This window comes from Anas platyrhynchos, chromosome 33 (genome assembly GCF_047663525.1).
Source record: "Anas platyrhynchos isolate ZD024472 breed Pekin duck chromosome 33, IASCAAS_PekinDuck_T2T, whole genome shotgun sequence".
Classification (NCBI taxonomy): Eukaryota; Metazoa; Chordata; class Aves; order Anseriformes; family Anatidae; genus Anas; species Anas platyrhynchos.
This window is the reverse complement of record NC_092618.1, coordinates 367,016-915,370: the sequence shown is the minus strand read 5'-3', so window position 1 is coordinate 915,370 and position 548,355 is coordinate 367,016. Positions and strand designations below refer to the sequence as shown.

The 548,355-nt window shown below is 51.0% G+C and overlaps 23 protein-coding genes and 10 long non-coding RNA genes across 57 annotated transcripts; 22 read left to right on the top strand and 11 right to left on the bottom strand.

Annotated features, from left to right (window-relative positions):
• The first annotated feature begins 50,863 nt into the window (after positions 1-50,863).
• Positions 50,864-51,834, top strand: LOC140000252 (uncharacterized). Its single transcript, XR_011805444.1, has 2 exons — positions 50,864-51,390; positions 51,478-51,834. It is a non-coding gene; the product is annotated as an uncharacterized lncRNA (long non-coding RNA).
• Positions 51,795-68,215, bottom strand: LOC139998630 (protein N-terminal glutamine amidohydrolase-like). 6 transcript variants are annotated; one of them, XM_072030077.1, is made up of 6 exons: positions 67,533-68,215; positions 59,686-59,785; positions 58,876-58,926; positions 57,525-57,673; positions 57,054-57,178; positions 51,795-52,096 (listed from the first exon to the last, which is right to left on the bottom strand). In XM_072030077.1, the coding sequence occupies exons 2-6, from the start codon at positions 59,686-59,688 to the stop codon at positions 51,963-51,965; spliced, it is 462 nt and encodes a 153-aa protein (XP_071886178.1). In that variant the 5' UTR covers positions 59,689-59,785; positions 67,533-68,215; the 3' UTR covers positions 51,795-51,962. The 6 variants fall into 6 exon arrangements, 5 of the variants coding, with proteins under 5 accessions (XP_071886178.1, XP_071886174.1, XP_071886175.1 ...); XM_072030073.1 differs by lacking the exon at positions 67,533-68,215 and adding an exon at positions 59,973-60,199; XM_072030074.1 differs by lacking the exons at positions 58,876-58,926; positions 67,533-68,215 and adding an exon at positions 59,973-60,199.
• LOC140000247 (uncharacterized) lies at positions 60,283-70,317 on the top strand. Of its 3 annotated transcripts, XM_072030071.1 has the most exons (7): positions 60,429-60,569; positions 61,221-61,409; positions 64,392-64,506; positions 64,943-65,048; positions 65,853-65,975; positions 66,204-66,642; positions 68,903-70,317. In XM_072030071.1, exons 2-6 carry the CDS (start codon positions 61,341-61,343, stop codon positions 66,391-66,393), a joined length of 603 nt encoding a protein of 200 aa, XP_071886172.1. In that variant the 5' UTR covers positions 60,429-60,569; positions 61,221-61,340; the 3' UTR covers positions 66,394-66,642; positions 68,903-70,317. The 3 variants fall into 3 exon arrangements, with proteins under 3 accessions (XP_071886171.1, XP_071886173.1, XP_071886172.1); XM_072030070.1 differs by lacking the exon at positions 61,221-61,409 and having other exon boundaries at positions 60,283-60,569; positions 68,903-70,278; XM_072030072.1 differs by lacking the exon at positions 61,221-61,409 and having other exon boundaries at positions 60,289-60,569; positions 66,527-66,642; positions 68,903-70,280.
• Positions 70,318-71,105: 788 nt separating this feature from the next.
• On the top strand, positions 71,106-74,856 carry LOC140000249 (ATPase family AAA domain-containing protein 2-like). The gene is made up of 3 exons (XM_072030079.1): positions 71,106-71,724; positions 72,035-72,161; positions 73,139-74,856. The coding sequence occupies exons 1-3, from the start codon at positions 71,553-71,555 to the stop codon at positions 73,395-73,397; spliced, it is 558 nt and encodes a 185-aa protein (XP_071886180.1). The 5' UTR covers positions 71,106-71,552; the 3' UTR covers positions 73,398-74,856.
• Positions 73,143-81,878, top strand: LOC140000248 (ATPase family AAA domain-containing protein 2-like). Its single transcript, XM_072030078.1, has 8 exons — positions 73,143-73,322; positions 75,982-76,178; positions 77,322-77,481; positions 77,836-77,949; positions 78,046-78,195; positions 79,263-79,514; positions 80,200-80,333; positions 81,628-81,878. Exons 2-8 carry the CDS (start codon positions 76,056-76,058, stop codon positions 81,673-81,675), a joined length of 981 nt encoding a protein of 326 aa, XP_071886179.1. The 5' UTR covers positions 73,143-73,322; positions 75,982-76,055; the 3' UTR covers positions 81,676-81,878.
• A 29,746-nt stretch (positions 81,879-111,624) lies between these two features.
• On the top strand, positions 111,625-115,258 carry LOC140000255 (uncharacterized). The gene is made up of 2 exons (XR_011805447.1): positions 111,625-111,868; positions 114,307-115,258. It is a non-coding gene; the product is annotated as an uncharacterized lncRNA (long non-coding RNA).
• A 5,177-nt stretch (positions 115,259-120,435) lies between these two features.
• On the top strand, positions 120,436-135,703 carry LOC113840696 (latent-transforming growth factor beta-binding protein 4-like). The gene is given in 24 exon segments (XM_072029959.1): positions 120,436-120,625; positions 120,727-120,795; positions 120,894-121,016; positions 122,132-122,296; positions 122,526-122,593; positions 123,094-123,211; positions 123,887-124,015; positions 124,622-124,747; positions 124,826-124,951; positions 125,451-125,570; positions 125,643-125,768; positions 125,851-125,976; positions 126,618-126,740; positions 126,826-126,957; positions 127,858-127,986; positions 128,065-128,249; positions 128,252-128,387; positions 129,114-129,179; positions 129,664-129,792; positions 131,330-131,479; positions 132,550-132,702; positions 133,406-133,782; positions 133,877-134,020; positions 135,563-135,703. Coding segments are annotated over 23 exon segments (3,096 nt in total). The 5' UTR covers positions 120,436-120,450; the 3' UTR covers positions 133,922-134,020; positions 135,563-135,703.
• Positions 135,704-137,282: 1,579 nt separating this feature from the next.
• On the top strand, positions 137,283-194,467 carry LOC113840667 (latent-transforming growth factor beta-binding protein 4-like). The gene is given in 26 exon segments (XM_072029958.1): positions 137,283-137,644; positions 137,702-137,964; positions 170,693-170,795; positions 170,898-170,966; positions 171,065-171,187; positions 172,319-172,483; positions 172,713-172,859; positions 172,946-173,145; positions 173,248-173,543; positions 174,940-175,010; positions 175,510-175,629; positions 175,702-175,827; positions 175,910-176,035; positions 176,683-176,805; positions 176,890-177,021; positions 178,279-178,410; positions 186,095-186,223; positions 186,303-186,475; positions 186,478-186,625; positions 187,621-187,686; positions 188,171-188,299; positions 189,889-190,038; positions 191,188-191,340; positions 192,041-192,424; positions 192,518-192,661; positions 194,065-194,467. Coding segments are annotated over 26 exon segments (3,978 nt in total). The 5' UTR covers positions 137,283-137,613; the 3' UTR covers positions 194,340-194,467.
• Positions 162,406-165,475, top strand: LOC140000250 (uncharacterized). Its single transcript, XR_011805442.1, has 2 exons — positions 162,406-162,776; positions 164,520-165,475. It is a non-coding gene; the product is annotated as an uncharacterized lncRNA (long non-coding RNA).
• Positions 194,468-214,446: 19,979 nt separating the features above from the next.
• Positions 214,447-220,184, top strand: LOC140000251 (uncharacterized). Its single transcript, XR_011805443.1, has 4 exons — positions 214,447-214,939; positions 216,458-216,526; positions 218,697-218,807; positions 219,248-220,184. It is a non-coding gene; the product is annotated as an uncharacterized lncRNA (long non-coding RNA).
• Positions 220,185-220,857: 673 nt separating this feature from the next.
• LOC140000253 (uncharacterized) lies at positions 220,858-222,951 on the top strand. The gene is made up of 3 exons (XR_011805445.1): positions 220,858-222,069; positions 222,442-222,530; positions 222,864-222,951. It is a non-coding gene; the product is annotated as an uncharacterized lncRNA (long non-coding RNA).
• A 1,035-nt stretch (positions 222,952-223,986) lies between these two features.
• LOC140000245 (ATPase family AAA domain-containing protein 2-like) lies at positions 223,987-236,332 on the top strand. Of its 2 annotated transcripts, XM_072030062.1 has the most exons (13): positions 223,987-224,700; positions 225,011-225,137; positions 226,115-226,298; positions 227,272-227,457; positions 228,672-228,801; positions 228,953-229,149; positions 230,296-230,455; positions 230,811-230,924; positions 231,021-231,170; positions 232,244-232,492; positions 233,175-233,308; positions 234,610-234,738; positions 236,161-236,332. In XM_072030062.1, exons 1-12 carry the CDS (start codon positions 224,529-224,531, stop codon positions 234,655-234,657), a joined length of 1,851 nt encoding a protein of 616 aa, XP_071886163.1. In that variant the 5' UTR covers positions 223,987-224,528; the 3' UTR covers positions 234,658-234,738; positions 236,161-236,332. The 2 variants fall into 2 exon arrangements, with proteins under 2 accessions (XP_071886163.1, XP_071886164.1); XM_072030063.1 differs by lacking the exons at positions 234,610-234,738; positions 236,161-236,332 and having other exon boundaries at positions 224,073-224,700; positions 233,175-234,579.
• Positions 236,333-245,799: 9,467 nt separating this feature from the next.
• Positions 245,800-246,474, bottom strand: LOC140000254 (uncharacterized). The gene is made up of 3 exons (XR_011805446.1): positions 246,350-246,474; positions 246,129-246,208; positions 245,800-245,969 (listed from the first exon to the last, which is right to left on the bottom strand). It is a non-coding gene; the product is annotated as an uncharacterized lncRNA (long non-coding RNA).
• A 3,977-nt stretch (positions 246,475-250,451) lies between these two features.
• On the top strand, positions 250,452-255,076 carry LOC140000246 (olfactory receptor 14A16-like). Of its 5 annotated transcripts, none has more exons than XM_072030069.1 (4): positions 250,452-250,724; positions 251,760-252,089; positions 253,419-253,964; positions 254,065-255,076. In XM_072030069.1, exon 4 carries the CDS (start codon positions 254,088-254,090, stop codon positions 255,000-255,002), a length of 915 nt encoding a protein of 304 aa, XP_071886170.1. In that variant the 5' UTR covers positions 250,452-250,724; positions 251,760-252,089; positions 253,419-253,964; positions 254,065-254,087; the 3' UTR covers positions 255,003-255,076. The 5 variants fall into 5 exon arrangements, with proteins under 5 accessions (XP_071886170.1, XP_071886167.1, XP_071886165.1 ...); XM_072030066.1 differs by having other exon boundaries at positions 250,789-252,089; XM_072030064.1 differs by having other exon boundaries at positions 250,452-252,089; positions 253,765-253,964.
• A 4,383-nt stretch (positions 255,077-259,459) lies between these two features.
• On the top strand, positions 259,460-276,611 carry LOC140000176 (maestro heat-like repeat-containing protein family member 7). Its single transcript, XM_072029957.1, has 15 exons — positions 259,460-259,573; positions 266,594-266,722; positions 266,864-266,943; positions 267,103-267,226; positions 267,508-267,597; positions 267,684-267,788; positions 269,462-269,611; positions 269,833-269,987; positions 270,349-270,487; positions 270,762-270,893; positions 271,072-271,248; positions 271,605-271,760; positions 272,030-272,131; positions 272,341-272,443; positions 276,565-276,611. The coding sequence occupies exons 1-15, from the start codon at positions 259,460-259,462 to the stop codon at positions 276,609-276,611; spliced, it is 1,803 nt and encodes a 600-aa protein (XP_071886058.1).
• Positions 276,612-280,881: 4,270 nt separating this feature from the next.
• LOC140000175 (maestro heat-like repeat-containing protein family member 7) lies at positions 280,882-288,937 on the top strand. Its single transcript, XM_072029956.1, has 16 exons — positions 280,882-281,278; positions 281,892-281,962; positions 282,105-282,233; positions 282,375-282,454; positions 282,614-282,737; positions 283,019-283,108; positions 283,195-283,299; positions 284,973-285,122; positions 285,344-285,498; positions 285,860-285,998; positions 286,273-286,404; positions 286,583-286,759; positions 287,116-287,346; positions 287,694-287,796; positions 287,990-288,049; positions 288,709-288,937. The coding sequence occupies exons 1-16, from the start codon at positions 280,972-280,974 to the stop codon at positions 288,834-288,836; spliced, it is 2,181 nt and encodes a 726-aa protein (XP_071886057.1). The 5' UTR covers positions 280,882-280,971; the 3' UTR covers positions 288,837-288,937.
• A 3,084-nt stretch (positions 288,938-292,021) lies between these two features.
• Positions 292,022-301,074, bottom strand: LOC140000324 (ATPase family AAA domain-containing protein 2-like). Its single transcript, XM_072030161.1, has 10 exons — positions 300,892-301,074; positions 299,548-299,677; positions 299,200-299,396; positions 297,895-298,054; positions 297,427-297,540; positions 297,181-297,330; positions 295,863-296,111; positions 295,044-295,177; positions 293,612-293,740; positions 292,022-292,189 (listed from the first exon to the last, which is right to left on the bottom strand). The coding sequence occupies exons 3-9, from the start codon at positions 299,320-299,322 to the stop codon at positions 293,693-293,695; spliced, it is 978 nt and encodes a 325-aa protein (XP_071886262.1). The 5' UTR covers positions 299,323-299,396; positions 299,548-299,677; positions 300,892-301,074; the 3' UTR covers positions 292,022-292,189; positions 293,612-293,692.
• Positions 300,892-307,902, bottom strand: LOC140000322 (ATPase family AAA domain-containing protein 2-like). The gene is given in 10 exon segments (XM_072030158.1): positions 300,892-301,077; positions 302,002-302,256; positions 303,234-303,360; positions 303,671-303,985; positions 304,413-304,503; positions 305,350-305,509; positions 305,844-305,932; positions 306,304-306,478; positions 307,428-307,543; positions 307,764-307,902. Coding segments are annotated over 10 exon segments (1,350 nt in total). The 5' UTR covers positions 307,782-307,902; the 3' UTR covers positions 300,892-301,073.
• Positions 307,903-308,039: 137 nt separating this feature from the next.
• LOC140000323 (ATPase family AAA domain-containing protein 2-like) lies at positions 308,040-320,773 on the bottom strand. 2 transcript variants are annotated; one of them, XM_072030159.1, is made up of 9 exons: positions 320,475-320,773; positions 317,268-317,410; positions 315,482-315,528; positions 314,336-314,489; positions 313,433-313,523; positions 311,842-311,914; positions 309,569-309,679; positions 309,023-309,128; positions 308,040-308,217 (listed from the first exon to the last, which is right to left on the bottom strand). In XM_072030159.1, exons 1-9 carry the CDS (start codon positions 320,598-320,600, stop codon positions 308,040-308,042), a joined length of 1,029 nt encoding a protein of 342 aa, XP_071886260.1. In that variant the 5' UTR covers positions 320,601-320,773. The 2 variants fall into 2 exon arrangements, with proteins under 2 accessions (XP_071886260.1, XP_071886261.1); XM_072030160.1 differs by lacking the exon at positions 308,040-308,217 and having other exon boundaries at positions 309,017-309,128; positions 311,846-311,914.
• Positions 320,774-320,846: 73 nt separating this feature from the next.
• On the top strand, positions 320,847-329,257 carry LOC140000325 (protein N-terminal glutamine amidohydrolase-like). Of its 2 annotated transcripts, XM_072030162.1 has the most exons (6): positions 320,847-321,076; positions 321,264-321,363; positions 322,119-322,169; positions 323,377-323,525; positions 323,872-323,996; positions 328,954-329,257. In XM_072030162.1, exons 1-6 carry the CDS (start codon positions 321,000-321,002, stop codon positions 329,085-329,087), a joined length of 636 nt encoding a protein of 211 aa, XP_071886263.1. In that variant the 5' UTR covers positions 320,847-320,999; the 3' UTR covers positions 329,088-329,257. The 2 variants fall into 2 exon arrangements, with proteins under 2 accessions (XP_071886263.1, XP_071886264.1); XM_072030163.1 differs by lacking the exon at positions 322,119-322,169.
• A 121-nt stretch (positions 329,258-329,378) lies between these two features.
• Positions 329,379-336,714, top strand: LOC140000326 (maestro heat-like repeat-containing protein family member 7). Its single transcript, XM_072030164.1, has 5 exons — positions 329,379-335,178; positions 335,448-335,549; positions 335,759-335,861; positions 336,055-336,114; positions 336,523-336,714. Exons 1-5 carry the CDS (start codon positions 335,104-335,106, stop codon positions 336,630-336,632), a joined length of 450 nt encoding a protein of 149 aa, XP_071886265.1. The 5' UTR covers positions 329,379-335,103; the 3' UTR covers positions 336,633-336,714.
• A 4,879-nt stretch (positions 336,715-341,593) lies between these two features.
• On the bottom strand, positions 341,594-352,952 carry LOC140000304 (uncharacterized). The gene is made up of 2 exons (XR_011805472.1): positions 350,068-352,952; positions 341,594-342,714 (listed from the first exon to the last, which is right to left on the bottom strand). It is a non-coding gene; the product is annotated as an uncharacterized lncRNA (long non-coding RNA).
• A 14,373-nt stretch (positions 352,953-367,325) lies between these two features.
• On the top strand, positions 367,326-378,684 carry LOC140000310 (uncharacterized). Its single transcript, XR_011805479.1, has 2 exons — positions 367,326-370,210; positions 377,564-378,684. It is a non-coding gene; the product is annotated as an uncharacterized lncRNA (long non-coding RNA).
• Positions 378,685-383,544: 4,860 nt separating this feature from the next.
• On the bottom strand, positions 383,545-391,384 carry LOC140000327 (maestro heat-like repeat-containing protein family member 7). Its single transcript, XM_072030166.1, has 19 exons — positions 390,935-391,384; positions 390,257-390,327; positions 389,986-390,114; positions 389,765-389,844; positions 389,482-389,605; positions 389,111-389,200; positions 388,918-389,022; positions 388,531-388,708; positions 387,698-387,804; positions 387,320-387,469; positions 386,944-387,098; positions 386,444-386,582; positions 386,041-386,178; positions 385,686-385,862; positions 385,175-385,330; positions 384,732-384,833; positions 384,420-384,522; positions 384,166-384,225; positions 383,545-383,756 (listed from the first exon to the last, which is right to left on the bottom strand). The coding sequence occupies exons 1-19, from the start codon at positions 391,347-391,349 to the stop codon at positions 383,629-383,631; spliced, it is 2,607 nt and encodes an 868-aa protein (XP_071886267.1). The 5' UTR covers positions 391,350-391,384; the 3' UTR covers positions 383,545-383,628.
• A 3,342-nt stretch (positions 391,385-394,726) lies between these two features.
• On the bottom strand, positions 394,727-407,425 carry LOC140000320 (uncharacterized). 3 transcript variants are annotated; one of them, XM_072030153.1, is made up of 13 exons: positions 407,035-407,379; positions 406,598-406,724; positions 405,463-405,646; positions 404,306-404,489; positions 402,951-403,080; positions 401,250-402,218; positions 400,717-400,876; positions 400,249-400,360; positions 400,003-400,152; positions 398,671-398,919; positions 397,855-397,988; positions 396,320-396,448; positions 394,727-394,903 (listed from the first exon to the last, which is right to left on the bottom strand). In XM_072030153.1, the coding sequence occupies exons 9-13, from the start codon at positions 400,043-400,045 to the stop codon at positions 394,862-394,864; spliced, it is 597 nt and encodes a 198-aa protein (XP_071886254.1). In that variant the 5' UTR covers positions 400,046-400,152; positions 400,249-400,360; positions 400,717-400,876; positions 401,250-402,218; positions 402,951-403,080; positions 404,306-404,489; positions 405,463-405,646; positions 406,598-406,724; positions 407,035-407,379; the 3' UTR covers positions 394,727-394,861. The 3 variants fall into 3 exon arrangements, 2 of the variants coding, with proteins under 2 accessions (XP_071886254.1, XP_071886253.1); XM_072030152.1 differs by lacking the exon at positions 394,727-394,903 and having other exon boundaries at positions 394,910-396,448; positions 407,035-407,391; XR_011805486.1 differs by lacking the exons at positions 394,727-394,903; positions 396,320-396,448; positions 397,855-397,988; positions 398,671-398,919; positions 402,951-403,080 and having other exon boundaries at positions 400,042-400,152; positions 407,035-407,425.
• A 63-nt stretch (positions 407,426-407,488) lies between these two features.
• LOC139998593 (ATPase family AAA domain-containing protein 2-like) lies at positions 407,489-424,196 on the bottom strand. Its single transcript, XM_072030151.1, has 15 exons — positions 423,894-424,196; positions 420,665-420,807; positions 418,845-418,891; positions 417,698-417,851; positions 416,796-416,874; positions 415,203-415,275; positions 412,931-413,041; positions 412,385-412,490; positions 411,459-411,581; positions 411,128-411,230; positions 410,792-410,907; positions 409,670-409,844; positions 409,211-409,299; positions 408,718-408,877; positions 407,489-407,867 (listed from the first exon to the last, which is right to left on the bottom strand). Exons 1-15 carry the CDS (start codon positions 424,017-424,019, stop codon positions 407,742-407,744), a joined length of 1,731 nt encoding a protein of 576 aa, XP_071886252.1. The 5' UTR covers positions 424,020-424,196; the 3' UTR covers positions 407,489-407,741.
• Positions 424,197-424,264: 68 nt separating this feature from the next.
• Positions 424,265-441,339, top strand: LOC140000321 (protein N-terminal glutamine amidohydrolase-like). 4 transcript variants are annotated; one of them, XM_072030156.1, is made up of 6 exons: positions 424,265-424,492; positions 424,680-424,779; positions 425,539-425,589; positions 426,799-426,947; positions 427,293-427,417; positions 438,041-441,339. In XM_072030156.1, the coding sequence occupies exons 1-6, from the start codon at positions 424,416-424,418 to the stop codon at positions 438,091-438,093; spliced, it is 555 nt and encodes a 184-aa protein (XP_071886257.1). In that variant the 5' UTR covers positions 424,265-424,415; the 3' UTR covers positions 438,094-441,339. The 4 variants fall into 4 exon arrangements, with proteins under 4 accessions (XP_071886257.1, XP_071886255.1, XP_071886258.1 ...); XM_072030154.1 differs by lacking the exon at positions 438,041-441,339 and adding an exon at positions 436,162-436,465; XM_072030157.1 differs by lacking the exon at positions 438,041-441,339 and adding an exon at positions 434,690-436,098.
• A 7,377-nt stretch (positions 441,340-448,716) lies between these two features.
• On the bottom strand, positions 448,717-459,150 carry LOC140000319 (uncharacterized). The gene is made up of 2 exons (XR_011805485.1): positions 457,191-459,150; positions 448,717-449,837 (listed from the first exon to the last, which is right to left on the bottom strand). It is a non-coding gene; the product is annotated as an uncharacterized lncRNA (long non-coding RNA).
• A 15,298-nt stretch (positions 459,151-474,448) lies between these two features.
• On the top strand, positions 474,449-485,807 carry LOC140000305 (uncharacterized). The gene is made up of 2 exons (XR_011805474.1): positions 474,449-477,333; positions 484,687-485,807. It is a non-coding gene; the product is annotated as an uncharacterized lncRNA (long non-coding RNA).
• Positions 485,808-495,091: 9,284 nt separating this feature from the next.
• Positions 495,092-506,466, bottom strand: LOC139998569 (protein N-terminal glutamine amidohydrolase-like). Of its 4 annotated transcripts, none has more exons than XM_072030059.1 (6): positions 506,245-506,466; positions 505,958-506,057; positions 505,148-505,198; positions 503,791-503,939; positions 503,321-503,445; positions 495,092-496,568 (listed from the first exon to the last, which is right to left on the bottom strand). In XM_072030059.1, exons 1-6 carry the CDS (start codon positions 506,319-506,321, stop codon positions 496,516-496,518), a joined length of 555 nt encoding a protein of 184 aa, XP_071886160.1. In that variant the 5' UTR covers positions 506,322-506,466; the 3' UTR covers positions 495,092-496,515. The 4 variants fall into 4 exon arrangements, 3 of the variants coding, with proteins under 3 accessions (XP_071886160.1, XP_071886162.1, XP_071886161.1); XM_072030060.1 differs by lacking the exon at positions 495,092-496,568 and adding an exon at positions 498,453-499,835; XM_072030061.1 differs by lacking the exon at positions 505,148-505,198.
• Positions 506,467-506,601: 135 nt separating this feature from the next.
• On the top strand, positions 506,602-523,364 carry LOC140000243 (ATPase family AAA domain-containing protein 2-like). The gene is made up of 15 exons (XM_072030055.1): positions 506,602-506,843; positions 509,925-510,067; positions 511,843-511,889; positions 512,883-513,036; positions 513,860-513,938; positions 515,458-515,530; positions 517,692-517,802; positions 518,243-518,348; positions 519,152-519,274; positions 519,503-519,605; positions 519,826-519,941; positions 520,889-521,063; positions 521,434-521,522; positions 521,856-522,015; positions 522,865-523,364. The coding sequence occupies exons 1-15, from the start codon at positions 506,718-506,720 to the stop codon at positions 522,988-522,990; spliced, it is 1,731 nt and encodes a 576-aa protein (XP_071886156.1). The 5' UTR covers positions 506,602-506,717; the 3' UTR covers positions 522,991-523,364.
• Positions 523,365-523,397: 33 nt separating this feature from the next.
• On the top strand, positions 523,398-530,713 carry LOC140000244 (ATPase family AAA domain-containing protein 2-like). Of its 3 annotated transcripts, XM_072030056.1 has the most exons (9): positions 523,398-523,697; positions 524,008-524,134; positions 525,086-525,269; positions 526,243-526,428; positions 527,648-527,777; positions 528,510-528,706; positions 529,852-530,011; positions 530,368-530,479; positions 530,576-530,713. In XM_072030056.1, exons 1-8 carry the CDS (start codon positions 523,526-523,528, stop codon positions 530,448-530,450), a joined length of 1,239 nt encoding a protein of 412 aa, XP_071886157.1. In that variant the 5' UTR covers positions 523,398-523,525; the 3' UTR covers positions 530,451-530,479; positions 530,576-530,713. The 3 variants fall into 3 exon arrangements, 2 of the variants coding, with proteins under 2 accessions (XP_071886157.1, XP_071886158.1); XR_011805439.1 differs by lacking the exons at positions 530,368-530,479; positions 530,576-530,713 and adding an exon at positions 529,341-529,478 and having other exon boundaries at positions 529,852-529,986; XM_072030057.1 differs by lacking the exons at positions 529,852-530,011; positions 530,368-530,479; positions 530,576-530,713 and adding an exon at positions 529,341-529,845.
• An 8,630-nt stretch (positions 530,714-539,343) lies between these two features.
• Positions 539,344-547,183, top strand: LOC140000174 (maestro heat-like repeat-containing protein family member 7). The gene is made up of 19 exons (XM_072029955.1): positions 539,344-539,793; positions 540,401-540,471; positions 540,614-540,742; positions 540,884-540,963; positions 541,123-541,246; positions 541,528-541,617; positions 541,706-541,810; positions 542,020-542,197; positions 542,924-543,030; positions 543,259-543,408; positions 543,630-543,784; positions 544,146-544,284; positions 544,550-544,687; positions 544,866-545,042; positions 545,398-545,553; positions 545,895-545,996; positions 546,206-546,308; positions 546,503-546,562; positions 546,972-547,183. Exons 1-19 carry the CDS (start codon positions 539,379-539,381, stop codon positions 547,097-547,099), a joined length of 2,607 nt encoding a protein of 868 aa, XP_071886056.1. The 5' UTR covers positions 539,344-539,378; the 3' UTR covers positions 547,100-547,183.
• Positions 547,184-548,355: the final 1,172 nt, after the last annotated feature.

The following is a 548,355-nucleotide window of genomic DNA, read 5'->3' as shown; positions in this document are numbered from 1 at the left end:
ATGCCTATACATACGTACAATCAGGAAAGGTAACAAACAATCCTCCAAGTTCCACGACTCAACTGTCTCCATTTTCCACTCCTTTTCCTGATTACTAACAAGTCTCCGTTTTCCATTCCTTTTGAACAATATGTCTTGCTTTATGTTGTCAAGCAACTCGGTCCTCAGGCCCTATGGATCCCGTTCTTCCCAAATCGAAGACAAGCATATCCAGCTCCTTCTCAAGGCCATAGGGCCTGGGCCAAAAGGCACATCCAGGTCACCATGGGCGTAACAGCAAAAGCCTTCGATGGCTGTAGCAGCAGAGGGGCCGATGGCGTGGCAGAAGGAGCAGTAAAGGAGCCCGCAGCTCCCTCACAGTCTGGCAAACCACACGTTTCTGACTGTGGTCCCACAGGGCTCTTTAAGGCCTCAGAGACTGCTCGCCAGGTGCCGAGCAATCCCACTGCAACCTTGTCGTTTCTAGTTGCAGAGTCCCACACCTTGACCTCAGTTTGGTCCCATGTTTCAGGATCATAAACTGTCCGATTGTTAATAAGGAGAATAAGCTGTGAGGTGACCAGGACAGTCTTTGTTCCTAAGGACGTATGATTCCCCATAATGCGCAGCTGCTTAGCAGCGAGGGGCAGTTGTGTGCTGGCTCCGCTTCTCTCAGCTCGAGCTTCTCTCCAGCTCTGGCGCGCCTGTTTCCAGTACGAGCTTCTCTGAGCAGTTTGCTGAGTTTGGCCGAACCTATCTTCATGAGGCAATCAAAATGCCTGTTCCCGTCCTGGTCTCCATTCTGCCAGCCTGTTCCTCTTCACTTCTTTTTCCTGCTTCTTTATTGATGTAACTTCATCGTGTTGCCTTTTTTTCTTCTTCTTTCTTGAGGGCAGGCTCCCCTCTTATCCCCTTCTCTCCACAGCAGTTCTTTTCAAAACAACTTTTCATTGCTCAAACAACTTTGAATGTAACAACAACAGCAAACACCCAGGAGCTTCCATGCCTTACTGGCTGGAGAACAAGAAACCCGAGCCTGCATGGAGTCTCCTGAATCACCCTTCTTGGTTCCCTCTAAACTCTTTTACATTCCTGATGGCCTCCTCGTTAAGGGTCTAATTTTATCTCAACCACAGGGCTTTCCAAGCCCCATGGCCACACTCCCAAATCTCCCCCTTCTTTATTAATATCAACCATTTTCTCCACACGAATTACCACTCCATATATCACAATCCCTCATCTTCTTTTGAGTATCATTAATCCGTGTCTTGTTTTCAGATTTGGCCAAGGCCAATTGAACCAGAAGAGAATGCTTTCACAATATTCTCTGCAAGATTTATAAACAAGTTTTTAGCAATTATTGGACTCCCATATCTAGAATATTTCACCCAACTCATTGTTCCACACAATGTATACTAATCATCCCCAGCAGCATCACATACATCAAATTTGATTGATCAAAGTAGATAACCAATCCTCTAGGTATAGAGGATTATATATACTTGCAGTGCCGCCTCTTCTGCAAGTGGGGGCTGCACGCCAGTGAGGGGGGCACAGGGTCATAACGGGTGACAACATCGACATCCACTACGCCACCAAGGGCCTGCAAGGTGCGTCCCCAGAGTGTCCCCAAGGTGCCCCCAAGGTGTCTGCAAAGTGTCCCCAAATAGCCGCCAAGGTGTCCCCAAAGTGTCCCCAACCTGTCCCCTCCCTTTTGTCGCCCCCCCCAGGCTGACCCAAGCTGCACCTCGAGGTGTGGCACCAGGGCTCCCTGGGGCATAGCGAGCTGATGGGCTTCAGCTCCTGCCAGATCCCCAGCACCCCGGGGTGCCACGCGCTGACCTGCGTCACCTGGCGGCCCCAGGGGACCTGGCGGGAGCGCCTGAGCCAATTTTGGCTGGGGGGGGGGGGGCCCCCAACCGCTTACCCCCGACCCCGGTTACGGCGACCGCATTCGGCTGCGCACCGGGGCCGCCGGCACCGTGCGCCTGGAGCTCGGCGTCATCCTGGGCCACTTCGAGCGCTACGGGGTGCAGTGCTGAGCCCCCCCCCCGCGGGGGGGACACAGGGGAGCACCGAGCACCCCCAAGACCGACGCCCCTCCCCCCAACTCCACCAGCCCCGGTACTTGGGGGTCTCGGGACTGGTGCAGGATGGAGACGCGGGGAAGGGGCCCGGGGAAAAGGGTCTTTTTGGGACAGGGGGGGGTACTGCTGGGGGGGGGTCCTGGTTGGGAAGGGGGTTCTGGGGGGGCAATTGGGGGTGGGGGTTAATGAGGGGGGCTGGAGGGGGTAATTAGTGGGGATGGGGGAAATTGGAGGACTGGTTGGGGTAATTATTGGGGTGGGGGCGATTGGGGGTGCTGGTGGGGTAATTATTTGGGATGGGGGGCAATTTGGGGGGTCTGTAGGGGGCAATTGGGGGACTGGGGGGGTAATAATTGGTGATGGGGCAATTGGGGGGGCAATGGGGGGAGAAGGGAGTAAGGGGATGTAAAAGGGGGGGCGGGGGTGCAGTGGGGGGGGCGTGGGGCAATAGGGGGGGTCAGACAGGGCAATTGGGGGGGTCAGACGGGGCAATTGGGGGAACAAGAGGGTGGGGGGGGCTGCGATGGGCTTGGGATGTGCAGTGCAAGGGGGTGGGGAGCTCCTTGGAGGGGGTGCAGAAACCCCTGGGGGGGGACATGGACCCCCCCTCTGGGGTGGGGTGACACCGTGTGTGTGTGTCCCCATGTCCCCCCCCCCCCGTGTCCCCGCAGGGCATGGCGGAGCTGCACGTCATCAGGCAGCTGGTGGGGGCCAGCGGCTTCCCCCAGCGCAGCCTCTTTTGCAAGTGGGGGCTGCACGCCGGTGAGGGGGGGGCACAGGGTGACAACAGGTGACAACATCGACGTCCACTACGTCACCAAGGGCCTGCAAGGTGCGTCCCCAGAGTGTCCCCATATTGTCCCCAGGGTGTCCCCAAATAGCTCCCAAGGTGTGTCCCCAAATAGCCCCCAAGGTGTCCCCAATGTGCCTCCAGATTGTCCCCAAATTATCCCCAGAGTGTCCCCAAAGTGTCACAAAATAGCCCCCAAGGAGGGGGCTCCCCTCTGGAGCTCTCCTCAGGCCCTCCCCCCGGTGCCCCCACGTCCCTCGGGAGCCCCCTGAGCACCCCCAGACCCTTCTGAGCACCCCCAGAGCCCTCCTTAGGGCTCTCCCCTGCACTCCCGCATCCCTTGGGAGCTCTTTGACCACCCCTGAAGCCCTCTGAGCACCCCCAGACCCCTCTGAGCATTCCCAGAGTCCCCAAAGCCCTCCTCAGGGCTCCCCCCATTACACCCCCTGCCCCTCAGGAGCCCCCTGAGCACCCCCAGAGCCCTCCTCAGGACTCCCCCCTGCACCCCCACATCCCTCGGGAGCCCTTTGACCACCCCCGGAGCTCTCTGAGCACCCCCAGAGCCCCCTGAACACCCCCGAAGACCCTCTCAGGGTTCCCCCCATTACCCCCCCACCCCTCAGGATCCCCCTGAGCACCCCCAAACCCCTCCGAGCATCCCCAGAGCCCCCTAAGCCCCCCCGTAGCCCTCCTCAGGGCTCCCCCTGTTACCTTCCTGTCCCCTCAGGATCCCCCTGAGCATCCCCAAACCCCTCTGAGCACCCCCGGAGCCCTCTGAGCACCTCAGGAGCCCCATAAACCCCTATAGCCCCCCCTCAGGGCTCCCCCCGTTTCCCCCCTGTTCCTCAGGATCCCCCTGAGCACCCCCAGACCCCTCAGAGCACTCCCGGACCCCACCCCCTCGGCCCCCCCCACGCCCCTCGGAGCCTGGCCCCGACCCCATCTCCCTCCCGAGGCCCCCCCCCCCCCCAGGCGGCCCCCACCTGGCAGCCACAACTTGGGGCGCAGCAGCACCTCCAGCGTCGCCCTCTCGGGGCTCTCCTTTGAGCCCCGCACCTCCGCGGGGCCGTACAGCCCGGCCAGCACCGAGGTGTCACCTGCGCGAAGGGGGACACAGAGGGGACGGCACTGCCACCGGGCCCCGAAAAACCCCGGGGACAGAACAATAATGGATGATGCTCAGAGGGCCTTACGGGGCGAGTGAGCTCTCCAGAAACACCTTTTACCCTGATCTCCTGGGAGACAGCAGACTTCTCCATGGGTTGGGTCAGGCCGGCATATGCGGCCCTCTGTTCTGCTCAGAAGGGAGTCACTTATGACAGTAACCCTTCTCTTCTTCTTGATGGAGGTGGTCGTGATACTGGGGAAGGCTGACTTGCCCTAGAAAACCCCTCCAACCTGGATGGACCTTCATGCACATCATCGTTTGTGTGTCCATTACTTCCAGAGTCTGTTGTTTCAGGGCACCTGAAAGGAAGGTGAGGTAGGCAAGGAGGGGTCCGCCTGCTGCCCCGAGCAGATCTAAACTTCCATCCCTTCGTCACTGAGATGCACTCCTTCTGCCTGATGGCCAGAGGGTAGGGGATCCTCCATTTCCTCTGCTGTGTCTGCCTGACGCATCTGTCCCAGGGCTGGCACAGTACAGTTCAACCTTCTCCGACTCCCTGGTGCTCCTCAGCCTGCCCACCTCCTCCCGAAGCTCTGCCAGGAGGCTGAGCAGTTCTTCTACCTGGGCGCACCTACCACAGGTGGACTCACAGGATGGGATGTCAGGAAGAATTTCTTCATGCAAAGGGTCAACCGGCTGCCCAGGGCACTGCTGGAGTCCCAGGCCTGGAGCTATTAAAGAAATGCGTGGACTTGGCGCTAAGGGCCGTGGTTTTGTGGTGGGCCTGGTGGTGTTAGCTGACGCTTGGACTTGAGCTGAAGGCCCTTTTCCAAGCGCAAGGGTTCTGTGACTCTTTCACTGATTGAGTAGGCACCATGCAGTCACCGGGCCCAGGGAAAAGACGTCCATGGTGGCCTCCAAGTTAGCTCAGCGTCATGGCACCGAGTCACTGTGAAGGAGCTGCTGGAATAACGAGACAACAACCTAGTTCTATTAAATATATATATTGCTCTTTTGAGGACTGCTGCGGGGCTAGCGGCAACACGGCAGTGGAAATCTCCGTCCTGACGTTGCGGTATGCCTTGACGTCAGCATCACGGTGGTTTCAACTGCCCCGGAACGGACCATGGGTTCCGGGTCTTTCTCTGAAGGCCGGAGGACTGCAAAAGAAAGAAGAGCAGAGATGAAAACCCACTCGTTGCAGAGATCCCCAGGCATCCCCTGCAGACCATGCCAGCCCCACTCGACTCTTCCCCAGGCCAGGAGGAGCAAGAGGGACAAAGGAATCCGTTGAAAGCTGCTGCTCAGCAATGTCCCAAATGCAGCCACCAGTCCTTCCCCACCTGCGCACCACAGGTCAAGTGGGGCACCTTCACAAGCTGGTTCCCTCACCACCTGCCTCCATCCCTTGGGAGGATTCACACACTCCAGGAATCTCCTGGACTCTTTCCTCTCGCTATTGTGCTTCCCCATGAGAGCAAGGGCTAGCAATCGTGACCCTGCTCCTAGCTGCTTGTAGGCTGTCTCATCTCCCTCTTCGTCCTGGTTGCGTGCTCTACAACAGGCTCCCACCTTCTGTCAGCCTTACTGTCACCCTTTCCCCTGACTCTTCCTCAGGGACACTCAACCCTTTCAGCGGCACTGCCCAGCTCCAGGCTGGGAGGCCATTCCCTGACACCACAGGCTACCCCGTCTCCTCTCCCTCGTTCCTATGGCTGCATTGCTCCTCCGCCCCGAAGCATTTCCCTGGAGCAGGGCAAGGCACGGGGGCCTCTGCCGCTGTCCCCCCAGCCCTAGCACACCCCCCACTGCCCTCACTCACCTCTGAGGATTTCATTCAGCTTCTCCTCGCTCTGGTCCTCGCAGTAGCGCGCAGCAAGACCTAGACACAGAGACCCCATCAGAGCCCCGCTCCCCAGCACGCTCCCAGCAGCGCAGCCCCTGGCCTGGCCAGCCAGGCTGTGCCCCCTCCTGCACCCTGGAGCAAGGGCCCAGTCGGGGGGCTCTGGGGGCAACAGGGCAGTGCCTGGGGCTGCCAAAGACTGCCCCAAGAGGGACCCAGGGGCTGGGCTCACCAATGAATCTGACGGCCTCAAGTCGCAAGTCGGTCTGAGTGGCCTGCAGGTAGGGCTGGCTCTGCTGCAGGTATTCTTCTACTCTGCCTCTGTCCTGCTGCAGCTGGAGAGAGAGAGAACGCAGGGTCACGGGGCTTGCACACCCTCTCCAGGGTCTCCTCCAGCATCCTGGGGGCAGGGAGGGCAGAGGGGCCTGCAGAAGAGCCCCCTGGGGCTCTGTGCTGGCAGGAAGGGAGCGAGGATGCGGCTGCAGGCAGCGGGCTCTGGCCGGGCACGTTTGCCCAGCTGGGGCAAACCAAGTTGGGTCCTTACCAAGCACTCCCCGATCCTCCACGTCTGTTCTGTCTGGGCCAAGCGCTTCAGCTCCTTGCATCGCAGAAACTCTGCAGTCACGGCGAGAGCTTCCCCAGAGGCCTGCGGAGCAGCAGAGGTTGGGAGGTAGCAGCACAGCCTTGGGAAGGAGACCCTCTGTCCCCTCCTCTTGGCAGGGCTGCGAGCCTTTCCCAGCGCGTTATGGGAGGCTGTGGTGGGGGGCAGTGTGCACTGGGTTCAGTGGCCAAGGCAAGGCCACGGGACAGCCACCATCGGAGGCAGCTCATGCTGCCGGCCAGAGATCCCCCAGAGCAACCCTGTGGCATCAGCACACCCTTGCCCACATAACTGCTCAGCTCTGAGATCTGTACCTTTGCTACGCTCTCACTCTGGTCTCTCATGTGAAAGTAGAGTGGGAGAAGGCTCCTGTGAACTGTCCTCTTCATTTCCTTCTTCCTTTGCCGCAGCACAGCCTCCACCACGGTTTGGAAGAGGCAGATGGAGTGCTCCCGCATGTGGCTGGACTCCTGGCAGGGAGGAGGACAGGAGGAATTTCAGCATTAGCATGGCCGATGTGAAGGGAGCTCCCAGCACTGTGAGATGCTTCAGCGCTGGATCCTTCCCAGAGGAGCTGCTCAGGGGCAGCTGCAAGGCCTGGTGCCCGTGAAGGGCAACGCAATCGGTTGCCATCGCAGGCTGCCCGCCAGCCACCCCACTTTCGCCACCAGCCGCACCAGCCATGCCCAAGCAGAGCTCCCCAGCGCCTGGGCTGACGAGGAGACTGGGAAGGCCCTGCCTGAGTGCTGCCCACAGGGCCGGGCTGAAGGGCAGCCCTCGTTACAGGGGGCCCAGCTGAGGGCTCGGGCTCCCGCAGCACACTTACGTGGTCAAAGAATGGCAGGAGCTTCTCAGCCAGCTGCAGAGCCGGGCCACTGGCCTTCCTCCTCTCCACATGAGCCATCACGTTTTTCAGCACAAGCAGGGCCTTCAGCACCACGTGTGTGTTGGTGTCCTGCAGGGCCTCCAGGATGTCTGGCAGCAAGACCTGAATTTCCCTTGCCTGTAGGAAAGACACCATTTCCCTTCCGTGAGGCAGTGAGAGACCACCCTGGGCAAAGGGCTCTGGTTCCTGAGCACCAGCCTCCTGCCTTGCTTCCTGGCAGCGGGGAGGGACGGGAGGGCAGAAGAGCAAAGCCCCAGGCTGCCAACATGGCTTTGCTTGACGATGGCCCGCTCACCTTCTCAGGGCTCTCTGACACGGTGCAGAGCCCTTTCAGAACCAAAAAGCGCATCATTGGTCTTGGGTGCCTCAGGTAGCTCTGGAGGTGCACTGGGTTAACAAAGTCCTCCTCAGAAATGTGATTCTGGGCCAGCATCTGCAAGAAAGAGCAGTGAGAGCCTGGCAGGGCCTGCAGGGCTCCCTGCAGCTTCTTCTTCTCCCACCTTTGGGCAGGGATGGGGCAGCGCCAGCTGGCACCAAAGAGGCACCAGGCGCGGGGAGCTACGGGGGCTTGCCGGCCCCAGGGACCATGTGTCCGTACGTCCTGCGGGAGCTGGCAGTTTGGGGGTAGATGGGCACAGGGCTGTGCCTGTGTGCCTGAAGGGGCACACGTAGCCCTGCTGGGAGCAAGGTTTCATCTGGGAACTCACAGCCAAGCGACGGATGCAGGTGTCTTTGGTGACTTCGGTGCACCAGTTGCGCAGCGGCAAGTCTTGCATCATGATGTTTAAAACCCTCTCCAAGGTCTGCGGCATGGCCAGGATCACCTCCCACATGGCCAGGTCAGTGCTGCAAGCCCAGAATACTCTGTCAGTGAGGCTGCCTCAGCCGCAGGGCCACAAACTGGGCCAGCCCCGGAGGACCCAGGCTGTACTGCAGCCCCTGTGACTTGGGGAGCACTGAGGGCCCAGCCTGGGCAGGCAGGAGGGGGCTGAGCTGGTGTTCCCTGGGGGCAGGGGGACTCTGGGCTGCCTTGGACAGCTGGGCTGCTGCAGCCCTGGCTGGCCCAGTAGGGCTGGAACACATTGGTGGGAAGGAGGGCTGTGCTCCTTGGGGATGTCCTGCTCTTTGCCATTGGTGTGGCAAGCAGAGAGTCTCCAGGTGCATCTCCCAACACGGAACAAGCCCTCAAGGATGTTAAGGCCAGGACCTGTCACGTGGCGGAGAGAACTGCAGCAGGTTCTTGACTTCTTCCCTGGACATCTTTTTGGTCATCTGGAGAAGCAGGGAGTCCAGGCACTGCCGCGCCAATGCCGTGTGGATGCTGCCCAGGTTTCTCCTGATGCACTCCATGGTCTTTGGCACCTTGGGGGACAAAGTGGGAATGGTGTTGCCAGCAGACAGCAGCCATTGTCACAGCTGCCAATCAAACTTTGGCCCCTTCCATTGCTCTCTGCTGGCTTCAGGTGGCTTCTGGAGCCCAAGAGACCCCGATGTGCGAGGGAGGCAGGGAGGGAGGCAGGGAAGGAGAGAGGAACCACGCCTGGAAGAGCTCAAGGGCAGGGCCATGGCCACAGGCCACTTACATCTTTCAGCCAGTAGAAAGGGTCCTCCAAGGCTGCGTCCAGCACGCTGCAGGCCCCCTGCTTGTCATGGATGCTGGAGTCTTGTAAAGCTTCAAGGGCTGTGAGGATGATGTCCAGCCTCTCATCAGGGAAGAGATGTCCTCCAAACCCCTGTGGGAAGAAGGAGGAGCGAAGACATGCCTCACTGAGTGTCCCAAGGGTGCTGCTTAGCTGAGCAGCAAGGGCAGCTCTGGAGAGAGGGCCCTCGGGGGAAGGGGTGAGGATGGGGCATATGGGGCCAGAGTGCTGGCCCTGCAGGTAACCAGGGCTTGCTGGTGGCCAGGAGGGTGGAGCTGCTGCCGGGACACAGGGGAGCAGCCTTCGCATAGCCCCAGCCTGGGGACAAGAGGAACCCTCTCAGCAGGGCGAGTGAGGCCGTGCCAGCCCCACCGGTTCTGGACCCCTTTGCTCACACGAGATGCCTGCTGATGCTGCGGACAAGATCCCCAGCAAGGCCAGAACTCATTACCTTGGCAATTTCACACGGAGTTGATGTTGTAGAAAATGGAAGTTTTGCATACTCCAATTTCTTGTGTCTCACTGCATAATATAGCATGTCCTCTCTCAATATGCATTCTAAACAGGGGGCAACAGCGAAGAGTCAGTAGGGAAGAGCATCTTTGCCAACAAGCTTGCCAAATGGTGAAAAGCACTTTCACTAGGAATGGCTGAGGAGGGAGGCTCAGACCCACGGCGAGGAGAGTGGTGGGCAGGGATGTAAAGCACAAGGTGAGGAGTGCTGGGAGCAAGAGGGACCTCAGGGATGATGCAGAAGGAGGAGAAGCAATGGCGTTGGGTGCCGTGGGGGTAGCAGCGTGTCACAGACCCCCTTCTGCTCGGGGTCAGGATGTGCAGGAAGCCCCCTGACACCTGCCTTTAAGACGGCAGGGAGCAAACAGTCAGGGAGCATTCTGGAGGGCGTCACCATCCCTGGTGATGCACGGCTGGCTCTGCTGTTCACTCCTCGGGGAAGATGCCGTTTGGGAAGTGCTCATCGATCGATGGCTTAGACTGGGGGACACCACAAAACAGCGTGGTAGGTGATCTGGGGAGGGTTGGGAAGGACAGCAGCAGAGAACTGCTCCTGGACGGCAGGTGAGCGTCTAGCTTCTGCGGAAAACGATAGCCAGAATGCTGCGGGAAGCTGCTGTGAGGAGCAGAGGAGGCCAGGGAACCTGGCAGAATTCCGTGGGCAGCCTCCACCAAGCACAAAAACAATCCTTCACAATACTCACAGAATCACAGAATGTCTAGGTTGGAAGAGACCTCAAGATCATCGAGTCCAACCTCTAACCTAACACTAACAGTCCCCACTAAACTCGGGGAAAACAAGTAGACAAATCAGTAGATGTTTGTGTGCAGACGGACGCTGCCCACCACACCTTCTTACCTCTTCCTTTTCTGATGATTTTGTATATGTGAGAAAGAGTTTCTAAAGCTGTGAATCTGATGGAATCTTTGTCACTGGTGAAAATGAAGAGGATGCCCAGCAGCTGTCCCAGGATGGGGATGTAGAGCTCTGTGGGCTCATCATCGCTATAGTTTTCATAGTCATCTGTGATCTGGGTGAGGAAGGGAGGAGAGACAAAGGGCTTAGTGGAGGCAGAGCCAGCCCCTGAGATAGCAGGGCCTGGGGAGGGAAGAGCAGGGGCGAAGGAGGGACGAAGACCCTCGATTCACGGTTCTGAGGCACTCACGTGCATCGAGGCTTGCCTCACAGGCACCCCTGAGTGGCAGGATGCTCTGGGATGCAGGAAAGGGTGGAGGGTTCCTTGTGCCTTACCTCGCTCACAAAATAACTGATGATGAAATCACCCAGCCTCTCAATCCTCCTCACAGCGCTCTCACGCACAGCTGAGTCTTTGGAGACAGCAAAGTCCAGCATCACCTGTGAGGAGAGAAGTTGCTGGGTTGACAGTGGTCTGCAAATGAGACCTGAGAGGATTCTTTGGAAATTCTTTGCAAATGCCAAACCTTCAACATATTCTCCAACTCTATGCTGACACTGGTGTTGGCACAGTTGCGTACGAAGCCCTCCAGCATGGTGTCCATGGCTTTCATAGTCTGCAGGGAGGACAGAAGAGCATCGAATTATTTCTGTGGCCCTCCTCACCCCCAGGAGCTGGCTCTGAGCCCCTCGGGAGTTCAGGGGTGGCTTTGGGGCTAAAAAGCTGCTGTGTGCAGACCTCCTGCAGCACAAGATCAGGTCGGGGAAGGGGCGAGGCTGGGAAAGCAAATCTGGGCCCCGGCCCTGCACTGGTCTCTGGTTGTGTCAGCACGGGGAAGCAAGGCAGCAGCTCAGCAGGACTGGGGGTGCTGGTACCTCACCCAGCACATACCTTGGCGTAGAGCACTCCTGTCTCTGGCACATCCGACTCCGGAGGCAGAAAGAAGATGCTCTTGCAGCACATGTTTAGGAGACTCTCCTTTTTGCCACACAGTGCTGTTGGTATGGTGTTGCTGAAGAAAAGAGAGAGAGGAGCCTGTTGGACGCAGTGCCTCGAGGCTTATGAAGGAGGACACGGACCTCCCTTGGCCAGGCATCCCTGGGAGGGACGGGCAGCCTCCCTGCCAGCTTCAGGGCCACCAGGACATTGCCACCAGGGGCTGGGCACGCACCTGAGGAGGGCGACAGTCTCCATGGCCTTCTGCCGGAATGCTGTGCGCAAGCTGTCCATGGGCTCCTTTTCCAGCAGCGCCTGCAGAGCACAAGCAGGATGAGACCTTGGAGCCGCCGGCACCCAGCAGCAGCAGAGCCAGCGCTGCCCCAGCCCTCGCCTCCCAGGGGGCTGGTGCCGGGGGGCCTTGCCCCTTCCCCAACCCGCTGCGCATCCTCTCACCATGATGTTCTCCACCAGCTTATGTTTGCTGCAGAAGCCATGCAAGTTCATCGGCACACCCCTCTCTGTGACACATGTGCACAGATCGCAGATTTTGCTGAGGAACAGCATCTTCTGCTCCTCGTCGTCCTGGCAGCCACAAAGACACCAACAGAGCATTAGGGGGACACCCACGGCCAGCAGGACCAAAGCCTTGAGGGGTCTGGGGCTGTGTGGGACCCCTGGAGGGCAGCGCCAGGAGCACAGCTGTGATGCAAGCGGCTGCCATTACCTTTTCTGTGCCTCTGACATACGCCCTGATGAATTCCACGGCCTTGTCTCTGCACAGTTTCCATGCCTTACCTGGAAAGGAGGAAAGCAAAGAGTGCTGCAGAGAGGGGCTGAATGCAGGGGTGAGGAGAGGAAGGGCCCCAGCCCCAGAAGGCCGTGGGGAGGCCGTGGGGATGCCCAGAGGCTGCAGCAGCTCCACTGGGAAGAGAGGCTGAGGGAGCTGGGCTTGTGGAGCCTGGAGAAGGCTGCGGGGGGACCTCGCTGCGGCCTCCCAGTGCCCAAAGGGGCCTCCAGGAAAGCTGGGGGGGGATCTTCATCATGGACTGCAGCGACAGGACAAGGGGTGACGGCCTTAACCTCAAAGAGGGCAGGTTTCTTTCGGACAGGCAGGGATTTCTCTCCTTCACGCCCAGGGCAGTGAGGCCTTGGCGCAGGCTGCGGTGCCCCCTCCCTGGCACTGCCCACGGCTAGGCTGGGTGGGCTTTGGGCAGCCTGGGCTGGGGGGAAGCATCGTGATCGCCGAGGTCCCCCCCAGCCCAAAGCGTCCTGGCATTCTGTGGTGCTGCGGAGGAAGCTCGGCCCCGTCAGCCCAAGCGCCGCTTTACCCAGGGAAGGAGTCCTGGAGTCAGGCAGGGGTCTCTGTGTCCCCAACCCTCCCCACCCCATCCCGAAGACCCTGACTCACTGGGATCCAGCCACTGTACGTCGTCCTGGCTCTCCTCTACCTGGCTGCTGCCCGCTGCCTGAGCAATGGCGTCTGCCGGGCTGCTGTCCTCTTCCGGCAAAAAGGCCTCAACTGGGGTTCTTTCCACTGCCAGCAAGCTGTCCTCTGCTGGCCGGTTGCTGCCCCTAGAAGACCAGGTCTCCTGCCAGGCCAGCCTGGGCTGCCTGGGGGGCATGCCTCCCTCCTCATCCCCTTCAGAAGCAGCCTCTGGAGTGGGAGAGTTCTCAGATAGAAACCGGCGGCTCCTCCGGGCGGGCGGTTGCGGCATTGTGGGACGTGGGCTATGCTCGGGGACTCCTCGAAGGCCCTGTGCTCCTGCCCTGTCCGTCACTGCCGTGCACCGACACTGAGGGTCCGAGCCACGGCTGCGCTCTTATAAGGCGGAGCCCTGGGGTGTCACCAAGTGACGTCACAATGGGTGCCACTGTGACACGCGCCTGGGCTGGGTGGGCACCCATTGTGACGTCACTTGGTGACACCCCAGGGTGCTGCCTGACGCGAGTGCAGCCGTGGCTCGGACAGCGTGCACTGGGTTCAGTGGCCAAGGCAAGGCCACGGGACTGCCACTATCGGAGGCAGCTCACAATGAGAGAGATCCCAGAGATCACAGCCAGAGATCAGAGGCTGGACTCGATGATCTTGAGGTCTCTTCCAACCTAGAAATTCTGTGATCCCCCAGAGCAACCCTGTGGCATCAGCACACCCTTGCCCACATAACTGCTCAGCTCTGAGATCTGTACCTTTGCTACGCTCTCACTCTGGTCTCTCATGTGAAAGTAGAGTGGGAGAAGGCTCCTGTGCACTGTCCTCTTCATTTCCTTCTTCCTTTGCCGCAGCACATCCTCCACCATGGCTTGGAAGAGGCAAATGGAGTGCTCCCGCACCTGGCTGGATGCCTGGCAGGGAGCAGGACAGGAGGAATTTCAGCATTAGCGTGGCTGATGTGAAGGGAGCTCCCAGCACTGTGAGATGCTTCAGCGCTGGATCCTTCCCAGAGGAGCTGCTCAGGGGCAGCTGCAAGGCCTGGTGCCCGTGAAGGGCAACGCAATCGGTTGCCATCGCAGGCTGCCCGCCAGCCACCCCACTTTCGCCACCAGCCGCTTTTTGTTTTGAATTCTAGCGCTTTCTGTCACTGTTACGCAGTATTTGTGTGTTCTGGGATATCGTGGTTGTTTAGCATTGCTCTTTACTGCTTAGGTGTCTGTGCACAGACAACAACAACAGTACGACTTCTCCCTTTCAGTCTGGAAGACGTTTATCCATCTTGCAAAACCATTGTTGTATTTGGCATAATTGTTGGCAGTTTCTGCAGGAAAAAGCTTGAACTTGAAGACAACGGGTCCACCCACACAGCCCTTTCAAAGCAGTTAACTTTAGTCTGTCAGTAGTTTTCCTTGAGAACCATTTTGGGAGTGGGAGGACTATGAAGGGAAGGTGCTTTTCTAAGTCTTTCACTTGCTCTCTCCCTCTACAGCCAGTCATGCACGGTGATAGTGGTTGTTCCATCCTTGGAGAGAAATTTAAGTATATAACAAGAGTTTGAGACTTCTCTCTAGTCACACTCTAATCTCTTTTTAACTAATGCGCTTGAGCATCTGTAACTGGGGAGATTTCTGCCTGTGCCAGTTTTACACTGAGTCAAATTCTCTGGTCTCTTCCTGTAAAAGATGATTTCTGAGTTGTCCGAATTCCTCCGAAATCTGCGTGAGGCGTCCATGGTCCAAGTCAGGTGTTCCCGGTATACGCTGGATATTCACTCTTCACATTGAAGATCCTTGAACCCATTTATCTTAGAGTTGCTTGTGCTTAAGAACAGATAAAATGTGTTGTGCTGATCAGTCTGCCTTAAAAAGAGAGTGCCTCTTTTTTTTAGGCACTGGTCATCTCGATCTCTTTTTCCACATCTGATAAAGAGTTAGAACGGACACACTCTGTTCTGCCTGTGAGAGGATTATTTAGATTCAGGGAGGCCGCTCCTGAAAAAAAAAAAAAAAAGAGATCTTTTAGCTCGAGAAGGGATTTATTTCTAATCTCATGGCCTGTGAACTTTTGTAACTTAACATTTAATTTATTATTTGGGACCAATTCCCCTTTTTGGGAAACAACTCCCCATTTGGGGAAAATATTCCCTTGTTTGGGGAAATTTCCCCCTTTTTTGGGAAAATTCCCCTGTTTGGGGGAAAAACTCCCTCTTTCTGGGTAACAACAACATACTTTTAGGAACAATTCCCCCTTTTTGGGGAAATTTTTTCCCCAAAAAGGGGGAGTTTTTCTCCAAAATTGAGATTTTTTCTCCAAAGGGGGGAGTTTTTCCCACAAAGGGAGCAATTGTTGCCAAAAAACGGGGAATTATTACCAAAAGGGGGGAGTTGTTCCCCAAAAACGGGGGAATTTTCCCCAAAAAGGTGGCATTGTTACCTAAATAAGGGGAGTCATTCCCAAAAAGTGGGAGTTGTTTACAAAAAGTGGGAAGTTTTGCCAAGAGAGGTGGAATTGTCCCCAAAAGGGGATGTCTTTGAGGTCTTGTGTGGGGTCTCCTGTGAGACAGGAGGGGTCTGGACCCCTCGTTTTTGGGGTCTCCACCAGCACTGGGGTGGGCCTGAGGGCTTGGCTGCTGGTTTGGCTCTGGGGTAACCGGGACAGGGTCCGGATCGGCCCCCTGAGGGGTTCAGGGGCTGCTCTGCTCCCTCTGCGCCTGCCCTAGAGCACCTCGACTCCCCCCAGCAGCCCCTAGCTTTTCTGGGACCACCCCCCCCCCGGTGCTGTTTTGTGTGGGGTGGGGGCGAGAAATGGGGGCTGGAGGCGCTCAGCTCTGCTCTTAGCTCTGCTCTTCCCCTTGTTATACATGAGGTCTCAACTCAATCTGAACTTTGTAATATTTATAAAACAAATATTTCTAAAAGGTATAAAAGCTATAAAAGGTATAAAAGGCAAGTAAACAGCGCTGGGTGTGCGGGGAGTCTACGCTCCACCAGCACGCACACACGAACATCAAACATTCTAAATATACAGAACATTGCTTTACATACTAAACCCAAGTATGCCTATACATACGTACAATCAGGAAAGGTAACAAACAATCCTCCAAGTTCCACGACTCAACTGTCTCCATTTTCCACTCCTTTTCCTGATTACTAACAAGTCTCCGTTTTCCATTCCTTTTGAACAATATGTCTTGCTTTATGTTGTCAAGCAACTCGGTCCTCAGGCCCTATGGATCCCGTTCTTCCCAAATCGAAGACAAGCATATCCAGCTCCTTCTCAAGGCCATAGGGCCTGGGCCAAAAGGCACATCCAGGTCACCATGGGCGTAACAGCAAAAGCCTTCGATGGCTGTAGCAGCAGAGGGGCCGATGGCGTGGCAGAAGGAGCAGTAAAGGAGCCCGCAGCTCCCTCACAGTCTGGCAAACCACACGTTTCTGACTGTGGTCCCACAGGGCTCTTTAAGGCCTCAGAGACTGCTCGCCAGGTGCCGAGCAATCCCACTGCAACCTTGTCGTTTCTAGTTGCAGAGTCCCACACCTTGACCTCAGTTTGGTCCCATGTTTCAGGATCATAAACTGTCCGATTGTTAATAAGGAGAATAAGCTGTGAGGTGACCAGGACAGTCTTTGTTCCTAAGGACGTATGATTCCCCATAATGCGCAGCTGCTTAGCAGCAAGGGGCAGTTGTGTGCTGGCTCCGCTTCTCTCAGCTCGAGCTTCTCTCCAGCTCTGGCGCGCCTGTTTCCAGTACGAGCTTCTCTGAGCAGTTTGCTGAGTTTGGCCGAACCTATCTTCATGAGGCAATCAAAATGCCTGTTCCCGTCCTGGTCTCCATTCTGCCAGCCTGTTCCTCTTCACTTCTTTTTCCTGCTTCTTTATTGATGTAACTTCATCGTGTTGCCTTTTTTTCTTCTTCTTTCTTGAGGGCAGGCTCCCCTCTTATCCCCTTCTCTCCACAGCAGTTCTTTTCAAAACAACTTTTCATTGCTCAAACAACTTTGAATGTAACAACAACAGCAAACACCCAGGAGCTTCCATGCCTTACTGGCTGGAGAACAAGAAACCCGAGCCTGCATGGAGTCTCCTGAATCACCCTTCTTGGTTCCCTCTAAACTCTTTTACATTCCTGATGGCCTCCTCGTTAAGGGTCTAATTTTATCTCAACCACAGGGCTTTCCAAGCCCCATGGCCACACTCCCAAATCTCCCCCTTCTTTATTAATATCAACCATTTTCTCCACACGAATTACCACTCCATATATCACAATCCCTCATCTTCTTTTGAGTATCATTAATCCGTGTCTTGTTTTCAGATTTGGCCAAGGCCAATTGAACCAGAAGAGAATGCTTTCACAATATTCTCTGCAAGATTTATAAACAAGTTTTTAGCAATTATTGGACTCCCATATCTAGAATATTTCACCCAACTCATTGTTCCACACAATGTATACTAATCATCCCCAGCAGCATCACATACATCAAATTTGATTGATCAAAGTAGATAACCAATCCTCTAGGTATAGAGGATTATATATACTTGCAGTGCCGCCTCTTCTGCAAGTGGGGGCTGCACGCCAGTGAGGGGGGCACAGGGTCATAACGGGTGACAACATCGACATCCACTACGCCACCAAGGGCCTGCAAGGTGCGTCCCCAGAGTGTCCCCAAGGTGCCCCCAAGGTGTCTGCAAAGTGTCCCCAAATAGCCGCCAAGGTGTCCCCAAAGTGTCCCCAACCTGTCCCCTCCCTTTTGTCACCCCCCCCAGGCTGACCCAAGCTGCACCTCGAGGTGTGGCACCAGGGCTCCCTGGGGCATAGCGAGCTGATGGGCTTCAGCTCCTGCCAGATCCCCAGCACCCCGGGGTGCCACGCGCTGACCTGCGTCACCTGGCGGCCCCAGGGGACCTGGCGGGAGCGCCTGAGCCAATTTTGGCTGGGGGGGGGGGGGCCCCCAACCGCTTACCCCCGACCCCGGTTACGGCGACCGCATTCGGCTGCGCACCGGGGCCGCCGGCACCGTGCGCCTGGAGCTCGGCGTCATCCTGGGCCACTTCGAGCACTACGGGGTGCAGTGCTGAGCCCCCCCCCCGCGGGGGGGACACAGGGGAGCACCGAGCACCCCCAAGACCGACGCCCCTCCCCCCAACTCCACCAGCCCCGGTACTTGGGGGTCTCGGGACTGGTGCAGGATGGAGACGCGGGGAAGGGGCCCGGGGAAAAGGGTCTTTTTGGGACAGGGGGGGGTACTGCTGGGGGGGGGTCCTGGTTGGGAAGGGGGTTCTGGGGGGGCAATTGGGGGTGGGGGTTAATGAGGGGGGCTGGAGGGGGTAATTAGTGGGGATGGGGGAAATTGGAGGACTGGTTGGGGTAATTATTGGGGTGGGGGCAATTGGGGGTGCTGGTGGGGTAATTATTTGGGATGGGGGGCAATTTGGGGGGTCTGTAGGGGGCAATTGGGGGACTGGGGGGGTAATAATTGGTGATGGGGCAATTGGGGGGGCAATGGGGGGAGAAGGGAGTAAGGGGATGTAAAAGGGGGGGCGGGGGTGCAGTGGGGGGGGCGTGGGGCAATAGGGGGGGTCAGACAGGGCAATTGGGGGGGTCAGACGGGGCAATTGGGGGAACAAGAGGGTGGGGGGGGCTGCGATGGGCTTGGGATGTGCAGTGCAAGGGGGTGGGGAGCTCCTTGGAGGGGGTGCAGAAACCCCTGGGGGGGGACATGGACCCCCCCTCTGGGGTGGGGTGACACCGTGTGTGTGTGTCCCCATGTCCCCCCCCCCCCGTGTCCCCGCAGGGCATGGCGGAGCTGCACGTCATCAGGCAGCTGGTGGGGGCCAGCGGCTTCCCCCAGCGCAGCCTCTTTTGCAAGTGGGGGCTGCACGCCGGTGAGGGGGGGGCACAGGGTGACAACAGGTGACAACATCGACGTCCACTACGTCACCAAGGGCCTGCAAGGTGCGTCCCCAGAGTGTCCCCATATTGTCCCCAGGGTGTCCCCAAATAGCTCCCAAGGTGTGTCCCCAAATAGCCCCCAAGGTGTCCCCAATGTGCCTCCAGATTGTCCCCAAATTATCCCCAGAGTGTCCCCAAAGTGTCACAAAATAGCCCCCAAGGAGGGGGCTCCCCTCTGGAGCTCTCCTCAGGCCCTCCCCCCGGTGCCCCCACGTCCCTCGGGAGCCCCCTGAGCACCCCCAGACCCTTCTGAGCACCCCCAGAGCCCTCCTTAGGGCTCTCCCCTGCACTCCCGCATCCCTTGGGAGCTCTTTGACCACCCCTGAAGCCCTCTGAGCACCCCCAGACCCCTCTGAGCATTCCCAGAGTCCCCAAAGCCCTCCTCAGGGCTCCCCCCATTACACCCCCTGCCCCTCAGGAGCCCCCTGAGCACCCCCAGAGCCCTCCTCAGGACTCCCCCCTGCACCCCCACATCCCTCGGGAGCCCTTTGACCCCCGGAGCTCTCTGAGCACCCCCAGAGCCCCCTGAACACCCCCGAAGACCCTCTCAGGGTTCCCCCCATTACCCCCCCACCCCTCAGGATCCCCCTGAGCACCCCCAAACCCCTCCGAGCATCCCCAGAGCCCCCTAAGCCCCCCCGTAGCCCTCCTCAGGGCTCCCCCTGTTACCTTCCTGTCCCCTCAGGATCCCCCTGAGCATCCCCAAACCCCTCTGAGCACCCCCGGAGCCCTCTGAGCACCTCAGGAGCCCCATAAACCCCTATAGCCCCCCCTCAGGGCTCCCCCCGTTTCCCCCCTGTTCCTCAGGATCCCCCTGAGCACCCCCAGACCCCTCAGAGCACTCCCGGACCCCACCCCCTCGGCCCCCCCCACGCCCCTCGGAGCCTGGCCCCGACCCCATCTCCCTCCCGAGCCCCCCCCCCCCCCCAGGCGGCCCCCACCTGGCAGCCACAACTTGGGGCGCAGCAGCACCTCCAGCGTCGCCCTCTCGGGGCTCTCCTTTGAGCCCCGCACCTCCGCGGGGCCGTACAGCCCGGCCAGCACCGAGGTGTCACCTGCGCGAAGGGGGACACAGAGGGGACGGCACTGCCACCGGGCCCCGAAAAACCCCGGGGACAGAACAATAATGGATGATGCTCAGAGGGCCTTACGGGGCGAGTGAGCTCTCCAGAAACACCTTTTACCCTGATCTCCTGGGAGACAGCAGACTTCTCCATGGGTTGGGTCAGGCCGGCATATGCGGCCCTCTGTTCTGCTCAGAAGGGAGTCACTTATGACAGTAACCCTTCTCTTCTTCTTGATGGAGGTGGTCGTGATACTGGGGAAGGCTGACTTGCCCTAGAAAACCCCTCCAACCTGGATGGACCTTCATGCACATCATCGTTTGTGTGTCCATTACTTCCAGAGTCTGTTGTTTCAGGGCACCTGAAAGGAAGGTGAGGTAGGCAAGGAGGGGTCCGCCTGCTGCCCCGAGCAGATCTAAACTTCCATCCCTTCGTCACTGAGATGCACTCCTTCTGCCTGATGGCCAGAGGGTAGGGGATCCTCCATTTCCTCTGCTGTGTCTGCCTGACGCATCTGTCCCAGGGCTGGCACAGTACAGTTCAACCTTCTCCGACTCCCTGGTGCTCCTCAGCCTGCCCACCTCCTCCCGAAGCTCTGCCAGGAGGCTGAGCAGTTCTTCTACCTGGGCGCACCTACCACAGGTGGACTCACAGGATGGGATGTCAGGAAGAATTTCTTCATGCAAAGGGTGGAACCGGCTGCCCAGGGCACTGCTGGAGTCCCAGGCCTGGAGCTATTAAAGAAATGCGTGGACTTGGCGCTAAGGGCCGTGGTTTTGTGGTGGGCCTGGTGGTGTTAGCTGACGCTTGGACTTGAGCTGAAGGCCCTTTTCCAAGCGCAAGGGTTCTGTGACTCTTTCACTGATTGAGTAGGCACCATGCAGTCACCGGGCCCAGGGAAAAGACGTCCATGGTGGCCTCCAAGTTAGCTCAGCGTCATGGCACCGAGTCACTGTGAAGGAGCTGCTGGAATAACGAGACAACAACCTAGTTCTATTAAATATATATATTGCTCTTTTGAGGACTGCTGCGGGGCTAGCGGCAACACGGCAGTGGAAATCTCCGTCCTGACGTTGCGGTATGCCTTGACGTCAGCATCACGGTGGTTTCAACTGCCCCGGAACGGACCATGGGTTCCGGGTCTTTCTCTGAAGGCCGGAGGACTGCAAAAGAAAGAAGAGCAGAGATGAAAACCCACTCGTTGCAGAGATCCCCAGGCATCCCCTGCAGACCATGCCAGCCCCACTCGACTCTTCCCCAGGCCAGGAGGAGCAAGAGGGACAAAGGAATCCGTTGAAAGCTGCTGCTCAGCAATGTCCCAAATGCAGCCACCAGTCCTTCCCCACCTGCGCACCACAGGTCAAGTGGGGCACCTTCACAAGCTGGTTCCCTCACCACCTGCCTCCATCCCTTGGGAGGATTCACACACTCCAGGAATCTCCTGGACTCTTTCCTCTCGCTATTGTGCTTCCCCATGAGAGCAAGGGCTAGCAATCGTGACCCTGCTCCTAGCTGCTTGTAGGCTGTCTCATCTCCCTCTTCGTCCTGGTTGCGTGCTCTACAACAGGCTCCCACCTTCTGTCAGCCTTACTGTCACCCTTTCCCCTGACTCTTCCTCAGGGACACTCAACCCTTTCAGCGGCACTGCCCAGCTCCAGGCTGGGAGGCCATTCCCTGACACCACAGGCTACCCCGTCTCCTCTCCCTCGTTCCTATGGCTGCATTGCTCCTCCGCCCCGAAGCATTTCCCTGGAGCAGGGCAAGGCACGGGGGCCTCTGCCGCTGTCCCCCCAGCCCTAGCACACCCCCCACTGCCCTCACTCACCTCTGAGGATTTCATTCAGCTTCTCCTCGCTCTGGTCCTCGCAGTAGCGCGCAGCAAGACCTAGACACAGAGACCCCATCAGAGCCCCGCTCCCCAGCACGCTCCCAGCAGCGCAGCCCCTGGCCTGGCCAGCCAGGCTGTGCCCCCTCCTGCACCCTGGAGCAAGGGCCCAGTCGGGGGGCTCTGGGGGCAACAGGGCAGTGCCTGGGGCTGCCAAAGACTGCCCCAAGAGGGACCCAGGGGCTGGGCTCACCAATGAATCTGACGGCCTCAAGTCGCAAGTCGGTCTGAGTGGCCTGCAGGTAGGGCTGGCTCTGCTGCAGGTATTCTTCTACTCTGCCTCTGTCCTGCTGCAGCTGGAGAGAGAGAGAACGCAGGGTCACGGGGCTTGCACACCCTCTCCAGGGTCTCCTCCAGCATCCTGGGGGCAGGGAGGGCAGAGGGGCCTGCAGAAGAGCCCCCTGGGGCTCTGTGCTGGCAGGAAGGGAGCGAGGATGCGGCTGCAGGCAGCGGGCTCTGGCCGGGCACATTTGCCCAGCTGGGGCAAACCAAGTTGGGTCCTTACCAAGCACTCCCCGATCCTCCACGTCTGTTCTGTCTGGGCCAAGCGCTTCAGCTCCTTGCATCGCAGAAACTCTGCAGTCACGGCGAGAGCTTCCCCAGAGGCCTGCGGAGCAGCAGAGGTTGGGAGGTAGCAGCACAGCCTTGGGAAGGAGACCCTCTGTCCCCTCCTCTTGGCAGGGCTGCGAGCCTTTCCCAGCGCGTTATGGGAGGCTGTGGTGGGGGGCAGTGTGCACTGGGTTCAGTGGCCAAGGCAAGGCCACGGGACAGCCACCATCGGAGGCAGCTCATGCTGCCGGCCAGAGATCCCCCAGAGCAACCCTGTGGCATCAGCACACCCTTGCCCACATAACTGCTCAGCTCTGAGATCTGTACCTTTGCTACGCTCTCACTCTGGTCTCTCATGTGAAAGTAGAGTGGGAGAAGGCTCCTGTGAACTGTCCTCTTCATTTCCTTCTTCCTTTGCCGCAGCACAGCCTCCACCACGGTTTGGAAGAGGCAGATGGAGTGCTCCCGCATGTGGCTGGACTCCTGGCAGGGAGGAGGACAGGAGGAATTTCAGCATTAGCATGGCCGATGTGAAGGGAGCTCCCAGCACTGTGAGATGCTTCAGCGCTGGATCCTTCCCAGAGGAGCTGCTCAGGGGCAGCTGCAAGGCCTGGTGCCCGTGAAGGGCAACGCAATCGGTTGCCATCGCAGGCTGCCCGCCAGCCACCCCACTTTCGCCACCAGCCGCACCAGCCATGCCCAAGCAGAGCTCCCCAGCGCCTGGGCTGACGAGGAGACTGGGAAGGCCCTGCCTGAGTGCTGCCCACAGGGCCGGGCTGAAGGGCAGCCCTCGTTACAGGGGGCCCAGCTGAGGGCTCGGGCTCCCGCAGCACACTTACGTGGTCAAAGAATGGCAGGAGCTTCTCAGCCAGCTGCAGAGCCGGGCCACTGGCCTTCCTCCTCTCCACATGAGCCATCACGTTTTTCAGCACAAGCAGGGCCTTCAGCACCACGTCTGTGTTGGTGTCCTGCAGGGCCTCCAGGATGTCTGGCAGCAAGACCTGAATTTCCCTTGCCTGTAGGAAAGACACCATTTCCCTTCCGTGAGGCAGTGAGAGACCACCCTGGGCAAAGGGCTCTGGTTCCTGAGCACCAGCCTCCTGCCTTGCTTCCTGGCAGCGGGGAGGGACGGGAGGGCAGAAGAGCAAAGCCCCAGGCTGCCAACATGGCTTTGCTTGACGATGGCCCGCTCACCTTCTCAGGGCTCTCTGACACGGTGCAGAGCCCTTTCAGAACCAAAAAGCGCATCATTGGTCTTGGGTGCCTCAGGTAGCTCTGGAGGTGCACTGGGTTAACAAAGTCCTCCTCAGAAATGTGATTCTGGGCCAGCATCTGCAAGAAAGAGCAGTGAGAGCCTGGCAGGGCCTGCAGGGCTCCCTGCAGCCTCTTCTTCTCCCACCTTTGGGCAGGGATGGGGCAGCGCCAGCTGGCACCAAAGAGGCACCAGGCGCGGGGAGCTACGGGGGCTTGCCGGCCCCAGGGACCATGTGTCCGTACGTCCTGCGGGAGCTGGCAGTTTGGGGGTAGATGGGCACAGGGCTGTGCCTGTGTGCCTGAAGGGGCACACGTAGCCCTGCTGTGAGCAAGGTTTCATCTGGGAACTCACAGCCAAGCGACGGATGCAGGTGTCTTTGGTGACTTCGGTGCACCAGTTGCGCAGCGGCAAGTCTTGCATCATGATGTTTAAAACCCTCTCCAAGGTCTGCGGCATGGCCAGGATCACCTCCCACATGGCCAGGTCAGTGCTGCAAGCCCAGAATACTCTGTCAGTGAGGCTGCCTCAGCCGCAGGGCCACAAACTGGGCCAGCCCCGGAGGACCCAGGCTGTACTGCAGCCCCTGTGACTTGGGGAGCACTGAGGGCCCAGCCTGGGCAGGCAGGAGGGGGCTGAGCTGGTGTTCCCTGGGGGCAGGGGGACTCTGGGCTGCCTTGGACAGCTGGGCTGCTGCAGCCCTGGCTGGCCCAGTAGGGCTGGAACACATTGGTGGGAAGGAGGGCTGTGCTCCTTGGGGATGTCCTGCTCTTTGCCATTGGTGTGGCAAGCAGAGAGTCTCCAGGTGCATCTCCCAACACGGAACAAGCCCTCAAGGATGTTAAGGCCAGGACCTGTCACGTGGCGGAGAGAACTGCAGCAGGTTCTTGACTTCTTCCCTGGACATCTTTTTGGTCATCTGGAGAAGCAGGGAGTCCAGGCACTGCCGCGCCAATGCCGTGTGGATGCTGCCCAGGTTTCTCCTGATGCACTCCATGGTCTTTGGCACCTTGGGGGACAAAGTGGGAATGGTGTTGCCAGCAGACAGCAGCCATTGTCACAGCTGCCAATCAAACTTTGGCCCCTTCCATTGCTCTCTGCTGGCTTCAGGTGGCTTCTGGAGCCCAAGAGACCCCGATGTGCGAGGGAGGCAGGGAGGGAGGCAGGGAAGGAGAGAGGAACCACGCCTGGAAGAGCTCAAGGGCAGGGCCATGGCCACAGGCCACTTACATCTTTCAGCCAGTAGAAAGGGTCCTCCAAGGCTGCGTCCAGCACGCTGCAGGCCCCCTGCTTGTCATGGATGCTGGAGTCTTGTAAAGCTTCAAGGGCTGTGAGGATGATGTCCAGCCTCTCATCAGGGAAGAGATGTCCTCCAAACCCCTGTGGGAAGAAGGAGGAGCGAAGACATGCCTCACTGAGTGTCCCAAGGGTGCTGCTTAGCTGAGCAGCAAGGGCAGCTCTGGAGAGAGGGCCCTCGGGGGAAGGGGTGAGGATGGGGCATATGGGGCCAGAGTGCTGGCCCTGCAGGTAACCAGGGCTTGCTGGTGGCCAGGAGGGTGGAGCTGCTGCCGGGACACAGGGGAGCAGCCTTCGCATAGCCCCAGCCTGGGGACAAGAGGAACCCTCTCAGCAGGGCGAGTGAGGCCGTGCCAGCCCCACCGGTTCTGGACCCCTTTGCTCACACGAGATGCCTGCTGATGCTGCGGACAAGATCCCCAGCAAGGCCAGAGCTCATTACCTTGGCAATTTCACACGGAGTTGATGTTGTAGAAAATGGAAGTTTTGCATACTCCAATTTCTTGTGTCTCACTGCATAATATAGCATGTCCTCTCTCAATATGCATTCTAAACAGGGGGCAACAGCGAAGAGTCAGTAGGGAAGAGCATCTTTGCCAACAAGCTTGCCAAATGGTGAAAAGCACTTTCACTAGGAATGGCTGAGGAGGGAGGCTCAGACCCACGGCGAGGAGAGTGGTGGGCAGGGATGTAAAGCACAAGGTGAGGAGTGCTGGGAGCAAGAGGGACCTCAGGGATGATGCAGAAGGAGGAGAAGCAATGGCGTTGGGTGCCGTGGGGGTAGCAGCGTGTCACAGACCCCCTTCTGCTCGGGGTCAGGATGTGCAGGAAGCCCCCTGACACCTGCCTTTAAGACGGCAGGGAGCAAACAGTCAGGGAGCATTCTGGAGGGCGTCACCATCCCTGGTGATGCACGGCTGGCTCTGCTGTTCACTCCTCGGGGAAGATGCCGTTTGGGAAGTGCTCATCGATCGATGGCTTAGACTGGGGGACACCACAAAACAGCGTGGTAGGTGATCTGGGGAGGGTTGGGAAGGACAGCAGCAGAGAACTGCTCCTGGACGGCAGGTGAGCGTCTAGCTTCTGCGGAAAACGATAGCCAGAATGCTGCGGGAAGCTGCTGTGAGGAGCAGAGGAGGCCAGGGAACCTGGCAGAATTCCGTGGGCAGCCTCCACCAAGCACAAAAACAATCCTTCACAATACTCACAGAATCACAGAATGTCTAGGTTGGAAGAGACCTCAAGATCATCGAGTCCAACCTCTAACCTAACACTAACAGTCCCCACTAAACTCGGGGAAAACAAGTAGACAAATCAGTAGATGTTTGTGTGCAGACGGACGCTGCCCACCACACCTTCTTACCTCTTCCTTTTCTGATGATTTTGTATATGTGAGAAAGAGTTTCTAAAGCTGTGAATCTGATGGAATCTTTGTCACTGGTGAAAATGAAGAGGATGCCCAGCAGCTGTCCCAGGATGGGGATGTAGAGCTCTGTGGGCTCATCATCGCTATAGTTTTCATAGTCATCTGTGATCTGGGTGAGGAAGGGAGGAGAGACAAAGGGCTTAGTGGAGGCAGAGCCAGCCCCTGAGATAGCAGGGCCTGGGGAGGGAAGAGCAGGGGCGAAGGAGGGACGAAGACCCTCGATTCACGGTTCTGAGGCACTCACGTGCATCGAGGCTTGCCTCACAGGCACCCCTGAGTGGCAGGATGCTCTGGGATGCAGGAAAGGGTGGAGGGTTCCTTGTGCCTTACCTCGCTCACAAAATAACTGATGATGAAATCACCCAGCCTCTCAATCCTCCTCACAGCGCTCTCACGCACAGCTGAGTCTTTGGAGACAGCAAAGTCCAGCATCACCTGTGAGGAGAGAAGTTGCTGGGTTGACAGTGGTCTGCAAATGAGACCTGAGAGGATTCTTTGGAAATTCTTTGCAAATGCCAAACCTTCAACATATTCTCCAACTCTATGCTGACACTGGTGTTGGCACAGTTGCGTACGAAGCCCTCCAGCATGGTGTCCATGGCTTTCATAGTCTGCAGGGAGGACAGAAGAGCATCAAATTATTTCTGTGGCCCTCCTCACCCCCAGGAGCTGGCTCTGAGCCCCTCGGGAGTTCAGGGGTGGCTTTGGGGCTAAAAAGCTGCTGTGTGCAGACCTCCTGCAGCACAAGATCAGGTCGGGGAAGGGGCGAGGCTGGGAAAGCAAATCTGGGCCCCGGCCCTGCACTGGTCTCTGGTTGTGTCAGCACGGGGAAGCAAGGCAGCAGCTCAGCAGGACTGGGGGTGCTGGTACCTCACCCAGCACATACCTTGGCGTAGAGCACTCCTGTCTCTGGCACATCCGACTCCGGAGGCAGAAAGAAGATGCTCTTGCAGCACATGTTTAGGAGACTCTCCTTTTTGCCACACAGTGCTGTTGGTATGGTGTTGCTGAAGAAAAGAGAGAGAGGAGCCTGTTGGACGCAGTGCCTCGAGGCTTATGAAGGAGGACACGGACCTCCCTTGGCCAGGCATCCCTGGGAGGGACGGGCAGCCTCCCTGCCAGCTTCAGGGCCACCAGGACATTGCCACCAGGGGCTGGGCACGCACCTGAGGAGGGCGACAGTCTCCATGGCCTTCTGCCGGAATGCTGTGCGCAAGCTGTCCATGGGCTCCTTTTCCAGCAGCGCCTGCAGAGCACAAGCAGGATGAGACCTTGGAGCCGCCGGCACCCAGCAGCAGCAGAGCCAGCGCTGCCCCAGCCCTCGCCTCCCAGGGGGCTGGTGCCGGGGGGCCTTGCCCCTTCCCCAACCCGCTGCGCATCCTCTCACCATGATGTTCTCCACCAGCTTATGTTTGCTGCAGAAGCCATGCAAGTTCATCGGCACACCCCTCTCTGTGACACATGTGCACAGATCGCAGATTTTGCTGAGGAACAGCATCTTCTGCTCCTCGTCGTCCTGGCAGCCACAAAGACACCAACAGAGCATTAGGGGGACACCCACGGCCAGCAGGACCAAAGCCTTGAGGGGTCTGGGGCTGTGTGGGACCCCTGGAGGGCAGCGCCAGGAGCACAGCTGTGATGCAAGCGGCTGCCATTACCTTTTCTGTGCCTCTGACATACGCCCTGATGAATTCCACGGCCTTGTCTCTGCACAGTTTCCATGCCTTACCTGGAAAGGAGGAAAGCAAAGAGTGCTGCAGAGAGGGGCTGAATGCAGGGGTGAGGAGAGGAAGGGCCCCAGCCCCAGAAGGCCGTGGGGAGGCCGTGGGGATGCCCAGAGGCTGCAGCAGCTCCACTGGGAAGAGAGGCTGAGGGAGCTGGGCTTGTGGAGCCTGGAGAAGGCTGCGGGGGGACCTCGCTGCGGCCTCCCAGTGCCCAAAGGGGCCTCCAGGAAAGCTGGGGGGGGATCTTCATCATGGACTGCAGCGACAGGACAAGGGGTGACGGCCTTAACCTCAAAGAGGGCAGGTTTCTTTCGGACAGGCAGGGATTTCTCTCCTTCACGCCCAGGGCAGTGAGGCCTTGGCGCAGGCTGCGGTGCCCCCTCCCTGGCACTGCCCACGGCCAGGCTGGGTGGGCTTTGGGCAGCCTGGGCTGGGGGGAAGCATCGTGATCGCCGAGGTCCCCCCCAGCCCAAAGCGTCCTGGCATTCTGTGGTGCTGCGGAGGAAGCTCGGCCCCGTCAGCCCAAGCGCCGCTTTACCCAGGGAAGGAGTCCTGGAGTCAGGCAGGGGTCTCTGTGTCCCCAACCCTCCCCACCCCATCCCGAAGACCCTGACTCACTGGGATCCAGCCACTGTACGTCGTCCTGGCTCTCCTCTACCTGGCTGCTGCCCGCTGCCTGAGCAATGGCGTCTGCCGGGCTGCTGTCCTCTTCCGGCAAAAAGGCCTCAACTGGGGTTCTTTCCACTGCCAGCAAGCTGTCCTCTGCTGGCCGGTTGCTGCCCCTAGAAGACCAGGTCTCCTGCCAGGCCAGCCTGGGCTGCCTGGGGGGCATGCCTCCCTCCTCATCCCCTTCAGAAGCAGCCTCTGGAGTGGGAGAGTTCTCAGATAGAAACCGGCGGCTCCTCCGGGCGGGCGGTTGCGGCATTGTGGGACGTGGGCTATGCTCGGGGACTCCTCGAAGGCCCTGTGCTCCTGCCCTGTCCGTCACTGCCGTGCACCGACACTGAGGGTCCGAGCCACGGCTGCGCTCTTATAAGGCGGAGCCCTGGGGTGTCACCAAGTGACGTCACAATGGGTGCCACTGTGACACGCGCCTGGGCTGGGTGGGCACCCATTGTGACGTCACTTGGTGACACCCCAGGGTGCTGCCTGACGCGAGTGCAGCCGTGGCTCGGACAGCGTGCACTGGGTTCAGTGGCCAAGGCAAGGCCACGGGACTGCCACTATCGGAGGCAGCTCACAATGAGAGAGATCCCAGAGATCACAGCCAGAGATCAGAGGCTGGACTCGATGATCTTGAGGTCTCTTCCAACCTAGAAATTCTGTGATCCCCCAGAGCAACCCTGTGGCATCAGCACACCCTTGCCCACATAACTGCTCAGCTCTGAGATCTGTACCTTTGCTACGCTCTCACTCTGGTCTCTCATGTGAAAGTAGAGTGGGAGAAGGCTCCTGTGCACTGTCCTCTTCATTTCCTTCTTCCTTTGCCGCAGCACATCCTCCACCATGGCTTGGAAGAGGCAAATGGAGTGCTCCCGCACCTGGCTGGATGCCTGGCAGGGAGCAGGACAGGAGGAATTTCAGCATTAGCGTGGCTGATGTGAAGGGAGCTCCCAGCACTGTGAGATGCTTCAGCGCTGGATCCTTCCCAGAGGAGCTGGTCAGGGGCAGCTGCAAGGCCTGGTGCCCGTGAAGGGCAACGCAATCGGTTGCCATCGCAGGCTGCCCGCCAGCCACCCCACTTTCGCCACCAGCCGCTTTTTGTTTTGAATTCTAGCGCTTTCTGTCACTGTTACGCAGTATTTGTGTGTTCTGGGATATCGTGGTTGTTTAGCATTGCTCTTTACTGCTTAGGTGTCTGTGCACAGACAACAACAACAGTACGACTTCTCCCTTTCAGTCTGGAAGACGTTTATCCATCTTGCAAAACCATTGTTGTATTTGGCATAATTGTTGGCAGTTTCTGCAGGAAAAAGCTTGAACTTGAAGACAACGGGTCCACCCACACAGCCCTTTCAAAGCAGTTAACTTTAGTCTGTCAGTAGTTTTCCTTGAGAACCATTTTGGGAGTGGGAGGACTATGAAGGGAAGGTGCTTTTCTAAGTCTTTCACTTGCTCTCTCCCTCTACAGCCAGTCATGCACGGTGATAGTGGTTGTTCCATCCTTGGAGAGAAATTTAAGTATATAACAAGAGTTTGAGACTTCTCTCTAGTCACACTCTAATCTCTTTTTAACTAATGCGCTTGAGCATCTGTAACTGGGGAGATTTCTGCCTGTGCCAGTTTTACACTGAGTCAAATTCTCTGGTCTCTTCCTGTAAAAGATGATTTCTGAGTTGTCCGAATTCCTCCGAAATCTGCGTGAGGCGTCCATGGTCCAAGTCAGGTGTTCCCGGTATACGCTGGATATTCACTCTTCACATTGAAGATCCTTGAACCCATTTATCTTAGAGTTGCTTGTGCTTAAGAACAGATAAAATGTGTTGTGCTGATCAGTCTGCCTTAAAAAGAGAGTGCCTCTTTTTTTTAGGCACTGGTCATCTCGATCTCTTTTTCCACATCTGATAAAGAGTTAGAACGGACACACTCTGTTCTGCCTGTGAGAGGATTATTTAGATTCAGGGAGGCCGCTCCTGAAAAAAAAAAAAAAAGAGATCTTTTAGCTCGAGAAGGGATTTATTTCTAATCTCATGGCCTGTGAACTTTTGTAACTTAACATTTAATTTATTATTTGGGACCAATTCCCCTTTTTGGGAAACAACTCCCCATTTGGGGAAAATATTCCCTTGTTTGGGGAAATTTCCCCCTTTTTTGGGAAAATTCCCCTGTTTGGGGGAAAAACTCCCTCTTTCTGGGTAACAACAACATACTTTTAGGAACAATTCCCCCTTTTTGGGGAAATTTTTTCCCCAAAAAGGGGGAGTTTTTCTCCAAAATTGAGATTTTTTCTCCAAAGGGGGGAGTTTTTCCCACAAAGGGAGCAATTGTTGCCAAAAAACGGGGAATTATTACCAAAAGGGGGGAGTTGTTCCCCAAAAACGGGGGAATTTTCCCCAAAAAGGTGGCATTGTTACCTAAATAAGGGGAGTCATTCCCAAAAAGTGGGAGTTGTTTACAAAAAGTGGGAAGTTTTGCCAAGAGAGGTGGAATTGTCCCCAAAAGGGGATGTCTTTGAGGTCTTGTGTGGGGTCTCCTGTGAGACAGGAGGGGTCTGGACCCCTCGTTTTTGGGGTCTCCACCAGCACTGGGGTGGGCCTGAGGGCTTGGCTGCTGGTTTGGCTCTGGGGTAACCGGGACAGGGTCCGGATCGGCCCCCTGAGGGGTTCAGGGGCTGCTCTGCTCCCTCTGCGCCTGCCCTAGAGCACCTCGACTCCCCCCAGCAGCCCCTAGCTTTTCTGGGACCACCCCCCCCCCGGTGCTGTTTTGTGTGGGGTGGGGGCGAGAAATGGGGGCTGGAGGCGCTCAGCTCTGCTCTTAGCTCTGCTCTTCCCCTTGTTATACATGAGGTCTCAACTCAATCTGAACTTTGTAATATTTATAAAACAAATATTTCTAAAAGGTATAAAAGCTATAAAAGGTATAAAAGGCAAGTAAACAGCGCTGGGTGTGCGGGGAGTCTACGCTCCACCAGCACGCACACACGAACATCAAACATTCTAAATATACAGAACATTGCTTTACATACTAAACCCAAGTATGCCTATACATACGTACAATCAGGAAAGGTAACAAACAATCCTCCAAGTTCCACGACTCAACTGTCTCCATTTTCCACTCCTTTTCCTGATTACTAACAAGTCTCCGTTTTCCATTCCTTTTGAACAATATGTCTTGCTTTATGTTGTCAAGCAACTCGGTCCTCAGGCCCTATGGATCCCGTTCTTCCCAAATCGAAGACAAGCATATCCAGCTCCTTCTCAAGGCCATAGGGCCTGGGCCAAAAGGCACATCCAGGTCACCATGGGCGTAACAGCAAAAGCCTTCGATGGCTGTAGCAGCAGAGGGGCCGATGGCGTGGCAGAAGGAGCAGTAAAGGAGCCCGCAGCTCCCTCACAGTCTGGCAAACCACACGTTTCTGACTGTGGTCCCACAGGGCTCTTTAAGGCCTCAGAGACTGCTCGCCAGGTGCCGAGCAATCCCACTGCAACCTTGTCGTTTCTAGTTGCAGAGTCCCACACCTTGACCTCAGTTTGGTCCCATGTTTCAGGATCATAAACTGTCCGATTGTTAATAAGGAGAATAAGCTGTGAGGTGACCAGGACAGTCTTTGTTCCTAAGGACGTATGATTCCCCATAATGCGCAGCTGCTTAGCAGCGAGGGGCAGTTGTGTGCTGGCTCCGCTTCTCTCAGCTCGAGCTTCTCTCCAGCTCTGGCGCGCCTGTTTCCAGTACGAGCTTCTCTGAGCAGTTTGCTGAGTTTGGCCGAACCTATCTTCATGAGGCAATCAAAATGCCTGTTCCCGTCCTGGTCTCCATTCTGCCAGCCTGTTCCTCTTCACTTCTTTTTCCTGCTTCTTTATTGATGTAACTTCATCGTGTTGCCTTTTTTTCTTCTTCTTTCTTGAGGGCAGGCTCCCCTCTTATCCCCTTCTCTCCACAGCAGTTCTTTTCAAAACAACTTTTCATTGCTCAAACAACTTTGAATGTAACAACAACAGCAAACACCCAGGAGCTTCCATGCCTTACTGGCTGGAGAACAAGAAACCCAAGCCTGCATGGAGTCTCCTGAATCACCCTTCTTGGTTCCCTCTAAACTCTTTTACATTCCTGATGGCCTCCTCGTTAAGGGTCTAATTTTATCTCAACCACAGGGCTTTCCAAGCCCCATGGCCACACTCCCAAATCTCCCCCTTCTTTATTTAATATCAACCATTTTCTCCACACGAATTACCACTCCATATATCACAATCCCTCATCTTCTTTTGAGTATCATTAATCCGTGTCTTGTTTTCAGATTTGGCCAAGGCCAATTGAACCAGAAGAGAATGCTTTCACAATATTCTCTGCAAGATTTATAAACAAGTTTTTAGCAATTATTGGACCCCCATATCTAGAATATTTCACCCAACTCATTGTTCCACACAATGTATACTAATCATCCCCAGCAGCATCACATACATCAAATTTGATTGATCAAAGTAGATAACCAATCCTCTAGGTATAGAGGATTATATATACTTGCAGTGCCGCCTCTTCTGCAAGTGGGGGCTGCACGCCAGTGAGGGGGGCACAGGGTCATAACGGGTGACAACATCGACATCCACTACGCCACCAAGGGCCTGCAAGGTGCGTCCCCAGAGTGTCCCCAAGGTGCCCCCAAGGTGTCTGCAAAGTGTCCCCAAATAGCCGCCAAGGTGTCCCCAAAGTGTCCCCAACCTGTCCCCTCCCTTTTGTCGCCCCCCCCAGGCTGACCCAAGCTGCACCTCGAGGTGTGGCACCAGGGCTCCCTGGGGCATAGCGAGCTGATGGGCTTCAGCTCCTGCCAGATCCCCAGCACCCCGGGGTGCCACGCGCTGACCTGCGTCACCTGGCGGCCCCAGGGGACCTGGCGGGAGCGCCTGAGCCAATTTTGGCTGGGGGGGGGGGGGCCCCCAACCGCTTACCCCCGACCCCGGTTACGGCGACCGCATTCGGCTGCGCACCGGGGCCGCCGGCACCGTGCGCCTGGAGCTCGGCGTCATCCTGGGCCACTTCGAGCGCTACGGGGTGCAGTGCTGAGCCCCCCCCCCGCGGGGGGGACACAGGGGAGCACCGAGCACCCCCAAGACCGACGCCCCTCCCCCCAACTCCACCAGCCCCGGTACTTGGGGGTCTCGGGACTGGTGCAGGATGGAGACGCGGGGAAGGGGCCCGGGGAAAAGGGTCTTTTTGGGACAGGGGGGGGTACTGCTGGGGGGGGGTCCTGGTTGGGAAGGGGGTTCTGGGGGGGCAATTGGGGGTGGGGGTTAATGAGGGGGGCTGGAGGGGGTAATTAGTGGGGATGGGGGAAATTGGAGGACTGGTTGGGGTAATTATTGGGGTGGGGGCGATTGGGGGTGCTGGTGGGGTAATTATTTGGGATGGGGGGCAATTTGGGGGGTCTGTAGGGGGCAATTGGGGGACTGGGGGGGTAATAATTGGTGATGGGGCAATTGGGGGGGCAATGGGGGGAGAAGGGAGTAAGGGGATGTAAAAGGGGGGGCGGGGGTGCAGTGGGGGGGGCGTGGGGCAATAGGGGGGGTCAGACAGGGCAATTGGGGGGGTCAGACGGGGCAATTGGGGGAACAAGAGGGTGGGGGGGGCTGCGATGGGCTTGGGATGTGCAGTGCAAGGGGGTGGGGAGCTCCTTGGAGGGGGTGCAGAAACCCCTGGGGGGGGACATGGACCCCCCCTCTGGGGTGGGGTGACACCGTGTGTGTGTGTCCCCATGTCCCCCCCCCCCCGTGTCCCCGCAGGGCATGGCGGAGCTGCACGTCATCAGGCAGCTGGTGGGGGCCAGCGGCTTCCCCCAGCGCAGCCTCTTTTGCAAGTGGGGGCTGCACGCCGGTGAGGGGGGGGCACAGGGTGACAACAGGTGACAACATCGACGTCCACTACGTCACCAAGGGCCTGCAAGGTGCGTCCCCAGAGTGTCCCCATATTGTCCCCAGGGTGTCCCCAAATAGCTCCCAAGGTGTGTCCCCAAATAGCCCCCAAGGTGTCCCCAATGTGCCTCCAGATTGTCCCCAAATTATCCCCAGAGTGTCCCCAAAGTGTCACAAAATAGCCCCCAAGGAGGGGGCTCCCCTCTGGAGCTCTCCTCAGGCCCTCCCCCCGGTACCCGCACGTCCCTCGGGAGCCCCCTGAGCACCCCCAGACCCTTCTGAGCACCCCCAGAGCCCTCCTTAGGGCTCTCCCCTGCACTCCCGCATCCCTTGGGAGCTCTTTGACCACCCCTGAAGCCCTCTGAGCACCCCCAGACCCCTCTGAGCATTCCCAGAGTCCCCAAAGCCCTCCTCAGGGCTCCCCCCATTACACCCCCTGCCCCTCAGGAGCCCCCTGAGCACCCCCAGAGCCCTCCTCAGGACTCCCCCCTGCACCCCCACATCCCTCGGGAGCCCTTTGACCACCCCCGGAGCTCTCTGAGCACCCCCAGAGCCCCCTGAACACCCCCGAAGACCCTCTCAGGGTTCCCCCCATTACCCCCCCACCCCTCAGGATCCCCCTGAGCACCCCCAAACCCCTCCGAGCATCCCCAGAGCCCCCTAAGCCCCCCCGTAGCCCTCCTCAGGGCTCCCCCTGTTACCTTCCTGTCCCCTCAGGATCCCCCTGAGCATCCCCAAACCCCTCTGAGCACCCCCGGAGCCCTCTGAGCACCTCAGGAGCCCCATAAACCCCTATAGCCCCCCCTCAGGGCTCCCCCCGTTTCCCCCCTGTTCCTCAGGATCCCCCTGAGCACCCCCAGACCCCTCAGAGCACTCCCGGACCCCACCCCCTCGGCCCCCCCCACGCCCCTCGGAGCCTGGCCCCGACCCCATCTCCCTCCCGAGCCCCCCCCCCCCCCCAGGCGGCCCCCACCTGGCAGCCACAACTTGGGGCGCAGCAGCACCTCCAGCGTCGCCCTCTCGGGGCTCTCCTTTGAGCCCCGCACCTCCGCGGGGCCGTACAGCCCGGCCAGCACCGAGGTGTCACCTGCGCGAAGGGGGACACAGAGGGGACGGCACTGCCACCGGGCCCCGAAAAACCCCGGGGACAGAACAATAATGGATGATGCTCAGAGGGCCTTACGGGGCGAGTGAGCTCTCCAGAAACACCTTTTACCCTGATCTCCTGGGAGACAGCAGACTTCTCCATGGGTTGGGTCAGGCCGGCATATGCGGCCCTCTGTTCTGCTCAGAAGGGAGTCACTTATGACAGTAACCCTTCTCTTCTTCTTGATGGAGGTGGTCGTGATACTGGGGAAGGCTGACTTGCCCTAGAAAACCCCTCCAACCTGGATGGACCTTCATGCACATCATCGTTTGTGTGTCCATTACTTCCAGAGTCTGTTGTTTCAGGGCACCTGAAAGGAAGGTGAGGTAGGCAAGGAGGGGTCCGCCTGCTGCCCCGAGCAGATCTAAACTTCCATCCCTTCGTCACTGAGATGCACTCCTTCTGCCTGATGGCCAGAGGGTAGGGGATCCTCCATTTCCTCTGCTGTGTCTGCCTGACGCATCTGTCCCAGGGCTGGCACAGTACAGTTCAACCTTCTCCAACTCCCTGGTGCTCCTCAGCCTGCCCACCTCCTCCCGAAGCTCTGCCAGGAGGCTGAGCAGTTCTTCTACCTGGGCGCACCTACCACAGGTGGACTCACAGGATGGGATGTCAGGAAGAATTTCTTCATGCAAAGGGTGGAACCGGCTGCCCAGGGCACTGCTGGAGTCCCAGGCCTGGAGCTATTAAAGAAATGCGTGGACTTGGCGCTAAGGGCCGTGGTTTTGTGGTGGGCCTGGTGGTGTTAGCTGACGCTTGGACTTGAGCTGAAGGCCCTTTTCCAAGCGCAAGGGTTCTGTGACTCTTTCACTGATTGAGTAGGCACCATGCAGTCACCGGGCCCAGGGAAAAGACGTCCATGGTGGCCTCCAAGTTAGCTCAGCGTCATGGCACCGAGTCACTGTGAAGGAGCTGCTGGAATAACGAGACAACAACCTAGTTCTATTAAATATATATATTGCTCTTTTGAGGACTGCTGCGGGGCTAGCGGCAACACGGCAGTGGAAATCTCCGTCCTGACGTTGCGGTATGCCTTGACGTCAGCATCACGGTGGTTTCAACTGCCCCGGAACGGACCATGGGTTCCGGGTCTTTCTCTGAAGGCCGGAGGACTGCAAAAGAAAGAAGAGCAGAGATGAAAACCCACTCGTTGCAGAGATCCCCAGGCATCCCCTGCAGACCATGCCAGCCCCACTTGACTCTTCCCCAGGCCAGAAGGAGCAAGAGGGACAAAGGAATCCGTTGAAAGCTGCTGCTCAGCAATGTCCCAAATGCAGCCACCAGTCCTTCCCCACCTGCGCACCACAGGTCAAGTGGGGCACCTTCACAAGCTGGTTCCCTCACCACCTGCCTCCATCCCTTGGGAGGATTCACACACTCCAGGAATCTCCTGGACTCTTTCCTCTCGCTATTGTGCTTCCCCATGAGAGCAAGGGCTAGCAATCGTGACCCTGCTCCTAGCTGCTTGTAGGCTGTCTCATCTCCCTCTTCGTCCTGGTTGCGTGCTCTACAACAGGCTCCCACCTTCTGTCAGCCTTACTGTCACCCTTTCCCCTGACTCTTCCTCAGGGACACTCAACCCTTTCAGCGGCACTGCCCAGCTCCAGGCTGGGAGGCCATTCCCTGACACCACAGGCTACCCCGTCTCCTCTCCCTCGTTCCTATGGCTGCATTGCTCCTCCGCCCCGAAGCATTTCCCTGGAGCAGGGCAAGGCATGGGGGCCTCTGCCGCTGTCCCCCCAGCCCTAGCACACCCCCCACTGCCCTCACTCACCTCTGAGGATTTCATTCAGCTTCTCCTCGCTCTGGTCCTCGCAGTAGCGCGCAGCAAGACCTAGACACAGAGACCCCATCAGAGCCCCGCTCCCCAGCACGCTCCCAGCAGCGCAGCCCCTGGCCTGGCCAGCCAGGCTGTGCCCCCTCCTGCACCCTGGAGCAAGGGCCCAGTCGGGGGGCTCTGGGGGCAACAGGGCAGTGCCTGGGGCTGCCAAAGACTGCCCCAAGAGGGACCCAGGGGCTGGGCTCACCAATGAATCTGACGGCCTCAAGTCGCAAGTCGGTCTGAGTGGCCTGCAGGTAGGGCTGGCTCTGCTGCAGGTATTCTTCTACTCTGCCTCTGTCCTGCTGCAGCTGGAGAGAGAGAGAACGCAGGGTCACGGGGCTTGCACACCCTCTCCAGGGTCTCCTCCAGCATCCTGGGGGCAGGGAGGGCAGAGGGGCCTGCAGAAGAGCCCCCTGGGGCTCTGTGCTGGCAGGAAGGGAGCGAGGATGCGGCTGCAGGCAGCGGGCTCTGGCCGGGCACGTTTGCCCAGCTGGGGCAAACCAAGTTGGGTCCTTACCAAGCACTCCCCGATCCTCCACGTCTGTTCTGTCTGGGCCAAGCGCTTCAGCTCCTTGCATCGCAGAAACTCTGCAGTCACGGCGAGAGCTTCCCCAGAGGCCTGCGGAGCAGCAGAGGTTGGGAGGTAGCAGCACAGCCTTGGGAAGGAGACCCTCTGTCCCCTCCTCTTGGCAGGGCTGCGAGCCTTTCCCAGCGCGTTATGGGAGGCTGTGGTGGGGGGCAGTGTGCACTGGGTTCAGTGGCCAAGGCAAGGCCACGGGACAGCCACCATCGGAGGCAGCTCATGCTGCCGGCCAGAGATCCCCCAGAGCAACCCTGTGGCATCAGCACACCCTTGCCCACATAACTGCTCAGCTCTGAGATCTGTACCTTTGCTACGCTCTCACTCTGGTCTCTCATGTGAAAGTAGAGTGGGAGAAGGCTCCTGTGAACTGTCCTCTTCATTTCCTTCTTCCTTTGCCGCAGCACAGCCTCCACCACGGTTTGGAAGAGGCAGATGGAGTGCTCCCGCATGTGGCTGGACTCCTGGCAGGGAGGAGGACAGGAGGAATTTCAGCATTAGCATGGCCGATGTGAAGGGAGCTCCCAGCACTGTGAGATGCTTCAGCGCTGGATCCTTCCCAGAGGAGCTGCTCAGGGGCAGCTGCAAGGCCTGGTGCCCGTGAAGGGCAACGCAATCGGTTGCCATCGCAGGCTGCCCGCCAGCCACCCCACTTTCGCCACCAGCCGCACCAGCCATGCCCAAGCAGAGCTCCCCAGCGCCTGGGCTGACGAGGAGACTGGGAAGGCCCTGCCTGAGTGCTGCCCACAGGGCCGGGCTGAAGGGCAGCCCTCGTTACAGGGGGCCCAGCTGAGGGCTCGGGCTCCCGCAGCACACTTACGTGGTCAAAGAATGGCAGGAGCTTCTCAGCCAGCTGCAGAGCCGGGCCACTGGCCTTCCTCCTCTCCACATGAGCCATCACGTTTTTCAGCACAAGCAGGGCCTTCAGCACCACGTGTGTGTTGGTGTCCTGCAGGGCCTCCAGGATGTCTGGCAGCAAGACCTGAATTTCCCTTGCCTGTAGGAAAGACACCATTTCCCTTCCGTGAGGCAGTGAGAGACCACCCTGGGCAAAGGGCTCTGGTTCCTGAGCACCAGCCTCCTGCCTTGCTTCCTGGCAGCGGGGAGGGACGGGAGGGCAGAAGAGCAAAGCCCCAGGCTGCCAACATGGCTTTGCTTGACGATGGCCCGCTCACCTTCTCAGGGCTCTCTGACACGGTGCAGAGCCCTTTCAGAACCAAAAAGCGCATCATTGGTCTTGGGTGCCTCAGGTAGCTCTGGAGGTGCACTGGGTTAACAAAGTCCTCCTCAGAAATGTGATTCTGGGCCAGCATCTGCAAGAAAGAGCAGTGAGAGCCTGGCAGGGCCTGCAGGGCTCCCTGCAGCCTCTTCTTCTCCCACCTTTGGGCAGGGATGGGGCAGCGCCAGCTGGCACCAAAGAGGCACCAGGCGCGGGGAGCTACGGGGGCTTGCCGGCCCCAGGGACCATGTGTCCGTACGTCCTGCGGGAGCTGGCAGTTTGGGGGTAGATGGGCACAGGGCTGTGCCTGTGTGCCTGAAGGGGCACACGTAGCCCTGCTGTGAGCAAGGTTTCATCTGGGAACTCACAGCCAAGCGACGGATGCAGGTGTCTTTGGTGACTTCGGTGCACCAGTTGCGCAGCGGCAAGTCTTGCATCATGATGTTTAAAACCCTCTCCAAGGTCTGCGGCATGGCCAGGATCACCTCCCACATGGCCAGGTCAGTGCTGCAAGCCCAGAATACTCTGTCAGTGAGGCTGCCTCAGCCGCAGGGCCACAAACTGGGCCAGCCCCGGAGGACCCAGGCTGTACTGCAGCCCCTGTGACTTGGGGAGCACTGAGGGCCCAGCCTGGGCAGGCAGGAGGGGGCTGAGCTGGTGTTCCCTGGGGGCAGGGGGACTCTGGGCTGCCTTGGACAGCTGGGCTGCTGCAGCCCTGGCTGGCCCAGTAGGGCTGGAACACATTGGTGGGAAGGAGGGCTGTGCTCCTTGGGGATGTCCTGCTCTTTGCCATTGGTGTGGCAAGCAGAGAGTCTCCAGGTGCATCTCCCAACACGGAACAAGCCCTCAAGGATGTTAAGGCCAGGACCTGTCACGTGGCGGAGAGAACTGCAGCAGGTTCTTGACTTCTTCCCTGGACATCTTTTTGGTCATCTGGAGAAGCAGGGAGTCCAGGCACTGCCGCGCCAATGCCGTGTGGATGCTGCCCAGGTTTCTCCTGATGCACTCCATGGTCTTTGGCACCTTGGGGGACAAAGTGGGAATGGTGTTGCCAGCAGACAGCAGCCATTGTCACAGCTGCCAATCAAACTTTGGCCCCTTCCATTGCTCTCTGCTGGCTTCAGGTGGCTTCTGGAGCCCAAGAGACCCCGATGTGCGAGGGAGGCAGGGAGGGAGGCAGGGAAGGAGAGAGGAACCACGCCTGGAAGAGCTCAAGGGCAGGGCCATGGCCACAGGCCACTTACATCTTTCAGCCAGTAGAAAGGGTCCTCCAAGGCTGCGTCCAGCACGCTGCAGGCCCCCTGCTTGTCATGGATGCTGGAGTCTTGTAAAGCTTCAAGGGCTGTGAGGATGATGTCCAGCCTCTCATCAGGGAAGAGATGTCCTCCAAACCCCTGTGGGAAGAAGGAGGAGCGAAGACATGCCTCACTGAGTGTCCCAAGGGTGCTGCTTAGCTGAGCAGCAAGGGCAGCTCTGGAGAGAGGGCCCTCGGGGGAAGGGGTGAGGATGGGGCATATGGGGCCAGAGTGCTGGCCCTGCAGGTAACCAGGGCTTGCTGGTGGCCAGGAGGGTGGAGCTGCTGCCGGGACACAGGGGAGCAGCCTTCGCATAGCCCCAGCCTGGGGACAAGAGGAACCCTCTCAGCAGGGCGAGTGAGGCCGTGCCAGCCCCACCGGTTCTGGACCCCTTTGCTCACACGAGATGCCTGCTGATGCTGCGGACAAGATCCCCAGCAAAGCCAGAGCTCATTACCTTGGCAATTTCACACGGAGTTGATGTTGTAGAAAATGGAAGTTTTGCATACTCCAATTTCTTGTGTCTCACTGCATAATATAGCATGTCCTCTCTCAATATGCATTCTAAACAGGGGGCAACAGCGAAGAGTCAGTAGGGAAGAGCATCTTTGCCAACAAGCTTGCCAAATGGTGAAAAGCACTTTCACTAGGAATGGCTGAGGAGGGAGGCTCAGACCCACGGCGAGGAGAGTGGTGGGCAGGGATGTAAAGCACAAGGTGAGGAGTGCTGGGAGCAAGAGGGACCTCAGGGATGATGCAGAAGGAGGAGAAGCAATGGCGTTGGGTGCCGTGGGGGTAGCAGCGTGTCACAGACCCCCTTCTGCTCGGGGTCAGGATGTGCAGGAAGCCCCCTGACACCTGCCTTTAAGACGGCAGGGAGCAAACAGTCAGGGAGCATTCTGGAGGGCGTCACCATCCCTGGTGATGCACGGCTGGCTCTGCTGTTCACTCCTCGGGGAAGATGCCGTTTGGGAAGTGCTCATCGATCGATGGCTTAGACTGGGGGACACCACAAAACAGCGTGGTAGGTGATCTGGGGAGGGTTGGGAAGGACAGCAGCAGAGAACTGCTCCTGGACGGCAGGTGAGCGTCTAGCTTCTGCGGAAAACGATAGCCAGAATGCTGCGGGAAGCTTCTGTGAGGAGCAGAGGAGGCCAGGGAACCTGGCAGAATTCCGTGGGCAGCCTCCACCAAGCACAAAAACAATCCTTCACAATACTCACAGAATCACAGAATGTCTAGGTTGGAAGAGACCTCAAGATCATCGAGTCCAACCTCTAACCTAACACTAACAGTCCCCACTAAACTCGGGGAAAACAAGTAGACAAATCAGTAGATGTTTGTGTGCAGACGGACGCTGCCCACCACACCTTCTTACCTCTTCCTTTTCTGATGATTTTGTATATGTGAGAAAGAGTTTCTAAAGCTGTGAATCTGATGGAATCTTTGTCACTGGTGAAAATGAAGAGGATGCCCAGCAGCTGTCCCAGGATGGGGATGTAGAGCTCTGTGGGCTCATCATCGCTATAGTTTTCATAGTCATCTGTGATCTGGGTGAGGAAGGGAGGAGAGACAAAGGGCTTAGTGGAGGCAGAGCCAGCCCCTGAGATAGCAGGGCCTGGGGAGGGAAGAGCAGGGGCGAAGGAGGGACGAAGACCCTCGATTCACGGTTCTGAGGCACTCACGTGCATCGAGGCTTGCCTCACAGGCACCCCTGAGTGGCAGGATGCTCTGGGATGCAGGAAAGGGTGGAGGGTTCCTTGTGCCTTACCTCGCTCACAAAATAACTGATGATGAAATCACCCAGCCTCTCAATCCTCCTCACAGCGCTCTCACGCACAGCTGAGTCTTTGGAGACAGCAAAGTCCAGCATCACCTGTGAGGAGAGAAGTTGCTGGGTTGACAGTGGTCTGCAAATGAGACCTGAGAGGATTCTTTGGAAATTCTTTGCAAATGCCAAACCTTCAACATATTCTCCAACTCTATGCTGACACTGGTGTTGGCACAGTTGCGTACGAAGCCCTCCAGCATGGTGTCCATGGCTTTCATAGTCTGCAGGGAGGACAGAAGAGCATCGAATTATTTCTGTGGCCCTCCTCACCCCCAGGAGCTGGCTCTGAGCCCCTCGGGAGTTCAGGGGTGGCTTTGGGGCTAAAAAGCTGCTGTGTGCAGACCTCCTGCAGCACAAGATCAGGTCGGGGAAGGGGCGAGGCTGGGAAAGCAAATCTGGGCCCCGGCCCTGCACTGGTCTCTGGTTGTGTCAGCACGGGGAAGCAAGGCAGCAGCTCAGCAGGACTGGGGGTGCTGGTACCTCACCCAGCACATACCTTGGCGTAGAGCACTCCTGTCTCTGGCACATCCGACTCCGGAGGCAGAAAGAAGATGCTCTTGCAGCACATGTTTAGGAGACTCTCCTTTTTGCCACACAGTGCTGTTGGTATGGTGTTGCTGAAGAAAAGAGAGAGAGGAGCCTGTTGGACGCAGTGCCTCGAGGCTTATGAAGGAGGACACGGACCTCCCTTGGCCAGGCATCCCTGGGAGGGACGGGCAGCCTCCCTGCCAGCTTCAGGGCCACCAGGACATTGCCACCAGGGGCTGGGCACGCACCTGAGGAGGGCGACAGTCTCCATGGCCTTCTGCCGGAATGCTGTGCGCAAGCTGTCCATGGGCTCCTTTTCCAGCAGCGCCTGCAGAGCACAAGCAGGATGAGACCTTGGAGCCGCCGGCACCCAGCAGCAGCAGAGCCAGCGCTGCCCCAGCCCTCGCCTCCCAGGGGGCTGGTGCCGGGGGGCCTTGCCCCTTCCCCAACCCGCTGCGCATCCTCTCACCATGATGTTCTCCACCAGCTTATGTTTGCTGCAGAAGCCATGCAAGTTCATCGGCACACCCCTCTCTGTGACACATGTGCACAGATCGCAGATTTTGCTGAGGAACAGCATCTTCTGCTCCTCGTCGTCCTGGCAGCCACAAAGACACCAACAGAGCATTAGGGGGACACCCACGGCCAGCAGGACCAAAGCCTTGAGGGGTCTGGGGCTGTGTGGGACCCCTGGAGGGCAGCGCCAGGAGCACAGCTGTGATGCAAGCGGCTGCCATTACCTTTTCTGTGCCTCTGACATACGCCCTGATGAATTCCACGGCCTTGTCTCTGCACAGTTTCCATGCCTTACCTGGAAAGGAGGAAAGCAAAGAGTGCTGCAGAGAGGGGCTGAATGCAGGGGTGAGGAGAGGAAGGGCCCCAGCCCCAGAAGGCCGTGGGGAGGCCGTGGGGATGCCCAGAGGCTGCAGCAGCTCCACTGGGAAGAGAGGCTGAGGGAGCTGGGCTTGTGGAGCCTGGAGAAGGCTGCGGGGGGACCTCGCTGCGGCCTCCCAGTGCCCAAAGGGGCCTCCAGGAAAGCTGGGGGGGGATCTTCATCATGGACTGCAGCGACAGGACAAGGGGTGACGGCCTTAACCTCAAAGAGGGCAGGTTTCTTTCGGACAGGCAGGGATTTCTCTCCTTCACGCCCAGGGCAGTGAGGCCTTGGCGCAGGCTGCGGTGCCCCCTCCCTGGCACTGCCCACGGCCAGGCTGGGTGGGCTTTGGGCAGCCTGGGCTGGGGGGAAGCATCGTGATCGCCGAGGTCCCCCCCAGCCCAAAGCGTCCTGGCATTCTGTGGTGCTGCGGAGGAAGCTCGGCCCCGTCAGCCCAAGCGCCGCTTTACCCAGGGAAGGAGTCCTGGAGTCAGGCAGGGGTCTCTGTGTCCCCAACCCTCCCCACCCCATCCCGAAGACCCTGACTCACTGGGATCCAGCCACTGTACGTCGTCCTGGCTCTCCTCTACCCGGCTGCTGCCCGCTGCCTGAGCAATGGCGTCTGCCGGGCTGCTGTCCTCTGCCGGCAAAATGTCCTCTGCCAGGCTGTTGTCCTCTGCCGGCAATATGTCCTCTACCGAGGTGCTGTCCTCTGCCAGCAAGCTGTCTTCTGACAGGCTACTGTCCTCTTCCGGGAAAAAGGCCTCGACTGGGGTTCTTTCCACTGCCAGCAAGCTGTCCTCTGCTGGCCGGTTGCTGCCCCTAGAAGACCAGGTCTCCTGCCAGGCCAGCCTGGGCTGCCTGGGGGGCATGCCTCCCTCCTCATCCCCTTCAGAAGCAGCCTCTGGAGTGGGAGAGTTCTCAGATAGAAACCGGCGGCTCCTCCGGGCGGGCGGTTGCGGCATTGTGGGACGTGGGCTATGCTCGGGGACTCCTCGAAGGCCCTGTGCTCCTGCCCTGTCCGTCACTGCCGTGCACCGACACTGAGGGTCCGAGCCACGGCTGCGCTCTTATAAGGCGGAGCCCTGGGGTGTCACCAAGTGACGTCACAATGGGTGCCACTGTGACACACGCCTGGGCTGGGTGGGCACCCATTGTGACGTCACTTGGTGACACCCCAGGGTGCTGCCTGACGCGAGTGCAGCCGTGGCTCGGACAGCGTGCACTGGGTTCAGTGGCCAAGGCAAGGCCACGGGACTGCCACTATCGGAGGCAGCTCACAATGAGAGAGATCCCAGAGATCACAGCCAGAGATCAGAGGCTGGACTCGATGATCTTGAGGTCTCTTCCAACCTAGAAATTCTGTGATCCCCCAGAGCAACCCTGTGGCATCAGTACACCCTTGCCCACATAACTGCTCAGCTCTGAGATCTGTACCTTTGCTACGCTCTCACTCTGGTCTCTCATGTGAAAGTAGAGTGGGAGAAGGCTCCTGTGCACTGTCCTCTTCATTTCCTTCTTCCTTTGCCGCAGCACAGCCTCCACCATGGCTTGGAAGAGGCAAATGGAGTGCTCCCGCACCTGGCTGGATGCCTGGCAGGGAGCAGGACAGGAGGAATTTCAGCATTAGCGTGGCTGATGTGAAGGGAGCTCCCAGCACTGTGAGATGCTTCAGCGCTGGATCCTTCCCAGAGGAGCTGCTCAGGGGCAGCTGCAAGGCCTGGTGCCCGTGAAGGGCAACGCAATCGGTTGCCATCGCAGGCTGCCCGCCAGCCACCCCACTTTCGCCACCAGCCGCACCAGCCATGCCCAAGCAGAGCTCCCCAGTGTTATAAGTTGCCCCCTTAATTAATTTTCAGAGAACATTGCATTAATAATAGAAAGGAAGTTATTGAGTAAGCAACAGCAAGCAAAACAGCGCTGGGCGGCCACGGAGTCTCGGCTCCACCAACGGCGCGCACCTCACCCCCGCCAGCATCCCTTTTTATATCTTGGTAATTCCGGGATTACACAGCACATCCTGGTATATTCTGCGACTGCGCGCACTGTTGCTAGGGGGTCGTCTCTGTCCCTCTGGTGGTCGTGAAGATGAAGGCCGTAGTCTTCCTCGGCGTTGTGGTTCAACTTCTTTTTTTAGTTGGTCATGTTGGCCCAGTGTGAGACAGGAAGGCAGGATGTTGATACACTAGTTTAACAACTTATCAGGAGATGGTTACATGAGCTTTGCAGCAGGGTCTTTGAACGAAAGAGGCAACTGAGATGCAGAGGGAGAGAAGGGGAGGGGGTTCTCTTTTTTGTTACATTAAGCAAAAGAATTTTCATAGTGTCTAGCCAAGTATTATACAGCTCCTTACTTCAGCAGGGAGCTTTTGCAACTCCTGCTCCTCAAACGGAACTCCTTGTTTTTATAATACAAAAGACAATGAACAAACATTTATTGTGTATTACATGGTGAGGCCGCCCCTCAGGTGCTGTGCTCAGCTTTGGGCCCCTCAGTACCAGAAGGACATCGAGGCCCTGGAGTGTGCCCAGAACAGGGCTACAAAGCTGGGGAAGGGCCTGGGGCACAAGTCCTGTGAAGAGCGGCTGAGGGAGCTGGGGGTGGTTGGTCTGCGGAAGTGGAGGCTCAGGGGAGACCTCATTGTACTCTACAACTTCCTGAAGGGAGGTTGTGATGAGGAGGGGGTCAGCCTCTTTTCTCAGATAACTAATGATAGGACTTGAGGAAATGGCCACAAGTTGTGCCTGGGGAGATAAGATATCAGGAACAACTTTTTCTCTCAGAGAGCAGTCAGGCACTGGAACGGCCTGCCCAGGGAGGTGGTGGAGTCACCGTCCCTCACAGTGTTCAGGAAGTGCCTGGACAAGGTGCACGAGATATGATTTAGTAGCTTATTGGGTAGTAATGGTAATAGAAGGATGGTTGGACTAAATGATCCTGTGGGTCCTTTCCAACCTCGTGATTCTATGATTCTTTCATGAGGAAGCTGTAGATCGCGATGAGGTTTCCCCTCAGCCTGCTCCTTTCCAGGCCGAATGGGCCCAGTGCCCTCAGTCGCTCCTCATATGTCTTCCCCTCAAGGCCCTTCACCATCTTCGTAGCTCTTCTCTGGACACTCTCCAACAGTTTAATGTTCTTTTTGTACTGTGGTGCCCAGAACTACAGTTGTGTTTTACTATTCCCTGCTTCTTGTGAACATTTGAAGGAAAAGAGGCTGGGTAACTCATTTCTCACACACACACACACAGAGAGCAGAGCTGCAGGTAGCACGGCCTCTGCGCGCTCAGTGCTAGGCCTCGCAGTTTGTAACACACCTGGGCACCTTAAACCCCTTCTCCTCAGGCTAGAGCCTCAAGGTTTTTTAGTATTTGTGAATTCAGTTCATCTTTATTTGAGAAAGAAACCCTGAAAATGCAAATTTCCCTTGCTTGAGCCTTCAGGAAAGCCCAAGGCCTTGCTGGCCCCAGCAGGCAGCAGGGCAGTGCCTCTGCTACAATACAGGATGGGACACCGTTTATCTCATGCTCCTCATCCCCCTCATTTGAAATGTTCTGCCTGAGCCAAATGTCCCTGTGCATGCTGTCAGCCTGCCAGAAAGCCCTGTCCCCAAGGCACAGTGGCGAGGCCTTGCCCTGCCACCGGCCTGCCCTGCCCGACTGGTGGCAGCAGGGTTAGCGCCATTCCTGTACTTCATTTTACTGTGATCCTCTTCTTATTTTGAAGGCAGATGTGGCTGAAGTGTGCAAATCCCTGAAGCAGTACTGTAGCTAATTTTATGGCTTCTTTAGTGCCATCCAAAACAAAAACAACAAAACCCAACACCAAACAAGCAACTCCCCCTGATGGAGCAGTCTAAAGAAAGGATGTTAAGCAACACAGCATTAGCCTGTGCTTTTGTCAGTGTTTCCACTGCCAGGTTGTCTTCCTAAAGGAACCAAACTTTGGCATGGAAAAAAAAAATATCTTGAAACGTTTTCAAAGGGCTATGTGATGGGGTGACAATGAGAGTTAAAATGACTAACAGCGCTGCAAATTTTGGCCCAAAATCCCGCAAATGTTGCCAGGCGGCAGCAGCCAAGGTGTGAGCATTTCTCAGGAGGTGCCAACTGCCCATGGGAGCGATAAGGGCACATGCACACACATTACGTGCAAATAATTAATAGATGACTTTTAGATGCCGGGCGCTGCAGCATGAGTAATGGAGGTCAGTAATTTCTTGTCAGCAGCAGCTTTTCTTGAACGAAAGGTTTTAAGACGTGGCTCATACTGTGGTGGGGAAGAAATCTTTCTGCATTAATCACGAACTTGTCTTTTTCACGAATGTATTCTGCTGGAGGTAAGTACACCCTGCCAAACTGTCTAAAGCAACCAGAAACAGCACTTGATTTCCAGAGAAGGTGGAAATCTGAATAGAAAAGGACACAGGTTTTCTGAGGGCCTTCGTTTTAGTCCCTCTCCATGAGCACGTGTAAACCCTCAAAGTCTCTTGGAGCAGGACACTGGTGGAAGAAGGCAGTCCCAGCCCATTTCTCCCAGCTGCCATGCCAAGCAGTGCAGAGGCAACGGAGAAAGCCATGAATGAGGGATTAAGCATCTAATTCCTCCCAGTAAAACACCACTGGTTCATATGGCAGGTAGGGCACTGTAACCCCCTCCAGGTCCCCTCTTCCCACCCTGCTGCTGGGACCAACGTGGGGGGAACATGGTGCTGCTACCCCTGGTCTAGAGCCAGGCTGGAGGCACTTGGCCTTCCTCTTCTCTTCTTCCTCTGCACCTCAGGACTGAGCTGCTCGGGCTCCGTTTACTGTGTAGCAGCTCCCTGGAACAAGGCGTTTGAAAACATCTTCTGGCTAGACACATACCTTAGCATATTAGAAGGTATTTTTAGTACCTCTGGCAGAACGGATCAAACTCGGCTTTCAGCTCTGCTAATGGAACCCTGTGGACTGTGCTGGCATCGCCTCATATTCGTACTGAGGTAGCAGCTGAGCAAAGTTTACTAAATAGTTGTGTTTACTTCACACAAGACAAAAAAAAAAACAAGTAGAGAAAAACACCAGAGGGGTTCCTGACGTACAGCAGGCTGGGGTTTTTGTGCTAGGAGCGTGGCTTGGGCTGGTAGACGCTCCGTTTGCTGAAGAAACAGCAGCACACAGCAAGGGCAAAACACGCCGAACGTTGCCGCCCGAGTTTGTGATGACTTTGTTTTTGCACAGGGATAAATATAACCACGACCATTTCATACAGCAAAACACTCTGTGATGAGTGCATGAGTACAGTATAAGTGGCCTTACTGATTACAGGAGCTATAAACACGGGCTGGAAACCCTTGTTCCCCTCTGCAAGTCGGAAGCCATGGCAGCGGAGGGAGGTTTTACAGCTAAATCATTAAAAGCCGTGGCAGAGTGCTTTTTCTGGAGGGCTCCGAGTGTGAAGCTGGTGCTCTGCCACCCGACCAGCCATGCCAAGGCGGTGGGAAGCATGCCACCACCATTACACACTCGGAAGAGGGGAAGGCTGAGCTAACTACCATATTCTTACCGTGTAGGCTGGTTAAAAAAAAAAAAAAAAAGTAACATGTAACGATTCCTGCCTTATTGCAGTGTTTGGCTTTCAGATATAGCCCTGCATGGGAAGGCAGGTATGACGTTGGAGAGAGCCAAATGAGCATTTCCTGCTTTTAAGTCATGTAATGTCAGGAATCTGGCCTGCTGGAAACACCCTGCTCATCACACCCAGCAATGCCACCTCCCTCGGGCCTGGCGAGCACCGATCCACAGCTCAGGTCCTTTGTGTGCTGATTTTCGGCAGCACGAACCCGAGCTCTGTGTGCCTCCCGCATGGGAAGCGGCTTAGCTCCCCCAGAAACTCAGGGACTTGCCAGAGGCCTTAGATAAGTAGGCAAGATTTGTTTTAGCCGCCCTCAGCATGCAAGGTATTTCCTACTATAAGAACAAGGAAACATTGAGGACGCTTCAGCTGCCATATTTGTTTATCTTAGGTCAAACCGGGGAGATTTTCCAGAACCGCTGCTGCAGCTGTGCTTTGAGAGGCTGCCCTTCCAGCGAGTGCTTCTCTGCTGACACCATGATGACAAAAAAGCCTCGCTCAGATCTTCGCCGAGCTCCAGGGGCAAGGGCGCAGGCAGCTGCTGAGCAAAGCTGCGCGGATGCCTCCGGACACTCCCCGGGTATGCCTCATTCACCTTGACCTCGGCTGGGTCAGCACGGGGGAAGCCAGGAGGGAGAAGAAAATCACCGGCGCTTGCTCCCTCCAATTTCTGAGCAGGAAATTACCGCAGGCGGACGTGGAGATGGGTTTCACGTTGAGATTCCCCGAGCCTGCGAATCCTAAGTGCCCTAAGAGGGCAACCCCACAAAAGGTGGAGGCAGGTGCTCAGCTGCTGGGGGCTACAGGAATGACCCGGCGGGGTTTTCACACCTCCTGCCTGCTCCTTGCAGTGTCCTTCAACCCACCACCCGCGTTTGCTGGAAAGGCAAGGGGAAAAGGAGAAAACAACCTCACGGCACCGTAAAACGGGAAAATTCGGCCCAATTCATCCTAACAAGGGAAAAGCAGACCCTAGAGCTGACCGTTTTCACAGCAGATGGTTTCACAGCACACATGAGGTCCTGGCTGGATGACGCCGAGCGGGCGAGCAGGGAAGGGCCCCACAGGCCAAAATGTTCCGACCCGGGCTCTGATCCTGGAATCTGATTCATACGAGTGCAGCCCGGTGCCTCCCAGCTGCTCTACTTAATGGTGCAGATCGGATTACAGCCTCCCGGGTGCCTAAATTTAGCCCCCCAAATCCATACATCGATTAGTTTGACATCCTCAAGTGCCACGCACCCATTTCAGTAGGAATTACAAACGCTGGTTCGATCCAAAGGCTTGGTTTGAAGGCCTTGGCACGCTCCTCGATGCCCTCAGGGGCTCAGGCTGACAAGGGCAACACGAAACCCGGTGCCCCAACCCTGTGAGACACAGATCACCTCTGCGCCGCTGTGGGATGATTTGTTTTGAGCTGTAACAGCTCCTGGCACACCGTGCCAGCAGGGAACTGGCCGCACGCTTGCTGCGTGCTGACTGCTCTCTCTGCTGGCCAACTGAAAAATTTTATTTCCACGAGACAGGCCTGCAGAAATGCATCAACCGAGAAAATGCATGTCAGAAAAATAGAGCTTTTTTTTTTCCCCTAAAGTCCCAAACAGGCACATAAAAGAGGTTGAATTGAATAAATGATATTCTTAACAAAAAGGAAGCAGCAGAGGAGAAAGAGGCAGGACAGACATGGGTCTTCTGTCCCATCCCAGCTCACTGCATCCATAGTTTGGTGGAAGCGAGAAGACCGACCCATGGGACAGGGTGACCCCAGCGTGGATGTCAGGCCGTCAAGGCCTTGCCCTAACATTTTCAGTAGCAAACGTTGTAGTGTTGGGTTACTGGAGAATTTCCAGTGACCACCAGCACAGAGAAGCCAGGAGAGAGTGGGACTGTGAGGAACTTTTTTCTGTTTGTTCAATGCCTAATTCAAGGGTGACCGAGTCCAAAAAGCCACCACACGGGGACTCTCAGCACATAAATACTGTAATAGGAATGGACTACAGAAAGTCAGGACTTCTCTGTGGGAAAGGACAAGCTAAAGAGTGAGTAAAGAGAAAAAGGAACGTTTCTTCATGCTGATTTTTAACTTCTACATTCTGAATAATGGTTGTCTCTGTTCTCCTTAACAGCCTTGATCCTGAAATTAGACCAAACGTGGCAAATTCTCCTATCTGAGCCTCACTAAAGGGAGCGTGCCATGGATTTCAGCCACCAGGAACCAGCTCAGTAGTTTAATCAAGGAGCAAACTCATGTCTGGAGGGATGACAACCTGATGTTCTACAGCTCAATGGCTCTGTTGAGTGACGCCCAGGTGCTGGGTTTATGTGGCGAGGTTTTGGTAGTGGGGGGAGCTGCAAGGGTGGCCTCTGTTTACAACAGAGCAACACGTTTATGGTGGGATGTCAACCTCTGATCTGATTTATTAAAAAAAAAAGAAGTTGACTCTTTTGTAATAAAAATAAAAGACTTTATTCAGTTCAGTGTACCCTGGGTACTGTATTTGCCCAAACGCTTATTCCATATAAAGAAATGTAAACCATTCATAAATACAATGTAAGAGCAGCAAAACAAATCAAACCACCTGCAACCTGCAGCAGAAAGAGCTTCTTTACTTCACTGTGCTTTCACGGAGCAGCTGAGATGAGTCTGTCTGCCAAACTGGCGCACAAAGTCCGATAAGGGCAGCACTGAGCCCCAGCCCACTCTGGGATTCATACCGATGAAATCATCCAAGTTCATCTTGGAATCTAAAACAAGAGCAGAGAAGTGAAATGTCAGAGTTCCCGATTCAGCTTCTGTAGCACATACAGCTACCATGAAAATCCCAAGAAAAACCGTTTGAAAGTATAACTCAGAGCAGCTCACAGCACACTTGCTGAGCAGCAGTCCAACAGCTCTGCAGACCATACAGAGCCACCAGAACCAAATTCCATAGAAATGGAATTTGCTCCAGCTGCAAAAAGCCTGTGTAATTAGGCTCACCATTACAGATAGTGTAAGCGAGGAAGGGAAGACAACGTTTGGGAATCCCATACCCAGCAGTCCCAGCCAACACGCAGCCCCTGCAGCCCTCTTGTTTGCACCATATCTACACCGCAGCACAGCTTTGGGATTTTCTGAGCCCCAGCTCTCAGCACCTGCAAGGTCTGGCCCCTAACTTGACCTTTTCCTTGTCAGCCCCTTTGGGTACTGAACATCAAAAACTCTCTCAACCACAGTCCCACTGCTGCCACAAGTGCCAGCACTAGGCCACTTTCTACTTGACTATGTGGGGATTTAAAATAGCACAAGCCCAGCAATTTTCTGTTGGAACTCCAGAACAACCAGCAGAGGATAACAGTTCCAGCATGCAGGTAGCCTGGTAAGCTTGTTTTCCAATCCCCAGCTTGTCTTTTCCTCTCAGATGCTTTTATTTTACAATTAATGTGATTACTCATGTAGTTTAAGATCTGAAAGATAAACAAGTCCCTGCTTTATGTGCACTGAGCATAGCAGAAGAATAATTTAATTAAAATGTTCTGCGAATGGTGAAGAAGCCCAAGGGGGATTGTTCCAGCAGAGTCACAACCAAAGCAGCTGCTGTTAGCAACTTGGGAACTGCTGTCACACTGTCTGTAGGAAGGGAAACAGTCTCTGACAGTCAGGAGGGTGGTGGCAGGGCATAACACAGTGCATCAGGAGTTTAATGAGAGCAAAACCTGTTGTAACAGGCAAGCAAGAAGAAGAAACAAGCTTCACCGTCCCGCGAAGAGCAGATGGTCTAAAGACCAGTCAGTAGGTGGCACTAAAGCAGTATGAGAGCCATGTAACTGCCTGTAGTGCTCTCCCATCTCCTTTGGTTCAGGAGACAGAAGTCCCCCTTTGTCATCCTTGTTATTCACGTGTCACATCTAAAGGCTGTGCACTTATGTGAGACCTTACAGCTTTAGCCAACAGCTCCGCAAAAACAGACCACCACAAAAGCCTTTTTCTGAAGCAGATAAAAAGTGGCAAAAAATAATAATGAAAAATCTCCTGTTTATTTTTAAGATTTACAACACGCTCACAGTCCTCCTCTGATGCTGTAGGTGTTACACTAGTCTGCATTTGGGCACGCACAGAGCTAAGGCTTCCTCTTTGCCCAAACTCACTTTGTTTACAGTCCGTGAGACCTACCTGGTGCATTCCGAGATCCGTGCACGTTTTCATTTCTTTTTTGATCAAGTCTGACACTTTTGCCCTGAGCAGGGACAAAACAAAAACACCATCCGATAGTGCACAGCCTAACAGCCACGATACCTGTGGCATCTGCCAACAGGAGTTTTTGGAGTAATTCCAACCTCCAAAGGGGGTGTTGCTGTAACAATATATGGATGATCTTCTATTGTTAGGACAGGAGAAAACAGCTGTGAAGGAAGGCACTAACAAGCTATTTGAATTTCTGGGAAAACAGGGCTTGAAAGGATTGGAAAATAAATTAAAATTCATAGAAAAAGAGAAGTCAAATAGTTAGGGCATCTAGTGGCTGAGGGGGAACGAAGAATAAATCCAGAGAGGATTCAGTGAGGAAACAGGGGAGGTGATCAGGCATCGGGTAATAGCGAATAAAAGGTTATGGTTTGTTTACTGAAATGCGCTCCTGATTGACAGGCCGCATGCCATTGCACTCGCAAATAAAATAACTTCACAGAAGATCCTGTCTGAAGAAAATTATTTGAGGTGTTTCTCACAACAGTTTTATTTTCAAATGGGAATCAGGTTATAGCACGCATGAGCTGCTTAGATCTGTATCAGTCCTTCTTTCCTTCTGCTAGGATCCTGCCATTACCTTGTGGAGAAGGTACAGAAGGGAACTGCAGCCACCTGCCTGCCCTGTCTAGCAGCTGCCCGTTACAGAAACGCATCACACACGGCACCCACACAGTTCCTCAGCTGCCCTACCTGCATTCTTCAGAAATAAACCCCCAGAATTCATGGCTTCTAGGGATTTCAGTAGTAATAAAAAGAACAAAAAGCCTTTACACATCCATTCTGCCTGTGTGCTGCCAAACACCTGGGGAGAACTGAAAATCAAAGTGAGGCTTTTCAGCGTTAGGAGCTGGTGCTACCAGTTGTATCGAAGCAGTAAGACCTGAGTAACTGCAGGGTGCAAGCTGGATTTTACACAGGCTTGCAGCAAGGAGGGCTGATCTCATCGGGACTTAAACCATGCAGAATCAAACCTCATTCATTTGTAGGAGGAAGACTTAAAAGAAAACCCCAGGCTGGGCTAGCCAGCTCCAGAATGGTGAATCCACACCTCAAAACAGATCTTGTTTAGTTTTATTTAAAAAAGCAGGATGAGCACCTGCAGCAGAGGAACAGAGGCCAGAGCACTGCCAACACAAGACTTACTCCAACACAAGAATTATTCCTTTTGAGTTAGTATTAGGAAAAAAAAATGCTTCACTGGTTCCTGATAGTTTATTGGTTGAATTCCAACAGGAATTTCACAGTCCTTTAACACTTCCTGGTAAACTTCATAAAAAGGCATCACTGGTCCCAGTGCCTTGTCCCAGCACCACAGTGGGTATTTACATTACCCTATTTGGCCTACATTTGACTTAAATGCTACAGAATTTCCTTGCCCAAAGTGCTCTATTTGGGCTCAGCAGCTGCTCTGCCCTGAAGAGGCAATATTTCAGTATCAAGAACAAAACCTCCAATCTTTTTAAGTTTACTAAAAGCTTTAAACCCCCACTGGATAAGTGAAGCAGGGTGTGTTGAGTGTAACTAACATCCTTTAAGACGCAGCAGCACCAGAGCGCTGATTTTCTTTAAATACCCTAAGTTCACAAGCTCATTTCTTTTTAACAGTACAATGCTCATATACATTAAAAAAAAATATATGTATTTATGCTATTTTTCAGTCTTCAAGCATTTGTTTAGCATCAAAGACAGACCAAATAGATGTAATATGAGTCCTTGTAACTGATAAGCTTTTGTAGTCATCTTCTCAAGAGCTTATAACTCTGGCTTCTCTAAATGACAGCAATATAACCTCAAGGAGTAATGTAATGCTCTGATCTCACAAATAAATTGGCACTAAAGCCATATACGTGATCAATTCCGCCAGCTGTTAAATTACAGTCACCTCTAACACCAGCAGCGAGCAATTTAATCTTCCACAAACACAAATTAGCATGGAAAAGAGAGTACTCTAAGTGGGGAGGAAGCAATTATCCATAAAGGCATTTGGCGTGGATGAACATCAATGTCCCAGGCTGTTTTACACTAACCAAAGGTCAGCCACCTGGCTTCCTATCAAGTTTGAAATCAGGTGCTTTATGCCTGATAAGACTGTGCATACATTGAAGCACACACCATTACGAGGTGCCTCAGGTGAGGAAAGGAAAAACAAAATCAAAGCCTGAGAAACTTGCACTGAGCGAAAGGCAGTGTGAACGAGATGTCCTAGACCTGACAGAGTCTCCTCCTGTTCTGACCCCAATCCCAGAGCTACCCAGTCAGCGATCCTCCACCTTGGGTGGGCGCAGGGTAAGCAGTCACCGTCCCCTGCAACACCCAGGTGACTGCCCAGACAAGAGCACATCACCACAGGTGCACTCAGAGCCTTCCAGGTGGCTGGCAACAGGACAAGAAGCAAAGCACTCGAGTGGGAACACAGGAAACTCTGGTTGCATACTGGAATTGTATTGAATTCATAGCTGGGATCAAATATTGGAACACTGTGCCCAGAGAGGTGGTGCAATGGCCCTCCCTGGAGTTGTTCCAGGCTAGACCAGACAGAGTCTTAAAGCCCCTCAGTCTAATTGCACCGGCTTTTAGCAGGGTCTGGACTGGATGACTTGGGGATGCTCCTCCCAGCCTGGCAAGGTACAGGCTAAGGAATGAAGTATGGGAGCAATCAAAGTCTCTGCATCTTTAGCTACCTACCAACATCCCAAGGATGACCTGGGGGCTGGCTGAGACAGGTGTTTCATAGCCTGGAATTTCTAAAAATGCTTCACAAGGCTGTACCTGTGCTCCCGCCCCCACTCATAACTCATTTATACCCAAGTGAAACGCCAAACTTTCTTAGAAAGCAACACAAAAACTGTGAATTAACTTGCCTGTAGCTTAAAACCACAATAAACTTGGCTCTAGACACAAGACATGTTCCTTTGACCCCACCTTCTCTAACAGAAATATATGGTAGCATTGTATTATTAAAAAAGCAGCAAAACCAAACGTGCACAGCATCAACAAACTCCACCAAAACAAAACTTCACCACACTTCTCTCCATCTGGGAAGAAAAGGAGAGAATAAGCACATGGCAAACATTAGCCAGCTTGGCAAACACCTGGTTCGAGTAAGCTGAAACGCCGTGTGATAAAAAAAAGTGGGGTAATCACCGTGTTAAAAATTCCCTTTCCAACCCTAGGCAGGTTGCTTGGCCTCTGTTTCAGCTCCCCACTGCAACATTTCATACCTCTTACTCTCTGCTCAGTTTCTGAAGACCAGCAGTTCGTGTTTGATAACAGCAGTGGCAGCTGCCAGGAAGCACGCTACACTTTACATGTTCGGAAAAGGCAAGCACTGCAGAGCCCCATTTTGTCCCCACACACTGTGCTGGCTGGATACGCTTCCAAAGCACATGTCCAAAAGCACATTTATTTATTGCACCCACCTCTGACTGAATCATTCAACTCTGTTAAAAGGAAAAAGGAGTCCTGCCAGCTCACCTGCTGTTTCAATGCAGGGGTACGAGGGAGGAGGTTTCTGCCATTTCCCATCTGCATCTTTCATGTGAGATCTGTCCGAAGCAAACGTCTCCAGGTACAGATCTGCTCGTATCATCCGGATTTTCCTGAACAACAATGCACAATTGTATCAAGAGATATATGTACATAACGCTGCATTAGCCACTCTGGAGAAGAGCCCTTTCTTCCTCCCAGGGAGCCTTAGCTTAGTTAAATACTCCACTCAGAAACACTGGGCTAAGCTGCTGGGCTGTTAAGAATAAACATCAGCAAGGAAAGGCTTTTGATGATTAAACAACAGCAATTAAAGAGCTTTAGAAAAATAATGCAGTGCATTGAGTTTCTTGGAGTATAACAGAAGACTTCTATCAGTATATATCCACAGAGACAACTTCAACTTGGACTTCATGAAATAAAATTCATGCTCTTCATCTTTATTTTTTTTGTCCTCACCTGTGAAATTCAGGATGAAGGCTGTCATCCAGCCTGAAGGCCTCCGTGCTGTACCCGTCAAAAGGACAGGGGAATGGCAGCTCTGTGTCAAGATCATAAATGAAGTTCTGCTCCCCACTGGAGACACGAAGTAGGATAACGTGGTAGTCCTGGGAAGAACGGTAATTGTCAGGAGTTAAACAGTTGTTAACCAGAAACCGGCACAGGGAGTAGAAAAAAAGCCTCCTGGAAGCTGAGGCTACAGCTTCTCTTCTTTAGAGACTGCTTTCTGATGCTCGGGTATCACGCCTGTGATGTTCCAGCACCAGGAGAGACGTTTCCTAATGCCTGCCTCAGCCCTCGTGCCTTTTGGTAAGCCTTGCTATTCTCCCCATTACTTGTAGCCTTCTTTGATATCAGCCTGGGCAGCTAACCTGAAGAGTACGCTAGTCCTCATACCACATCTTTGATTCCTTAACATGTAGGAAACACGGGTATGGCAGGGGGTTGGAGAAACTCCAGTTATTATTTTCAGTGTTAGTTACTTACATTCATTGCAGTTTTCCAAAAAGTAAATTGAAGATAGTTGTTGTTAACTCCTATTCCTTCTCAGATCATCCCGATAACACTTGGACCTCTTTTTAAACCAAGCCTTTTGTACAATATAAACACACTGATAATTTTCCAGAAAATGATTCTGTAAGGACAGAATTTCAGAAATTCATAGATTTTTTTTTTTTAAAACAGAATTTCTGAAACAAATTGCCATGCAAAATTTATCCCTCCCATACAGTATAACCATAACTACACATCTTTAAAAGGAATTCTGTAGTGGCAACTACTGAACTACATTAAATTAAATGACACGCCAAAAACTCTGGAAGAGCTTACATACAAGCTGGCACCTGAAGACATGTATTGCTCACGTTTTTCCATCCCATGTCAGACCTATATGGATATTTTCACCCGTCAGCTTGTTACAAGACATCTATTTAACATCCTACAAAGCTGGCGGGCCCCAACAAAACCAGACAGTAATTTTCACAGAACTGTTGTGCACTCTTACCGATGCTAACTAAGCTTTGTCACCTGGTGGTTTTATGGGCCATCTCACTGCTATTTCCCTGTGAACAATAAAAGGGTTGCATTTAGGCTGCTGTAGAAGAATAATAAATACTAATACAGAACTACAGGACGGCTGAGGTCGGAAGGGACCTCTGGCACATACAGAGTGCTTCCTGATGCTCAGGGGGGACATAAACCTAAATTCATTCCAGCAGAGGTATCTAACACTACCCACATCTGATCCTGCAGACCTCAGCTGCAGAGGCACGCACTTAAATACTGACAAAGAAAGAACAGAGGGCCTTACCCAGACAACAGGCTCATCTCCATGCCCTGACTTCTGTTTCCAGAGCGGGACCTGAAAGTTAAGCAATTTGGCATAAACCACTCCTGACTTACAGAGATTAGTTTCACGTTGGGTAAGTTCTTTGCTAAACTCTGCATTTCATCAGCTTGTATCAGTGCTGCTGTCAGAAAGCTTGCTCCAGTTTTTATCTTTCAGAAACATTAAACTGGACGCTATTCTGGACCATATAATGTAATATTCCCCCTAACCTGATGGATGACAGGGAAAAATCATCCCACAGCCCTTAGGGGCACCGTGATTCCTTCTTCCCACAATCCAAGCGTGTCAGGTAAGGACATTCATAGAAACATTCAGGTTGGAAGAGACCTTTAAGATCATCTAGCCCAACCTTTAACCTTTAATTAAGATTGATCTGTTGTTTTAGGGCAACTTCTTTTAAGCTTGGAAAGAATGCCATGAACCTTTTGTTCCCCTGAGGGTATCCTTATCCTTGGGGCTTCTAGAGGAGAGAGCAGGGCTCTCTTCTGGTGCAGCAGTTCGAGCTGTTTCCTTTTACTGTTTCTCAGGTTCTGGTGTTGCCTTGATGTCTTGAGCAAATACTGCGTGGGGTCTGGAGGCCAGAAACAAATGAAATTCTTCATGCTCCCAGGTGCTGCTGCCTGCGTGCCTCTCAGCTGCTGCAGGGGGGCCTGGGGCCAAGACTCACCTACCCCAGGCTGTACTTAAAAGGCCTGGGGTAGTTAAAGCGCCTCCCACCTCCCCCCGCCTCTGGTTTACCACCCCCACGGAGCGCACAACTCACCCACTCACCATCCTCCTCTCGTTGGAGATGAAAACCGCGTAGAACTCCTCCACAGGGCGCTCCCCCCGACTCCTGATGTAGTCGCACAGCTTCCACACGTTTTCCTCACTGCAAAACACAACCGTCGACGGCACCGTTTTCTTTTCAATCCCCTTTTCACCTTCACTTCCAGCAACCCAAACCGGGCCGGGAAGGTTTCCCTGCGGGGTTTTTAGCTCCGTTTTCAACTCCCCCCCTCAGCGTGCCGCCAGCCTCCAGTCAGGCGCCGGCCGCCATTTTCAGGCGCCTCCCTTACCAGTAGCAGCCGGTGTAGGCGCAGGCGGCTCGGGGAGGCACCGCCGGCCGGTACCGGTCCTCATCCAGCTCCGCCATGCTCCGGGGGCAGATTTCCCGTGCTGGGGAACGGGGCCGGGCTCCTGAGGGAGCCGCCTGAGGGCGGGCGCGGAGCCCGTGAGGAGGCGGCGCCCGCCTGAGGGGGCGGCACGCGCCGCTTCCCGCCCGCCAAAAGGCTCAAACGGTGCTGCGCCTCCCGCCTGTAACCCTCCGCCGGCAAAGATTTAAAAAATACTTCCAAAAAAAAAAAAAAAATTAAAAGAGCGGGCGAGGGCCGGCCCTCAGTGAGGGCCGGAAGAGGGAGCCGCGCCGAGGAGGGAAGAAAGGGGGGAGGAGGGGGATGGAGGGCTCCGTGTGAGGCGGAGGGATCCGCAGCGGGCCGCGGGGCCGCCTCAGTGGGCGCCGCGCCTCCGGGAGGCCCTGCGGCGCCGCCATGGTGGTGCTGAGGCGCAGCGCCGGCAGCCGCCGGCGGTCCCTGGCTGCCATGGACTCGAGCTCCGAGTTCCTCTCGCTGCAGCCCGGCGGCAGGAGGACGAGCAGGCAGAGAGCAGCCCCGGCCGTGAGTTCCCGCGGGGTTCCCTCCGAGCGAGCCCGGGCGGGGAGCTTTGGGGGGGGGTTCGTTCACCAGCCCCCCACCCCCTCAGGCGGCCCCGCGGGCAGGTGCACGCGGGGGGTGCTGAGGGGGCTCGGAGAGCAAGGCTAAAAATCAGGGTTAATTAGTGCTGAAGTAAAAAAACCGTTAGTTAGGGGGTGTAATGTGGTTACGACTTCCCTTAAGGGGTTGATGGTGTTAGGGAAAGCCCGAATTTGCTCTTAGGGACGATTCGTGTGTCTGGTATTTCATCCACACCTTTCCAGCTCCGTCTTGCTGCTCCCATCCCCGCTCAGCATCACCTGAAGGAATTGGCTGCTGTACACACAGCTAGCTAGAGCTCAAGCTCTGCTCTTCCCAAAGGCAGAGCAGAACCACCTCAAAGCACCTCCCAGCTCTCAGGGCGAGCCCCGCCTCCGAGCGATGCTTTCAGCTCTCCGTGCCGCCGAGCTCAGCGTTCTCGGCTCTTTGGGTTCAGGCTGGGGTTTTGTTTTGCTCTTTCTCTTCCCCCTTCTCATTTCAAGTCTACTGAACTAAGCAGGAAGCAGCCCTTGGGGTGTCGTCTCTTTGCAAGCAGGCGCTGGAGGCTGCTTCAGTATCTCCACTTTGCCGTTGCAGTGTGCATGAGAAGCGGTTGTCAAAGCCTGCAAGGACTTGAGCTGCCCGTGGCACGTGAGGGAAGGCTGTGCAAAGTCAGGCAGGGCAAACAGCTGGCCCGCTTTCCTTGTGGGAGCAGGAATGAGGAAGTTAAATGTAAAGTTTTCACTGAAGCGAAAGCAGAATCCTTCTCATGAAACAGGTTGTAAGGTGTGTTTGGTTTGGTTTCTTTCTTTGTGTTTTTTCACCTCTTTGCAGAACTTTCCCATGCTTCAAGGCACAGAGTCACTCCTGTTTCGTTTGTAGGACCGCCAGCCTTTGCTGGAGCACTCATATAGCAGAGACATGTAGAAGTGCCCTAGATGACAGAGATGGCGATCCTGCTCCTAGCTGCTTGTTCACATCCTAATGTCTCTTCCCTGACTTTCTGGTGCGCAAAGACTCGGCAATAGCAGCTTTTGCAGTTTTCCCGATACCAGCAAGCCATTTACCTGCGTATTTCATCCATCTAGATTAAGGAGCATGCAGCAGAAAGTCTCAGGTAAACCGGAGTCTGATGGCTTCGTCTTCTCCCAAGTTTCCAGTCCCAAGGAGTCCTGTGGCAGACCGTAAGCGGCGGCTGTCCCTCTGGAGGCTGTTTGTCTGCAGCTTTACAACCCCGCTGTGATTCCTCAGGCCGAACAAGGTCGTTTTGTTGTGACCTGTACTTGACACCCGTGTGCTCCAGAGTTCCCTTTTTGTTTGGGGAAAGTGGGAAGTGGCCCTTTTCTCTGCTGAGCCTTCCTGAGTCATCTGCGTAGGGACTTGACACCAGAGCTCCTAGCCTAAACACACTTACCTGTTTGGCTGGCACTTGAGCATCTGCTTGCTTCCTTAGAGACACCCAACAGCTAACTTCTTAGAAGCAATTGTTGATCACTTCCCATAGTAGGAGGAAAATAACTTTCAAACTACTACAAAATTCCTTCCTGCAGTTTCCTTGCACTGGTTTAGCCACTTGCTTCTGCTGAATTTCACTTCTTGAGTGTGTTTTTTCAGCCTTGTGTGACTGATACGAGCCAGTTCTGCCCTGCTGGCAGCCTGCTGCAGGTAACGTAGTGCTTCTCAGTGTCTGCTGTCTCACTGACTTGGGATGCTTTTGTAGGAGCCAGAGGATGGTCAGGGTTCCTGGTCCATTGTTCCTGGCTGTGCCCTTGTTTGAGACAAGGTGAAGATAAAAGAAGAGCTGATAAAGAATAACACGAGTACACGGCACTGTGCTTGTTGCAGAGAAGTCATCAAAGAAATGCATAACTATGTGTACAGAGGTCTCCTGAGTTATTCCACTCTTTCCTTTCTTAAGCCTCCCGGAGGAAAAACATTAAACATCACTGTGGCAGACCAGGCTGGTCTCATCAAGCTTTAGGTCTTGTTTCATCTCTGCTGGGTCTGGGGAATAAAAAATGTCTTCAAGAGTTGTTTCAGATGCCTGGATTCAAACTTGTGCTAGGGCAAGCATCTCGTGAGGCCCCTTTCTATCAGCACGGAGAACAGGAGGGAGAAAAGCATTCTCCCACGTGCCCTTACCAGTGCCCTCCTCTAACTTCTTCATGCCTTTGCTGTTACCTTGAGCAAACACTAACTAAGCTCTTAGTAAAGTTAGTGCCGGGAAGCAGAAAAATCTTGTCTATTTTCTGACTTTGGAGTGAAATTTCATTTGATGTACTCTTGCTGGAACTTCATTTTGTAAACAGAACGACCCCCCAATCAAGGATATCACAGCTTCCCTCCCGTACTAAAAATGATAGTACTCACCCTTGTAGGAGCAGCAATGTGAAGAAGGTCAAGGGCAGTAAGAAGGGTTCAAAGCTTTGATATAACAAGCCTTACACTTTTTTTTGACAGAGCTCCTAATAAGCATCTTTAGCAAGGTCTGGAGATGGGAGAAAAACTCGAACTAGATTTTAATTCTAGGATGTATAATGTCAAGCTTGACTGTTCCTCTGAACAGTCAATTGAATTTAAATTTTTTAATTTAATTAGTTTAGTTTTTTTAATTTAAATTCAATTGAATTCAAAGTTTTGAATTTAAATTCCAATTCAATTTAAAGGTTTTTTTTGTTGTTGTTTTTCACGAAACACTAAGTTTATGTGAAAGGTTTTGCTGCAATATCTTTTTGCCAAGGATATTAAGCTTAAGTTATCCACAAGAAAATGGTGGGGAGAGGGAAGCTTTAGTTTTGAAAGTTTTTTTTTGTTTGTTTGTTTTTTTCCTCCAGGTTTTTCTTGAGCACAGGGTTTCTTGAGAAAGGGTTAGTGGAGCAATAAAGCAAAGAAATTCATGCTTTTGTGATAGAAGTGTTGGAACACCAAGGACTGGAGATGGTAGTGATCACAAACTCATTTACTGATCGCTCAGTTTTCCGTGTGCTGTCTGTATACCCATGGCACCTACCTTGCGTTCAGAAAGCAATGCAACCTTTGGGGTTAAAAAATAAAAACCAAAGAGGGCGGTGCTTTCCAAGAAAAAAAGATAAGTCCTTTTGGCAAACAGGTAGGTGAACGGAGTATGTACGTTCCTTCCTCGGTGTCCTGCTGTTAACGTGAGAGGATATTCACCAGAACCCAGTAGATAATTGCACTCTGGTTTTTGTGTTTTTTACCATCTTTCATGAAACAACTTCAGGTTACTTGACAGAAGCTAATGGCCTAAGCTTATGTGCATTTGGCATTGTTTTCTTCATTGGTGAGCTTCAAGCCTGTGTCTGGCCCATTATTGCTCACAGAATTTGTGGCAGAGCTAGACTTGGACTTAGATTACTGTGCTTAGTCTTAGCACTACAGATTATTAAAACCCTTTCCATTAAACACTTTCTCAAACTAAGAAGTGACTTTCTGAAATAGCTGTTTTCAGAAGATCTGCATCTTAGCTAAGCAATATGACAGAATTTTGCCTGTTGTTAAACACTGAGGCTGACGACAAGTCCATCAGCAGTTTCAGAGAGGACAGACAATGTCTAGATGCATGCTCATCTGCTAGGATTTGTGATTTCTGAAACGTGACTTGCATAAATTCATCTTAAGGTTTTGCAGGATCCACTGTGTCATTAAAATAATGATAATAATAAAACTTACAGGCATCTGTGTAATGCATTTTGGATTTCATATAATTTGCAAAAGTACTTAACGATTCGGTGTCATTTTGTGGTACAGTACAAACAGCAAGAGGAAGTGAGAACAAAGAAAATGACGGTGAAGATGTTCCAAGGCGTTACAACCTTCGACGGAGGAAACCTGTTGACCGCTACCAAGCTCCTATGGAAAGCAGGTTGAACGCACAGTTTCTCTTAAAACCTTATTTCTTGCACATAAGTGAGATAATTTTTTTCAATGCAAATACATGTGTTTGCGCACACAGTTCTGTTTCAGTTCTGTACCTTCATTCTGCACATGAACTTCGCTGTTTTTATCAGACACGTGTGTCCTGTGCCCATTATATTTCTTTGCTGTTTGGCCTACTTAGTGCTATGTATCCTTGATATAACAGTAATTAATCACACTTAATAGTCTTGCTCTTGTGATTTTCAGTTCACCTTTAAAAAGGGCGTAGTTTTCCACTTGTACCATGCACTGATGAAAAGCAAAAACGGTTAAAAATTCTTCTGGAATTAGGGATGAGTGAAACACGTGGCATTTTCTTTATCTTTTGATATCCTCCTCTCTTAAATGTATCTGTATCATTATTCTAAATTCTTTCCTTTCAGTAAGACAAAGAGATCGAGAGAGGACTAACTCGGGCCAGCCCTGTTCTGTCAGACAGAAAGAGTCACTTGAAAATGCTGGGTCACAAAAATGTAGAAGACGTGCCAGGTTGGTGTATGGCTAGTGATAGCTCTTACTTATCCGTAGAGCTGTCAGTCTCCTTACTGCATAATGCTTCAAAGGGTTTTCAGTTTAGTGGTAATTACAGAGTAAGTTTATGATCGGTACTTTGGTAGTCTGAGGATAGAGAGGAAAGAAATATTTGGAGGGCAGGAGGTGGATACTTTTAAGTTGGTTTCTTTTTTAAATCCAATATTTGTGGGTCGCTGATAAGATGATTATGGAGGTAGTGTCTGAGTTTCTGTAACTGAAATTCTTTGGTTCTGGAACTGAAGCCAGAATCCCCCCTTAAAAATCTTAGTCACACTATTTAATCTTGAAGGATACAAATTATTTTCTTAAAACCAAAAATAATTTTATTCGATTTAGAGGGAGAGGCTTTATGGAAGTTTTGTTGGATTAAAAAAAAAAAAAGTTATCACTCAAATACTGACTCTAGTTTCTGTTTGGAATCAACTAATGTTTCTATATGAAGTTAACCTTAAACAATAAAAGATCTAAATGAAATCATAAATTGCCTTAGTAATGATAAAGGCTTTTTGGATTCTGTAAGCAGTTAGTGCGTAGAGAATGCTGTTGATTGCCAGATATTTTGTTGAGCATTCTTGAAAGCAGACAGTTGTCACGAGGAAAATCATGTCATGGCCTTTGAAATCAGATTGCTAAGGAGTACAATGGACTGGAAAATAGATCTCAGAGTAAATTTTGAGATAGAATTCCCTTAATTTTTGGTGTTACTTAGTATCTGCTCTATTTTCTTTTTAACTTTCTGGTTTATATGCTTGCTTGCAGACAGAGACATGCAGATGACATCAGTGATTCTACACCCTCTTGCTCATCTCCCTTGCTTAGCACATGTGATACGGAGGAGAGTGGTGAGAGCAGTGAGGACAGCGAGAGCACATCTCCAAGAAGGTTGCTGTCATTAGAGAATAGGGGAGGGATGAATCTCCTTCAAATGAATATTTAGCCATGTTTAAGTTTATCTAAATTTAACTGTGTGAGTTTATGTCAATTAGTTAGGTCTTCTATATATTAATTAATGTTTTCTACATTTGCTTGGCATTATTATGAAAAACAAAAATCTTCGAGTTGCATCTTAAAGAAAAAGAAGCCCTATAACTTCTCCTTAATTCAAATCAGGACTTTTCGAGTGAAACTTCAGAAACAGGACCTAAAGAGAGTTCAGAGGGATCAAAAGAAAGTTGGAGGAAGTCAGGGAGATGCAATGCAAATAGATAGTGCGGTAAGTCTTAAACTAATCATCGTGTCAGCGAGTGTTTCCAGGGATTATGAAAGATCTCAGTGTGCCATCTACAACTACCTTTGTTGATGGTTTTCTCTAAAGCAACTTCAAAAGTTGCCCAGAATGTTTCCGTTGTGCTGAGATAATTTCTGATGAAACCTTGATCTAGGTTGCTGCTTTCTTTAACATACAAACTCTGTTGTGTTGAATTTCTCTTTAGATTGGATTTGAGAACGTGGGTGGTCTTTCCGAACACATCGCAGCTTTGAAAGAGATGGTGATTTTTCCCCTCCTGTATCCAGAAGTTTTTCAGCGGTTCAATATTCAGTCCCCCAGGTAACTCATTAAAGTGATAAATCGTAAGTCAGCTGTTTTCAGGAGAAAGTTCAATTCAGGCATCAATATGCTTCCATGCTTCAACATTTTGGCAGCGGTGAACGTTTGTTTTAGTAGTGGCAAAAAGTGGTTTCTTAAAAATGGATAGAATCCAGAATATTTGTAGGTTAAAAATATAAGCAACGTCTTAAAATTTTAAGTTTTACCGTCTGGTGTCTTTAAAAAGTTGGGTTAGTTGGGTTGGAGTGGTTTTGTTCTCAGTTTTATGTACAAGTCAGTGTCGCGTTAAAGGGGTGTAGCTGATTAACCGTCACGGGCCCGTTTGAATTCAGAGTACTGAACCAGTCGGACATTCACCAAAACTGGGGGTCCGTTCGGACAATCACCAAAAACGTAATAACCGCCTGGGGGTCCACTCAGACATTCACCAAAAACGTATTAACCACCTGGGGGTCCGTTCAGACATTCACCAACAATGCATTAACCGTCTGGGGGTCTGGTTAGATTCAGAACACTGAATTATCACGGATAATCACCCTCACCCAAGTCGCATTAATGAAAGCTATCACAATGCAATCAAGTATGGTTTATTACAGCAACAGAATATCAGGTTCTTTTGGATTGCCGGCGATAGTGACTGTCTGCAAAAGCAAGCTAATATGCATGAAATACACAGGCGTTATAGGTGTTATAGATGTGACAGGTGTTATAGGTGTTGCAGATGTTATAGGTGTTATAGGTGTTACAGATGTTATAGATGTTATAGATGGTATAGATGTTACAGGTGTTACAGGTGTTATAGGTGTTATGGGTGCACAGCCTAGAAATAAACGCGTTGAAAGGATCAAAGACTCTATATAGAGATTTATAAGCAAATATTCAGATCTCACCCAAAGGCGTCCCAATGGGGGGGGAAGAGAGGTTCAGCCCGTCGACTGATCCCAGGAGTCAGGAGGTCCTAAGGATGCTGTATGTCCTCGGGATGGTATCTCCCCTGACGATGGTATCTTCCCTCACATCCCCTCTCTCTTGGGCCAATTTATATTATTTTCTATCTTTTAGGTGGAGCTTGAGTGGCTCTAGTCAAGCATATCTTAGTTATGATTGGTGTAAAGTTTTCCCGTCTCCGTTTAAAGTAATAGGCTCCGAGAAATTCAGAGCGCATGCTCAGTGAGGGGTGGTCGCACCTTGGAGGCGGGTAGCTTTTGGGATGGAGGTGTGTTTTGGTATTATAATGATATTATAATGAGCAAAAAGTACACTAGGGTACAGCATTTGTCAAAACATGACAGGTCTTTGGCTTAGGGTGGCAAAAAGTGCTGCTTTGTGCACAAGAACAATCGAGGTCCCACCTGATCACAGAGCCTAGCCGTGGTGTCTCCACTCCACTCCACGCTCCGTGGTGTTCCTTAGAGCTAGCACACCAAGTTTCCCCAGCGCGATAGCATCTAAGGTTGGGAGCCTAGGGAACACTCAGATAATGCAGTTATGCCCTACCCTGAAAGCCTCTTCAAAGCTGTACCTTTTCCTTAAAAACGTGAATGTTAGTTTTATTTTCCTAGTTACTTCAGGCATTTACACCACAGTCAGCTTGATTAGTTTGTAGGCAAGAAGGGATTATCTAGTGGAAGTCAATTGTAATATGTTGCCTGGAAGCCCAATTGTTTTTCCTGCCTACTTTTGTTTTCTTTTTTTTTTTTCCCTCTGAGTGCTAAGGCATCTCTTTTCCTTCCGGCTTTAGGCTTCCTCACGTGCCATCAGCAATAGATGGTCTGAGAGACCAAACCCAGTAACTTAATGCTTTTGAGAGGAGCATTAAATGCTTTACTATCAGATTCTGCATATTATGAAAGCAAGAATATGCAGTTTATCACTGAAGAATGAAGTGGTGATTCACCATTCAGCCCATTCTCAGATTCTGTGCTGAAGTTTGCCTGTTTGGCTCCGGTTTGCTGTGATCAAACTGTTTGTCAGCAGTTTTGGAAGTGTCCTTCTGGGACAGTATGCTCTCTTTTGAAGGTTTTATACACTTGAGTTACCCCCTTATTCATTTCTTTGGGTGAAAAAAATGAATTTTCTTGTGAAACGTTGTAAAAATGCAGAACTTCTATCTGTTCTGACTCTACCCACACTTCAGCTATTACTGCTGTCTTGTACATGATGTGTTTTGGTTAGGAAAGACGCTTGTTCTAGAGATGATGGTTGTAGGAGGTACTCATCATGATGTTTTTTTTCCTATCTGGATCGTTTTTTATTGCAGAGGCTGTCTATTTTATGGCCCCCCAGGAACAGGGAAAACACTAGTTGCTCGTGCACTTGCCGGTGAATATAGCCGAAGTGACAGAAAAATAACATTTTTTATGAGAAGTGCTTCGGACTGCATGAGAAAATACGTGGGGGAATCAGAACGCCAACTTCGTGTGTTATTTGAACAGGTAAGGTTGAAATGCACAGTGTGTTCTGTCAGAGTTGAAACCATTATTTTCTGTGGTCAACGTTTTTAAGTAGAACTTGCTTTTTTTGTATTTTGTTATTTTTTTTTTCCCACTGAAACGGAAATGCCAGTGTTTCTGCTGTGAATGTCAGCTGTAGGAGCTACTGGAACGATTTGCTTCCTGTCACCCGGATACAGTGGGTTGACACAGACTGCTGTCTTCTGTTAGTCATGCCAGATACTCCAGTAGCTCTATCAGTAGAGGTCCCAGAGGCTGAAGTGAAAAATCTAGTTTAGATGACATTCCAACCATGATGTTTTTGTGTATTTTTCCTTTAGATAATGGTGTTTTACTCTGTGTTTTTGTGCTAGGCCTATCAGATGCGACCTTCAATTATTTTCTTTGACGAGATAGATGGTCTCGCTCCTGTGCGCTCTAGTAAACAAGACCACATTCATAGGTATTACAGTTTTGCACCTACATAAAATCTGCTTGATCTTTGGGGAATGAAAAAAAAAAAAAAAGGATGATGACCTGTTTAATTTACTGTGAACACGTTAATTTATCCTGAAAACTTGTAACTCAATGCCAAAACAGGTGCTTCTAAACAATAGTTGAAACCAATTTACTAAGCCTGATATCAGCATGTGGTCTGTGTTAACTTACCTATTGTTTATGTCTTAAAATGAGTCTTGTCCTTAAAGCTTGTCCTTTTTGACTACTCATGGAAGAAAGTCATGTGGAATGTGACAAAATTTACTGAACCAGTAAGTAAAAATTATATTTTTCTATTAGTTCCATTGTTTCAACTCTTCTGACGCTTCTGGACGGCATAGTTAACAGCGGGGAGATCGTGGTAATCGGAGCTACCAACAGACTGGATTCTATAGATCCTGCTTTACGAAGACCAGGACGCTTTGACAGAGAGTTCCTCTTCAACTTGCCAAATAAAGAGGTGAGAACTGAAATTCAACGTTAGCGCTACCATGGCAAAGTCCAACTTTATAGGAAAAAAAAATTGACAACTTGAACAAGAGAGTGATATGTGGAGACACTGCGTTGTTCCATGGAGGGCAAATCTGGTACTGAATATATATGGTCAAGATGATACCACCAAGTAGTTAGTTCTGTAATCAAACCTTTCATTCCCAAAGTTGTACCTGTTTGCTTAATTATTTAGTCCACTTGGGCGCTTTCATCATGAAGTTGTGTTTTTGGTCTCAGTCCTTCACTTATGAATGAATAGGGGGCATGTGTGCATTTGATTGTGCCCCAGATCAGTGGTAGTAGTTTGAGTCATAATTATTTTCTTCTTTATAGTAATTGTAGCAATTTGAAACATTGTGCCAGAAGTGCTTTCTGTGAATTTACTGCCTGAAAAGCAAATGTGATGAAGTAATGAGACTGTCACAATGAAAGCTTGTTAAATTTTAGAGAAGTTTTTTGGACAACAAAGAAATGTTTCTGGATAAATTTTTCATTGCAGTATTTTCCTCTGGGTCTTTTTCCTCTGGGTCTTTAGGTCTCGTAGTTTGGAAACTTGTTATTGAAGCTATAAATGCCTTTTCTTTCACTGTAGGTTCCTAGAAAAAAGTCCAGTGTAACAAATAAGAAATATTCAATTTCCTGGTTGACAATGCAGAGTGTATATTAAATAACTGTAAAATACTTGAAAGTTGAGCAAGTAAGAAAAGCGTATTAGTAGATGAGGGGTTTTGAGGGAGGACTGTTTTGGTTTTTTTGTTTGTTTGTTTCTTGTTGGTATTTTTAAGGAAAACTTGAGACAAGCTAAAATGCAATGATTTTGCTTCCAGGCTAGAAAAGAAATTTTCAAGATTCATACTCGTGACTGGACCCCTAAGCCACCGGACATGTTGCTTGATGAACTAGCTGAGAAATGCATTGGTAAGACTGAAACCAAAATGGATTCTTGCTTGTGACCAAGTTGTAAAGAACCTTAGCTTGTACCAGGCAGTACCCAAGCTCTTGTGCCTTGCTGCACAACTAGTCAACGAGGCAGCTGGCACGCCTTCATAGCAATCAGAGTTAGATGCTTTCATCTATTTACTCTTTGTTGTCGTTCCTCTTGTTGTCTGAGAACATTAAATGGTTCTGGGGCATCTGCCTCAAGAGTATAGTTTTTGATGAGGAGTCTGCTTCAGCTGCATAAGCGCAGGATATCAGGCAGTGAGCAACATGAAACTTCCCTGCAGAGCGGTAGCACTTTGAATTCCCTGTTAACCTGTTTGGTTTTGACATGACAAATTCTTTAAATGTTGCATGTTGTAAACCTGGGCCTTGACTGATGTAACGTTTGATTTTTGTTTGTTAGGATACTGTGGTGCAGATATCAAATCCCTATGTACTGAAGCTGCTCTGTGCTCTCTGCGCCGATGCTATCCTCAGATTTATGCAAGTAGGGAGAAATTGCAACTAGACGTTAATTCTATTAAAATAAAAGCAAAGGACTTTTTCATGGCTCCGAAGAAGGTTGTTCCGGCATCAAACAGGATCGAGGCTTCACCCGTACAAGCACTATCACCCATTTTCAAGCCACTTTTTAAAAGATCAGTAGCGAATATTTTACAAGTTGTGCAGAAGATCTTCCCGCAGGCACAGCTAGTGCTAAAGGAGGACCGACAGCAAGGTATAACCACAGCATCCACTTCTTTATAATTCTGCTAAAGATTGTTCGTAAGCTCCTTTATTCTAAGGGAGAGAAAAAAATCACCAAGAGTAGCGTACCTTATACGTACACATCAGTGGGACTTGGTACAGCTTTGTAGGGCCTTGTGCCATCTGCTTAGATCTGTGGTGGGATGAACTCTAGGAAATAGCTTTCAGTGTGTGCTCTCAAATGAAGAAAGGGTTTTGGCACTGATTTAGAAGCTGTATTAATGTAAGAGAAAGAGACAAAGGCTATTCAGGGAAGTTAACAAACCTCTTTTGCCTTTCAGACCATTTAAATCCTATTTTACAAGATGGTATGTTCAACAGTGATGACGATGCATCCTTGGTTTCCGGAGATGAATTCAAAGATGGAATGCCTGACGGACCGGAGAAAAAACTCCTCTGTTTCAGCAGGTAAAGAAAGATAGATCCCTGTTATGTTTAAATTCTCAGGTCTGATGAGTCTTTGTAAACAGTTCCAGCTGTTAAAAGTGTGAGGGGTGGTAGACGAAGGGGTAACATCAAGTTAGTGTGTAGAAGGGGTGCTTGGTATTCACAAGAAGAAAGGGTGAAGGGACTAAAGTTGTAATGAAGTTGCTCTGAATGACCCAATTGAAATGCCCAGGCTTCTCTTCCTAAGCCAAAGTGATCCGTAGACTACCAGAACACGTTGACTTAATCCATGGCATTCTTTGAAAGACTCAAGACCGCATACATGTCCTATCTGTCCTTTTAGCTAAAAGTACCCCAACTTTAGGGGTTTGTGTTGCCACCTTTTGCCCTTCTGTTTTCCAGGATTGTTAAACCAGTAGTGAATTTTGTAGTAGAAAGAACACTGAGAAATGGCTTGTTAAAACACCTTGAGAAAAATTTGAATGGTGTCTTTATTTGTTAAGCCACCAAGTTGTGTTAATCTTGTGGTATTTTAGTATGGAAGTCATGCAAGCCCACGGTTGGAAAGTTAGATCATGTTGTCGCAGCTGGATCAGTTATTTTTCTCAGTTTCTATTGCTGTGCTGTCCAGAAGATTTTCTGTCCTCTAGAGCAAGGCTAAGTCTCTAGCATCTTTGATTTAAGCCAGCAAAGGTACAGCCTGACTGTAGTGGGGAAACAAATGCTCATTGCAAATTTATTTCCTAGTAGTAAGGCAAGATTGCAGGGATATTAATTTGCAGTCTTGGTTTAGTAAAGAATAGGAAACACAAGGGAAGAAGATGAAACAATTGGAATGACTGAATAACTTAACTGGAAATCTTACATGTATTTAATGTACCACTGCCATTGGGATTATTTGGGGAGGGAAAAGAAAATCTATAGGAAAAGTACTTGGAACATCTGTGTGTCTATTCAGCACCTCATTTATAAGCTTGTTTTCTTAACTCTTGTTCTAGGAGTGCTTTCTGCGAACCAACATCACGCCGGCCCCGTCTGCTAATAGTAGGAAAAGAAGGGTACGGCCAGGTTTCTTACGTGGCACCCGTGGTGTTGCACGCTTTGGAGAAGTTTCCCGTTCACACCCTGGACCTTTCTGTTCTGCTTACAAACATTGCACCGCCAGAAGAAATCTGCGGACAGGTACCTTTTTTCTTTTTATTCTCATCGGATTCACTGACTGTATGTAGAGGATCAATCGAGTTGCAAGTAAGGTGAGCAAAATTCATTGGTAATGGAGGTGGCCTTCTTTTAATGTGCTGGGATGTTTGCTTCTGTCTGAAAATCCCCTTTTCTTTTAGACAGCACCACAAACAATCTGGATGTTGTACATGTCCACGTTTTCCATACCCAATTTTACAGTGAGGATGTTGCTAGCAGCTCAGGAAGCTGGGCGGTATTGCTAATGAACATCTCTTTGTGGAAAGAAATGCTGCTCATCTCCCTGGGATCCAGAAAGTAGTTCTCATTGCCTCCTAAGACTGTGTGCTCCCAGTAGATGGCTCTGTACCAGACTGCATGTCGGCTACTTTTTGTAGCCTTCTTTTAAATTATATTAGTAAGGCAACCAAGGTTTGGGGCTTCTGTTTATTTTGTTTTCACACGGACATACACAACTTGTGCTGTTGCAGTGTGTGCAATAAAAGCATTAACACGCTGATGTGGTTTTAGCTAGAAAAAATGAACAGATTTGGTGTTTTTACTTTTAGGCAGGAAATCCATTTTACTGTTTGGCATCACTACCTTAAAATATTTTTACCTTTAGTGGAAACATTTGAGAGCTATACAAGTAAGAACAGGCATGTTACACTACTGAATACTGATGTGTCCCAAAAGAGGGACATTTCCTTTCTTTGTTATGCGATGATTGTGGCTGTGGCCATATAGCTACGGTGTCTAGCCACTGCCTGAATATATCCTTCCCATCTTCTGACTAGAGTTCTCCGAATACTGATAATCTGAAAGGGTGCCCAGAGAAATTCCTTATGTGAAAGGATGCTTGCCACTCTGTTCACATAGTTTCATTTCATGGGGCAGTCAGATGGCTATGTAGCTATGTATTAACAGGTTATTCTCCGTGTTTTAGTTTTCTTACCCAAGCTTTCCTTTTCACTAGCTGATCCGAAATGCTCAGAAGACAGCACCAAGCATAAGTTATGTCCCAGATATCCATTTATGGTGGGACAACGCTGGACCTGCCTTGAAACTTACTTTTCTAACTCTACTACGTAACATTCCAGCATTTTCGCCAGTTTTGCTGCTTGCTACGTCTGATGTACGTCACTCAGATCTCCCAGAAGAGGTGTTTTTCAATACTTTTCTTACTATTTCTTCAGTTTCTTGTAATTTTTGAATGCTTCCAGCATCAAAATGCTGTGCTGTTAAATGCATACTGTTATTACTCAGGCACCCTAACAAATCACTTAAAATTTGCTTAGAGAAAAGGAATACTGTGAAAGCATCTGCTTAAAGTTTTTTCTGAGTCAAGCAAGTGACTTTCACCCCCTTCTCACGCATGCAAATAATAAATTAATACAATAATTCCGGTGGCTACAAAGTGGTTCAGTCAAGAATATGCAGTGCTTGAAATGACAAGAGGATGTCTTTACTGAAGAGACTTCTTCTGACAGTCTGTCATTCCATGCTATGTTGGGTAAACTGCTAATAATGCAATTTAGTAGAGAATTGAAACACTTTGATTAAAAAAAAAAAAAAATCAGTTTCTTTCTTCATATAGGCCAAAGCTTTCCAAGCTGGAAAGCTGAGTTCCAATTTCTGCTCAAGTAACTTTGGAATGGAATTCTAGTTGTATTCCTAAATAAACTGTAGTAAAAAAAGTACATGCAGAACTTCATTGACTTCTGAGAGTTTACATTAAGGGAAGGTGCCCAAAACAGGAACACGCTGTTCTCGTTCTGATTATTTTGTCTCAGTTATTGGGGGAAGAGAACGGGTCTTACCTAGACGTGTTTATTATCAACTGCTTTGAAAGTGCTTGAGTTCCCACAGAAGTTTTTGTGCAGGTTCTAAATTCCTTCTAAAATAAGTAGTGAAATTCCTTACCTACCTTTTAATACTAGAAATTGAAAATGGAGGAAGACGTAGAGGTACTAGCTACTTCAGACACCTTTTGGTAGAGAAATAAAAACTCAGCAAAAAGCCCTCACTTGTCTGCTGAAGCCTTTCTCTTCCCTCTATAGCCATAAAGGTTCTAAGTAAAGGATGCAGCAAGGCAAGTAAATACAAAGGAAGCGATGTTGGATGTGGTGAAAGGCATTACTTTATCAGTGTAGCGTACAATCCCTTCACCGAGCTTTAATTCTACAGGTGATTCTTAAAGGTGATATTTGAATTTGCCGTGCCAGCCTGTGAAAATGTAGCCGTTTAAGGCCAGGAAGATAACTTTTTTCAGTTTGTGTTCTTCAGGTTATTATTAATTTTAAAAGGTACTCGTCTTTTTGGAATAGAAGATGAGTTTTTGTGGCCTTAAATCTGAAATGTCTTTCCTCCTTCTGCTTTAGATCCAAAAATTATTTAATAAGGAATTTGGAGAAGTGTGCAATATTGAGGTGCCTGGTAGGGCAGAGAGAGCAGCTTTTTTTGAGGACCTAATTCTAAATCAAGTGGCTAAGCCTCCTGTAAAGAAAACGGGTGAGGAGGATATAAGAAGTACATCTAAAACTTTCCTATCGAAGTTACTAGCTCTTTGGGATTTGCTTTGGTGGTCATTTTCTGTCAGTAATTTGTCATATGCTTGAATTTGAGTACTGTAAATTGGCTAATTTTTCCTGATTAATTGAAGTTGATCGGACATTGGAAGTCCTGCCTGTAGCACCACCAGCTGAGCCTCAGAAGCCACAAGAGGAAGAAGTAGGGATGCTGGAGGAGGAAGAGGAGGATACCTTGCGTGAACTTAGAATTTTCTTGAGGGACATTACTCACAGACTTGCCACTGACAGACGTTTCAGGGAATTTGCAAAGCCCGTTGACCCACAGAAGGTAAACTAGTGCTGATCTGTGTGTCTGTAACTTCTCAGCGTTCGTATTTCTCAGCGTTTTGGGGAAGGTTCAACTTTGTTTTTAGGGCTGCGCTATTAGGATTTTGCAAGAAGCAGAGGCAGTGCTTTTACTTCTGCTGACTCTCAAACGTCTCTTATTGGATTATTCGCTGAAAGCCCTGGTTTCATTCTAAAAAGCCAGTCCAAATGCCAACACAGTTTGCTCGTGAAAAGGCTTTGGTATGTAGGCATGTCACAGCACTGAAAAGCCCAGAGATCCTCCCTTATAATTACAAACAGTATTTACAGGACTACTTTAATGAAGTCTAAAGCCCTTTATTGGACTGTCAGTACCTGTGGGAACAGGAATAGGAGCAGCCGTTTGTAAAAGTAAGTTTTGAGATCCTGTTCTCTGTTTCATCTGGAACTCCTCAATAGGAATCAACCATAAGTGCAGTGTGTTTTCTTTTTCCTCCAATTGGCTGCTTAGATGCCTTTTTCTCCTTAATTGATTAGATAAGTCTAAACTAGGGGCGTATATTTCAAAGACAGATGTAACTTGAATATACCTGCGGATCAGCAAAGTCCTCTTCATGTGGGCATCCACTGGCTTTTCTTCCCCTTTTCTCCTAGGTTCTTGAGCTGTGAAAAATCCAGACAGATACGTATGTCCTCATCTGAACTAGTTATTAGGCTCCTCTTACGGTCTGAGGGAAGAACTCGGCACCTCTGGGCCCAGTTACCTCATTCTAAAGTAGATGCCTGCAATAGGTACTTCACAGGTGCAATGCATGCACCTTTTCCTCAATGTCGACAACAAAGAGAATGTCGGATGGCTTACTCAGCTTTCACTGTTGTGATTTTCTGAAGCAAAGTGAAATGAATCTCCCACCCTCAGTGTTTCTTCTCTACCATGCACGTGCTTCTGACCGCCCTACCTCTTGTTGTCCTCTCCTAGCAGCTCTAATGCCAGTTGAAAGAGCCCTTCCATTTTTGAGAAGCAAACTGGTTAATTTCAGCATCTTCTGATGCATCGCAAATGTTCAGAGTTTTTAGGAAGTCGTTTATTTAAAGTTTTCAGAATAATTTGGTAGACAGTGCGCAAGGTTAAGAAAACCTCTGAATGCTTGTATTTGATCTGCAGGTACCTGACTATGCCACAAGGATTAAAGAGCCGATGGATCTTTTAACAGTTCTGACTCAAATTGACTCGCACCAGTACCTCACTGCAGGAGACTATCTGAAGGACATCGATCTAATCTGTAACAATGCCTTAGAGTACTACCCGGATCAAAGATCTACAGGTGAGGATGTGCTTTTTAGCCCTAGTTTAAAAAATCGGTCAAACGTATAGATGGATAAATGCTGTGTTCAAACAGTAGACTTCAGATGGATTAGATGATTTTGGACATCCACAGAGAACATCTCTTACCACATTGTAACTATTTTACCATTTTGCTACTTGGGCATGGAATTGTGATATAAGTGTTCCCAAGGAACTAGTGCTTTTGTTTAATTAACTTCTACGTTGTTATGCTGAAAATATTCACTGAGATAACCTTTTGGAACCAACCTATGAAGAAAGCAATTTTTTTCTGTGATCAAAACAGTTTCATTGGTTGGTAGACAACATTCAGTTAAAGTCTGTAAAATTTCAGATCGTCACAGAGCCTATGTTTTGCAAGACACTGCATATTCAATGGTGAGGAACGAAATGGATACAGAGTTTGGACGACTTTGTGAACAAATTAAAGAATCTCGTGAGAAAAGAGGTACGTGCTTTAACGCTAAGGATTTTAAGACTTGTCTCTGCATTTGTAACTGAAAATGCACGACGAAGATCTTTGGTATCTATTCTTTATTGCAAGGTCGCACCTCTCCAGCGTGGTCTCCATGGGACGACTCCAAGTCACCACAGCAGAACCCTGCTACTGAAGACGACAAACCAGAGGAAGAGAGTAATGAAAATGAGGAGATGACAGCGGCACCTGTAGATGCCAGTACACCCATTTCTAATGGTAAGTTGCATTTTATTCAGCTGCTCTTGTCATTCATACCTTCTCTGTTCTTGAGGCGCAACAGGTGTCTCTGATGCCTGGCTCTTTATGCCAGAGGTATTTTGTTTTCAAATTTACTTCAAAATGTGAGAGAGAAATCCAGAGGTCATTCATTCAATATAGTGATGAATTAAAGTTCAAAGAAAGTTGGTTTACAACATAAAAAACAAACAAACAAACAAACAAAAACAACTTTGATGGCCCAATTGACATTTAGCCGCCCCTAAATTGCTAATTCTTGAGGTAAAAAATGTTGTGGATGGCAGTTTCTGAATACTTAACTAGTTTTTAATTATGCAAAATGGCATTTTTACCCCCACTCCACCCCTCCCTTCCCCAAATGCTAAAATCTTAGCTACCTCATACTGTGATTCCCAGTTGAAGGAGGGAAGTCTAACTAGTGAGAGTGGGAATTTTGCCATGGACTCCACCCATATCCTTTTGCAATACTATATGAATACTACGAATGTTGGGCAAAACCACAAAGTTTGTTTTTTCACAAAAGGTTTACCAAATCAGGAAGCGTACGAGGTATAAGTCTTCATGTTTTTTCTCCTTTGAATATTCCCTTAAAATTGTCTCATTAATTAATCTCTTCCAAACACGTATTCAGCTTTTGAAGTCTTCAGCTTGATACCAGACTCGAAGGAGAGCTTATTTCCAGAGGCTTTTATGATGTTCATCTGTATTAGTTCATGTAGTAAGACAGTGACTTTGTCAAATAACCTCACGTTGTATTAATGCTGCCCATCCAAAGTAAGAATCCTCAGCATGTAAAATCCTGAAAGTGACTGTTTAGTGAATGAAATTCCGTAGCTGTGTGTGTGGTTTGTTTGCTTGTTTTTAATCTTAATAGCAAACTGACCCCATTAACTTTCAACTCTTTTCTCAGCATATGTAGGGATATAGGCAGTGGTAGCTCAGTTCCTTTGTTTTCCTTGTCAGTTGAGTAAGATGAAGATAATGGATTTTGAAAAGAATTCTTTTGGTTATGTTTTGGATTATTTTTTTATGCTGTCTCTTTGTAGGTGCGTCAGAAAGAAAGCGCAGAAGGAACAACTGTGCGCGTGCTGCAGCAAAGAGGAGTTCTCAATTCGATACAGAGAACAGAGTACCAACAGATGACCAAAACAATAGTGATGGAGAAGAGTTTTTTGTGGACAAACATGTTTCTGACGTATGTCAAGTTAAACTTAACACTGAAAAGGAAAGTGCTAAGCTTTGTGGATATTCAACACCAAGATGGGGAACTATAACTAATGGAAATCCAAGTTCAAATGGTAAGGGAGAAGTCCATCAGATCCTTTAGCACCCTATTCTTGCTGAGGAGGATTGCACTATTTATTAGCTTTAGCCTTCAATTTCACTCTATTTTTTCTGTTACAGCTCTCAAAAATCATCACACAGTTTATTCCATAACGATGTTGCTCCTCTAATTGTGCAAGCCTAGCCCACATGTTTCTGTAGGTGCTGTTTTTTTGATTCTAAAGTGTGTTTTTTTCTAATGGTACCTAACTGAAAGCAGGCAGTCACTGACACTCTTTTATTGTACGAGGTGCTTTCCAATAACGAGCAGCTTAGGTGAAAAAGCAGCACTTCAAGATGCGTGGATCCAGAGTAACATGTGGAATAGGAGACTTAAGCCCTAATGTTGTACTCTAAGATGTGTTCCCTAACCTGAATTGGCAACATGACTATTTTTTTTCACTATTAACCTTTTCATTAGTGCTTTTTGTTTGTTTGTGGGTATTTTTGTTTGCTTTTTTTTGTCTTAGTTTCTGTTTTTTTATGGAGCAGTGGCTTTAGCTGGAAAGAAGGGAGAAGCCAAGTATTTCTCAGTGCAGACGATAACAATTCTGTCTCTGTATTTGTAGAGAGAGACTGTTTTGCAGGTACAGGATACTTCACTGAGACTGTATTCTAGATAAACAGGAAACCTGACTGAAGAAATTTGTGTCCTTCCAGATTCCTGGGCATTTCAAGCAGTGACTCCTGAACATTCTTGGGAAGAAGACCAGCAACAGATAAGTGATGAGAACCCTGTACAAGTTCCTACAGAGACAGACTACATAGTTATCGTGGATCGCTATGAGCTCAAAGTATGTCTAATTTCAGCTTTTTTTTTGATGCTCAAATAGGACATATGCACTGTGACTGTTTAGTTTCCATACCTCGTGTAGATTTCTGTAGGCTACCATTTGCTTCTGGTCATCTGTAGTTTAGGAGACAGATTCTTTGCCTAATTTTTAAGATAAAAGGCCTTGCTGAATTTTAAAATACCACATTGACAACCTGCTAGCACTATTATGGATATCATTTAATGATTTGTAATTTTAATGATGGGTTTGAGGGCTTTTATTTGGGGATTTTTTTTTCATGCTTTGATGTATTAAGAACCTGAAAAGGATCTTTATTTCTTGCAGTGATGATTTTAAACCTGAAGTTAGCAGGTTGACGTAAACTAGCTAGCCATGGAGAAGTGACTACTTTTCTGAAATTCCTTGAAAGTGCAGCATTAGAAGTTCTTATAGTGTGTGTGTGTGTATATATATACACGAGGGAGGCAGAGTTTGCTGATTAGATGATAGCAGCATTATTTCCAGGGGGCAGTAGTATTTCCATTTGGTATGGCTGCTCCCTAAAGCTACATACTCGCAGGCTCACACTGCTAATGGACAGCTGTGGCAGTGGAAGAAGGTGCTGCCACTAGCTTGTCACTGTTGCTGTGCCAGAGATTATCATCTCTGCATCTTTGGTAATAGAAATGGCTGTGTGAGAGAGAGGTGATTGCTACAAGCAGTCACTTTGCTATTTACCCACCCCTGAATTTAAAGGTAGGACTGAGCAAACTAATCCACCTTTGCTCTGGGCGTTTGAGCAATCTGTTCTGCCAGCAGAGTTGTAGGCATGGCACACGTGGGTAAAGGTAATCACCTAAGGGTGCTTCCTTTTCCAGCTGGCACAGCTGTATCTACAAGATCTGCAGCCTTTTTACAGTGCCCCGCGCTGCTGCAACGCTTCTCTAATGAAATGCAACAGTGGCTTTGCTGTGGCAGCAGCTGTCCTACAAAGAGGATCGTGTCATTCCCTGCTGCTTTGGGAGCAGTCGACTTGCAATTACAACCGTTGATGTGATTGATTAGTAGTAAAAGATTGTCCGAAATTTCAGCCTTTCCTTTCTCTGAAATATGAAAAATTAACTCATATTTTCCCTGCTGAAATCTTATGGGATATTTAATCTGTTCTCTGAAGTGTCACATTTTATTTAATAGCGTAAGAAAAAGTAGGCTGTCACTTGTATTGTTACTGTTCAACCTCTGAAAACATATAGAGCGTATTCAAAGGATCTTATACTATTCTAAAGTTGTTGTTTTGCTCCGTTGTTGTCTTCAGAAACTGTTATGCTTTGTCACTAAGATAACGAAGGGATTTGACATTTAACACCTGGAAAAAGTATATGGCGTCATTAATCAGTGTATTTACAACCATAGAGAAGACTACGACAAAACCGATTTGGTGGAGGTAATTTTTGTTTTGAATTCTAGCGCTTTCTGTCACTGTTACGCAGTATTTGTGTGTTCTGGGATATCGTGGTTGTTTAGCATTGCTCTTTACTGCTTAGGTGTCTGTGCACAGACAACAACAACAGTACGACTTCTCCCTTTCAGTCTGGAAGACGTTTATCCATCTTGCAAAACCATTGTTGTATTTGGCATAATTGTTGGCAGTTTCTGCAGGAAAAAGCTTGAACTTGAAGACAACGGGTCCACCCACACAGCCCTTTCAAAGCAGTTAACTTTAGTCTGTCAGTAGTTTTCCTTGAGAACCATTTTGGGAGTGGGAGGACTATGAAGGGAAGGTGCTTTTCTAAGTCTTTCACTTGCTCTCTCCCTCTACAGCCAGTCATGCACGGTGATAGTGGTTGTTCCATCCTTGGAGAGAAATTTAAGTATATAACAAGAGTTTGAGACTTCTCTCTAGTCACACTCTAATCTCTTTTTAACTAATGCGCTTGAGCATCTGTAACTGGGGAGATTTCTGCCTGTGCCAGTTTTACACTGAGTCAAATTCTCTGGTCTCTTCCTGTAAAAGATGATTTCTGAGTTGTCCGAATTCCTCCGAAATCTGCGTGAGGCGTCCATGGTCCAAGTCAGGTGTTCCCGGTATACGCTGGATATTCACTCTTCACATTGAAGATCCTTGAACCCATTTATCTTAGAGTTGCTTGTGCTTAAGAACAGATAAAATGTGTTGTGCTGATCAGTCTGCCTTAAAAAGAGAGTGCCTCTTTTTTTTAGGCACTGGTCATCTCGATCTCTTTTTCCACATCTGATAAAGAGTTAGAACGGACACACTCTGTTCTGCCTGTGAGAGGATTATTTAGATTCAGGGAGGCCGCTCCTGAAAAAAAAAAAAAAAAGAGATCTTTTAGCTCGAGAAGGGATTTATTTCTAATCTCATGGCCTGTGAACTTTTGTAACTTAACATTTAATTTATTATTTGGGACCAATTCCCCTTTTTGGGAAACAACTCCCCATTTGGGGAAAATATTCCCTTGTTTGGGGAAATTTCCCCCTTTTTTGGGAAAATTCCCCTGTTTGGGGGAAAAACTCCCTCTTTCTGGGTAACAACAACATACTTTTAGGAACAATTCCCCCTTTTTGGGGAAATTTTTTCCCCAAAAAGGGGGAGTTTTTCTCCAAAATTGAGATTTTTTCTCCAAAGGGGGGAGTTTTTCCCACAAAGGGAGCAATTGTTGCCAAAAAACGGGGAATTATTACCAAAAGGGGGGAGTTGTTCCCCAAAAACGGGGGAATTTTCCCCAAAAAGGTGGCATTGTTACCTAAATAAGGGGAGTCATTCCCAAAAAGTGGGAGTTGTTTACAAAAAGTGGGAAGTTTTGCCAAGAGAGGTGGAATTGTCCCCAAAAGGGGATGTCTTTGAGGTCTTGTGTGGGGTCTCCTGTGAGACAGGAGGGGTCTGGACCCCTCGTTTTTGGGGTCTCCACCAGCACTGGGGTGGGCCTGAGGGCTTGGCTGCTGGTTTGGCTCTGGGGTAACCGGGACAGGGTCCGGATCGGCCCCCTGAGGGGTTCAGGGGCTGCTCTGCTCCCTCTGCGCCTGCCCTAGAGCACCTCGACTCCCCCCAGCAGCCCCTAGCTTTTCTGGGACCACCCCCCCCCCGGTGCTGTTTTGTGTGGGGTGGGGGCGAGAAATGGGGGCTGGAGGCGCTCAGCTCTGCTCTTAGCTCTGCTCTTCCCCTTGTTATACATGAGGTCTCAACTCAATCTGAACTTTGTAATATTTATAAAACAAATATTTCTAAAAGGTATAAAAGCTATAAAAGGTATAAAAGGCAAGTAAACAGCGCTGGGTGTGCGGGGAGTCTACGCTCCACCAGCACGCACACACGAACATCAAACATTCTAAATATACAGAACATTGCTTTACATACTAAACCCAAGTATGCCTATACATACGTACAATCAGGAAAGGTAACAAACAATCCTCCAAGTTCCACGACTCAACTGTCTCCATTTTCCACTCCTTTTCCTGATTACTAACAAGTCTCCGTTTTCCATTCCTTTTGAACAATATGTCTTGCTTTATGTTGTCAAGCAACTCGGTCCTCAGGCCCTATGGATCCCGTTCTTCCCAAATCGAAGACAAGCATATCCAGCTCCTTCTCAAGGCCATAGGGCCTGGGCCAAAAGGCACATCCAGGTCACCATGGGCGTAACAGCAAAAGCCTTCGATGGCTGTAGCAGCAGAGGGGCCGATGGCGTGGCAGAAGGAGCAGTAAAGGAGCCCGCAGCTCCCTCACAGTCTGGCAAACCACACGTTTCTGACTGTGGTCCCACAGGGCTCTTTAAGGCCTCAGAGACTGCTCGCCAGGTGCCGAGCAATCCCACTGCAACCTTGTCGTTTCTAGTTGCAGAGTCCCACACCTTGACCTCAGTTTGGTCCCATGTTTCAGGATCATAAACTGTCCGATTGTTAATAAGGAGAATAAGCTGTGAGGTGACCAGGACAGTCTTTGTTCCTAAGGACGTATGATTCCCCATAATGCGCAGCTGCTTAGCAGCGAGGGGCAGTTGTGTGCTGGCTCCGCTTCTCTCAGCTCGAGCTTCTCTCCAGCTCTGGCGCGCCTGTTTCCAGTACGAGCTTCTCTGAGCAGTTTGCTGAGTTTGGCCGAACCTATCTTCATGAGGCAATCAAAATGCCTGTTCCCGTCCTGGTCTCCATTCTGCCAGCCTGTTCCTCTTCACTTCTTTTTCCTGCTTCTTTATTGATGTAACTTCATCGTGTTGCCTTTTTTTCTTCTTCTTTCTTGAGGGCAGGCTCCCCTCTTATCCCCTTCTCTCCACAGCAGTTCTTTTCAAAACAACTTTTCATTGCTCAAACAACTTTGAATGTAACAACAACAGCAAACACCCAGGAGCTTCCATGCCTTACTGGCTGGAGAACAAGAAACCCGAGCCTGCATGGAGTCTCCTGAATCACCCTTCTTGGTTCCCTCTAAACTCTTTTACATTCCTGATGGCCTCCTCGTTAAGGGTCTAATTTTATCTCAACCACAGGGCTTTCCAAGCCCCATGGCCACACTCCCAAATCTCCCCCTTCTTTATTAATATCAACCATTTTCTCCACACGAATTACCACTCCATATATCACAATCCCTCATCTTCTTTTGAGTATCATTAATCCGTGTCTTGTTTTCAGATTTGGCCAAGGCCAATTGAACCAGAAGAGAATGCTTTCACAATATTCTCTGCAAGATTTATAAACAAGTTTTTAGCAATTATTGGACTCCCATATCTAGAATATTTCACCCAACTCATTGTTCCACACAATGTATACTAATCATCCCCAGCAGCATCACATACATCAAATTTGATTGATCAAAGTAGATAACCAATCCTCTAGGTATAGAGGATTATATATACTTGCAGTGCCGCCTCTTCTGCAAGTGGGGGCTGCACGCCAGTGAGGGGGGCACAGGGTCATAACGGGTGACAACATCGACATCCACTACGCCACCAAGGGCCTGCAAGGTGCGTCCCCAGAGTGTCCCCAAGGTGCCCCCAAGGTGTCTGCAAAGTGTCCCCAAATAGCCGCCAAGGTGTCCCCAAAGTGTCCCCAACCTGTCCCCTCCCTTTTGTCGCCCCCCCCAGGCTGACCCAAGCTGCACCTCGAGGTGTGGCACCAGGGCTCCCTGGGGCATAGCGAGCTGATGGGCTTCAGCTCCTGCCAGATCCCCAGCACCCCGGGGTGCCACGCGCTGACCTGCGTCACCTGGCGGCCCCAGGGGACCTGGCGGGAGCGCCTGAGCCAATTTTGGCTGGGGGGGGGGGGGCCCCCAACCGCTTACCCCCGACCCCGGTTACGGCGACCGCATTCGGCTGCGCACCGGGGCCGCCGGCACCGTGCGCCTGGAGCTCGGCGTCATCCTGGGCCACTTCGAGCGCTACGGGGTGCAGTGCTGAGCCCCCCCCCCGCGGGGGGGACACAGGGGAGCACCGAGCACCCCCAAGACCGACGCCCCTCCCCCCAACTCCACCAGCCCCGGTACTTGGGGGTCTCGGGACTGGTGCAGGATGGAGACGCGGGGAAGGGGCCCGGGGAAAAGGGTCTTTTTGGGACAGGGGGGGGTACTGCTGGGGGGGGGTCCTGGTTGGGAAGGGGGTTCTGGGGGGGCAATTGGGGGTGGGGGTTAATGAGGGGGGCTGGAGGGGGTAATTAGTGGGGATGGGGGAAATTGGAGGACTGGTTGGGGTAATTATTGGGGTGGGGGCGATTGGGGGTGCTGGTGGGGTAATTATTTGGGATGGGGGGCAATTTGGGGGGTCTGTAGGGGGCAATTGGGGGACTGGGGGGGTAATAATTGGTGATGGGGCAATTGGGGGGGCAATGGGGGGAGAAGGGAGTAAGGGGATGTAAAAGGGGGGGCGGGGGTGCAGTGGGGGGGGCGTGGGGCAATAGGGGGGGTCAGACAGGGCAATTGGGGGGGTCAGACGGGGCAATTGGGGGAACAAGAGGGTGGGGGGGGCTGCGATGGGCTTGGGATGTGCAGTGCAAGGGGGTGGGGAGCTCCTTGGAGGGGGTGCAGAAACCCCTGGGGGGGGACATGGACCCCCCCTCTGGGGTGGGGTGACACCGTGTGTGTGTGTCCCCATGTCCCCCCCCCCCCGTGTCCCCGCAGGGCATGGCGGAGCTGCACGTCATCAGGCAGCTGGTGGGGGCCAGCGGCTTCCCCCAGCGCAGCCTCTTTTGCAAGTGGGGGCTGCACGCCGGTGAGGGGGGGGCACAGGGTGACAACAGGTGACAACATCGACGTCCACTACGTCACCAAGGGCCTGCAAGGTGCGTCCCCAGAGTGTCCCCATATTGTCCCCAGGGTGTCCCCAAATAGCTCCCAAGGTGTGTCCCCAAATAGCCCCCAAGGTGTCCCCAATGTGCCTCCAGATTGTCCCCAAATTATCCCCAGAGTGTCCCCAAAGTGTCACAAAATAGCCCCCAAGGAGGGGGCTCCCCTCTGGAGCTCTCCTCAGGCCCTCCCCCCGGTGCCCCCACGTCCCTCGGGAGCCCCCTGAGCACCCCCAGACCCTTCTGAGCACCCCCAGAGCCCTCCTTAGGGCTCTCCCCTGCACTCCCGCATCCCTTGGGAGCTCTTTGACCACCCCTGAAGCCCTCTGAGCACCCCCAGACCCCTCTGAGCATTCCCAGAGTCCCCAAAGCCCTCCTCAGGGCTCCCCCCATTACACCCCCTGCCCCTCAGGAGCCCCCTGAGCACCCCCAGAGCCCTCCTCAGGACTCCCCCCTGCACCCCCACATCCCTCGGGAGCCCTTTGACCACCCCCGGAGCTCTCTGAGCACCCCCAGAGCCCCCTGAACACCCCCGAAGACCCTCTCAGGGTTCCCCCCATTACCCCCCCACCCCTCAGGATCCCCCTGAGCACCCCCAAACCCCTCCGAGCATCCCCAGAGCCCCCTAAGCCCCCCCGTAGCCCTCCTCAGGGCTCCCCCTGTTACCTTCCTGTCCCCTCAGGATCCCCCTGAGCATCCCCAAACCCCTCTGAGCACCCCCGGAGCCCTCTGAGCACCTCAGGAGCCCCATAAACCCCTATAGCCCCCCCTCAGGGCTCCCCCCGTTTCCCCCCTGTTCCTCAGGATCCCCCTGAGCACCCCCAGACCCCTCAGAGCACTCCCGGACCCCACCCCCTCGGCCCCCCCCACGCCCCTCGGAGCCTGGCCCCGACCCCATCTCCCTCCCGAGCCCCCCCCCCCCCCCCAGGCGGCCCCCACCTGGCAGCCACAACTTGGGGCGCAGCAGCACCTCCAGCGTCGCCCTCTCGGGGCTCTCCTTTGAGCCCCGCACCTCCGCGGGGCCGTACAGCCCGGCCAGCACCGAGGTGTCACCTGCGCGAAGGGGGACACAGAGGGGACGGCACTGCCACCGGGCCCCGAAAAACCCCGGGGACAGAACAATAATGGATGATGCTCAGAGGGCCTTACGGGGCGAGTGAGCTCTCCAGAAACACCTTTTACCCTGATCTCCTGGGAGACAGCAGACTTCTCCATGGGTTGGGTCAGGCCGGCATATGCGGCCCTCTGTTCTGCTCAGAAGGGAGTCACTTATGACAGTAACCCTTCTCTTCTTCTTGATGGAGGTGGTCGTGATACTGGGGAAGGCTGACTTGCCCTAGAAAACCCCTCCAACCTGGATGGACCTTCATGCACATCATCGTTTGTGTGTCCATTACTTCCAGAGTCTGTTGTTTCAGGGCACCTGAAAGGAAGGTGAGGTAGGCAAGGAGGGGTCCGCCTGCTGCCCCGAGCAGATCTAAACTTCCATCCCTTCGTCACTGAGATGCACTCCTTCTGCCTGATGGCCAGAGGGTAGGGGATCCTCCATTTCCTCTGCTGTGTCTGCCTGACGCATCTGTCCCAGGGCTGGCACAGTACAGTTCAACCTTCTCCGACTCCCTGGTGCTCCTCAGCCTGCCCACCTCCTCCCGAAGCTCTGCCAGGAGGCTGAGCAGTTCTTCTACCTGGGCGCACCTACCACAGGTGGACTCACAGGATGGGATGTCAGGAAGAATTTCTTCATGCAAAGGGTGGAACCGGCTGCCCAGGGCACTGCTGGAGTCCCAGGCCTGGAGCTATTAAAGAAATGCGTGGACTTGGCGCTAAGGGCCGTGGTTTTGTGGTGGGCCTGGTGGTGTTAGCTGACGCTTGGACTTGAGCTGAAGGCCCTTTTCCAAGCGCAAGGGTTCTGTGACTCTTTCACTGATTGAGTAGGCACCATGCAGTCACCGGGCCCAGGGAAAAGACGTCCATGGTGGCCTCCAAGTTAGCTCAGCGTCATGGCACCGAGTCACTGTGAAGGAGCTGCTGGAATAACGAGACAACAACCTAGTTCTATTAAATATATATATTGCTCTTTTGAGGACTGCTGCGGGGCTAGCGGCAACACGGCAGTGGAAATCTCCGTCCTGACGTTGCGGTATGCCTTGACGTCAGCATCACGGTGGTTTCAACTGCCCCGGCACGGACCATGGGTTCCGGGTCTTTCTCTGAAGGCCGGAGGACTGCAAAAGAAAGAAGAGCAGAGATGAAAACCCACTCGTTGCAGAGATCCCCAGGCATCCCCTGCAGACCATGCCAGCCCCACTCGACTCTTCCCCAGGCCAGGAGGAGCAAGAGGGACAAAGGAATCCGTTGAAAGCTGCTGCTCAGCAATGTCCCAAATGCAGCCACCAGTCCTTCCCCACCTGCGCACCACAGGTCAAGTGGGGCACCTTCACAAGCTGGTTCCCTCACCACCTGCCTCCATCCCTTGGGAGGATTCACACACTCCAGGAATCTCCTGGACTCTTTCCTCTCGCTATTGTGCTTCCCCATGAGAGCAAGGGCTAGCAATCGTGACCCTGCTCCTAGCTGCTTGTAGGCTGTCTCATCTCCCTCTTCGTCCTGGTTGCGTGCTCTACAACAGGCTCCCACCTTCTGTCAGCCTTACTGTCACCCTTTCCCCTGACTCTTCCTCAGGGACACTCAACCCTTTCAGCGGCACTGCCCAGCTCCAGGCTGGGAGGCCATTCCCTGACACCACAGGCTACCCCGTCTCCTCTCCCTCGTTCCTATGGCTGCATTGCTCCTCCGCCCCGAAGCATTTCCCTGGAGCAGGGCAAGGCACGGGGGCCTCTGCCGCTGTCCCCCCAGCCCTAGCACACCCCCCACTGCCCTCACTCACCTCTGAGGATTTCATTCAGCTTCTCCTCGCTCTGGTCCTCGCAGTAGCGCGCAGCAAGACCTAGACACAGAGACCCCATCAGAGCCCCGCTCCCCAGCACGCTCCCAGCAGCGCAGCCCCTGGCCTGGCCAGCCAGGCTGTGCCCCCTCCTGCACCCTGGAGCAAGGGCCCAGTCGGGGGGCTCTGGGGGCAACAGGGCAGTGCCTGGGGCTGCCAAAGACTGCCCCAAGAGGGACCCAGGGGCTGGGCTCACCAATGAATCTGACGGCCTCAAGTCGCAAGTCGGTCTGAGTGGCCTGCAGGTAGGGCTGGCTCTGCTGCAGGTATTCTTCTACTCTGCCTCTGTCCTGCTGCAGCTGGAGAGAGAGAGAACGCAGGGTCACGGGGCTTGCACACCCTCTCCAGGGTCTCCTCCAGCATCCTGGGGGCAGGGAGGGCAGAGGGGCCTGCAGAAGAGCCCCCTGGGGCTCTGTGCTGGCAGGAAGGGAGCGAGGATGCGGCTGCAGGCAGCGGGCTCTGGCCGGGCACGTTTGCCCAGCTGGGGCAAACCAAGTTGGGTCCTTACCAAGCACTCCCCGATCCTCCACGTCTGTTCTGTCTGGGCCAAGCGCTTCAGCTCCTTGCATCGCAGAAACTCTGCAGTCACGGCGAGAGCTTCCCCAGAGGCCTGCGGAGCAGCAGAGGTTGGGAGGTAGCAGCACAGCCTTGGGAAGGAGACCCTCTGTCCCCTCCTCTTGGCAGGGCTGCGAGCCTTTCCCAGCGCGTTATGGGAGGCTGTGGTGGGGGGCAGTGTGCACTGGGTTCAGTGGCCAAGGCAAGGCCACGGGACAGCCACCATCGGAGGCAGCTCATGCTGCCGGCCAGAGATCCCCCAGAGCAACCCTGTGGCATCAGCACACCCTTGCCCACATAACTGCTCAGCTCTGAGATCTGTACCTTTGCTACGCTCTCACTCTGGTCTCTCATGTGAAAGTAGAGTGGGAGAAGGCTCCTGTGAACTGTCCTCTTCATTTCCTTCTTCCTTTGCCGCAGCACAGCCTCCACCACGGTTTGGAAGAGGCAGATGGAGTGCTCCCGCATGTGGCTGGACTCCTGGCAGGGAGGAGGACAGGAGGAATTTCAGCATTAGCATGGCCGATGTGAAGGGAGCTCCCAGCACTGTGAGATGCTTCAGCGCTGGATCCTTCCCAGAGGAGCTGCTCAGGGGCAGCTGCAAGGCCTGGTGCCCGTGAAGGGCAACGCAATCGGTTGCCATCGCAGGCTGCCCGCCAGCCACCCCACTTTCGCCACCAGCCGCACCAGCCATGCCCAAGCAGAGCTCCCCAGCGCCTGGGCTGACGAGGAGACTGGGAAGGCCCTGCCTGAGTGCTGCCCACAGGGCCGGGCTGAAGGGCAGCCCTCGTTACAGGGGGCCCAGCTGAGGGCTCGGGCTCCCGCAGCACACTTACGTGGTCAAAGAATGGCAGGAGCTTCTCAGCCAGCTGCAGAGCCGGGCCACTGGCCTTCCTCCTCTCCACATGAGCCATCACGTTTTTCAGCACAAGCAGGGCCTTCAGCACCACGTGTGTGTTGGTGTCCTGCAGGGCCTCCAGGATGTCTGGCAGCAAGACCTGAATTTCCCTTGCCTGTAGGAAAGACACCATTTCCCTTCCGTGAGGCAGTGAGAGACCACCCTGGGCAAAGGGCTCTGGTTCCTGAGCACCAGCCTCCTGCCTTGCTTCCTGGCAGCGGGGAGGGACGGGAGGGCAGAAGAGCAAAGCCCCAGGCTGCCAACATGGCTTTGCTTGACGATGGCCCGCTCACCTTCTCAGGGCTCTCTGACACGGTGCAGAGCCCTTTCAGAACCAAAAAGCGCATCATTGGTCTTGGGTGCCTCAGGTAGCTCTGGAGGTGCACTGGGTTAACAAAGTCCTCCTCAGAAATGTGATTCTGGGCCAGCATCTGCAAGAAAGAGCAGTGAGAGCCTGGCAGGGCCTGCAGGGCTCCCTGCAGCCTCTTCTTCTCCCACCTTTGGGCAGGGATGGGGCAGCGCCAGCTGGCACCAAAGAGGCACCAGGCGCGGGGAGCTACGGGGGCTTGCCGGCCCCAGGGACCATGTGTCCGTACGTCCTGCGGGAGCTGGCAGTTTGGGGGTAGATGGGCACAGGGCTGTGCCTGTGTGCCTGAAGGGGCACACGTAGCCCTGCTGTGAGCAAGGTTTCATCTGGGAACTCACAGCCAAGCGACGGATGCAGGTGTCTTTGGTGACTTCGGTGCACCAGTTGCGCAGCGGCAAGTCTTGCATCATGATGTTTAAAACCCTCTCCAAGGTCTGCGGCATGGCCAGGATCACCTCCCACATGGCCAGGTCAGTGCTGCAAGCCCAGAATACTCTGTCAGTGAGGCTGCCTCAGCCGCAGGGCCACAAACTGGGCCAGCCCCGGAGGACCCAGGCTGTACTGCAGCCCCTGTGACTTGGGGAGCACTGAGGGCCCAGCCTGGGCAGGCAGGAGGGGGCTGAGCTGGTGTTCCCTGGGGGCAGGGGGACTCTGGGCTGCCTTGGACAGCTGGGCTGCTGCAGCCCTGGCTGGCCCAGTAGGGCTGGAACACATTGGTGGGAAGGAGGGCTGTGCTCCTTGGGGATGTCCTGCTCTTTGCCATTGGTGTGGCAAGCAGAGAGTCTCCAGGTGCATCTCCCAACACGGAACAAGCCCTCAAGGATGTTAAGGCCAGGACCTGTCACGTGGCGGAGAGAACTGCAGCAGGTTCTTGACTTCTTCCCTGGACATCTTTTTGGTCATCTGGAGAAGCAGGGAGTCCAGGCACTGCCGCGCCAATGCCGTGTGGATGCTGCCCAGGTTTCTCCTGATGCACTCCATGGTCTTTGGCACCTTGGGGGACAAAGTGGGAATGGTGTTGCCAGCAGACAGCAGCCATTGTCACAGCTGCCAATCAAACTTTGGCCCCTTCCATTGCTCTCTGCTGGCTTCAGGTGGCTTCTGGAGCCCAAGAGACCCCGATGTGCGAGGGAGGCAGGGAGGGAGGCAGGGAAGGAGAGAGGAACCACGCCTGGAAGAGCTCAAGGGCAGGGCCATGGCCACAGGCCACTTACATCTTTCAGCCAGTAGAAAGGGTCCTCCAAGGCTGCGTCCAGCACGCTGCAGGCCCCCTGCTTGTCATGGATGCTGGAGTCTTGTAAAGCTTCAAGGGCTGTGAGGATGATGTCCAGCCTCTCATCAGGGAAGAGATGTCCTCCAAACCCCTGTGGGAAGAAGGAGGAGCGAAGACATGCCTCACTGAGTGTCCCAAGGGTGCTGCTTAGCTGAGCAGCAAGGGCAGCTCTGGAGAGAGGGCCCTCGGGGGAAGGGGTGAGGATGGGGCATATGGGGCCAGAGTGCTGGCCCTGCAGGTAACCAGGGCTTGCTGGTGGCCAGGAGGGTGGAGCTGCTGCCGGGACACAGGGGAGCAGCCTTCGCATAGCCCCAGCCTGGGGACAAGAGGAACCCTCTCAGCAGGGCGAGTGAGGCCGTGCCAGCCCCACCGGTTCTGGACCCCTTTGCTCACACGAGATGCCTGCTGATGCTGCGGACAAGATCCCCAGCAAGGCCAGAGCTCATTACCTTGGCAATTTCACACGGAGTTGATGTTGTAGAAAATGGAAGTTTTGCATACTCCAATTTCTTGTGTCTCACTGCATAATATAGCATGTCCTCTCTCAATATGCATTCTAAACAGGGGGCAACAGCGAAGAGTCAGTAGGGAAGAGCATCTTTGCCAACAAGCTTGCCAAATGGTGAAAAGCACTTTCACTAGGAATGGCTGAGGAGGGAGGCTCAGACCCACGGCGAGGAGAGTGGTGGGCAGGGATGTAAAGCACAAGGTGAGGAGTGCTGGGAGCAAGAGGGACCTCAGGGATGATGCAGAAGGACGAGAAGCAATGGCGTTGGGTGCCGTGGGGGTAGCAGCGTGTCACAGACCCCCTTCTGCTCGGGGTCAGGATGTGCAGGAAGCCCCCTGACACCTGCCTTTAAGACGGCAGGGAGCAAACAGTCAGGGAGCATTCTGGAGGGCGTCACCATCCCTGGTGATGCACGGCTGGCTCTGCTGTTCACTCCTCGGGGAAGATGCCGTTTGGGAAGTGCTCATCGATCGATGGCTTAGACTGGGGGACACCACAAAACAGCGTGGTAGGTGATCTGGGGAGGGTTGGGAAGGACAGCAGCAGAGAACGCTGGGAAGGACAGCAGCAGAGAACTGCTCCTGGACGGCAGGTGAGCGTCTAGCTTCTGCGGAAAACGATAGCCAGAATGCTGCGGGAAGCTGCTGTGAGGAGCAGAGGAGGCCAGGGAACCTGGCAGAATTCCGTGAGCAGCCTCCACCAAGCACAAAAACAATCCTTCACAATACTCACAGAATCACAGAATTTCTAGGTTGGAAGAGACCTCAAGATCATCGAGTCCAACCTCTAACCTAACACTAACAGTCCCCACTAAACTCGGGGAAAACAAGTAGACAAATCAGTAGATGTTTGTGTGCAGACGGACGCTGCCCACCACACCTTCTTACCTCTTCCTTTTCTGATGATTTTGTATATGTGAGAAAGAGTTTCTAAAGCTGTGAATCTGATGGAATCTTTGTCACTGGTGAAAATGAAGAGGATGCCCAGCAGCTGTCCCAGGATGGGGATGTAGGGCTCTGTGGGCTCATCATCGCTATAGTTTTCATAGTCATCTGTGATCTGGGTGAGGAAGGGAGGAGAGACAAAGGGCTTAGTGGAGGCAAAGCCGGTCCCTGAGAGAGCACAGCCTGGGAAGGGAAGAGCAGGGGCGAAGGAGGGACGAAGACCCTCGATTCACGGTTCTGAGGCACTCACGTGCATCGAGGCTTGCCTCACAGGCACCCCTGAGTGGCAGGATGCTCTGGGATGCAGGAAAGGGTGGAGGGTTCCTTGTGCCTTACCTCGGCCTCAAAATACAAGAGGATGAAATCACCCAGCCTCTCAATCATCCTCACAGCTCTCTCACGCACAGCTGGGTTTTTGGAGTGGGCAAAGTGCAGCAGCGCCTGCGAGGAGAGAAGTTGCTGGGTTGACAGTGGTCTGCAAATGAGACCTGAGAGGATTCTTTGGAAATTCTTTGCAAATGCCAAACCTTCAACATATTCTCCAACTCTGTGCTGAAACTGGCGATGGGGAAGTTGCGTACGAAGGCCGCCAGCATGGTGTCCATGGCTTTCATAGTCTGCAGGAAGGACAGAAGAGCATCGAATTATTTCTGTGGCCCTCCTCACCCCCAGGAGCTGGCTCTGAGCCCCTCTGGAGTTCAGGGGTGGCTTTGGGGCTAAAAAGCTGCTGTGTGCAGACCTCCTGCAGCACAAGATCAGGTCGGGGAAGGGGAAGGGGTGAGGCTGGGAAAGCAAATCTGGGCCCCGGCCCTGCACTGGTCTCTGGTTGTGTCAGCACGGGGAAGCAAGGCAACAGCTCAGCAGGACTGGGGGTGCCGGTACCTCACCCAGCACATACCTCGGCGTAGAGCACTCCTGTCTCTGGCACATCTGACACGGGAGGCAGAAAGAAGATGCTCTTGCAGCACACAAGCAGGAGTCTCTTCTTTTTGCCACGCAGTGCTGTCGGTATGGTGTTGCTGAAGGAGAGAGAGAGAGGAGCCTGTTGGACGCAGTGCCTCGAGGCTTATGAAGGAGGACACGGACCTTGGCCAGGCATCCCTGGGAGGGACGGGCAGCCTCCCTGCCAGCTTCAGGGCCACCAGGACATTGCCACCAGGGGCTGGGCACGCACCTGAGGAGGGCGACAGTCTCCATGGCCTTCTGCCGGAATGCTGTGCGCAAGCTGTCCATGGGCTCCTTTTCCAGCAGCGCCTGCAGAGCACAAGCAGGATGAGACCTTGGAGCCGCCGGCACCCAGCAGCAGCAGAGCCAGCGCTGCCCCAGCCCTCGCCTCCCAGGGGGCTGGTGCCGGGGGGCCTTGCCCCTTCCCCAACCCGCTGCGCATCCTCTCACCATGATGTTCTCCACCAGCTTATGTTTGCTGCAGAAGTCATGCAAGTTCATTGGCACACCCCTCTCTGTGACACATCTGCACAGATCGCAGATTTTGCTGAGGAACAGCATCTTCTGCTCCTCGTCGTCCTGGCAGCCACAAAGACACCAACAGAGCATTAGGGGGACACCCACGGCCAGCAGGACCAAAGCCTTGAGGGGTCTGGGGCTGTGTGGGACCCCTGGAGGGCAGCGCCAGGAGCACAGCTGTGATGCAAGCGGCTGCCATTACCTTTTCTGTGCCTCTGACATACGCCCTGATGAATTCCACGGCCGAGTCTTTGCACAGTTTCCATGCCTTACCTGGAAAGGAGGAAAGCAAAGAGTGCTGCAGAGAGGGGCTGAATGCAGGGGTGAGGAGAGGAAGGGCCCCAGCCCCAGAAGGCCGTGGGGAGGCCGCGGGGATGCCCAGAGGCTGCAGCAGCTCCGCTGGGAAGAGAGGCTGAGGGAGCTGGGCTTGTGGAGCCTGGAGAAGGCTGCGGGGGGACCTCGCTGCGGCCTCCCCGTGCCCAAAGGGGCCTCCAGGAAAGCTGGGGGGGGATCTTCATCATGGACTGCAGCGACAGGACAAGGGGTGACGGCCTTAACCTCAAAGAGGGCAGGTTTCTTTCGGACAGGCAGGGATTTCTCTCCTTCACGTCCAGGGCAGTGAGGCCTTGGCGCAGGCTGCGGTGCCCCCTCCCTGGCACTGCCCACGGCCAGGCTGGGTGGGCTTTGGGCAGCCTGGGCTGGGGGGAAGCATCGTGATCGCCGAGGTCCCCCCCAGCCCAAAGCGTCCTGGCATTCTGTGGTGCTGCGGAGGAAGCTCGGCCCCGTCAGCCCAAGCGCCGCTTTACCCAGGGAAGGAGTCCTGGAGTCAGGCAGGGGTCTCTGTGTCCCCAACCCTCCCCACCCCATCCCGAAGACCCTGACTCACTGGGATCCAGCCACTGTACGTCGTCCTGGCTCTCCTCTACCTCGCTGCTGCCCGCTGCCTGAGCAATGGCCTCTGCCAGCAAAATGGCCTCTGCCAGGCTGCTGTCCTCTTCCGGGAAAAAGGCCTCGACTGGGGTGCTGTCCTCTGCCAGCAAGCTGTCCTCTGCTGGCCGGTTGCTGCCCCTAGAAGACCAGGTCTCCTGCCAGGCCAGCCTGGGCTGCCTGGGGGGCATGTCTCCCTCCTCATCAGATTCAGAAAAATCCTCTGGAGTGGGACAGCTCGCAAGGATAAACCGGCGTCTCCTCTGGGCGGGCGGTTGCGGCATTGTGGGACGTGGGCTATGCTCGGGGACTCCTCGAAGGCCCTGTGCTCCTGCCCTGTCCGTCACTGCCGTGCACCGACACTGAGGGTCCGAGCCACGGCTGCGCTCTTATAAGGCGGAGCCCTGGGGTGTCACCAAGTGACGTCACAATGGGTGCCACTGTGACACGCGCCTGGGCTGGGTGGGCACCCATTGTGACGTCACTTGGTGACACCCCAGGGTGCTGCCTGACGCGAGCGCAGCCGTCCTGCTTCCCAGGACGTGGCTGAACACCGCTCGTTGATGGGAAGTAGAGAATAATTTTTTTTTCCCTCTCTCCGTGCTCCCGCGCGGACTGATTGTTTCTTTTGTTTCGTTTTTTTTTTTTCCTCCCCATTCCCTTTCCATTTAATTAAACCTTTCTCATCTCAAACCTCGAGTTCTCTGTGTTGTATTTTCTCCCCCTTCCTCTTTGAGGAGAGGGGGAGTGAGAGAGCGGTTGTGGTGGAGCTCGGCTGCCCACCTGAGTAAAACCACCACACTTTGTCCCAGCAGCTGCGGTGCCTTGTGAGGGGCTGGGGCTGGGGTGGCCGTGCCCAGAGCCCTGCAGCAGCCTGTGGAGGGCATTGCCCTGGGGCCAGCCCAGCCTGGGCTGCTGGGCTGGGCTGGGCTGGAGAGAGGGCAGGGTGGTGGGGAGAGGTGGGCAGGGGCCGGGCTGGGCTGGGCAGTGCCCGGCAGAGCACTTTGTTGACTTTGATGACTTTCACCTATTTCTTTGAGGACTGTAGACACCCGTCTCTGTTCACCACCTTGCTCTCATCCCAGCATTTCCATCATTTCACCAGTGTCTCATCAACCCTCCCCAGCTGCTCCTTCTCACACAAAGCCATGCTCTGATCACAGACGCTCTTTGGGTGACCTCTGGCAACGCAGCACAACACTCTGAGGGACAGTTCTTCCTCCTCGTGGCCAGCACCAACATTCCAAAGTGCACTTTGTGGCAGTTTTTTCTCTCCTACTCTTTTCTACTACAAAAGAAAGCTCCATCAGGGTGGAACCCCCTCCTAAAGTAGGCATCCCAATCCATCAGGCTCCTTGCGGCCTGTCAGCCAACCAGACAGAAGTCACCGCACCAGCATCTTCCAAGCCATGGGCCTGCTGCTGTCCAGTCATGGACTCAAGCAGAAGGGACAGGACAACCCATATGTGGGCCTTCTTTCTGCATGGGTCCTCCTGGGTATGTAGGCAGAGGGGATCCCACAGTCAGCATGCCAGCCAGGTGCCTTTTGCTGGCCTACCAGGGCCACTGGCAGATGTCAGCCGAAAAGTACCGATCCCAGCTCTAAGTCAAGGGTGACCTGCCACCTACAGACTGAAGTGACCTCTCAGTCCCTTTCTGTGACATGTTCCTGCTGCTGCCCTATCTTCTGCAGGGACAGAAGTGACCTTACAGTCACTGCCACAGTCACATTGCTCCTGCTGGTGCAGGACTTCCTGAGGCAGAGCTGAGCTCATCAGAGCATTCTCCCCTGTCTCCTCCTTGTGGCCCACAATCTGATGAGATCCATGGCCCCTCACATTCAGCTTTGAGTGCCATGACTGCAGAGCAACCTCATGGTTCCTGCCCTGTCCCAAGGGATGACGGGCCTAAAGTTAAGGCTTAGTAGAGGGGCTGAAGGTGAGGAGGTTAATGCACAGGAACAGGGGTTTTGGGTGTTAGGTGTTCATGTATATGACTAGGGACTAGGGCCCACCTTACTGGGTTAAAGATTAAGCAAAGTTTGAATGGGAATGTTTTGGTATTCTTATGTGGGTATCAGGTCTGTGTTTAGGGTATGGACAAGCTTTGTGGTTTAGGGTTTTGTTTAGGTCTCTCAGGCAGTTTCCTAGGGTTAAAAAGAGCATTTTAATGCTAGTGTTAAGGTCAGGGATCAGAGTGATTAAGAGAGTAAAAACAAGGGGAAGGGGCTATGTGATGAATTTTGGCTTCAAGGGATGCGTTGAGGTCAGGCATTAGAGTAGTGGATTCCTGACAGTGTGTACAGTAGCATTTAGGTTTAAGGATTAATGTTGCTGGTTAAAATAGGACAAGGTCTTTACATGACTCTTTTAAGTCAGTGCTACAGCAGAATCAGCATTGCCTGAACCTTCTAGCCTCCCAGAAATCATTGATTCCTGCTGGCCTCTTCTCTCTCTCAAATCTCACATTTCTCCTGGCCAGGCTTCTTCTGACCTCCCCATATCAGTCATCTTCTTAGGGGTAGTTTTCTGATGGCTTTCATGATCTCACAGTGTCTGTCTTACCTCTGTTGGCTACTCCTTTCTTAAGACAGACGCAGCACCGAAGCCAGGATGGAAAAGAACATAAAGGCTGCAGGAACACCCTGCACAATGTGCCCTGCAGCTCCGTACCACGCTAAAAATTTGTTTCCTGCCTCCAGCTTTTGGATATAGAATGGCTCCTATGCAGCCAGGGTGACTTTTTCCAGGCCCTCGTGCATGGTTCAGTTTACCCCAGGCATCTTGGAGGCAGTGGCCCCCTCTGTGTTGAAAACTGAAAGCAGTCCTGAAGGATGACTTCAGGCAAAAGCTGACACCTCTGACATGACAAGCCCTATCCAAGACCTCTTCCTTTATGGGGCCTACCATGTACTCGGAAAGAGCGGATCTCACAAACTACAGGCACAGCAAGTGCCTTCTGCTTGCCTTTCAGGTACTTTTGCAGATATGAGCCTAATGGCATAGATCCCAGCCGGGAGTCAAGGGATGAGCTGCCAGCTATTTCTCCAAGAAGCCACCTCAAAGGCCATTTAACAGCCATTCACTTCCTGCTGGACTTAGAATTTCTGAGGCACCACCGCCTCATAATATCATACCTACAAAACACCCCCTTTTTGGCCTAGGACCTGCCCAGGTAGAAGTGATCTGATTGTGATCCTTCAAGCCCATGGCACTGCTGCTGGGCTCCCAGACCCTCTGATGCATGTGAACCAGTTCCGTGCCAGTTCTGGGAGGTGCTAGGGCAGGTGGGACCTTGCAGGCAATGTTCCAGCCCCATGACTGTTGTTGGTCTCTCAGCTCCTTGCACACAGCAAAGATCACTCTGACATGCAGATGTTGTGTGCCTGAAGCTGGCCTAGAAGACACTCTGGGAAGCGCCCTCCCAGCCCCTGCCCCAGCCCGAGCTGGCGGTGCTGCTCTGCAGAGCAAGGGGGCTGTGGTGCCCAGGGCACGGGGACACTCTGCAGGGCCATGCTGGGCAGGCTGGGAGGCAGACCCAGCTCATGGGGTCACTGCCATTGCCCAAGGCTGCAAGGAATCAGTCACCAGCCTCCTTTGCTGGGGCTACTGCGTGTCCTGGGGCTGCAGAGCTCTCCTCTGCCTGTTGGCAGCAGCTTGAGCACTTGAGCTCTGCTAAATTCACCTTGCACAGGCTCATGCTCTGCGGGCTCCACCTGTTTTATGGGCTCATGCTGCTCCGGCCAATACCCTGGACTCTGCTGGCAGATGCTAATTCCCTCTGCAAGAAACATTAACCTGCCAGCAGTCCCAGCACAGCCCCACAACAGCACTGGCACCAAGCTCCAGGAGCAGCCGGGCCTGGCCCCACCAGCAGGAGAGGGCGGCAGAGGCAAGAGAGCAGCTTGGCATGCCCCAAGCGCTGGTGCTCCCTGGCTGTGCTGCTGGAATGGGACTCTTTTCCTCTGCAAATGGGCACTGCCCCAGCAGAGCCAGACCAGGTCTCAGAGGAAGGACATCAGACAAAGAAGGCAGTGTAGGCTGTTTTATTTCGTTAAAAGTTCACAGAGACCGTAATTCCACATGGACAGAGACTCAGTACATACACTAAACACACGTACAGAATTGGGAGTGGGACAAAAATGACATTTTATTGGGCAACCTAACCTGAAAAAAAAAAAAGAAACAACAACAAAACAAAACACAAAACTAAGTAATACCAGTACTAAAAATACACACTCACACACACAAAAACAACAAAAAAGGGAATATAGGTTGTTCTGTGTAAGTGATATTCTGAGTAATCTGCAGAAACAGACTGTGAAATTATTGCTTCCGAAGCAAATCAAGTCATCAGTTTCCACAAGGCATTCTTGAGGTCCTTGTTCCTCATGCTGTAGATGAAGGGGTTCACTGCTGGAGCCACCACCGAGAATAGAACGGCCACCAACAGGTCCAGGGATGGAGAGGAGATGGAGGGGGGCTTCAGGTAGGCAAACATGCCAGTGCTGACAGTCAGAGAGACCACAACCAGATGAGGGAGGCACGTGGAAAAGGCTTTGTGCTGGTCCTTCTCAGAGGGAATCCTCAGCACAGCCCTGAAAATCCGTATATAGGACAACATAATGAAAACAAAACAAGCAAAGATTAAAGAAAGAGTAAATAAGAGTACAGCAACTTCCCTGAGGTAGGCATCTGAGCAGGAGAACTTGAGGATCTGGGGGATCTCACAGAAGAACTGGGCCACTGCGTTTCCAAGGCAGAGGGACAGGGAAAATGTATTGGCTGTGTGCAGGACAGCACTGAGAAAGCCACTGCCCCAGGCAGCTGCTGCCATCTGGGCACAAGCTCTGCTGCCCAGGAGGCTCCCGTAGTGCAGGGGCTTGCAGATGGCAACGTAGCGGTCGTAGGCCATGACGGTGAGGAGGGAATACTCTGCTCCGACCAAGAAGACAAAAAAGAAGACCTGTGCAGCACACCCGTGGTAAGAGATGGCCCTGGTGTCCCAGAGGGCATTGGCCATGCCTTTGGGCAGAGTGGTGGAGATGCAGCCCAGGTCGAGAAGGGCGAGGTTGAGGAGGAAGAAGTACATGGGGGTGTGGAGGCGGTGGTCGCAGGCTACGGCGGTGAGGATGAGGCCGTTGCCCAGGAGGGCAGCCAGGGAGATGCCCAGGAAGAGCACGAAGTGCAGGAGCCGCAGCTCGCGCGTGCCTGTGAATGCCAGCAGGAGGAACTCGCTCACAGAGCTGCTGTTGGGCATTTGCTGACTTTGGACACAGGTATCTTTGAAGAGGAGAAAAAAAAAATAGAACAGACTTCAATGAGGAAAACCTATTTCATCTCCTGGAAAGCCCGCAGATAAGCCTCTCTCTTTGCGTGAGAACCTTTCTGCAGCTCTCTTGCTTGAGCTCTGGGTGGTGCTGGCTGCGTGTGACACTGGGAGCAGGGGCTGCTGTGGGCTCCAGAGGAGTCCTTCCTGCTGTGCAGCAGGAGGGAAGCAGGACCATGGGGGAAACTCAAGTGCAGTCCACTTGTCAGATCAATGAGCCATGCAGTCTTTTTGCAAACAACTCATCCGACCACACTGTAGAGCAAGAGAGATTTTATTTGCTGTATTTTCTTATAATTCCCCCTGTAATGCTTAGGACACCGATCATACTCGTGTTACGCTGAGAAAAAAACGGAGACAGCTGAGAGCAGAGAAGCCCCAGTCCGAGTGAGGCTGGACAGAATCCTTACCTTGGCCCTGGGGGCCTGAGCAGGATCTCAGCTCTTCCCCCCTAGCCAGGGCTGCCGAGGCCTCACTCCAGCTGCCCACAGACAGACATCCAGCAGCACGGACATGGCCTTAGCAAGGAGGTGTCTTCTCCTTGGGACGCCTGGATGCCACAAGGATGCCACGAGAGAGCTGCATCCTGCTGGAGAGCAGCCTGAAGCCCAGGAAAACACCCCACAGACAGGTGAATATCCACACGCTGGGGTATTCCAGTATCCCAGGCACACAACATGCTGTACCTAGAGGATTCTTGGCCACTCTGTTCCTGCTGATCTTGGCCAAACTCTTCTTTCCCCCGCCTGTGCTCACAGACCCCATCCCATGCGGCTGTGCTCAGCGCTGCCCTGCAGCACCCTGCCACCACCAGGGCCCTGCCAAGGGGCACCTCCATGCAGCAGGAGCTATGGGGCAGCTGACAGAGAGCCCTGCATCACCAGCAGGGTGTTCGAGGCTTCTAGGGTGTCAGGGGCACCTGGCTTAGGCCACTCCAAGGGGCTTCTGCCAGACTTCCTCACCTCGCAGTGCAATCCAGCAGGACTCTCACAGCCTACTGCATTGCCCACCGCCCTCCCAGAAACAAGACCCAGCACGAGACCCTTCCAGGAGCTGCAGCTGCATGGCCCTGCAGCCAGAGACTTACCTTGTCAAGGGCTGTGCAGGTTTCTCCTGCAGGCAGCTCTCAGCACCCTCCCACTCCCAACTGCCTCCAACCTGTGAGGAATGTTTTAACAATTCCAATTCGTGTCCATAAATTCGTGTCCATAAAGAATAATTCTGTTTGAATCCTGTCTGCCTCTGTTTGAATCCTGTCTGCCTCTGGGCCCTGCACTGGCAGTTTAATTCTTGAACCACAGATGCAGTGTGTCCCAGTCTCCCCCTCATTCCAGTCAATTTATCAAGTCTTCAGAAAACACTCCTTAAATTTATGAACCTGTTTGCTTTTTTTATTCCTGACTTCTAGTTCTAACAGTTACAGTTTTTTTCTGTCTTCTTCGAGATTGATTTAACACTGCTATAGATGTTATGTAGATGACTGTAAATAGCTGGGAAAGAATGTTTTAATTGCTCGTGAGTCGTCAACCTGTTTGGGAGTTTCAGAACAACTGATAATAACTGGTGACTGCTGGTGACTGTTATGAGATCCTTGGTATCTGGCCAGGGGGGCCAAGAGATTAAGAGGAAGAAAAAAGAAGCTGAAGGACGGTTGGGAGACAAGACCTGCGGAGAGTGTACAGAGAGTGTTCCATAAACTTGGAATAGTGCCGAGTAAGTACAAAGGGTGAGAGGAAGACTACGAGCCTTCAGCATGAAAGACCCCTAGAGACCCCCAGAGGAGACTGATGCGCATGCTCCAGTAGGAGGAACTGGACCCCGGAAGCTAATTATAATAATCTACTTTTTTAGAAGTAGTAATGAATATGTATTAGTCTAGGTGCATAAAAATCAGCTGCTTGATGTAACTGGTGTGCGTCCTGGTGGAGTGGAGACTCCCGGTGCACCCAGCGCTGTTTGCTTACCTCTATTCCTTTATATTCTTTTAATAAATCCTATTTTTTCATTTAATCCTAATTTGAATCCTGAGCCATTTATAACAAACCCCTCTCTCCTCTCCTCTCCCCATGGGGGTCAGAGCCCCCAGCCCTTCTGCGCTGTGCAGAGGAGCTGCTCCTGGGCAGAGGTGTCTCTCTGCACCAGGGCCCTCTTGCCAGGAGCTCTCCCTGTCCCAGGAGCCCAGCCCAGATCAGCAGCAGAGGCATTGGAATCAGCCCTCTGGGGGCTTTGGCGATGAGCCCATGAACCTCAGGCACTGAGAGTGCGTTGAAGAAATCTCTCAAGAAATCCAAGGCAGATGCAAGTTTCCTGCAGTGTCCCCCTGAGGGGGGACTGCTGGCACTGACACAGCCTCCCTTGGAGCTCATTAGAGCAGAACACTGGAGGCAGTGAGGACAGGTAGACAAATGTGAAGGTGACACTGATGTATTGAAAAACAGGCTTTGACCCCAGGCTCCTGGGAAGGGAGATCCTTTCCCTTCACACAGGAGCTCAGGGCTCTTCCTGGGCAGTAGGAGATGGGGATGTCCATGGCCCAGTGCAGGAGAAGGGTACGACTCCTGCCTGGTTCATGGCTGGTGAGGAGGCAATGAGACCCTGGTGCTTTAACAAGAAGCTGCCTCCTCATAGGCCTCGCTGTCGGAGACAAGAGCCCTAGCCATTGACACACAGACCTCAGGCCTGTTGGGACTTTCAGCCTTTCCAGTGTGCTTGCTCCTCTCCACACCAGGCTGTCCAAGAGATTCACAGACCTGCACCTCTTTCCCTGCTGGCTGTGTGGTGTCTCATCAGATCGGAGCCGAGCATGGTAACTTACATTTTCTTGGTGGCCATGCTCCTCATAAGGCAGCTCTGTAGGAAGTTGGCCTGGTTCCTGGTGAGCTCCTGGTGAGCTCGTATGGCATCCCTCGTGGTGCCCAGGCCCTCCTCCTCCTGGGCACTGCTCACTCAGCAGGGTCCCAGTCTGCCCTGATGTGTGGGGTTCCTCTTCCTCTGGTGCAGGATGAGGCTTTTCTTCTTGTAAATGTCAAGAGGTTTCTGTAGGCAAAATCCTGCAGTTTCTCAAGGTTCCCCTGGACCTTGAATGCTCCATTCTTTCATCTGTTAATTTCTGCAGGAAGATGGCTCCCCCTGATTGTGCTGTCTCTCACAAGATAGCATCAATGAGGTGTTAGTAGATATTGTGGACAGTAGAGGAGTAACCAGTTGAACAGAATTGCAGCACAGACTCACAGAAGGCTGGTGGATGGAAGGCTGCCAGATTCCACCTTTTCTGTGCTTCTCATGTATGCTGTCATTTTGTCTGAAGCTGTGTCCTAAATGTTGTTAGGGTGGGCAAGGACAAAATTGGAAGGGCCAGACCCTAGCGGAGATCAATCTATCTATTGCTGTCAGAGACAATAAGAAAGGTTTTTATAATGAAAGGAGAGCAGAGGGGAAGGGAGGGGAGGGGAGGGGAGGGAAAAGAGAATCTTCATCCTTTATTGGATGTGGGAAAACAGAATTAGAAGAGATGTGGAAAAGGCTGAGGTACTTAATGCATTCTTTACCTCAGTGTTTAGCAGCAAGACCAGTTGTTCCCCTAGTACTCAGTCCTCTGAGCTGGTAGATAAGGACCTTCAGCAGAATGAAGCTCTCATGAGGAAATGTTGAGAAAACTGCTACTGCACTCAGATGTGCACAAGTCTAGGGGGCTAGATGGCATCCACCCGTTGTTACTGAGGGAGCTGGCTGAAGTGCTCTCCAAGCTGCTTTCCATCACTGACCAGCAGTCCTGGCTATCAGGGGAGGTCCCAGTCATCTGGTGACTAGCAAACGTGACGTCTGTCTACAAGAAGGGCCGGAAGGAGGATCCGGGGAACTACAGGCCTGTCAGTCTGATCTTGGTGCTGGGGAAGCTCATGGAGCAGATTGTCTTGAGTACCATCCCGCAACGCTTCCAGGACAAGCAGGTGAGCAGGCCCAGTCATCATGAGTTTATCAACGCCAGGTCCTGCTTGGCAAATCTGATCCCCTTTGAAGATAAGGTTATGCTTTCAGTGGACAAGGGGAAGGCTGTGGACGTGGTCTACCTAGACCTCAGTAAGGCTTTTGAAACCATTTCCCACAGCATTCTCCCAGAGGAACTGGCGGCTCAAGGCCTGGATGGATGGATGCATCAATGGGTCGAAAACTGTCTGGGTGGCCAGGTCCAAATTGCTGTGGTGAATGGAGCTAAATGCAGCTGGAGGCCAGTCACTAGTGGTGTCCCACTGGGCCCAGTACTGGGGCCACTTCTTTTCAATATCTCCATCAGTGATCTGGACAAGGGGATCAAGTGCACCCTCAGTGAGTTTGCAGATGACACCTAGTTCAGAGAGAGTGTTGATCTCCTTGAGGGTAGGAAGGCTCTGCAGAGGGAAATGGATAGGCTGCACCCATGGGCTGAGGCCAACTGGATGAAGTTCAACAAGGCAAAGTGCCGGGTCCTGCACTTGGGCACAACAACCCCATGTAATGCCACAAGCTGGGGGAAGAGTGCGTGGAAAGCCGCCCAGCAGAAAGGCTCCTGGGGATATTGGTAGATAGTCAGCTGAATATGAGCCAGCAGTAACTAGGGGTAATGGTTTTAAACTGCAAGAGGGTAGATCCGGATTAGATATTAGAAAGTTGTTTACTCAGAGAATGATTAGGCACGGGAACAGGCTGCCCAGAGAAGCTGTGGCTGCCTCATCTCTGGAAGCAGGGCCAGGTTGGATGGGGCTTTCAGCAACCTGGTCTAGCGGAAGATGTCTCTGCCCATGGCAGGAGAGTTGGAATTATGTGATCTTTAAGGTCCTTTCCTACCCAAACTGCTCTGTGATTCTGTAAATACGAAAGGCAGCAACATACCAGCTACTAGGAAGAAAAATGAACTCTATCGCAGCCAAAACTAGGACAATATCCACCCCTAATTCCATACCATATACGTCATGCTTAGGTCCAACACTTTTCAATTAATCACCGCCACCTTTCCTGTCTTTTGATTGTTGTCTCTCTCCGTGCTACCCCAGCCCGAGAGACAACATCACTTGGCTGCCTGGACGTCTGCTCCCCAAGCAGGGACACCAGAGACAGACACACCGTGTCTAGCTCAAGTGCCAATTTATTGCTGCGTAGCATAGCTTCTTATACACATGACTGCCCCAGATCCCCGTGACCCTTTGCCCCACCCACGGTCCCTCCCAATCCTCCCCCCCACATTGATGTGCACACAAAAATATCATGCCCTTACTCTGTTGGTGTCTGTAACAATAACAATAACAACCTACTCCTTTTGTGTCTTTTTTTTTTTTGTCTTTTTTTTTTTTTTTCTCCCAGTTCTTTCCTTCATTGCATTGGATAAATAGATCTGTAGTGCTGAGCTGCCTCCTGGGTCAAACCACTGCAAGTCTTTTTGGTGCCTAGCATGGAGCACAAAGGTTGAGATGACAAATCGGACCAGAGCATTTTAAAAGTAAATTGTTATAAGCAATAGATCAGTTTAACAGTTGCTTTAACAGTTGCTGATCACAATGTTGATCTTTTTGATCTTGGGGCTGTTGTGCTTGTTTTCAGAATTGTGTTGTATAGCACATCACTAACTGTCTGTCTTCCATGTCATGCTGTTCATCAATTCTGGGGGCTGGTTTAAGGTTACTGTTTTGATGTATGGGATAACACTGACTTATGACAGGATAAAATTATTGCCACCTCTGTACCTCGGGAACCATCTCTTCATCTCTTAGAAACTATTAATAGTTACATTATTTTACACTTTTTGCCTTTTCTCCTGTGCAGGGTGGGGCAGGAGGTGGGGGGATGGAACTGGTGTGGACAGTGGGGGACGTTTCTCCCCACTTCTTCACTCTCCCTTTCTTCTTCTCCTCCGGGCTAATTACAATAGCTCTTGAAAGCTTTGAATATCCGTGGGATGGCCGAACCAGCATGTTTCTGTTGTCCCATCTCCTAAATGTGATTCAGGTTTTGTATAATTTTAAACAACTACTTAAGCATGCCATCCAGAGATCTTTCCAGAGGCAGGAGAGTTAGGAGTGGCAGGGACTGTGTGAGGATATGGGCAGGAACCTAGAGCAGTGGGCACCTCCAGTGCTTTGGAGCTTCACCTCTGAGAATGTGCAGAATCCTAGAAAAAACTGTGAAATGCTTGAAAACTGCGTGTGATCACCCTGGCATTTCCAAAGAGACACAAATTACTGGAATGTGCTGGGGCTTGACCTGTGCTTAACAAGCCACAGGCAACACGTCTCCGACCCCTGGGACTTTTCCTGCAGGCACACGCCAGTCCCTGTGGCAGGCCCATCAGCCACTCCAACTTCTCCTGGACAGTTGCTCCATTCTGTCAGTTGTTAATTTCTGTAGGCAGATGACTCACCCTGATTGTGCTGTCTCTCACAAGATAACAGCAACAGGAGTTGCAGGACGCTTTAGAGAATACGGCAGTAAGCAGTTGAACGGAATTACAGCATAGACTCAGGTAAGGGCAGGGGATGTAAAGCTGCCACGTTCCACCTTTTCTGTGCTTTTTTTCCATCCATTTTTTCGTTTGGTGTGGAGCTCAGTCCTCCATGTCTTGAAGCTGTGCAGGGACAAAATCAGAATGGCCAAATCCTAACTGGAGCTCTATCTGACTATTACTAACAAAAAGAGTAATTATATATATATATATATATATATATATATACACATATATATACACATAACAAGAGCATTAAGGAGCATCTCCATTCTGAATTGGATGTGAGGGGAATGATAGTGACATAGAACCATAGAAGACATGAGGAAAAGGCTGAGGTACTTAATTCCTTCGTTGCCTCAGTTTTTAGCAGCAAGACCAGTTGTTCCCCTGGTACTCAGCCTCCAGAGCTGGTAGATAGGTACAGGGAGCAGAATGAAACACTCATAATCCAGGAGGAAATAGTTAGAGAACTGCTACTCCACTTAGATATACACACATCTATGGGGCAGAATTGGATCCACCTGTCACTACTGAGGGAGCTGGCAGAATCACTTGCCAACCTGCAACCATCATTGATCAGCAGTCGTGGCTATCAGGGGAGGCTGCGGTCAACTGGCGACTAGCAAATGTGACGTCTGTCTACAGGAAGGGCTGGAAGGAGGAGTCGGGGACCTACGGATCTGTTATTCTGTCCACGATGCTGGGAAAGCTCATGGATCAGATTATCCGGAGTACCATCACACAACACATTTCCCCCTGTACTCGGCTCTGGTGAGGCCGCACCTCGAGTACTGTGTTCAGTTTTGGGTCCCTCGCTACAAGAAGGACATCGAGGTGCTTGAGCGGGTCCAAAGAAGGGCGACGAAGCTGGTGAGGGGCCTGGAGAACAAGTCCTACGAGGAGCGGCTGAGGGAGCTGGGCTTGTTCAGCCTGGAGAAGAGGAGGCTCGGGGGCGACCTTATTGCTCTCTACAGGTACCTCAAAGGAGGCTGTAGTGAGGTGGGGGTTGGCCTGTTCTCCCACGTGCCTGGTGACAGGACGAGGGGGAATGGGCTAAAGTTGCGCCAGGGGAGTTTTAGGTTGGATCTTAGGAAGAACTTCTTTACCGAAAGGGTTGTTAGACACTGGAACAGGCTGCCCAGGGAAGTGGTGGAGTCACCATCCCTGGAAGTCTTTAAAAGACGTTTAGATGTAGAGCTTAGGGATATGGTTTAGTGGGGACTGTTGGCGTTAGGTCAGAGGTTGGACTCGATGATCTTGAGGTCTCTTCCAACCTAGAAATTCTGTGATTCTGTGATTCTGTAACACTGAAAGAACAGTCGGGTGATCAGGCCATTTCAGTAGGTGGTTATCAAAGAGAGGTCCTGCTTGACAAATCTGATCTCCTTCTAAGACAAGGCAATGTGCTCAGTGGATGAAGGAATGGCTGTGGATGTGGTCTACCTAACCCTCCGTAAGGCTTTCGACACCTTTTCTCACAGAATTCTCCCGGAGAAACTGGCTGCTCAAGGCTTGGGCGCATGTATGCTTACCGTTGCGTCCCGCATGTTCGTGGGAAACCCGGTGCTAAATCATTTGTAGACGACCTGATTCTGGGTCAGGGTTCCGTACGTAGCAGAGCAGCTCCCTCGCTGCGATCTATTGAGAGTCAGCCCTTGACACGAGTTTTTGTCACTTTTCGCCCTTGCCACCACCGGGCGGAGGAGGGAAAGGCAAGGGGATGCAGTTGTCACGCGCAGACCTGCGCCTGCCTGCCGTTCACTCGTTCCCCCCTCGGGGGAGAACACTCTCGCTTTTCTCCCTCTTTTCCCTCTTACCCTCTTCCCATCACACGGCCCCACTTCCCCGCTCCACGCGGCATGGATTGGGTCTCTCTCCCGTCTCCTTCCCCGTTTTTTTTCCTCCCCCCCCCCCCCCCCCCTTCCCGGGTCTGAGTTGACCTGGCGGCTCCGGCTCTGTTGGAGAGGGTCCAGAGGAGGGCGACGAAGATGGTGAAGGGCCTAGAGGGGAAGACATATGAGGAGCGGCTGAGGGCGCTGGGCCTGTTCAGCCTGGAGAAGAGGAGGCTGAGGGGGGACCTCATCACAGTCTACAACTTCCTTGCGAGGGGGAGTGGAGAGGCAGGTGACCTATTCTCCGTAATCACCAGTGATAGGACCCGTGGGAAAGGTGTTAAGCTGAGGCAGGGGAAGTTTGGGCTGCACATCAGGAAGAGGTTCTTCACCAAGAGGGTGGTCGCACACTGGAGCAGGCTTCCCAGTGAAGTAGTCACTGCACCAAGCCTGTCTGAATTGAAGAAGCGATTGGACTGTGCACTTAGTCACATGGTCTAAACTTTTGGGTAGACCTGTGCGGTGCCAGCAGTTGGACTTGAACGTTATGGGTCCCTTCCAACTCGGGAGATTCTACGATTCTACGATTATTTCTTCATTATCTCTAATTCAGGAACGTGTGCAATAGTGCAAAGCCACCTACAAATTCCTTTCCCACACAAGACCCACAAGGATCATTGAGTCAAACGCCAGGCTCCACACAGAACCACCCATTATCGGAGGATGTTAGAGCGTTGTGCAAACGCTTGACTTGACTTGACTTCCAGCAGGCTTGGAGCCATGCCCAATGCCCTGGGCAGCTTGTCCCAGTGCCCGACCACCCTTTCAGTGAAAAACCTTTTCCTAACACCCAGCCTCTGCCTCCCCTGTCCCAGCTCCGTGCCATTCTCTTGGGTCCTGTCACTGTCCCCAGAGAGCAGAGCTCAGCACCTGCCTGTGGTGCAGTTGCCTGAAGTAACTAGGAAAATAAAACTAACATTCACATCTTAAAGAAAATGCACAGCATTGAAAAGGCTTTCAGGGTAGGGCGTAGCTGCATTACCTGAGCATTCCCTAGGCTTCCAACCTTAGATGCTATTGCGCTGGGGGAACCTGGTGTGCTAGCTCTAAGGAACAGCACGGAGCATAGAGTGGAGTGGAGACACCATGGCTAGGCTCTGTGACCAGGTGCGGACTCGATTGTTCCTGTGCACGCTGAGACCGATAAGCTGCACTTTTTGCTACCCTGAGCCAACGACCTGTCATGTTTTGACAAATGCTGTATTCTAATGTACTTTTGCTCATTATTGTGGTGGTTTTACCGTGCTGGGCAGCTAAACCCCACAACCGCTCTCTCACGCCCCCTCCTTTAGATGAGGAGGGGGAGAAGTAAAGCAAAGAACAACTCACGGGTTGAGATAAGGATAATTTAATTAAAGGGAAATAACTATAATAATTAAATCAAGACTACTATGAACTAAAAATTTAACTAAGGAGAAATAAAAGGGAAAGGGGAAAAGGGAGGGGAAAAGGGAAAATAAAAAGAAGGGAGGAAAACAAACCAACAAAATAAATGAAAGCTATATGGAAGCGCAGAGGAAAGAAATTACTCTCTACTTCCCACAAATGAGCGATGATTGACCGCGTCCTTGAAGCAAGGCCTCAACGCACGCAGCCAGTGTTCCAGAGGAGGACCGACGTCTTCTCAACGAGAGCCCACCCCTCCCCTCTTCTTCCTGTTTCCACCTTTTATTGCTGAGTGTGACATCACATGGTATGTGTCCTGGTTTCAGTTAGCACAGAATTAATTTTCTTCCTAGTAGCTGGTGGAATGCTGTGTTTTGGCTTAGGATGAGAAGAGTGCTGATAACACCCCAATGCTTTAATTGTTGCAGAGCAGTGCTTATACTAAGCCAAGGACATCTCAGCCTTTTGCTCTGTCCTGCCAACGGGCAGGCTGGGGGTGCAGTAAGAGCTGGGAGGGGACAGACCCAGGACAGGTGACCCAAACTAGCCAAAGGGGTATTCCATACCATCTGACGTCATGCTAAACAATATATAGGGGTGGCTAGCTGGGGGGAGGGGGCCGGACTGCTCGGGGTTAGGCTGGGCATCGGTCAGCGAGTGGTGAGCAATTGCATTGTGCATCACTTGTTTGTACATACTATTACTTTCGTATTATCACCATTGTATCATTATTATTATTATTGTTATTATTATATTTGTTATTATTATTTTCCTGTCTTATTAAACTGTCTTTATCTCAACTCATGGGCTTCACTCTCCATTTCTCTCCCCCGTCCCAGAGAGGGAGGGGGGAGGGTGAGCGAACGGCTGCGTGGTGTTTAGCTGCCGGCCGGGTTAAACCACGACAGCTGCCCTAGTGATGTTTCTCTCCTCACCTTTTGCCCACCCCCTAGGAGGGTTAGAGAAAGGCCCGATGCTGTGCCACTGCTGCTCAGCAGTAGACACAACACTGGTGTGATAACACTGCTGTTCCAGCTACAAGTCCAGAGTACGGCACTGTATGGGCTGCTGCCGGGAAAGTTAACATTCCAGCCAGACCCAGTACAATTATAATATCATTAAAATGCCAAAACACACCTCCATCCCAAAAGCTCCCTGCTTCCAAGGTGCGACCACCCCTCTCTGAGCATGTGCTCTGAATTTCTCAGAGCCTACTACTTTAAACAGAGACAAGAAACCTTTTCACCAATCCTAACTAAAATATGCTTGACTAGAGTCACTCAAGCTCCACCTCATAAATTGGCCTAAGAGAGAGGGTGTGTCAGGGAAGATACCATTGTTAGGGAAGGTACCATCATTAGGGAAGATACCACCATCAGGGGAGACGCCATCCCAAGGGAATACACCATCCTGAGGACCTCCTGACTCCTGGGATCAGTCGACGGACTGAGCCTCTCTTCTCGCCCATTGGGACGCCTTTGGGTGAGATTTGAACACTAGGTTATATCGTGTGTCTCTGCGGAAACTTAGGAATCTCTATAGAGTCTTTGTGCCTTGTAACGCGTTCATTTCCAGGCTGCGCACCTGTGCCACCTCTGTATTTCATACATGCGTTATTGGTGAATCCGTGATTGTGATAGTTCAGGACCCTGAATCTGACCGGACCCGTAACGGTTAATCGGCTACACCCCTAAATGCCACACTGCCCCTCTGCTCCCCTCGTGAGGGAGCTGCAGGCCGCCAGGAGGCCTCCCCTCACTCTCCTCCAGGCTGAATTCTGACACGTATTCAACTTGCTGTCGACCAAAACCCCCAGATCCCTTTCTGCAAGGCTGCTCTCCAGCCTCTTCTGCTGGCCCTAAGTGGAACCCTGGGGAACCCCACTAGGGACTGGTCAACAGCCTGATGCAACCCCATTTCTGTAACCCCTTGAGCCCAACCCATCAGCCAACTTTTCACCCTAAACCGCATGTATTTATCTAGCTGTACAATGGACATTTAGTCCAGAAGGATACTGAGAGAAACAGTACTGAAAACTTGATGGAAATCCAAAACCTGGCATCCCTTGCTCAACTAGACGGGTGATGCTGTCATAAAAGGAAATTAAGTTTGTTAAACAGGACTTTCCCCTCATGAACCTGGGTGGGCTGTGATCAACTGCGTTGTCTTTCCGGTGTTCTTCAGTAATGCCCAGAAGAGTTTCTCCGTATTTTTACTAGGCTCTGAAGAGAGACTGGCGGGTCTGTAATTATTGGGCTCTTCTTTCTTGCCCTTCTTGAAACCTGTCACAATGATTGCCAGCCTACAGTCAACTTGGACCTCTCTGGGCTCCCAAGACCATTGAAAAATAATTGAGAGAGGTCTCACAAGGAGATTAGTCGGCCCTCTGAGAACCCTGGAATGAATCCCCTCAGGCCCCGTAGACTCATATGCATCCAGTGTGGGTTTGGCTAGGAGGTTTTTGTTACCGCACTCATGGCCCCCCAACTGTGGGCCCCTTGGGTCCCAGAGCCCATCATTGCTCTTGAAGACAGAGGCAAAAGAGACATTAAATGGCTCTGCTTCGCCTATGTCTGTGTTTGTGAGGTGACCATCCTCAGCAAGTAACGGACCAATGTTTCCTCTAGCCCTCCTTTAGCAGTTCACATCTTCAATACACATATTAATGTATATATCTGCGTTGTTGCCCACACTACTAGCCAGCTTCACCCCTGAGCTTTGCCTGCACGAATTTTCTCCCAACAGAGGCAAACAGCACCTCTGTAGCCCTGCCATGTCACACGACCTCGCTTCCAGTGGCCACACGCTTTCTTTTTGCACTTAAGCTCTAGAAGAAGATCCCTGCTCAGCCAAGCTGGCCTCCTGCCCCGCCTGCTTGACTTGATTTTGGAATCGCCTGCTCCTGTGCTCTTAGGAGGTCGTGCTTAAAAAGATGGACCCCGATACCTTCCAAAACAGCTTCTCAGGGGATCTTCCGAACTAGTTCCCTGAGCAGCCTGAACTCTGCCCTCCCCGTGTCCAAAGTTCACAGAATTGGAGGGGTTGGAAGGGACCTGAAGAGATCATTGGGTCCAACCCCCCTGCCAAAAGCAGGCGTACTGGCAGTTTTCCTCCAATCGCCAAAGATTTTTAAATGTGAAGTGTCAATAGAGAGCTATTTGTGTTTGTATGTTCTTTCTTTGAAGTCTCTGCTGTCTGGGGGTTTCAGAACAACTGCTAACAACTAGTAACTGTTATGACTTCTGAATGGGACACTATGCAAGCCCCTGATATCTGGCCAGGCGGCCAGGAGATTAAGGAGAAGAAAGAAGCTGAAGGATGGCTAGAAGACAAAACTTGCAGGGAACGCTGTGTAAGCTTTTGACATGCTGCCAAGGAGTACAAAGGGGAAGGACAAGAAAAAAAAACTGAGAGGAAGACTACGAGCCTTCAGCATGAAAGACCCCCAGAGACCCCCAGGGGGACCACCAGAGACTGATGCGCATGCTCCAGTAGGAGGGTTTGGATCCCGGAAGCTAATTATAATAACCCATTTTTTTTAGGAGTAGTAATGAATATGTATCAGCCTAGGAGCATAAAAATCAGCTGCTTGATGTAACTGGTGTGCGTCCTGGTGGAGCAGAGACTCCCGGCGCACCCAGCGCTGTTTGCTTACCTCTATTCCTTTAATAAATTGTAAACTTTGATTATAATCCTATTTTGAAGACTGAGCCATTTATAACACAAGCAACAGGTCTAGGATGGCACCTTTCCTTGTTGTCTCCCTCAGTAGCTGTACCAAGGAGTTGTCATCAAGGTGTGTGAGGAATCTCCTGGACCTGCTTGTATCAGCTGTGTGGTCTTCCCAGTTAACGTCTGGCAAGTTGAAGTCCCCCATCAGGACAAGGGCAGTTGAGCTAAGAGAGGTCTCTCTTAGTTGCTTAGCGAATAATTCATTGGTATCGCAAACACCCACTGCAACATCCAAGTGATTGCTTTCTCCCTTAATCCTTACCCAGAAGCTCTCAGCCACGTCCTTGTGCCAGCCCCTTGCCTCGCCTGCCCTGCCTATCCTTCCTGAAGAGCCCATACCCGTCCATCACAGCACACCAAGTCTCGCTTGTTCTGGGATGGAGCTGAAGCTTCCAGCTCCTCCTGCTTGTCCCTCATGCTGGGTGCATCGGTGCAGAAACATTCCAAATGTGCTCCAGTGTACCCAACGTGGCATGGAGCAGGCCGAAGGATCTCGCTAGCGCACACTCCCTCCCATTTTGGTGTGCCACTTAGAAGATTCTGTCAGGACAGAACAATAATGGATGATGCTCAGAGGGCCTTACGGGGCGAGTGAGCTTTCCAGAAACACCTTTTACCCTGATCTCCTGGGAGGCAGCAGACTTCTCCATGGGTTGGGTCAGGCCGGCATATGCGGCCCTCTGTTCTGCTCAGAAGGGAGTCACTTATGACAGTAACCCTTCTCTTCTTCTTGATGGAGGTGGTCGTGATACTGGGGAAGGCTGACTTGCCCTAGAAAACCCCTCCAACCTGGATGGACCTTCATGCACATCATCGTTTGTGTGTCCATTACTTCCAGAGTCTGTTGTTTCAGGGCACCTGAAAGGAAGGTGAGGTAGGCAAGGAGGGGTTCACCTGCTGCCCCGAGCAGATCTAAACTTCCATCCCTTCGTCACTGAGATGCACTCCTTCTGCCTGATGGCCAGAGGGTAGGGGATCCTCCATTTCCTCTGCTGTGTCTGCCTGACGCATCTGTCCCAGGGCTGGCAGAGTACAGTTCAACCTTCTCCGACTCCCTGGTGCTCCTCAGCCTGCCCACCTCCTCCCGAAGCTCTGCCAGGAGGCTGAGCAGTTCTTCTACCTGGGCGCACCTACCACAGGATGGGATGTCAGGAAGAATTTCTTCATGCAAAGGGTGGAACCGGCTGCCCAGGGCACTGCTGGAGTCCCAGGCCTGGAGCTATTAAAGAAATGCGTGGACTTGGCGCTAAGGGCCGTGGTTTTGTGGTGGGCCTGGTGGTGTTAGCTGACGCTTGGACTTGAGCTGAAGGCCCTTTTCCAAGCGCAAGGGTTCTGTGACTCTTTCACTGGTTGAGTAGGCGCCATGCAGTCACCGGGCCCAGGGAAAAGACGTCCTTGGTGGCCTCCAAGTTAGCTCAGCGTCATGGCACCGAGTCACTGTGAAGGAGCTGCTGGAATAACGAGACAACAACCTAGTTCTATTAAAATATATATTGCTCTTTTGAGGACTGCTGCGGGGCTAGCGGCAACACGGCAGTGGAAATCTCCGTCCTGACATTGCCTTATGCCTTGACGTCCCGATCAGGGTGGTTTGAACTGCCAGGGAACGGACCATGGGTTCCGGGTCTTTCTCTGAAGGCTGGAGGACTGCAAAAGAAAGAAGAGCAGAGATGAAAACCCACTCCTTGCAGAGATCCCCAGGCATCCCCTGCAGAGCATGCCAGCCCCACTCGACTCTTCCCCAGGCCAGGAGGAGCAGGAGGGACAAAGGAATCCGTTGAAAGCTGCTGCTCAGCAATGTCCCAAATGCAGCCACCAGTCCTTCCCCACCTGCGCACCACAGGTCAAGTGGGGCACCTTCACAAGCTGGTTCCCTCACCACCTGCCTCCATCCCTTGGGAGGATTCACACACTCCAGGAATCTCCTGGACTCTTTCCTCTCGCTATTGTGCTTCCCCATGAGAGCAAGGGCTAGCAATCGTGACCCTGCTCCTAGCTGCTTGTAGGCTGTCTCATCTCCCTCTTCGTCCTGGTTGCGTGCTCTACAACAGGCTCCCACCTTCTGTCAGCCTTACTGCCCTTTCCCCTGACTCTTCCTCAGGGACACTCAACCCTTTCAGCGGCACTGCCCAGCTCCAGGCTGGGAGGCCATTCCCTGACACCACAGGCTACCCCGTCTCCTCTCCCTCGTTCCTATGGCTGCATTGCTCCTCCGCCCCGAAGCATTTCCCTGGAGCAGGGCAAGGCACGGGGGCCTCTGCCGCTGTCCCCCCAGCCCCAGCACACCCCCCACTGCCCTCACTCACCGCTGAGGATTTCATTCAGCTTCTCCTCGCTCTGGTCCTCGCAGTAGCGCGCAGCAAGACCTAGACACAGAGACCCCATCAGAGCCCCGCTCCCCAGCACGCTCCCAGCAGCGCAGCCCCTGGCCTGGCCAGCCAGGCTGTGCCCCCTCCTGCACCCTGGAGCAAGGGCCCAGTCGGGGGGCTCTGGGGGCAACAGGGCAGTGCCTGGGGCTACCAAAGGCTGCCCCAAGAGGGACCCAGGGGCTGGGCTCACCAATGAATCTGACGGCCTCAAGTCGCAAAAGGGTCTGAGTGTCCTGCAGGTAGGGCTGGCTCTGCTGCAGGTATTCTTCTACTCTGCCTCTGTCCTGCTGCAGCTGGAGAGAGAGAGAACGCAGGGTCACGGGGCTTGCACACCCTCTCCAGGGTCTCCTCCATCATCCTGGGGGCAGGGAGGGCAGAGGGGCCTGCAGAAGAGCCCCCTGGGGCTCTGTGCTGGCAGGAAGGGAGCGAGGATGCGGCTGCAGGCAGCGGGCTCTGGCCGGGCGCGTTTGCCCAGCTGGGGCAAACCAATGTGGGTCCTTACCAAGAACTCTCCAATCCTCCACGCCTGTTCTGTCTGGGCCAAGCGCTTGAGCTCCTTGCATCGCAGAAACTCTGCAGCCTCGCAGAAACTCTGCAGCCACGGCGAGAGCTTCCCCAGAGGCCTGCGGAGCAGCAGAGGTTGGGAGGTAGCAGCACAGCCTTGGGAAGGAGACCCTCTGTCCCCTCCTCTTGGCAGGGCTGCGAGCCTTTCCCAGCGCGTTATGGGAGGCTGTGGTGGGGGGCAGCGTGCACTGGGTTCAGTGGCCAAGGCAAGGCCACGGGACAGCCACCATCGGAGGCAGCTCATGCTGCCGGCCAGAGATCCCCCAGAGCAACCCTGTGGCATCAGCACACCCTTGCCCACATAACTGCTCAGCTCTGAGATCTGTACCTTTGCTACGCTCTCACTCTGGTCTCTCATATGAAAGTAGAGTGGGAGAAGGCTCCTGTGCACTGTCCTCTTCATTTTCTTCGTCCTTTGCCGCAGCACAGCCTCCGTCACGGCTTGGAAGAGGCAGATGGAGTGCTCCTGCACCTGGCTGGACGCCTGGCAGGGAGGAGGACAGGAGGAATTTCAGCATTAGCGTGGCTGATGTGAAGGGAGCTCCCAGCACTGTGAGATGCTTCAGCGCTGGATCCTTCCCAGAGGAGCTGCTCAGGGGCAGCTGCAAGGCCTGGTGCCCGTGAAGGGCAACGCAATCGGTTGCCATCGCAGGCTGCCCGCCAGCCACCCCACTTTCGCCACCAGCCGCACCAGCCATGCCCAAGCAGAGCTCCCCAGTGTTATAAGTTGCCCCCTTAATTAATTTTCAGAGAGCATTGCATTAATAATAGAAAGGAAGTTATTGAGTAAGCAACAGCAAGCAAAACAGCGCTGGGCGGCAACGGAGTCTCGGCTCCACCAACGGCACGCACCTCACCCCCCCCAGGGTCCCTTTTTATATCTTGGTAATTCCGGGATTACGCAGCACATCCTGGTATATTCTGCGACTGTGTGCACTGTTGCTAGGGGGTCGTCTCTGTCCCTCTGGTGGTCGTGAAGATGAAGGCCGTAGTCTTCCTCGGCGTTGTGGTTCAACTTCTTTTTTTAGTTGGTCATGTTGGCCCAGCGTGAGACAGGAAGGCAAGATGTTGATACACTAGTTTAACAACTTATCAGGAGATGGTTACATGAGCTTTGCAGCAGGGTCTTTGAACGAAAGAGGCAACTGAGATGCAGAAGGAGAGAAGGGGAGGGGGTTCTCTTTTTTGTTACATTAAGCAAAAGAATTTTCATAGTGTCTAGCCAAGTATTATCCAGCTCCTTACTTCAGCAGGGAGCTTTTGCAACTCCTGCTCCTCAAACGGAACTCCTTGTTTTTATAATACAAAAGACAATGAACAAACATTTATTGTGTATTACATGGTGAGGCCGCCCCTCAGGTGCTGTGCTCAGCTTTGGGCCCCTCAGTACCAGAAGGACATCGAGGCCCTGGAGTGTGCCCAGAGCAGGGCTACAAAGCTGGGGAAGGGCCTGGGGCACAAGTCCTGTGAGGAGCGGCTGAGGGAGCTGGGGGTGGTTGGTCTGCGGAAGTGGAGGCTCAGGGGAGACCTCATTGTACTCTACAACTTCCTGAAGGGAGGTTGTGATGAGGAGGGGGTCAGCCTCTTTTCTCAGATAACTAATGATAGGACTTGAGGAAATGGCCACAAGTTGTGCCTGGGGAGATGGGGGACATGGGGATGGGGATGGGGACTTGGGGGCGGGGATGGGGACATGGGGACAGGGATGGGGACATTGGGATGGGGACATGGGGATGGGGACATTGGGGTGGGGATGGGGACATTGGGGTGGGGACATTGGGGTGGGGACATTGGGATGGGATGGGGACATTGGGGTGGGGATGGGGACATGGGGATGGGGACATTGGGGTGGGGATGGGGACATGGGGATGGGGACATTGGGGTGGGGACATTGGGATGGGATGGGGACATTGGGGTGGGGATGGGGACATGGGGATGGGGACATTGGGGTGGGGACATTGGGATGGGGATGGGGACATTGGGGTGGGGATGGGGACATGGGGATGGGGACATTGGGATGGGGATGGGGACATGGGGATGGGGACATTGGGGTGGGGATGGGGACATGGGGATGGGGACATTGGGGTGGAGATGGGGACATGGGGATGGGGACATTGGGGTGGGGACATGGGGATGGCACCGTGAGCACGGGGAGGTGGCCGAGGATGTGGGGCTGGGGACGTGGTGGGGACACAGAGGGGGACCTGGGGATCCAGGTGGGGACATGGGGACGTGGGGGGGGACATGGGGACACGGGGGGGGTCCCGGCGCCCCCCGACCCCCCCGCCCCGTGCAGTGCAGCTCGCCCCTGCCCGGTCTGCGCACCCAGGACGTCTGCTGCCGGGGGGCCGGCGTGGCCTGGGGGGTGCACGAGTGCCAGCCCTGCGACGCCGACCCCCGTAAGGCAGCGGGGTTTTTTTTGGGGTTATGGGGTTGGGGGGGGTTCTGCGGTGTGGGGGGGGGGCTCACTTTGTCCCCCCCTCCCCCCCCCCATTTGCAGCGAACCCCCCCGCCGTGGGGCAGCACCCCTGCCCCAAAGGTTTCCGCCGCGCCAACGGCTCCTGCGTGGGTGAGTTTGGGGAGATTTATTTTTGGGGGGGTTAAAAGGGGATGGGGGGGGTTTTGGGGTGCTGACCCCCACCCTGTGTGTGTGCGTCCCCCCCCCAGATGTGGATGAGTGCCAGGAGGGGGGGTTCTGCAAGAACGGGCTCTGCACCAACACCCGGGGCAGCTTCGCCTGCCTCTGCCACGAGGGCTTCATCCTGGACTCGTCCCGGAGCAGCTGCATCTGTGGGATCGGGATGGGATTGGGGGTGGGGTTGGGGGTGGGGTTGGGGTTGGGATTATGGGTGGGGTTGGGGTTGGGATTGGGATTGGGATTGGGATTGGGATTGGGATTGGGATTGGGGTTGGGGTTGGGGTTGGGGCTGGGATTGGGGTTGGGGTTGGGATTGGGATTGGGGTTGGGATCGGGATGGGATTGGGGGTGGGATTGGGATTGGGATTGAGGGTGAGGTTGGGGTTGGGGTTGAGATTGGGGTTGGGGTTGGGGGTGGGGTTGGGGTTGGGGGTGGGATTGGGGATGAGGTTGGGGTTGGGATTATGGGTGGGGTTGGGATTGGGATTGGGATTGGGGTTGGGGCTGGGGTTGGGGTTGGGATTGGGGGTGAGGTTGGGGTTGGGATTGGGATTGGGATTGGGATTGGGATTGGGATTGGGATTGGGGTTGGGATTGGGATTGGGATTGGGATTGGGGTTGGGGCAGGGGCTGGGGCTGGGGCTGGGATTGGGATTGGAATTGGAATTGGGGTTGGGGTTGAGGTCGGGGCAAGGCCTGGAATTGTGGTAGGGATTGGGATTGGGGTTGGAATTGGGATTAGGGTTGGGATTGGGATTGTGGTTGGGATGTGGATGGGGATGGGGTGAGGAGGGAGTAGGGGTTGGGATTGGAGTTGGAGTTGGGATTGGGAGGGGATGGGGATGGGATGGGGATGGGGGTGGTCTGAAATGGAATAGGGATTGGGATTGGGATTGGGATTGGGATTGGGAGGGGATAGGGAAGGGAAGAGGAAGGGGAAAGGATTGGGGTGGGATGGGGATGGAGTAGGATGAGGTGGGATTGGGATGGGAACAGGATGAAATGGGATTGGGGTTAGGACCAGGACTAGGACTGGGATTGGGATTGGGATTGGGATTGGGATTGGGGTTTTGGGGTTGGGATTGGAATTGGGGTTGGGATTGGGATTGGGGTTAGGACCAGGACTAGGACTGGGATTGGGATTGGAATTGGGGTTGGGATTGGAATTGGGGTTGGGATTGGGATTGGGGTTAGGACCAGGACTAGGACTGGGATTGGGATTGGGATTAGGGTGACCGGTACCACCCCCCCGCCCCCCCCCCCCCAGCCCACCAGGTGATCTCGGAGGCGCGGGGGCCGTGTTACCGGGTGCTGCGGGAGGGGCGCTGCGCGCTGCCCACCCTGCGCAACATCACCCGCCAGATCTGCTGCTGCAGCCGCGTGGGCAAGGCCTGGGGGCCGGCGTGCCAGCGCTGCCCCCCCTTCGGCTCCGGTGAGCCCCCCCGGGACCCCCCCAACCCCTTGGGATCCCCCCAAAAAAACCCTTTAGGGCGGACCCCCCCAAAAAAAAACAAAAACCCTTTGGGGAGCCTCCGTTTCATGGGATTTGCACCCAAAGCCACGGGCTCACCCTTTGGAGGGGGGTTTTTTTTGGGGGAGGGGGGTAATTTTTTTTGGGGGGGGGTCCATTTTGACACCCCCTCCCCCCCCTTCAATTGCAGAGGGGTTCAAGGAGATCTGCCCCGCCGGCCCCGGCTACCACTACTCGGCCTCCGAAGCTGGGACCGCCGCCCGTGAGCCCCTTGTCCCCCCCGCTTTGTCCCCCCCCACCCCCCCCGGCTGCCAGGACCCCCCCTCACCCCATTGCTCTGCCCCACAGCTCGCTGGCGCCCCGGTCGGCCGCCCCCCAGCAGGTCACCGCCTGTCCCCGAGGTGCCACCGCGGGTCCCCAAGGTGCCACAACGCGTCCCCGAGGTGCCACCACGCGTCCCACACGTGCCACCGCGTGTCCCCGAGGTGCCACCACGGGTCCCCGATGTGTCACCACCTGTCCCCGAGGTGCCACAACGCATCCCCGAGGTACCACCACGTGTCCCCGAGGTGTCACCACATGTCCCTGATGTGCCACCACGTGCCCCTGAGGCACCACCGCATGTCCCTGAGGTGCCACATGTCCCCAAGGTTCCACAGCGGGTCCCTGAGGCGCCACAACGTGTCCCCGAGGTGCCACCAGATGTCCCCGAGGTGCCACCAGACGTCCCTGAGGTGCCACAACGCGTCCCCGAGGTGCCACCGCGCATCCCCGAGGTGCCACCACCAGCCCCCGAGGTTGTCATCGTGCCTCGACCCACCCTGGGGCTGCTGGGACCCCTCCCCACGCCACCCGGCCCGGAGGGTCCGGCACCAGGTAGGGCTGGGGCACTTGTGCACGGCTGCACACGTGTGTGCACCGTTGCATGCATGCATGGTTGCAGATGTGCGCAGGGTTGCACTGTGTGCAGCTGTGTGCGTGCATTCATACACATCTCAGCACAGGCGTGCAAGGTCACACGTGTGTGCATGTGGCTGTGCACTTGTGCATGGTTGCATGCTTGCATGGCTGCATGTGTGCAGTTGCATGTGCACGTGTGCTCAGTTACATGTGCAAGCAGTTACGTGTGCAATTTGCATTTATTCAGTCTCGTTTGTGCACAGTTATAGGCGTGCACGTTACATGTGCAAGCAGTTACGTGTGCAATTTGCATTTATTCAGTCTCGTTTGTGCACAGTTATAGGCGTGCACAGTTACACACGTGCGTGTTACACGTGTGCACGTGTGCACGGTTTGCATGCATGACTATTTGCACACGTGTGCACGGCTACATGCATGCCTGCTTACACACGTGTGCACAATGCCTACTTACACACGCCTACACGTGTGCATGTGTCCTGTATGCCTATTTGCACACATGTCCACAGTTGCATGCATGCTTGATTGCGCACACGTGCACAGTGTGCATGCGTGCATGTTTGCACAGGTGTGCACAGCTGCACGCCTGCCCGTTTGCACACACATGTGTTACTCACGTGTGCCCGCTTGCAGCCGCCGGCAGCGTGTGCGAGCGGAACCCGCGGATCTGCGGCCCCGGGCGCTGCGTCCCGCGCCAGGGCGGCTACACCTGCCTGTGCCACCCCGGCTTCTGGCTCAGCACCCAGGGCACCCACTGCATCGGTGAGCGGCGCCCGGCCCCTCCCTGGGCACCCATGTCCCCGTGCACCCACCTCCCCCTGCACTCATTTCCCCGTGCGCCCATTTCCCTGTGCACCCACCTCCCTGTGCACCTGTTTCCCCATGCACCCACCTCCCCATGCACTCACCCGTTTCCCCGTGCACCTATTTCCCCGTGCAGCCACCCATTTCCTCATGCACCCATTTCCTCACGCACCCATTTCCTTCTGCACCCATTTCCCCATGCGCCCACCTCCCCATGCACCCACCTATTTCCCCATGCACCCACCTCCTCATGTACCCACCCATTTCTCCGTGCACCCATTTCCCCATCTATCCACTTCCTTGTGCACCCACCTCCCCGTGCACCCACCTCTCCAAGCCCCAATTTCCCCCTGCCCCCATTTCCCCATGCACCCGTTTCCCCACGCACCCACCCATCTCTCCATGCCCCCACCTCCCCGTGCCCCCATTTCCCCCTGCCCCCATTTCCCCACGCACCCACCTCCCCACTCCCCTCTCCCCCTTCCCTCCCACCCACCTCTCCATCCGTCCCCACTCCTGTCCGTCCGTCTGTCCCCATTGCCGTCCGTCCTCCCGCCTGCCCAGACGTGGACGAGTGCCGGCGCAGCCCCCGGCCCTGCGCCCCCGGCCGCTGCGAGAACACGGTGGGGAGCTTCCGCTGCGTCTGCGGCCCCGGCTACCGGCCCGGCCCCGGCGGCACCGACTGCCAAGGTCAGCAGGGACGGGGGGGGGACAGAGGGGGACAATGGGGACAACGGGGATGGGGCTGAGGTGGCCGTGTCCCCGTAGATGTGGATGAATGCGCCCAGAGCCCCTCGCCCTGCGCCCAGAGCCGCTGCGAGAACTTGCCCGGTGGCTACCGCTGCGTCTGCCCGGCCGGCTACCAGGCCAGCACGCCCACGGGACAGTGCCAGGGTGAGCGGGGACACCGGGGTGTGGGGACACCGGGCTGTGGGGACACTGGGTGTGGGGACACCGGGGTGTGGGGACACCAAGGGTATGGGGACACCAAGGGTATGGGGACACCATCTGCGTGTTCAACACCCATGGGGTCATCGTTCATGGGGTCACCATCCATGGGGTCACCGTGCCATAACGCCACCATCCAAGAACTCAACATCTATGGGGTCAGCAGCCATGGGGTCACCATGCCATAGTGTTGCCAGCCACGGGGTTAAACATCCATGGTGAACCCATCCATAACCTCCCAATACGTGGTGTCCCCATGCGTGGTGTCCCCATGCGTGGTGCCCCCATCCATGGAGTCCCCATCCATGGTGAACCCATCCATAACCTCCCAATACGTGGTGTCCCCATCTGTGGTGTCCCCATCCGTGGTGTCCCCGTCCGTGGTGCCACCACCCACGCCCTCCCCGCGGTGCCACCACCGCCGCCCCCTCTCCGTGCCGCGCAGACATCGACGAGTGCGAGAACCACCTGGCCTGCCCCGGCCAGGAGTGCGCCAACACGCCGGGCTCCTTCCAGTGCCGGCCGTGCCGCGACGGCTTCGAGCTGCGCCATGGGCGCTGCGCAGGTACCCGCGTCCCCCCACGTCCCCCCTGTCCCCCCGAGGGGGGGGCCAACCCTTAATTGTGCCACCCCCTAGACGTGGACGAGTGCGCCACGGGCTCGCCCTGCGGTCCCCACGGCCGCTGCAGTAACACCGAGGGCTCCTTCCACTGCCAGTGCCGGCGCGGATACCGGGTGGGTGCCGGCGGCGCGCCATGCGCGGGTGAGTGGTGGGGGCGGCGTGGGGATGGTGCCGTGTCCCCCCCACACCCGACGGCCCCCCCACAGCCCCCATCTGCCCACAGATGTCAACGAGTGCCTGGAGGGCGACTTCTGCTTCCCCCACGGCGAGTGCCTCAACACCGAGGGCTCCTACAGCTGCCTCTGCGCCCAGGGCTATGCCAGCACCCCCGAGGGCACCGCATGCGTTGGTCAGAGCCCGGCATGGTCCCGGTCCCTGTCCCTGTCCCTGTCCCTGTCCCCGTCCCCATACCCATCCCGGTCCCATTGCAGTCCCCATTCTCATTGTGGTTTCTATTCCAGTTGCGGTTTTTTAGTCCCAGTTAATCTACTCAGTCCCATCCCCGTGCCTATCCATGTCCCCATCCAATCCCAATCCTATCCCCATCCCAATCCCATCCCCATCCTATCCCATCCCAATGTCTCTCCCTGTCCCCATCCCATCCCACCCCAATCCCAACCCCCATCCCATCTCTGTCTCCATCCCATCCCCATTCCCACCCCAGTCCCCATCCCCATCCCAATCCCATCCCCATCCCACCCCAATCCCATCCCCATCCTACCCTTTTTCCACCCCAATCCCACCCCAATCCCATCCCATCCCTTTTCCACCCCATCCCCATTTCCATCCCAATCCCAATCCCACCCCAGTCCCATCCCATCCCACCCCACCCCTCCACCACCCACCCACGCATCCGGGTACCACGGGGTGCCACCAGCCCCTTGTGTCCCCCTCTTTCCCCATATCCCCCCTGCCCCCGTGTCCCCCCCCTGTACCCACGTCCACCCCGTGCCCATGTCCCCCCCGTCCTCACCCCGTGTCCCCCCCCAGATGTGGACGAGTGCCAGCGCGGGGACGTGTGCCGGGGCGGCCGCTGCGCCAACACCGACGGCGCCTTCGAGTGCCACTGCCCCGCCGGCTTCCGCACCGACGCCGAGCGGGCCCAGTGCCACGGTGAGGGGCTGGGGGGTTGGGGGGGGGGGGATTTTGGGTGCCCCCCACCCTGGGGCTGGCGGTGAGGGTGGCCCTGTCCCCGCAGATGTGGACGAGTGCCAGGAGCACGGGGCCGAGTTGTGTGGGGCTGAGCGCTGCGAGAACTTGCCCGGATCCTACCGCTGCGTGCCCGCCTGCCAGCACGGCTACCGGCCCCGGGACGGCGGGGGGTGTGAGGGTGAGCGGGGATTGGGATTGGGATTGGGATTGGGATTGGGGTTGGGGTTGGGGTTGGGGTTGGGATTGGGATTGGGATTGGGATTGGGATTGGGATTGGGGTTGGGGTTGGGGTTGGGGTTGGGATTGCGATTGGGATTGGGATTGGGATTGGGGTTGGGGTTGGGGTTGGGGTTGGGGTTGGGGTTGGGGTTGGGGTTGGGGATAGAGATAGAGACCAATAGTGGATGGGTTTAGGGACTGGGATTGGGATGGGGATGGGAGGGGATGGGATTGGGGTGGGATTGGGATGGGGATGGGGCCATGGGGACGGGGATGGGGCCATGGGGACAGGGACTGGGGCACGGGGATGGGGATGGGGGTACGGAGAGGCTGAGGGGACCCTGCCCTAGGGGACAGCGGGGACACCACTATGGGGTTTAGGGGCAGGGGGATTTCTCCATGGGGTTAGGAGGGGGACGGACAGCAGGGGCCATGGCATGGGGGACATCAGGGACAAGCCAATGGGGCACAATAGGGACAAAGCTATGGGGGACATGGAAAAAACAACGGGGATGCTGGGGACAAGCCAATGGGGTCGAGGTGCAGGGGGACTTCTCTATGGGGTCAGGATGGGGATGGGCAGCAGGGGACATCAGGGACAACACCACGGGAGATAATGGGGACAAAACGATGGGGGACATTGGGGACAAGCCAATGGGGCCACTGGGGACAAGCCAATGGGGTCGAGGTGCAGGGGGGCTTCTCCATGGGGTCAGGATGGAGACGGAGAGCAGGGACCATCGGGGGACAGTGGGGACCCCCCCATGGGGCTGAGCTTTTGGGGGACGGCTCCACGCTCCCCCCCCCAATGTCCCCACCGCCCCCTCCCCCCAAAAAAACGTCACCTCCCCGCTTGCAGACGAGGACGAGTGCGCCGAGGGGGGGTCCCGCTGCGGCCCCCACGCCGCCTGCCACAACCTCCCCGGCTCCTTCCAGTGCGCCTGCCACCAGGGCTACGAGGCCGCCCGGCACGGCCACCACTGCCAGGGTACGGGGACAGCGGGGACAGCAGGGGGGGGACACCCAGAGTGACACTGAGCCCCCCCCCTTCGTGTTTCCCCCCCAGACGTGGACGAGTGCGCGACGCTGCCGGGGGTGTGCGGGGCGGCGCGCTGCGAGAACGTGGACGGCTCCTTCCTCTGCCTCTGCCCCGACGGGGGGCACGAGTTCGATCCGGTGACGGGGACGTGCGGGGGACCCCCCCCAGCGACCCCACTCCTCCGGCCCCCCCCGGAGCCGTGGAAGCCCCCCCGGGCTTGGCGGCGTGCTTCAGCCCCGCCTGCGGGGTGCTGGCGCCCAACGTCAGCCGGCAGCAGTGCTGCTGCAGCGTGGGGGGCGCCTGGGGGGTCCGCTGCCCCCCCCCGAGGCCGTGCCCCACGCCTGGAACCGGTGGGGACATGGGGACGCTATGGGGGGGGGAGGGGATTGGGGATGGCGTGGGGTGGGAAGGGATTGGGGTGGGAGTGGGATTGGGGATGGGGATTGGGATTGGGGATGGGGATGGGGACGGGGATAGGGATGGGGATGGGGATGGGGATGGGGATGGGGATGGGGATGGGGATGGGGATGGGGATGGGGATTGGGACTGGGATGGGAAGGGATGGGGATAGGACTGGGATGGGATGGGATGGGATTGGGATTGGAGTGGAGTGGGATGGGATGCGATTTGGGATGGGATGGGATGGCGATGGGATTGGAGTTGCAATTGGGACTGGGATGGGATGGGATTGGGATGGAGATAGGATTAGGATTGGGATGGGATTGGGATAGGATTGGGGGGGTGGAGATGGAATTGGGATGGGGTTGGTGATGGGATTGAGATAGATTGGGATTGGGACTGGGATGGAATGGGGATGGGATGGCGATGGGATGAGGATGGGACTGGGACTGGGGTGGGAAGGGATTGGGATGGGTTTGGGGTGGTGATGGGATTTGGGATGGGGATGGGGATGGGATTGTAAAGGGATTGGGATTGGGGTGGGTATTGCCAGGGATTAGGACTGGGATGGGATGGGATTGGGATCGGGGTGTGGATGGGGACAGGGATGGGCTGGGGATGGGGTCAGGATGGTGCCAAGGTGCAGGGGGGGTGACACCTCTGTCCCCCCCCCCAAGCCGAGCACCGAGCCCTCTGCCCCCACGGGACCGGCCAGACCACGGGGCCCCAGGGCTCAGCAGCAGGTCAGTGCGGCCGCGGGGGGGGCACAGCGATGGGGCCCTCCCATTTGGGGGTTCCCTCCGTTTAGGGACTCCCCCCCCTACTCAGGGGCTCCCCCCTGTATTTAGCGGTTCCCCAATGTTGGGGATGCCCCCCCATTTTGGGGATGCCACCCCTGTTTTGGGGCTCCCCCATTTATGGGATGCCCCCCGTTTTGGGGACTCACCCCCCCTAATTTGGGAATGGCCCCCATTTGGGGGACTCACCCCTCCCATTTTGGGGATGTCCCCATTTTTCAGGGTGCCCCCTCAATTTGGGGATGCCCCCCCTATTTTGTGGGGTTACGCCCCTCCCCTTTTGGGTGCATCCCGCCTATTTTGGGGCAATACCCCCCCTATTTTGGGGTTCCCCTCCTATATAGGGGCTCCCCCGTTTCGGGGGTGCCCCCCCCAATTCCGAGGACCCTCCCCCTGACGTCGCCCCCCCCCTTACCCCCTTACCCCCCAGATGTGGACGAGTGCCGGGTGTTCGCGCCGCAGCTGTGCCGGGGGGGGGTCTGCATCAACGCCGCCCCCGGCTTCAGCTGCTACTGCCCCAGCGGCTACTACTACGAGCAGGAGCACCTGCAGTGCGTGGGTGAGCACCCAGCACCCCCAGCACCCCCCCAGCACCCCCCCAGCACCCCCAGCACCCTGACCTCAGCACCCCCAGCACCCTACTTGTGCCCTGGGTGCACCCTGCCTGCACCCTGAGCACCCTACTTGCATCCTGAGCACCCTGAGCACCCTGCCTGCACCCTGAGAGCACCCTACTTGCACCCTGACTGCACCCTAAGAGCACCCTGTGCACCCCGAGCACCCTACTCGCACCTTGAGCACCCTGCGCTCAGCACCCTGAGCACCCTGCCAGCACCCCCAGCACCCCCAGCACCCCCAGCACCCTGACCTCAGCACCCTAATTGTGCCCTGGGTGCACCCTGCCTGCACCCTGAGCACCCCGAGCACCCTAATTGTGCCCTGAGTGCACCCTGAGCACCCTCTTTGCACCCTGAGCACCCGACTTGTGCCCTGACTGCACCCTGAGTGCGCCCTACCTGCACCCTGAGCACCCTAATTGTGCCCTGAGTGCGCCCTACTTGCACCCTGCCTGCACCCTACTTGCACCCTGAGAGCACCCTGAGCACCCAGCCAGCACGCTGAGCTCCCTACCTGCACCCTGAGCACACAACCTGTACCCAGAAAGCACCCTAAGAGCACCCTGGCTGCACCCTGAGCACCCTGGCTGCACCCTGAGCACCCAACTTGTGCCCTGCCAGCACCCTACCTGCACCCTGAGCACCCTGCCTGCACCCAGCCAGCACCCTGAGCACCCAACTTGCATCCTGAGCACCCTGAGCGTGCCCTGTCTGCACCCTGAGCACCCAACTTATGCCCTGAGTGCGCTCTACCTGCACCCTGAGCACCCTACTTGCACCCTGCCAGCACCCTGAGCACCCTGCCTGCACCCAGCTCACACCCTGAGAGCACCCTGCCCACACCCTTCCAGCACCCTGCCTGCACCCTGAGCACCCTGCCAGCACCCAGCCAGCACCCTGAGCACCCAACTTATGCCCTGAGTGCACCCTACTTGCACCCTGAGCACCCAACTTGTGCCCTGCCAGCACCCTGCCTGCACCCTGAGCACCCTAATTGTGCTCTGAGTGCACCCTGGCTGCACCCTGAGCACCCTCTTTGCACCCTGAGCACCCAACTTGTGCCCTGAGTGCGCTCTACCTGCACCCTGAGCACCCTACTTGCACCCTGACTGCACCCTGAGCACCCTGCCTGCACCCAGCTCACACCCTGAGCACCCTGCCCACACCCTTCCAGCACCCAGCCAGCACCCTGAGCACCCTGAGCGTGCCCTACCTGCACCCTGAGCACCCTAATTGTGCTCTGAGTGCACCCTCCCTGCACAATACCTGCACCCTGAGCACCCAACTTGTGCCCTGAGTGCACCCTCCCTGCACCCTCAGCACCCTGCCTGCACCCTGTCTGCACCCCGAGCACCCTACTCGCACCCCAAGCACCCTGCCCTCAGCCCCCCGAGCACCCTTCCAGCCCCCCGAGCCCCCTTCCAGCCCCCCCCCCCGTGCCCCCCACCCCCTTGCCGACCACCACCGCCCCCCCCCCAGATAACGACGAGTGCCAGGACGAGGACGCGGAGCCGTGCATCGGGGGCCGCTGCGTCAACACGGTGGGCTCCTACTTCTGCTCCTGCGCCCCCCCCCTGGTGCTGGACGGCTCCCAGCGCCGCTGCGTCACCAACGACACCCGCGCCATGGGTGAGGCCACCCCCTGTCACCCCCCCCGTGTCACCGTCACCCCCCCCGTGTCGCCCTGTCCCCACGTGTCCCCATATCCCTGCCCTATGTCCCCGTGGCCCCCCATCCCCGTGTCCCGGCACTGTCCCCTGATGCCCCCCCCGTGTCCCCATGTCCCACATCCTGATGTCCCACGTCACCGTGTCCCCACGTCCTGTGTCCCCATACCCCCATGGCGCTGTATCCCCCATGTCCCCAAATCCCCGTGTCCCCGTGTCCCCATGTCCCACGTCGCCTCCCCTTGTCCCACATCCCCCTGTCCCACGTCACCATATCCCCGTGTCCCCATGTCCCCATGTCCCACATCCCTTCATCCCAGTGTCCCCCATTGTCTCCCCACATCCCACATCACCTCCCCATGTCCCCACCTCACTGTGTCCCCATGTCCCCGTGTCCCCATGTCCCCATGTCCCCGTGTCCCCATGTCCTCGTGTCCCCGTGTCCCCATATCCCCACGTCCCCGTGTCCCCATGTCCCCATGTCACTGTGTCCACATGTCCCTGTGTCCCATATCCCCACGTCCCCCGTTGCCTCCCCACGTCTCACGCTGCCTCTCCGTGTCCCCACACCCCCCGTCACCATATCCCCATGTCCCATGTCCCCATGTCCCTGTATCCCTGTGTCCCTGTGTCCCCATACCCCACGTCCCCATGTCCCACGTCCCTTTATCCCAGTGTCCCCTGTTGTCTCCCCACATCCCACGTCACCTCCCCATGTCCCACGTCCCCGCATCTCACATCCCCATGTCCCCATGTCCCACGTCCCCATGTCCCCGTGTCTCCATGTCCCCATGTCCCTGTGTCCCCATGTCCCCCGTTGCCTCCCCACGTCCCACGCCACCTCCCCATGTCTCCACGTCCCCCTGTCCCCATGTCCCCATGTCCCCTGTCCCCACATTACCATGTCCCCATGTCCCTGTGTCCCATATCCCCATGCCCCACGCCCCACATCCCCATGTCCCCATATCCCCCGCCGCCTCCCCGCCTCCCCACGCCCCCCGTCACCGTGTCCCCGTGTCCCCCCGTCCCCAGAGGAGGACCCGGCCGTGTGCTGGCAGGAGGTCGGCCCCGACCTGGTGTGCGGGCGCCCGCGGCTGGACCGGCAGGCGACCTACACCGAGTGCTGCTGCCTCTACGGCGAGGCCTGGGGCATGGACTGCGCCCTGTGCCCCGCGCGACACTCAGGTGCCACCGCCGTGTCCCCGATGGCCCCGTGTCCCCACATCCCCATGTCCCCGTGTCCCCTACGTCCCCATGTCCCCGTGTCCCCATGTCCCCACGTCCCTATGACCCCACAGCCACGTGGCCCCATAGCCTCATGTTGCCATGCACCCGTGTCCCCTACGGCCCCTTGTCCCCTTGTCCCCATGTCCCTAAGGCCCTATAGCCTCACATCCCTGTGTCCCCATGTCCCCCCATGTCCCTGTCCCCCCCCCCATGCCCACGTCCCCATGCCCCCTCCCATGCCCACGACCCCCCCATCCCCTATACCCATGTCCCCATGTCCCCATGTCCCCAAGACCCCACACAGGGGGACCCCCACCCTGCCCCCCTCCTACCCCAGCAATAGGGACCCCCCCCAGACCCCCATAATGGGGACCCCATGGGCACCCCCCAGAGTGGGTCCCCCTTAGACACCCCCCCCATGATTGGGACCCCTTGGACCCCCCCCATAACAGGGACCTATTTGCCCCCCCCAATAATGGGAAACCCTCCCACCACCCCACAACGCCCCCCCCCAATGGAGACCCCTTGGGCACCCCCCATATAACAGTGCCCCCCCCACCTCTTTACACCCCCCCCCTTAGCATCCCCAATTTTTAGGACCCCACCCCACAACCTGCCCCCCCCCCCATTTTTTTTTCTCCCCCCCCCCCCCCCCCCCCAGATGACTTCGAGTTCCTCTGCAACGTCCTGCGCCCCCCCGGCCCGGGGCTGGGCCCCCCCTACGAATACGGCCCCGAATACCCCCCCCACTACGGGCTGCCCTACGGCCCCCTCCCCTTTGGGGGTCCGGGCCCCCGCCTGCCCCCCCCGGGGCTGCGCGCCGACTACGACCCCTATGGGCTGGGGGGGGGCTACGACCCCCGCGGGGACGCCCTTTACGCCGCCCCCCCCTGCTACGAGGACTTGGAGGATTTCGAGGGGTCCCGCCGGGGCCCCCCCCGCTCCTCCCGGCCCCGCAGCCCCCCCAGCGCCCCCCAGGACCCCCCCCCGTGGCTCTTCCAGCCCCACGGTGTGGCCGAGCGGCTGCCAGCAAGGACGGTGAGTTTGGGGGGGGGGGGGGGGATTGAGGGGTTTTGGGGGGGGATTTTGTTTTTTTTATGGGGAGGGGGCTGACGGGGACCCCCCCCCGCAGACCCCCGGGACGAGGCGCTGCCGCCGGAGCTGTGCGGGGTGCTGAGCGGCTGCGAGCATGGGCACTGCGTGCGGGTGCCCCAGGGCTTCACCTGCGCCTGCGACCCCGGCTACCGGCTGGACGCGGCACGCGTGGCCTGCGTGGGTGAGACACGGCCTAATCCCGGCCTAATCCGGCCTAATCCGGCCTAATCCGGCCTAGTCCCGGCCTAGTCCCGGCATAATCCCGGCCTGATTCCGGCATAATCCCGGCCTAATCCGGCCTAATCCGGCCTAGTCCCGGCATAATCCCGGCATAATACGGCCTAGTCCGGCCTAGTCCCGGCCTAATCCGGCCTAATCCGGCCTAGTCCCGGCATAATCCCGGCCTGATCCCGGCATAATCCCGGCATAATCCCGGCCTAATCCGGCCTAATCCGGCCTAGTCCCGGCATAATCCCGGCATAATACGGCCTAATCCGGCCTAATCCCATCCTAATCCGGCCTAATCCGGCCTAATCCCGGCCTAATCCGGCCTAGTCCCGGCATAATCCCGGCCTAATCCGGCCTAATCCCGGCCTAATCCGGCCTAGTCCCGGCATAATCCCGGCCTAATCCGGCCTAATCCCGGCCTAATCCCGGAATAATCCCGGCCTGATCCCGTCCTAATTCCTTCATAATCCCGGCCTAGTCCCGGCCTAATCTGGCATAATCCAGGCCTAATCCCAGCCTGATCCCGGCCTGATCCCAGCCTAATCCTGGCCTAATCCCGGCCTGATTCCGGCCTGATTCCGGCCTGATCCCGGCATAATCCCAGCCTGTTCCCATCCCAATCCCATCCCATCCCAAACCCCAGTCCCAGCCCAAATCCCACCCCATCCCATCCCCAATCCCACTTTAATCCAACCCCCAATCCCACCCTAATCCAACCCCAAATCCTACCCCAATCCTACCCCAATCCTACCCCAAATCCCGATCCCATGCCCATTCCATACCCCCAATCCCAATCCCACCCCAATCCCATCCCCACCCCCCCCAATCCCATCTGCAACCCCTTCCCACCCCAGTCCGACCCCAAATCCAATCCCAATCCCACCCCAAATCCCAACTAAATCCCAATCCCGCCCCAAATCCCAACCAATCTCAGTCCCACCCCAAATCCCTTCCCATCCCAACACAAACCCATCCTAATCCCACCCCAATGCCATCCCAAATCTCACCCCAATCCCATCCGCAACCCCTCCCCACCCCAGTCTAACCCCAAATCCAATCCCAACCCCAATCCCACCCCAAATCCTACCCAATCCCAATCCAACCCCAATCCCACCCCAATCCCCCCTCAAATCCCCCCCAAATCCTCCCCAATCCTACCCCAATCCCCCCCCAAATCCCCCCCAATCCCACCCCAATCCCATCCCAATCCCCCACAATCCCAATCCCCCCCAAATCCCACCCCAATCCCATCCCCATCCCCCTCAATCCCACCCCAAAACCCACACAATCCCAATTCCACCCCACCCCAATCCCACCCCAATCCCATCCCAATCCCATCCCAATCCCCCTCAATCCCACCCCAATCCCCCCCAATCCCAATCTCCCCCAATCCCCCCAAAACCCCCCAATCCCACCCCAATCCCACCCCAAATCCCCCCCAACCCCCCTTAATCCCCCTCCCCGACCTCCCCTGACCCCCCCCTTTTCCCCGCAGACCTCGACGAGTGCTCGGAGGCCGCCCTGTGCCGGGGGGGGCGCTGCCTCAACACCCCCGGCTCCTTCCGCTGCCTCTGCCCCCCCGGCTCTGTCCCGGCGCAGGGACCCCCCCGCTGCGTCCCCGCGCGCCCCCCGGCCTGAGCCCCCCCCTCCCCATCCCGGGGGGGGGGGCCCTGTATTTATTGTCTGTATATATCGGAGCTGGGGGGGGGGGGATGGAGAGACACTGGGGGGCACCGTCCGGCATCCCCCCCCCGCCCGCTGTGGGGTGAGGTGGGGGGGGGGCTCCTGGGGGTGCCCATGGGGGTGCCCGGCCCCCCGCTCCCTCCCCCCCCGTCCATGTGAGCCCCCCCTCACTTCCCCCCCAATTTTTACAGAATAAAGGTTTTCTATAAAATGAGCTGGGGGGGGGGGAGTTCTTTCATCCTAATAGGGTCGGGTGGGGGGGGGGCTGTGGTGTCACAGGGACTGGGACCCCAAATGGGACCCCCCCCTCATGAGTCTGGACCCCCCTACTTGGGACTGGGACCCCTCTATGGGTTTGGGACCCCCCCCAGTGGGACTGGGACCCCCCCCATGTATCTGCTCCCCCCCTCAATGTGTCTGCCCCCCCCAATGGGACTGGGACCCCCCCCATGTATCTGCTCCCCCCCTCAATGTGTCTGCCCCCCCCAATGGGACTGGGAGCCCCCCATGTGTCTGGGACCCCCCCCCCCATGTGTCTGGGACCCCCAACCCCCCCCAGTGACCACAGCGAGCCCGTCGCGCTTCGAGCCCCCCGTTTATTGCCCCCCCTCGTCCAGCAGCCCCCCGTCCTCCTCGGGGGGGTCCGGGGGGGGCGCAGCGCGGCGCTGACCCCGTGCAGCTCCAGCAGCTGCTGGAAGGCCGCCAGCAGCAGCAGCGCCGCCGTCACCCCCAGCAGCAGGTAGGCTGGGGGGGGGGGACACAGCGGTCAGAGACCCCCACCCCCCCGTGGAGACCCCCACCCCATGGAGAGATCCCCATGGAGACCCCATCCATGGAGACCCCCCCCCAATGAAGACCCAATCCGCCATGGTGACCCCATCCATGAAGACCCCGCCACCATGAAGACCCCACCCCAATGGAGACCCAACCACCATGGAGACCCCAACCATGAAGACCCCAACCACCATAAAGACACCACCATAAAGACCCCACCCCAATGGAGACGCCAACCACGGAGACCCCAACCATGGAGAACCCAACCACCATAGAGACCCCAACCATGAAGTCCCCCAACCACGAAGACCCCAACCACGAAGACCCCAACCATGAAGACCCCGCCACCATGAAGACCCCGCCCCAGTGGAGACCCAACCACCATGGAGACCCCAACCATGGAGACCCAACCACCATAAAGACACCACCCCAATGGAGACCCCGACCACGAAGACCCCAACCATGGAGACCCCAACCATGAAGACCCCACCCCAATGGAGACCCCGCCCCAGTGGAGACCCAACCACCATGGAAACCCCAACCATGGAGACCCCAACCATGGAGACCCAACCACCATAAAGACACCACCCCAATGGAGACCCCAACCACGAAGATCCCAACCACGAAGATCCCAACCATGAAGACCCCAACCATCTAAACCCCAACCATGGAGACCCCAACCATGAAGACCCCAACCATAAAGACACCTCAGGGACAGCCCTAGGGCCACCACGGCCACCGTGCGGCCTTGGGGACGTGGTGGCCTTGGGGATAAGATGGCGCTGGGGACATGGTGGATATGGGGCCGTGGGGGCTATGGGGCCATGGGGGCTATGGGGACGTGGTGGCCCTGGGGACATGGTGGCCTTGGTGACGTCATGGCTTTGGTTGCCATCATGGCTTTGGTGACGTGGTGGCCTTGGTGACGTCATCACCTTGGTGGCACGGTGGCCTTGCTGACATCACACCCTTGCTGACGTCACGGCCCCGCGCGCCCGTCCCCATGGCAACCGCCACTTCCGGCCCCGCCCCGCCGCTCCGCCAACAGCTTCCTCCCGCGCTCCTCACGTGACCGGAAGCGGAAGCGCCATGGAGCCCCCGGGAGCGGCGGCGGGGCTCGGTGCGGACCCCCCGGCGCCCCCCCCCTCCCCCGACCCCCCCTCTCCTCTCCCCGCAGCCCCCAAGCGCCGCGGCCCGGGCCCGGCCCCTCCGCGGATGGCGGAGCCGCGGCCGCTCTTCGACGACACCAGCGGCGGGGCCGCCCCCCCCCCCCACGGCCCGGCCCGGGCCTACGGGGCCCCCCCGGCGGCCCCCCCGGCGTCCTCCGCATCCCGCCTGCCCCCCCCCGCCGCCGCCTTCCTGGCCGAGCCCGTGTCCAGCCTGGCCGCCGCCTACGGCAGCAGCTTGGCCAGCCAGGGCCGGGACATCGTGGACCGGAACGTGAGGAGCGGGATAAGGGGGGGTGGGGGGAGAATTGGGGGGGCTGGGGGGGGGCGGCGGGGGGCTGTGGGGGGCTATAGGGGGCTGCGGGGGGCTACAGGGGGCTATATGGGGCTAGGGGGGCTATAGGGGGCTCTAGGGTGCTATGGGGGGCTATTGGGGGCTACGGGGGGCTATGGGTGGCTACGGGGGGCTGTACTCGGCTCTGGTGAGGCCGCACCTCGAGTACTGTGTTCAGTTTTGGGTCCCTCGCTACAAGAAGGACATGGAGGTGCTTGAGCGGGTCCAGAGAAGGGCGACGAAGCTGGTGAGGGGCCTGGAGAACAAGTCCTACGAGGAGCGGCTGAGGGAGCTGGGCTTGTTCAGCCTGGAGAAGAGGAGGCTCAGGGGCGACCTTATCGCTCTCTACAGATACCTTAAAGGAGGCTGTAGTGAGGTGGGGGTTGGCCTGTTCTCCCACGTGCCTGATGACAGGATGAGGAGGAATGGGCTAAAGTTGCGCCAGGGGAGTTTTAGGTTGGATCTTAGGAAGAACTTCTTTACCGAAAGGGTTGTTAGGCACTGGAACAGGCTGCCCAGGGAAGTGGTGGAGTCACCATCCCTGGAAGTCTTTAAAAGACGTTTAGATGTAGAGCTTAGGGATATGGTTTAGTGGGGACTGTTGGCGTTAGGTCAGAGGTTGGACTCGATGATCTTGAGGTCTCTTCCAACCTAGAAATTCTGTGATTCTGTGATTCTGTGACTTATTGGCTCAGCTCTGGTCAGCAGAGGGGCCCTTAGCAAACATGGGGCAGCTTCCAGATCCTTCTCACAAAAGCCACTCCTATGGCCCCGTGCTACCAAAACCTTGCCAGGTAAAACCACTACAGGGAGGCGCATCTCATCTGGTGGTAGCAGGCCAGTGTCACATAGACCCTCCCATGATCAGCAAGCCCAAAGTTCTACCAGTTGCACCAGTCCCGAAGCTACGTGTTAATGTGATGAGTCTGCTTGTCAGCATCGATCCCCCCTATCGGAAGGACAGAGGCAAACACAACCTGTGCCCCTGATCCTTTAAGTAGTCGCCCCAAAGCCCTAAAGCCCCTTTTTTTACTAGGCATTAGTAACAAAAACTTGAACAAGGTGGAGATAAATTAACTTGGCTACAGCATTAAAGATGAGCTTTGCGCAGTGGTCAATTGCTGGCTGGCTTGAGGCGCGTGGCTGAGGGTCTCTAATGAATTGTACGACTGATTCGGGCGCGTGGACAGCGCATGTGGTTACGGGGAAAGTATATGTAGCAGAGAAAAATGGCAATAAAGGCCTTCTGCTCAAGAGGCATCGGGAGACCGTGTCTTTCATCCCTTCAGGTCTGCCCCCTTCCAACTCAGGATATTGTATGATTCCAAGTGTGGAACCCAGCATTTGGCCTTGAATGCCACGCAGCTGGATGCGGCCCGTTGATCCAGCCTGTCCAGATCCCCTTGCCCAGCTTGGTGTCGCCCACGAACTTACAGCGCCCGGTGGGGCCCATCCAGCCCAGGCACGTGTCACATGGGACCCTTGGTGACCTCCCTTGGTGACACCCCAGGGGTCCGCCTTATATGACTGCAGCTGTGGCTCGGACCCTCAGCGTTGGTGCACGGCAGTGACGGACAGGGCAGGAGCACTGGGCCTTCGAGGAGTCCCCGAGCATAGCCCACGCCTGCCCGAAGGAGCCTCCGTTTTCTATTTGAGAACTCTCCCACTCCAGAGGCTCCTTCTGAATCTGATGAGGAGGGAGGCATGCCCCCCAGGCAGCCCAGGCTGGCCTGGCAGGAGACCTGGTCTTCTGAGGGCAGCAACCGGCCAGCAGAGGACAGCTTGCTGGCAGAGGACAGCACCCCGGTAGAGGACATTTTGCCAGCAGAGGACAGCTTGCTGTCAAAGGGCAGCAGCCCGGTAGAGGACAGCAGCCTGGCAGAGGACAGGAGACCAGCAGAGGACAGCTTAGTGGTAGAGAACAGAGGTTTGACAGAGGACAGCAAGAAGGAGTTGCAGTTGCTGGATCCCAGTGAGTCGTGAGTCCTCTCTGTACCCCTCCCTGCCACTGTAGGGGTGGACAAAAACACCACCTGAACTCCCACTCCATCCACTACCCGTCCCAGTCCCCTAAAGTCCCGCTCGATAGTCTTCAGGCTTCTATCTTCAGTAGTATCACTGCCGGCCTGGACTATCAAAAGACGATAGTAATCAGAGGGGAAAACCAGGTTGGGAAGCTTTCTGGCAACGTCCATGACCCTAGCCCCAGGGAGGCAGCAGACTTCCCTACGGGTAGGGTCAGGCTAACAAATAGGGCCCTCTGTTCCCCTCACAAGGAAGTTGCCTTCTCAGGGGAACAGAGGGAACTTCTCAGGGTCCTTGGTGGCCTCCAAGTTAGCTCAGCGTCATGGCACCGAGTCACTGTGAAGGAGCTGCTGGAATAACGAGACAACAACCTAGTTCTATTAAAATATATATTGCTCTTTTGAGGACTGCTGCGGGGCTAGCAGCAACACAGCAGTGGAAATCTCCGTCCTGACATTGCCTTATGCCTTGACGTCAGGATCAGGGTGGTTTGAACTGCCAGGGAACGGACCATGGGTTCCGGGTCTTTCTCTGAAGGCTGGAGGACTGCAAAAGAAAGAAGAGCAGAGATGAAAACCCACTCCTTGCAGAGATCCCCAGGCATCCCCTGCAGAGCATGCCAGCCCCACTCGACTCTTCCCCAGGCCAGGAGGAGCAGGAGGGACAAAGGAATCCGTTGAAAGCTGCTGCTCAGCAATGTCCCAAATGCAGCCACCAGTCCTTCCCCACCTGCGCACCACAGGTCAAGTGGGGCACCTTCACAAGCTGGTTCCCTCACCACCTGCCTCCATCCCTTGGGAGGATTCACACACTCCAGGAATCTCCTGGACTCTTTCCTCTCGCTATTGTGCTTCCCCATGAGAGCAAGGGCTAGCAATCGTGACCCTGCTCCTAGCTGCTTGTAGGCTGTCTCATCTCCCTCTTCGTCCTGGTTGCGTGCTCTACAACAGGCTCCCACCTTCTGTCAGCCTTACTGCCCTTTCCCCTGACTCTTCCTCAGGGACACTCAACCCTTTCAGCGGCACTGCCCAGCTCCAGGCTGGGAGGCCATTCCCTGACACCACAGGCTACCCCGTCTCCTCTCCCTCGTTCCTATGGCTGCATTGCTCCTCCGCCCCGAAGCATTTCCCTGGAGCAGGGCAAGGCACGGGGGCCTCTGCCGCTGTCCCCCCAGCCCTAGCACACCCCCCACTGCCCTCACTCACCTCTGAGGATTTCCTCCAGCTTCTCCTCGCTCTGGTCCTCGCAGTAGCGCGCAGCAAGACCTAGACACAGAGACCCCATCAGAGCCCCGCTCCCCAGCACGCTCCCAGCAGCACAGCCCCTGGCCTGGCCAGCCAGGCTGTGCCCCCTCCTGCACCCTGGAGCAAGGGCCCAGTCGGGGGGCTCTGGGGGCAACAGGGCAGTGCCTGGGGCTGCCAAAGGCTGCCCCAAGAGAGACCCAGGGGCTGGGCTCACCAATGAATCTGACGGCCTCAAGTCGCAAAAGGGTCTGAGTGGCCTGCAGGTAGGGCTGGCTCTGCTGCAGGTATTCTTCTACTCTGCCTCTGTCCTGCTGCAGCTGGAGAGAGAGAGAACGCAGGGTCACGGGGCTTGCACACCCTCTCCAGGGTCTCCTCCAGCATCCTGGGGGCAGGGAGGGCAGAGGGGCCTCCAGAAGAGCCCCCTGGGGCTCTGTGCTGGCAGGAAGGGAGCGAGGATGCGGCTGCAGGCAGCGGGCTCTGGCCGGGCGCGTTTGCCCAGCTGGGGCAAACCAATGTGGGTCCTTACCAAGCACTCTCCAATCCTCCACGTCTGTTTTGTCTGGACGAAGCGCTTGAGCTCCTTGCGTCGCAGAAACTCTGCAGCCACGGCAAGAGCTTCCCCAGAGGCCTGCGGAGCAGCAGAGGTTGGGAGGTAGCAGCACAGCCTTGGGAAGGAGACCCTCTGTCCCCTCCTCTTGGCAGGGCTGCGAGCCTTTCCCAGCGCGTTATGGGAGGCTGTGGTGGGGGGCAGCGTGCACTGGGTTCAGTGGCCAAGGCAAGGCCACGGGACAGCCACCATCAGAGGCAGCTCATGCTGCCGGCCAGAGATCCCCCAGAGCAACCCTGTGGCATCAGCACACCCTTGCCCACATAACTGCTCAGCTCTGAGATCTGTACCTTTGCTACGCTCTCACTCTGGTCTCTCATGTGAAAGTAGAGTGGGAGAAGGCTGCTGTGCACCGTCCTCTTCATTTTCTTTGTCCTTTGCCGCAGCACAGCCTCCACCACGGCTTGGAAGAGGCAGATGGAGTGCTCCCGCACCTGGCTGGACGCCTGGCAGGGAGGAGGACAGGAGGAATTTCAGCATTAGCGTGGCCGATGTGAAGGGAGCTCCCAGCACTGTGAGATGCTTCAGCGCTGGATCCTTCCCAGAGGAGCTGCTCAGGGGCAGCTGCAAGGCCTGGTGCCCGTGAAGGGCAACGCAATCGGTTGCCATCGCAGGCTGCCCGCCAGCCACCCCACTTTCGCCACCAGCCGCACCAGCCATGCCCAAGCAGAGCTCCCCAGCGCCTGGGCTGACGAGGAGACTGGGAAGGCCCTGCCTGAGTGCTGCCCACAGGGCCGGGCTGAAGGGCAGCCCTCGTTACAGGGGGCCCAGCTGAGGGCTCGGGCTCCCGCAGCACACTTACGTGGTCAAAGAATGGCAGGAGCTTCTCAGCCAGCTGCAGAGCCGGGCCACTGGCCTCCCTCCTCTCCACATGAGCCATCACGTTTCTCAGCACAAGCAGGGCCTTCAGCACCACGTGTGTGTTGGTGTCCTGCAGAGCCTCCAGGATGTCTGGCAGCACGACCTGAATTTTCCTTGCCTGTAGGAAAGACACCATTTCCCTTCCGTGAGGCAGTGAGAGACCACCCTGGGCAAAGGGCTCTGGTTCCTGAGCACCAGCCTCCTGCCTTGCTTCCTGGCAGCGGGGAGGGACGGGAGGGCAGAAGAGCAAAGCCCCAGGCTGCCAACATGGCTTTGCTTGACGATGGCCCGCTCACCTTCTCAGGGCTCTCTGACACGGTGCAGAGCCCTTTCAGAACCATCAAGCGCATCTCTGGTCTTGGGTGCCTCAGGTAGCTCTGGAGGTGCACTGGGTTACCAAAGTCCTCCAAAAAAATGTGATTGTGGCCCAGCATCTGCAAGAAAGAGCAGTGAGAGCCTGGCAGGGCCTGCAGGGCCCCCTGCAGCCTCTTCTTCTCCCACCTTTGGGCAGGGATGGGGCAGCGCCAGCTGGCACCAAAGAGGCACCAGGCGCGGGGAGCTACGGGGGCTTGCCGGCCCCAGGGACCATGTGTCCGTACGTCCTGCGGGAGCTGGCAGTTTGGGGGTAGATGGGCACAGGGCTGTGCCTGTGTGCCTGAAGGGGCACACGTAGCCCTGCTGGGAGCAAGGTTTCATCTGGGAACTCACAGCCAAGCGACGGATGCAGGTGTCTTTGGTGACTTCCTTGCACCACAGGCAGAGCGGCAAGTCTTCCATCATGATGTTTAAAACCCTCTTCAAGGTCTGCGGCATGGCCAGGATCACCTCCCACATGGCCAGGTCAGTGCTGCAAGCCCAGAATCCTCTGTCAGTGAGGCTGCCTCAGCCGCAGGGCCACAAACTGGGCCAGCCCCAGAGGACCCAGGCTGTCCTGCAGCCCCTGTGACTTGGGGAGCACTGAGGGCCCAGCCTGGGCAGGCAGGAGGGGGCTGAGCTGGTGTTCCCTGGGGGCAGGGGGACTCTGGGCTGCCTTGGACAGCTGGGCTGCTGCAGCCCTGGCTGGCCCAGTAGGGCTGGAACACATTGGTGGGAAGGAGGGCTGTGCTCCTTGGGGATGTCCTGCCCTTTGCCATTGGTGTGGCAAGCAGAGAGTCTCCAGGTGCATCTCCCGACGCGGAACAAGCCCTCAAGGATGTTAAGGCCAGGACCTGTCACGTGGCGGAGAGAACTGCAGCAGGTTCTTGACTTCTTCCCTGGGCATCATTTTGGTCAGCCTGAGAAGCAGGGAGTCCAGGCACTGCCGCGCCGATGCCGTGTGGATGCTGCCCAGGTTTCTCCTGATGCACTCCATGATCTTTGGCACCTTGGGGGACAAAGTGGGAATGGTGTTGCCAGCAGACCGCAGCCATTGCCACAGCTGCCACTCAAACTTTGGCCCCTTCCATTGCTCTCTGCTGGCTTCAGGTGGCTTCTGGAGCGCAAGAGACCCCGATGTGCGAGGGAGGCAGGGAAGGAGAGAGGAACCACGCCTGGAAGAGCTCAAGGGCAGGGCCATGGCCACAGGCCACTTACATCTTTCAGCCAGTAGAAAGGGACCTCCAAGGCTGCGTCCAGCACGCTGCAGGCCCCCTGCTTGTCATGGATGCTGGAGTCTTGTAAAGCTTCCAGGGCTGTGAGGATGATGTGCAGCCTCTCAGCAGGGAAGAGATGTCCTCCAAACCACTGTGGGAAGAAGGAGGAGCGAAGACATGCCTCACTGAGTGTCCCAAGGGTGCTGCTTAGCTGAGCAGCAAGGGCAGCTCTGGAGAGAGGGCCCTTGGGGGAAGGGGTGAGGATGGGGCATATGGGGCCAGAGTGCTGGCCCTGCAGGTAACCAGGGCTTGCTGGTGGCCAGGAGGGCTGGAGCTGCTGCCGGGACACAGGGGAGCAGCCTTCGCATAGCCCCAGCCTGGGGACAAGAGGAACCCTCTCAGCAGGGCGAGTGAGGCCGTGCCAGCCCCACCAGTTCTGGACCCCTTTGCTCACACGAGATGCCTGCTGATGCTGCGGACAAGATCCCCAGCAAGGCCAGAGCTCATTACCTTGGCAATTTCACACGGAGTTGATGTTGTAGAAAATGGAAGTTTTGCATACTCCAATTTCTTGTGTCTCACTGCATAATTTACCATGTCCGTTCTCAATATGCATTCTAAACAGGGGGAAACAGCGAAGAGTCAGTAGGGAAGAGCATCTTTGCCAACAAGCTTGCCAAATGGTGAAAAGCACTTTCACTAGGAATGGCTGAGGAGGGAGGCTCAGACCCCCGGCGAGGAGAGTGGTGGGCAGGGATGTAAAGCACAAGGTGAGGAGTGCTGGGAGCAAGAGGGACCTCAGGGATGATGCAGAAGGAGGAGAAGCAATGGCGTTGGGTGCCGTGGGGGTAGCAGCGTGTCACAGACCCCCTTCTGCTCGGGGTCAGGATGTGCAGGAAGCCCCCTGACACCTGCCTTTAAGACGGCAGGGAGCAAACAGTCAGGGAGCATTCTGGAGGGCGTCACCATCCCTGGTGATGCACGGCTGGCTCTGCTGTTCACTCCTCGGGGAAGATGCGGTTTGGGAAGTGCTCATCGATCGATGGCTTAGACTGGGGGACACCACAAAACAGCGTGGTAGGTGATCTGGGGAGGGTTGGGAAGGACAGCAGCAGAGAACTGCTCCTGGACGGCAGGTGAGCGTCTAGCTTCTGCGGAAAACGATAGCCAGAATGCTGCGGGAAGCTGCTGTGAGGAGCAGAGGAGGCCAGGGAACCTGGCAGAATTCCGTGGGCAGCCTCCACCAAGCACAAAAACAATCCTTCACAATACTCACAGAATCACAGAATTTCTAGGTTGGAAGAGACCTCAAGATCATCGAGTCCAACCTCTAACCTAACACTAACAGTCCCCACTAAACTCGGGGAAAACAAGTAGACATATCAGTAGATGTTTTTGTGCAGACGGACGCTGTCCACCACACCTTCTTACCTCTTCCTTTTCTGATGATGTTGTATATGTGAGAAAGAGTTTCTAAAGCTGTGAATCTGATGGAATCTTTGTCACCGGTGAAAATGAAGAGGATGCCCAGCAGCTGTCCCAGGATGGGGATGTAGAGCTCTGTGGGCTCATCATCGCTATAGTTTTCATAGTCATCTGTGATCTGGGTGAGGAAGGGAGGAGAGACAAAGGGCTTAGTGGAGGCAGAGCCGGTCCCTGAGAGAGCACGGCCTGGGAAGGGAAGAGCAGGGGCGAAGGAGGGACGAAGACCCTCGATTCACGGTTCTGAGGCACTCACGTGCATCGAGGCTTGCCTCACAGGCACCCCTGAGTGGCAGGATGCTCTGGGATGCAGGAAAGGGTGAAGGGTTCGTTGTGCCTTACCTCGGCCTCAAAATACAAGAGGATGAAAGCACTCAGCCTCTCAATCATCCTCACAGCTCTCTCACACACAGCTGGGTTTTTGGAGTGGGCAAAGTGCAGCAGCGCCTGCGAGGAGAGAAGTTGCTGGGTTGACAGTGGTCTGCAAATGAGACCTGAGAGGATTCTTTGGAAATTCTTTGCAAATGCCAAACCTTCAACATATTCTCCAACTCTGAGCTGAAACTGGTGTTGGGACAGTTGCGTACGAAGGCCTCCAGCATGGTGTCCATGGCTTTCATAGTCTGCAGGGAGGACAGAAGAGCATCGAATTATTTCTGTGGCCCTCCTCACCCCCAGGAGCTGGCTCTGAGCCCCTCTGAAGTTCAGGGGTGTCTTTGGGGCTAAAAAGCCACTGTGTGCAGACCTCCTGCAGCACAAGATCAGGTCGGGGAAGGGGCGAGGCTGGGAAAGCAAATCTGGGCCCCGGCCCTGCACTGGTCTCTGGTTGTGTCAGCACGGGGAAGCAAGGCAGCAGCTCAGCAGGACTGGGGGTGCCGGTACCTCACCCAGCACATACCTCAGTGAAGAGCGCTCCTTCTGTCTCTGGCACATCTGACTCGGGAGGCAGAAAGAAGATGCTCTTACAGCACACACGCAGGAGTCTCTTCTTTTTGCCATGCAGTACTATTGGCACGGTCTTGCTGAAGAAAAGAGAGAGAGGAGCCTGTTGGACGCAGTGCCTCGAGGCTTATGAAGGAGGACACGGACCTCCCTTGGCCAGGCATCCCTGGGAGGGACGGGCAGCCTCCCTGCCAGCTTCAGGGCCACCAGGACATTGCCACCAGGGGCTGGGCACGCACCTGAGGAGGGCGACAGTCTCCATGGCCTTCTGCCGGAATGCTGTGCGCAAGCTGTCCATGGGCTCCTTTTCCAGCAGCGCCTGCAGAGCACAAGCAGGATGAGACCTTGGAGCCGCCGGCACCCAGCAGCAGCAGAGCCAGCGCTGCCCCAGCCCTCGCCTCCCAGGGGGCTGGTGCCGGGGGGCCTTGCCCCTTCCCCAACCCGCTGCGCATCCTCTCACCATGATGTTCTCCACCAGCTTATGTTTGCTGCAGAAGCCATGCAAGTTCATTGGCACACCCCTCTCTGTGACACATGTGCACAGATCGCAGATTTTGCTGAGGAACAGCATCTTCTGCTCCTCGTCGTCCTGGCAGCCACAAAGACACCAACAGAGCATTAGGGGGACACCCACGGCCAGCAGGACCAAAGCCTTGAGGGGTCTGGGGCTGTGTGGGACCCCTGGAGGGCAGCGCCAGGAGCACAGCTGTGATGCAAGCGGCTGCCATTACCTTTTCTGTGCCTCTGACATACGCCCTGATGAATTCCACGGCCTTGTCTCTGCACAGTTTCCATGCCTTACCTGGAAAGGAGGAAAGCAAAGAGTGCTGCAGAGAGGGGCTGAATGCAGGGGTGAGGAGAGGAAGGGCCCCAGCCCCAGAAGGCCGTGGGGAGGCCGCGGGGATGCCCAGAGGCTGCAGCAGCTCCGCTGGGAAGAGAGGCTGAGGGAGCTGGGCTTGTGGAGCCTGGAGAAGGCTGCGGGGGGACCTCGCTGCGGCCTCCCCGTGCCCAAAGGGGCCTCCAGGAAAGCTGGGGGGGGATCTTCATCATGGACTGCAGCGACAGGACAAGGGGTGACGGCCTTAACCTCAAAGAGGGCAGGTTTCTTTCGGACAGGCAGGGATTTCTCTCCTTCACGCCCAGGGCAGTGAGGCCTTGGCGCAGGCTGCGGTGCCCCCTCCCTGGCACTGCCCACGGCCAGGCTGGGTGGGCTTTGGGCAGCCTGGGCTGGGGGGAAGCATCGTGATCGCCGAGGTCCCCCCCAGCCCAAAGCGTCCTGGCATTCTGTGGTGCTGCGGAGGAAGCTCGGCCCCGTCAGCCCAAGCGCCGCTTTACCCAGGGAAGGAGTCCTGGAGTCAGGCAGGGGTCTCTGTGTCCCCAACCCTCCCCACCCCATCCCTAAGACTCACTGCGATCCAGCAGCTGCGACTTCTTCTTGCTGTCCTCTACCGGGTGGCTGCCCGCTGCCTGAGCAATGGCCTCTGCCGGGCTGCTGTCCTCTTCCGACAAAAAGGCCTCGACTGGGGTTCTTTCCACTGCCAGCAAGCTGTCCTCTGCTGGCCGGTTGCTGCCCCTAGAAGACCAGGTCTCCTGCCAGGCCAGCCTGGGCTGCCTGGGGGGCATGCCTCCCTCCTCATCCCCTTCAGAAGCAGCCTCTGGAGTGGGAGAGTTCCCAAATAGAAACCGGCGGCTCCTCCGGGCGGGCGGTTGCGGCATTGTGGGACGTGGGCTATGCTCGGGGACTCCTCGAAGGCCCTGTGCTCCTGCCCTGTCCGTCACTGCCGTGCACCGACACTGAGGGTCCGAGCCACGGCTGCGCTCTTATAAGGCGGAGCCCTGGGGTGTCACCAAGTGACGTCACAATGGGTGCCACTGTGACACGCGCCTGGGCTGGGTGGGCACCCATTGTGACGTCACTTGGTGACACCCCAGGGTGCTGCCTGACGCGAGCGCAGCCGTGGCTCGGACCCTCAGGCCCTGCTTCCCAGGACGTGGCTGAACACCGCTCGTTGATGGGAAGTAGAGAATAATTTTTTTTTCCCTCTCTCCGTGCTCCCGCGCGGACTGATTGTTTCTTTTGTTTCTTTTTTTTTTTCCTCCCCATTCCCTTTCCATTTAATTAAACCTTTCTCATCTCAAACCTCGAGTTCTCTGTGTTGTATTTTCTCCCCCTTCCTCTTTGAGGAGAGGGGCAGTGAGAGAGCGGTTGTGGTGGAGCTCGGCTGCCCACCTGAGTGAGACCACCACACTTTGTCCCAGCAGCTGCGGTGCCTTGTGAGGGGCTGGGGCTGGGGTGGCCGTGCCCAGAGCCCTGCAGCAGCCTGTGGAGGGCATTGCCCTGGGGCCAGCCCAGCCTGGGCTGCTGGGCTGGGCTGGGCTGGAGAGAGGGCAGGGTGGTGGGGAGAGGTGGGCAGGGGCCGGGCTGGGCTGGGCAGTGCCCGGCAGAGCACTTTGTTGACTTTGATGACTTTCACCTATTTCTTTGAGGACTGTAGACACCCGTCTCTGTTCACCACCTTGCTCTCATCCCAGCATTTCCATCATTTCACCAGTGTCTCATCAACCCTCCCCAGCTGCTCCTTCTCACACAAAGCCATGCTCTGATCACAGACGCTCTTTGGGTGACCTCTGGCAACGCAGCACGACACTCTGAGGGACAGTTCTTCCTCCTCGTGGCCAGCACCAACATTCCAAAGTGCACTTTGTGGCAGTTTTTTCTCTCCTACTCTTTTCTACTACAAAAGAAAGCTCCATCAGGGTGGAACCCCCTCCTAAAGTAGGCATCCCAATCCATCAGGCTCCTTGCGGCCTGTCAGCCAACCAGACAGAAGTCACCGCACCAGCATCTTCCAAGCCATGGGCCTGCTGCTGTCCAGTCATGGACTCAAGCAGAAGGGACAGGACAACCCATATGTGGGCCTTCTTTCTGCATGGGTCCTCCTGGGTATGTAGGCAGAGGGGATCCCACAGTCAGCATGCCAGCCAGGTGCCTTTTGCTGGCCTACCAGGGCCACTGGCAGATGTCAGCCGAAAAGTACCGATCCCAGCTCTAAGTCAAGGGTGACCTGCCACCTACAGACAGAAGTGACCTCTCAGTCCCTTTCTGTGACATGTTCCTGCTGCTGCCCTATCTTCTGCAGGGACAGAAGTGACCTTACCGTCACTGCCACAGTCACATTGCTCCTGCTGGTGCAGGACTTCCTGAGGCAGAGCTGAGCTCATCAGAGCATTCTCCCCTGTCTCCTCCTTGTGGCCCACAATCTGATGAGATCCATGGCCCCTCACATTCAGCTTTGAGTGCCATGACTGCAGAGCAACCTCATGGTTCCTGCCCTGTCCCAAGGGATGACGGGCCTAAAGTTAAGGCTTAGTAGAGGGGCTGAAGGTGAGGAGGTTAATGCACAGGAACAGGGGTTTTGGGTGTTAGGTGTTCATGTATATGACTAGGGACTAGGGCCCACCTTACTGGGTTAAAGATTAAGCAAAGTTTGAATGGGAATGTTTTGGTATTCTTATGTGGGTATCAGGTCTGTGTTTAGGGTATGGACAAGCTTTGTGGTTTAGGGTTTTGTTTAGGTCTCTCAGGCAGTTTCCTAGGGTTAAAAAGAGCATTTTAATGCTAGTGTTAAGGTCAGGGATCAGAGTGATTAAGAGAGTAAAAACAAGGGGAAGGGGCTATGTGATGAATTTTGGCTTCAAGGGATGCGTTGAGGTCAGGCATTAGAGTAGTGGATTCCTGACAGTGTGTACAGTAGCATTTAGGTTTAAGGATTAATGTTGCTGGTTAAAATAGGGCAAGGTCTTTACATGACTCTTTTAAGTCAGTGCTACAGCAGAATCAACATTGCCTGAACCTTCTAGCCTCCCAGAAATCATTGATTCCTGCTGGCCTCTTCTCTCTCCCAAATCTCACATTTCTCCTGGCCAGGCTTCTTCTGACCTCCCCATATCAGTCATCTTCTTAGGGGTAGTTTTCTGATGGCTTTCATGATCTCACAGTGTCTGTCTTACCTCTGTTGGCTACTCCTTTCTTAAGACAGACGCAGCACCGAAGCCAGGATGGAAAAGAACATAAAGGCTGCAGGAACACCCTGCACAATGTGCCCTGCAGCTCCGTACCACGCTAAAAATTTGTTTCCTGCCTCCAGCTTTTGGATATAGAATGGCTCCTATGCAGCCAGGGTAACTTTTTCCAGGCCCTCGTGCATGGTTCAGTTTACCCCAGGCATCTTGGAGGCAGTGGCCCCCTCTGTGTTGAAAACTGAAAGCAGTCCTGAAGGATGACTTCAGGCAAAAGCTGACACCTCTGACATGACAAGCCCTATCCAAGACCTCTTCCTTTATGGGGCCTACCAGGTACTCGGAAAGAGCGGATCTCACAAACTACAGGCACAGCAAGTGCCTTCTGCTTGCCTTTCAGGTACTTTTGCAGATATGAGCCTAATGGCATAGATCCCAGCCGGGAGTCAAGGGATGAGCTGCCAGCTATTTCTCCAAGAAGCCACCTCAAAGGCCATTTAACAGCCATTCACTTCCTGCTGGACTTAGAATTTCTGAGGCACCACCGCCTCATAATATCATACCTACAAAACACCCCCTTTTTGGCCTAGGACCTGCCCAGGTAGAAGTGATCTGATTGTGATCCTTCAAGCCCATGGCACTGCTGCTGGGCTCCCAGACCCTCTGATGCATGTGAACCAGTTCCGTGCCAGTTCTGGGAGGTGCTAGGGCAGGTGGGACCTTGCAGGCAATGTTCCAGCCCCATGACTGTTGTTGGTCTCTCAGCTCCTTGCACACAGCAAAGATCACTCTGACATGCAGATGTTGTGTGCCTGAAGCTGGCCTAGAAGACACTCTGGGAAGCGCCCTCCCAGCCCCTGCCCCAGCCCGAGCTGGCGGTGCTGCTCTGCAGAGCAAGGGGGCTGTGGTGCCCAGGGCACGGGGACACTCTGCAGGGCCATGCTGGGCAGGCTGGGAGGCAGACCCAGCTCATGGGGTCACTGTCATTGCCCAAGGCTGCAAGGAATCAGTCACCAGCCTCCTTTGCTGGGGCTACTGCGTGTCCTGGGGCTGCAGAGCTCTCCTCTGCCTGTTGGCAGCAGCTTGAGCACTTGAGCTCTGCTAAATTCACCTTGCACAGGCTCATGCTCTGCGGGCTCCACCTGTTTTATGGGCTCATGCTGCTCCGGCCAATACCCTGGACTCTGCTGGCAGATGCTAATTCCCTCTGCAAGAAACATTAACCTGCCAGCAGTCCCAGCACAGCCCCACAACAGCACTGGCACCAAGCTCCAGGAGCAGCCGGGCCTGGCCCCACCAGCAGGAGAGGGCGGCAGAGGCAAGAGAGCAGCTTGGCATGCCCCAAGCGCTGGTGCTCCCTGGCTGTGCTGCTGGAATGGGACTCTTTTCCTCTGCAAATGGGCACTGCCCCAGCAGAGCCAGACCAGGTCTCAGAGGAAGGACATCAGACAAAGAAGGCAGTGTAGGCTGTTTTATTTCGTTAAAAGTTCACAGAGACCATAATTCCACATGGACAGAGACTCAGTACATACACTAAACACACGTACAGAATTGGGAGTGGGACAAAAATGACATTTTATTGGGCAACCTAACCTGAAAAAAACAAAACAAAACAAAACAAAACAAAACACAAAACTAAGTAATACCAGTACTAAAAATACACACTCACACACACAAAAACAACAAAAAAGGGAATATAGGTTGTTCTGTGTAAGTGATATTCTGAGTAATCTGCAGAAACAGACTGTGAAATTATTGCTTCCGAAGCAAATCAAGTCATCAGTTTCCACAAGGCATTCTTGAGGTCCTTGTTCCTCATGCTGTAGATGAAGGGGTTCACTGCTGGAGCCACCACCGAGAATAGAGCGGCCACCAACAGGTCCAGGGAGGGAGAGGAGATGGAGGGGGGCTTCAGGTAGGCAAACATGCCAGTGCTGACAGTCAGAGAGACCACAACCAGATGAGGGAGGCACGTGGAAAAGGCTTTGTGCTGGTCCTTCTCAGAGGGAATCCTCAGCACAGCCCTGAAAATCCGTATATAGGACAACATAATGAAAACAAAACAAGCAAAGATTAAAGAAAGAGTAAATAAGAGTACAGCAACTTCCCTGAGGTAGGCATCTGAGCAGGAGAGCTTGAGGATCTGGGGGATCTCACAGAAGAACTGGGCCACTGCATTTCCAAGGCAGAGGGACAGGGAAAATGTATTGGCTGTGTGCAGGACAGCACTGAGAAAGCCACTGCCCCAGGCAGCTGCTGCCATCTGGGCACAAGCTCTGCTGCCCAGGAGGCTCCCGTAGTGCAGGGGCTTGCAGATGGCAACGTAGCGGTCGTAGGCCATGACGGTGAGGAGGGAATACTCTGCTCCAACCAAGAAGACAAAAAAGAAGACCTGTGCAGCACACCCGTGGTAAGAGATGGCCCTGGTGTCCCAGAGGGCATTGGCCATGCCTTTGGGCAGAGTGGTGGAGATGCAGCCCAGGTCGAGAAGGGCGAGGTTGAGGAGGAAGAAGTACATGGGGGTGTGGAGGCGGTGGTCGCAGGCTACGGCGGTGAGGATGAGGCCGTTGCCCAGGAGGGCAGCCAGGGAGATGCCCAGGAAGAGCACGAAGTGCAGGAGCCGCAGCTCGCGCGTGTCTGCGAATGCCAGCAGGAGGAACTCGCTCACAGAGCTGCTGTTGGGCATTTGCTGACTTTGGACACAGGTATCTTTGAAGAGGAGAAAAAAAAATAGAACAGACTTCAATGAGGAAAACCTATTTCATCTCCTGGAAAGCCCGCAGCTTTCTGCAGCTCTCTTGCTTGAGCTCTGGGTGGTGCTGGCTGCGTGTGACACTGGGAGCAGGGGCTGCTGTGGGCTCCAGAGGAGTCCTTCCTGCTGTGCAGCAGGAGGGAAGCAGGACCATGGGGGAAACTCAAGTGCAGTCCACTTGTCAGATCAATGAGCCATGCAGTCTTTTTGCAAACAACTCATCCGACCACACTGTAGAGCAAGAGAGATTTTATTTGCTGTATTTTCTTATAATTCCCCCTGTAATGCTTAGGACACCGATCATACTCGTGTTACGCTGAGAAAAAAACGGAGACAGCTGAGAGCAGAGAAGCCCCAGTCCGAGTGAGGCTGGACAGAATCCTTACCTTGGCCCTGGGGGCCTGAGCAGGATCTCAGCTCTTCCCCCCTAGCCAGGGCTGCCGAGGCCTCACTCCAGCTGCCCACAGACAGACATCCAGCAGCACGGACATGGCCTTAGCAAGGAGGTGTCTTCTCCTTGGGACGCCTGCATGCCACAAGGATGCCACGAGAGAGCTGCATCCTGCTGGAGAGCAGCCTGAAGCCCAGGAAAACACCCCACAGACAGGTGAATATCCACACGCTGGGGTATTCCAGTATCCCAGGCACACAACCTGCTGTACCTAGAGGATTCTTGGCCACTCTGTTCCTGCTGATCTTGGCCAAACTCTTCTTTCCCCCGCCTGTGCTCACAGACCCCATCCCATGCGGCTGTGCTCAGCGCTGCCCTGCAGCACCCTGCCACCACCAGGGCCCTGCCAAGGGGCACCTCCATGCAGCAGGAGCTATGGGGCAGCTGACAGAGAGCCCTGCATCACCAGCAGGGTGTTCGAGGCTTCTAGGGTGTCAGGGGCACCTGGCTTAGGCCACTCCAAGGGGCTTCTGCCAGACTTCCTCACCTCGCAGTGCAATCCAGCAGGACTCTCACAGCCTACTGCATTGCCCACCGCCCTCCCAGAAACAAGACCCTTCCAGGAGCTGCAGCTGCATGGCCCTGCAGCCAGAGACTTACCTTGTCAAGGGCTGTGCAGGTTTCTCCTGCAGGCAGCTCTCAGCACCCTCCCACTCCCAACTGCCTCCAACCCCTCTCTCCTCTCCTCTCCTCTCCCCATGGGGGTCAGAGCCCCCAGCCCTTCTGCGCTGTGCAGAGGAGCTGCTCCTGGGCAGAGCTGTCTCTCTGCACCAGGGCCCTCTTGCCAGGAGCTCTCCCTGTCCCAGGAGCCCAGCCCAGATCAGCAGCAGAGGCATTGGAATCAGCCCTCTGGGGGCTTTGGCGATGAGCCCATGAACCTCAGGCACTGAGAGTGCGTTGAAGAAATCTCTCAAGAAATCCAAGGCAGATGCAAGTTTCCTGCAGTGTCCCCCTGAGGGGGGACTCTGCTGGCACTGACACAGCCTCCCTTGGAGCTCATTAGAGCAGAACACTGGAGGCAGTGAGGACAGGTAGACAAATGTGAAGGTGACACTGATGTATTGAAAAACAGGCTTTGACCCCAGGCTCCTGGGAAGGGAGATCCTTTCCCTTCACACAGGAGCTCAGGGCTCTTCCTGGGCAGTAGGAGATGGGGATGTCCATGGCCCAGTGCAGGAGAAGGGTACGACTCCTGCCTGGTTCATGGCTGGTGAGGAGGCAATGAGACCCTGGTGCTTTAACAAGAAGCTGCCTCCTCATAGGCCTCGCTGTCGGAGACAAGAGCCCTAGCCATTGACACACAGACCTCAGGCCTGTTGGGACTTTCAGCCTTTCCAGTGTGCTTGCTCCTCTCCACACCAGGCTGTCCAAGAGATTCACAGACCTGCACCTCTTTCCCTGCTGGCTGTGTGGTGTCTCATCAGATCGGAGCCGAGCATGGTAACTTACATTTTCTTGGTGGCCATGCTCCTCATAAGGCAGCTCTGTAGGAAGTTGGCCTGGTTCCTGGTGAGCTCCTGGTGAGCTCGTATGGCATCCCTCGTGGTGCCCAGGCCCTCCTCCTCCTGGGCACTGCTCACTCAGCAGGGTCCCAGTCTGCCCTGATGTGTGGGGTTCCTCTTCCTCTGGTGCAGGATGAGGCTTTTCTTCTTGTAAATGTCAAGAGGTTTCTGTAGGCAAAATCCTGCAGTTTCTCAAGGTTCCCCTGGACCTTGAATGCTCCATTCTTTCATCTGTTAATTTCTGCAGGAAGATGGCTCCCCCTGATTGTGCTGTCTCTCACAAGATAGCATCAATGAGGTGTTAGTAGATATTGTGGACAGTAGAGGAGTAACCAGTTGAACAGAATTGCAGCACAGACTCACAGAAGGCTGGTGGATGGAAGGCTGCCAGATTCCACCTTTTCTGTGCTTCTCATGTACGCTGTCATTTTGTCTGAAGCTGTGTCCTAAATGTTGTTAGGGTGGGCAAGGACAAAATTGGAAGGGCCAGACCCTAGCGGAGATCAATCTATCTATTGCTGTCAGAGACAATAAGAAAGGTTTTTATAATGAAAGGAGAGCAGAGGGGAAGGGAGGGGAGGGGAGGGGAGGGAAAAGAGAATCTTCATCCTTTATTGGATGTGGGAAAACAGAATTAGAAGAGATGTGGAAAAGGCTGAGGTACTTAATGCATTCTTTACCTCAGTGTTTAGCAGCAAGACCAGTTGTTCCCCTAGTACTCAGCCCTCTGAGCTAGTAGATAAGGACCTTCAGCAGAATGAAGCTCTCATGAGGAAATGTTGAGAAAACTGCTACTGCACTCAGATGTGCACAAGTCTAGGGGGCTAGATGGCATCCACCCGTTGTTACTGAGGGAGCTGGCTGAAGTGCTCTCCAAGCTGCTTTCCATCACTGACCAGCAGTCCTGGCTATCAGGGGAGGTCCCAGTCACCCGGTGACTAGCAAACGTGACGTCTGTCTACAAGAAGGGCCGGAAGGAGGATCCGGGGAACTACAGGCCTGTCAGTCTGATCTTGGTGCTGGGGAAGCTCATGGAGCAGATTGTCTTGAGTACCATCCCGCAACGCTTCCAGGACAAGCAGGTGAGCAGGCCCAGTCATCATGAGTTTATCAACGCCAGGTCCTGCTTGGCAAATCTGATCCCCTTTGAAGATAAGGTTATGCTTTCAGTGGACAAGGGGAAGGCTGTGGACGTGGTCTACCTAGACCTCAGTAAGGCTTTTGAAACCATTTCCCACAGCATTCTCCCAGAGGAACTGGCGGCTCAAGGCCTGGATGGATGTATGCATCAATGGGTCGAAAACTGTCTGGGTGGCCAGGTCCAAATTGCTGTGGTGAATGGAGCTAAATGCAGCTGGAGGCCAGTCACTAGTGGTGTCCCACTGGGCCCAGTACTGGGGCCACTTCTTTTCAATATCTCCATCAGTGATCTGGACAAGGGGATCAAGTGCACCCTCAGTGAGTTTGCAGATGACACCTAGTTCAGAGAGAGTGTTGATCTCCTTGAGGGTAGGAAGGCTCTGCAGAGGGAAATGGATAGGCTGCACCCATGGGCTGAGGCCAACTGGATGAAGTTCAACAAGGCAAAGTGCCGGGTCCTGCACTTGGGCACAACAACCCCATGTAATGCCACAAGCTGGGGGAAGAGTGCGTGGAAAGCCGCCCAGCAGAAAGGCTCCTGGGGATATTGGTAGATAGTCAGCTGAATATGAGCCAGCAGTAACTAGGGGTAATGGTTTTAAACTGCAAGAGGGTAGATCCGGATTAGATATTAGAAAGTTGTTTACTCAGAGAATGATTAGGCACGGGAACAGGCTGCCCAGAGAAGCTGTGGCTGCCTCATCTCTGGAAGCAGGGCCAGGTTGGATGGGGCTTTCAGCAACCTGGTCTAGCGGAAGATGTCTCTGCCCATGGCAGGAGAGTTGGAATTATGTGATCTTTAAGGTCCTTTCCTACCCAAACTGCTCTGTGATTCTGTAAATACGAAAGGCAGCAACATACCAGCTACTAGGAAGAAAAATGAACTCTATCGCAGCCAAAACTAGGACAATATCCACCCCTAATTCCATACCATATACGTCATGCTTAGGTCCAACACTTTTCAATTAATCACCGCCACCTTTCCTGTCTTTTGATTGTTGTCTCTCTCCGTGCTACCCCAGCCCGAGAGACAACATCACTTGGCTGCCTGGACGTCTGCTCCCCAAGCAGGGACACCAGAGACAGACACACCGTGTCTAGCTCAAGTGCCAATTTATTGCTGCGTAGCATAGCTTCTTATACACATGACTGCCCCAGATCCCCGTGACCCTTTGCCCCACCCACGGTCCCTCCCAATCCTCCCCCCCACATTGATGTGCACACAAAAATATCATGCCCTTACTCTGTTGGTGTCTGTAACAATAACAATAACAACCTACTCCTTTTGTGTCTTTTTTTTTTTGTCTTTTTTTTTTTTTTTTCTCCCAGTTCTCTCCTTCATTGCATTGGATAAATAGATCTGCAGTACTGAGCTGCCTCCTGGGTCAAACCACTGCAAGTCTTTTTGGTGCCTAGCATGGAGCACAAAGGTTGAGATGACAAATCGGACCAGAGCATTTTAAAAGTAAATTGTTATAAGCAATAGATCAGTTTAACAGTTGCTTTAACAGTTGCTGATCACAATGTTGATCTTTTTGATCTTGGGGCTGTTGTGCTTGTTTTCAGAATTGTGTTGTATAGCACATCACTAACTGTCTGTCTTCCATGTCATGCTGTTCATCAATTCTGGGGGCTGGTTTAAGGTTACTGTTTTGATGTATGGGATAACACTGACTTATGACAGGATAAAATTATTGCCACCTCTGTACCTCGGGAACCATCTCTTCATCTCTTAGAAACTATTAATAGTTACATTATTTTACACTTTTTGCCTTTTCTCCTGTGCAGGGTGGGGCAGGAGGTGGGGGGATGGAACTGGTGTGGACAGTGGGGGACGTTTCTCCCCACTTCTTCACTCTCCCTTTCTTCTTCTCCTCCGGGCTAATTACAATAGCTCTTGAAAGCTTTGAATATCCGTGGGATGGCCGAACCAGCATGTTTCTGTTGTCCCATCTCCTAAATGTGATTCAGGTTTTGTATAATTTTAAACAACTACTTAAGCATGCCATCCAGAGATCTTTCCAGAGGCAGGAGAGTTAGGAGTGGCAGGGACTGTGTGAGGATATGGGCAGGAACCTAGAGCAGTGGGCACCTCCAGTGCTTTGGAGCTTCACCTCTGAGAATGTGCAGAATCCTAGAAAAAACTGTGAAATGCTTGAAAACTGCGTGTGATCACCCTGGCATTTCCAAAGAGACACAAATTACTGGAATGTGCTGGGGCTTGACCTGTGCTTAACAAGCCACAGGCAACACGTCTCCGACCCCTGGGACTTTTCCTGCAGGCACACGCCAGTCCCTGTGGCAGGCCCATCAGCCACTCCAACTTCTCCTGGACAGATGCTCCATTCTGTCAGTTGTTAATTTCTGTAGGCAGATGACTCACCCTGATTGTGCTGTCTCTCACAAGATAACAGCAACAGGAGTTGCAGGACGCTTTAGAGAATACGGCAGTAAGCAGTTGAACGGAATTACAGCATAGACTCAGGTAAGGGCAGGGGATGTAAAGCTGCCACGTTCCACCTTTTCTGTGCTTTTTTTCCATCCATTTTTTCGTTTGGTGTGGAGCTCAGTCCTCCATGTCTTGAAGCTGTGCAGGGACAAAATCAGAATGGCCAAATCCTAACTGGAGCTCTATCTGACTATTACTAACAAAAAGAGTAATTATATATATATATATATATATATATATATATACACATATATATACACATAACAAGAGCATTAAGGAGCATCTCCATTCTGAATTGGATGTGAGGGGAATGATAGTGACATAGAACCATAGAAGACATGAGGAAAAGGCTGAGGTACTTAATTCCTTCGTTGCCTCAGTTTTTAGCAGCAAGGCCAGTTGTTCCCCTGGTACTCAGCCTCCAGAGCTGGTAGATAGGTACAGGGAGCAGAATGAAACACTCATAATGCAGGAGGAAATAGTTAGAGAACTGCTACTCCACTTAGATATACACACATCTATGGGGCAGAATTGGATCCACCTGTCACTACTGAGGGAGCTGGCAGAATCACTTGCCAACCTGCAACCATCATTGATCAGCAGTCGTGGCTATCAGGGGAGGCTGCGGTCAACTGGCGACTAGCAAATGTGACGTCTGTCTACAGGAAGGGCTGGAAGGGGGAGTCGGGGACCTACGGATCTGTTATTCTGTCCACGATGCTGGGAAAGCTCATGGATCAGATTATCCGGAGTACCATCACACAACACATTTCCCCCTGTACTCGGCTCTGGTGAGGCCGCACCTCGAGTACTGTGTTCAGTTTTGGGCCCCTCGCTACAAGAAGGACATCGAGGTGCTTGAGCGGGTCCAAAGAAGGGCGACGAAGCTGGTGAGGGGCCTGGAGAACAAGTCCTACGAGGAGCAGCTGAGGGAGCTGGGCTTGTTCAGCCTGGAGAAGAGGAGGCTCAGGGGCGACCTTATCGCTCTTTACAGATACCTTAAAGGAGGCTGTAGTGAGGTGGGGGTTGGCCTGTTCTCCCACGTGCCTGGTGACAGGACGAGGGGGAATGGGCTAAAGTTGCGCCAGGGGAGTTTTAGGTTGGATCTTAGGAAGAACTTTACCGAAAGGGTTGTTAGACACTGGAACAGGCTGCCCAGGGAAGTGGTGGAGTCACCATCCCTGGAAGTCTTTAAAAGACGTTTAGATGTAGAGCTTAGGGATATGGTTTAGTGGGGACTGTTGGCGTTAGGTCAGAGGTTGGACTCGATGATCTTGAGGTCTCTTCCAACCTAGAAATTCTGTGATTCTGTGATTCTGTAACACTGAAAGAACAGTCGGGTGATCAGGCCATTTCAGTAGGTGGTTATCAAAGAGAGGTCCTGCTTGACAAATCTGATCTCCTTCTAAGACAAGGCAATGTGCTCAGTGGACGAAGGAATGGCTGTGGATGTGGTCTACCTAACCCTCCGTAAGGCTTTCGACACCTTTTCTCACAGAATTCTCCCGGAGAAACTGGCTGCTCAAGGCTTGGGCGCATGTATGCTTACCGTTGCGTCCCGCATGTTCGTGGGAAACCCGGTGCTAAATCATTTGTAGACGACCTGATTCTGGGTCAGGGTTCCGTACGTAGCAGAGCAGCTCCCTCGCTGCGATCTATTGAGAGTCAGCCCTTGACACGAGTTTTTGTCACTTTTCGCCCTTGCCACCACCGGGCGGAGGAGGGAAAGGCAAGGGGATGCGGTTGTCACGCGCAGACCTGCGCCTGCCTGCCGTTCACTCGTTCCCCCCTCGGGGGAGAACACTCTCGCTTTTCTCCCTCTTTTCCCTCTTACCCTCTTCCCATCACACGGCCCCACTTCCCCGCTCCACGCGGCATGGATTGGGTCTCTCTCCCGTCTCCTTCCCCGTTTTTTTTCCTCCCCCCCCCCCCTTGCCGGGTCTGGGTTGACCTGGCGGCTCCGGCTCTCTGTTGGAGAGGGTCCAGAGGAGGGCGACGAAGATGGTGAAGGGCCTAGAGGGGAAGACATATGAGGAGCGGCTGAGGGCGCTGGGCCTGTTCAGCCTGGAGAAGAGGAGGCTGAGGGGGGACCTCATCGCAGTCTACAACTTCCTTGCGAGGGGGAGTGGAGAGGCAGGTGACCTATTCTCCGTAATCACCAGTGATAGGACCCGTGGGAAAGGTGTTAAGCTGAGGCAGGGGAAGTTTGGGCTGCACATCAGGAAGAGGTTCTTCACCAAGAGGGTGGTCGCACACTGGAGCAGGCTTCCCAGTGAAGTAGTCACTGCACCAAGCCTGTCTGAATTGAAGAAGCGATTGGACTGTGCACTTAGTCACATGGTCTAAACTTTTGGGTAGACCTGTGCGGTGCCAGCAGTTGGACTTGAACGTTATGGGTCCCTTCCAACTCGGGAGATTCTACGATTCTACGATTATTTCTTCATTATCTCTAATTCAGGAACGTGTGCAATAGTGCAAAGCCACCTACAAATTCCTTTCCCACACAAGACCCACAAGGATCATTGAGTCAAACGCCAGGCTCCACACAGAACCACCCATTATCGGAGGATGTTAGAGCGTTGTGCAAACGCTTGACTTGACTTGACTTCCAGCAGGCTTGGAGCCATGCCCAATGCCCTGGGCAGCTTGTCCCAGTGCCCGACCACCCTTTCAGTGAAAAACCTTTTCCTAACACCCAGCCTCTGCCTCCCCTGTCCCAGCTCCGTGCCGTTCTCTCGGGTCCTGTCACTGTCCCCAGAGAGCAGAGCTCAGCACCTGCCTGTGGTGCAGTTGCCTGAAGTAACTAGGAAAATAAAACTAACATTCACATCTTAAAGAAAATGCACAGCATTGAAAAGGCTTTCAGGGTAGGGCGTAGCTGCATTACCTGAGCATTCCCTAGGCTTCCAACCTTAGATGCTGGGTAGGGCGTAGCTGCATTACCTGAGCATTCCCTAGGCTTCCAACCTTAGATGCTATTGCGCTGGGGGAACCTGGTGTGCTAGCTCTAAGGAACAGCACGGAGCATAGAGTGGAGTGGAGACACCACGGCTAGGCTCTGTGACCAGGTGCGGACTCGATTGTTCCTGTGCACGCTGAGACCGATAAGCTGCACTTTTTGCTACCCTGAGCCAACGACCTGTCATGTTTTGACAAATGCTGTATTCTAATGTACTTTTGCTCATTATTGTGGTGGTTTTACCGTGCTGGGCAGCTAAACCCCACAACCGCTCTCTCACTCCCCCTCCTTTAGATGAGGAGGGGGAGAAATAAAGCAAAGAACAACTCACGGGTTGAGATAAGGATAATTTAATTAAAGGGAAATAACTAAGAACAACTCACGGGTTGAGATAAGGATAATTTAATTAAAGGGAAATAACTATAATAATTAAATCAAGACTACTATGAACTGAAAATTTAACTAAGGGGAAATAAAAGGGAAAGGGGAAAAGGGAGGGGAAAAGGAAAAATAAAAAGAAGGGAGGAAAACAAACCAACAAAATAAATGAAAGCTATATGGAAGTGCAGAGGAAAGAAATTACTCTCTACTTCCCACAAATGAGCGATGATTGACCGCGTCCTTGAAGCAAGGCCTCAACGCACGCAGCCAGTGTTCCAGAGGAGGACCGACGTCTTCTCAACGAGAGCCCACCCCTCCCCTCTTCTTCCTGTTTCCACCTTTTATTGCTGAGTGTGACATCACATGGTATGGAATATCCCTTTGATCGGTTTAGGTCAGCTGCCCTAGTGATGTTTCTCTCCTCACTTTTTGCCCACCCCCTAGGAGGGTTAGAGAAAGGCCCGATGCTGTGCCACTGCTGCTCAGCAGTAGACACAACACTGGTGTGATAACACTGCTGTTCCAGCTACAAGTCCAGAGTACGGCACTGTATGGGCTGCTGCCGGGAAAGTTAACATTCCAGCCAGACCCAGTACAATTATAATATCATTAAAATGCCAAAACACACCTCCATCCCAAAAGCTCCCTGCTTCCAAGGTGCGACCACCCCTCTCTGAGCATGTGCTCTGAATTTCTCAGAGCCTACTACTTTAAACAGAGACAAGAAACCTTTTCACCAATCCTAACTAAAATATGCTTGACTAGAGTCACTCAAGCTCCACCTCATAAATTGGCCTAAGAGAGAGGGTGTGTCAGGGAAGATACCATTGTTAGGGAAGGTACCATCATTAGGGAAGATACCACCATCAGGGGAGATGCCATCCCAAGGGAATACACCATCCTGAGGACCTCCTGACTCCTGGGATCAGTCGACGGGCTGAGCCTCTCTTCTCGCCCATTGGGACGCCTTTGGGTGAGATTTGAACACTAGGTTATATCGTGTGTCTCTGCGGAAACTTAGGAATCTCTATAGAGTCTTTGTGCCTTGTAACGCGTTCATTTCCAGGCTGCGCACCTGTGCCACCTCTGTATTTCATACATGCGTTATTGGTGAATCCGTGATTGTGATAGTTCAGGACCCTGAATCTGACCGGACCCGTAACGGTTAATCGGCTACACCCCTTTCTGCAAGGCTGCTCTTCAGCCTCTTCTGCTGGCCCTAAGTGGAACCCTGGGGAACCCCACTAGGGACTGGTCAACAGCCTGATGCAACCCCATTTCTGTAACCCCTTGAGCCCAACCCATCAGCCAACTTTTCACCCTAAACCGCATGTATTTATCTAGCTGTACAATGGACATTTTGTCCAGAAGGATACTGAGAGAAACAGTACTGAAAACTTGATGGAAATCCAAAACCTGGCATCCCTTGCTCAACTAGACGGGTGATGCTGTCATAAAAGGAAATTAAGTTTGTTAAACAGGACTTTCCCCTCATGAACCTGGGTGGGCTGTGATCAACGACTGCGTTGTCTTTCCGGTGTTCTTCAGTAATGCCCAGAAGAGTTTCTCCGTATTTTTACTAGGCTCTGAAGAGAGACTGGCGGGTCTGTAATTATTGGGCTCTTCTTTCTTGCCCTTCTTGAAACCTGTCACAATGATTGCCAGCCTACAGTCAACTTGGACCTCTCTGGGCTCCCAAGACCATTGAAAAATAATTGAGAGAGGTCTCACAAGGACATTAGTCGGCCCTCTGAGAACCCTGGAATGAATCCCCTCAGGCCCCGTAGACTCATATGCATCCAGTGTGGGTTTGGCTAGGAGGTTTTTGTTACCGCACTCATGGCCCCCCAACTCTGGGCCCCTTGGGTCCCAGAGCCCATCATTGCTCTTGAAGACAGAGGCAGAAGAGACATTAAATGGCTCTGCTTCGCCTATGTCTGTGTTTGTGAGGTGACCATCCTCAGCAAGTAACGGACCAATGTTTCCTCTAGCCCTCCTTTAGCAGTTCACATCTTCAATACACATATTAATGTATATATCTGCGTTGTTGCCCACACTACTAGCCAGCGTCACCCCTGAGCTTTGCCTGCACGAATTTTCTCCCAACAGAGGCAAACAGCACCTCTGTAGCCCTGCCATGTCACACGACCTCGCTTCCAGTGGCCACACGCTTTCTTTTTGCACTTAAGCTCTAGAAGAAGATCCCTGCTCAGCCAAGCTGGCCTCCTGCCCCGCCTGCTTGACTTCCAACATTTTGGAATCGCCTGCTCCTGTGCTCTTAGGAGGTCGTGCTTAAAAAGATGGACCCCGATACCTTCCAAAACAGCTTCTCAGGGGATCTTCCGAACTAGTTCCCTGAGCAGCCTGAACTCTGCCCTCCCCGTGTCCAAAGTTCACAGAATTGGAGGGGTTGGAAGGGACCTCAAGAGATCATTGGGTCCAACCCCCCTGCCAAAAGCAGGCGTACTGGCAGTTTTCCTCCAATCGCCAAAGATTTTTAAATGTGAAGTGTCAATAGAGAGCTATTTGTGTTTGTATGTTCTTTCTTTGAAGTCTCTGCTGTCTGGGGGTTTCAGAACAACTGCTAACAACTAGTAACTGTTATGACTTCTGAATGGGACACTATGCAAGCCCCTGATATCTGGCCAGGCGGCCAGGAGATTAAGGAGAAGAAAGAAGCTGAAGGATGGCTAGAAGACAAAACTTGCAGGGAACGCTGTGTAAGCTTTTGACATGCTGCCAAGGAGTACAAAGGGGAAGGACAAGAAAAAAAAACTGAGAGGAAGACTACGAGCCTTCAGCATGAAAGACCCCCAGAGACCCCCAGGGGGACCACCAGAGACTGATGCGCATGCTCCAGTAGGAGGGTTTGGATCCCGGAAGCTAATTATAATAACCCATTTTTTTTAGGAGTAGTAATGAATATGTATCAGCCTAGGAGCATAAAAATCAGCTGCTTGATGTAACTGGTGTGCGTCCTGGTGGAGCAGAGACTCCCGGCGCACCCAGCGCTGTTTGCTTACCTCTATTCCTTTAATAAATTGTAAACTTTGATTATAATCCTATTTTGAAGACTGAGCCATTTATAACACAAGCAACAGGTCTAGGATGGCACCTTTCCTTGTTGTCTCCCTCAGTAGCTGTACCAAGGAGTTGTCATCAAGGTGTGTGAGGAATCTCCTGGACCTGCTTGTATCAGCTGTGTGGTCTTCCCAGTTAACGTCTGGCAAGTTGAAGTCCCCCATCAGGACAAGGGCAGTTGAGCTAAGAGAGGTCTCTCTTAGTTGCTTAGCGAATAATTCATTGGTATCGCAAACACCCACTGCAACATCCAAGTGATTGGTTTCTCCCTTAATCCTTATCCAGAAGCTCTCGGCCACGTCCTTGTGCCAGCCCCTTGCCTCGCCTGCCCTGCCTATCCTTCCTGAAGAGCCCATACCCGTTCATCACAGCACACCAAGTCTCGCTTGTTCTGGGATGGAGCTGAAGCTTCCAGCTCCTCCTGCTTGTCCCTCATGCTGGGTGCATCGGTGCAGAAACATTCCAAATGTGCTCCAGTGTACCCAGCGTGGCATGGAGCAGGCCGAAGGATCTCGCTAGCGCACACTCCCTCCCATTTTGGTGTGCCACTTAGAAGATTCTGTCAGGACAGAACAATAATGGATGATGCTCAGAGGGCCTTACGGGGCAAGTGAGCTTTCCAGAAACACCTTTTACCCTGATCTCCTGGGAGGCAGCAGACTTCTCCATGGGTTGGGTCAGGCCGGCATATGCGGCCCTCTGTTCTGCTCAGAAGGGAGTCACTTATGACAGTAACCCTTCTCTTCTTCTTGATGGAGGTGGTCGTGATACTGGGGAAGGCTGACTTGCCCTAGAAAACCCCTCCAACCTGGATGGACCTTCATGCACATCATCGTTTGTGTGTCCATTACTTCCAGAGTCTGTTGTTTCAGGGCACCTGAAAGGAAGGTGAGGTAGGCAAGGAGGGGTTCGCCTGCTGCCCCGAGCAGATCTAAACTTCCATCCCTTCGTCACTGAGATGCACTCCTTCTGCCTGATGGCCAGAGGGTAGGGGATCCTCCATTTCCTCTGCTGTGTCTGCCTGACGCATCTGTCCCAGGGCTGGCACAGTACAGTTCAACCTTCTCCGACTCCCTGGTGCTCCTCAGCCTGCCCACCTCCTCCCGAAGCTCTGCCAGGAGGCTGAGCAGTTCTTCTACCTGGGCGCACCTGCCACAGGATGGGATGTCAGGAAGAATTTCTTCATGCAAAGGGTGGAACCGGCTGCCCAGGGCACTGCTGGAGTCCCAGGCCTGGAGCTATTAAAGAAATGCGTGGACTTGGCACTAAGGGCCGTGGTTTTGTGGTGGGCCTGGTGGTGTTAGCTGACGCTTGGACTTGAGCTGAAGGCCCTTTTCCAAGCGCAAGGGTTCTGTGACTCTTTCACTGGTTGAGTAGGCGCCATGCAGTCACCGGGCCCAGGGAAAAGACGTCCTTGGTGGCCTCCAAGTTAGCTCAGCGTCATGGCACCGAGTCACTGTGAAGGAGCTGCTGGAATAACGAGACAACAACCTAGTTCTATTAAAATATATATTGCTCTTTTGAGGACTGCTGCGGGGCTAGCAGCAACACAGCAGTGGAAATCTCCGTCCTGACATTGCCTTATGCCTTGACATCAGGATCAGGGTGGTTTGAACTGCCAGGGAACGGTTCCGGGTCGTTCTCTGAAGGCTGGAGGACTGCAAAAAAAATAAGAGCAGAGATGAAAACCCACTCCTTGCAGAGATCCCCAGGCATCCCCTGCAGAGCATGCCAGCCCCACTCGACTCTTCCCCAGGCCAGGAGGAGCAGGAGGGACAAAGGAATCCGTTGAAAGCTGCTGCTCAGCAATGTCCCAAATGCAGCCACCAGTCCTTCCCCACCTGCGCACCACAGGTCAAGTGGGGCACCTTCACAAGCTGGTTCCCTCACCACCTGCCTCCATCCCTTGGGAGGATTCACACACTCCAGGAATCTCCTGGACTCTTTCCTCTCGCTATTGTGCTTCCCCATGAGAGCAAGGGCTAGCAATCGTGACCCTGCTCCTAGCTGCTTGTAGGCTGTCTCATCTCCCTCTTCGTCCTGGTTGCGTGCTCTACAACAGGCTCCCACCTTCTGTCAGCCTTACTGCCCTTTCCCCTGACTCTTCCTCAGGGACACTCAACCCTTTCAGCGGCACTGCCCAGCTCCAGGCTGGGAGGCCATTCCCTGACACCACAGGCTACCCCGTCTCCTCTCCCTCGTTCCTATGGCTGCATTGCTCCTCCGCCCCGAAGCATTTCCCTGGAGCAGGGCAAGGCACGGGGGCCTCTGCCGCTGTCCCCCCAGCCCTAGCACACCCCCCACTGCCCTCACCCACCGCTGAGGATTTCATCCAGCTTCTCCTCGCTCTGGTCCTCGCAGTAGCGCGCAGCAAGACCTAGACACAGAGATCCCATCAGAGCCCCGCTCCCCAGCACGCTCCCAGCAGCGCAGCCCCTGGCCTGGCCAGCCAGGCTGTGCCCCCTCCTGCACCCTGGAGCAAGGGCCCAGTCGGGGGGCTCTGGGGGCAACAGGGCAGTGCCTGGGGCTGCCAGAGGCTGCCCCAAGAGGGACCCAGGGGCTGGGCTCACCAATGAATCTGACGGCCTCAAGTCGCAAGTTGGTCTGAGTGTCCTGCAGGTAGGGCTGGCTCTGCTGCAGGTATTCTTCTACTCTGCCTCTGTCCTGCTGCAGCTGGAGAGAGAGAGAACGCAGGGTCACGGGGCTTGCACACCCTCTCCAGGGTCTCCTCCAGCATCCTGGGGGCAGGGAGGTCAGAGGGGCCTCCAGAAGAGCCCCCTGGGGCTCTGTGCTGGCAGGAAGGGAGCGAGGATGCGGCTGCAGGCAGCGGGCTCTGGCCGGGCGCGTTTGCCCAGCTGGGGCAAACCAATGTGGGTCCTTACCAAGCACTCTCCAATCCTCCACGTCTGTTCTGTCTGGGCCAAGCGCTTGAGCTCCTTGCATCGCAGAAACTCTGCAGCCACGGCAAGAGCTTCCCCAGAGGCCTGCGGAGCAGCAGAGGTTGGGAGGTAGCAGCACAGCCTTGGGAAGGAGACCCTCTGTCCCCTCCTCTTGGCAGGGCTGCGAGCCTTTCCCAGCGCGTTATGGGAGGCTGTGGTGGGGGGCAGCGTGCACTGGGTTCAGTGGCCAAGGCAAGGCCACGGGACAGCCACCATCGGAGGCAGCTCATGCTGCCGGCCAGAGATCCCCCAGAGCAACCCTGTGGCATCAGCACACCCTTGCCCACATAACTGCTCAGCTCTGAGATCTGTACCTTTGCTACGCTCTCACTCTGGTCTCTCATGTGAAAGTAGAGTGGGAGAAGGCTCCTGTGAACCGTCCTCTTCATTTCCTTCTTCCTTTGCCACAGCACAGCCTCCACCACGGCTTGGAAGAGGCAGATGGAGTGCTCCCGCACCTGGCTGGACGCCTGGCAGGGAGGAGGACAGGAGGAATTTCAGCATTAGCGTGGCCGATGTGAAGGGAGCTCCCAGCACTGTGAGATGCTTCAGCGCTGGATCCTTCCCAGAGGAGCTGCTCAGGGGCAGCTGCAAGGCCTGGTGCCCGTGAAGGGCAACGCAATCGGTTGCCATCGCAGGCTGCCCGCCAGCCACCCCACTTTCGCCACCAGCCGCACCAGCCATGCCCAAGCAGAGCTCCCCAGTGTTATAAGTTGCCCCCTTAATTAATTTTCAGAGAGCATTGCATTAATAATAGAAAGGAAGTTATTGAGTAAGCAACAGCAAGCAAAACAGCGTTGGGCGGCAACGGAGTCTCGGCTCCACCAACGGCACGCACCTCACCCCCCCCAGGGTCCCTTTTTATATCTTGGTAATTCCGGGATTACGCAGCACATCCTGGTATATTCTGCGACTGCGCGCACTGTTGCTAGGGGGTCGTCTCTGTCCCTCTGGTGGTCGTGAAGATGAAGGCCGTAGTCTTCCTCGGCGTTGTGGTTCAACTTCTTTTTTTAGTTGGTCATGTTGGCCCAGCGTGAGACAGGAAGGCAAGATGTTGATACACTAGTTTAACAACTTATCAGGAGATGGTTACATGAGCTTTGCAGCAGGGTCTTTGAACGAAAGAGGCAACTGAGATGCAGAAGGAGAGAAGGGGAGGGGGTTCTCTTTTTTGTTACATTAAGCAAAAGAATTTTCATAGTGTCTAGCCAAGTATTATACAGCTCCTTACTTCAGCAGGGAGCTTTTGCAACTCCTGCTCCTCAAACGGAACTCCTTGTTTTTATAATACAAAAGACAATGAACAAACATTTATTGTGTATTACATGGTGAGGCCGCCCCTCAGGTGCTGTGCTCAGCTTTGGGCCCCTCAGTACCAGAAGGACATCGAGGCCCTGGAGTGTGCCCAGAGCAGGGCTACAAAGCTGGGGAAGGGCCTGGGGCACAAGTCCTGTGAGGAGCGGCTGAGGGAGCTGGGGGTGGTTGGTCTGCGGAAGTGGAGGCTCAGGGGAGACCTCATTGTACTCTACAACTTCCTGAAGGGAGGTTGTGATGAGGAGGGGGTCAGCCTCTTTTCTCAGATAACTAATGATAGGACTTGAGGAAATGGCCACAAGTTGTGCCTGGGGAGATGGGGGACATGGGGATGGGGATGGGGACTTGGGGGCGGGGATGGGGACATGGGGACAGGGATGGGGACATTGGGATGGGGACATGGGGATGGGGACATTGGGGTGGGGATGGGGACATTGGGGTGGGGACATTGGGGTGGGGACATTGGGATGGGATGGGGACATTGGGGTGGGGATGGGGACATGGGGATGGGGACATTGGGGTGGGGACATTGGGATGGGGATGGGGACATTGGGGTGGGGATGGGGACATGGGGATGGGGACATTGGGGTGGGGACATTGGGGTGGGGACTTTGGGATGGGATGGGGACATTGGGGTGGGGATGGGGACATGGGGATGGGGACATTGGGGTGGGGACATTGGGATGGGGATGGGGACATTGGGGTGGGGATGGGGACATGGGGATGGGGACATTGGGATGGGGATGGGGACATGGGGATGGGGACATTGGGGTGGGGACATGGGGATGGCACCGTGAGCACGGGGAGGTGGCCGAGGATGTGGGGCTGGGGACGTGGTGGGGACACGGAGGGGGACCTGGGGATCCAGGTGGGGACATGGGGACGTGGGGGGGGACATGGGGACACGGGGGGGGTCCCGGCGCCCCCCGACCCCCCCGCCCCGTGCAGTGCAGCTCGCCCCTGCCCGGTCTGCGCACCCAGGACGTCTGCTGCCGGGGGGCCGGCGTGGCCTGGGGGGTGCACGAGTGCCAGCCCTGCGACGCCGACCCCCGTAAGGCAGCGGGGTTTTTTTTGGGGTTATGGGGTTGGGGGGGGTTCTGCGGTGTGTGGGGGGGGCTCACTTTGTCCCCCCCTCCCCGCCCCCCATTTGCAGCGAACCCCCCCGCCGTGGGGCAGCACCCCTGCCCCAAAGGTTTCCGCCGCGCCAACGGCTCCTGCGTGGGTGAGTTTGGGGAGATTTATTTTTGGGGGGGTTAAAAGGGGATGGGGGGGGTTTTGGGGTGCTGACCCCCACCCTGTGTGTGTGCGTCCCCCCCCCAGATGTGGATGAGTGCCAGGAGGGGGGGTTCTGCAAGAACGGGCTCTGCACCAACACCCGGGGCAGCTTCGCCTGCCTCTGCCACGAGGGCTTCATCCTGGACTCGTCCCGGAGCAGCTGCATCTGTGGGATCGGGATGGGATTGGGGGTGGGGTTGGGGGTGGGGTTGGGGTTGGGATTATGGGTGGGGTTGGGGTTGGGATTGGGATTGGGATTGGGAATGGGATTGGGATTGGGATTGGGGTTGGGGTTGGGGTTGGGGTTGGGGCTGGGATTGGGGTTGGGGTTGGGATTGGGATTGGGGTTGGGATCGGGATGGGATTGGGGGTGGGATTGGGATTGGGATTGGGGGTGAGGTTGGGGTTGGGGTTGAGATTGGGGTTGGGGTTGGGGGTGGGGTTGGGGTTGGGGGTGGGATTGGGGATGAGGTTGGGGTTGGGATTATGGGTGGGGTTGGGATTGGGATTGGGATTGGGGTTGGGGCTGGGGTTGGGGTTGGGATTGGGGGTGAGGTTGGGGTTGGGATTGGGATTGGGATTGGGATTGGGATTGGGATTGGGATTGGGATTGGGGTTGGGGTTGGGATTGGGATTGGGATTGGGATTGGGATTGGGGTTGGGGCAGGGGCTGGGGCTGGGGCTGGGATTGGGATTGGAATTGGAATTGGGGTTGGGGTTGAGGTCGGGGCAAGGCCTGGAATTGTGGTAGGCATTGGGATTGGGGTTGGAATTGGGATTAGGGTTGGGATTGGGATTGTGGTTGGGATGTGGATGGGGATGGGGTGAGGAGGGAGTAGGGGTTGGGATTGGAGTTGGAGTTGGGATTGGGAGGGGATGGGGATGGGATGGGGATGGGGGTGGTCTTAAATGGGATTGGGATTGGGATTGGGATTGGGATTGGGATTGGGAGGGGATAGGGAAGGGAAGAGGAAGGGGAAAGGATTGGGGTGGGATTGGGATGGGAACAGGATGAAATGGGATTGGGGTTAGGACCAGGACTAGGACTGGAATTGGGATTGGGATTGGGATTGGGATTGGGATTGGGATTGGGGTTTTGGGGTTGGGATTGGAATTGGGGTTGGGATTGGGATTGGGGTTAGGACCAGGACTAGGACTGGGATTGGGATTGGAATTGGGGTTGGGATTGGAATTGGGGTTGGGATTGGGATTGGGGTTAGGACCAGGACTAGGACTGGGATTGGGATTGGGATTGGGATTAGGGTGACCGGTACCACCCCCCCGCCCCCCCCCCCCCAGCCCACCAGGTGATCTCGGAGGCGCGGGGGCCGTGTTACCGCGTGCTGCGGGAGGGGCGCTGCGCGCTGCCCACCCTGCGCAACATCACCCGCCAGATCTGCTGCTGCAGCCGCGTGGGCAAGGCCTGGGGGCCGGCGTGCCAGCGCTGCCCCTCCTTCGGCTCCGGTGAGCCCCCCCGGGACCCCCCCAACCCCTTGGGATCCCCCCAAAAAAACCCTTTAGGGCGGACCCCCACAAAAAAAAACAAAAACCCTTTGGGGAGCCTCCGTTTCATGGGATTTGCACCCAAAGCCACGGGCTCACCCTTTGGAGGGGGTTTTTTTTTGGGGGAGGGGGGTAATTTTTTTTGGGGGGGGGTCCATTTTGACACCCCCTTTCCCCCCTTCAATTGCAGAGGGGTTCAAGGAGATCTGCCCCGCCGGCCCCGGCTACCACTACTCGGCCTCCGACCTGCACTACAACACCCGCTACCTGGGCCAGGACCTGCCCCGTGTCCCCCTGGGGCGTCCCCGTGTCCCCTCCCCAGCTGGGACCGCCGCCCGTGAGCCCCTTGTCCCCCCCGCTTTGTCCCCCCCCACCCCCCCCGGCTGCCAGGACCCCCCCTCACCCCATTGCTCTGCCCCACAGCTCGCTGGCGCCCCGGTCGGCCGCCCCCCAGCAGGTCACCGCCTGTCCCCGAGGTGCCACCGCGGGTCCCCAAGGTGCCACAACGCGTCCCCGAGGTGCCACCACGCGTCCCACACGTGCCACCGCGTGTCCCCGAGGTGCCACCACGGGTCCCCGATGTGTCACCACCTGTCCCCGAGGTGCCACAACGCATCCCCGAGGTACCACCACGTGTCCCCGAGGTGTCACCACATGTCCCTGATGTGCCACCACGTGCCCCTGAGGCACCACCGCATGTCCCTGAGGTGCCACATGTCCCCAAGGTTCCACAGCGGGTCCCTGAGGCGCCACAACGTGTCCCCGAGGTGCCACCAGACGTCCCCGAGGTGCCACAACGCGTCCCCGAGGTGTCACCGCGCATCCCCGAGGTGCCACCACCAGCCCCCGAGGTTGTCATCGTGCCTCGACCCACCCTGGGGCTGCTGGGACCCCTCCCCACGCCACCCGGCCCGGAGGGTCCGGCACCAGGTAGGGCTGGGGCACTTGTGCACGGCTGCACACGTGTGTGCACCGTTGCACGCATGCATGGTTGCAGATGTGCGCAGGGTTGCACTGTCAGGTAGGGCTGGGGCACTTGTGCACGGCTGCACACGTGTGTGCACCGTTGCACGCATGCATGGTTGCAGATGTGCGCAGGGTTGCACTGTGTGCAGCTGTGTGCGTGCATTTTATTTTATTTTTTGCACGTGTGGTTACGCTCTGCGCCGTTGCACATACACATCTCAGCACAGGCGTGCAAGGTCACACGTGTGTGCATGTGGCTGTGCACTTGTGCATGGTTGCATGCTTGCATGGCTGCATGTGTGCAGTTGCATGTGCACGTGTGCTCAGTTACATGTGCAAGCAGTTACGTGTGCAATTTGCATTTATTCAGTCTCGTTTGTGCACAGTTATAGGCGTGCACAGTTACACACGTGCGTGTTACACGTGTGCACACCATTGCAGGCTTGCCCAGCTGCATGCAGCTGCAGTAGCACGTGTGCATCTCATGCATGCACAGCTAAATATATTGTGCACGTGTGCACGGTTTGCATGCATGACTATTTGCACACGTGTGCACGGCTACATGCATGCCTGCTTACACACGTGTGCACAATGCCTACTTACACACGCCTACACGTGTGCATGTGTCCTGTATGCCTATTTGCACACATGTCCACAGTTGCATGCATGCTTGATTGCACACACGTGCACAGTGTGCATGCGTGCATGTTTGCACAGGTGTGCACAGCTGCACGCCTGCCCGTTTGCACACACATGTGTTACTCACGTGTGCCCGCTTGCACTCATGCACCCATTTCCTCACGCACCCATTTCCTTCTGCACCCATTTCCCCATGCGCCCACCTCCCCATGCACCCACCTATTTCCCCATGCACCCACCTCCTCATGTACCCACCCATTTCTCCATGCACCCATTTCCCCATTTCCCCATCTATCCACTTCCTTGTGCACCCACCTCCCCGTGCACCCACCTCTCCAAGCCCCAATTTCCCCCTGCCCCCATTTCCCCATGCACCCGTTTCCCCATGCACCCACCCATCTCTCCATGCCCCCACCTCCCCGTGCCCCCATTTCCCCCTGCCCCCATTTCCCCGCGCACCCACCTCCCCACTCCCCTCTCCCCCTTCCCTCCCACCCACCTCTCCATCCGTCCCCGCTCCTGTCCGTCCGTCTGTCCCCATTGCCGTCCGTCCCCCCGCCTGCCCAGACGTGGACGAGTGCCGGCGCAGCCCCCGGCCCTGCGCCCCCGGCCGCTGCGAGAACACGGTGGGGAGCTTCCGCTGCGTCTGCGGCCCCGGCTACCGGCCCGGCCCCGGCGGCACCGACTGCCAAGGTCAGCAGGGACGGGGGGGGGACAGAGGGGGACAATGGGGACAACGGGGATGGGGCTGAGGTGGCCGTGTCCCCGTAGATGTGGATGAATGCGCCCAGAGCCCCTCGCCCTGCGCCCAGAGCCGCTGCGAGAACTTGCCCGGTGGCTACCGCTGCGTCTGCCCGGCCGGCTACCACGGGACAGTGCCAGGGTGAGCGGGGACACCGGGGTGTGGGGACACTGGGCTGTGGGGACACTGGGTGTGGGGACACCGGGGTGTGGGGACACCAAGGGTATGGGGACACCAAGGGTATGGGGACACCATCTGCGTGTTCAACACCCATGGGGTCATCGTTCATGGGGTCACCATCCATTGGGTCACCATCCATGGGGTCACCGTGCCATAACGCCACCATCCAAGAACTCAACATCTATGGGGTCAGCAGCCATGGGGTCACCATGCCATAGTGTTGCCATCCACGGGGTTAAACATCCATGGTGAACCCATCCATAACCTCCCAATACGTGGTGTCCCCATGCGTGGTGTCCCCATCCATGGTGTCCCCATCCATGGTGAACCCATCCATAACCTCCCAATACGTGGTGTCCCCATCTGTGGTGTCCCCATCCGTGGTGTCCCCGTCCGTGGTGCCACCACCCACACCCTCCCCGCGGTGCCACCACCGCCGCCCCCTCTCCGTGCCGCGCAGACATCGACGAGTGCGAGAACCACCTGGCCTGCCCCGGCCAGGAGTGCGCCAACACGCCGGGCTCCTTCCAGTGCCGGCCGTGCCGCGACGGCTTCGAGCTGCGCCACGGGCGCTGCGCAGGTACCCGCGTCCCCCCACGTCCCCCCTGTCCCCCCGAGGGGGGGGCCAACCCTTAATTGTGCCACCCCCTAGACGTGGACGAGTGCGCCACGGGCTCGCCCTGCGGTCCCCACGGCCGCTGCAGTAACACCGAGGGCTCCTTCCACTGCCAGTGCCGGCGCGGATACCGGGTGGGTGCCGGCGGCGCGCCATGCGCGGGTGAGTGGTGGGGGTGGCGTGGGGATGGTGCCGTGTCCCCCCCACACCCGACGGCCCCCCCACGGCCCCCATCTGCCCACAGATGTCAACGAGTGCCTGGAGGGCGACTTCTGCTTCCCCCACGGCGAGTGCCTCAACACCGAGGGCTCCTACAGCTGCCTCTGCGCCCAGGGCTATGCCAGCACCCCCGAGGGCACCGCATGCGTTGGTCAGAGCCCGGCATGGTCCCGGTCCCTGTCCCTGTCCCTGTCCCTGTCCCCGTCCCCATACCCATCCCGGTCCCATTGCAGTCCCCATTCTCATTGTGGTTTCTATTCCAGTTGCGGTTTTTTAGTCCCAGTTAATCTACTCAGTCCCATCCCCGTGCCTATCCATGTCCCCATCCAATCCCAATCCTATCCCCATCCCAATCCCATCCCCATCCTATCCCATCCCAATGTCTCTCCCTGTCCCCATCCCATCCCACCCCAATCCCAACCCCCATCCCATCTCTGTCTCCATCCCATCCCCATTCCCACCCCAGTCCCCATCCCCATCCCAATCCCATCCCCATCCCACCCCAATCCCATCCCCATCCTACCCTTTTTCCACCCCAATCCCAATCCCACCCCAATCCCATCCCATCCCTTTTCCACCCCATCCCCATTTCCATCCCAATCCCAATCCCACCCCAGTCCCATCCCATCCCACCCCACCCCTCCACCACCCACCCACGCATCCGGGTACCACGGGGTGCCACCAGCCCCTTGTGTCCCCCTCTTTCCCCGTATCCCCCCTGCCCCCGTGTCCCCCCGCTGTACCCACGTCCACCCCGTGCCCATGTTCCCCCCGTCCTCACCCCGTGTCCCCCCCCAGACGTGGACGAGTGCCAGCGCAGGGACGTGTGCCGGGGCGGCCGCTGCGCCAACACCGACGGCGCCTTCGAGTGCCACTGCCCCGCCGGCTTCCGCACCGACGCCGAGCGGGCCCAGTGCCATGGTGAGGGGCTGGGGGGTTGGGGGGGGGGGATTTTGGGTGCCCCCCACCCTGGGGCTGGCGGCGAGGGTGGCCCTGTCCCCGCAGATGTGGACGAGTGCCAGGAGCACGGGGCCGAGTTGTGTGGGGCTGAGCGCTGCAAGAACTTGCCCGGATCCTACCGCTGCGTGCCCGCCTCCCAGCACGGCTACCGGCCCCGGGACGGCGGGGGGTGTGAGGGTGAGCGGGGATTGGGATTGGGATTGGGATTGGGATTGGGATTGGGGTTGGGGTTGGGGTTGGGATTGGGATTGGGATTGGGATTGGGGTTGGGATTGGGGTTGGGATTGGGGTTGGGGTTGGGGTTGGGGTTGGGGTTGGGGTTGGGGTTGGGATTGGGATTGGGGTTGGGGTTGGGGTTGGGGTTGGGGTTGGGGTTGGGGTTGGGGTTGGGGTTGGGGTTGGGGTTGGGATTGGGATTGGGGTTGGGGTTGGGGTTGGGGTTGGGGTGGGGATGGAGATAGAGACCAATAGTGGATGGGTTTAGGGACTGGGATTGGGATGGGGATGGGAGGGGATGGGATTGGGGTGGGATTGGGATGGGGATGGGAGGGGATTGGGGTGGGGATGGGAGGGGATTGGGATGGGATTGGGATGGGATTGGGATGGGATGGGGATGGGGATGGGAGGAGATTGGGGTGGGGATGGGATGGGGATGGGGATGGGGATGGGGGATTGGGGATTGGGATTGGGGATGGGGATGGGGGTGGGGATTGGGATTGGGGTTGGGGTTGGGATTGGGGTGGGGATGGAGATAGAGACCGATAGTGGATGGGTTTAGGGACTGGGACTAGGATGGGGATGGGAGGGGATGGGATTGGGGTGGGATTGGGGTGGGGATGGGATGGGGATGGGAGGGGATGGGATTGGGGTGGGATTGGGATGGGGATGGGATGGGGATGGGATGGGGATGGGATTGGGATTGGGGTGGGGATGGAAATGGAGACTAATAATGGATGAAAATAGGGACTGGGACTGGGACTGGGACTGGGACTGAGACTGGGACTGGGACTGGGACTGCGACTGCGACTGCGACTGGGACTGAGACTGGGACTGAGACTGAGACTGGGACTGGGACTGGGACTGGGACTGGGATGGGGATGGAATGGGTTTGGAATGGGGATGGGGGTGGGATTGGAACAGGATTGGGATGGGGATGGAGATGGAGACCAATAATGGATGAAAATAGGGGGTGGGATTGGGATGGGATTGGGATGGGATTAGGGTGAGATTGGGATGGGGTTGGGGATGGGATGGGAATGGAGACAGGTCCAGGGGCCAGAACGGGACGAGGATGGGGACTGGGACAGGGATGGGAACCCGCACACAGGGCTGTGATGCGCACGGGGCTCATCCTGCCCGGGGCCGTGGTCCCCATCATCCCCCACCCCACCTTGTTCCCCCCCCATGCTTGGGGTCCCCCCGGTGTCCCCGCAGATGTGGACGAGTGCCAGGAGCATGGGGCTGAGTTGTGTGGGGCCGAGCGCTGCGAGAACCTGCCCGGATCCTACCGCTGCGTGCCCCCCTGCCAGCCCGGCTACCGGCCCCAGGACGGCGGGGGGTGTGAGGGTACGGGGCCATGGGGACGGGGACAGGGCCATGGGGATGGGGATGGGGCCATGGGGACGGGGATGAGGCCATGGGGATGGGGACGGGTCCATGGGGATGGGGACGGGGCCATGGGGATGGGGATGGGGCCATGGGGACGGGGATGAGGCCATGGGGATGGGGACGGGGCCATGGGGATGGGGATGGGGCCATGGGGACGGGGATGGGGCCATGGGGATGGGGATGGGGCCATGGGAACGGGGACGGGGCCATGGGGATGGGGATGGGGCCATGGGGACGGGGATGGGGCCATGGGGATGGGGATGGGGCCATGGGAACGGGGATGGGGCCATGGGGATGGGGATGGGGCCATGGGGATGGGGACAGGGCCATGGGGACGGGGATGGGGCCATGGGGACGGGGATGGGGCCATGGGGACAGGGACTGGGGCACGGGGATGGGGATGGGGGTACGGAGAGGCTGAGGGGACCCTGCCCTAGGGGACAGTGGGGACACCACTATGGGGTTTAGGGGCAGGGGGATTTCTCCATGGGGTTAGGAGGGTGTGTTGGGTCTGTCTGAGCTGGAGTCACCTTTTCCCTGCAGCAGCCCGCACAGTGCTGTGCTCTGCACTCGTAGCTGGAACAGCACTGATATCACTCCACTGTTGTGTCTATTGCTGCACAGTGCTGGCACAGCATCAGGACTCCTAAGCCCCCAAGAGCCAGCAGGCTGGGGGTGGGCAAGTGATGGGGAGGGGACATTGCCGGGGCAGCTGACCTAAACCAACCAAAGGGATATTCCATAACACCTGATGTCACACTCAGCAATAAAAGGGGGGGCTCTCGTGGGGGAGGGGGCTGTTCCTCCTGAACAACCACTACGCGTTTGAGGCCCTGCTTCCCAGGACGTGGCCGAACACCGCTCGCTGATGGGAAGTAGAGAGTAATTTTTTTCTCTCTCTCTGTGCTTCCGCGCGGACTGATTGTTTCTTTTGTATCTGTTTCTCCTTCCCATTCCCTTTCCCTTTAATTAAACCTTTCTCATCTCAAACCTCGAGTTCTCTGTGTTGTATTTTCTCCCCCTCCTTCTGAGGAGAGGGGGAGTGAGAGAGCGGTTGTGGTGGAGCTTGGCTGCCCACTTGAGTAAAACCACCACAGTCCTTTTTGGCGCCCAACGTGGGGCTCGAGGGTTGAGATAACAATAGCATTGATTGAAGTATTTACAACTAACATATCGATAGTCATAATGTTCGGTTTTCTGGCAATACTTTTCTGTGTGGATATGTTGTATGTAGCCTACTCTCTGTTTTCTTTTTTCCTTTACATCCGATCGGAGAAAGTGTTGAAGTCTGTGCTTGTTTTCTTTATCGTGTCGTGCTGTAACATACTGGCCTTCAGTTTTGTTTGGTATTCAGGCCCGGCATGGTTATCCTCCTGGTCTCCTGGAGATTATCTTATTGAAAATATTAAGAATTACAGCGCCTTCTTTTTTGCCCCTAGCAGTCAATCAGTGAATAATATCGGGTGTGGTGCCTTCTACTTTTCTCCCTGTGGGCTAATTACAGCAGCCTTTCAGTATCTTGGATACCCTTGGTCAGATATTATCCTCCTATTACTAGGTTTTGTGTTTGTCTTCTTCCCCAAGGTAAAGCAATTTATTAAGAATATTATCCAAGGACCTGTCCCCAGACAAAGTTGTGGGTGGCAAGGTGTGTGGGGGGATTTGGGCAGGTACCTATCACGGTTTTCTCCTCCAATGGTTCTAAATTTCACCCCTGAACAAGTACAAAATCCAAGGAAACTGGTACAATGTTTGAAAGACGTATGCCCTGACCCTGGCAATACTAGAGAACTCCACCAGATTGCTGCACTCTGCTGGGGTCTGGCTTACGCCTATCAAATATCAATTAACATTGCCCAGCACCCTCAAGGGAATAGGGAGGTTCTTGAATTTGACGATGAGACAGCACAAACTGTGACCACCCTAGAGGACCGACCATCTATGGTATCAGTCGCCCCTGTAGTAAAGACGAAACAGTGGAAACGGAGATCAGGTCGTTTAGTACGGGAAGAAGCTCCTCCTACAGATGAGGGAGAAGAAGAAAAGGCAAGCAGCTCTAAAGCAGCGTTATCATGGCAACATCACAAAGGAGAGACTGAAATCATAGATGAATCAGAAACTACTCGGTCTCTATCCTTGAGTGAGCTGCGAGAACTACGAAAAGACTTCAGTCGCCATCCAGGTGAGCACATCCTCACCTGGCTGCTTCGATGCTGGGATAGTGGGGCCAATACCCAACAGCTAGAAGGCAATGAAGCCAAGCAGCTGGGATCCCTTTCCAGAGAACGGCTCATTGATAGAGTAATTGGAAGAGAGGCACAAGTTATCAGCCTCTGGAGGCGAATCCTAACAGCTGTGAAAGAAAGGTATCCCCATAAAGAGGATATTGTCTACCAAGTAAACAAATGGACCACTATGGATCAGGGCCTCCAGCAGCTGCGGGAATTAGCTGTGCTGGAGATGATTTATAGTGATTTAAATAATGCCCAGACACCTACAGACCCCGATGAAGTTCAATGCACAACATCCATGTGGCGGAAGTTTGTACGGGCGGCACCCCTAACACATGCCAGCACACTGGCAGTAATGGGTTGGGATGAGGGGATGGGGCCAACTGTGGACACCGTGTCCAATCAACTTCATAAATATGAAGAAAATCTCTCTGCCCCAGTACGGGGCTGCATTTCAGCTGTGGAGAAATTGTCCCAACGGCTAGATGAACACATAGCTTCGTCCTCACCTAAACAAAAAAATCTTTCGGCCATCAAGCGCCAGCAGTCCCCGGCTCAAACAAGGGAGAATCCAGGACGCACACCGCGAGGTACCTTGTGGTTTTATTTACGTGACCATGGGGAAGATATGAGGAAGTGGGATGGTGAACCGACCTCGGCCCTAGCTGCTCGGGTACGTGAACTACGGAAAGATACAGCAGCAACAAAGAGGGCCCCTAAGAGGATTGCTGCTCCAGTTTCTGTTGAACAGTCCCCCAGAGGCAGTAGAAGGAATAGTATTACTCCTGACCCTGACGAAGAGACTTCTGCTTCACATTTGGAAGAATTAATTGATAGATACTCCGACCAAGACTAGTGGGGCCCTGCCTCTGGCCAGGTAGAGGAGAGGGACAACCGGATTTACTGGACTGTGTGGATTCGATGGCCTGGCACACCGGAACCGCAAAAATATAAAGCTTTAGTGGACACAGGCGCACAGTGTACCCTAATGCCATCAGGCCACCAAGGGGCAGAACCCATCTCTATCTCTGGAGTGACGGGGGGATCCCAAGAGCTAACCATATTGGAAGCTGAAGTGAGTCTAACTGGGAAGGAGTGGCAAAAGCACCCCATCGTGACTGGCCCAGAGGCTCCGTGCATCCTCGGCATAGACTACCTCAGGAAAGGATACTTCAAGGATCCAAAAGGGTACCGGTGGGCTTTTGGCATAGCTGCCTTGAGCACAGAGAAGATTAAGCAGCTGTCTACCCTGCCTGGTCTCTCACAAGACCCTTCTGCTGTAGGACTGCTGAGGATTGAGGAACAGCAAGTGCCAATTGCGACTACAACTGTGCACCGGCGGCAATATCGCACCAACCGAGACTCCCTGATTCCTATCCATGAGTTAGTTCACCATCTGGAGAGCCAAGGAGTGATCAGCAAGACTCATTCACCTTTTAACAGTCCTATATGGCCAGTGCGAAAGTCCAATGGCGAGTGGAGGCTAACAGTGGACTATCGGGGCCTGAATGAAGTCACACCACCACTAAGTGCAGCAGTGCCAGACATGCTAGAACTCCAGTACGAACTAGAGTCAAAGGCAGCCAAGTGGTATGCTACAATCGATATTGCTAATGCATTTTTCTCTATCCCTCTAGCAGCAGCATGCAGGCCACAATTTGCTTTCACTTGGAGGGGCATTCAGTATACTTGGAATCGACTGCCCCAGGGGTGGAAACACAGCCCTACCATTTGCCATGGACTGATCCAGACGACACTGGAACAGGGGAACGCTCCTGAACACCTGCAGTACATCGATGATATCATTGTATGGGGTAATACAGCAGAAGAAGTTTTTGAGAAAGGGAAGAAAATAATTCAAATTCTCTTGAAAGCTGGCTTTGCCATTAAACAGAATAAGGTCAAAGGACCTGCACAGGAAATCCAGTTCTTGGGGGTAAAATGGCAGGATGGACGTCGCCACATTCCAACGGATGTGATCAACAAAATAACAGTTATGTCTCCGCCAACTAGCAAAAAAGAAACACAAGCTTTCCTAGGTCTTGTGGGATTTTGGAGAATGCATGTGCCCGGTTATAGTCAGCTTGTGAGTCCTCTATATCGAGTAACTCGGAAGAGGAACTCGTTTGAGTGGGGCCCTGAGCAACAACAGGCCTTTGAACAACTCAAACAAGAAATAGCTCGTGCAGTAGCCCTTGGGCCTGTCCGTACTGGACCAGCTGTGCAAAACATACTGTACACTGCAGCTGGGGAGCATGGGCTCACCTGGAGCCTCTGGCAGAAGACCCCAGGAGAAACTCGAGGCCGACCTTTGGGGTTCTGGAGCCGGGGCTATCGAGGATCAGAAGCCAATTACACCCCAACTGAAAAGGAAATATTAACAGCATATGAGGGGATTCGAGCCGCTTCAGAAGTTGTTGGTACAGAAGCACAACTTCTCTTGGCCCCACGGCTACCTGTGTTACATTGGATGTTCAAAGAGAAAATCCCCACTACACATCATGCAACCGATGCTACGTGGAGTAAATGGGTAGCGTTAATTACACAGCGGGCTCGAATGGGAAAACCCAACCGCCCAGGAATCCTGGAAGAGATTATGGACTGGCCAGAGGGCAGGGATTTCGGAGCACCAACAGAAGAAGTAACTCGTCCTGAAGAGGCACCACCATACAATGAGTTGCCAGAAGACAGAAAGCAGTATGCGTTGTTTACTGACGGATCCTGCCGTGTGGTAGGGAGCCATCGGAAGTGGAAAGCTGCTGTGTGGAGTCCCACACGACAAGTTGTGGAGGCCATGGAAGGGGAAGGTGAGTCGAGTCAGTATGCAGAAGTGAAAGCTATACAACTGGCCCTAGAAATTGCTGAAAGAGAAAAGTGGCCGGTACTATATCTCTATACTGACTCATGGATGGTGGCAAATGCGCTGTGGGGGTGGCTGCAACAATGGAAACAGAACAACTGGCAGCGCAGAGGTAAACCTATCTGGGCTGCTACCCTGTGGCAAGATATTGCTGCTCGGGTAGAAAACCTGGCTGTAAAGGTACGTCATGTAGATGCCCATATGCCTAAGAATCGTGCTACCGAAGAACATCAGAACAATGAAGAAGTAGACAGAGCTTCAAAAATTGAAATAGCTCAGGTGGACCTGGACTGGGGACGTAAGGGTGAGCTGTTTGTAGCTCGATGGGCCCATGAAACATCAGGACATCTGGGGAGGGATGCCACTTACAGATGGGCTCGTGATCGAGGGGTGGACCTGACCATTGAGGCCATCACACAGGTTACCCATCAGTGTGAGACCTGTGCTGCAATCAAACGAGCCATGAGGGTAAAGTCTCCCTGGAATAGAGGGAGATGGCTTGGATTTCGTTATGGTGAGGCCTGGCAGATTGACTACATCGGACCACTTCCACAAACCCGCCAAGGTAAACGTTACATACTCACCATGGTAGAAGCAACTACTGGGTGGCTGGAAACATATCCAGTAAACCATGCCACGGCCCGAAACACTATCTTGGGCCTGGAAAGACAAGTGTTGTGGCGACATGGTACACCAGAAAGAATTGAGTCCGACAATGGGAGTCACTTCCGAAATAATTTGATCACTTCCTGGGCCAAGAGACATGGCATTGAATGGGTGTACCACATCCCTTATCACCCACAAGCCTCTGGGAAGGTTGAGAGGTACAATGGACTGTTAAAAACTATGCTGCGAGCATTGGGTGCTGGGACATGGAAACATTGGGATATAAATCTACCAGAGGCCACTTGGCTAGTTAACAACAGGGGGTCTGAAAGCCGTCCTGGTCCTGCTAAAACAAAACCCCTACACACTGTGGGAGAAGCTAAAGTCCCTGTAGTGCATGTGGGGAAGTGGATGGGGAAGGCAGTGTGGGTTGCCCCTGCCATGGGAAAAGGCAAACCCACTCGTGGGATTGTCTTTGCCCAAGGACCAGGGTACACCTGGTGGGTAATGCAGAAAGATGGGGATATCAAGTGTGTGCCACAAGGAGATTTAACACTGGGAGAAAATTAATCTGTTATCCAAGTTATGTGTTGTAGGAGGACACTGCAGAACCAATGACAGGTCAACTTTGCAAGGAACCGGGCAAGTGCAACAGTGATGTGAGCTAAGCTGGTGCTCGTGTCAAGAAAACCAACTTCGCATGTCCTGAGTGACCACTTTAACAGATGAAGCTGAAACCATCAACAGTTTTTATGAGCATTTTGGGAAAAGACCTATAGAATAAAGAGAAGTACAGACATAAAAATGCTTCAATGGACAGAAAACAATGGTGATGAGAACATCTATATACTAAACTGTACCTGACTGTGACACAAATGTTATGGAATAAGGGGTGGAAGTTGTGTTGGGTCTGTCTGAGCTGGAGTCACCTTTTCCCTGCAGCAGCCCGCACAGTGCTGTGCTCTGCACTCGTAGCTGGAACAGCACTGATATCACTCCAGTGTTGTGTCTATTGCTGCGTAGTGCTGGCACAGCATCAGGACTCCTAAGCCCCCAAGAGCCAGCAGGCTGGGGGTGGGCAAGTGATGGGGAGGGGACATTGCCGGGGCAGCTGACCTAAACCAACCAAAGGGATATTCCATAACACCTGATGTCACACTCAGCAATAAAAGGGGGGGCTCTCGTGGGGGAGGGGGCTGTTCCTCCTGAACAACCACTACGCGTTTGAGGCCCTGCTTCCCAGGACGTGGCCGAAAACCGCTCGCTGATGGGAAGTAGAGAGTAATTTTTTTCTCTCTCTCTGTGCTTCCGCGCGGACTGATTGTTTCTTTTGTATCTGTTTCTCCTTCCCATTCCCTTTCCCTTTAATTAAACCTTTCTCATCTCAAACCTCGAGTTCTCTGTGTTGTATTTTCTCCCCCTCCTTCTGAGGAGAGGGGGAGTGAGAGAGCGGTTGTGGTGGAGCTTGGCTGCCCACTTGAGTAAAACCACCACAGAGGGGGACGGACAGCAGGGGCCATGGCATGGGGGACATCAGGGACAAGCCAATAGGGCACAATAGGGACAAAGCTATGGGGGACATGGAAAAAACAACGGGGATGCTGGGGACAAGCCAATGGGGTCGAGGTGCAGGGGGACTTCTCTATGGGGTCAGGATGGGGATGGGCAGCAGGGGACATCAGGGACAACACCACGGGAGATAATGGGGACAAAACGATGGGGGACATTGGGGACAAGCCAATGGGGCCACTGGGGACAAGCCAATGGGGTCGAGGTGCAGGGGGGCTTCTCCATGGGGTCAGGATGGAGACGGAGAGCAGGGACCATCGGGGGACAGTGGGGACCCCCCCATGGGGCTGAGCTTTTGGGGGACGGCTCCACGCTCCCCCCCCCAATGTCCCCACCGCCCCCTCCCCCCAAAAAAACGTCACCTCCCCGCTTGCAGACGAGGACGAGTGCGCCGAGGGGGGGTCCCGCTGCGGCCCCCACGCCGCCTGCCACAACCTCCCCGGCTCCTTCCAGTGCGCCTGCCACCAGGGCTACGAGGCCGCCCGGCACGGCCACCACTGCCAGGGTACGGGGACAGCGGGGACAGCAGGGGGGGGACACCCAGAGTGACACTGAGCCCCCCCCCCTTCGTGTTTCCCCCCCAGACGTGGACGAGTGCGCGACGCTGCCGGGGGTGTGCGGGGCGGCGCGCTGCGAGAACGTGGACGGCTCCTTCCTCTGCCTCTGCCCCGACGGGGGGCACGAGTTCGATCCGGTGACGGGGACGTGCGGGGGACCCCCCCCAGCGACCCCACTCCTCCGGCCCCCCCCGGAGCCATGGAAGCCCCCCCGGGCTTGGCGGCGTGCTTCAGCCCCGCCTGCGGGGTGCTGGCGCCCAACGTCAGCCGGCAGCAGTGCTGCTGCAGCGTGGGGGGCGCCTGGGGGGTCCGCTGCCCCCCCCCGAGGCCGTGCCCCACGCCTGGAACCGGTGGGGACATGGGGACGCTATGGGGGGGGGAGGGGATTGGGGATGGCGTGGGGTGGGAAGGGATTGGGGTGGGAGTGGGATTGGGGATGGGGATTGGGATTGGGGATGGGGATGGGGATTGAGGATGGGATTGGGGATGGAATTGGGGATGGGATTGGGGATGGGGATGGGGATGGGATTGGGGATGGGATTGGGGATGGGGATGGGGATGGGATTGGGGATGGGATTGGGGATGGGATTGGGGATAGGGATGGGGATGGGGATGGGATTGGGGATGGGGGATTGGGATTGGGATTGGGGATGGGGATGGGGACGGGGATGGGATTGGGGATGGGGATGGGGATGGGATTGGGGATGGGATTGGGGATGGGGATGGGGATGGGGATTGGGGATGGGGGATTGGGATTGGGATTGGGGATGGGATTGGGGATGGGGATGGGATTGGGGATGGGGATGGGGATGGGATTGGGGATGGGATTGGGGATGGGGATGGGGATGGGATTGGGGATGGAATTGGGGATGGGGATGGGGATGGGGATGGGGATTGGGGATGGGGGATTGGGATTGGGATGGGAAGGGATGGGGATAGGACTGGGATGGGATGGGATTGGGATGGAGATAGGATTAGGATTGGGATGGGATTGGGATAGGATTGGGGGGGTGGAGATGGAATTGGGATGGGGTTGGTGATGGGATTGAGATAGATTGGGATTGGGACTGGGATGGAATGGGGATGGGATGGGGATGGGATGAGGATGGGACTGGGATTGGGGTGGGAAGGGATTGGGATGGGTTTGGGGTGGTGATGGGATTTGGGATGGGGATGGGGATGGGATTGTAAAGGGATTGGGATTGGGGTGGGTATTGCCAGGGATTAGGACTGGGATGGGATGGGATTGGGATCGGGGTGTGGATGGGGACAGGGATGGGCTGGGGATGGGGTCAGGATGGTGCCAAGGTGCAGGGGGGGTGACACCTCTGTCCCCCCCCCCAAGCCGAGCACCGAGCCCTCTGCCCCCACGGGACCGGCCAGACCACGGGGCCCCAGGGCTCAGCAGCAGGTCAGTGCGGCCGCGGGGGGGGCACAGCGATGGGGCCCCCCCCATTTGGGGCTCCCTCCGTTTAGGGACTCCCCCCCCTACTCAGGGGCTCCCCCCTGTATTTAGCGGTTCCCCAATGTTGGGGATGCCCCCCCATTTTGGGGATGCCACCCCTGTTTTGGGGCTCCCCCATTTATGGGAAGCACCCCGTTTTGGGGACTCACCCCCCCTAATTTGGGAATGGCCCCCATTTGGGGGACTCACCCCTCCCATTTTGGGGATGTCCCCATTTTTCAGGGTGCCCCCTCAATTTGGGGATGCCCCCCCTATTTTGTGGGGTTACGCCCCTCCCCTTTTGGGTGCATCCCGCCTATTTTGGGGCAATACCCCCCCTATTTTGGGGTTCCCCTCCTATATAGGGGCTCCCCCGTTTCGGGGGTGCCCCCCCCAATTCCGAGGACCCTCCCCCTGACGTCGCCCCCCCCCTTACCCCCTTACCCCCCAGATGTGGACGAGTGCCGGGTGTTCGCGCCGCAGCTGTGCCGGGGGGGGGTCTGCATCAACGCCGCCCCCGGCTTCAGCTGCTACTGCCCCAGCGGCTACTACTACGAGCAGGAGCACCTGCAGTGCGTGGGTGAGCACCCAGCACCCCCAGCACCCCCCCAGCACCCCCCCAGCACCCCCAGCACCCTGACCTCAGCACCCCCAGCACCCTACTTGTGCCCTGGGTGCACCCTGCCTGCACCCTGAGCACCCTACTTGCATCCTGAGCACCCTGAGCACCCTGCCTGCACCCTGAGAGCACCCTACTTGCACCCTGACTGCACCCTAAGAGCACCCTGTGCACCCCGAGCACCCTACTTGCACCTTGAGCACCCTGCCCTCAGCACCCTGAGCACCCTGCCAGCACCCCCAGCACCCCCAGCACCCCCAGCACCCTGACCTCAGCACCCTAATTGTGCCCTGGGTGCACCCTGCCTGCACCCTGAGCACCCTGAGCACCCTAATTGTGCCCTGAGTGCACCCTGAGCACCCTCTTTGCACCCTGAGCACCCGACTTGTGCCCTGACTGCACCCTGAGTGCGCCCTACCTGCACCCTGAGCACCCTAATTGTGCCCTGAGTGCGCCCTACTTGCACCCTGCCTGCACCCTACTTGCACCCTGAGAGCACCCTGAGCACCCAGCCAGCACGCTGAGCTCCCTACCTGCACCCTGAGCACACAACCTGTACCCAGAAAGCACCCTAAGAGCACCCTGGCTGCACCCTGAGCACCCTCTTTGCACCCTGAGCACCCAACTTGTGCCCTGCCAGCACCCTACCTGCACCCTGAGCACCCTGCCTGCACCCAGCCAGCACCCTGAGCACCCAACTTGCATCCTGAGCACCCTGAGCGTGCCCTGTCTGCACCCTGAGCACCCAACTTATGCCCTGAGTGCGCTCTACCTGCACCCTGAGCACCCTAATTGTGCTCTGAGTGCACCCTGGCTGCACCCTGAGCACCCTCTTTGCACCCTGAGCACCCAACTTGTGCCCTGAGTGCGCTCTACCTGCACCCTGAGCACCCTACTTGCACCCCGCCAGCACCCTGAGCACCCTGCCTGCACCCAGCTCACACCCTGAGAGCACCCTGCCCACACCCTTCCAGCACCCAGCCAGCACCCTGAGCACCCTACTTGCACCCTGCCTGCACCCTGAGCACCCTGCCAGCACCCAGCCAGCACCCTGAGCACCCAACTTATGCCCTGAGTGCACCCTACTTGCACCCTGAGCACCCTCTTTGCACCCTGAGCACCCAACTTGTGCCCTGAGTGCGCTCTACCTGCACCCTGAGCACCCTACTTGCACCCTGACTGCACCCTGAGCACCCTGCCTGCACCCAGCTCACACCCTGAGCACCCTGCCCACACCCTTCCAGCACCCAGCCAGCACCCTGAGCACCCTGAGCGTGCCCTACCTGCACCCTGAGCACCCTAATTGTGCTCTGAGTGCACCCTCCCTGCACAATACCTGCACCCTGAGCACCCAACTTGTGCCCTGAGTGCACCCTCCCTGCACCCTCAGCACCCTGCCTGCACCCTGTCTGCACCCCGAGCACCCTACTCGCACCCCAAGCACCCTGCCCTCAGCCCCCCGAGCACCCTTCCAGCCCCCCGAGCCCCCTTCCAGCCCCCCCCCCCCGTTCCCCCCACCCCCTTGCCGACCACCACCGCCCCCCCCCCAGATAACGACGAGTGCCAGGACGAGGACGCGGAGCCGTGCATCGGGGGCCGCTGCGTCAACACGGTGGGCTCCTACTTCTGCTCCTGCGCCCCCCCCCCGGTGCTGGACGGCTCCCAGCGCCGCTGCATCACCAACGACACCCGCGCCATGGGTGAGGCCACCCCCTGTCACCCCCCCCGTGTCACCGTCACCCCCCCCGTGTCGCCCTGTCCCCACGTGTCCCCATATCCCTGCCCTATGTCCCCGTGGCCCCCCATCCCCGTGTCCCGGCACTGTCCCCTGATGCCCCCCCCGTGTCCCCATGTCCCACATCCTGATGTCCCACGTCACCATGTCCCCACGTCCTGTGTCCCCATACCCCCATGGCGCTGTATCCCCCATGTCCCCAAATCCCCGTGTCCCCGTGTCCCCATGTCCCACGTCGCCTCCCCTTGTCCCACATCCCCCTGTCCCACGTCACCATATCCCCGTGTCCCCGTGTCCCCATGTCCCACATCCCCCTGTCCCACGTCACCGTGTCCCCGTGTCCCCATGTCCCCATGTCCCACATCCCTTCATCCCAGTGTCCCCCATTGTCTCCCCACATCCCACATCACCTCCCCATGTCCCCACCTCACTGTGTCCCCATGTCCCCGTGTCCCCATGTCCCCATGTCCCCGTGTCCCCATGTCCCCGTGTCCCCGTGTCCCCATATCCCCACGTCCCCGTGTCCCCATGTCCCCATGTCACTGTGTCCACATGTCCCTGTGTCCCATATCCCCATGTCCCCGTGTCCCTCTGTCCCCATGTCCCCCGTTGCCTCCCCACGTCTCACGCTGCCTCTCCGTGTCCCCACACCCCCCGTCACCATATCCCCATGTCCCATGTCCCCATGTCCCTGTATCCCTGTGTCCCCGTGTCCCCATACCCCACGTCCCCATGTCCCACGTCCCTTTATCCCAGTGTCCCCTGTTGTCTCCCCACATCCCACGTCACCTCCCCATGTCCCCATGTCCCCGCATCTCACATCCCCATGTCCCCATGTCCCACGTCCCCATGTCCCCGTGTCTCCATGTCCCCATGTCCCTGTGTCCCCATGTCCCCCGTTGCCTCCCCACGTCCCACGCCACCTCCCCATGTCTCCACGTCCCCCTGTCCCCATGTCCCCATGTCCCCTGTCCCCACATTACCATGTCCCCATGTCCCTGTGTCCCATATCCCCATGCCCCACGCCCCACATCCCCATGTCCCCATATCCCCCGCCGCCTCCCCGCCTCCCCACGCCCCCCGTCACCGTGTCCCCGTGTCCCCCCGTCCCCAGAGGAGGACCCGGCCGTGTGCTGGCAGGAGGTCGGCCCCGACCTGGTGTGCGGGCGCCCGCGGCTGGACCGGCAGGCGACCTACACCGAGTGCTGCTGCCTCTACGGCGAGGCCTGGGGCATGGACTGCGCCCTGTGCCCCGCGCGACACTCAGGTGCCACCGCCGTGTCCCCGATGGCCCCGTGTCCCCACATCCCCATGTCCCCGTGTCCCCTACGTCCCCATGTCCCCGTGTCCCCATGTCCCCACGTCCCTATGACCCCACAGCCACGTGGCCCCATAGCCTCATGTTGCCATGCACCCGTGTCCCCTACGGCCCCTTGTCCCCATGTCCCCGTGTCCCCTTGTCCCCATGTCCCCATGTCCCTAAGGCCCTATAGCCTCACATCCCTGTGTCCCCATGTCCCCCCATGTCCCTGTCCCCCCCCCCATGCCCACGTCCCCATGCCCCCTCCCATGCCCACGACCCCCCCATCCCCTATACCCATGTCCCCATGTCCCCATGTCCCCAAGACCCCACACAGGGGGACCCCCACCCTGCCCCCCTCCTACCCCAGCAATAGGGACCCCCCCCAGACCCCCATAATGGGGACCCCATGGGCACCCCCCAGAGTGGGTCCCCCTTAGACACCCCCCCCATGATTGGGACCCCTTGGACCCCCCCCATAACAGGGACCCCTTTGCCCCCCCCAATAATGGGAACCCCTCCCACCACCCCACAACGCCCCCCCCCTAATGGAGACCCCTTGGGCACCCCCCATATAACAGTGCCCCCCCCACCTCTTTACACCCCCCCCTTAGCATCCCCAATTTTTAGGACCCCACCCCCATTTTTTTTCTCTCCCCCCCCCCAGATGACTTCGAGTTCCTCTGCAACGTCCTGCGCCCCCCCAACCCGGGGCTGGGCCCCCCCTACGAATACGGCCCCGAATACCCCCCCCACTACGGGCTGCCCTACGGCCCCCTCCCCTTTGGGGGTCCGGGCCCCCGCCTGCCCCCCCCGGGGCTGCGCGCCGACTACGACCCCTATGGGCTGGGGGGGGGCTACGACCCCCGCGGGGACGCCCTTTACGCCGCCCCCCCCCGCTACGAGGACTTGGAGGATTTCGAGGGGTCCCGCCGGGGCCCCCCCCGCTCCTCCCGGCCCCGCAGCCCCCCCAGCGCCCCCCAGGACCCCCCCCCGTGGCTCTTCCAGCCCCACGGCGTGGCCGAGCGGCCGGGGCGAGCCAGCGAGGACGGTGAGTTTGGGGGGGAGGGGGGGATTGAGGGGTTTTGGGGGGGGATTTTGTTTTTTTTATGGGGAGGGGGCTGACGGGGACCCCCCCCCGCAGACCCCCGGGACGAGGCGCTGCCGCCGGAGCTGTGCGGGGTGCTGAGCGGCTGCGAGCACGGGCGCTGCGTGCGGGTGCCCCAGGGCTTCACCTGCGCCTGCGACCCCGGCTACCGGCTGGACGCGGCACGCGTGGCCTGCGTGGGTGAGACACGGCCTAATCCCGGCCTAATCCGGCCTAATCCGGCCTAATCCGGCCTAGTCCCGGCCTAGTCCCGGCATAATCCCGGCCTGATCCCGGCATAATCCCGGCATAATCCCGGCCTAATCCGGCCTAGTCCCGGCCTAGTCCCGGCATAATCCTGGCATAATACGGCCTAATCCGTCCTAATCCATCCTAATCCGTCCTAATCCGGCCTAATCCGGCCTAATCCCGGCCTAATCCGGCCTAGTCCCGGCATAATACCGGCCTAATCCGCCCTAATCCCGGCCTGATCCCGGAATAATCCCGGCCTGATCCCGTCCTAATTCCTTCATAATCCCGGCCTAATCCCGGCCTAATCTGGCATAATCCAGGCCTAATCCCGGCCTGATCCCGGCCTGATCCCGGCCTAATCCTGGCCTAATCTCGGCCTGATTCCGGCCTGATCCCGGCACAATCCCGGCCTGATCCCGGCATAATCCCAGCCTGTTCCCATCCCAATCCCATCCCATCCCAAACCCCAGTCCAAGCCCAAATCCCACCCCATCCCATCCCCAATCCCACTTTAATCCAACCCCCAATCCCACCCTAATCCAACCCCAAATCCTACCCCAATCCTACCCCAATCCTACCCCAAATCCCGATCCCATGCCCATTCCATACCCCCAATCCCAATCCCACCCCAATCCCATCCCCACCCCCCCCAATCCCATCTGCAACCCCTTCCCACCCCAGTCCGACCCCAAATCCAATCCCAATCCCACCCCAAATCCCAACTAAATCCCAATCCCGCCCCAAATCCCAACCAATCTCAGTCCCACCCCAAATCCCTTCCCATCCCAACACAAACCCATCCTAATCCCACCCCAATGCCATCCCAAATCTCACCCCAATCCCATCCGCAACCCCTCCCCACCCCAGTCTAACCCCAAATCCAATCCCAACCCCAATCCCACCCCAAATCCTACCCAATCCCAATCCAACCCCAATCCCACCCCAATCCCCCCCCCAAATCCCCCCCAATCCCAATCCCACCCGAATCCCTCCCCAATCCCCCACAATCCCAATCCCACCCCAAATCCCACCCCAATCCCATCCCCATCCCCCTCAATCCCACCCCAAAACCCACACAATCCCAATTCCACCCCACCCCAATCCCACCCCAATCCCATCCCAATCCCATCCCAATCCCCCTCAATCCCACCCCAATCCCCCCCAATCCCAATCCCACCCCAATCCCCCCCAACCCCCCCCCAATCCCACCCCAAATCCCACCCCATTCCCCCCCCAATCTCCCCCAATCCCCCCAAAACCCCCCAATCCCACCCCAATCCCACCCCAAATCCCCCCCAACCCCCCTTAATCCCCCTCCCCGACCTCCCCTGACCCCCCCCTTTTCCCCGCAGACCTCGACGAGTGCTCGGAGGCCGCCCTGTGCCGGGGGGGCGCTGCCTCAACACCCCCGGCTCCTTCCGCTGCCTCTGCCCCCCCGGCTCTGTCCCGGCGCAGGGACTCCCCCGCTGCGTCCCCGCGCGCCCCCCGGCCTGAGCCCCCCTCTCCCCATCCCGGGGGGGGGGGCCCTGTATTTATTGTCTGTATATATCGGAGCTGGGGGGGGGGGGGGATGGAGAGACACTGGGGGGCACCGTCCGGCATCCCCCCCCCGCCCGCTGTGGGGTGAGGTGGGGGGGGGGCTCCTGGGGGTGCCCATGGGGGTGCCCGGCCCCCCGCTCCCTCCCCCCCCGTCCATGTGAGCCCCCCCTCACTTCCCCCCCAATTTTTACAGAATAAAGGTTTTCTATAAAATGAGCTGGGGGGGGGGGAGTTCTTTCATCCTAATAGGGTCGGGTGGGGGGGGGGCTGTGGTGTCACAGGGACTGGGACCCCAAATGGGACCCCCCCCTCATGAGTCTGGACCCCCCTACTTGGGACTGGGACCCCTCTATGGGTTTGGGACCCCCCCCAGTGGGACTGGGACCCCCCCCATGTATCTGCTCCCCCCCTCAATGTGTCTGCCCCCCCCAATGGGACTGGGAGCCCCCCATGTGTCTGGGACCCCCAACCCCCCCCAGTGACCACAGCGAGCCCGTCGCGCTTCGAGCCCCCCGTTTATTGCCCCCCCTCGTCCAGCAGCCCCCCGTCCTCCTCGGGGGGGTCCGGGGGGGGGCGCAGCGCGGCGCTGACCCCGTGCAGCTCCAGCAGCTGCTGGAAGGCCGCCAGCAGCAGCAGCGCCGCCGTCACCCCCAGCAGCAGGTAGGCTGGGGGGGGGGGACACAGCGGTCAGAGACCCCCACCCCCCCGTGGAGACCCCCACCCCATGGAGAGATCCCCATGGAGACCCCCCCCCAATGAAGACCCAATCCGCCATGGTGACCCCATCCATGAAGACCCCGCCACCATGAAGACCCCACCCCAATGGAGACCCAACCACCATGGAGACCCCAACCATGAAGACCCCAACCACCATAAAGACACCACCAGAAAGACCCCACCCCAATGGAGACCCCAACCACGGAGACCCCAACCATGGAGAACCCAACCACCATAGAGACCCCAACCATGAAGTCCCCCAACCACGAAGACCTTAACCACGAAGACCCCAACCATGAAGACCCCGCCACCATGAAGACCCCGCCCCAGTGGAGACCCAACCACCATGGAGACCCCAACCATGGAGACCCAACCACCATAAAGACACCACCCCAATGGAGACCCCGACCACGAAGACCCCAACCATGGAGACCCCAACCATGAAGACCCCACCCCAATGGAGACCGCGCCCCAGTGGAGACCCAACCACCATGGAGACCCCAACCATGGAGACCCAACCACCATAAAGACACCACCCCAATGGAGACCCCAACCACGAAGACCCCAACCACGAAGATCCCAACCATGAAGACCCCAACCATCTAAACCCCAACCATGGAGACCCCAACCATGAAGACCCCAACCATAAAGACACCTCAGGGACAGCCCTAGGGCCACCACGGCCACCGTGTGGCCTTGGGGATGTGGTGGCCTTGGGGATAAGATGGCGCTGGGGACATGGTGGATATGGGGCCGTGGGGGCTATGGGGCCATGGGGGCTATGGGGACGTGGTGGCCCTGGGGACATGGTGGCCTTGGTGACGTCATGGCTTTGGTTGCCATCATGGCTTTGGTGACGTGGTGGCCTTGGTGACGTCATCACCTTGGTGGCACGGTGGCCTTGCTGACATCACACCCTTGCTGACGTCACGGCCCCGCGCGCCCGTCCCCATGGCAACCGCCACTTCCGGCCCCGCCCCGCCGCTCCGCCAACAGCTTCCTCCCGCGCTCCTCACGTGACCGGAAGCGGAAGCGCCATGGAGCCCCCGGGAGCGGCGGCGGGGCTCGGTGCGGACCCCCCGGCGCCCCCCCCCTCCCCCGACCCCCCCTGTCCTCTCCCCGCAGCCCCCAAGCGCCGCGGCCCGGGCCCGGCCCCTCCGCGGATGGCGGAGCCGCGGCCGCTCTTCGACGACACCAGCGGCGACCAGCGTCTTCGACGACCCAGTCCCCTAAAGTCCCGCTCGATAGTCTTCAGGCTTCTATCTTCAGTATTATCACTGCCGGCCTGGACTATCAAAAGACGATAGTAATCAGAGGGGAAAACCAGGTTGGGAAGCTTTCTGGCAACGTCCATGACCCTAGCCCCAGGGAGGCAGCAGACTTCCCTACGGGTAGGGTCAGGCTAACAAATAGGGCTCTCTGTTCCCCTCACAAGGAAGTTGCCTTCTCAGGGGAACAGAGGGAACTTCTCAGGGTCCTTGGTGGCCTCCAAGTTAGCTCAGCGTCATGGCACCGAGTCACTGTGAAGGAGCTGCTGGAATAACGAGACAACAACCTAGTTCTATTAAAATATATATTGCTCTTTTGAGGACTGCTGCGGGGCTAGCGGCAACACGGCAGTGGAAATCTCCGTCCTGACATTGCGTTATGCCTTGACATCAGGAACAGGGTGGTTTGAACTGCCAGGGAACGGACCATGGGTTCCGGGTCTTTCTCTGAAGGCTGGAGGACTGCAAAAGAAAGAAGAGCAGAGATGAAAACCCACTCCTTGCAGAGATCCCCAGGCATCCCCTGCAGAGCATGCCAGCCCCACTCGACTCTTCCCCAGGCCAGGAGGAGCAGGAGGGACAAAGGAATCCGTTGAAAGCTGCTGCTCAGCAATGTCCCAAATGCAGCCACCAGTCCTTCCCCACCTGCGCACCACAGGTCAAGTGGGGCACCTTCACAAGCTGGTTCCCTCACCACCTGCCTCCATCCCTTGGGAGGATTCACACACTCCAGGAATCTCCTGGACTCTTTCCTCTCGCTATTGTGCTTCCCCATGAGAGCAAGGGCTAGCAATCGTGACCCTGCTCCTAGCTGCTTGTAGGCTGTCTCATCTCCCTCTTCGTCCTGGTTGCGTGCTCTACAACAGGCTCCCACCTTCTGTCAGCCTTACTGCCCTTTCCCCTGACTCTTCCTCAGGGACACTCAACCCTTTCAGCGGCACTGCCCAGCTCCAGGCTGGGAGGCCATTCCCTGACACCACAGGCTACCCCGTCTCCTCTCCCTCGTTCCTATGGCTGCATTGCTCCTCCGCCCCGAAGCATTTCCCTGGAGCAGGGCAAGGCACGGGGGCCTCTGCCGCTGTCCCCCCAGCCCCAGCACACCCCCCACTGCCCTCACTCACCGCTGAGGATTTCATTCAGCTTCTCCTCGCTCTGGTCCTCGCAGTAGCGCGCAGCAAGACCTAGACACAGAGACCCCATCAGAGCCCCGCTCCCCAGCACGCTCCCAGCAGCGCAGCCCCTGGCCTGGCCAGCCAGGCTGTGCCCCCTCCTACACCCTGGAGCAAGGGCCCAGTCGGGGGGCTCTGAGGGCAACAGGGCAGTGCCTGGGGCTGCCAAAGGCTGCCCCAAGAGGGACCCAGGGGCTGGGCTCACCAATGAATCTGACGGCCTCAAGTCGCAAAAGGGTCTGAGTGGCCTGCAGGTAGGGCTGGCTCTGCTGCAGGTATTCTTCTACTCTGCCTCTGTCCTGCTGCAGCTGGAGAGAGAGAGAACGCAGGGTCACGGGGCTTGCACACCCTCTCCAGGGTCTCCTCCAGCATTCTGGGGGCAGGGAGGTCAGAGGGGCCTCCAGAAGAGCCCCCTGGGGCTCTGTGCTGGCAGGAAGGGAGCGAGGATGCGGCTGCAGGCAGCGGGCTCTGGCCGGGCGCGTTTGCCCAGCTGGGGCAAACCAATGTGGGTCCTTACCAAGAACTCTTCGATCCTCCACGTCTGTTCTGTCTGGGCCAAGCGCTTGAGCTCCTTGCATCGCAGAAACTCTGCAGCCACAGCGAGAGCTTCCCCAGAGGCCTGCGGAGCAGCAGAGGTTGGGAGATGGCACCACAGCCTTGGGAAGGAGACCCTCTGTCCCCTCCTCTTGGCAGGGCTGCGAGCCTTTCCCAGCGCGTTATGGGAGGCTGTGGTGGGGGGCAGCGTGCACTGGGTTCAGTGGCCAAGGCAAGGCCACGGGACAGCCACCATCGGAGGCAGCTCACAATGAGAGAGATCCCAGAGATCACAGCCAGAGATCAGAGGCCGGACTCGATGATCTTGAGGTCTCTTCCAACCTAGAAATTCTGTGATCCCCCAGAGCAACCCTGTGGCATCAGCACACCCTTGCCCACATAACTGCTCAGCTCTGAGATCTGTACCTTTGCTACGCTCTCACTCTGGTCTCTCATGTGAAAGTAGAGTGGGAGAAGGCTCCTGTGAACTGTCCTCTTCATTTCCTTCTTCCTTTGCCACAGCACAGCCTCCACCACGGCTTGGAAGAGGCAGATGGAGTGCTCCCGCACCTGGCTGGACGCCTGGCAGGGAGGAGGACAGGAGGAATTTCAGCATTAGCGTGGCCGATGTGAAGGGAGCTCCCAGCACTGTGAGATGCTTCAGCGCTGGATCCTTCCCAGAGGAGCTGCTCAGGGGCAGCTGCAAGGCCTGGTGCCCATGAAGGGCAACGCAATCGGTTGCCATCGCAGGCTGCCCGCCAGCCACCCCACTTTCGCCACCAGCCGCACCAGCCATGCCCAAGCAGAGCTCCCCAGCGCCTGGGCTGACGAGGAGACTGGGAAGGCCCTGCCTGAGTGCTGCCCACAGGGCCGGGCTGAAGGGCAGCCCTCGTTACAGGGGGCCCAGCTGAGGGCTCGGGCTCCCGCAGCACACTTACGCGGTCAAAGAATGGCAGGAGCTTCTCAGCCAGCTGCAGAGCCGGGCCACTGGCCTCCCTCCTCTCCACATGAGCCATCACGTTTCTCAGCACAAGCAGGGCCTTCAGCACCACGTGTGTGTTGGTGTCCTGCAGAGCCTCCAGGATGTCTGGCAGCACGACCTGAATTTTCCTTGCCTGTAGGAAAGACACCATTTCCCTTCCGTGAGGCAGTGAGAGACCACCCTGGGCAAAGGGCTCTGGTTCCTGAGCACCAGCCTCCTGCCTTGCTTCCTGGCAGCGGGGAGGGACGGGAGGGCAGAAGAGCAAAGCCCCAGGCTGCCAACATGGCTTTGCTTGACGATGGCCCGCTCACCTTCTCAGGGCTCTCTGACACGGTGCAGAGCCCTTTCAGAACCATCAAGCGCATCTCTGGGCTTGGGTGCCTCAGGTAGCTCTGGAGGTGCACTGGGTTACCAAAGTCCTCCAAAAAAATGTGATTCCGGCCCAGCATCTGCAAGAAAGAGCAGTGAGAGCCTGGCAGGGCCTGCAGGGCTCCCTGCAGCCTCTTCTTCTCCCACCTTTGGGCAGGGATGGGGCAGCGCCAGCTGGCACCAAAGAGGCACCAGGCGCGGGGAGCTACGGGGGCTTGCCGGCCCCAGGGACCATGTGTCCGTATGTCCTGTGGGAGCTGGCAGTTTGGGGGTAGATGGGCACAGGGCTGTGCCTGTGTGCCTGAAGGGGCACACGTAGCCCTGCTGGGAGCAAGGTTTCATCTGGGAACTCACAGCCAAGCGACGGATGCAGGTGTCTTTGGTGACTTCCTTGCACCACAGGCAGAGCGGCAAGTCTTCCATCATGATGTTTAAAACCCTCTTCAAGGTCTGCGGCATGGCCAGGATCACCTCCCACATGGCCAGGTCAGTGCTGCAAGCCCAGAATCCTCTGTCAGTGAGGCTGCCTCAGCCGCAGGGCCACAAACTGGGCCAGCCCCAGAGGACCCAGGCTGTCCTGCAGCCCCTGTGACTTGGGGAGCACTGAGGGCCCAGCCTGGGCAGGCAGGAGGGGGCTGAGCTGGTGTTCCCTGGGGGCAGGGGGACTCTGGGCTGCCTTGGACAGCTGGGCTGCTGCAGCCCTGGCTGGCCCAGTAGGGCTGGAACACATTGGTGGGAAGGAGGGCTGTGCTCCTTGGGGATGTCCTGCCCTTTGCCATTGGTGTGGCAAGCAGAGAGTCTCCAGGTGCATCTCCCGATGCGGAACAAGCCCTCAAGGATGTTAAGGCCAGGACCTGTCACGTGGCGGAGAGAACTGCAGCAAGTTCTTGGCTTCGTCCCTGGGCATCATGTTGGTCATCTGGAGAAGCAGGGAGTCCAGGCACTGCCGCGCCGATGCCGTGTGGATGCTGCCCAGGTTTCTCCTGATGCACTCCATGATCTTTGGCACCTTGGGGGACAAAGTGGGAATGGTGTTGCCAGCAGACAGCAGCCATTGCCACAGCTGCCACTCAAACTTTGGCCCCTTCCATTGCTCTCTGCTGGCTTCAGGTGGCTTCTGGAGCCCAAGAGACCCCGATGTGCGAGGGAGGCAGGGAGGGAGGCAGGGAAGGAGAGAGGAACCACGCCTGGAAGAGCTCAAGGGCAGGGCCATGGCCACAGGCCACTTACATCTTTCAGCCAGTAGAAAGGGACCTCCAAGGCTGCGTCCAGCACGCTGCAGGCCCCCTGCTTGTCATGGATGCTGGAGTCTTGTAAAGCTTCCAGGGCTGTGAGGATGATGTGCAGCCTCTCAGCAGGGAAGAGGTATCCTCCAAACGCCTGTGGGAAGAAGGAGGAGTGAAGACATGCCTCACTGAGTGTCCCAAGGGTGCTGCTTAGCTGAGCAGCAAGGGCAGCTCTGGAGAGAGGGCCCTCGGGGGAAGGGGTGAGGATGGGGCATATGGGGCCAGAGTGCTGGCCCTGCAGGTAACCAGGGCTTGCTGGTGGCCAGGAGGGCTGGAGCTGCTGCCGGGACACAGGGGAGCAGCCTTCGCATAGCCCCAGCCTGGGGACAAGAGGAACCCTCTCAGCAGGGCGAGTGAGGCCGTGCCAGCCCCACCGGTTCTGGACCCCTTTGCTCACACGAGATGCCTGCTGATGCTGCAGACAAGATCCCCAGCAAGGCCAGAGCTCATTACCTTGGCAATTTCACACGGAGTTGATGGTATAGAAAATGGAAGTTTTGCATACTCCAATTTCTTGTGTCTCACTGCATAATTTACCATGTCCGCTCTCAATATGCATTCTAAACAGGGGGAAACAGCGAAGAGTCAGTAGGGAAGAGCATCTTTGCCAACAAGCTTGCCAAATGGTGAAAAGCACTTTCACTAGGAATGGCTGAGGAGGGAGGCTCAGACCCACGGCGAGGAGAGTGGTGGGCAGGGATGTAGAGCACAAGGTGAGGAGTGCTGGGAGCAAGAGGGACCTCAGGGATGATGCAGAAGGAGGAGAAGCAATGGCGTTGGGTGCCGTGGGGGTAGCAGCGTGTCACAGACCCCCTTCTGCTCGGGGTCAGGATGTGCAGGAAGCCCCCTGACACCTGCCTTTAAGACGGCAGGGAGCAAACAGTCAGGGAGCATTCTGGAGGGCGTCACCATCCCTGGTGATGCACGGCTGGCTCTGCTGTTCACTCCTCGGGGAAGATGCGGTTTGGGAAGTGCTCATCGATCGATGGCTTAGACTGGGGGACACCACAAAACAGCGTGGTAGGTGATCTGGGGAGGGTTGGGAAGGACAGCAGCAGAGAACTGCTCCTGGACGGCAGGTGAGCGTCTAGCTTCTGCAGAAAACGATAGCCAGAATGCTGCGGGAAGCTGCTGTGAGGAGCAGAGGAGGCCAGGGAACCTGGCAGAATTCCGTGGGCAGCCTCCACCAAGCACAAAAACAATCCTTCACAATACTCACAGAATCACAGAATTTCTAGGTTGGAAGAGACCTCAAGATCATCGAGTCCAACCTCTAACCTAACACTAACAGTCCCCACTAAACTCGGGGAAAACAAGTAGACAAATCAGTAGATGTTTGTGTGCAGACGGACGCTGCCCACCACACCTTCTTACCTCTTCCTTTTCTGATGATTTTGTATATGTGAGAAAGAGTTTCTAAAGCTGTGAATCTGATGGAAATTTTGTCACCCGTGAAAATGAAGAAGATGCCCAGCAGCTGTCCCAGGATGGGGATGTAGAGCTCTCTGGAATCATCATCGCTATAGTTTTCATAGTCATCTGTGATCTGGGTGAGGAAGGGAGGAGAGACAAAGGGCTTAGTGGAGGCAGAGCCGGTCCCTGAGAGAGCACGGCCTGGGAAGGGAAGAGCAGGGGCGAAGGAGGGACGAAGACCCTCGATTCACGGTTCTGAGGCACTCACGTGCATCGAGGCTTGCCTCACAGGCACCCCTGAGTGGCAGGATGCTCTGGGATGCAGGAAAGGGTGAAGGGTTCGTTGTGCCTTACCTCGGCCTCAAAATACAAGAGGATGAAAGCACTCAGCCTCTCAATCATCCTCACAGCTCTCTCACACACAGCTGGGTTTTTGGAGTGGGCAAAGTGCAGCAGCGCCTGCGAGGAGAGAAGTTGCTGGGTTGACAGTGGTCTGCAAATGAGACCTGAGAGGATTCTTTGGAAATTCTTTGCAAATGCCAAACCTCCAAGATATTCTCCAACTCTATGCTGACACTGGTGTTGGGACAGTTGCGTACGAAGCCCTCCAGCATGGTGTCCATGGCTTTCACAGTCTGCAGGGAGGACAGAAGAGCATCGAATTATTTCTGTGGCCCTCCTCACCCCCAGGAGCTGGCTCTGAGCCCCTCTGAAGTTCAGGGGTGGCTTTGGGGCTAAAAAGCCACTGTGTGCAGACCTCCTGCAGCACAAGATCAGGTCGGGAAAGGGGCGAGGCTGGGAAAGCAAATCTGGGCCCCGGCCCTGCACTGGTCTCTGGTTGTGTCAGCACGGGGAAGCAAGGCAGCAGCTCAGCAGGACTGGGGGTGCCGGTACCTCACCCAGCACATACCTCAGTGAAGAGCGCTCTTTCTGTCTCTGGCACATCTGACTTGGGAGGCAGAAAGAAGATGCTCTTACAGCACACACGCAGGAGTCTCTCCTTTTTGCCATGCAGTACTATTGGCACGGTCTTGCTGAAGAAAAGAGAGAGAGGAGCCTGTTGGACGCAGTGCCTCGAGGCTTATGAAGGAGGACACGGACCTCCCTTGGCCAGGCATCCCTGGGAGGGACGGGCAGCCTCCCTGCCAGCTTCAGGGCCACCAGGACATTGCCACCAGGGGCTGGGCACGCACCTGAGGAGGGCGACAGTCTCCATGGCCTTCTGCCGGAATGCTGTGCGCAAGCTGTCCACGGGCTCCTTTTCCAGCAGCGCCTGCAGAGCACAAGCAGGATGAGACCTTGGAGCCGCCGGCACCCAGCAGCAGCAGAGCCAGCGCTGCCCCAGCCCTTGCCTCCCAGGGGGCTGGTGCCGGGGGGCCTTGCCCCTTCCCCAACCCGCTGCGCATCCTCTCACCATGATGTTCTCCACCAGCTTATGTTTGCTGCAGAAGCCATGCAAGTTCATCGGCACACCCCTCTCTGTGACACATGTGCACAGATCGCAGATTTTGCTGAGGAACAGCATCTTCTGCTCCTCGTCGTCCTGGCAGCCACAAAGACACCAACAGAGCATTAGGGGGACACCCACGGCCAGCAGGACCAAAGCCTTGAGGGGTCTGGGGCTGTGTGGGACCCCTGGAGGGCAGCGCCAGGAGCACAGCTGTGATGCAAGCGGCTGCCATTACCTTTTCTGTGCCTCTGACATACGCCCTGATGAATTCCACGGCCTTGTCTCTGCACAGTTTCCATGCCTTACCTGGAAAGGAGGAAAGCAAAGAGTGCTGCAGAGAGGGGCTGAATGCAGGGGTGAGGAGAGGAAGGGCCCCAGCCCCAGAAGGCCGTGGGGAGGCCGCGGGGATGCCCAGAGGCTGCAGCAGCTCCGCTGGGAAGAGAGGCTGAGGGAGCTGGGCTTGTGGAGCCTGGAGAAGGCTGCGGGGGGACCTCGCTGCGGCCTCCCCGTGCCCAAAGGGGCCTCCAGGAAAGCTGGGGGGGGATCTTCATCATGGACTGCAGCGACAGGACAAGGGGTGACGGCCTTAACCTCAAAGAGGGCAGGTTTCTTTCGGACAGGCAGGGATTTCTCTCCTTCACGCCCAGGGCAGTGAGGCCTTGGCGCAGGCTGCGGTGCCCCCTCCCTGGCACTGCCCACGGCCAGGCTGGGTGGGCTTTGGGCAGCCTGGGCTGGGGGGAAGCATCGTGATCGCCGAGGTCCCCCCCAGCCCAAAGCGTCCTGGCATTCTGTGGTGCTGCGGAGGAAGCTCGGCCCCGTCAGCCCAAGCGCCGCTTTACCCAGGGAAGGAGTCCTGGAGTCAGGCTGCGGTCTCTGTGTCCCCAACCCTCCCCACCGCATCCCTAAGACTCACTGGGATCCAGCAGCTGCGACTCCCCTTCAGAAGCAGCCTCTGGAGTGGGAGAGCTCACAAGGATAAACCGGCGTCTCCTCTGGGCGGGCGGTTGCGGCATTGTGGGACGTGGGCTATGCTCGGGGACTCCTCGAAGGCCCTGTGCTCCTGCCCTGTCCGTCACTGCCGTGCACCGACACTGAGGGTCCGAGCCACGGCTGCGCTCTTATAAGGCGGAGCCCTGGGGTGTCACCAAGTGACGTCACAATGGGTGCCACTGTGACACGCGCCTGGGCTGGGTGGGCACCCATTGTGACGTCACTTGGTGACACCCCAGGGTGCTGCCTGACGCGAGCGCAGCCGTGGCTCGGACAGCGTGCACTGGGTTCAGTGGCCAAGGCAAGGCCACGGGACAGCCACCATCGGAGGCAGCTCACAATGAGAGAGATCCCAGAGATCACAGCAAGAGATCAGAGGCTGGACTCGATGAACTTGAGGTCTCTTCCAACCTAGAAATTCTGTGATCCCCCAGAGCAACCCTGTGGCATCAGCACACCCTTGCCCACATAACTGCTCAGCTCTGAGATCTGTACCTTTGCTACGCTCTCACTCTGGTCTCTCATATGAACGTAGAGTGGGAGAAGGCTCCTGTGCACCGTCCTCTTCATTTTCTTCGTCCTTTGCCGCAGCACAGCCTCCACCACGGCTTGGAAGAGGCAGATGGAGTGCTCCTGCACCTGGCTGGACGCCTGGCAGGGAGGAGGACAGGAGGAATTTCAGCATTAGCGTGGCCGATGTGAAGGGAGCTCCCAGCACTGTGAGATGCTTCAGCGCTGGATCCTTCCCAGAGGAGCTGCTCAGGGGCAGCTGCAAGGCCTGGTGCCCGTGAAGGGCAACGCAATCGGTTGCCATCGCAGGCTGCCCGCCAGCCACCCCACTTTCGCCACCAGCCACACCAGCCATGCCCAAGCAGAGCTCCCCAGTGTTATAAGTTGCCCCCTTAATTAATTTTCGGAGAGCATTGTATTAATAATAGAAAGGAAGTTATTGAGTAAGCAACAGCAAGCAAAACAGCGCTGGGTGGCTGCGGAGTCTCGGCTCCACCAACGGCACGCACCTCACCCCCGCCAGCATCCCTTTTTATATCTTGGTAATTCCGGGATTACGCAGCACATCCTGGTATATTCTGCGACTGCGCGCACTGTTGCTAGGGGGTCGTCTCTGTCCCTCTGGTGGTCGTGAAGATGAAGGCCGTAGTCTTCCTCGGCGTTGTGGTTCAACTTCTTTTTTTAGTTGGTCATGTTGGCCCAGCGTGAGACAGGAAGGCAGGATGTTGATACACTAGTTTAACAACTTATCAGGAGATGGTTACATGAGCTTTGCAGCAGGGTCTTTGAACAAAAGAGGCAACTGAGATGCAGAAGGAGAGAAGGGGAGGGGGTTCTCTTTTTTGTTACATTAAGCAAAAGAATTTTCATAGTGTCTAGCCAAGTATTATACAGCTCCTTACTTCAGCAGGGAGCCTTCGCAACTCCCGCTCCTCAAGCGGAACTCCTTGTTTTTACAAAAGACAATGAACAAACATTTATTGTGTATTACAATCCCTCCTTTTTCTTTTAGTTACTCATTTTGTTCATTGAAGCTCTGCAATGCCTGGCTACTAAGAACTAATGTTTCCTCGATTCCTTCGCTGGTACTTATTGGCTCGTATTTGGCATGTATGAGCATTAAGTGTGCCGCTTCTAAACATCCCTTTACAATCGCAATCAATTTATTAAAAATACATGGTCCAAAAGTTAGTGCTATTATTAATAACAACAAAGGTCCTGTTATTGTTGATAATAAAGTAGTAAGCTAAGGTGAATAATTAAACCAAGATTCATACCAGCTCCGTCGGGCTTCATTCTCCTGTTTCCTTTTTTTTTTTTTTTCCAACCCTTCCCTGGGTCTTGCCATTGTATTTCTTACCACTCCAGTGTGATCAGTATACATATAGCACTCCACTTTCAGGGCTGCACACAGCCCGTCCTGTTGTAAAAAATACCAAATCTAATCCCCTACGATTTTGTAACACTACCTCTGAAAACGGCCTGATAGATTTTCCAGGGCCGAGATGGATTGTTCAATTTGGGTCAGGTCCTCGTCCACAGCAATGCATAAGGAAGTAAATTCTTGATTTTGTTTAACCAATGAGGCTACCCTGGTCCCCACTCCAGCTCCTCCCAGGATTATTAGGGTGGCCAAAGTTAGAGCCGTGAACCGTTCCCGTCTTTCCAGATGATGCCTTGCCACTGTGTGCTGGATATACATACAATCCTCAGGGTGGTATAGAATCCTTGGTATAATTATCACCTGTATACAAAAATCACAAGACGCATTAAAGAGTTTTAGTGATAGACAAGGAGTTATGCCCACTCACACACAAACACACCTAGCGTTGTTGGCTGGGATTAACCACTCGGCTGATTGTTTTCCATTCTCCATGATATTACATAGGTGACACTTCCCACTAGGAACCATGCACACACACCTACCACCTCCAGTGACTTGTGTTAGTGTTACCCTTATGTCTTTTCCCCAACTGCATTGTAGAGGGTTGTGCGGGAGGGCTCCCCAGGATTCCCGATAGCATCATAATATGAAGGCCTTATACTAAAGCATAATCAACAATGTTTTGTTACATTTGGGTTTGTTTTGTTTAATAATTGGTAGCTGGCATTCACGACCCCCCCATATGTTATTCTCAGCTATGTTATCATTCTCGGCTTTACCTGAGCTCGTAGGGCTGCCGAGGGTTGGCACTGTAGTATTTTCCACAGGCTGGATTCCCTGGACACTTTCTGACAATACCTCATTTGGTCCTACTGCCTGGGGCCTATCGGCATCCTCCTTTTTATTAGTACGAGTCCTCCCCTATCTGTTCTGTGTTTGTAAAATCTGACACCTCACATTTTTCCTAGTACCCAGCTAGTATCATCCAAGTTTGTTATATTTATATATAGAACCTTGCAAATTTCTTTATTTCCGTGGAAGGTTCCTGTATACCCTATACCATGCCCTCGCCACCTGTAACGGGGATCTGCTTGTTGGTTACAACCTTGTGGCCCATATCCCACTTGTAAAAATTTATCCCGACCAGCCCTGAGTGTCCAGTCCGTAGAAATGGTTTCACACCCCCAGTATGCACGATAATACACGTTCGGGCATTTACAGCACCCCTTTTCTGGGTTAGAACTTGGGCAGAAATAAAATCCTGATCGGTTAAAGCATGGCTGCACTGACACCAGGTCACATAATGTGATGCGGAAACTGGGAGCACCTGCTGTCGTTGTTTGCTGGATGATGAATTAATCCTCCCATCTGATCAAGCTCCACTTAAAAGGCTGATGGGGATGCGCAGACCTATAGCTGACCAAAGCGATGATACTGACTCCCATGTATCGTAGGAGGTGGTCGGAGCCCATCTAAATTGTCGGCCCCTCAGTCCCCCACCGTTTTCACTTCTCTGCCTCGCTTGTCAGTTCGGTTGCAGCGAACTACAAGGTATCGGTTCTTCTTGGCAGCAGCAGTGTTCTTCAGGGGAACCTACTAGGGAGCCTTTGAAACAGGGCCTCCTCCCCTTCCCACGATACACAGATAATATACAATACTTATCGAGTCCATCTTAGTGTCAGCTTCAAGTCGTCAGGGCCTGGAGCTGCCTCCCATTTACCTTCCCGGATTGGTCCTTTCACACAGCTGGCATGCGTCCATCCTTTCTCCGTAGTTCGAACAGCCATTTCTGTGGTAAGCAAAACAACATAGGGGCCTTCCCCATCGTGGTGTTAAAGCAGTCTCTTTCCAAGTCTTAATTAGAATTGAGGGTGATCAAGTGGCAATTCCAAGTCGTAGGGCATACCATATAGCATTTCAAAAGGAGAAATTCCTACATCAGTTCTGGGCTGTGTCCATATGTTTAACAGTGCAAGGGGTAAGCATTTTACCCAAGAAGCCTTAGTTTCCAGCACAAGTTTTGTTAGTTGTTTCTTCATTTCACCATTCATTCGCTCTACCTTTCCAGAAGAGGAGGGGTGCCAGGGGCTGTGAAAATCCCACTCAATCTCTAAGGCCTGCTTTAACCCTTGCAGTAAAGCTTTACACCCATTCAGTCACGTGGTCAATTAGGACAAACAAGTAACTCAGTAAAGTCTACCTGTATACTTTGGAAAGGTCAAAGCCCTGGCTCCCGTCCCCCTCTAGATAGGTTACAGAAGACCTTTTTATTTACCTTTTGACATATAGTACATCCTCTGCATGTGTGCTTCTCTAAAGTATATTCTCCTACACAGACATGCTTTCTTAGAACAACATCACACATTGCTTGCACCTCCCAATGACTCTTCTGATGTAAAACAGTTAATATTTGCCTCATTATCACTTTATTCAGCATTTCTCTCCCATCAGGGAGTATCAATTTTCCTTAAAATGATCCACATATTTGTAACATTAATACCTCCTTGGGAGGTTGTAATTGCTCCAAAATCTTTTTTAGAATTTACCCAAATAGATAGGTGGCCCTGTAAACTTCTGAGGTAAAACTGTCCACCTATATTGTTGCTTCCGCCCCCATTTCAGGGTCTTTCCAGTCAGAGGTGAATATACATGTATGTTTGCTCTCAGGGCCAGAGAGCACTCCATTAATAACACTGTTATTCCAGTCTAACAATTTACTAGTTGAATGCCCAATTTAATCATCAAATCCCTTCCCAACAAGTTAGTCTCTGCCTTGGATACATACAATAATTGCCCAGTGATCATTTTATCCCCTAGTCTCAGCTTGGTATCCCCCAAAAGTGGCACTGTTATCCCAGTCCCTTCTACCCCCATCACATTTAGGGTTTCATTAGTTAATTTAATCCCTGATACTTTACAAGTCAGTAATCACTTAGCTGCCCCAGTATATTGGGTTTGATGGCAAGGTATGGGGGGGGTGTGACGGGTGTGGGGATGGGAAACTGCAGTGGCAGCCCCCGTGAAAAAAAAAAAACAAAAACAAAAAACAGAAACCTCCCCGTGGTAGATAAGGGACAATTTCATCTGGCCCTAAAGGGGCCCACTGCTGCCCAGAGCCAATCCAAACAAACAAACAAACAAACAAACAAACAAAAACCTGCTGCTCAACAGCAGTTTGGAGAGCAAGAAACCCCCCCTGCAGACACCAAAGTCAGTGCAGAAGGAGGGGGAGGAGGCGCTCCAGGCGCTGGAGCCGAAGCCCCCCTGCGGCCGCTGGAGAGGCCCCTGGTGGAGCAGGCTGTTCCCCCCTCCCCGATGCTTGGGAAACTGAACAAACACCACAGCAAATATGCAAATATACCAAAACTTCTAGACTGTTACTTAGATAATGCCTACATCACCTTTCCCTGCTCATTCAACTTCGAATACCTTTAACACTTTCAACAAACCTTTGAACACTTCCTTTATCTTTCTCTAGCCTTTACTTTTCTAATGCCGACATCAAAGGCTCAGTCAGGGGCCAACTTAATTTTAATTCCGTACCTTTTCCCTCCAAGATGCTGAAACAACATCAATATACAACATTTCATCCTGTTTTCCTTCTTTCCACAAAAACAACGTTAACTGTAATATGGTGTTATAATTAGTAGTTCCATTTAGGAGCCACTCCGCTCCATCCTCTAGTTTATAAAGTGGCCACCACTGATTACAATATTTGATAAGGGTTCTTTTACTCTCTGTACCCTCTCATCCCACTATATCCCTCCAATGTGTTAGTATACATCCTAGGGGGCTTTTCCTCGGGATTTCTTTGCTTTGAACTTTTCCTATTGTAATCTACAGTGGTTAATATTCCACCGTTTTCCTAGAAGCTCTTTACTAGTCAATCCCAATCCCTCCAAAATCCACAATATATAGATACACAAGTAAAATCAGACCACTGTAAATTAACTGCCTGTAGACAATTACACTGGGAACATTTAAACCTGATGAGCCGATAATATGCCTGGGAAAATTTTGTTCCCTTAAACATACACCTCAATGGCAGTTCTTATATTTACATATTTACATATTAACACAGGTATAAAAGAACACTTTAACAAAAATGCCCGGGCTTTTATATATACAATATGCAATGTACAGTTATTATTCCAGTTAGAATTATTCCTCAGCAGCTGGAAACATTGTGCCAGTTGCCATTAAAGCTCGCTTACCCTCCTCCTGTCTTTCTTAAAATCTCGGACGTCCCCAGAGTTAATGGGGACAGCCACATATTCCTAGTCACTGGTCCCTGAACGCTAGAGTCAGAGTCGCTATCAGTCTCCCTGGGGTTGCGGATTAGGAAGCCCGGGAGTCAGAGGGGCTGCAGATGGTGGTGGTGAAATATAGGGAGGCAGTGGGGCTGGGATCTCTAATTTTCGGTTTTTCTTGTGCCTCCCATTCCCTCCTTTTTCTTTTAGAAGATATAAATTGGCTCGAGTTTCTGAGCTGATCCACAAATGTGCATATTCACTTTCTTCCAAACTAAAAGGTTCCTTTGAGTTTACATAAATATTTAGGGCCTGGCAAACCCAATCTTCAAAGGACCCAAATACGGGCCAGTAAAGGTGGTCTCCTCGAATCTGTTTACCACCCCAAACTTCAACACAATAATGTATCATTTTTACTTTATTGCTTCCCCGCCTAAAAGGGGAATCCTGCCAATTTTTAATCATTAATCCCAGGGTAACCTAACATCAGACGTTACCCTGCCCATGGGACCAGAAGGCTTACTCTTCTGTCCCATCTTCTGGAGGGCCTTCACACACACACACACAAATCGCTTCCCCCTTTTCGTGGCCCAGTCCCTCGCGGGATGTGGGAACTGCACTACCGAGGGGTCCGCACTCGCTTCGTCCGCAATTGGACGTCTCACAACGCTACGCTCCAGGATACCCAACCCCAACCGAACGGATCACCGGCCTATACTTACTCACTCCTGAGTCTTCGTTCGGTCTTCGTGCACAAAGATTACTAGGGGTTGCCGGCTTTATTTGCTTGCTGCCGAATTTAGGGTTCGTCGGTGAAGGATTTGAATGAAAGTAGTCCTAGCGAAGGCCGCTGAAATCAGCGGGGCGCCCCCTCCGAAGGTCTTTCAATCAGATGAAAGGAAGTTATTGAGTAAGCAACAGCAAGCAAAACAGCGCTGGGCGGCCGGGGAGTCTCGGCTCCGCCAACGGCGCGCACCTCACCCCCGCCAGGGTCCCTTTTTATATCTTGGTGATTTCAGGATTACGCAGCACGTCCGGGTATGTTCTGCGACTGCGCGCACTGTTGCTAGGGGGTCGTCTCTGTCCCTCTGGTGGTTGTGAAGATGAAGGCCGTAGTCTTCCTCGGCGTTGTGGTTCAACTTCTTTCTTTATTTGGTCATGTTGGCCCAGCGTGAGACAGGAAGGCAAGATGTTGATACACTAGTTTAACAACTTATCAGGAGATGGTTACATGAGCTTTGCAGCAGTGTTTTTTGAACAAAAGAGGCAACTGAGATGCAGAAGGAGAAAAGGGGAGAGGGTTCTTTTTTTTTGTTACATTAAGCAAAGGAATTTTCATAGTGTCTAGCTAAGCATTATACAGCTCCTTACTTCAGCAGGGAGTTTTCACCACTCCTGTTCCTCAAACAGAACTCCTTGTTTTTACAAAAGACAATGAACAAACATTTATTGTGTATTACAGTTAGGAAGAACTTCTTTACCGAAAGGGTTGTTAGGCACTGGAACGGGCTGCCCAGGGAGGTGGTGGAGTCACCATCCCTGGAAGTCTTCAAAAGACGTTTAGATGTAGAGCTTAGGGATATGGTTTAGTGGGGACTGTTAGCGTTAGGTCAGAGGTTGGACTCGATGATCTTGAGGTCTCTTCCAACCTAGAAATTGTGTGTGTGATTTCTGTGTGCATGGAATTCTTTGGCCAGTTGGGGTCGGCCATCCTGAATCTGTCCCCTTGCAGCTGTTGCTGTGTGCCAATTCTGATCGCTAGTAGGACAGTGAGACACCGAAAGGTCCTTGGCTTGTTGTAAGTACTGCTCTGCAGCAATTGAAACATCGGGGTGGTATCAGCACTCTTCTAAACATCCTTTTACACATCCTAAGCCAAAACATAGCAACGTACCCGCTACTAGGAGAACTAACTGTCCTAACTGAAACCAGGACATGTATCTTTTCCACTTGGGTGCTATTGCTCATAAATTTGAGAATTCAACATGAGCAAGCTAGGAAATGTGGGTACATACAGAACCGCATGTATATGGTACACAGCAGACTTGGGATCTGGATCCTCCGTGAGGCCTACAGGCTTCTCTTTGTATACCATGGAGCACTGGCTTGTAAACATGGTGAAATTTCCCATCCTTGATGGGTCTAATACAAAAAGTCTCTTCTCCCTTCTCTCCCCTGTCCTCTTTCTTAATGTAGGCAGTTGAGAAAGCCGAAATTGGAACAAAAAAAAGAATATAACACAGGTAAGTGGCTGTAACTCCCCGGGATACCGATTTATGCTGGTTACTGAAGAGGATGGCACTTGGTCACTCCATCGCTTTCATTTGGCCCCAAAGCCTTCTGTAGTCAGCTGAATTCACTCATCAGTGACTTTTCTGTGAAGAGAGGTAGGTGCAAATAGGAGATTTTATGAATTCCTTGGGGAGGGAGCAGTGTGAATTGCAGCTTCGTAGGCACAAAGCAAACTGTTCTAATTGTGCAAAGTAAATTGATACTTGGTAAGTTTAAACTTAGTTTTATAGGTGGCAACCACAAAACTAAGCTGTGATCCTACCACCACAGTGGTGTAGCTCTTCCCTTCCCCTTGTCCTCTTGGCTCTTTTAATGACAGTGCAAGCAACAAACCTGTGCCAAAGGGTGCTGTACGGTAAACAATGGGCAGGCTTTTTTCTAAAAAGCACGAGTTTGAGTTATCTGGTGTTTGGGTGTTTCTCTTGAAACGATTCTTACCTCCTTGAGCTGTTAGATCATAATGCAGGAAATGAAAGTGCTGCATGCATAAACAGAGTAATAAAACATACACCTCTTAGGAAGAGGCTTGCAATGTAATAGTGTTTTTTTTGAGCACTGTTAGATACAGTTTGACATGAATGGAGTGAAAACACCTTAGAGAAAGGTGTTGATTGTTCTCACTTTTCCAAGACAGAAATAACTGGAGTAAATTTCCCTCCTGCAGTGAAAACACCTTAGAGAAAGGTGTTGATTGTTCTCACTTTTCCAAGACAGAAATAACTGGAGTAAATTTCCCTCCTGCATGGAACAAAAGTTGTGTGTTTGTTTTTGTCTGGCTAGCTTTCAGTCTCTTTAAAATTTCTCTACAGGTCACAGTTTTTAAGTAGACAGTTTAAACGTGCAGAGCGATAAATAAGTGTAATGCAGCGGTTGTGTCAACAACTTCTGATCTGAAATTTAAAGAAAAATCAATCCACTTTAGGGTGCCTTTTTTGTTTGTTTACATTTTACAAGAGCAATGGTGAAATAAGGAGAATCCCATCTTGACTGTTTCAAAATACTTTTTCCACGTTTCAGTCACCAGAACATTGAGGAGTAGAGCTGGTGCAAAAACTATGAGACGAGTCCATGGAGAAAACAGGGACTTGGAGCTGCGCCGCAGCTGTAGAGTCCAACGCAGTCGGTACTCTACTACTAACTCGTCCATTCTATTTGACAAACTTATAACAAAGTAAGTCATCTTTTCTTGCAGACCTCTTAAAATGATCTTTCTTAGCAAGCCTTTGCACTATGGCATGATGTTGGCCTTGACTTGCTCTTTTTTTTGACAGCAAAGAGGTATGGCTGCTCCTGGCATTGAGAGTTCAATTTGTTGAGTTTTCCCCATTTGGCAGTTTTCTTAGCATCAGAAGTGCCGTCATTTTTAATGAACTTTTTGTTCCATACTCACAAAAGTGAATGTAATGCTTGGTTAAGAAACTGAGGACGGTTTGATACAGTCAAAGCAAAGTAGTCCTAGCGATTCTGCATTTCTGTCCATGGTTTATTTCTGTTTCTGAAGCCAAAATTGTTTTCTGCTTCAGAATTTGCTTTCCTTTCATTTCATCATTTTCTACAACACGAAACTTAGATTCTCATGTAGAGAAGAACAAACAGCCTTTCCTTGGTTAACAAAAAATGACTTAATGCTACTGTGCAGAGCAACTTAAGTAGGATTAAAAGTTGACATAATTTTTTTATATCATCTTACTAGGATGTCAGAATTCTTATTTTCCTCCTGCATTTAAATATATATATATTTTAAATGTGCTCAGTAAGAGGGGAAAATAAACCTGAAAACAGCGTATGTTTGCAAATCCTCAAAAGCTTGTTCTTAAATCTCTATCAAAACTAAAGATTTGACCTAATTTTTTGGTAATGTCTAAAGTCTTGGCTAAGTGTCAATGACTTTTGCTTTGTGCATACTACATTAAAATCTCTTATTGATTGTGTGTGCTGTTTTATTTTTTTCATACATACCTAACTTTGCTCTTACATGTCAAGTTTGTATCTTAGTACTGCGGAAGTTGTGCTACAAAAAATGGATGAAATGGAGCAGATGCGTAGATGCCAAAGATGTTGGGAAGATGTTGAGGTACAAATGACAGAGCAAATACTCTGTCAGTTTGCCATTTTTGTAGAGTATTTCACGTAGGGAAGTAACTTAGTTGTAATTTTAATTGAACTGAAATAACTTCCTTCCAAAGAATAGTGTGGTCTAAACTACCATTTGGTCTTGCTCTCTGGTTATATCTTCATGTCTTACTGATAGGGTTGTGCTCCAGATATCTTTTCAGAGTGGAGGAAGCATCTTCTGCAGAAGATGTGGGATAACGGGGAGATGCTGAAATGCATGTCTTCCACTCCAGTTTCTGAATTGCCTTCTGCTTTTTGAATGGACGCTGTTTACAAACAGCTGTTTCGGACTTGGGTTTTTACTCCAAATGTTACTAAAAGCTCTGCCTGGGGGACTGAATATGCAAAAAGACTGGTGCTTTCCATCAGCTTGGCAGTTTAAGCTGTTTAGCTTTTTCTCCTTAACTCCTAAATCATATTTCTCGTCATGCTCAGGAACGCACTTACTTGGAAAGCTTAACAAAAGGCAGTGCATAGCTTCCTGTGTTGGTCACTCACTCGAATTTTGATTCCTGTTAACGTTTTTTTTCCTGAGAGCTCACAAAGAATCTCCAGTATCATGTAGCTTTAATCATCTGTTACAGGCAAATGGAGCTGTTTTCTTTAATTGACCTAACTTGCATTTTAGAATTCTTCCTTGGTTGCAAACTGCTCCCAGAGTTTTCAGGAACTTGAAGCCTTTCAAATTTCCAGCTGAATGAACTGATGGCTACTTTATGTATATTTGTTTGTGTGCTGGCCTTGCCTGAGAGCTTAAATAAACCCCTGTCTCTAGAGGAACCCCTGTTAAAGTTGTATGCAGCAATCATACTTCCTCTGTCTTAGTTTTGCTCTATTAAATTCAACTATTTTATTAAATTACTGTTCTTTTGAATGATAGGCACATCATTTTAAAACTTCCCGATAACCTACTTTCATAGCTTTTAGTTTAGCTCTGAATTCCCTTTTTTTTCTCTCAAATCACAGAATGGTTGAGGTTAGAAGGGGCCTCTGGAGGTCACCTGGTCCAACCCTCCCCTGCTCAAGCAGGGACACCTAGAGCTGGTTGCCCAGGGCTGTGAAATGAATCCAGAATTGTCCACAGTACTTTTTATTAGCATCTCTCACACGCCTGTATGATTTCTTTTGGTATGTCTGCTAGAAAGGTAGTTCTTTTTCCTTGGTTCTGTCACGCTGTAGGTTATTAACCTCTGATTAACTAATGCACTCAGTTGTGTATCTGGGCAAGTATTTAACCACTGCATGTACTGAGCCCTGGTTTAGAGCAGAAACTCTTGTTGCTGATTGTGGGTGCACGCAATCATATTCCCATTCTCTCCTCTTGTGCAATAATTTATTTTTTGTGTGTATACGGGGTGCCTCGATAATGTTACTGTGTAAGCATCAACAGACAGACGTGTCTGTCAGTGGATGTACGTGTATGCACGTCTGTTTTTCTGCACGTTTGTGACCGATCTTTCTTGCTGCTTGGAATTAGGAGAACCTTGATATCTTCACCTGAGTGAAGTCAGACTTTGAAAGAACTGGACCTGGCAGTCCAGATGAGGTTGGTGAGTTCTGGTTTTAAGTTTTCTTTACTCTGTTCTAACCAAAAGCCTTAAACAATTGAAAGAAGCTAATCTACAGGGTATTTGTCTTCTGTAAAAATTCTGTGTTGCTATTGACTTCACAAGCCTTAGTATGAGCTCTAGGGCTGTACTGTAGTGAGCTCAGAACAGGTAAAAAAAAAAAAAAAACACCAAAAACAACAGCGCTTTTCCAAACTGCTTACAAGATAAAAGGCAACAGATGGTTGTAGACAGGTGGGAATGGAAAGAAATGGACAGCATTGCTATTACTCAGCATGCGAAACGGTGATACCGCTACAGCAGGAGCGTGACAGTTTTCATGGTTTTGAGCAGCACAGCAAGAATTTTCAGGAAGCAAGGTAGATAGGCTGCCAGATGTTTATGAAAAGCTCCTCCCAAGCGTGAAGCTCAGCAGGAGGGAGGATAGCGTTGTGCGTTTCTGCGTTTAGGAGGCAGTCGCCGTAAGCTGCTGTCAGGGCCTGTAATTAGGAGCTGTCATCTGGGTACTCAGTGATTTGTGGAATGAGGTTAAGCCACGAAAGGCCATATTAACTTGGAAGTGATGGGAAAACTTACAGTTTTTAAGAAGAATGTTAGTTGTGATTAAGGCAGTAAATTAGATCATCCTCGTAGGAGCTTTCTAAACAGATCAGAACAGGGCAAGACTGTACTTAAGGACCGAAAAGGGTGTTGCAGTAGATGAGCTGACAAGTTAGATTATGTGAGAGAGCTCACCTGCACACCTGCAAAGGAGCTCAGAGAGACAGTGACAGGAGGCTGAGCCCCAGAAAATACTTTGCTCCTCCCTTCAGAGGCCCAGAGGAGCAGAGAGATGCACAGTGGCAGGTGGGAACCCGAGGGAAGTTCTTCGGAGGAAGAATGGCTGGGCCATGGACTAGTAAGGGAGAAGCAGAGTTGACTCCTTTGGAGGTTTAGTTAGGAAAACATTAGCTCAAAGTCTGAATAAGAGTAGCTTGAATACAAGGCGGGGGCCAGTCTAGAGGGAGAAGCTTGGTTAAAGTGTGTGGGTTTCAGGGAGCTGTGCAGTAGAGGCTTGTAGAGAGGAATTTTAAATAGCACGTTGAATGGGAAATGAGCCCGGGGCAATTAATTGATGATCAAAATGCAAACTACAATTTTAAATCAGGAAAGAGCTAGAATATACTTTTATAATGAAAAATACGCCAGAAAAGAGTGAGGAAAGTGTCAGTGTTGTTACAAAGGAAGTTACTGGAACAAAGGAAAGGGTTAGTGGAGCAATAAAGCAGAGAAATTCATGCTTTTGTGATAGAAGTGTTGGAACACCAAGGACTGGAGATGGTAGTGATCACAAACTCATTTACTGATCGCTCAGTTTTCCGTGTGCTGTCTGTATACCCCATGGCACCTACCTTGCATTCAGAAAGCAATGCAACCTTTGGGGTTAAAAAATAAAAACCAAAGAGGGCGGTGCTTTCCAAGAAAAAAAGATAAGTCCTTTTGGCCAACAGGTAGGTGAACGGAGTATGTACGTTCCTTCCTCGGTGTCCTGCTGTTAACGTGAGAGGATATTCACCAGAACCCAGTAGATAATTGCACTCTGGTTTTTGTGTTTTTTACCATCTTTCATGAAACAACTTCAGGTTACTTGACAGAAGCTAATGGCCTAAGCTTATGTGCATTTGGCATTGTTTTCTCATTGGTGAGCTTCAAGCCTGTGTCTGGCCCATTATTGCTCACAGAATTTGTGGCAGAGCTAGACTTGGACTTAGATTACTGTGCTTAGTCTTAGCACTACAGATTATTAAAACCCTTTCCATTAAACACTTTCTCAAACTAAGAAGTGACTTTCTGAAATAGCTGTTTTCAGAAGATCTGCATCTTAGCTAAGCAATATGACAGAATTTTGCCTGTTGTTAAACACTGAGGCTGACGACAAGTCCATCAGCAGTTTCAGAGAGGACAGACAATGTCTAGATGCATGCTCATCTGCTAGGATTTGTGATTTCTGAAACGTGACTTGCATAAATTCATCTTAAGGTTTTGCAGGATCCACTGTGTCATTAAAATAATGATAATAATAAAACTTACAGGCATCTGTGTAATGCATTTTGGATTTCATATAATTTGCAAAAGTACTTAACGATTCGGTGTCATTTTGTGGTACAGTACAAACAGCAAGAGGAAGTGAGAACAAAGAAAATGACGGTGAAGATGTTCCAAGGCGTTACAACCTTCGACGGAGGAAACCTGTTGACCGCTACCAAGCTCCTATGGAAAGTAGGTTGAACGCACAGTTTCTCTTAAAACCTTATTTCTTGCACATAAGTGAGATAATTTTTTTCAATGCAAATACATGTGTTTGCGCACACAGTTCTGTTTCAGTTCTGTACCTTCATTCTGCACATGAACTTCGCTGTTTTTATCAGACACGTGTGTCCTGTGCCCATTGTATTTCTTTGCTGTTTGGCGTACTTAGTGCTATGTATCCTTGATATGACAGTAATTAATCACACTTCATAGTCTTGCTCTTGTGATTTTCAGTTCACCTTTAAAAAGGGCGTAGTTTTCCACTTGTACCATGCACTGATGAAAAGCAAAAACGGTTAAAAATTCTTCTGGAATTAGGGATGAGTGAAACACGTGGCATTTTCTTTATCTTTTGATTTCCTCCTCTCTTAAATGTATCTGTATCATTATTCTAAATTCTTTCCTTTCAGTAAGACAAAGAGATCGAGAGAGGACTAACTCGGGCCAGCCCTGTTCTGTCAGACAGAAAGAGTCACTTGAAAATGCTGGGTCACAAAAATGTAGAAGACGTGCCAGGTTGGTGTATGGCTAGTGATAGCTCTTACTTATCCGTAGAGCTGTCAGTCTCCTTACTGCATAATGCTTCAAAGGGTTTTCAGTTTAGTGGTAATTACAGAGTAAGTTTATGATCGGTACTTTGGTAGTCTGAGGATAGAGAGGAAAGAAATATTTGGAGGGCAGGAGGTGGATACTTTTAAGTTGGTTTCTTTTTTAAATCCAATATTTGTGGGTCGCTGATAAGATGATTATGGAGGTAGTGTCTGAGTTTCTGTAACTGAAATTCTTTGGTTCTGGAACTGAAGCCAGAATCCCCCCTTAAAAATCTTAGTCACACTATTTAATCTTGAAGGATACAAATTATTTTCTTAAAACCAAAAATAATTTTATTCGATTTAGAGGGAGAGGCTTTATGGAAGTTTTGTTGGATTAAAAAAAAAAAAAAAGTTATCACTCAAATACTGACTCTAGTTTCTGTTTGGAATCAACTAATGTTTCTATATGAAGTTAACCTTAAACAATAAAAGATCTAAATGAAATCATAAATTGCCTTAGTGGTGATAAAGGCTTCTTGGATTCTGTAAGCAGTTAGTGCGTAGAGAATGCTGTTGATTGCCAGATATTTTGTTGAGCATTCTTGAAAGCAGACAGTTGTCACGAGGAAAATCATGTCATGGCCTTTGAAATCAGATTGCTAAGGAGTACAATGGACTGGAAAATAGATCTCAGAATAAATTTTGAGATAGAATTCCCTTAATTTTTGGTGTTACTTAGTATCTGCTCTATTTTCTTTTTAACTTTCTGGTTTATATGCTTGCTTGCAGACAGAGACATGCAGATGACATCAGTGATTCTACACCCTTTGCTCATCTCCCTTGCTTAGCACATGTGATACGGAGGAGAGTGGTGAGAGCAGTGAGGACAGCGAGAGCACATCTCCAAGAAGGTTGCTGTCATTAGAGAACAGGGGAGGGATGAATCTCCTTCAAATGAATATTTAGCCATGTTTAAGTTTATCTAAATTTAACTGTGTGAGTTTATGTCAATTAATTAGGTCTTCTGTATATTAATTAATGTTTTTTACATTTGCTTGGCATTATTATGAAAAACAAAAATCTTCAAGTTGCATCTTAAAGAAAAAGAAGCCCTATAACTTCTCCTTAATTCAAATCAGGACTTTTTGAGTGAAACTTCAGAAACAGGACCTAAAGAGAGTTCAGAGGGATCAGAAGAAAGTTGGCAGAAGTCAGGGAGATGCAATGCAAATAGATAGTGCGGTAAGTCTTAAACTAATCATCGTGTCAGCGAGTGTTTCCAGGGATTATGAAAGATCTCAGTGTGCCATCTACAACTACCTTTGTTGATGGTTTTCTCTAAAGCAACTTCAAAAATTGCCCAGAATGTTTCCATTGTGCTGAGATAATTTCTGATGAAACCTTGATCTAGGTTGCTGCTTTCTTTAGCATACAAACTCTGTTGTGTTGAATTTCTCTTTAGATTGGATTTGAGAATGTGGGTGGTCTTTCCAAACACATCACAGCTTTGAAAGAGATGGTGATTTTTCCCCTCCTGTATCCAGAAGTTTTTCAGCGGTTCAATATTCAGTCCCCAGGGTAACTCATTAAAGTGATAAATCGTAAGTCAGCTGTTTTCAGGAGAAAGTTCAATTAAGGTATCAATATGCTTCCATGCTTCAACATTTTGGCAGCGGTGAACGTTTGTTTTAGTAGTGGCAAAAAGTGGTTTCTTAAAAATGGATAGAATCCAGAATATTTGTAGGTTAAAAATATAAGCAACGTCTTAAAATTTTAAGTTTTACCGTCTGGTGTCTTTAAAAAGTTGGGTTAGTTGGGTTGGAGTGGTTTTGTTCTCAGTTTTATGTACAAGTCAGCTTGATTAGTTTGTAGGCAAGAAGGGATTATCTAGTGGAAGTCAATTGTAATATGTTGCCTGGAAGCCCAATTGTTTTTCCTGCCTACTTTTGTTTTCTTTTTTTTTCCCTCTGAGTGCTAAGGCATCGCTTTTCCTTCCGGCTTTAGGCTTCCTCACGTGCCATCAGCAATAGATGGTCTGAGAGACCAAACCCAGTAACTTAATGCTTTTGAGAGGAGCATTAAATGCTTTACTATCAGATTCTGCATATTGTGAAAGCAAGAATATGCAGTTTATCACTGAAGAATGAAGTGGTGATTCACCATTCAGCCCATTCTCAGATTCTGTGCTGAAGTTTGCCTGTTTGGCTCTGGTTTGCTGTGATCAAACTGTTTGTCAGCAGTTTTGGAAGTGTCCTTCTGGGACAGTATGCTCTCTTTTGAAGGTTTTATACACTTGAGTTACCCCCTTATTCATTTCTTTGGGTGAAAAAAATGAATTTTCTTGTGAAACGTTGTAAAAATGCAGAACTTCTATCTGTTCTGACTCTACCCACACTTCAGCTATTACTGCTGTCTTGTACATGATGTGTTTTGGTTAGGAAAGACGCTTGTTCTAGAGATGATGGTTGTAGGAGGTACTCATCATGATGTTTTTTTTTCCTATCTGGATCTTTTTTTATTGCAGAGGCTGTCTATTTTATGGCCCCCAAGGAACAGGGAAAACACTAGTTGCTCGTGCACTTGCCAATGAATATAGCCGAAGTGACAGAAAAATAACATTTTTTATGAGAAGTGCTTCGGACTGCATGAGAAAATACGTGGGGGAATCAGAACGCCAACTTCGTGTGTTATTTGAACAGGTAAGGTTGAAATGCACAGTGTGTTCTGTCAGAGTTGAAACCATTATTTTCTGTGGTCAACGTTTTTAAGTAGAACTTGCTTTTTTTGTATTTTGTTATTTTTTTTTTTCCCACTGAAATGGAAATGCCAGTGTTTCTGCTGTGAATGTCAGCTGTTGGAACTACTGGAACGATTTGCTTCCTGTCACCCGGATACAGTGGGTTGACACAGACTGCTGTCTTCTGTTAGTCATGCCAGATACTCCAGTAGCTCTATCAGTAGAGGTCCCAGAGGCTGAAGTGAAAAATCTAGTTTAGATGACATTCCAACCATGATGTTTTTGTGTATTTTTCCTTTAGATAATGGTGTTTTACTCTGTGTTTTTGTGCTAGGCCTATCAGATGCGACCTTCAATTATTTTCTTTGACGAGATAGATGGTCTCGCTCCTGTGCGCTCCAGTAAACAAGACCACATTCATAGGTATTACAGTTTTGCACCTACATAAAATCTGCTTGATCTTTGGGGAATGAAAAAAAAAAAGGATGATGACCTGTTTAATTTACTGTGAACACATTAATTTATCCTGAAAACTTGTAACTCAATGCCAAAACAGGTGCTTCTAAATGATAGTTGAAACCAGTTTACTAAGCCTGATATCAGCTTGTGGTCTGTGTTAACTTACCTATTGTTTATGTCTTAAAATGAGTCTTGTCCTTAAAAAGCTTGTCCTTTATGACTACTCATGGAAAAAAGTCATATGGAATGTGACAAAATTTACTGAACCAGTAAGTAAAAATTATATTTTTCTATTAGTTCCATTGTTTCAACTCTTCTGACGCTTCTGGACGGCATAGTTAACAGAGGGGAGATCGTGGTAATCGGAGCTACCAACAGACTGGATTTTATAGATCCTGCTTTATGAAGACCAGGACGCTTTGACAGAGAGTTCCTCTTCAACTTGCCAAATAAAGAGGTGAGAACTGAAATTCAACGTTAGCGCTACCATGGCAAAGTCCAACTTTATAGGAAAAAAAAATTGACAACTTGAACAAGAGAGTGATATGTGGAGACACTGCGTTGTTCTGTGGAGGGCAAATCCGGTACTGAATATATATGGTCAAGATGATACCACCAAGTAGTTAGTTCTGTAATCAAACCTTTCATTCCCAAAGTTGTACCTGTTTGCTTAATTATTTAGTCCACTTGGGCGCTTTCATCATGAAGTTGTGTTTTTGGTCTCAATCCTTCACTTATGAATGAATAGGGGACGTGTGTGCATTTGATTGTGCCCCGGATCAGTGGTAGTAGTTTGAGTCATAATTATTTTCTTCTTTATAGTAATTGTAGCAATTTGAAACATTGTGCCAGAAGTGCTTTCTGTGAATTTACTGCCTGAAAAGCAAATGTGATGAAGTAATGAGACTGTCACAATGAAAGCTTGTTAAATTTTAGAGAAGTTTTTTGGACAACAAAGAAATGTTTCTGGATAAATTTTTCATTGCAGTATTTTCCTCTGGGTCCTTAGGTCTCATAGTTTGGAAACTTGTTATTGAAGCTATAAATGCCTTTTCTTTCACTGTAGGTTCCTAGAAAAAAGTCCAGTGTAACAAATAAGAAATATTCAATTTCCTGGTTGACAATGCAGAGTGTATATTAAATAACTGTAAAATACTTGAAAGTTGAGCAAGTAAGAAAAGCGTATTAGTAGATGAGGGTTTTTGAGGGAGGACTGTTTTGGTTTTTTTGTTTGTTTGTTTCTTGTTGGTATTTCTAAGGAAAACTTGAGACAAGCTAAAATGCAATGATTTTGCTTCCAGGCTAGAAAAGAAATTTTCAAGATTCATACTCGTGACTGGACCCCTAAGCCACCGGACATGTTGCTTGATGAACTAGCTGAGAAATGCATTGGTAAGACTGAAACCAAAATGGATTCTTGCTTGTGACCAAGTTGTAAAGAACCTTAGCTTGTACCAGGCAGTACCCAAGCTCTTGTGCCTTGCTGCACAACTAGTCAACGAGGCAGCTGGCACGCCTTCATAGCAATCAGAGTTAGATGCTTTCATCTATTTACTCTTTGTTGTCGTTCCTCTTGTTGTCTGAGAACATTAAATGGTTCTGGGGCATCTGCCTCAAGAGTATAGTTTTTGATGAGGAGTCTGCTTCAGCTGCATAAGCGCAGGATATCAGGCAGTGAGCAACATGAAACTTCCCTGCAGAGCGGTAGCACTTTGAATTCCCTGTTAACCTGTTTGGTTTTGACATGACAAATTCTTTAAATGTTGCATGTTGTAAACCTGGGCCTTGACTGATGTAACGTTTGATTTTTGTTTGTTAGGATACTGTGGTGCAGATATCAAATCCCTATGTACTGAAGCTGCTCTGTGCTCTCTGCGCCGATGCTATCCTCAGATTTATGCAAGTAGGGAGAAATTGCAACTAGACGTTAATTCTATTAAAATAAAAGCAAAGGACTTTTTCATGGCTCCGAAGAAGGTTGTTCCGGCATCAAACAGGATCGAGGCTTCACCCGTACAAGCACTATCACCCATTTTCAAGCCACTTTTTAAAAGATCAGTAGCGAATATTTTACAAGTTGTGCAGAAGATCTTCCCGCAGGCACAGCTAGTGCTAAAGGAGGACCGACAGCAAGGTATAACCACAGCATCCACTTCTTTATAATTCTGCTAAAGATTGTTCGTAAGCTCCTTTATTCTAAGGGAGAGAAAAAAATCACCAAGAGTAGCGTACCTTATATGTACACAGCAGTGGGACTTGGTACAGCTTTGTAGGGCCTTGTGCCATCTGCTTAGATCTGTGGTGGGATGAACTCTAGGAAATAGCTTTCAGTGTGTGCTCTCAAATGAAGAAAGGGTTTTGGCACTGATTTAGAAGCTGTATTAATGTAAGAGAAAGAGACAAAGGCTATTCAGGGAAGTTAACAAACCTCTTTTGCCTTTCAGACCATTTAAATCCTATTTTACAAGATGGTATGTTCGACAGTGATGACGATGCATCCTTGGTTTCCGGAGATGAATTCAAAGATGGAATGCCTGACGGACCAGAGAAAAAACTCCTCTGTTTCAGCAGGTAAAGAAAGATAGATCCCTGTTATGTTTAAATTCTCAGGTCTGATGAGCCTTTGTAAACAGTTCCAGCTGTTAAAAGTGTGAGGGGTGGTAGACGAAGGGGTAACATCAAGTTAGTGTGTAGAAGGGGTGCTTGGTATTCACAAGAAGAAAGGGTGAAGGGACTAAAGTTGTAATGAAGTTGCTCTGAATGACCCAATTGAAAAGCCCAGGCTTCTCTTCCTAAGCCAAAGTGATCCGTAGACTACCAGAACACGTTGACTTAATCCATGGCATTCTTTGAAAGACTCAAGACCGCATACATGTCCTATCTGTCCTTTTAGCTAAAAGTACCCCAACTTTATGGGTTTGTGTTGCCACCTTTTGCCCTTCTGTTTTCCAGGATTGTTAAACCAGTAGTGAATTTTGTAGTAGAAAGAACACTGAGAAATGGCTTGTTAAAACACCTTGAGAAAAATTTGAATGGTGTCTTTATTTGTTAAGCCACCAAGTTGTGTTAATCTTGTGGTATTTTAGTATGGAAGTCATGCAAGCCCACGGTTGGAAAGTTAGATCATGTTGTCGCAGCTGGATCAGTTATTTTTCTCAGTTTCTATTGCTGTGCTGTCCAGAAGATTTTCTGTCCTCTAGAGCAAGGCTAAGTCTCTAGCATCTTTGATTTAAGCCAGCAAAGGTACAGCCTGATTGTAGTGGGGAAACAAATGCTCATTGCAAATTTATTTCCTAGTAGTAAAGCAAGATTGCAGGGATATTAATTTGCAGTCTTGGTTTAGTAAAGAATAGGAAACACAAGGGAAGAAGATGAAACAATTGGAATGACTGAATAACTTAACTGGAAATCTTACATGTATTTAATGTACCACTGCCACTGGGATTATTTGGGGAGGGAAAAGAAAATCTATAGGAAAAGTACTTGGAACATCTGTGTGTCTATTCAGCACCTCATTTATAAGCTTGTTTTCTTAACTCTTGTTCTAGGAGTGCTTTCTGCGAACCAACATCACGCCGGCCCCGTCTGCTAATAGTAGGAAAAGAAGGGTACGGCCAGGTTTCTTACGTGGCACCCGCGGTGTTGCACGCTTTGGAGAAGTTTCCCGTTCACACCCTGGACCTTTCTGTTCTGCTTACAAACGTTGCACCGCCAGAAGAAATCTGCGGACAGGTACCTTTTTTCTTTTTATTCTCATCGGATTCACTGACTGTATGTAGAGGATCAGTCGAGTTGCAAGTAAGGTGAGCAAAATTCATTGGTAATGGAGGTGGCCTTGTTTTAATGTGCTGGGATGTTTGCTTCTGTCTGAAAATCCCCTTTTCTTTTAGACAGCACCACAAACAATCTGGATGTTGTACATGTCCACATTTTCCATACCCAATTTTACAGTGAGGATGTTGCTAGCAGCTCAGGAAGCTGGGCGGTGTTGCTAATGAACATCTCTTTGTGGAAAGAAATGCTGCTCATCTCCCTGGGATCCAGAAAGTAGTTCTCATTGCCTCCTAAGACTGTGTGCTCCCAGTAGATGGCTCTGTACCAGACTGCATGTCGGCTACTTTTTGTAGCCTTCTTTTAAATTATATTAGTAAGGCAACCAAGGTTTGGAGCTTCTGTTTATTTTGTTTTCACACGGACATACACAACTTGTGCTGTTGCAGTGTGTGCAATAAAAGCATTAACACGCTGATGTGGTTTGAACTAGAAAAAATAAACAGATTTGGTGTTCTTACTTTTAGGCAGGAAATCCATTTTATTGTTTGGCATCACTACCTTAAAATATTTTTACCTTTAGTGGAAACATTTGAGAGCTATACAAGTAAGGACAGACATGTTACACTACTGAATACTGATGTGTCCCAAAAGAGGGACATTTCCTTTCTTTGTTATGCGTTGATTGTGGCTGTGGCCATATAGCTACGGTGTCTAGCCACTGCCTGAATATATCCTTCCCATCTTCTGACTAGAGTTCTCCGAATACTGATAATCTGAAAGGGTGCCCAGAGAAATTCCTTATGTGAAAGGATGCTTGCCACTCTGTTCACATAGTTTCATTTCATGGGGCAGTCAGATGGCTATGTAGCTATGTATTAACAGGTTATTCTCCGTGTTTTAGTTTTCTTACCCAAGCTTTCCTTTTCACTAGCTGATCCGAAATGCTCAGAAGACAGCACCAAGCATAATTTATGTCCCAGATATCCATTTATGGTGGGACAACGCTGGACCTGCCTTGAAACTTACTTTTCTAACTCTACTACGTAACATTCCAGCATTTTCACCAGTTTTGCTGCTTGCTACGTCTGATGTACGTCACTCAGATCTCCCAGAAGAGGTATTTGTCAATACTTTTCTTACTATTTCTTCAGTTTCTTGTAATTTTTGAATGCTTTCAGCATCAAAATGCTGTGCTGTTAAATGCATACTGTTATTACTCAGGCACCCTAACAAATCACTTAAAATTTGCTTAGAGAAAAAGAATACTGTGAAAGCATCTGCTTAAAGTTTTTTCTGAGTCAAGCAAGTGACTTTCACCCCCTTCTCACGCATGCAAATAATAAATACAATAATTCCAGTGGCTACAAAGTGGTTCAGTCAAGAATATGCAGTGCTTGAAATGACAAGAGGATGTCTTTACTGAAGAGATTTCTTCTGACAGTCTGCCATTCCATGCTATGTTGGGTAAACTGCTAATAATGCAATTTAGTAGAGAATTGAAACACTTTGATTAAAAAAAAAAAAAAAAAGCAGTTTCTTTCTTCATATAGGCCAAAGCTTTCCAAGCTGGAAAGCTGAGTTCCAATTTCTGCTCAAGTAACTTTGGAATGGAATTCTAGTTGTATTCCTAAATAAACTGTAGTAAAAGTACATGCAGAACTTCATTGACTTCTGAGAGTTTACATTAAGGGAAGGTGCCCAAAACAGGAACACGCTGTTCTCGTTCTGATTATTTTGTCTCAGTTACTGGGGGAAGAGAACGGGCCTTACCTAGACGTGTTTATTATCAACTGCTTTGAAAGTGCTTGAGTTCCCACAGAAGTTTTTGTGCAGGTTCTAAATTCCTTCTAAAATAAGTAGTGAAATTCCTTACCTACCTTTTAATACTAGAAATTGAAAATGGAGGAAGACGTAGAGGTACTAGCTACTTCAGACACCTTTTGGTAGAGAAATAAAAAGTCAGCAAAAAGCCCTCACTTGTCTGCTGAAGCCTTTCTCTTCCCTCTATAGCCATAAAGGTTCTAAGTAAAGGATGCAGCAAGGCAAGTAAATACAAAGGAAGCGATGTTGGATGTGGTGAAAGCCATTACTTTATCAGTGTAGCATACAATCCCTTCACCGAGCTTTAATTCTACAGGTGATTCTTAAAGGTGATATTTGAATTTGCCGTGCCAGCCTGTGAAAATGTAGCCTTTTAAGGCCAGGAAGATAACTTTTTTCAGTTTGTGTTCTTCAGGTTATTATTAATTTTAAAAGGTACTCGTCTTTTTGGAATAGAAGATGAGTTTTTGTGGCCTTAAATCTGAAATGTCTTTCCTCCTTCTGCTTTAGATCCAAAAATTATTTAATAAGGAATTTGGAGAAGTGTGCAATATTGAGGTGCCTGGTAGGGCAGAGAGAGCAGCTTTTTTTGAGGACCTAATTCTAAATCAAGTGGCTAAGCCTCCTGTAAAGAAAACAGGTGAGGAGGATATAAGAAGTACATCTTAAACTTTCCTATCGAAGTTACTAGCTCTTTGGGATTTGCTTTGGTGGTCATTTTCTGTCAGTAATTTGTCATATGCTTGAATTTGAGTACTGTAAATTGGCTAATTTTTCCTGATTAATTGAAGTTGATCGGACGTTGGAAGTCCTGCCTGTAGCACCACCAGCTGAGCCTCAGAAGCCACAAGAGGAAGAAGTAGGGATGCTGGAGGAGGAAGAGGAGGATACGTTGCGTGAACTTAGAATTTTCTTGAGGGACATTACTCACAGACTTGCCACTGACAGACGTTTCAGGGAATTTGCAAAGCCCGTTGACCCACAGAAGGTAAACTAGTGCTGATCTGTGTGTGTCTGTAACTTCTCAGTGTTCGTATTTCTCAGCGTTTTGGGGAAGGTTCAACTTTGTTTTTAGGGCTGCACTATTAGGATTTTGCAAGAAGCAGAGGCAGTGCTTTTACTTCTGCTGACTCTCAAACGTCTCTTATTGGATTATTCGCTGAAAGCCCTGGTTTCATTCTAAAAAGCCAGTCCAAATGCCAACACAGTTTGCTCGTGAAAAGGCTTTGATATGTAGGCATGTCACAGCACTGAAAAGCCCAGAGATCTTTCCTTATAATTACAAACAGTATTTACAGGACTACTTTAATGAAGTCTAAAGCCCTTTATTGGACTGTCAGTACCTGTGGGAACAGGAATAGGAGCAGCCGTTTGTAAAAGTAAGTTTTGAGATCCTGTTCTCTGTTTCATCTGGAACTCCTCAATAGGAATCAACCATAAGTGCAGTGTGTTTTCTTTTTCCTCCAATTGGCTGCTTAGATCCCTTTTTCTCCTTAATTGATTAGATAAGCCTAAACTAGGGGCGTATATTTCAAAGACAGATATAACTTGAATATACCTGCGGATCAGCAAAGGCTTCTTCATGTGGGCATCCACTGGCTTTTCTTCCCCTTTTCTCCTAGGTTCTTGAGCTGTGAAAAATCCAGACAGATACATATGTCCTCATCTGAACTAGTTATTAGGCTCCTCTTACGGTCTGAGGGAAGAACTCGGCACCTCTGGGCCCAGTTACCTCATTCTAAAGTAGATGCCTGCAATAGGTACTTCACAGGTGCAATGCATGCACCTTTTCCTCAATGTCGACAACAAAGAGAATGTCGGATGGCTTACTCAGCTTTCACTGTTGTGATTTTCTGAAGCAAAGTGAAATGAATCTCCCACCCTCAGTGTTTCTTCTCTACCATGCACGTGCTTCTGACCGCCCTACTTCTTGTTGTCCTCTCCTAGCAGCTCTAATGCCAGTTGAAAGAGCCCTTCCATTTTTGAGAAGCAAACTGGTTAATTTCAGCATCTTCCGATGCATCGCAAATGTTCAGGGTTTTTAGGAAGTCATTTATTTAAAGTTTTCAGAGTAATTTTGGTAGACAGTGTGCAAGGTTAAGAAAACCTCTGAATGCTTGTATTTGATCTGCAGGTACCTGACTATGCCACAAGGATTAAAGAGCCGATGGATCTTTTAACAGTTCTGACTCAAACTGACTCGCACCAGTACCTCACTGCAGGAGACTATCTGAAGGACATCGATCTAATCTGTAACAATGCCTTAGAGTACTACCCGGATCAAAGATCTACAGGTGAGGATGTGCTTTTTAGCCCTAGTTTAAAAAATCGGTCAAACGTATAGATGGATAAATGCTGTGTTCAGACAGTAGACTTCAGATGGATTAGATGATTTTGGACATCCACAGAGAACATCTCTTACCACATTGTAAATATTTTACCATTTTGCTGCTTGGGCATGGAATTGTGATATAAGTGTTCCCAAGGAACTAGTGCTTTTGTTTTAATTAACTTCTATGTTGTTATGCTGAAAATATTCACTGAGATAACCTTTCGGAACCAACCTATGAAGAAAGCAATTTTTTTCTGTGATCAAAACAGTTTCATTGGTTGGTAGACAACATTCAGTTAAAGTCTGTAAAATTTCAGATCGTCACAGAGCCTATGTTTTGCAAGACACTGCATATTCAATGGTGAGGAACGAAATGGATACAGAGTTTGGACGACTTTGTGAACAAATTAAAGAATCTCGTGAGAAAAGAGGTACGTGCTTTAACGCTAAGGATTTTAAGACTTGTCTCTGCATTTGTAACTGAAAATGCACGACAAAGATCTTTGGTATCTATTCTTTATTGCAAGGTCGCACCTCTCCAGCGTGGTCTCCATGGGACGACTCCAAGTCACCACAGCAGAACCCTGCTACTGAAGACGACAAACCAGAGGAAGAGAGTAATGAAAATGAGGAGATGACAGCGGCACCTGTAGATGCCAGTACACCCATTTCTAATGGTAAGTTGCATTTTATTCAGCTGCTCTTGTCATTCATACCTTCTCTGTTCTTGAGGCGCAACAGTTGTCTCTGATGCCTGGCTCTTTATGCCAGAAGTATTTTGTTTTCAAATTTACTTCAAAATGTGAGAGAGAAATCCAGAGGTCATTCATTCAATATAGTGATGAATTAAAGTTCAAAGAAAGTTGGTTTACAACATAAAAAACAAACAAACAAACAAACAAACAAAAACAACTTTGATGGCCCAATTGACATTTAGCCGCCCCTAAATTGCTAATTCTTGAGGTAAAAAATGTTGTGGATGGCAGTTTCTGAATACTTAACTAGTTTTTAATTATGCAAAATGGCATTTTTACCCCCACTCCACCCCTCCCTTCCCCAAATGCTAAAACCTTAGCTACCTCATACTGTGATTCCCAGTTGAAGGAGGGAAGTCTAACTAGTGAGAGTGGGAATTTTGCCATGGACTCCACCCATATCCTTTTGCAATACTATATGAATACTACGAACGTTGGGCAAAACCACAAAGTTTGTTTTTTCACAAAAGGTTTACCAAATCAGGAAGCGTACGAGGTATAAGTCTTCATGTTTTTTCTCCTTTGAATATTCCCTTAAAATTGTCTCATTAATTAATCTCTTCCAAACACGTATTCAGCTTTTGAAGTCTTCAGCTTGATACCAGACTCGAAGGAGAGCTTATTTCCAGAGGCTTTTATGATGTTCATCTGTATTAGTTCATGGAGTAAGACAGTGACTTTGTCAAATAACCTCACGTTGTATTAATGCTGCCCATCCAAAGTAAGAATCCTCAGCATGTAAAATCCTGAAAGTGACTGTTTAGTGAATGAAATTCCGTAGCTGTGTGTGTGGTTTGTTTGCTTGTTTTTAATCTTAATAGCAAACTGACCCCATTAACTTTCAACTCTTTTCTCAGCATATGTAGGGATATAGGCAGTGGTAGCTCAGTTCCTTTGTTTTCCTTGTCAGTTGAGTAAGATGAAGATAATGGATTTTGAAGAAAGAATTCTTTTGGTTATGTTTTGGATTATTTTTTTATGCTGTCTCTTTGTAGGTGCGTCAGAAAGAAAGCGCAGAAGGAACAACTGTGCGCATGCTGCAGCAAAGAAGAGTTCTCAATTCGATACAGAGAACAGAGTACCAACAGATGACCAAAACAATAGTGATGGAGAAGAGTTTGTGGACAAACATGTTTCTGACATATGTCAAGTTAAACTTAACACTGAAAAGGAAAGTGCTAAGCTTTGTGGATATTCAACACCAAGATGGGGAACTATAACTAATGGAAATCCAAGTTCAAATGGTAAGGGAGAAGTCCATCAGATCCTTTAGCACCCTATTCTTGCTGAGGAGGATTGCACTATTTATTAGCTTTAGCCTTCAATTTCACTCTATTTTTTCTGTTACAGCTCTCAAAAATCATCACACAGTTTATTCCATAATGATGTTGCTCCTCTAATTGTGCAAGCCTAGCCCACGTTTCTGTAGGTGCTGTTTTTTTGATTCTAAAGTGTGTTTTTTTCTAATGGTACCTAACTGAAAGCCAGCAGTCACTGACACTCTTTTATTGTACGAGGTGCTTTCCAATAACGAGCAGCTTAGGTGAAAAAGCAGCACTTCAAGATGCGTGGATCCAGAGTAACATGTGGAATAGGAGACTTAAGCCCTAATGTTGTACTCTAAGATGTGTTCCCTAACCTGAATTGGCAACATGACTATTTTTTTTCACTATTAACCTTTTCATTAGTGCTTTTTGTTTGTTTGTGGGTATTTTTGTTTGCTTTTTTTTGTCTTAGTTTCTGTTTTTTATGGAGCAGTGGCTTTAGCTGGAAAGAAGGGAGAAGCCAAGTATTTCTCAGTGCAGACGATAACAATTCTGTCTCTGTATTTGTAGAGAGAGACTGTTTTGCAGGTACAGGATCCTTCACTGAGACTGTATTCTAGATAAACAGGAAACCTGACTGAAGAAATTTGTGTCCTTCCAGATTCTTGGGCATTTCAAGCAGTGACTCCTGAACATTCTTGGGAAGAAGACCAGCAACAGATAAGTGATGAGAACCCTGTACAAGTTCCTACAGAGACAGACTACATAGTTATCGTGGATCGCTATGAGCTCAAAGTCTGTCTAATTTCAGCTTTTTTTTTGATGCTCAAATAGGACATATGCACTGTGACTGTTTAGTTTCCATACCTCGTGTAGATTTCTGTAGGCTACCATTTGCTTCTGGTCATCTGTAGTTTAGGAGACAGATTCTTTGCCTAATTTTTAAGATAAAAGGCCTTGCTGAATTTTAAAATACCACATTGACAACCTGCTAGTACTATTATGGATATCATTTAATGATTTGTAATTTTAATGATGGGTTTGAGGGCTTTTATTTGGGGATTTTTTTTTCATGCTTTGATGTATTAAGAACCTGAAAAGTATCTTTATTTCTTGCAGTGATGATTTTAAACCTGAAGTTGGCAGGTTGACGTAAACTAGCTAGCCATGGAGAAGTGACTACTTTTCTGAAATTCCTTGAAAGTGCAGCATTAGAAGTTCTTATAGTGTGTGTGTGTGTGTGTGTATATATATACACGAGGGAGGCAGAGTTTGCTGATTAGATGATAAGCAGCATTATTTCCAGGGGGCAGTAGTATTTCCATTTGGTATGGCTGCTCCCTAAAGCTACATACTCGCAGGCTCACACAGCTAATGGACAGCTGTGGCAGTGGAAGAAGGTGCTGCCACTAGCTTGTCACTGTTGCTGTGCCAGAGATTATCATCTCTGCATCTTTGGTAATAGAAATGGCTGTGTGAGAGAGAGGTGATTGCTACAAGCAGTCACTTTGCTATTTACCCACCCCTGAATTTAAAGGTAGGACTGAGCAAACTAATCCACCTTTGCTCTGGGCGTTTGAGCAACCTGTTCTGCCAGCAGAGTTGTAGGCATGGCACACGTGGGTAAAGGTAATCACCTAAGGGTGCTTCCTTTTCCAGCTGGCACAGCTGTATCTACAAGATCTGCAGCCTTTTTACAGTGCCCCGCGCTGCTGCAACGCTTCTCTAATGAAATGCAACAGTGGCTTTGCTGTGGCAGCAGCTGTCCTACAAAGAGGATCGTGTCATTCCCTGCTGCTTTGGGAGCAGTCGACTTGCAATTACAACCGTTGATGTGATTGATTAGTAGTAAAAGATTGTCCGAAATTTCAGCCTTTCCTTTCTCTGAAATATGAAAAATTAACTCATATTTTCCCTGCTGAAATCTTATGGGATATTTAATCTGTTCTCTGAAGTGTCACATTTTATTTAATAGCGTAAGAAAAAGTAGGCTGTCACTTGTATTGTTACTGTTCAACCTCTGAAAACATATAGAGCGTATTCAAAGGATCTTGTACTATTCTAAAGTTGTTGTTTTGCTCCATTGTTGTCTTCAGAAACTGTTATGCTTTGTCACTAAGATAACGAAGGGATTTGACATTTAACACCTGGAAAAAGTATATGGCGTCATTAATCAGTGTATTTACAACCATAGAGGAGACTACGACAAAACCGATTTGGTGGAGGTAATTTTTGTTTTGAATTCTAGCGCTTTCTGTCACTGTTACGCAGTATTTGTGTGTTCTGGGATATCGTGGTTGTTTAGCATTGCTCTTTACTGCTTAGGTGTCTGTGCACAGACAACAACAACAGTACGACTTCTCCCTTTCAGTCTGGAAGACGTTTATCCATCTTGCAAAACCATTGTTGTATTTGGCATAATTGTTGGCAGTTTCTGCAGGAAAAAGCTTGAACTTGAAGACAACGGGTCCACCCACACAGCCCTTTCAAAGCAGTTAACTTTAGTCTGTCAGTAGTTTTCCTTGAGAACCATTTTGGGAGTGGGAGGACTATGAAGGGAAGGTGCTTTTCTAAGTCTTTCACTTGCTCTCTCCCTCTACAGCCAGTCATGCACGGTGATAGCAGTTGTTCCAGCCTTGGAGAGAAATTTAAGTATATAACAAGAGTTTGAGACTTCTCTCTAGTCACACTCTAATCTCTTTTTAACTAATGCGCTTGAGCATCTGTAACTGGGGAGATTTCTGCCTGTGCCAGTTTTACACTGAGTCAAATTCTCTGGTCTCTTCCTGTAAAAGATGATTTCTGAGTTGTCCGAATTCCTCCGAAATCTGCGTGAGGCGTCCATGGTCCAAGTCAGGTGTTCCCGGTATACGCTGGATATTCACTCTTCACATTGAAGATCCTTGAACCCATTTATCTTAGAGTTGCTTGTGCTTGAGAACAGATAAAATGTGTTGTGCTGATCAGTCTGCCTTAAAAAGAGAGAGCGCCTCTTTTTTTTAGGCACTGGTCATCTCGATCTCTTTTTCCACATCTGATAAAGAGTTAGAACGGACACTCTGTTCTGCCTGTGAGAGGATTATTTAGATTCAGGGAGGCCGCTCCTGAAAAAAAAAAAAAAAGAGATCTTTTAGCTCGAGAAGAGATTTATTTCTGATCTCATGGCCTGTGAACTTTTGTAACTTAACATTTAATTTAAGTATTAAAAGTCAAGTAGCTTTCTTGGTTTTCTATTTCTTCCTTTAGCATAGGCAAACAAATCTCTCCTATTCAGAGTGCACTGTACAAGTCAGTCAGGAGCGTGCTCTACTGTATGGAGAGAGAGAGAGAACTTAAGGAGTAATTATTCAAAGTCCAGAAATTAACTTGAGCTTGTTGTGGCTTCTCAGGAACTGTTTCTTCTTTCTAATTGTTGTGAAACCACTGCTGAGAGAGATCCATATAGTTGATAGCCTCCTCTCTATTTTGGATGTATAAGGATGTCTCTGAAGCTAGAAGGGGTAATAGGCCGTTGTGATGGTGGTAGCACACTGTTTGCTAAATATTACTAACCATGTATTACAAGTTATTTATTTTTATAGTAATAGAAAGTGTTCTTAAGCTTTCATTTGTGCTGACTGCTATTTTGTCTTTTTTTTTCTTACTAGGAAATTAAGAAAGAAATCTCAGCCTTCTGGTCCGACAAGTAGTCTTCAACATACTTAATTTTTACTCTCCAGAGGCTTTTGTTGCACACTGTTCTGTTATTTGTAAACAACTTAGTAAATAGTATCTCATATAGGTATATAAAATTTCATATATAGGTATTTTAAGATATTTTAAATAAATTTGTTTATTTGATTATTCTTAAACATATTTAAGTACTTTTATTTCATATTTTTGTTCTATATATGTAGCTCTCTATTTATTATCCTATATATTTATATATAGGATAATAGAGAAGTGAGAAACAAAGGAAAGAAGCCAAAAGCACCTTCTCCCCCGTCTACCCTCTTCCACCTCCTCCCCCCGAGCAGTGCAGGGGAACGAAGGAACGGGGGTTATGGTCAGTCTACAGTGCTTCTTCTCTGCCACTCCTTCTCGGTCACTCTTGTCCCCTGTGCTGTGGGATCCCTCCCACGGGATGCAGTCCTTGATGAACTGATCCGGCGTGGGCTTCCCACAGGCAGCAGCTCTTCCAGAACTACTCCAGATATGGGTCCGTAGCACGGGGTCCATCCCTCAGGAGCAAACTGCTCCAACCTGGGTCCCCCATGGGCAGCAGCTCCTGCCAGACCCCCTGCTCCTGCGTGGGCTCCTCTCCACGGGCTACAGGTCCGACCCAGAATCTGCTCCGGCAGGGGTCTTCCACAGGCCGCAGCCTCCATCGGTGCAGGGCCACCTGCTCCACCGTGGTCTCCTCCACGCGCTGCAGCGTGGAACCCTGCTCCACCGTGGTGCTCCATGAGGCTGCAGGGAGACAACCTGCTTCACCATGGTCCTCACCACAGGCCGCAGGGGACTTCTGCTCCGGCGCCTGGAGCACCTCTCCCCCTCCTTCTTCACTGACCTTGGCGCCTGCAAGGCCGTTCCTCACTCCTCTCACTCTCCCAGCTGCTGTGTGGCGCAGCGTTTTTTTTCCCTGTCTTAAATATGCTTTCACAGAGGCGCAAATCGTGGGACCAGCAGGGCTAGGGATGTGATCGTCCCCCTGTACTCGGCTCTGGTGAGGCCGCACCTCAAGTACTCTGTTCAATTTGGGCCCGTCGCTACAAGAAGGACATTGAGGTGCTAGAGAGAGTCCAGAGAAGGGCGACGAAGCTGGTGAGGGGCCTGGAGAACAAGTCCTACGAGGAGCGGCTGAGGGAGCTGGGCTTGTTCAGCCTGGAGAAGAGGAGGCTCAGGGGCGACCTTATCGCTCTTTACAGATACCTTAAAGGAGGCTGTAGTGAGGTGGGGGTTGGCCTGTTCTCCCACGTGCCTGATGACAGGATGAGGAGGAATGGGCTAAAGTTGCGCCAGGGGAGTTTTAGGTTAGATGTTAGGAAGAACTTCTGTACCGAAAGGGTTGTTAGGCACTGGAACAGGCTGCCCAGGGAAGTGGTGGAGTCACCATCCCTGGAAGTCTTTAAAAGACGTTTAGATGTAGAGCTTAGGGATATGGTTTAGTGGGGACTGTTGGCATTAGGTCAGAGGTTGGACTCGATGATCTTGAGGTCTCTTCCAACCTAGAAATTCTGTGATTCTGTGATTCTGTGACTTATTGGCTCAGCTCTGGTCAGCAGAGGGGCCCTTAGCAAACATGGGGCAGCTTCCAGATCCTTCTCACAAAAGCCACTCCTATGGCCCCGTGCTACCAAAACCTTGCCAGGTAAAACCACTACAGGGAGGCGCATCTCATCTGGTGGTAGCAGGCCAGTGTCACATAGACCCTCCCATGATCAGCAAGCCCAAAGTTCTACCAGTTGCACCAGTCCCGAAGCTACAAGTTAATGTGGAGTCTGCTTGTCAGCATCGATCCCCCCTATCGGAAGGACAGAGGCAAACACAACCTGTGCCCCTGATCCTTTAAGTAGTCGCCCCAAAGCCCTAAAGCCCCTTTTTTTACTAGGCATTAGTAACAAAAACTTGAACAAGGTGGAGATAAATTAACTTGGCTACAGCATTAAAGATGAGCTTTGCGCAGTGGTCAATTGCTGGCTGGCTTGAGGCGCGTGGCTGAGGGTCTCTAATGAATTGTATGACTGATTCAGGCGCGTGGACAGCGCAAGTGGTTACGGGGAAAGTATATGTAGCAGAGAAAAATGGCAATAAAGGCCTTCTGCTCAAGAGGCATCGGGAGACCGTGTCTTTCATCCCTTCAGGTCTGCCCCCTTCCAACTCAGGATATTCTATGATTCCAAGTGTGGAACCCAGCATTTGGCCTTGAATGCCACGCAGCTGGATGCGGCCCGTTGATCCAGCCTGTCCAGATCCCCTTGCCCAGCTTGGTGTCGCCCACGAACTTACAGCGCCCAGTGGGGCCCACCCAGCCCAGGCACGTGTCACATGGGACCTCCCTTGGTGACCTCCCTTGGTGACACCCCAGGGCTCCGCCTTATATGACTGCAGCTGTGGCTCGGACCCTCAGCGTCGGTGCACGGCAGTGACGGACAGGGCAGGAGCACTGGGCCTTCGAGGAGTCCCCGAGCATAGCCCACGCCTGCCCGAAGGAGCCTCCGTTTTCTATTTGAGAACTCTCCCACTCCAGAGGCTCCTTCTGAATCTGATGAGGAGGGAGGCATGCTCCCCAGGCAGCCCAGGCTGGCCTGGCAGGAGACCTGGTCTTCTGAGGGCAGCAACCGGCCAGCAGAGGACAGCTTGCTGGCAGAGGACAGCACCCCGGTAGAGGACATTTTGCCGGCAGAGGACAGAAGCCCAGCAGAGGACAGCTTGCTGTCAAAGGGCAGCAGCCCGGTAGAGGACAGGAGACCAGCAGAGGACAGCTTAGTGGTAGAGAACAGAGGTTTGACAGAGGACAGCAAGAAGGAGTTGCAGTTGCTGGATCCCAGTGAGTCGTGACTCCTCTCTGTACCCCTCCCTGCCACTGTAGGGGTGGACAAAAACACCACCTGAACTCCCACTCCATCCACTACCCGTCCCAGTCCCCTAAAGTCCCGCTTGATAGTCTTCAGGCTTCTATCTTCAGTATTATCACTGCCGGCCTGGACTATCAAAAGACGATAGTAATCAGAGGGGAAAACCCGGTTGGGAAGCTTTCTGGCAACGTCCATGACCCTAGCCCCAGGGAGGCAGCAGACTTCCCTACGGGTAGGGTCAGGCTAACAAATAGGGCCCTCTGTTCCCCTCACAAGGAAGTTGCCTTCTCAGGGGAACAGAGGGAACTTCTCAGGGTCCTTGGTGGCCTCCAAGTTAGCTCAGCGTCATGGCACCGAGTCACTGTGAAGGAGCTGCTGGAATAACGAGACAACAACCTAGTTCTATTAAAATATATATTGCTCTTTTGAGGACTGCTGCGGGGCTAGCGGCACCACAGCAGTGGAAATCTCCGTCCTGACATTGCCTTATGCCCTGACGTCAGGATCAGGGTGGTTTGAACTGCCAGGGAACGGACCATGGGTTCCGGGTCTTTATATGAAGGCTGGAGGACTGCAAAAGAAAGAAGAGCAGAGATGAAAACCCACTCCTTGCAGAGATCCCCAGGCATCCCCTGCAGACCATGCCAGCCCCACTCGACTCTTCCCCAGGCCAGGAGGAGCAGGAGGGACAAAGGAATCCATTGAAAGCTGCTGCTCAGCAATGTCCCAAATGCAGCCACCAGTCCTTCCCCACCTGCGCACCACAGGTCAAGTGGGGCACCTTCACAAGCTGGTTCCCTCACCACCTGCCTCCATCCCTTGGGAGGATTCACACACTCCAGGAATCTCCTGGACTCTTTCCTCTCGCTATTGTGCTTCCCCATGAGAGCAAGGGCTAGCGATCGTGACCCTGCTCCTAGCTGCTTGTAGGCTGTCTCATCTCCCTCTTCGTCCTGGTTGCGTGCTCTACAACAGGCTCCCACCTTCTGTCAGCCTTACTGCCCTTTCCCCTGACTCTTCCTCAGGGACACTCAACCCTTTCAGCGGCACTGCCCAGCTCCAGGCTGGGAGGCCATTCCCTGACACCACAGGCTACCCCGTCTCCTCTCCCTCGTTCCTATGGCTGCAATGCTCCTCCGCCCCGAAGCATTTCCCTGGAGCAGGGCAAGGCACGGGGGCCTCTGCCGCTGTCCCCCCAGCCCTAGCACACCCCCCACTGCCCTCACTCACCGCTGAGGATTTCATTCAGCTTCTCCTCGCTCTGGTCCTTGCAGTAGCGCGCAGCAAGACCTAGACACAGAGACCCCATCAGAGCCCCGCTCCCCAGCACGCTCCCAGCAGCACAGCCCCTGGCCTGGCCAGCCAGGCTGTGCCCCCTCCTGCACCCTGGAGCAAGGGCCCAGTCGGGGGGCTCTGGGGGCAACAGGGCAGTGCCTGGGGCTGCCAAAGGCTGCCCCAAGAGGGACCCAGGGGCTGGGCTCACCAATGAATCTGACGGCCTCAAGTCGCAAGTCGGTCTGAGTGTCCTGCAGGTAGGGCTGGCTCTGCTGCAGGTATTCTTCTACTCTGCCTCTGTCCTGCTGCAGCTGGAGAGAGAGAGAACGCAGGGTCACGGGGCTTGCACACCCTCTCCAGGGTCTCCTCCAGCATCCTGGGGGCAGGGAGGGCAGAGGGGCCTGCAGAAGAGCCCCCTGGGGCTCTGTGCTGGCAGGAAGGGAGCGAGGATGCGGCTGCAGGCAGCGGGCTCTGGCCGGGCGCGTTTGCCCAGCTGGGGCAAACCAAGTTGGGTCCTTACCAAGCACTCCCTGATCCTCCACGTCTGTTTTGTCTGGACGAAGCGCTTCAGCTCCTTGCGTCGCAGAAACTTTGCAGCCACGGCGAGAGCTTCCCCAGAGGCCTGCGGAGCAACAGAGGTTGGGAGGTAGCAGCACAGCCTTGGGAAGGAGACCCTCTGTCCCCTCCTCTTGGCAGGGCTGCGAGCCTTTCCCAGCGCGTTATGGGAGGCTGTGGTGGGGGGCAGCGTGCACTGGGTTCAGTGGCCAAGGCAAGGCCACGGGACAGCCACCATCGGAGGCAGCTCACAATGAGAGAGATCCCAGAGATCACAGCAAGAGATCAGAGGCTGGACTCGATGAACTTGAGGTCTCTTCCAACCTAGAAATTCTGTGATCCCCCAGAGCAACCCTGTGGCATCAGCACACCCTTGCCCACATAACTGCTCAGCTCTGAGATCTGTACCTTTGCTACGCTCTCACTCTGGTCTCTCATATGAACGTAGAGTGGGAGAAGGCTCCTGTGAACTGTCCTCTTCATTTTCTTCGTCCTTTGCCGCAGCACAGCCTCCACCACGGCTTGGAAGAGGCAGATGGAGTGCTCCCGCACCTGGCTGGACGCCTGGCAGGGAGGAGGACAGGAGGAATTTCAGCATTAGCGTGGCCGATGTGAAGGGAGCTCCCAGCACTGTGAGATGCTTCAGCGCTGGATCCTTCCCAGAGGAGCTGCTCAGGGGCAGCTGCAAGGCCTGGTGCCCGTGAAGGGCAACGCAATCGGTTGCCATCGCAGGCTGCCCGCCAGCCACCCCATTTTCGCCCCCAGCCGCACCAGCCATGCCCAAGCAGAGCTCCCCAGCGCCTGGGCTGACAAGGAGACTGGGAAGGCCCTGCCTGAGTGCTGCCCACAGGGCCGGGCTGAAGGGCAGCCCTCGTTATAGGGGGCCCAGCTGAGGGCTCCGGCTCCCGCAGCACACTTACGTGGTCAAAGAGTGGCAGGAGCTTCTCAGCCAGCTGCAGAGCCAGGCCACTGTCCTTCCACCTCTCCACATGAGCCATCACGTTTCTCAGCACAAGCAGGGCCTTCAGCACCATGTCTGTGTTGGTGTCCTGCAGGGCCTCCAGGATGTCTGGCAGCAAGACCTGAATTTTCCTTGCCTGTAGGAAAGACACCATTTCCCTTCCGTGAGGCAGTGAGAGACCACCCTGGGCAAAGGGCTCTGGTTCCTGAGCACCAGCCTCCTGCCTTGCTTCCTGGCAGCGGGGAGGGACGGGAGGGCAGAAGAGCAAAGCCCCAGGCTGCCAACATGGCTTTGCTTGACGATGGCCCGCTCACCTTCTTAGGGCTCTCTGACACGGTGCAGAGCCCTTTCAGAACCATCAAGCGCATCTCTGGTCTTGGGTGCCTCAGGTAGCTCTGGAGGTGCACTGGGTTAACACAGTCCTCCAAAAAAATGTGATTCCGGCCCAGCATCTGCAAGAAAGAGCAGTGAGAGCCTGGCAGGGCTTGCAGGGCTCCCTGCAGCCTCTTCTTCTCCCACCTTTGGGCAGGGATGGGGCAGCGCCAGCTGGCACCAAAGAGGCACCAGGCGCGGGGAGCTACGGGGGCTTCCCGGCCCCAGGGACCATGTGTCCGTACGTCCTGTGGGAGCTGGCAGTTTGGGGGTAGATGGGCACAGGGCTGTGCCTGTGTGCCTGAAGGGGCACACGTAGCCCTGCTGGGAGCAAGGTTTCATCTGGGAACTCACAGCCAAGCGACGGATGCAGGTGTCTTCGGTGACTTCCTTGCACCACTGGCACAGCGAGATGCCTAGCAACACGATGTTTAAAACATTCTCCAAGGTCCTCGGCATGGCCAGGATCACCTCCCACATGGCCAGGTCAGTGCTGCAAGCCCAGAATACTCTGTCAGTGAGGCTGCCTCAGCCGCAGGGCCACAAACTGGGCCAGCCCCGGAGGACCCAGGCTGTCCTGCAGCCCCTGTGACTTGGGGAGCACTGAGGGCCCAGCCTGGGCAGGCAGGAGGGGGCTGAGCTGGTGTTCCCTGGGGGCAGGGGGACTCTGGGCTGCCTTGGACAGCTGGGCTGCTGCAGCCCTGGCTGGCCCAGTAGGGCTGGAACACATTGGTGGGAAGGAGGGCTGTGCTCCTTGGGGATGTCCTGCCCTTTGCCATTGGTGTGGCAAGCAGAGAGTCTCCAGGTGCATCTCCCGACGCGGAACAAGCCCTCAAGGATGTTAAGGCCAGGACCTGTCACGTGGCGGAGAGAACTGCAGCAGGTTCTTGGCTTCTTCCCTGGGCATCATGTCGGTCAGCTGGAGAAGCAGGGAGTCCAGGCACTGCCGCGCCGATGCCGTGTGGATGCTGCCCAGGTTTCTCCTGATGCACTCCATGATTGTTGGCACCTTGGGGGACAAAGTGGGAATGGTGTTGCCAGCAGACCGCAGCCATTGCCACAGCTGCCACTCAAACTTTGGCCCCTTCCATTGCTCTCTGCTGGCTTCAGGTGGCTTCTGGAGCCCAAGAGACCCCGATGTGCGAGGGAGGCAGGGAGGGAGGCAGGGAAGGAGAGAGGAACCACGCCTGGAAGAGCTCAAGGGCAGGGCCATGGCCACAGGCCACTTACATCTGTCAGCCAGTAGAAAGGGTCCTCCAAGGCTGCGTCCAGCACGCTGCAGGCCCCCTGCTTGTCATGGATGCTGGAGTCTTGTAAAGCTTCAAGGGCTGTGAGGACGATGTCCAGCCTCTCAGCAGGGAAGAGATGTCCTCCAAACCCCTGTGGGAAGAAGGAGGAGCGAAGACATGCCTCCCTGAGTGTCCCAAGGGTGCTGCTTAGCTGAGCAGCAAGGGCAGCTCTGGAGAGAGGGCCCTCGGGGGAAGGGGTGAGGATGGGGCATATGGGGCCAGAGTGCTGGCCCTGCAGGTAACCAGGGCTTGCTGGTGGCCAGGAGGGTGGAGCTGCTGCCGGGACACAGGGGAGCAGCCTTCGCATAGCCCCAGCCTGGGGACAAGAGGAACCCTCTCAGCAGGGCGAGTGAGGCCGTGCCAGCCCCACCGGTTCTGGACCCCTTTGCTCACACGAGATGCCTGCTGATGCTGCGGACAAGATCCCCAGCAAGGCCAGAGCTCATTACCTTGGCAATTTCACACGGAGTTGATATTATAGAAAATGGAAGTTTTGCATACTTCAATTTCTTGTGTCTCTCTGCATATTTTACCATGTCCGCTGTCAATATGCATTCTAAACGGGGAAACAGCGAAGAGTCAGTAGGGAAGAGCATCTTTGCCAACAAGCTTGCCAAATGGTGAAAAGCACTTTCACTAGGAATGGCTGAGGAGGGAGGCTCAGACCCACGGCGAGGAGAGTGGTGGGCAGGGATGTAAAGCACAAGGTGAGGAGTGCTGGGAGCAAGAGGGACCTCAGGGATGATGCAGAAGGACGAGAAGCAATGGCGTTGGGTGCCGTGGGGGTAGCAGCGTGTCACAGACCCCCTTCTGCTCGGGGTCAGGATGTGCAGGAAGCCCCCTGACACCTGCCTTTAAGACGGCAGGGAGCAAACAGTCAGGGAGCATTCTGGAGGGCGTCACCATCCCTGGTGATGCACGGCTGGCTCTGCTGTTCACTCCTCGGGGAAGATGCGGTTTGGGAAGTGCTCATCGATTGATGGCTTAGACTGGGGGACACCACAAAACAGCGTGGTAGGTGATCTGGGGAGGGTTGGGAAGGACAGCAGCAGAGAACTGCTCCTGGACGGCAGGTGAGCGTCTAGCTTCTGCGGAAAACGATAGCCAGAATGCTGCGGGAAGCTGCTGTGAGGAGCAGAGGAGGCCAGGGAACCTGGCAGAATTCCGTGGGCAGCCTCCACCAAGCACAAAAACAATCCTTCACAATACTCACAGAATCACAGAATTTCTAGGTTGGAAGAGACCTCAAGATCATCGAGTCCAACCTCTAACCTAACACTAACAGTCCCCACTAAACTCGGGGAAAACAAGTAGACAAATCAGTAGATGTTTGTGTGCAGACGGACGCTGCCCACCACACCTTCTTACCTCTTCCTTTTCTGATGATTTTGTATATGTGAGAAAGAGTTTCTAAAGCTGTGAATCTGATGGAATCTTTGTCACCGGTGAAAATGAAGAGGATGCCCAGCAGCTGTCCCAGGATGGGGATGTAGGGCTCTGTGGGCTCATCATCGCTATAGTTTTCATAGTCATCTGTGATCTGGGTGAGGAAGGGACGAGAGACAAAGGGCTTAGTGGAGGCAGAGCCGGTCCCTGAGAGAGCACGGCCTGGGAAGGGGAGAGCAGGGGCGAAGAAGGGACGAAGACCCTCGATTCACGGTTCTGAGGCACTCACGTGCATCGAGGCTTGCCTCACAGGCACCCCTGAGTGGCAGGATGCTCTGGGATGCAGGAAAGGGTGGAGGGTTCCTTGTGCCTTACCTCGGCCTCAAAATACAAGAGGATGAAATCACCCAGCCTCTCAATCATCCTCACAGCTCTCTCACGCACAGCTGGGTTTTTGGAGTGGGCAAAGTGCAGCAGCGCCTGCGAGGAGAGAAGTTGCTGGGTTGACAGTGGTCTGCAAATGAGACCTGAGAGGATTCTTTGGAAATTCTTTGCAAATGCCAAACCTTCAACATATTCTCCAACTCTGTGCTGAAACTGGCGATGGGGAAGTTGCGTACGAAGGCCGCCAGCATGGTGTCCATGGCTTTCATAGTCTGCAGGAAGGACAGAAGAGCATCGAATTATTTCTGTGGCCCTCCTCACCCCCAGGAGCTGGCTCTGAGCCCCTCTGGAGTTCAGGGGTGGCTTTGGGGCTAAAAAGCTGCTGTGTGCAGACCTCCTGCAGCACAAGATCAGGTCGGGGAAGGGGAAAGGGTGAGGCTGGGAAAGCAAATCTGGGCCCCGGCCCTGCACTGGTCTCTGGTTGTGTCAGCACGGGGAAGCAAGGCAGCAGCTCAGCAGGACTGGGGGTGCCGGTACCTCACCCAGCACATACCTCAGTGAAGAGCGCTCTTTCTGTCTCTGGCACATCTGACTCGGGAGGCAGAAAGAAGATGCTCTTGCAGCACACAAGCAGGAGTCTCTCCGTTTTGCCACGCAGTGTTGTTGGTACGGTGTTGCTGAAGGAGAGAGAGAGAGGAGCCTGTTGGACGCAGTGCCTTGAGGCTTATGAAGGAGGACACGGACCTCCCTTGGCCAGGCATCCCTGGGAGGGATGGGCAGCCTCCCTGCCAGCTTCAGGGCCACCAGGACATTGCCACCAGGGGCTGGGCACGCACCTGAGGAGGGCGACAGTCTCCATGGCCTTCTGCCGGAATGCTGTGCGCAAGCTGTCCACGGGCTCCTTTTCCAGCAGCGCCTGCAGAGCACAAGCAGGATGAGACCTTGGAGCCGCCGACACCCAGCAGCAGCAGAGCCAGCGCTGCCCCAGCCCTCGCCTCCCAGGGGGCTGGTGCCGGGGGGCCTTGCCCCTTCCCCAACCCGCTGCGCATCCTCTCACCATGATGTTCTCCACCAGCTTATGTTTGCTGCAGAAGCCATTCAAGTTCATCGGCACACCCTTCTCGGTGACACATCTGCACAGATCGCAGATTTTGCTGAGGAACAGCATCTTCTGCTCCTCGTCGTCCTGGCAGCCACAAAGACACCAACAGAGCATTAGGGGGACACCCACGGCCAGCAGGACCAAAGCCTTGAGGGGTCTGGGGCTGTGTGGGACCCCTGGAGGGCAGCGCCAGGAGCACAGCTGTGATGCAAGCGGCTGCCATTACCTTTTCTGTGCCTCTGACATATGCCCTGATGAATTCCACGGCCTTGTCTCTGCACAGTTTCCATATATTACCTGGAAAGGAGGAAAGCAAAGAGTGCTGCAGAGAGGGGCTGAATGCAGGGGTGAGGAGAGGAAGGGCCCCAGCCCCAGAAGGCCGTGGGGAGGCCGCGGGGATGCCCAGAGGCTGCAGCAGCTCCGCTGGGAAGAGAGGCTGAGGGAGCTGGGCTTGTGGAGCCTGGAGAAGGCTGCGGGGGGACCTCGCTGCGGCCTCCCCGTGCCCAAAGGGGCCTCCAGGAAAGCTGGGGGGGGATCTTCATCATGGACTGCAGCGACAGGACAAGGGGTGACGGCCTTAACCTCAAAGAGGGCAGGTTTCTTTCGGACAGGCAGGGATTTCTCTCCTTCACGCCCAGGGCAGTGAGGCCTTGGCGCAGGCTGCGGTGCCCCCTCCCTGGCACTGCCCACGGCCAGGCTGGGTGGGCTTTGGGCAGCCTGGGCTGGGGGGAAGCATCGTGATCGCCGAGGTCCCCCCCAGCCCAAAGCGTCCTGGGATTCTGTGGTGCTGCGGAGGAAGCTCGGCCCCGTCAGCCCAAGCGCCGCTTTACCCAGGGAAGGAGTCCTGGAGTCAGGCTGCGGTCTCTGTGTCCCCAACCCTCCCCACCCCATCCCGAAGACTCACTGCGATCCAGCAGCTGCGACTCCCCTTCAGAAGCAGCCTCTGGAGTGGGAGAGTTCCCAAATAGAAACCGGCGGCTCCTCTGGGCGGGCGGTTGCGGCATTGTGGGACGTGGGCTATGCTCGGGGACTCCTCGAAGGCCCTGTGCTCCTGCCCTGTCCGTCACTGCCGTGCACCGACACTGAGGGTCCGAGCCACGGCTGCGCTCTTATAAGGCGGAGCCCTGGGGTGTCACCAAGTGACGTCACAATGGGTGCCACTGTGACACGCGCCTGGGCTGGGTGGGCACCCATTGTGACGTCACTTGGTGACACCCCAGGGTGCTGCCTGACGCGAGCGCAGCCGTGGCTCGGACCCTCAGGCCCTGCTTCCCAGGACGTGGCTGAACACCGCTCGTTGATGGGAAGTAGAGAATAATTTTTTTTCCCTCTCTCCGTGCTCCCGCGCGGACTGATTGTTTCTTTTGTTTCGTTTTTTTTTTTTTCCTCCCCATTCTCTTTCCATTTAATTAAACCTTTCTCATCTCAAACCTCGAGTTCTCTGTGTTGTATTTTCTCCCCCTTCCTCTTTGAGGAGAGGGGGAGTGAGAGAGCGGTTGTGGTGGAGCTCGGCTGCCCACCTGAGTAAAACCACCACACTTTGTCCCAGCAGCTGCGGTGCCTTGTGAGGGGCTGGGGCTGGGGTGGCCGTGCCCAGAGCCCTGCAGCAGCCTGTGGAGGGCATTGCCCTGGGGCCAGCCCAGCCTGGGCTGCTGGGCTGGGCTGGGCTGGAGAGAGGGCAGGGTGGTGGGGAGAGGTGGGCAGGGGCCGGGCTGGGCTGGGCAGTGCCCGGCAGAGCACTTTGTTGACTTTGATGACTTTCACCTATTTCTTTGAGGACTGTAGACACCCGTCTCTGTTCACCACCTTGCTCTCATCCCAGCATTTCCATCATTTCACCAGTGTCTCATCAACCCTCCCCAGCTGCTCCTTCTCACACAAAGCCATGCTCTGATCACAGACGCTCTTTGGGTGACCTCTGGCAACGCAGCACAACACTCTGAGGGACAGTTCTTCCTCCTCGTGGCCAGCACCAACATTCCAAAGTGCACTTTGTGGCAGTTTTTTCTCTCCTACTCTTTTCTACTACAAAAGAAAGCTCCATCAGGGTGGAACCCCCTCCTAAAGTAGGCATCCCAATCCATCAGGCTCCTTGCGGCCTGTCAGCCAACCAGACAGAAGTCACCGCACCAGCATCTTCCAAGCCATGGGCCTGCTGCTGTCCAGTCATGGACTCAAGCAGAAGGGACAGGACAACCCATATGTGGGCCTTCTTTCTGCATGGGTCCTCCTGGGTATGTAGGCAGAGGGGATCCCACAGTCAGCATGCCAGCCAGGTGCCTTTTGTTGGCCTACCAGGGCCACTGGCAGATGTCAGCCGAAAAGTACCGATCCCAGCTCTAAGTCAAGGGTGACCTGCCACCTACAGACAGAAGTGACCTCTCAGTCCCTTTCTGTGACATGATCCTGCTGCTTCCCTATCAACTGCAGAGACAGAAGTGACCCCACAGTGACCAGCACAGTCACACTCCCCTGCTGGTGCAGGAGATCCTGAGGCAGAGCTGAGCTCATCAGAGCATCCTCCTCCGTCTCCCCCTTGTGACCTACTAGCTGATCAGATCCATGGCCCTTCGCATTCATCTTTGAATGCCATGTGACTGCCCAGTAAGATCACGATCCCTGCCCTGCCCAAAAGGGCAAAGCACCTAAAGGTTAGGAAAAGGGTTAAAAGTGAGAAGGTTAATGTACGGGAATAGGGGCTTTCAGTGTTAGGTGTTCGTGTATGGGATTAAGGTTTCCCTTTCTAGGTTAGAGATTAATCAAATGTGTAGCTGGAGGGTAGGGTATTCTTCTTAGGATGTGTTCTGCTTAGGGTATGTGAAAGGTCTTTGGTTGAGGGTTTTTTTTAGGTCTGCAAGGGCTAAATAGAACATTTTAATGATCGCGTTAAGGGCAGGGATCAGGGTGAGCAAGACAGTAAAGGTAGGGGAAAGGGGCTATGGGCTGACTTTTTGCTTCGAGGGATATTGCGGTCAAATATTAGAGCAGAGTATTCCTGTCAGTGTGTGGAGGAGCCTTTAGTTTTATGGAATTCAGGTTACTGGCTAAAATACGGTAATGGCCTCACGTGACTGCTTTAAGTCAGCTTTAAAGTGAGATGAAAACTACCTGATCATTCTTACATCTTCAAAACCATTAGCTTCTGCTGTCCAAGCTCCTCTTCCCTCCCCAAAATCTCACATCTCTCCTGTCTAGGCTTATCCTGAATTCACTGTATCAGTCATCTTCTTAGAGGCAGCTTTCTGATGACTTTCATGAACACAGAGTATCTGTCTTACCTCTGCTGGCTACTCTGTTCCTGAGAATGAAGCAGCTTCTAAGCCAGCATGGAGAAGGACACAAAGGGTCTGTAGGAGCACCTTGCACAATGTGCCCAGCAGTTCTGCACCACCACAAAAGCGCACATCCTGCCTACAAGTTTTGGTTCCAGAATGGCTCCTATGGATCCAGGGTAACTTCCCAGGCCCTTATGTATGCTTCAGTTTCCCCCAGGCATCTTGAAGGCAGTAGCTGCCTCTGTGTAGAAAACTGAAAGCAGCCCTGAAGGATGACTTTAGGCAAAAGCTGACACTTCTGACATAACCCCTATCCAAGACCTCTTCCTTTATGGGGCCTACCCAGTACTTAGGAAGAGTGGAACTCACAACCTGTATGCATAGCAGGTGCCTTCTTCTGGTCTATCACTGACACTGGCAGATGTGAGCCTAAAGGCACGTATCCCAGTCAAGAGTCAAGGGATGACCTGTTGGCTACTTCAGAAAGAGCTCAACTCACAATCCACTTTACAAATATTCCCTTAGGAATGGATTAGGAATTTCTGAAGCACCACCGACTTTGTGATACAACACCTACAAAACACATACTTTCTTTCAAAATCATTAGTTTCTGCTGCCCAAACTCCTCTTCCCGCCCCCAGATCTCACATCTCTCCTGGCCAGCCTTCTCCTAACCTCCCCATATCGGTCATCTGTTTGGGAGCAGGATTCTCATGACATTCATGATCTCAGGGTACCTGTCTCACCTCTGCTGGCTACTCTGTTACTGAGAAAAAAGCAGCTCCTAAGCCAGCATGGAGCACCCTACACAAAGTGCCCAGCACCACCATAGAAGTGTGCTGCCTACAAATTTTGGTCCCCAAATGGCTGCTTTGGATCCAAGGTAACTTTTTCCCAGGCCCTTATACATGGTTCATTTTCCCCCAGGCATCTTGGCAGTGGCTCCCTCTGTACAGAAAACTGAAAACAGCCCTGAAGGATGACTTCAGGCAAATGCTGACACCTCTGACATGACAACCCCGATCCAAGACCTCTTCCTCTTTGGGGCCTACCAGGTACTTAGGAAGAGTGAATTGCATGAACTACATGCAAAGCAGGTAACCTGCACTTGCCTTTCAGGTACATTCAGAGAGATGAGCTTAATGGCACTGCTCCCAGCCAGGAGTCAAGCGATGACCTGTCAGCTACTTCAGAAAGAAGTCACTTCACACGCCATTAAACAGCCATTTGCTTCCAACTAGATTAGAAATTTCTGAGGCACGACTGACCCCTTATTAACATACCTACAAAACATTCTCTTTTTGGCCCTGGACCTGCCCAGGCAGTGATCTGGTTGTGACTCTTCCAGCCCAAGGCACTGCTGCTCAACTCCCAGCCTCTCTGATGCATGGGAGCCAGTTCTGTACCAGTCCAGTCAGGTGCTAGGCCAGGAGGGACCTTGCAGGCAATCTTCAAGGCCCGTGCCTGTTGGCGGTCTCTCAGCTCCTTGTGCACAGCAAAGATAACGCTCAAATCCAGAAGCCATGTGCCTGAAGCTGGCCTAGAACACACTCAGGGAAGGGCCCTCCCAGCCCCAGCCCCTGCCCCAGCCCGAGCTGGCGGTGCTGCTCTGCGGAGTGAGGGGGCTGTGGTGCCCAGGGCACAGGGACACTCTGCAGGGCCATGCTGGGCAGGCTGGGAGGCAGACCCAGCTCATGGGGTCACTGCCATTGCCCCAGGGCCGCAAGGAATCACTCGCCAGACTCCTTTGCTGGGGCTGTGTTGTGGTTTAACGTGGCCAGCAGGTAAGCACCACACAGCTTTTTGCTCACCCTCCCTCCTCCCTCTCTGGAATGGGGGAAAGAAATGAGAAAGTGAATCCTGTGGGTTGAGATAGAGACAGTTTATTAAGGAAGGAAAGGGGAGGGGAGGGGAGGGGAGGGGAGGGGAGGGGAGGGGAGGGGAGGGGAGGGGAGATATCATAACTTGTGGAAACAGACAGCTTTCCATCCGCTAGCCTTCTGTGACTCTGTACTGCAATTCCGTTCAACTGGTTACTCCTTTATTATCCAAACTCTCCTGCAACTCCTGATACTGCTAACTTGTCACAGATAGCACAATCACACGAAGGTTGAAACGTCTGCCTGCAGACATGAAAGGCTGACAGAATGGAGCATCTGTCCAGGGGAACCTTGAGAAACTGCAGGATTTTGCCTACAGAAACCTCTTGACATTTACAAGAAGAAAAGCCTCATCCTGCACCAGAGGAAGAGGAACCCCACACATCAGGGCAGACTGGGACCCTGCTGAGTGAGCAGTGCCCAGGAGGAGGAGGGCCTGGGCACCACGAGGGATGCCATACGAGCTCACCAGGAGCTCACCAGGAACCAGGCCAACTTCCTACAGAGCTGCCTTATGAGGAGCATGGCCACCAAGAAAATGTAAGTTACCATGCTCGGCTCCGATCTGATGAGACACCACACAGCCAGCAGGGAAAGAGGTGCAGGTCTGTGAATCTCTTGGACAGCCTGGTGTGGAGAGGAGCAAGCACACTGGAAAGGCTGAAAGTCCCAACAGGCCTGAGGTCTGTGTGTCAATGGCTAGGGCTCTTGTCTCCGACAGCGAGGCCTATGAGGAGGCAGCTTCTTGTTAAAGCACCAGGGTCTCATTGCCTCCTCACCAGCCATGAACCAGGCAGGAGTCGTACCCTTCTCCTGCACTGGGCCATGGACATCCCCATCTCCTACTGCCCAGGAAGAGCCCTGAGCTCCTGTGTGAAGGGAAAGGATCTCCCTTCCCAGGAGCCTGGGGTCAAAGCCTGTTTTTCAATACATCAGTGTCACCTTCACATTTGTCTACCTGTCCTCACTGCCTCCAGTGTTCTGCTCTAATGAGCTCCAAGGGAGGCTGTGTCAGTGCCAGCAGAGTCCCCCCTCAGGGGGACACTGCAGGAAACTTGCATCTGCCTTGGATTTCTTGAGAGATTTCTTCAACTCACTCTCAGTGCCTGAGGTTCATGGGCTCATCGCCAAAGCCCCCAGAGGGCTGATTCCAATGCCTCTGCTGCTGATCTGGGCTGGGCTCCTGGGACAGGGAGAGCTCCTGGCAAGAGGGCCCTGGTGCAGAGACACAGCTCTGCCCAGGAGCAGCTCCTCTGCACAGCGCAGAAGGGCTGGGGGCTCGACCCCCATGGGGAGAGGAGAGGAGAGAGGGGTTGGAGGCAGTTGGGAGTGGGAGGGTGCTGAGAGCTGCCTGCAGGAGAAACCTGCACAGCCCTTGACAAGGTAAGTCTCTGGCTGCAGGGCCATGCAGCTGCAGCTCCTGGAAGGGTCTCGTGCTGGGTCTTGTTTCTGGGAGGGCGGTGGGCAATGCAGTAGGCTGTGAGAGTCCTGCTGGATTGCACTGCGAGGTGAGGAAGTCTGGCAGAAGCCCCTTGGAGTGGCCTAAGCCAGGTGCCCCTGACACCCTAGAAGCCTTGAACACCCTGCTGGTGATGCAGGGCTCTCTGTCAGCTGCCCCATAGCTCCTGCTGCATGGAGGTGCCCCTTGGCAGGGCCCTGGTGGTGGCAGGGTGCTGCAGGGCAGCGCTGAGCACAGCCGCATGGGATGGGGTCTGTGAGCACAGGCGGGGGAAAGGAGAGTTTGGCCAAGATCAGCAGGAACAGAGTGGCCAAGAATCCTCTAGGTACAGCATGTTGTGTGCCTGGGATACTGGAATACCCCAGCGTGTGGATATTCACCTGTCTGTGGGGTGTTTTCCTGGGCTTCAGGCTGCTCTCCAGCAGGATGCAGCTCTCTCGTGGCATCCTTGTGGCATCCAGGCGTCCCAAGGAGAAGACACCTCCTTGCTAAGGCCATGTCCGTGCTGCTGGATGTCTGTCTGTGGGCAGCTGGAGTGAGGCCTCGGCAGCCCTGGCTAGGGGGGAAGAGCTGAGATCCTGCTCAGGCCCCCAGGGCCAAGGTAAGGATTCTGTCCAGCCTCACTCGGACTGGGGCTTCTCTGCTCTCAGCTGTCTCCGTTTTTTTCTCAGCGTAACACGAGTATGATCGGTGTCCTAAGCATTACAGGGGTAATTATAAGAAAATACAGCAAATAAAATCTCTCTTGCTCTACAGTGTGGTCGGATGAGTTGTTTGCAAAAAGACTGCATGGCTCATTGATCTGACAAGTGGACTGCACTTGAGTTTCCCCCATGGTCCTGCTTCCCTCCTGCTGCACAGCAGGAAGGACTCCTCTGGAGCCCACAGCAGCCCCTGCTCCCAGTGTCACACGCAGCCAGCACCACCCAGAGCTCAAGCAAGAGAGCTGCAGAAAGGTTCTCATGCAAAGAGAGAGGCTTATCTGCGGGCTTTCCAGGAGATGAAATAGGTTTTCCTCATCGAAGTCTGTTCTATTTTTTTTTCTCCTCTTCAAAGATACCTGTGTCCAAAGTCAGCAAATGCCCAACAGCAGCTCTGTGAGCGAGTTCCTCCTGCTGGCATTCGCAGACACGCGCGAGCTGCGGCTCCTGCACTTCGTGCTCTTCCTGGCCATCTCCCTGGCTGCCCTCCTGGGCAACGGCCTCATCCTCACCGCCGTAGCCTGCGACCACCGCCTCCACACCCCCATGTACTTCTTCCTCCTCAACCTCGCCCTTCTCGACCTGGGCTGCATCTCCACCACTCTGCCCAAAGGCATGGCCAATGCCCTCTGGGACACCAGGGCCATCTCTTATCACGGGTGTGCTGCACAGGTCTTCTTTTTTGTCTTCTTGGTTGGAGCAGAGTATTCCCTCCTCACCGTCATGGCCTACAACCGCTACGTTGCCATCTGCAAGCCCCTGCACTACGGGAGCCTCCTGGGCAGCAGAGCTTGTGCCCAGATGGCAGCAGCTGCCTGGGGCAGTGGCTTTCTCAGTGCTGTCCTGCACACAGCCAATACGTTTTCCCTGTCCCTCTGCCTTGGAAACGCAGTGGCCCAGTTCTTCTGTGAGATCCCCCAGATCCTCAAGCTCTCCTGCTCAGATGCCTACCTCAGGGAAGTTGCTGTACTCTTATTTACTCTTTCTTTAATCTTTGCTAGTTTTGTTTTCATTATGTTGTCCTATATACGGATTTTCAGGGCTGTGCTGAGGATTCCCTCTGAGAAGGACCAGCACAAAGCCTTTTCCACGTGCCTCCCTCATCTGGTTGTGGTCTCTCTGACTGTCAGCACTGGCATGTTTGCCTACCTGAAGCCCCCCTCCATCTCCTCTCCATCCCTGGACCTGTTGGTGGCCGTTCTATTCTCGGTGGTGGCTCCAGCAGTGAACCCCTTCATCTACAGCATGAGGAACAAGGACCTCAAGAATGCCTTGTGGAAACTGATGACTTGATTTGCTTCGGAAGCAATAATTTCACAGTCTGTTTCTGCAGATTACTCAGAATATCACTTACACAGAACAACCTATATTCCCTTTTTTGTTGTTTTTGTGTGTGTGAGTGTGTATTTTTAGTACTGGTATTACTTAGTTTTGTGTTTTGTTTTGTTGTTGTTTTTTTTTTTCAGTTTAGGTTGCCCAATAAAATGTCATTTTTGTCCCACTCCCAATTCTGTATGTGTGTTTAGTGTATGTACTGAGTCTCTGTCCATGTGGAATTATGGTCTCTGTGAACTTTTAACGAAATAAAACAGCCTACACTGCCTTCTTTGTCTGATGTCCTTCCTCTGAGACCTGGTCTGGCTCTGCTGGGGCAGTGCCCATTTGCAGAGGAAAAGAGTCCCATTCCAGCAGCACAGACAGGGAGCACCAGCGCTTGGGGCATGCCAAGCTGCTCTCTTGCCTCTGCCGCCCTCTCCTGCTGGTGGGGCTAGGCCCGGCTGCTCCTGGAGCTTGGTGCCAGTGCTGTTGTGGGGCTGTGCTGGGACTGCTGGCAGGTTAATGTTTCTTGCAGAGGGAATTAGCATCTGCCAGCAGAGTCCAGGGTATTGGCCGGAGCAGCATGAGCCCATAAAACAGGTGGAGCCCGCAGAGCATGAGCCGGTCCATGTTGCGAAGCACGGCCGAAAGCACGACAGACACCAGCAGAGTCAGATCATGCTTCACCATTTTATTGCCCGAATAGCCCAACTTTTATAGTGAATTTTACAGGGGTGGACAGTGTTTCACACAAGATTATTGGTCAAAAGCACCCAGACAAACTGTTAAGAAAATAACATCACCTTTTGATTAGAAGTTAGGAAAACAACCCCTTTTGTGCTTAACGGTCACGTAGGCCTAGTCCTTGAGGCCAGCTGCTGATAACAATATTTTCTGAGTTCCTTAATTGGGTGATGTGGGAGTCATTGCCGTGGGAGCTTCTCACAGTTACTCTGGCAGCTTGGTTTGCTCAGCTACAGCAGGCCCTGAGATTTCTAAGGCCTACCCCTGGTTGCTTAAAGCAAGCTTAGATCAAACAATTATGCCAATTCCCAACAATTCCCCCGTTTTCTTTTTGTACAGGCAGTGCTTGGTTTTACAACAGGTGTCAAATATACAACATAACACAACTATATAACTTAACCCTAATAATACCATAATTACTGTAAGCATTTAATGGTAACACAATCTAATAGTAAGTAACACAACTTAATAGTAACACATTTAAACCTAATCACTTGATGGTGATCAAAGGCTGTTCTTGACAGTCCTTGAGGTGTCACAGCCCACGTCATTGTCAGAATGATTATCAGGAACCTCTTCATGGTCGTCTTCAGCGTGTGCAGATTCTAAAACTGCTTCAGTCCACTTTACAGTGATCCACTGGATACCTGTTCCCGGCACCACTTCAAAATCCCACATTTATCACAATACTACGTGTAATGATGATTGACACCACAATGAACAGAATCCTTAATGCCCCTTTGACTAATCCCAGTAACCATCTATGTATTGTTTCAAACAAATCAGTGAACCATTGATTGAAAGGATTGATATCATATTGAATCTTTTTAATAAATCCATTTTTCTATGATTTTTGCTGGCACCAATTACCTATGCTTTTAGCCTGCACTGTGGTTATATCCCAGGATCCTACACTGTGGCAACAATAACCTGTACTAAGGCTATATTCCAGAATCCTGCACTATGGCAACGATAACCTGGACTATGGCTATATGCACTCTCACTCACACAGTACACAGTACAATCACACATACAGAGCACAATCATACACCCAGAGGCCTCTGGCACATCTCACTCTCAATCATACAACATCCTCAATCATACCACAAGAATATAATTTAGAATGATAAGCAAACAAACAAGTATTGTCTCTCATTGTGTTCCTCGTGAAGTGACTTGCAACACTTTGTTTTAAAACCTTACCCTTACACAAATACTTTCAACACAAAATACCTGGACATTTAAGAATAACACATATAATTATTAATACTCCAGTTAGTATCCCTCCAGCAGCTGAAAACCTACTGTTTGTCTGCAGCTACAGGAGATCTTTGTCTGCTCCTGCGGTGAGCAGCTGAGAGTGGAGTCCCCTCCGAACAAAATGCTCAGGGTGCACCTAGGGGCGTCCACACCGCAGCTGATCCCCGCAGCCGAGCAGTTGTTACGTGTGGCCACAGATGCCACTCCAAGCACTAAAATTGCCAATGCCGCTCTAGCTGCAACCCCGCACAATTCAACATTATCATTGCTATCCGGTGCAAGCAATGCCCATTTATGTCTGGTGATTTCATGCAACTGCAACAAGCTAGAAGCAAATACAATGAGTTTATCTAAGTAACATGGACTTCTGATAGCATTTGCAGCGATACCTTGCCAGGCCCTATCCCCACAAATCAGAAAAACATCAGGAGGTAAGGCCAAAGCTGTACAATTGTTCCAAACACTGTAGTTGTTACCCCTTGTCTCCATGCCATAAACCCCTAAACCCTGCTTAGTAGTGTCATTGTAATCACAGGTGTTATTTGTATTTTTGTACCGGTATGGCCCTTTCCAGGTTTCTGTAGCAGGATTCATCTGATATCCAGGGCTATGTTCACATTTGTAGCCACCTTTCAGGTTGATACATTTTTGACTACAGATACCAGGGTTTTGACATTTATCAATATCTCCACAGTTTCTCTTGTCTACAAACTCAAACCCAGCTGGACAGTCACATTCATTTATGTTGCATTCCTTCAGGGGCTCATCACCCCAGTCCTTGCAGTCTCTCTGCTGGTTACACACTTTATTGATACCTATGCATTCTCCACTTTTGCACTTGAATTTGCCAGGTCCAGAGCACTGAATAACATTGTTACAGTTTGCTTCATCAGTGCCATCCAGACAGTCTCTCACACCACTGCACTGCCTACTCCTATGCACACAGTTCCCATCCTCACATCTGAACTGGTCTGGCCTGCAGGTCTGAGAAGGGCAGTTAATTTCATCACTTCCATCCTTGCAATCAGGATCTCTGTCACAGTCTTTTTCACCTGAGCCGCACTGCACCTCACTCACAGAACACTTCACCAGAGGTGCAGGCTGGCGGCCACACTGCTCCAAAGATTCATCCGAGTGGTCGGAGCAGTCACCTTGACCATTGCAGACAAAGCTTTTGGAAATACATTGTCCACTACTGCATGTAAATTCTGCTGCACTACACGTCACAATGCCACAATTCTCTTCATCTTCTGCACTGTCACAGTCTCTTTCACCATCACATTTCCACGACACTGGGATACACTGGGTCGACTGAGGACCACAGCTGATTTCATTTACCCGGCATGTTCTCATATGACACAGCTCAGCACTCTCATCAGACCCATCTTCACAATCCGGATCCCCATCACACTGCCATCTGTTTGGCACACACTGACCACTGTTGCACACAAAGTCAGATTCAGCACATGTCTTCTTCACACAAGCACTCTCATCACTGCCATCTGAGCAGTCTTCATCACCATCACATTTCCAGGACACTGGTGCCCGCCGCCCCGCACCTGTGTCACTTATACTACTGCTATTACCCGTGCCGTCAGTGTCAGTGGCATCCTCCTGGTACCGTTTCTGTCTTTGCCGCCCCTTACTCTCCCCCTTTTCTTTTTGCCACTGACCATTCACCACAAATGGATGAGACACATGATTACTAGTTAGGAAAGAGCGTGTAACATCTGCTATACGGCTGCAGGCTATCTGCTGGTTTTGGTAATACTCTAGCTGCCTCTCTGCCAGGTCCATGCGCTGCAGCAGGTTCTCAATGAAGTGCTGGAGCCTGGCTTTTCCCCGCAATTCTTTTTCTGCCTCCTCCTCGAACTCGCTGAGGCGCTGCTTCAAGGCCGCGATCATCTCCACTGCCACGTCCACCTGCCTGCTGAGCACCCGCTCCCTCCGCTGCACCTCCTGCTGCTTCTGCGAGAGCTGCACGAAGGCCTCCCGCACCTCCAGCAGCTCCGCCGTCTTCTGGGCCAGCTCCCCGGTCAGCCTGTCGAGCCGCTTCTCCATCGTCTTGTCCACGGCCTCCACCATCCTGCTGAACTTCGCCCTGACATGCGCGCCACGGCCGAACCGACCGCGCTCCCCGCAGCGCGGGCAGCGGAACGGCAGCGCCGGGCCGGCCACGGGCAGCGGCTCCGGCCAGGGGAAGCCGCCCCGCTCCGCGCCGTCCTGCTGCATCCTCCGCCTCGGCGGGGCGGGCTTGGGAAACTTCGGGCACAGGGACCGGGACCGGCCCCAGCCGAGAGGTGGCCGCCCGCGGCCGCGCTGCCCCGGCCGGTGCCGGCGCCGGGGCCGGGGCCGGGAGCGGAGCGGCCACGGGAGGCGTTTGCGACTCTTGCCGCTGTTCCGGCCGTTTCCCGGCATGTTGCGTCGACATGCCGCTTCCTTGTGATTGTTCGACTGACAATTTGAGCACCATACTGCTCCAGCTCTGCAGTTTCGTCTCACGTGTCCAAAAGCACCACAACGATAACATCGGCAGCGGTGTGGTAACTGGTTACTAGGGGGTGGTACTGGACCACCGGCGGTTTGCAAAGGAGCAAGAGCTGCAAGGACCTGACTCTGTGTAAACTCAGCATGCTCTTTCATAGCCTGTGCCTTCTCTCGCATGCTGTCACCTAATTGCTTTACTGCCTCTACTAACATAGCCTGTGGGCCTACTGGTACCTGAGCCATTCTTTCCAACCCTTCCTCGATTGTCCATGTCCCGGGCAAGGAAGCCAATATATTGCGAGTAGAGGGGTTGCTATTCTGAATTGCGCACTGTTTTAATATCATGCCCTGGAGGTAATCGGGCACCCCTGCCGCTTGTATTGCATTTGCAACGCGATCAATAAAAAGCCCAAATGGTTCCTGTCTACCCTGTTTGATTCCCATGTAGGAAGGTATTCCCCCTGGCCCCTTTATCTGATCCAATGCTCTTCTGGCCGTTCTCATTGATTCCTTGGCTTTATCAGGTCCCAGCAATGCCTGTGCTTCTGTCCTAAAATATGGTCCTATCCCCATCAACTCTTCCAGCGTGACCCCATGTAAAGGGTCCCCCGGTGGTCTTATCACTGCGACTGATTCTTGACAAGCAGCCTGCCAATGGGCATTAAATAAGAGCTGCTGGTGTTGGGTCAAAATTAACTTCATTATGTTGCGTATGTCTCCTGGAAGCAAAATATTTGTTCCCCAAATGTAGTCCAGCATGTGTCTCGTAGGTTCACCTTTCAGACCTGAGTCATTTACTGTGGACCGCAGCTGAGTTAACAATTTCCAGTCCAAATTCACTAGATTAACCGTAACATTACCCTGGGCGTCCGGTGGTGAGTATATTACCGGGAAGGCCTCTGGAATCAATTGTGCAGCTATCTCGTGTTCACCCTCACGTAGGGCCTCATTTGCTATTTGGTTCTACATCCTCTGCCTCTGTTGAACACCGTCTGTAAACGGGCTGGTGTTTTTTCTGTCTGGTTTTTGCTCTCTTATTTCCTCGTCCATCTGAGGGTTAACACTACCAGCTCTTCCCGGCAATCCCAGTCACTCTGTAGCGGCAGCAGCGACTCTCTGCTCAGCCTGATGTATAGCTAAGGCGTTAGTGACTGCTTTCCAAGGCTTCGATAATTTTTTAGCAGTCTTATTGTCATTAATAACTTCATCAAACAATTTGTCCCCAAATTTGCGCCACTCTGCTTGTTCAAAAACTGTATCCGGATTGATAAAACAACCCTTTGTTACTCCATATGCTAATAATCCTGGTAAATCCTTTTTGCAGTCTATACCCTGCGTGCCTCATTTTTCTAAGAAACATTTGAGCAAATCATAGGCCGCTTGTCTCTCCATGCCTTTGTTTATACTGTTACAACCTTTGCAAGACAAGTGACTGGCAGGGACCGTCTATAGGTGCTCCCGGGCGCTCCCGGGTGCGGGGATTGCGCGTTTACGTCCCCCGTTCACCTGTCAGAGTGCAGGTGCGGGGATTATCGTCCCTTTTACCTCTACCGCAATTACTTCAGTGTCTCGCAATTACTTCAATGTCCTGCGCGGTTCCGTACCCCGCGTCTCTCACCGTGAGTCCCCGCGTCCCACCATGTCCCGCGTCTCTCACCGGGAGTACCGCGTTTTCCGCGTCTCTCACAGGGAGTACCGCGTCTCACCGTGAGTCCTGTGTACAGCGTGTGCGGCTCGGTGTCTGGTCAGCTGCAGCGCCGGTCCGATGTCCGCTCCGAAGTTCTGGCGGCGCTCCGATGTCCCGCGCCGCTCCGATGTCTCAGTCTCGGTGCTGTGATGTCCCGGCGCCGCTGGTCCCGACGCCGCTGGTCTCCTGGTCTACCTGCGTTCGGATGTGCCGGCGCCGCTGGTGTCCCGCTGCGCTGCGATGTTTGCCCCGGCGCCGCTGCGATGTCCGTGCTCAGCTGCGATGTCTGCTCCGGTGCTGCGATGTCCTGCTCTGGTGCGATGTCTGTTCAGGTCCTGTTCAGGTCTCCCGCTGCGATGTCCGGTTCAGGCCCTGTTCAGGTCTCAGCCTGTTCGGGCGCCATTTGTTGCGAAGCACGGCCGAAAGCACGACAGACACCAGCAGAGTCAGATCATGCTTCACCATTTTATTGCCCGAATAGCCCAACTTTTATAGTGAATTTTACAGGGGTGGACAGTGTTTCACACAAGATTATTGGTCAAAAGCACCCAGACAAACTGTTAAGAAAATAACATCACCTTTTGATTAGAAGTTAGGAAAACAACCCCTTTTGTGCTTAACGGTCACGTAGGCCTAGTCCTTGAGGCCAGCTGCTGATAACAATATTTTCTGAGTTCCTTAATTGGGTGATGTGGGAGTCATTGCCGTGGGAGCTTCTCACAGTTACTCTGGCAGCTTGGTTTGCTCAGCTACAGCAGGCCCTGAGATTTCTAAGGCCTACCCCTGGTTGCTTAAAGCAAGCTTAGATCGAACAATTATGCCAATTCCCAACATGTCCAAGGTGAATTTAGCAGAGCTCAAGTGCTCAATCTGCTGCCAACAGGCAGAGGAGACCTCTGCAGCCCCAGGACACGCAGTAGCCCCAGCAAAGGAGGCTGGTGACTGATTCCTTGCAGCCTTGGGCAATGACAGTGACCCCATGAGCTGGGTCTGCCTCCCAGCCTGCCCAGCATGGCCCTGCAGAGTGTCCCCGTGCCCTGGGCACCACAGCCCCCTTGCTCTGCAGAGCAGCACCGCCAGCTCGGGCCGGGGCAGGGGCTGGGAGGGCGCTTCCCAGAGTGTCTTCTAGGCCAGCTTCAGGCACACAACATCTGGATGTCAGAGTGATCTTTGCTGTGTGCAAGGAGCTGAGAGACCAACAACAGTCATGGGGCTGGAACATTGCCTGCAAGGTCCCACCTGCCCTAGCACCTCCCAGAACTGGCACGGAACTGGTTCACATGCATCAGAGGGTCTGGGAGCCCAGCAGCAGTGCCATGGGCTTGAAGGATCACAATCAGATCACTTCTACCTGGGCAGGTCCTAGGCCAAAAAGGGGGTGTTTTGTAGGTATGATATTATGAGGCGGTGGTGCCTCAGAAATTCTAAGTCCAGCAGGAAGTGAATGGCTGTTAAATGGCCTTTGAGGTGGCTTCTTGGAGAAATAGCTGGCAGCTCATCCCTTGACTCCCGGCTGGGATCTATGCCATTAGGCTCATATCTGCAAAAGTACCTGAAAGGCAAGCAGAAGGCACTTGCTGTGCCTGTAGTTTGTGAGATCCGCTCTTTCCGAGTACCTGGTAGGCCCCATAAAGGAAGAGGTCTTGGATAGGGCTTGTCATGTCAGAGGTGTCAGCTTTTGCCTGAAGTCATCCTTCAGGACTGCTTTCAGTTTTCAACACAGAGGGGGCCACTGCCTCCAAGATGCCTGGGGTAAACTGAACCATGCACGAGGGCCTGGAAAAAGTTACCCTGGCTGCATAGGAGCCATTCTATATCCAAAAGTTGGAGGCAGGAAACAGATTTTTAGCGTGGTACGGAGCTGCAGGGCACATTGTGCAGGGTGTTCCTGCAGCCTTTATGTTCTTTTCCATCCTGGCTTCGGTGCTGCGTCTGTCTTAAGAAAGGAGTAGCCAACAGAGGTAAGACAGACACTCTGAGATCATGAAAGCCATCAGAAAACTACCCCTAAGAAGATGACTGATATGGGGAGGTCAGAAGAAGCCTGGCCAGGAGAAATGTGAGATTTGGGAGAGAGAAGAGGCCAGCAGAAATCCATGATTTCTGGGAGGCTAGAAGGTTCAGGCAATGTTGATTCTGCTGTAGCACTGACTTAAAAGAGTCATGTAAAGACCTTGCCCTATTTTAACCAGCAACATTAATCCTTAAACCTAAATGCTACTGTACACACTGTCAGGAATCCACTACTCTAATGTCTGACCTCAACGCATCCCTTGAAGCCAAAATTCATCACATAGCCCCTTCCCCTTGTTTTTACTCTCTTAATCACTCTGATCCCTGACCTTAACACTAGCATTAAAATGCTCTTTTTAACCCTAGGAAACTGCCTGAGAGACCTAAACAAAACCCTAAACCACAAAGCTTGTCCATACCCTAAACACAGACCTGATACCCACATAAGAATACCAAAACATTCCCATTCAAACTTTGCTTAATCTTTAACCCAGTAAGGTGGGCCCTAGTCCCTAGTCATATACATGAACACCTAACACCCAAAACCCCTGTTCCTGTGCATTAACCTCCTCACCTTCAGCCCCTCTACTAAGCCTTAACTTTAGGCCCGTCATCCCTTGGGACAGGGCAGGAACCATGAGGTTGCTCTGCAGTCATGGCACTCAAAGCTGAATGTGAGGGGCCATGGATCTCATCAGATTGTGGGCCACAAGGAGGAGACAGGGGAGAATGCTCTGATGAGCTCAGCTCTGCCTCAGGAAGTCCTGCACCAGCAGGAGCAATGTGACTGTGGCAGTGACGGTAAGGTCACTTCTGTCCCTGAAGAAGATAGGGCAGCAGCAGGATCATGTCACAGAAAGGGACTGAGAGGTCACTTCTGTCTGTAGGTGGCAGGTCACCCTTGACTTAGAGCTGGGATCGGTACTTTTCGGCTGACATCTGCCAGTGGCCCTGGTAGGCCAACAAAAGGCACCTGGCTGGCATGCTGACTGTGGGATCCCCTCTGCCTACATACCCAGGAGGACCCATGCAGAAAGAAGGCCCACATATGGGTTGTCCTGTCCCTTCTGCTTGAGTCCATGACTGGACAGCAGCAGGCCCATGGCTTGGAAGATGCTGGTGCGGTGACTTCTGTCTGGTTGGCTGACAGGCCGCAAGGAGCCTGATGGATTGGGATGCCTACTTTAGGAGGGGGTTCCACCCTGATGGAGCTTTCTTTTGTAGTAGAAAAGAGTAGGAGAGAAAAAACTGCCACAAAGTGCACTTTGGAATGTTGGTGCTGGCCACGAGGAGGAAGAACTGTCCCTCAGAGTGTTGTGCTGCGTTGCCAGAGGTCACCCAAAGAGCGTCTGTGATCAGAGCATGGCTTTGTGTGAGAAGGAGCAGCTGGGGAGGGTTGATGAGACACTGGTGAAATGATGGAAATGCTGGGATGAGAGCAAGGTGGTGAACAGAGACGGGTGTCTACAGTCCTCAAAGAAATAGGTGAAAGTCATCAAAGTCAACAAAGTGCTCTGCCGGGCACTGCCCAGCCCAGCCCGGCCCCTGCCCACCTCTCCCCACCACCCTGCCCTCTCTCCAGCCCAGCCCAGCCCAGCAGCCCAGGCTGGGCTGGCCCCAGGGCAATGCCCTCCACAGGCTGCTGCAGGGCTCTGGGCACGGCCACCCCAGCCCCAGCCCCTCACAAGGCACCGCAGCTGCTGGGACAAAGTGTGGTGGTTTTACTCAGGTGGGCAGCCGAGCTCCACCACAACCGCTCTCTCACTCCCCCTCTCCTCAAAGAGGAAGGGGGAGAAAATACAACACAGAGAACTCGAGGTTTGAGATGAGAAAGGTTTAATTAAATGGAAAGGGAATGGGGAGGAAAAAAAAAAACGAAACAAAAGAAACAATCAGTCCGCGCGGGAGCACGGAGAGAGGGAAAAAAAATTATTCTCTACTTCCCATCAACGAGCGGTGTTCAGCCACGTCCTGGGAAGCAGGGCCTGAGGGTCCGAGCCACGGCTGCGCTCGCATCAGGCAGCACCCTGGGGTGTCACCAAGTGACGTCACAATGGGTGCCCACCCAGCCCAGGCGCGTGTCACAGTGGCACCCATTGTGACGTCACTTGGTGACACCCCAGGGCTCCGCCTTATATGACTGCAGCTGTGGCTCGGACCCTCAGTGTCGGTGCACGGCAGTGACGGACAGGGCAGGAGCACTGGGCCTTCGAGGAGTCCCCGAGCATAGCCCACGTCCCACAATGCCGCAACCGCCCGCCCGGAGGAGCCGCCGGTTTCTATTTGGGAACTCTCCCACTCCAGAGGCTGCTTCTGAAGGGGATGAGGAGGGAGGCATGCCCCCCAGGCAGCCCAGGCTGGCCTGGCAGGAGACCTGGTCTTCTAGGGGCAGCAACCGGCCAGCAGAGGACAGCTTGCTGGCAGTGGAAAGAACCCCAGTCGAGGCCTTTTTGCCGGAAGAGGACAGCAGCCCGGCAGAGGCCATTGCTCAGGCAGCGGGCAGCAGCCAGGTAGAGGAGAGCCAGGACGACGTACAGTGGCTGGATCCCAGTGAGTCAGGGTCTTCGGGATGGGGTGGGGAGGGTTGGGGACACAGAGACCCCTGCCTGACACCAGGACTCCTTCCCTGGGTAAAGCGGTGCTTGGGCTGACGGGGCCGAGCTTCCTCCGCAGCACCACAGAATCCCAGGACGCTTTGGGCTGGGGGGGACCTCGGCGATCACGATGCTTCCCCCCAGCCCAGGCTGCCCAAAGCCCACCCAGCCTGGCCGTGGGCAGTGCCAGGGAGGGGGCACCGCAGCCTGCGCCAAGGCCTCACTGCCCTGGGCGTGAAGGAGAGAAATCCCTGCCTGTCCGAAAGAAACCTGCCCTCTTTGAGGTTAAGGCCGTCACCCCTTGTCCTGTCGCTGCAGTCCATGATGAAGATCCCCCCCCAGCTTTCCTGGAGGCCCCTTTGGGCACGGGGAGGCCGCAGCGAGGTCCCCCCGCAGCCTTCTCCAGGCTCCACAAGCCCAGCTCCCTCAGCCTCTCTTCCCAGTGGAGCTGCTGCAGCCTCTGGGCATCCCCGCGGCCTCCCCACGTCCTTCTGGGGCTGGGGCCCTTCCTCTCCTCACCCCTGCATTCAGCCCCTCTCTGCAGCACTCTTTGCTTTCCTCCTTTCCAGGTAATATATGGAAACTGTGCAGAGACAAGGCCGTGGAATTCATCAGGGCATATGTCAGAGGCACAGAAAAGGTAATGGCAGCCGCTTGCATCACAGCTGTGCTCCTGGCGCTGCCCTCCAGGGGTCCCACACAGCCCCAGACCCCTCAAGGCTTTGGTCCTGCTGGCCGTGGGTGTCCCCCTAATGCTCTGTTGGTGTCTTTGTGGCTGCCAGGACGACGAGGAGCAGAAGATGCTGTTCCTCAGCAAAATCTGCGATCTGTGCAGATGTGTCACCGAGAAGGGTGTGCCGATGAACTTGAATGGCTTCTGCAGCAAACATAAGCTGGTGGAGAACATCATGGTGAGAGGATGCGCAGCGGGTTGGGGAAGGGGCAAGGCCCCCCGGCACCAGCCCCCTGGGAGGCGAGGGCTGGGGCAGCGCTGGCTCTGCTGCTGCTGGGTGTCGGCGGCTCCAAGGTCTCATCCTGCTTGTGCTCTGCAGGCGCTGCTGGAAAAGGAGCCCGTGGACAGCTTGCGCACAGCATTCCGGCAGAAGGCCATGGAGACTGTCGCCCTCCTCAGGTGCGTGCCCAGCCCCTGGTGGCAATGTCCTGGTGGCCCTGAAGCTGGCAGGGAGGCTGCCCGTCCCTCCCAGGGATGCCTGGCCAAGGGAGGTCCGTGTCCTCCTTCATAAGCCTCGAGGCACTGCGTCCAACAGGCTCCTCTCTCTCTTTTCTTCAGCAAGACCGTGCCAATAGTACTGCATGGCAAAACGGAGAGACTCCTGCGTGTGTGCTGCAAGAGCATCTTCTTTCTGCCTCCCGAGTCAGATGTGCCAGAGACAGAAAGAGCACTCTTCACTGAGGTATGTGCTGGGTGAGGTACCAGCACCCCCAGTCCTGCTGAGCTGCTGCCTTGCTTCCCCGTGCTGACACAACCAGAGACCAGTGCAGGGCCGGGGCCCAGATTTGCTTTCCCAGCCTCACCCTTTCCCCTTCCCCGACCTGATCTTGTGCTGCAGGAGGTCTGCACACAGCAGCTTTTTAGCCCCAAAGCCACCCCTGAACTCCAGAGGGGCTCAGAGCCAGCTCCTGGGGGTGAGGAGGGCCACAGAAATAATTCGATGCTCTTCTGTCCTTCCTGCAGACTATGAAAGCCATGGACACCATGCTGGCGGCCTTCGTACGCAACTTCCCCATCGCCAGTTTCAGCACAGAGTTGGAGAATATGTTGAAGGTTTGGCATTTGCAAAGAATTTCCAAAGAATCCTCTCAGGTCTCATTTGCAGACCACTGTCAACCCAGCAACTTCTCTCCTCGTAGGCGCTGCTGGACTTTGCCCACTCCAAAAACCCAGCTGTGCGTGAGAGAGCTGTGAGGATGATTGAGAGGCTGGGTGATTTCATCCTCTTGTATTTTGAGGCCGAGGTAAGGCACAAGGAACCCTCCACCCTTTCCTGCATCCCAGAGCATCCTGCCACTCAGGGGTGCCTGTGAGGCAAGCCTCGATGCACGTGAGTGCCTCAGAACCGTGAATCGAGGGTCTTCGTCCCTCCTTCGCCCCTGCTCTTCCCTTCCCAGGCCGTGCTCTCTCAGGGACTGGCTCTGCCTCCACTAAGCCCTTTGTCTCTCCTCCCTTCCTCAAACAGATCTTAGAGAACTTTGAAAACTATAGCGATGATGAGCCCACAGAGCTCTACATCCCCATCCTGGGACAGCTGCTGGGCATCCTCTTCATTTTCACCGGTGACAAAGATTCCATCAGATTCACAGCTTTAGAAACTCTTTCTCACATATACAAAATCATCAGAAAAGGAAGAGGTAAGAAGGTGTGGTGGGCAGCGTCCGTCTGCAAACAAACATCTACTGATTTGTCTACTTGTTTTCCCCGAGTTTAGTGGGGACTGTTAGTGTTAGGTTAGAGGTTGGACTCGATGATCTTGAGGTCTCTTCCAACCTAGAAATTCTGTGATTCTGTGAGTATTGTGAAGGATTGTTTTTGTGCTTGGTGGAGGCTGCCCACGGAATTCTGCCAGGTTCCCTGGCCTCCTCTGCTCCTCACAGCAGCTTCCCGCAGCATTCTGGCTATCGTTTTCCGCAGAAGCTAGACGCTCACCTGCCGTCCAGGAGCAGTTCTCTGCTGCTGTCCTTCCCAACCCTCCCCAGATCACCTACCACGCTGTTTTGTGGTGTCCCCCAGTCTAAGCCATCAATCGATGAGCACTTCCCAAACCGCATCTTCCCCGAGGAGTGAACAGCAGAGCCAGCCGTGCATCACCAGGGATGGTGACGCCCTCCAGAATGCTCCCTGACTGTTTGCTCCCTGCCGTCTTAAAGGCAGGTGTCAGGGGGCTTCCTGCACATCCTGACCCCGAGCAGAAGGGGGTCTGTGACACGCTGCTACCCCCACGGCACCCAACGCCATTGCTTCTCCTCCTTCTGCATCATCCCTGAGGTCCCTCTTGCTCCCAGCACTCCTCACCTTGTGCTTTACATCCCTGCCCACCACTCTCCTCGCCGTGGGTCTGAGCCTCCCTCCTCAGCCATTCCTAGTGAAAGTGCTTTTCACCATTTGGCAAGCTTGTTGGCAAAGATGCTCTTCCCTACTGACTCTTCGCTGTTTCCCCCTGTTTAGCATACTCACTGACAGAGGACATGGAAAATTATGCAGAGAGACACAAGAATTTGGAGGACACAGCATACCCGTTTTCTACAACATCAACTCCGTGTGAAATTGCCAAGGTAATGAGCTCTGGCCTTGCTGGGGATCTTGTCCGCAGCATCAGCAGGCATCTCGTGTGAGCAAAGGGGTCCAGAACCGGTGGGGCTGGCACGGCCTCACTCGCCCTGCTGAGAGGGTTCCTCTTGTCCCCAGGCTGGGGCTATGCGAAGGCTGCTCCCCTGTGTCCCGGCAGCAGCTCCAGCCCTCCTGGCCACCAGCAAGCCCTGGTTACCTGCAGGGCCAGCACTCTGGCCCCATATGCCCCATCCTCACCCCTTCCCCCAAGGGCCCTCTCTCCAGAGCTGCCCTTGCTGCTCAGCTAAGCAGCACCCTTGGGACACTCAGTGAGGCATGTCTTCGCTCCTCCTTCTTCCCACAGGGGTTTGGAGGACATCTCTTCCCTGCTGAGAGGCTGGACATTGTCCTCACAGCCCTTGAAGCTTTACAAGACTCCAGCATCCATGACAAGCAGGGGGCCTGCAGCGTGCTGGACGCAGCCTTGGAGGACCCTTTCTACTGGCTGACAGATGTAAGTGGCCTGTGGCCATGGCCCTGCCCTTGAGCTCTTCCAGGCGTGGTTCCTCTCTCCTTCCCTGCCTCCCTCCCTGCCTCCCTCGTACATCGGGGTCTCTTGGGCTCCAGAAGCCACCTGAAGCCAGCAGAGAGCAATGGAAGGGGCCAAAGTTTGAGTGGCAGCTGTGGCAATGGCTGCGGTCTGCTGGCAACACCATTCCCACTTTGTCCCCCAAGGTGCCAACGATCGTGGAGTGCATCAGGAGAAACCTGGGCAGCATCCACACGGCATCGGCGCGGCAGTGCCTGGACTCCCTGCTTCTCCAGATGACCAAAGTGATGTCCAGGGAAGAAGTCAAGAATCTGCTGCAGTTCTCTCCACCACGTGACAGGTCCTGGCCTTAACATCCTTGAGGGCTTGTTCCGCGTCGGGAGATGCACCTGGAGACTCTCTGCTTGCCACACCAATGGCAAAGAGCAGGACATCCCCAAGGAGCACAGCCCTCCTTCCCACCAATGTGTTCCAGCCCTACTGGGCCAGCCAGGGCTGCAGCAGCCCAGCTGTCCAAGGCAGCCTAGAGTCCCCCTGCCCCCAGGGAACACCAGCTCAGCCCCTTCCTGCCTGCCCAGGCTGGGCCCTCAGTGCTCCCCAGGTCACAGGGGCTGCAGGACAGCCTGGGTCCTCTGGGGCTGGCCCAGTTTGTGGCCCTGCAGCTGAGGCAGCCTCACTGACAGAGGATTCTGGGCTTGCAGCACTGACCTGGCCATGTGGGAGGTGATCCTGGCCATGCCGAAGACCTTGGAGAAGGTTTTAAACATCATGATGGAAGACTTGCCGCTGCGCTACTGGTGCACCGCAGTCACCGAAGAGAACTGCATCCGTCGCTTGGCTGTGAGTTCCCAGATGAAACCTTGCTCCCAGCAGGGCTACGTGTGCCCCTTCAGGCACACAGGCACAGCCCTGTGCCCATCTACCCCCAAACTGCCAGCTCCCGCAGGACGTACGGACACATGGTCCCTGGGGCCGGCAAGCCCCCGTAGCTCCCCGCGCCTGGTGCCTCTTTGGTGCCAGCTGGCGCTGCCCCATCCCTGCCCAAAGGTGGGAGAAGAAGAGGCTGCAGGGAGCCCTGCAGGCCCTGCCAGGCTCTCACTGCTCTTTCTTGCAGATGCTGGCCCAGAATCACAGTTATGAGTTTGGTAACCCAGTGCACCTCCAGAGCTACCTGAGGCACCCAAGCCCAGAGATGCGCTTGATGGTTCTGAAAGGGCTCTGCACCGTGTCAGAGAGCCCTGAGAAGGTGAGCGGGCCATCGTCAAGCAAAGCCATGTTGGCAGCCTGGGGCTTTGCTCTTCTGCCCTCCCGTCCCTCCCCGCTGCCACGAAGCAAGGCAGGAGGCTGGTGCTCAGGAACCAGAGCCCTTTGCCCAGGGTGGTCTCTCACTGCCTCACGGAAGGGAAATGGTGTCTTTCCTACAGGCAAGGAAAATTCAGGTCTTGCTGCCAGACATCCTGGAGGCCCTGCAGGACACCAACACAGACATGGTGCTGAAGGCCCTGCTTGTGCTGAGAAACGTGATGGCTCATGTGGAGAGGTGGAAGGACAGTGGCCTGGCTCTGCAGCTGGCTGAGAAGCTCCTGCCATTCTTTGACCACGTAAGTGTGCTGCGGGAGCCCGAGCCCTCAGCTGGGCCCCCTGTAACGAGGGCTGCCCTTCAGCCCGGCCCTGTGGGCAGCACTCAGGCAGGGCCTTCCCAGTCTCCTCGTCAGCCCAGGCGCTGGGGAGCTCTGCTTGGGCATGGCTGATGCGGCTGGTGGCGAAAGTGGGGTGGCTGGCGGGCAGCCTGCGATGGCAACCGATTGCGTTGCCCTTCACGGGCACCAGGCCTTGCAGCTGCCCCTGAGCAGCTCCTCTGGGAAGGATCCAGCGCTGAAGCATCTCACAGTGCTGGGAGCTCCCTTCACATCGGCCACGCTAATGCTGAAATTCCTCCTGTCCTCCTCCCTGCCAGGCGTCCAGCCAGGTGCGGGAGCACTCCATCTGCCTCTTCCAAGCCGTGGTGGAGGCTGTGCTGCGGCAAAGGACGAAGAAAATGAAGAGGACAGTTCACAGGAGCCTTCTCCCACTCTACGTTCATATGAGAGACCAGAGTGAGAGCGTAGCAAAGGTACAGATCTCAGAGCTGAGCAGTTATGTGGGCAAGGGTGTGCTGATGCCACAGGGTTGCTCTGGGGGATCTCTGGCCGGCAGCATGAGCTGCCTCCGATGGTGGCTGTCCCGTGGCCTTGCCTTGGCCACTGAACCCAGTGCACGCTGCCCCCCACCACAGCCTCCCATAACGCGCTGGGAAAGGCTCGCAGCCCTGCCAAGAGGAGGGGACAGAGGGTCTCCTTCCCAAGGCTGTGCTGCTACCTCCCAACCTCTGTTGCTCCGCAGGCCTCTGGGGAAGCTCTCGCCGTGGCTGCAAAGTTTCTGCGACGCAAGGAGCTCAAGCGCTTCGTCCAGACAGAACAGATGTGGAGGATCGGGGAGTGCTTGGTAAGGACCCAACTTGGTTTGCCCCAGCTGGGCAAACGCGCCCGGCCAGAGCCCGCTGCCTGCAGCCGCATCCTCGCTCCCTTCCTGCCAGCACAGAGCCCCAGGGGGCTCTTCTGCAGGCCCCTCTGCCCTCCCTGCCCCCAGGATGCTGGAGGAGACCCTGGAGAGGGTGTGCAAGCCCTGTGACCCTGCGTTCTCTCTCTCTCCAGCTGCAGCAGGACAGAGGCAGAGTAGAAGAATACCTGCAGCAGAGCCAGCCCTACCTGAAGGCCACTCAGACCCTTTTGCGACTTGAGGCCGTCAGATTCATTGGTGAGCCCAGCCCCTGGGTCCCTCTTGGGGCAGCCTTTGGCAGCCCCAGGCACTGCCCTGGCAGTGAGGCAGAGCCCTGTTGCCCCCAGAGCCCCCCGACTGGGCCCTTGCTCCAGGGTGCAGGAGGGGGCACAGCCTGGCTGGCCAGGCCAGGGGCTGCGCTGCTGGGAGCGTGCTGGGGAGCGGGGCTCTGATGGGATCTCTGTGTCTAGGTCTTGCTGCGCGCTACTGCGAGGACCAGAGCGAGGAGAAGCTGAATGAAATCCTCAGCGGTGAGTGAGGGCAGTGGGGGGTGTGCTAGGGCTGGGGGGACAGCGGCAGAGGCCCCCGTGCCTTGCCCTGCTCCAGGGAAATGCTTCGGGGCGGAGGAGCAATGCAGCCATAGGAACGAGGGAGAGGAGACGGGGTAGCCTGTGGTGTCAGGGAATGGCCTCCCAGCCTGGAGCTGGGCAGTGCCGCTGAAAGGGTTGAGTGTCCCTGAGGAAGAGTCAGGGGAAAGGGCAGTAAGGCTGACAGAAGGTGGGAGCCTGTTGTAGAGCACACAACCAGGACGAAGAGGGAGATGAGACAGCCTACAAGCAGCTAGGAGCAGGGTCACGATTGCTAGCCCTTGCTCTCATGGGGAAGCACAATAGCGAGAGGAAAGAGTCCAGGAGATTCCTGGAGTGTGTGAATCCTCCCAAGGGATGGAGGCAGGTGGTGAGGGAACCAGCTTGTGAAGGTGCCCCACTTGACCTGTGGTGCGCAGGTGGGGAAGGACTGGTGGCTGCATTTGGGACATTGCTGAGCAGCAGCTTTCAACGGATTCCTTTGTCCCTCCTGCTCCACCTGGCCTGGGGAAGAGTCGAGTGGGGCTGGCATGCTCTGCAGGGGATGCCTGGGGATCTCTGCAAGGAGTGGGTTTTCATCTCTGCTCTTCTTTCTTTTGCAGTCCTCCAGCCTTCATATAAAGACCCGGAACCCATGGTCCATTCCCTGGCATTTCAAACCACCCTGATCCTGACGTCAAGGCATAAGGCAATGTCAGGACGGAGATTTCCACTGCTGTGTTGCTGCTAGCCCCGCAGCAGTCCTCAAAAGAGCAATATATATTTTAATAGAACTAGGTTGTTGTCTCGTTATTCCAGCAGCTCCTTCACAGTGACTCGGTGCCATGACGCTGAGCTAACTTGGAGGCCACCAAGGACCCTGAGAAGTTCCCTCTGTTCCCCTGAGAAGGCAACTTCCTTGTGAGGGGAACAGAGGGCCCTATTTGTTAGCCTGACCCTACCCGTAGGGAAGTCTGCTGCCTCCCTGGGGCTAGGGTCATGGACGTTGCCAGAAAGCTTCCCAACCGGGTTTTCCCCTCTGATTACTATCGTCTTTTGATAGTCCAGGCCGGCAGTGATAATACTGAAGATAGAAGCCTGAAGACTATCAAGCGGGACTTTAGGGGACTGGGACGGGTAGTGGATGGAGTGGGAGTTCAGGTGGTGTTTTTGTCCACCCCTACAGTGGCAGGGAGGGGTACAGAGAGGAGTCACGACTCACTGGGATCCAGCAACTGCAACTCCTTCTTGCTGTCCTCTGTCAAACCTCTGTTCTCTACCACTAAGCTGTCCTCTGCTGGTCTCCTGTCCTCTGCCGGCAAAATGTCCTCTACCGGGGTGCTGTCCTCTGCCAGCAAGCTGTCCTCTGCTGGCCGGTTGCTGCCCTCAGAAGACCAGGTCTCCTGCCAGGCCAGCCTGGGCTGCCTGGGGGGCATGCCTCCCTCCTCATCAGATTCAGAAGGAGCCTCTGGAGTGGGAGAGTTCTCAAATAGAAAACGGAGGCTCCTTCGGGCAGGCGTGGGCTATGCTCGGGGACTCCTCGAAGGCCCAGTGCTCCTGCCCTGTCCGTCACTGCCGTGCACCGACGCTGAAGGTCCGAGCCACAGCTGCAGTCATATAAGGCGGACCCCTGGGGTGTCACCAAGGGAGGTCACCAAAGGAGGTCCCATGTGACACGTGCCTGGGCTGGGTGGGCCCCACCGGGCGCTGTAAGTTCGTGGGCGACACCAAGCTGGGCAAGGGGATCTGGACAGGCTGGATCAACGGGCCGCATCAAGTGCAGTCCACTTGTCAGATCAATGAGCCATGCAGTCTTTTTGCAAACAACTCATCCGACCACACTGTAGAGCAAGAGAGATTTTATTTGCTGTATTTTCTTATAATTACCCCTGTAATGCTTAGGACACCGATCATACTCGTGTTACGCTGAGAAAAAAACGGAGACAGCTGAGAGCAGAGAAGCCCCAGTCCGAGTGAGGCTGGACAGAATCCTTACCTTGGCCCTGGGGGCCTGAGCAGGATCTCAGCTCTTCCCCCCTAGCCAGGGCTGCCGAGGCCTCACTCCAGCTGCCCACAGACAGACATCCAGCAGCACGGACATGGCCTTAGCAAGGAGGTGTCTTCTCCTTGGGACGCCTGGATGCCACAAGGATGCCACGAGAGAGCTGCATCCTGCTGGAGAGCAGCCTGAAGCCCAGGAAAACACCCCACAGACAGGTGAATATCCACACGCTGGGGTATTCCAGTATCCCAGGCACACAACATGCTGTACCTAGAGGATTCTTGGCCACTCTGTTCCTGCTGATCTTGGCCAAACTCTCCTTTCCCCCGCCTGTGCTCACAGACCCCATCCCATGCGGCTGTGCTCAGCGCTGCCCTGCAGCACCCTGCCACCACCAGGGCCCTGCCAAGGGGCACCTCCATGCAGCAGGAGCTATGGGGCAGCTGACAGAGAGCCCTGCATCACCAGCAGGGTGTTCAAGGCTTCTAGGGTGTCAGGGGCACCTGGCTTAGGCCACTCCAAGGGGCTTCTGCCAGACTTCCTCACCTCGCAGCGCAATCCAGCAGGACTCTCACAGCCTACTGCATTGCCCACCGCCCTCCCAGAAACAAGACCCAGCACGAGACCCTTCCAGGAGCTGCAGCTGCATGGCCCTGCAGCCAGAGACTTACCTTGTCAAGGGCTGTGCAGGTTTCTCCTGCAGGCAGCTCTCAGCACCCTCCCACTCCCAACTGCCTCCAACCCCTCTCTCCTCTCCTCTCCCCATGGGGGTCGAGCCCCCAGCCCTTCTGCGCTGTGCAGAGGAGCTGCTCCTGGGCAGAGCTGTGTCTCTGCACCAGGGCCCTCTTGCCAGGAGCTCTCCCTGTCCCAGGAGCCCAGCCCAGATCAGCAGCAGAGGCATTGGAATCAGCCCTCTGGGGGCTTTGGCGATGAGCCCATGAACCTCAGGCACTGAGAGTGAGTTGAAGAAATCTCTCAAGAAATCCAAGGCAGATGCAAGTTTCCTGCAGTGTCCCCCTGAGGGGGGACTCTGCTGGCACTGACACAGCCTCCCTTGGAGCTCATTAGAGCAGAACACTGGAGGCAGTGAGGACAGGTAGACAAATGTGAAGGTGACACTGATGTATTGAAAAACAGGCTTTGACCCCAGGCTCCTGGGAAGGGAGATCCTTTCCCTTCACACAGGAGCTCAGGGCTCTTCCTGGGCAGTAGGAGATGGGGATGTCCATGGCCCAGTGCAGGAGAAGGGTACGACTCCTGCCTGGTTCATGGCTGGTGAGGAGGCAATGAGACCCTGGTGCTTTAACAAGAAGCTGCCTCCTCATAGGCCTCGCTGTCGGAGACAAGAGCCCTAGCCATTGACACACAGACCTCAGGCCTGTTGGGACTTTCAGCCTTTCCAGTGTGCTTGCTCCTCTCCACACCAGGCTGTCCAAGAGATTCACAGACCTGCACCTCTTTCCCTGCTGGCTGTGTGGTGTCTCATCAGATCGGAGCCGAGCATGGTAACTTACATTTTCTTGGTGGCCATGCTCCTCATAAGGCAGCTCTGTAGGAAGTTGGCCTGGTTCCTGGTGAGCTCCTGGTGAGCTCGTATGGCATCCCTCGTGGTGCCCAGGCCCTCCTCCTCCTGGGCACTGCTCACTCAGCAGGGTCCCAGTCTGCCCTGATGTGTGGGGTTCCTCTTCCTCTGGTGCAGGATGAGGCTTTTCTTCTTGTAAATGTCAAGAGGTTTCTGTAGGCAAAATCCTGCAGTTTCTCAAGGTTCCCCTGGACAGATGCTCCATTCTGTCAGCCTTTCATGTCTGCAGGCAGACGTTTCAACCTTCGTGTGATTGTGCTATCTGTGACAAGTTAGCAGTATCAGGAGTTGCAGGAGAGTTTGGATAATAAAGGAGTAACCAGTTGAACGGAATTGCAGTACAGAGTCACAGAAGGCTAGCGGATGGAAAGCTGTCTGTTTCCACAAGTTATGATATCTCCCCTCCCCTCCCCTCCCCTCCCCTCCCCTCCCCTCCCCTCCCCTCCCCTCCCCTCCCCTCCCCTCCCCTTTCCTTCCTTAATAAACTGTCTCTATCTCAACCCACAGGATTCACTTTCTCATTTCTTTCCCCCATTCCAGAGAGGGAGGAGGGAGGGTGAGCAAAAAGCTGTGTGGTGCTTACCTGCTGGCCACGTTAAACCACAACACAGCCCCAGCAAAGGAGTCTGGCGAGTGATTCCTTGCGGCCCTGGGGCAATGGCAGTGACCCCATGAGCTGGGTCTGCCTCCCAGCCTGCCCAGCATGGCCCTGCAGAGTGTCCCTGTGCCCTGGGCACCACAGCCCCCTCACTCCGCAGAGCAGCACCGCCAGCTCGGGCTGGGGCAGGGGCTGGGGCTGGGAGGGCCCTTCCCTGAGTGTGTTCTAGGCCAGCTTCAGGCACATGGCTTCTGGATTTGAGCGTTATCTTTGCTGTGCACAAGGAGCTGAGAGACCGCCAACAGGCACGGGCCTTGAAGATTGCCTGCAAGGTCCCTCCTGGCCTAGCACCTGACTGGACTGGTACAGAACTGGCTCCCATGCATCAGAGAGGCTGGGAGTTGAGCAGCAGTGCCTTGGGCTGGAAGAGTCACAACCAGATCACTGCCTGGGCAGGTCCAGGGCCAAAAAGAGAATGTTTTGTAGGTATGTTAATAAGGGGTCAGTCGTGCCTCAGAAATTTCTAATCTAGTTGGAAGCAAATGGCTGTTTAATGGCGTGTGAAGTGACTTCTTTCTGAAGTAGCTGACAGGTCATCGCTTGACTCCTGGCTGGGAGCAGTGCCATTAAGCTCATCTCTCTGAATGTACCTGAAAGGCAAGTGCAGGTTACCTGCTTTGCATGTAGTTCATGCAATTCACTCTTCCTAAGTACCTGGTAGGCCCCAAAGAGGAAGAGGTCTTGGATCGGGGTTGTCATGTCAGAGGTGTCAGCATTTGCCTGAAGTCATCCTTCAGGGCTGTTTTCAGTTTTCTGTACAGAGGGAGCCACTGCCAAGATGCCTGGGGGAAAATGAACCATGTATAAGGGCCTGGGAAAAAGTTACCTTGGATCCAAAGCAGCCATTTGGGGACCAAAATTTGTAGGCAGCACACTTCTATGGTGGTGCTGGGCACTTTGTGTAGGGTGCTCCATGCTGGCTTAGGAGCTGCTTTTTTCTCAGTAACAGAGTAGCCAGCAGAGGTGAGACAGGTACCCTGAGATCATGAATGTCATGAGAATCCTGCTCCCAAACAGATGACCGATATGGGGAGGTTAGGAGAAGGCTGGCCAGGAGAGATGTGAGATCTGGGGGCGGGAAGAGGAGTTTGGGCAGCAGAAACTAATGATTTTGAAAGAAAGTATGTGTTTTGTAGGTGTTGTATCACAAAGTCGGTGGTGCTTCAGAAATTCCTAATCCATTCCTAAGGGAATATTTGTAAAGTGGATTGTGAGTTGAGCTCTTTCTGAAGTAGCCAACAGGTCATCCCTTGACTCTTGACTGGGATACGTGCCTTTAGGCTCACATCTGCCAGTGTCAGTGATAGACCAGAAGAAGGCACCTGCTATGCATACAGGTTGTGAGTTCCACTCTTCCTAAGTACTGGGTAGGCCCCATAAAGGAAGAGGTCTTGGATAGGGGTTATGTCAGAAGTGTCAGCTTTTGCCTAAAGTCATCCTTCAGGGCTGCTTTCAGTTTTCTACACAGAGGCAGCTACTGCCTTCAAGATGCCTGGGGGAAACTGAAGCATACATAAGGGCCTGGGAAGTTACCCTGGATCCATAGGAGCCATTCTGGAACCAAAACTTGTAGGCAGGATGTGCGCTTTTGTGGTGGTGCAGAACTGCTGGGCACATTGTGCAAGGTGCTCCTACAGACCCTTTGTGTCCTTCTCCATGCTGGCTTAGAAGCTGCTTCATTCTCAGGAACAGAGTAGCCAGCAGAGGTAAGACAGATACTCTGTGTTCATGAAAGTCATCAGAAAGCTGCCTCTAAGAAGATGACTGATACAGTGAATTCAGGATAAGCCTAGACAGGAGAGATGTGAGATTTTGGGGAGGGAAGAGGAGCTTGGACAGCAGAAGCTAATGGTTTTGAAGATGTAAGAATGATCAGGTAGTTTTCATCTCACTTTAAAGCTGACTTAAAGCAGTCACGTGAGGCCATTACCGTATTTTAGCCAGTAACCTGAATTCCATAAAACTAAAGGCTCCTCCACACACTGACAGGAATACTCTGCTCTAATATTTGACCGCAATATCCCTCGAAGCAAAAAGTCAGCCCATAGCCCCTTTCCCCTACCTTTACTGTCTTGCTCACCCTGATCCCTGCCCTTAACGCGATCATTAAAATGTTCTATTTAGCCCTTGCAGACCTAAAAAAAACCCTCAACCAAAGACCTTTCACATACCCTAAGCAGAACACATCCTAAGAAGAATACCCTACCCTCCAGCTACACATTTGATTAATCTCTAACCTAGAAAGGGAAACCTTAATCCCATACACGAACACCTAACACTGAAAGCCCCTATTCCCGTACATTAACCTTCTCACTTTTAACCCTTTTCCTAACCTTTAGGTGCTTTGCCCTTTTGGGCAGGGCAGGGATCGTGATCTTACTGGGCAGTCACATGGCATTCAAAGATGAATGCGAAGGGCCATGGATCTGATCAGCTAGTAGGTCACAAGGGGGAGACGGAGGAGGATGCTCTGATGAGCTCAGCTCTGCCTCAGGATCTCCTGCACCAGCAGGGGAGTGTGACTGTGCTGGTCACTGTGGGGTCACTTCTGTCTCTGCAGTTGATAGGGAAGCAGCAGGATCATGTCACAGAAAGGGACTGAGAGGTCACTTCTGTCTGTAGGTGGCAGGTCACCCTTGACTTAGAGCTGGGATCGGTACTTTTCGGCTGACATCTGCCAGTGGCCCTGGTAGGCCAACAAAAGGCACCTGGCTGGCATGCTGACTGTGGGATCCCCTCTGCCTACATACCCAGGAGGACCCATGCAGAAAGAAGGCCCACATATGGGTTGTCCTGTCCCTTCTGCTTGAGTCCATGACTGGACAGCAGCAGGCCCATGGCTTGGAAGATGCTGGTGCAGTGACTTCTGTCTGGTTGGCTGACAGGCCGCAAGGAGCCTGATGGATTGGGATGCCTACTTTAGGAGGGGGTTCCACCCTGATGGAGCTTTCTTTTGTAGTAGAAAAGAGTAGGAGAGAAAAAACTGCCACAAAGTGCACTTTGGAATGTTGGTGCTGGCCACGAGGAGGAAGAACTGTCCCTCAGAGTGTTGTGCTGCGTTGCCAGAGGTCACCCAAAGAGCGTCTGTGATCAGAGCATGGCTTTGTGTGAGAAGGAGCAGCTGGGGAGGGTTGATGAGACACTGGTGAAATGATGGAAATGCTGGGATGAGAGCAAGGTGGTGAACAGAGACGGGTGTCTACAGTCCTCAAAGAAATAGGTGAAAGTCATCAAAGTCAACAAAGTGCTCTGCCGGGCACTGCCCAGCCCAGCCCGGCCCCTGCCCACCTCTCCCCACCACCCTGCCCTCTCTCCAGCCCAGCCCAGCCCAGCAGCCCAGGCTGGGCTGGCCCCAGGGCAATGCCCTCCACAGGCTGCTGCAGGGCTCTGGGCACGGCCACCCCAGCCCCAGCCCCTCACAAGGCACCGCAGCTGCTGGGACAAAGTGTGGTGGTTTTACTCAGGTGGGCAGCCGAGCTCCACCACAACCGCTCTCTCACTCCCCCTCTCCTCAAAGAGGAAGGGGGAGAAAATACAACACAGAGAACTCGAGGTTTGAGATGAGAAAGGTTTAATTAAATGGAAAGGGAATGGGGAGGAAAAAAAAAAACGAAACAAAAGAAACAATCAGTCCGCGCGGGAGCACGGAGAGAGGGAAAAAAAATTATTCTCTACTTCCCATCAACGAGCGGTGTTCAGCCACGTCCTGGGAAGCAGGGCCTGAGGGTCCGAGCCACGGCTGCGCTCGCATCAGGCAGCACCCTGGGGTGTCACCAAGTGACGTCACAATGGGTGCCCACCCAGCCCAGGCGCGTGTCACAGTGGCACCCATTGTGACGTCACTTGGTGACACCCCAGGGCTCCGCCTTATATGACTGCAGCTGTGGCTCGGACCCTCAGTGTCGGTGCACGGCAGTGACGGACAGGGCAGGAGCACTGGGCCTTCGAGGAGTCCCCGAGCATAGCCCACGTCCCACAATGCCGCAACCGCCCGCCCGGAGGAGCCGCCGGTTTCTATTTGGGAACTCTCCCACTCCAGAGGCTGCTTCTGAAGGGGATGAGGAGGGAGGCATGCCCCCCAGGCAGCCCAGGCTGGCCTGGCAGGAGACCTGGTCTTCTAGGGGCAGCAACCGGCCAGCAGAGGACAGCTTGCTGGCAGTGGAAAGAACCCCAGTCGAGGCCTTTTTGCCGGAAGAGGACTGCAGCCCGGCAGAGGCCATTGCTCAGGCAGCGGGCAGCAGCCAGGTAGAGGAGAGCCAGGACGACGTACAGTGGCTGGATCCCAGTGAGTCAGGGTCTTCGGGATGGGGTGGGGAGGGTTGGGGACACAGAGACCCCTGCCTGACACCAGGACTCCTTCCCTGGGTAAAGCGGTGCTTGGGCTGACGGGGCCGAGCTTCCTCCGCAGCACCACAGAATCCCAGGACGCTTTGGGCTGGGGGGGACCTCGGCGATCACGATGCTTCCCCCCAGCCCAGGCTGCCCAAAGCCCACCCAGCCTGGCCGTGGGCAGTGCCAGGGAGGGGGCACCGCAGCCTGCGCCAAGGCCTCACTGCCCTGGGCGTGAAGGAGAGAAATCCCTGCCTGTCCGAAAGAAACCTGCCCTCTTTGAGGTTAAGGCCGTCACCCCTTGTCCTGTCGCTGCAGTCCATGATGAAGATCCCCCCCCAGCTTTCCTGGAGGCCCCTTTGGGCACGGGGAGGCCGCAGCGAGGTCCCCCCGCAGCCTTCTCCAGGCTCCACAAGCCCAGCTCCCTCAGCCTCTCTTCCCAGTGGAGCTGCTGCAGCCTCTGGGCATCCCCGCGGCCTCCCCACGTCCTTCTGGGGCTGGGGCCCTTCCTCTCCTCACCCCTGCATTCAGCCCTTCTCTGCAGCACTCTTTGCTTTCCTCCTTTCCAGATAAGGCATGGAAACTGTGCAGAGACAAGGCCGTGGAATTCATCAGGGCGTATGTCAGAGGCACAGAAAAGGTAATGGCAGCCGCTTGCATCACAGCTGTGCTCCTGGCGCTGCCCTCCAGGGGTCCCACACAGCCCCAGACCCCTCAAGGCTTTGGTCCTGCTGGCCGTGGGTGTCCCCCTAATGCTCTGTTGGTGTCTTTGTGGCTGCCAGGACGACGAGGAGCAGAAGATGCTGTTCCTCAGCAAAATCTGCGATCTGTGCAGATGTGTCACCGAGAAGGGTGTGCCGATGAACTTGAATGGCTTCTGCAGCAAACATAAGCTGGTGGAGAACATCATGGTGAGAGGATGCGCAGCGGGTTGGGGAAGGGGCAAGGCCCCCCGGCACCAGCCCCCTGGGAGGCGAGGGCTGGGGCAGCGCTGGCTCTGCTGCTGCTGGGTGTCGGCGGCTCCAAGGTCTCATCCTGCTTGTGCTCTGCAGGCGCTGCTGGAAAAGGAGCCCGTGGACAGCTTGCGCACAGCATTCCGGCAGAAGGCCATGGAGACTGTCGCCCTCCTCAGGTGCGTGCCCAGCCCCTGGTGGCAATGTCCTGGTGGCCCTGAAGCTGGCAGGGAGGCTGCCCGTCCCTCCCAGGGATGCCTGGCCAAGGGAGGTCCGTGTCCTCCTTCATAAGCCTCGAGGCACTGCGTCCAACAGGCTCCTCTCTCTCTTTTCTTCAGCAAGACCGTGCCAATAGTACTGCATGGCAAAACGGAGAGACTCCTGCGTGTGTGCTGCAAGAGCATCTTCTTTCTGCCTCCCGAGTCAGATGTGCCAGAGACAGAAAGAGCACTCTTCACTGAGGTATGTGCTGGGTGAGGTACCAGCACCCCCAGTCCTGCTGAGCTGCTGCCTTGCTTCCCCGTGCTGACACAACCAGAGACCAGTGCAGGGCCGGGGCCCAGATTTGCTTTCCCAGCCTCACCCTTTCCCCTTCCCCGACCTGATCTTGTGCTGCAGGAGGTCTGCACACAGCAGCTTTTTAGCCCCAAAGCCACCCCTGAACTCCAGAGGGGCTCAGAGCCAGCTCCTGGGGGTGAGGAGGGCCACAGAAATAATTCGATGCTCTTCTGTCCTTCCTGCAGACTATGAAAGCCATGGACACCATGCTGGCGGCCTTCGTACGCAACTTCCCCATCGCCAGTTTCAGCACAGAGTTGGAGAATATGTTGAAGGTTTGGCATTTGCAAAGAATTTCCAAAGAATCCTCTCAGGTCTCATTTGCAGACCACTGTCAACCCAGCAACTTCTCTCCTCGTAGGCGCTGCTGGACTTTGCCCACTCCAAAAACCCAGCTGTGCGTGAGAGAGCTGTGAGGATGATTGAGAGGCTGGGTGATTTCATCCTCTTGTATTTTGAGGCCGAGGTAAGGCACAAGGAACCCTCCACCCTTTCCTGCATCCCAGAGCATCCTGCCACTCAGGGGTGCCTGTGAGGCAAGCCTCGATGCACGTGAGTGCCTCAGAACCGTGAATCGAGGGTCTTCGTCCCTCCTTCGCCCCTGCTCTTCCCTTCCCAGGCCGTGCTCTCTCAGGGACTGGCTCTGCCTCCACTAAGCCCTTTGTCTCTCCTCCCTTCCTCAAACAGATCTTAGAGAACTTTGAAAACTATAGCGATGATGAGCCCACAGAGCTCTACATCCCCATCCTGGGACAGCTGCTGGGCATCCTCTTCATTTTCACCGGTGACAAAGATTCCATCAGATTCACAGCTTTAGAAACTCTTTCTCACATATACAAAATCATCAGAAAAGGAAGAGGTAAGAAGGTGTGGTGGGCAGCGTCCGTCTGCAAACAAACATCTACTGATTTGTCTACTTGTTTTCCCCGAGTTTAGTGGGGACTGTTAGTGTTAGGTTAGAGGTTGGACTCGATGATCTTGAGGTCTCTTCCAACCTAGAAATTCTGTGATTCTGTGAGTATTGTGAAGGATTGTTTTTGTGCTTGGTGGAGGCTGCCCACGGAATTCTGCCAGGTTCCCTGGCCTCCTCTGCTCCTCACAGCAGCTTCCCGCAGCATTCTGGCTATCGTTTTCCGCAGAAGCTAGACGCTCACCTGCCGTCCAGGAGCAGTTCTCTGCTGCTGTCCTTCCCAACCCTCCCCAGATCACCTACCACGCTGTTTTGTGGTGTCCCCCAGTCTAAGCCATCAATCGATGAGCACTTCCCAAACCGCATCTTCCCCGAGGAGTGAACAGCAGAGCCAGCCGTGCATCACCAGGGATGGTGACGCCCTCCAGAATGCTCCCTGACTGTTTGCTCCCTGCCGTCTTAAAGGCAGGTGTCAGGGGGCTTCCTGCACATCCTGACCCCGAGCAGAAGGGGGTCTGTGACACGCTGCTACCCCCACGGCACCCAACGCCATTGCTTCTCCTCCTTCTGCATCATCCCTGAGGTCCCTCTTGCTCCCAGCACTCCTCACCTTGTGCTTTACATCCCTGCCCACCACTCTCCTCGCCGTGGGTCTGAGCCTCCCTCCTCAGCCATTCCTAGTGAAAGTGCTTTTCACCATTTGGCAAGCTTGTTGGCAAAGATGCTCTTCCCTACTGACTCTTCGCTGTTTCCCCCTGTTTAGCATACTCACTGACAGAGGACATGGAAAATTATGCAGAGAGACACAAGAATTTGGAGGACACAGCATACCCGTTTTCTACAACATCAACTCCGTGTGAAATTGCCAAGGTAATGAGCTCTGGCCTTGCTGGGGATCTTGTCCGCAGCATCAGCAGGCATCTCGTGTGAGCAAAGGGGTCCAGAACCGGTGGGGCTGGCACGGCCTCACTCGCCCTGCTGAGAGGGTTCCTCTTGTCCCCAGGCTGGGGCTATGCGAAGGCTGCTCCCCTGTGTCCCGGCAGCAGCTCCAGCCCTCCTGGCCACCAGCAAGCCCTGGTTACCTGCAGGGCCAGCACTCTGGCACCATATGCCCCATCCTCACCCCTTCCCCCAAGGGCCCTCTCTCCAGAGCTGCCCTTGCTGCTCAGCTAAGCAGCACCCTTGGGACACTCAGTGAGGCATGTCTTCGCTCCTCCTTCTTCCCACAGGGGTTTGGAGGACATCTCTTCCCTGCTGAGAGGCTGGACATTGTCCTCACAGCCCTTGAAGCTTTACAAGACTCCAGCATCCATGACAAGCAGGGGGCCTGCAGCGTGCTGGACGCAGCCTTGGAGGACCCTTTCTACTGGCTGACAGATGTAAGTGGCCTGTGGCCATGGCCCTGCCCTTGAGCTCTTCCAGGCGTGGTTCCTCTCTCCTTCCCTGCCTCCCTCCCTGCCTCCCTCGTACATCGGGGTCTCTTGGGCTCCAGAAGCCACCTGAAGCCAGCAGAGAGCAATGGAAGGGGCCAAAGTTTGAGTGGCAGCTGTGGCAATGGCTGCGGTCTGCTGGCAACACCATTCCCACTTTGTCCCCCAAGGTGCCAACGATCGTGGAGTGCATCAGGAGAAACCTGGGCAGCATCCACACGGCATCGGCGCGGCAGTGCCTGGACTCCCTGCTTCTCCAGATGACCAAAGTGATGTCCAGGGAAGAAGTCAAGAATCTGCTGCAGTTCTCTCCACCACGTGACAGGTCCTGGCCTTAACATCCTTGAGGGCTTGTTCCGCGTCGGGAGATGCACCTGGAGACTCTCTGCTTGCCACACCAATGGCAAAGAGCAGGACATCCCCAAGGAGCACAGCCCTCCTTCCCACCAATGTGTTCCAGCCCTACTGGGCCAGCCAGGGCTGCAGCAGCCCAGCTGTCCAAGGCAGCCTAGAGTCCCCCTGCCCCCAGGGAACACCAGCTCAGCCCCCTCCTGCCTGCCCAGGCTGGGCCCTCAGTGCTCCCCAGGTCACAGGGGCTGCAGGACAGCCTGGGTCCTCTGGGGCTGGCCCAGTTTGTGGCCCTGCAGCTGAGGCAGCCTCACTGACAGAGGATTCTGGGCTTGCAGCACTGACCTGGCCATGTGGGAGGTGATCCTGGCCATGCCGAAGACCTTGGAGAAGGTTTTAAACATCATGATGGAAGACTTGCCGCTGCGCTACTGGTGCACCGCAGTCACCGAAGAGAACTGCATCCGTCGCTTGGCTGTGAGTTCCCAGATGAAACCTTGCTCCCAGCAGGGCTACGTGTGCCCCTTCAGGCACACAGGCACAGCCCTGTGCCCATCTACCCCCAAACTGCCAGCTCCCGCAGGACGTACGGACACATGGTCCCTGGGGCCGGCAAGCCCCCGTAGCTCCCCGCGCCTGGTGCCTCTTTGGTGCCAGCTGGCGCTGCCCCATCCCTGCCCAAAGGTGGGAGAAGAAGAGGCTGCAGGGAGCCCTGCAGGCCCTGCCAGGCTCTCACTGCTCTTTCTTGCAGATGCTGGCCCAGAATCACAGTTATGAGTTTGGTAACCCAGTGCACCTCCAGAGCTACCTGAGGCACCCAAGCCCAGAGATGCGCTTGATGGTTCTGAAAGGGCTCTGCACCGTGTCAGAGAGCCCTGAGAAGGTGAGCGGGCCATCGTCAAGCAAAGCCATGTTGGCAGCCTGGGGCTTTGCTCTTCTGCCCTCCCGTCCCTCCCCACTGCCACGAAGCAAGGCAGGAGGCTGGTGCTCAGGAACCAGAGCCCTTTGCCCAGGGTGGTCTCTCACTGCCTCACGGAAGGGAAATGGTGTCTTTCCTACAGGCAAGGAAAATTCAGGTCTTGCTGCCAGACATCCTGGAGGCCCTGCAGGACACCAACACAGACATGGTGCTGAAGGCCCTGCTTGTGCTGAGAAACGTGATGGCTCATGTGGAGAGGTGGAAGGACAGTGGCCTGGCTCTGCAGCTGGCTGAGAAGCTCCTGCCATTCTTTGACCACGTAAGTGTGCTGCGGGAGCCCGAGCCCTCAGCTGGGCCCCCTGTAACGAGGGCTGCCCTTCAGCCCGGCCCTGTGGGCAGCACTCAGGCAGGGCCTTCCCAGTCTCCTCGTCAGCCCAGGCGCTGGGGAGCTCTGCTTGGGCATGGCTGGTGCGGCTGGTGGCGAAAGTGGGGTGGCTGGCGGGCAGCCTGCGATGGCAACCGATTGCGTTGCCCTTCACGGGCACCAGGCCTTGCAGCTGCCCCTGAGCAGCTCCTCTGGGAAGGATCCAGCGCTGAAGCATCTCACAGTGCTGGGAGCTCCCTTCACATCGGCCACGCTAATGCTGAAATTCCTCCTGTCCTCCTCCCTGCCAGGCGTCCAGCCAGGTGCGGGAGCACTCCATCTGCCTCTTCCAAGCTGTGGTGGAGGCTGTGCTGCGGCAAAGGAAGAAGGAAATGAAGAGGACAGTTCACAGGAGCCTTCTCCCACTCTACTTTCACATGAGAGACCAGAGTGAGAGCGTAGCAAAGGTACAGATCTCAGAGCTGAGCAGTTATGTGGGCAAGGGTGTGCTGATGCCACAGGGTTGCTCTGGGGGATCTCTGGCCGGCAGCATGAGCTGCCTCCGATGGTGGCTGTCCCGTGGCCTTGCCTTGGCCACTGAACCCAGTGCACGCTGCCCCCCACCACAGCCTCCCATAACGCGCTGGGAAAGGCTCGCAGCCCTGCCAAGAGGAGGGGACAGAGGGTCTCAACTTGGTTTGCCCCAGCTGGGCAAACGCGCCCGGCCAGAGCCCGCTGCCTGCAGCCGCATCCTCGCTCCCTTCCTGCCAGCACAGAGCCCCAGGGGGCTCTTCTGCAGGCCCCTCTGCCCTCCCTGCCCCCAGGATGCTGGAGGAGACCCTGGAGAGGGTGTGCAAGCCCCGTGACCCTGCGTTCTCTCTCTCTCCAGCTGCAGCAGGACAGAGGCAGAGTAGAAGAATACCTGCAGCAGAGCCAGCCCTACCTGCAGGACACTCAGACCGACTTGCGACTTGAGGCCGTCAGATTCATTGGTGAGCCCAGCCCCTGGGTCCCTCTTGGGGCAGCCTTTGGCAGCCCCAGGCACTGCCCTGTTGCCCCCAGAGCCCCCCGACTGGGCCCTTGCTCCAGGGTGCAGGAGGGGGCACAGCCTGGCTGGCCAGGCCAGGGGCTGTGCTGCTGGGAGCGTGCTGGGGAGCGGGGCTCTGATGGGGTCTCTGTGTCTAGGTCTTGCTGCGCGCTACTGCAAGGACCAGAGCGAGGAGAAGCTGAATGAAATCCTCAGCGGTGAGTGAGGGCAGTGGGGGGTGTGCTAGGGCTGGGGGGACAGCGGCAGAGGCCCCCGTGCCTTGCCCTGCTCCAGGGAAATGCTTCGGGGCGGAGGAGCATTGCAGCCATAGGAACGAGGGAGAGGAGACGGGGTAGCCTGTGGTGTCAGGGAATGGCCTCCCAGCCTGGAGCTGGGCAGTGCCGCTGAAAGGGTTGAGTGTCCCTGAGGAAGAGTCAGGGGAAAGGGCAGTAAGGCTGACAGAAGGTGGGAGCCTGTTGTAGAGCACGCAACCAGGACGAAGAGGGAGATGAGACAGCCTACAAGCAGCTAGGAGCAGGGTCACGATCGCTAGCCCTTGCTCTCATGGGGAAGCACAATAGCGAGAGGAAAGAGTCCAGGAGATTCCTGGAGTGTGTGAATCCTCCCAAGGGATGGAGGCAGGTGGTGAGGGAACCAGCTTGTGAAGGTGCCCCACTTGACCTGTGGTGCGCAGGTGGGGAAGGACTGGTGGCTGCATTTGGGACATTGCTGAGCAGCAGCTTTCAATGGATTCCTTTGTCCCTCCTGCTCCTCCTGGCCTGGGGAAGAGTCGAGTGGGGCTGGCATGGTCTGCAGGGGATGCCTGGGGATCTCTGCAAGGAGTGGGTTTTCATCTCTGCTCTTCTTTCTTTTGCAGTCCTCCAGCCTTCATATAAAGACCCGGAACCCATGGTCCGTTCCCTGGCAGTTCAAACCACCCTGATCCTGACGTCAGGGCATAAGGCAATGTCAGGACGGAGATTTCCACTGCTGTGGTGCCGCTAGCCCCGCAGCAGTCCTCAAAAGAGCAATATATATTTTAATAGAACTAGGTTGTTGTCTCGTTATTCCAGCAGCTCCTTCACAGTGACTCGGTGCCATGACGCTGAGCTAACTTGGAGGCCACCAAGGACCCTGAGAAGTTCCCTCTGTTCCCCTGAGAAGGCAACTTCCTTGTGAGGGGAACAGAGGGCCCTATTTGTTAGCCTGACCCTACCCGTAGGGAAGTCTGCTGCCTCCCTGGGGCTAGGGTCATGGACGTTGCCAGAAAGCTTCCCAACCGGGTTTTCCCCTCTGATTACTATCGTCTTTTGATAGTCCAGGCCGGCAGTGATAATACTGAAGATAGAAGCCTGAAGACTATCAAGCGGGACTTTAGGGGACTGGGACGGGTAGTGGATGGAGTGGGAGTTCAGGTGGTGTTTTTGTCCACCCCTACAGTGGCAGGGAGGGGTACAGAGAGGAGTCACGACTCACTGGGATCCAGCAACTGCAACTCCTTCTTGCTGTCCTCTGTCAAACCTCTGTTCTCTACCACTAAGCTGTCCTCTGCTGGTCTCCTGTCCTCTACCGGGCTGCTGCCCTTTGACAGCAAGCTGTCCTCTGCTGGGCTTCTGTCCTCTGCCGGCAAAATGTCCTCTACCGGGGTGCTGTCCTCTGCCAGCAAGCTGTCCTCTGCTGGCCGGTTGCTGCCCTCAGAAGACCAGGTCTCCTGCCAGGCCAGCCTGGGCTGCCTGGGGAGCATGCCTCCCTCCTCATCAGATTCAGAAGGAGCCTCTGGAGTGGGAGAGTTCTCAAATAGAAAACGGAGGCTCCTTCGGGCAGGCGTGGGCTATGCTCGGGGACTCCTCGAAGGCCCAGTGCTCCTGCCCTGTCCGTCACTGCCGTGCACCGACGCTGAGGGTCCGAGCCACAGCTGCAGTCATATAAGGCGGAGCCCTGGGGTGTCACCAAGGGAGGTCACCAAGGGAGGTCCCATGTGACACGTGCCTGGGCTGGGTGGGCCCCACTGGGCGCTGTAAGTTCGTGGGCGACACCAAGCTGGGCAAGGGGATCTGGACAGGCTGGATCAACGGGCCGCATCCAGCTGCGTGGCATTCAAGGCCAAATGCTGGGTTCCACACTTGGAATCATAGAATATCCTGAGTTGGAAGGGGGCAGACCTGAAGGGATGAAAGACACGGTCTCCCGATGCCTCTTGAGCAGAAGGCCTTTATTGCCATTTTTCTCTGCTACATATACTTTCCCCGTAACCACTTGCGCTGTCCACGCGCCTGAATCAGTCATACAATTCATTAGAGACCCTCAGCCACGCGCCTCAAGCCAGCCAGCAATTGACCACTGCGCAAAGCTCATCTTTAATGCTGTAGCCAAGTTAATTTATCTCCACCTTGTTCAAGTTTTTGTTACTAATGCCTAGTAAAAAAAGGGGCTTTAGGGCTTTGGGGCGACTACTTAAAGGATCAGGGGCACAGGTTGTGTTTGCCTCTGTCCTTCCGATAGGGGGGATCGATGCTGACAAGCAGACTCCACATTAACTTGTAGCTTCGGGACTGGTGCAACTGGTAGAACTTTGGGCTTGCTGATCATGGGAGGGTCTATGTGACACTGGCCTGCTACCACCAGATGAGATGCGCCTCCCTGTAGTGGTTTTACCTGGCAAGGTTTTGGTAGCACGGGGCCATAGGAGTGGCTTTTGTGAGAAGGATCTGGAAGCTGCCCCATGTTTGCTAAGGGCCCCTCTGCTGACCAGAGCTGAGCCAATAAGTCACAGAATCACAGAATCACAGAATTTCTAGGTTGGAAGAGACCTCAAGATCATCGAGTCCAACCTCTGACCTAATGCCAACAGTCCCCACTAAACCATATCCCTAAGCTCTACATCTAAACGTCTTTTAAAGACTTCCAGGGATGGTGACTCCACCACTTCCCTGGGCAGCCTGTTCCAGTGCCTAACAACCCTTTCGGTACAGAAGTTCTTCCTAACATCTAACCTAAAACTCCCCTGGCGCAACTTTAGCCCATTCCTCCTCATCCTGTCATCAGGCACGTGGGAGAACAGGCCAACCCCCACCTCACTACAGCCTCCTTTAAGGTATCTGTAAAGAGCGATAAGGTCGCCCCTGAGCCTCCTCTTCTCCAGGCTGAACAAGCCCAGCTCCCTCAGCCGCTCCTCGTAGGACTTGTTCTCCAGGCCCCTCACCAGCTTCGTCGCCCTTCTCTGGACTCTCTCTAGCACCTCAATGTCCTTCTTGTAGCGACGGGCCCAAATTGAACAGAGTACTTGAGGTGCGGCCTCACCAGAGCCGAGTACAGGGGGACGATCACATCCCTAGCCCTGCTGGTCCCACGATTTGCGCCTCTGTGAAAGCATATTTAAGACAGGGAAAAAAAACGCTGCGCCACACAGCAGCTGGGAGAGTGAGAGGAGTGAGGAACGGCCTTGCAGGCGCCAAGGTCAGTGAAGAAGGAGGGGGAGAGGTGCTCCAGGCGCCGGAGCAGAAGTCCCCTGCGGCCTGTGGTGAGGACCATGGTGAAGCAGGTTGTCTCCCTGCAGCCTCATGGAGCACCACGGTGGAGCAGGGTTCCACGCTGCAGCGCGTGGAGGAGACCACGGTGGAGCAGGTGGCCCTGCACCGATGGAGGCTGCGGCCTGTGGAAGACCCCTGCCGGAGCAGATTCTGGGTCGGACCTGTAGCCCGTGGAGAGGAGCCCACGCAGGAGCAGGGGGTCTGGCAGGAGCTGCTGCCCATGGGGGACCCAGGTTGGAGCAGTTTGCTCCTGAGGGATGGACCCCGTGCTACGGACCCATATCTGGAGTAGTTCTGGAAGAGCTGCTGCCTGTGGGAAGCCCACGCCGGATCAGTTCATCAAGGACTGCATCCCGTGGGAGGGATCCCACAGCACAGGGGACAAGAGTGACCGAGAAGGAGTGGCAGAGAAGAAGCACTGTAGACTGACCATAACCCCCGTTCCTTCGTTCCCCTGCACTGCTCGGGGGGAGGAGGTGGAAGAGGGTAGACGGGGGAGAAGGTGCTTTTGGCTTCTTTCCTTTGTTTCTCACTTCTCTATTATCCTATATATAAATATATAGGATAATAAATAGAGAGCTACATATATAGAACAAAAATATGAAATAAAAGTACTTAAATATGTTTAAGAATAATCAAATAAACAAATTTATTTAAAATATCTTAAAATACCTATATATGAAATTTTATATACCTATATGAGATACTATTTACTAAGTTGTTTACAAATAACAGAACAGTGTGCAACAAAAGCCTCTGGAGAGTAAAAATTAAGTATGTTGAAGACTACTTGTCGGACCAGAAGGCTGAGATTTCTTTCTTAATTTCCTAGTAAGAAAAAAAAAGACAAAATAGCAGTCAGCACAAATGAAAGCTTAAGAACACTTTCTATTACTATAAAAATAAATAACTTGTAATACATGGTTAGTAATATTTAGCAAACAGTGTGCTACCACCATCACAACGGCCTATTACCCCTTCTAGCTTCAGAGACATCCTTATACATCCAAAATAGAGAGGAGGCTATCAACTATATGGATCTCTCTCAGCAGTGGTTTCACAACAATTAGAAAGAAGAAACAGTTCCTGAGAAGCCACAACAAGCTCAAGTTAATTTCTGGACTTTGAATAATTACTCCTTAAGTTCTCTCTCTCTCTCCATACAGTAGAGCACGCTCCTGACTGACTTGTACAGTGCACTCTGAATAGGAGAGATTTGTTTGCCTATGCTAAAGGAAGAAATAGAAAACCAAGAAAGCTACTTGACTTTTAATACTTAAATTAAATGTTAAGTTACAAAAGTTCACAGGCCATGAGATCAGAAATAAATCTCTTCTCGAGCTAAAAGATCTCTTTTTTTTTTTTTTTCAGGAGCGGCCTCCCTGAATCTAAATAATCCTCTCACAGGCAGAACAGAGTGTCCGTTCTAACTCTTTATCAGATGTGGAAAAAGAGATCGAGATGACCAGTGCCTAAAAAAAAGAGGCGCTCTCTCTTTTTAAGGCAGACTGATCAGCACAACACATTTTATCTGTTCTCAAGCACAAGCAACTCTAAGATAAATGGGTTCAAGGATCTTCAATGTGAAGAGTGAATATCCAGCGTATACCGGGAACACCTGACTTGGACCATGGACGCCTCACGCAGATTTCGGAGGAATTCGGACAACTCAGAAATCATCTTTTACAGGAAGAGACCAGAGAATTTGACTCAGTGTAAAACTGGCACAGGCAGAAATCTCCCCAGTTACAGATGCTCAAGCGCATTAGTTAAAAAGAGATTAGAGTGTGACTAGAGAGAAGTCTCAAACTCTTGTTATATACTTAAATTTCTCTCCAAGGCTGGAACAACTGCTATCACCGTGCATGACTGGCTGTAGAGGGAGAGAGCAAGTGAAAGACTTAGAAAAGCACCTTCCCTTCATAGTCCTCCCACTCCCAAAATGGTTCTCAAGGAAAACTACTGACAGACTAAAGTTAACTGCTTTGAAAGGGCTGTGTGGGTGGACCCGTTGTCTTCAAGTTCAAGCTTTTTCCTGCAGAAACTGCCAACAATTATGCCAAATACAACAATGGTTTTGCAAGATGGATAAACGTCTTCCAGACTGAAAGGGAGAAGTCGTACTGTTGTTGTTGTCTGTGCACAGACACCTAAGCAGTAAAGAGCAATGCTAAACAACCACGATATCCCAGAACACACAAATACTGCGTAACAGTGACAGAAAGCGCTAGAATTCAAAACAAAAATTACCTCCACCAAATCGGTTTTGTCGTAGTCTCCTCTATGGTTGTAAATACACTGATTAATGACGCCATATACTTTTTCCAGGTGTTAAATGTCAAATCCCTTCGTTATCTTAGTGACAAAGCATAACAGTTTCTGAAGACAACAATGGAGCAAAACAACAACTTTAGAATAGTATAAGATCCTTTGAATACGCTCTATATGTTTTCAGAGGTTGAACAGTAACAATACAAGTGACAGCCTACTTTTTCTTACGCTATTAAATAAAATGTGACACTTCAGAGAACAGATTAAATATCCCATAAGATTTCAGCAGGGAAAATATGAGTTAATTTTTCATATTTCAGAGAAAGGAAAGGCTGAAATTTCGGACGATCTTTTACTACTAATCAATCACATCAACGGTTGTAATTGCAAGTCGACTGCTCCCAAAGCAGCAGGGAATGACACGATCCTCTTTGTAGGACAGCTGCTGCCACAGCAAAGCCACTGTTGCATTTCATTAGAGAAGCGTTGCAGCAGCGCGGGGCACTGTAAAAAGGCTGCAGATCTTGTAGATAAAGCTGTGCCAGCTGGAAAAGGAAGCACCCTTAGGTGATTACCTTTACCCACATGTGCCATGCCTACAACTCTGCTGGCAGAACAGGCTGCTCAAACGCCCAGAGCAAAGGTGGATTAGTTTGCTCAGTCCTACCTTTAAATTCAGGGGTGGGTAAATAGCAAAGTGACAGTGACTGCTTGTAGCAATCACCTCTCTCTCACACAGCCATTTCTATTACCAAAGATGCAGAGATGATAATCTCTGGCACAGCAACAGTGACAAGCTAGTGGCAGCACCTTCTTCCACTGCCACAGCTGTCCATTAGCTGTGTGAGCCTGCGAGTATGTAGCTTTAGGGAGCAGCCATACCAAATGGAAATACTACTGCCCCCTGGAAATAATGCTGCTTATCATCTAATCAGCAAACTCTGCCTCCCTCGTGTATATATATACACACACACACACACTATAAGAACTTCTAATGCTGCACTTTCAAGGAATTTCAGAAAAGTAGTCACTTCTCCATGGCTAGCTAGTTTACGTCAACCTGCTAACTTCAGGTTTAAAATCATCACTGCAAGAAATAAAGATCCTTTTCAGGTTCTTAATACATCAAAGCATGAAAAAAAAATCCCCAAATAAAAGCCCTCAAACCCATCATTAAAATTACAAATCATTAAATGATATCCATAATAGTACCAGCAGGTTGTCAATGTGGTATTTTAAAATTCAGCAAGGCCTTTTATCTTAAAAATTAGGCAAAGAATCTGTCTCCTAAACTACAGATGACCAGAAGCAAATGGTAGCCTACAGAAATCTACACGAGGTATGGAAACTAAACAGTCACAGTGCATATGTCCTATCTGAGCATCAAAAAAAAAGCTGAAATTAGACATACTTTGAGCTCATAGCGATCCACGATAACTATGTAGTCTGTCTCTGTAGGAACTTGTACAGGGTTCTCATCACTTATCTGTTGCTGGTCTTCTTCCCAAGAATGTTCAGGAGTCACTGCTTGAAATGCCCAGGAATCTGGAAGGACACAAATTTCTTCAGTCAGGTTTCCTGTTTATCTAGAATACAGTCTCAGTGAAGTATCCTGTACCTGCAAAACAGTCTCTCTCTACAAATACAGAGACAGAATTGTTATCGTCTGCACTGAGAAATACTTGGCTTCTCCCTTCTTTCCAGCTAAAGCCACTGCTCCATAAAAAACAGAAACTAAGACAAAAAAAAGCAAACAAAAATACCCACAAACAAACAAAAAGCACTAATGAAAAGGTTAATAGTGAAAAAAAAATAGTCATGTTGCCAATTCAGGTTAGGGAACACATCTTAGAGTACAACATTAGGGCTTAAGTCTCCTATTCCACATGTTACTCTGGATCCACGCATCTTGAAGTGCTGCTTTTTCACCTAAGCTGCTCGTTATTGGAAAGCACCTCGTACAATAAAAGAGTGTCAGTGACTGCTGGCTTTCAGTTAGGTACCATTAGAAAAAAACACACTTTAGAATCAAAAAAACAGCACCTACAGAAACATGTGGGCTAGGCTTGCACAATTAGAGGAGCAACATCATTATGGAATAAACTGTGTGATGATTTTTGAGAGCTGTAACAGAAAAAATAGAGTGAAATTGAAGGCTAAAGCTAATAAATAGTGCAATCCTCCTCAGCAAGAATAGGGTGCTAAAGGATCTGATGGACTTCTCCCTTACCATTTAAACTTGGATTTTCATTAGTTATAGTTCCCCATCTTGGTGTTGAATATCCACAAAGCTTAGCACTTTCCTTTTCAGTGTTAAGTTTAACTTGACATATGTCAGAAACATGTTTGTCCACAAACTCTTCTCCATCACTATTGTTTTGGTCATCTGTTGGTACTCTGTTCTCTGTATCGAATTGAGAACTCCTCTTTGCTGCAGCATGCGCACAGTTGTTCCTTCTGCGCTTTCTTTCTGACGCACCTACAAAGAGACAGCATAAAAAAATAATCCAAAACATAACCAAAAGAATTCTTTCTTCAAAATCCATTATCTTCATCTTACTCAACTGACAAGGAAAACAAAGGAACTGAGCTACCACTGCCTATATCCCTACATATGCTGAGAAAAGAGTTGAAAGTTAATGGGGTCAGTTTGCTATTAAGATTAAAAACAAGCAAACAAACCACACACACAGCTACGGAATTTCATTCACTAAACAGTCACTTTCAGGATTTTACATGCTGAGGATTCTTACTTTGGATGGGCAGCATTAATACAACGTGAGGTTATTTGATAAAGTCACTGTCTTACTACATGAACTAATACAGATGAACATCATAAAAGCCTCTGGAAATAAGCTCTCCTTCGAGTCTGGTATCAAGCTGAAGACTTCAAAAGCTGAATAGGTGTTTGGAAGAGATTAATTAATGAGACAATTTTAAGGGAATATTCAAAGGAGAAAAAACATGAAGACTTATACCTCGTATGCTTCCTGATTTGGTAAACCTTTTGTGAAAAAACAAACTTTGTGGTTTTGCCCAACATTCGTAGTATTCATATAGTATTGCAAAAGGATATGGGTGGAGTCCATGGCAAAATTCCCACTCTCACTAGTTAGACTTCCCTCCTTCAACTGGGAATCACAGTATGAGGTAGCTAAGGTTTTAGCATTTGGGGAAGGGAGGGGTGGAGTGGGGGTAAAAATGCCATTTTGCATAATTAAAAACTAGTTAAGTATTCAGAAACTGCCATCCACAACATTTTTTACCTCAAGAATTAGCAATTTAGGGGCGGCTAAATGTCAATTGGGCCATCAAAGTTGTTTTTGTTTGTTTGTTTGTTTGTTTTTTATGTTGTAAACCAACTTTCTTTGAACTTTAATTCATCACTATATTGAATGAATGACCTCTGGATTTCTCTCTCACATTTTGAAGTAAATTTGAAAACAAAATACCTCTGGCATAAAGAGCCAGGCATCAGAGACAACTGTTGCGCCTCAAGAACAGAGAAGGTATGAATGACAAGAGCAGCTGAATAAAATGCAACTTACCATTAGAAATGGGTGTACTGGCATCTACAGGTGCCGCTGTCATCTCCTCATTTTCATTACTCTCTTCCTCTGGTTTGTCGTCTTCAGTAGCAGGGTTCTGCTGTGGTGACTTGGAGTCGTCCCATGGAGACCACGCTGGAGAGGTGCGACCTTGCAATAAAGAATAGATACCAAAGATCTTCGTCGTGCATTTTCAGTTACAAATGCAGAGACAAGTCTTAAAATCCTTAGCGTTAAAGCACGTACCTCTTTTCTCACGAGATTCTTTAATTTGTTCACAAAGTCGTCCAAACTCTGTATCCATTTCGTTCCTCACCATTGAATATGCAGTGTCTTGCAAAACATAGGCTCTGTGACGATCTGAAATTTTACAGACTTTAACTGAATGTTGTCTACCAACCAATGAAACTGTTTTGATCACAGAAAAAAATTGCTTTCTTCATAGGTTGGTTCCAAAAGGTTATCTCAGTGAATATGTTCAGCATAACAACATAGAAGTTAATTAAACAAAAGCACTAGTTCCTTGGGAACACTTATATCACAATTCCATGCCCAAGCAGCAAAATGGTAAAATATTTACAATGTGGTAAGAGATGTTCTCTGTGGATGTCCAAAATCATCTAATCCATCTGAAGTCTACTGTTTGAACACAGCATTTATCCATCTATACGTTTGACCGATTTTTTAAACTAGGGCTAAAAAGCACATCCTCACCTGTAGATCTTTGATCCGGGTAGTACTCTAAGGCATTGTTACAGATTAGATCGATGTCCTTCAGATAGTCTCCTGCAGTGAGGTACTGGTGCGAGTCAATTTGAGTCAGAACTGTTAAAAGATCCATCGGCTCTTTAATCCTTGTGGCATAGTCAGGTACCTGCAGATCAAATACAAGCATTCAGAGGTTTTCTTAACCTTGCGCACTGTCTACCAAATTATTCTGAAAACTTTAAATAAACGACTTCCTAAAAACTCTGAACATTTGCGATGCATCAGAAGATGCTGAAATTAACCAGTTTGCTTCTCAAAAATGGAAGGGCTCTTTCAACTGGCATTAGAGCTGCTAGGAGAGGACAACAAGAAGTAGGGAGGTCAGAAGCACGTGCATGGTAGAGAAGAAACACTGAGGGTGGGAGATTCATTTCACTTTGCTTCAGAAAATCACAACAGTGAAAGCTGAGTAAGCCATCCGACATTCTCTTTGTTGTCGACATTGAGGAAAAGGTGCATGAATTGCACCTGTGAAGTATCTATTGCAGGCATCTACTTTAGAATGAGGTAACTGGGCCCAGAGGTGCCGAGTTCTTCCCTCAGACCGTAAGAGGAGCCTAATAACTAGTTCAGATGAGGACATATGTATCTGTCTGGATTTTTCACAGCTCAAGAACCTAGGAGAAAAGGGGAAGAAAAGCCAGTGGATGCCCACATGAAGAAGCCTTTGCTGATCCGCAGGTATATTCAAGTTATATCTGTCTTTGAAATATACGCCCCTAGTTTAGGCTTATCTAATCAATTAAGGAGAAAAAGGGATCTAAGCAGCCAATTGGAGGAAAAAGAAAACACACTGCACTTATGGTTGATTCCTATTGAGGAGTTCCAGATGAAACAGAGAACAGGATCTCAAAACTTACTTTTACAAACTGCTGCTCCTATTCCTGTTCCCACAGGAACTGACAGTCCAATAAAGGGCTTTAGACTTCATTAAAGTAGTCCTGTAAATACTGTTTGTAATTATAAGGAAAGATCTCTGGGCTTTTCAGTGCTGTGACATGCCTACATATCAAAGCCTTTTCACGAGCAAACTGTGTTGGCATTTGGACTGGCTTCTTAGAATGAAACCAGGGCTTTCAGCGAATAATCCAATAAGAGACATTTGAGAGTCAGCAGAAGTAAAAGCACTGCCTCTGCTTCTTGCAAAATCCTAATAGTGCAGCCCTAAAAACAAAGTTGAACCTTCCCCAAAACGCTGAGAAATACGAACACTGAGAAGTTACAGACACACACAGATCAGCACTAGTTTACCTTCTGTGGGTCAACGGGCTTTGCAAATTCCCTGAAACGTCTGTCAGTGGCAAGTCTGTGAGTAATGTCCCTCAAGAAAATTCTAAGTTCACGCAACGTATCCTCCTCTTCCTCCTCCAGCATCCCTACTTCTTCCTCTTGTGGCTTCTGAGGCTCAGCTGGTGGTGCTACAGGCAGGACTTCCAACGTCTGATCAACTTCAATTAATCAGGAAAAATTAGCCAATTTACAGTACTCAAATTCAAGCATATGACAAATTACTGACAGAAAATGACCACCAAAGCAAATCCCAAAGAGCTAGTAACTTCGATAGGAAAGTTTAAGATGTACTTCTTATATCCTCCTCACCTGTTTTCTTTACAGGAGGCTTAGCCACTTGATTTAGAATTAGGTCCTCAAAAAAAGCTGCTCTCTCTGCCCTACCAGGCACCTCAATATTGCACACTTCTCCAAATTCCTTATTAAATAATTTTTGGATCTAAAGCAGAAGGAGGAAAGACATTTCAGATTTAAGGCCACAAAAACTCATCTTCTATTCCAAAAAGACGAGTACCTTTTAAAATTAATAATAACCTGAAGAACACAAACTGAAAAAAGTTATCTTCCTGGCCTTAAACGGCTACATTTTCACAGGCTGGCACGGCAAATTCAAATATCACCTTTAAGAATCACCTGTAGAATTAAAGCTCGGTGAAGGGATTGTACGCTACACTGATAAAGTAATGGCTTTCACCACATCCAACATCACTTCCTTTGTATTTACTTGCCTTGCTGCATCCTTTACTTAGAACCTTTATGGCTATAGCGGGAAGAGAAAGGCTTCAGCAGACAAGTGAGGGCTTTTTGCTGAGTTTTTATTTCTCTACCAAAAGGTGTCTGAAGTAGCTAGTACCTCTACGTCTTCCTCCATTTTCAATTTCTAGTATTAAAAGGTAGGTAAGGAATTTCACTGCTTATTTTAGAAGGAATTTAGAACCTGCACAAAAACTTCTGTGGGAACTCAAGCACTTTCAAAGCAGTTGATAATAAACACGTCTAGGTAAGACCCGTTCTCTTCCCCCAATAACTGAGACAAAATAATCAGAACGAGAACAGCGTGTTCCTGTTTTGGGCACCTTCCCTTAATGTAAACTCTCAGAAGTCAATGAAGTTCTGCATGTACTTTTACTACAGTTTATTTAGGAATACAACTAGAATTCCATTCCAAAGTTACTTGAGCAGAAATTGGAACTCAGCTTTCCAGCTTGGAAAGCTTTGGCCTATATGAAGAAAGAAACTGATTTTTTTTTTTTTTTTTAATCAAAGTGTTTCAATTCTCTACTAAATTGCATTATTAGCAGTTTACCCAATATAGCATGGAATGGCAGACTGTCAGAAGAAATCTCTTCAGTAAAGACATCCTCTTGTCATTTCAAGCACTGCATATTCTTGACTGAACCACTTTGTAGCCACTGGAATTATTGTATTTATTATTTGCATGCGTGAGAAGGGGGTGAAAGTCACTTGCTTGACTCAGAAAAAACTTTAAGCAGATGCTTTCACAGTATTCTTTTTCTCTAAGCAAATTTTAAGTGATTTGTTAGGGTGCCTGAGTAATAACAGTATGCATTTAACAGCACAGCATTTTGATGCTGAAAGCATTCAAAAATTACAAGAAACTGAAGAAATAGTAAGAAAAGTATTGACAAATACCTCTTCTGGGAGATCTGAGTGACGTACATCAGACGTAGCAAGCAGCAAAACTGGTGAAAATGCTGGAATGTTACGTAGTAGAGTTAGAAAAGTAAGTTTCAAGGCAGGTCCAGCGTTGTCCCACCATAAATGGATATCTGGGACATAAATTATGCTTGGTGCTGTCTTCTGAGCATTTCGGATCAGCTAGTGAAAAGGAAAGCTTGGGTAAGAAAAGTAAAACACGGAGAATAACCTGTTAATACATAGCTACATAGCCATCTGACTGCCCCATGAAATGAAACTATGTGAACAGAGTGGCAAGCATCCTTTCACATAAGGAATTTCTCTGGGCACCCTTTCAGATTATCAGTATTCGGAGAACTCTAGTCAGAAGATGGGAAGGATATATTCAGGCAGTGGCTAGACACCGTAGCTATATGGCCACAGCCACAATCATCGCATAACAAAGAAAGGAAATGTCCCTCTTATGGGACACATCAGTATTCAGTAGTGTAACATGTCTGTCCTTACTTGTATAGCTCTCAAATATTTCCACTAAAGGTAAAAATATTTTAAGGTAGTGATGCCAAACAATAAAATGGATTTCCTGCCTAAAAGTAAGAACACCAAATCTGTTTATTTTTTCTAGTTCAAACCACATCAGCGTGCAAATGAAGTGTTTAGTGAATGTTAATGCTCTTATTGCACATACTGCAACAGCACAAGTTGTGTATGTCCGTGTGAAAACAAAATAAACAGAAGCTCCAAACCTTGGTTGCCTTACTAATATAATTTAAAAGAAGGCTACAAAAAGTAGCCGACATGCAGTCTGGTACAGAGCCATCTACTGGGAGCACACAGTCTTAGGAGGCAATGAGAACTACTTTCTGGATCCCAGGGAGATGAGCAGCATTTCTTTCCACAAAGAGATGTTCATTAGCAACACCGCCCAGCTTCCTGAGCTGCTAGCAACATCCTCACTGTAAAATTGGGTATGGAAAATGTGGACATGTACAACATCCAGATTGTTTGTGGTGCTGTCTAAAAGAAAAGGGGATTTTCAGACAGAAGCAAACATCCCAGCACATTAAAACAAGGCCACCTCCATTACCAATGAATTTTGCTCACCTTACTTGCAACTCGATTGATCCTCTACATACAGTCAGTGAATCCGATGAGAATAAAAAGAAAAAAGGTGCCTGTCCGCAGATTTCTTCTGGCAGTGCAACGTTTGTAAGCAGAACAGAAAGGTCCAGGGTGTGAACGGGAAACTTCTCCAAAGCGTGCAACACCACGGGTGCCACGTAAGAAACCTGGCCGTACCCTTCTTTTCCTACTATTAGCAGACGGGGCCGGCGTGATGTTGGTTCGCAGAAAGCACTCCTAGAACAAGAGTTAAGAAAACAACCTTATAAATGAGGTGCTGAATAGACACACAGATGTTCCAAGTACTTTTCCTATAGATTTTCTTTTCCCTCCCCAAATAATCCCAATGGCAGTGGTACATTAAATACATGTAAGATTTCCAGTTAAGTTATTCAGTCATTCCAATTGTTTCATCTTCTTCCCTTGTGTTTCCTATTCTTTACTAAACCAAGACTGCAAATTAATATCCCTGCAATCTTGCTTTACTACTAGGAAATAAATTTGCAATGAGCATTTGTTTCCCCACTACAATCAGGCTGTACCTTTGCTGGCTTAAATCAAAGATGCTAGAGACTTAGCCTTGCTCTAGAGGACAGAAAATCTTCTGGACAGCACAGCAATAGAAACTGAGAAAAATAACTGATCCAGCTGCGACAACATGATCTAACTTTCCAACCGTGGGCTTGCATGACTTCCATACTAAAATACCACAAGATTAACACAACTTGGTGGCTTAACAAATAAAGACACCATTCAAATTTTTCTCAAGGTGTTTTAACAAGCCATTTCTCAGTGTTCTTTCTACTACAAAATTCACTACTGGTTTAACAATCCTGGAAAACAGAAGGGCAAAAGGTGGCAACACAAACCCCTAAAGTTGGGGTACTTTTAGCTAAAAGGACAGATAGGACATGTATGCGGTCTTGAGTCTTTCAAAGAATGCCATGGATTAAGTCAACGTGTTCTGGTAGTCTACGGATCACTTTGGCTTAGGAAGAGAAGCCTGGGCTTTTCAATTGGGTCATTCAGAGCAACTTCATTACAACTTTAGTCCCTTCACCCTTTCTTCTTGTGAATACCAAGCACCCCTTCTACACACTAACTTGATGTTACCCCTTCGTCTACCACCCCTCACACTTTTAACAGCTGGAACTGTTTACAAAGGCTCATCAGACCTGAGAATTTAAACATAACAGGGATCTATCTTTCTTTACCTGCTGAAACAGAGGAGTTTTTTCTCTGGTCCGTCAGGCATTCCATCTTTTAATTCATCTCCAGAAACCAAGGATGCATCGTCATCACTGTCGAACATATCATCTTGTAAAATAGGATTTAAATGGTCTGAAAGACAAAAGAGGTTTGTTAACGTTCCTGAATAGCCTTTGTCTCTTTCTCTTACATTAATACAGCTTCTAAATCAGTGCCAAAACCCTTTCTTCATTTGAGAGCACACACTGAAAGCTATTTCCTAGAGTTCATCCCACCACAGATCTAAGGAGATGGCACAAGGCCCTACAAAGCTGTACCAAGTCCCACTGATGTGTACGTATAAGGTATGCTACTCTTGGTGATTTTTTTCTCCCCCTTAGAATAAAGGAGCTTACGAACAATCTTTAGCAGAATTATAAAGAAGTGGATGCTGTGGTTATACCTTGCTGTCGGTCCTCCTTTAGCACTAGCTGTGCCTGCGGGAAGATCTTCTGCACAACTTGTAAAATATTCTCTACTGATCTTTTAAAAAGTGGCTTGAAAATGGGTGATAGTGCTTGTACGGGTGAAGCCTCGATCCTGTTTGATGCCGGAACAACCTTCTTCGGAGCCATGAAAAAGTCCTTTGCTTTTATTTTAATAGAATTAACGTCTAGTTGCAATTTCTCCCTACTTGCATAAATCTGAGGATAGCATCGACGTAGAGAGCACAGCGCAGCTTCAGTACATAGGGATTTGATATCTGCACCACAGTATCCTTACAAACAAAAATCAAACGTTACATCAGTCAAGGCCCAGGTTTACAACATGCAACATTTAAAGAATTTGTAATGTCAAAACCAAACAGGTTAACAGGGAATTCAAAGTGCTACCGTTCTGCAGGGAAGTTTCATGTTGCTCACTGCCTGATATCCTGCGCTTATGCAGCTGAAGCAGACTCCTCATCAAAAACTATACTCTTGAGGCAGATGCCCCAGAACCATTTAATGTTCTCAGACAACAAGAGGAACGACAACAAAGAGTAAATAGATGAAAGCATCTAACTCTGATTGCTATGAAGGCGTGCCAGCTGCCTCGTTGACTAGTTGTGCAGCAAGGCACAAGAGCTTGGGTACTGCCTGGTACAAGCTAAGGTTCTTTACAACTTGCTCACAAGCAAGAATCCATTTTGGTTTCAGTCTTACCAATGCATTTCTCAGCTAGTTCATCAAGCAACATGTCCGGTGGCTTAGGGGTCCAGTCACGAGTATGAATCTTGAAAATTTCTTTTCTAGCCTGGAAGCAAAATCATTGCATTTTAGCTTGTCTCAAGTTTTCCTTAAAAATACCAACAAGAAACAAACAAACAAAAAAAACCCAAAACAGTCCTCCCTCAAAACCCCTCATCTATTAATACGCTTTTCTTACTTGCTCAACTTTCAAGTATTTTACAGTTATTTAATATACACTCTGCATTGTCAACCAGGAAATTGAATATTTCTTATTTGTTACACTGGACTTTTTTCTAGGAACCTACAGTGAAAGAAAAGGCATTTATAGCTTCAATAACAAGTTTCCAAACCATGAGACCTAAGGACCCAGAGGAAAATACTGCAATGAAAAATTTATCCAGAAGCATTTCTTTGTTGTCCAAAAAAATTCTCTAAAATTTAACAAGCTTTCATTGTGACAGTCTCATTACTTCATCACATTTGCTTTTCAGGCAGTAAATTCACAGAAAGCACTTCTGGCACAATGCTTCAAATTGCTACAATTACTATAAAGAAGAAAATAATTATGACTCAAACTACTACCACTGATCCGGGGCACAATCAAATGCACACACGTCCCCTATTCATTCATAAGTGAAGGATTGAGACCAAAAACACAACTTCATGATGAAAGGGCCCAAGTGGACTAAATAATTAAGCAAACAGGTACAACTTTGGGAATGAAAGGTTTGATTATAGAACTAACTACTTGGTGGTATCATCTTGACCACATATATTCAGTACCAGATTTGCCCTCCATGGAACAACGCAGTGTCTCCACATATCACTCTCTTGTTCAAGTTGTCAATTTTTTTTTCCTATAAAGTTGGACTTTGCCATGGTAGCGCTAACGTTGAATTTCAGTTCTCACCTCTTTATTTGGCAAGTTGAAGAGGAACTCTCTGTCAAAGCGTCCTGGTCTTCGTAAAGCAGGATCTATAGAATCCAGTCTGTTGGTAGCTCCAATTACCACGATCTCCCCTCTGTTAACTATGCCGTCCAGAAGCGTCAGAAGAGTTGAAACAATGGAACTAATAGAAAAATATAATTTTTACTTACTGGTTCAGTAAATTTTGTCACATTCCATATGACTTTTTTCCATGAGTAGTCAAAAAGGACAAGCTTTTTAAGGACAAGACTCATTTTAAGACATAAACAATAGGTAAGTTAACACAGACCACAAGCTGATATCAGGCTTAGTAAACTGGTTTCAACTATCATTTAGAAGCACCTGTTTTGGCATTGAGTTACAAGTTTTCAGGATAAATTAATGTGTTCACAGTAAATTAAACAGGTCATCATCCTTTTATTTTTTTAATTCACCAAAGATCAAGCAGATTTTATGTAGGTGCAAAACTGTAATACCTATGAATGTGGTCTTGTTTACTGGAGCGCACAGGAGCGAGACCATCTATCTCATCAAAGAAAATAATTGAAGGTCACATCTGATAGGCCTAGCACAAAAACACAGAGTAAAACACCATTATCTAAAGGAAAAATACACAAAAACATCATGGTTGGAATGTCATCTAAACTAGATTTTTCACTTCAGCCTCTGGGACCTCTACTGATAGAGCTACTGGTGTATCTGGCATGTCTAACAGAAGACAGCAGTCTGTGTCAACCCACTGTATCCGGGTGACACGAAGCAAATCGTTCCAGTAGTTCCTACAGCTGACATTCACAGCAGAAACACTGGCATTTCCATTTCAGTGGGAAAAAAAAAATAACAAAATACAAAAAAAGCAAGTTCTACTTAAAAACGTTGACCACAGAAAATAATGGTTTCAACTCTGACAGAACACACTGTGCATTTCAACCTTACCTGTTCAAATAACACACGAAGTTGGCGTTCTGATTCCCCCACGTATTTTCTCATGCAGTCCGAAGCACTTCTCATAAAAAATGTTATTTTTCTGTCACTTCAGCTATATTCATTGGCAAGTGCACGAGCAACTAGTGTTTTCCCTGTTCCTGGGGGGCCATAAAATAGACAGCCTCTGCAATAAAAAAAGATCCAGATAGGAAAAAAAAAACATCATGATGAGTACCTCCTACAACCATCATCTCTAGAACAAGCGTCTTTCCTAACCAAAACACATCATGTACAAGACAGCAGTAATAGCTGAAGTGTAGGTAGAGTCAGCACAGATAGAAGTTCTGCATTTTTACAACGTTTCACAAGAAAATTAATTTTTTTCACCCAAAGAAATGAATAAGGGGGTAACTCAAGTGTATAAAACCTTCAAAAGAGAGCATACTGTCCCAGAAGGACACTTCCAAAACTGCTGACAAACAGTTTGATCACAGCAAACCGGAGCCAAACAGGCAAACTTCAGCACAGAATCTGAGAATGGGCTGAATGGTGAATCACCACTTCATTCTTCAGTGATAAACTGCATATTCTTGCTTTCACAATATGCAGAATCTGATAGTAAAGCATTTAATGCTCCTCTCAAAAGCATTAAGTTACTGGGTTTGGTCTCTCAGACCATCTATTGCTGATGGCATGTGAGGAAGCCTAAAGCCGGAAGGAAAAGCAATGCCTTAGCACTCAGAGGGAAAAAAAAAAAGAAAACAAAAGTAGGCAGGAAAAACAATTGGGCTTCCAGGCAACATATTACAGTTGACTTCCACTAGATAATCCCTTCTTGCCTACAAACTAATCAAGCTGACTTGTACATAAAACTGAGAACAAAACCACTCCAACCCAACTAACCCAACTTTTTAAAGACACCAGACGGTAAAACTTAAAATTTTAAGACGTTGCTTATATTTTTAACCTACAAATATTCTGGATTCTATCCATTTTTAAGAAACCACTTTTTGCCACTACTAAAACAAACGTTCACCGCTGCCAAAATGTTGAAGCATGGAAGCATATTGATACCTTAACTGAACTTTCTCCTGAAAACAGCTGACTTACGATTTATCACTTTAATGAGTTACCTTGGGGACTGAATATTGAACCGCTGAAAAACTTCTGGATACAGGAGGGGAAAAATCACCATCTCTTTCAAAGCTGCAATGTGTTCGGAAAGACCACCCACGTTCTCAAATCCAATCTAAAAAGAAATTCAACACAACAGAGTTTGTATGTTAAAGAAAGCAGCAACCTAGATCAAGGTTTCATCAGAAATTATCTCAGCACAACGGAAACATTCTGGGCAATTTTTGAAGTTGCTTTAGAGAAAACCATCAACAAAGGTAGTTGTAGATGGCACACTGAGATCTTTCATAATCCCTGGAAACACTCGCTGACACGATGATTAGTTTAAGACTTACCGCACTATCTATTTGCATTGCATCTCCCTGAATTCTTCCAACTTTCTTCTGATCCCTCTGAACTCTCTTTAGGTCCTGTTTCTGAAGTTTCACTCAAAAAGTCCTGATTTGAATTAAGGAGAAGTTATAGGGCTTCTTTTTCTTTAAGATGCAACTTGAAGATTTTTGTTTTTCATAATAATGCCAAGCAAATGTAGAAAACATTAATTAATATACAGAAGACCTAATTAATTGACATAAACTCACACAGTTAAATTTAGATAAACTTAAACATGGCTAAATATTCATTTGAAGGAGATTCATCCCTCCCCTGTTCTCTAATGACAGCAACCTTCTTGGAGATGTGCTCTCACTGTCCTCACTGCTCTCACCACTCTCCTCCGTATCACATGTGCTAAGCAAGGGAGATGAGCAAGAGGGTGTAGAATCACTGATGTCATCTGCATGTCTCTGTCTGCAAGCAAGCATATAAACCAGAAAGTTAAAAAGAAAATAGAGCAGATACTAAGTAACACCAAAAATTAAGGGAATTCTATCTCAAAATTTATTCTGAGATCTATTTTCCAGTCCATTGTACTCCTTAGCAATCTGATTTCAAAGGCCATGACATGATTTTCCTCGTGACAACTGTCTGCTTTCAAGAATGCTCAACAAAATATCTGGCAATCAACAGCATTCTCTACGCACTAACTGCTTACAGAATCCAAGAAGCCTTTATCACCACTAAGGCAATTTATGATTTCATTTAGATCTTTTATTGTTTAAGGTTAACTTCATATAGAAACATTAGTTGATTCCAAACAGAAACTAGAGTCAGTATTTGAGTGATAACTTTTTTTTTTTTTTAATCCAACAAAACTTCCATAAAGCCTCTCCCTCTAAATCGAATAAAATTATTTTTGGCTTTAAGAAAATAATTTGTATCCTTCAAGATTAAATAGTCTGACTAAGATTTTTAAGGGGGGATTCTGGCTTCAGTTCCAGAACCAAAGAATTTCAGTTACAGAAACTCAGACACTACCTCCATAATCATCTTATCAGCGACCCACAAATATTGGATTTAATAAAGAAACCAACTTAAAAGTATCCACCTCCTGCCCTCCAAATATTTCTTTCCTCTCTGTCCTCAGACTACCAAAGTACCGATCATAAACTTACTCTGTAATTACCACTAAACTGAAAACCCTTTGAAGCATTATGCAGTAAGGAGACTGACAGCTCTACGGTTAAGTAAGAGCTATCACTAGCCATACACCAACCTGGCATGTCTTCTATATTTTTGTGACCCAGCATTTTCAAGTGACTCTTTCTGTCTGACAGAACAGGGCTGGCCCGAGTTAGTCCTCTCTCGATCTCTTTGTCTTACTGAAAGGAAAGAATTTAGAATAATGATACAGATACATTTAAGAGAGGAGGAAATCAAAAGATAAAGAAAATGCCACGTGTTTCACTCATCCCTAATTCCAGAAGAATTTTTAACCGTTTTTGCTTTTCATCAGTGCATGGTACAAGTGGAAAACTACGCCCTTTTTAAAGGTGAACTGAAAATCACAAGAGCAAGACTATTAAGTGTGATTAATTACTGTCATATCAAGGATACATAGCACTAAGTACGCCAAACAGCAAAGAAATACAATGGGCACAGGACACACGTTTCTGATAAAAACAGCGAAGTTCATGTGCAGAATGAAGGTACAGAACTGAAACAGAACTGTGTGCGCAAACACATGTATTTGCATTGAAAAAAATTATCTCACTTATGTGCAAGAAATAAGGTTTTAAGAGAAACTGTGCGTTCAACCTACTTTCCATAGGAGCTTGGTAGCGGTCAACAGGTTTCCTCCGTCGAAGGTTGTAACGCCTTGGAACATCTTCACCGTCATTTTCTTTGTTCTCACTTCCTCTTGATGTTTGTACTGTACCACAAAATGACACCGAATCGTTAAGTACTTTTGCAAATTATATGAAATCCAAAATGCATTACACAGATGCCTGTAAGTTTTATTATTATCATTATTTTAATGACACAGTGGATCCTGCAAAACCTTAAGATGAATTTATGCAAGTCACGTTTCAGAAATCACAAATCCTAGCAGATGAGCATGCATCTAGACATTGTCTGTCCTCTCTGAAACTGCTGATGGACTTGTCGTCAGCCTCAGTGTTTAACAACAGGCAAAATTCTGTCATATTGCTTAGCTAAGATGCAGATCTTCTGAAAACAGCTATTTCAGAAAGTCACTTCTTAGTTTGAGAAAGTGTTTAATGGAAAGGGTTTTAATAATCTGTAGTGCTAAGACTAAGCACAGTAATCTAAGTCCAAGTCTAGCTCTGCCACAAATTCTGTGAGCAATAATGGGCCAGACACAGGCTTGAAGCTCACCAATGAGAAAACAATGCCAAATGCACATAAGCTTAGGCCATTAGCTTCTGTCAAGTAACCTGAAGTTGTTTCATGAAAGATGGTAAAAAACACAAAAACCAGAGTGCAATTATCTACTGGGTTCTGGTGAATATCCTCTCACGTTAACAGCAGGACACCGAGGAAGGAACGTACATACTCCGTTCACCTACCTGTTTGCCAAAAGGACTTATCTTTTTTTCTTGGAAAGCACCGCCCTCTTTGGTTTTTATTTTTTAACCCCAAAGGTTGCATTGCTTTCTGAATGCAAGGTAGGTGCCATGGGGTATACAGACAGCACACGGAAAACTGAGCGATCAGTAAATGAGTTTGTGATCACTACCATCTCCAGTCCTTGGTGTTCCAACACTTCTATCACAAAAGCATGAATTTCTCTGCTTTATTGCTCCACTAACCCTTTCCTTTGTTCCAGTAACTTCCTTTGTAACAACACTGACACTTTCCTCACTCTTTTCTGGCGTATTTTTCATTATAAAAGTATATTCTAGCTCTTTCCTGATTTAAAATTGTAGTTTGCATTTTGATCATCAATTAATTGCCCCGGGCTCATTTCCCATTCAACGTGCTATTTAAAATTCCTCTCTACAAGCCTCTACTGCACAGCTCCCTGAAACCCACACACTTTAACCAAGCTTCTCCCTCTAGACTGGCCCCCGCCTTGTATTCAAGCTACTCTTATTCAGACTTTGAGCTAATGTTTTCCTAACTAAACCTCCAAAGGAGTCAACTCTGCTTCTCCCTTACTAGTCCATGGCCCAGCCATTCTTCCTCCGAAGAACTTCCCTCGGGTTCCCACCTGCCACTGTGCATCTCTCTGCTCCTCTGGGCCTCTGAAGGGAGGAGCAAAGTATTTTCTGGGGCTCAGCCTCCTGTCACTGTCTCTCTGAGCTCCTTTGCAGGTGTGCAGGTGAGCTCTCTCACATAATCTAACTTGTCAGCTCATCTACTGCAACACCCTTTTCGGTCCTTAAGTACAGTCTTGCCCTGTTCTGATCTGTTTAGAAAGCTCCTACAAGGATGATCTAATTTACTGCCTTAATCACAATTAACATTCTTCTTAAAAACTGTAAGTTTTCCCATCACTTCCAAGTTAATATGGCCTTTCGTGGCTTAACCTCATTCCACAAGTCACTGAGTACCCAGATGACAGCTCCTAATTACAGGCCCTGACAGCAGCTTACGGCGACTGCCTCCTAAACGCAGAAATGCACAACGCTATCCTCCCTCCTGCTGAGCTTCACGCTTGGGAGGAGCATTTCATAAACATCTGGCAGCCTATCTACCTTGCTTCCTGAAAATTCTTGCTGTGCTGCTCAAAACCATGAAAACTGTCACGCTCCTGCTGTAGCGGTATCACCGTTTCGCATGCTGAGTAATAGTAATGCTGTCCATTTCTTTCCATTCCCACCTGTCTACAACCATCTGTTGCCTTTTATCTTGTAAGCAGTTTGGAAAAGCGCTGTTGTTTTTGGTGTTTTTTTTTTTCACCTGTTCTGAGCTCACTACAGTACAGCCCTAGAGCTCATACTAAGGCTTGTGAAGTCAATAGCAACACAGAATTTTTACAGAAGACAAATACCCTGTAGATTAGCTTCTTTCAATTGTTTAAGGCTTTTGGTTAGAACAGAGTAAAGAAAACTTAAAACCAGAACTCACCAACCTCATCTGGACTGCCAGGTCCAGTTCTTTCAAAGTCTGACTTCACACAGGTGAAGATATCAAGGTTCTCCTAATTCCAAGCAGCAAGAAAGATCAGTCACAAACGTGCAGAAAAACAGACGTGCATACACATACATCCACTGACAGACACGTCTGTCTGTTGATGCTTACACAGTAACATTATCGAGGCACCCCGTATACACACAAAAAATAAATTATTGCACAAGAGGAGAGAACGGGAATATGATTGCGTGCACCCACAATCAGCAACAAGAATTTCTGCTCTAAACCAGGGCTCAGTACATGCAGTGGTTAAATACTTGCCCAGATACAAAACTGAGTGCATTAGTTAATCAGAGGTTAATAACCTACAGCGTGACAGAACCAAGGAAAAAGAACTACCTTTCTAGCAGACATACCAAAAGAAATCATACAGGCGTGTGAGAGATGCTAATAAAAAGTACTGTGGACAATTCTGGATTCATTTCACAGCCCTGGGCAACCAGCTCTAGGTGTCCCTGCTTGAGCAGGGGAGGGTTGGACCAGGTCACCTCCAGAGGCCCCTTGTAACCTCAACCATTCTGTGATTTGAGAGAAAAAAAAGGGAATTCAGAGCTAAACTAAAAGCTATGAAAGTAGGTTATCGGGAAGTTTTAAAATGATGTGCCTATCATTCAAAAGAACAGTAATTTAATAAAATAGTTGAATTTAATAGAGCAAAACTAAGACAGAGGAAGTATGATTGCTGCATACAACTTTAACAGGGGTTCCTCTAGAGACAGGGGTTTATTTAAGCTCTCAGGCAAGGCCAGCACACAAACAAATATACATAAAGTAGCCATCAGTTCATTCAGCTGGAAATTTGAAAGGCTTCAAGTTCCTGAAAACTCTGGGAGCAGTTTGCAACCAAGGAAGAATTCTAAAATGCAAGTTAGGTCAATTAAAGAAAACAGCTCCATTTCCCTGTAACAGATGATTAAAGCTACATGATACTGGAGATTCTTTGTGAGCTCTCAGGAAAAAAAACGTTAACAGGAATCAAAATTCGAGTGAGTGACCAACACAGGAAGCTATGCACTGCCTTTTGTTAAGCTTTCCAAGTAAGTGCGTTCCTGAGCATGACGAGAAATATGATTTAGGAGTTAAGGATAAAAAGCTAAACAGCTTAAACTGCCAAGCTGATGGAAAGCACCAGTCTTTTTGCATATTCAGTCCCCCAGGCAGAGCTTTTAGTAACATTTGGAGTAAAAACCCAAGTCTGAAACAGCTGTTTGTAAACAGCGTCCATTCAAAAAGCAGAAGGCAATTCAGAAACTGGAGTGGAAGACATGCATTTCAGCATCTCCCCGTTATCCCACATCTTCTGCAGAAGATGCTTCCTCCACTCTGAAAAGATATCTGGAGCACAACCCTATCAGTAAGACATGAAGATATAACCAGAGAGCAAGACCAAATGGTAGTTTAGACCACACTATTCTTTGGAAGGAAGTTATTTCAGTTCAATTAAAATTACAACTAAGTTACTTCCCTATGTGAAATACTCTACAAAAATGGCAAACTGACAGAGTATTTGCTCTGTCATTTGTACCTCAACATCTTCCCAACATCTTTGGCATCTACACATCTGCTCCATTTCATCCATTTTTTGTAGCACAACTTCCGCAGTACTAAGATACAAACTTGACATGTAAGAGCAAAGTTAGGTATGTATGAAAAAAATAAAACAGCACACACAATCAATAAGAGATTTTAATGTAGTATGCACAAAGCAAAAGTCATTGACACTTAGCCAAGACTTTAGACATTACCAAAAAATTAGGTCAAATCTTTAGTTTTGATAGAGATTTAAGAACAAGCTTTTGAGGATTTGCAAACATACGCTGTTTTCAGGTTTATTTTCCCCTCTTACTGAGCACATTTAAAATATATATATATTTAAATGCAGGAGGAAAATAAGAATTCTGACATCCTAGTAAGATGATATAAAAAAATTATGTCAACTTTTAATCCTACTTAAGTTGCTCTGCACAGTAGCATTAAGTCATTTTTTGTTAACCAAGGAAAGGCTGTTTGTTCTTCTCTACATGGGAATCTAAGTTTCGTGTTGTAGAAAATGATGAAATGAAAGGAAAGCAAATTCTGAAGCAGAAAACAATTTTGGCTTCAGAAACAGAAATAAACCATGGACAGAAATGCAGAATCGCTAGGACTACTTTGCTTTGACTGTATCAAACCGTCCTCAGTTTCTTAACCAAGCATTACATTCACTTTTGTGAGTATGGAACAAAAAATTCATTAAAAATGACGGCACTTCTGATGCTAAGAAAACTGCCAAATGGGGAAAACTCAACAAATTGAACTCTCAATGCCAGGAGCAGCCATACCTCTTTGCTGTCAAAAAAAAGAGCAAGTCAAGGCCAACATCATGCCATAGTGCAAAGGCTTGCTAAGAAAGATCATTTTAAGAGGTCTGCAAGAAAAGATGACTTACTTTGTTATAAGTTTGTCAAATAGAATGGACGAGTTAGTAGTAGAGTACCGACTGCGTCGGACTCTACAGCTGCGGCGCAGCTCCAAGTCCCTGTTTTCTCCATGGACTCGTCTCATAGTTTTTGCACCAGCTCTACTCCTCAATGTTCTGGTGACTGAAACGCGGAAAAAGTATTTTGAAACAGTCAAGGTGGGATTCTCCTTATTTCACCATTGCTCTTGTAAAATGTAAACAAACAAAAAAGGCACCCTAAAGTGGATTGATTTTTCTTTAAATTTCAGATCAGAAGTTGTTGACACAACCGCTGCATTACACTTATTTATCGCTCTGCACGTTTAAACTGTATACTTAAAAACTGTGACCTGTAGAGAATTTTTAAAGAGACTGAAAGCTAGCCAGACAAAAACAAACGTGCAACTTTTGTTCCATGCAGGAGGGAAATTTACTCCAGTTATTTCTGTCTTGGAAAAGTGAGAACAATCAACACCTTTCTCTAAGGTGTTTTCACTCCATTCATGTCAAACTGTATCTAACAGTGCTCAAAAAAAACACTATTACATTGCAAGCCTCTTCCTAAGAGGTGTATGTTTTATTACTCTGTTTATGCATGCAGCACTTTCATTTCCTGCATTATGATCTAACAGCTCAAGGAGGTAAGAATCGTTTCAAGAGAAACACCCAAACACCAGATAACTCAAACTCGTGCTTTTTAGAAAAAAGCCTGCCCATTGTTTACCGTACAGCACCCTTTGGCACAGGTTTGTTGCTTGCACTGTCATTAAAAGAGCCAAGAGGACAAGGGGAAGGGAAGAGCTACACCACTGTGGTGGTAGGATCACAGCTAAGGTTTAGTTTTGTGGTTGCCACCTATAAAACTAAGTTTAAACTTACCAAGTATGAATTTACTTTGCACAATTAGAACAGTTTGCTTTGTGCCTACGAAGCTGCAATTCACACTGCTCCCTCCCCAAGGAATTCATAAAATCTCCTATTTGCACCTACCTCTCTTCACAGAAAAGTCACTGATGAGTGAATTCAGCTGACTACAGAAGGCTTTGGGGCCAAATGAAAGCGATGGAGTGACCAAGTGCCATCCTCTTCAGTAACCAGCATAAATCGGTATCCCGGGGAGTTACAGCCACTTACCTGTGTTATATTCTTTTTTTTGTTCCAATTTCGGCTTTCTCAACTGCCTACATTAAGAAAGAGGACAGGGGAGAGAAGGGAGAAGAGACTTTTTGTATTAGACCCATCAAGGATGGGAAATTTCACCATGTTTACAAGCCAGTGCTCCATGGTATACAAAGAGAAGCCTGTAGGCCTCACGGAGGATCCAGATCCCAAGTCTGCTGTGTACCATATACATGCGGTTCTGTATGTACCCACATTTCCTAGCTTGCTCATGTTGAATTCTCAAATTTATGAGCAATAGCACCCAAGTGGAAAAGATACATGTCCTGGTTTCAGTTAGGACAGTTAGTTCTCCTAGTAGCGGGTACGTTGCTATGTTTTGGCTTAGGATGTGTAAAAGGATGTTTAGAAGAGTGCTGATACCACCCCGATGTTTCAATTGCTGCAGAGCAGTACTTACAACAAGCCAAGGACCTTTCGGTGTCTCACTGTCCTACTAGCGATCAGAATTGGCACACAGCAACAGCTGCAAGGGGACAGATTCAGGATGGCCGACCCCAACTGGCCAAAGAATTCCATGCACACAGAAATCACACACACAATTTCTAGGTTGGAAGAGACCTCAAGATCGAGTCCAACCTCTGACCTAACACTAACAGTCCCCACTAAACCATATCCCTAAGCTCTACATCTAAACGTCTTTTGAAGACTTCCAGGGATGGTGACTCCACCACCTCCCTGGGCAGCCCGTTCCAGTGCCTAACAACCCTTTCGGTAAAGAAGTTCTTCCTAACATCTAACCTAAAACTCCCCTGGCGCAACTTTAGCCCATTCCTCCTCATCCTGTCACCAGGCATGTGGGAGAACAGACCAACCCCCACCTCGCTACAGCCTCCTTTAAGGTATCTGTAGAGAGCAATAAGGTCACCCCTGAGCCTCCTCTTCTCCAGGCTGAACAAGCCCAGCTCTCTCAGCCGATCCTTGTAGGACTTGTTCTCCAGGCCCCTCACCAGCTTCGTCGCCCTTCTTTGGACCCGCTCAAGCACCTCGATGTCCTTCTTGTAGCGAGGGGCCCAAAACTGAACACAGTACTCGAGGTGCGGCCTCATCAGAGCCGAGTACAGGGGGACGATCACCTCCCTAGCCCTGCTGGTCACACCGTTTCTGATACAAGGCAGGATGCCGTTGGCCTTCTTGGCCACCTGAGCACACTGCTGGCTCATATTCAGCCGACTGTCCACCATCACTCCCAGGTCCTTCTCTGCCTGGCAGCTCTCCAACCACTCATCTCCCAGCCTGTAGCTCTGCCTTATGGCAACACGCTGCACCATGGATAGGGCGGGGCAGCCGGGCTGCTAGGGGTTACGCTGGGCACTGGTCAGCGGGTAGTGAGCAACTGCATTAGCAGTACTATTATCATCATCATCATCATTATTATTTTCCTGTCTTAATAAACTGTCTTTATCTCAACTCGCAGGCTTCACTTTCCCGTTTCTCTCCCCCATCCCAGAGAGGGAGGTGGGAGGGTTGGAGAAGGGCTGTGTGGTGTTTAGCTGCCGGCTGCGTTAAACCACAACACCACCTCAAAGGGGTTGGGGAAAAAAACACATATTTTTTTAGAAAAGACTTTCACTGAGAAGAAGGATTCTAGTTTTAAGGTACTGGTACGCCATCAGCATGCTCATAGGCCTTTGCTGATTTTAGCCGGAGGTTTATCAGGCCACAACTCACTGCACATGCTTTCTCTCTTGCTTTTCAATCTACAAATCGAACAGAGATTGAACATATAGAAATACAGTACCTTGAAAAGCGTCTTCTGTTGACAGTTCCCCTCAGTATCGCCATACTTTCTTCAAAGCTGGAGACCGAACACCGCAGGATGCTTTTTCTCATTGATCTTAAACGGTGTCCGTTGAAACATTCAATACTGGTAGAAGAATAATCCTAGGGAAAGAAGGAAATAAGAATATATTTATGTGAACCACGTAGATTCAGATAAAGAAATTCTGCCTCACGCAAGTTTAATTAACCCTCCTGACTTGGTAGTGGGGCAACTAATGGCAGGCAGACACTGAAACGCTGCTGTGCTCAAGAAAAACCTGGAGAAAAAAAAAAAAAAAAAAAAGCTTTCAAAACTAAAGCTTCCCTCTCCCCACCATTTTCTTGTGGATAACTTAAGCTTAATATCCTTGGCAAAAAGATATTGCAGCAAAACCTTTCACATAAACTTAGTGTTTCGTGAAAAACAACAACAACAAAAACTTTAAATTCAATTGGAATTTTTTTCAATAAATTCAATTGGAATTTAAATTCAAAACTTGAAATTCCATTGAATTTAAATTAAAGAGAATAAACTAATTAAATTTAAAAAAATTAAATTCAATTGACTGTTCAGAGGAACAGTCAAGCTTGACATTATACATCCTAGAATTAAAATCTAGTTCGAGTTTTTCTCCCATCTCCAGACCTTGCTAAAGATGCTTATTAGGAGCTCTGTCAAAAAAAAGTGTAAGGCTTGTTATATCAAAGCTTCGAACCCTTCTTACTGCCCTTGACCTTCTTCACATTGCTGCTCCTACAAGGGTGAGTACTATCATTTTTAGTACGGGAGGGAAGCTGTGATATCCTTGAGTGGGGGGTCGTTCTGTTTACAAAATGAAGTTCCAGCAAGAGTACATCAAATGAAATTTCACTCCAAAGTCAGAAAATAGACAAGATTCTTCTGCTTCCCGGCACTAACTTTACTAAGAGCTTAGTTAGTGTTTCCTCAAGGTAACAGCAAAGGCATGAAGAAGTTAGAGGAGGGCACTGGTAAGGGCACGTGGGAGAATGCTTTTCTTCCTCCTGTTCTCTGTGCTGATAGAAAGGGGCCTCACGAGATGCTTGCCCTAGCACAAGTTTGAATCCAGGCATCTGAAACAACTCTTGAAGACGTTTTTTATTCCCCAGACCCAGCAGAGATGAAACAAGACCTAAAGCTTGATGAGACCAGCCTGGTCTGCCACAGTGATGTTTAATGTTTTTCCTCCGGGAGGCTTAAGAAAGGAAAGAGTGGAATAACTCAGGAGACCTCTGTACACATAGTTATGCATTTATTTGATGACTTCTCTGCAACAAGCACAGTGCCGTGTACTCGTGTTATTCTTTATCAGCTCTTCTTTTATCTTCACCTTGTCTCAAACAAGGGCACAGCCAGGAACAATGGACCAGGAGCCCTGACCATCCTCTGGCTCCTACAAAAGCATCCCAAGTCAGTGAGACAGCAGACACTGAGAAGCACTACATTACCTGCAGCAGGCTGCCAGCAGGGCAGAACTGGCTCGTATCAGTCATACAAGGCTGAAAAAAACGCACTCAAGAAGTGAAATTCAGCAGAAGCAAGTGGCTAAACCAGAGCAAGGAAACTGCAGGAAGGAATTTTGTAGTAGTTTGAAAGTTATTTTCCTCCTACTATGGGAAGTGATCAACAATTGCTTCTAAGAAGTTAGCTGTTGAGTGTCTCTAAGGAAGCAAGCAGATGCTCAAGTGCCAGCCAAACAGGTAAGTGTGTTTAGGCTAGGAGCTCTGGTGTCAAGTCCCTACGCAGATGACTCAGGAAGGCTCAGCAGAGAAAAGGGCCACTTCCCACTTTCCCCAAACAAAAAGGGAACTCTGGAGCACACGGGTGTCAAGTACAGGTCACAACAAAACGACCTTGTTCGGCCTGAGGAATCACAGCGGGGTTGTAAAGCTGCAGACAAACAGCCTCCAGAGGGACAGCCGCCGCTTACGGTCTGCCACAGGACTCCTTGGGACTGGAAACTTGGGAGAAGACGAAGCCATCAGACTCCGGTTTACCTGAGACTTTCTGCTGCATGCTCCTTAATCTAGATGGATGAAATACGCAGGTAAATGGCTTGCTGGTATCAGGAAAACTGCAAAAGCTGCTATTGCCGAGTCTTTGCGCACCAGAAAGTCAGGGAAGAGACATTAGGATGTGAACAAGCAGCTAGGAGCAGGATCACCATCTCTGTCATCTAGGGCACTTCTACATGTCTCTGCTATATGAGTGCTCCAGCAAAGGCTGGCGGTCCTACAAACGAAACAGGACTGACTCTGTGCCTCGAAGCATGGGAAAGTTCTGCAAAGAGGTGAAAAAACACAAAGAAAGAAACCAAACCAAACACACCTTACAACCTGTTTCATGAGAAGGATTCTGCTTTCGCTTCAGTGAAAACTTTACATTTAACTTCCCCATTCCTGCTCCCACAAGGAAAGCGGGCCAGCTGTTTGCCCTGCCTGACTTTGCACAGCCTTCCCTCACGTGCCACGGGCAGCTCAAGTCCTTGCAGGCTTTGACAACCGCTTCTCATGCACACTGCAACAGCAAAGTGGAGATACTGAAGCAGCCTCCAGCGCCTGCTTGCAAAGAGACGACACCCCAAGGGCTGCTTCCTACTTAGTTCAGTAGACTTGAAATGAGAAGGGGGAAGAGAAAGAGCAAAACAAAACCCCAGCCTGAACCCAAACAGCCGAGAACGCTGAGCTCGGCGGCACAGAGAGCTGAAAGCATCGCTCGGAGGCGGGGCTCGCCCTGAGAGCTGGGAGGTGCTTTGAGGTGGTTCTGCTCTGCCTTTGGGAAGAGCAGAGCTTGAGCTCTAGCTAGCTGTGTGTACAGCAGCCAATTCCTTCAGGTGATGCTGAGCGGGGATGGGAGCAGCAAGACGGAGCTGGAAATGGTGTGGATGAAATACCAGACACACAAATCGTCCCTAAGAGCAAATTCGGGCTTTCCCTAACACCATCAACCCCTTAAGGGAAGTCGTAACCACATTACACCCCCTAACTAACGTTTTTTTACTTCAGCACTAATTAACCCTGATTTTTAGCCTTGCTCTCCGAGCCCCCTCGGCACCCCCCGCGTGCACCTGCCCGCGGGGCCGCCTGAGGGGGTGGGGGGCTGGTGAACGAACCCCCCCCCAAAGCTCCCCGCCCGGGCTCGCTCGGAGGGAACCCCGCGGGAACTCACGGCCGGGGCTGCTCTCTGCCTGCTCGTCCTCCTGCCGCCGGGCTGCAGCGAGAGGAACTCGGAGCTCGAGTCCATGGCAGCCAGGGACCGCCGGCGGCTGCCGGCGCTGCGCCTCAGCACCACCATGGCGGCGCCGCAGGGCCTCCCGGAGGCGCGGCGCCCGCTGAGGCGGCTCCGCGGCCCGCTGCGGCTCCCTCCGCCTCACACGGAGCCCTCCATCCCCCTCCTCCCCCCTTGCTTCCCTCCTCGGCGCGGCTCCCTCTTCCGGCCCTCACTGAGGGCCGGCCCTCGCCCGCTCTTTTAATTTTTTTTTTTTTTTTTTTTTGGAAGTATTTTTTAAATCTTTGCCGGCGGAGGATTACATGCGGGAGGCGCAGCACCGCTTGAGCCTTTTGGCGGGCGGGAAGCGGCGCGTGCCGCCCCCTCAGGCGGGCGCCGCCTCCTCACGGGCTCCGCGCCCGCCCTCAGGCGGCTCCCTCAGGAGCCCGGCCCCGTTCCCCAGCACGGGAAATCTGCCCCCGGAGCATGGCGGAGCTCGATGAGGACCGGTACCGGCCGGCGGTGCCTCCCCGAGCCGCCTGCGCCTACACCGGCTGCTACTGGTAAGGGAGGCGCCTGAAAATGGCGGCCGGCGCCTGAATGGAGGCTGGCGGCACGCTGAAGGGGGGAGTTGAAAACGGAGCTAAAAACCCCGCAGGGAAACCTTCCCGGCCCGGTTTGGGTTGCTGGAAGTGAAGGTGAAAAGGGGATTGAAAAGAAAACGGTGCCGTCGACGGTTGTGTTTTGCAGTGAGGAAAACGTGTGGAAGCTGTGCGACTACATCAGGAGTCGGGGGGAGCGCCCTGTGGAGGAGTTCTACGCGGTTTTCATCTCCAACGAGAGGAGGATGGTGAGTGGGTGAGTTGTGCGCTCCGTGGGGGTGGTAAACCACAGGCGGGGGGAGGTGGGAGGCGCTTTAACTACCCCAGGCCTTTTAACTACAGCCTGGGGTAGGTGAGTCTTGGCCCCAGGCCCCCCTGCAGCAGCTGAGAGGCAGGCAGCAGCACCTGGGAGCATGAAGAATTTCATTTGTTTCTGGCCTCCAGACCCCACGCAGTATTTGCTCAAGACATCAAGGCAACACCAGAACCTGAGAAGCAGTAAAAGGAAACAGCTCAAACTGCTGCACCAGAAGAGAGCCCTGCTCTCTCCTCTAGAAGCCCCAAGGATAAGGATACCCTCAGGGGAACAAAAGGTTCATGGCATTCTTTCCAAGCTTAAAAGAAGTTGCCCTAAAACAACAGATGAATCTTAATTAAAGGTTAAAGGTTGGGCTAGATGATCTTAAAGGTCTCTTCCAACCTGAATGTTTCTATGAATGTCCTTACCTGTCACGCTTGGATTGTGGGAAGAAGGAATCACGGTGCCCCTAAGGGCTGTGGGATGATTTTTCCCTGTCATCCATCAGGTTAGGGGGAATATTACATTATATGGTCCAGAATAGCGTCCAGTTTAATGTTTCTGAAAGATAAAACCTGGAGCAAGCTTTCTGACAGCAGCACTGATACAAGCTGATGAAATGCAGAGTTTAGCAAAGAACTTACCCAACGTGAAACTAATCTCTGTAAGTCAGGAGTGGTTTACGCCAAATTGCTTAACTTTCAGGTCCCGCTCTGGAAACAGAAGTCAGGGCATGGAGATGAGCCTGTTGTCTGGGTAAGGCCCTCTGTTCTTTCTTTGTCAGAATTTAAGTGCGTGCCTCTGTAGCTGAGGTCTGCAGGATCAGATGTGGGTAGTGTTAGATACCTCTGCTGGAATGAATTTAGGTTTATGTCCCCCCTGAGCATCAGGAAGCACTCTGTATGTGCCAGAGGTCCCTTCCGACCTCAGCCGTCCTGTAGTTCTATATTAGTATTTATTATTCTTCTACAGCAGCCTAAATGCAACCCTTTTATTGTTCACAGGGAAATAGCAGTGAGATGGCCCATAAAACCACCAGGTGACAAAGCTTAGTTAGCATCGGTAAGAGTGCACAACAGTTCTGTGAAAATTACTGTCTGGTTTTGTTGGGGCCCGCCAGCTTTGTAGGATGTTAAATAGATGTCTTGTAACAAGCTGACGGGTGAAAATATCCATATAGGTCTGACATGGGATGGAAAAACGTGAGCAATACATGTCTTCAGGTGCCAGCTTGTATGTAAGCTCTTCCAGAGTTTTTGGCGTGTCATTTAATTTAATGTAGTTCAGTAGTTGCCACTACAGAATTCCTTTTAAAGATGTGTAGTTATGGTTATACTGTATGGGAGGGAAAAAATCAATTTTGCGTGGCAATTTGTTTCAGAAATTCTGTTTAAAAAAAAAAAAATCTGTGAATTTCTGAAATTCTGTCCTTACAGAATCATTTTCTGGAAAATTATCAGTGTGTTTATATTGTACAAAAGGCTTGGTTTAAAAAGAGGTCCAAGTGTTATCGGGATGATCTGAGAAGGAATAGGAGTTAACAACAACTATCTTCAATTTACTTTTTGGAAAACTGCAATGAATGTAAGTAACTAACACTGAAAATAATAACTGGAGTTTCTCCAACCCCCTGCCATACCCGTGTTTCCTACATGTTAAGGAATCAAAGATGTGGTATGAGGACTAGCGTACTCTTCAGGTTAGCTGCCCAGGCTGATACCAAAGAAGGCTACAAGTAATGGGGAGAATAGCAAGGCTTACCAAAAGGCACGAGGGCTGAGGCAGGCATTAGGAAACGTCTCTCCTGGTGCTGGAACATCACAGGCGTGATACCCGAGCATCAGAAAGCAGTCTCTAAAGAAGAGAAGCTGTAGCCTCAGCTTCCAGGAGGCTTTTTTTCTACTCCCTGTGCCGGTTTCTGGTTAACAACTGTTTAACTCCTGACAATTACCGTTCTTCCCAGGACTACCACGTTATCCTACTTCATGTTTCCAGTGGGGAGCAGAACTTCATTTATGATCTTGACACAGAGCTGCCATTCCCCTGTCCTTTTGACATGTACAGCACGGAGGCCTTCAGGCTGGATGACAGCCTTCATCCTGAATTTCACAGGTGAGGACAAAAAAAATAAAGATGAAGAGCATGAATTTTATTTCATGAAGTCCAAGTTGAAGTTGTCTCTGTGGATATATACTGATAGAAGTCTTCTGTTATACTCCAAGAAACTCAATGCACTGCATTATTTTTCTAAAGCTCTTTAATTGCTGTTGTTTAATCATCAAAAGCCTTTCCTTGCTGATGTTTATTCTTAACAGCCCAGCAGCTTAGCCCAGTGTTTCTGAGTGGAGTATTTAACTAAGCCAAGGCTCCCTGGGAGGAAGAAAGGGCTCTTCTCCGGAGTGGCTAATGCAGCGTTATGTACATATATCTCTTGATACAATTTTGCATTGTTGTTCAGGAAAATCCGGATGATACGAGCAGATCTGTACCTGGAGACGTTTGCTTCGGACAGATCTCACGTGAAAGATGCAGATGGGAAATGGCAGAAACCTCCTCCCTCGTACCCCTGCATTGAAACAGCAGGTGAGCTGGCAGGACTCCTTTTTCCTTTTAACAGAATTGAATGATTCAGTCAGAGGTGGGTGCAATAAATAAATGTGCTTTTGGACATGTGCTTTGGAAGCGTATCCAGCCAGCACAGTGTGTGGGGACAAAATGGGGCTCTGCAGTGCTTGCCTTTTCCAAACATGTAAAGTGTAGCATGCTTCCTGGCAGCTGCCACTGCTGTTATCAAACACGAACTGCTGGTCTTCAGAAACTGAGCAGAGAGTAAGAGGTATGAAATGTTGCAGTGGGGAGCTGAAACAGAGGCCAAGCAACCTGCCTAGGGTTGGAAAGGGAATTTTTAACACGGTGATTACCCCACTTTTTTTTATCACACGGCATTTCAGCTTACTCGAACCACGTGTTTGCCAAGCTGGCTAATGTTTGCCATGTGCTTATTCTCTCCTTTTCTTCCCAGATGGAGAGAAGTGTGGTGAAGTTTTGTTTTGGTGGAGTTTGTTGATGCTGTGCACGTTTGGTTTTGCTGCTTTTTTAATAATACAATGCTACCATGTATTTCTGTTAGAGAAGGTGGGGTCAAAGGAACATGTCTTGTGTCTAGAGCCAAGTTTATTGTGGTTTTAAGCTACAGGCAAGTTAATTCACAGTTTTTGTGTTGCTTTCTAAGACAGTTTGGTGTTTCACTTGGGTATAAATGAGTTATGAGTGGGGGCGGGAGCACAGGTACAGCCTTGTGAAGCATTTTTAGAAATTCCAGGCTATGAAACACCTGTCTCAGCCAGCCTCCAGGTCATCCTTGGGACGTTGGTAGGTAGCTAAAGATGCAGAGACTTTGATTGCTCCCATACTTCATTCCTTAGCCTGTACCTTGCCAGGCTGGGAGGAGCATCCCCAAGTCATCCAGTCCAGACCCTGCTCAAAGCTGGTGCAATTAGACTGAGGGGCTTTAAGACTCTGTCTGGTCTAGCCTGGAACAACTCCAGGGACAGCCATTGCACCACCTCTCTGGGCACAGTGTTCCAATATTTGATCCCAGGCATGAATTCAATACAATTCCAGTATGCAACCAGAGTTTCCTGTGTTCCCACTCGAGTGCTTCGCTTCTTGTCCTGTTGCCAGCCACCTGGAAGGCTCTGAGTGCACCTGTGGTGATGTGCTCTTGTCTGGGCAGTCACCTGGGTGTTGCAGGGGACGGTGACTGCTTACCCTGCGCCCACCCAAGGTGGAGGATCGCTGACTGGGTAGCTCTGGGATTGGGGTCAGAACAGGAGGAGACTCTGTCAGGTCTAGGACATCTCGTTCACACTGCCTTTCGCTCAGTGCAAGTTTCTCAGGCTTTGATTTTGTTTTTCCTTTCCTCACCTGAGGCACCTCGTAATGGTGTGTGCTTCAATGTATGTACAGTCTTATCAGGCATAAAGCACCTGATTTCAAACTTGATAGGAAGCCAGGTGGCTGACCTTTGGTTAGTGTAAAACAGCCTGGGACATTGATGTTCATCCACGCCAAATGCCTTTATGGATAATTGCTTCCTCCCCACTTAGAGTACTCTCTTTTCCATGCTAATTTGTGTTTGTGGAAGATTAAATTGCTCGCTGCTGGTGTTAGAGGTGACTGTAATTTAACAGGTGGCGGAATTGATCACGTATATGGCTTTAGTGCCAATTTATTTGTGAGATCAGAGCATTACATTACTCCTTGAGGTTATATTGCTGTCATTTAGAGAAGCCAGAGTCATAAGCTCTTGAGAAGATGACTACAAAAGCTTATCAGTTACAAGGACTCATATTACATCTATTTGGTCTGTCTTTGATGCTAAACAAATGCTTGAAGACTGAAAAAAATAGCATAAATACATATTTTTTTTAATGTATATGAGCATTGTACTGTTAAAAAGAAATGAGCTTGTGAACTTAGGGTATTTAAAGAAAATCAGCGCTCTGGTGCTGCTGCGTCTTAAAGGATGTTAGTTACACTCAACACACCCTGCTTCTCTTATCCAGTGGGGTTTTAAAGCTTTTAGTAAACTTAAAAAGATGGGAGGTTTTGTTCTTGATACTGAAATATTGCCTCTTCAGGGCAGAGCAGCTGCTGAGCCCAAATAGAGCACTTTGGGCAAGGAAATTCTGTAGCATTTAAGTCAAATGTAGGCCAAATAGGGTAATGTAAATACCCACTGTGGTGCTGGGACAAGGCACTGGGACCAGTGATGCCTTTTTATGAAGTTTACCAGGAAGTGTTAAAGGACTGTGAAATTCCTGTTGGAATTCAACCAATAAACTATCAGGAACCAGTGAAGCATTTTTTTTTCCTAATACTAACTCAAAAGGAATAATTCTTGTGTTGGAATAAGTCTTGTGTTGGCAGTGCTCTGGCCTCTGTTCCTCTGCTGCGGGTGCTCATCCTGCTTTTTTAAATAAAACTAAACAAGATCTGTTTTGAGGTGTGGATTCACCATTCTGGAGCTGGCTAGCCCAGCCTGGGGTTTTCTTTGAAGTCTTCCTCCTACAAATGAATGAGGTTTGATTCTGCATGGTTTAAGTCCCGATGAGATCAGCCCTCCTTGCTGCAAGCCTGTGTAAAATCCAGCTTGCACCCTGCAGTTACTCAGGTCTTACTGCTTCGATACAACTGGTAGCACCAGCTCCTAACGCTGAAAAGCCTCGCTTTGATTTTCAGTTCTCCCCAGGTGTTTGGCAGCACACAGGCAGAATGGATGTGTAAAGGCTTTTTGTTCTTTTTATTACTACTGAAATCCCTAGAAGCCATGAATTCTGGGGGTTTATTTCTGAAGAATGCAGATAGGGCAGCTGAGGAACTGTGTGGGTGCCGTGTGTGATGTGTTTCTGTAAAGGGGCAGCTGCTAGACAGGGCAGGCAGGTGGCTGCAGTTCCCTTCTGTACCTTCTCCACAAGGTAATGGCAGGATCCTAGCGGAAGGAAAGAAGGACTGATACAGATCTAAGCAGCTCATGCGTGCTATAACCTGATTCCCATTTGAAAATAAAACTGTTGTGAGAAACACCTCAAATAATTTTCTTCAGACAGGATCTTCTGTGAAGTTATTTTATTTGCGAGTGCAATGGCATGCGGCCTGTCAATCAGGAGCGCATTTCAGTAAACAAACCATAACCTTTTATTCCCTATTACCCGATGCCTGATCACCTCCCCTGTTTCCTCACTGAATCCTCTCTGGATTTATTCTTCATTCCCCCTCAGCCACTAGATGCCCTAAATATTTGGCTTCTCTTTTTCTATGAATTTTAATTTATTTTCCAATCCTTTCAAGCCCTGTTTTCCCAGAAATTCAAATAGCTTGTTAGTGCCTTCCTTCACAGCTGCTTTCTCCTGTCCTAACAATAACAGATCATCCACATATTGTTACAGCAACACCCTCTTTGGAGGTTGGAATTACTCCAAAAACTCCTGTTGGCAGATGCCACAGGTATCGTGGCTGTTAGGCTGTGCACTATCAGATGGCGTTTTTGTTTTGTCCCTGCTCAGGGCAAAAGTGTCAGACTTGATCAAAAAAGAAATGAAAACGTGCACGGATCTCGGAATGCACCAGGTGGGTCTCACGGACTGTAAACAAAGTGAGTTTGGGCAAAGAGGAAGCCTTAGCTCTGTGCGTGCCCAAATGCAGACTAGTGTAACACCTACAGCATCAGAGGAGGACTGTGAGCGTGTTGTAAATCTTAAAAATAAACAGGAGATTTTTCATTATTATTTTTTGCCACTTTTTATCTGCTTCAGAAAAAGGCTTTTGTGGTGGTCTGTTTTTGCGGAGCTGTTGGCTAAAGCTGTAAGGTCTCACATAAGTGCACAGCCTTTAGATGTGACACGTGAATAACAAGGATGACAAAGGGGGACTTCTGTCTCCTGAACCAAAGGAGATGGGAGAGCACTACAGGCAGTTACATGGCTCTCATACTGCTTTAGTGCCACCTACTGACTGGTCTTTAGACCATCTGCTCTTCGCGGGACGGTGAAGCTTGTTTCTTCTTCTTGCTTGCCTGTTACAACAGGTTTTGCTCTCATTAAACTCCTGATGCACTGTGTTATGCCCTGCCACCACCCTCCTGACTGTCAGAGACTGTTTCCCTTCCTACAGACAGTGTGACAGCAGCTCCCAAGTTGCTAACAGCAGCTGCTTTGGTTGTGACTCTGCTGGAACAATCCCCCTTGGGCTTCTTCACCATTCGCAGAACATTTTAATTAAATTATTCTTCTGCTATGCTCAGTGCACATAAAGCAGGGACTTGTTTATCTTTCAGATCTTAAACTACACGAGTAATCACATTAATTGTAAAATAAAAGCATCTGAGAGGAAAAGACAAGCTGGGGACTGGAAAACAAGCTTACCAGGCTACCTGCATGCTGGAACTGTTATCCTCTGCTGGTTGTTCTGGAGTTCCAACAGAAAATTGCTGGGCTTGTGCTATTTTAAATCCCCACGTAGTCGAGTAGAAAGTGGCCTTGTGCTGGCACTTGTGGCAGCAGTGGGACTGTGGTTGAGAGAGTTTTTGATGTTCAGTACCCAAAGGGGCTGACAAGGAAAAGGTCAAGTTAGGGGCCAGACCTTGCAGGTGCTGAGAGCTGGGGCTCAGAAAATCCCAAAGCTGTGCTGCGGTGTAGATATGGTGCAAACAAGAGGGCTGCAGGGGCTGCGTGTTGGCTGGGACTGCTGGGTATGGGATTCCCAAACGTTGTCTTCCCTTCCTCGCTTACACTATCTGTAATGGTGAGCCTAATTACACAGGCTTTTTGCAGCTGGAACAAATTCCATTTCTATGGAATTTGGTTCTGGTGGCTCTGTATGGTCTGCAGAGCTGTTGGACTGCTGCTCAGCAAGCGTGCTGTGAGCTGCTCTGAGTTATACTTTCAAACGGTTTTTCTTGGGATTTTCATGGTAGCTGTATGTGCTACAGAAGCTGAATCGGGAACTCTGACATTTCACTTCTCTGCTCTTGTTTTAGATTCCAAGATGAACTTGGATGATTTCATCAGTATGAATCCCAAAGTGGGCTGGGGCTCAGTGCTGCCCTTATCGGACTTTGTGCGCCAGTTTGGCAGACAGACTCATCTCAGCTGCTCCGTGAAAGCACAGTGAAGTAAAGAAGCTCTTTCTGCTGCAGGTTGCAGGTGGTTTGATTTGTTTTGCTGCTCTTACATTGTATTTATGAATGGTTTACATTTCTTTATATGGAATAAGCGTTTGGGCAAATACAGTACCCAGGGTACACTGAACTGAATAAAGTCTTTTATTTTTATTACAAAAGAGTCAACTTCTTTTTTTTTAATAAATCAGATCAGAGGTTGACATCCCACCATAAACGTGTTGCTCTGTTGTAAACAGAGGCCACCCTTGCAGCTCCCCCCACTACCAAAACCTCGCCACATAAACCCAGCACCTGGGTGTCACTCAGCAGAGCCATTGAGCTGTAGAACATCAGGTTGTCATCCCTCCAGACATGAGTTTGCTCCTTGATTAAACTACTGAGCTACCATCCTGAGCTGGTTCCTGGTGGCTGAAATCCATGGCACGCTCCCTTTAGTGAGACTCAGATAAGAGAATTTGCCACGTTTGGTCTAATTTCAGGATCAAGGCTGTTAAGGAGAACAGAGACAACCATTATTCAGAATGTAGAAGTTAAAAATCAGCATGAAGAAACGTTCCTTTTTCTCTTTACTCACTCTTTAGCTTGTCCTTTCCCACAGAGAAGTCCTGACTTTCTGTAGTCCATTCCTATTACAGTATTTATGTGCTGAGAGTCCCCGTGCGGTGGCTTTTTGGACTCGGTCACCCCTGAATTAGGCATTGAACAAACAGAAAAAAGTTCCTCACAGTCCCACTCTCTCCTGGCTTCTCTGTGCTGGTGGTCACTGGAAATTCTCCAGTAACCCAACACTACAACGTTTGCTACTGAAAATGTTAGGGCAAGGCCCTGACAGCCTGACATCCACGCTGGGGTCACCCTGTCCCACGGGTCGGTCCTCTCACTTCCACCAAACTATGGATGCAGTGAGCTGGGATGGGACAGAAGACCCATGTCTGTCCTGCCTCTTTCTCCTCTGCTGCTTCCTTTTTGTTAAGAATATCATTTATTCAATTCAACCTCTTTTACGTGCCTGTTTGGGACCTTAGGGGAAAAAAAAAAGCTCTATTTTTCTGACACACATTTTCTCGGTTGGTGCATTTCTGCAGGCCCGTCTCGTGGAAATAAAATTTTTCAGTTGGCCAGCAGAGAGAGCAGTCAGCACGCAGCAAGCGTGCGGCCAGCTCCCTGCTGGCACGGTGTGCCAGGAGCTGTTACAGCTCAAAACAAATCATCCCACAGCGGCGCAGAGGTGATCTGTGTCTCACAGGGTTGGGGCACCGGGTTTCGTGTTGCCCTTGTCAGCCTGAGCCCCTGAGGGCATCGAGGAGCGTGCCAAGGCCTTCAAACCAAGCCTTTGGATCGAACCAGCGTTTGTAATTCCTACTGAAATGGGTGCGTGGCACTTGAGGATGTCAAACTAATCGATATATGGGTTTTGGGGGCTAAATTTAGGCACCCGGGAGGCTGCAATCCGATCTGCACCATTAAGTAGAGCAGCTGGGAGGCACCGGGCTGCACTCGTATGAATCAGATTCCAGGATCAGAGCCCGGGTCGGAACATTTTGGCCTGTGGGGCCCTTCCCTGCTCGCCCGCTCGGCGTCATCCAGCCAGGACCTCATGCGTGCTGTGAAACCATCTGCTGTGAAAACGGTCAGCTCTAGGGTCTGCTTTTCCCTTGTTAGGATGAATTGGGCCGAATTTCCCCGTTTTACGGTGCCGTGAGGTTGTTTTCTCCTTTTCCCCTTGCCTTTCCAGCAAACGCGGGTGGTGGGTTGAAGGACACTGCAAGGAGCAGGCAGGAGGTGTGAAAACCCCGCCGGGTCATTGCCGTAGCCCCCAGCAGCTGAGCACCTGCCTCCACCTTTTGTGGGGTTGCCCTCTTAGGGCACTTAGGATTCGCAGGCTCGGGGAATCTCAACGTGAAACCCATCTCCACGTCCGCCTGCGGTAATTTCCTGCTCAGAAATTGGAGGGAGCAAGCGCCGGTGATTTTCTTCTCCCTCCTGGCTTCCCCCGTGCTGGCCCAGCCGAGGTCAAGGTGAATGAGGCATACCCGGGGAGTGTCCGGAGGCATCCGCGCAGCTTTGCTCAGCAGCTGCCTGCGCCCTTGCCCCTGGAGCTCGGCGAAGATCTGAGCGAAGCTTTTTTGTCATCATGGTGTCAGCAGAGGAGCACTTGCTGGAAGGGCAGCCTCTCAAAGCACAGCTGCAGCAGCGGTTCTGGAAAATCTCCCCGGTTTGACCTAAGATAAACAAATATGGCAGCTGAAGCATCCTCAATGTTTCCTTATTCTTACAGTAGGAAATACCTTGGATGCTGAGGGCGGCTAAAACAAATCTTGCCTACTTATCTAAGGCCTCTGGCAAGTCCCTGAGTTTCTGGGGGAGCTAAGCCGCTTCCCATGCGGGAGGCACACAGAGCTCGGGTTCGTGCCGCCGAAAATCAGCACACAAAGGACCTGAGCTGTGGACCGGTGCTCGCCAGGCCCGAGGGAGGTGGCATTGCTGGGTGTGATGAGCAGGGTGTTTCCAGCAGGCCAGATTCCTGACATTACATGACTTACAAGCAGGAAATGCTCATTTGGCTCCCTCCAACGTCATACCTGCCTTCCCATGCAGGGCTATATCTGGAAGCCAAACACTGCAATAAGGCAGGAATCATTACATGTTACATTTTTTTTTTTTTTTTTAACCAGCCTACACGGTAAGAATATGGTAGTTAGCTCAGCCTTCCCCTCTTCCGAGTGTGTAATTGTGGTGGCACGCTTCCCACCGCCTTGGCATGGCTGGTCGGGTGGCAGAGCACCAGCTTCACACTCGGAGCCCTCCAGAAAAACCACTCTGCCACGGCTTTTAATAATTTAGCTGTAAAACCTCCCTCCGCTGCCATGGCTTCCGACTTGCAGAGGGGAACAAGGGTTTCCAGCCCGTGCTTATAGCTCCTGTAATCAGTAAGGCCACTTATACTGTACTCATGCACTCATCACAGAGTGTTTTGCTGTATGAAATGGTCGTGGTTATATTTATCCCCGTGCAAAAACAGTCATCACAAACTCGGGCGGCAACGTTCGGCGTGTTTTGCCCTTGCTGTGTGCTGCTGTTTCTTCAGCAAACGGAGCGTCTACCAGCCCGAGCCACGCTCCTAGCACAAAAACCCCAGCCTGCTGTACGTCAGGAACCCCTCTGGTGTTTTTCTCTACTTGTTTTTTTTTTGTCTCATGTGAAGTAAACACAACTATTTAGTAAACTTTGCTCAGCTGCTACCTCGGTACGAATACGAGGCGATGCCAGCACAGTCCACAGGGTTCTATTAGTAGAGCTGAAAGCCGAGTTTGATCCGTTCTGCCAGAGGTACTAAAAATACCTTCTAATATGCTAAGGTATGTGTCTAGCCAGAAGATGTTTTCAAACGCCTTGTTCCAGGGAGCTGCTATGCAGTAAACGGAGCCCGAGCAGCTCAGTCCTGAGGTGCAGAGGAAGAAGAGAAGAGGAAGGCCAAGTGCCTCCAGCCTGGCTCTAGACCAGGGGTAGCAGCACCATGTTCCCCCCACGTTGGTCCCAGCAGCAGGGTGGGAAGAGGGGACCTGGAGGGGGTTACAGTGCCCTACCTGCCATATGAACCAGTGGTGTTTTACTGGGAGGAATTAGATGCTTAATCCCTCATTCATGCCTTTCTCTGTTGCCTCTGCACTGCTTGGCATGGCAGCTGGGAGAAATGGGCTGGGACTGCCTTCCTCCACCAGTGTCCTGCTCCAAGAGACTTTGAGGGTTTACACGTGCTCATGGAGAGGGACTAAAATGAAGGCCCTCAGAAAACCTGTGTCCTTTTCTGTTCAGATTTCCACCTTCTCTGGAAATCAAATGCTGTTTCTGGTTGCTTTAGACAGTCTGGCAGGGTGTACTTACCTCCAGCAGAATACATTCGTGAAAAAGACAAGTTCGTGATTAATGCAGGAAGATTTCTTCCCCACCACAGTATGAGCCACGTCTTAAAACCTTTCGTTCAAGAAAAGCTGCTGCTGACAAGAAATTACTGACCTCCATTACTCATGCTGCAGCGCCCAGCATCTAAAGGTCATCTATTAATTATTTGCACGTAATGTGTGTGCATGTGCCCTTATCGCTCCCATGGGCAGTTGGCACCTCCTGAGAAATGCTCACACCTTGGCTGCTGCTGCCTGGCAACATTTACGGGATTTTGGGCCAAAATTTGCAGCGCTGTTAGTCATTTTAACTCTCATTGTCACCCCATCACATAGCCCTTTGGAAACGTTTCAAGATTATTTTTTTTTCCATGCCAAAGTTTGGTTCCTTTAGGAAGACGACCTGGCAGTGGAAACACTGACAAAAGCACAGGCTAATGCTGTGTTGCTTAACATCCTTTCTTTAGACTGCTCCATCAGGGGGAGTTGCTTGTTTGGTGTTCGGTTTTGCTGTTTTTGTTTTGGATGGCACTAAAGAAGCCATAAAATTAGCTACAGTACTGCTTCAGGGATTTGCACACTTCAGCCACATCTGCCTTCAAAATAAGAAGAGGATCACTGTAAAATGAAGGACAGGAATGGCGCTAACCCTGCTGCCACCAGTCGGGCAGGGCAGGCTGGTGGCAGGGCAAGGCCTCGCCGCTATGCCTCGGGGACAGGGCTTTCTGGCAGGCTGACAGCATGCACAGGGACATTTGGCTCAGGCAAAACATTTCAAACGAGGGGGATGAGGAGCATGAGATAAACGGTGTCCCATCCTGTATTGTAGCAGAGGCACTGCCCTGCTGCCCGCTGGGGCCAGCAAGGCCTTGGGCTTTCCTGAAGGCTCAAGCAAGGGAAATTTGCATTTTCAGGGTTTCTTTCTCAAATAAAGACAAACTGAATTCACAAATACTAAAAAACCTTGAGGCTCTAGCCTGAGGAGAAGGGGTTTAAAGTGCCCAGGTGTGTTACAAACTGCGAGGCCTAGCACTGAGCGCGCAGAGGCCGTGCTACCTGCAGCTCTGCTCTCTGTGTGTGTGTGTGAGAAAAGAGTTACCCAGCCTCTTTTCCTTCAAATGTTCACAAGAAGCAGGGAATAAAAAAACACAACTGTAATACACAATAAATGTCTGTTCATTGTCTTTTGTATTATAAAAACAAGGAGTTCCGTTTGAGGAGCGGGAGTTGCGAAAACTCCCTGCTGAAGTAAGGAGCTGTATAATGCTTGGCTAGACACTATGAAAGTTCTTTTGCTTAATGTAACAAAAAAGAGAACCCCCTCCCCTTCTCTCCTTCTGCATCTCAGTTGCCTCTTTTGTTCAAAGACCCTGCTGCAAAGCTCATGTAACCATCTCCTGATAAGTTGCTCAACTAGTGTATCAACATCCTGCCTTCCTGTCTCACGCTGGCCCAACATGACCAAATTAAAAAAAAAAAAAAAAAAAAGAAGTTGAACCACAACGCCGAGGAAGACTATGGCCTTCATCTTCACAACCACCAGAGGGACAGAGACGACCCCCTAGCAACAGTGTGCGCAGTCGCAAAATATACCAGGATGTGCTGCGTAATCCCGGAACTGCCAAGATATAAAAAGGGACCCTGGCGGGGGTGAGGTGCGCGCCGTTGGTGGAGCCGAGACTCCACGGCCGCCCAGCGATGATTTGCTTGCTGTTTCTTACTCAATAACTTCCTTCCTATTATTAATGCAATGCTCTCTGAAAACTAATTAAGGGGGCAACTTATAACACTGCGGAGCTCTGCTTGGGCATGGCTAGTGCGGCTGGTGGCGAAAGTGGGGTGGCTGGCGGGCAGCCTGCGATGGCAACCGATTGCGTTGCCCTTCACGGGCACCAGGCCTTGCAGCTGCCCCTGAGCAGCTCCTCTGGGAAGGATCCAGCGCTGAAGCATCTCACAGTGCTGTGAGCTCCCTTCACATCAGCCATGCTAATGCTGAAATTCCTCCTGCCCTCCTCCCTGCCAGGCGTCCAGCCAGGTGCAGGAGCACTCCATCTGCCTCTTCCAAGCCGTAGTGGAGGCTGTGCTGCGGCAAAGGAAGAAGAAAATGAAGAGGACAGTGCACAGGAGCCTTCTCCCACTCTACTTTCACATGAGAGACCAGAGTGAGAGCGTAGCAAAGGTACAGATCTCAGAGCTGAGCAGTTACGTGGGCAAGGCTGTGCCGACACCACAGGGTTGCTCTGGGGGATCTCTGGCCGGCAGCATGAGCTGCCTCCGATGGTGGCTGTCCCGTGGCCTTGCCTTGGCCACTGAACCCAGTGCACGCTGCCCCCCACCACAGCCTCCCATAACGCGCTGGGAAAGGCTCGCAGCCCTGCCAAGAGGAGGGGACAGAGGGTCTCCTTCCCAAGGCTGTGCTGCTACCTCCCAACCTCTGCTGCTCCGCAGGCCTCTGGGGAAGCTCTCGCCGTGGCTGCAGAGTTTCTGCGACGCAAGGAGCTCAAGCGCTTGGCCCAGACAGAACAGACGTGGAGGATTGGGGAGTGCTTGGTAAGGACCCATCTTGGTTTGCCCCAGCTGGGCAAACATGCCCGGCCAGAGCCTGCTGCCTGCAGCCGCATCCTCGCTCCCTTCCTGCCAGCACAGAGCCCCAGGGGGCTGTTCTGCAGGCCCCTCTGCCCTCCCTGCCCCCAGGATGCTGGAGGAGACCCTGGAGAGGGTGTGCAAGCCCCGTGACCCTGCGTTCTCTCTCTCTCCAGCTGCAGCAGGACAGAGGCAGAGTAGAAGAATACCTGCAGCAGAGCCAGCCCTACCTGCAGGCCACTCAGACCAACTTGCGACTTGAGGCCGTCAGATTCATTGGTGAGCCCAGCCCCTGGGTCCCTCTTGGGGCAGCCTTTGGCAGCCCCAGGCACAGCCCTGTTGCCCCCAGGACCCCCCGACTGGGCCCTTGCTCCAGGGTGCAGGAGGGGGCACAGCCTGGCTGGCCAGGCCAGGGGCTGCGCTGCTGGGAGCGTGCTGGGGAGTGGGGCTCTGATGGGATCTCTGTGCCTAGGTCTTGCTGCGCGCTACTGCGAGGACCAGAGCGAGGAGAAGCTGAATGAAATCCTCAGCGGTGAGTGAGGGCAGTGGGGGGTGTGCTAGGGCTGGGGGGACAGCGGCAGAGGCCCCCGTGCCTTGCCCTGCTCCAGGGAAATGCTTCGGGGCGGAGGAGCAATGCAGCCATAGGAACGAGGGAGAGGAGACGGGTAGCCCGTGGTGTCAGGGAATGGCCTCCCAGCCTGGAGCTGGGCAGTGCCGCTGAAAGGGTTGAGTGTCCCTGAGGAAGAGTCAGGGGAAAGGGCAGTAAGGCTGACAGAAGGTGGGAGCCTGTTGTAGAGCACGCAACCTGGATGAAGAGGGAGATGAAACTGCCTCTTCCTGGCCTGGGGAAGAGTCGAGTGGGGCTGGCATGGTCTGCAGGGGATGCCTGGGGATCTCTGCAAGGAGTGGGTTTTCATCTCTGCTCTTCTTTCTTTTGCAGCCCTCCAGCCTTTATGTAACGACCCGAATCCCACGGTCCGTTACACGACAGTTCAAACCACCAAGATCCTGACGTCAAGGCGTTACAGAATGTCAGAACTGCTATCTTGACTGCTGTGCTGCTGTTAGCCCCGCAGCAGTCCCCAAAACCCTTTTGTAAATATTACTATAAATCTTTAAATATTACCCATTTTATAAGTATGACTAAATTCAGATCGAGTTGAGACTTCATTTGTAACAAGCCTAACGTTCAGCTCTCCAGGAGTAGACCCAATCTTCCAAGTTCCTGTTATGGGTCCCTTTTCTCCTGACCCATCCTGGAACCTTCAAAGAATTTCTGAATCCCTGGAACCCTCTAAAAGCTTCCGAATCCCTGGCTGTGCCTGTATCTAGAGGTGTCTAGCAAGTGGTTAACCCACCCAGTGCCTCCAAATATTGCTTAGAGGCCCCAGCACCCTCCCAGTGCCCCCCAGTGTTGCCCAGAGCTCCCCAGCACCCTCCCAGTGCCCCCCAGTAATGCCTATGGACCTTCAGCACTCTCTCAGTGCCCCCCCAGTATTGCCCAGAGCCCCCCAGCACCCTCCCAGTGCCCCCGAGTAATGCCTATGGACCTTCAGTACTCTCCCTGTGCCCCCCCAGTATTGCTCAGAGCCCCCCAGCACCCTCCCAGTGCCCCCCAGTGCTGTCTTCAGCCCCCTCAATTCTGTTCCAGTGTGCCCCAGTAATGCCTGGAGACCCCCCCAATTCCCTCCCAGTGACCCTAGCGCTGTCCTGAGTGTCCCCAGTTCCCTCCCAATGCATCCCAGTGTTGCTTAGAGCCCACCAGCACCCTCCCAGTGCCCCCCCCCAGTAATGCCTGCGGATCTTCAGCTCTCTTCCAGCGCCCCCCAGTGTCGCTCAGAGCTTCCCAGCACTCTCCCAGTGCCCTTCAGTAATGCCCAGAGACCTCCTGTAGGCATTACTGGTGGGCACTGGGAGAACACTGAGGGGCTCTAGACAGCAATGTGGGGCACTGGGGTGTTATTGAGGGGCTCTGTGCAGTACTGGGGGGCACTGGGAGAGTACTGGGGGCTCTAGCTACTTCTAGGTGGGTACTGGTGGCTCAGGGGAGCACTGGGAGGGTACTGGGTGGTCTCCAGGCAGTGCTGGGAGGCACTGGGAAGGAATTGGTACGCTCTGGGCATCACTTGGGGATGCTGGGAGGGTACTGGGATGCACTAGATGCGTACACTGGGGACTCTGGGGAGCACTGGGAGGAACTGTGAGCACACTGGGGCACGGGGGCCAGCACTGGGGGTTACTGGGAGGGTACTGGTGACCTCTGGGCAGAACTGGGGGACACTGGGAGGGAGCAGGGGGGTCTCTAGGCATTACTGGGGGTCACTGGGAGGGTGCTTGGGGACTCTGAGCAATACTGGGGGGAACTGGGAGAGAACTGGGGGCACTCAGGACAGAACTAGGGGGCACTGGGAGGGAACCAGGCATCTCCAGACATTACTGAGTGGCACTGGAACAGAACTGGGGGGGCTAAAGACAGCACTGGGGAGCACTGGGAAGGTATTAGGGGTCTCCAGGCATTACTGGGGGCACTGGGAAGGAGCTGGGCATCTTCAGGCATTAGTCATTCAGTCATGCAGATGCCCACGTGCCCAAGAGTCACGCTACTGAAGAACATCAGAACAACGAAGAAGTGGATCGAGCTTCGAAAATCAAAGTGGCTCAGGTGGACCTGGACTGGGAACGTGAGGGTGAGCTGTTTGTAGCCCGATGGGCCCATGAAACATTAGGACATCTGGGGAGGGATGCCACTTACAGATGGGCTCGTGATCGAGGGGTGGACTTGACCATTGAGGCCATCACACAGGTTACCCATGAGTGTGAGACCTGTGCTGCAATCGAGAAAGCCACGAAAGTAAAATCTCCCTGGAACAGGGGGAGATGGCTAGGGTTTCAATATGGTGAGGCCTGGCAGATTGACTATATTGGACCACTCCCAAAAACTCGCTAAGGCAAACGGTACATACTCAGCATGGTAGAAGCAACTACTGGGTGGCTGGAAACGTACCCTGTAAACCACACCACGGCCCGAAACACTGTCTAGGGCCTGGAAAGACAAGTATTGTGGCGTCATGGTACACCAGAGAGAATTGAGTCTGACAATGGGAGTCATTTCTGAAACAATCCTTTTACCTTCTGGGCCAAGAGGCATGGTGTTGAGTGGGTGTAGCACATCCCTTATCAAACGCAAGCTTCTGGGAAGGTTGAGAGGTACCATGGACTGTTAAAAACTATGTAAAAAAAATGATTGTGATTAGTATTGGACTGGCAATGACATCAATGAATATGAAAGGGAAAAAGCAGGGGACTTTTCTGTCACCCTCGCTTAAAATTTCTTTATTGGGATGGATTTAGGACAGCTGTGCTCGGGATGGTTTAGTGGGGACTGTTAGTGTTAGGTCAGAGGTTGGACTCGATCATCTTGAGGTCTCTTCCAACCTAGAAATTCTGTGAAATTCTGTGATTCTCTTACGAGCATTAGGTGCTGGGACGTGGAAACAATGGGACACAAATCTACCAGAAGCCACTTGGCTAGTTAACAATAGGGGGTCTGACAGCCGTGCTGGTCCTGCTGAAACAAAACCCCTACACACTGTGAAAGGAGCTAAAGTTCCCGTAGTGCATGTAGGAAGGTGGATGGGGAAGGCAGTGTGGGTTGCTCCTGCCTCGAGAAAAGGCAAACCCACTCGTGGGATTGTCTTCGCCCAAGGACCGGGTGTGGTGGTTTTACCGTGCTGGGCAGCTAAACCCCATAAACGCTCTCTCACTCCCCCTCCTTTAGATGAGGAGGGGGAGAAGTAAAGCAAAGAACAACTCACGGGTTGAGATAAGGATAATTTAATTAAAGGGAAATAATTATAATAATTAAATAAAGACTACCATGAACTAAACAATTTAACTAAGGGGAAATAAAAAGGGAAAGGGGAAAAGGGAGGGGAAAAGGGAAAATAAAAAGAAGGGAGGAAAACAAACAAACAAAATAAATGAAGGCTATATGGAAGTGCAGAGGAAAGAAATTATTCTCTACTTCCCACAAATGAGCGATGATTGACCACGTCCTTGAAGCAAGGCCTCAACGCACGCAGCCGGTGTTCGAGAGGAGGACCGACGTCTTCTCAACGAGAGCCCACCCCTCCCCTCTTCTTCCTGTTTCCACCTTTTATTGCTGAGTGTGACATCCCATGGTATGGAATATCCCTTTGATCGGTTTAGGTCAGCTGCCCTAGTGATGTTTCTCTCCTCACTTTTCGCCCATCCCCTAGGAGGGTTAGAGAAAGGCCCAATACTGTGCCACTGCTGCTCAGCAGTAGACACAACACTGGTGTGTTAACACTGCTGTTCCAGCTACAAGTGCAGAGTACGGCACTGTATGGGCTGCTGCCGGGAAAGTTACCATCCCAGCCAGACCCAGTACAACCGCCACCCCTTATTCCATAACATTTGTGTCACACTCAGATCCCCATACTTTAGCATACAAGCATTCTCATCATTATTCCTTGTCCTTTAACAGGACAAGGATTTAACAGGACAGGATTAATAGGCAGGTGTATCTTCTCATTCCATAGGTCTTTCTTGGAAAATGTTCATAAGAACTGTTGATGATTAGGTCTTCATCTGCCAAAGTGGCCACTCAAGGCAGGTGGAGTTGGATGTCTGGACACGAGCACCAGCTTAGCTCAAGTCCTTGTTGCACTTCCCGGCTCCTTGCAACGTTGACCTGTCGTTGATCCTACAGCATCTTCCTACAACATCTAACTTAGATTATAGATTAGTTTTCTCTAATCCGGCCCGGTCGGATTCAGAGTACTGAACCAGTCGGACGTTCACCAAAAACACATTAACTGTCTGGGGGTCCGTTCAGACATTCACCAAAAACGCATTAACCGTCTGGGGGTCCATTCAGACATTCACCAAAAACGCATTAACCGTCTGGGGGTCTGGTTAGATTCAGAACACTGAACTATCACAGATAACCACCCTCACCCTAGTTGCACTTAATGAGAGCTATCACAATGCAATCAAGTGTGGGTTATTACAGCAACAGATAATCAGGTTCTTTTGCATTGCCGGTGATGGTGACAGTCTGCAAAAGCAAGCTAGTATGCATGAAATACACAGGTGTTATAGGTGTTACAGGTGTTACAGATGTTATAGATGTTACAGATGTTACAGGTGTTACAGGTGTTACAGGTGTTACAGATGTTACAGGTGTTACAGGTGTTACAGGTGCGCAGCCTAGAAATAAAACTCGTTAAAAGTTCATCATAAACCAGAGTTTAACATACAAACTAATTGTCAGTATAAAACATAATACAGTGAGTATTAACAGAACAATAACAGGGTGAAGCATCTTGTTGAAGATTCCCTTGGCAGCTGGCAACCATCCAAACAAAGTGTCCCACCAACGGTGTCTCTCATCTCTCTTTACTCTTTCCATCACTCGATGTATTTCTTGTGTATCATGATGGACAGTAATCAGTCGTGTCCATTTTCTCGTACTTGTGTCATCATCTGCTTCAGGTCCTCATGTACCAGCAATTTCTTCACCAAGGTAAGGTTCATTCCTATAGGAGTAGGCAGCAGTTCATGAAGCAGAATATAATTAGATGCAATAAGTTGATAAGAAGAGACAGGAACTGAGTATTTAAAATCACATCCTAGAATTTTGGTAAAATTGCAAACACAAACATTAGAGTGATTACTGGTATCTACCACTGTATTATCTACAACTATAGAATCACAATGAGTTCTCATGCAAACGCAACCTTTCCCAATATATACAAGTACAGTTTCAAGGGTTTCATTAGGATGTATCTCAAAGTGGCAAATATTTTGCTCAGTGTCAAGAGAAATGTCTTGAGATTCCAGCGTGTTACTTTCACAGATGAAACCTTTTTGTTCATGCACAATACATGCATTTACATCAATTGTTTGCCACTTTCCTCCCTTTTGATGGGCCCATACTTTACGCTCTTTAGGATAAAGTATAGTTCCATTATGATTGAGTCCTAATGCAATGATTGGATATACATTGTATACAGTGGCATTACTTATAGTAAGTATAAAGGCAACAATTTTATCATTTTCTGCATAATGGGTAAAGTTGACTAATTGCCACCAAGCTTGAAATTCTTTTTCAAATTCTGAAGCATTATCCTAAATCAATTTTCAAATTTCAGTGGGCAAAGTTCCTCCTTCTCCCTCTCTAATAATAGCTGCTGCTACAGCTTGTATCCATAACTGCGCTTGGATGCAACTCAAGGCAAGGGAGGTATTGCCTTGGGCTTTTCCAAGGGCATTTACAATTAATTGATGATCATTTTCCTCAATTTGTTTCCAATGGGGCAAAACATCTGATAGAAGCCATTGATTTGCTCCTAAGGCCAATAAGGATTATTTTATTGGTTTTTCCAGTTTCCTTAGGTCATCTGTAGTAGCAGTTATTCTACTCATTAAGACCTCAGCATCAATGCTATTTAAGATACCTAATCCTGTCCCTAATAACCCAGTTGCATCCCATGGCACGCGCTGAGATTGTTTTGGAGAACGTCCATGTAACCATGCTAACCAGCCGGTGTAGGCAGTTCTCAGAAAGGTGGTACATTGTGAGTTAATTTCAGAGATACTAATGTGCAGCGCTAGCTCTACCCTTTTTAGGGACCAACTAGGGTTAAAGAGAATTTGTTGTTGTCCCACATTTTTAATTATGTAAGGACCTGTGTTGAAGATGGAAGGAGTTAGACCAATGGGAAGCTGAGTCGGTTCGTTTTCAATAATCTGCAGGGGCAGAGGCTTCTTATCCTTTGACCACGAATCCAGACATGGCTTGAAGTTCAGCCATTCTTAGAGAATTGTTCCAACTCCATTCATCTTTTGAAAATATTTTGTTTCCATGTAGAACTAAAGTAGAGAGATTTAGGTCCTTTCTGTTTTGAGATGTTCCAGTGACTGCTATACTGTGACAATACATGGTTAAATGCCATGGTGAAACACCTCAGCTCCAAGCACAGCCACAGTAGCTAAGTTTCCTTTAAGGTCTGTAATTGCGTCAAGGTCAGGGTAAAGCATAGCATCATTAATCCAAACTGTTGATTCGTCATCTTCCAGCTGTCCCTATACAGTTCGCTCAGGGTTCCTGTGAACACAAAAGAAAATAAAATATGCTCGGTTGTATTCAACCGGCAGGGTTAGAAAGAGGGTGAAATAGCAATCTTTGATTTCCCATGCATAGAAATATTTGGGAGTAGTTAGCACTATTGCTACTGTTAGAAACACAGAGGGCTTTCACTATCTCTGCCATGTTTGGAACTGTGGCATTCAAAGGTGTAGTGTTAGCATTTAACTGTCTGTAATCCACTGTAAAATGCCATTGCCTGGTTGGTTTCTTTACTGGCCACACTGGTGAATTGTAAGGTGAATTGGTCCTTTTAATAATGCCTCTTTTTTCCAATTCTGTTATCACCCCGTCAATCCCCATAAGTGCTGCTGCTGACAACAGATACTGCCCGATCATTAATGATTTTAGAGGGGATAGGGGTATGGATGTTTGTAACAGGCTCAGTCTCATGGTGCCTGAATCCCTTTGATGTGTCGCGAAACTCCACACAGTTCCATCAGGGAGTTTCCACATACAACCATGCAGTCTGTCAAATCCTAAAATATTAGTGTATGCAGCACCAACTAATACTTCTACCCTGGTTAATTTTTGTTCCTCTGGCAACCAGAGTGAAATTTTTACAGTGGGGCACTGTTTTTCCACACCATTGATTCCCGTGAATTTAACCCTGCATTGACCAGGTGTTATGCTCAGGGTTTGTGCTGTCTCATGTGTAATTACTGACATTTGGGTCCTGGTATCAATAAGAAAATTTACCAATATTTTTGGGGGTTCAACAGGAATAGCGATAATAGGGTCAGAGTGTTCATTAGAGAGCCATTGAATTGCTAATGCCCGCTGAGCAGGGTGGCTCATTGCCCTCCCCGGGGATAAGAGTTTTTTGCCGACACAACTCACCTCGTTCCCTATTAGGTTTCAACCTCTCTTTGAATTTGGGATATCTGGGATTTTTAGTGTGGATTTGGCGGACTCGCCGAGAGTGGTCTTGGGATTTAATACTGGATGAATTAATCCAGCCCATTCGGTGTCCGTACTTATCTATGTCTTGTACCAATTCACTCCAGGTGGGAATAGGGGAGTTAGGATTTCGCCTACAACCACTATCATCATCCCTACAAGCAGCTAGTATGTGATCTTGGGTGTTTGCTACAAACATCTTAAGACAATCAGGGAGTCCACAGATGAGGGGTTAACCGAACCGGATCAATAGGAGCTAACATCGGGAATTTCCTAAATTCATCTCTTTCATATATCGCTTGAATACAGGCTGCTTTCTGTACTGCTACAGCCAGGTCATCTCCTGGTGTGGTGGTTAAAAATACTCCAGGTCTCCAAAAGCCTCCTACCTCTTCCTTACACAACATCATTCGATCTCCTCCTTTAAGAGAAACTCGACACACATACTCAACTTCTGATTCCCCTGACCGCCTTGAGAACTTCTCCTGTATTTTAACCAACTCTGCTGGTGGCAACGGAATTGTTTGCACAGTAGTGCGGATTTCATCATTATCATCAATAGTAGTCTCAGTCTTAACCAAAGGTCTCAAGGAAATGGATTGGGGTTCAGAATCAGAAATCTCTTCAACACCATCATCACTGTCAGACCAGAAATCACTGTCCCAGCTTTCAGGTTCTACACTATGCAGCCCTCCACGAATCTGTATGACCGGAGTGCAAGGCTGTACTTTGTTTAACAGATGACTAACCCTCTCCAGCAATTGTTTAAGATGATTATCCTCATGCACAAGTTTATCATTTTCACTCACAAGTTTGTCATTTTCATCCAAAAGTTTATCCACTCTGATTCCTAATGTTTTTCCCGTCTCCCTTTCAAAGGCCAATGATGACTTCAACACCTCAATCTCTGATTTCACAGAATCACACCGAATCACAGAATCTCTAGGTTGGAAGAGACCTCAAGATCATCGAGTCCAACCTCTAACCTAACACTAACAGTCCCCACTAAACCATACCCCTAAGTTCTACATCTAAACGTCTTTTGAAGACTTCCAGGGATGGTGACTCCACCACCTCCCTGGGCATCCCGTTCCAGTGCCTAACAACCCTTTCAGTAAAGAAATTCTTCCTAACATCTAACCTAAAACTCCCCTGGCGTAACTTTAGCCCATTCCCCCTCGTCCTGTCACCAGGCACATGGGAGAACAGGCCAACCCCCACCTCGCTACAGCCTCCTTTAATGTACTTATACAGAGCAATAAGGTCACCCCTGAGCCTCCTCTTCTCTAGGCTGAACAAGCCCAGCTCCTTCAGCCGCTCCTCATAGGACTTGTTCTCCAAGCCCCTCACCAGCTTCGTCGCCCTTCTTTGGACCCGCTCAAGCACCTCGATGTCCTTCTTGGAGCGAGGGGCCCAAAACTGAACACAGTACTCGAGGTGCGGCCTCACCAGAGCCGAGTACAGGGGGACAATCACTTCCCTAGTGCTGCTGGCCACACTGTTTCTGATACAAGCCAGGATGCCGTTGGCCTTCTTGGCCACCTGAGCACACTGCTGCCTCATATTCAGCCGACTGTCCACCATCACTCCCAGGTCCTTCTCTGCCTGGCAGCTCTCCAACCATTCCTCTCCCAGCCTGTAGCTCTGCTTGGGGTTATTGCGCCCCAGGTGCAGGACCCGGCACTTGGCCTTGTTGAACTTCATGCAGTTGACCTCAGCCCATCGGTGCAGCCTATCCAGATCCTCCTGCAGAGCCTTCCTACCCTCGAGCAGATCGACACACGCACCTAGCTTGGTGTCATCTGCAAACTTACTGAGGGTGCACTCAATGCCCTCGTCCAGATCATTGATGAAGATATTAAAGAGGACCGGCCCCAGCACCGAGCCCTGGGGGACGCCACTAGTGACTGGGCTCCAACTGGACTTGGCTCCATTTACCACAACTCTTTGGGCCCGGCTATCCACCCAGTTTCTAACCCAATGAAGCGTGCGCCAGTCCAAGCCAAGAGCAGCCAGTTTCTTGAGGAGAATGCTGTGGGAGACGGTGTCAAAAGCCTTGCTGAAGTCAAGGTAGACCACATCCACAGCCTTTCCCTCATCCACCCAGCGCGTCACTTTGTCACTTTGTCTGCCCTCCGGCCCTTCTTGTAGATGGGCGTCATGTTTGCTAGCCGCCAGTCAGCTGGGACCTCCCCCGATAGCCAGGACTGCTGATAAATGATGGTTAGGGGCTTGGCCAGCTCCTCTGCCAGTTCTCTCAGTACCCTTGGGTGGATCCCATCCGGCCCCATCGACTTGTGCACATCCAAGTGCCGTACCAGGTCACCAACCAGTTCTTCGTGGATAGTGAGGGCCACATCCTGCTCCCCGTCCCCTTCCACCAGTTCTGGGTACTGGGTATCCAGAGAGCAACCGGTATTGCTGCTAAAGACTGAGGCAAAGAAGGCATTCAGCACCTCCGCCTTTTCCTCATCTCTTGTAACTAAGTTTCCCCCCGCATCCAGGAAAGGATGGAGATTCTCCCTAGTCCTCCTTTTTGTGTTGATGTATTTATAAAAGCGTTTTTTGTTATCTTTAACAGCAGTAGCCAGATTGAGCTCCAGATGAGCTTTGGCCTTCCTAATCTTGTCCCTGCACAGCCTCGCTACATCCTTATAGTCCTCCCTAGTGGCCTGCCCAATTTTCCAAAGATTATAAACCCTCTTTTTTCTCCTAAGCTCAAGCCACAATTCTCTGTTGAGCCAGGCTGGTCTTCTTCCCCGCTGGCTCATCTTTGGGCGCATGGGAATAGACTGCTCCTGTGCCATTAGGATTTGCCTCTTAAAGAGCGCCCAGCCTTTCTGGACCCCTCTGCCCTTCAGAACCGCCTCCCATGGGACTCCACCAACTAGTGTCCTGAGCAGCCCAAAGTCAGCCCTCCGAAAGTCCAGTACAGTGGTTTTACTGGTTCCCTTCCTGGCCTCGCCAAGAATAGTGAACTCCACCATTTCGTGGTCACTCTGCCCAAGACTGCTCCCGACAATCACATCCTCCACCAGTCCTTCTCTGTTTGTGAAGAGAAGGTCTAGCAGGGCACCACCGCTGGTAGGTTCACTAATCAGCTGCGTCAGGAAGCTATCTTCCACACTCTCCAGAAACCTCCTAGACTGCTTTCTCTGGGCTGTGTTGTGCTTCCAGGATATGTCAGGGAAGTTGAAGTCCCTCACGAGTACAAGCGCTGACGATTTCGCAACTTCTGTCAGCTGCCTGTAGAACTCCTCATCCGTCTCCTCATCCTGGTTCGACGGTCTATAGCAGACCCCGACCAGGACACTAGCCTTGTTGTCCCTGCCGATCCTAACCCAAAGGGACTCGACCTTGTCATTCCTAGCCTCGAGTTCTACAACATGGAAAGACTCTCTAATATAGAGAGCCACACCGCCACCCCTTCTGTGCTGCCTGTCCCTTCTGAAGAGCCTATAGCCAGGCATCGCAGCACTCCAGTCATGAGACTGGTCCCACCACGTTTCCGTGATGGCAACCAAGTCGTAGCCTGCCCGCTGCACGATGGCTTCCAGCTCCTCCTATTTGTTACCCATGCTGCGTGCATTGGTGTAGATGCACTTCAGCTGGGCCTTTACCTTATCCTCCGGCCTTGCCATTGCTCCTCCTGGCACAGCCCCAACAGTCCTTGCTTCAGCCCCATCCCCCTTCTTACCTAGTCTAAAGCCCTATCATTGAGCCCTGCCAGCTCCTGGCCCAGGATCCTTTTTCCCCTAAAGGATAGGGACCCGTCTACAGCCATCAGACCAGGTGCTGAGTAAACTGCCCCATGGTCAAAAAACCCAAGATTTCTGCGTAGGCACCAGCCCCGGAGCCACGTGTTTAACAGGTGGGCTTTCCTTGTCCTCTCCGTACCCCTCCCTGTCAACGTAGGGATGGACGAAAACACTACCTGCACTCCTGCTCCGTCCACTAACCGTCCCAGCCCCCTAAAGTCTCTTTTGATAGCCTTCAGGCTTCTGTCATCAATGTCATCACTGCCCGCCTGGACTATCAGGAGAGGATAATAATCAGAGGGGCGTACCAGGTTGGGGAGCTTCCTGGCAACGTCCCTGACCCTGGCCCCAGGGAGGCAGCAGACTTCCCTACGGGTAGGGTCAGGCCGACAAATAGGGCCCTCTGTCCCCCTAAGGATAGAGTCTCCCATGACAATCACCCTTCTTTCTTTCTTGGTGGAGGCAGTCCTGATGCGTGGAGTCGACCTCCTCGCCCTAGGCATCCTCCTGGGAACACTTTCTATCTCTTCCTCAGTTGGTGGTCTCTCAATCTCCAGGGCCTCAAACCTGTTTCGTAAGGGCACCTGGGAAGGTGGGGCCGGAAGGGGAGGGCATCGCCTGCCCTGTCGCGCAGGGACCTGTCTCCACTCCTCCTCAACTCCCAGATCCCCTCCCTCTGCCCGACGGCGACAGGGCAGGGGGTCCACCCCCGTTTGGGGTGTCTCACCCCGGTACCTCTCCTTGAGGCCCTGCAGGGAGTTGCTCCAGAAGTCTATCTCCCGCTCACACTCCCTGATGGCCCTCAGCCTCTCCACCTCCTCCTTGAGCTCTGCCACCATTTCAAAGCTGTATGTTCCGCATCAGAGATCAGTTTGGGAGCAGGAGTTTCCTTAGCTTTTTGCTGAGCACAAGACAAACAGGCTCCTAACACAGCACAAATAACACCTTTACCCTTTCTTTGACCAGTCTTTTGTGAAGCCTGACACTGCTCAATGCGCTCTACCACTTTCTCCTCATCTTTCCAAAACTTTTGGGAAAACTCCTTGTAGTGGGTTTACGTGGCAAGGTTTTGGTAGCAGGGAGCCATAGGGGTGGTTTCTGTGAGAAAGATCTAGAAGCTGCCCCATGTTTGGGAAGGGCCCCATTGTTTTCCAGATCTGAGCCAATAAGCCATGTTGTTTTGCGCCTCTGTGAGAGCATATTTAAGACAGGGAAAAAAACGCTGTGCCACACAGCAGCCGGGAGAGTCAAGGGAGTGTGAAAACAGCCTTGCAGGCGCCAAGGTCAGTGAAGAAGGAGGGGGAGAGGTGCTCCAGGTGCCGGAGAAGAAGTCCCCTGCGGCCTGTGGTGAGGACCTTGGTGAAGCAGGATGTCCCCCTGCAGCCCATGGAGCACCACGGCGGAGCAGGGTTCCACGCTGCAGCGTGTGGAGGAGACCACGGTGGAGCAGGTGGCCCTGCACCGATGGAGGCTGCCGCCTGTGGAAGACCCCTGCCGGAGCAGATTCTGGGCCACACCTGTAGCCCATGGAGAGGAGACCACGCAGGAGCAGGTGACCTGGCAGGAGCTGCTGCCCGTGGGGGAGCCAGGTTGGAGCAGTCTGCTCCTGAGGGATGGACCCCGTGCTACGGACCCATATCTGGAGCAGTTCTGGAAGAGCTGCTGCCTGTGGGAAGCCCACGCCGGATCAGTTCATCAAGGACTGCATCCCGTGGGTGGGACCCCACAGCACAGGGGACGAGAGTGACCGAGAAGGAGCGGCAGAGAAGAAGTGCTGTAGACTGACCATAACCCCCATTCCCCCGTTCCCCTGCGCCGCTCGGGGGGAGGAGGTGGAAGAGGGTGGATAGGGGGGAAGGTGCTTTTGGTTTCTTTCCTTTGTTTCTCACTTCTCTAGCTTGTTAGTAATGAGCAATAAATCTTACTATCTGTCTTCTTATGCTGAGTCTGGTTTGCCCGTTACAATAATTATTGCGTGATTTTCTCGTCCTTATCTCAATCCTTGAGCCCTTTTCACATATTTTCTCCCCATTCCTCTTTGAGGAGGGGGAGTGAGAGAGCGGCTGTGGTGGAGCTCGGCTGCCCACTCGAGCGGAACCACGACAGTCCTTCCCTGCCTGGGAAGGGGCACATTTGTATTTTTGCAGTAGTTTATCCATAGCAATCCTGCTGACTACACCAATTTTACTGTCGCGTTAAGGGGTTTAGCTGATTAACCGTTACGGGCCCGATCGGATTCAGAGTACTGAACCAGTCGGACGTTCACCAAAAACACATTAACTGTCTGGGGGTCCAGTCAGACATTCACCAAAAACGCATTAACCGTCTGGGGGTCTGGTTAGATTCAGAACACTGAACTATCACGGATAACCACCCTCACCCTAGTTGCACTTAATGAGAGCTATCACAATGCAATCAAGTACGGTTTATTACAGCAACAGATAATCAGGTTCTTTTGGATTGCCGATGATAGTGACTATCTGCAAAAGCAAGCTAGTATGCATGAAATATACAGGTATTATAGGTGTTAGAGGTGTTACAGATGTTATAGATGTTACAGGTGTTACAGGTGTTACAGGTGCGCAGCCTAGAAATAAAACTCGTTAAAAAGATCAAAGACTCTATAGAGATTTATAAGCAAGTATTCAGATCTCACCCAAAGGCGTCCCAATTGGGGGGAAGAGAGGCCCAGCCCGTCGACTGATCCCAGGAGTCAGGAGGTCCTAAGGATGTTGTATGTCCTCGGGATGGTATCTCCCCTGACGGTGGTATCTTCCCTGCCATCCCCTCTCTCTTGGGCCAATTTATATTATTTTCTATCTTTTAGGTGGAGCTTGAGTGGCTCTAGTCAAGCATATCTTAGTTATGATTGGTGTAAAGTTTTCCCATCTCTGTTTAAAGTAATAGGCTCCGAGAAATTCAAAGCGCATGCTCAGTGAAGGGTGGTCGCACCTTGGAGGCAGGTAGCTTTTGGGATGGAGGTGTGTTTTGGTATTATAATGATATTATAATGAGCAAAAAGTACACTAGGGTACAGCATTTGTCAAAACATGACAGGTCTTTGGCTTAGGGTGGCAAAAAGTGCAGCTTTGTGCACAAGAACAATCGAGGCCCCACCTGATTACAGAGCCCAGCTGTGGTGTCTCCACTCCACTCTACGCTCCGTGCTGTTCCTTAGGGCTAGCACACCAAGTTTCCCCAGCGCGATAGCATCTAAGGTTGGGAGCCTAGGGAATAATGCAGTTATGCCCTACCCTGAATGCCTCTTCAATGCTGTACCTTTTCCTTAAAAATGTGAATGTTAGTTTTATTTTCCTAGTTACTTCAGGCAATTACACCACAACACGTCAGCCCCTGTAACAGATCCATAGCCTGTCCAAAGCCACTCCAAACACTGCAAAAGGCCCTGCAGGCACTCCAGCTCCTGAAGTGGGCCCAAAGTTAAACCAACCCCTGTGGCAGGCCCTGTCACTACTCCAAAACCTGCAATAGACCCTGCAGCCATTCCAACTAATCCCAAAATCCCTGCAGACAGAACAACTCCTGTGTTGGGCCCTGCAGACACTCCTGCCCCTGCAGCCACTCCTGCCCCTGCGATGAGCTCCATGGCTGGGCCAGAGAACCAACTTGTGCCAGTATCGGTTGCCTCTTCATGCAAGAGTAAACAATGGGTGTGAAAATCAGTTTTTCTTAAGAAAGGAAAGAAACTCCTACCCAGACAAGAAAGGGGGAAGAAGAAGATGAGGAAGATTTCCTCAAAGTTGTGCCATCATGGAAGCAGGAGGACAAAGAAGCAGAGGTCATATAAGCATCAGAAACCACCAATTCCTATCCTAGGATAAGCTACAAGATATGGGGACAGATTTCATCTATCATCTCGGTGAGCACATTGTCACTTGGCTGCACCAGTGCTCCAAGAAAGGGGTCAATAGCCTGGAATTAAAGGGCAGGGAAGCAAAGCTGCTGGGATCCCCGTCTAGGGAAAGACTGGCTGACAAAACAATTGGAAAAGGGGAAAAAAGAACTTACTCCTGTTAACATTAAGGAAAGGTCTCCCTTCAAGAAAAATCTTGTCAACCAGGCAAGTGGACCACCATGCAGAGGGGTATCCGGTACCTGAGGGAATTAGCCATGCTGAAGGTGATTAGTAGAAACCTAGACAATGAGCAGCTATCCAAAGATGCAGATGAAGTCATGTGCACATGACCCATGTGGCAGAAGTTTTTACAGAGCGCACCATCATCTTGTGCTAACTTGTTGGTAGTAATGAGCTGGAAAGACCAAGAGAAACCCATGGTGGATGAATTGGCTAGACAACTCTGGCATTACAAAGAAAGTCTCTGTTCTTCCCTATGGGCCTGCATCCTGTCTAGAGAGAAACTTTCCCAAGAGGTCCAAGAACTACAAGAGAATACATCTTCCTCCCCACCTGCACGAACCAATAGCTCAGCTATTAGGTGTAAGCATCCCTCTGCTCAATAAAGTTGATATAGTGGGTGCATACTACATGTCACCCTATGGTTTTGACTGTGTGACCATGAAGAGGCCATGAGAAAACGGGATGCAAAAATCTACCCTACCTCCACCCTAGAGGCATAGATGCATGAGGCACAAGGAAAAACATTGGCAAAAAGCGGTTCTTCTGAGAAAATTGCTGCTCCAGTTTCTAGTCAGCAGTCCTCCAAACTAGAGGTTGGACTTAGAGGTTGGACTCGATGATCTTGAGGTCTCTTCCAACCTAGAAATTCTGTGTGAAATAGAATAATGAATACCATGATCTAGAAAGGCCTGACCTCAAGCCAGAAGGAAGATGGGGGCAATTGGGTGTATTGGACTTTGAGCCTGGCACATCACACCCACAGAAGAATCAGGTTCTAGTGGACAGTGTACTGTAATGCCATCAAGCTACAAAGGGCCAGAACCCATTTGCATTTCTTGAATGACAGGGGGGTCCCAAGAGTTAACTGCATTAGAGGCTGAAGTGAGTCTAACTGTGTGGAAGAAGAGTGGCAAAATCACCCCACTGAGACTGGCCCAGATGCTCTGTGAATACTTGGCCTAGACTACTTCAGGAGCGGGTATTTCAAAGATACAAAAGTTTACTGGATGGACTCCGGACATAACTGCCTTGCAGACAGAGGATATCAAACATTTGTCCACCTTGCTCACTCTCTGTCCTGGTTTTAGCTAGGATAGAGTTGGTTTTCCTCCTAGTAGCTGGTAGGGTGCTATGTTCTGGATCTAGGAGAAGAATGTTGATAACACACTGATGCTTTGGTTGTTGCAGAGCAGTGCTTACACTGAGCCAAGGACTTTCCAGCTTCTCACTCTGTCCTGCTAGCAGGCAGGCTGGGAGTGCAGCAGGAGCTGGGAGGGGACAAACCCAGGACAGCTGATCCAAGCTGGCCAAAGTGGTATTCCGTCCCACCTGATGTCATGCTGAATAATATATAAGGGGTGGCTAGCCGGGGTGGTGGGGCTGGCTGCTCGGGGTTAGGCTGGGCATCTGTGAGTGGTGCGCAACTGCATTGTGCATCACTAGTTTCGTACACAGGATTAGTAGTAGTACTATTATCATCATTATTGTTGTTGTTGTTATTATTATTATTATTATTTTCCTGTCTTAATAAACTGTCTTTACTCACAGGCTTCAGTTTTCTCGTTTCTCTCCCCCATCCCAGAGAAGGAGGGAGGAGGGTGAGCAAACAGCTGTGTGGTGTTTAGCTGCCGGCTGGTTTAAACCACAACCCCCTATTTCATCGAAGTTTGCAGACACCCATCTCAGTACACCACCTTGCTCTTATCCCAGCATTTCCATCATTTCACCAATGTCTCATCAACCCTCACCAGCTGTTCCTTGAAACTCAAAACCAGGGTCTTATCACTTACTACAAATTGGGTGAGCTCTGGCAACACAGCAGTATACTCTGAGGGACAATTCTCACTCCTTGTGGCCAGAGACAACCTTCCAAGGTGCACTTTGTAGCAGTTTTTTTTTCTCTCCTGCTCTTTCCTACTATGAAAGAAAGCTCCATCAGGGTGGAAACCACTCCTAAAGCAGGCATCGCAACCCATCAGCCTTCTTGAGGCCTGTCAGCCAACCAGACAGAAGTCGCCTCACCAGCATCGTCCAAGCCATGGGCCTGCCGCTGGCCTTGCAGCTTCTTGGCTAGACACACACAAGCCTTGTGCCTGCTGCAGTCCAGTCATGGACTCAAGCAGAGGGGTCAGGACAATCCATATGTGGGCCTTCTTTCTGTCTGGGTCCTCCTGGGTATGGAGGCAGAGAGGATCCCACAGTCAGCATGCCAGCCAGGTGCCTTCTGCTGGCCTACCAGGGCTGCTGGCAGATGTCAGCCAAAAAGTACAGATCCCAGTTAGAAGTCAAGGGTGACCTGTCAACTACTTCGGACAGAAGTGACCTTAGAGTCCCTTTCGGTGACACGTTCCTGCTGCTGCCCTATCAACTGCAGAAACAGAAGTGACCTCACAGTCATTTCCATAGTCACATTCCTTCTGCTGGTGCAGGAGAGCCTAAGGCAGAGCTGAGCTCCTCAGAGCATTCCTACCCGTCTCTTCTTTGTGGTCCACAATGTGATCAGATCCATGGCCCCTCACATTCATCTTTGAATGCCATGTGACTGCACAGCAATCTCAAATTTCTGCCCTGCCCCAAACGGCCAAAGCATAAGTTGAGGGTTAGGACATGGGTTGGAAGTGAGGAGGTTAAAGCACAGGAACAGGATCTTAGGATGTTAATTATTCATGTATGCGGTTGGGTCTCACCTTTCTGGGGTAGAGATTAAGCAAATGTTTAATGGTAGGATTTGTTGTTCTGCTTGGGGTGTCAGGTCTGTGGTTAGGTTATGTAAAAGCTCTTTGCTGTAGGGTTTTGTTTAGGGTATTTCTGCCAAGCACTGTAGGTTTTAACAGAGCATTTTAATGCTAGTGTTAAGGGCAGGGATCAGGGTGAGCAAGAGCGTAAAGGTAAGGGAAAGGGGCTATCGGCTGAGTTTTGTTTCAAGGGATAGTTTGAGGTCAGGATTACAGTTGTGGAGCCCTGTCAGGGACTGGAGTAGCATTTAGGTTTAGGGATAAAGATTACACATTAAAATAGGGGAAGGGCTTCACATGACTGTTTTAAGACTGTTTTACAGCAGGATCTACTTTACCTGAACCCTCTTACCTTTTCAAAATCATTAATTTTTGCTGGCCAAGCTCCTCTTCCCTACCCCAAATCTCATCTTTCTCATGGCCAGCCTTCTCCTGAACTCCCTGTATCAGTAATCTGTTTGGGAGCAGGATTCTCATGACATTCATAATCTCGGGGTATCTGTCTCACCTCTGTTGGCTACTCTGTTCTTGAGAAAGAAGCAGCTCCTAAGCCAGCATGGAGCACTCTGCACAGCGTGCCCAGCAGGTCTGCACCACTACAAACTTATGTGTCCTGCCTACAAGTTTTGGTTCAAGAATGGCTCCTATGTTTCCAGAGTAATTTTTCCCAAGTCCTCATGTATGCTCCGGTTTCCCCCGGGCATCTTGGAGGCAGCATCCCCCTCTGTGTAGAAAACTGAAAGCAGTCCTGAAGGATGACTTTAGGCAAAAGCTGACACCTCTGTCATTACAACCCCTGTCCAAGACCTCTTCCCCTATGGGTCCTACCCAATACTTAGGAGGAGTGGATTTCACAAACTGTGTGCAAAACAGGTGCCTTCTGCTGCCCTATCATGGACCCCGGCAGATGTGAGCCTAAAGGCACTGATCCCAGCCAGGAGTCAAGGGGTGACCTGTCACCTACTTCAGAAAGAGCTCAACACACAATCCACTTTAGAGACATTGACTTAGGAACAGATGAGGAATTTCTGAGGCAATACATACCTCATAATACCATACCTTCAAAACACACCCTTTTTGGGCCAGAATCTGATCAGGTAGATATGAGCTGGTTGTGACCCTTCAAGCCCGTGGCACTGCTGCTGGACTCCCAGACCCTCTGATGCCTGTGAGCCAGTTCCATGTCAGTCCTGGGAGGTGCTAGGGCAGGAGTGACCCTTCAGAAGGGGCTTTGGGCTTCCTCAATTGTCCTGGTGCTTATTAGCACCTTCCTGGCTCCTTCCAGAACTCAGAGGGAGCCTTCTTGTCCATCATGAGTCCCTGTACTGGTTCTGGCTTGGACAGAGTTACTCACAGAATCACAGAATCACAGAATTTCTACATTGGAAGAGACCTCAAGATCATCGAGTCCAACCTCTGACCTAACGCTAACAGTCCCCACTAAACCATATCCCTCAGCTCTACATCTAAACGTCTTTTAAAGACTTCCAGGGATGGTGACTCCACCACTTCCCTGGGCAGCCTGTTCCAATGTCTAACAACCCTTTCGGTAAAGAAGTTCTTCCTAAGATCCAACCTCAAACTCCCCTGGTACAACTTAAGCCCATTCCCCCTCGTCCTGTCACCAGGCACGTGGGAGAACAGACCAACCCCCACCTCGCTACAGCCTCCTTTAAGGTATCTGTAGAGAGCAATAAGGTCGCCCCTGAGCCTCCTTTTCTCCAGGCTGAACAAGCCCAGCTCCTTCAGCTGCTCCTCGTAGGACTTGTTCTCCAGGCCCCTCACCAGCTTTGTTGCCCTTCTCTGGACTCTCTCCAGCACCTCCATATCCTTCTTGTAGCGACGGGCCCAAATTGAACAGAGTACTTGAGGTGCGGACTCACCAGAGCCGAGTACAGGGGGACAATCACTTCCCTAGTGCTGCTGGCCACACTGTTTCTTATACAAGCCAGGATGCCGTTGGCCTTCTTGGCCACCTGAGCACACTGCTGCCTCATATTCAGCCGACTGTCCACCATCACTCCCAGGTCCTTCTCTGCCTGGCAGCTCTCCAACCACTCATCTCCCAGCCTGTAGCTCTGCTTGGGGTTATTGCGCCCCAGGTGCAGGACCCGGCACTTGGCCTTGTTGAACTTCATGCAGTTGACCTCAGCCCATCGGTGCAGCCTATCCAGATCCTCCTGCAGAGCCTTCCTACCCTCGAGCAGATCGACACACACACCTAGCTTGGTGTCATCTGCAAACTTACTGAGGGTGCACTCAATGCCCTCGTCCAGATCATTGATGAAGATATTAAAGAGGACCGGCCCCAGCACCGAGCCCTGGGGGACGCCACTAGTGACTGGGCTCCAACTGGACTTGACTCCATTCACCACTACTCTTTGGGCCCGGCTATCCAGCCAGTTTCTAACCCAACGAAGCATGCGCCAGTCCAAGCCAAGAGTAGCCAGTTTCTTGAGGAGAATGCTGTGGGAGACGGTGTCAAAAGCCTTGCTGAAGTCAAGGTAGACCACATCCACAGCCTTTCCCTCATCCACCCAGCGCGTCACTTTGTCGTAGAAGGAGATCAGGTTCGTCAAGCAGGACCTGCCTTTCATAAACCCATGCTGACTGGGCCTGATCGCCTGTTTGCCCTGCAAGTGCTGCATGATGACTCTCAAGAGAATCTGCTCCATGAGCTTCCCAGGCACTGAAGACAAACTGACAGGCCTGTAGTTTCCCGGATCTGCCCTCCGGCCCTTCTTGTAGATGGGCGTCATGTTTGCTAGCCGCCAGTCAACTGGGACCTCCCCCAGTAGCCAGGACTGCTGATAAATGATGGTTAGGGGCTTGGCCAGCTCCTCTGCCAGTTCTCTCAGTACCCTTGGGTGGATCCCATCCGGCCCCATCGACTTGTGCACATCCAAGTGCCGTACCAGGTCACCAACCAGTTCTTCGTGGATAGTGAGGGCCACATCCTGCTCCCTATCCCCTTCCACCAGCTCAGGGTACTGGGTATCCAGAGAACAACCGGTTTTGCTGCTAAAGACTGAGGTGAAGAAGGCATTCAGCACCTCCGCCTTTTCCTCATCTCTTGTAACTAAGTTTCCCCCCGCATCCAGGAAAGGATGGAGATTCTCCTTAGTCCTCCTTTTTGTGTTGATGTATTTATAAAAACATTTTTTGTTATCTCTAACGGCAGTAGCCAGATTGAGCTCCAGATGAGCTTTGGCCTTTCTAATTTTGTCCCTGCACATCCTTGCAACATCCTTATAGTCCTCCCTAGTGGCCTGTCCACTTTTCCAAAGATTATAAACCCTCTTTTTTCTCCTAAGCTCAAGCCACAATTCTCTTTCTCCACAATACTCTCTGCAGAGCAGCCCCTTGTGGTGCTCTGTTTTTGATAACGTAACCAGAACAATGTTGATCACCCACAACTGTTGTCACTGTTTCTGAGCAGTGCTTGCACATCTTCAAGGCCTTCTGTGGTTTGCAATTTGTGAGTTTACTTACATTTGCTATTCTTTCCCCCAATTCTTCTAGAAGAAAAGAAGCAAGTTGCTAATAGGTGTTTATTTGCTGGATGTGTTGAGTAAGGAGGTGTCCATGGTGCAGAGAAATGGAGGTCCTTGCCTATGTAGGAGCCCTGGTCTCTTGCCTGGGAGATCCCCAGGACACAGTGCCTGTGCCCCACAGGGCCAGCCCTGCTCCCCAGGCCTGGCCAAGCCTTAGCGCAGCCTTCTCCGAGGTGTCTGCACAAAGAGCTTTCTTTTTCTCTTTTACCCACCAGTGCAGGCACAGAAATGCTGCCTTGCTCTTCCCCAGGTCATTCCCTGCTCCCAGAGAGCCTTACCCAGGACAATGTGTCTGTGCTGGCCTGGCCAGCCGTTATTTCTTCCTTGTCCATGTTCCCCACAGAGCCCCGAGCTGGCAGTGCTGCTCTGTAGAACCAGGGGACTGTGGTGCCCCCGGGGTCTCTGCCCTGTCTGTGCTGCTCAGGGTGGGCAGCAGACTGAACTCCATGGGGATCTCTGCTGCTGAGCCCCTTTCCATCTGCCCTGGTGGCTCAGCAGTACTGGGCAGTGCTTGGTAGGGCCATGGGGTGTCTCTAAGGGCACAAATGGCAGACAAGTGCTGCAACAGACCTGGCCCACGAGGCTCCAAAGAGCCTCAATTACTCTATAGTCTTATGGGCCTTTGTCTGCTGGCTCTTCACCACCTCTCTTGGCATACGAAAGCCCTCCTTAGCCCAAGAACTCCTCAAATTTGCCTTTTCCTTTACAAGGCATTTATTTGGATGGTCACTCATTTGATGTTGTTCCTGGAGATCCCCTTACATCTCCTGACAGCTCCGGATTCCTCTCCAGGCTGGCATTGGCCATCCAACCCTCTGCAGGGGGTGCAGTCCCATGGAAATCAGTTGAAGACCAGTTGTTGTCTGCTTGGGCAAGTGCCACTATAAAGGGAGCTCTTGGTTGAGTCCTTGGTCTCTCACAGACCCCCCTGAGAGATTCAGTGTGTGTCCTTCGCTCCATGAAGAAGCCCAGAAAACCTGAATCCCTGAGCAGCCCCTTTTGTTACTGCCGTGGTATCAGGGAGGCCAGCTGTGACCCACGGCTGCACATTGCCTGCTGCTGCCTGCAGCCATAGGGACGCCACTGCAGAAACAACAGTACAGGAGATCTACGGTCTTACCCAAATACAAGTGCACAAGAGAACAAAATGAAAGCCAAAAGAGAGCAGCAGTGAAAAGGCCACGTCCTGCTGCTGGCCATGGCCATGGCTCCAGGGAAGCAGCAGCCCTGACCTGAAGGCAGCAGACAGGCAGAGCCCAGCAGGCAGTGAGGGGCAGCCCTGAGGGCCACTGGGGCTTCTCCTCCATGTGGCAGCTGGGCTCATGGCCCTGAGCCCCTTCTGTGTGCTGGGGCTGCTCGCCCAGCTGCAGAGGAGATGGGAAGAGATGGCAGCTGAGACCAATGAATTTCTGCTGTATTAGTTATTGTCTTTATCTACACAAAAGAGACTGGTTCTATAGGTACATGAATTAATTAGATCAGAATAAATAAATAATTAACAGGCAGGAGTTTAAGAATAACACTCAGTCAAAACATCAAAGATATGGGAAATAATAAGAAAGAAAAATAATTACAACAAATTTTCCTTACAGTTTTTTCAGATGACTTGGGAGACCTATTATGATATGGGGCCCACTATTAATGCTGAAATGTAGGTACCAAAGAGTTTCCTCAAGGCATCCTTAATGTCCTTGTTCCTAATGCTGTAGATAAGAGGGTTCACTGCTGGAGGCACCACCGAGTACAGAAATGACAACACCAGGTCCAGGGATGGCAAAAATGTGGAGAGGGGCTTCAGGTAGGCAACTGTTGCAGTGCTGACAAACAGGGAGACAATGGCCATGTGAGGGAGGCATGTGGAAAAAGCTTTGTGCCGGCCATGCTCAGAGAGCATCCTCGGCACGGCTCTGAAGATCTCCACATAAGAAACCAGAATAAAAACAAAACAACCAAATAATAAAGAAATACTAAACACAAGTGCCCCAACTTCCCTGAGGTAGGCATCTGAGCAGGAGAGCTTGAGAATCTGGGGAACTTCACAGAAGAACTGTTCCACAGCATTGCCTTGGCAGAGGGGCAAGGAAAATGTATTGGCAGTGTGCAGGACAGCATCGAGAAAGCCACTGCCCCAGGCAGCTGCTGCCATCTGGGCACAAGCTCTGCTGCCCAGGAGGCTCCCGTAGTGCAGGGGCTTGCAGATGGCAACACAGCTGTCGTAGGCCATGACGGTGAGGAGGCAATACTCTGCTCCAAACAAGAAAGCTAAAAAGAGGACTTGTGCAGCACATCCTTCATAGGAAATGGTCCTGGTGTCCCAGAGGAAATTGGCCATGGCTTTGGGCAGAGTGGTGGAGATGCAGCCCAGGTCGAGGAGGGCGAGGTTGAGGAGGAAGAAGTACATGGGGGTGTGGAGGCGGTGGTCGCAGGCTATGGCGGTGAGGATGAGGCCGTTGCCCAGGAGGGCAACCAGGTAGATGCCCAGGAAGAGCGAGAAGTGGAGGAGCTGAAGCTCCTTCGTGTCTGTGAATGCCAGCAGGAGGAACTCACTCACAGAGCTGCTGTTGGGCATTTGCTGGGTCTGGGCATGGGGTCCTGCCCAAGGATGAAAAAGGCAGAAAGATAGTACAGAATTATGTCATAACTAATTCAATTTTGGCCTCTCCAGAAGACATTGCTCAGGTCCCTTTCATGCGTTATGACAGACGTATCCTGAGAGTGTCTCTGGAAGCAGGGAATTGTAGTGGTTGTGGTCAGCGTAGTAGTCAGTCCTCACCTATAACAATAAGAAAAGGGGAACATGGTAATCCCTGATTAATTTCACTTCTGATATCAGGTGATTATCTACATTGCTGTTCCAAATTCACCCAACTGCACAGTGGGGCTGTGCGAATTTCTTTTTTGTATATTTTCATTCGTGCTGCACTCCAAGTGAAACCTTGTGGATCCTCAGAGACAAAGTGACTGTCCCTTTAACACAGAGTGTCCTTCAGAGGGGACATCCAGTCTCTTCTGCTGGCATGTCTGTGAGTTGCAGGATAATTGTACTTACTTGTTCACCCGAGAAGAACCAGGACACTGCTGAATCCAGACTAAGTGCATATCCCCAGACCATTCACCCTGTCCCTGTACTCCCCTTTCTTCCAAGCACACCAAGGCCTCACTCCATGGGCATGTGAAACCCCCATCCCCAGCCAGCCTGGAAACAAGAACAGCAGCAGCATGGCCAGGTGGAGAAGCCAGCAGGAATGCCAGTGTGTTGCTGCCAGGGGAGGCAAGGCCAGGGAGGGACAGACAGACACTCAGCAGATCCTCCTGTGCTGCAGCTCTGCCTGCAGAGGAGGCAGCTCCTGCTTGGGACACTGGGGGCTTGAGGACAGAGGCTGTGCTGGTGGGAGAGGAGAGCAGGGGGTGTCCCTGGGAAGGTGCCTGCCCTGCAGGGGATGGCAGGGAGGTGCCTGAGCCCTTCCTCGCACAGCAATTCTGGCAGCAGCTCCCTATCACCGCCTGTCCTGCCCATGTCCCTGCTGTCTGCCCATGTCCCTGCTGGCAGCTGGTTCTGTGTCCTCACATCTCCTCCCTGTCTTTGCTCACACACCCCATCCCAAAAGCTGTGTGCTCAGACTCACTCAGATTCCCCTCCACTGCAAGAATCTGAAAGCACAGAATCCAAAAAAGCTTTCCTCTTCAGGTAAACCAAGACCCAGTCTTCCTCTGGAAATTCCCTTTTATAAATGCCACTGTCTACAACTTCTTCTACTCCACATTAAATGTAGAGTAAAAGTCATCCTGACAGATGCTATCAGCCGTCGGATGTGCCAGCTGTAGAAGACCCCTTTGGCAACCCCACCTGCATTGCCCTGCTGCCAGAGACTCATGATGTAAAGAGTCTGCAGGTATGTCCTGCCACTCGCTGCCCTCTGTGGCTCTCCTCACTGCCTCCAGTGCCTCTCTCCTGCTCTCTACTCCCCGTGTCACCTGTGGTCAGAGCTCCCAGCCCTGCTGCACTGTGCAGAGGAGCTGCTCCTGGACAGAGCTCTCTCTGCAGCTCTGCCCGCTTGCCACGAGCAACCCCAGCTCCCAGGAGCCCGGCCCAGCTCAGCAGCACAGCACCCGACCATGACATTGCTTGCTCTGTGCCATTGTGCTCCCTCGAGGTGTCTCCCAAGGCCTCAGGGCTGACACCTCCTGAAGGCAGCAGGGTCTCTCCTGGGGTGTGGTGCTTGAAGCAGACCAAATTCGTCACTGACTGCCTTTCTCTGAACACAGGAGAGATGACTTTTACAAGTGTGATTTGTGTTATTAGAGTGTGGTTGTCAAACATATTCTGCTTTAACCTGGCGGGCAACTCAGCACCACACAGCTGTTGGCTCACACCAACCCCCCCAGATGCTTATGTGTTGAGATAAGGGCAGTTTAAAGGACTGAAAGGTAAAAGAAATAACTATAATAGTAATTATTATTATTATTTTTGTTATGTACAAAGCAAGTTATGCACAGTGCAATTGCTCATGATTGACTGATGTCCAGCCTGGGGACATGCTGGTAGAACACTGTGGTAACCATCTGCATCTGCTCTTCTTTGACCTTCAACAACTCTGGAAATGGAATTGTCCTCCCAGAGGCTGGGCAAGGTAGACAGCTCTTTAATATCCTGTCTCCACGGCAGCTACCCCAAAACCCCACCTGTGCCTTTTGGATCTTTGAAGTAGCCTCTCGTGGGGAAGTCTATGTCAAGGTTTCACAGATCAACATTCTTCTTCCTCCTTTCATTTCTGGGTAGTAGTTCTCTGCCATTCTAAGGAGCTGGATTTTCACATCCATTGTTTTCTCCTGCATATAGAGGCAACTGATACTGGCACAGGTTGTTGCTCTGGCCTAGCAAGACCAGACCTGTGGTGTCTGGTCTAGTCTGGGATTAGACCAGACCTGTGGTCTAACCCCACAGGTCTGGTCTAATCCCAGACTAGACCTGTCACAGGAGCTGGAGTGGCTGCAGGATATGCCAGAGGTGTACTCCAACACCTGCAGGGCCTGTCAGTGCTTGGAGTGGCACTGACTGAGGCTCAGTAAGCACAGACCAAGTCCCAGCATATTGAAGCGATTTGCATCCCTTTGGAATTGCCAAGGTGAAAACATCTCCTTTTCAAGCATTTCTACAGTTTTAAGGATTCCGCACTTGTTCAGGAGTGAAGTTCCAAAGCAATGTAGGTGCCCTCTGCTCTAGGTGCCTGCCCATATCCTCCCACACTCCCTGCCATTTCTAACTCTTCTGCCTTGGGGCAGGTATCTGGAGGGCATTCTTAAATAGTTGTTTATCCTTAAACAAAAGCTGAAACACATGCAAGACACATAACAATAGGACCATCTCATGGGTACTGAGAGAACTGGCAGAGGAGCTGGCCAAGCCCCTAACCATCATTTATCAGCAGTCCTGGCTACTGGGGGAGGTCCCAGTTGACTGGCGGCTAGCAAACATGACGCCCATCTACAAGAAGGGCCGGAGGGCAGATCCGGGAAACTACAGGCCTGTCAGTTTGTCTTCAGTGCCTGGGAAGCTCATGGAGCAGATTCTCTTGAGAGTCATCATGCAGCACTTGCAGGGCAAACAGGCGATCAGGCCCAGTCAGCATGGGTTTATGAAAGGCAGGTCCTGCTTGACGAACCTGATCTCCTTCTACGACAAAGTGACGCGCTGGGTGGATGAGGGAAAGGCTGTGGATGTGGTCTACCTTGACTTCAGCAAGGCTTTTGACACCGTCTCCCACAGCATTCTCCTCAAGAAACTGGCTACTCTTGGCTTGGACTGGCGCATGCTTCGTTGGGTTAGAAACTGGCTGGATAGCCGGGCCCAAAGAGTTGTGGTGAATGGAGCCAAGTCCAGTTGGAGCCCAGTCACTAGTGGCGTCCCCCAGGGCTCGGTGCTGGGGCCGGTCCTCTTTAATATCTTCATCAATGATCTGGACGAGGGCATTGAGTGCACCCTCAGTAAGTTTGCAGATGACACCAAGCTAGGTGTGTGTGTCGATCTGCTCGAGGGTAGGAAGGCTCTGCAGGAGGATCTGGATAGGCTGCACCGATGGGCTGAGGTCAACTGCATGAAGTTCAACAAGGCCAAGTGCCGGGTCCTGCACCTGGGGCGCAATAACCCCAAGCAGAGCTACAGGCTGGGAGATGAGTGGTTGGAGAGCTGCCAGGCAGAGAAGGACCTGGGAGTGATGGTGGACAGTCGGCTGAATATGAGGCAGCAGTGTGCTCAGGTGGCCAAGAAGGCCAACGGCATCCTGGCTTGTATAAGAAACAGTGTGGCCAGCAGCACTAGGGAAGTGATTGTCCCCCTGTACTCGGCTCTGGTGAGTCCGCACCTCAAGTACTCTGTTCAATTTGGGCCCGTCGCTACAAGAAGGATATGGAGGTGCTGGAGAGAGTCCAGAGAAGGGCAACAAAGCTGGTGAGGGGCCTGGAGAACAAGTCCTACGAGGAGCAGCTGAAGGAGCTGGGCTTGTTCAGCCTGGAGAAAAGGAGGCTCAGGGGCGACCTTATTGCTCTCTACAGATACCTTAAAGGAGGCTGTAGCGAGGTGGGGGTTGGTCTGTTCTCCCACGTGCCTGGTGACAGGACGAGGGGGAATGGGCTTAAGTTGTACCAGGGGAGTTTGAGGTTGGATCTTAGGAAGAACTTCTTTACCGAAAGGGTTGTTAGACATTGGAACAGGCTGCCCAGGGAAGTGGTGGAGTCACCATCCCTGGAAGTCTTTAAAAGACGTTTAGATGTAGAGCTGAGGGATATGGTTTAGTGGGGACTGTTAGCGTTAGGTCAGAGGTTGGACTCGATGATCTTGAGGTCTCTTCCAATGTAGAAATTCTGTGATTCTGTGATTCTGTGAGTAACTCTGTCCAAGCCAGAACCAGTACAGGGACTCATGATGGACAAGAAGGCTCCCTCTGAGTTCTGGAAGGAGCCAGGAAGGTGCTAATAAGCACCAGGACAATTGAGGAAGCCCAAAGCCCCTTCTGAAGGGTCACTCCTGCCCTAGCACCTCCCAGGACTGACATGGAACTGGCTCACAGGCATCAGAGGGTCTGGGAGTCCAGCAGCAGTGCCACGGGCTTGAAGGGTCACAACCAGCTCATATCTACCTGATCAGATTCTGGCCCAAAAAGGGTGTGTTTTGAAGGTATGGTATTATGAGGTATGTATTGCCTCAGAAATTCCTCATCTGTTCCTAAGTCAATGTCTCTAAAGTGGATTGTGTGTTGAGCTCTTTCTGAAGTAGGTGACAGGTCACCCCTTGACTCCTGGCTGGGATCAGTGCCTTTAGGCTCACATCTGCCGGGGTCCATGATAGGGCAGCAGAAGGCACCTGTTTTGCACACAGTTTGTGAAATCCACTCCTCCTAAGTATTGGGTAGGACCCATAGGGGAAGAGGTCTTGGACAGGGGTTGTAATGACAGAGGTGTCAGCTTTTGCCTAAAGTCATCCTTCAGGACTGCTTTCAGTTTTCTACACAGAGGGGGATGCTGCCTCCAAGATGCCCGGGGGAAACCGGAGCATACATGAGGACTTGGGAAAAATTACTCTGGAAACATAGGAGCCATTCTTGAACCAAAACTTGTAGGCAGGACACATAAGTTTGTAGTGGTGCAGACCTGCTGGGCACGCTGTGCAGAGTGCTCCATGCTGGCTTAGGAGCTGCTTCTTTCTCAAGAACAGAGTAGCCAACAGAGGTGAGACAGATACCCCGAGATTATGAATGTCATGAGAATCCTGCTCCCAAACAGATTACTGATACAGGGAGTTCAGGAGAAGGCTGGCCATGAGAAAGATGAGATTTGGGGTAGGGAAGAGGAGCTTGGCCAGCAAAAATTAATGATTTTGAAAAGGTAAGAGGGTTCAGGTAAAGTAGATCCTGCTGTAAAACAGTCTTAAAACAGTCATGTGAAGCCCTTCCCCTATTTTAATGTGTAATCTTTATCCCTAAACCTAAATGCTACTCCAGTCCCTGACAGGGCTCCACAACTGTAATCCTGACCTCAAACTATCCCTTGAAACAAAACTCAGCCGATAGCCCCTTTCCCTTACCTTTACGCTCTTGCTCACCCTGATCCCTGCCCTTAACACTAGCATTAAAATGCTCTGTTAAAACCTACAGTGCTTGGCAGAAATACCCTAAACAAAACCCTACAGCAAAGAGCTTTTACATAACCTAACCACAGACCTGACACCCCAAGCAGAACAACAAATCCTACCATTAAACATTTGCTTAATCTCTACCCCAGAAAGGTGAGACCCAACCGCATACATGAATAATTAACATCCTAAGATCCTGTTCCTGTGCTTTAACCTCCTCACTTCCAACCCATGTCCTAACCCTCAACTTATGCTTTGGCCGTTTGGGGCAGGGCAGAAATTTGAGATTGCTGTGCAGTCACATGGCATTCAAAGATGAATGTGAGGGGCCATGGATCTGATCACATTGTGGACCACAAAGAAGAGACGGGTAGGAATGCTCTGAGGAGCTCAGCTCTGCCTTAGGCTCTCCTGCACCAGCAGAAGGAATGTGACTATGGAAATGACTGTGAGGTCACTTCTGTTTCTGCAGTTGATAGGGCAGCAGCAGGAACGTGTCACCGAAAGGGACTCTAAGGTCACTTCTGTCCGAAGTAGTTGACAGGTCACCCTTGACTTCTAACTGGGATCTGTACTTTTTGGCTGACATCTGCCAGCAGCCCTGGTAGGCCAGCAGAAGGCACCTGGCTGGCATGCTGACTGTGGGATCCTCTCTGCCTCCATACCCAGGAGGACCCAGACAGAAAGAAGGCCCACATATGGATTGTCCTGACCCCTCTGCTTGAGTCCATGACTGGACTGCAGCAGGCACAAGGCTTGTGTGTGTCTAGCCAAGAAGCTGCAAGGCCAGCGGCAGGCCCATGGCTTGGACGATGCTGGTGAGGCGACTTCTGTCTGGTTGGCTGACAGGCCTCAAGAAGGCTGATGGGTTGCGATGCCTGCTTTAGGAGTGGTTTCCACCCTGATGGAGCTTTCTTTCATAGTAGGAAAGAGCAGGAGAGAAAAAAAAACTGCTACAAAGTGCACCTTGGAAGGTTGTCTCTGGCCACAAGGAGTGAGAATTGTCCCTCAGAGTATACTGCTGTGTTGCCAGAGCTCACCCAATTTGTAGTAAGTGATAAGACCCTGGTTTTGAGTTTCAAGGAACAGCTGGTGAGGGTTGATGAGACATTGGTGAAATGATGGAAATGCTGGGATAAGAGCAAGGTGGTGTACTGAGATGGGTGTCTGCAAACTTCGATGAAATAGGGGGTTGTGGTTTAAACCAGCCGGCAGCTAAACACCACACAGCTGTTTGCTCACCCTCCTCCCTCCTTCTCTGGGATGGGGGAGAGAAACGAGAAAACTGAAGCCTGTGAGTAAAGACAGTTTATTAAGACAGGAAAATAATAATAATAATAATAACAACAACAACAATAATGATGATAATAGTACTACTACTAATCCTGTGTACGAAACTAGTGATGCACAATGCAGTTGCGCACCACTCACAGATGCCCAGCCTAACCCCGAGCAGCCAGCCCCACCACCCCGGCTAGCCACCCCTTATATATTATTCAGCATGACATCAGGTGGGACGGAATACCACTTTGGCCAGCTTGGATCAGCTGTCCTGGGTTTGTCCCCTCCCAGCTCCTGCTGCACTCCCAGCCTGCCTGCTAGCAGGACAGAGTGAGAAGCTGGAAAGTCCTTGGCTCAGTGTAAGCACTGCTCTGCAACAACCAAAGCATCAGTGTGTTATCAACATTCTTCTCCTAGATCCAGAACATAGCACCCTACCAGCTACTAGGAGGAAAACCAACTCTATCCTAGCTAAAACCAGGACAGAGAGTGAGCAAGGTGGACAAATGTTTGATATCCTCTGTCTGCAAGGCAGTTATGTCCGGAGTCCATCCAGTAAACTTTTGTATCTTTGAAATACCCGCTCCTGAAGTAGTCTAGGCCAAGTATTCACAGAGCATCTGGGCCAGTCTCAGTGGGGTGATTTTGCCACTCTTCTTCCACACAGTTAGACTCACTTCAGCCTCTAATGCAGTTAACTCTTGGGACCCCCCTGTCATTCAAGAAATGCAAATGGGTTCTGGCCCTTTGTAGCTTGATGGCATTACAGTACACTGTCCACTAGAACCTGATTCTTCTGTGGGTGTGATGTGCCAGGCTCAAAGTCCAATACACCCAATTGCCCCCATCTTCCTTCTGGCTTGAGGTCAGGCCTTTCTAGATCATGGTATTCATTATTCTATTTCACACAGAATTTCTAGGTTGGAAGAGACCTCAAGATCATCGAGTCCAACCTCTAAGTCCAACCTCTAGTTTGGAGGACTGCTGACTAGAAACTGGAGCAGCAATTTTCTCAGAAGAACCGCTTTTTGCCAATGTTTTTCCTTGTGCCTCATGCATCTATGCCTCTAGGGTGGAGGTAGGGTAGATTTTTGCATCCCGTTTTCTCATGGCCTCTTCATGGTCACACAGTCAAAACCATAGGGTGACATGTAGTATGCACCCACTATATCAACTTTATTGAGCAGAGGGATGCTTACACCTAATAGCTGAGCTATTGGTTCGTGCAGGTGGGGAGGAAGATGTATTCTCTTGTAGTTCTTGGACCTCTTGGGAAAGTTTCTCTCTAGACAGGATGCAGGCCCATAGGGAAGAACAGAGACTTTCTTTGTAATGCCAGAGTTGTCTAGCCAATTCATCCACCATGGGTTTCTCTTGGTCTTTCCAGCTCATTACTACCAACAAGTTAGCACAAGATGATGGTGCGCTCTGTAAAAACTTCTGCCACATGGGTCATGTGCACATGACTTCATCTGCATCTTTGGATAGCTGCTCATTGTCTAGGTTTCTACTAATCACCTTCAGCATGGCTAATTCCCTCAGGTACCGGATACCCCTCTGCATGGTGGTCCACTTGCCTGGTTGACAAGATTTTTCTTGAAGGGAGACCTTTCCTTAATGTTAACAGGAGTAAGTTCTTTTTTCCCCTTTTCCAATTGTTTTGTCAGCCAGTCTTTCCCTAGACGGGGATCCCAGCAGCTTTGCTTCCCTGCCCTTTAATTCCAGGCTATTGACCCCTTTCTTGGAGCACTGGTGCAGCCAAGTGACAATGTGCTCACCGAGATGATAGATGAAATCTGTCCCCATATCTTGTAGCTTATCCTAGGATAGGAATTGGTGGTTTCTGATGCTTATATGACCTCTGCTTCTTTGTCCTCCTGCTTCCATGATGGCACAACTTTGAGGAAATCTTCCTCATCTTCTTCTTCCCCCTTTCTTGTCTGGGTAGGAGTTTCTTTCCTTTCTTAAGAAAAACTGATTTTCACACCCATTGTTTACTCTTGCATGAAGAGGCAACCGATACTGGCACAAGTTGGTTCTCTGGCCCAGCCATGGAGCTCATCGCAGGGGCAGGAGTGGCTGCAGGGGCAGGAGTGTCTGCAGGGCCCAACACAGGAGTTGTTCTGTCTGCAGGGATTTTGGGATTAGTTGGAATGGCTGCAGGGTCTATTGCAGGTTTTGGAGTAGTGACAGGGCCTGCCACAGGGGTTGGTTTAACTTTGGGCCCACTTCAGGAGCTGGAGTGCCTGCAGGGCCTTTTGCAGTGTTTGGAGTGGCTTTGGACAGGCTATGGATCTGTTACAGGGGCTGACGTGTTGTGGTGTAATTGCCTGAAGTAACTAGGAAAATAAAACTAACATTCACATTTTTAAGGAAAAGGTACAGCATTGAAGAGGCATTCAGGGTAGGGCATAACTGCATTATTCCCTAGGCTCCCAACCTTAGATGCTATCGCGCTGGGGAAACTTGGTGTGCTAGCCCTAAGGAACAGCACGGAGCGTAGAGTGGAGTGGAGACACCACAGCTGGGCTCTGTAATCAGGTGGGGCCTCGATTGTTCTTGTGCACAAAGCTGCACTTTTTGCCACCCTAAGCCAAAGACCTGTCATGTTTTGACAAATGCTGTACCCTAGTGTACTTTTTGCTCATTATAATATCATTATAATACCAAAACACACCTCCATCCCAAAAGCTACCTGCCTCCAAGGTGCGACCACCCTTCACTGAGCATGCGCTTTGAATTTCTCGGAGCCTATTACTTTAAACAGAGATGGGAAAACTTTACACCAATCATAACTAAGATATGCTTGACTAGAGCCACTCAAGCTCCACCTAAAAGATAGAAAATAATATAAATTGGCCCAAGAGAGAGGGGATGGCAGGGAAGATACCACCGTCAGGGGAGATACCATCCCGAGGACATACAACATCCTTAGGACCTCCTGACTCCTGGGATCAGTCGACGGGCTGGGCCTCTCTTCCCCCCAATTGGGACGCCTTTGGGTGAGATCTGAATACTTGCTTATAAATCTCTATAGAGTCTTTGATCTTTTTAACGAGTTTTATTTCTAGGCTGCGCACCTGTAACACCTGTAACACCTGTAACATCTATAACATCTGTAACACCTCTAACACCTATAATACCTGTATATTTCATGCATACTAGCTTGCTTTTGCAGATAGTCACTATCATCGGCAATCCAAAAGAACCTGATTATCTGTTGCTGTAATAAACCGTACTTGATTGCATTGTGATAGCTCTCATTAAGTGCAACTAGGGTGAGGGTGGTTATCCGTGATAGTTCAGTGTTCTGAATCTAACCAGACCCCCAGACGGTTAATGCGTTTTTGGTGAATGTCTGACTGGACCCCCAGACAGTTAATGTGTTTTTGGTGAACGTCCGACTGGTTCAGTACTCTGAATCCGATCGGGCCCGTAACGGTTAATCAGCTAAACCCCTTAACGCGACAGTAAAATTGGTGTAGTCAGCAGGATTGCTATGGATAAACTACTGCAAAAATACAAATGTGCCCCTTCCCAGGCAGGGAAGGACTGTCGTGGTTCCGCTCGAGTGGGCAGCCGAGCTCCACCACAGCCGCTCTCTCACTCCCCCTCCTCAAAGAGGAATGGGGAGAAAATATGTGAAAAGGGCTCAAGGATTGAGATAAGGACGAGAAAATCACGCAATAATTATTGTAACGGGCAAACCAGACTCAGCATAAGAAGACAGATAGTAAGATTTATTGCTCATTACTAACAAGCTAGAGAAGTGAGAAACAAAGGAAAGAAACCAAAAGCACCTTCCCCCCTATCCACCCTCTTCCACCTCCTCCCCCCGAGCGGCGCAGGGGAACGGGGGAATGGGGGTTATGGTCAGTCTACAGCACTTCTTCTCTGCCACTCTTTCTCGGTCACTCTCGTCCCCTGTGCTGTGGGGTCCCACCTACGGGATACAGTCCTTGATGAACTGATCCGGCGTGGGCTTCCCACAGGCAGCAGCTCTTCCAGAACTGCTCCAGATATGGGTCCGTAGCACGGGGTCCATCCCTCAGGAGCAGACTGCTCCAACCTGGCTCCCCCACGGGCAGCAGCTCCTGCCAGGTCACCTGCTCCTGCGTGGTCTCCTCTCCATGGGCTACAGGTGTGGCCCAGAATCTGCTCCGGCAGGGGTCTTCCACAGGCGGCAGCCTCCATCGGTGCAGGGCCACCTGCTCCACCGTGGTCTCCTCCACACGCTGCAGCGTGGAACCCTGCTCCGCCGTGGTGCTCCATGGGCTGCAGGGGGACATCCTGCTTCACCAAGGTCCTCACCACAGGCCGCAGGGGACTTCTTCTCCGGCGCCTGGAGCACCTCTCCCCCTCCTTCTTCACTGACCTTGGCGCCTGCAAGGCTGTTTTCACACTCCCTTGACTCTCCCGGCTGCTGTGTGGCACAGCGTTTTTTTCCCTGTCTTAAATATGCTCTCACAGAGGCGCAAAACAACATGGCTTATTGGCTCAGATCTGGAAAACAATGGGGCCCTTCCCAAACATGGGGCAGCTTCTAGATCTTTCTCACAGAAACCACCCCTATGGCTCCCTGCTACCAAAACCTTGCCACGTAAACCCACTACAAGGAGTTTTCCCAAAAGTTTTGGAAAGATGAGGAGAAAGTGGTAGAGCGCATTGAGCAGTGTCAGGCTTCACAAAAGACTGGTCAAAGAAAGGGTAAAGGTGTGATTTGTGCTGTGTTAGGAGCCTGTTTGTCTTGTGCTCGGCAAAAAGCTAAGGAAACTCCTGCTCCCAAACTGATCTCTGATGCGGAACATACAGCTTTGAAATGGTGGCAGAGCTCAAGGAGGAGGTGGAGAGGCTGAGGGCCATCAGGGAGTGTGAGCGGGAGATAGACTTCTGGAGCAACTCCCTGCAGGGCCTCAAGGAGAGGTACCGGGGTGAGACACCCCAAACGGGGGTGGACCCCCTGCCCTGTCGCCGTCGGGCAGAGGGAGGGGATCTGGGAGTTGAGGAGGAGTGGAGACAGGTCCCTGCGCGACAGGGCAGGCGATGCCCTCCCCTTCCGGCCCCACCTTCCCAGGTGCCCTTACGAAACAGGTTTGAGGCCCTGGAGATTGAGAGACCACCAACTGAGGAAGAGATAGAAAGTGTTCCCAGGAGGATGCCTAGGGCGAGGAGGTCGACTCCACGCATCAGGACTGCCTCCACCAAGAAAGAAAGAAGGGTGATTGTCATGGGAGACTCTATCCTTAGGGGGACAGAGGGCCCTATTTGTCGGCCTGACCCTACCCGTAGGGAAGTCTGCTGCCTCCCTGGGGCCAGGGTCAGGGACGTTGCCAGGAAGCTCCCCAACCTGGTACGCCCCTCTGATTATTATCCTCTCCTGATAGTCCAGGCGGGCAGTGATGACATTGATGACAGAAGCCTGAAGGCTATCAAAAGAGACTTTAGGGGGCTGGGACGGTTAGTGGACGGAGCAGGAGTGCAGGTAGTGTTTTCGTCCATCCCTACGTTGACAGGGAGGGGTACGGAGAGGACAAGGAAAGCCCACCTGTTAAACACGTGGCTCCGGGGCTGGTGCCTACGCAGAAATCTTGGGTTTTTTGACCATGGGGCAGTTTACTCAGCACCTGGTCTGATGGCTGTAGACGGGTCCCTATCCTTTAGGGGAAAAAGGATCCTGGGCCAGGAGCTGGCAGGGCTCAATGATAGGGCTTTAGACTAGGTAAGAAGGGGGATGGGGCTGAAGCAAGGACTGTTGGGGCTGTGCCAGGAGGAGCAATGGCAAGGCCGGAGGATAAGGTAAAGGCCCAGCTGAAGTGCATCTACACCAATGCATGCAGCATGGGTAACAAATAGGAGGAGCTGGAAGCCATCGTGCAGCGGGCAGGCTACGACTTGGTTGCCATCACGGAAACGTGGTGGGACCAGTCTCATGACTGGAGTGCTGCGATGCCTGGCTATAGGCTCTTCAGAAGGGACAGGCAGCACAGAAGGGGTGGCGGTGTGGCTCTCTATATTAGAGAGTCTTTCGATGTTGTAGAACTCGAGGCTAGGAATGACAAGGTCGAGTCCCTTTGGGTTAGGATCGGCAGGGACAACAAGGCTAGTGTCCTGGTCGGGGTCTGCTATAGACCGTCGAACCAGGATGAGGAGACGGATGAGGAGTTCTACAGGCAGCTGACAGAAGTTGCGAAATCGTCAGCGCTTGTACTCGTGAGGGACTTCAACTTCCCTGACATATCCTGGAAGCACAACACAGCCCAGAGAAAGCAGTCTAGGAGGTTTCTGGAGAGTGTGGAAGATAGCTTCCTGACGCAGCTGATTAGTGAACCTACCAGCGGTGGTGCCCTGCTAGACCTTCTCTTCACAAACAGAGAAGGACTGGTGGAGGATGTGATTGTTGGGAGCAGTCTTGGGCAGAGTGACCACGAAATGGTGGAGTTCACTATTCTTGGCGAGGCCAGGAAGGGAACCAGTAAAACCACTGTACTGGACTTTCGGAGGGCTGACTTTGGGCTGCTCAGGACACTAGTTGGTGGAGTCCCATGGGAGGCGGTTCTGAAGGGCAGAGGGGTCCAGAAAGGCTGGGCGCTCTTTAAGAGGCAAATCCTAATGGCACAGGAGCAGTCTATTCCCATGCGCCCAAAGATGAGCCAGCGGGGAAGAAGACCAGCCTGGCTCAACAGAGAATTGTGGCTTGAGCTTAGGAGAAAAAAGAGGGTTTATAATCTTTGGAAAATTGGGCAGGCCACTAGGGAGGACTATAAGGATGTAGCGAGGCTGTGCAGGGACAAGATTAGGAAGGCCAAAGCTCATCTGGAGCTCAATCTGGCTACTGCTGTTAAAGATAACAAAAAACGCTTTTATAAATACATCAACACAAAAAGGAGGACTAGGGAGAATCTCCATCCTTTCCTGGATGCGGGGGGAAACTTAGTTACAAGAGATGAGGAAAAGGCGGAGGTGCTGAATGCCTTCTTTGCCTCAGTCTTTAGCAGCAATACCGGTTGCTCTCTGGATACCCAGTACCCAGAACTGGTGGAAGGGGACGGGGAGCAGGATGTGGCCCTCACTATCCACGAAGAACTGGTTGGTGACCTGGTACGGCACTTGGATGTGCACAAGTCGATGGGGCCGGATGGGATCCACCCAAGGGTACTGAGAGAACTGGCAGAGGAGCTGGCCAAGCCCCTAACCATCATTTATCAGCAGTCCTGGCTATCGGGGGAGGTCCCAGCTGACTGGCGGCTAGCAAACATGACGCCCATCTACAAGAAGGGCCGGAGGGCAGACAAAGTGACAAAGTGACGCGCTGGGTGGATGAGGGAAAGGCTGTGGATGTGGTCTACCTTGACTTCAGCAAGGCTTTTGACACCGTCTCCCACAGCATTCTCCTCAAGAAACTGGCTGCTCTTGGCTTGGACTGGCGCACGCTTCATTGGGTTAGAAACTGGGTGGATAGCCGGGCCCAAAGAGTTGTGGTAAATGGAGCCAAGTCCAGTTGGAGCCCAGTCACTAGTGGCATCCCCCAGGGCTCGGTGCTGGGGCCGGTCCTCTTTAATATCTTCATCAATGATCTGGACGAGGGCATTGAGTGCACCCTCAGTAAGTTTGCAGATGACACCAAGCTAGGTGCGTGTGTCGATCTGCTCGAGGGTAGGAAGGCTCTGCAGGAGGATCTGGATAGGCTGCACCGATGGGCTGAGGTCAACTGCATGAAGTTCAACAAGGCCAAGTGCCAGGTCCTGCATCTGGGGCGCAATAACCCCAAGCAGAGCTACAGGCTGGGAGAGGAATGGTTGGAGAGCTGCCAGGCAGAGAAGGACCTGGGAGTGATGGTGGACAGTCGGCTGAATATGAGGCAGCAGTGTGCTCAGGTGGCCAAGAAGGCCAACGGCATCCTGGCTTGTATCAGAAACAGTGTGGCCAGCAGCACTAGGGAAGTGATTGTCCCCCTGTACTCGGCTCTGGTGAGGCCGCACCTCGAGTACTGTGTTCAGTTTTGGGCCCCTCGCTCCAAGAAGGACATCGAGGTGCTTGAGCGGGTCCAAAGAAGGGCGACGAAGCTGGTGAGGGGCCTGGAGAACAAGTCCTATGAGGAGTGGCTGAAGGAGCTGGGCTTGTTCAGCCTAGAGAAGAGGAGGCTCAGGGGTGACCTTATTGCTCTGTATAAGTACATTAAAGGAGGCTGTAGCGAGGTGGGGGTTGGCCTGTTCTCCCATGTGCCTGGTGACAGGACGAGGGGGAATGGGCTAAAGTTACGCCAGGGGAGTTTTAGGTTAGATGTTAGGAAGAATTTCTTTACTGAAAGGGTTGTTAGGCACTGGAACGGGATGCCCAGGGAGGTGGTGGAGTCACCATCCCTGGAAGTCTTCAAAAGACGTTTAGATGTAGAACTTAGGGGTATGGTTTAGTGGGGACTGTTAGTGTTAGGTTAGAGGTTGGACTCGATGATCTTGAGGTCTCTTCCAACCTAGAGATTCTGTGATTCGGTGTGATTCTGTGAAATCAGAGATTGAGGTGTTGAAGTCATCATTGGCCTTTGAAAGGGAGACGGGAAAAACATTAGGAATCAGAGTGGATAAACTTTTGGATGAAAATGACAAACTTGTGAGTGAAAATGATAAACTTGTGCATGAGGATAATCATCTTAAACAATTGCTGGAGAGGGTTAGTCATCTGTTAAACAAAGTACAGCCTTGCACTCCGGTCATACAGATTCGTGGAGGGCTGCATAGTGTAGAACCTGAAAGCTGGGACAGTGATTTCTGGTCTGACAGTGATGATGGTGTTGAAGAGATTTCTGATTCTGAACCCCAATCCATTTCCTTGAGACCTTTGGTTAAGACTGAGACTACTATTGATGATAATGATGAAATCCGCACTACTGTGCAAACAATTCCGTTGCCACCAGCAGAGTTGGTTAAAATACAGGAGAAGTTCTCAAGGCGGTCAGGGGAATCAGAAGTTGAGTATGTGTGTCAAGTTTCTCTTAAAGGAGGAGATCGAATGATGTTGTGTAAGGAAGAGGTAGGAGGCTTTTGGAGACCTGGAGTATTTTTAACCACCACACCAGGAGATGACCTGGCTGTAGCAGTACAGAAAGCAGCCTGTATTCAAGCGATATATGAAAGAGATGAATTTAGGAAATTCCCGATGTTAGCTCCTATTGATCCGGTTCGGTTAACCCCTCATCTGTGGACTCCCTGATTGTCTTAAGATGTTTGTAGCAAACACCCAAGATCACATACTAGCTGCTTGTAGGGATGATGATAGTGGTTGTAGGCGAAATCCTAACTCCCCTATTCCCACCTGGAGTGAATTGGTACAAGACATAGATAAGTACGGACACCGAATGGGCTGGATTAATTCATCCAGTATTAAATCCCAAGACCACTCTCGGCGAGTCCGCCAAATCCACACTAAAAATCCCAGATATCCCAAATTCAAAGAGAGGTTGAAACCTAATAGGGAACGAGGTGAGTTGTGTCGGCAAAAAACTCTTATCCCCGGGGAGGGCAATGAGCCACCCTGCTCAGCGGGCATTAGCAATTCAATGGCTCTCTAATGAACACTCTGACCCTATTATCGCTATTCCTGTTGAACCCCCAAAAATATTGGTAAATTTTCTTATTGATACCAGGACCCAAATGTCAGTAATTACACATGAGACAGCACAAACCCTGAGCATAACACCTGGTCAATGCAGGGTTAAATTCACGGGAATCAATGGTGTGGAAAAACAGTGCCCCACTGTAAAAATTTCACTCTGGTTGCCAGAGGAACAAAAATTAACCAGGGTAGAAGTATTAGTTGGTGCTGCATACACTAATATTTTAGGATTTGACAGACTGCATGGTTGTATGTGGAAACTCCCTGATGGAACTGTGTGGAGTTTCGCGACACATCAAAGGGATTCAGGCACCATGAGACTGAGCCTGTTACAAACATCCATACCCCTATCCCCTCTAAAATCATTAATGATCGGGCAGTATCTGTTGTCAGCAGCAGCACTTATGGGGATTGACGGGGTGATAACAGAATTGGAAAAAAGAGGCATTATTAAAAGGACCAATTCACCTTACAATTCACCAGTGTGGCCAGTAAAGAAACCAACCAGGCAATGGCATTTTACAGTGGATTACAGACAGTTAAATGCTAACACTACACCTTTGAATGCCACAGTTCCAAACATGGCAGAGATAGTGAAAGCCCTCTGTGTTTCTAACAGTAGCAATAGTGCTAACTACTCCCAAATATTTCTATGCATGGGAAATCAAAGATTGCTATTTCACCCTCTTTCTAACCCTGCCGGTTGAATACAACCGAGCATATTTTATTTTCTTTTGTGTTCACAGGAACCCTGAGCGAACTGTATAGGGACAGCTGGAAGATGACGAATCAACAGTTTGGATTAATGATGCTATGCTTTACCCTGACCTTGACGCAATTACAGACCTTAAAGGAAACTTAGCTACTGTGGCTGTGCTTGGAGCTGAGGTGTTTCACCATGGCATTTAACCATGTATTGTCACAGTATAGCAGTCACTGGAACATCTCAAAACAGAAAGGACCTAAATCTCTCTACTTTAGTTCTACATGGAAACAAAATATTTTCAAAAGATGAATGGAGTTGGAACAATTCTCTAAGAATGGCTGAACTTCAAGCCATGTCTGGATTCGTGGTCAAAGGATAAGAAGCCTCTGCCCCTGCAGATTATTGAAAACGAACCGACTCAGCTTCCCATTGGTCTAACTCCTTCCATCTTCAACACAGGTCCTTACATAATTAAAAATGTGGGACAACAACAAATTCTCTTTAACCCTAGTTGGTCCCTAAAAAGGGTAGAGCTAGCGCTGCACATTAGTATCTCTGAAATTAACTCACAATGTACCACCTTTCTGAGAACTGCCTACACCGGCTGGTTAGCATGGTTACATGGACGTTCTCCAAAACAATCTCAGCGCGTGCCATGGGATGCAACTGGGTTATTAGGGACAGGATTAGGTATCTTAAATAGCATTGATGCTGAGGTCTTAATGAGTAGAATAACTGCTACTACAGATGACCTAAGGAAACTGGAAAAACCAATAAAATAATCCTTATTGGCCTTAGGAGCAAATCAATGGCTTCTATCAGATGTTTTGCCCCATTGGAAACAAATTGAGGAAAATGATCATCAATTAATTGTAAATGCCCTTGGAAAAGCCCAAGGCAATACCTCCCTTGCCTTGAGTTGCATCCAAGCGCAGTTATGGATACAAGCTGTAGCAGCAGCTATTATTAGAGAGGGAGAAGGAGGAACTTTGCCCACTGAAATTTGAAAATTGATTTAGGATAATGCTTCAGAATTTGAAAAAGAATTTCAAGCTTGGTGGCAATTAGTCAACTTTACCCATTATGCAGAAAATGATAAAATTGTTGCCTTTATACTTACTATAAGTAATGCCACTGTATACAATGTATATCCAATCATTGCATTAGGACTCAATCATAATGGAACTATACTTTATCCTAAAGAGCGTAAAGTATGGGCCCATCAAAAGGGAGGAAAGTGGCAAACAATTGATGTAAATGCATGTATTGTGCATGAACAAAAAGGTTTCATCTGTGAAAGTAACACGCTGGAATCTCAAGACATTTCTCTTGACACTGAGCAAAATATTTGCCACTTTGAGATACATCCTAATGAAACCCTTGAAACTGTACTTGTATATATTGGGAAAGGTTGCGTTTGCATGAGAACTCATTGTGATTCTATAGTTGTAGATAATACAGTGGTAGATACCAGTAATCACTCTAATGTTTGTGTTTGCAATTTTACCAAAATTCTAGGATGTGATTTTAAATACTCAGTTCCTGTCTCTTCTTATCAACTTATTGCATCTAATTATATTCTGCTTCATGAACTGCTGCCTACTCCTATAGGAATGAACCTTACCTTGGTGAAGAAATTGCTGGTACATGAGGACCTGAAGCAGATGATGACACAAGTACGAGAAAATGGACACGACTGATTACTGTCCATCATGATACACAAGAAATACATCGAGTGATGGAAAGAGTAAAGAGAGATGAGAGACACCGTTGGTGGGACACTTTGTTTGGATGGTTGCCAGCTGCCAAGGGAATCTTCAACAAGATGCTTCACCCTGTTATTGTTCTGTTAATACTCACTGTATTATGTTTTATACTGACAATTAGTTTGTATGTTAAACTCTGGTTTATGATGAACTTTTAACGAGTTTTATTTCTAGGCTGCGCACCTGTAACACCTGTAACACCTGTAACATCTGTAACACCTGTAACACCTGTAACATCTGTAACATCTATAACATCTGTAACACCTGTAACACCTATAACACCTGTGTATTTCATGCATACTAGCTTGCTTTTGCAGACTGTCACCATCACCGGCAATGCAAAAGAACCTGATTATCTGTTGCTGTAATAACCCACACTTGATTGCATTGTGATAGCTCTCATTAAGTGCAACTAGGGTGAGGGTGGTTATCCGTGATAGTTCAGTGTTCTGAATCTAACCAGACCCCCAGACGGTTAATGCGTTTTTGGTGAATGTCTGAATGGACCCCCAGACGGTTAATGCGTTTTTGGTGAATGTCTGAACGGACCCCCAGACAGTTAATGTGTTTTTGGTGAACGTCCGACTGGTTCAGTACTCTGAATCCGACCGGGCCGGATTAGAGAAAACTAATCTATAATCTAAGTTAGATGTTGTAGGAAGATGCTGTAGGATCAACGACAGGTCAACGTTGCAAGGAGCCGGGAAGTGCAACAAGGACTTGAGCTAAGCTGGTGCTCGTGTCCAGACATCCAACTCCACCTGCCTTGAGTGGCCACTTTGGCAGATGAAGACCTAATCATCAACAGTTCTTATGAACATTTTCCAAGAAAGACCTATGGAATGAGAAGATACACCTGCCTATTAATCCTGTCCTGTTAAATCCTTGTCCTGTTAAAGGACAAGGAATAATGATGAGAATGCTTGTATGCTAAAGTATGGGGATCTGAGTGTGACACAAATGTTATGGAATAAGGGGTGGCGGTTGTACTGGGTCTGGCTGGGATGGTAACTTTCCCGGCAGCAGCCCATACAGTGCCGTACTCTGCACTTGTAGCTGGAACAGCAGTGTTAACACACCAGTGTTGTGTCTACTGCTGAGCAGCAGTGGCACAGTATTGGGCCTTTCTCTAACCCTCCTAGGGGATGGGCGAAAAGTGAGGAGAGAAACATCACTAGGGCAGCTGACCTAAACCGATCAAAGGGATATTCCATACCATGGGATGTCACACTCAGCAATAAAAGGTGGAAACAGGAAGAAGAGGGGAGGGGTGGGCTCTCGTTGAGAAGACGTCGGTCCTCCTCTCGAACACCGGCTGCGTGCGTTGAGGCCTTGCTTCAAGGACGTGGTCAATCATCGCTCATTTGTGGGAAGTAGAGAATAATTTCTTTCCTCTGCACTTCCATATAGCCTTCATTTATTTTGTTTGTTTGTTTTCCTCCCTTCCCTCCCTTCTTTTTATTTTCCCTTTTCCCCTCCCTTTTCCCCTTTCCCTTTTTATTTCCCCTTAGTTAAATTGTTTAGTTCATGGTAGTCTTTATTTAATTATTATAATTATTTCCCTTTAATTAAATTATCCTTATCTCAACCCGTGAGTTGTTCTTTGCTTTACTTCTCCCCCTCCTCATCTAAAGGAGGGGGAGTGAGAGAGCGTTTATGGGGTTTAGCTGCCCAGCACGGTAAAACCACCACACCCGGTCCTTGGGCGAAGACAATCCCACGAGTGGGTTTGCCTTTTCTCGAGGCAGGAGCAACCCACACTGCCTTCCCCATCCACCTTCCTACATGCACTACGGGAACTTTAGCTCCTTTCACAGTGTGTAGGGGTTTTGTTTCAGCAGGACCAGCACGGCTGTCAGACCCCCTATTGTTAACTAGCCAAGTGGCTTCTGGTAGATTTGTGTCCCATTGTTTCCACGTCCCAGCACCTAATGCTCGTAAGAGAATCACAGAATTTCACAGAATTTCTAGGTTGGAAGAGACCTCAAGATGATCGAGTCCAACCTCTGACCTAACACTAACAGTCCCCACTAAACCATCCCGAGCACAGCTGTCCTAAATCCATCCCAATAAAGAAATTTTAAGCGAGGGTGACAGAAAAGTCCCCTGCTTTTTCCCTTTCATATTCATTGATGTCATTGCCAGTCCAATACTAATCACAATCATTTTTTTTACATAGTTTTTAACAGTCCATGGTACCTCTCAACCTTCCCAGAAGCTTGCGTTTGATAAGGGATGTGCTACACCCACTCAACACCATGCCTCTTGGCCCAGAAGGTAAAAGGATTGTTTCAGAAATGACTCCCATTGTCAGACTCAATTCTCTCTGGTGTACCATGACGCCACAATACTTGTCTTTCCAGGCCCTAGACAGTGTTTCGGGCCGTGGTGTGGTTTACAGGGTACGTTTCCAGCCACCCAGTAGTTGCTTCTACCATGCTGAGTATGTACCGTTTGCCTTAGCGAGTTTTTGGGAGTGGTCCAATATAGTCAATCTGCCAGGCCTCACCATATTGAAACCCTAGCCATCTCCCCCTGTTCCAGGGAGATTTTACTTTCGTGGCTTTCTCGATTGCAGCACAGGTCTCACACTCATGGGTAACCTGTGTGATGGCCTCAATGGTCAAGTCCACCCCTCGATCACGAGCCCATCTGTAAGTGGCATCCCTCCCCAGATGTCCTAATGTTTCATGGGCCCATCGGGCTACAAACAGCTCACCCTCACGTTCCCAGTCCAGGTCCACCTGAGCCACTTTGATTTTCGAAGCTCGATCCACTTCTTCGTTGTTCTGATGTTCTTCAGTAGCGTGACTCTTGGGCACGTGGGCATCTGCATGACTGAATGACTAATGCCTGAAGATGCCCAGCTCCTTCCCAGTGCCCCCAGTAATGCCTGGAGACCCCTAATACCTTCCCAGTGCTCCCCAGTGCTGTCTTTAGCCCCCCCAGTTCTGTTCCAGTGCCACTCAGTAATGTCTGGAGATGCCTGGTTCCCTCCCAGTGCCCCCTAGTTCTGTCCTGAGTGCCCCCAGTTCTCTCCCAGTTCCCCCCAGTATTGCTCAGAGTCCCCAAGCACCCTCCCAGTGACCCCCAGTAATGCCTAGAGACCCCCCTGCTCCCTCCCAGTGTCCCCCAGTTCTGCCCAGAGGTCACCAGTACCCTCCCAGTAACCCCCAGTGCTGGCCCCCGTGCCCCAGTGTGCTCACAGTTCCTCCCAGTGCTCCCCAGAGTCCCCAGTGTACGCATCTAGTGCATCCCAGTACCCTCCCAGCATCCCCAAGTGATGCCCAGAGCGTACCAATTCCTTCCCAGTGCCTCCCAGCACTGCCTGGAGACCACCCAGTACCCTCCCAGTGCTCCCCTGAGCCACCAGTACCCACCTAGAAGTAGCTAGAGCCCCCAGTACTCTCCCAGTGCCCCCCAGTACTGCACAGAGCCCCTCAATAACACCCCAGTGCCCCACATTGCTGTCTAGAGCCCCTCAGTGTTCTCCCAGTGCCCACCAGTAATGCCTACAGGAGGTCTCTGGGCATTACTGAAGGGCACTGGGAGAGTGCTGGGAAGCTCTGAGCGACACTGGGGGGCGCTGGAAGAGAGCTGAAGATCCGCAGGCATTACTGGGGGGGGGGCACTGGGAGGGTGCTGGTGGGCTCTAAGCAACACTGGGACGCATTGGGAGGGAACTGGGGACACTCAGGACAGCACTAGGGTCACTGGGAGGGAATTGGGGGGGTCTCCAGGCATTACTGGGGCACACTGGAACAGAATTGAGGGGGCTGAAGACAGCACTGGGGGGCACTGGGAGGGTGCTGGGGGGCTCTGAGCAATACTGGGGGGGCACAGGGAGAGTACTGAAGGTCCATAGGCATTACTCGGGGGCACTGGGAGGGTGCTGGGGCGCTCTGGGCAATACTGGGGGGGCACTGGGAGAGTGCTGAAGGTCCATAGGCATTACTGGGGGGCACTGGGAGGGTGCTGGGGAGCTCTGGGCAACACTGGGGGGCACTGGGAGGGTGCTGGGGCCTCTAAGCAATATTGGGAGGCACTGGGTGGGTTAACCACTTGCTAGACACCTCTAGATACAGGCACAGCCAGGGATTCGGAAGCTTTTAGAGGGTTCCAGGGATTCAGAAATTCTTTGAAGGTTCCAGGATGGGTCAGGAGAAAAGGGACCCATAACAGGAACTTGGAAGATTGGGTCTACTCCTGGAGAGCTGAACGTTAGGCTTGTTACAAATGAAGTCTCAACTCGATCTGAATTTAGTCATACTTATAAAATGGGTAATATTTAAAGATTTATAGTAATATTTACAAAAGGGTTTTGGGGACTGCTGCGGGGCTAACAGCAGCACAGCAGTCGAGATAGCAGTTCTGACATTCTGTAACGCCTTGACGTCAGGATCTTGGTGGTTTGAACTGTCGTGTAACGGACCGTGGGATTCGGGTCGTTACATAAAGGCTGGAGGGCTGCAAAAGAAAGAAGAGCAGAGATGAAAACCCACTCCTTGCAGAGATCCCCAGGCATCCCCTGCAGACCATGCCAGCCCCACTCGACTCTTCCCCAGGCCAGGAAGAGGCAGTTTCATCTCCCTCTTCGTCCAGGTTGCGTGCTCTACAACAGGCTCCCACCTTCTGTCAGCCTTACTGCCCTTTCCCCTGACTCTTCCTCAGGGACACTCAACCCTTTCAGCGGCACTGCCCAGCTCCAGGCTGGGAGGCCATTCCCTGACACCACGGGCTACCCAGTCTCCTCTCCCTCGTTCCTATGGCTGCATTGCTCCTCCGCCCTGAAGCATTTCCCTGGAGCAGGGCAAGGCACGGGGGCCTCTGCCGCTGTCCCCCCAGCCCTAGCACACCCCCCACTGCCCTCACTCACCGCTGAGGATTTCATCCAGCTTCTCCTCGCTCTGGTCCTTGCAGTAGCGTGCAGCAAGACCTAGACACAGAGAATCTTATCAGAGCCCCGCTCCCCAGCACGCTCCCAGCAGTGCAGCCCCTGGCCTGGCCAGCCAGGCTGTGCCCCCTCCTGCACCCTGGAGCAAGGGCCCAGTCGGGGGGCTCTGGGGGCAACAGGGCTGTGCCTGGGGCTGCCAAAGGCTGCCCCAAGAGGGACTCAGGGGCTGGGCTCACCAATGAATCTGACGGCCTCAAGTCGCAAGTTGGTCTGAGTGGCCTGCAGGTAGGGCTGGCTCTGCTGCAGGTATTCTTCTACTCTGCCTCTGTCCTGCTGCAGCTGGAGAGAGAGAGAACGCAGGGTCACGGGGCTTGCACACCCTCTCCAGGGTCTCCTCCAGCATCCTGGGGGCAGGGAGGGCAGAGGGGCCTGCAGAACAGCCCCCTGGGGCTCTGTGCTGGCAGGAAGGGAGCGAGGATGCGGCTGCAGGCAGCGGGCTCTGGCCGGGCACGTTTGCCCAGCTGGGGCAAACCAAGATGGGTCCTTACCAAGCACTCCCTGATGTTCCACGTCTGTTCTGTCTTGGCCAAGCGCTTGAGCTCTTTGCGTCGCAGAAACTTTGCAGCCACGGCGAGAGCTTCCCCAGAGGCCTGCGGAGCAGCAGAGGTTGGGAGGTAGCAGCACAGCCTTGGGAAGGAGACCCTCTGTCCCCTCCTCTTGGCAGGGCTGCGAGCCTTTCCCAGCGTGTTATGGGAGGCTGTGGTGGGGAGCAGCGTGCACTGGGTTCAGTGGCCAAGGCAAGGCCACGGGACAGCCACCATCGGAGGCAGCTCACAATGAGAGAGATCCCAGAGATCACAGCCAGACATCAGAGGCTGGACTCGATGATCTTGAGGTCTCTTCCAACCTAGAAATTCTGTGATCCCCCAGAGCAACCCTGTGGCATCAGCACACCCTTGCCCACCTAACTGCTCAGCTCTGAGATCTGTACCTTTGCTACGCTCTCACTCTGGTCTCTCATGTGAAAGTAGAGTGGGAGAAGGCTCCTGTGCACTGTCCTCTTAATTTCCTTCTTCCTTTGCCGCAGCACAGCCTTCACCACAGCTTGGAAGAGGCAGATGGAGTGCTCCCGCACCTGGCTGGACTCCTGGCAGGGAGGAGGACAGGAGGAATTTCAGCATCAGCTTGACTGATGTGAAGGGATCTCCAAGCACTGTGAGATGCTTCAGCTCTGGATCCTTCCCAAAGGAGCTGCTCAGGGGCAGCTGCAAGGCCTGGTGCCCGTGAAGGGCAACGCAATCGGTTGCCATCGCAGGCTGCCCGCCAGCCACCCACTTTCGCCACCAGCCGCACCAGCCATGCCCAAGTAGAGCTCCCCAGCGCCTGGGCTGACGAGGAGACTGGGAAGGCCCTGCCTGAGTGCTGCCCACAGGGCCGGGTTGAAGGGCAGCCCTCGTTACAGGGGGCCCAGCTGAGGGCTCGGGCTCCCGCAGCACACTTACGTGGTCAAAGAGTGGCAGGAGCTTCTCAGCCAGCTGCAGAGCCGGGCCACTGGCCTTCCACCTCTCCACATGAGCCATCACGTTTCTCAGCACAGGCAGGGCCTTCATCAGCATGTCTGTGTTGGTGTCCTGCAGAGCCTCCACAATGTCTGGCAGCAAGACCTGAATTTTCCTTGCCTGTAGGAAAGACACCATTTCCCTTCCGTGAGGCAGTGAGAGACCACCCTGGGCAAAGGGCTCTGGTTCCTGAGCACCAGCCTCCTGCCTTGCTTCCTGGCAGCGGGGAGGGACGGGAGGGCAGAAGAGCAAAGCCCCAGGCTGCCAACATGGCTTTGCATGACGATGGCCCGCTCACCTTCTCAGGGCTCTCTGACACGGTGCAGAGCCCTTTCAGAACCAAAAAGCGCATCTCTGGGCTTGGGTGCTTCAGGTAGCTCTGGAGGTGCACTGGGTTACCAAAGTCCTCCTCAGAAATGTGATTCTGGGCCAGCATCTGCAAGAAAGAGCAGTGAGAGCCTGGCAGGGCCCCCTGCAGCCTCTTCTTCTCCCACCTTTGGGCAGGGATGGGGCAGCGCCAGCTGGCACCAAAGAGGCACCAGGCGCGGGGAGCTACGGGGGCTTGCCGGCCCCAGGGACCATGTGTCCGTACGTCCTGCGGGAGCTGGCAGTTTGGGGGTAGACGGGCACAGGGCTGTGCCTGTGTGCCTGAAGGGGCACACGTAGCCCTGCTGGGAGCAAGGTTTCATCTGGGAACTCACAGCCAAGCGACAGATGCAGGTGTCTTCGGTGACTGCGGTGCACCAGTTGCACAGCGGCAAGTCTTCCATCATGATGTTTAAAACCTTCTCCAAGGTCTGCGGCATGGCCAGGATCACCTCCCACATGCCCAGGTCAGTGCTGCAAGCCCAGAATACTCTGTCAGTGAGGCTGCCTCAGCCGCAGGGCCACAAACTGGGCCAGCCCCAGAGGACCCAGGCTGTCCTGCAGCCCCTGTGACTTGGGGAGCACTGAGGGCCCAGCCTGGGCAGGCAGGAGGGGGCTGAGCTGGTGTTCCCTGGGGGCAGGGGGACTCTGGGCTGCCTTGGACAGCTGGGCTGCTGCAGCCCTGGCTGGCCCAGTAGGGCTGGAACACATTGGTGGGAAGGAGGGCTGTGCTCCTTGGGGATGTCCTGCCCTTTGCCATTGGTGTGGCAAGCAGAGAGTCTCCAGGTGCATCTCCCGACGCGGAACAAGCCCTCAAGGATGTTAAGGCCAGGACCTGCCACGTGGCCGAGAGAACTGCAGCAGGTTCTTGACTTCACTCCTGGGCATCACGTTGGTCAGCTGGAGAAGCAGGGAGTCCAGGCACTGCCACGCCGATGCTGTGTGGATGCTGCCCAGGTTTTTCCTGATGCACTCCATGATCGTTGGCACCTTGGGGGACAAAGTGGGAATGGTGTTGCCAGCAGACCGCAGCCATTGCCACAGCTGCCACTCAAACTTTGGCCCCTTCCATTGCTCTCTGCTGGCTTCAGGTGGCTTCTGGAGCCCAAGAGACCCCGATGTGCGAGGGAGGCGGGGAGGGAGGCAGGGAAGGAGAGAGGAACAACGCCTGGAAGAGCTCAAGGGCAGGGCCATGGCCACAGGCCACTTACATCTGTCAGCCAGTAGCCAGCGTCCTCCAAGGCTGCGTCCAGCACACTGAAGGCCCCCTGCTTGTCATGGATGCTGGAGTCTTGTAAAGCTTCAAGGGCTGTGAGGATGATGTCCAGCCTCTCAGCAGGGAAGAGATGTCCTCCAAACCCCTGTGGGAAGAAGGAGGAGGGAAGACATGCCTCACTGAGTGTCCCAAGGGTGCTGCTTAGCTGAGCAGCAAGGGCAGCTCTGGAGAGAGGGCCCTCGGGGAACAAGAGGAACCCTCTCACCAGGGCGAGTGAGGCCGTGCCAGCCCCACCGGTTCTGGACCCCTTTGCCTACACGAGATGCCTGCTGATGCTGCGGACAAGATCCCCAGCAAGGCCAGAGCTCATTACCTTGGCAATTTCACAGGGAGTTGATGTTATAGAAAATAGAAATGTTGTATCCTCCAAACTCTGGTGTCTCTTTGCATACTTTTCCATGTCCTCTCTCAATATGCATTCTAAACAGGGGGCAACACCAAAGAGTCAGTAGGGAAGAGCATCTTTGCCAACAAGCTTGCCAAATATTGAAAAGCACTTTCACTAGGAATGGTTGAGGAGGGAGGCTCAGACCCATGGCGAGGAGAGTGATGGGCAGGGATGTAAAGCACAAGGTGAGGAGTGCTGGGAGCAAGAGGGACCTCAGGGATGATGCAGAAGGAGGAGAAGCAATGGCGTTGGGTGCTGTGGGGGTAGCAGCGTGTCACAGACCCCCTTCTGCTCGGGGTCAGGACGTGCAGGAAGCCCCCTGACACCTGCCTTTAAGACGGCAGGGAGCAAACAGTCAGGGAGCATTCTGGAGGGCGTCACCATCCCTGGTGATGCACGGCTGGCTCTGCTGTTCACTCCTCAGGGAAGATGTGGTTTGGGAAGTGCTCATCGATTGATGGCTTAGACTGGGGGAGACCACAAAATAGTGTGGTAGGTGATCTGGGGAGGGTTGGGAAGGACAGCAGCAGAGAACTGCTCCTGGACATCAGGTGAGTGTCTAGCTTCTGCGGAAAACGATAGCCAGAATGCTGCGGGAAGCTGCTGTGAGGAGCAGAGGAGGTCAGGGAACCTGGCAGAATTCTGTGGGCAGCCTCCACCAAGCACAAAAACAATCCTTCACAATACTCGGGGAGAACAGGTAGACAAACCAGCAGATGTCTGTGTGCAGATGGACATTGCCCACCACACCTTCTTACCTCTTCCTTCTGTGACGACTGTGTACATGTGAAAAAGACTTTTCAAAGCTGCGTGTCCCATGGAATCATCGCCACTGCTGAAAAGCAAGAGGTGGCCCAGCAGCTTGCCCAGGATGGGGATGCACAGGTTGAAATCTTTGGGCTCATCTTCGCTATAGATTTCAAAGTTCTCTAAGATCTGTATGAAAAAGGGAGGAGAGACAAAGGGCTTAGTGGAGGCAGAGATAGCAGGGCCTGGGGAGGGAAGAGCAGGGGTGAAGGAGGGACAAAGACCCTCGATTCACAGTGCTGAGGCCCTCACGTACATCGAGGCTTGCCTCACAGGCACCCTTGCATGGCAGGATGCTCTGGGATGCAGGAAAGGGTGGAGGGTTCCTTGTGCCTTACCTTGGTCACCAAATACCAGCGGATGAAAGTAATCAGCCTCTCAATCCTCCTCACAGCTCTCTCACGCACAGTTGAGTTTTTGGAGCCAGCAAAGTCCAGCATCACCTGCGAGGAGAGAAGTTGCTGGGGGTTGACAGTGGTCTGCAAATGTGACCTGAGAGGATTCTTTGGAAATTCTTTGCAAATGCCAAACCTTCAACATATTCTGCATCTCTGTGTTGAAACTGGTGATGGGACAGCTGAGTACGAAGCCCTCCAGCATGGTGTCCAAGGCATCCATAGTCTGCAGGGAGGACAGAAGAGCATCGAATTATTTCTGTGGCCCTCCTCACCCTCAGGAGCTGGCTCTGAGCCCCTCTGGAGTTCAGGGGTGGCTTTGGGGCTAAAAAGCCGCTGCGTGCAGACATCCTACAGCACGGGATCATGCCCGGGAAGGGGAAAGGGTGAGGCTGGGAAAGCAAATCTGGGCCCCGGCCCTGCACTGGTCTCTGGTTGTGTCAGCACGGGGAAGCAAGGCAGCAGCTCAGCAGGACTGGGGGTGCCGGTACCTCACCCAGCACATACCTTGGCGTAGAGCGCTCTTTCTGTCTCTGGCATGTCCGACTCCGGAGGCAGAAAGAAGACGCTCTTGCAGCACACGTTCAGGAGACTCTCCCTTTTGCCATGCAGTGCTGTTGGTACGGTGTTGCTGAAGGAGAGAGAGAGAGGAGCCTGTTGGATGCAGTGCCTCGAGGCTTATGAAGGAGGACATGGACCTCCCTTGGCCAGGCATCCCTGGGAGGGACGGGCAGCCTCCCTGCCAGCTTCAGGGCCACCAGGACATTGCCACCAGGGGCTGGGCACGCACCTGAGGAGGGCGACAGTCTCCATGGCGATCTGCCAGAATTCTGTGCGCAAGCTGTCCACGGGCTCCTTTTCCATCAGCACCTGCAGAGCGCAAGCAGGATGAGACCTTGGAGCCGCCGGCACCCAGCAGCAGCAGAGCCAGCGCTGCCCCAGCCCTTGCCTCCCAGGGGGCTGGTGCCGGGGGGCCTTGCCCCTTCCCCAACCCGCTGCACATCCTCTCACCATGATGTGCTCCACCAGCTTATGTTTGCTGCAGAAGCCATGCAAGTTCATCGGCACACCCTTCTCGGTGACACATCTGCACAGATCGCAGATTTCGATGAGGAAAACTATCTTCTGCTCCTCGTTGCCCTGGCAGCCACAAAGACACCAACAGAGCATTAGGGGGACACCCACGGCCATCAGGACCAAAGCCTTGAGGGGTCTGGGGCTGTGTGGGACCCCTGGAGGGCAGCTCCAGGAGCACTGCTGCGATGCAAGTAGCTGCCATTACCTTTTCTTTCCGTCTGACATATGCCCTGATAGATTGCACAGCCGAGTTTCTGCGCAGTTTCCATATATTACCTGGAAAGGACGAAAGCAAAGAGTGCTGCAGAGAGGGGCTGAATGCAGGGGTGAGGAGAGGAAGGGCCCCAGCCCCAGAAGGACGTGGGGAGGCCGCGGGAATGCCCAGAGGCTGCAGCAGCTCCGCTGGGAAGAGAGGCTGAGGGAGCTGGGCTTGTGGAGCCTGGAGAAGGCTGCGGGGGGACCTCGCTGCAGCCTCCCCGTGCCCAAAGGGGCTTCCAGGAAAGCTGGAGGGGGATCTTCATCATGGACTGCAGTGACAGGACAAGGGGTGACAGCTTTAACCTCAAAGAGGGCAGGTTTCTTTTGGCCAGGCAGGGATTTCTCTCCTTCACGCCCAGGGCAGTGAGGCCTTGGCGCAGGCTGCGGTGCCCCCTCCCTGGCACTGCCCACGGCCAGGCTGGGTGGGCTTTGGGCAGCATGGGCTGGGGGGAAGCATTGTGATCGCCGAGGTCCCCCCCAGCCCAGAGCGTCCTGGGATTCTGTGGTGCTGCGGAGGAAGCTCAGTCCCGTCAGCCCAAGCGCCACTTTACCCAGGAAAGGAGTCCTGGAGTCAAGCTGCGGTCTCTGTGTCCCCAACCCTCCCCACCCCATCCCTAAGACTCACTGGAATCCAGCAGCTGCGACTTCTTCTTGCTATCCTGTGTCGAACCGCTGTCCTCAACCACTAAGCTGTCCTCTACCGGTCTCCTGTCCTGTGCCGGGCTGCTGCCCACTTCCTGAGAAATGGCCTCTGCCAGGCTGCTGTCCTCTACCGGCAAAATGGCCTTGACTGGGGTTTTGTCCTCTGCCAGCAAGCTGTCCTCTGCTGGCTGGTTGCTGCCCCTAGAAGACCAGGTCTCCTGCCAGGCCAGCCTGGGCTGCCTGGGGGGCATGCCTCCCTCCTCATCCCATTCAGAAGCAGCCTCTGAAGTGGGAGAGCTCGCAAGGTTAAAAGGGCGGCTCGTCTGGGTGGGTGGTTGCGGCATTGTGGGACTTGGACTGCGCTCAGGGTCTCCTTGAGGCTCCTGTGCTCCTTCCATATCCGTCGCTGCCGTGCACCGACACTGAGGGTCCGAGCCACGGCTGCGCTCTTATAAGGCGGAGCCCTGGCGTGTCACCAAGTGACGTCACAATGGGTGCCACTGTGGCACGTGCCTGGGCTGGGTGGGCACCCATTGTGACGTCACTTCGTGACACCCCAGGGCTCCACCTTATAAGAGCACAGCCATGGCTCGGACGCTCAGTGTCGGTGCACGGCAGTGACGGACAGGGCAGGAGCACAGGGCCTTCGAGGAGTCCCCGAGCATAGCCCACGTCCCACAATGCCGCAACCGCCCGCCCAGAGGAGCCGCTATTTTCTCTTTGAGAAGTCTTCCACTCCAGAGGATCCTTCTGAATGGGATGAGGAGGAAGGCATGCCCCCCAGGCAGCTGCTGGGGAGCGGGCCTCTGATAAGATTCTCTGTGTCTAGGTCTTGCTGCACGCTACTGCAAGGACCAGAGCGAGGAGAAGCTGGATGAAATCCTCAGCGGTGAGTGAGGGCAGTGGGGGGTGTGCTAGGGCTGGGGGGACAGCGGCAGAGGCCCCCGTGCCTTGCCCTGCTCCAGGGAAATGCTTCGGGGCGGAGGAGCAATGCAACCATAGGAACGAGGGAGAGGAGACGGGGTAGCCCGTGGTGTCAGGGAATGGCCTCCCAGCCTGGAGCTGGGCAGTGCCGCTGAAAGGGTTGAGTGTCCCTGAGGAAGAGTCAGGGGAAAGGGCAGTAAGGCTGACAGAAGGTGGGAGCCTGTTGTAGAGCACGCAACCAGGACGAAGAGGGAGATGAGACAGCCTACAAGCAGCTAGGAGCAGGGTCACGATTGCTAGCCCTTGCTCTCATGGGGAAGCACAATAGCGAGAGGAAAGAGTCCAGGAGATTCCTGGAGTGTGTGAATCCTCCCAAGGGATGGAGGCAGGTGGTGAGGGAACCAGCTTGTGAAGGTGCCCCACTTGACCTGTGGTGCGCAGGTGGGGAAGGACTGGTGGCTGCATTTGGGACATTGCTGAGCAGCAGCTTTCAACGGATTCCTTTGTCCCTCCTGCTCCTCCTGGCCTGGGGAAGAGTCGAGTGGGGCTGGCATGCTCTGCAGGGGATGCCTGGGGATCTCTGCAAGAAGTGGGTTTTCATCTCTGCTCTTCTTTCTTTTGCAGCCCTCCAGCCTTCAGAGAAAGACCCGGAACCCATGGTCCGTTCCCTGGCAGTTCAAACCACCCTGATCCTGACTTCAAGGCATAACGCAATGTCAGGACGGAGATTTCCACTGCTGTGGTGCTGCTAGCCCCGCAGCAGTCCTCAAAAGAGCAATATATATTTTAATAGAACTAGGTTGTTGTCTCGTTATTCCAGCAGCTCCTTCAAAGTGACTCGGTGCCATGACGCTGAGCTAACTTGGAGGCCACCAAGGACGTCTTTTCCCTGGGCCCGGTGACTGCATGGTGCCTACTCAACCAGTGAAAGAGTCACAGAACCCTTGCGCTTGGAAAAGGGCCTTCAGCTCAAGTCCAAGCGTCAGCTAACACCACCAGGCCCACCACAAAACCACGGCCCTTAGCGCCAAGTCCACGCATTTCTTTAATAGCTCCAGGCCTGGGGACTCCACCAGTGCCCTGGGCAGCCGGTTCCACCCTTTCCATGAAGAAACTCTTCCTGACATCCCATCCTGTGAGTCCACCTGTGGTAGGTGCGCCCAGGTAGAAGAACTGCTCAGCCTCCTGGCAGAGCTTTGGGAGGAGGTGGGCAGGCTGAGGAGCACCAGGGAGTCGGAGAAGGTTGAACTGTACTCTGCCAGCCCTGGGACAGATGCGTCAGGCAGACACAGCAGAGGAAATGGAGGATCCCCTACCCTCTGGCCATCAGGCAGAAGGAGTGCATCTCAGTGACGAAGGGATGGAAGTTTAGATCTGCTCGGAGCAGCAGGCGAACCCTTCCTTGCCTACCTCACCTTCCTTTCAGGTGCCCTGAAACAACAGACTCTGGAACTAATGGACACACAAATGATGATGTGCATGAAGGTCCATCCAGGTTGGAGGGGTTTTCTAGGGCAAGTCAGCCTTCCCCAGTATCACGACCACCTCCATCAAGAAAAAGAGAAGGGTTACTGTCATAAGTGACTCCCTTCTGAGCAGAACAGAGGGCCGCATACGCCAACCTGACCCAACCCATGGAGAAGTCTGCTGCCTCCCAGGAGATCAGGGTAAAAGATGTTTCTAGAAAGCTCACTTTCCCTGTAAGGACCTCTGAGCATCATCCATTATTGTTCTGTCCCCGGGTTTTTCGGGGCCCGGTGGCAGTGCCGTCCCCTCTGTGTCCCCCTTGGCGCAAGTGACACCTCGGTGCTGGCCGGGCTGTGTGGCTGCCAGGTGGGAGTCACCTGGGGGGGGGGGAGGGGCTCGGGAGGGAGATTGGGTCGGGGCCAGGCTCCGAGGGGCGTGGGGGGGCCGAGGGGGTGGCGTCCGGGAGTGCTCTGAGGGGTCTGGGGGTGCTCACAGGGCTCCTGAGGGGCCGGGAGGGGGCGAGGGGGGGTCTGGGGGTGCTCAGGGGTCTCCTGAGGGGTGGGGGGGTAATGGGGGGAGCCCTGAGGCGGTCTCCGGGGGCTTGGACAGGGTCTGGGGGTGCTCGGAGGGATCTGGGGTCGCTCAGAGGGCTCCTGAGGAACAGGGGGGGTAACGGGGGGAGCCCTGAGGGGGGGCTGTGGGGGTTTAGGGGGCTCCTGAGGTGCTCAGAGGGCTCCAGGGGTGCTGGGAGGGGTCTGGAGATGCTCAGGGGTCTCCTGAGGGGCTGGCGGGTAACGGTGGGAGCCCTGAGGAGGGCTACGGGGGCGCTTAGGGGGCTCTGGGGATGCTCGGAGGGGTTTGGGGGTACTCAGAGGGCTTCAGGGGTGGTCAAAGGGCTCCCAAGGGATGTGGGGGTGCAGGGGAGAGCCCTAAGGAGGGCTCTGGGGGGGCTCAGAGGGGTCTGGGGGTGCTCAGGGACCCCGTGCTACAGACCCATATCTGGAGCAGTTCTGGAAGAGCTGCTGCCTGTGGGAAGTCCACGCCGGATCAGTTCAGCAAGGACTGCATCCCGTGGGTGGGACCCCACAGCACAGGGGACGAGAGTGACCAAGGAGTGGCAGAGAAGAAGCACTGTAGACTGACCATAACCCCCGTTCCCCTGTTCCCCTGCGCCGCTCGGCGGGAGGAGGTGGAAGAGGGTGGATAGGGGGGAAGGTGCTTTTGGTTTCTTTCCTTTGTTTCTCACTTCTCTATTATCCTATATATATATATATAGATATATATATATATATATATGATAATAAATAGATAGCTACATATATAGAACAGAAATATGAAATAAAAGTACTTAAATATGTTTAAGAAAGATCAAATAAACAAATTTATTTAAAATATCTTAAAAGACCTATATATGAAATTTTATATACCTATATGAGATACTATTTACTAAGTTGTTTACAAATAACCGAACAGTGTGCAACAAAAGACTATGGAGAGTAAAAATTAAGTATGTTGAAGACTACTTGTCGGACCAGAAGGCTGAGATTTCTTTCTTAATTTCCTAGTAAGAAAAAAAAAGACAAAATAGCAGTCAGCACAAATGAAAGCTTAAGAACACTTTCTATTACTATAAAAATAAATAATTTGTAATACATGGTTAGTAATAGTTAGCAAACAGTGTGCTACCACCATCACAACGGCCTATTACCCCTTCTAGCTTCAGAGGCATCCTTATACATCCAAAATAGAGAGGACGATATCAACTATATGGATCTCTCTCAGCAGTGGTTTCACAACAATTAGAAAGAAGAAACAGTTCCTGAGAAGCCACAACAAGCTCAAGTTAATTTCTGGACTTTGAATAATTACTCCTTAAGTTCTCTCTCTCTCCATACAGTAGAGCACGCTCCTGACTAACTTGTACAGTGCACTCTGAATAGGAGAGATTTGTTTGCCTATGCTAAAGGAAGAAATAGAAAACCAAGAAGGCTACTTAACTTTTAATACTTAAATTAAATGTTAAGTTACAAAAGTTCACAGGCCATGAGATTAGAAATAAACCCCTTCTCGAGCTAAAAGATCTCATTTTTTTTTTCAGGAGCGGCCTCCCTGAATCTAAATAATCCTCTCACAGGCAGAACAGAGTGTCCGTTCTAACTCTTTATCAGATGTGGAAAAAGAGATTGAGATGACCAGTGCCTAAAAAAAAGAGGCACTCTCTTTTTAAGGCAGACTGATCGGCACAACACATTTTATCTGTTCTCAAGCACAAGCAACTCTAAGATAAATGGGTTCAAGGATCTTCAATGTGAAGAGTGAATATCCAGCGTATACTGGGAACACCTGACTTGGACCATGGACGCCTCACGCAGATTTTGGAGGAGTTCGGACAACTCAGAAATCATCTTTTACAGGAAGAGACCAGAGAATTTGACTCAGTGTAGAACTGGCACAGGCAGAAATCTCCCCAATTACAGATGCTCAAGCGCATTAGTTAAAAAGAGATTAGAGTGTGACTAGAGAGAAGTCTCAAACTCTTGTTATATACTTAAATTTCTCTCCAGGGATGAACGACTGCTATCACCGTGTATGACTGGCTGTAGAGGGAGAGAGAGCGAGTGAAAGACTTAGAAAAGCACCTTCCCTTCGTAGTCCTCCCACTCCCAAAATGGTTCTTCAAGGAAAACTACTGACAGACTAAAGTTAACTGCTTTGAAAGGGCTGTGTGGGTGGACCCGTTGTCTTCAAGTTCAAGCTTTTTCCTGCAGAAACTGCCAACAATTATGCCAAATATAACAATGGTTTTGCAAGATGGATAAACGTCTTCCAGACTGAAAGGGAGAAGTCGTACTGTTGTTGTTGTCTGTGCACAGACACCTAAGCAGTAAAGAGCAATGCTAAACAACCACGATATCCCAGAACACACAAATACTGTGTAACAGTGACAGAAAGTGCTAGAATTCAAAACAAAAGTTACCTCCACCAAATCGGTTTTGTCGTAGTCTTCTCTATGGTTGTAAATACACTGATTAATGACGCCATATACTTTTTCCAGGTGATAAATGTCAAATCCCTTCGTTATCTCAGTGACAAAGCATAACAGTTTCTGAAGACAACAATGGAGCAAAACAACAACTTTAGAATAGTATAAGATCCTTTGAATACGCTCTATATGTTTTCAGAGGTTGAACAGTAACAATACAAGTGACAGCCTACTTTTTCTTACGCTATTAAATAAAATGTGACACTTCAGAGAACAGATTAAATATCCCATGAGATTTCAGCAGGGAAAATATGAGTTAATTTTTCATATTTCAGAGAAAGGAAAGGCTGAAATTTCGGACAATCTTTTACTACTAATCAATCACATCAACGGTTGCAATTGCAAGTCGACTGCTCCCAAAGCAGCAGGGAATGACACGATCCTCTTTGTAGGACAGCTGCTGCCACAGCGAAGCCACTGTTGCATTTCATTAGAGAAGCGTTGCAGCAGCGCGGGGCACTGTAAAAAGGCTGCAGATCTTGTAGATACAGCTGTGCCAGCTGGAAAAGGAAGCACCCTTAGGTGATTACCTTTACCCACGTGTGCCATGCCTACAACTCTGCTGGCAGAACAGGTTGCTCAAACGCCCAGAGCAAAGGTGGATTAGTTTGCTCAGTCCTACCTTTAAATTCAGGGGTGGGTAAATAGCAAAGTGACTGCTTGTAGCAATCACCTCTCTCTCACACAGTCATTTCTATTACCAAAGATGCAGAGATGATAATCTCTGGCACAGCAACAGTGACAAGCTAGTGGCAGCACCTTCTTCCACTGCCACAGCTGTCCATTAGCTGTGTGAGCCTGCGAGTACGTAGCTTTAGGGAGCAGCCATACCAAATGGAAATACTACTGCCCCCTGGAAATAATGCTGCTTATCATCTTATCAGCAAACTCTGCCTCCCTCATGTATATATATATATACACACACACACACACAATATAAGAACTTCTAATACTGCACTTTCAAGGAATTTCAGAAAAGTAGTCACTTCTCCATGGCTAGCTAGTTTACGTCAACCTGCTAACTTCAGGTTTAAAATCATCACTGCAAGAAATAAGGATCCTTTTCAGGTTCTTAATACATCAAAGCATGAAAAAAAAATCCCCAAATAAAAGCCCTCAAACCCATCATTAAAATTACAAATCATTAAATGATATGCATAATAGTACTAGCAGGTTGTCAATGTGGTATTTTAAAATTCAGCAAGGCCTTTTATCTTAAAAATTAGGCAAAGAATCTATCTCCTAAACTACAGATGACCAGAAGCAAATGGTAGCCTACAGAAATCTACACGAAGTATGGAAACTAAACAGTCACAGTGCATTACAGGCTGAATTATTTCACTATCTATATGTCCTTCCAATTATTGTTTTAATTGGCATTGGTTAACAATGGGCTTAATTTGCAATTTTACATGTCGCAGGAATATGTCCTATTTGAGCATCAAAAAAAAAGCTGAAATTAGACATACTTTGAGCTCATAGCGATCCACGATAACTATGTAGTCTGTCTCTGTAGGAACTTGTACAGGGTTCTCATCACTTATCTGTTGCTGGTCTTCTTCCCAAGAACGTTCAGGAGTCACTGCTTGAAATGCCCAGGAATCTGGAAGGACACAAATTTCTTCAGTCAGGTTTTCTGTTTATCTAGAATACAGTCTCAGTGAAGTATCCTGTACCTGCAAAACAGTCTCTCTCTACAAATACAGAGACAGAATTGTTATCGTCTGCACTGAGAAATACTTGGCTTCTCCCTTCTTTCCAGCTAAAGCCACTGCTCCATAAAAATTAGAAACTAAGACAAAAAAAAGCACACAAAAATACCCACAAACAAACAAAAAGCACTAACGAAAAGGTTAATAGTGGAAAAAAATAGTCATGTTGCCAATTCAGGTTAGGGAACACATCTTAGAGTACAACATTAGGGCTTAAGTCTCCTATTCCACATGTTACTCTGGATCCACGCATCTTGAAGTGCTGCTTTTTCACCTAAGCTGCTCGTTATTGGAAAGCACCTCGTACAATAAAAGAGTGTCAGTGACTGCTGGCTTTCAGTTAGGTACCATTAGAAAAAAACAGACTTTAGAATCAAGAAACCAGCACCTACAGAAACGTGGGCTTGGCTTGTACAATTAGAGGAGCAACATCATTACGGAATAAACTGTGTGATGATTTTTGAGAGCTGTAACAGAAAAAATAGAGTGAAATTGAAGGCTAAAGCTAATAAATAGTGCAATCCTCCTCAGCAAGAATAGGGTGCTAAAGGATCTGATGGACTTCTCCCTTACCATTTGAACTTGGATTTTCATTAGTTATAGTTCCCCATCTTGGTGTTGAATATCCACAAAGCTTAGCACTTTCCTTTTCAGTGTTAAGTTTAACTTGACATATGTCAGAAACATGTTTGTCCACAAACTCTTCTTCATCACTATCGTTTTGGTCATCTGTTGGTACTCTGTTCTCTTTATCGAATTGAGAACTCCTCTTTGCTGCAGCACGCGCACAGTTGTTCCTTCTGCGCTTTCTTTCTGACGCACCTACAAAGAGACAGCATAAAAAAAAAATAATCCAAAACATAACCAAAAGAATTCTTTCTTCAAAATCCATTATCTTCATCTTACTCAACTGACAAGGAAAACAAAGGAACTGAGCTACCACTGCCTATATCCCTACATATGCTGAGAAAAGAGTTGAAAGTTAATGGGGTCAGTTTGCTATTAAGATTAAAAACAAGCAAACAAACCACACACACAGCTACGGAATTTCATTCACTAAACAGTCACTTTCAGGATTTTAAATGCTGAGGATTCTTACTTTGGATGGGCAGTATTAATACAACGTGAGGTTATTTGATAAAGTCACTGTCTTACTACATGAACTAATACAGATGAACATCATAAAAGCCTCTGGAAATAAGCTCTCCTTCGAGTCTGGTATCAAGCTGAAGACTTCAAAAGCTGAATACATGTTTGGAAGAGATTAATTAATGAGACAATTTTAAGGGAATATTCAAAGGAGAAAAAACGTGAAGACTTATACCTCGTACGCTTCCTGATTTGGTAAACCTTTTGTGAAAAAACAAACTTTGTGGTTTTGCCCAACATTCGTAGTATTCATATAGTATTGCAAAAGGATATGGGTGGAGTCCATGGCAAAATTCCCACTCTCACTAGTTAGACTTCCCTCCTTCAACTGGGAATCACAGTATGAGGTAGCTAAGATTTTAGCATTTGGGGAAGGGAGGGGTGGAGTGGGGGTAAAAATGCCATTTTGCATAATTAAAAACTAGTTAAGTATTCAGAAACTGCCATCCACAACATTTTTTACCTCAAGAATTAGCAATTTAGGGGCGGCTAAATGTCAATTGGGCCATCAAAGTTGTTTTTGTTTGTTTGTTTGTTTTTTATATTGTAAACCAACTTTATTTGAACTTGTGATATTCATCACTATATTGAATATTCATCACTATATTGAATGAATGACCTCTGGATTTCTCTCTCACATTTTGAAGTAAATTTGAAAACAAAATACCTCTGGCATAAAGAGCCAGAGACACCTGTTGCGCCTCAAGAACAGAGAAGGTATGAATGACAAGAGCAGCTGAATAAAATGCAACTTACCATTAGAAATGGGTGTACTGGCATCTACAGGTGCCGCTGTCATCTCCTCATTTTCATTACTCTCTTCATCTGGTTTGTCGTCTTCAGTAGCAGGGTTCTGCTGTGGTGACTTGGAGTCGTCCCATGGAGCACACACTGGAGAGGTGCGACCTTGCAATAAAGAATAGATAACAAAGATCTTTGTCGTGCATTTTCAGTTACAAATGCAGAGACAAGTCTTAAAATCCTTAGCGTTAAAGCACGTACCTCTTTTCTCATGAGATTCTTTAATTTGTTCACAAAGTCGTCCAAACTGTATACATTTCGTTCCTCACCATTGAATATGCAGTGTCTTGCAAAACATAGGCTCTGTGACGATCTGAAATTTTTACAGACTTTAACTGAATGTTGTCTACCAACCAATGAAACTGTTTTGATCACAGAAAAAAATTGCTTTCTTCATAGGTTGGTTCCGAAAGTTTATCTCAGTGAATATTTTCAGCATAACAACATAGAAGTTAATTAAAACAAAAGCACTAGTTCCTTGGGAACACTTATATCACAATTCCATACCCAAGTAGCAAAATGGTAAAATATTTACAATGTGGTAAGAGATGTTCTCTGTGGATGTCCAAAATCATCTAATCCATCTGAAGTCTACTGTCTGAACACAGCATTTATCCATCTATACGTTTGACCGATTTTTTAAACTAGGGCTAAAAAGCACATCCTCACCTGTAGATCTCTGATCCGGGTAGTACTCTAAGGCATTGTTACAGATTAGATCGATGTCCTTCAGATAGTCTCCTGCAGTGAGGTACTGGCGTGAGTCAATTTGAGTCAGAACTGTTGAAAGATCCATCGGCTCTTTAATCCTTGTGGCACAGTCAGGTACCTGCAGATCAAATACAAGCATTCAGAGGTTTTCTTAACCTTGCACACTGTCTACCAAATTATTCTGAAAACTTTAAATAAACGACTTCCTAAAAACTCTGAACATTTGCGATGCATCAGAAGATGCTGAAATTAACCAGTTTGCTTCTCAAAAATGGAAGGGCTCTTTCAACTGGCATTAGAGCTGCTAGGAGAGGACAACAAGAAGTAGGGCGGTCAGAAGCACGTGCATGGTAGAGAAGAAACACTGAGGGTGGGAGATTCATTTCACTTTGCTTCAGAAAATCACAACAGTGAAAGCTGAGTAAGCCATCCGACATTCTCTTTGTTGTCGACATTGAGGAAAAGGTGCATGAATTGCACCTGTGAAGTACCTATTGCAGGCATCTACTTTAGAATGAGATAACTGGGCCCAGAGGTGCTGAGTTCTTCCCTCAGACAGTAAGAGGAGCCTCATGACTAGTTCAGATGAGGACATACGTATCTGTCTAGATTTTTCACAGCTCAAGAACCTAGGAGAAAAGGGGAAGAAAAGCCAGTGGACGCCCACATGAAGAGGACTTTGCTGATCCGCAGGTATATTCAAGTTATATCTGCCTTTGAAACATACGCCCCTAGTTTAGGCTTATCTAATCAATTATGGAGAAAAAGGGATCTAAGCAGCCAATTGGAGGAAAAAGAAAACACACTGCACTTATGGTTGATTCCTATTGAGGAGTTCCAGATGAAACAGAGAACAGGATCTCAAAACTTACTTTTACAAACGGCTGCTCCTATTCCTGTTCCCACAGGTACTGACAGTCCAATAAAGGGCTTTAGACTTCATTAAAGTAGTCCTGTAAATACTGTTTGTAATTATAAGGAAAGATCTCTGTGCTTTTCAGTGCTGTGACATGCCTACATATCAAAGCCTTTTCACGAGCAAACTGTGTTGGCATTTGGACTGGCTTTTTAGAATGAAACCAGGGCTTTCAGCGAATAATCCAATAAGAGACATTTGAGAGTCAGCAGAAGTAAAAGCACTGCCTCTGCTTCTTGCAAAATCCTAATAGTGCAGCCCTAAAAACAAAGTTGAACCTTCCCCAAAACGCTGAGAAATACGAACACTGAGAAGTTACAGACACACACAGATCAGCACTAGGTTACCTTCTGTGGGTCAACGGGCTTTGCAAATTCCCTGAGATGTCTGTCAGTGGCAAGTCTGTGAGTAATGTCCCTCAAGAAAATTCTAAGTTCACGCAAGGTATCCTCCTCTTCCTCCTCCAGCATCCCTACTTCTTCCTCTTGTGGCTTCTGAGGCTCAGCTGGTGGTGCTACAGGCAGGACTTCCAATGTCTGATCAACTTCAATTAATCAGGAAAAATTAGCCAATTTACAGTACTCAAATTGAAGCATATGACAAATTACTGACAGAAAATGACCACCAAAGCAAATCCCAAAGAGCTAGTAACTTCGATAGGAAAGTTTTAGATGTACTCCTGTCCTGGTTTCAGTTAGCACAGAATTAATTTTCTTCCTAGTAGCTGGTGGAATGCTGTGTTTTGGCTTAGGATGAGAAGAGTGCTGATAACACCCCGATACTTTAATTGTTGCAGAGCAGTGCTTATACTAAGCCAAGGACATCTCAGCCTTTTGCTCTGTCCTGCCAATGGGCAGGCTGGGGGTGCAGTAAGAGCTGGGAGGGGACAGACCCAGGACAGGTGACCCAAACTAGCCAAAGGGGTATTCCATACCATCTGACGTCATGCTAAACAATATATAGGGGTGGCTAGCTGGGGGGAGGGGGCCGGACTGCTCGGGGTTAGGCTGGGCATCGGTCAGCGGGTGGTGAGCAATTGCATTGTGCATCACTTGTTTGTACATATTATTATTTCCCTATTATCACCATTGTATTATTATTATTTTGTTATTATTATTTTCCTGTCTTATTAAACTGTCTTTATCTCAACTCACAGGCTTCACTTTCCATTTCTCTCCCCCGTCCCAGAGAGGGAGGGGGGAGGGTGAGCGAACGGCTGCGTGGTGTTTAACTGCCGGCCGGGTTAAACCACGACAACTCCTTATATCCTCCTCACCTCTTTTCTTTACAGGAGGCTTAGCCACTTGATTTAGAATTAGGTCCTCAAAAAAAGCTGCTCTCTCTGCCCTTCCAGGCAACTCAATATTGCACGCTTCTCCAAATTCCTTATTAAATAATTTTTGGATCTAAAGCAGAAGGAGGAAAGACATTTCAGATTTAAGGCCACAAAAACTCACCTTCTATTCCAAAAAGACAAGTACCTTTTAAAATTAATAATAACCTGAAGAACACAAACTGAAAAAAGTTATCTTCCTGGCCTTAAAAGACTACATTTTCACAGGCTGGCACGGCAAATTCAAATATCACCTTTAAGAATCACCTATAGAATTAAAGCTCGCTGAAGGGATTGTACGCTACACTGATAAAGTAATGGCTTTCACCACATCCAACATCGCTTCCTTTGTATTTACTTGCCTTGCTTCATCCCTTAGTTAGAACCTTTATGGCTATAGAGGGAAGAGAAAGGCTTCAGCAGACAAGTGAGGGCTTTTTGCTGAGTTTTTATTTCTCTACCAAAAGGTGTCTGAAGTAGCTAGTACCTCTACGTCTTCTTCCATTTTCCATTTCTAGTATTAAAAGGTAGGTAAGGAATTTCACTACTTATTTTAGAAGGAATTTAGAACCTGTACAAAAACCTCTGTGGGAACTCAAGCACTTTCAAAGCAGTTGATAATAAACACGTCTAGGTAAGACCCGTTCTCTTCCCCCAATAACTGAGACAAAATAATCAGAACGAGAACAGCGTGTTCCTGTTTTGGGCACCTTCCCTTAATGTAAACTCTCAGAAGTCAATGAAGTTCTGCATGTACTTTTACTACAGTTTATTTAGGAATACAACTAGAATTCCATTCCAAAGTTACTTGAGCAGAAATTGGAACTCAGCTTTCCAGCTTGGAAAGCTTTGGCCTATATGAAGAAACAAACTGATTTTTATTTTTTTTATTTAATCAAAGTGTTTCAATTCTCTACTAAATTGCATTATTAGCAGTTTACCCAACATAGCACGGAATGGCAGATTGTCAGAAGAAATCTCTTCAGTAAAAACATCCTCTTGTCATTTCAAGCACTGCATATTCTTGACTGAACCACTTTGTAGCCACTGGAATTATTGTATTAATTTATTATTTGCATGCGTGAGAAGGGGGTGAAAGTCACTTGCTTGACTCAGAAAAAACTTTAAGCAGATGCTTTCACAGTATTCTTTTTCTCTAAGCAAATTTTAAGTGATTTGTTAGGGTGCCTGAGTAATAACAGCAGGCATTTAAGAAAGCACAGCATTTTGATGCTGAAAGCATTCATAAATTATAAGAAACTGAAGAAATAGTAAGAAAAGTATTGACAAATAAATACCTCTTCTGGGAGCTCTGAGTGACGTACATCAGACGTAGCAAGCAGTAAAACAGGCGAAAATGCTGGAATGTTACGTAGTAGTTAGAAAAGTAAGTTTCAAGGCAGGTCCAACGTTGTCCCACCATAAATGGATATCTGGGACATAAATTATGCTCGGTGCTGTCTTCTGAGCATTTCGGATCAGCTAGTGAAAAGGAAAGCTTGGGTAAGAAAACTAAAACACGGAGAATAACCTGTTAATACATAGCTACATAGCCATCTGACTGCCCCATGAAAGGAAACTATGTGAACAGAGTGGCAAGCATCCTTTCACATAAGGAATTTCTCTGGGCACCCTTTCAGATTATCAGTATTCGGAGAACTCTAGTCAGAAGATGGGAAGGATATATTCAGGCAGTGGCTAGACACCGTAGCTATATGGCCACGGCCACAATCATCGCATAACAAAGAAAGGAAATGTCCCTCTTATGGGACACATCAGTATTCAGTAGTGTAACATGTCTGTCCTTACTTGTATAGCTCTCAAATGTTTCCACTAAAGGTAAAAATATTTTAAGGTAGTGATGCCAAACAATAAAATGGATTTCCTGCCTAAAAGTAAAAACACCAAATCTGTTCATTTTTTCTAGTTAAAACCACATCAGCGTGTTAATGCTTTTATTGCACACACTGCAACAGCACAAGTTGTGTATGTCCGTGTGAAAACAAAATAAACAGAAGCCCCAAACCTTGGTTGCCTTACTAATATAATTTAAAAGAAGGCTACAAAAAGTAGCCGACATGCAGTCTGGTACAGAGCCATCTACCGGGAGCACACAGTCTTAGGAGGCAATGAGAACTACTTTCTGGATCCCAGGGAGATGAGCAACATTTCTTTCCACAAAGAGATGTTCATTAGCAACACCGCCCAGCTTCCTGAGCTGCTAGCAACATCCTCACTGTGAAATTGGGTATGGAAAATGTGGACATGTACAACATCCAGATTGTTTGCGGTGCTGTCTAAAAGAAAAGGGGATTTTCAGACAGAAGCAAACATCCCAGCACATTAAAACAAGGCCACCTCCATTACCAATGAATTTTGCTCACCTTACTTGCAACTCGATTGATCCTCTACGTACAGTCAGTGAATCCGATGAGAATAAAAAGAAAAAAGGTACCTGTCTGCAGATTTCTTCTGGCGGTGCAACGTTTGTAAGCAGAACAGAAAGGTCCAGGGTGTGAACGGGAAACTTCTCCAAAGCGTGCAACACCGCGGGTGCCACGTAAGAAACCTGGCCGTACCCTTCTTTTCCTACTATTAGCAGACGGGGCCGGCATGATGTTGGTTCGCAGAAAGCACTCCTAGAACAAGAGTTAAGAAAACAAGCTTATAAATGAGGTGCTGAATAGACACACAGATGTTCCAAATACTTTTCCTATAGATTTTCTTTTCCCTCCCCAAATAATCCAAATGGCACATTAAATACATGTTCAGTCATTCCAATTGTTTCATCTTCTTCCCTTGTGTTTCCTATTCTTTACTAAACCAAGACTGCAAATTAATATCCCTGCAATCTTGCTTTACTACTAGGAAATAAATTTGCAATGAGCATTTGTTTCCCCACTACAATCAGGCTGTACCTTTGCTGGCTTAAATCAAAGATGCTAGAGACTTAGCCTTGCTCTAGAGGACAGAAAATCTTCTGGACAACACAGCAATAGAAACTGACAAAAATAACTGATCCAGCTGCGACAACATGATCTAACTTAACAACCATGGGCTTGCATGACTTCCATACTAAAATACCACAAGATTAACACAACTTGGTGGCTTAACAAATAAAGACACCATTCAAATTTTTCTCAAGGTGTTTTAACAAGCCATTTCTCGGTGTTCTTTCTACTACAAAATTCACTACTGGTTTAACAATCCTGGAAAACAGAAGGGCAAAAGGTGGCAACACAAACCCATAAAGTTGGGGTACTTTTAGCTAAAAGGACAGACAGGACATGTATGTGGTCTTGAGTCTTTCAAAGAATGCCATGGATTAAGTCAACGTGTTCTGGTAGTCTACGGATCACTTTGGCTTAGGAAGAGAAGCCTGGGCTTTTCAATTGGGTCATTCAGAGCAACTTCATTACAACTTTAGTCCCTTCACCCTTTCTTCTTGTGAATACCAAGCACCCCTTCTACACACTAACTTGATGTTACCCCTTCGTCTACCACCCCTCACACTTTTAACAGCTGGAACTGTTTACAAAGGCTCATCAGACCTGAGAATTTAAACATAACAGGGATCTGTCTTTCTTTACCTGCTGAAACAGAGGAGTTTTTTCTCTGGTCCGTCAGGCATTCCATCTTTGAATTCATCTCCAGAAACCAAGGATGCATCGTCATCACTGTCGAACATATCATCTTGTAAAATAGGATTTAAATGGTCTGAAAGGCAAAAGAGGTTTGTTAACTTCCCTGAATAGCCTTTGTCTCTTTCTCTTACATTAATACAGCTTCTAAATCAGTGCCAAAACCCTTTCTTCATTTGAGAGCACACACTGAAAGCTATTTCCTAGAGTTCATCCCACCACAGATCTAAGGAGATGGCACAAGGCCCTACAAAGCTGTACCAAGTCCCACTGATGTGTACGTATAAGGTACGCTACTCTTGGTGATTTTTTTCTCCCCCTTAGAATAAAGGAGCTTACGAACAATCTTTAGCAGAATTATAAAGAAGTGGATGCTGTGGTTATACCTTGCTGTCGGTCCTCCTTTAGCACTAGCTGTGCATGCGGGAAGATCTTCTGCACAACTTGTAAAATATTCGCTACTGATCTTTTAAAAAGTGGCTTGAAAATGGGTGATAGTACTTGTCCGGGTGAAGCCTCGATCCTGTTTGATGCCGGAACAACCTTCTTCAGAGCCATGAAAAAGTCCTTTGCTTTTATTTTAATAGAATTAACGTCTAGTTGCAATTTCTCCCTACTTGCATAAATCTGAGGATAGCATCGGCGCAGAGAGCACAGAGCAGCTTCAGTACATAAGGATTTGATATCTGCACCACAGTATCCTTACAAACAAAAATCAAACGTTACATCAGTCAAGGCCCAGGTTTACAACATGCAACATTTAAAGAATTTGTAATGCCAAAACCAAACAGGTTAACAGGGAATTCAAAGTGCTACCGCTCTGCAGGGAATTTTCATGTTGCTCACTGCCTGATATCCTGCGCTTATGCAGCTGAAGCAGACTCCTCATCAAAAACTATACTCTTGAGGAAGATGCCCCAGAACCATTTAACGTTCTCAGACAACAAGAGGAACGACAACAAAGAGTAAATAGATGAAAGCATCTAACTCTGATCGCTATGAAGGCGTGCCAGCTGCCTCGTTGACTAGTTGTGCAGCAAGGCACAAGAGCTTGGGTACTGCCTGGTACAAGCTAAGGTTCTTTACAACTTGCTCACAAGCAAGAATCCATTTTGGTTTCAGTCTTAACAAGGCATTTCTCAGCTAGTTCATCAAGCAACATGTCCGGTGGCTTAGGGGTCCAGTCACGAGTATGAATCTTGAAAATTTCTTTTCTAGCCTGGAAGCAAAATCATTGCATTTTAGCTTGTCTCAAGTTTTCCTTAAAAATACCAACAAGAAACAAACAAACAAACAAAAAAACCCAAAACAGTCCTCCCTCAAAACCCCTCACCTATTAATACGCTTTTCTTACTTGCTCAACTTTCAAGTATTTTACAGTTATTTAATATACACTCTGCATTGTCAACCAGGAAATTGAATATTTCTTATTTGTTACACTGGACTTTTTTCTAGGAACCTACAGTGAAAGAAAAGGCATTTATAGCTTCAATAACAAGTTTCCAAACTATGAGACCTAAGGACCCAGAGGAAAATACTGCAATGAAAAATTTATCCAGAAACTTTTCTTTGTTGTCCAAAAAACTTCTCTAAAATTTAACAAGCTTTCATTGTGACAGTCTCATTACTTCATCACATTTGCTTTTCAGGCAGTAAATTCACAGAAAGCACTGCTGGCACAATGTTTCAAATTGCTACAATTACTATAAAGAAGAAAATAATTATGACTCAAACTACTACCACTGATCCGGGGCACAATCAAATGCACACACGTCCCCTATTCATTCAGAAGTGAAGGATTGAGACCAAAAACACAACTTCATGATGAAAGCGCCCAAGTGGACTAAATAATTAAGCAAACAGGTACAACTTTGGGAATGAAAGGTTTGATTATAGAACTAACTACTTGGTGGTATCATCTTGACCATATATATTCAGTACCAGATTTGCCCTCCATGGAACAACGCAGTGTCTCCACATATCACTCTCTTGTTCAAGTTGTCAATTTTTTTTTTCCTATAAAGTTGGACTTTGCCATGGTAGCACTAATGTTGAATTTCAGTTCTCACCTCTTTATTTGGCAAGTTGAAGAGGAACTCTCTGTCAAAGCGTCCTGGTCTTCGTAAAGCAGGATCTGTAGAATCCAGTCTGTTGGTAGCTCCAATTACCACGATCTCCCCTCTGTTAACTATGCCGTCCAGAAGCGTCAGAAGAGTTGAAACAATGGAACTAATAGAAAAATATAATTTTTACTTACTGGTTCAGTAAATTTTGTCACATTCCACATGACTTTCTTCCATGAGTAGTCAAAAAGGACAAGCTTTAAGGACAAGACTCATTTTAAGACATAAACAATAGGTAAGTTAACACAGACCACATGCTGATATCAGGCTTAGTAAATTGGTTTCAACTATCGTTTAGAAGCACCTGTTTTGGCATTGAGTTACAAGTTTTCAGGATAAATTAACGTGTTCACAGTAAATTAAACAGGTCATCATCCTTTTTTTTTTTTTCATTCCCCAGAGATCAAGCAGATTTTATGTAGGTGCAAAACTGTAATACCTATGAATGTGGTCTTGTTTACTGGAGCGCACAGGAGCGAGACCATCTATCTCGTCAAAGAAAATAATTGAAGGTCGCATCTGATAGGCCTAGCACAAAAACACAGAGTAAAACACCATTATTTAAAGGAAAAATGCACAGAAACATCATGGTTGGAATGTCATCTAAACTAGATTTTTCACTTCAGCCTCTGGGACATCTACCGATAGAGCTACTGGAGTATCTGGCATGTCTAACAGAAGACAGCAGTCTGTGTCAACCCACTGTATCCGGGTGACAGGAAGCAAATCGTTCCAGTAGTTCCTACAGCTGACATTCACAGCAGAAACACTGGCATTTCCATTTCAGTGGGAAAAAAAAATAACAAAATACAAAAAAAGCAAGTTCTACTTAAAAACGTTGACCACAGAAAATAATGGTTTCAACTCTGACAGAACACACTGTGCATTTCAACCTTACCTGTTCAAATAACACACGAAGTTGGCGTTCTGATTCCCCCACGTATTTTCTCATGCAGTCCAAAGCACTTCTCATAAAAAATGGTATTTTTCTGTCACTTCGGCTATATTCATTGGCAAGTGCACGAGCAACTAGTGTTTTCCCTGTTCCTGGGGGGCCATAAAATAGACAGCCTCTGCAATAAAAAAAGATCCAGATAGGAAAAAAAAACATCATGATGAGTACCTCCTACAACCATCATCTCTAGAACAAGCGTCTTTCCTAACCAAAACACATCACGTACAGGACAGCAGTAATAGCTGAAGTGTGGGTAGAGTCAGAACAGATAGAAGTTCTGCATTTTTACAACGTTTCACAAGAAAATTCATTTTTTTCACCCAAAGAAATGAATAAGGGGGTAACTCAAGTGTATAAAACCTTCAAAAGAGAGCATACTGTCCCAGAAGGACACTTCCAAAACTGCTGACAAACAGTTTGATTACAGCAAACCGGAGCCAAACAGGCAAACTTCAGCACAGAATCTGAGAATGGGCTGAATGGTGAATCACCACTTCATTCTTCAGTGATAAACTGCATATTCTTGCTTTCACAATATGCAGAATCTGATAGTAAAGCATTTAATGCTCCTCTCAAAAGCATTAAGTTACTGGGTTTGGTCTCTCAGACCATCTATTGCTGATGGCACGTGAGGAAGCCTAAAGCCGGAAGGAAAAGCGATGCCTTAGCACTCAGAGGGAAAAAAAAAAGAAAACAAAAGTAGGCAGGAAAAACAATTGGGCTTCCAGGCAACATATTACAATTGACTTCCACTAGATAATCCCTTCTTGCTTACAAACTAATCAAGCTGACTTGTACATAAAACTGAGAACAAAACCACTCCAACCCAACTAACCCAACTTTTTAAAGACACCAGACGGTAAAACTTAAAATTTTAAGACGTTGCTTATATTTTTAACCTACAAATATTCTGGATTCTATCCATTTTTAAGAAACCACTTTTTGCTACTACTAAAACAAACGTTCACCGCTGCCAAAATGTTGAAGCATGGAAGCATATTGATACCTTAACTGAACTTTCTCCTGAAAACAGCTGACTTACGATTTATCACTTTAATGAGTTACCTTGGGGACTGAATATTGAACCGCTGAAAAACTTCTGGATACAGGAGGGGAAAAATCACCATCTCTTTCAAAGCTGCGATGTGTTCGGAAAGACCACCCACGTTCTCAAATCCAATCTAAAGAGAAATTCAACACAACAGAGTCTGTATGTTAAAGAAAGCAGCAACCTAGATCAAGGTTTCATCAGAAATTATCTCACCACAACGGAAACATTCTGGGCAATTTTTGAAGTTGCTTTAGAGAAAACCATCAACAAAGGTAGTTGTAGATGGCACACTGAGATCTTTCATAATCCCTGGAAACACTCGCTGACACGATGATTAGTTTAAGACTTACCGCACTATCTATTTGCATTGCATCTCCCTGACTTCCTCCAACTTTCTTTTGATCCCTCTGAACTCTCTTTAGGTCCTGTTTCTGAAGTTTCACTCGAAAAGTCCTGATTTGAATTAAGGAGAAGTTATAGGGCTTCTTTTTCTTTAAGATGCAACTCGAAGATTTTTGTTTTTCATAAGAATGCCAAGCAAATGTAGAAAACATTAATTAATATATAGAAGACCTAATTAATTGACATAAACTCACACAGTTAAATTTAGATAAACTTAAACATGGCTAAATATCCATTTGAAGGAGATTCATCCCTCCCCTGTTCTCTAATGACAGCAACCTTCTTGGAGATGTGCTCTCGCTGTCCTCACTGCTCTCACCACTCTCCTCCGTATCACATGTGCTAAGCAAGGGAGATGAGCAAGAGGGTGTAGAATCACTGATGTCATCTGCATGTCTCCGTCTGCAAGCCAGCATATAAACCAGAAAGTTAAAAAGAAAATAGAGCAGATACTAAGTAACACCAAAAGTTAAGGGAATTCTATCTCAAAATTTACTCTGAGATCTATTTTCCAGTCCATTGTACTCCTTAGCAATCTGATTTCAAAGGCCATGACATGATTTTCCTCGTGACAACTGTCTGCTTTCAAGAATGCTCAACAAAATATCTGGCAATCAACAGCATTCTCTACGCACTAACTGCTTACAGAATCCAAAAAGCCTTTATCATTACTAAGGCAATTTATGACTTCATTTAGATCTTTTATTGTTTAAGGTTAACTTCATACAGAAACATTAGTTGATTCCAAACAGAAACTACAGTCAGTATTTGAGTGATAACTTTTTTTTTTTTTTAATCCAACAAAACTTCCATAAAGCCTCTCCCTCTAAATCGAATAAAATTATTTTTGGTTTTAAGAAAATAATTTGTATCCTTCAAGATTAAATAGTCTGACTAAGATTTTTAAGGGGGGATTCTGGCTTCAGTTCCAGAACCAAAGAATTTCAGTTACAGAAACTCAGACACTACCTCCATAATCATCTTATCAGCGACCCACAAATATTGGATTTAAAAAAGAAACCAACTTAAAAGTACCCACCTCCTCCCCTCCAAATGTTTTTCCTCTCTATCCTCAGACTACCAAAGTACCGATCATAAACTTACTCTGTAATTACCACTAAACTGAAAACCCTTTGAAGCATTATGCAGTAAGGAGACTGACAGCTCTACGGATAAGTTAGAGCTATCACTAGCCATACACCAACCTGGCACGTCTTCTATATTTTTGTGACCCAGCATTTTCAAGTGACTCTTTCTGTCTGACAGAACAGGGCTGGCCCGAGTTAGTCCTCTCTCGATCTCTTTGTCTTACTGAAAGGAAAGAATTTAGAATAATGATACAGATACATTTAAGAGAGGAGGATATCAAAAGATAAAGAAAATGCCACGTGTTTCACTCATCCCTAATTCCAGAAGAATTTTTAACTGTTTTTGCTTTTCATCAGTGCATGGTACAAGCGGAAAACTACGCCCTTTTTAAAGGTGAACTGAAAATCACAAGAGCAAGACTATTAAGTGTGATTAATTACTGTTATATCAAGGATGCATAGCACTAAGTACGCCAAACAGCAAAGAAATACAACGGGCACAGGACACACGTGTCTGATAAAAACAGCGAAGTTCATGTGCAGAATGAAGGTACAGAACTGAAACAGAACTGTGTGCGCAAACACATGTATTTGCATTCAAAAATTTTATCTCACTTATGTGCAAGAAATAAGGTTTTAAGAGAAACTGTGCGTTCAACCTACTTTCCATAGGAGCTTGGTAGCGGTCAACAGGTTTCCTCCATCGAAGGTTGTAACGCCTTGGAACATCTTCACCGTCATTTTCTTTGTTCTCACTTCCTCTTGATGTTTGTACTGTACCACAAAATGACACCGAATCGTTAAGTACTTTTGCAAATTATATGAAATCCAAAATGCATTACACAGATGCCTGTAAGTTTTATTATTATCATTATTTTAATGACACAGTGGATCCTGCAAAACCTTAAGATGAATTTATGCAAGTCACGTTTCAGAAATCACAAATCCTAGCAGATGAGCATGCATCTAGACGTTGTTCTGTCCTCTCTGAAACTGCTGATGGACTTGTCGTCAGCCTCAGTGTTTAACAACAGGCAAAATTCTGTCATATTGCTTAGCTAAGATGCAGATCTTCTGAAAACAGCTATTTCAGAAAGTCACTTCTTAGTTTGAGAAAGTGTTTAATGGAAAGGGTTTTAATAATCTGTAGTGCTAAGACTAAGCATAGTAATCTAAGTCCAAGTCTAGCTCTGCCACAAATTCTGTGAGCAATAATGGGCCAGACACAGGCTTGAAGCTCACCAATGAGAAAACAATGCCAAATGCACATAAGCTTAGGCCCTTAGCTTCTGTCAAGTAACCTGAAGTTGTTTCATGAAAGATGGTAAAAAACACAAAAAACAGAGTGCAATTATCTACTGGGTTCTGGTGAATATCCTCTCACGTTAACAGCAGGACACCGAGGAAGGAACGTACATACTCCGTTCACCTACCTGTTTGCCAAAAGGACTTATCTTTTTTTCTTGGAAAGCACCGCCCTCTTTGGTTTTTATTTTTTAACCCCAAAGGTTGCATTGCTTTCTGAATGCAAGGTAGGTGCCATGGGGTATACAGACAGCACACGGAAAACTGAGCGATCAGTAAATGAGTTTGCGATCACTACCATCTCCAGTCCTTGGTGTTCCAACACTTCTATCACAAAAGCATGAATTTCTCTGCTTTATTGCTCCACTAATCCTTTCCTTTGTTCCAATAACTTCCTTTGTAACAACACTGACACTTTCCTCACTCTTTTCTGGCGTATTTTTCATTATAAAAGTATATTCTAGCTCTTTCCTGATTTAAAATTGTAGTTTGCATTTTGATCATCAATTAATTGCTCCGGGCTCATTTCCCATTCAACGTGCTATTTAAAATTCCTCTCTACAAGTCTCTACTGCACAGCTCCCTGAAACCCACACACTTTAACCAAGCTTCTCCCTCTAGACTGGCCCCCGCCTTGTATTCAAGCTACTCTTATTCAGACTTTGAGCTAATGTTTTCCTAACTAAACCTCCAAAGGAGTCAACTCTGCTTCTCCCTTACTAGTCCATGGCCCAGCCATTCTTCCTCCGAAGAACTTCCCTCGGGTTCCCACCTGCCACTGTGCATCTCTCTGCTCCTCTGGGCCTCTGAAGGGAGGAGCAAAGTATTTTCTGGGGCTCAGCCTCCTGTCACTGTCTCTCTGAGCTCCTTTGCAGGTGTGCAGGTGAGCTCTATCACATAATCTAACTTGTCAGCTCATCTACTGCAACACCCTTTTTGGTCCTTAAGTACAGTCTTGCCCTGTTCTGATCTGTTTAGAAAGCTCCTACGAGGATGATCTAATTTACTGCCTTAATCACAACTAACGTTCTTCTTAAAAACTGTAAGTTTTCCCATCACTTCCAAGTTAATACGGCCTTTCGTGGCTTAACCTCATTCCACAAGTCACTGAGTACCCAGATGACAGCTCCTAATTACAGGCCCTGACAGCAGCTTACGGTGACTGCCTCCTAAACACAGAAATGCACAACGCTATCCTCCCTCCTGCTGAGCTTCACGCTTGGGAGGAGCTTTTCATAAACATCTGGCAGCCTATCTACCTTGCTTCCTGAAAATTCTTGCTGTGCTGCTCAAAACCATGAAAACTGTCACGCTCCTGCTGTAGCGGTATCACCGTTTCGCATGCTGAGTAATAGTAATGCTGTCCATTTCTTTCCATTCCCACCTGTCTACAACCATCTGTTGCCTTTTATCTGGTAAGCAGTTTGGAAAAGCGCTGTTGTTTTTGGTGGTTTTTTTTCACCTGTTCTGAGCTCACTACAGTACAGCCCTAGAGCTCATACTAAGGCTTGTGAAGTCAATAGCAACACAGAATTTTTACAGAAGACAAACACCCAGTAGATTAGCTTCTTTCAATTGTTTAAGGCTTTTGGTTAGAACAGAGTAAAGAAAACTTAAAACCAGAACTCACCAACCTCATCTGGACTGCCAGGTCCAGTTCTTTCAAAGTCTGACTTCACACAGGTGAAGATATCAAGGTTCTCCTAATTCCAAGCAGCAAGAAAGATCGGTCACAAACGTGCAGAAAAACAGACGTGCATACACGTACATCCACTGACAGACACGTCTGTCTGTTGATGCTTACACAGTAACATTATCGAGGCACCCCGTATACACACAAAAAATAAATTATTGCACAAGAGGAGAGAATGGGAATATGATTGCGTGCACCCACAATCAGTAACAAGAATTTCTGCTCTAAACCAGGGCTCAGTACATGCAGTGGTTAAATACTTGCCCAGATACACAACTGAGTGCATTAGTTAATCAGAGGTTAATAACCTACAGCGTGACAGAACCAGGGAAAAAGAACTACCTTTCTAGCAGACATAACAAAAGAAATCATACAGGCGTGTGAGAGATGCTAATAAAAAGTACTGTGGACAATTCTGGATTCATTTCACAGCCCTGGGCAACCAGCTCTAGGTGTCCCTGCTTGAGCAGGGGAGGGTTGGACCAAGTGACCTCCAGAGGCCCCTTCTAACCTCAACCATTCTGTGATTTGAGAGGAAAAAAAAGGGAATTCAGAGCTAAACTAAAAGCTGTGAAAGTAGGTTATCGGGAAGTTTTAAAATGATGTGCCTATCATTCAAAAGAACAGTAATTTAATAAAATAGTTGAATTTAATAGAGCAAAACCAAGACAGAGGAAGTATGATTGCTGCATACAACTTTAACAGGGGTTCCTCTAGAGACAGGGGTTTATTTAAGCTCTCAGGCAAGGCCAGCACACAAACAAATATACATAAAGTAGCCATCAGTTCATTCAGCTGGAAATTTGAAAGGCTTCAAGTTCCTGAAAACTCTGGGAGCAGTTTGCAGCCAAGGAAGAATTCTAAAATGCAAGTTAGGTCAATTAAAGAAAACAGCTCCATTTGCCTGTAACAGATGACTAAAGCTACATGATACTGGAGATTCTTTGTGAGCTCTCAGGAAAAAAAAATGTTAACAGGAATCAAAATTCGAGTGAGTGACCAACACAGGAAGCTATGCACTGCCTTTTGTTAAGCTTTCCAAGTAAGTGCGTTCCTGAGCATGACGAGAGATATGATTTAGGAGTTAAGGATAAAAAGCTGAACAGCTTAAACTGCCAAGCTGATGGAAAGCACCAGTCTTTTTGCATATTCAGTCCCCCAGGCAGAGCTTTTAGTAACATTTGGAGTAAAAACCCAAGTCCGAAACAGCTGTTTGTAAACAGCGTCCATTCAAAAAGCAGAAGGCAATTCAGAAACTGGAGTGGAAGACATGCATTTCAGCATCTCCCCGTTATCCCACATCTTCTGCAGAAGATGCTTCCTCCACTCTTAAAAGACATCTGGAGCACAACCGTATCAGTAAGACATGAAGATATAACCAGAGAGCAAGACCAAATGGTAGTTTAGACCACACTATTCTTTGGAAGGAAGTTATTTCAGTTCAATTAAAATTACAACTAAGTTACTTCCCTACGTGAAATACTCTACAAAAATGGCAAACTGACGGAGTATTTGCTCTGTCATTTGTACCTCAACATCTTCCCAACATCTTTGGCATCTACGCATCTGCTCCATTTCATCCATTTTTTGTAGCACAACTTCCGCAGTACTAAGATACAAAGTTGACATGTAAGAGCAAAGTTAGGCATGTATGAAAAAATAAAACAGCACACACAATCAATAAGAGATTTTAATGTAGTACGCACAAAGCAAAAGTCATTGACACTTAGCCAAGATTTTAGACATTACCAAAACATTAGGTCAAATCTTTAGTTTTGATAGAGATTTAAGAACAAGCTTTTGAGGATTTGCAAACATACGCTGTTTTCAGGTTTATTCTCCTCTCTTACTGAGCACATTTAAAATATATATATATTTAAATGCAGGAGGAAAATAAGAATTCTGACATCCTAGTAAGATGTTATAAAAAAATTATGTCAACTTTTAATCCTACTTAAGTTGCTCTGCACAGTAGCATTAAGCCATTTTTTGTTAACCAAGGAAAGGCTGTTTGTTCTTCTCTACATGGGAATCTAAGTTTTGTGTTGTAGAAAATGATGAAATGAAAGGAAAGCAAATTCTGAAGCAGAAAACAATTTTGGCTTCAGAAACAGAAATCAACCATGGACAGAAATGCAGAATCGCTAGGACTACTTTGCTTTGACTGTATCAAACCGTCCTCAGTTTCTTAACCAAGCATTACATTCACTTTTGTGAGTATGGAACAAAAAGTTCATTAAAAATGACGGCACTTCTGATGCTAAGAAAACTGCCAAATGGGGAAAACTCAACGAATTGAACTCTCAATGCCAGGAGCAGCCATACCTCTTTGCTGTCAAAAAAAAGAGCAAGTCAAGGCCAACATCATGCCATAGTGCAAAGGCTTGCTAAGAAAGATCATTTTAAGAGGTCTGCAAGAAAAGATGACTTACTTTGTTATAAGTTTGTCAAATAGAACGGACGAGTTAGTAGTAGAGTACCGACTGCGTCGGACTCTACAGCTGCGGCACAGCTCCAAGTCCCTGTTTTCTCCATGGACTCGTCTCATAGTTTTTGCACCAGCTCTACTCCTCAATGTTCTGGTGACTGAAACGCAGAAAAAGTATTTTGAAACAGTCAAGATGGGATTCTCCTTATTTCACCGTTGCTCTTGTAAAATGTAAACAGACAAACAAAAAAGGCACCCTGAAGTGGATTGATTTTTCTTTAAATTTCAGATCAGAAGTTGTTGACACAACCACTGCATTCCACTTATTTATCGCTCTGCACGTTTAAACTGTCTACTTAAAACTGTGACCTGTAGAGAAATTTTTAAAGAGACTGAAAGCTAGCCAGACAAAAACAAACGTGCAACTTTTGTTCCATGCAGGAGGGAAATTTACTCCAGTTATTTCTGTCTTGGAAAAGTGAGAACAATCTACACCTTTCTCTAAGGTGTTTTCACTCCATTCATGTCAAACTGTATCTAACAGTGCTCAAAAAAAACCACTATTACATTGCAAGCCTCTTCCTAAGAGGTGTATGTTTTATTACTCCGTTTATGCATGCAGCACTTTCATTTCCTGCATTATGGACAGCTCAAGGAGGTAAGAATCGTTTCAAGAGAAACACCCAAACACCAGATAACTCAAACTCGTGCTTTTTAGAAAAAAGCCTGCCCATTGTTTACCGTACAGCACCCTTTGGCACAGGTTTGTTGCTTGCACTGTCATTAAAAGAGCCAAGAGGACAAGGGGAAGGGAAGAGCTACACCACTGTGGTGGTAGGATCACAGCTAAGGTTTAGTTTTGTGGTTGCCAACTATAAAACTAAGTTTAAACTTACCAAGTATCAATTTACTTTGCACAATTAGAACAGTTTGCTTTGTGCCTACGAAGCTGCAATTCACACTGCTCCCTCCCCAAGGAATTCATAAAATCTCCTATTTGCACCTACCTCTCTTCACAGAAAAGTCACTGATGAGTGAATTCAGCTGACTACAGAAGGCTTTGGGGCCAAATGAAAGCGATGGAGTGACCAAGTGCCATCCTCTTCAGTAACCAGCATAAATCGGTATCCCGGGGAGTTACAGCCACTTACCTGTGTTGTATTCTTTTTTTTGTTCCAATTTCGGCTTTCTCGACTGCCTACATTAAGAAAGAGGACAGGGGAGAGAAGGGAGAAGAGACTTTTTGTATTAGACCCATCAAGGATGGGAAATTTCACCACGTTTACAAGCCAGTGCTCCATGGTATACAAAGAGAAGCCTGTAGGCCTCACGGAGGATCCAGATCCCAAGTCTGTTGTGTACCAGATACATGCGGTTCTGTATGTACCCACATTTCCTAGCTTGCTCATGTTGAATTCTCAAAATTATGAGCAATAGCACCCAAGTGGAAAAGATACATGTCCTGGTTTCAGTTAGGACAGTTAGTTCTCCTAGTAGCGGGTAGGTTGCTATGTTTTGGCTTAGGATGTGTGAAAGGATGTTTAGAAGAGTGCTGATACCACCCCAATGTTTCAATTGCTGCAGAGCAGTACTTACAACAAGCCAAGGACCTTTTGGTGTCTCACTGTCCTACTAGCAATCAGAATTGGCACACAGCAACAGCTGCGAGGGGACAGATTCAGGATGGCCGACCCCAACTGGCCAAAGAATTCTATGCACACAGAAATCACACACACAATTTCTAGGTTGGAAGAGACCTCAAGATCATCGAGTCCAACCTCTGACCTAACGCTAACAGTCCCCACTAAACCATATCCCTCAGCTCTACATCTAAACGTCTTTTAAAGACTTCCAGGGATGGTGACTCCACCACTTCCCTGGGCAGCCTGTTCCAGTGTCTAACAACCCTTTCGGTAAAGAAGTTCTTCCTAAGATCCAACCTCAAACTCCCCTGTCGCAACTTAAGCCCATTCCTCCTCATCCTGTCACCCGGCACGTGGGAGAACAGGCCAACCCCCACCTCGCTACAGCCTCCTTTAAGGTGTCCGTAAAGAGCAATAAGGTCGCCCCTGAGCCTCCTCTTCTCCAGGCTGAACAAGCCCAGCTCCCTCAGCCGCTCCTCGTAGGACTTGTTCTCCAGGCCCCTCACCAGCTTCGTCGCCCTTCTCTGGACCTGCTCAAGCACCTCGATGTCCTTCTTGGAGCGAGGGGCCCAAAACTGAACACAGTACTCGAGGTGCGGCCTCACCAGAGCCGAGTACAGGGGGACGATCACCTCCCTAGCCCTGCTGGCCACACTGTTTCTGATACAAGCCAGGATGCCGTTGGCCTTCTTGGCCACCTGAGCACACTGCTGCCTCATATTCAGCCGACTGTCCACCATCACTCCCAGGTCCTTCTCTGCCTGGCAGCTCTCCAACCACTCATCTCCCAGCCTGTAGCTCTGCCTTATGGCAACATGCTGCACCATGGATAGGGCGGGGCAGCCGGGCTGCTAGGGGTTACGCTGGGCACTGGTCAGCGGGTAGCGAGCAACCGCATTGTACATCACTTGTTTTGTACATATTACTATTAGCAGTACTATTATCATCATCATTATCATTATTATTTTCCTGTCTTAATAAACTGTCTTTATCTCAACTCGCAGGCTTCACTTTCCCGTTTCTCTCCCCCATCCCAGAGAGGGAGGTGAGAGGGTTGGAGAAGGGCTGTGTGGTGTTTAGCTGCCGGCCGCGTTAAACCACAACACCACCTCAAAGGGGTTGGGGAAAAAAACATATGTTTTTGTAGAAAAGACTTTCACTGAGAAGAGGGATTCTAGCTTTAAGGTGCTGGTACACCATCAGCATGCTCATAGGCCTTTGCTGATTTTAGCCGGAGGTTTATCAGGCCACAACTCACTGCACATGCTTTCTCTCTTGCTTTTCAATCTACAAATCGAACAGAGATTGAACATATAGAAATACAGTACCTTGAAAAGCGTCTTCTGTTGACAGTTCCCCTCAGTATCGCCATACTTTCTTCAAAGCTGGAGACCGAACACCGCAGCATGCTTTTTCTCATTGATCTTAAGCGGTGTCCGTTGAAACATTCACTACTGGTAGAAGAATAATCCTAGGGAAAGAAGGAAATAAGAATATATTTATGTGAACCACGTAGATTCAGATAAAGAAATTCTTCCTCACGCAAGTTTAATTAACCCTCCTGACTTGGTAGTGGGGCAACTAATGGCAGGCAGACACTGAAACGCTGCTGTGCGTTGCTGTGCTGTGAAAAACCTGGAGAGAAAAAAAAAAAAAAAAAAAGCTTTCAAAACTAAAGCTTCCCTCTCCCCACCATTTTCTTGTGGATAACTTAAGCTTAATATCCTTGGCAAAAAGATATTGCAGCAAAACCTTTCACATAAACTTAGTGTTTCGTGAAAAACAACAACAACAAAAAACTTTAAATTCAATTGGAATTTTTTTCAATAAATTCAATTGGAATTTAAATTCAAAACTTTAAATTCAATTGAATTTAAATTAAAAAAAATAAACTAATTAAATTAAAAAAAATTAAATTCAATTGACTGTTCAGAGGAACAGTCAAGCTTGACATTATACATCCTAGAATTAAAATCTAGTTCGAGTTTTTCTCCCATCTCCAGACCTTGCTAAAGATGCTTATTAGGAGCTCTGTCAAAAAAAAGTGTAAGGCTTGTTATATCAAAGCTTTGAACCCTTCTTACTGCCCTTGACCTTCTTCACATTGCTGCTCCTACAAGGGTGAGTACTATCATTTTTAGTACGGGAGGGAAGCTGTGATATCCTTGAGTGGGGGGTCGTTCTGTTTACAAAATGAAGTTCCAGCAAGAGTACATCAAATGAAATTTCACTCGAAAGTCAGAAAATAGACAAGATTCTTCTGCTTCCTGGCACTAACTTTACTAAGAGCTTAGCTAGCGTTTGCTCAAGGTAACAGCAAAGGCATGAAGAAGTTAGAGGAGGGCACTGGTAAGGGCACGTGGGAGAATGCTTTTCTTCCTCCTGTTCTCCGTGCTGAGAGAAAGGGGCCTCACGAGATGCTTGCCCTAGCACAAGTTTGAATCCAGGCATCTGAAACAACTCTTGAAGACGTTTTTTATTCCCCAGACCCAGCAGAGATGAAACAAGACCTAAAGCTTGATGAGACCAGCCTGGTCTGCCACAGTGATGTTTAATGTTTTTCCTCCGGGAGGCTTAAGAAAGGAAAGAGTGGAATAACTCAGGAGACCTCTGTACACATAGTTATGCATTTATTTGATGACTTCTCTGCAACAAGCACAGTGCCGTGTACTCGTGTTATTCTTTATCAGCTCTTCTTTTATCTTCACCTTGTCTCAAACAAGGGCACAGCCGGGAACAATGGACCAGGAACCCTGACCATCCTCTGGCTCCTACAAAAGCATCCCAAGTCAGTGAGACAGCAGACACTGAGAAGCACTACGTTACCTGCAGCAGGCTGCCAGCAGGGCAGAACTGGCTCGTATCAGTCATACAAGGCTGAAAAAACGCACTCAAGAAGTGAAATTCAGCAGAAGCAAGTGGCTAAACCAGAGCAAGGAAACTGCAGGAAGGAATTTTGTAGTAGTTTGAAAGTTATTTTCCTCCTACTATGGGAAGTGATCAACAATTGCTTCTAAGAAGTTAGCTGTTGGGTGTCTCTAAGGAAGCAAGCAGATGCTCCAGTGCCAGCCAAACAGATAAGTGTGTTTAGGCTAGGAGCTCTGGCGTCAAGTCCCTACGCAGATGACTCAGGAAGGCTCAGCAGAGAAAAGGGCCACTTCCCACTTTCCCCAAACAAAAAGGGAACTCTGGAGCACACGGGTGTCAAGTACAGGTCACAACAAAACGACCTTGTTCGGCCTGAGGAATCACAGCGGGGTTGTAAAGCTGCAGACAAACAGCCTCCAGAGGGACAGCCGCCGCTTACGGTCTGCCACAGGACTCCTTGGGACTGGAAACTTGGGAGAAGACGAAGCCATCAGACTCCGGTTTACCTGAGACTTTCTGCTGCATGCTCCTTAATCTAGATGGATGAAATACGCCGAATAACTGAAGGTAAATGGCTTGCTGGTATCGGGAAAACTGCAAAAGCTGCTATTGCCGAGTCTTTGCGCACCAGAAAGTCAGGAAAGAGACATTAGGATGTGAACAAGCAGCTAGGAGCAGGATCGCCATCTCTGTCATCTAGGGCACTTCTACATGTCTCTGCTATATGAGTGCTCCAGCAAAGGCTGGCGGTCCTACAAACGAAACAGGAGTGACTCTGTGCCTCGAAGCATGGGAAAGTTCTGCAAAGAGGTGAAAAAACACAAAGAAAGAAACCAAACCAAACACACCTTACAACCTGTTTCATGAGAAGGATTCTGCTTTCGCTTCAGTGAAAACTTTACATTTAACTTCCTCATTCCTGCTCCCACAAGGAAAGCGGGCCAGCTGTTTGCCCTGCCTGACTTTGCACAGCCTTCCCTCACGTGCCACGGGCAGCTCAAGTCCTTGCAGGCTTTGACAACCGCTTCTCATGCACACTGCAACGGCAAAGTGGAGATACTGAAGCAGCCTCCAGCGCCTGCTTGCAAAGAGACGACACCCCAAGGGCTGCTTCCTGCTTAGTTCAGTAGACTTGAAATGAGAAGGGGGAAGAGAAAGAGCAAAACAAAACCCCAGCCTGAACCCAAACAGCCGAGAACGCTGAGCTCGGCGGCACGGAGAGCTGAAAGCATCGCTCGGAGGCGGGGCTCGCCCTGAGAGCTGGGAGGTGCTTTGAGGTGGTTCTGCTCTGCCTTTGGGAAGAGCAGAGCTTGAGCTCTAGCTAGCTGTGTGTACAGCAGCCAATTCCTTCAGGTGATGCTGAGCGGGGATGGGAGCAGCAAGACGGAGCTGGAAATGGTGTGGATGAAATACCAGACACACGAATCGTCCCTAAGAGCAAATTCGGGCTTTCCCTAACACCATCAACCCCTTAAGGGAAGTCGTAACCACATTACACCCCCTAACTAACGGTTTTTTTACTTCAGCACTAATTAACTCTGATTTTTAGCCTTGCTCTCCGAGCCCCCTCAGCACCCCCCGCGTGCACCTGCCCGCGGGGCCGCCTGAGGGGGTGGGGGGCTGGTGAACGAACCCCCCCCCAAAGCTCCCCGCCCGGGCTCGCTCGGAGGGAACCCCGCGGGAACTCACGGCCGGGGCTGCTCTCTGCCTGCTCGTCCTCCTGCCGCCGGGCTGCAGCGAGAGGAACTCGGAGCTCGAGTCCATGGCAGCCAGGGACCGCCGGCGGCTGCCGGCGCTGCGCCTCAGCACCACCATGGCGGCGCCGCAGGGACTCCCGGAGGCGCGGCGCCCACTGAGGCGGCCCCGCGGCCCGCTGCGGATCCCTCCGCCTCACACGGAGCCCTCCATCCCCCTCCTCCCCCCTTTCTTCCCTCCTCGGCGCGGCTCCCTCTTCCGGCCCTCACTGAGGGCCGGCCCTCGCCCGCTCTTTTAAATTTTTTTTTTTTTTTTTGGAAGTATTTTTTAAATCTTTGCCGGCGGAGGGTTACAGGCGGCAGGCGCAGCACCGTTTGAGCCTTTTGGCGGGCGGGAAGCGGCGCGTGCCGCCCCCTCAGGCGGGCGCCGCCTCCTCACGGGCTCCGCGCCCGCCCTCAGGCGGCTCCCTCAGGAGCCCGGCCCCGTTCCCCAGCACGGGAAGTCTGCCCCCGGAGCATGGCGGAGCTGGATGAGGACCGGTACCGGCCGGCGGTGCCTCCCCGAGCCGCCTGCGCCTACACCGGCTGCTACTGGTAAGGGAGGCGCCTGAAAATGGCGGCCGGCGCCTGACTGGAGGCTGGCGGCACGCTGAGGGGGGGAGTTGAAAACGGAGCTAAAAACCCCGCAGGGAAACCTTCCCGGCCCGGTTTGGGTTGCTGGAAGTGAAGGTGAAAAGGGGATTGAAAAGAAAACGGTGCCGTCGACGGTTGTGTTTTGCAGTGAGGAAAACGTGTGGAAGCTGTGCGACTACATCAGGAGTCGGGGGGAGCGCCCTGTGGAGGAGTTCTACGCGGTTTTCATCTCCAACGAGAGGAGGATGGTGAGTGGGTGAGTTGTGCGCTCCGTGGGGGTGGTAAACCACAGGCGGGGGGAGGTGGGAGGCGCTTTAACTACCCCAGGCCTTTTAAGTACAGCCTGCGGTAGGTGAGTCTTGGCCCCAGGCCCCCCTGCAGCAGCTGAGAGGCACGCAGGCAGCAGCACCTGGGAGCATGAAGAATTTCATTTGTTTCTGGCCTCCAGACCCCACGCAGTATTTGCTCAAGACATCAAGGCAACACCAGAACCTGAGAAACAGTAAAAGGAAACAGCTCGACCTGCTGCACCAGAAGAGAGCCCTGCTCTCTCCTCTGGAAGCCCCAAGGATAAGGATACCCTCAGGGGAACAAAAGGTTCATGGCATTCTTTCCAAGCTTAAAAGAAGTTGCCCTAAAACAACAGATGAATCTTAATTAAAGGTTAAAGGTTGGGCTAGATGATCTTAAAGGTCTCTTCCAACCTGAATGTTTCTATGAATGTCCTTACCTGACACGCTTGGATTGTGGGAAGAAGGAATCACGGTGCCCCTAAGGGCTGTGGGATGATTTTTCCCTGTCATCCATCAAGTTAGGGGGAATATTACATTATATGGTCCAGAATAGCGTCCAGTTTAATGTTTCTGAAAGATAAAAACTGGAGCAAGCTTTCTGACAGCAGCACTGACACAAGCTGATGAAATGCAGAGTTTAGCAAAGAACTTACCCAAGCCGAAACTAATCTCTGTAAGTCAGGAGTGGTTTATGCCAAATTGCTTAACTTTCAGGTCCCGCTCTGGAAACAGAAGTCAGGGCATGGAGATGAGCCTGTTGTCTGGGTAAGGCCCTCTGTTCTTTCTTTGTCAGTATTTAAGTGCGTGCCTCTGCAGCTGAGGTCTGCAGGATCAGATGTGGGTAGTGTTAGATACCTCTGCTGGAATGAATTTAGGTTTATGTCCCCCCTGAGCATCAGGAAGCACTCTGTATGTGCCAGAGGTCCCTTCCGACCTCAGCCGTCCTGTAGTTCTGTATTAGTATTTATTATTCTTCTACAGCAGCCTAAATGCAACCCTTTTATTGTTCACAGGGAAATAGCAGTGAGATGGCCCATAAAACCACCAGGTGACAAAGCTTAGTTAGCATCGGTAAGAGTGCACAACAGTTCTGTGAAAATTACTGTCTGGTTTTGTTGGGGCCCGCCAGCTTTGTAGGATGTTAAATAGATGTCTTGTAACAAGCTGACGGGTGAAAATATCCATATAGGTCTGACATGGGATGGAAAAACGTGAGCAATACATGTCTTCAGGTGCCAGCTTGTATGTAAGCTCTTCCAGAGTTTTTGGCGTGTCGTTTAATGTAATGTAGTTCAGTAGTTGCCACTACAGAATTCCTTTTAAAGATGTGTAGTTATGGTTATACTGTATGGGAGGGAAAAAATCAATTTTGCGTGGCAATTTGTTTCAGAAATTCTGTTTTTTAAAAAAAAAAAATCTGTGAATTTCTGAAATTCTGTCCTTACAGAATCATTTTCTGGAAAATTATCAGTGTGTTTATATTGTACAAAAGGCTTGGCTTAAAAAGAGGTCCAAGTGTTATCGGGATGATCTGAGAAGGAATAGGAGTTAACAACAAGTATCTTCAATTTACTTTTTGGAAAACTGCAATGAATGTAAGTAACTAACACTGAAAATAGTAACTGGAGTTTCTCCAGCCCCCTGCCATACCCGTGTTTCCTACATGTTAAGGAATCAAAGATGTGGTATGAGGACTAGCGTACTCTTCAGGTTAGCTGCCCAGGCTGATATCAAAGAAGGCTACAAGTAACGGGGAGAATAGCAAGGCTTACCAAAAGGCACGAGGGCTGAGGCAGGCATTAGGAAACCTCTCTCCTGGTGCTGGAACATCACAGGCGTGATACCCGAGCATCAGAAAGCAGTCTCTAAAGAAGAGAAGCTGTAGCCTCAGCTTCCAGGAGGCTTTTTTTCTACTCCCTGTGCCGGTTTCTGGTTAACAACTGTTTAACTCCTGACAATTACCGTTCTTCCCAGGACTACCACGTTATCCTACTTCATGTTTCCAGTGGGGAGCAGAACTTCATTTATGATCTTGACACAGTGCTGCCATTCCCCTGTCCTTTTGACGTGTACAGCACGGAGGCCTTCAGGCTGGATGACAGCCTTCATCCTGAATTTCACAGGTGAGGACAAAAAAAAAAAGATGAAGAGCATGAATTTTATTTCATGAAGTCCAAGTTGAAGTTGTCTCTGTGGATATATACTGATAGAAGTCTTCTGTTATACTCCAAGAAACTCAATGCACTGCATTATTTTTCTAAAGCTCTTTAATTGCTGTTGTTTAATCATCAAAAGCCCTTCCTTGCTGATGTTTATTCTTAACAGCCCAGCAGCTTAGCCCAGTGTTTCTGAGTGGAGTATTTAACTAAGCTAAGGCTCCCTGGGAGGAAGAAAGGGCTCTTCTCCAGAGTGGCTAATGCAGCGTTATGTACATATATCTCTTGATACAATTGTGCATTGTTGTTTAGGAAAATCCGGATGATACGAGCAGATCTGTACCTGGAGACGTTTGCTTCGGACAGATCTCACATGAAAGATGCAGATGGGAAATGGCAGAAACCTCCTCCCTCGTACCCCTGCATTGAAACAGCAGGTGAGCTGGCAGGACTCCTTTTTCCTTTTAACAGAGTTGAATGATTCAGTCAGAGGTGGGTGCAATAAAAAAATGTGCTTTTGGACATGTGCTTTGGAAGCGTATCCAGCCAGCACAGTGTATGGGGACAAAATGGGGCTCTGCAGTGCTTGCCTTTTCCGAACATGTAAAGTGTAGCGTGCTTCCTGGCAGCTGCCACTGCTGTTATCAAACACGAACTGCTGGTCTTCAGAAACTGAGCAGAGAGTAAGAGGTATGAAATGTTGCAGTGGGGAGCTGAAACAGAGGCCAAGCAACCTGCCTAGGGTTGGAAAGGGAATTTTTAACACGGTGATTACCCCACTTTTTTTTATCACACGGCATTTCAGCTTACTCGAACCACGTGTTTGCCAAGCTGGCTAATGTTTGCCATGTGCTTATTCTCTCCTTTTCTTCCCAGATGGAGAGAAGTGTGGTGAAGTTTTGTTTTGGTGGAGTTTGTTGATGCTGTGCACGTTTGGTTTTGCTGCTTTTTTAATAATACAATGCTACCATATATTTCTGTTAGAGAAGGTGGGGTCAAAGGAACATGTCTTGTGTCTAGAGCCGAGTTTATTGTGGTTTTAAGCTACAGGCAAGTTAATTCACAGTTTTTGTGTTGCTTTCTAAGAAAGTTTGGCGTTTCACTTGGGTATAAATGAGTTACGAGTGGGGGCGGGAGCACAGGTACAGCCTTGTGAAGCATTTTTAGAAATTCCAGGCTATGAAACACCTGTCTCAGCCAGCCTCCAGGTCATCCTTGGGATGTTGGTAGGTAGCTAAAGATGCAGAGACTTTGATTGCTGCCGTACTTCATTCCTTAGCCTGTACCTTGCCAGGCTGGGAGGAGCATCCCCAGGTCATCCAGTCCAGACCCTGCTCAAAGCCGGTGCAATTAGACTGAGGGGCTTTAAGACTCTGTCTGGTCTAGCCTGGAACAACTCCAGGGACGGCCATTGCACCACCTCTCTGGGCACAGTGTTCCAATATTTGATCCCAGGCATGAATTCAATACAATTCCAGTATGCAACCAGAGTTTCCTGTGTTCCCACTCGAGTGCTTTGCTTCTTGTCCTGTTGCCAGCCACCTGGAAGGCTCTGAGTGCACCTGTGGTGATGTGCTCTTGTCTGGGCAGTCACCTGGGTGTTGCAGGGGACAGTGACTGCTTACCCTGCGCCCACCCAAGGTGGAGGATCGCTGGCTGGGTAGCTCTGGGATTGGGGTCAGAACAGGAGGAGACTCTGTCAGGTCTAGGACATGTCGTTCACACTGCCTTTTGCTCAGTGCAAGTTTCTCAGGCTTTGGTTTTGTTTTTCCTTTCCTCACCTGAGGCACCTCGTAATGGTGTGTGCTTCAATGTATGCACAGTCTTATCAGGCATAAAGCACCTGATTTCAAACTTGATAGGAAGCCAGGTGGCTGACCTTTGGTTAGTGTAAAACAGCCTGGGACATTGATGTTCATCCACGCCAAATGCCTTTATGGATAATTGCTTCCTCCCCACTTAGAGTACTCTCTTTGAAAGCACGACAGACACACAGTAGAGTCAGATCATGCTCCATTTTATTGCCCGAATAGCCTAACTTTTATAGAGAACTTAACAGGGGTGGACAGTGTTTCACACAAGATTATTGGTCAAAAGCACTCAGACAAACAACTGCAAGAAAACAACCCCACCTGCAAGAAAACAACCCCCTTGTGATTAGCAGTCACATAAACCTTGTCCTTGAAGCCAGCTACTGGTAACAATATTTTTCTGAGTTCCTCAATTGGGCGATGTGGGAACACTGTCATGGGAACTTCTCATAGTTGCCCTGGTAGCTTGGTTTGCTCAGCTACAGCAAGCCATGGGATTTTTGCTGTTTCAAGAAATCCCTCAACAATTCCCCCTTCTTCTTTTGAGCAAACCAAGCCCAACACAGCAGTTTTACAAGTGACTCTTTAGCTATACTTACAACACACAACGATGAATACCACCACCATAAACCAAATCCTTAATCCCCTTGTGACTAAACCCAGCAACCATCTACACCTTGTTTCAAACAAGTCAGTGAACCATTGATTGAAAGGATTGATACCATACTGAATCTTTCTCATATGCTCTTTCAGGAAAGTAATGGATTTGTGAATTGACTCATTATGATCAGAAAGGTTTAAACAGTACATTCCCTTAAAGTCCTCACACCCATTTCTTTGAGCCAAAAGCAAGATGTCAATAGCAGCTTGATCCTGTAAAAGCAGATGTCGCAGACTATTTTGATCTGGTAACATCTCCTCAAGTATCTCTGTCGTGGCATAGTCTTGCCTCTTGGCCCAGCATACCAATTTTTCTAAGTTGTTACGTGCGGCCGCAGATGCCACTCCAGGCACTGAAATTGCCAATGCCGCTCTAGCTGCAACCCCGCACAATTCAACATTATCATTGCAATCCGATGCAAGCAATGCCCATTTATGTCTGGTGATCTCACGCAACTGTAACAAGCTAGGAGCAAATACAATGAGTTTATCTAAGTAACATGGACATCTGATAGCATTTGCAGGGATACCTTGCCAGGCCCTATCCCCACAAATCAGAAGCACATCAGGAGGTAAGGCCAAAGCTGCACAATTGTTCCAAACACTGTAGTTGTTACCCCTTGTCTCCATGCTACAAACCCCTAAACCCTGCTTAGCAGCGTCATTGTAATCACAGGTGTTATTTGTGTTTTTGTACCAGTATGGCCCTTTCCCGGTTCCTGTAGCAGGATTCACCTGATAGCCACGGCTACGTTCACATTTGTAGCCACCTTTCGGGTTGATACAGATTTGACTACAGATACCAGGGTTTTGACATTCATCAATATCTCCACAGTTTCTCTTGTCTACAAACTCAAACCCAGCTGGACAGTCACATTCATGTATGTTGCATTCCTTCAGGGGCTCATCACCCCAGTCCTTGCAGTCTCTCTGCTGGTTACACACTTTGTTGATATCTATGCATTCTCCACTTCTGCACTTGAATTTGCCAGGTCCTGAGCACTGAATAACATCGTTACAGTTTGCTTCATCAGTGCCATCCAGACAGTCTCTCACACCACTGCACTGCCTTCTTCCGTGGACACAGTTCCCATCTTCACATCTGCACTGGTCTGGCCTGCAGGTCTGAGAAGGGCAGTTAATTTCATCACTTCCATCCTTGCAATCAGGATCTCTGTTACAGTCTTTTTCACCATCACATTTCCAGGACACCAGGATACACTGGGTTGACTGAGGACCACAGCTGATTTCATTTACCTGGCATGTTCTCATATAACACAGATCAGCAATCTCATCAGACCCATTTTCACAGTCCGGATCCCCATCACACTGCCATCTGTTTGGCACACACTGACCACTGTTGCACACAAAGTCAGATTCAGCACACGTCTTCTTCACACAAGCACTCTCATCACTGCCATCTGAGCAGTCTTCACATTTTGCTCTAGCACTGTCGGCAGCAGTGCACAGGCAGGTGAGGGCGAGCAGCAGGCAGAATGCCCCACAGCGCGGCAGTGCCTGCCGCCGCCCTGCACCTATGTCACTTATACTACTCCTATTACCCGTGCTAGTAGTGTCAGTGGCATCCTCCTGGTACCGTTTCTGTCTTTGCCGCCCCTTACTCTCCCCCTTTTCTTTTTGCCACTGACCATTCACCACAAATGGATGAGACACATGATTACTAGTTAGGAAAGAGAGTGTAACGTCTGCTATATGGCTGCAGGCAGTGCCAGCTGCAATCCTAGAAGCTGTTTGTGAACGAGCCTGCTGGTGGTCATTTGGCAGTGTAATCTGCGTCTCTGCACTCCTGCCCTGCAATAGAGCTAAATCGTCATTAATAGTCCGTAGAATGAGGCAACCCCATGGAATGTTATCCAGAAACATAGTTATAACACCGATCTGGGGACGAAGAGTCTTTTTTGCATTGCAAGATAAACCTCTTATAAAAAGAATGCCAAAGAGAAGCAGCACAGCCGCTGCTGCCTCCATGGTTACGTCAGACAGGCTGCAGGGTCCTGATGTCCGCCCCTCTGCTCTGTGCCGACTCGCCACACGGTGAGGGTCGGCTGCCGTTGTCCACTGATGCCTCTGGTCTCCCATAGCAACTCGATCTCGGATGTCCCGCATCGCACCGTGATCACGTCAATTTCCCGCGGCCCTCCGCAATTCCACGTCCCGCCGCAACTCCGTTTCCCGCGGCCCTCCGCAATTCCACGTCCCGCCGCAACTCTATTCCCCGCGGCCCTCCGCAATTCCACGTCTCGCCGCAACTCCGTTTCCCGCGGCCCTCCGCAATTCCACGTCTCGCCGCAACTCTTTTTCCCGCGGCCCTCCGCAATTCCACGTCCCGCCGCGACTCCGTTTACCCGCGGCCCTCCGCAATTCCACGTCCCGCCGCAAAAACCCCGTTTCCCACCGTTTTCACGCGTCTCTCAGCGGGAGTACCGCGTCTCACCGTGAGGCCTGTGTACCGTGTTTCCGGGCCGGTGTCCGGTCTGCTCAAGCGCCGGTCGGATGGGCGCTCCGAAGTCCCGACGGCGCTCCGATGTCCCGCGCCGCTCCGATGTCTCAGTCTCGGCGCTGTGACTCCGGCGCTGGTCCCCGGCGGCACTGGTCCCGGCGCCGCGCCGATGTCCCGGCGCCGCTGGTCCCGACGCCGCTGGTCTCCTGGTCTACCTGCGTTCGGATGTGCCGGCGCCGCTGGTGTCCCGCTGCGCTGCGATGTTTGCCCCGGCGCCGCTGCGATGTCCGTGCTCGGCTGCGATGTCTGCTCCGGTGCTGCAATGTCCTGCTCCTGTGCGATGCCTGTTCAGGTCCTGTTCAGGTCTCCCGCTGCGATGTCCTGTTCAGGCCCTGTTCAGGTCTCAGCCTGTTCGGGCGCCATATGTTGCAGGAAGCACGGCCGAAAGCACGACAGACACACAGTAGAGTCAGATCATGCTCCATTTTATTGCCCGAATAGCCTAACTTTTATAGAGAACTTAACAGGGGTGGACAGTGTTTCACACAAGATTATTGGTCAAAAGCACTCAGACAAACAACTGCAAGAAAACAACCCCACCTGCAAGAAAACAACCCCCTTGTGATTAGCAGTCACATAAACCTTGTCCTTGAAGCCAGCTACTGGTAACAATATTTTTCTGAGTTCCTCAATTGGGCGATGTGGGAACACTGTCATGGGAACTTCTCATAGTTGCCCTGGTAGCTTGGTTTGCTCAGCTACAGCAAGCCATGGGATTTTTGCTGTTTCAAGAAATCCCTCAACACCTCCCCACTTAGAGTACTCTCTTTTCCATGCTAATTTGTGTTTGTGGAAGATTAAATTGCTCGCTGCTGGTGTTAGAGGTGACTGTAATTTAACAGGTGGCGGAATTGATCACGTATATGGCTTTAGTGCCAATTTATTTGTGAGATCAGAGCATTACATTACTCCTTGAGGTTATATTGCTGTCATTTAGAGAAGCCAGAGTCATAAGCTCTTGAGAAGATGACTACAAAAGCTTATCAGTTACAAGGACTCATATTACATCTATTTGGTCTGTCTTTGATGCTAAACAAATGCTTGAAGACTGAAAAAAATAGCATAAATACATATTTTTTTTAATGTATGTGAGCATTGTACTGTTAAAAAGAAATGAGCTTGTGAACTTAGGGTATTTAAAGAAAATCAGCGCTCTGGTGCTGCTGCGTCTTAAAGGATGTTAGTTACACTCAACACACCCTGCTTCTCTTATCCAGTGGGGTTTTAAAGCTTTTAGTAAACTTAAAAAGATGGGAGGTTTTGTTCTTGATACTGAAATATTGCCTCTTCAGGGCAGAGCAGCTGCTGAGCCCAAATAGAGCACTTTGGGCAAGGAAATTCTGTAGCATTTAAGTCAAATGTAGGCCAAATAGGGTAATGTAAATACCCACTGTGGTGCTGGGACAAGGCACTGGGACCAGTGATGCCTTTTTATGAAGTTTACCAGGAAGTGTTAAAGGACTGTGAAATTCCTGTTGGAATTCAACCAATAAACTATCAGGAACCAGTGAAGCATTTTTTTTTCCTAATACTAACTCAAAAGGAATAATTCTTGTGTTGGAATAAGTCTTGTGTTGGCAGTGCTCTGGCCTCTGTTCCTCTGCTGCGGGTGCTCATCCTGCTTTTTTAAATAAAACTAAACAAGATCTGTTTTGAGGTGTGGATTCACCATTCTGGAGCTGGCTAGCCCAGCCTGGGGTTTTCTTTGAAGTCTTCCTCCTACAAATGAATGAGGTTTGATTCTGCATGGTTTAAGTCCCGATGAGATCAGCCCTCCTTGCTGCAAGCCTGTGTAAAATCCAGCTTGCACCCTGCAGTTACTCAGGTCTTACTGCTTCGATACAACTGGTAGCACCAGCTCCTAACGCTGAAAAGCCTCGCTTTGATTTTCAGTTCTCCCCAGGTGTTTGGCAGCACACAGGCAGAATGGATGTGTAAAGGCTTTTTGTTCTTTTTATTACTACTGAAATCCCTAGAAGCCATGAATTCTGGGGGTTTATTTCTGAAGAATGCAGATAGGGCAGCTGAGGAACTGTGTGGGTGCCGTGTGTGATGTGTTTCTGTAAAGGGGCAGTTGCTAGACAGGGCAGGCAGGTGGCTGCAGTTCCCTTCTGTACCTTCTCCACAAGGTAATGGCAGGATCCTAGCGGAAGGAAAGAAGGACTGATACAGATCTAAGCAGCTCATGCGTGCTATAACCTGATTCCCATTTGAAAATAAAACTGTTGTGAGAAACACCTCAAATAATTTTCTTCAGACAGGATCTTCTGTGAAGTTATTTTATTTGCGAGTGCAATGGCATGCGGCCTGTCAATCAGGAGCGCATTTCAGTAAACAAACCATAACCTTTTATTCGCTATTACCCGATGCCTGATCACCTCCCCTGTTTCCTCACTGAATCCTCTCTGGATTTATTCTTCATTCCCCCTCAGCCACTAGATGCCCTAAATATTTGGCTTCTCTTTTTCTATGAATTTTAATTTATTTTCCAATCCTTTCAAGCCCTGTTTTCCCAGAAATTCAAATAGCTTGTTAGTGCCTTCCTTCACAGCTGCTTTCTCCTGTCCTAACAATAACAGATCATCCACATATTGTTACAGCAACACCCTCTTTGGAGGTTGGAATTACTCCAAAAACTCCTGTTGGCAGATGCCACAGGTATCGTGGCTGTTAGGCTGTGCACTATCAGATGGCGTTTTTGTTTTGTCCCTGCTCAGGGCAAAAGTGTCAGACTTGATCAAAAAAGAAATGAAAACGTGCACGGATCTCGGAATGCACCAGGTGGGTCTCACGGACTGTAAACAAAGTGAGTTTGGGCAAAGAGGAAGCCTTAGCTCTGTGCGTGCCCAAATGCAGACTAGTGTAACACCTACAGCATCAGAGGAGGACTGTGAGCGTGTTGTAAATCTTAAAAATAAACAGGAGATTTTTCATTATTATTTTTTGCCACTTTTTATCTGCTTCAGAAAAAGGCTTTTGTGGTGGTCTGTTTTTGCGGAGCTGTTGGCTAAAGCTGTAAGGTCTCACATAAGTGCACAGCCTTTAGATGTGACACGTGAATAACAAGGATGACAAAGGGGGACTTCTGTCTCCTGAACCAAAGGAGATGGGAGAGCACTACAGGCAGTTACATGGCTCTCATACTGCTTTAGTGCCACCTACTGACTGGTCTTTAGACCATCTGCTCTTCGCGGGACGGTGAAGCTTGTTTCTTCTTCTTGCTTGCCTGTTACAACAGGTTTTGCTCTCATTAAACTCCTGATGCACTGTGTTATGCCCTGCCACCACCCTCCTGACTGTCAGAGACTGTTTCCCTTCCTACAGACAGTGTGACAGCAGCTCCCAAGTTGCTAACAGCAGCTGCTTTGGTTGTGACTCTGCTGGAACAATCCCCCTTGGGCTTCTTCACCATTCGCAGAACATTTTAATTAAATTATTCTTCTGCTATGCTCAGTGCACATAAAGCAGGGACTTGTTTATCTTTCAGATCTTAAACTACACGAGTAATCACATTAATTGTAAAATAAAAGCATCTGAGAGGAAAAGACAAGCTGGGGACTGGAAAACAAGCTTACCAGGCTACCTGCATGCTGGAACTGTTATCCTCTGCTGGTTGTTCTTGAGTTCCAACAGAAAATTGCTGGGCTTGTGCTATTTTAAATCCCCACGTAGTCGAGTAGAAAGTGGCCTTGTGCTGGCACTTGTGGCAGCAGTGGGACTGTGGTTGAGAGAGTTTTTGATGTTCAGTACCCAAAGGGGCTGACAAGGAAAAGGTCAAGTTAGGGGCCAGACCTTGCAGGTGCTGAGAGCTGGGGCTCAGAAAATCCCAAAGCTGTGCTGCGGTGTAGATATGGTGCAAACAAGAGGGCTGCAGGGGCTGCGTGTTGGCTGGGACTGCTGGGTATGGGATTCCCAAACGTTGTCTTCCCTTCCTCGCTTACACTATCTGTAATGGTGAGCCTAATTACACAGGCTTTTTGCAGCTGGAGCAAATTCCATTTCTATGGAATTTGGTTCTGGTGGCTCTGTATGGTCTGCAGAGCTGTTGGACTGCTGCTCAGCAAGCGTGCTGTGAGCTGCTCTGAGTTATACTTTCAAACAGTTTTTCTTGGGATTTTCATGGTAGCTGTATGTGCTACAGAAGCTGAATCGGGAACTCTGACATTTCACTTCTCTGCTCTTGTTTTAGATTCCAAGATGAACTTGGATGATTTCATCAGTATGAATCCCAAAGTGGGCTGGGGCTCAGTGCTGCCCTTATCGGACTTTGTGCGCCAGTTTGGCAGACAGACTCATCTCAGCTGCTCCGTGAAAGCACAGTGAAGTAAAGAAGCTCTTTCTGCTGCAGGTTGCAGGTGGTTTGATTTGTTTTGCTGCTCTTACATTGTATTTATGAATGGTTTACATTTCTTTATATGGAATAAGCGTTTGGGCAAATACAGTACCCAGGGTACACTGAACTGAATAAAGTCTTTTATTTTTATTACAAAAGAGTCAACTTCTTTTTTTTTAATAAATCAGATCAGAGGTTGACATCCCACCATAAACGTGTTGCTCTGTTGTAAACAGAGGCCACCCTTGCAGCTCCCCCCACTACCAAAACCTCGCCACATAAACCCAGCACCTGGGTGTCACTCAGCAGAGCCATTGAGCTGTAGAACATCAGGTTGTCATCCCTCCAGACATGAGTTTGCTCCTTGATTAAACTACTGAGCTACCATCCTGAGCTGGTTCCTGGTGGCTGAAATCCATGGCACGCTCCCTTTAGTGAGACTCAGATAAGAGAATTTGCCACGTTTGGTCTAATTTCAGGATCAAGGCTGTTAAGGAGAACAGAGACAACCATTATTCAGAATGTAGAAGTTAAAAATCAGCATGAAGAAACGTTCCTTTTTCTCTTTACTCACTCTTTAGCTTGTCCTTTCCCACAGAGAAGTCCTGACTTTCTGTAGTCCATTCCTATTACAGTATTTATGTGCTGAGAGTCCCCGTGCGGTGGCTTTTTGGACTCGGTCACCCCTGAATTAGGCATTGAACAAACAGAAAAAAGTTCCTCACAGTCCCACTCTCTCCTGGCTTCTCTGTGCTGGTGGTCACTGGAAATTCTCCAGTAACCCAACACTACAACATTTGCTACTGAAAATGTTAGGGCAAGGCCCTGACAGCCTGACATCCACGCTGGGGTCACCCTGTCCCACGGGTCGGTCCTCTCACTTCCACCAAACTATGGATGCAGTGAGCTGGGATGGGACAGAAGACCCATGTCTGTCCTGCCTCTTTCTCCTCTGCTGCTTCCTTTTTGTTAAGAATATCATTTATTCAATTCAACCTCTTTTACGTGCCTGTTTGGGACCTTAGGGGAAAAAAAAAAGCTCTATTTTTCTGACACACATTTTCTCGGTTGGTGCATTTCTGCAGGCCCGTCTCGTGGAAATAAAATTTTTCAGTTGGCCAGCAGAGAGAGCAGTCAGCACGCAGCAAGCGTGCGGCCAGCTCCCTGCTGGCACGGTGTGCCAGGAGCTGTTACAGCTCAAAACAAATCATCCCACAGCGGCGCAGAGGTGATCTGTGTCTCACAGGGTTGGGGCACCGGGTTTCGTGTTGCCCTTGTCAGCCTGAGCCCCTGAGGGCATCGAGGAGCGTGCCAAGGCCTTCAAACCAAGCCTTTGGATCGAACCAGCGTTTGTAATTCCTACTGAAATGGGTGCGTGGCACTTGAGGATGTCAAACTAATCGATATATGGGTTTTGGGGGCTAAATTTAGGCACCCGGGAGGCTGCAATCCGATCTGCACCATTAAGTAGAGCAGCTGGGAGGCACCGGGCTGCACTCGTATGAATCAGATTCCAGGATCAGAGCCCGGGTCGGAACATTTTGGCCTGTGGGGCCCTTCCCTGCTCGCCCGCTCGGCGTCATCCAGCCAGGACCTCATGCGTGCTGTGAAACCATCTGCTGTGAAAACGGTCAGCTCTAGGGTCTGCTTTTCCCTTGTTAGGATGAATTGGGCCGAATTTCCCCGTTTTACGGTGCCGTGAGGTTGTTTTCTCCTTTTCCCCTTGCCTTTCCAGCAAACGCGGGTGGTGGGTTGAAGGACACTGCAAGGAGCAGGCAGGAGGTGTGAAAACCCCGCCGGGTCATTGCCGTAGCCCCCAGCAGCTGAGCACCTGCCTCCACCTTTTGTGGGGTTGCCCTCTTAGGGCACTTAGGATTCGCAGGCTCGGGGAATCTCAACGTGAAACCCATCTCCACGTCCGCCTGCGGTAATTTCCTGCTCAGAAATTGGAGGGAGCAAGCGCCGGTGATTTTCTTCTCCCTCCTGGCTTCCCCCGTGCTGGCCCAGCCGAGGTCAAGGTGAATGAGGCATACCCGGGGAGTGTCCGGAGGCATCCGCGCAGCTTTGCTCAGCAGCTGCCTGCGCCCTTGCCCCTGGAGCTCGGCGAAGATCTGAGCGAAGCTTTTTTGTCATCATGGTGTCAGCAGAGGAGCACTTGCTGGAAGGGCAGCCTCTCAAAGCACAGCTGCAGCAGCGGTTCTGGAAAATCTCCCCGGTTTGACCTAAGATAAACAAATATGGCAGCTGAAGCATCCTCAATGTTTCCTTATTCTTACAGTAGGAAATACCTTGGATGCTGAGGGCGGCTAAAACAAATCTTGCCTACTTATCTAAGGCCTCTGGCAAGTCCCTGAGTTTCTGGGGGAGCTAAGCCGCTTCCCATGCGGGAGGCACACAGAGCTCGGGTTCGTGCCGCCGAAAATCAGCACGCAAAGGACCTGAGCTGTGGACCGGTGCTCGCCAGGCCCGAGGGAGGTGGCATTGCTGGGTGTGATGAGCAGGGTGTTTCCAGCAGGCCAGATTCCTGACATTACATGACTTACAAGCAGGAAATGCTCATTTGGCTCCCTCCAACGTCATACCTGCCTTCCCATGCAGGGCTATATCTGGAAGCCAAACACTGCAATAAGGCAGGAATCATTACATGTTACATTTTTTTTTTTTTTTTAACCAGCCTACACGGTAAGAATATGGTAGTTAGCTCAGCCTTCCCCTCTTCCGAGTGTGTAATTGTGGTGGCACGCTTCCCACCGCCTTGGCATGGCTGGTCGGGTGGCAGAGCACCAGCTTCACACTCGGAGCCCTCCAGAAAAACCACTCTGCCACGGCTTTTAATAATTTAGCTGTAAAACCTCCCTCCGCTGCCATGGCTTCCGACTTGCAGAGGGGAACAAGGGTTTCCAGCCCGTGCTTATAGCTCCTGTAATCAGTAAGGCCACTTATACTGTACTCATGCACTCATCACAGAGTGTTTTGCTGTATGAAATGGTCGTGGTTATATTTATCCCCGTGCAAAAACAGTCATCACAAACTCGGGCGGCAACGTTCGGCGTGTTTTGCCCTTGCTGTGTGCTGCTGTTTCTTCAGCAAACGGAGCGTCTACCAGCCCGAGCCACGCTCCTAGCACAAAAACCCCAGCCTGCTGTACGTCAGGAACCCCTCTGGTGTTTTTCTCTACTTGTTTTTTTTTTGTCTCATGTGAAGTAAACACAACTATTTAGTAAACTTTGCTCAGCTGCTACCTCGGTACGAATACGAGGCGATGCCAGCACAGTCCACAGGGTTCTATTAGTAGAGCTGAAAGCCGAGTTTGATCCGTTCTGCCAGAGGTACTAAAAATACCTTCTAATATGCTAAGGTATGTGTCTAGCCAGAAGATGTTTTCAAACGCCTTGTTCCAGGGAGCTGCTATGCAGTAAACGGAGCCCGAGCAGCTCAGTCCTGAGGTGCAGAGGAAGAAGAGAAGAGGAAGGCCAAGTGCCTCCAGCCTGGCTCTAGACCAGGGGTAGCAGCACCATGTTCCCCCCACGTTGGTCCCAGCAGCAGGGTGGGAAGAGGGGACCTGGAGGGGGTTACAGTGCCCTACCTGCCATATGAACCAGTGGTGTTTTACTGGGAGGAATTAGATGCTTAATCCCTCATTCATGCCTTTCTCTGTTGCCTCTGCACTGCTTGGCATGGCAGCTGGGAGAAATGGGCTGGGACTGCCTTCCTCCACCAGTGTCCTGCTCCAAGAGACTTTGAGGGTTTACACGTGCTCATGGAGAGGGACTAAAATGAAGGCCCTCAGAAAACCTGTGTCCTTTTCTGTTCAGATTTCCACCTTCTCTGGAAATCAAATGCTGTTTCTGGTTGCTTTAGACAGTCTGGCAGGGTGTACTTACCTCCAGCAGAATACATTCGTGAAAAAGACAAGTTCGTGATTAATGCAGGAAGATTTCTTCCCCACCACAGTATGAGCCACGTCTTAAAACCTTTCGTTCAAGAAAAGCTGCTGCTGACAAGAAATTACTGACCTCCATTACTCATGCTGCAGCGCCCAGCATCTAAAGGTCATCTATTAATTATTTGCACGTAATGTGTGTGCATGTGCCCTTATCGCTCCCATGGGCAGTTGGCACCTCCTGAGAAATGCTCACACCTTGGCTGCTGCTGCCTGGCAACATTTACGGGATTTTGGGCCAAAATTTGCAGCGCTGTTAGTCATTTTAACTCTCATTGTCACCCCATCACATAGCCCTTTGGAAACGTTTCAAGATTATTTTTTTTTCCATGCCAAAGTTTGGTTCCTTTAGGAAGACGACCTGGCAGTGGAAACACTGACAAAAGCACAGGCTAATGCTGTGTTGCTTAACATCCTTTCTTTAGACTGCTCCATCAGGGGGAGTTGCTTGTTTGGTGTTCGGTTTTGCTGTTTTTGTTTTGGATGGCACTAAAGAAGCCATAAAATTAGCTACAGTACTGCTTCAGGGATTTGCACACTTCAGCCACATCTGCCTTCAAAATAAGAAGAGGATCACTGTAAAATGAAGGACAGGAATGGCGCTAACCCTGCTGCCACCAGTCGGGCAGGGCAGGCTGGTGGCAGGGCAAGGCCTCGCCGCTATGCCTCGGGGACAGGGCTTTCTGGCAGGCTGACAGCATGCACAGGGACATTTGGCTCAGGCAAAACATTTCAAACGAGGGGGATGAGGAGCATGAGATAAACGGTGTCCCATCCTGTATTGTAGCAGAGGCACTGCCCTGCTGCCCGCTGGGGCCAGCAAGGCCTTGGGCTTTCCTGAAGGCTCAAGCAAGGGAAATTTGCATTTTCAGGGTTTCTTTCTCAAATAAAGACGAACTGAATTCACAAATACTAAAAAACCTTGAGGCTCTAGCCTGAGGAGAAGGGGTTTAAAGTGCCCAGGTGTGTTACAAACTGCGAGGCCTAGCACTGAGCGCGCAGAGGCCGTGCTACCTGCAGCTCTGCTCTCTGTGTGTGTGTGTGAGAAAAGAGTTACCCAGCCTCTTTTCCTTCAAATGTTCACAAGAAGCAGGGAATAAAAAAACACAACTGTAATACACAATAAATGTCTGTTCATTGTCTTTTGTATTATAAAAACAAGGAGTTCCGTTTGAGGAGCGGGAGTTGCGAAAACTCCCTGCTGAAGTAAGGAGCTGTATAATGCTTGGCTAGACACTATGAAAGTTCTTTTGCTTAATGTAACAAAAAAGAGAACCCCCTCCCCTTCTCTCCTTCTGCATCTCAGTTGCCTCTTTTGTTCAAAGACCCTGCTGCAAAGCTCATGTAACCATCTCCTGATAAGTTGCTCAACTAGTGTATCAACATCCTGCCTTCCTGTCTCACGCTGGCCCAACATGACCAAATTAAAAAAAAAAAAAAAAAAAGAAGTTGAACCACAACGCCGAGGAAGACTATGGCCTTCATCTTCACAACCACCAGAGGGACAGAGACGACCCCCTAGCAACAGTGTGCGCAGTCGCAAAATATACCAGGATGTGCTGCGTAATCCCGGAACTGCCAAGATATAAAAAGGGACCCTGGCGGGGGTGAGGTGCGCGCCGTTGGTGGAGCCGAGACTCCACGGCCGCCCAGCGATGATTTGCTTGCTGTTTCTTACTCAATAACTTCCTTCCTATTATTAATGCAATGCTCTCTGAAAACTAATTAAGGGGGCAACTTATAACACTGCGGAGCTCTGCTTGGGCATGGCTAGTGCGGCTGGTGGCGAAAGTGGGGTGGCTGGCGGGCAGCCTGCGATGGCAACCGATTGCGTTGCCCTTCACGGGCACCAGGCCTTGCAGCTGCCCCTGAGCAGCTCCTCTGGGAAGGATCCAGCGCTGAAGCATCTCACAGTGCTGTGAGCTCCCTTCACATCAGCCATGCTAATGCTGAAATTCCTCCTGCCCTCCTCCCTGCCAGGCGTCCAGCCAGGTGCAGGAGCACTCCATCTGCCTCTTCCAAGCCGTAGTGGAGGCTGTGCTGCGGCAAAGGAAGAAGAAAATGAAGAGGACAGTGCACAGGAGCCTTCTCCCACTCTACTTTCACATGAGAGACCAGAGTGAGAGCGTAGCAAAGGTACAGATCTCAGAGCTGAGCAGTTACGTGGGCAAGGCTGTGCCGACACCACAGGGTTGCTCTGGGGGATCTCTGGCCGGCAGCATGAGCTGCCTCCGATGGTGGCTGTCCCGTGGCCTTGCCTTGGCCACTGAACCCAGTGCACGCTGCCCCCCACCACAGCCTCCCATAACGCGCTGGGAAAGGCTCGCAGCCCTGCCAAGAGGAGGGGACAGAGGGTCTCCTTCCCAAGGCTGTGCTGCTACCTCCCAACCTCTGCTGCTCCGCAGGCCTCTGGGGAAGCTCTCGCCGTGGCTGCAGAGTTTCTGCGACGCAAGGAGCTCAAGCGCTTGGCCCAGACAGAACAGACGTGGAGGATTGGGGAGTGCTTGGTAAGGACCCATCTTGGTTTGCCCCAGCTGGGCAAACATGCCCGGCCAGAGCCTGCTGCCTGCAGCCGCATCCTCGCTCCCTTCCTGCCAGCACAGAGCCCCAGGGGGCTGTTCTGCAGGCCCCTCTGCCCTCCCTGCCCCCAGGATGCTGGAGGAGACCCTGGAGAGGGTGTGCAAGCCCCGTGACCCTGCGTTCTCTCTCTCTCCAGCTGCAGCAGGACAGAGGCAGAGTAGAAGAATACCTGCAGCAGAGCCAGCCCTACCTGCAGGCCACTCAGACCAACTTGCGACTTGAGGCCGTCAGATTCATTGGTGAGCCCAGCCCCTGGGTCCCTCTTGGGGCAGCCTTTGGCAGCCCCAGGCACAGCCCTGTTGCCCCCAGAGCCCCCCGACTGGGCCCTTGCTCCAGGGTGCAGGAGGGGGCACAGCCTGGCTGGCCAGGCCAGGGGCTGCGCTGCTGGGAGCGTGCTGGGGAGTGGGGCTCTGATGGGATCTCTGTGCCTAGGTCTTGCTGCGCGCTACTGCAAGGACCAGAGCGAGGAGAAGCTGAATGAAATCCTCAGCGGTGAGTGAGGGCAGTGGGGGGTGTGCTAGGGCTGGGGGGACAGCGGCAGAGGCCCCCGTGCCTTGCCCTGCTCCAGGGAAATGCTTCGGGGCGGAGGAGCAATGCAGCCATAGGAACGAGGGAGAGGAGACGGGGTAGCCCGTGGTGTCAGGGAATGGCCTCCCAGCCTGGAGCTGGGCAGTGCCGCTGAAAGGGTTGAGTGTCCCTGAGGAAGAGTCAGGGGAAAGGGCAGTAAGGCTGACAGAAGGTGGGAGCCTGTTGTAGAGCACGCAACCTGGATGAAGAGGGAGATGAAACTGCCTCTTCCTGGCCTGGGGAAGAGTCGAGTGGGGCTGGCATGGTCTGCAGGGGATGCCTGGGGATCTCTGCAAGGAGTGGGTTTTCATCTCTGCTCTTCTTTCTTTTGCAGCCCTCCAGCCTTTATGTAACGACCCGAATCCCACGGTCCGTTACACGACAGTTCAAACCACCAAGATCCTGACGTCAAGGCGTTACAGAATGTCAGAACTGCTATCTCGACTGCTGTGCTGCTGTTAGCCCCGCAGCAGTCCCCAAAACCCTTTTGTAAATATTACTATAAATCTTTAAATATTACCCATTTTATAAGTATGACTAAATTCAGATCGAGTTGAGACTTCATTTGTAACAAGCCTAACGTTCAGCTCTCCAGGAGTAGACCCAATCTTCCAAGTTCCTGTTATGGGTCCCTTTTCTCCTGACCCATCCTGGAACCTTCAAAGAATTTCTGAATCCCTGGAACCCTCTAAAAGCTTCCGAATCCCTGGCTGTGCCTGTATCTAGAGGTGTCTAGCAAGTGGTTAACCCACCCAGTGCCTCCAAATATTGCTTAGAGGCCCCAGCACCCTCCCAGTGCCCCCCAGTGTTGCCCAGAGCCCCCCAGCACCCTCCCAGTGCCCCCGAGTAATGCCTATGGACCTTCAGTACTCTCCCTGTGCCCCCCCAGTATTGCTCAGAGCCCCCCAGCACCCTCCCAGTGCCCCCCAGTGCTGTCTTCAGCCCCCTCAATTCTGTTCCAGTGTGCCCCAGTAATGCCTGGAGACCCCCCCAATTCCCTCCCAGTGACCCTAGCGCTGTCCTGAGTGTCCCCAGTTCCCTCCCAATGCGTCCCAGTGTTGCTTAGAGCCCACCAGCACCCTCCCAGTGCCCCCCCCCAGTAATGCCTGCGGATCTTCAGCTCTCTTCCAGCGCCCCCCAGTGTCGCTCAGAGCTTCCCAGCACTCTCCCAGTGCCCTTCAGTAATGCCCAGAGACCTCCTGTAGGCATTACTGGTGGGCACTGGGAGAACACTGAGGGGCTCTAGACAGCAATGTGGGGCACTGGGGTGTTATTGAGGGGCTCTGTGCAGTACTGGGGGGCACTGGGAGAGTACTGGGGGCTCTAGCTACTTCTAGGTGGGTACTGGTGGCTCAGGGGAGCACTGGGAGGGTACTGGGTGGTCTCCAGGCAGTGCTGGGAGGCACTGGGAAGGAATTGGTATGCTCTGGGCATCACTTGGGGATGCTGGGAGGGTACTGGGATGCACTAGATGCGTACACTGGGGACTCTGGGGAGCACTGGGAGGAACTGTGAGCACACTGGGGCACGGGGGCCAGCACTGGGGGTTACTGGGAGGGTACTGGTGACCTCTGGGCAGAACTGGGGGACACTGGGAGGGAGCAGGGGGGTCTCTAGGCATTACTGGGGGTCACTGGGAGGGTGCTTGGGGACTCTGAGCAATACTGGGGGGAACTGGGAGAGAACTGGGGGCACTCAGGACAGAACTAGGGGGCACTGGGAGGGAACCAGGCATCTCCAGACATTACTGAGTGGCACTGGAACAGAACTGGGGGGGCTAAAGACAGCACTGGGGAGCACTGGGAAGGTATTAGGGGTCTCCAGGCATTACTGGGGGCACTGGGAAGGAGCTGGGCATCTTCAGGCATTAGTCATTCAGTCATGCAGATGCCCACGTGCCCAAGAGTCACGCTACTGAAGAACATCAGAACAACGAAGAAGTGGATCGAGCTTCGAAAATCAAAGTGGCTCAGGTGGACCTGGACTGGGAACGTGAGGGTGAGCTGTTTGTAGCCCGATGGGCCCATGAAACATTAGGACATCTGGGGAGGGATGCCACTTACAGATGGGCTCGTGATCGAGGGGTGGACTTGACCATTGAGGCCATCACACAGGTTACCCATGAGTGTGAGACCTGTGCTGCAATCGAGAAAGCCACGAAAGTAAAATCTCCCTGGAACAGGGGGAGATGGCTAGGGTTTCAATATGGTGAGGCCTTGCAGATTGACTATATTGGACCACTCCCAAAAACTCGCTAAGGCAAACGGTACATACTCAGCATGGTAGAAGCAACTACTGGGTGGCTGGAAACGTACCCTGTAAACCACACCACGGCCCGAAACACTGTCTAGGGCCTGGAAAGACAAGTATTGTGGCGTCATGGTACACCAGAGAGAATTGAGTCTGACAATGGGAGTCATTTCTGAAACAATCCTTTTACCTTCTGGGCCAAGAGGCATGGTGTTGAGTGGGTGTAGCACATCCCTTATCAAACGCAAGCTTCTGGGAAGGTTGAGAGGTACCATGGACTGTTAAAAACTATGTAAAAAAAATGATTGTGATTAGTATTGGACTGGCAATGACATCAATGAATATGAAAGGGAAAAAGCAGGGGACTTTTCTGTCACCCTCGCTTAAAATTTCTTTATTGGGATGGATTTAGGACAGCTGTGCTCGGGATGGTTTAGTGGGGACTGTTAGTGTTAGGTCAGAGGTTGGACTCGATCATCTTGAGGTCTCTTCCAACCTAGAAATTCTGTGAAATTCTGTGATTCTCTTACGAGCATTAGGTGCTGGGACGTGGAAACAATGGGACACAAATCTACCAGAAGCCACTTGGCTAGTTAACAATAGGGGGTCTGACAGCCGTGCTGGTCCTGCTGAAACAAAACCCCTACACACTGTGAAAGGAGCTAAAGTTCCCGTAGTGCATGTAGGAAGGTGGATGGGGAAGGCAGTGTGGGTTGCTCCTGCCTCGAGAAAAGGCAAACCCACTCGTGGGATTGTCTTCGCCCAAGGACCGGGTGTGGTGGTTTTACCGTGCTGGGCAGCTAAACCCCATAAACGCTCTCTCACTCCCCCTCCTTTAGATGAGGAGGGGGAGAAGTAAAGCAAAGAACAACTCACGGGTTGAGATAAGGATAATTTAATTAAAGGGAAATAATTATAATAATTAAATAAAGACTACCATGAACTAAACAATTTAACTAAGGGAAAATAAAAGGGAAAGGGGAAAAGGGAGGGGAAAAGGGAAAATAAAAAGAAGGGAGGAAAACAAACAAACAAAATAAATGAAGGCTATATGGAAGTGCAGAGGAAAGAAATTATTCTCTACTTCCCACAAATGAGCGATGATTGACCACGTCCTTGAAGCAAGGCCTCAACGCACGCAGCCGGTGTTCGAGAGGAGGACCGACGTCTTCCAAACGAGAGCCCACCCCTCCCCTCTTCTTCCTGTTTCCACCTTTTATTGCTGAGTGTGACATCACATGGTATGGAATATCCCTTTGATCGGTTTAGGTCAGCTGCCCTAGTGATGTTTCTCTCCTCACTTTTCGCCCATCCCCTAGGAGGGTTAGAGAAAGGCCCAATACTGTGCCACTGCTGCTCAGCAGTAGACACAACACTGGTGTGTTAACACTGCTGTTCCAGCTACAAGTGCAGAGTACGGCACTGTATGGGCTGCTGCCGGGAAAGTTACCATCCCAGCCAGACCCAGTACAACCGCCACCCCTTATTCCATAACATTTGTGTCACACTCAGATCCCCATACTTTAGCATACAAGCATTCTCATCATTATTCCTTGTCCTTTAACAGGACAAGGATTTAACAGGACAGGATTAATAGGCAGGTGTATCTTCTCATTCCATAGGTCTTTCTTGGAAAATGTTCATAAGAACTGTTGATGATTAGGTCTTCATCTGCCAAAGTGGCCACTCAAGGCAGGTGGAGTTGGATGTCTGGACACGAGCACCAGCTTAGCTCAAGTCCTTGTTGCACTTCCCGGCTCCTTGCAACGTTGACCTGTCGTTGATCCTACAGCATCTTCCTACAACATCTAACTTAGATTATAGATTAGTTTTCTCTAATCCGGCCCGGTCGGATTCAGAGTACTGAACCAGTCGGACGTTCACCAAAAACACATTAACTGTCTGGGGGTCCGTTCAGACATTCACCAAAAACGCATTAACCGTCTGGGGGTCCATTCAGACATTCACCAAAAACGCATTAACCGTCTGGGGGTCTGGTTAGATTCAGAACACTGAACTATCACGGATAACCACCCTCACCCTAGTTGCACTTAATGAGAGCTATCACAATGCAATCAAGTGTGGGTTATTACAGCAACAGATAATCAGGTTCTTTTGCATTGCCGGTGATGGTGACAGTCTGCAAAAGCAAGCTAGTATGCATGAAATACACAGGTGTTATAGGTGTTACAGGTGTTACAGATGTTATAGATGTTACAGATGTTACAGGTGTTACAGGTGTTACAGGTGTTACAGATGTTACAGGTGTTACAGGTGTTACAGGTGCGCAGCCTAGAAATAAAACTCGTTAAAAGTTCATCATAAACCAGAGTTTAACATACAAACTAATTGTCAGTATAAAACATAATACAGTGAGTATTAACAGAACAATAACAGGGTGAAGCATCTTGTTGAAGATTCCCTTGGCAGCTGGCAACCATCCAAACAAAGTGTCCCACCAACGGTGTCTCTCATCTCTCTTTACTCTTTCCATCACTCGATGTATTTCTTGTGTATCATGATGGACAGTAATCAGTCGTGTCCATTTTCTCGTACTTGTGTCATCATCTGCTTCAGGTCCTCATGTACCAGCAATTTCTTCACCAAGGTAAGGTTCATTCCTATAGGAGTAGGCAGCAGTTCATGAAGCAGAATATAATTAGATGCAATAAGTTGATAAGAAGAGACAGGAACTGAGTATTTAAAATCACATCCTAGAATTTTGGTAAAATTGCAAACACAAACATTAGAGTGATTACTGGTATCTACCACTGTATTATCTACAACTATAGAATCACAATGAGTTCTCATGCAAACGCAACCTTTCCCAATATATACAAGTACAGTTTCAAGGGTTTCATTAGGATGTATCTCAAAGTGGCAAATATTTTGCTCAGTGTCAAGAGAAATGTCTTGAGATTCCAGCGTGTTACTTTCACAGATGAAACCTTTTTGTTCATGCACAATACATGCATTTACATCAATTGTTTGCCACTTTCCTCCCTTTTGATGGGCCCATACTTTACGCTCTTTAGGATAAAGTATAGTTCCATTATGATTGAGTCCTAATGCAATGATTGGATATACATTGTATACAGTGGCATTACTTATAGTAAGTATAAAGGCAACAATTTTATCATTTTCTGCATAATGGGTAAAGTTGACTAATTGCCACCAAGCTTGAAATTCTTTTTCAAATTCTGAAGCATTATCCTAAATCAATTTTCAAATTTCAGTGGGCAAAGTTCCTCCTTCTCCCTCTCTAATAATAGCTGCTGCTACAGCTTGTATCCATAACTGCGCTTGGATGCAACTCAAGGCAAGGGAGGTATTGCCTTGGGCTTTTCCAAGGGCATTTACAATTAATTGATGATCATTTTCCTCAATTTGTTTCCAATGGGGCAAAACATCTGATAGAAGCCATTGATTTGCTCCTAAGGCCAATAAGGATTATTTTATTGGTTTTTCCAGTTTCCTTAGGTCATCTGTAGTAGCAGTTATTCTACTCATTAAGACCTCAGCATCAATGCTATTTAAGATACCTAATCCTGTCCCTAATAACCCAGTTGCATCCCATGGCACGCGCTGAGATTGTTTTGGAGAACGTCCATGTAACCATGCTAACCAGCCGGTGTAGGCAGTTCTCAGAAAGGTGGTACATTGTGAGTTAATTTCAGAGATACTAATGTGCAGCGCTAGCTCTACCCTTTTTAGGGACCAACTAGGGTTAAAGAGAATTTGTTGTTGTCCCACATTTTTAATTATGTAAGGACCTGTGTTGAAGATGGAAGGAGTTAGACCAATGGGAAGCTGAGTCGGTTCGTTTTCAATAATCTGCAGGGGCAGAGGCTTCTTATCCTTTGACCACGAATCCAGACATGGCTTGAAGTTCAGCCATTCTTAGAGAATTGTTCCAACTCCATTCATCTTTTGAAAATATTTTGTTTCCATGTAGAACTAAAGTAGAGAGATTTAGGTCCTTTCTGTTTTGAGATGTTCCAGTGACTGCTATACTGTGACAATACATGGTTAAATGCCATGGTGAAACACCTCAGCTCCAAGCACAGCCACAGTAGCTAAGTTTCCTTTAAGGTCTGTAATTGCGTCAAGGTCAGGGTAAAGCATAGCATCATTAATCCAAACTGTTGATTCGTCATCTTCCAGCTGTCCCTATACAGTTCGCTCAGGGTTCCTGTGAACACAAAAGAAAATAAAATATGCTCGGTTGTATTCAACCGGCAGGGTTAGAAAGAGGGTGAAATAGCAATCTTTGATTTCCCATGCATAGAAATATTTGGGAGTAGTTAGCACTATTGCTACTGTTAGAAACACAGAGGGCTTTCACTATCTCTGCCATGTTTGGAACTGTGGCATTCAAAGGTGTAGTGTTAGCATTTAACTGTCTGTAATCCACTGTAAAATGCCATTGCCTGGTTGGTTTCTTTACTGGCCACACTGGTGAATTGTAAGGTGAATTGGTCCTTTTAATAATGCCTCTTTTTTCCAATTCTGTTATCACCCCGTCAATCCCCATAAGTGCTGCTGCTGACAACAGATACTGCCCGATCATTAATGATTTTAGAGGGGATAGGGGTATGGATGTTTGTAACAGGCTCAGTCTCATGGTGCCTGAATCCCTTTGATGTGTCGCGAAACTCCACACAGTTCCATCAGGGAGTTTCCACATACAACCATGCAGTCTGTCAAATCCTAAAATATTAGTGTATGCAGCACCAACTAATACTTCTACCCTGGTTAATTTTTGTTCCTCTGGCAACCAGAGTGAAATTTTTACAGTGGGGCACTGTTTTTCCACACCATTGATTCCCGTGAATTTAACCCTGCATTGACCAGGTGTTATGCTCAGGGTTTGTGCTGTCTCATGTGTAATTACTGACATTTGGGTCCTGGTATCAATAAGAAAATTTACCAATATTTTTGGGGGTTCAACAGGAATAGCGATAATAGGGTCAGAGTGTTCATTAGAGAGCCATTGAATTGCTAATGCCCGCTGAGCAGGGTGGCTCATTGCCCTCCCCGGGGATAAGAGTTTTTTGCCGACACAACTCACCTCGTTCCCTATTAGGTTTCAACCTCTCTTTGAATTTGGGATATCTGGGATTTTTAGTGTGGATTTGGCGGACTCGCCGAGAGTGGTCTTGGGATTTAATACTGGATGAATTAATCCAGCCCATTCGGTGTCCGTACTTATCTATGTCTTGTACCAATTCACTCCAGGTGGGAATAGGGGAGTTAGGATTTCGCCTACAACCACTATCATCATCCCTACAAGCAGCTAGTATGTGATCTTGGGTGTTTGCTACAAACATCTTAAGACAATCAGGGAGTCCACAGATGAGGGGTTAACCGAACCGGATCAATAGGAGCTAACATCGGGAATTTCCTAAATTCATCTCTTTCATATATCGCTTGAATACAGGCTGCTTTCTGTACTGCTACAGCCAGGTCATCTCCTGGTGTGGTGGTTAAAAATACTCCAGGTCTCCAAAAGCCTCCTACCTCTTCCTTACACAACATCATTCGATCTCCTCCTTTAAGAGAAACTCGACACACATACTCAACTTCTGATTCCCCTGACCGCCTTGAGAACTTCTCCTGTATTTTAACCAACTCTGCTGGTGGCAACGGAATTGTTTGCACAGTAGTGCGGATTTCATCATTATCATCAATAGTAGTCTCAGTCTTAACCAAAGGTCTCAAGGAAATGGATTGGGGTTCAGAATCAGAAATCTCTTCAACACCATCATCACTGTCAGACCAGAAATCACTGTCCCAGCTTTCAGGTTCTACACTATGCAGCCCTCCACGAATCTGTATGACCGGAGTGCAAGGCTGTACTTTGTTTAACAGATGACTAACCCTCTCCAGCAATTGTTTAAGATGATTATCCTCATGCACAAGTTTATCATTTTCACTCACAAGTTTGTCATTTTCATCCAAAAGTTTATCCACTCTGATTCCTAATGTTTTTCCCGTCTCCCTTTCAAAGGCCAATGATGACTTCAACACCTCAATCTCTGATTTCACAGAATCACACCGAATCACAGAATCTCTAGGTTGGAAGAGACCTCAAGATCATCGAGTCCAACCTCTAACCTAACACTAACAGTCCCCACTAAACCATACCCCTAAGTTCTACATCTAAACGTCTTTTGAAGACTTCCAGGGATGGTGACTCCACCACCTCCCTGGGCATCCCGTTCCAGTGCCTAACAACCCTTTCAGTAAAGAAATTCTTCCTAACATCTAACCTAAAACTCCCCTGGCGTAACTTTAGCCCATTCCCCCTCGTCCTGTCACCAGGCACATGGGAGAACAGGCCAACCCCCACCTCGCTACAGCCTCCTTTAATGTACTTATACAGAGCAATAAGGTCACCCCTGAGCCTCCTCTTCTCTAGGCTGAACAAGCCCAGCTCCTTCAGCCGCTCCTCATAGGACTTGTTCTCCAGGCCCCTCACCAGCTTCGTCGCCCTTCTTTGGACCCGCTCAAGCACCTCGATGTCCTTCTTGGAGCGAGGGGCCCAAAACTGAACACAGTACTCGAGGTGCGGCCTCACCAGAGCCGAGTACAGGGGGACAATCACTTCCCTAGTGCTGCTGGCCACACTGTTTCTGATACAAGCCAGGATGCCGTTGGCCTTCTTGGCCACCTGAGCACACTGCTGCCTCATATTCAGCCGACTGTCCACCATCACTCCCAGGTCCTTCTCTGCCTGGCAGCTCTCCAACCATTCCTCTCCCAGCCTGTAGCTCTGCTTGGGGTTATTGCGCCCCAGATGCAGGACCTGGCACTTGGCCTTGTTGAACTTCATGCAGTTGACCTCAGCCCATCGGTGCAGCCTATCCAGATCCTCCTGCAGAGCCTTCCTACCCTCGAGCAGATCGACACACGCACCTAGCTTGGTGTCATCTGCAAACTTACTGAGGGTGCACTCAATGCCCTCGTCCAGATCATTGATGAAGATATTAAAGAGGACCGGCCCCAGCACCGAGCCCTGGGGGACGCCACTAGTGACTGGGCTCCAACTGGACTTGGCTCCATTTACCACAACTCTTTGGGCCCGGCTATCCACCCAGTTTCTAACCCAATGAAGCGTGCGCCAGTCCAAGCCAAGAGCAGCCAGTTTCTTGAGGAGAATGCTGTGGGAGACGGTGTCAAAAGCCTTGCTGAAGTCAAGGTAGACCACATCCACAGCCTTTCCCTCATCCACCCAGCGCGTCACTTTGTCACTTTGTCTGCCCTCCGGCCCTTCTTGTAGATGGGCGTCATGTTTGCTAGCCGCCAGTCAGCTGGGACCTCCCCCGATAGCCAGGACTGCTGATAAATGATGGTTAGGGGCTTGGCCAGCTCCTCTGCCAGTTCTCTCAGTACCCTTGGGTGGATCCCATCCGGCCCCATCGACTTGTGCACATCCAAGTGCCGTACCAGGTCACCAACCAGTTCTTCGTGGATAGTGAGGGCCACATCCTGCTCCCCGTCCCCTTCCACCAGTTCTGGGTACTGGGTATCCAGAGAGCAACCGGTATTGCTGCTAAAGACTGAGGCAAAGAAGGCATTCAGCACCTCCGCCTTTTCCTCATCTCTTGTAACTAAGTTTCCCCCCGCATCCAGGAAAGGATGGAGATTCTCCCTAGTCCTCCTTTTTGTGTTGATGTATTTATAAAAGCGTTTTTTGTTATCTTTAACAGCAGTAGCCAGATTGAGCTCCAGATGAGCTTTGGCCTTCCTAATCTTGTCCCTGCACAGCCTCGCTACATCCTTATAGTCCTCCCTAGTGGCCTGCCCAATTTTCCAAAGATTATAAACCCTCTTTTTTCTCCTAAGCTCAAGCCACAATTCTCTGTTGAGCCAGGCTGGTCTTCTTCCCCGCTGGCTCATCTTTGGGCGCATGGGAATAGACTGCTCCTGTGCCATTAGGATTTGCCTCTTAAAGAGCGCCCAGCCTTTCTGGACCCCTCTGCCCTTCAGAACCGCCTCCCATGGGACTCCACCAACTAGTGTCCTGAGCAGCCCAAAGTCAGCCCTCCGAAAGTCCAGTACAGTGGTTTTACTGGTTCCCTTCCTGGCCTCGCCAAGAATAGTGAACTCCACCATTTCGTGGTCACTCTGCCCAAGACTGCTCCCAACAATCACATCCTCCACCAGTCCTTCTCTGTTTGTGAAGAGAAGGTCTAGCAGGGCACCACCGCTGGTAGGTTCACTAATCAGCTGCGTCAGGAAGCTATCTTCCACACTCTCCAGAAACCTCCTAGACTGCTTTCTCTGGGCTGTGTTGTGCTTCCAGGATATGTCAGGGAAGTTGAAGTCCCTCACGAGTACAAGCGCTGACGATTTCGCAACTTCTGTCAGCTGCCTGTAGAACTCCTCATCCGTCTCCTCATCCTGGTTCGACGGTCTATAGCAGACCCCGACCAGGACACTAGCCTTGTTGTCCCTGCCGATCCTAACCCAAAGGGACTCGACCTTGTCATTCCTAGCCTCGAGTTCTACAACATCGAAAGACTCTCTAATATAGAGAGCCACACCGCCACCCCTTCTGTGCTGCCTGTCCCTTCTGAAGAGCCTATAGCCAGGCATCGCAGCACTCCAGTCATGAGACTGGTCCCACCACGTTTCCGTGATGGCAACCAAGTCGTAGCCTGCCCGCTGCACGATGGCTTCCAGCTCCTCCTATTTGTTACCCATGCTGCGTGCATTGGTGTAGATGCACTTCAGCTGGGCCTTTACCTTATCCTCCGGCCTTGCCATTGCTCCTCCTGGCACAGCCCCAACAGTCCTTGCTTCAGCCCCATCCCCCTTCTTACCTAGTCTAAAGCCCTATCATTGAGCCCTGCCAGCTCCTGGCCCAGGATCCTTTTTCCCCTAAAGGATAGGGACCCGTCTACAGCCATCAGACCAGGTGCTGAGTAAACTGCCCCATGGTCAAAAAACCCAAGATTTCTGCGTAGGCACCAGCCCCGGAGCCACGTGTTTAACAGGTGGGCTTTCCTTGTCCTCTCCGTACCCCTCCCTGTCAACGTAGGGATGGACGAAAACACTACCTGCACTCCTGCTCCGTCCACTAACCGTCCCAGCCCCCTAAAGTCTCTTTTGATAGCCTTCAGGCTTCTGTCATCAATGTCATCACTGCCCGCCTGGACTATCAGGAGAGGATAATAATCAGAGGGGCGTACCAGGTTGGGGAGCTTCCTGGCAACGTCCCTGACCCTGGCCCCAGGGAGGCAGCAGACTTCCCTACGGGTAGGGTCAGGCCGACAAATAGGGCCCTCTGTCCCCCTAAGGATAGAGTCTCCCATGACAATCACCCTTCTTTCTTTCTTGGTGGAGGCAGTCCTGATGCGTGGAGTCGACCTCCTCGCCCTAGGCATCCTCCTGGGAACACTTTCTATCTCTTCCTCAGTTGGTGGTCTCTCAATCTCCAGGGCCTCAAACCTGTTTCGTAAGGGCACCTGGGAAGGTGGGGCCGGAAGGGGAGGGCATCGCCTGCCCTGTCGCGCAGGGACCTGTCTCCACTCCTCCTCAACTCCCAGATCCCCTCCCTCTGCCCGACGGCGACAGGGCAGGGGGTCCACCCCCGTTTGGGGTGTCTCACCCCGGTACCTCTCCTTGAGGCCCTGCAGGGAGTTGCTCCAGAAGTCTATCTCCCGCTCACACTCCCTGATGGCCCTCAGCCTCTCCACCTCCTCCTTGAGCTCTGCCACCATTTCAAAGCTGTATGTTCCGCATCAGAGATCAGTTTGGGAGCAGGAGTTTCCTTAGCTTTTTGCCGAGCACAAGACAAACAGGCTCCTAACACAGCACAAATCACACCTTTACCCTTTCTTTGACCAGTCTTTTGTGAAGCCTGACACTGCTCAATGCGCTCTACCACTTTCTCCTCATCTTTCCAAAACTTTTGGGAAAACTCCTTGTAGTGGGTTTACGTGGCAAGGTTTTGGTAGCAGGGAGCCATAGGGGTGGTTTCTGTGAGAAAGATCTAGAAGCTGCCCCATGTTTGGGAAGGGCCCCATTGTTTTCCAGATCTGAGCCAATAAGCCATGTTGTTTTGCGCCTCTGTGAGAGCATATTTAAGACAGGGAAAAAAACGCTGTGCCACACAGCAGCCGGGAGAGTCAAGGGAGTGTGAAAACAGCCTTGCAGGCGCCAAGGTCAGTGAAGAAGGAGGGGGAGAGGTGCTCCAGGCGCCGGAGAAGAAGTCCCCTGCGGCCTGTGGTGAGGACCTTGGTGAAGCAGGATGTCCCCCTGCAGCCCATGGAGCACCACGGCGGAGCAGGGTTCCACGCTGCAGCGTGTGGAGGAGACCACGGTGGAGCAGGTGGCCCTGCACCGATGGAGGCTGCCGCCTGTGGAAGACCCCTGCCGGAGCAGATTCTGGGCCACACCTGTAGCCCATGGAGAGGAGACCACGCAGGAGCAGGTGACCTGGCAGGAGCTGCTGCCCGTGGGGGAGCCAGGTTGGAGCAGTCTGCTCCTGAGGGATGGACCCCGTGCTACGGACCCATATCTGGAGCAGTTCTGGAAGAGCTGCTGCCTGTGGGAAGCCCACGCCGGATCAGTTCATCAAGGACTGTATCCCGTAGGTGGGACCCCACAGCACAGGGGACGAGAGTGACCGAGAAAGAGTGGCAGAGAAGAAGTGCTGTAGACTGACCATAACCCCCATTCCCCCGTTCCCCTGCGCCGCTCGGGGGGAGGAGGTGGAAGAGGGTGGATAGGGGGGAAGGTGCTTTTGGTTTCTTTCCTTTGTTTCTCACTTCTCTAGCTTGTTAGTAATGAGCAATAAATCTTACTATCTGTCTTCTTATGCTGAGTCTGGTTTGCCCGTTACAATAATTATTGCGTGATTTTCTCGTCCTTATCTCAATCCTTGAGCCCTTTTCACATATTTTCTCCCCATTCCTCTTTGAGGAGGGGGAGTGAGAGAGCGGCTGTGGTGGAGCTCGGCTGCCCACTCGAGCGGAACCACGACAGTCCTTCCCTGCCTGGGAAGGGGCACATTTGTATTTTTGCAGTAGTTTATCCATAGCAATCCTGCTGACTACACCAATTTTACTGTCGCGTTAAGGGGTTTAGCTGATTAACCGTTACGGGCCCGATCGGATTCAGAGTACTGAACCAGTCGGACATTCACCAAAAACACATTAACTGTCTGGGGGTCCAGTCAGACATTCACCAAAAACGCATTAACCGTCTGGGGGTCTGGTTAGATTCAGAACACTGAACTATCACGGATAACCACCCTCACCCTAGTTGCACTTAATGAGAGCTATCACAATGCAATCAAGTACGGTTTATTACAGCAACAGATAATCAGGTTCTTTTGGATTGCCGATGATAGTGACTATCTGCAAAAGCAAGCTAGTATGCATGAAATATACAGGTATTATAGGTGTTAGAGGTGTTACAGATGTTATAGATGTTACAGGTGTTACAGGTGTTACAGGTGCGCAGCCTAGAAATAAAACTCGTTAAAAAGATCAAAGACTCTATAGAGATTTATAAGCAAGTATTCAGATCTCACCCAAAGGCGTCCCAATTGGGGGGAAGAGAGGCCCAGCCCGTCGACTGATCCCAGGAGTCAGGAGGTCCTAAGGATGTTGTATGTCCTCGGGATGGTATCTCCCCTGACGGTGGTATCTTCCCTGCCATCCCCTCTCTCTTGGGCCAATTTATATTATTTTCTATCTTTTAGGTGGAGCTTGAGTGGCTCTAGTCAAGCATATCTTAGTTATGATTGGTGTAAAGTTTTCCCATCTCTGTTTAAAGTAATAGGCTCCGAGAAATTCAAAGCGCATGCTCAGTGAAGGGTGGTCGCACCTTGGAGGCAGGTAGCTTTTGGGATGGAGGTGTGTTTTGGTATTATAATGATATTATAATGAGCAAAAAGTACACTAGGGTACAGCATTTGTCAAAACATGACAGGTCTTTGGCTTAGGGTGGCAAAAAGTGCAGCTTTGTGCACAAGAACAATCGAGGCCCCACCTGATTACAGAGCCCAGCTGTGGTGTCTCCACTCCACTCTACGCTCCGTGCTGTTCCTTAGGGCTAGCACACCAAGTTTCCCCAGCGCGATAGCATCTAAGGTTGGGAGCCTAGGGAATAATGCAGTTATGCCCTACCCTGAATGCCTCTTCAATGCTGTACCTTTTCCTTAAAAATGTGAATGTTAGTTTTATTTTCCTAGTTACTTCAGGCAATTACACCACAACACGTCAGCCCCTGTAACAGATCCATAGCCTGTCCAAAGCCACTCCAAACACTGCAAAAGGCCCTGCAGGCACTCCAGCTCCTGAAGTGGGCCCAAAGTTAAACCAACCCCTGTGGCAGGCCCTGTCACTACTCCAAAACCTGCAATAGACCCTGCAGCCATTCCAACTAATCCCAAAATCCCTGCAGACAGAACAACTCCTGTGTTGGGCCCTGCAGACACTCCTGCCCCTGCAGCCACTCCTGCCCCTGCGATGAGCTCCATGGCTGGGCCAGAGAACCAACTTGTGCCAGTATCGGTTGCCTCTTCATGCAAGAGTAAACAATGGGTGTGAAAATCAGTTTTTCTTAAGAAAGGAAAGAAACTCCTACCCAGACAAGAAAGGGGGAAGAAGAAGATGAGGAAGATTTCCTCAAAGTTGTGCCATCATGGAAGCAGGAGGACAAAGAAGCAGAGGTCATATAAGCATCAGAAACCACCAATTCCTATCCTAGGATAAGCTACAAGATATGGGGACAGATTTCATCTATCATCTCGGTGAGCACATTGTCACTTGGCTGCACCAGTGCTCCAAGAAAGGGGTCAATAGCCTGGAATTAAAGGGCAGGGAAGCAAAGCTGCTGGGATCCCCGTCTAGGGAAAGACTGGCTGACAAAACAATTGGAAAAGGGGAAAAAAGAACTTACTCCTGTTAACATTAAGGAAAGGTCTCCCTTCAAGAAAAATCTTGTCAACCAGGCAAGTGGACCACCATGCAGAGGGGTATCCGGTACCTGAGGGAATTAGCCATGCTGAAGGTGATTAGTAGAAACCTAGACAATGAGCAGCTATCCAAAGATGCAGATGAAGTCATGTGCACATGACCCATGTGGCAGAAGTTTTTACAGAGCGCACCATCATCTTGTGCTAACTTGTTGGTAGTAATGAGCTGGAAAGACCAAGAGAAACCCATGGTGGATGAATTGGCTAGACAACTCTGGCATTACAAAGAAAGTCTCTGTTCTTCCCTATGGGCCTGCATCCTGTCTAGAGAGAAACTTTCCCAAGAGGTCCAAGAACTACAAGAGAATACATCTTCCTCCCCACCTGCACGAACCAATAGCTCAGCTATTAGGTGTAAGCATCCCTCTGCTCAATAAAGTTGATATAGTGGGTGCATACTACATGTCACCCTATGGTTTTGACTGTGTGACCATGAAGAGGCCATGAGAAAACGGGATGCAAAAATCTACCCTACCTCCACCCTAGAGGCATAGATGCATGAGGCACAAGGAAAAACATTGGCAAAAAGCGGTTCTTCCGAGAAAATTGCTGCTCCAGTTTCTAGTCAGCAGTCCTCCAAACTAGAGGTTGGACTTAGAGGTTGGACTCGATGATCTTGAGGTCTCTTCCAACCTAGAAATTCTGTGTGAAATAGAATAATGAATACCATGATCTAGAAAGGCCTGACCTCAAGCCAGAAGGAAGATGGGGGCAATTGGGTGTATTGGACTTTGAGCCTGGCACATCACACCCACAGAAGAATCAGGTTCTAGTGGACAGTGTACTGTAATGCCATCAAGCTACAAAGGGCCAGAACCCATTTGCATTTCTTGAATGACAGGGGGGTCCCAAGAGTTAACTGCATTAGAGGCTGAAGTGAGTCTAACTGTGTGGAAGAAGAGTGGCAAAATCACCCCACTGAGACTGGCCCAGATGCTCTGTGAATACTTGGCCTAGACTACTTCAGGAGCGGGTATTTCAAAGATACAAAAGTTTACTGGATGGACTCCGGACATAACTGCCTTGCAGACAGAGGATATCAAACATTTGTCCACCTTGCTCACTCTCTGTCCTGGTTTTAGCTAGGATAGAGTTGGTTTTCCTCCTAGTAGCTGGTAGGGTGCTATGTTCTGGATCTAGGAGAAGAATGTTGATAACACACTGATGCTTTGGTTGTTGCAGAGCAGTGCTTACACTGAGCCAAGGACTTTCCAGCTTCTCACTCTGTCCTGCTAGCAGGCAGGCTGGGAGTGCAGCAGGAGCTGGGAGGGGACAAACCCAGGACAGCTGATCCAAGCTGGCCAAAGTGGTATTCCGTCCCACCTGATGTCATGCTGAATAATATATAAGGGGTGGCTAGCCGGGGTGGTGGGGCTGGCTGCTCGGGGTTAGGCTGGGCATCTGTGAGTGGTGCGCAACTGCATTGTGCATCACTAGTTTCGTACACAGGATTAGTAGTAGTACTATTATCATCATTATTGTTGTTGTTGTTATTATTATTATTATTATTTTCCTGTCTTAATAAACTGTCTTTACTCACAGGCTTCAGTTTTCTCGTTTCTCTCCCCCATCCCAGAGAAGGAGGGAGGAGGGTGAGCAAACAGCTGTGTGGTGTTTAGCTGCCGGCTGGTTTAAACCACAACCCCCTATTTCATCGAAGTTTGCAGACACCCATCTCAGTACACCACCTTGCTCTTATCCCAGCATTTCCATCATTTCACCAATGTCTCATCAACCCTCACCAGCTGTTCCTTGAAACTCAAAACCAGGGTCTTATCACTTACTACAAATTGGGTGAGCTCTGGCAACACAGCAGTATACTCTGAGGGACAATTCTCACTCCTTGTGGCCAGAGACAACCTTCCAAGGTGCACTTTGTAGCAGTTTTTTTTTCTCTCCTGCTCTTTCCTACTATGAAAGAAAGCTCCATCAGGGTGGAAACCACTCCTAAAGCAGGCATCGCAACCCATCAGCCTTCTTGAGGCCTGTCAGCCAACCAGACAGAAGTCGCCTCACCAGCATCGTCCAAGCCATGGGCCTGCCGCTGGCCTTGCAGCTTCTTGGCTAGACACACACAAGCCTTGTGCCTGCTGCAGTCCAGTCATGGACTCAAGCAGAGGGGTCAGGACAATCCATATGTGGGCCTTCTTTCTGTCTGGGTCCTCCTGGGTATGGAGGCAGAGAGGATCCCACAGTCAGCATGCCAGCCAGGTGCCTTCTGCTGGCCTACCAGGGCTGCTGGCAGATGTCAGCCAAAAAGTACAGATCCCAGTTAGAAGTCAAGGGTGACCTGTCAACTACTTCGGACAGAAGTGACCTTAGAGTCCCTTTCGGTGACACGTTCCTGCTGCTGCCCTATCAACTGCAGAAACAGAAGTGACCTCACAGTCATTTCCATAGTCACATTCCTTCTGCTGGTGCAGGAGAGCCTAAGGCAGAGCTGAGCTCCTCAGAGCATTCCTACCCGTCTCTTCTTTGTGGTCCACAATGTGATCAGATCCATGGCCCCTCACATTCATCTTTGAATGCCATGTGACTGCACAGCAATCTCAAATTTCTGCCCTGCCCCAAACGGCCAAAGCATAAGTTGAGGGTTAGGACATGGGTTGGAAGTGAGGAGGTTAAAGCACAGGAACAGGATCTTAGGATGTTAATTATTCATGTATGCGGTTGGGTCTCACCTTTCTGGGGTAGAGATTAAGCAAATGTTTAATGGTAGGATTTGTTGTTCTGCTTGGGGTGTCAGGTCTGTGGTTAGGTTATGTAAAAGCTCTTTGCTGTAGGGTTTTGTTTAGGGTATTTCTGCCAAGCACTGTAGGTTTTAACAGAGCATTTTAATGCTAGTGTTAAGGGCAGGGATCAGGGTGAGCAAGAGCGTAAAGGTAAGGGAAAGGGGCTGTCGGCTGAGTTTTGTTTCAAGGGATAGTTTGAGGTCAGGATTACAGTTGTGGAGCCCTGTCAGGGACTGGAGTAGCATTTAGGTTTAGGGATAAAGATTACACATTAAAATAGGGGAAGGGCTTCACATGACTGTTTTAAGACTGTTTTACAGCAGGATCTACTTTACCTGAACCCTCTTACCTTTTCAAAATCATTAATTTTTGCTGGCCAAGCTCCTCTTCCCTACCCCAAATCTCATCTTTCTCATGGCCAGCCTTCTCCTGAACTCCCTGTATCAGTAATCTGTTTGGGAGCAGGATTCTCATGACATTCATAATCTCGGGGTATCTGTCTCACCTCTGTTGGCTACTCTGTTCTTGAGAAAGAAGCAGCTCCTAAGCCAGCATGGAGCACTCTGCACAGCGTGCCCAGCAGGTCTGCACCACTACAAACTTATGTGTCCTGCCTACAAGTTTTGGTTCAAGAATGGCTCCTATGTTTCCAGAGTAATTTTTCCCAAGTCCTCATGTATGCTCCGGTTTCCCCCGGGCATCTTGGAGGCAGCATCCCCCTCTGTGTAGAAAACTGAAAGCAGTCCTGAAGGATGACTTTAGGCAAAAGCTGACACCTCTGTCATTACAACCCCTGTCCAAGACCTCTTCCCCTATGGGTCCTACCCAATACTTAGGAGGAGTGGATTTCACAAACTGTGTGCAAAACAGGTGCCTTCTGCTGCCCTATCATGGACCCCGGCAGATGTGAGCCTAAAGGCACTGATCCCAGCCAGGAGTCAAGGGGTGACCTGTCACCTACTTCAGAAAGAGCTCAACACACAATCCACTTTAGAGACATTGACTTAGGAACAGATGAGGAATTTCTGAGGCAATACATACCTCATAATACCATACCTTCAAAACACACCCTTTTTGGGCCAGAATCTGATCAGGTAGATATGAGCTGGTTGTGACCCTTCAAGCCCGTGGCACTGCTGCTGGACTCCCAGACCCTCTGATGCCTGTGAGCCAGTTCCATGTCAGTCCTGGGAGGTGCTAGGGCAGGAGTGACCCTTCAGAAGGGGCTTTGGGCTTCCTCAATTGTCCTGGTGCTTATTAGCACCTTCCTGGCTCCTTCCAGAACTCAGAGGGAGCCTTCTTGTCCATCATGAGTCCCTGTACTGGTTCTGGCTTGGACAGAGTTACTCACAGAATCACAGAATCACAGAATTTCTACATTGGAAGAGACCTCAAGATCATCGAGTCCAACCTCTGACCTAACGCTAACAGTCCCCACTAAACCATATCCCTCAGCTCTACATCTAAACGTCTTTTAAAGACTTCCAGGGATGGTGACTCCACCACTTCCCTGGGCAGCCTGTTCCAATGTCTAACAACCCTTTCGGTAAAGAAGTTCTTCCTAAGATCCAACCTCAAACTCCCCTGGTACAACTTAAGCCCATTCCCCCTCGTCCTGTCACCAGGCACGTGGGAGAACAGACCAACCCCCACCTCGCTACAGCCTCCTTTAAGGTATCTGTAGAGAGCAATAAGGTCGCCCCTGAGCCTCCTTTTCTCCAGGCTGAACAAGCCCAGCTCCTTCAGCTGCTCCTCGTAGGACTTGTTCTCCAGGCCCCTCACCAGCTTTGTTGCCCTTCTCTGGACTCTCTCCAGCACCTCCATATCCTTCTTGTAGCGACGGGCCCAAATTGAACAGAGTACTTGAGGTGCGGACTCACCAGAGCCGAGTACAGGGGGACAATCACTTCCCTAGTGCTGCTGGCCACACTGTTTCTTATACAAGCCAGGATGCCGTTGGCCTTCTTGGCCACCTGAGCACACTGCTGCCTCATATTCAGCCGACTGTCCACCATCACTCCCAGGTCCTTCTCTGCCTGGCAGCTCTCCAACCACTCATCTCCCAGCCTGTAGCTCTGCTTGGGGTTATTGCGCCCCAGGTGCAGGACCCGGCACTTGGCCTTGTTGAACTTCATGCAGTTGACCTCAGCCCATCGGTGCAGCCTATCCAGATCCTCCTGCAGAGCCTTCCTACCCTCGAGCAGATCGACACACACACCTAGCTTGGTGTCATCTGCAAACTTACTGAGGGTGCACTCAATGCCCTCGTCCAGATCATTGATGAAGATATTAAAGAGGACCGGCCCCAGCACCGAGCCCTGGGGGACGCCACTAGTGACTGGGCTCCAACTGGACTTGACTCCATTCACCACTACTCTTTGGGCCCGGCTATCCAGCCAGTTTCTAACCCAACGAAGCATGCGCCAGTCCAAGCCAAGAGTAGCCAGTTTCTTGAGGAGAATGCTGTGGGAGACGGTGTCAAAAGCCTTGCTGAAGTCAAGGTAGACCACATCCACAGCCTTTCCCTCATCCACCCAGCGCGTCACTTTGTCGTAGAAGGAGATCAGGTTCGTCAAGCAGGACCTGCCTTTCATAAACCCATGCTGACTGGGCCTGATCGCCTGTTTGCCCTGCAAGTGCTGCATGATGACTCTCAAGAGAATCTGCTCCATGAGCTTCCCAGGCACTGAAGACAAACTGACAGGCCTGTAGTTTCCCGGATCTGCCCTCCGGCCCTTCTTGTAGATGGGCGTCATGTTTGCTAGCCGCCAGTCAACTGGGACCTCCCCCAGTAGCCAGGACTGCTGATAAATGATGGTTAGGGGCTTGGCCAGCTCCTCTGCCAGTTCTCTCAGTACCCTTGGGTGGATCCCATCCGGCCCCATCGACTTGTGCACATCCAAGTGCCGTACCAGGTCACCAACCAGTTCTTCGTGGATAGTGAGGGCCACATCCTGCTCCCTATCCCCTTCCACCAGCTCAGGGTACTGGGTATCCAGAGAACAACCGGTTTTGCTGCTAAAGACTGAGGTGAAGAAGGCATTCAGCACCTCCGCCTTTTCCTCATCTCTTGTAACTAAGTTTCCCCCCGCATCCAGGAAAGGATGGAGATTCTCCTTAGTCCTCCTTTTTGTGTTGATGTATTTATAAAAACATTTTTTGTTATCTCTAACGGCAGTAGCCAGATTGAGCTCCAGATGAGCTTTGGCCTTTCTAATTTTGTCCCTGCACATCCTTGCAACATCCTTATAGTCCTCCCTAGTGGCCTGTCCACTTTTCCAAAGATTATAAACCCTCTTTTTTCTCCTAAGCTCAAGCCACAATTCTCTTTCTCCACAATACTCTCTGCAGAGCAGCCCCTTGTGGTGCTCTGTTTTTGATAACGTAACCAGAACAATGTTGATCACCCACAACTGTTGTCACTGTTTCTGAGCAGTGCTTGCACATCTTCAAGGCCTTCTGTGGTTTGCAATTTGTGAGTTTACTTACATTTGCTATTCTTTCCCCCAATTCTTCTAGAAGAAAAGAAGCAAGTTGCTAATAGGTGTTTATTTGCTGGATGTGTTGAGTAAGGAGGTGTCCATGGTGCAGAGAAATGGAGGTCCTTGCCTATGTAGGAGCCCTGGTCTCTTGCCTGGGAGATCCCCAGGACACAGTGCCTGTGCCCCACAGGGCCAGCCCTGCTCCCCAGGCCTGGCCAAGCCTTAGCGCAGCCTTCTCCGAGGTGTCTGCACAAAGAGCTTTCTTTTTCTCTTTTACCCACCAGTGCAGGCACAGAAATGCTGCCTTGCTCTTCCCCAGGTCATTCCCTGCTCCCAGAGAGCCTTACCCAGGACAATGTGTCTGTGCTGGCCTGGCCAGCCGTTATTTCTTCCTTGTCCATGTTCCCCACAGAGCCCCGAGCTGGCAGTGCTGCTCTGTAGAACCAGGGGACTGTGGTGCCCCCGGGGTCTCTGCCCTGTCTGTGCTGCTCAGGGTGGGCAGCAGACTGAACTCCATGGGGATCTCTGCTGCTGAGCCCCTTTCCATCTGCCCTGGTGGCTCAGCAGTACTGGGCAGTGCTTGGTAGGGCCATGGGGTGTCTCTAAGGGCACAAATGGCAGACAAGTGCTGCAACAGACCTGGCCCACGAGGCTCCAAAGAGCCTCAATTACTCTATAGTCTTATGGGCCTTTGTCTGCTGGCTCTTCACCACCTCTCTTGGCATACGAAAGCCCTCCTTAGCCCAAGAACTCCTCAAATTTGCCTTTTCCTTTACAAGGCATTTATTTGGATGGTCACTCATTTGATGTTGTTCCTGGAGATCCCCTTACATCTCCTGACAGCTCCGGATTCCTCTCCAGGCTGGCATTGGCCATCCAACCCTCTGCAGGGGGTGCAGTCCCATGGAAATCAGTTGAAGACCAGTTGTTGTCTGCTTGGGCAAGTGCCACTATAAAGGGAGCTCTTGGTTGAGTCCTTGGTCTCTCACAGACCCCCCTGAGAGATTCAGTGTGTGTCCTTCGCTCCATGAAGAAGCCCAGAAAACCTGAATCCCTGAGCAGCCCCTTTTGTTACTGCCGTGGTATCAGGGAGGCCAGCTGTGACCCACGGCTGCACATTGCCTGCTGCTGCCTGCAGCCATAGGGACGCCACTGCAGAAACAACAGTACAGGAGATCTACGGTCTTACCCAAATACAAGTGCACAAGAGAACAAAATGAAAGCCAAAAGAGAGCAGCAGTGAAAAGGCCACGTCCTGCTGCTGGCCATGGCCATGGCTCCAGGGAAGCAGCAGCCCTGACCTGAAGGCAGCAGACAGGCAGAGCCCAGCAGGCAGTGAGGGGCAGCCCTGAGGGCCACTGGGGCTTCTCCTCCATGTGGCAGCTGGGCTCATGGCCCTGAGCCCCTTCTGTGTGCTGGGGCTGCTCGCCCAGCTGCAGAGGAGATGGGAAGAGATGGCAGCTGAGACCAATGAATTTCTGCTGTATTAGTTATTGTCTTTATCTACACAAAAGAGACTGGTTCTATAGGTACATGAATTAATTAGATCAGAATAAATAAATAATTAACAGGCAGGAGTTTAAGAATAACACTCAGTCAAAACATCAAAGATATGGGAAATAATAAGAAAGAAAAATAATTACAACAAATTTTCCTTACAGTTTTTTCAGATGACTTGGGAGACCTATTATGATATGGGGCCCACTATTAATGCTGAAATGTAGGTACCAAAGAGTTTCCTCAAGGCATCCTTAATGTCCTTGTTCCTAATGCTGTAGATAAGAGGGTTCACTGCTGGAGGCACCACCGAGTACAGAAATGACAACACCAGGTCCAGGGATGGCAAAAATGTGGAGAGGGGCTTCAGGTAGGCAACTGTTGCAGTGCTGACAAACAGGGAGACAATGGCCATGTGAGGGAGGCATGTGGAAAAAGCTTTGTGCCGGCCATGCTCAGAGAGCATCCTCGGCACGGCTCTGAAGATCTCCACATAAGAAACCAGAATAAAAACAAAACAACCAAATAATAAAGAAATACTAAACACAAGTGCCCCAACTTCCCTGAGGTAGGCATCTGAGCAGGAGAGCTTGAGAATCTGGGGAACTTCACAGAAGAACTGTTCCACAGCATTGCCTTGGCAGAGGGGCAAGGAAAATGTATTGGCAGTGTGCAGGACAGCATCGAGAAAGCCACTGCCCCAGGCAGCTGCTGCCATCTGGGCACAAGCTCTGCTGCCCAGGAGGCTCCCGTAGTGCAGGGGCTTGCAGATGGCAACACAGCTGTCGTAGGCCATGACGGTGAGGAGGCAATACTCTGCTCCAAACAAGAAAGCTAAAAAGAGGACTTGTGCAGCACATCCTTCATAGGAAATGGTCCTGGTGTCCCAGAGGAAATTGGCCATGGCTTTGGGCAGAGTGGTGGAGATGCAGCCCAGGTCGAGGAGGGCGAGGTTGAGGAGGAAGAAGTACATGGGGGTGTGGAGGCGGTGGTCGCAGGCTATGGCGGTGAGGATGAGGCCGTTGCCCAGGAGGGCAACCAGGTAGATGCCCAGGAAGAGCGAGAAGTGGAGGAGCTGAAGCTCCTTCGTGTCTGTGAATGCCAGCAGGAGGAACTCACTCACAGAGCTGCTGTTGGGCATTTGCTGGGTCTGGGCATGGGGTCCTGCCCAAGGATGAAAAAGGCAGAAAGATAGTACAGAATTATGTCATAACTAATTCAATTTTGGCCTCTCCAGAAGACATTGCTCAGGTCCCTTTCATGCGTTATGACAGACGTATCCTGAGAGTGTCTCTGGAAGCAGGGAATTGTAGTGGTTGTGGTCAGCGTAGTAGTCAGTCCTCACCTATAACAATAAGAAAAGGGGAACATGGTAATCCCTGATTAATTTCACTTCTGATATCAGGTGATTATCTACATTGCTGTTCCAAATTCACCCAACTGCACAGTGGGGCTGTGCGAATTTCTTTTTTGTATATTTTCATTCGTGCTGCACTCCAAGTGAAACCTTGTGGATCCTCAGAGACAAAGTGACTGTCCCTTTAACACAGAGTGTCCTTCAGAGGGGACATCCAGTCTCTTCTGCTGGCATGTCTGTGAGTTGCAGGATAATTGTACTTACTTGTTCACCCGAGAAGAACCAGGACACTGCTGAATCCAGACTAAGTGCATATCCCCAGACCATTCACCCTGTCCCTGTACTCCCCTTTCTTCCAAGCACACCAAGGCCTCACTCCATGGGCATGTGAAACCCCCATCCCCAGCCAGCCTGGAAACAAGAACAGCAGCAGCATGGCCAGGTGGAGAAGCCAGCAGGAATGCCAGTGTGTTGCTGCCAGGGGAGGCAAGGCCAGGGAGGGACAGACAGACACTCAGCAGATCCTCCTGTGCTGCAGCTCTGCCTGCAGAGGAGGCAGCTCCTGCTTGGGACACTGGGGGCTTGAGGACAGAGGCTGTGCTGGTGGGAGAGGAGAGCAGGGGGTGTCCCTGGGAAGGTGCCTGCCCTGCAGGGGATGGCAGGGAGGTGCCTGAGCCCTTCCTCGCACAGCAATTCTGGCAGCAGCTCCCTATCACCGCCTGTCCTGCCCATGTCCCTGCTGTCTGCCCATGTCCCTGCTGGCAGCTGGTTCTGTGTCCTCACATCTCCTCCCTGTCTTTGCTCACACACCCCATCCCAAAAGCTGTGTGCTCAGACTCACTCAGATTCCCCTCCACTGCAAGAATCTGAAAGCACAGAATCCAAAAAAGCTTTCCTCTTCAGGTAAACCAAGACCCAGTCTTCCTCTGGAAATTCCCTTTTATAAATGCCACTGTCTACAACTTCTTCTACTCCACATTAAATGTAGAGTAAAAGTCATCCTGACAGATGCTATCAGCCGTCGGATGTGCCAGCTGTAGAAGACCCCTTTGGCAACCCCACCTGCATTGCCCTGCTGCCAGAGACTCATGATGTAAAGAGTCTGCAGGTATGTCCTGCCACTCGCTGCCCTCTGTGGCTCTCCTCACTGCCTCCAGTGCCTCTCTCCTGCTCTCTACTCCCCGTGTCACCTGTGGTCAGAGCTCCCAGCCCTGCTGCACTGTGCAGAGGAGCTGCTCCTGGACAGAGCTCTCTCTGCAGCTCTGCCCGCTTGCCACGAGCAACCCCAGCTCCCAGGAGCCCGGCCCAGCTCAGCAGCACAGCACCCGACCATGACATTGCTTGCTCTGTGCCATTGTGCTCCCTCGAGGTGTCTCCCAAGGCCTCAGGGCTGACACCTCCTGAAGGCAGCAGGGTCTCTCCTGGGGTGTGGTGCTTGAAGCAGACCAAATTCGTCACTGACTGCCTTTCTCTGAACACAGGAGAGATGACTTTTACAAGTGTGATTTGTGTTATTAGAGTGTGGTTGTCAAACATATTCTGCTTTAACCTGGCGGGCAACTCAGCACCACACAGCTGTTGGCTCACACCAACCCCCCCAGATGCTTATGTGTTGAGATAAGGGCAGTTTAAAGGACTGAAAGGTAAAAGAAATAACTATAATAGTAATTATTATTATTATTTTTGTTATGTACAAAGCAAGTTATGCACAGTGCAATTGCTCATGATTGACTGATGTCCAGCCTGGGGACATGCTGGTAGAACACTGTGGTAACCATCTGCATCTGCTCTTCTTTGACCTTCAACAACTCTGGAAATGGAATTGTCCTCCCAGAGGCTGGGCAAGGTAGACAGCTCTTTAATATCCTGTCTCCACGGCAGCTACCCCAAAACCCCACCTGTGCCTTTTGGATCTTTGAAGTAGCCTCTCGTGGGGAAGTCTATGTCAAGGTTTCACAGATCAACATTCTTCTTCCTCCTTTCATTTCTGGGTAGTAGTTCTCTGCCATTCTAAGGAGCTGGATTTTCACATCCATTGTTTTCTCCTGCATATAGAGGCAACTGATACTGGCACAGGTTGTTGCTCTGGCCTAGCAAGACCAGACCTGTGGTGTCTGGTCTAGTCTGGGATTAGACCAGACCTGTGGTCTAACCCCACAGGTCTGGTCTAATCCCAGACTAGACCTGTCACAGGAGCTGGAGTGGCTGCAGGATATGCCAGAGGTGTACTCCAACACCTGCAGGGCCTGTCAGTGCTTGGAGTGGCACTGACTGAGGCTCAGTAAGCACAGACCAAGTCCCAGCATATTGAAGCGATTTGCATCCCTTTGGAATTGCCAAGGTGAAAACATCTCCTTTTCAAGCATTTCTACAGTTTTAAGGATTCCGCACTTGTTCAGGAGTGAAGTTCCAAAGCAATGTAGGTGCCCTCTGCTCTAGGTGCCTGCCCATATCCTCCCACACTCCCTGCCATTTCTAACTCTTCTGCCTTGGGGCAGGTATCTGGAGGGCATTCTTAAATAGTTGTTTATCCTTAAACAAAAGCTGAAACACATGCAAGACACATAACAATAGGACCATCTCATGGGTACTGAGAGAACTGGCAGAGGAGCTGGCCAAGCCCCTAACCATCATTTATCAGCAGTCCTGGCTACTGGGGGAGGTCCCAGTTGACTGGCGGCTAGCAAACATGACGCCCATCTACAAGAAGGGCCGGAGGGCAGATCCGGGAAACTACAGGCCTGTCAGTTTGTCTTCAGTGCCTGGGAAGCTCATGGAGCAGATTCTCTTGAGAGTCATCATGCAGCACTTGCAGGGCAAACAGGCGATCAGGCCCAGTCAGCATGGGTTTATGAAAGGCAGGTCCTGCTTGACGAACCTGATCTCCTTCTACGACAAAGTGACGCGCTGGGTGGATGAGGGAAAGGCTGTGGATGTGGTCTACCTTGACTTCAGCAAGGCTTTTGACACCGTCTCCCACAGCATTCTCCTCAAGAAACTGGCTACTCTTGGCTTGGACTGGCGCATGCTTCGTTGGGTTAGAAACTGGCTGGATAGCCGGGCCCAAAGAGTAGTGGTGAATGGAGTCAAGTCCAGTTGGAGCCCAGTCACTAGTGGCGTCCCCCAGGGCTCGGTGCTGGGGCCGGTCCTCTTTAATATCTTCATCAATGATCTGGACGAGGGCATTGAGTGCACCCTCAGTAAGTTTGCAGATGACACCAAGCTAGGTGTGTGTGTCGATCTGCTCGAGGGTAGGAAGGCTCTGCAGGAGGATCTGGATAGGCTGCACCGATGGGCTGAGGTCAACTGCATGAAGTTCAACAAGGCCAAGTGCCGGGTCCTGCACCTGGGGCGCAATAACCCCAAGCAGAGCTACAGGCTGGGAGATGAGTGGTTGGAGAGCTGCCAGGCAGAGAAGGACCTGGGAGTGATGGTGGACAGTCGGCTGAATATGAGGCAGCAGTGTGCTCAGGTGGCCAAGAAGGCCAACGGCATCCTGGCTTGTATAAGAAACAGTGTGGCCAGCAGCACTAGGGAAGTGATTGTCCCCCTGTACTCGGCTCTGGTGAGTCCGCACCTCAAGTACTCTGTTCAATTTGGGCCCGTCGCTACAAGAAGGATATGGAGGTGCTGGAGAGAGTCCAGAGAAGGGCAACAAAGCTGGTGAGGGGCCTGGAGAACAAGTCCTACGAGGAGCAGCTGAAGGAGCTGGGCTTGTTCAGCCTGGAGAAAAGGAGGCTCAGGGGCGACCTTATTGCTCTCTACAGATACCTTAAAGGAGGCTGTAGCGAGGTGGGGGTTGGTCTGTTCTCCCACGTGCCTGGTGACAGGACGAGGGGGAATGGGCTTAAGTTGTACCAGGGGAGTTTGAGGTTGGATCTTAGGAAGAACTTCTTTACCGAAAGGGTTGTTAGACATTGGAACAGGCTGCCCAGGGAAGTGGTGGAGTCACCATCCCTGGAAGTCTTTAAAAGACGTTTAGATGTAGAGCTGAGGGATATGGTTTAGTGGGGACTGTTAGCGTTAGGTCAGAGGTTGGACTCGATGATCTTGAGGTCTCTTCCAATGTAGAAATTCTGTGATTCTGTGATTCTGTGAGTAACTCTGTCCAAGCCAGAACCAGTACAGGGACTCATGATGGACAAGAAGGCTCCCTCTGAGTTCTGGAAGGAGCCAGGAAGGTGCTAATAAGCACCAGGACAATTGAGGAAGCCCAAAGCCCCTTCTGAAGGGTCACTCCTGCCCTAGCACCTCCCAGGACTGACATGGAACTGGCTCACAGGCATCAGAGGGTCTGGGAGTCCAGCAGCAGTGCCACGGGCTTGAAGGGTCACAACCAGCTCATATCTACCTGATCAGATTCTGGCCCAAAAAGGGTGTGTTTTGAAGGTATGGTATTATGAGGTATGTATTGCCTCAGAAATTCCTCATCTGTTCCTAAGTCAATGTCTCTAAAGTGGATTGTGTGTTGAGCTCTTTCTGAAGTAGGTGACAGGTCACCCCTTGACTCCTGGCTGGGATCAGTGCCTTTAGGCTCACATCTGCCGGGGTCCATGATAGGGCAGCAGAAGGCACCTGTTTTGCACACAGTTTGTGAAATCCACTCCTCCTAAGTATTGGGTAGGACCCATAGGGGAAGAGGTCTTGGACAGGGGTTGTAATGACAGAGGTGTCAGCTTTTGCCTAAAGTCATCCTTCAGGACTGCTTTCAGTTTTCTACACAGAGGGGGATGCTGCCTCCAAGATGCCCGGGGGAAACCGGAGCATACATGAGGACTTGGGAAAAATTACTCTGGAAACATAGGAGCCATTCTTGAACCAAAACTTGTAGGCAGGACACATAAGTTTGTAGTGGTGCAGACCTGCTGGGCACGCTGTGCAGAGTGCTCCATGCTGGCTTAGGAGCTGCTTCTTTCTCAAGAACAGAGTAGCCAACAGAGGTGAGACAGATACCCCGAGATTATGAATGTCATGAGAATCCTGCTCCCAAACAGATTACTGATACAGGGAGTTCAGGAGAAGGCTGGCCATGAGAAAGATGAGATTTGGGGTAGGGAAGAGGAGCTTGGCCAGCAAAAATTAATGATTTTGAAAAGGTAAGAGGGTTCAGGTAAAGTAGATCCTGCTGTAAAACAGTCTTAAAACAGTCATGTGAAGCCCTTCCCCTATTTTAATGTGTAATCTTTATCCCTAAACCTAAATGCTACTCCAGTCCCTGACAGGGCTCCACAACTGTAATCCTGACCTCAAACTATCCCTTGAAACAAAACTCAGCCGATAGCCCCTTTCCCTTACCTTTACGCTCTTGCTCACCCTGATCCCTGCCCTTAACACTAGCATTAAAATGCTCTGTTAAAACCTACAGTGCTTGGCAGAAATACCCTAAACAAAACCCTACAGCAAAGAGCTTTTACATAACCTAACCACAGACCTGACACCCCAAGCAGAACAACAAATCCTACCATTAAACATTTGCTTAATCTCTACCCCAGAAAGGTGAGACCCAACCGCATACATGAATAATTAACATCCTAAGATCCTGTTCCTGTGCTTTAACCTCCTCACTTCCAACCCATGTCCTAACCCTCAACTTATGCTTTGGCCGTTTGGGGCAGGGCAGAAATTTGAGATTGCTGTGCAGTCACATGGCATTCAAAGATGAATGTGAGGGGCCATGGATCTGATCACATTGTGGACCACAAAGAAGAGACGGGTAGGAATGCTCTGAGGAGCTCAGCTCTGCCTTAGGCTCTCCTGCACCAGCAGAAGGAATGTGACTATGGAAATGACTGTGAGGTCACTTCTGTTTCTGCAGTTGATAGGGCAGCAGCAGGAACGTGTCACCGAAAGGGACTCTAAGGTCACTTCTGTCCGAAGTAGTTGACAGGTCACCCTTGACTTCTAACTGGGATCTGTACTTTTTGGCTGACATCTGCCAGCAGCCCTGGTAGGCCAGCAGAAGGCACCTGGCTGGCATGCTGACTGTGGGATCCTCTCTGCCTCCATACCCAGGAGGACCCAGACAGAAAGAAGGCCCACATATGGATTGTCCTGACCCCTCTGCTTGAGTCCATGACTGGACTGCAGCAGGCACAAGGCTTGTGTGTGTCTAGCCAAGAAGCTGCAAGGCCAGCGGCAGGCCCATGGCTTGGACGATGCTGGTGAGGCGACTTCTGTCTGGTTGGCTGACAGGCCTCAAGAAGGCTGATGGGTTGCGATGCCTGCTTTAGGAGTGGTTTCCACCCTGATGGAGCTTTCTTTCATAGTAGGAAAGAGCAGGAGAGAAAAAAAAACTGCTACAAAGTGCACCTTGGAAGGTTGTCTCTGGCCACAAGGAGTGAGAATTGTCCCTCAGAGTATACTGCTGTGTTGCCAGAGCTCACCCAATTTGTAGTAAGTGATAAGACCCTGGTTTTGAGTTTCAAGGAACAGCTGGTGAGGGTTGATGAGACATTGGTGAAATGATGGAAATGCTGGGATAAGAGCAAGGTGGTGTACTGAGATGGGTGTCTGCAAACTTCGATGAAATAGGGGGTTGTGGTTTAAACCAGCCGGCAGCTAAACACCACACAGCTGTTTGCTCACCCTCCTCCCTCCTTCTCTGGGATGGGGGAGAGAAACGAGAAAACTGAAGCCTGTGAGTAAAGACAGTTTATTAAGACAGGAAAATAATAATAATAATAATAACAACAACAACAATAATGATGATAATAGTACTACTACTAATCCTGTGTACGAAACTAGTGATGCACAATGCAGTTGCGCACCACTCACAGATGCCCAGCCTAACCCCGAGCAGCCAGCCCCACCACCCCGGCTAGCCACCCCTTATATATTATTCAGCATGACATCAGGTGGGACGGAATACCACTTTGGCCAGCTTGGATCAGCTGTCCTGGGTTTGTCCCCTCCCAGCTCCTGCTGCACTCCCAGCCTGCCTGCTAGCAGGACAGAGTGAGAAGCTGGAAAGTCCTTGGCTCAGTGTAAGCACTGCTCTGCAACAACCAAAGCATCAGTGTGTTATCAACATTCTTCTCCTAGATCCAGAACATAGCACCCTACCAGCTACTAGGAGGAAAACCAACTCTATCCTAGCTAAAACCAGGACAGAGAGTGAGCAAGGTGGACAAATGTTTGATATCCTCTGTCTGCAAGGCAGTTATGTCCGGAGTCCATCCAGTAAACTTTTGTATCTTTGAAATACCCGCTCCTGAAGTAGTCTAGGCCAAGTATTCACAGAGCATCTGGGCCAGTCTCAGTGGGGTGATTTTGCCACTCTTCTTCCACACAGTTAGACTCACTTCAGCCTCTAATGCAGTTAACTCTTGGGACCCCCCTGTCATTCAAGAAATGCAAATGGGTTCTGGCCCTTTGTAGCTTGATGGCATTACAGTACACTGTCCACTAGAACCTGATTCTTCTGTGGGTGTGATGTGCCAGGCTCAAAGTCCAATACACCCAATTGCCCCCATCTTCCTTCTGGCTTGAGGTCAGGCCTTTCTAGATCATGGTATTCATTATTCTATTTCACACAGAATTTCTAGGTTGGAAGAGACCTCAAGATCATCGAGTCCAACCTCTAAGTCCAACCTCTAGTTTGGAGGACTGCTGACTAGAAACTGGAGCAGCAATTTTCTCAGAAGAACCGCTTTTTGCCAATGTTTTTCCTTGTGCCTCATGCATCTATGCCTCTAGGGTGGAGGTAGGGTAGATTTTTGCATCCCGTTTTCTCATGGCCTCTTCATGGTCACACAGTCAAAACCATAGGGTGACATGTAGTATGCACCCACTATATCAACTTTATTGAGCAGAGGGATGCTTACACCTAATAGCTGAGCTATTGGTTCGTGCAGGTGGGGAGGAAGATGTATTCTCTTGTAGTTCTTGGACCTCTTGGGAAAGTTTCTCTCTAGACAGGATGCAGGCCCATAGGGAAGAACAGAGACTTTCTTTGTAATGCCAGAGTTGTCTAGCCAATTCATCCACCATGGGTTTCTCTTGGTCTTTCCAGCTCATTACTACCAACAAGTTAGCACAAGATGATGGTGCGCTCTGTAAAAACTTCTGCCACATGGGTCATGTGCACATGACTTCATCTGCATCTTTGGATAGCTGCTCATTGTCTAGGTTTCTACTAATCACCTTCAGCATGGCTAATTCCCTCAGGTACCGGATACCCCTCTGCATGGTGGTCCACTTGCCTGGTTGACAAGATTTTTCTTGAAGGGAGACCTTTCCTTAATGTTAACAGGAGTAAGTTCTTTTTTCCCCTTTTCCAATTGTTTTGTCAGCCAGTCTTTCCCTAGACGGGGATCCCAGCAGCTTTGCTTCCCTGCCCTTTAATTCCAGGCTATTGACCCCTTTCTTGGAGCACTGGTGCAGCCAAGTGACAATGTGCTCACCGAGATGATAGATGAAATCTGTCCCCATATCTTGTAGCTTATCCTAGGATAGGAATTGGTGGTTTCTGATGCTTATATGACCTCTGCTTCTTTGTCCTCCTGCTTCCATGATGGCACAACTTTGAGGAAATCTTCCTCATCTTCTTCTTCCCCCTTTCTTGTCTGGGTAGGAGTTTCTTTCCTTTCTTAAGAAAAACTGATTTTCACACCCATTGTTTACTCTTGCATGAAGAGGCAACCGATACTGGCACAAGTTGGTTCTCTGGCCCAGCCATGGAGCTCATCGCAGGGGCAGGAGTGGCTGCAGGGGCAGGAGTGTCTGCAGGGCCCAACACAGGAGTTGTTCTGTCTGCAGGGATTTTGGGATTAGTTGGAATGGCTGCAGGGTCTATTGCAGGTTTTGGAGTAGTGACAGGGCCTGCCACAGGGGTTGGTTTAACTTTGGGCCCACTTCAGGAGCTGGAGTGCCTGCAGGGCCTTTTGCAGTGTTTGGAGTGGCTTTGGACAGGCTATGGATCTGTTACAGGGGCTGACGTGTTGTGGTGTAATTGCCTGAAGTAACTAGGAAAATAAAACTAACATTCACATTTTTAAGGAAAAGGTACAGCATTGAAGAGGCATTCAGGGTAGGGCATAACTGCATTATTCCCTAGGCTCCCAACCTTAGATGCTATCGCGCTGGGGAAACTTGGTGTGCTAGCCCTAAGGAACAGCACGGAGCGTAGAGTGGAGTGGAGACACCACAGCTGGGCTCTGTAATCAGGTGGGGCCTCGATTGTTCTTGTGCACAAAGCTGCACTTTTTGCCACCCTAAGCCAAAGACCTGTCATGTTTTGACAAATGCTGTACCCTAGTGTACTTTTTGCTCATTATAATATCATTATAATACCAAAACACACCTCCATCCCAAAAGCTACCTGCCTCCAAGGTGCGACCACCCTTCACTGAGCATGCGCTTTGAATTTCTCGGAGCCTATTACTTTAAACAGAGATGGGAAAACTTTACACCAATCATAACTAAGATATGCTTGACTAGAGCCACTCAAGCTCCACCTAAAAGATAGAAAATAATATAAATTGGCCCAAGAGAGAGGGGATGGCAGGGAAGATACCACCGTCAGGGGAGATACCATCCCGAGGACATACAACATCCTTAGGACCTCCTGACTCCTGGGATCAGTCGACGGGCTGGGCCTCTCTTCCCCCCAATTGGGACGCCTTTGGGTGAGATCTGAATACTTGCTTATAAATCTCTATAGAGTCTTTGATCTTTTTAACGAGTTTTATTTCTAGGCTGCGCACCTGTAACACCTGTAACACCTGTAACATCTATAACATCTGTAACACCTCTAACACCTATAATACCTGTATATTTCATGCATACTAGCTTGCTTTTGCAGATAGTCACTATCATCGGCAATCCAAAAGAACCTGATTATCTGTTGCTGTAATAAACCGTACTTGATTGCATTGTGATAGCTCTCATTAAGTGCAACTAGGGTGAGGGTGGTTATCCGTGATAGTTCAGTGTTCTGAATCTAACCAGACCCCCAGACGGTTAATGCGTTTTTGGTGAATGTCTGACTGGACCCCCAGACAGTTAATGTGTTTTTGGTGAACGTCCGACTGGTTCAGTACTCTGAATCCGATCGGGCCCGTAACGGTTAATCAGCTAAACCCCTTAACGCGACAGTAAAATTGGTGTAGTCAGCAGGATTGCTATGGATAAACTACTGCAAAAATACAAATGTGCCCCTTCCCAGGCAGGGAAGGACTGTCGTGGTTCCGCTCGAGTGGGCAGCCGAGCTCCACCACAGCCGCTCTCTCACTCCCCCTCCTCAAAGAGGAATGGGGAGAAAATATGTGAAAAGGGCTCAAGGATTGAGATAAGGACGAGAAAATCACGCAATAATTATTGTAACGGGCAAACCAGACTCAGCATAAGAAGACAGATAGTAAGATTTATTGCTCATTACTAACAAGCTAGAGAAGTGAGAAACAAAGGAAAGAAACCAAAAGCACCTTCCCCCCTATCCACCCTCTTCCACCTCCTCCCCCCGAGCGGCGCAGGGGAACGGGGGAATGGGGGTTATGGTCAGTCTACAGCACTTCTTCTCTGCCACTCTTTCTCGGTCACTCTCGTCCCCTGTGCTGTGGGGTCCCACCTACGGGATACAGTCCTTGATGAACTGATCCGGCGTGGGCTTCCCACAGGCAGCAGCTCTTCCAGAACTGCTCCAGATATGGGTCCGTAGCACGGGGTCCATCCCTCAGGAGCAGACTGCTCCAACCTGGCTCCCCCACGGGCAGCAGCTCCTGCCAGGTCACCTGCTCCTGCGTGGTCTCCTCTCCATGGGCTACAGGTGTGGCCCAGAATCTGCTCCGGCAGGGGTCTTCCACAGGCGGCAGCCTCCATCGGTGCAGGGCCACCTGCTCCACCGTGGTCTCCTCCACACGCTGCAGCGTGGAACCCTGCTCCGCCGTGGTGCTCCATGGGCTGCAGGGGGACATCCTGCTTCACCAAGGTCCTCACCACAGGCCGCAGGGGACTTCTTCTCCGGCGCCTGGAGCACCTCTCCCCCTCCTTCTTCACTGACCTTGGCGCCTGCAAGGCTGTTTTCACACTCCCTTGACTCTCCCGGCTGCTGTGTGGCACAGCGTTTTTTTCCCTGTCTTAAATATGCTCTCACAGAGGCGCAAAACAACATGGCTTATTGGCTCAGATCTGGAAAACAATGGGGCCCTTCCCAAACATGGGGCAGCTTCTAGATCTTTCTCACAGAAACCACCCCTATGGCTCCCTGCTACCAAAACCTTGCCACGTAAACCCACTACAAGGAGTTTTCCCAAAAGTTTTGGAAAGATGAGGAGAAAGTGGTAGAGCGCATTGAGCAGTGTCAGGCTTCACAAAAGACTGGTCAAAGAAAGGGTAAAGGTGTGATTTGTGCTGTGTTAGGAGCCTGTTTGTCTTGTGCTCGGCAAAAAGCTAAGGAAACTCCTGCTCCCAAACTGATCTCTGATGCGGAACATACAGCTTTGAAATGGTGGCAGAGCTCAAGGAGGAGGTGGAGAGGCTGAGGGCCATCAGGGAGTGTGAGCGGGAGATAGACTTCTGGAGCAACTCCCTGCAGGGCCTCAAGGAGAGGTACCGGGGTGAGACACCCCAAACGGGGGTGGACCCCCTGCCCTGTCGCCGTCGGGCAGAGGGAGGGGATCTGGGAGTTGAGGAGGAGTGGAGACAGGTCCCTGCGCGACAGGGCAGGCAATGCCCTCCCCTTCCGGCCCCACCTTCCCAGGTGCCCTTACGAAACAGGTTTGAGGCCCTGGAGATTGAGAGACCACCAACTGAGGAAGAGATAGAAAGTGTTCCCAGGAGGATGCCTAGGGCGAGGAGGTCGACTCCACGCATCAGGACTGCCTCCACCAAGAAAGAAAGAAGGGTGATTGTCATGGGAGACTCTATCCTTAGGGGGACAGAGGGCCCTATTTGTCGGCCTGACCCTACCCGTAGGGAAGTCTGCTGCCTCCCTGGGGCCAGGGTCAGGGACGTTGCCAGGAAGCTCCCCAACCTGGTACGCCCCTCTGATTATTATCCTCTCCTGATAGTCCAGGCGGGCAGTGATGACATTGATGACAGAAGCCTGAAGGCTATCAAAAGAGACTTTAGGGGGCTGGGACGGTTAGTGGACGGAGCAGGAGTGCAGGTAGTGTTTTCGTCCATCCCTACGTTGACAGGGAGGGGTACGGAGAGGACAAGGAAAGCCCACCTGTTAAACACGTGGCTCCGGGGCTGGTGCCTACGCAGAAATCTTGGGTTTTTTGACCATGGGGCAGTTTACTCAGCACCTGGTCTGATGGCTGTAGACGGGTCCCTATCCTTTAGGGGAAAAAGGATCCTGGGCCAGGAGCTGGCAGGGCTCAATGATAGGGCTTTAGACTAGGTAAGAAGGGGGATGGGGCTGAAGCAAGGACTGTTGGGGCTGTGCCAGGAGGAGCAATGGCAAGGCCGGAGGATAAGGTAAAGGCCCAGCTGAAGTGCATCTACACCAATGCACGCAGCATGGGTAACAAATAGGAGGAGCTGGAAGCCATCGTGCAGCGGGCAGGCTACGACTTGGTTGCCATCACGGAAACGTGGTGGGACCAGTCTCATGACTGGAGTGCTGCGATGCCTGGCTATAGGCTCTTCAGAAGGGACAGGCAGCACAGAAGGGGTGGCGGTGTGGCTCTCTATATTAGAGAGTCTTTCCATGTTGTAGAACTCGAGGCTAGGAATGACAAGGTCGAGTCCCTTTGGGTTAGGATCGGCAGGGACAACAAGGCTAGTGTCCTGGTCGGGGTCTGCTATAGACCGTCGAACCAGGATGAGGAGACGGATGAGGAGTTCTACAGGCAGCTGACAGAAGTTGCGAAATCGTCAGCGCTTGTACTCGTGAGGGACTTCAACTTCCCTGACATATCCTGGAAGCACAACACAGCCCAGAGAAAGCAGTCTAGGAGGTTTCTGGAGAGTGTGGAAGATAGCTTCCTGACGCAGCTGATTAGTGAACCTACCAGCGGTGGTGCCCTGCTAGACCTTCTCTTCACAAACAGAGAAGGACTGGTGGAGGATGTGATTGTTGGGAGCAGTCTTGGGCAGAGTGACCACGAAATGGTGGAGTTCACTATTCTTGGCGAGGCCAGGAAGGGAACCAGTAAAACCACTGTACTGGACTTTCGGAGGGCTGACTTTGGGCTGCTCAGGACACTAGTTGGTGGAGTCCCATGGGAGGCGGTTCTGAAGGGCAGAGGGGTCCAGAAAGGCTGGGCGCTCTTTAAGAGGCAAATCCTAATGGCACAGGAGCAGTCTATTCCCATGCGCCCAAAGATGAGCCAGCGGGGAAGAAGACCAGCCTGGCTCAACAGAGAATTGTGGCTTGAGCTTAGGAGAAAAAAGAGGGTTTATAATCTTTGGAAAATTGGGCAGGCCACTAGGGAGGACTATAAGGATGTAGCGAGGCTGTGCAGGGACAAGATTAGGAAGGCCAAAGCTCATCTGGAGCTCAATCTGGCTACTGCTGTTAAAGATAACAAAAAACGCTTTTATAAATACATCAACACAAAAAGGAGGACTAGGGAGAATCTCCATCCTTTCCTGGATGCGGGGGGAAACTTAGTTACAAGAGATGAGGAAAAGGCGGAGGTGCTGAATGCCTTCTTTGCCTCAGTCTTTAGCAGCAATACCGGTTGCTCTCTGGATACCCAGTACCCAGAACTGGTGGAAGGGGACGGGGAGCAGGATGTGGCCCTCACTATCCACGAAGAACTGGTTGGTGACCTGGTACGGCACTTGGATGTGCACAAGTCGATGGGGCCGGATGGGATCCACCCAAGGGTACTGAGAGAACTGGCAGAGGAGCTGGCCAAGCCCCTAACCATCATTTATCAGCAGTCCTGGCTATCGGGGGAGGTCCCAGCTGACTGGCGGCTAGCAAACATGACGCCCATCTACAAGAAGGGCCGGAGGGCAGACAAAGTGACAAAGTGACGCGCTGGGTGGATGAGGGAAAGGCTGTGGATGTGGTCTACCTTGACTTCAGCAAGGCTTTTGACACCGTCTCCCACAGCATTCTCCTCAAGAAACTGGCTGCTCTTGGCTTGGACTGGCGCACGCTTCATTGGGTTAGAAACTGGGTGGATAGCCGGGCCCAAAGAGTTGTGGTAAATGGAGCCAAGTCCAGTTGGAGCCCAGTCACTAGTGGCGTCCCCCAGGGCTCGGTGCTGGGGCCGGTCCTCTTTAATATCTTCATCAATGATCTGGACGAGGGCATTGAGTGCACCCTCAGTAAGTTTGCAGATGACACCAAGCTAGGTGCGTGTGTCGATCTGCTCGAGGGTAGGAAGGCTCTGCAGGAGGATCTGGATAGGCTGCACCGATGGGCTGAGGTCAACTGCATGAAGTTCAACAAGGCCAAGTGCCAGGTCCTGCATCTGGGGCGCAATAACCCCAAGCAGAGCTACAGGCTGGGAGAGGAATGGTTGGAGAGCTGCCAGGCAGAGAAGGACCTGGGAGTGATGGTGGACAGTCGGCTGAATATGAGGCAGCAGTGTGCTCAGGTGGCCAAGAAGGCCAACGGCATCCTGGCTTGTATCAGAAACAGTGTGGCCAGCAGCACTAGGGAAGTGATTGTCCCCCTGTACTCGGCTCTGGTGAGGCCGCACCTCGAGTACTGTGTTCAGTTTTGGGCCCCTCGCTCCAAGAAGGACATCGAGGTGCTTGAGCGGGTCCAAAGAAGGGCGACGAAGCTGGTGAGGGGCCTGGAGAACAAGTCCTATGAGGAGCGGCTGAAGGAGCTGGGCTTGTTCAGCCTAGAGAAGAGGAGGCTCAGGGGTGACCTTATTGCTCTGTATAAGTACATTAAAGGAGGCTGTAGCGAGGTGGGGGTTGGCCTGTTCTCCCATGTGCCTGGTGACAGGACGAGGGGGAATGGGCTAAAGTTACGCCAGGGGAGTTTTAGGTTAGATGTTAGGAAGAATTTCTTTACTGAAAGGGTTGTTAGGCACTGGAACGGGATGCCCAGGGAGGTGGTGGAGTCACCATCCCTGGAAGTCTTCAAAAGACGTTTAGATGTAGAACTTAGGGGTATGGTTTAGTGGGGACTGTTAGTGTTAGGTTAGAGGTTGGACTCGATGATCTTGAGGTCTCTTCCAACCTAGAGATTCTGTGATTCGGTGTGATTCTGTGAAATCAGAGATTGAGGTGTTGAAGTCATCATTGGCCTTTGAAAGGGAGACGGGAAAAACATTAGGAATCAGAGTGGATAAACTTTTGGATGAAAATGACAAACTTGTGAGTGAAAATGATAAACTTGTGCATGAGGATAATCATCTTAAACAATTGCTGGAGAGGGTTAGTCATCTGTTAAACAAAGTACAGCCTTGCACTCCGGTCATACAGATTCGTGGAGGGCTGCATAGTGTAGAACCTGAAAGCTGGGACAGTGATTTCTGGTCTGACAGTGATGATGGTGTTGAAGAGATTTCTGATTCTGAACCCCAATCCATTTCCTTGAGACCTTTGGTTAAGACTGAGACTACTATTGATGATAATGATGAAATCCGCACTACTGTGCAAACAATTCCGTTGCCACCAGCAGAGTTGGTTAAAATACAGGAGAAGTTCTCAAGGCGGTCAGGGGAATCAGAAGTTGAGTATGTGTGTCGAGTTTCTCTTAAAGGAGGAGATCGAATGATGTTGTGTAAGGAAGAGGTAGGAGGCTTTTGGAGACCTGGAGTATTTTTAACCACCACACCAGGAGATGACCTGGCTGTAGCAGTACAGAAAGCAGCCTGTATTCAAGCGATATATGAAAGAGATGAATTTAGGAAATTCCCGATGTTAGCTCCTATTGATCCGGTTCGGTTAACCCCTCATCTGTGGACTCCCTGATTGTCTTAAGATGTTTGTAGCAAACACCCAAGATCACATACTAGCTGCTTGTAGGGATGATGATAGTGGTTGTAGGCGAAATCCTAACTCCCCTATTCCCACCTGGAGTGAATTGGTACAAGACATAGATAAGTACGGACACCGAATGGGCTGGATTAATTCATCCAGTATTAAATCCCAAGACCACTCTCGGCGAGTCCGCCAAATCCACACTAAAAATCCCAGATATCCCAAATTCAAAGAGAGGTTGAAACCTAATAGGGAACGAGGTGAGTTGTGTCGGCAAAAAACTCTTATCCCCGGGGAGGGCAATGAGCCACCCTGCTCAGCGGGCATTAGCAATTCAATGGCTCTCTAATGAACACTCTGACCCTATTATCGCTATTCCTGTTGAACCCCCAAAAATATTGGTAAATTTTCTTATTGATACCAGGACCCAAATGTCAGTAATTACACATGAGACAGCACAAACCCTGAGCATAACACCTGGTCAATGCAGGGTTAAATTCACGGGAATCAATGGTGTGGAAAAACAGTGCCCCACTGTAAAAATTTCACTCTGGTTGCCAGAGGAACAAAAATTAACCAGGGTAGAAGTATTAGTTGGTGCTGCATACACTAATATTTTAGGATTTGACAGACTGCATGGTTGTATGTGGAAACTCCCTGATGGAACTGTGTGGAGTTTCGCGACACATCAAAGGGATTCAGGCACCATGAGACTGAGCCTGTTACAAACATCCATACCCCTATCCCCTCTAAAATCATTAATGATCGGGCAGTATCTGTTGTCAGCAGCAGCACTTATGGGGATTGACGGGGTGATAACAGAATTGGAAAAAAGAGGCATTATTAAAAGGACCAATTCACCTTACAATTCACCAGTGTGGCCAGTAAAGAAACCAACCAGGCAATGGCATTTTACAGTGGATTACAGACAGTTAAATGCTAACACTACACCTTTGAATGCCACAGTTCCAAACATGGCAGAGATAGTGAAAGCCCTCTGTGTTTCTAACAGTAGCAATAGTGCTAACTACTCCCAAATATTTCTATGCATGGGAAATCAAAGATTGCTATTTCACCCTCTTTCTAACCCTGCCGGTTGAATACAACCGAGCATATTTTATTTTCTTTTGTGTTCACAGGAACCCTGAGCGAACTGTATAGGGACAGCTGGAAGATGACGAATCAACAGTTTGGATTAATGATGCTATGCTTTACCCTGACCTTGACGCAATTACAGACCTTAAAGGAAACTTAGCTACTGTGGCTGTGCTTGGAGCTGAGGTGTTTCACCATGGCATTTAACCATGTATTGTCACAGTATAGCAGTCACTGGAACATCTCAAAACAGAAAGGACCTAAATCTCTCTACTTTAGTTCTACATGGAAACAAAATATTTTCAAAAGATGAATGGAGTTGGAACAATTCTCTAAGAATGGCTGAACTTCAAGCCATGTCTGGATTCGTGGTCAAAGGATAAGAAGCCTCTGCCCCTGCAGATTATTGAAAACGAACCGACTCAGCTTCCCATTGGTCTAACTCCTTCCATCTTCAACACAGGTCCTTACATAATTAAAAATGTGGGACAACAACAAATTCTCTTTAACCCTAGTTGGTCCCTAAAAAGGGTAGAGCTAGCGCTGCACATTAGTATCTCTGAAATTAACTCACAATGTACCACCTTTCTGAGAACTGCCTACACCGGCTGGTTAGCATGGTTACATGGACGTTCTCCAAAACAATCTCAGCGCGTGCCATGGGATGCAACTGGGTTATTAGGGACAGGATTAGGTATCTTAAATAGCATTGATGCTGAGGTCTTAATGAGTAGAATAACTGCTACTACAGATGACCTAAGGAAACTGGAAAAACCAATAAAATAATCCTTATTGGCCTTAGGAGCAAATCAATGGCTTCTATCAGATGTTTTGCCCCATTGGAAACAAATTGAGGAAAATGATCATCAATTAATTGTAAATGCCCTTGGAAAAGCCCAAGGCAATACCTCCCTTGCCTTGAGTTGCATCCAAGCGCAGTTATGGATACAAGCTGTAGCAGCAGCTATTATTAGAGAGGGAGAAGGAGGAACTTTGCCCACTGAAATTTGAAAATTGATTTAGGATAATGCTTCAGAATTTGAAAAAGAATTTCAAGCTTGGTGGCAATTAGTCAACTTTACCCATTATGCAGAAAATGATAAAATTGTTGCCTTTATACTTACTATAAGTAATGCCACTGTATACAATGTATATCCAATCATTGCATTAGGACTCAATCATAATGGAACTATACTTTATCCTAAAGAGCGTAAAGTATGGGCCCATCAAAAGGGAGGAAAGTGGCAAACAATTGATGTAAATGCATGTATTGTGCATGAACAAAAAGGTTTCATCTGTGAAAGTAACACGCTGGAATCTCAAGACATTTCTCTTGACACTGAGCAAAATATTTGCCACTTTGAGATACATCCTAATGAAACCCTTGAAACTGTACTTGTATATATTGGGAAAGGTTGCGTTTGCATGAGAACTCATTGTGATTCTATAGTTGTAGATAATACAGTGGTAGATACCAGTAATCACTCTAATGTTTGTGTTTGCAATTTTACCAAAATTCTAGGATGTGATTTTAAATACTCAGTTCCTGTCTCTTCTTATCAACTTATTGCATCTAATTATATTCTGCTTCATGAACTGCTGCCTACTCCTATAGGAATGAACCTTACCTTGGTGAAGAAATTGCTGGTACATGAGGACCTGAAGCAGATGATGACACAAGTACGAGAAAATGGACACGACTGATTACTGTCCATCATGATACACAAGAAATACATCGAGTGATGGAAAGAGTAAAGAGAGATGAGAGACACCGTTGGTGGGACACTTTGTTTGGATGGTTGCCAGCTGCCAAGGGAATCTTCAACAAGATGCTTCACCCTGTTATTGTTCTGTTAATACTCACTGTATTATGTTTTATACTGACAATTAGTTTGTATGTTAAACTCTGGTTTATGATGAACTTTTAACGAGTTTTATTTCTAGGCTGCGCACCTGTAACACCTGTAACACCTGTAACATCTGTAACACCTGTAACACCTGTAACACCTGTAACATCTGTAACATCTATAACATCTGTAACACCTGTAACACCTATAACACCTGTGTATTTCATGCATACTAGCTTGCTTTTGCAGACTGTCACCATCACCGGCAATGCAAAAGAACCTGATTATCTGTTGCTGTAATAACCCACACTTGATTGCATTGTGATAGCTCTCATTAAGTGCAACTAGGGTGAGGGTGGTTATCTGTGATAGTTCAGTGTTCTGAATCTAACCAGACCCCCAGACGGTTAATGCGTTTTTGGTGAATGTCTGAATGGACCCCCAGACGGTTAATGCGTTTTTGGTGAATGTCTGAACGGACCCCCAGACAGTTAATGTGTTTTTGGTGAACGTCCGACTGGTTCAGTACTCTGAATCCGACCGGGCCGGATTAGAGAAAACTAATCTATAATCTAAGTTAGATGTTGTAGGAAGATGCTGTAGGATCAACGACAGGTCAACGTTGCAAGGAGCCGGGAAGTGCAACAAGGACTTGAGCTAAGCTGGTGCTCGTGTCCAGACATCCAACTCCACCTGCCTTGAGTGGCCACTTTGGCAGATGAAGACCTAATCATCAACAGTTCTTATGAACATTTTCCAAGAAAGACCTATGGAATGAGAAGATACACCTGCCTATTAATCCTGTCCTGTTAAATCCTTGTCCTGTTAAAGGACAAGGAATAATGATGAGAATGCTTGTATGCTAAAGTATGGGGATCTGAGTGTGACACAAATGTTATGGAATAAGGGGTGGCGGTTGTACTGGGTCTGGCTGGGATGGTAACTTTCCCGGCAGCAGCCCATACAGTGCCGTACTCTGCACTTGTAGCTGGAACAGCAGTGTTAACACACCAGTGTTGTGTCTACTGCTGAGCAGCAGTGGCACAGTATTGGGCCTTTCTCTAACCCTCCTAGGGGATGGGCGAAAAGTGAGGAGAGAAACATCACTAGGGCAGCTGACCTAAACCGATCAAAGGGATATTCCATACCATGGGATGTCACACTCAGCAATAAAAGGTGGAAACAGGAAGAAGAGGGGAGGGGTGGGCTCTCGTTGAGAAGACGTCGGTCCTCCTCTCGAACACCGGCTGCGTGCGTTGAGGCCTTGCTTCAAGGACGTGGTCAATCATCGCTCATTTGTGGGAAGTAGAGAATAATTTCTTTCCTCTGCACTTCCATATAGCCTTCATTTATTTTGTTTGTTTGTTTTCCTCCCTTCTTTTTATTTTCCCTTTTCCCCTCCCTTTTCCCCTTTCCCTTTTTATTTCCCCTTAGTTAAATTGTTTAGTTCATGGTAGTCTTTATTTAATTATTATAATTATTTCCCTTTAATTAAATTATCCTTATCTCAACCCGTGAGTTGTTCTTTGCTTTACTTCTCCCCCTCCTCATCTAAAGGAGGGGGAGTGAGAGAGCGTTTATGGGGTTTAGCTGCCCAGCACGGTAAAACCACCACACCCGGTCCTTGGGCGAAGACAATCCCACGAGTGGGTTTGCCTTTTCTCGAGGCAGGAGCAACCCACACTGCCTTCCCCATCCACCTTCCTACATGCACTACGGGAACTTTAGCTCCTTTCACAGTGTGTAGGGGTTTTGTTTCAGCAGGACCAGCACGGCTGTCAGACCCCCTATTGTTAACTAGCCAAGTGGCTTCTGGTAGATTTGTGTCCCATTGTTTCCACGTCCCAGCACCTAATGCTCGTAAGAGAATCACAGAATTTCACAGAATTTCTAGGTTGGAAGAGACCTCAAGATGATCGAGTCCAACCTCTGACCTAACACTAACAGTCCCCACTAAACCATCCCGAGCACAGCTGTCCTAAATCCATCCCAATAAAGAAATTTTAAGCGAGGGTGACAGAAAAGTCCCCTGCTTTTTCCCTTTCATATTCATTGATGTCATTGCCAGTCCAATACTAATCACAATCATTTTTTTTACATAGTTTTTAACAGTCCATGGTACCTCTCAACCTTCCCAGAAGCTTGCGTTTGATAAGGGATGTGCTACACCCACTCAACACCATGCCTCTTGGCCCAGAAGGTAAAAGGATTGTTTCAGAAATGACTCCCATTGTCAGACTCAATTCTCTCTGGTGTACCATGACGCCACAATACTTGTCTTTCCAGGCCCTAGACAGTGTTTCGGGCCGTGGTGTGGTTTACAGGGTACGTTTCCAGCCACCCAGTAGTTGCTTCTACCATGCTGAGTATGTACCGTTTGCCTTAGCGAGTTTTTGGGAGTGGTCCAATATAGTCAATCTGCCAGGCCTCACCATATTGAAACCCTAGCCATCTCCCCCTGTTCCAGGGAGATTTTACTTTCGTGGCTTTCTCGATTGCAGCACAGGTCTCACACTCATGGGTAACCTGTGTGATGGCCTCAATGGTCAAGTCCACCCCTCGATCACGAGCCCATCTGTAAGTGGCATCCCTCCCCAGATGTCCTAATGTTTCATGGGCCCATCGGGCTACAAACAGCTCACCCTCACGTTCCCAGTCCAGGTCCACCTGAGCCACTTTGATTTTCGAAGCTCGATCCACTTCTTCGTTGTTCTGATGTTCTTCAGTAGCGTGACTCTTGGGCACGTGGGCATCTGCATGACTGAATGACTAATGCCTGAAGATGCCCAGCTCCTTCCCAGTGCCCCCAGTAATGCCTGGAGACCCCTAATACCTTCCCAGTGCTCCCCAGTGCTGTCTTTAGCCCCCCCAGTTCTGTTCCAGTGCCACTCAGTAATGTCTGGAGATGCCTGGTTCCCTCCCAGTGCCCCCTAGTTCTGTCCTGAGTGCCCCCAGTTCTCTCCCAGTTCCCCCCAGTATTGCTCAGAGTCCCCAAGCACCCTCCCAGTGACCCCCAGTAATGCCTAGAGACCCCCCTGCTCCCTCCCAGTGTCCCCCAGTTCTGCCCAGAGGTCACCAGTACCCTCCCAGTAACCCCCAGTGCTGGCCCCCGTGCCCCAGTGTGCTCACAGTTCCTCCCAGTGCTCCCCAGAGTCCCCAGTGTACGCATCTAGTGCATCCCAGTACCCTCCCAGCATCCCCAAGTGATGCCCAGAGCGTACCAATTCCTTCCCAGTGCCTCCCAGCACTGCCTGGAGACCACCCAGTACCCTCCCAGTGCTCCCCTGAGCCACCAGTACCCACCTAGAAGTAGCTAGAGCCCCCAGTACTCTCCCAGTGCCCCCCAGTACTGCACAGAGCCCCTCAATAACACCCCAGTGCCCCACATTGCTGTCTAGAGCCCCTCAGTGTTCTCCCAGTGCCCACCAGTAATGCCTACAGGAGGTCTCTGGGCATTACTGAAGGGCACTGGGAGAGTGCTGGGAAGCTCTGAGCGACACTGGGGGGCGCTGGAAGAGAGCTGAAGATCCGCAGGCATTACTGGGGGGGGGCACTGGGAGGGTGCTGGTGGGCTCTAAGCAACACTGGGATGCATTGGGAGGGAACTGGGGACACTCAGGACAGCGCTAGGGTCACTGGGAGGGAATTGGGGGGGTCTCCAGGCATTACTGGGGCACACTGGAACAGAATTGAGGGGGCTGAAGACAGCACTGGGGGGCACTGGGAGGGTGCTGGGGGGCTCTGAGCAATACTGGGGGGGCACAGGGAGAGTACTGAAGGTCCATAGGCATTACTCGGGGGCACTGGGAGGGTGCTGGGGGGCTCTGGGCAATACTGGGGGGGCACTGAGAGAGTGCTGAAGGTCCATAGGCATTACTGGGGGGCACTGGGAGGGTGCTGGGGAGCTCTGGGCAACACTGGGGGGCACTGGGAGGGTGCTGGGGCCTCTAAGCAATATTTGGAGGCACTGGGTGGGTTAACCACTTGCTAGACACCTCTAGATACAGGCACAGCCAGGGATTCGGAAGCTTTTAGAGGGTTCCAGGGATTCAGAAATTCTTTGAAGGTTCCAGGATGGGTCAGGAGAAAAGGGACCCATAACAGGAACTTGGAAGATTGGGTCTACTCCTGGAGAGCTGAACGTTAGGCTTGTTACAAATGAAGTCTCAACTCGATCTGAATTTAGTCATACTTATAAAATGGGTAATATTTAAAGATTTATAGTAATATTTACAAAAGGGTTTTGGGGACTGCTGCGGGGCTAACAGCAGCACAGCAGTCGAGATAGCAGTTCTGACATTCTGTAACGCCTTGACGTCAGGATCTTGGTGGTTTGAACTGTCGTGTAACGGACCGTGGGATTCGGGTCGTTACATAAAGGCTGGAGGGCTGCAAAAGAAAGAAGAGCAGAGATGAAAACCCACTCCTTGCAGAGATCCCCAGGCATCCCCTGCAGACCATGCCAGCCCCACTCGACTCTTCCCCAGGCCAGGAAGAGGCAGTTTCATCTCCCTCTTCATCCAGGTTGCGTGCTCTACAACAGGCTCCCACCTTCTGTCAGCCTTACTGCCCTTTCCCCTGACTCTTCCTCAGGGACACTCAACCCTTTCAGCGGCACTGCCCAGCTCCAGGCTGGGAGGCCATTCCCTGACACCACGGGCTACCCCGTCTCCTCTCCCTCGTTCCTATGGCTGCATTGCTCCTCCGCCCCGAAGCATTTCCCTGGAGCAGGGCAAGGCACGGGGGCCTCTGCCGCTGTCCCCCCAGCCCTAGCACACCCCCCACTGCCCTCACTCACCGCTGAGGATTTCATTCAGCTTCTCCTCGCTCTGGTCCTCGCAGTAGCGCGCAGCAAGACCTAGGCACAGAGATCCCATCAGAGCCCCACTCCCCAGCACGCTCCCAGCAGCGCAGCCCCTGGCCTGGCCAGCCAGGCTGTGCCCCCTCCTGCACCCTGGAGCAAGGGCCCAGTCGGGGGGTCCTGGGGGCAACAGGGCTGTGCCTGGGGCTGCCAAAGGCTGCCCCAAGAGGGACCCAGGGGCTGGGCTCACCAATGAATCTGACGGCCTCAAGTCGCAAGTTGGTCTGAGTGGCCTGCAGGTAGGGCTGGCTCTGCTGCAGGTATTCTTCTACTCTGCCTCTGTCCTGCTGCAGCTGGAGAGAGAGAGAACGCAGGGTCACGGGGCTTGCACACCCTCTCCAGGGTCTCCTCCAGCATCCTGGGGGCAGGGAGGGCAGAGGGGCCTGCAGAACAGCCCCCTGGGGCTCTGTGCTGGCAGGAAGGGAGCGAGGATGCGGCTGCAGGCAGCAGGCTCTGGCCGGGCATGTTTGCCCAGCTGGGGCAAACCAAGATGGGTCCTTACCAAGCACTCCCCAATCCTCCACGTCTGTTCTGTCTGGGCCAAGCGCTTGAGCTCCTTGCGTCGCAGAAACTCTGCAGCCACGGCGAGAGCTTCCCCAGAGGCCTGCGGAGCAGCAGAGGTTGGGAGGTAGCAGCACAGCCTTGGGAAGGAGACCCTCTGTCCCCTCCTCTTGGCAGGGCTGCGAGCCTTTCCCAGCGTGTTATGGGAGGCTGTGGTGGGGGGCAGCGTGCACTGGGTTCAGTGGCCAAGGCAAGGCCACGGGACAGCCACCATCGGAGGCAGCTCATGCTGCCGGCCAGAGATCCCCCAGAGCAACCCTGTGGTGTCGGCACAGCCTTGCCCACGTAACTGCTCAGCTCTGAGATCTGTACCTTTGCTACGCTCTCACTCTGGTCTCTCATGTGAAAGTAGAGTGGGAGAAGGCTCCTGTGCACTGTCCTCTTCATTTTCTTCTTCCTTTGCCGCAGCACAGCCTCCACTACGGCTTGGAAGAGGCAGATGGAGTGCTCCTGCACCTGGCTGGATGCCTGGCAGGGAGGAGGGCAGGAGGAATTTCAGCATTAGCATGGCTGATGTGAAGGGAGCTCACAGCACTGTGAGATGCTTCAGCGCTGGATCCTTCCCAGAGGAGCTGCTCAGGGGCAGCTGCAAGGCCTGGTGCCCGTGAAGGGCAACGCAATCGGTTGCCATCGCAGGCTGCCCGCCAGCCACCCCACTTTCGCCACCAGCCGCACTAGCCATGCCCAAGCAGAGCTCCGCAGTGTTATAAGTTGCCCCCTTAATTAGTTTTCAGAGAGCATTGCATTAATAATAGGAAGGAAGTTATTGAGTAAGAAACAGCAAGCAAATCATCGCTGGGCGGCCGTGGAGTCTCGGCTCCACCAACGGCGCGCACCTCACCCCCGCCAGGGTCCCTTTTTATATCTTGGCAGTTCCGGGATTACGCAGCACATCCTGGTATATTTTGCGACTGCGCACACTGTTGCTAGGGGGTCGTCTCTGTCCCTCTGGTGGTTGTGAAGATGAAGGCCATAGTCTTCCTCGGCGTTGTGGTTCAACTTCTTTTTTTTTTTTTTTTTTTAATTTGGTCATGTTGGGCCAGCGTGAGACAGGAAGGCAGGATGTTGATACACTAGTTGAGCAACTTATCAGGAGATGGTTACATGAGCTTTGCAGCAGGGTCTTTGAACAAAAGAGGCAACTGAGATGCAGAAGGAGAGAAGGGGAGGGGGTTCTCTTTTTTGTTACATTAAGCAAAAGAACTTTCATAGTGTCTAGCCAAGCATTATACAGCTCCTTACTTCAGCAGGGAGTTTTCGCAACTCCCGCTCCTCAAACGGAACTCCTTGTTTTTATAATACAAAAGACAATGAACAGACATTTATTGTGTATTACAGTTGTGTTTTTTTATTCCCTGCTTCTTGTGAACATTTGAAGGAAAAGAGGCTGGGTAACTCTTTTCTCACACACACACACAGAGAGCAGAGCTGCAGGTAGCACGGCCTCTGCGCGCTCAGTGCTAGGCCTCGCAGTTTGTAACACACCTGGGCACTTTAAACCCCTTCTCCTCAGGCTAGAGCCTCAAGGTTTTTTAGTATTTGTGAATTCAGTTTGTCTTTATTTGAGAAAGAAACCCTGAAAATGCAAATTTCCCTTGCTTGAGCCTTCAGGAAAGCCCAAGGCCTTGCTGGCCCCAGCGGGCAGCAGGGCAGTGCCTCTGCTACAATACAGGATGGGACACCGTTTATCTCATGCTCCTCATCCCCCTCGTTTGAAATGTTTTGCCTGAGCCAAATGTCCCTGTGCATGCTGTCAGCCTGCCAGAAAGCCCTGTCCCCGAGGCATAGCGGCGAGGCCTTGCCCTGCCACCAGCCTGCCCTGCCCGACTGGTGGCAGCAGGGTTAGCGCCATTCCTGTCCTTCATTTTACAGTGATCCTCTTCTTATTTTGAAGGCAGATGTGGCTGAAGTGTGCAAATCCCTGAAGCAGTACTGTAGCTAATTTTATGGCTTCTTTAGTGCCATCCAAAACAAAAACAGCAAAACCGAACACCAAACAAGCAACTCCCCCTGATGGAGCAGTCTAAAGAAAGGATGTTAAGCAACACAGCATTAGCCTGTGCTTTTGTCAGTGTTTCCACTGCCAGGTCGTCTTCCTAAAGGAACCAAACTTTGGCATGGAAAAAAAAATAATCTTGAAACGTTTCCAAAGGGCTATGTGATGGGGTGACAATGAGAGTTAAAATGACTAACAGCGCTGCAAATTTTGGCCCAAAATCCCGTAAATGTTGCCAGGCAGCAGCAGCCAAGGTGTGAGCATTTCTCAGGAGGTGCCAACTGCCCATGGGAGCGATAAGGGCACATGCACACACATTACGTGCAAATAATTAATAGATGACCTTTAGATGCTGGGCGCTGCAGCATGAGTAATGGAGGTCAGTAATTTCTTGTCAGCAGCAGCTTTTCTTGAACGAAAGGTTTTAAGACGTGGCTCATACTGTGGTGGGGAAGAAATCTTCCTGCATTAATCACGAACTTGTCTTTTTCACGAATGTATTCTGCTGGAGGTAAGTACACCCTGCCAGACTGTCTAAAGCAACCAGAAACAGCATTTGATTTCCAGAGAAGGTGGAAATCTGAACAGAAAAGGACACAGGTTTTCTGAGGGCCTTCATTTTAGTCCCTCTCCATGAGCACGTGTAAACCCTCAAAGTCTCTTGGAGCAGGACACTGGTGGAGGAAGGCAGTCCCAGCCCATTTCTCCCAGCTGCCATGCCAAGCAGTGCAGAGGCAACAGAGAAAGGCATGAATGAGGGATTAAGCATCTAATTCCTCCCAGTAAAACACCACTGGTTCATATGGCAGGTAGGGCACTGTAACCCCCTCCAGGTCCCCTCTTCCCACCCTGCTGCTGGGACCAACGTGGGGGGAACATGGTGCTGCTACCCCTGGTCTAGAGCCAGGCTGGAGGCACTTGGCCTTCCTCTTCTCTTCTTCCTCTGCACCTCAGGACTGAGCTGCTCGGGCTCCGTTTACTGCATAGCAGCTCCCTGGAACAAGGCGTTTGAAAACATCTTCTGGCTAGACACATACCTTAGCATATTAGAAGGTATTTTTAGTACCTCTGGCAGAACGGATCAAACTCGGCTTTCAGCTCTACTAATAGAACCCTGTGGACTGTGCTGGCATCGCCTCGTATTCGTACCGAGGTAGCAGCTGAGTAAAGTTTACTAAATAGTTGTGTTTACTTCACATGAGACAAAAAAAAAACAAGTAGAGAAAAACACCAGAGGGGTTCCTGACGTACAGCAGGCTGGGGTTTTTGTGCTAGGAGCGTGGCTCGGGCTGGTAGACGCTCCGTTTGCTGAAGAAACAGCAGCACACAGCAAGGGCAAAACACGCCGAACGTTGCCGCCCGAGTTTGTGATGACTGTTTTTGCACGGGGATAAATATAACCACGACCATTTCATACAGCAAAACACTCTGTGATGAGTGCATGAGTACAGTATAAGTGGCCTTACTGATTACAGGAGCTATAAGCACGGGCTGGAAACCCTTGTTCCCCTCTGCAAGTCGGAAGCCATGGCAGCGGAGGGAGGTTTTACAGCTAAATTATTAAAAGCCGTGGCAGAGTGGTTTTTCTGGAGGGCTCCGAGTGTGAAGCTGGTGCTCTGCCACCCGACCAGCCATGCCAAGGCGGTGGGAAGCGTGCCACCACAATTACACACTCGGAAGAGGGGAAGGCTGAGCTAACTACCATATTCTTACCGTGTAGGCTGGTTAAAAAAAAAAAAAAAAATGTAACATGTAATGATTCCTGCCTTATTGCAGTGTTTGGCTTCCAGATATAGCCCTGCATGGGAAGGCAGGTATGACGTTGGAGGGAGCCAAATGAGCATTTCCTGCTTGTAAGTCATGTAATGTCAGGAATCTGGCCTGCTGGAAACACCCTGCTCATCACACCCAGCAATGCCACCTCCCTCGGGCCTGGCGAGCACCGGTCCACAGCTCAGGTCCTTTGTGTGCTGATTTTCGGCGGCACGAACCCGAGCTCTGTGTGCCTCCCGCATGGGAAGCGGCTTAGCTCCCCCAGAAACTCAGGGACTTGCCAGAGGCCTTAGATAAGTAGGCAAGATTTGTTTTAGCCGCCCTCAGCATCCAAGGTATTTCCTACTGTAAGAATAAGGAAACATTGAGGATGCTTCAGCTGCCATATTTGTTTATCTTAGGTCAAACCGGGGAGATTTTCCAGAACCGCTGCTGCAGCTGTGCTTTGAGAGGCTGCCCTTCCAGCAAGTGCTCCTCTGCTGACACCATGATGACAAAAAAGCTTCGCTCAGATCTTCGCCGAGCTCCAGGGGCAAGGGCGCAGGCAGCTGCTGAGCAAAGCTGCGCGGATGCCTCCGGACACTCCCCGGGTATGCCTCATTCACCTTGACCTCGGCTGGGCCAGCACGGGGGAAGCCAGGAGGGAGAAGAAAATCACCGGCGCTTGCTCCCTCCAATTTCTGAGCAGGAAATTACCGCAGGCGGACGTGGAGATGGGTTTCACGTTGAGATTCCCCGAGCCTGCGAATCCTAAGTGCCCTAAGAGGGCAACCCCACAAAAGGTGGAGGCAGGTGCTCAGCTGCTGGGGGCTACGGCAATGACCCGGCGGGGTTTTCACACCTCCTGCCTGCTCCTTGCAGTGTCCTTCAACCCACCACCCGCGTTTGCTGGAAAGGCAAGGGGAAAAGGAGAAAACAACCTCACGGCACCGTAAAACGGGGAAATTCGGCCCAATTCATCCTAACAAGGGAAAAGCAGACCCTAGAGCTGACCGTTTTCACAGCAGATGGTTTCACAGCACGCATGAGGTCCTGGCTGGATGACGCCGAGCGGGCGAGCAGGGAAGGGCCCCACAGGCCAAAATGTTCCGACCCGGGCTCTGATCCTGGAATCTGATTCATACGAGTGCAGCCCGGTGCCTCCCAGCTGCTCTACTTAATGGTGCAGATCGGATTGCAGCCTCCCGGGTGCCTAAATTTAGCCCCCAAAACCCATATATCGATTAGTTTGACATCCTCAAGTGCCACGCACCCATTTCAGTAGGAATTACAAACGCTGGTTCGATCCAAAGGCTTGGTTTGAAGGCCTTGGCACGCTCCTCGATGCCCTCAGGGGCTCAGGCTGACAAGGGCAACACGAAACCCGGTGCCCCAACCCTGTGAGACACAGATCACCTCTGCGCCGCTGTGGGATGATTTGTTTTGAGCTGTAACAGCTCCTGGCACACCGTGCCAGCAGGGAGCTGGCCGCACGCTTGCTGCGTGCTGACTGCTCTCTCTGCTGGCCAACTGAAAAATTTTATTTCCACGAGACGGGCCTGCAGAAATGCACCAACCGAGAAAATGTGTGTCAGAAAAATAGAGCTTTTTTTTTTCCCCTAAGGTCCCAAACAGGCACGTAAAAGAGGTTGAATTGAATAAATGATATTCTTAACAAAAAGGAAGCAGCAGAGGAGAAAGAGGCAGGACAGACATGGGTCTTCTGTCCCATCCCAGCTCACTGCATCCATAGTTTGGTGGAAGTGAGAGGACCGACCCGTGGGACAGGGTGACCCCAGCGTGGATGTCAGGCTGTCAGGGCCTTGCCCTAACATTTTCAGTAGCAAACGTTGTAGTGTTGGGTTACTGGAGAATTTCCAGTGACCACCAGCACAGAGAAGCCAGGAGAGAGTGGGACTGTGAGGAACTTTTTTCTGTTTGTTCAATGCCTAATTCAGGGGTGACCGAGTCCAAAAAGCCACCGCACGGGGACTCTCAGCACATAAATACTGTAATAGGAATGGACTACAGAAAGTCAGGACTTCTCTGTGGGAAAGGACAAGCTAAAGAGTGAGTAAAGAGAAAAAGGAACGTTTCTTCATGCTGATTTTTAACTTCTACATTCTGAATAATGGTTGTCTCTGTTCTCCTTAACAGCCTTGATCCTGAAATTAGACCAAACGTGGCAAATTCTCTTATCTGAGTCTCACTAAAGGGAGCGTGCCATGGATTTCAGCCACCAGGAACCAGCTCAGGATGGTAGCTCAGTAGTTTAATCAAGGAGCAAACTCATGTCTGGAGGGATGACAACCTGATGTTCTACAGCTCAATGGCTCTGCTGAGTGACACCCAGGTGCTGGGTTTATGTGGCGAGGTTTTGGTAGTGGGGGGAGCTGCAAGGGTGGCCTCTGTTTACAACAGAGCAACACGTTTATGGTGGGATGTCAACCTCTGATCTGATTTATTAAAAAAAAAGAAGTTGACTCTTTTGTAATAAAAATAAAAGACTTTATTCAGTTCAGTGTACCCTGGGTACTGTATTTGCCCAAACGCTTATTCCATATAAAGAAATGTAAACCATTCATAAATACAATGTAAGAGCAGCAAAACAAATCAAACCACCTGCAACCTGCAGCAGAAAGAGCTTCTTTACTTCACTGTGCTTTCACGGAGCAGCTGAGATGAGTCTGTCTGCCAAACTGGCGCACAAAGTCCGATAAGGGCAGCACTGAGCCCCAGCCCACTTTGGGATTTGTAGCACATACAGCTACCATGAAAATCCCAAGAAAAACTGTTTGAAAGTATAACTCAGAGCAGCTCACAGCACGCTTGCTGAGCAGCAGTCCAACAGCTCTGCAGACCATACAGAGCCACCAGAACCAAATTCCATAGAAATGGAATTTGCTCCAGCTGCAAAAAGCCTGTGTAATTAGGCTCACCATTACAGATAGTGTAAGCGAGGAAGGGAAGACAACGTTTGGGAATCCCATACCCAGCAGTCCCAGCCAACACGCAGCCCCTGCAGCCCTCTTGTTTGCACCATATCTACACCGCAGCACAGCTTTGGGATTTTCTGAGCCCCAGCTCTCAGCACCTGCAAGGTCTGGCCCCTAACTTGACCTTTTCCTTGTCAGCCCCTTTGGGTACTGAACATCAAAAACTCTCTCAACCACAGTCCCACTGCTGCCACAAGTGCCAGCACAAGGCCACTTTCTACTCGACTACGTGGGGATTTAAAATAGCACAAGCCCAGCAATTTTCTGTTGGAACTCAAGAACAACCAGCAGAGGATAACAGTTCCAGCATGCAGGTAGCCTGGTAAGCTTGTTTTCCAGTCCCCAGCTTGTCTTTTCCTCTCAGATGCTTTTATTTTACAATTAATGTGATTACTCGTGTAGTTTAAGATCTGAAAGATAAACAAGTCCCTGCTTTATGTGCACTGAGCATAGCAGAAGAATAATTTAATTAAAATGTTCTGCGAATGGTGAAGAAGCCCAAGGGGGATTGTTCCAGCAGAGTCACAACCAAAGCAGCTGCTGTTAGCAACTTGGGAGCTGCTGTCACACTGTCTGTAGGAAGGGAAACAGTCTCTGACAGTCAGGAGGGTGGTGGCAGGGCATAACACAGTGCATCAGGAGTTTAATGAGAGCAAAACCTGTTGTAACAGGCAAGCAAGAAGAAGAAACAAGCTTCACCGTCCCGCGAAGAGCAGATGGTCTAAAGACCAGTCAGTAGGTGGCACTAAAGCAGTATGAGAGCCATGTAACTGCCTGTAGTGCTCTCCCATCTCCTTTGGTTCAGGAGACAGAAGTCCCCCTTTGTCATCCTTGTTATTCACGTGTCACATCTAAAGGCTGTGCACTTATGTGAGACCTTACAGCTTTAGCCAACAGCTCCGCAAAAACAGACCACCACAAAAGCCTTTTTCTGAAGCAGATAAAAAGTGGCAAAAAATAATAATGAAAAATCTCCTGTTTATTTTTAAGATTTACAACACGCTCACAGTCCTCCTCTGATGCTGTAGGTGTTACACTAGTCTGCATTTGGGCACGCACAGAGCTAAGGCTTCCTCTTTGCCCAAACTCACTTTGTTTACAGTCCGTGAGACCCACCTGGTGCATTCCGAGATCCGTGCACGTTTTCATTTCTTTTTTGATCAAGTCTGACACTTTTGCCCTGAGCAGGGACAAAACAAAAACGCCATCTGATAGTGCACAGCCTAACAGCCACGATACCTGTGGCATCTGCCAACAGGAGTTTTTGGAGTAATTCCAACCTCCAAAGAGGGTGTTGCTGTAACAATATGTGGATGATCTGTTATTGTTAGGACAGGAGAAAGCAGCTGTGAAGGAAGGCACTAACAAGCTATTTGAATTTCTGGGAAAACAGGGCTTGAAAGGATTGGAAAATAAATTAAAATTCATAGAAAAAGAGAAGCCAAATATTTAGGGCATCTAGTGGCTGAGGGGGAATGAAGAATAAATCCAGAGAGGATTCAGTGAGGAAACAGGGGAGGTGATCAGGCATCGGGTAATAGCGAATAAAAGGTTATGGTTTGTTTACTGAAATGCGCTCCTGATTGACAGGCCGCATGCCATTGCACTCGCAAATAAAATAACTTCACAGAAGATCCTGTCTGAAGAAAATTATTTGAGGTGTTTCTCACAACAGTTTTATTTTCAAATGGGAATCAGGTTATAGCACGCATGAGCTGCTTAGATCTGTATCAGTCCTTCTTTCCTTCCGCTAGGATCCTGCCATTACCTTGTGGAGAAGGTACAGAAGGGAACTGCAGCCACCTGCCTGCCCTGTCTAGCAACTGCCCCTTTACAGAAACACATCACACACGGCACCCACACAGTTCCTCAGCTGCCCTATCTGCATTCTTCAGAAATAAACCCCCAGAATTCATGGCTTCTAGGGATTTCAGTAGTAATAAAAAGAACAAAAAGCCTTTACACATCCATTCTGCCTGTGTGCTGCCAAACACCTGGGGAGAACTGAAAATCAAAGCGAGGCTTTTCAGCGTTAGGAGCTGGTGCTACCAGTTGTATCGAAGCAGTAAGACCTGAGTAACTGCAGGGTGCAAGCTGGATTTTACACAGGCTTGCAGCAAGGAGGGCTGATCTCATCGGGACTTAAACCATGCAGAATCAAACCTCATTCATTTGTAGGAGGAAGACTTCAAAGAAAACCCCAGGCTGGGCTAGCCAGCTCCAGAATGGTGAATCCACACCTCAAAACAGATCTTGTTTAGTTTTATTTAAAAAAGCAGGATGAGCACCCGCAGCAGAGGAACAGAGGCCAGAGCACTGCCAACACAAGACTTATTCCAACACAAGAATTATTCCTTTTGAGTTAGTATTAGGAAAAAAAAATGCTTCACTGGTTCCTGATAGTTTATTGGTTGAATTCCAACAGGAATTTCACAGTCCTTTAACACTTCCTGGTAAACTTCATAAAAAGGCATCACTGGTCCCAGTGCCTTGTCCCAGCACCACAGTGGGTATTTACATTACCCTATTTGGCCTACATTTGACTTAAATGCTACAGAATTTCCTTGCCCAAAGTGCTCTATTTGGGCTCAGCAGCTGCTCTGCCCTGAAGAGGCAATATTTCAGTATCAAGAACAAAACCTCCCATCTTTTTAAGTTTACTAAAAGCTTTAAAACCCCACTGGATAAGAGAAGCAGGGTGTGTTGAGTGTAACTAACATCCTTTAAGACGCAGCAGCACCAGAGCGCTGATTTTCTTTAAATACCCTAAGTTCACAAGCTCATTTCTTTTTAACAGTACAATGCTCATATACATTAAAAAAAATATGTATTTATGCTATTTTTTTCAGTCTTCAAGCATTTGTTTAGCATCAAAGACAGACCAAATAGATGTAATATGAGTCCTTGTAACTGATAAGCTTTTGTAGTCATCTTCTCAAGAGCTTATGACTCTGGCTTCTCTAAATGACAGCAATATAACCTCAAGGAGTAATGTAATGCTCTGATCTCACAAATAAATTGGCACTAAAGCCATATACGTGATCAATTCCGCCACCTGTTAAATTACAGTCACCTCTAACACCAGCAGCGAGCAATTTAATCTTCCACAAACACAAATTAGCATGGAAAAGAGAGTACTCTAAGTGGGGAGGAAGCAATTATCCATAAAGGCATTTGGCGTGGATGAACATCAATGTCCCAGGCTGTTTTACACTAACCAAAGGTCAGCCACCTGGCTTCCTATCAAGTTTGAAATCAGGTGCTTTATGCCTGATAAGACTGTGCATACATTGAAGCACACACCATTACGAGGTGCCTCAGGTGAGGAAAGGAAAAACAAAACCAAAGCCTGAGAAACTTGCACTGAGCAAAAGGCAGTGTGAACGAGATGTCCTAGACCTGACAGAGTCTCCTCCTGTTCTGACCCCAATCCCAGAGCTACCCAGCCAGCGATCCTCCACCTTGGGTGGGCGCAGGGTAAGCAGTCACTGTCCCCTGCAACACCCAGGTGACTGCCCAGACAAGAGCACATCACCACAGGTGCACTCAGAGCCTTCCAGGTGGCTGGCAACAGGACAAGAAGCAAAGCACTCGAGTGGGAACACAGGAAACTCTGGTTGCATACTGGAATTGTATTGAATTCATGCCTGGGATCAAATATTGGAACACTGTGCCCAGAGAGGTGGTGCAATGGCCGTCCCTGGAGTTGTTCCAGGCTAGACCAGACAGAGTCTTAAAGCCCCTCAGTCTAATTGCACCGGCTTTGAGCAGGGTCTGGACTGGATGACCTGGGGATGCTCCTCCCAGCCTGGCAAGGTACAGGCTAAGGAATGAAGTACGGCAGCAATCAAAGTCTCTGCATCTTTAGCTACCTACCAACATCCCAAGGATGACCTGGAGGCTGGCTGAGACAGGTGTTTCATAGCCTGGAATTTCTAAAAATGCTTCACAAGGCTGTACCTGTGCTCCCGCCCCCACTCGTAACTCATTTATACCCAAGTGAAACGCCAAACTTTCTTAGAAAGCAACACAAAAACTGTGAATTAACTTGCCTGTAGCTTAAAACCACAATAAACTCGGCTCTAGACACAAGACATGTTCCTTTGACCCCACCTTCTCTAACAGAAATATATGGTAGCATTGTATTATTAAAAAAGCAGCAAAACCAAACGTGCACAGCATCAACAAACTCCACCAAAACAAAACTTCACCACACTTCTCTCCATCTGGGAAGAAAAGGAGAGAATAAGCACATGGCAAACATTAGCCAGCTTGGCAAACACGTGGTTCGAGTAAGCTGAAATGCCGTGTGATAAAAAAAAGTGGGGTAATCACCGTGTTAAAAATTCCCTTTCCAACCCTAGGCAGGTTGCTTGGCCTCTGTTTCAACTCCCCACTGCAACATTTCATACCTCTTACTCTCTGCTCAGTTTCTGAAGACCAGCAGTTCGTGTTTGATAACAGCAGTGGCAGCTGCCAGGAAGCACGCTACACTTTACATGTTCGGAAAAGGCAAGCACTGCAGAGCCCCATTTTGTCCCCATACACTGTGCTGGCTGGATACGCTTCCAAAGCACATGTCCAAAAGCACATTTTTTTATTGCACCCACCTCTGACTGAATCATTCAACTCTGTTAAAAGGAAAAAGGAGTCCTGCCAGCTCACCTGCTGTTTCAATGCAGGGGTACGAGGGAGGAGGTTTCTGCCATTTCCCATCTGCATCTTTCATGTGAGATCTGTCCGAAGCAAACGTCTCCAGGTACAGATCTGCTCGTATCATCCGGATTTTCCTAAACAACAATGCACAATTGTATCAAGAGATATATGTACATAACGCTGCATTAGCCACTCTGGAGAAGAGCCCTTTCTTCCTCCCAGGGAGCCTTAGCTTAGTTAAATACTCCACTCAGAAACACTGGGCTAAGCTGCTGGGCTGTTAAGAATAAACATCAGCAAGGAAGGGCTTTTGATGATTAAACAACAGCAATTAAAGAGCTTTAGAAAAATAATGCAGTGCATTGAGTTTCTTGGAGTATAACAGAAGACTTCTATCAGTATATATCCACAGAGACAACTTCAACTTGGACTTCATGAAATAAAATTCATGCTCTTCATCTTTTTTTTTTTGTCCTCACCTGTGAAATTCAGGATGAAGGCTGTCATCCAGCCTGAAGGCCTCCGTGCTGTACACGTCAAAAGGACAGGGGAATGGCAGCACTGTGTCAAGATCATAAATGAAGTTCTGCTCCCCACTGGAAACATGAAGTAGGATAACGTGGTAGTCCTGGGAAGAACGGTAATTGTCAGGAGTTAAACAGTTGTTAACCAGAAACCGGCACAGGGAGTAGAAAAAAAGCCTCCTGGAAGCTGAGGCTACAGCTTCTCTTCTTTAGAGACTGCTTTCTGATGCTCGGGTATCACGCCTGTGATGTTCCAGCACCAGGAGAGAGGTTTCCTAATGCCTGCCTCAGCCCTCGTGCCTTTTGGTAAGCCTTGCTATTCTCCCCGTTACTTGTAGCCTTCTTTGATATCAGCCTGGGCAGCTAACCTGAAGAGTACGCTAGTCCTCATACCACATCTTTGATTCCTTAACATGTAGGAAACACGGGTATGGCAGGGGGCTGGAGAAACTCCAGTTACTATTTTCAGTGTTAGTTACTTACATTCATTGCAGTTTTCCAAAAAGTAAATTGAAGATACTTGTTGTTAACTCCTATTCCTTCTCAGATCATCCCGATAACACTTGGACCTCTTTTTAAGCCAAGCCTTTTGTACAATATAAACACACTGATAATTTTCCAGAAAATGATTCTGTAAGGACAGAATTTCAGAAATTCACAGATTTTTTTTTTTAAAAAACAGAATTTCTGAAACAAATTGCCACGCAAAATTGATTTTTTCCCTCCCATACAGTATAACCATAACTACACATCTTTAAAAGGAATTCTGTAGTGGCAACTACTGAACTACATTACATTAAACGACACGCCAAAAACTCTGGAAGAGCTTACATACAAGCTGGCACCTGAAGACATGTATTGCTCACGTTTTTCCATCCCATGTCAGACCTATATGGATATTTTCACCCGTCAGCTTGTTACAAGACATCTATTTAACATCCTACAAAGCTGGCGGGCCCCAACAAAACCAGACAGTAATTTTCACAGAACTGTTGTGCACTCTTACCGATGCTAACTAAGCTTTGTCACCTGGTGGTTTTATGGGCCATCTCACTGCTATTTCCCTGTGAACAATAAAAGGGTTGCATTTAGGCTGCTGTAGAAGAATAATAAATACTAATACAGAACTACAGGACGGCTGAGGTCGGAAGGGACCTCTGGCACATACAGAGTGCTTCCTGATGCTCAGGGGGGACATAAACCTAAATTCATTCCAGCAGAGGTATCTAACACTACCCACATCTGATCCTGCAGACCTCAGCTGCAGAGGCACGCACTTAAATACTGACAAAGAAAGAACAGAGGGCCTTACCCAGACAACAGGCTCATCTCCATGCCCTGACTTCTGTTTCCAGAGCGGGACCTGAAAGTTAAGCAATTTGGCATAAACCACTCCTGACTTACAGAGATTAGTTTCGGCTTGGGTAAGTTCTTTGCTAAACTCTGCATTTCATCAGCTTGTGTCAGTGCTGCTGTCAGAAAGCTTGCTCCAGTTTTTATCTTTCAGAAACATTAAACTGGACGCTATTCTGGACCATATAATGTAATATTCCCCCTAACTTGATGGATGACAGGGAAAAATCATCCCACAGCCCTTAGGGGCACCGTGATTCCTTCTTCCCACAATCCAAGCGTGTCAGGTAAGGACATTCATAGAAACATTCAGGTTGGAAGAGACCTTTAAGATCATCTAGCCCAACCTTTAACCTTTAATTAAGATTCATCTGTTGTTTTAGGGCAACTTCTTTTAAGCTTGGAAAGAATGCCATGAACCTTTTGTTCCCCTGAGGGTATCCTTATCCTTGGGGCTTCCAGAGGAGAGAGCAGGGCTCTCTTCTGGTGCAGCAGGTCGAGCTGTTTCCTTTTACTGTTTCTCAGGTTCTGGTGTTGCCTTGATGTCTTGAGCAAATACTGCGTGGGGTCTGGAGGCCAGAAACAAATGAAATTCTTCATGCTCCCAGGTGCTGCTGCCTGCGTGCCTCTCAGCTGCTGCAGGGGGGCCTGGGGCCAAGACTCACCTACCGCAGGCTGTACTTAAAAGGCCTGGGGTAGTTAAAGCGCCTCCCACCTCCCCCCGCCTGTGGTTTACCACCCCCACGGAGCGCACAACTCACCCACTCACCATCCTCCTCTCGTTGGAGATGAAAACCGCGTAGAACTCCTCCACAGGGCGCTCCCCCCGACTCCTGATGTAGTCGCACAGCTTCCACACGTTTTCCTCACTGCAAAACACAACCGTCGACGGCACCGTTTTCTTTTCAATCCCCTTTTCACCTTCACTTCCAGCAACCCAAACCGGGCCGGGAAGGTTTCCCTGCGGGGTTTTTAGCTCCGTTTTCAACTCCCCCCCTCAGCGTGCCGCCAGCCTCCAGTCAGGCGCCGGCCGCCATTTTCAGGCGCCTCCCTTACCAGTAGCAGCCGGTGTAGGCGCAGGCGGCTCGGGGAGGCACCGCCGGCCGGTACCGGTCCTCATCCAGCTCCGCCATGCTCCGGGGGCAGACTTCCCGTGCTGGGGAACGGGGCCGGGCTCCTGAGGGAGCCGCCTGAGGGCGGGCGCGGAGCCCGTGAGGAGGCGGCGCCCGCCTGAGGGGGCGGCACGCGCCGCTTCCCGCCCGCCAAAAGGCTCAAACGGTGCTGCGCCTGCCGCCTGTAACCCTCCGCCGGCAAAGATTTAAAAAATACTTCCAAAAAAAAAAAAAAAAATTTAAAAGAGCGGGCGAGGGCCGGCCCTCAGTGAGGGCCGGAAGAGGGAGCCGCGCCGAGGAGGGAAGAAAGGGGGGAGGAGGGGGATAGAGGGCTCCGTGTGAGGCGGAGGGATCCGCAGCGGGCCGCGGGGCCGCCTCAGTGGGCGCCGCGCCTCCGGGAGTCCCTGCGGCGCCGCCATGGTGGTGCTGAGGCGCAGCGCCGGCAGCCGCCGGCGGTCCCTGGCTGCCATGGACTCGAGCTCCGAGTTCCTCTCGCTGCAGCCCGGCGGCAGGAGGACGAGCAGGCAGAGAGCAGCCCCGGCCGTGAGTTCCCGCGGGGTTCCCTCCGAGCGAGCCCGGGCGGGGAGCTTTGGGGGGGGGTTCGTTCACCAGCCCCCCACCCCCTCAGGCGGCCCCGCGGGCAGGTGCACGCGGGGGGTGCTGAGGGGGCTCGGAGAGCAAGGCTAAAAATCAGAGTTAATTAGTGCTGAAGTAAAAAAACCGTTAGTTAGGGGGTGTAATGTGGTTACGACTTCCCTTAAGGGGTTGATGGTGTTAGGGAAAGCCCGAATTTGCTCTTAGGGACGATTCGTGTGTCTGGTATTTCATCCACACCATTTCCAGCTCCGTCTTGCTGCTCCCATCCCCGCTCAGCATCACCTGAAGGAATTGGCTGCTGTACACACAGCTAGCTAGAGCTCAAGCTCTGCTCTTCCCAAAGGCAGAGCAGAACCACCTCAAAGCACCTCCCAGCTCTCAGGGCGAGCCCCGCCTCCGAGCGATGCTTTCAGCTCTCCGTGCCGCCGAGCTCAGCGTTCTCAGCTGTTTGGGTTCAGGCTGGGGTTTTGTTTTGCTCTTTCTCTTCCCCCTTCTCATTTCAAGTCTACTGAACTAAGCAGGAAGCAGCCCTTGGGGTGTCGTCTCTTTGCAAGCAGGCGCTGGAGGCTGCTTCAGTATCTCCACTTTGCCGTTGCAGTGTGCATGAGAAGCGGTTGTCAAAGCCTGCAAGGACTTGAGCTGCCCGTGGCACGTGAGGGAAGGCTGTGCAAAGTCAGGCAGGGCAAACAGCTGGCCCGCTTTCCTTGTGGGAGCAGGAATGAGGAAGTTAAATGTAAAGTTTTCACTGAAGCGAAAGCAGAATCCTTCTCATGAAACAGGTTGTAAGGTGTGTTTGGTTTGGTTTCTTTCTTTGTGTTTTTTCACCTCTTTGCAGAACTTTCCCATGCTTCGAGGCACAGAGTCACTCCTGTTTCGTTTGTAGGACCGCCAGCCTTTGCTGGAGCACTCATATAGCAGAGACATGTAGAAGTGCCCTAGATGACAGAGATGGCGATCCTGCTCCTAGCTGCTTGTTCACATCCTAATGTCTCTTTCCTGACTTTCTGGTGCGCAAAGACTCGGCAATAGCAGCTTTTGCAGTTTTCCCGATACCAGCAAGCCATTTACCTTCAGTTATTCGGCGTATTTCATCCATCTAGATTAAGGAGCATGCAGCAGAAAGTCTCAGGTAAACCGGAGTCTGATGGCTTCGTCTTCTCCCAAGTTTCCAGTCCCAAGGAGTCCTGTGGCAGACCGTAAGCGGCGGCTGTCCCTCTGGAGGCTGTTTGTCTGCAGCTTTACAACCCCGCTGTGATTCCTCAGGCCGAACAAGGTCGTTTTGTTGTGACCTGTACTTGACACCCGTGTGCTCCAGAGTTCCCTTTTTGTTTGGGGAAAGTGGGAAGTGGCCCTTTTCTCTGCTGAGCCTTCCTGAGTCATCTGCGTAGGGACTTGACGCCAGAGCTCCTAGCCTAAACACACTTATCTGTTTGGCTGGCACTGGAGCATCTGCTTGCTTCCTTAGAGACACCCAACAGCTAACTTCTTAGAAGCAATTGTTGATCACTTCCCATAGTAGGAGGAAAATAACTTTCAAACTACTACAAAATTCCTTCCTGCAGTTTCCTTGCTCTGGTTTAGCCACTTGCTTCTGCTGAATTTCACTTCTTGAGTGCGTTTTTTCAGCCTTGTATGACTGATACGAGCCAGTTCTGCCCTGCTGGCAGCCTGCTGCAGGTAACGTAGTGCTTCTCAGTGTCTGCTGTCTCACTGACTTGGGATGCTTTTGTAGGAGCCAGAGGATGGTCAGGGTTCCTGGTCCATTGTTCCCGGCTGTGCCCTTGTTTGAGACAAGGTGAAGATAAAAGAAGAGCTGATAAAGAATAACACGAGTACACGGCACTGTGCTTGTTGCAGAGAAGTCATCAAATAAATGCATAACTATGTGTACAGAGGTCTCCTGAGTTATTCCACTCTTTCCTTTCTTAAGCCTCCCGGAGGAAAAACATTAAACATCACTGTGGCAGACCAGGCTGGTCTCATCAAGCTTTAGGTCTTGTTTCATCTCTGCTGGGTCTGGGGAATAAAAAACGTCTTCAAGAGTTGTTTCAGATGCCTGGATTCAAACTTGTGCTAGGGCAAGCATCTCGTGAGGCCCCTTTCTCTCAGCACGGAGAACAGGAGGAAGAAAAGCATTCTCCCACGTGCCCTTACCAGTGCCCTCCTCTAACTTCTTCATGCCTTTGCTGTTACCTTGAGCAAACGCTAGCTAAGCTCTTAGTAAAGTTAGTGCCAGGAAGCAGAAGAATCTTGTCTATTTTCTGACTTTCGAGTGAAATTTCATTTGATGTACTCTTGCTGGAACTTCATTTTGTAAACAGAACGACCCCCCACTCAAGGATATCACAGCTTCCCTCCCGTACTAAAAATGATAGTACTCACCCTTGTAGGAGCAGCAATGTGAAGAAGGTCAAGGGCAGTAAGAAGGGTTCAAAGCTTTGATATAACAAGCCTTACACTTTTTTTTGACAGAGCTCCTAATAAGCATCTTTAGCAAGGTCTGGAGATGGGAGAAAAACTCGAACTAGATTTTAATTCTAGGATGTATAATGTCAAGCTTGACTGTTCCTCTGAACAGTCAATTGAATTTAATTTTTTTTAATTTAATTAGTTTATTTTTTTTAATTTAAATTCAATTGAATTTAAAGTTTTGAATTTAAATTCCAATTGAATTTATTGAAAAAAATTCCAATTGAATTTAAAGTTTTTTGTTGTTGTTTTTCACGAAACACTAAGTTTATGTGAAAGGTTTTGCTGCAATATCTTTTTGCCAAGGATATTAAGCTTAAGTTATCCACAAGAAAATGGTGGGGAGAGGGAAGCTTTAGTTTTGAAAGCTTTTTTTTTTTTTTTTTCTCTCCAGGTTTTTCACAGCACAGCAACGCACAGCAGCGTTTCAGTGTCTGCCTGCCATTAGTTGCCCCACTACCAAGTCAGGAGGGTTAATTAAACTTGCGTGAGGAAGAATTTCTTTATCTGAATCTACGTGGTTCACATAAATATATTCTTATTTCCTTCTTTCCCTAGGATTATTCTTCTACCAGTAGTGAATGTTTCAACGGACACCGCTTAAGATCAATGAGAAAAAGCATGCTGCGGTGTTCGGTCTCCAGCTTTGAAGAAAGTATGGCGATACTGAGGGGAACTGTCAACAGAAGACGCTTTTCAAGGTACTGTATTTCTATATGTTCAATCTCTGTTCGATTTGTAGATTGAAAAGCAAGAGAGAAAAAGCATGTGCAGTGAGTTGTGGCCTGATAAACCTCCGGCTAAAATCAGCAAAGGCCTATGAGCATGCTGATGGTGTACCAGCACCTTAAAGCTAGAATCCCTCTTCTCAGTGAAAGTCTTTTCTACAAAAACATATGTTTTTTTCCCCAACCCCTTTGAGGTGGTGTTGTGGTTTAACGCGGCCGGCAGCTAAACACCACACAGCCCTTCTCCAACCCTCTCACCTCCCTCTCTGGGATGGGGGAGAGAAACGGGAAAGTGAAGCCTGCGAGTTGAGATAAAGACAGTTTATTAAGACAGGAAAATAATAATGATAATGATGATGATAATAGTACTGCTAATAGTAATATGTACAAAACAAGTGATGTACAATGCGGTTGCTCGCTACCCGCTGACCAGTGCCCAGCGTAACCCCTAGCAGCCCGGCTGCCCCGCCCTATCCATGGTGCAGCATGTTGCCATAAGGCAGAGCTAAAGGCTGGGAGATGAGTGGTTGGAGAGCTGCCAGGCAGAGAAGGACCTGGGAGTGATGGTGGACAGTCGGCTGAATATGAGGCAGCAGTGTGCTCAGGTGGCCAAGAAGGCCAACGGCATCCTGGCTTGTATCAGAAACAGTGTGGCCAGCAGGGCTAGGGAGGTGATCGTCCCCCTGTACTCGGCTCTGGTGAGGCCGCACCTCGAGTACTGTGTTCAGTTTTGGGCCCCTCGCTACAAGAAGGACATCGAGGTGCTTGAGCAGGTCCAGAGAAGGGCGACGAAGCTGGTGAGGGGCCTGGAGAACAAGTCCTACGAGGAGCGGCTGAGGGAGCTGGGCTTGTTCAGCCTGGAGAAGAGGAGGCTCAGGGGCGACCTTATTGCTCTTTACGGACACCTTAAAGGAGGCTGTAGCGAGGTGGGGGTTGGCCTGTTCTCCCACGTGCCGGGTGACAGGATGAGGAGGAATGGGCTTAAGTTGCGACAGGGGAGTTTTAGTTTGGATCTTAGGAAGAACTTCTTTACCGAAAGGGTTGTTAGACACTGGAACAGGCTGCCCAGGGAAGTGGTGGAGTCACCATCCCTGGAAGTCTTTAAAAGACGTTTAGATGTAGAGCTGAGGGATATGGTTTAGTGGGGACTGTTAGCGTTAGGTCAGAGGTTGGACTCGATGATCTTGAGGTCTCTTCCAACCTAGAAATTGTGTGTGTGATTTCTGTGTGCATAGAATTCTTTGGCCAGTTGGGGTCGGCCATCCTGAATCTGTCCCCTCGCAGCTGTTGCTGTGTGCCAATTCTGATTGCTAGTAGGACAGTGAGACACCAAAAGGTCCTTGGCTTGTTGTAAATACTGCTCTGCAGCAATTGAAACATTGGGGTGGTATCAGCACCCTTCTAAACATCCTTTCACACATCCTAAGCCAAAACATAGCAACCTACCCGCTACTAGGAGAACTAACTGTCCTAACTGAAACCAGGACATGTATCTTTTCCACTTGGGTGCTATTGCTCATAATTTTGAGAATTCAACATGAGCAAGCTAGGAAATGTGGGTACATACAGAACCGCATGTATCTGGTACACAACAGACTTGGGATCTGGATCCTCCGTGAGGCCTACAGGCTTCTCTTTGTATACCATGGAGCACTGGCTTGTAAACGTGGTGAAATTTCCCATCCTTGATGGGTCTAATACAAAAAGTCTCTTCTCCCTTCTCTCCCCTGTCCTCTTTCTTAATGTAGGCAGTCGAGAAAGCCGAAATTGGAACAAAAAAAAGAATACAACACAGGTAAGTGGCTGTAACTCCCCGGGATACCGATTTATGCTGGTTACTGAAGAGGATGGCACTTGGTCACTCCATCGCTTTCATTTGGCCCCAAAGCCTTCTGTAGTCAGCTGAATTCACTCATCAGTGACTTTTCTGTGAAGAGAGGTAGGTGCAAATAGGAGATTTTATGAATTCCTTGGGGAGGGAGCAGTGTGAATTGCAGCTTCGTAGGCACAAAGCAAACTGTTCTAATTGTGCAAAGTAAATTGATACTTGGTAAGTTTAAACTTAGTTTTATAGTTGGCAACCACAAAACTAAACCTTAGCTGTGATCCTACCACCACAGTGGTGTAGCTCTTCCCTTCCCCTTGTCCTCTTGGCTCTTTTAATGACAGTGCAAGCAACAAACCTGTGCCAAAGGGTGCTGTACGGTAAACAATGGGCAGGCTTTTTTCTAAAAAGCACGAGTTTGAGTTATCTGGTGTTTGGGTGTTTCTCTTGAAACGATTCTTACCTCCTTGAGCTGTCCATAATGCAGGAAATGAAAGTGCTGCATGCATAAACGGAGTAATAAAACATACACCTCTTAGGAAGAGGCTTGCAATGTAATAGTGGTTTTTTTTGAGCACTGTTAGATACAGTTTGACATGAATGGAGTGAAAACACCTTAGAGAAAGGTGTAGATTGTTCTCACTTTTCCAAGACAGAAATAACTGGAGTAAATTTCCCTCCTGCATGGAACAAAAGTTGCACGTTTGTTTTTGTCTGGCTAGCTTTCAGTCTCTTTAAAAATTTCTCTACAGGTCACAGTTTTAAGTAGACAGTTTAAACGTGCAGAGCGATAAATAAGTGGAATGCAGTGGTTGTGTCAACAACTTCTGATCTGAAATTTAAAGAAAAATCAATCCACTTCAGGGTGCCTTTTTTGTTTGTCTGTTTACATTTTACAAGAGCAACGGTGAAATAAGGAGAATCCCATCTTGACTGTTTCAAAATACTTTTTCTGCGTTTCAGTCACCAGAACATTGAGGAGTAGAGCTGGTGCAAAAACTATGAGACGAGTCCATGGAGAAAACAGGGACTTGGAGCTGTGCCGCAGCTGTAGAGTCCGACGCAGTCGGTACTCTACTACTAACTCGTCCGTTCTATTTGACAAACTTATAACAAAGTAAGTCATCTTTTCTTGCAGACCTCTTAAAATGATCTTTCTTAGCAAGCCTTTGCACTATGGCATGATGTTGGCCTTGACTTGCTCTTTTTTTTGACAGCAAAGAGGTATGGCTGCTCCTGGCATTGAGAGTTCAATTCGTTGAGTTTTCCCCATTTGGCAGTTTTCTTAGCATCAGAAGTGCCGTCATTTTTAATGAACTTTTTGTTCCATACTCACAAAAGTGAATGTAATGCTTGGTTAAGAAACTGAGGACGGTTTGATACAGTCAAAGCAAAGTAGTCCTAGCGATTCTGCATTTCTGTCCATGGTTGATTTCTGTTTCTGAAGCCAAAATTGTTTTCTGCTTCAGAATTTGCTTTCCTTTCATTTCATCATTTTCTACAACACAAAACTTAGATTCCCATGTAGAGAAGAACAAACAGCCTTTCCTTGGTTAACAAAAAATGGCTTAATGCTACTGTGCAGAGCAACTTAAGTAGGATTAAAAGTTGACATAATTTTTTTATAACATCTTACTAGGATGTCAGAATTCTTATTTTCCTCCTGCATTTAAATATATATATATTTTAAATGTGCTCAGTAAGAGAGGAGAATAAACCTGAAAACAGCGTATGTTTGCAAATCCTCAAAAGCTTGTTCTTAAATCTCTATCAAAACTAAAGATTTGACCTAATGTTTTGGTAATGTCTAAAATCTTGGCTAAGTGTCAATGACTTTTGCTTTGTGCGTACTACATTAAAATCTCTTATTGATTGTGTGTGCTGTTTTATTTTTTCATACATGCCTAACTTTGCTCTTACATGTCAACTTTGTATCTTAGTACTGCGGAAGTTGTGCTACAAAAAATGGATGAAATGGAGCAGATGCGTAGATGCCAAAGATGTTGGGAAGATGTTGAGGTACAAATGACAGAGCAAATACTCCGTCAGTTTGCCATTTTTGTAGAGTATTTCACGTAGGGAAGTAACTTAGTTGTAATTTTAATTGAACTGAAATAACTTCCTTCCAAAGAATAGTGTGGTCTAAACTACCATTTGGTCTTGCTCTCTGGTTATATCTTCATGTCTTACTGATACGGTTGTGCTCCAGATGTCTTTTAAGAGTGGAGGAAGCATCTTCTGCAGAAGATGTGGGATAACGGGGAGATGCTGAAATGCATGTCTTCCACTCCAGTTTCTGAATTGCCTTCTGCTTTTTGAATGGACGCTGTTTACAAACAGCTGTTTCGGACTTGGGTTTTTACTCCAAATGTTACTAAAAGCTCTGCCTGGGGGACTGAATATGCAAAAAGACTGGTGCTTTCCATCAGCTTGGCAGTTTAAGCTGTTCAGCTTTTTATCCTTAACTCCTAAATCATATCTCTCGTCATGCTCAGGAACGCACTTACTTGGAAAGCTTAACAAAAGGCAGTGCATAGCTTCCTGTGTTGGTCACTCACTCGAATTTTGATTCCTGTTAACATTTTTTTTTCCTGAGAGCTCACAAAGAATCTCCAGTATCATGTAGCTTTAGTCATCTGTTACAGGCAAATGGAGCTGTTTTCTTTAATTGACCTAACTTGCATTTTAGAATTCTTCCTTGGCTGCAAACTGCTCCCAGAGTTTTCAGGAACTTGAAGCCTTTCAAATTTCCAGCTGAATGAACTGATGGCTACTTTATGTATATTTGTTTGTGTGCTGGCCTTCCCTGAGAGCTTAAATAAACCCCTGTCTCTAGAGGAACCCCTGTTAAAGTTGTATGCAGCAATCATACTTCCTCTGTCTTGGTTTTGCTCTATTAAATTCAACTATTTTATTAAATTACTGTTCTTTTGAATGATAGGCACATCATTTTAAAACTTCCCGATAACCTACTTTCATAGCTTTTAGTTTAGCTCTGAATTCCCTTTTTTTTCTCTCAAATCACAGAATGGTTGAGGTTAGAAGGGGCCTCTGGAGGTCACTTGGTCCAACCCTCCCCTGCTCAAGCAGGGACACCTAGAGCTGGTTGCCCAGGGCTGTGAAATGAATCCAGAATTGTCCACAGTACTTTTTATTAGCATCTCTCACACGCCTGTATGATTTCTTTTGGTATGTCTGCTAGAAAGGTAGTTCTTTTTCCCTGGTTCTGTCACGCTGTAGGTTATTAACCTCTGATTAACTAATGCACTCAGTTGTGTATCTGGGCAAGTATTTAACCACTGCATGTACTGAGCCCTGGTTTAGAGCAGAAATTCTTGTTACTGATTGTGGGTGCACGCAATCATATTCCCATTCTCTCCTCTTGTGCAATAATTTATTTTTTGTGTGTATACGGGGTGCCTCGATAATGTTACTGTGTAAGCATCAACAGACAGACGTGTCTGTCAGTGGATGTACGTGTATGCACGTCTGTTTTTCTGCACGTTTGTGACCGATCTTTCTTGCTGCTTGGAATTAGGAGAACCTTGATATCTTCACCTGTGTGAAGTCAGACTTTGAAAGAACTGGACCTGGCAGTCCAGATGAGGTTGGTGAGTTCTGGTTTTAAGTTTTCTTTACTCTGTTCTAACCAAAAGCCTTAAACAATTGAAAGAAGCTAATCTACTGGGTGTTTGTCTTCTGTAAAAATTCTGTGTTGCTATTGACTTCACAAGCCTTAGTATGAGCTCTAGGGCTGTACTGTAGTGAGCTCAGAACAGGTGAAAAAAAACCACCAAAAACAACAGCGCTTTTCCAAACTGCTTACCAGATAAAAGGCAACAGATGGTTGTAGACAGGTGGGAATGGAAAGAAATGGACAGCATTACTATTACTCAGCATGCGAAACGGTGATACCGCTACAGCAGGAGCGTGACAGTTTTCACGGTTTTGAGCAGCACAGCAAGAATTTTCAGGAAGCAAGGTAGATAGGCTGCCAGATGTTTATGAAAAGCTCCTCCCAAGCGTGAAGCTCAGCAGGAGGGAGGATAGCGTTGTGCATTTCTGTGTTTAGGAGGCAGTCACCGTAAGCTGCTGTCAGGGCCTGTAATTAGGAGCTGTCATCTGGGTACTCAGTGACTTGTGGAATGAGGTTAAGCCACGAAAGGCCGTATTAACTTGGAAGTGATGGGAAAACTTACAGTTTTTAAGAAGAACGTTAGTTGTGATTAAGGCAGTAAATTAGATCATCCTCGTAGGAGCTTTCTAAACAGATCAGAACAGGGCAAGACTGTACTTAAGGACCAAAAAGGGTGTTGCAGTAGATGAGCTGACAAGTTAGATTATGTGATAGAGCTCACCTGCACACCTGCAAAGGAGCTCAGAGAGACAGTGACAGGAGGCTGAGCCCCAGAAAATACTTTGCTCCTCCCTTCAGAGGCCCAGAGGAGCAGAGAGATGCACAGTGGCAGGTGGGAACCCGAGGGAAGTTCTTCGGAGGAAGAATGGCTGGGCCATGGACTAGTAAGGGAGAAGCAGAGTTGACTCCTTTGGAGGTTTAGTTAGGAAAACATTAGCTCAAAGTCTGAATAAGAGTAGCTTGAATACAAGGCGGGGGCCAGTCTAGAGGGAGAAGCTTGGTTAAAGTGTGTGGGTTTCAGGGAGCTGTGCAGTAGAGACTTGTAGAGAGGAATTTTAAATAGCACGTTGAATGGGAAATGAGCCCGGAGCAATTAATTGATGATCAAAATGCAAACTACAATTTTAAATCAGGAAAGAGCTAGAATATACTTTTATAATGAAAAATACGCCAGAGAAGAGTGAGGAAAGTGTCAGTGTTGTTACAAAGGAAGTTATTGGAACAAAGGAAAGGATTAGTGGAGCAATAAAGCAGAGAAATTCATGCTTTTGTGATAGAAGTGTTGGAACACCAAGGACTGGAGATGGTAGTGATCGCAAACTCATTTACTGATCGCTCAGTTTTCCGTGTGCTGTCTGTATACCCCATGGCACCTACCTTGCATTCAGAAAGCAATGCAACCTTTGGGGTTAAAAAATAAAAACCAAAGAGGGCGGTGCTTTCCAAGAAAAAAAGATAAGTCCTTTTGGCAAACAGGTAGGTGAACGGAGTATGTACGTTCCTTCCTCGGTGTCCTGCTGTTAACGTGAGAGGATATTCACCAGAACCCAGTAGATAATTGCACTCTGTTTTTTGTGTTTTTTACCATCTTTCATGAAACAACTTCAGGTTACTTGACAGAAGCTAAGGGCCTAAGCTTATGTGCATTTGGCATTGTTTTCTCATTGGTGAGCTTCAAGCCTGTGTCTGGCCCATTATTGCTCACAGAATTTGTGGCAGAGCTAGACTTGGACTTAGATTACTATGCTTAGTCTTAGCACTACAGATTATTAAAACCCTTTCCATTAAACACTTTCTCAAACTAAGAAGTGACTTTCTGAAATAGCTGTTTTCAGAAGATCTGCATCTTAGCTAAGCAATATGACAGAATTTTGCCTGTTGTTAAACACTGAGGCTGACGACAAGTCCATCAGCAGTTTCAGAGAGGACAGAACAACGTCTAGATGCATGCTCATCTGCTAGGATTTGTGATTTCTGAAACGTGACTTGCATAAATTCATCTTAAGGTTTTGCAGGATCCACTGTGTCATTAAAATAATGATAATAATAAAACTTACAGGCATCTGTGTAATGCATTTTGGATTTCATATAATTTGCAAAAGTACTTAACGATTCGGTGTCATTTTGTGGTACAGTACAAACATCAAGAGGAAGTGAGAACAAAGAAAATGACGGTGAAGATGTTCCAAGGCGTTACAACCTTCGATGGAGGAAACCTGTTGACCGCTACCAAGCTCCTATGGAAAGTAGGTTGAACGCACAGTTTCTCTTAAAACCTTATTTCTTGCACATAAGTGAGATAAAATTTTTGAATGCAAATACATGTGTTTGCGCACACAGTTCTGTTTCAGTTCTGTACCTTCATTCTGCACATGAACTTCGCTGTTTTTATCAGACACGTGTGTCCTGTGCCCGTTGTATTTCTTTGCTGTTTGGCGTACTTAGTGCTATGCATCCTTGATATAACAGTAATTAATCACACTTAATAGTCTTGCTCTTGTGATTTTCAGTTCACCTTTAAAAAGGGCGTAGTTTTCCGCTTGTACCATGCACTGATGAAAAGCAAAAACAGTTAAAAATTCTTCTGGAATTAGGGATGAGTGAAACACGTGGCATTTTCTTTATCTTTTGATATCCTCCTCTCTTAAATGTATCTGTATCATTATTCTAAATTCTTTCCTTTCAGTAAGACAAAGAGATCGAGAGAGGACTAACTCGGGCCAGCCCTGTTCTGTCAGACAGAAAGAGTCACTTGAAAATGCTGGGTCACAAAAATATAGAAGACGTGCCAGGTTGGTGTATGGCTAGTGATAGCTCTAACTTATCCGTAGAGCTGTCAGTCTCCTTACTGCATAATGCTTCAAAGGGTTTTCAGTTTAGTGGTAATTACAGAGTAAGTTTATGATCGGTACTTTGGTAGTCTGAGGATAGAGAGGAAAAACATTTGGAGGGGAGGAGGTGGGTACTTTTAAGTTGGTTTCTTTTTTAAATCCAATATTTGTGGGTCGCTGATAAGATGATTATGGAGGTAGTGTCTGAGTTTCTGTAACTGAAATTCTTTGGTTCTGGAACTGAAGCCAGAATCCCCCCTTAAAAATCTTAGTCAGACTATTTAATCTTGAAGGATACAAATTATTTTCTTAAAACCAAAAATAATTTTATTCGATTTAGAGGGAGAGGCTTTATGGAAGTTTTGTTGGATTAAAAAAAAAAAAAAGTTATCACTCAAATACTGACTCTAGTTTCTGTTTGGAATCAACTAATGTTTCTGTATGAAGTTAACCTTAAACAATAAAAGATCTAAATGAAGTCATAAATTGCCTTAGTAATGATAAAGGCTTTTTGGATTCTGTAAGCAGTTAGTGCGTAGAGAATGCTGTTGATTGCCAGATATTTTGTTGAGCATTCTTGAAAGCAGACAGTTGTCACGAGGAAAATCATGTCATGGCCTTTGAAATCAGATTGCTAAGGAGTACAATGGACTGGAAAATAGATCTCAGAGTAAATTTTGAGATAGAATTCCCTTAACTTTTGGTGTTACTTAGTATCTGCTCTATTTTCTTTTTAACTTTCTGGTTTATATGCTGGCTTGCAGACGGAGACATGCAGATGACATCAGTGATTCTACACCCTCTTGCTCATCTCCCTTGCTTAGCACATGTGATACGGAGGAGAGTGGTGAGAGCAGTGAGGACAGCGAGAGCACATCTCCAAGAAGGTTGCTGTCATTAGAGAACAGGGGAGGGATGAATCTCCTTCAAATGGATATTTAGCCATGTTCAAGTTTATCTAAATTTAACTGTGTGAGTTTATGTCAATTAATTAGGTCTTCTATATATTAATTAATGTTTTCTACATTTGCTTGGCATTCTTATGAAAAACAAAAATCTTCGAGTTGCATCTTAAAGAAAAAGAAGCCCTATAACTTCTCCTTAATTCAAATCAGGACTTTTCGAGTGAAACTTCAGAAACAGGACCTAAAGAGAGTTCAGAGGGATCAAAAGAAAGTTGGAGGAAGTCAGGGAGATGCAATGCAAATAGATAGTGCGGTAAGTCTTAAACTAATCATCGTGTCAGCGAGTGTTTCCAGGGATTATGAAAGATCTCAGTGTGCCATCTACAACTACCTTTGTTGATGGTTTTCTCTAAAGCAACTTCAAAAATTGCCCAGAATGTTTCCGTTGTGCTGAGATAATTTCTGATGAAACCTTGATCTAGGTTGCTGCTTTCTTTAACATACAGACTCTGTTGTGTTGAATTTCTCTTTAGATTGGATTTGAGAACGTGGGTGGTCTTTCCGAACACATCGCAGCTTTGAAAGAGATGGTGATTTTTCCCCTCCTGTATCCAGAAGTTTTTCAGCGGTTCAATATTCAGTCCCCAAGGTAACTCATTAAAGTGATAAATCGTAAGTCAGCTGTTTTCAGGAGAAAGTTCAGTTAAGGTATCAATATGCTTCCATGCTTCAACATTTTGGCAGCGGTGAACGTTTGTTTTAGTAGTAGCAAAAAGTGGTTTCTTAAAAATGGATAGAATCCAGAATATTTGTAGGTTAAAAATATAAGCAACGTCTTAAAATTTTAAGTTTTACCGTCTGGTGTCTTTAAAAAGTTGGGTTAGTTGGGTTGGAGTGGTTTTGTTCTCAGTTTTATGTACAAGTCAGCTTGATTAGTTTGTAAGCAAGAAGGGATTATCTAGTGGAAGTCAATTGTAATATGTTGCCTGGAAGCCCAATTGTTTTTCCTGCCTACTTTTGTTTTCTTTTTTTTTTCCCTCTGAGTGCTAAGGCATCGCTTTTCCTTCCGGCTTTAGGCTTCCTCACGTGCCATCAGCAATAGATGGTCTGAGAGACCAAACCCAGTAACTTAATGCTTTTGAGAGGAGCATTAAATGCTTTACTATCAGATTCTGCATATTGTGAAAGCAAGAATATGCAGTTTATCACTGAAGAATGAAGTGGTGATTCACCATTCAGCCCATTCTCAGATTCTGTGCTGAAGTTTGCCTGTTTGGCTCTGGTTTGCTGTAATCAAACTGTTTGTCAGCAGTTTTGGAAGTGTCCTTCTGGGACAGTATGCTCTCTTTTGAAGGTTTTATACACTTGAGTTACCCCCTTATTCATTTCTTTGGGTGAAAAAAATGAATTTTCTTGTGAAACGTTGTAAAAATGCAGAACTTCTATCTGTTCTGACTCTACCCACACTTCAGCTATTACTGCTGTCCTGTACGTGATGTGTTTTGGTTAGGAAAGACGCTTGTTCTAGAGATGATGGTTGTAGGAGGTACTCATCATGATGTTTTTTTTTCCTATCTGGATCTTTTTTTATTGCAGAGGCTGTCTATTTTATGGCCCCCCAGGAACAGGGAAAACACTAGTTGCTCGTGCACTTGCCAATGAATATAGCCGAAGTGACAGAAAAATACCATTTTTTATGAGAAGTGCTTCGGACTGCATGAGAAAATACGTGGGGGAATCAGAACGCCAACTTCGTGTGTTATTTGAACAGGTAAGGTTGAAATGCACAGTGTGTTCTGTCAGAGTTGAAACCATTATTTTCTGTGGTCAACGTTTTTAAGTAGAACTTGCTTTTTTTGTATTTTGTTATTTTTTTTTCCCACTGAAATGGAAATGCCAGTGTTTCTGCTGTGAATGTCAGCTGTAGGAACTACTGGAACGATTTGCTTCCTGTCACCCGGATACAGTGGGTTGACACAGACTGCTGTCTTCTGTTAGACATGCCAGATACTCCAGTAGCTCTATCGGTAGATGTCCCAGAGGCTGAAGTGAAAAATCTAGTTTAGATGACATTCCAACCATGATGTTTCTGTGCATTTTTCCTTTAAATAATGGTGTTTTACTCTGTGTTTTTGTGCTAGGCCTATCAGATGCGACCTTCAATTATTTTCTTTGACGAGATAGATGGTCTCGCTCCTGTGCGCTCCAGTAAACAAGACCACATTCATAGGTATTACAGTTTTGCACCTACATAAAATCTGCTTGATCTCTGGGGAATGAAAAAAAAAAAAAGGATGATGACCTGTTTAATTTACTGTGAACACGTTAATTTATCCTGAAAACTTGTAACTCAATGCCAAAACAGGTGCTTCTAAACGATAGTTGAAACCAATTTACTAAGCCTGATATCAGCATGTGGTCTGTGTTAACTTACCTATTGTTTATGTCTTAAAATGAGTCTTGTCCTTAAAGCTTGTCCTTTTTGACTACTCATGGAAGAAAGTCATGTGGAATGTGACAAAATTTACTGAACCAGTAAGTAAAAATTATATTTTTCTATTAGTTCCATTGTTTCAACTCTTCTGACGCTTCTGGACGGCATAGTTAACAGAGGGGAGATCGTGGTAATTGGAGCTACCAACAGACTGGATTCTATAGATCCTGCTTTACGAAGACCAGGACGCTTTGACAGAGAGTTCCTCTTCAACTTGCCAAATAAAGAGGTGAGAACTGAAATTCAACATTAGTGCTACCATGGCAAAGTCCAACTTTATAGGAAAAAAAAATTGACAACTTGAACAAGAGAGTGATATGTGGAGACACTGCGTTGTTCCATGGAGGGCAAATCTGGTACTGAATATATATGGTCAAGATGATACCACCGAGTAGTTAGTTCTATAATCAAACCTTTCATTCCCAAAGTTGTACCTGTTTGCTTAATTATTTAGTCCACTTGGGCGCTTTCATCATGAAGTTGTGTTTTTGGTCTCAGTCCTTCACTTCTGAATGAATAGGGGACGTGTGTGCATTTGATTGTGCCCCGGATCAGTGGTAGTAGTTTGAGTCATAATTATTTTCTTCTTTATAGTAATTGTAGCAATTTGAAACATTGTGCCAGCAGTGCTTTCTGTGAATCTACTGCCTGAAAAGCAAATGTGATGAAGTAATGAGACTGTCACAATGAAAGCTTGTTAAATTTTAGAGAAGTTTTTTTGGACAACAAAGAAAAGTTTCTGGATAAATTTTTCATTGCAGTATTTTCCTCTGGGTCCTTAGGTCTCATAGTTTGGAAACTTGTTATTGAAGCTATAAATGCCTTTTCTTTCACTGTAGGTTCCTAGAAAAAAGTCCAGTGTAACAAATAAGAAATATTCAATTTCCTGGTTGACAATGCAGAGTGTATATTAAATAACTGTAAAATACTTGAAAGTTGAGCAAGTAAGAAAAGCGTATTAATAGGTGAGGGGTTTTGAGGGAGGACTGTTTTTTTTTTTTTTTTTTTTTGTTTGTTTCTTGTTGGTATTTTTAAGGAAAACTTGAGACAAGCTAAAATGCAATGATTTTACTTCCAGGCTAGAAAAGAAATTTTCAAGATTCATACTCGTGACTGGACCCCTAAGCCACCGGACATGTTGCTTGATGAACTAGCTGAGAAATGCCTTGTTAAGACTGAAACCAAAATGGATTCTTGCTTGTGAGCAAGTTGTAAAGAACCTTAGCTTGTACCAGGCAGTACCCAAGCTCTTGTGCCTTGCTGCACAACTAGTCAACGAGGCAGCTGGCACGCCTTCATAGCGATCAGAGTTAGATGCTTTCATCTATTTACTCTTTGTTGTCGTTCCTCTTGTTGTCTGAGAACGTTAAATGGTTCTGGGGCATCTTCCTCAAGAGTATAGTTTTTGATGAGGAGTCTGCTTCAGCTGCATAAGCGCAGGATATCAGGCAGTGAGCAACATGAAACTTCCCTGCAGAGCGGTAGCACTTTGAATTCCCTGTTAACCTGTTTGGTTTTGGCATTACAAATTCTTTAAATGTTGCATGTTGTAAACCTGGGCCTTGACTGATGTAACGTTTGATTTTTGTTTGTAAGGATACTGTGGTGCAGATATCAAATCCTTATGTACTGAAGCTGCTCTGTGCTCTCTGCACCGATGCTATCCTCAGATTTATGCAAGTAGGGAGAAATTGCAACTAGACGTTAATTCTATTAAAATAAAAGCAAAGGACTTTTTCATGGCTCTGAAGAAGGTTGTTCCGGCATCAAACAGGATCGAGGCTTCACCCGGACAAGTACTATCACCCATTTTCAAGCCACTTTTTAAAAGATCAGTAGCGAATATTTTACAAGTTGTGCAGAAGATCTTCCCGCATGCACAGCTAGTGCTAAAGGAGGACCGACAGCAAGGTATAACCACAGCATCCACTTCTTTATAATTCTGCTAAAGATTGTTCGTAAGCTCCTTTATTCTAAGGGGGAGAAAAAAATCACCAAGAGTAGCGTACCTTATACGTACACATCAGTGGGACTTGGTACAGCTTTGTAGGGCCTTGTGCCATCTCCTTAGATCTGTGGTGGGATGAACTCTAGGAAATAGCTTTCAGTGTGTGCTCTCAAATGAAGAAAGGGTTTTGGCACTGATTTAGAAGCTGTATTAATGTAAGAGAAAGAGACAAAGGCTATTCAGGGAAGTTAACAAACCTCTTTTGCCTTTCAGACCATTTAAATCCTATTTTACAAGATGATATGTTCGACAGTGATGACGATGCATCCTTGGTTTCTGGAGATGAATTCAAAGATGGAATGCCTGACGGACCAGAGAAAAAACTCCTCTGTTTCAGCAGGTAAAGAAAGACAGATCCCTGTTATGTTTAAATTCTCAGGTCTGATGAGCCTTTGTAAACAGTTCCAGCTGTTAAAAGTGTGAGGGGTGGTAGACGAAGGGGTAACATCAAGTTAGTGTGTAGAAGGGGTGCTTGGTATTCACAAGAAGAAAGGGTGAAGGGACTAAAGTTGTAATGAAGTTGCTCTGAATGACCCAATTGAAAAGCCCAGGCTTCTCTTCCTAAGCCAAAGTGATCCGTAGACTACCAGAACACGTTGACTTAATCCATGGCATTCTTTGAAAGACTCAAGACCACATACATGTCCTGTCTGTCCTTTTAGCTAAAAGTACCCCAACTTTATGGGTTTGTGTTGCCACCTTTTGCCCTTCTGTTTTCCAGGATTGTTAAACCAGTAGTGAATTTTGTAGTAGAAAGAACACTGAGAAATGGCTTGTTAAAACACCTTGAGAAAAATTTGAATGGTGTCTGTATTTGTTAAGCCACCAAGTTGTGTTAATCTTGTGGTATTTTAGTATGGAAGTCATGCAAGCCCACGGTTGTTAAGTTAGATCATGTTGTCGCAGCTGGATCAGTTATTTTTGTCAGTTTCTATTGCTGTGTTGTCCAGAAGATTTTCTGTCCTCTAGAGCAAGGCTAAGTCTCTAGCATCTTTGATTTAAGCCAGCAAAGATACAGCCTGATTGTAGTGGGGAAACAAATGCTCATTGCAAATTTATTTCCTAGTAGTAAAGCAAGATTGCAGGGATATTAATTTGCAGTCTTGGTTTAGTAAAGAATAGGAAACACAAGGGAAGAAGATGAAACAATTGGAATGACTGAACATGTATTTAATGTGCCATTTGGATTATTTGGGGAGGGAAAAGAAAATCTATAGGAAAAGTATTTGGAACATCTGTGTGTCTATTCAGCACCTCATTTATAAGCTTGTTTTCTTAACTCTTGTTCTAGGAGTGCTTTCTGCGAACCAACATCATGCTGGCCCCGTCTGCTAATAGTAGGAAAAGAAGGGTACGGCCAGGTTTCTTACGTGGCACCCGCGGTGTTGCACGCTTTGGAGAAGTTTCCCGTTCACACCCTGGACCTTTCTGTTCTGCTTACAAACGTTGCACCGCCAGAAGAAATCTGCAGACAGGTACCTTTTTTCTTTTTATTCTCATCGGATTCACTGACTGTACGTAGAGGATCAATCGAGTTGCAAGTAAGGTGAGCAAAATTCATTGGTAATGGAGGTGGCCTTGTTTTAATGTGCTGGGATGTTTGCTTCTGTCTGAAAATCCCCTTTTCTTTTAGACAGCACCGCAAACAATCTGGATGTTGTACATGTCCACATTTTCCATACCCAATTTCACAGTGAGGATGTTGCTAGCAGCTCAGGAAGCTGGGCGGTGTTGCTAATGAACATCTCTTTGTGGAAAGAAATGTTGCTCATCTCCCTGGGATCCAGAAAGTAGTTCTCATTGCCTCCTAAGACTGTGTGCTCCCAGTAGATGGCTCTGTACCAGACTGCATGTCGGCTACTTTTTGTAGCCTTCTTTTAAATTATATTAGTAAGGCAACCAAGGTTTGGGGCTTCTGTTTATTTTGTTTTCACACGGACATACACAACTTGTGCTGTTGCAGTGTGTGCAATAAAAGCATTAACATGCTGATGTGGTTTTAACTAGAAAAAATGAACAGATTTGGTGTTTTTACTTTTAGGCAGGAAATCCATTTTATTGTTTGGCATCACTACCTTAAAATATTTTTACCTTTAGTGGAAACATTTGAGAGCTATACAAGTAAGGACAGACATGTTACACTACTGAATACTGATGTGTCCCATAAGAGGGACATTTCCTTTCTTTGTTATGCGATGATTGTGGCCGTGGCCATATAGCTACGGTGTCTAGCCACTGCCTGAATATATCCTTCCCATCTTCTGACTAGAGTTCTCCGAATACTGATAATCTGAAAGGGTGCCCAGAGAAATTCCTTATGTGAAAGGATGCTTGCCACTCTGTTCACATAGTTTCCTTTCATGGGGCAGTCAGATGGCTATGTAGCTATGTATTAACAGGTTATTCTCCGTGTTTTAGTTTTCTTACCCAAGCTTTCCTTTTCACTAGCTGATCCGAAATGCTCAGAAGACAGCACCGAGCATAATTTATGTCCCAGATATCCATTTATGGTGGGACAACGCTGGACCTGCCTTGAAACTTACTTTTCTAACTCTACTACGTAACATTCCAGCATTTTCGCCAGTTTTGCTGCTTGCTACGTCTGATGTACGTCACTCAGAGCTCCCAGAAGAGGTATTTTTCAATACTTTTCTTACTATTTCTTCAGTTTCTTGTAATTTATGAATGCTTTCAGCATCAAAATGCTGTGCTGTTAAATGCCTGCTGTTATTACTCAGGCACCCTAACAAATCACTTAAAATTTGCTTAGAGAAAAAGAATACTGTGAAAGCATCTGCTTAAAGTTTTTTCTGAGTCAAGCAAGTGACTTTCACCCCCTTCTCACGCATGCAAATAATAAATTAATACAATAATTCCGGTGGCTACAAAGTGGTTCAGTCAAGAATATGCAGTGCTTGAAATGACAAGAGGATGTCTTTACTGAAGAGATTTCTTCTGACAGTCTGCCATTCCATGCTATGTTGGGTAAACTGCTAATAATGCAATTTAGTAGAGAATTGAAACACTTTGATTAAAAAAAAAAAATCAGTTTGTTTCTTCATATAGGCCAAAGCTTTCCAAGCTGGAAAGCTGAGTTCGAGTTCCAATTTCTGCTCAAGTAACTTTGGAATGGAATTCTAGTTGTATTCCTAAATAAACTGTAGTAAAAGTACATGCAGAACTTCATTGACTTCTGAGAGTTTACATTAAGGGAAGGTGCCCAAAACAGGAACACGCTGTTCTCGTTCTGATTATTTTGTCTCAGTTATTGGGGGAAGAGAACGGGTCTTACCTAGACGTGTTTATTATCAACTGCTTTGAAAGTGCTTGAGTTCCCACAGAGGTTTTTGTACAGGTTCTAAATTCCTTCTAAAATAAGTAGTGAAATTCCTTACCTACCTTTTAATACTAGAAATGGAAAATGGAAGAAGACGTAGAGGTACTAGCTACTTCAGACACCTTTTGGTAGAGAAATAAAAACTCAGCAAAAAGCCCTCACTTGTCTGCTGAAGCCTTTCTCTTCCCTCTATAGCCATAAAGGTTCTAACTAAGGGATGAAGCAAGGCAAGTAAATACAAAGGAAGCGATGTTGGATGTGGTGAAAGCCATTACTTTATCAGTGTAGCGTACAATCCCTTCAGCGAGCTTTAATTCTATAGGTGATTCTTAAAGGTGATATTTGAATTTGCCGTGCCAGCCTGTGAAAATGTAGTCTTTTAAGGCCAGGAAGATAACTTTTTTCAGTTTGTGTTCTTCAGGTTATTATTAATTTTAAAAGGTACTTGTCTTTTTGGAATAGAAGGTGAGTTTTTGTGGCCTTAAATCTGAAATGTCTTTCCTCCTTCTGCTTTAGATCCAAAAATTATTTAATAAGGAATTTGGAGAAGCGTGCAATATTGAGTTGCCTGGAAGGGCAGAGAGAGCAGCTTTTTTTGAGGACCTAATTCTAAATCAAGTGGCTAAGCCTCCTGTAAAGAAAAGAGGTGAGGAGGATATAAGGAGTTGTCGTGGTTTAACCCGGCCGGCAGTTAAACACCACGCAGCCGTTCGCTCACCCTCCCCCCTCCCTCTCTGGGACGGGGGAGAGAAATGGAAAGTGAAGCCTGTGAGTTGAGATAAAGACAGTTTAATAAGACAGGAAAATAATAATAACAAAATAATAATAATACAATGGTGATAATAGGGAAATAATAATATGTACAAACAAGTGATGCACAATGCAATTGCTCACCACCCGCTGACCGATGCCCAGCCTAACCCCGAGCAGTCCGGCCCCCTCCCCCCAGCTAGCCACCCCTATATATTGTTTAGCATGACGTCAGATGGTATGGAATACCCCTTTGGCTAGTTTGGGTCACCTGTCCTGGGTCTGTCCCCTCCCAGCTCTTACTGCACCCCCAGCCTGCCCATTGGCAGGACAGAGCAAAAGGCTGAGATGTCCTTGGCTTAGTATAAGCACTGCTCTGCAACAATTAAAGTATCGGGGTGTTATCAGCACTCTTCTCATCCTAAGCCAAAACACAGCATTCCACCAGCTACTAGGAAGAAAATTAATTCTGTGCTAACTGAAACCAGGACAGGAGTACATCTAAAACTTTCCTATCGAAGTTACTAGCTCTTTGGGATTTGCTTTGGTGGTCATTTTCTGTCAGTAATTTGTCATATGCTTCAATTTGAGTACTGTAAATTGGCTAATTTTTCCTGATTAATTGAAGTTGATCAGACATTGGAAGTCCTGCCTGTAGCACCACCAGCTGAGCCTCAGAAGCCACAAGAGGAAGAAGTAGGGATGCTGGAGGAGGAAGAGGAGGATACCTTGCGTGAACTTAGAATTTTCTTGAGGGACATTACTCACAGACTTGCCACTGACAGACATCTCAGGGAATTTGCAAAGCCCGTTGACCCACAGAAGGTAACCTAGTGCTGATCTGTGTGTGTCTGTAACTTCTCAGTGTTCGTATTTCTCAGCGTTTTGGGGAAGGTTCAACTTTGTTTTTAGGGCTGCACTATTAGGATTTTGCAAGAAGCAGAGGCAGTGCTTTTACTTCTGCTGACTCTCAAATGTCTCTTATTGGATTATTCGCTGAAAGCCCTGGTTTCATTCTAAAAAGCCAGTCCAAATGCCAACACAGTTTGCTCGTGAAAAGGCTTTGATATGTAGGCATGTCACAGCACTGAAAAGCACAGAGATCTTTCCTTATAATTACAAACAGTATTTACAGGACTACTTTAATGAAGTCTAAAGCCCTTTATTGGACTGTCAGTACCTGTGGGAACAGGAATAGGAGCAGCCGTTTGTAAAAGTAAGTTTTGAGATCCTGTTCTCTGTTTCATCTGGAACTCCTCAATAGGAATCAACCATAAGTGCAGTGTGTTTTCTTTTTCCTCCAATTGGCTGCTTAGATCCCTTTTTCTCCATAATTGATTAGATAAGCCTAAACTAGGGGCGTATGTTTCAAAGGCAGATATAACTTGAATATACCTGCGGATCAGCAAAGTCCTCTTCATGTGGGCGTCCACTGGCTTTTCTTCCCCTTTTCTCCTAGGTTCTTGAGCTGTGAAAAATCTAGACAGATACGTATGTCCTCATCTGAACTAGTCATGAGGCTCCTCTTACTGTCTGAGGGAAGAACTCAGCACCTCTGGGCCCAGTTATCTCATTCTAAAGTAGATGCCTGCAATAGGTACTTCACAGGTGCAATTCATGCACCTTTTCCTCAATGTCGACAACAAAGAGAATGTCGGATGGCTTACTCAGCTTTCACTGTTGTGATTTTCTGAAGCAAAGTGAAATGAATCTCCCACCCTCAGTGTTTCTTCTCTACCATGCACGTGCTTCTGACCGCCCTACTTCTTGTTGTCCTCTCCTAGCAGCTCTAATGCCAGTTGAAAGAGCCCTTCCATTTTTGAGAAGCAAACTGGTTAATTTCAGCATCTTCTGATGCATCGCAAATGTTCAGAGTTTTTAGGAAGTCGTTTATTTAAAGTTTTCAGAATAATTTGGTAGACAGTGTGCAAGGTTAAGAAAACCTCTGAATGCTTGTATTTGATCTGCAGGTACCTGACTGTGCCACAAGGATTAAAGAGCCGATGGATCTTTCAACAGTTCTGACTCAAATTGACTCACGCCAGTACCTCACTGCAGGAGACTATCTGAAGGACATCGATCTAATCTGTAACAATGCCTTAGAGTACTACCCGGATCAGAGATCTACAGGTGAGGATGTGCTTTTTAGCCCTAGTTTAAAAAATCGGTCAAACGTATAGATGGATAAATGCTGTGTTCAGACAGTAGACTTCAGATGGATTAGATGATTTTGGACATCCACAGAGAACATCTCTTACCACATTGTAAATATTTTACCATTTTGCTACTTGGGTATGGAATTGTGATATAAGTGTTCCCAAGGAACTAGTGCTTTTGTTTTAATTAACTTCTATGTTGTTATGCTGAAAATATTCACTGAGATAAACTTTCGGAACCAACCTATGAAGAAAGCAATTTTTTTCTGTGATCAAAACAGTTTCATTGGTTGGTAGACAACATTCAGTTAAAGTCTGTAAAAATTTCAGATCGTCACAGAGCCTATGTTTTGCAAGACACTGCATATTCAATGGTGAGGAACGAAATGTATACAGTTTGGACGACTTTGTGAACAAATTAAAGAATCTCATGAGAAAAGAGGTACGTGCTTTAACGCTAAGGATTTTAAGACTTGTCTCTGCATTTGTAACTGAAAATGCACGACAAAGATCTTTGTTATCTATTCTTTATTGCAAGGTCGCACCTCTCCAGTGTGTGCTCCATGGGACGACTCCAAGTCACCACAGCAGAACCCTGCTACTGAAGACGACAAACCAGATGAAGAGAGTAATGAAAATGAGGAGATGACAGCGGCACCTGTAGATGCCAGTACACCCATTTCTAATGGTAAGTTGCATTTTATTCAGCTGCTCTTGTCATTCATACCTTCTCTGTTCTTGAGGCGCAACAGGTGTCTCTGGCTCTTTATGCCAGAGGTATTTTGTTTTCAAATTTACTTCAAAATGTGAGAGAGAAATCCAGAGGTCATTCATTCAATATAGTGATGAATATTCAATATAGTGATGAATATCACAAGTTCAAATAAAGTTGGTTTACAATATAAAAAACAAACAAACAAACAAAAACAACTTTGATGGCCCAATTGACATTTAGCCGCCCCTAAATTGCTAATTCTTGAGGTAAAAAATGTTGTGGATGGCAGTTTCTGAATACTTAACTAGTTTTTAATTATGCAAAATGGCATTTTTACCCCCACTCCACCCCTCCCTTCCCCAAATGCTAAAATCTTAGCTACCTCATACTGTGATTCCCAGTTGAAGGAGGGAAGTCTAACTAGTGAGAGTGGGAATTTTGCCATGGACTCCACCCATATCCTTTTGCAATACTATATGAATACTACGAATGTTGGGCAAAACCACAAAGTTTGTTTTTTCACAAAAGGTTTACCAAATCAGGAAGCGTACGAGGTATAAGTCTTCACGTTTTTTCTCCTTTGAATATTCCCTTAAAATTGTCTCATTAATTAATCTCTTCCAAACATGTATTCAGCTTTTGAAGTCTTCAGCTTGATACCAGACTCGAAGGAGAGCTTATTTCCAGAGGCTTTTATGATGTTCATCTGTATTAGTTCATGTAGTAAGACAGTGACTTTATCAAATAACCTCACGTTGTATTAATACTGCCCATCCAAAGTAAGAATCCTCAGCATTTAAAATCCTGAAAGTGACTGTTTAGTGAATGAAATTCCGTAGCTGTGTGTGTGGTTTGTTTGCTTGTTTTTAATCTTAATAGCAAACTGACCCCATTAACTTTCAACTCTTTTCTCAGCATATGTAGGGATATAGGCAGTGGTAGCTCAGTTCCTTTGTTTTCCTTGTCAGTTGAGTAAGATGAAGATAATGGATTTTGAAGAAAGAATTCTTTTGGTTATGTTTTGGATTATTTTTTTTTTATGCTGTCTCTTTGTAGGTGCGTCAGAAAGAAAGCGCAGAAGGAACAACTGTGCGCGTGCTGCAGCAAAGAGGAGTTCTCAATTCGATAAAGAGAACAGAGTACCAACAGATGACCAAAACGATAGTGATGAAGAAGAGTTTGTGGACAAACATGTTTCTGACATATGTCAAGTTAAACTTAACACTGAAAAGGAAAGTGCTAAGCTTTGTGGATATTCAACACCAAGATGGGGAACTATAACTAATGAAAATCCAAGTTCAAATGGTAAGGGAGAAGTCCATCAGATCCTTTAGCACCCTATTCTTGCTGAGGAGGATTGCACTATTTATTAGCTTTAGCCTTCAATTTCACTCTATTTTTTCTGTTACAGCTCTCAAAAATCATCACACAGTTTATTCCGTAATGATGTTGCTCCTCTAATTGTACAAGCCAAGCCCACGTTTCTGTAGGTGCTGGTTTCTTGATTCTAAAGTCTGTTTTTTTCTAATGGTACCTAACTGAAAGCCAGCAGTCACTGACACTCTTTTATTGTACGAGGTGCTTTCCAATAACGAGCAGCTTAGGTGAAAAAGCAGCACTTCAAGATGCGTGGATCCAGAGTAACATGTGGAATAGGAGACTTAAGCCCTAATGTTGTACTCTAAGATGTGTTCCCTAACCTGAATTGGCAACATGACTATTTTTTTCCACTATTAACCTTTTCGTTAGTGCTTTTTGTTTGTTTGTGGGTATTTTTGTGTGCTTTTTTTTGTCTTAGTTTCTAATTTTTATGGAGCAGTGGCTTTAGCTGGAAAGAAGGGAGAAGCCAAGTATTTCTCAGTGCAGACGATAACAATTCTGTCTCTGTATTTGTAGAGAGAGACTGTTTTGCAGGTACAGGATACTTCACTGAGACTGTATTCTAGATAAACAGAAAACCTGACTGAAGAAATTTGTGTCCTTCCAGATTCCTGGGCATTTCAAGCAGTGACTCCTGAACGTTCTTGGGAAGAAGACCAGCAACAGATAAGTGATGAGAACCCTGTACAAGTTCCTACAGAGACAGACTACATAGTTATCGTGGATCGCTATGAGCTCAAAGTATGTCTAATTTCAGCTTTTTTTTTGATGCTCAAATAGGACATATTCCTGCGACATGTAAAATTGCAAATTAAGCCCATTGTTAACCAATGCCAATTAAAACAATAATTGGAAGGACATATAGATAGTGAAATAATTCAGCCTGTAATGCACTGTGACTGTTTAGTTTCCATACTTCGTGTAGATTTCTGTAGGCTACCATTTGCTTCTGGTCATCTGTAGTTTAGGAGATAGATTCTTTGCCTAATTTTTAAGATAAAAGGCCTTGCTGAATTTTAAAATACCACATTGACAACCTGCTAGTACTATTATGCATATCATTTAATGATTTGTAATTTTAATGATGGGTTTGAGGGCTTTTATTTGGGGATTTTTTTTTCATGCTTTGATGTATTAAGAACCTGAAAAGGATCCTTATTTCTTGCAGTGATGATTTTAAACCTGAAGTTAGCAGGTTGACGTAAACTAGCTAGCCATGGAGAAGTGACTACTTTTCTGAAATTCCTTGAAAGTGCAGTATTAGAAGTTCTTATATTGTGTGTGTGTGTGTGTATATATATATATACATGAGGGAGGCAGAGTTTGCTGATAAGATGATAAGCAGCATTATTTCCAGGGGGCAGTAGTATTTCCATTTGGTATGGCTGCTCCCTAAAGCTACGTACTCGCAGGCTCACACAGCTAATGGACAGCTGTGGCAGTGGAAGAAGGTGCTGCCACTAGCTTGTCACTGTTGCTGTGCCAGAGATTATCATCTCTGCATCTTTGGTAATAGAAATGACTGTGTGAGAGAGAGGTGATTGCTACAAGCAGTCACTTTGCTATTTACCCACCCCTGAATTTAAAGGTAGGACTGAGCAAACTAATCCACCTTTGCTCTGGGCGTTTGAGCAACCTGTTCTGCCAGCAGAGTTGTAGGCATGGCACACGTGGGTAAAGGTAATCACCTAAGGGTGCTTCCTTTTCCAGCTGGCACAGCTGTATCTACAAGATCTGCAGCCTTTTTACAGTGCCCCGCGCTGCTGCAACGCTTCTCTAATGAAATGCAACAGTGGCTTCGCTGTGGCAGCAGCTGTCCTACAAAGAGGATCGTGTCATTCCCTGCTGCTTTGGGAGCAGTCGACTTGCAATTGCAACCGTTGATGTGATTGATTAGTAGTAAAAGATTGTCCGAAATTTCAGCCTTTCCTTTCTCTGAAATATGAAAAATTAACTCATATTTTCCCTGCTGAAATCTCATGGGATATTTAATCTGTTCTCTGAAGTGTCACATTTTATTTAATAGCGTAAGAAAAAGTAGGCTGTCACTTGTATTGTTACTGTTCAACCTCTGAAAACATATAGAGCGTATTCAAAGGATCTTATACTATTCTAAAGTTGTTGTTTTGCTCCATTGTTGTCTTCAGAAACTGTTATGCTTTGTCACTGAGATAACGAAGGGATTTGACATTTATCACCTGGAAAAAGTATATGGCGTCATTAATCAGTGTATTTACAACCATAGAGAAGACTACGACAAAACCGATTTGGTGGAGGTAACTTTTGTTTTGAATTCTAGCACTTTCTGTCACTGTTACACAGTATTTGTGTGTTCTGGGATATCGTGGTTGTTTAGCATTGCTCTTTACTGCTTAGGTGTCTGTGCACAGACAACAACAACAGTACGACTTCTCCCTTTCAGTCTGGAAGACGTTTATCCATCTTGCAAAACCATTGTTATATTTGGCATAATTGTTGGCAGTTTCTGCAGGAAAAAGCTTGAACTTGAAGACAACGGGTCCACCCACACAGCCCTTTCAAAGCAGTTAACTTTAGTCTGTCAGTAGTTTTCCTTGAAGAACCATTTTGGGAGTGGGAGGACTACGAAGGGAAGGTGCTTTTCTAAGTCTTTCACTCGCTCTCTCTCCCTCTACAGCCAGTCATACACGGTGATAGCAGTCGTTCATCCCTGGAGAGAAATTTAAGTATATAACAAGAGTTTGAGACTTCTCTCTAGTCACACTCTAATCTCTTTTTAACTAATGCGCTTGAGCATCTGTAATTGGGGAGATTTCTGCCTGTGCCAGTTCTACACTGAGTCAAATTCTCTGGTCTCTTCCTGTAAAAGATGATTTCTGAGTTGTCCGAACTCCTCCAAAATCTGCGTGAGGCGTCCATGGTCCAAGTCAGGTGTTCCCAGTATACGCTGGATATTCACTCTTCACATTGAAGATCCTTGAACCCATTTATCTTAGAGTTGCTTGTGCTTGAGAACAGATAAAATGTGTTGTGCCGATCAGTCTGCCTTAAAAAGAGAGTGCCTCTTTTTTTTAGGCACTGGTCATCTCAATCTCTTTTTCCACATCTGATAAAGAGTTAGAACGGACACTCTGTTCTGCCTGTGAGAGGATTATTTAGATTCAGGGAGGCCGCTCCTGAAAAAAAAAATGAGATCTTTTAGCTCGAGAAGGGGTTTATTTCTAATCTCATGGCCTGTGAACTTTTGTAACTTAACATTTAATTTAAGTATTAAAAGTTAAGTAGCCTTCTTGGTTTTCTATTTCTTCCTTTAGCATAGGCAAACAAATCTCTCCTATTCAGAGTGCACTGTACAAGTTAGTCAGGAGCGTGCTCTACTGTATGGAGAGAGAGAGAACTTAAGGAGTAATTATTCAAAGTCCAGAAATTAACTTGAGCTTGTTGTGGCTTCTCAGGAACTGTTTCTTCTTTCTAATTGTTGTGAAACCACTGCTGAGAGAGATCCATATAGTTGATATCGTCCTCTCTATTTTGGATGTATAAGGATGCCTCTGAAGCTAGAAGGGGTAATAGGCCGTTGTGATGGTGGTAGCACACTGTTTGCTAACTATTACTAACCATGTATTACAAATTATTTATTTTTATAGTAATAGAAAGTGTTCTTAAGCTTTCATTTGTGCTGACTGCTATTTTGTCTTTTTTTTTCTTACTAGGAAATTAAGAAAGAAATCTCAGCCTTCTGGTCCGACAAGTAGTCTTCAACATACTTAATTTTTACTCTCCATAGTCTTTTGTTGCACACTGTTCGGTTATTTGTAAACAACTTAGTAAATAGTATCTCATATAGGTATATAAAATTTCATATATAGGTCTTTTAAGATATTTTAAATAAATTTGTTTATTTGATCTTTCTTAAACATATTTAAGTACTTTTATTTCATATTTCTGTTCTATATATGTAGCTATCTATTTATTATCATATATATATATATATATATCTATATATATATATATAGGATAATAGAGAAGTGAGAAACAAAGGAAAGAAACCAAAAGCACCTTCCCCCCTATCCACCCTCTTCCACCTCCTCCCGCCGAGCGGCGCAGGGGAACAGGGGAACGGGGGTTATGGTCAGTCTACAGTGCTTCTTCTCTGCCACTCCTTGGTCACTCTCGTCCCCTGTGCTGTGGGGTCCCACCCACGGGATGCAGTCCTTGCTGAACTGATCCGGCGTGGACTTCCCACAGGCAGCAGCTCTTCCAGAACTGCTCCAGATATGGGTCTGTAGCACGGGGTCCCTGAGCACCCCCAGACCCCTCTGAGCCCCCCCAGAGCCCTCCTTAGGGCTCTCCCCTGCACCCCCACATCCCTTGGGAGCCCTTTGACCACCCCTGAAGCCCTCTGAGTACCCCCAAACCCCTCCGAGCATCCCCAGAGCCCCCTAAGCGCCCCCGTAGCCCTCCTCAGGGCTCCCACCGTTACCCGCCAGCCCCTCAGGAGACCCCTGAGCATCTCCAGACCCCTCCCAGCACCCCTGGAGCCCTCTGAGCACCTCAGGAGCCCCCTAAACCCCCACAGCCCCCCCTCAGGGCTCCCCCCGTTACCCCCCCTGTTCCTCAGGAGCCCTCTGAGCGACCCCAGATCCCTCCGAGCACCCCCAGACCCTGTCCAAGCCCCCGGAGACCGCCTCAGGGCTCCCCCCATTACCCCCCCACCCCTCAGGAGACCCCTGAGCACCCCCAGACCCCCCCTCGCCCCCTCCCGGCCCCTCAGGAGCCCTGTGAGCACCCCCAGACCCCTCAGAGCACTCCCGGACGCCACCCCCTCGGCCCCCCCACGCCCCTCGGAGCCTGGCCCCGACCCAATCTCCCTCCCGAGCCCCTCCCCCCCCCCCAGGTGACTCCCACCTGGCAGCCACACAGCCCGGCCAGCACCGAGGTGTCACTTGCGCCAAGGGGGACACAGAGGGGACGGCACTGCCACCGGGCCCCGAAAAACCCGGGGACAGAACAATAATGGATGATGCTCAGAGGTCCTTACAGGGAAAGTGAGCTTTCTAGAAACATCTTTTACCCTGATCTCCTGGGAGGCAGCAGACTTCTCCATGGGTTGGGTCAGGTTGGCGTATGCGGCCCTCTGTTCTGCTCAGAAGGGAGTCACTTATGACAGTAACCCTTCTCTTTTTCTTGATGGAGGTGGTCGTGATACTGGGGAAGGCTGACTTGCCCTAGAAAACCCCTCCAACCTGGATGGACCTTCATGCACATCATCATTTGTGTGTCCATTAGTTCCAGAGTCTGTTGTTTCAGGGCACCTGAAAGGAAGGTGAGGTAGGCAAGGAAGGGTTCGCCTGCTGCTCCGAGCAGATCTAAACTTCCATCCCTTCGTCACTGAGATGCACTCCTTCTGCCTGATGGCCAGAGGGTAGGGGATCCTCCATTTCCTCTGCTGTGTCTGCCTGACGCATCTGTCCCAGGGCTGGCAGAGTACAGTTCAACCTTCTCCGACTCCCTGGTGCTCCTCAGCCTGCCCACCTCCTCCCAAAGCTCTGCCAGGAGGCTGAGCAGTTCTTCTACCTGGGCGCACCTACCACAGGTGGACTCACAGGATGGGATGTCAGGAAGAGTTTCTTCATGGAAAGGGTGGAACCGGCTGCCCAGGGCACTGGTGGAGTCCCCAGGCCTGGAGCTATTAAAGAAATGCGTGGACTTGGCGCTAAGGGCCGTGGTTTTGTGGTGGGCCTGGTGGTGTTAGCTGACGCTTGGACTTGAGCTGAAGGCCCTTTTCCAAGCGCAAGGGTTCTGTGACTCTTTCACTGGTTGAGTAGGCACCATGCAGTCACCGGGCCCAGGGAAAAGACGTCCTTGGTGGCCTCCAAGTTAGCTCAGCGTCATGGCACCGAGTCACTTTGAAGGAGCTGCTGGAATAACGAGACAACAACCTAGTTCTATTAAAATATATATTGCTCTTTTGAGGACTGCTGCGGGGCTAGCAGCACCACAGCAGTGGAAATCTCCGTCCTGACATTGCGTTATGCCTTGAAGTCAGGATCAGGGTGGTTTGAACTGCCAGGGAACGGACCATGGGTTCCGGGTCTTTCTCTGAAGGCTGGAGGGCTGCAAAAGAAAGAAGAGCAGAGATGAAAACCCACTTCTTGCAGAGATCCCCAGGCATCCCCTGCAGAGCATGCCAGCCCCACTCGACTCTTCCCCAGGCCAGGAGGAGCAGGAGGGACAAAGGAATCCGTTGAAAGCTGCTGCTCAGCAATGTCCCAAATGCAGCCACCAGTCCTTCCCCACCTGCGCACCACAGGTCAAGTGGGGCACCTTCACAAGCTGGTTCCCTCACCACCTGCCTCCATCCCTTGGGAGGATTCACACACTCCAGGAATCTCCTGGACTCTTTCCTCTCGCTATTGTGCTTCCCCATGAGAGCAAGGGCTAGCAATCGTGACCCTGCTCCTAGCTGCTTGTAGGCTGTCTCATCTCCCTCTTCGTCCTGGTTGCGTGCTCTACAACAGGCTCCCACCTTCTGTCAGCCTTACTGCCCTTTCCCCTGACTCTTCCTCAGGGACACTCAACCCTTTCAGCGGCACTGCCCAGCTCCAGGCTGGGAGGCCATTCCCTGACACCACGGGCTACCCCGTCTCCTCTCCCTCGTTCCTATGGTTGCATTGCTCCTCCGCCCCGAAGCATTTCCCTGGAGCAGGGCAAGGCACGGGGGCCTCTGCCGCTGTCCCCCCAGCCCTAGCACACCCCCCACTGCCCTCACTCACCGCTGAGGATTTCATCCAGCTTCTCCTCGCTCTGGTCCTTGCAGTAGCGTGCAGCAAGACCTAGACACAGAGAATCTTATCAGAGGCCCGCTCCCCAGCAGCTGCCTGGGGGGCATGCCTTCCTCCTCATCCCATTCAGAAGGATCCTCTGGAGTGGAAGACTTCTCAAAGAGAAAATAGCGGCTCCTCTGGGCGGGCGGTTGCGGCATTGTGGGACGTGGGCTATGCTCGGGGACTCCTCGAAGGCCCTGTGCTCCTGCCCTGTCCGTCACTGCCGTGCACCGACACTGAGCGTCCGAGCCATGGCTGTGCTCTTATAAGGTGGAGCCCTGGGGTGTCACGAAGTGACGTCACAATGGGTGCCCACCCAGCCCAGGCACGTGCCACAGTGGCACCCATTGTGACGTCACTTGGTGACACGCCAGGGCTCCGCCTTATAAGAGCGCAGCCGTGGCTCGGACCCTCAGTGTCGGTGCACGGCAGCGACGGATATGGAAGGAGCACAGGAGCCTCAAGGAGACCCTGAGCGCAGTCCAAGTCCCACAATGCCGCAACCACCCACCCAGACGAGCCGCCCTTTTAACCTTGCGAGCTCTCCCACTTCAGAGGCTGCTTCTGAATGGGATGAGGAGGGAGGCATGCCCCCCAGGCAGCCCAGGCTGGCCTGGCAGGAGACCTGGTCTTCTAGGGGCAGCAACCAGCCAGCAGAGGACAGCTTGCTGGCAGAGGACAAAACCCCAGTCAAGGCCATTTTGCCGGTAGAGGACAGCAGCCTGGCAGAGGCCATTTCTCAGGAAGTGGGCAGCAGCCCGGCACAGGACAGGAGACCGGTAGAGGACAGCTTAGTGGTTGAGGACAGCGGTTCGACACAGGATAGCAAGAAGAAGTCGCAGCTGCTGGATTCCAGTGAGTCTTAGGGATGGGGTGGGGAGGGTTGGGGACACAGAGACCGCAGCTTGACTCCAGGACTCCTTTCCTGGGTAAAGTGGCGCTTGGGCTGACGGGACTGAGCTTCCTCCGCAGCACCACAGAATCCCAGGACGCTCTGGGCTGGGGGGGACCTCGGCGATCACAATGCTTCCCCCCAGCCCATGCTGCCCAAAGCCCACCCAGCCTGGCCGTGGGCAGTGCCAGGGAGGGGGCACCGCAGCCTGCGCCAAGGCCTCACTGCCCTGGGCGTGAAGGAGAGAAATCCCTGCCTGGCCAAAAGAAACCTGCCCTCTTTGAGGTTAAAGCTGTCACCCCTTGTCCTGTCACTGCAGTCCATGATGAAGATCCCCCTCCAGCTTTCCTGGAAGCCCCTTTGGGCACGGGGAGGCTGCAGCGAGGTCCCCCCGCAGCCTTCTCCAGGCTCCACAAGCCCAGCTCCCTCAGCCTCTCTTCCCAGCGGAGCTGCTGCAGCCTCTGGGCATTCCCGCGGCCTCCCCACGTCCTTCTGGGGCTGGGGCCCTTCCTCTCCTCACCCCTGCATTCAGCCCCTCTCTGCAGCACTCTTTGCTTTCGTCCTTTCCAGGTAATATATGGAAACTGCGCAGAAACTCGGCTGTGCAATCTATCAGGGCATATGTCAGACGGAAAGAAAAGGTAATGGCAGCTACTTGCATCGCAGCAGTGCTCCTGGAGCTGCCCTCCAGGGGTCCCACACAGCCCCAGACCCCTCAAGGCTTTGGTCCTGATGGCCGTGGGTGTCCCCCTAATGCTCTGTTGGTGTCTTTGTGGCTGCCAGGGCAACGAGGAGCAGAAGATAGTTTTCCTCATCGAAATCTGCGATCTGTGCAGATGTGTCACCGAGAAGGGTGTGCCGATGAACTTGCATGGCTTCTGCAGCAAACATAAGCTGGTGGAGCACATCATGGTGAGAGGATGTGCAGCGGGTTGGGGAAGGGGCAAGGCCCCCCGGCACCAGCCCCCTGGGAGGCAAGGGCTGGGGCAGCGCTGGCTCTGCTGCTGCTGGGTGCCGGCGGCTCCAAGGTCTCATCCTGCTTGCGCTCTGCAGGTGCTGATGGAAAAGGAGCCCGTGGACAGCTTGCGCACAGAATTCTGGCAGATCGCCATGGAGACTGTCGCCCTCCTCAGGTGCGTGCCCAGCCCCTGGTGGCAATGTCCTGGTGGCCCTGAAGCTGGCAGGGAGGCTGCCCGTCCCTCCCAGGGATGCCTGGCCAAGGGAGGTCCATGTCCTCCTTCATAAGCCTCGAGGCACTGCATCCAACAGGCTCCTCTCTCTCTCTCCTTCAGCAACACCGTACCAACAGCACTGCATGGCAAAAGGGAGAGTCTCCTGAACGTGTGCTGCAAGAGCGTCTTCTTTCTGCCTCCGGAGTCGGACATGCCAGAGACAGAAAGAGCGCTCTACGCCAAGGTATGTGCTGGGTGAGGTACCGGCACCCCCAGTCCTGCTGAGCTGCTGCCTTGCTTCCCCGTGCTGACACAACCAGAGACCAGTGCAGGGCCGGGGCCCAGATTTGCTTTCCCAGCCTCACCCTTTCCCCTTCCCGGGCATGATCCCGTGCTGTAGGATGTCTGCACGCAGCGGCTTTTTAGCCCCAAAGCCACCCCTGAACTCCAGAGGGGCTCAGAGCCAGCTCCTGAGGGTGAGGAGGGCCACAGAAATAATTCGATGCTCTTCTGTCCTCCCTGCAGACTATGGATGCCTTGGACACCATGCTGGAGGGCTTCGTACTCAGCTGTCCCATCACCAGTTTCAACACAGAGATGCAGAATATGTTGAAGGTTTGGCATTTGCAAAGAATTTCCAAAGAATCCTCTCAGGTCACATTTGCAGACCACTGTCAACCCCCAGCAACTTCTCTCCTCGCAGGTGATGCTGGACTTTGCTGGCTCCAAAAACTCAACTGTGCGTGAGAGAGCTGTGAGGAGGATTGAGAGGCTGATTACTTTCATCCGCTGGTATTTGGTGACCAAGGTAAGGCACAAGGAACCCTCCACCCTTTCCTGCATCCCAGAGCATCCTGCCATGCAAGGGTGCCTGTGAGGCAAGCCTCGATGTACGTGAGGGCCTCAGCACTGTGAATCGAGGGTCTTTGTCCCTCCTTCACCCCTGCTCTTCCCTCCCCAGGCCCTGCTATCTCTGCCTCCACTAAGCCCTTTGTCTCTCCTCCCTTTTTCATACAGATCTTAGAGAACTTTGAAATCTATAGCGAAGATGAGCCCAAAGATTTCAACCTGTGCATCCCCATCCTGGGCAAGCTGCTGGGCCACCTCTTGCTTTTCAGCAGTGGCGATGATTCCATGGGACACGCAGCTTTGAAAAGTCTTTTTCACATGTACACAGTCGTCACAGAAGGAAGAGGTAAGAAGGTGTGGTGGGCAATGTCCATCTGCACACAGACATCTGCTGGTTTGTCTACCTGTTCTCCCCGAGTATTGTGAAGGATTGTTTTTGTGCTTGGTGGAGGCTGCCCACAGAATTCTGCCAGGTTCCCTGACCTCCTCTGCTCCTCACAGCAGCTTCCCGCAGCATTCTGGCTATCGTTTTCCGCAGAAGCTAGACACTCACCTGATGTCCAGGAGCAGTTCTCTGCTGCTGTCCTTCCCAACCCTCCCCAGATCACCTACCACACTATTTTGTGGTCTCCCCCAGTCTAAGCCATCAATCGATGAGCACTTCCCAAACCACATCTTCCCTGAGGAGTGAACAGCAGAGCCAGCCGTGCATCACCAGGGATGGTGACGCCCTCCAGAATGCTCCCTGACTGTTTGCTCCCTGCCGTCTTAAAGGCAGGTGTCAGGGGGCTTCCTGCACGTCCTGACCCCGAGCAGAAGGGGGTCTGTGACACGCTGCTACCCCCACAGCACCCAACGCCATTGCTTCTCCTCCTTCTGCATCATCCCTGAGGTCCCTCTTGCTCCCAGCACTCCTCACCTTGTGCTTTACATCCCTGCCCATCACTCTCCTCGCCATGGGTCTGAGCCTCCCTCCTCAACCATTCCTAGTGAAAGTGCTTTTCAATATTTGGCAAGCTTGTTGGCAAAGATGCTCTTCCCTACTGACTCTTTGGTGTTGCCCCCTGTTTAGAATGCATATTGAGAGAGGACATGGAAAAGTATGCAAAGAGACACCAGAGTTTGGAGGATACAACATTTCTATTTTCTATAACATCAACTCCCTGTGAAATTGCCAAGGTAATGAGCTCTGGCCTTGCTGGGGATCTTGTCCGCAGCATCAGCAGGCATCTCGTGTAGGCAAAGGGGTCCAGAACCGGTGGGGCTGGCACGGCCTCACTCGCCCTGGTGAGAGGGTTCCTCTTGTTCCCCGAGGGCCCTCTCTCCAGAGCTGCCCTTGCTGCTCAGCTAAGCAGCACCCTTGGGACACTCAGTGAGGCATGTCTTCCCTCCTCCTTCTTCCCACAGGGGTTTGGAGGACATCTCTTCCCTGCTGAGAGGCTGGACATCATCCTCACAGCCCTTGAAGCTTTACAAGACTCCAGCATCCATGACAAGCAGGGGGCCTTCAGTGTGCTGGACGCAGCCTTGGAGGACGCTGGCTACTGGCTGACAGATGTAAGTGGCCTGTGGCCATGGCCCTGCCCTTGAGCTCTTCCAGGCGTTGTTCCTCTCTCCTTCCCTGCCTCCCTCCCCGCCTCCCTCGCACATCGGGGTCTCTTGGGCTCCAGAAGCCACCTGAAGCCAGCAGAGAGCAATGGAAGGGGCCAAAGTTTGAGTGGCAGCTGTGGCAATGGCTGCGGTCTGCTGGCAACACCATTCCCACTTTGTCCCCCAAGGTGCCAACGATCATGGAGTGCATCAGGAAAAACCTGGGCAGCATCCACACAGCATCGGCGTGGCAGTGCCTGGACTCCCTGCTTCTCCAGCTGACCAACGTGATGCCCAGGAGTGAAGTCAAGAACCTGCTGCAGTTCTCTCGGCCACGTGGCAGGTCCTGGCCTTAACATCCTTGAGGGCTTGTTCCGCGTCGGGAGATGCACCTGGAGACTCTCTGCTTGCCACACCAATGGCAAAGGGCAGGACATCCCCAAGGAGCACAGCCCTCCTTCCCACCAATGTGTTCCAGCCCTACTGGGCCAGCCAGGGCTGCAGCAGCCCAGCTGTCCAAGGCAGCCCAGAGTCCCCCTGCCCCCAGGGAACACCAGCTCAGCCCCCTCCTGCCTGCCCAGGCTGGGCCCTCAGTGCTCCCCAAGTCACAGGGGCTGCAGGACAGCCTGGGTCCTCTGGGGCTGGCCCAGTTTGTGGCCCTGCGGCTGAGGCAGCCTCACTGACAGAGTATTCTGGGCTTGCAGCACTGACCTGGGCATGTGGGAGGTGATCCTGGCCATGCCGCAGACCTTGGAGAAGGTTTTAAACATCATGATGGAAGACTTGCCGCTGTGCAACTGGTGCACCGCAGTCACCGAAGACACCTGCATCTGTCGCTTGGCTGTGAGTTCCCAGATGAAACCTTGCTCCCAGCAGGGCTACGTGTGCCCCTTCAGGCACACAGGCACAGCCCTGTGCCCGTCTACCCCCAAACTGCCAGCTCCCGCAGGACGTACGGACACATGGTCCCTGGGGCCGGCAAGCCCCCGTAGCTCCCCGCGCCTGGTGCCTCTTTGGTGCCAGCTGGCGCTGCCCCATCCCTGCCCAAAGGTGGGAGAAGAAGAGGCTGCAGGGGGCCCTGCCAGGCTCTCACTGCTCTTTCTTGCAGATGCTGGCCCAGAATCACATTTCTGAGGAGGACTTTGGTAACCCAGTGCACCTCCAGAGCTACCTGAAGCACCCAAGCCCAGAGATGCGCTTTTTGGTTCTGAAAGGGCTCTGCACCGTGTCAGAGAGCCCTGAGAAGGTGAGCGGGCCATCGTCATGCAAAGCCATGTTGGCAGCCTGGGGCTTTGCTCTTCTGCCCTCCCGTCCCTCCCCGCTGCCAGGAAGCAAGGCAGGAGGCTGGTGCTCAGGAACCAGAGCCCTTTGCCCAGGGTGGTCTCTCACTGCCTCACGGAAGGGAAATGGTGTCTTTCCTACAGGCAAGGAAAATTCAGGTCTTGCTGCCAGACATTGTGGAGGCTCTGCAGGACACCAACACAGACATGCTGATGAAGGCCCTGCCTGTGCTGAGAAACGTGATGGCTCATGTGGAGAGGTGGAAGGCCAGTGGCCCGGCTCTGCAGCTGGCTGAGAAGCTCCTGCCACTCTTTGACCACGTAAGTGTGCTGCGGGAGCCCGAGCCCTCAGCTGGGCCCCCTGTAACGAGGGCTGCCCTTCAACCCGGCCCTGTGGGCAGCACTCAGGCAGGGCCTTCCCAGTCTCCTCGTCAGCCCAGGCGCTGGGGAGCTCTACTTGGGCATGGCTGGTGCGGCTGGTGGCGAAAGTGGGTGGCTGGCGGGCAGCCTGCGATGGCAACCGATTGCGTTGCCCTTCACGGGCACCAGGCCTTGCAGCTGCCCCTGAGCAGCTCCTTTGGGAAGGATCCAGAGCTGAAGCATCTCACAGTGCTTGGAGATCCCTTCACATCAGTCAAGCTGATGCTGAAATTCCTCCTGTCCTCCTCCCTGCCAGGAGTCCAGCCAGGTGCGGGAGCACTCCATCTGCCTCTTCCAAGCTGTGGTGAAGGCTGTGCTGCGGCAAAGGAAGAAGGAAATTAAGAGGACAGTGCACAGGAGCCTTCTCCCACTCTACTTTCACATGAGAGACCAGAGTGAGAGCGTAGCAAAGGTACAGATCTCAGAGCTGAGCAGTTAGGTGGGCAAGGGTGTGCTGATGCCACAGGGTTGCTCTGGGGGATCACAGAATTTCTAGGTTGGAAGAGACCTCAAGATCATCGAGTCCAGCCTCTGATGTCTGGCTGTGATCTCTGGGATCTCTCTCATTGTGAGCTGCCTCCGATGGTGGCTGTCCCGTGGCCTTGCCTTGGCCACTGAACCCAGTGCACGCTGCTCCCCACCACAGCCTCCCATAACACGCTGGGAAAGGCTCGCAGCCCTGCCAAGAGGAGGGGACAGAGGGTCTCCTTCCCAAGGCTGTGCTGCTACCTCCCAACCTCTGCTGCTCCGCAGGCCTCTGGGGAAGCTCTCGCCGTGGCTGCAAAGTTTCTGCGACGCAAAGAGCTCAAGCGCTTGGCCAAGACAGAACAGACGTGGAACATCAGGGAGTGCTTGGTAAGGACCCATCTTGGTTTGCCCCAGCTGGGCAAACGTGCCCGGCCAGAGCCCGCTGCCTGCAGCCGCATCCTCGCTCCCTTCCTGCCAGCACAGAGCCCCAGGGGGCTGTTCTGCAGGCCCCTCTGCCCTCCCTGCCCCCAGGATGCTGGAGGAGACCCTGGAGAGGGTGTGCAAGCCCCGTGACCCTGCGTTCTCTCTCTCTCCAGCTGCAGCAGGACAGAGGCAGAGTAGAAGAATACCTGCAGCAGAGCCAGCCCTACCTGCAGGCCACTCAGACCAACTTGCGACTTGAGGCCGTCAGATTCATTGGTGAGCCCAGCCCCTGAGTCCCTCTTGGGGCAGCCTTTGGCAGCCCCAGGCACAGCCCTGTTGCCCCCAGAGCCCCCCGACTGGGCCCTTGCTCCAGGGTGCAGGAGGGGGCACAGCCTGGCTGGCCAGGCCAGGGGCTGCACTGCTGGGAGCGTGCTGGGGAGCGGGGCTCTGATAAGATTCTCTGTGTCTAGGTCTTGCTGCACGCTACTGCAAGGACCAGAGCGAGGAGAAGCTGGATGAAATCCTCAGCGGTGAGTGAGGGCAGTGGGGGGTGTGCTAGGGCTGGGGGGACAGCGGCAGAGGCCCCCGTGCCTTGCCCTGCTCCAGGGAAATGCTTCAGGGCGGAGGAGCAATGCAGCCATAGGAACGAGGGAGAGGAGACTGGGTAGCCCGTGGTGTCAGGGAATGGCCTCCCAGCCTGGAGCTGGGCAGTGCCGCTGAAAGGGTTGAGTGTCCCTGAGGAAGAGTCAGGGGAAAGGGCAGTAAGGCTGACAGAAGGTGGGAGCCTGTTGTAGAGCACGCAACCTGGACGAAGAGGGAGATGAAACTGCCTCTTCCTGGCCTGGGGAAGAGTCGAGTGGGGCTGGCATGGTCTGCAGGGGATGCCTGGGGATCTCTGCAAGGAGTGGGTTTTCATCTCTGCTCTTCTTTCTTTTGCAGCCCTCCAGCCTTTATGTAACGACCCGAATCCCACGGTCCGTTACACGACAGTTCAAACCACCAAGATCCTGACGTCAAGGCGTTACAGAATGTCAGAACTGCTATCTCGACTGCTGTGCTGCTGTTAGCCCCGCAGCAGTCCCCAAAACCCTTTTGTAAATATTACTATAAATCTTTAAATATTACCCATTTTATAAGTATGACTAAATTCAGATCGAGTTGAGACTTCATTTGTAACAAGCCTAACGTTCAGCTCTCCAGGAGTAGACCCAATCTTCCAAGTTCCTGTTATGGGTCCCTTTTCTCCTGACCCATCCTGGAACCTTCAAAGAATTTCTGAATCCCTGGAACCCTCTAAAAGCTTCCGAATCCCTGGCTGTGCCTGTATCTAGAGGTGTCTAGCAAGTGGTTAACCCACCCAGTGCCTCCCAATATTGCTTAGAGGCCCCAGCACCCTCCCAGTGCCCCCCAGTGTTGCCCAGAGCTCCCCAGCACCCTCCCAGTGCCCCCCAGTAATGCCTATGGACCTTCAGCACTCTCCCAGTGCCCCCCCAGTATTGCCCAGAGCGCCCCAGCACCCTCCCAGTGCCCCCGAGTAATGCCTATGGACCTTCAGTACTCTCCCTGTGCCCCCCCAGTATTGCTCAGAGCCCCCCAGCACCCTCCCAGTGCCCCCCAGTGCTGTCTTCAGCCCCCTCAATTCTGTTCCAGTGTGCCCCAGTAATGCCTGGAGACCCCCCCAATTCCCTCCCAGTGACCCTAGTGCTGTCCTGAGTGTCCCCAGTTCCCTCCCAATGCGTCCCAGTGTTGCTTAGAGCCCACCAGCACCCTCCCAGTGCCCCCCCCCCAGTAATGCCTGCGGATCTTCAGCTCTCTTCCAGCGCCCCCCAGTGTCGCTCAGAGCTTCCCAGCACTCTCCCAGTGCCCTTCAGTAATGCCCAGAGACCTCCTGTAGGCATTACTGGTGGGCACTGGGAGAACACTGAGGGGCTCTAGACAGCAATGTGGGGCACTGGGGTGTTATTGAGGGGCTCTGTGCAGTACTGGGGGGCACTGGGAGAGTACTGGGGGCTCTAGCTACTTCTAGGTGGGTACTGGTGGCTCAGGGGAGCACTGGGAGGGTACTGGGTGGTCTCCAGGCAGTGCTGGGAGGCACTGGGAAGGAATTGGTATGCTCTGGGCATCACTTGGGGATGCTGGGAGGGTACTGGGATGCACTAGATGCGTACACTGGGGACTCTGGGGAGCACTGGGAGGAACTGTGAGCACACTGGGGCACGGGGGCCAGCACTGGGGGTTACTGGGAGGGTACTGGTGACCTCTGGGCAGAACTGGGGGACACTGGGAGGGAGCAGGGGGGTCTCTAGGCATTACTGGGGGTCAC

Bases quoted from the DNA above. Each gene is read 5' to 3' on its own strand.
- LOC140000244 (XM_072030056.1), top strand. From the start codon at position 523,526: ATGGCTCTGAAGAAGGTTGTTCCGGCATCAAACAGGATCGAGGCTTCA. The intron at 524,135-525,085 runs GTAAAGAAAGAC...CTCTTGTTCTAG, and splicing joins AAACTCCTCTGTTTCAGCAG to GAGTGCTTTCTGCGAACCAA. The intron at 526,429-527,647 runs GTATTTTTCAAT...CTTCTGCTTTAG, and splicing joins ACTCAGAGCTCCCAGAAGAG to ATCCAAAAATTATTTAATAA.
- LOC139998569 (XM_072030059.1), bottom strand. From the start codon at position 506,321: ATGGCGGAGCTGGATGAGGACCGGTACCGGCCGGCGGTGCCTCCCCGA. The intron at 505,199-505,957 runs GTGAGTGGGTGA...CTTAACTTTCAG, and splicing joins TCTCCAACGAGAGGAGGATG to GTCCCGCTCTGGAAACAGAA. The intron at 503,446-503,790 runs GTGAGGACAAAA...ATTGTTGTTTAG, and splicing joins CTTCATCCTGAATTTCACAG to GAAAATCCGGATGATACGAG.
- LOC140000324 (XM_072030161.1), bottom strand. From the start codon at position 299,322: ATGCTGGAGGAGGAAGAGGAGGATACGTTGCGTGAACTTAGAATTTTC. The intron at 296,112-297,180 runs GTAAGTTGCATT...GTCTCTTTGTAG, and splicing joins CAGTACACCCATTTCTAATG to GTGCGTCAGAAAGAAAGCGC. The intron at 293,741-295,043 runs GTATGTCTAATT...TGTTGTCTTCAG, and splicing joins TGGATCGCTATGAGCTCAAA to AAACTGTTATGCTTTGTCAC.
- LOC140000245 (XM_072030062.1), top strand. From the start codon at position 224,529: ATGGCTCCGAAGAAGGTTGTTCCGGCATCAAACAGGATCGAGGCTTCA. The intron at 231,171-232,243 runs GTAAGTTGCATT...GTCTCTTTGTAG, and splicing joins CAGTACACCCATTTCTAATG to GTGCGTCAGAAAGAAAGCGC. The intron at 233,309-234,609 runs GTCTGTCTAATT...TGTTGTCTTCAG, and splicing joins TGGATCGCTATGAGCTCAAA to AAACTGTTATGCTTTGTCAC.
- LOC140000321 (XM_072030154.1), top strand. From the start codon at position 424,416: ATGGCGGAGCTGGATGAGGACCGGTACCGGCCGGCGGTGCCTCCCCGA. The intron at 424,493-424,679 runs GTAAGGGAGGCG...TGTGTTTTGCAG, and splicing joins GCCTACACCGGCTGCTACTG to TGAGGAAAACGTGTGGAAGC. The intron at 427,418-436,161 runs GTGAGCTGGCAG...CTCTTGTTTTAG, and splicing joins CCCCTGCATTGAAACAGCAG to ATTCCAAGATGAACTTGGAT.
- LOC140000248 (XM_072030078.1), top strand. From the start codon at position 76,056: ATGCTGGAGGAGGAAGAGGAGGATACCTTGCGTGAACTTAGAATTTTC. The intron at 77,482-77,835 runs GTGAGGATGTGC...GTAAAATTTCAG, and splicing joins CCCGGATCAAAGATCTACAG to ATCGTCACAGAGCCTATGTT. The intron at 79,515-80,199 runs GTAAGGGAGAAG...GTGTCCTTCCAG, and splicing joins TGGAAATCCAAGTTCAAATG to ATTCCTGGGCATTTCAAGCA.
- LOC139998630 (XM_072030073.1), bottom strand. From the start codon at position 60,049: ATGGCGGAGCTGGATGAGGACCGGTACCGGCCGGCGGTGCCTCCCCGA. The intron at 59,786-59,972 runs GTAAGGGAGGCG...TGTGTTTTGCAG, and splicing joins GCCTACACCGGCTGCTACTG to TGAGGAAAACGTGTGGAAGC. The intron at 58,927-59,685 runs GTGAGTGGGTGA...CTTAACTTTCAG, and splicing joins TCTCCAACGAGAGGAGGATG to GTCCCGCTCTGGAAACAGAA.
- LOC140000326 (XM_072030164.1), top strand. From the start codon at position 335,104: ATGAAGAGGACAGTGCACAGGAGCCTTCTCCCACTCTACTTTCACATG. The intron at 335,179-335,447 runs GTACAGATCTCA...GCTGCTCCGCAG, and splicing joins AGAGTGAGAGCGTAGCAAAG to GCCTCTGGGGAAGCTCTCGC. The intron at 336,115-336,522 runs GTGAGTGAGGGC...TTTCTTTTGCAG, and splicing joins GCTGAATGAAATCCTCAGCG to CCCTCCAGCCTTTATGTAAC.
- LOC140000320 (XM_072030152.1), bottom strand. From the start codon at position 400,045: ATGACAGCGGCACCTGTAGATGCCAGTACACCCATTTCTAATG. The intron at 398,920-400,002 runs GTAAGTTGCATT...GTCTCTTTGTAG, and splicing joins CAGTACACCCATTTCTAATG to GTGCGTCAGAAAGAAAGCGC. The intron at 397,989-398,670 runs GTAAGGGAGAAG...GTGTCCTTCCAG, and splicing joins TGAAAATCCAAGTTCAAATG to ATTCCTGGGCATTTCAAGCA.
- LOC140000175 (XM_072029956.1), top strand. From the start codon at position 280,972: ATGCCGCAACCGCCCGCCCGGAGGAGCCGCCGGTTTCTATTTGGGAAC. The intron at 282,738-283,018 runs GTATGTGCTGGG...TCCTTCCTGCAG, and splicing joins AAAGAGCACTCTTCACTGAG to ACTATGAAAGCCATGGACAC. The intron at 286,405-286,582 runs GTGAGCGGGCCA...TCTTTCCTACAG, and splicing joins TGTCAGAGAGCCCTGAGAAG to GCAAGGAAAATTCAGGTCTT.
- LOC140000176 (XM_072029957.1), top strand. From the start codon at position 259,460: ATGCCGCTTCCTTGTGATTGTTCGACTGACAATTTGAGCACCATACTG. The intron at 269,988-270,348 runs GTCCTGGCCTTA...CTGGGCTTGCAG, and splicing joins TTCTCTCCACCACGTGACAG to CACTGACCTGGCCATGTGGG. The intron at 270,488-270,761 runs GTGAGTTCCCAG...TCTTTCTTGCAG, and splicing joins ACTGCATCCGTCGCTTGGCT to ATGCTGGCCCAGAATCACAG.
- LOC140000325 (XM_072030162.1), top strand. From the start codon at position 321,000: ATGGCGGAGCTCGATGAGGACCGGTACCGGCCGGCGGTGCCTCCCCGA. The intron at 321,364-322,118 runs GTGAGTGGGTGA...CTTAACTTTCAG, and splicing joins TCTCCAACGAGAGGAGGATG to GTCCCGCTCTGGAAACAGAA. The intron at 322,170-323,376 runs GTAAGGCCCTCT...CGTTCTTCCCAG, and splicing joins GAGATGAGCCTGTTGTCTGG to GACTACCACGTTATCCTACT.
- LOC140000323 (XM_072030159.1), bottom strand. From the start codon at position 320,600: ATGGTGGTGCTGAGGCGCAGCGCCGGCAGCCGCCGGCGGTCCCTGGCT. The intron at 311,915-313,432 runs GTACAAATGACA...GCTTGGAATTAG, and splicing joins GATGTTGGGAAGATGTTGAG to GAGAACCTTGATATCTTCAC. The intron at 309,680-311,841 runs GTGAGTTCTGGT...TTTGTGGTACAG, and splicing joins TGGCAGTCCAGATGAGGTTG to TACAAACATCAAGAGGAAGT.
- LOC140000243 (XM_072030055.1), top strand. From the start codon at position 506,718: ATGGTGGTGCTGAGGCGCAGCGCCGGCAGCCGCCGGCGGTCCCTGGCT. The intron at 506,844-509,924 runs GTGAGTTCCCGC...TTCTTTCCCTAG, and splicing joins GGCAGAGAGCAGCCCCGGCC to GATTATTCTTCTACCAGTAG. The intron at 518,349-519,151 runs GTTGGTGTATGG...GCTGGCTTGCAG, and splicing joins AAATATAGAAGACGTGCCAG to ACGGAGACATGCAGATGACA.
- LOC139998593 (XM_072030151.1), bottom strand. From the start codon at position 424,019: ATGGTGGTGCTGAGGCGCAGCGCCGGCAGCCGCCGGCGGTCCCTGGCT. The intron at 420,808-423,893 runs GTGAGTTCCCGC...TTCTTTCCCTAG, and splicing joins GGCAGAGAGCAGCCCCGGCC to GATTATTCTTCTACCAGTAG. The intron at 415,276-416,795 runs GTACAAATGACA...GCTTGGAATTAG, and splicing joins GATGTTGGGAAGATGTTGAG to GAGAACCTTGATATCTTCAC.
- LOC140000249 (XM_072030079.1), top strand. From the start codon at position 71,553: ATGGCTCCGAAGAAGGTTGTTCCGGCATCAAACAGGATCGAGGCTTCA. The intron at 71,725-72,034 runs GTATAACCACAG...TTTGCCTTTCAG, and splicing joins AAAGGAGGACCGACAGCAAG to ACCATTTAAATCCTATTTTA. The intron at 72,162-73,138 runs GTAAAGAAAGAT...CTCTTGTTCTAG, and splicing joins AAACTCCTCTGTTTCAGCAG to GAGTGCTTTCTGCGAACCAA.
- LOC140000247 (XM_072030070.1), top strand. From the start codon at position 60,444: ATGGTGGTGCTGAGGCGCAGCGCCGGCAGCCGCCGGCGGTCCCTGGCT. The intron at 60,570-64,391 runs GTGAGTTCCCGC...TTTGTGGTACAG, and splicing joins GGCAGAGAGCAGCCCCGGCC to TACAAACAGCAAGAGGAAGT. The intron at 64,507-64,942 runs GTTGAACGCACA...CTTTCCTTTCAG, and splicing joins CAAGCTCCTATGGAAAGCAG to TAAGACAAAGAGATCGAGAG.
- LOC140000327 (XM_072030166.1), bottom strand. From the start codon at position 391,349: ATGGAAGGAGCACAGGAGCCTCAAGGAGACCCTGAGCGCAGTCCAAGT. The intron at 389,023-389,110 runs GTTTGGCATTTG...CTCTCCTCGCAG, and splicing joins AGATGCAGAATATGTTGAAG to GTGATGCTGGACTTTGCTGG. The intron at 385,331-385,685 runs GTAAGTGTGCTG...CCTCCCTGCCAG, and splicing joins TCCTGCCACTCTTTGACCAC to GAGTCCAGCCAGGTGCGGGA.
- LOC140000174 (XM_072029955.1), top strand. From the start codon at position 539,379: ATGGAAGGAGCACAGGAGCCTCAAGGAGACCCTGAGCGCAGTCCAAGT. The intron at 543,785-544,145 runs GTCCTGGCCTTA...CTGGGCTTGCAG, and splicing joins TTCTCTCGGCCACGTGGCAG to CACTGACCTGGGCATGTGGG. The intron at 545,997-546,205 runs GTAAGGACCCAT...CTCTCTCTCCAG, and splicing joins GGAACATCAGGGAGTGCTTG to CTGCAGCAGGACAGAGGCAG.
- LOC140000246 (XM_072030069.1), top strand. From the start codon at position 254,088: ATGCCCAACAGCAGCTCTGTGAGCGAGTTCCTCCTGCTGGCATTCGCA.